This window comes from Lagopus leucura, unplaced genomic scaffold (assembly GCF_019238085.1).
Source record: "Lagopus leucura isolate 7727_CA_CO unplaced genomic scaffold, USGS_WTPT01 Super-Scaffold_100002, whole genome shotgun sequence".
In the NCBI taxonomy this organism is placed as follows: domain Eukaryota; kingdom Metazoa; phylum Chordata; class Aves; order Galliformes; family Phasianidae; genus Lagopus; species Lagopus leucura.
The window spans coordinates 57,826,137-58,329,193 of NW_024962263.1; the positions used below are offsets into that span (position 1 = coordinate 57,826,137).

The following is a 503,057-nucleotide window of genomic DNA, read 5'->3' on the forward strand; positions in this document are numbered from 1 at the left end:
GCTGCTGCTCACTTGAAGTGCTTTATGTTGCAAGTAAATTTTAGAAACTAATCATCAGAGTTGTTTGTGTTATAACAGAATACGTTGTTTAGCTTGCCTTACCTGAAAAAGTAGTGCAAAGTGACTGATGCTGCAATAATGATACATTCTGGTTATGTTTGAGGAGGTCCATGTAGAGCGCAAGGAGAGGAAAAGGAATGCCTGTATTTTAAGGGCAGATACGGTACTGCACTGCCTGATAACTGTTTTTTATCTTCCAATCCCACCATATATTTATGCAGTTTCTGCCCCAAACTGCTCACCTATATCAAACTGTCCTGAGGTCTGTTAGTTATAACACTGTGTTGTAGAAAAAGAATGAATTTTCCTAAGTAGATTTATAAAAGTATATTCAGAATTTTGGTCACGTAACAATGTAAAAAACTAGAACTCTTGTATAAAGGGATAAAAAGGATAACTTACGGCCTTATTTGTCCCCATATTTTCATTTTATTTTCCATCCTTTAAAATCCTGTCTAATACTTGTGTCAGTAACTTGATTTGCATGTATCTGTGCTCTCTAATAATAGTTTATTTGGATAAAATGTGAAGCTGATTATGGTATGGTGCGGATTATAGGCTGGTATCAGGCTCATGAGGTATCTGACTTTCCTAGTGGTATGAATCTTGCAGGTTTCCTCCCCCACTACTGAGCCCACTGTGTTGCATTTTCTGCAACCAGTATTTCCCCACAGTGTGGTGATAGCTGCTAAGCTCATAGTTGTTGGCTGAAACAGATTCCCTCTCATTTTGAAGGACTACATGGAACGTAACTGAACTTGAAATGTACAAGGAACAGCCACGAACCCTGGCATGTATGCAGCTCTGAATGTCACTACCTTTCAGGGAATTAAAATTCCTTGAAGCTCAGTAAGATCTGAAACTCAAAACTGGCTTTTGGTGGGGGAAGGGAGACAACGTTAGGTCAAGTCTCTTTTGCTTTGTGAGGAATGAGGGCGATGTTTGGACTATGATGAAACCTGTAAAAAGTGCCACATCCAATTTTTCTGCAGAGATGTTTCCTCTCCCCTTACTAGAGGTGATACCAGGACTGCACGTGAGCTGTTTGCATTGATTTTGGAGCATACAAGTAAGAGTGGCCATTCAGTCCAGACTACAGATGTTTAAAAGTCCCACAGAGATCCACTGAACGTTCAAAGTGATGCTGTTGCTTCTAGGAAGGACAAGAAGCACTGCATCATTGATAAGTGTGAATGTCGAGGCACTGAGGGTGCCACTGAGCTCTTTGTTACAGGGCCTTTGCACATGACTGAGAGCAGATGCTGTTTTCTGCAGTTAGCCTTGCTCACAGAAACAGTGGGCTGTTGGCAGTGTCATCCTCGGGTGTAAAGGCACTGCTGAAGAGAATGAGAGCTTCACATATTTTTAACAAAAAACGTAATTACTCTGAAGAGCATTGGCAGGCAGTTTCCTTTTCCAAGTTAGGCAACGGCATCCGTGGCATACACGTTCTCCTAACTCACTTTTGTTATCACTCAGCCACACTTGTTTTTCTTTATTAGTGACACTGCTGTTTTTGGCACAATGCTTGCTTGTGTACTTGTGTACCAGCATTCATTTCTATTATGTGCGTCACTTGATTTAATCCTTTTTTTTCTTTTTAAGCTTCTGTGAATAATTTCTTTGATCTGGTGCTGCTGTCATCATTCCTTTGGTCCATGTTATGCCTACCCTGTGATGTTTGTGAAATGACGCAATTTAGTACTGTTTTTCTGCAGTTATCCATTGCCTTGTTTAGCTGTGTTTGTTATGCTAAGTGTGGTTCCCTTCTGGTTTGGATCTCCACCAGCCTGAGTGCCCACAACGCTCTTCTTGTAACGCAGGATCATCTTTGTGTCTGGAGCTCTGGAAAACCGTGTCAGCTCACTGTGAATGTCATTCAGGACTGGGAAGTTTCCTCTCCTTGCAAGTTTTTAGCTTTGTTGAGGTAATACTGACTCTTCCAGTAGTTCTCACTGACGTGGCTTGTGTTAGTTTTGGTTGGTGAGTTGGTTTCTCTGGAAGCAGAGGCTGAAGCATATAACTACAAATCAGTCTCTTACATATCCATTCGATTCCTCCAAATTGAAAGACTATCTCTGTAATCTGAAGACATTTTGTGGATGACTGAGAATATGGAAAGAAAAAAAAAGTAGGAAAAAAACATTTCTCCTACAGAGCTCAAGTAAAACTGAACTATTATTCAGACTCCTGTAATAAGCACAGGCACGCAACTATGAAAATGAGTTAAATGAAAGCTATTAATATGCATACATCCATTAAGTGTTACAAAACCAACTTCAGTAAAAAACAGTTACCTGGTGACACTCTCGCTTGCACTGTGGAGTTTAAGTCAGTCTTCTTTTCCATAGTCTTAACTTTCAGGCTTTCAGTGAAATCACTTTCTCACTAAGAGACTTCACTTATTTGATTTTATCCTCGACAGCCTATGTTTTCTGGTGATCTTCTGTACCTAGGGAGTCTCTCAGAAGATTGTTTTCCCCAGTAGGTGAGTCTTGGGTGTCATGTTCTGCAGCACTCTGTGCCTGGTCCCAACTGGCCTAGTCCCAAACCTCTTAGAAGTCCAGTCCCTAAGCAAGCAGTGAGGATGGATATGGATTAATCAGGTGATTCCGAATCAGAGGCTGGGGAGCAGAGTGAGTGTAACTGAGAAGCGCAGAGCACAGAGTGATGGAAAAGGGCAGGTATCTATCTGTCTTCATGTTTTATGGGGTCTTCGTGACAGTCAGAATCCTGGGTAGCTGGAGGTAGCTCGAGGTGGGGTTTTTTGTTGTTGTTGTTGTTGTTTTTTGTGGGGAGGGGGTTGATGTTTTTTGTTTGATTGATTTTTTTTATTTTTTTATTTTTTAATGGCTTGGACTGGAAGGGACCCCAAGGATGAAGTTCCAACCCCCCTGCCACAGGCAGGGCCACCAAACTCCAGATCTGGTACTAGACCAGAACTCTAGACTAGGATTCTTGCATTAAAATCATTTGGCAAATGTGAAGTTAGGTACAATGGCCAACAATTGAATCCTGAGAGATGTCTAAGTTTCAGGCTTTATAGGCTAAAGTCTAACAGAAATTACTTAAAAGATGACTTGATAGCAGTGTTACATTTGTGCCTTTTGATGAGCTTTATGCATACGTGAACTTGGTTTAATTGGAGCTGTTGGTATGCAAGATAGCATCACAGAAAAGTTTGATCTCAGACATTAGCTCAACTTAGTGTCCAAATCTGACTATTAATTGCCCTTTGTAGGGGGCAAGGAGTTTGTGTTATCAGTGAGTGTAAGGTGTAGGACAGCAAACTGGGTGTGAAAAAGTTTGAAGCTGACAGTGAGATGGTTATTTCAAGGTGTTAGTCAGTTGACCCACAATGTTTCAACAGTAATAAAAAACACTGAACTACACTTCTCCCGTAACTGTGCTTGCTGTGTAAATATTTGAATATTTATCTAAGTACCATAGCATATACATATAGAACAGTGCTTATTAACAAAGGTTGTGCTATGTTTAAACACGTTTTCTGCATTCCTGTTTGTCTTACAATATTTTTATTCATATTGTCTGTTTTAGACCGCTGGTAAAATTAGACTTCTGATCTTTGGGAAGCAACACAAATTTTCCTGCCAGCTTAGGCACATTTTAGAAACAGCTTTTACTTTACACTTACTAGTTCATATTATAGTGCTACCTGTTTGTACTGGGCTTGGAGAAGTCCAAGTGGATTGAAACAGTTCCTTCCTTTCCTTTTTTTTTTCTCCTCTCCCACCACCCAGTCACTCTCACAGAGATTTTTCAACAGAAACTTTACATAGTTTGAAAGAAGCACAGCTTATAGGTTTGTAACATTCCTCAGAAGCCAGGTACTGCAAAGCAGTTGGTGGAGGCTAGATTCATTGTGTACACTGCTTGCCAGGGAGACATAAATGGGGAATGCTGGGGAGATCCCATGGATAAAAACATCAGAATGGGTGTGACTTATAAGTTCACTTAAAGGCAAGTTTAGCTCTGTGGTTTTGTGCCACCAGCTATCCCAAAACAAATTGTCATTAGAGTACTAAACTTGAAAAGCTCAACAAAGAAATCTATACATTAGGGTTACTTTAAATTTCAGGATCTTAGCAGTGTTTTGTATGATGTGATGCAATATATAGCTACATTTGCTGTGGAATTCATTCTGGCAAACTGCAGTTTAGGGATACATACCACACTGCTGCTCTGTAATTACTTAGGCTGAGGCTAGCTCCATAGTGAGAGGAACCATAGCATATATACATAAGATTAAACAGATGACAGACCAGTCTTCAAAGAGTTTTCAGCTGCGAGGAAGGACAAATTTATCTCTTCATTCAGAGCTTTAGGGCTCAGACTGTGTGGTCAGGTGGGCAGAGTTAAACTACCCCTGGGCCAGGGTCCTCTGCTCTCCTGCCCTGAGGCCCTCTACTGTAAATCAGTATGGCTCTGTTCAGTGGCTCTGCTGATGAGTGAATGATTAACCAAAACCCATCAACCAGACGGGAGATGGGCACTGCTAAATGACTTGAAAGTAACTCCTGCATACAGATTAGCTGATTAAATTATTTGCCAGTGAGTTACTTGTACTGACTGAAGTTCAAAGCCTTCTCTTCTGGATGAGAACAAGACATACCAGCACAGTTTCCTTAAAAATTCTCCATGAGTGCAAGACAGATACCTGTTGCTACCATGCAGTGTCCAGATCTAGCAGTGCCTGCCCCACACTATGAAATTCCCAAACTGGATAAGGGCAGGCTAAGAAGGGAGAATTCCTCACGCCTTCCTGGGAGGACTCTGCTAAAATGGCAGACCACGATCCAGTTGACTTGCAGCCTGTGTGCGCGCAGTCACAACACTCACCGGAACGCTGACGTATTTCAAACTGTGCCAGGCTGCTTTGCTGGTTGGCGTGCAGAGAGCTCTTGGACGACTGTCAGCATGTGACGGTGTGATTGTGTAGAAAGTCTCGCAGCAGGACTGCTTGGAAACCGGATCTCCTCGCTTGGGATTCGCCAGGAACATGCTGATACCTGTGACTGCATCAAGGAACTTCGCTGTGTCTCATCAGGCCTACATGTGAGTCCTGTGAAGACATGCTTGCAGAATGCAGGGCTTTTCCACAAGGCACCATTAGAGCAGTTTGCTGAGGAGGAAGACTGTTGGGCACTGGGGCACCTAAGTGCAGTGCTGTGCGTTCCTACTTGCTCACTCTTCACACAGCAGTCGAAAAGCAAAGAATGATTTTGAAATCCATGGAATCACTTCAGGTATTTACATGGAAGAGGATAGAACATCATACTTGATACTTCAAACTTGGTATTATCATTTGTGCTGCACGCTTGCCTCTTCAGCTTTGTGTGAGCAGTAACTGTATGCACATTCAGAAACTACAGCTTGTGTGTGTTAAACAACTGATGACCCTTCATGGTTAGAGGCTGCATGTGTAGCAGCTCCATGTGCACAGGTGTCCCTGCGGACTCCTGGCAGCCCTGAACACATTAGGCCTGTTCAACAGAGTGGAAGCAACGCTACCATTGAAACAGATTTTTTCTGGAACGTGTATTTTTATTAACTTCCTTACGGCCACAGTCCGCTATAGAAAAGCTCACCGAGTCCGACGTTGTAGCTGGAGCGCTGCAACCTACCCTCCAGTTCCGCAGGCCACAGCAGCGCTTCCCCGCAGCCCTCCTCCAGCTAGAGCCAGGCCCGTCCCGAGGCGCTGGGGGCCGCGCTGGCCGGCGGGCAGCCCCGCCCGGGCCGTGTCCCGGCGCCGCAGGGGCGGAGGGGAGCGGCCGTGGGCGGGCAGGGGGCGGCCCGCCTCTACCGCCCGGCGGCCCCTCCCGCGCTACCCGGGGCCGGGAGCGGGGTTCTCTCCTGCCCGCGGCCGGCGCACGTGAGGGCTGTGGGGGCCGGGCACGGGGCTCGGCGCTGCGGTAGCCGCCCGTCCCAGGTGGAGCCGGCCCTCCTCCGCTTCGTTTATATAGATATATATATATATTTTCATATATATATTTTTTTCCGTCGTTGGAACCGAAAGCGCGCTCGTGTGCGACTGTGTTCGCCTGCGGCATTCCTGAAGCGGGCGTGAGGCGGAGGAAAGCGAAACGCTGCTTGGAGAGCCAACAGAAAGCCGCGGTGCCTCCGGGGCTGAGGACGAGTCCGGGAAGGTGAGCAGCTGGCGGCGTTCTGGGGGACGAAGGGCTCCCTGCCCCCGGGCCGGGCCGTTCTGACTCCGTGGCGCTGCGGGGAGCGGAGTTGGAGCCGGGCGCTGCTGCGCGTCAGGTGGCACCTGGTTGGGGCTCTGCGTACCTGCGAGGGCTGTGATTGCCAGGAGGGTAGTTAGGGTAACGTGCGAAGGCTGCGGCCGTTCTGACAGCTCGCCTGCTTGTCTTCACACTGCTGTGAACGTGTCTTCTGCAGCAGCTCTTAGAAATACTGAGCTGCTTCGCTTCTGTCCCGCTAACGGGTCCTGAGGGATCCTGTGAGTATCGCAGGGCTGCTGCTGTATAACGCCCTTCGTGTGCTCACAGCCTCGCTCAGTAAGACTGCTGGTATTTCATTCCTTCATTCTTTTAATACATTAAAAAGACAAGGTATCCTTGCAGTTGCTCTTGTGGTTTTTCAGTCTAGAGGTTTAAATATAGTTCTGATGTAAGTTTTTTTTCTTTTTCAAGTGCAAACCTGCACATCAATGTCTCTAATGACTGCAATACCAACTAATTACAAAGAGGGGAGGTGTATGAGGAGGAGTGCTTTCCCAAAGACACTTGAGAGTTCAGGAAAAAATGTTCCGAGCTTTTGGAAGGCATTTTGGAAAGTTCCCTGTTAATGTTGTCAGGGCAGACTCCGTGCGTGGCATTTCCAGTTACTGAAAGGTAGGGAGCAGCCCCCTTTATTCCTCTGAAGACATTTAGAGGTGGTTGTTTGGGTAAGAAATAAACATGTTGAACTTCACGAGCAGTGTTGTTTTACCATCGTGACACTTCAAGGCTGAAGCATCCGCTATGGTTATGGGGTGATGATGAATTGCCTTAAAATTGTTTTCCAACCTTAATTTCCCCCTTTGATTGTAAATTACAGCCTCACCACATCTGACATTACTGCACCGAGCTCTGTTATACATGCATAAACCAGTGTGCTATGAGTCTGTGCATTCACACAATTAGAGCACCTTAATGCTCTGTGCCGTTCCAGAACGCATGGGGTCAGTGTGTGTGTTTACTTGTAGGAGTGTGTAAACTGTTCTTGCAAAAAGGGTGCAAATTGCCGGGGGTAGTTGCACTCACAGCATGAGGAATCAATGGTGGTGAACTGGCTGTGTAATTTAGGTAGTGCTAAAAGCTCCTTCTCTGATGTCTTTCATTATTCTGCTGCTTAAACTGTTGCCTTTTCCCCATCCCACAGCTGCATGATTCTGGGCAGTTGTGAGCTCTGCTCAGAACCATGGCTCGGGTTTGTTTCGTTCATTATTCTGTAAATCCTGATACACTCTCTTGTTTGGGTGTTTTGCCAATTTTAGTATGTGAACTCCAGTAATTTTCTCTGTGCTGAATGCACAGTAACCACATAAATCTTAAACAGAGGTGAATCCGGATCTATTCATGTAGCAAAATGGGAACAGCTGGGGACTTCTGTTCAAGGTCATGGAAAAAAAAGAAAAAAAAACACAACAGAGGGCAGTACATCTGGAACTGAAATTTGGGTTTCTCCAGCTTAATCTGCTGTGAAAGGGGCGATGTAAGGCTGGGATTAGTTGCTGTGTGTCTACTGAAGCCTGACTGCCCTCTTACGTAGAACCGAACAAGTTGCAAGCGGCTGGTATTGATGTGTGCCAGACTTCTGGGAAGCAGCTCGTGGTGCTGCAGCTGCACCTTCTGCTCTGCACTGTCCTTAGGCATCTGCCCTTAGCTGTAATTGGACCCGGTGTGTAGGAAGGCTGAGGAAGCATGCCAAAAATGTGCAGGTAGCATGTGCAATGCAAGCTTGGGTCTTGCTTGGGCTGCTCCTGCTGTAAGTCAGTCACCATCTGAGATGCTGTGACCTTTCTGCAAACTGTAGACACAGGCTAAAGATTGAATTAGTATATACCCACGTGTGGATTAGAAGCCATCTTTTATTGGTGGCAGTTGTGCTTAGGCCCATTTTATTACTCAGGTATTGCTTACCACAGCAAAGAATCTGCATTCTGTTATGTAATAAACAGGAATGCATACAGATACTATTTTCTATGTAGAATGTGTATTTTATGTATCAATCACTGTATATTTATAATGGTAAATATAAATATGTATTTGTATGTGTAAGGTATGTCTGTTAACTTACTGGAGCTTATCTGGGAGGTGGGCTAGAGAGAAGGGTTGTTCTTTACTGCAGCAGGGAGGTGGGAAGTAGTAGAGACTGAAGAAAGAAGTTACTGCTTTCAATCCCTTGGTTCAGTTTTCAGTTCACTGCTTCTTTCTACTTGTAGAAAAGAATAGCAGGTAGAATTGGACTTTGCCCAAGTGGCTGTGGAGTAGTGGTTTGCTCTTCACGCTGGTGCTACTGAGGATTTTTAACAAGCAAGGTAGGTGGTGGGTGCGTAAACAGTGAGCAGCCTTTCTTTCCTTCATACCAATGGCTGATTTAAAAGAGGGCTTGAAGATAAGACAGGGATTGGACAGAATGTTTTGGTTAGTGTTCTTCTTTTTCATCACTTCTGATTTCTGGAGGTCTGTGCTGGTATCTAATGTTTTCATACCAAAATGGTATGTGTGTGGTATGTGAAAGAGTAGCCTGTGTGCAGCCTGTTTCCTTCAGAACTAGATTCTTCAACAGCTTCTAGGCATCCATCTCTCCTTAGAGAAGAACAGTGGTCTGTGTTTTGCTTTTGAATCTTTTGTGACTCCTACAGTCCCTGTCTTTCCTCCCTGTGATTCTGCATTGGATTGTGGATAGCTTGTATCTCATTTCCTGGTGGTGAATGGTTGGGTCACTCCTTTTCATCATAAAGAGCAGAGAACAAGTTGGCTTTCTCAAAATATCTGTCATGTCCTGTGATATATCAAGGGATTTGGGGAGAAGGCTGTGAAGTGATGAAAAGTGTGCTGGAGATGGTGCTCTCTAAGAGGAGATCAAGTGATGTTTATAGCAAATAGTAGGACTCTCTCCTGTGTCTTTGTTCTGTTTCCCTTAAGTTTGTTCTGTGTTGTTCTGTGGCTGGAGTTGCACTCAGGTGGGATTTTCTGCAGCTGGTTTTACTTGTGACTCAGTCCTAGAGTAAGTTTTTGCAGGTGGATTATTAGTGTGTAGGGGAAAGGCCTGTTCTGTTTTGGTAGGTGGGGTATGGATCCTGGTGAGTCTTCCAATTATGCTTGCAGAAAGACTGGCTTTTGGTCTTTTTGACTGTTCTCTCTGCTTTCCTTCTATTACTTGGAGTGAATATAATAGTTGTTTTATTCCAGCCTTAGTCAGAAGCATTTAGGGCAATTTGACTACAGCTATGAAAGCAACGAGTGCTTCCTAGCCTAATTGTGGTAGAGGCTGAGTCATGAGCTTGGAGGGAGAGGGTCTTTGGTTTTGCACTGATATAATCTTCAGGTTATTCTCATTTATGAAAAGAAAACAGTCTGATTAAACTTCAGAAATGTTTTATGATATGTTTGGAGCCTATCTTACATAGAATGGAGTTGAGAGGAAGTTGCTGTATGTCACAGACTCCTTAGTGTTTGCTTGTTGCATGTAACTGTAATGAGGTGGCACAAAGCGGTTTTTTGTGAGGCATTCAGAAAATTCTTCATTTGTGTGTCTAGAGCTATATACGTTCATATTGAGTCAGTTCTGCTATTGCCACGCTCTTGCTTCAACAGAGACAAGAGTCAGCTTGAAATTTGGCATTGTTGCGGCTTCCTACAGGAAACAGTGAAAATAAAGCTTGCTGCTGGACAGCCACAGTGGAGAGAATGGACATGGAGCTTGGTTAGGCTTGAAATTTTGCCAGGAGAATGCGTGACTTCTGCTCTTCCCTTGTCTATCTGTCTGTGCCTTCCTGTGTTTCAGACCTCAATACTGCAGTGACTTGATGGTTCTAGCTCATCACAGTTTTTAACAGCATTGATTTCAGTGTTCATGTCCTGCATGATCTGCATGCTCTTTATCTAGTGCCCAAGTATGATTTTAGGGTATTTCTTTTACAGGCTGTTCTTTATTTTTTTAAAAAGCTTCTCCTCCTTTCTGCTTGTTGCCAGCAGAGGCAGGGTTTGCTTGTTCCTAGCTGCAGAAAAGCTGTAACCAGAGGCAGAGACTTCTCACCTGACAGTGTCTATTACATTTTCCCATATTTGACAACCTTCAAGACACTGCAGTTTGTGCTTTTGGAGTTGTGTGTGAGAATGCTGTCTCTTTGCTCCTTGTGACTTTCATGTAGTGACGGCACTACTGGTTTTACCTACTACTAAAAATTCAGCATGGAGAAGGCTAAGGTAAATCTGTCCCTAGTTCTGCAGGCAGACCTGCAGTTCTGACAAGTTCTTCAGAGCTAGTGTGCTCACAACAAATAGAATTTAAAGAAAGCTCTGATATTCTGGACTGTAATGGCCTAACCAATATTGCATTTATTCCAGCCTTGGCAATTCCATGTAGCTTTGGTGACCCAGGCACAACTCAGAGGAGGTTCCTCAGGGAAGGAAAAGAATCCCAGCTGGGGACCTTCCAGGTAGCTTAAAGAAAGAGACTCAAACACTGCAGTTTCAACTTGTCAGATGATTTATTTTTTTTCTCCCCCGCAAGTTGAATAAACTCTTCCTGAATTAATGTGAGTGACACTTCCTCCTTTTGTTTCCCCTAGAACTTTGAGCTTCTGATCTGGAATACAGCTCAATCTGCTAAGTAATGTTCTTTGTGCTACAGCTTTTAATCCTTAGTAATACTTGTGTAGTGGTGGAACTGTGGCACCAGGAATCAAAGGTGAAAGGGATCAGAGGGGTGCAGTCTGTATTGTGAGAGTGAATGCATGCGTGTTACGAATGTGGGTTTACAAGAGGACAAAGACATTGAATGATATTAGTCAGGGAACTCTTAATTCTTGTTAAAGCTTTGCTGTTTTCTTTATGTGATGAGCAGGAAGGAGGTTCCTTGAGCTGTATCTGAAGTGGCTGAAGATTGACATAAGTGTTTAGTAAAGTGTAAGCTTAGCAAAATGCTGACTGAAAGCAGCACCCATTCCCTATTTTAGAGGACCTCTTACTGGTGGAGAAGAGTACAGTTAACCTTTAGATCTTAAAAATAGTGTGGGGAAATGGGTGTAGGATAGTCTTAAGGAAGTTCTAGTGTGAAAAGGGAACTGTACCTTGTTGTAATAAGGGTTTTAACAGTGGCTTGCCAAAGGAATGGAGAAACCAAGTTGAAACTTTAGGTCAGTAACCGTGCTGTAGCCCAATAAAAAGGGGAAGGAGAAAAACTCAACTCTGTAATCGCCAGATCAGTGAAGAACAGAACACTTGAACTGACTACAGATGTAACAAAAAGTCATTCTCTGGTTATGTTGCAGTATGGATGGTCTGTGACTCAGTTGTGATTACAGTAGTTTCAAACACTCCTTTTTGTTTAAAGTCATCAGACTGAACTTTCAAAATTACTTAATTTTAAATTACTACAGGAGGGATGATAATGTGAAAGTTTGACTCAGGGAGATGTTCTGGCTTCTGAGAACAAGAAAGTAGTCGACTGACTGTGATTAGCAGGGTATCGAGAACGTCTTTTCACTGAATTCCAGGGGCTTCAGCCTTCTTGCCAACATAAATATGGGTGTCTCTCTAATAGCAGAATTACCTCAAATTAGCTTGTGCTTTTGAAGGTTTATGGTATGAAATACAGTCCACTTTAATACCTCACTGTTTTAAGAAAACAGGGAGTTAAATGTTGAACTGGGCGCTCCTTTTTCCTCTGGGTGTTTTGAAGAGAACAGTAGCCTCCTCTTACTAAAAAAAAAAAAAAAAAAACCAACCCCAAAATTCTGAAAAGTTTGTAGCTCTGACACACAGTGCTCTAGAAGCTGAGCCGCGCTCGCTGACAACACACTTCAGATGGCTGCGCAGGCCTGAGCAGGGGCTGTAGGTATTTCAGTGGTGTTCTCCAGCACTCCTGAAGTTCCTGTCACTTGAAGTGTGGCCTGGTAAGCAATTGGCTTGTGCTCGCTGCCAGGTGGGCAGAGTATTCCTCTCTCTGTAGGGGAACATCCAGTTAGCACCGAATGCTCTGGTCTTTTGCCCTTCTTGAGTTCTGTAAGGAAGTGAACTGCTTTGCTGATGGGAATGGGCGCCTTACTGCTCTGCTAAATGCAGGCTGTGCCAGGTGTGCCCTCTGAAATTCACATGAAACAATTTTCTAATGTCATCTTTGATCCCTGATGTGATAATTAAATTCACTCAGTACATTCTGGCAAATCTGAAATGCCTTCTGGTACAGCCTCATGCAGTTGAAAATACGTAGTCTTGAAAGAAACCCTTCTGAACGTAATGTCAGTGGCTTTTCTCAGCTGATACCTATTTGTTATTTCACTTGATTCTGTCTTTATTCCTACAAGTGGACCCCAAATCTGATTCCAGAATGCATAAAGGAGGCTTTTGTGTTGCACTCAAGTCCTCGGAGAACACGAATGATTTCAGTGAAATGACAAAGGACCAAAGGCATGAAAACTTGCAAAATCTTGCACATGTCTGCGTACATGCATAGTAAAGTGTATGTCCTGTGAGGAAAAGTTGTTGTCACACAGGTTTTAGCACTTGGAGCCAAGTGTTCCTGGACTTGATTTTCTTTTTTATGTTCACTTTAAGGTTACATGATGGAATTCACTCAAGAAGAGTTGCATATCTTAGATCAATACCGTTGAAGATACCTTCTGATTGCAACACCCCAAGCACAGTACTGTCACGAATTTGCTGGAAGAACACATACAATGGATCTCAAAGAAAGCTGCCCAAGTGTTAGCATTCCCAGCTCTGATGAACACAGAGAGAAGAAAAAGAGGTTTACTGTAAGTATGTGAGTTTAAGCATTGTAGGCAAATGTGTAGGTTATTACTACTTGCAAGTGTTACTTGTTTTCAACAGTGAGCTTTTTTGAACAGGTTTACAGAAATCTGTTCGCTTGCTCTTGTGAGTACTGGCCATAGTCCAGAGTGAGAAGCTGTGAATGTTTTACAGTGCTTAACTACTTTCTGCAAAAACAATTTGACTTTGCAAATTTGTGATACTCCCCCTCCACCCACCCCAAATAGCTATGTTTTCTCTTATAAAATAGGGAAGTTTTCAAATGTGAGTTTTACATCTTAGTGCCAAATCAAATGAAAATTTGGCATTCTTCGTGATTTATTTTTGACAAAAACATTCCTTTTGTAAAGGAATAAAATATGTTTATGAAACTGCCATTTTTGGTAGGTATCACATTTTGATATTTTGTGTGTAAAAGGAAAAAAAAAATCATAAACCATCACATTTTTGAAAGACCAATTCTCAGTCTTCCTTCCTGTTTTCCGATTGTAATGCTTATGAGTTTTTTCCTATCCTGTTCTCATTTCCACCCCTTGTCGTTCCCCTCCCTTTCTTTTTTGGTCTCCCAGTTTAACCTTCTTTCTGGAAATAGTCTTCCCATCCTGTGGGGAGATTCTTGCAGATTGAAAATCAAAGTTTTGTGCACTTGTGTGTGTTTGTATACAAAGACAGCATAATAATCCTTCATTTAAAAAGCTCAAACTGTCTCATTGCTCTTGTGCAACTTCCTCTAAGCTTCCCTCTCTCTGAATTAGTCACTCTTCAGAAGTGGAGTGTAAATACACTTAGACTCAACTGCTGCCTGAATATAACAAAACAAAGATTTACTTAATTATTTGTCTTCCTTGACCTCCTCCTCCCCCTTTTCCTCAGAGAAGAATGATATGCAGTCTTCAAGTATGTCAGAGTGTAATTTGAGGCATAAATGTGCTGGTAAAAGGAACAAGAGAACATTACTAATATTTTGAATGTGTGTGAAACTCAAATGAGCAAATAAAAATCAAAGCTGAAACTTGAGCAAAACAAGTTTGTTTTATTGCCTCAGCACTGACAGTCCTGCTGTTAAAAAGTCTCAGTGTGGTACAGCTGTGGAACATGCTGATATTTGGATTTCCATGTCACTTTACCTAAATATCTTTGTGACAGCCTTAGCTCAAAGGTACTTTATCTGGGCATGCCCTTTGGAAAGCTCTACCAGCAATAGTAGGAAACATCAGAAATTGGGTGTAGGGAGGAGGAGGAAAAAAAAATCCAGCCCAACTTGTGCTGTGTGGAGGTGCCTTGTCTTGGCATTTTCTGCTTTCTGCATCAAGGAATAATGAGCAGTGTGACAGGGCTGCTTTCAGCAACCAAGCTTTTGACTATTGCCTTGTGTGTTGTAGGATTTGATGACAGAAGTGAGGGTCATGCTAAACTTTGTGGTAGGAACACTGAATTCCAGAGCATGTCTGTCAGTGCTTTCACTTTTGCCTCCTTTTTTGTAGCTGTGTTGTAATGACTGGAGCCTGTCAGGTCTGCTTTTGAACGGGAGTGAGAGGGGTGGGGGGAACACTTCGTTCTGAGCAACTTTGTGCTAGGTCATAGTTGACTGCTTCTCATGGCAATGTCTGTACGAATTCCCTAAGGAGGAAAAAAGCCTGAGGGTGAAAGAAAATGTTAAGTGACAAAGGCTAGGAAAGACTTTGAGTGACTACTTTGTATAAACTTTGCCACTTCACTGATTACAGTATGTATCATTGCTGCTTCTATTAAAAGGCTATTCCAGAATCTTGCTGATCTGAATAGAAGTGAGAAATTGTAGCTCAAACCTCCCTGTGGTTGGCTTCATGTCGGCTCAGAAAGGATGCAAGTATGAGCGTTGTCTAGCTCTCATACTTACTCTAACTGAAGCATTTTCAGAAACAATCATGTCTCTGTAGAATCCTTATTCAGATAAATAAGGCAAACTTCTCAGTTTTGTCTTTGGAAATGAGCTCTTGGTTCTTACTGAGCATCTGCATAACCTTTTAATTGAACGTTCAGTTTGGTTTTTGATAAATACTACCTGTATTTGATATGTTTATTACCTTTGGGGTGTGAAGTGGGGAAGGGAGCTAATAATTTCACATTTGCATTTTTTTTGATGTTCAGGTTATGCGGTTTTTCTGTTTTCACTTAGAAGAGGCTGGTTACCAGGAATTATATTCATTCTGGTCCACTGTCATGCCTTTTTTCCTGAAGATTCAACATTCACTTTTTTTTTGGGGGGAAGTGGCAAAATACATATTTTGGGCCACACATAGGCCATGTTAGCTGCTATTCTGTCCTTTATAGTGGCCTGCTTTCTTTTGCTTTTATCCTTGTGTTATTTAATGGCTAAGGCTTAATTGTATTTCCTGACCTCTTCTGTTGTCTCCTCCAGCCATAACACAGACTCACTAAGAAATCATAATTTTTCTGATATAATGTGAGAAACTTCTCAGTTTTCAGTAACATGTAATAAGGTACAGCTTCATGGAGGCTGTCGTCTTTTTTTTTTAACTATAGTTAGTTTGCATACTTTCCCAATGCTTCCTTTCATGAAAGTGAAAGATGTATATCCTACCATTGTACATATTTTTAATACAAATTGCATATTCAGTCTAGCAGTGTAAGCTACCAAAACAGAATTGAAACCTTTTGATTTCAATGATTTCTTCCATGAGGAAATCATATTGAGAAATAGCTGGGTGTTGTCCAGTCTGGATCTGAGAAGACAGTTTGCAATGATGGCTGTGATGGTGATGTTTTCAGGAGTTTTGTTTAGTCTTGTGTTTTTTTAGAATTTTTTTTTATTTTTACTTTTTTTTAAAGTATTACTTATCCACAGATTGCAGGGCTTGGATGGATCTTTTCCATTTTCTAGGAGCTGTTTAAAACAAGTTTTGCTTTAGGCTTAATTTAGTTAGTTTGAAAATGTTATTCTCTGAGCAACTCTGGATGGGTGGTGGCTGTTTTTTGTTTTGTGGTTTTTTTTTTTCTTCTTCCCCTCTTGCCTTTTTAGAAGCAGTCAAGGTAAGTGTAGCTGGTAGTAGTAGTAGAGCCCAGAGGTATGAAAACATGGGTTAACTATTGATACAGACCAGAAGGGAAGGAGGCCACCAGGGTATCAGCCCAGTTTTCTAGGTGAGGAATTAGCAGCCTGCTGCACTTGTTTCCTTGCTGTGTCCCTCTTCTCCTTGAAGAAAAGGTGGGCTCTTTCTGGAAACACAAGAAGATGGGGATGGAAGATGAACTGCTTGCATAAGAGGGAAAGGGATAGGAGATCCAGCTGTCAAGTAGGTGTATGAATCCAGGGATCCACAGTTTGCCTGGTTACTAGAGTCCTCTGATGTCATGGGATTTGAATTTCGCGTCAGGTTCCAGCTACTCGTCCCTTGACCCCAGACCTGTATTATGTAACCTGAACTGCATTTCAACAGCAGCAACATTTTTTTTTTTCACTTTGAAGAACTCATAGAATCATAGAATGCTTTCAGTTGAATTTAGTATTGTCCAGATTCCCAACTGTCTGCAAGAATCCTAATTATAATATGCATTCAAGATGTTGGGAGGAATTGTTCTCTTTATACCTGTCATCTGTGTGCACTTTCTCCCCGAATTTCAATGAAGGCAATCTGCAGTGTTGGAATGCTTTACTTCCTTGATATTTGATATTAGCTTTTTTCTCTTTCACGGCGCAGGTAAGCAAAAGTCGTTTCTGAAAACAGCCAGACTTTCTTGCTCTCCTAGTCCTTTGCATTGATGATTGGTGTTTGTGACTACTGTAAGAAATACATAGCTCAGCCAGTGTGTTTACACAATGAGTTTAACAAGCTGGCCTTATTTTCACCCAGGGTTTAAATGTGGGAGGTTTTCTGAGACTTTGCTGTTGACGTTAACGTGTATTTATGTTATTGTAGGTTTACAAAGTGTTGGTCTCAGTTGGCAGAAATGAGTGGTTTGTCTTCAGACGGTATGCAGAGTTTGATAAACTCTACAATACGGTAAGCAAAAAGCGGGTTGTGGCGTTGTGCCAGGATAACACAGAGTAACACTTGTTTCCAGTGCTAACTGTTCAGCTAATGCCCTCACTGAGGAGTTTGAGTCAACATTCAATAACTTTAGGAGCCTGTTTAAAGAAAATGGTGGGGGGTTTTTTTGTTTGTTTTTTTGTTTGTTTTTTGTTTTACTTTGATTTGTTTGAATTTTAAACTCAAAATTGGCTCCTTTGCCAAGGATCATTATGTTGCGAGGGAAATTTCCAATTAACCAGTTGTCAAAGCAAGCAAAGCGTGTATTTGTATATGCAATTGGTAGGATGGTCACAGCCAAAGGATTGTAGCTGATGCTACAGCTACAAGGGCCAGTGATAAGTGCTGTCCTTCAGGGTCTGTCTTGGAACCAGTACTGTTCAGCATCTTTATCAATGGCATAGAAAGTGAGATCGAATGTACCCTCAGCAAATTTGCTGATTCAAGCAGAGTGGTGCAGTTTGACGCAATGGAAAGAAGAGATTCCATCCAGAGAGACCAGGGCCGTCTTCAAAAGTGGGCCTTTGAGAACGTAGTGAAATTCAACAAGGCCAAGTGTGAGGTGTGACGTTTGTCTGGGCAATCCTGTATACATAAATGGACTGAAAGAAGAACCCCTTGAGATAGCCCTTTCAAGGACTTGGGATCCTGGTGGACAAAAAGCTGGACTTGATCCAGCAGTGTGCAGCCTGGAAGGCCAACTGTTTCCTGGTTAGCAGAGCAAGGGAGGTGATTATCCCCCCTCTACTCTGCCCTTGAGAGGCCCCATCTAGAGTACTGAATTTCCCAACACAGGAAAGATGTTGAGCTGTTGGATCAGGTCCAGAGGAGGACCACTAAGATGATCAGAGGGCTGGAGCACCTCTCTTACGAAGAAAGGTTGGGAACTGGGCTCATTCAGCGTGGAGAAGAGAAGGCTCTGAGAGGACCACATTGTAGCCTTCCAGCACTTGAGGGGAGCTTATAGATGGCAGAGAAACAAACTTTTTACACTGTCTAATAGAGACAGGAAAAGAGAGAACAGTTTAAAACTAGAAGAGATGAGTTAATTGGACTAGATAATTAGGAAGAAACTTTGTACTCAGAGAATGGTGAGGCACCAGAGCAGGCTGCTCAGAGGAGCTGTGAATGTCCCATCCCTGGAGGCTTTCAAGGCCAGGTTGGATAGGGCCCTGGGCAGCCTGATCTGGTGGGTGCCAGCCCTGCCCATAGCAGGTAGGTTGTAACTAGATCATCTTTAATGTCTCTTCCAACCCAATCCATTCTGTGATTCTGTAATTATGATTTTGATGGTAAAAATCACAGCAAAAGTCTAAGCGTGGTTTCATTTTATGTGTTATATTTCCAGCTAAAGAAGCAGTTTCCCACTATGAACCTGAAGATTCCAGCTAAAAGAATATTTGGAGATAATTTTGATCCTGGCAAGTTATTATCTTGTTTCTTGTTTTGTCAATGTCTTTATTTGAGACTTGGTCTGTTGCAGCATACAGGAAGCTATCTTAGATGAGTATTGCAGCAATCCTCAAACCAGTGACTAAACCAAAGTTTAGTCATACTTGAGTAAAGAGCAGGAACTAGTGTGGGTAGGTATTCTTCCTTGTGATTTTGAACAAACTGTTGCTTACTGGCATGATACCTCTTTTGTACTGAGTGCTACAGTTCTTCCCAGCCGGGTCATATTCAGGATTGTGAGAGATTCTAACTGTCAGACATAAAATCCAAATTACAGGCTCTTCTAAACATATGCCTATTGAACTTCATATTTGCTTTGTGTGACTTTTCTTCCTGCTAAAAATTTAAGTAACGAAGGAATTTATCCTTGAAGGCTTCTGAACTTCATATCTAAATGTGTTTTCTTGCACAGTTTAGATGAAAATGGAATTCTTCCTGTTGTTGTTACATTTCTGGAAGCCTGTGTGATAAGATCACTGTGTGATCCAATTAGGACGGATTAGTCTCAATAAAGCTCACCCTGCCCACATCAGAATATTAATGGAAAATCACTTTTAAAAGTGCAGTGAATCAATGGAAGCAGCACCACGGGTGAATAAATACAAAGGCAAATAGGCAGGCTAGGCCTCTGCTCTCTGTTCCTGATGGTCATTGAGAACCTCCTTCTACTGGCTTGTTGATTTGATCTAAGTTTGTAGTGTTACCTCCTCCTGTACCTGTTTAAAGGTTTAATATTCTTCTTTGCTGAATTACCAGTGGAACCAGATAGGCTGACCTTCTTGGCATGTGTTTGGTTGAAGAGTTCTTTTAAGCATCTTCATTTTTAGCAGTTACTGTCATCTAAACCTTGACGTGAAGCTTCCTTCTCTTTTTTTTTTTTTTTTTTTTCTTTTTTTTGCTAATTAAAATAATCCCATACAGTTACCCAGGTTTGCTTTCCTCTTAGGTTGGCTTCTTCTGAAGAAGACCTCTTGTTTTATTTTGTCTTCTTTCATTTTCTCCTACCTTGGGGCTTCAGAGCTGGCTGAAGACCTAGTAATACCATGCTTTCTGGTCTTCTCTGCAGCCATATGCGCTATTGGATTTCTTGGATTCAGATTTAGGAAACTGGATTTAAAGTGGGGGGGGGCGGGGTGGAGGGAAGACTAAAACTTCATTGAAATTACGTATGTAAAACACAATCCTCAGACTTACTTTAAATTTTCATCGAATGTTCTGTAATCCTGGAAACATGAGAAAACAGTTCTTAAGGTTTTTCTTGCTTCAGGGCAGGGTGATGCTCATTTAAATAATTCTTGATCTTAACGCTAATTTACTAAAACTTTGATGCAGTGTTTCTGTTTTCTTCTGAAATAAGGTGTATTCTACAGCTTTAGAAAGGTATTTTAGTTTTGTCTGTCTGTTCTTGCATGTGCAATGTGGGCATTCAGCATTGCACTGGTGCATTGTAGTCATAAGCACAGTAGAGTGAAGCTGAAAAATGCTTTTCCCAAGGTCTGCTAAAAATACCATCATCACATACGCTATCATCTAAAGCCTCATTTCTTATTATCATTTAAGTTATTTTAAAATTAATCCAATTGTAACTTTAAAAACAGAGTAGAGGGAAATAATAGAAACCAGTCAGAATACAGAACAAAAAAATGATGGTGTGTATTTGAGTAGATTTGTTGCAGATATTTTTTCTTCAGCAATGTGGATAGGTTTCTAGCCTTAGAGTGGCTGACTGCATTCAGCATCAAAAGTAGCTGATGCTGGTGACTCGCATAAGATCTTTATGCACATTCATGCTCCTGTTTTGGGGGATTGTTTAACATCCTAATTCAGATTTAGGTGTTATGTTGCTGAAACAACGTATTGTTCTTAATAACTAAAATTCTCAAGTTTTTTTTGCAAATATTTTAAGTAACCTGCTCATGGCAAAAAATGTCATTAGAATATTAGAATACCTTAGAAGTGTGTACACGTTGATTTTTAGAAGAAAGAGGCTTTTTGTGATTGATACAAGTGATGAAACACAAGGTTCTTCTGTTCTGTGCTTTTGTTTTCCTATTTCAAATCCCTCGCATATCTTTCCATACTGCTTAAAAAAATCATAAAGATTCTGAGGATTTGTTTATTTAACATTAGGGATTATGTCCAAGGTGGAAAGAAAAGTATTTTACCTGATTATTTTTAGTGGTTACATCTAAGCGCTTGCTAGATGGTTGTGCAACTTTCCCATTTTCATTTGTTATGGAAATATGCTGTTTGGTGAGACTGTTCATGTAAAAACACCATTTGTGTGATAGTTTTGCCTGTGGCTTTTTTCCAAGAGAAATCTGGGCCTGGGGGGCTCACCCATGCAAAGAAGGCTGCAGGAGGTTAGCACACTGCGGTTGCCCATTGCTCTTGAAGTGCTTCAAAATCCACCTGTCCTGTCACACTTCAAAGTAGCATTACAGAGGAACTGAAATGTATTCTCTCGCCTCACCTGACTGTTCTTGTGATTTTCATGTGTTGAACGAATCCTGTTCTCACTTTGCTCTTTTTAACCGTTGTGCATCAAAATCTTCGAATATCTTCAACTTAAAAATAAGTTTCTTTTGTTAGCTGACTGATCGTTCCTAATGTGTTTTTTTTTTTTCCAGATTTTATTAAACAGAGAAGAGCAGGACTGAATGAATTCATTCAAAACTTAGTTAGACAGCCAGAGCTATGCAACCAGTAAGTAGTTTCATTTCTGTTTTATGAGGGCTATGGCTATATTAAAAGCTGTGAGGTGTCAAATATAAAATTGTGAATTAAGTACTTTTGACTAGAAAATTTATTTTACCTGTCAGAACTTCTAAATGTAATAAATTATCTTTAATATGGTTGTTCCTTAAAGAAAATACAGAGGCTGAAGAGCAGTATAAAATGTTTTTATTTTCTCGGAACTGATTTACAAATAGTCTTGCAATTAACTGAAATTAATTTAAGGGGTGCAGTTTACACGCTCTCTTCCTCTAGGGCAGGTGTTTGTTCTATTGATAGCTTTACTGTTTGAGAGCTCTGTCACTTGCTACTTGTTGTCCTTGTAGGAGTGATTCCCTGCATCTTTTCTGGTCTTGTTTAACATCTGCAGTGGTGACCTGGATGAAGGGATAGAGTTCATCCTCAGCAAGTTTGCTGATGATACACAACTGGGAAGAGTGGCTGAAACACCACAGGGCTGTGGGGCCATCCAAGGAGATCTAGAGAGTTGGGCAGGGGGGAACCTGACAGTGTTCAACAAGGGCAAGTTAGGGGCTGACCTTCTGGATAGGAGCTCTGTGGGGAAGGACTTGGGTGTCCTGGTGGACAACAGGTTGGCCATGAGGCAGAACTGTGCCCTGGTGGTGGCCAAGAAGGCCAGTGGCATTCTGGGGTGTGTTAAAAAGAGTGTGGTGAGCAGGTCTAGGGAGGTGATCCTCCTTCTCCACTCTGCTCTGGTAAGGCCTCACCTGGAGTGCTGTGTCCAGTTCTGTGCTCCCCAGTTCAAAAAAGACTGGGAACTTCCAGAGAGCGTCCAGCGAAAGGCCACAAAGACAATGAAGGGCCTGGAGCATCTCCTGTATGAGGAAAGGCTAAGAGAGCTGGGACTGTTGAGCTGGAGAAGAGGAGGCTGAGGGGGAGTTGATCAATGCTTATAAATGTCTAAAGGGTGGGAGTCAAGTGGATGGGACCAGGCTTTTTTCAGTGGTGTGCATTGACAGGACAAGGGGCAATGGTGCAAACTAGTACATGAGGTTCCATGCAAGCATAAGGAAATAACTTTATAGTAAGGATGACAGAGCACTGGAACAGGCTGCTCACAGGGATTGTGCAGTCTCCTCTGGAGATACTCATAACACATCTGGATGTGTTCCTGTGCAACCTATTCTACAGAACCCACTTTTAGCAGGGGGATTGGAGTAGATGATCCTCAGAGCTCCCTTCCAACCCCCACGATCCTGCACTTTTTCTTAGAGCTGTTCATGTGTGTACTCCAGAACTTGTTTTAAGCATCTTAACCAAGTAGCTTGGTCACCTCCTTTTGGTGGCTTGGAACTTGCCTGAAACACATGAATAAGATTCCATGCTAAATCTTCTGTCAGAAGACCTGTGTGTGTGATAACCTCCATCGGTGGGATGGTAATGAAGTGGTGATAAATTACAAACAGTTTCTGCATTACAAATTTGGAGGAGGACACTTGTGTGAACTGATTTTGAGGGTAAACCTCAGTTTTCTTTCAGTTTCAACCTAGACCTCATCAATTTAAGATAAAGCCATGGAGCTTTCTACGTTGCTTGAATTAGTAAATCAGTAACATTCTATTTCTGGCTTTAGCTCTGCGTTTCTTTACTACATGTGCTTTGTTTAATTATCCTATCAGTACAACCCATGCAACTGTCCATTTCCCACAGGAAATAAATACCAGAGCATATTGCTGCAGTTTGAAGTCTGCCATCAGATTTTATTTTCCAACAAGCAAATTATGTAATGTTGATTAAGTTGAACTATGTACTTCCTTTCTTCTTTGGAAGAAAAAGAATGGCATGTATACGTTCATTGTGATAAGTGGAAAAAACTTTGAAACAAAGGCTTTATGGCAAAATAGTTTTCCACTGAAGGAAGTGCTGTGAGTTTTGCAGTCATAGCACTGATGTTCTTTGGGAAAGAATAGAAAACACTGCAGAATAACTAAGTGTTAAAGATGAATCTGTTTTGTTAAATTATTGAAAAGATTCGGATCTTTTTTTTTATTAATTTAGCATAACTCTCTTGGCAGTATGTCCAAATACCAAATATTGTCCCAAAACATTTCATATTAGTTCTCCAGAAACAAAGCCGTGCTTCTGTATGCATCACAGATTACAGCAAATCATGTTAGTAATTACATAATCTGTTGCCTTTTCTATGTGCCAATGAACATGAGCAGGCAAGAAATACCAAAGGTTGATGATCTCGAGTGTCTTGGCACAACCTGCTAGAAACTAAAGGAGTATACAGTGCCTGAGTCTTTACAGGTAGCCCATATACACATTTGAACTGTTTTGCTTTAATAATAAATTTGATGTTAGGTAAAATAACTCTCAGAAACTTAGTAACATACAAGGAAGTGTTAGGGGGCTGCATGTTCTCAGAGTAATGTAAAGAAGCTCATCTTCCACTAAATCTTTAAGCATTAAAACAGATATTGAGATTTTATGCTTTTTAAGTCCTGCTTGGGAAAACGATTTCGGTAAAAGCTGAAGTTCATGGTGGCTTCCCACTTCTGGAAGGGAAGGCACTTGAATGTCTAAATTGAAAAACACAGATGTCAGATTCAGTGTGTCGGTGATCTCTACGTTATTCTCTGAAACATGTAACTCTGTGCTGTGTTTTGTTTTTCTTTCAGTGGACTTTGTTCTTGGGTCTTGTTTGTTAGATAGTGTATCAGAATCAAACCTTTCTGCTCAGTAGTAAACCTGACAAAACCTACAGTCTGCTAGAGTGAATAGAGAGACCCTGCAGTGGGTGGTGAAGGGTTTTCCTGCAGTCCCTGTCATGTGGGATACTGGGCTGGGTGAATCTTGTCTTAGACTGAATTGGGAATTACATGGGCCAGCTTTGAGCTGTGTTTGCTCAGCTAACCATATTTGTTGGAGAACTTGCATTCGTGGGTAGAATGCAGAGCATACAAAACAAACCAAATCTCCGAGGGAGTGGAGATCTGCTAATGCTTCTCCTTTGATGACTGCTGTCCTGGGTAGGAGCTGGTAATTTGTTAGTTATGAGCACTATTTTGTGTAAGAAAGATAGCAGCATTTCACATTTTTTGAAAAGGGTCTTTACAGTTTAAGATATAAAGCACACACCAAGGAGTATACTTTAGACATTTAGGTTCTGTCAATGCCAATTAATTGTACCATTGTGTTTCAAAGTTTGCAACTTCTTGAGCTTGTTTATGTTTCTCCTCGCTTTTTGTATGGCCTGCATGTGTTAGCCTTCCCACATGAACACAGAAGTACTGCCACTGAGGGAACTATATTTAGGGGGAGTTTGGGACCTCTTTGTGGATTTCAGAGATGATGCATAAACAGAATGTATCCGGTCCATCATAAAAGTCCAGGGACAAACAGCTTACTGGTAAAAAATAGGCAGTGTGCATTGAACATTCCACCTATGCTTTTTTTTAATCCATCCAATTTGATATGTGAGGTTACTTTAGAAACAGTTTCAGTGTATTTTGAAATCCTTTGAATTAATGCAGCACCTGAGCTAATGGTCACACTGCAACCTTGGTGAAGAAGTGGGTCCATTAAACTTTACTCTAATCACTACTTCTGCAGTCTTTCACAGCTTCTGAAATTAGACGTGAACGATGTAACATTGATCAGTTGTGCCTCTGGCTGCTCCACATTGCAGAAATTGCTGAATACCCAAAACTGGTCAGCAGCCTTTCCCCACAAAGTGATTTTTTTTCTGCTCTGAACTCAGTAATGGACAAAGTTACTACAGTAACTATTTGAGATGTATTGCAACATGCCCTGCTTAATCAGCCAGTTGCCCAAAATAATGAATGTGGGAAGGTAATTAGGGCAGATTTTGGAATTCCATGTCTAGTGAAAAATGTTAACCATAACTTTGTTTTCTTCATTTTATGATAACCAGAGGTTCTGAAACTTCTAATTGTTGTCAGTTGTAGGTCAATATTACTGTAAATTTCCAACCAGTTATTTTACTCTTCCTGGGACCAAGGATACCAAACCTACCCTGAAACAGATCAGAATTTGGAGTTTATGTAAGATTGGGAAAAGTAAGCTGAAATGGTTGTGGAATTGTGTCAACAGTCTCACTCCTGAAAGGCTAATGGTAACTGAAATTGCATTCCATCCATACAGAGTTTAGGAATACAGAACATAAGCAATGGAGACTGTGAGTGTTAAGTAGAGTATGACCTGAGTTAGGTTCCGTAACACTGATGTGAAATACATTATCTGGAGAAGTGTCAAAACTAATTAATCTCTCACTTCTGATCCTTGCTTTACAGACGTGCAGAGAGTAAAATAGACTGAAAATAGCAAAATAAGGGTATCTGCTTCTAATATAAAAACTACCCTATGTTGTTGCTCTAAAAGAGCAACTTGATGGTGCAGGGTGTGGGCTGGTTGTTGTTTTGAGGGCTTTTTTTTTTTTTTTCTTGTACTGAACACCTCATGCAGAGTTTCCTAACTGCAGCTGCCTTGAGAACTTTTGAAAAAACTCTGAGATCTAAGTGAAATTTCTTCCTGCATAAACCATCTGCCTTTTAGTGAGCTTGAAAGGCCCGAGTCATCTCTTCAAGTGGTGTATAGCTGTAAATGAGACCCATTCAGGAATTAATTTTGCCTCACTTGCATGTCCCTGTGTACAATGGGAATCTTACAGTCTCTCTTACCAGTTTCTGAAGGGTGGCAGTTTGTCCTGAGGTGGAAAGATTTCTTGTGTTGTCTTGTCATGCCCAGATAGAGTGCACTGAAATTTCAAAACTGTGATGCTTCACTTAAAAGCAGATGGGGACAGGAACATTACTACCATATACCTCTTGGGGCATGCATTTCTTGATCTTTTGATGTGTTTTACTTTTGTTTTGGCAGTGTTGAAAGCAAATAGATTTACTTACGGTTGCTGGCCAGTTGAAACTTATGCTTTGGATGGGGCCTTTTCTTCAAATGATTACTTTAATGCAGTCCTACTGACCATTCCCTCATGAAGTCTTCACATATGTATACTGCAACATTTCACATTTTTGCAAGTTGAAAAAATCTTATATATTGTATGCAGCATACTCAGCCATTACATTTCTGTAAAAGCATTTCTTGCATACAGTCCTTAATTACTGTAAGTGTAAAACTGTGATTAGTGACTGTGATGTGTCAAAGCCATTACTCTTTCTGTGATTCTGGCTGAAAATCATGCAAGTTATTGGTTTCCTAATGTATTGAACTGTGCTTCTTTCTAGCCCAGATGTCAGAGCATTTCTTCAGATGGATAATCCAAAACACCAGTCAGATCCATCTGAAGATGAAGATGAAAGGAGTAATCAGAAGGTAATAAAGCATAGATATAGATCAGTCTCCTAAATTTTAACTATTTGACAGCAATCTTAAATATATTACTTACAGAAGCTTACCAGTTGGTTTTGCAATAAATCTCTCCCATGATCTTTTAAACAGAACTGTTCTGCTGCAGGCTGTAAGATGTTTTCCTGTCTAGTATAAACTGCAGAGAGAAGTAATCCTGATCATGAGCTTTGTCTTGCTTCTTTCCCCACTTGCTGTGAGTAGAAGTGGCACAGATTGAGTTATAGTTTAGCTGTCAGTTTTTTCAGTCTCCTCAAGCACTCTTGCTAATGATGACTGGCAAGGAGCAGAGGCAATTGAATGATTTTTTCTTTGTCTTTAAAAGAAAGAGAGATGCCATTAAGGGTTGGAACGAGATGAGCTTTAAGGTCCCTTCCAACACAAGCCATTCTGTGAAGTATAATTCTCATGAAGGAAAAAAAAAAGTTGCAATCTTTCTTTAAGTTGCTGGATTTAACTTTAGCTCACATTTAACACTACCAAGCCTCTTCTGTCAGAAAAGCCCCTAAAGAAGTGCAGTTTAGATGGGTTGTCTGAAAGTTTCATGTCTTGAATAGTATAAAACATGGGAAAGTTACAGTCTTCAGAAACAGTGCTGATTGAAGAGAGTCTTTCTAGGAAGGCAGAAGTGCCATAATTAAGTTTATTTTCTCTGGTTTACTTCATGGCCTTAGGACTTCTCTTTTTATTCAGTCCTCTTACAGAATATACGAATAGGCTATTTGAATCAGCTGTGGATCACACACACAATGCACCATGTTTTCTCAAAGTCTCACTTCCAAAGAATGCCAGTCTTTTGCTTTTTTTTTTTGAGTACTTGACAGCATGGTGAGCATACAGCAGAATTTAATTTAGATAACAGATTTCCTCCTCTTCATTTGAAAATACTTGAAATAACATGAAAAGCTTCCATAGAAAATTAACAGTGTATTACATCATAACAAATTTCAAGCTAAGTGGGGCACTCGTGCTTAGTGGCTGAACCGATACGCTGTAATAGGAAATGGGTGCTGTCGTAGTCGCTGTAAGCGATGAAGATGTGTGACCAGGAATAAGAACGATCCCCTTCCCAATCCCTGCAGTACTGAAACTTGCACGCTGACTTTTCTAAAACTGCTGAGTACTGTTGTGTGATTGGTTACTATTGGTGCAGCTGTCACATCTGGTGGTGATGTCTGGGCATGCTCTGTTTCTGTGGGTGTGCTCATTTTGTGATGCCTGCTGGCCCGTCTCCGGATAAATTGTTCTTCAAGTTTGTTTTCTCTGATAAAACCCAAAAGCACAGTGAGAGTACTAGAACTGCTTTTTTATTTGAAAACAAATTGGAGAAAGTTGCTTAGATGAAGGTGATTTCCTCCTGTCCACATAATTTAGAGATTCCATCATCTGCGTGTACTGGTGAGATTCGTGCCTTTCATGGAATTGAGTTATCCATTATTGTCAGGGTAGGAAAGATTCCTAGTGGCTTTTCTTGGTAGAGGAAACTGTTTTTGTTTCTTAAAGCACCATATCCTTAATTAATCTTGCATAAACAGTGGAGTTCTACAGTAATGTTATTGGAATAAAAGGTAAAAAGCAGTTGCAGAAGGGTCTGAGTTCTCCATGGGGAACATTGTTTGTTGACACAGTCTGAAATTTTTGTTCCTAATCTTGTCCTCTCTGTTTGGACGTAATTATTTTATTACCTTTTTTCTTCCATATGGTGTATATAGAAATGTTCTGTGAGAAGGTGTTGGTGGGCAGATACTTGAAACTTATGAAGTTCACAATCCTAGATATCTTTAAAGAGATATCAGAATATTTGATATCTTCAAAACCTATCAACAGATGTAAAGATATAGCTTGAAGAAATTAGTATTTTGAAATTACTACTGGTTGAAGCATAAGAAAGGTTTATTTTATTGTATTCTATTTGTTTCTTCCAACAGTTAAATTCTACCTCACCGAATATCAACTTGGGACCATCTGGAAATCCTCAGTAAGTTTTTTCAATTAACTGTATACTGAAAAATTGGACTGAATATAATTGCTAATAGTATGAAGAGTGGTTTGAATATGTGGCTTTATCTTTTCTCTGCACAGAAGGAAGCAAGACATTTAATCCTGTGTTCAGTAAATGAACTCTGTTAAGACATTTCCCTTTTCATCTTCAGGTTTTGTTAGTCTGCTGTCCTTTCACATGAGGATTCTGTGGTGAAAAATAAACAAAAACCAAAACCCTCTCTCTTTCTGGAACGGTCCCACAGCAGTTAGGAATGTGAAACATTCTGAAAACACATTTGTTTTAATGCATGGCAAAGGAGCAGCTTAACTTGTTGGTATTACAAACTTTATCACTGCAGTAACAACTTGCTTCTCTGGTGTTTACTTCTGTAAACTACTTTCTCAGTTCCCTGTGCTTTCTTCATCTGAGAGATGACACCTATTTTGATTTATCTTTCCTCTCAGATTTTTTTTTCTGGGCTAACAGGAAGAAGTGCTTAACAGATTGCAGTGAGAAATGAAATTGTAAGAGTGCTTCCTTTGAGGGGCAATAAACGAAGAGTGTGTCGTAACTGTTGTTTCAGAGGTGGAAAACATAATTGTTTTGCTGACAACAATACCTCTAAATTGTACTTAGGAAAAAGTGAGGTAATTAGTGGAAATTGCTGGAAGTAGTAGTGAGTTGGCAAATGGAAAAACAGTGAGTTCATACAAATAACACATAGAAGAGGAAGGTGTTGGGGCCTCCCTCCTGTCACTTTAAACTGGGGAAGCAATGGATGGTAGGAAGGATGGGATGAGGAAAGAGGATGAATGATAAACTTCCTCCTTCTGTCATGTAAGCTTCAGAATCCGATTGGATGTCTGGAAATGGGAGGTAAGCTTTGGGAAGAGTCATGGGGAAAAGAAGACTTGAAAATTAGAAGAATCTTGAGTCTCTGGGGGGGGGGGGGAAGAATAGTCTTGTTCATCCTCTGCACTTACACTTAAAATGAAAAAAAAGAAATAAATTCAAATGCTTTAGCTCTGTCACTTTTTCTGGAGGAAAATGGAATTCCAGGATGAAGGGCAGCTTTGCAGAAGTCCAGTTGTTGATTAGCACGAAGAATTAAGAAAGGTGCTGACTTCACATTACAGTTGAAGGGCTACACTAGACTTCTGTACAGCTATGAAGCTTGTAATTTGTACCCAAATGACCTGTCTCCTTCCTAAATATCTTTCAGCGCTAAGCCAACGGACTTTGATTTCCTGAAAGTTATTGGGAAAGGCAGCTTTGGCAAGGTGAGCTGTCTGATTGCTGTGACTTGCTGTGGTGCAGGGGTGCCAGCTGGTGTCTCATGCGTGGCACGTAAACTCCCATGTTGGATTCCTGTTGCTACTTGTCCATAGCCCTGCCATTGTTATTTTCTCATGGTACTTGTTGCCTGCCTTGGTTGCTTGTTGGGATTAAAAAAATCAGCGTTTCCCTTTCTTGCTAAGAGCAGTAGGGATCCCCTCTTGCCCCAAGGGAGGAAGGGAGGTACCCCTGTGCTTATGCAGCTGGAGTACAAACCCTGTGTTTTCCTTTGTTCTGCCTTCTCAAGCGCCTGGTGCTATGGAGCAGTGCAAACATCACTGAAACAACTCTGAGCAGTGCTGAAAAATGACTAATATTGATGCTTTCCAAAGAGATGCATTTAGCTTTTCGTTATATCAATGTATAGACAGACTGTACTGAACTGTAAGATCACACTATTAGTGATTGACTGTATTAAAAACAAAGAGACTATTGTGGACACATAGCATTAATGCTTTTCAGTTATGCTGAAATTAGCAAGTCATCAGTGGAATGTGAACTGCAGCCATAACATTTCTTCCTTTGTTTTGAATTTCGCAGGTTCTTCTTGCAAAAAGAAAACTGGATGGGAAATATTATGCTGTTAAAGTGCTGCAGAAAAAAATTGTTCTTAACAGGAAAGAGGTATGAAGAAATGCACTTTCTCCACGCGCTTTTTTCCCTTCATTACAAAATTGTGTCTGTTTACTTACTGATCCTTTTCTTCCTTACAGCAAAAACATATCATGGCTGAACGTAATGTGCTTCTGAAAAATGTGAAACATCCATTTCTAGTTGGATTACATTACTCATTCCAAACAACAGAAAAGCTTTACTTTGTCCTGGATTTTGTTAACGGAGGAGAGGTATGTGGGGATTCTACTTGGATTTGTGTCTGTTTATTCTGCAGTTCTGTTATTCTGTGGGAGTAACAAAATGATCCTTTGCAATGGGCTGTGATCAGTATTCTCCCAAGTCTTGGAAATCCCGTTACTTAATCTCCAGTGATGCTATTCCTGCAGACTTCCATAGCTAGACAGACCCTGTTCCTCTTCTTATCAGCAGCGTTAATACAGAATTAGTTTATGATTGTCAGATATAAATACTGTCTCTTTGACAGTTACCTAAATTTATCTGTTATTAATTAATCATATATTGACATTTTTCAGCATATAAAATTCTTTTCCTTTTTCATCTGCATTATCTGAGGTGTTTGTATTTCAAAAGTGTGAGGAAGGAAACAAGCAAACAGACAACTGATTTTTATTGCTATGATTTCTCTTGAAATCCTGGGATACTTCTGTGGCTTTGCAGATGTAATTGCTTACTGCCAAATAGCCTTATTCTCAGGATTCTTCTCCTTGGAGTGATGCTGTTGAGGACAAGGAGTCCATGAGTAACCTAAGGGAAAACTTCTAAAAGCATTAGAAAAAGTCTATAAATACTTGAATAGTGTTCTGGAGCAACTTGCCTTTAGCTGTTGCTTTTCAGAGTACTTTGAGGAGTGCTCAAGAAACTCATGATTGAATAGCTACTAAACATGATAAGGGTATAAAACGTTGTTTTTATTTCTTCAAAAGATACTATTGTATGCTAATTGTATGCTAATAATACCTGGACCTGTCTAGCAAATGAGTTGTGATTGAAGATCACAAAGCGTAGTGAAAAATGATTGTGTGCAAGTAACTGTACAGCAAAAATGCTTAAAAGGGAAGCTGCTTGTACTCTAGCAGTACTGTTGTAGATAGTAGAAACTAGCACCTGGCAGAGGGCAGGAGAAGAAAGGGTAGAATTTACATTTGTTTGTTTCTGCATATCTCAGGTTTTCCTGTTATGTCACTGCATCTGAATACACTCAGGATATACATATGGTGAATACAGCAGGGTGAGGTTCATACTGTGACCTATGTTGGTTGATATTCATAAAGACTACATGGCAGCATTCATGATGCTCCTGGAATTGAGATTCTGACTCCCTTTGAGTGCTGGAATCTGCACTTGATGGGCCTTTCTCTGGTGTGATGTACTGTCATCTTATTAGAAGAATATGATCAAACTCCAGGTTTGCTCTACTCTGCTTCATTTGGCATTCTTCCAGGCAAACTAAAACACAGTTCAAAACAGCTCTCAAAGTTGAATTAAGAACTTGTAAGATTTTTGGTTGCTTGCTATATTTTCTTTCAAATTTTGCAGATAGAAAACAGAATTTGTTCTTTTTTAATTGAACGTATAGTACAGTTTCATGTGTGTATGATTTAATCTTTGGCAAGATTTGTGCATATGCTCAACTTGTTTAAAGTCTGAAGACTGTGGTTGAGAACATTAAGGGATGAGCAGACTGGAACATACATCACCCCAAGTGCTCTCAGAATAAGACGCTTTTATACAGAAGTCTGAACACAAAGATACTCAGAAATGAAAGATTCCTTGTGTGGCACCTGACTATCTGTTAGGAGACTCCATCACTAGAGGTGTTTAAGGCCAGGTTGGACAGGTCCTCCTGCAACCTGATCTAGTACTTGGTCTAGCAGCTGGCAGCCCTGCCTGTGGTGGGAGTGTTTGTATCTTGGTGATCCTTGAGGTCCCTTCCAACCCAAGCCATTCTGCGATTCTGTGATCTTGAATTGAATCTTGCCACCCTCAGTTAACATGGTTTTCTCTAGTTCTTTCTGACTAGCCTTGCTTTTAAGGGAATATCCTTGTTAGTAAGTTGTCTATTTATTTCTAAGCTGTGAAAGAGAAAAGGAAGTGGGTGAAGGAATGTTGTCAATTTTATTTCATTTTGCATTCTTAAAATTGTAGGCAGCTCAATAAAATTGCTGTTAAAATTATACCATATTAACTTGGTTTTGTGTATGATTTTTTTTTTCTTATTTACTACTTTGCATATTTACAGCTGTTCTTTCATTTACAAAGAGAACGTTCCTTTCCTGAGCACAGAGCCAGATTTTATGCTGCTGAAATAGCCAGTGCACTGGGATACTTGCACTCCATAAATATTGTGTACAGGTAGGTTTCTGAAATGTATTCTTGTCCTGTGGAAGTTCAAAATTAATATATAAAAATTACTGCATGAAATGATCTTGGGAAGTTTGAACAAAATGTTTTCACCAAAATGTCAAGCTTCCTTTCAGCTGAAAAATAAGTCATTGCCTTTGAAGCTTTTGTGTTAGTGACTGCTGTTCTGAGTTAATACAAAGTTGTTTTTTTTTTTTAATAGGGATTTAAAACCAGAAAACATTCTCCTAGATTCACTAGTAAGTAAGCAATGTTTTTGTATTTTATATGTCCTCTGTCAAAATTGACACGTGGATTTGTAAATGTTGATTGTGTTCTGTTTTTTAAAACTCTGTTTCTTAAACAGGGTCACGTTGTGCTGACAGACTTTGGACTTTGTAAAGAAGGGATTGCAAGTTCTGATACTACTGCAACGTTTTGTGGGACACCAGAAGTATGTTGATGACTTTGGCATCTTTTGGCTGGTAACAAATGGTTGTTGAGTGTTACTGGTTGTGTAAACGGAAAATCAGATATGTGTGTATTTATAGTTATGTGTTGTTGAGGACTTAAATTCTTTTTACGGGTTCTTCCATGAAACCAAAGACAAGTTTACTGCAGGTCTGTTCTTTGTACTACTTCTAATGTTCAGTATCTCCTACTTAGCTACCCACATTCTCATAACTCTTGTCTGTCCTCTTCCCTCTTCCCAGTCCTTTTCACATACTGTTTCTTCCCGTGTGTCTGACTAGAAGTAAGACAGTTGGCTTGTGTAACAGCTGTCACAGATTTGCCAATAGGAATCTATTTACTGTATCCTGCCATTAATTTTTAGTAAGTTTAGAAGCACTTTGTATCTTTGAGACATGAACAAATTTTGTGTGTAGGAGAAGCTTTGAACTTACTGACTCTATTGTCTTCTTTTTACTAAGAAAAATGGACTGGAAAACTCAGAATCTGGAAGTCTTAAAAATGTATGAGGTATTCACCTAGATGTCAAGAGCAGTGGCTTTGATATTTTGATAAAATACGCTTCAAATTACAGGAAAGGCCTTTGAAAGCAGTAAAGGATGGGTGAGGGATAATGTACTGAAACATTTGAACTCAAAAGGGAGAAAAAAATAAAAGGGCAATGTGTGACAACTTAGCTATCATTAGAGTAGGAATTTAGATGGTAATCTGAGCTGAAATAGCATTTGTTGAATTGTTTTGGAAAGCACAGTGTGTATAAAACAGTGATGGTTTTGGAGTTGTTGGAGGACAATCTATGAGATTTTTGTCCTGTGCTCAGAAGTGTGGGCTTTGTGCTTATCGTGGATTTGCATGAACTGCAGCGTAACAGGATGCTTAATATCAGCTCTTTAAAATACCAAGACTAAACACAGCAACTGAATATTAGTCTTTACGTGCCAAGATTTAGGTTAAAATCTTTCACGATCCTGTGAAAAGTGTAATGATATTCTCTGTGTTTCTGAACACTGAGTTGAATGACTTATTTCCAACTCACTATGTAGAAAGTTATGAAAAATTAGGAAAGTTAGTTCAAAATGCTCTGCTGCTTTTCATGCTCTTTGTAGGGTTATCTATAGACGAATGAGGTACAGAGCACTCAAGCATATAGGAAGTTTGAGAAATGCTGACACCATTGAACAGTGACTTACCTCCTCATTACAAATGGTACCTGCCTTGTCCATTAACAAATAGATCTATTTTGTACATTAAATTTCAGAAGGTGGATACCAGCGAGCAATCTTGTGTTCTGAGAGAAGGCTTTAGAAACCGTGTGTGCGCTGTGCAGGGGCGACTGAGATGACAAGGATCCAGCCACAGTAATTCTATACTACATGTCCACAACAAATAGTTGTATTATGTACTAGTTGTACTATGTACTGTGAAATGCCTTTGCTTGTACTATGGTATTAGTGAGTTAGATTTCTTCTGAAACTGTGACTAAAACCTAAAAACCCAGGTTTTATCATTGCTATCCTAATGCACTGCTTTTTTTTTTATTTCATTTTAAGTATCTCGCACCAGAAGTTATTAAAAAGCAGCCCTATGACAACACAGTAGACTGGTGGTGCCTTGGTGCAGTTCTTTATGAAATGCTTTATGGACTGGTATGTATTTAATATAGGTGGGAAAGTGCCATTAAGGATGCTAACTTCTTGCAGAGCGTTGAAGTACTCTACTTCAGTGGATGAATGATTTGTCTTAACATAGCATCTCTTTTTCTCTTTGGGATTTTGCATTGCCTCTCAATGTCTAAACTTCTGCTTTCCGCTGAACTTCCGGACATCAGCTAAAGACAAACCGTGATAACTAGGGAGATGTTGAAGTAAATAGAATCAACAGCAATAGCACCCAATAAATTAAAACATGTATTTTGGCTTGGGTCTTCCAGGATTTCTCCTAGTTCTTCTGCTTCTTGATACAATATTAAAAGAAAAAAAAGTCTTACTGTACCACTTTTAGTCATCTGTAATCACTCTAATAGTAATCTGTTCTGTTACTTTTCTTTCTAGTGTTATATACATCTGGATATTAAGTAGGGAAATAGATTTCTTTTCCCACTCTCATTCTTTCCAGGCAAGCACAGTGGGAGCTTTGAATCTTGGTGGCATCTGCAGTTATGTTACCTGTGAGTGTGAGAACATGTTATGGAAAGAGGAGGTGGCAGGGGGAAGATATCAAGCATGGAGACCTGGCTGTGTGAATGACTGAATTAGAAGTTAGCTGTGTCTTAAGATTTCTTCCTTGACTCTTAGTAGTTTCCTTCTTACAGACTTGTTTGTTGGTCCATGCATGTGAAACAAAATGCTGATGTAGCTTTGGATTAATGTGTAACATTTGGGTTTTTTAGCCTCCTTTTTACTGCCGTGACGTTGCTGAGATGTATGAGAATATTCTTCACAAGCCCCTAGTCTTGCGTCCAGGAATCAGTCTCACAGCCTGGTCCATTCTGGAGGAACTTCTGGAGAAAGATCGGCAAAGCAGACTTGGAGCAAGGGAAGATTTTGTATGTAATCTCCTAATTTATCAAGCTCTTCTTCATTTAAATAGACACAAACAAATTTGAGTGCATCATGCAAGTTTAATAGCAGGAGACAGAAAATGCATTTCCATATATCTGTCCCTGTTTGTTTTTTTTCTTTTTTCTTCTTTAAAAATATCAGTAGTGGTCATCAAGTCCTGAAAGATGTTTGGAGTAGGAAGGGGGTAATTGTTGTGGGATATAATATTTTTAGCTTGGTTGGTGTCAAACCAGTCAGCAGGGAAACAATTCCCGGCATAGTAATTGCTAAGGTTAGTTAGTTAGTTAATCTAGGAAATAATCAAACGAAAAGGCGATTTTCTGGTAATATCAGTTTACCTGACTACATAAAAAGGTGTTCCTCAAACACAGAATAGAACAGTACTGTACAAGTAGCAGCTTTTTCTTCTTTTTTTTTCCTCAGACTTAAAATCATAGTAAATGTTTTCCCAGTACAACTGTGAATTTTACTTTGTTTTACTTGCAAAAAGATGTTGCTAGGAAGCACAGACGACTTCAGAAATGTACAGTGAGGAATAATCTAGAAAGACTGTGCTTCCATCCATGGATCGTGAGTCTTCTGATTGCAGCCTTAATGTTAGGTAGTGTGTTGACCTCATCGTAGAACGGCTTAGGTTCAGAGGGACATTAAAGACCATCCAGTTCCAATGTCATGGGCAGGGTTGCCAGCCACTGGATCGGGCTGCCCAGGGCTCCATCCAGCCTGCCCTTGAGCACCTCAAGAGATGATGCATCCGTAAGTTGCCTGGGCAACCTGTTCCTGCACCTCATTGCTCGCTGAGTAAAAGTTTCCTGCTAACATCCAACCTAAATCTCCTCTCTTTTATTTCAAAGCCATTTCTTTTTGTCCCGTCACTATCAGACAGTGTAAAAGGTAATTCCCCCTTCTGTTAATAAGCCCCTCCCCAAATACTAGAAGGCCACAATGAGGACTCTCCAGGGCCTTCTCCAAGCTGAACAGCTTATCTTTGTGGGAAAGGTGCTCCACCTTGTGATTGATTTTTAAGCCTTAAAAGCAGCAAACAGGGTTTTAAAAGGAAACTAGTTTGTAGAGGCAGGCTGATTTTAATTCTCTTTTTGCCAGCTACAGCTTTTATTGAAAAATAAACTGTAAATGCAGAACTTGACCTCCTTAGGTTTTGTTTGTGCATTTACTGTGATGCATGGGATGGGTTTCTGAAACATCTGTGATTTCTATTCTTTACTGCAGCTTGAAATTCAAAAGCACCCATTCTTTGAATCTCTCAGCTGGACTGACCTACTACAGAAGAAGATTCCACCACCATTTAATCCTAACGTGGTAGGTGCTGTTTTAGTTCCTAGCTGCCAAATTTGTGCCTGTGCAGGCTCCTCTATTTGGAAAGAATACGCGTGTATCAGAGTGGATGGGAACCTCCTAGTGCTGACTGCACTTTGGAGCAGTGACACTTCTGAGCAGTGATGCTGTCTTTCTGACTAAAAACTCACTTTGACACATCATTGTTTCCTCTGTTTTTTTCTCATCAAAGGACTCACAGTTTTTTATGGTGTCTGAAGACCAAAGAATTTACAGCCTCTTTTAAATAAGCCTCTTTCAAATTGCAAAGACTATTTTTATAAGCCTTAGTTGCAGCCCTACTCCTGTTCATCTTCCTAGTGGTTTTACGTTTGTTTGATGAAGAAACCTTTGCTGCCTTGTTTCTTCTCTCTGTAACTGAATGTTATTGTGCTTTAGTTCTTAGGTCCCTTACTGCAGATGTGACTTTATAGTAGCTACTGTTGATGCTGGAATGTAACAGTTTTATATTATTGATGGAAAAGGGAGAAAGATAACTGTATGTGGTCATACAGTTTTTATTTCAGTTTTTTCTCTAACAGTCAATTAAGAAAGAAAATATTTCTTACTATTTCTTATGTTTATTGTGTCATAAATGTTGTGTAGCTCTTGGCTTGATCCCTGGCCCAGAAAAAAACAAGCAAGCTTCTAATAAATGCTTTCAGGGATGCTGTGGTAGGTTTCCTTAGGCTTTATATACTTAAATAGGAAAGAATAGTACAATTCAAAAAATACAGAATTAATGTGAGAAATGATAGATGTTCTGTTTTCTAGGTTGGCCCAGATGATATTGGGAATTTCGATGCGGTGTTTACAGAAGAAATGGTCCCATATTCAGTTTGCATCTCTTCTGATTACAGCATTGTTAATGCCAGTGTCCTAGAGGCAGATGATGCGTTTGTTGGGTTTTCTTACGCACCACCTTCTGAAGATATGTTTTCCTAGGAAGTTAGAAGCCGACGCTGTTTTGGGAGTCTTGGGATGAACTGAAACATTATGAACACATTCCAAATTAGTGTAACTAGTGCCTCATTTTGTATATAGATTTGTAACCTATGAAGAAACGTTCTCTGCTGTATAGAAGGAATTTGGGCATTTTTGGATGGCTTTCTTTGGGATTTGAACTGTTTATTCCTGCTGCAGAAAATATTTTTTAAAAAACGTTAAGTAACATTCTCTACATTAACGTATTTTTTTAAGCAAAAACACTGACTGTTCCCATCAGTCCCTTCAGGTTTACATTCGTACATATCTAAGATAATGCCGGCACAAGCAGCAGCGTATTTAGTGAATTTATAAATGCCTTTGTACCTATTTACAGTGACTTTGTGCTTGAATTGTAACTATGCAAATTATCTTTTGTATATCCTGGTTTAAAAAAGGTAAATGTTTTTTTCCCTGTTACATTGGTATGAACTTTGTTAACCTGTCTGCACTTAAATGAAGACTTAACTTAAGACTGAGATGCTTGGAGGATTTACGTAGAATGAAAAATCGGGTATGTAAAACTAGATTGCCACTTTTGTGTCTGCTGGAGTACCTGCGTCTCTGAACTGGATTACTTGAAGTATGCAGGATTACTCAAAGCAAGGATGGAACAAATTAGCTATTCATTTGTTAACTTCACTGATCATGAGTTCTACCTTTTTTCCTCCTTGGGATAAATGTGTCTGTATTTCAACTGCATTAAAAATATTTTTGGTTAAAACTCTGCTTTTCCAAAGATACAATACGCAATAATCAGTGCTACTTTGAAAGGCTATCTTACTTTAACCTTCCTGTGGCGGATGGTGAGGGGATCACGCCAAACATTTAGTACTTTTCTCACTGATTGATATTTGGAAGCACTAATATGTTCCAAATCACTTGTATTTCAACATGCATAGCTACTTGTCTTTGTGTCCCATTTTTAAATCTTCACTTGATATTTGAGGGGAAAAAAAAAAGTAAATTGTGCTTATAGTTTTAGAAATGTGAAAAGTTAATGTATTTCTCATAACATACACATGTATGGAGAAACTGATCATTCTGATCAACTTCGGTGTAAGGAAAACTTTTAACAATGCAAAAACTGCTGTTAGTGCGTAAAAGCTTATCATGGCAGGTAGTAGTATTATTATGTATATCACCTGTAAATAACAACTTATTTTTGTCTGTTCCTTCATAATTGTTCTGTGGTGTGTTTGGTGTTTTGGTTTGGTTTTGTTATTCGTAAATACATTCAGTTGAAAGCCTTGGTTTGAGGGAAGTCTGATAGGGCACAGTAAGCAGCCAGAGTCCTGAGGGACCTTGCTGATGTCACTGAGCTGCTCTCAATGATATGTGAGAAGGCATGGTGGTCAGGTGAAGTCCTTGGTGACTGGAAAAAAAGGCAATGTAGCATTGCCTTCTTAAGAAGGGTAAAAAGGATGACCCAGGGAACTATCAACCTGTCAGCAAAATTGTAATTATTCTTGAAATTAATGATGTCAGCAGCAAAGCATGAGACAAGTAGAAGCTAAACCAGGATTGTTTGCTTTTTTTCATTCTTTCACGTAATGCCTAAGTAATGCTGAGTAGCTGCTGTGTGAGGTGTGGGAAGGAGTGGCTGGGTAAAGCAAGTAGGAATTAACGCTGGCATGGGAAGAAGGAAGCAACTGTGTCGTTTGTGGGAGGGGACTGGTGGCTCTGTGCTCATTTCCTGTCCTTTCACACTGAAGTTTTGAGAAGTTTGAAACAGCTACACAGCTGTTCAGAACAGCCAGTTATTATACTTACATGAATTGCAGTTACAATCATTTGGCAGCAAAGTACGTCTTTCTAATGGGCTGGAAGGCAGAAATTGTTGCAGTATGGTATATTCTGCACCCTTTCATTTTCTATCCTTTCAGAAATGGCTGTAACTAGCTTCCTGACCACGTGTGGGCTCTCCTCTCTCCCCTCTTTATTGGGGTTTCTTTCTTATGGCTTTTTGGTGTGAATGTGTTCCTTTTCACTGGAAATGCTCTGCTCTGTTATTCCTTCCATTCTCTTCCATGTCGTGAAGTGCCCCAGTCAGATCAGGACCGCCAAAGGCAGAGCAGCAGACCCTTCCATACTTCTATAGATCAGCGCTCTTGTTCTGTATGTCTTTGCATTTCGTGACGATACTTCTCATAGTAAGATGGTGAAAGTGGGGTGGGCCCTTCACAAACCCTGAGTTGAGAAGTAAAATCTCAAATGGTGGTGGTAAATCCGAGGCAGGAGAGCCTACGTGGGAACCGCGGTGGTATTCCCGTTGCGGCGGGTTCTTGAGAAGGGGAGGTGCCATCTGTGACTGACGGAGGAGCGTTAGGACTGACCGCGCGGCGCCGCGTTTCCCCTCACGAAGCTCCTGAGGGGCCGCCTGGTGCTGCCCCCGAGCCCGCCAGCGGGCGGCGAGAGCGGCAAAAGCTTTGGCGCGTGGCGAAGGGAAGCCCTGGGCTGAGAGAAAGGGTGGTGGCAATGATGGGGCAGCTGGGAGCGATGGAGGTGTTAGGCGCGGTGCCGTGAGGCAGCGGAGTGCGACCGTGGGGGATGCGGTGGTTGTGAGAGGCTGCGCTTGGCTCTGTGAAACTCAGGGAGCGGCAGCGTGTGGAGAACGCCGTGAGCCGTGGTGCGGGCTGTCCTCAGGCTGTCCTCGCTGTGCTGCGTGTCTCTGCTTTGTGGGCGCAGAGCACCGCGCAGAGTGACCTCAGGGCGGTGGGGGCCAGGAGAGGCCGTGGTTTCAGCTGGACTTTAATGTCTTGTAAAAGGTTTGAAGGGATGGAACGGTAGTTGCGTGGGATTCATCCTAAAGAAACTGAAAAATAAATCCTAATGTAAGTTCTCCTTCAATTTGTGCATAAAATGTGATGCTTCAGGCCAGATAGGACGCATCTTCCAGCCCACCCACAGCATACAACTGACAAGAAGTTCTCTGCTGCTGCCATACAGGTGCACCTCAGGTACCCTGTTCTCTCCACGTCTGTCTGTCCTCCAAACCGACTTCTGTGACCTCCCGCCATGAATCGTTCATAAATGAAGAGCTTTTCTTTCTCTTCAGCCTCTTAATGCTGAGTTTTGTCCTATGCCAGGTAGCTATGTCTCTTTGAAGGTTTAAGTGGTGTTTCATATCGGTTACCTTTAGAAAAGACAGATGGTAATTTGTAAAATAAAGTCTGTGTGACCATTAAAAGATCATAGAATCAAAGAATCTTTAGAGTTAGAAAGGGCCTTTAAAGGTCATCCGGTCCAGCTCCCTTGCAACAAACAGGGACATCAGATGTGTGTATACAAAATGCCACATTTTGGCCTTAGTAGTTCTCCCTCTAAATTCATAAGAGAAGTTCTGAGATTTACTCTGAAAATATGTGAACAGTATGCAATAAAAACAACACTCAAGAGTATGGTCACCTTCTAGATCAACTCTGTGGTCTTGAAAGTTTTATCTACAGGAATAAGAATTGATCACCAGTGTATACTGATGTTTGCAAGATCTGCACCTTAAATTGATGCTACAGGAGGTGACAGCAAACAAGGAAAATGTAATGTAAGAAACAAATGATTCCTCAGTTTCATGTTTTCAACTGTGACAGCCTTCATAGCTCTCTATATATGTCTCACTTTAGCTCCAATGACTGGGGGGGGAGTTAAGGAGAGGAGGGGCTAAATGCTGCCTTTAATTTTGATGGGTCAGGGTTGGGTGGTGCAATAATTCAGTAATAAGAGGAATAGTAGAGCATTTTAGGAATTTATTGTTATTGTAGCATGGCCAATTCTGAACTAATTCTTTCCAGCTTATTCCAGAATTCTCATTAAGAGTCCAAAGATCTTTTTGGAAGATGCACAAAGAGATACAGAAAATGAAGGAAATTATCCTTATTTACCTTGACCGAAGTGGTGGCCTTGAGAAATTCGTGCACGATTGCAAAAAATACAACGGTATTGCTCACTCAGTAGATATTTTGTTAACATTGGTAAGTATTGTTAAGCAAACCTCTGTAATATTTAAGACCGTTTTTGCTCCTGCAGACTCAAAACAAAGTTATGCTGTGTATCGTTTCGTTATTTCAATAAACCCTTCTGATGTTGCTGAACTGGATGCAACTCTTGGAAACTACATTCTTCATAGGCCCATGAAAGCTGCAGGGATTTTTCAGTCAGTAAGTTTATAGTTGTGGTCAGGGCTGACAAAAAATAATCCTTTTCTATTTTAACTAGATTTTCCTTTCTAAAGTGAAGTTATTTTTCAATTACAGGTATGTTTCATAGCTATTAAGACATTATCATTAATTGAACAGTTACAGACGGAGGCCCAAGTGAGTCTACACTGTTTCCCCAGTTAGATCTTAAATCTTTTAAGTCTGGTGAAGTATTAGCAAAGATTATTTTTTGTATTAATTTTTCAGCCTTTATATTCCCTTTGGTTGTATTATCCTTTGTACATAGTGCAAGTCTCACCTCAACATATTGCAAGAATCCTGGCATAAATGATTGCTTTTCCACTTGATACATTTCTTTTTCTTTTCCTAAAAGCTATTTATACACCATGTTGCATTTCTTCATGTAAGCACAGTGAATTTATAAACAGCATTTTAATATATTTAATCTATATATTTTTATTTCAATGTCATCGTGTCTCTTGTTAGATAAGCATACTGCTGAAACCAACACATTTACCACCATTACCGAGTTATGTTCTCAGTCTTTCTGCATTTCCATTTAATTACACATCTAAGAGATTTTATATGTCTGAAGGAATAGTGATTGCAATGGGAACTGTCACAAAATACACTCAAGGAGCAAGATTTCTTTGCACTGGGGAAACCTGTCCATTCTCTGAAGGTAGTAGTAGAAGAAATTAATATTATTTCATAGAACTGTAATGTCACCAAGGTTGGAAAAGACCTCCAAGATCATACAGTCCAACCATCCACCTGCCACCAACATTTCCCCACTCAGCCACGTCCCTCAGTACAACATCTAAATGTTTCTTAAACACCTCCAGGGACGGTGACTCCACCACCTCCCCGGGCAGCCCGTTCAGTGCCTGAAGAGCTCTTTAATAATTTAGATAATTTACCAGATTGAAAACCTATCGTGAGAGTCCTTTTCCTACGCAGTCTTTATGGGCGCATGTCTTTGTGAAGGCGCGTATATACAGCATGTATCTGTCCGGTGTCATTCCCACACGACACAGAATAGGGGCGCTCCGCTGCTGGGAGTCAGGCCCTGCAGTCGCGGTGGGGAATGCGCGATGGGGGCACGGCGCCATCTGGCGGCCAACGTGCGGGAAACACGCTTGTGAATTCGGAATTTCCCGGCCCAGTTTTTAGTTACTTCTGTGCTTAATGTGAAATGCAGAATGAAAACCGTGCTCTCATTATAAATGTTTACTAAACTTTTTTTTTTTTTTTTTCTTTTTCAGGGTTTAGGTACATTAGGGTGCATCTGCCTGGAGCTACAGAATCTGCCACAGTGAGGAATGACTTTGTGTGCAGTTTGTGTTCCTCACCACTGCAGGAAGATATGAAATTCAGAGTACTTGGTGGTAGGAACTGTGTAGTTTTATTTCTGGGTCTGTTATTCCCCTACTTCTGATACACAGTACATAAACAAAAATGGCTGTGGGGGATAACAGCCCCAAAAGATAGCAGTCATCCTAGAATGATAGAATGGTTTGGGTTGGAAGGGACCTTTAAGATCATGTAGATCTAACCCCCCTGTTTTAGGCAGGGACACCTCCCTCTAGACCAGGTTGCTCAAAGTCCCATCCAGCCTGGCCTCCTAGAGGGAAGAAAAAGAAAAAAAAGAAAAAAGCTTGGTTTTCAGGACAACTAACCTTCTCCTTGCCTTTTTTTCTGAAAGATAAACAGATAGTTGAAATGATTGATGCCAAAGTTCTTCATGCTTTAAAAGGATATTCCGACCATCAATCGCATTTTAGGATTCAGACTTTTACAGTTTTCTTGAGAGGTATGCTGAGTTTCAATTCTCAGACTTGCTAAAAATATTTTAGAAATGAATTGTGACAATTACCTGCACTTCCTTACAGGTTCATTTCTCTGAATAAACTGATGAAAGTCATGGTAATTTATATTGAGGTTCTTTCTCTAAAAAAAATTAGGGGGGGGGGAGGGGTCGTCACCTGCCTAATGCAGGCACAAAATGATTGCAGAGAATAATATATAGCTGTGGTGTTCACTTCTATGTCCTCATTTAAGTAAGATCCCCTGGCCAGCTCTGCTGCATTACATTCTAGTTGAAGCTTGTTTTTTCCTCCTCTCTACTTCCTTTGGTCCTGCTGTTTTGCACCCATTTCATGTGTTTTTGACATCCTTCCTCAATCTAGCTGGTTTCCGGATTCAATCAGGATTTTTGGCTTCTACTACCACTGCTTTCCACTGGAAACATTAAATGATTTCTAATGTGAATACCTGACTAAATCACAATTCATCATCATATTTCCAATGATTTTATCTAAGCCAGAAAACATTACGCTTTGATCTGATACCCAGTGTCTATGGAATCATACAGCTCATCTCTTGAAAACTCACAGTAGCTCCAAGATCATGAGATAGAATGGCAGCGCTGCATGTACTGTTATGTTGGTGTGATGCTGTGAATTGTGCAAGTACTGAAATTCTCCTGGCTTCAGTGAGCAGTGCAGTTAGACAGGATCTTACAGGCTGAGATTCACACTTAGTTGGACACAGCTCTCACTTCTGAAAACTAAACGTGACTTCTGAATAAAGTGCACAGAACTACAGAGCTTCCCAAAGCTGTGTGTGTATCTTTTTGAAATCTTTGCAATTTGTCATGTGTAATGTGGTCACTTTTTTTGTGGGTTTTTGGTTTTTTTTTTTCCTGTCATGTTTATAGGACAGTAACTAACAATGGTGGAACCACAAGCTTTGGAATATACTTGCAAACAGCTGTCCATTTTCTTTTCAGTGCAGAACCAAGTGAATCATTCATTTTCTTTATCAGGAATTTACTTCTACTCACCCACTCTCCTTCCTTACTCCACAATGGTAAACCTGGATTCCAACTGTTGTTTTCAGCAACTACGTGTAAGAAATGAAAGCAGTTTAGAAAAGCTGACTGTGTCTTTAACACTCTTTTTTTTTCTTAGCTAAAACATCTTCAGGTCTCCCCCACGTTTTGTTTTTCATTTCCAGATGAACTGGCCAATAGAATGACAATAGGAAACCACTACAAGATCATAGGAATTCCAGCTTGTGTACAAAATGGCCCACAAGCTACAGCATTTATAGAAGTCAGTAGTGTAGAGCTCTGTAAACCAAATGGTAAGGAAGTTCCAATTAGAATTGACTTAAAATTTTGAAAAACTTTTTTTTTTTTTTTTCTGCAAAATCTTGAGAACTTTTTGTTATCTAGAAGCCTGGATTGCAAAACCACGGTGGGACTTTCCTCTAACTGGGAATGGGTTCAGTCAGTCAGCTGAGAACGTCTCTTCCCCACTTCTCTTTCCATGCATTGGGAAGTGACATAATTATTTACTGCAATTCTTCAGCTTCCCTTTCCCAACTTCCCTTGCCACTTGTAAGCTACTTGGGAATCATGTGTGACACTGACCCAATATTTGAGTTTCTTATTCCTTTCTTATCCCCATTGGTTTTAGTAGATCGTGTCTGCGGCCTTTAGAGCAGTAAAATGAATAGCTGTCTGCTGTTTACATTCTGAATTTGTGTTTAATGCAAAAATATCTTAGTTCTTTGTAAGCTTTTGTATAAAGACTCGAATGGCAATGTATTCTAATGTGCCTGCACTGCTCTGTTAAGTGCTTGTTAATCTCTATTTTGTTTCACATAGGTCCTTCTTTCATCGGTGAGAATTTTAAGTATCTACTCTCACTGACCTCAAGTTCATGCTGGAGGTTTACAGCCATGCTTGCCAATATTTTTGCTTCTCAAGTTGTTCCACCAGGCACTTACAACACTCTTAAATTGGCAATATTACTGAGTCTGGTACAGACGTGTGAAATAGAAAATGCAGATTACCTCGATCTACTGATTGTGACAAGTGACACTCTAATAATTGATAGGTAAAGAGATTCCTTAACTCTTTTTATTTTTACTGTTTTAAGACAATAGGATTGGCCCTACATCAAAAGCAAGAGATGAGGCTTAAAAGGCATATAAAGGGTTCTGATTTGCTAAACAATAACCATGAAACGTCTCTATTTCAAATGATGTATATAGGATTGCAGCTAATAAATACCCCTAACAGTCTCATAATGATCTCTGTAAGCTTTTAAGACTGGCACTATTTAGCAGAGGTCAAACTAAACCTTTTTCTAAAATCAAAACTAAGGTTGCTCCAAAAGCTGGTGATTATGAAAGTGAAGTTGTCTGCTTCTCAAATCTTGTGTCACTTTAAGCCTTTCCATTGCTAGCTTCTCAGCTACCTTAATTTTCAGTTATGTCCTGGCTTGCTTGGGGCAGAGTTACTTCAGAGAAGCTTACATGGTGCCATGCTATGCACACAGTATTCTGTTATCGTTAACCTGTCTAAGTAGACATCTTGGGATCAGTGTAACATCTTGGGATCAGTGTAACAGCCAACTTACCAATGCTTACTATTTTAATCAATAATTTTATGCTGTTTCTTAATATGAGAAGAAATCATGCTTTAACATCTTAAAATCATAAGGAGCCTTTGACTGTGGACCCAAGCAGTGTGTAACTGTGTGCCAAGGAATATAGTGCAGGGGAGATTAAAAAAAAAATGAAAAATTGAGCACTCTCCTTTCTCAAAAAGAATTGGGGATGTAACCCAGGTGGCTGCAGCCTAGAAGTTACCAGCCTCTTCTTTTTTCCCCCAATGGCCAAGAGAATTATGAATCCTCTGCCTTGCCCTAGAACAGGAGTAGGCATTAATGGCATGGGGTTACATTTGGGGACTTCTTTGATTTCCTAGGTATTACTTCTGTTACAAGCCATGGTTTGCCTCATGTTAAAATCATCAGAAATGCAGTCCTCCTGGGGCTTAGATTTCTGTATTTGTACTGAAGTATATTTTACACATGTAGTCTTGACAGTGGTTTAAATTTGTTGTTGTTTAAAGGTAGATCTTGATACATCTATCACTACCACATGTTAAGAACAGTGTTAATTTAGAAAAATTAAGCAATGTTTTGACAGCTTACGACTGACAATTATTTAATCCTCTAGGCTTCTGAATTACAGCCTGTGTCTCCTGCCTCGTGGCATACGCCACCCATCCTCTAGTGACATCTTTCCTTCTGTGTCCAAAGATAAACATGGAACTGGAAGTGCTAGTATTCAAGCTTGCAGTGCTCTGCTGGCTCAGGGTGGTATCTGTTACATAGGAGACTTCTCTTCATACAAGAAGGATAAACTTGAACTCCTGCAATCCGGTAATTTCATATCTACTAACAAATGAGGGGACAGAATGAAACAAACATAACGCCTCAGCTAGGTCTGTTCCTCACCTTATGGCCCTCAAATGCTTGGAAAATATCAGCTATTTTTAACAAGTCTGAAAGAAATGAGGTTAAAAATGGCAAAACCCTGTAAGCTTGCATTTGCTATACAGGCTCCAGCACAGGGATCCATTTATTGGCAAAACAAGCACTACAGTAAGGTGGAATGAGAAGTGTATTCATCAGGCTTGCAGGATATGTGATCTAGCCTTTAACAGATTTAGGCACTCACACACTCAGCCCTCAAAACTGCTGGTGTGGAAGTGCCAAAACTTAAGACAAATTCAGTGAAATAAAATAATGACTCTTTTGAGCTACTGTGCTTGGAACTAGAATTTATAGTCAAACTACATCAATCACATCACTGATGTTTTTTGTCCTCTCCTAGTGCTAGAGAGCAGGATGACAACGCTGTTCATTCCTGGGAAGAAGTATGGAGAAGAGGCTGACCAACAAGTGACTATTTCAGTTCAGACCAACTTCTGGTCTTATGTAGATGTGGGTTCTTCCCCAAAGAAACAGACAGCAAGGGACAGCTTTTTAATTGGGCAGATGGTAAAGCAACTGACAGTTATTTCTGGTTATTGTTATTTCAGCTTGGGAAATAATGAAAACAAACAGCTTAAGTGACTTTAAATCAAGTATCTTCTAAAATGAGCTAGCTTTCCCAAAAGTAAATGCCATTTATTTTATTCACAATAGCTTTTGACAACTACTACTGAAACACAATTATGTTGCTTATATTATAGATAACTCATTAGCTATTCTTGCACCCTTTGGCATATGGATATTGAATATTGCAGACTGAAAAAATTGCAATGTTTCTAATAGTCAAAATTCCATAATAATTTGTTTTCTTCTCTGGAACTTCTCTTCAGGACCTGAGTTTGATTCCACCTAATCTTTTAGATGTTTTTGGGCTGTTGATATACAATGAATTTCCTTTGTGTCAGCTGTCTTTTCCTGTAGTGCATCATGTCTTGCAAAAAGCCATTAATCCTGAAGCCATGCTGTACAGAGTCTCACAGCAGTTCAGAACACAGGATTATGAAGAGGTAGTTAGTTATTATCTAATAATTTAGCAATGCATTATACTTGGAATCGTATAGAATCATAGAATGGCCTGGGTTGAAAAGGACCACAATGATCATCTAGTTTCAATTCCCCTGCTGTGTGCAGGGTCGCCAACCACCAGCCCAGGCTGCCCAGAACCACATCCAGCCTGGCCTTGAATGCCTGCAGGGATGGGGCATCCACAGCCTCCTTGGGTAACCTGTTCCAGTGTGTCACCTCCCTCTGTGTGAGAAACTTGCTCCTAAATATCATCCTGTTCCTAGAATCAGAAGGTTCTGTCCTGATACTCTGACAGATTATTTTCAAACCTGTCAATATTCACCTTGTACCTCTGCCCCCCAGCACTGAGAAGATCATCAGGAAACTTACTTAGCTTCAGTTCTGTCAGAGTTGGCATAATAAATTCAGCATCACCTGCCTTCTGAAAAGCATGCTGGGTCAACATTTCTATGAGAACAGCCCTCTAATACTTGCTTTTAAGAAGAACAATTTATAGTCAGTCATAAAACTTAGTGTGAAATATTTACTAGTTAGTACTGAACTAGTATTAGATCTGGAGGCTGGCAGCCCTCTTTGAGGCAGGGGGGTTGAAGCTTCATGATCCTTGAGATCCCTTCCATCCCAAGCCATTCTCTGATTCTATAAAAATTAGTATTTCATTCTAAAGAAACTGTCAGTATTTCTAATACAATTAACTTGCAATAGGGAACCTGCTTTAGCAGGTTCATCTTCCTTCCAATCCCTGTAATTCTGTAACTGGTAATTCAGCCCAGTATCTAAAATCTACCCTTATGCATAGCTGAACAGTGACAAGCTTTTTACAAAAATTGATGGTGAAATACACTGTTTTACCTCTCTTACTATGCCAGTATGTTAAAAGGTATGAAAAAAAAAGGTGTATTATTTATTTCCCACAGTTAAATGTTTAAAATTTTTTACCTTCTCTCTAGTTTATTTCATTCGCAAAGAATCTTCATGTCCAACTGAGTTCTGAAGCAGAAAACCTCATTCAGGGCTACTATCTTGCAAGTCGTAGAGTGAGGAGAGATTCTTTGCGTGGATCGAAATTATCAGCATCTGCACTAAAAATCCTGTATGTCCAATGCTCATCGCAACACATCTCAGTTTCCATTAGAAACTGCTAACCAGCTCAATTTATTAAGTAAAAATGCAGACATTGTTTGAGTTTGGAAGAGTTCAAGTATAAAGAGTATCTTAACATTAATGAATACCACCTTATAGGATTGGTTTTAAAAAATGAACTATTTAAAGAATGAACTATTTCTTAGACTCAATGTTTCTTCAATTTTTTTTTCCCATTAAAGCTGTCTAGAAAAATAAAAATGGGGTTTACATTTTCATAGCTTTCTCTTACATAAGTTTATTTTTAAAGCAAGAAGTACAGCGTTACCTCTTGATTTACAGAAATGCTTGCAATGGAAAAATATGCAACCTCTTCATTTCTGCAATTGTTTCAACCATTCTGACATGCTTACATTCATCTCTTAGGATTTCACTGTCCAAAGCTCATACTAAACTGAGTTTGAGGAAGAAAGTCCTTGAGGAAGACGCATTGATTGCCATCCTGTTGTTTGAGTCATCTCTTACCCTAAAATACGGTGAGGCAGTCTTTAGTGTTGGGTGTATCGTTTTCATGTTTTGTCAGCTTGAAAAAAACTTACCTTAAGTCAATTGCAGTAACAGAAGTATTTCATTTCAAGTGAAAGCTGAGATCTTTCAGTTGACTTTCCAGTGGTGTGCTTCAGTACTGTCCATAATGAGGCCCCAAACAGCACCAAGCCTCTATCCTTACGATAGCACACTGGAGACACTTCTGCTGCTTTAGCATCGGTCCAGGTTAAACCCTAGGCAGAACTCTTTCCCTGAAGAAATGTTTTCATTATCATGTCACATTTGTTCACACACAAATTTGGCAGTGACAGAATCACAATGTAATACAGAAGTACTAACTCACAAAATGAACTAAGTGATCTGCACGGCAGCTTTTTTTTTTTTTTTCCTCTCCACTCCTTAAAAATACTGGCCAAAGGTTGCCAAGCCTCCTAAGGCCTGAACTGATTTCTTCTTTGCTTAGGTAAGTCAGCATTGTGCATAGAACCAAACGCAGTATTTCCATTCGACCTCAGTGATGAAAACAGCCTCCAACAGAGAGATATTTACTTACTGCAGTGCCACCATCAACTGCTTCAGTTTATTGGTGCATATAGCCCAGGGACTTACGTTAGCACTAATGAAGAATGAACTCTGCTGCGAGTCCGAAGCTTCTACTTCAGCTTTCTGGCACTGCAGTTACAGAAAAATAGACAACTATTTTCAGTGCTATTTTGCAAAGAAATAAAGCATAGCTGATAGGATTTAGTTGAAGTTTCCTGGTAACACTGAAGAAAGACAGAAGTGATGTTTCTATTCTGGAAGGCCACGGCTTCAGAATAAAGCCAGAATCTGAACTTCTATTCCCAGCTACCACTATGATTTAACTGGATGAACACAGACAAGTTTTTAATAAAGTAACTAACATTTAAACCAAGAATGCTGAATACTGTATTTCATTTCAACTGTGAACTGTACTTTTTCCTGTTGCTTCTTTTTAAATGCATTATCCAACAAGGAATAGTTTAAATACACTACAAAAAACAGTACTGATGTAAGACAACTTCAAGTTATTCATGTACTATATAACGTACTATAAATTTTAAGATTTATATCACCATACTGCTTCTTGCTTTATATCTCAGTTTTACATTACAGCACCATCATGTCAGCACAGGATGCAGGTATGCTCCTGCAATCTGAAATAAAGCTTAGATAAGGACACTGGAGACAGGAGAGCAAAAAAAAATTATTAGTAGGCCCACCAGGGAGGAGGCAGCTCAAGGAGTTCCAGCCTAACTGCCTCATTGCAAAAATGAGTGTGAAGACTGATACAGTGGGTACGCTGTTCTAAGTAGGGCCTTCTCTTGCTTTCTCCTCCTACCAATGCTGCAGCTGTAGCACAACACTGGGCAAGTTTTATATCAGAGGCCCACATTAAACGCAGCAGCAAAATGGACAGACTTCTACTCGAAGATGGATAAACTGAACAAATACTGAGGGCTTGCTGTAACTTCGGCACAGGTCATGCAGCAACATCACGGTGCTACCATTTACACAGCCTTAACAAAACACTACAGCCATTGGAAATATAAATCCAGGATTTTATTTATACAAGCATTGCATTGAAAATGAGCAGAACAGCTTCTACCATTATTATATACACTAATTTAGGCAAGAAAACAAAATCTCCTGTGTTTTAACCCTGAAATCAAATTTTGACTGCACTTGAATATTCATACCGAGTTCTAACATTGTCTGAAGGGCTACTTCTCACTCCACTCTCACTTGAACTTCATTCAGGCATTATTCACATTTTCATCTAAACTCTAACTCCATCTTACTCAACTTCTTCCTTTCAGCATGGTATTACAAGTCACAGGACTTCACCCAGAGCACAGTCAAATCAAGCAGTGCTTCTGAGAAGCAAGAAGGGCCAGCAAAGCATTTCCAAGTGCATTAGAAATCCACTTTTCACACTGTTCTCAACCTGTAAAAAAAGCCAAAGCATTTCAAATTTAGCCACTTTTCTATAAGCTTAATCTCATATGAAATTATACAAAGTTACTAACCGTGCTGGCATTTCAGATCCAATGATACACATCAACAACCAGTCAGATGGGTAAACGGCAAAGATATCATCATTATGCCAGCACAACTATTTTTGTAATAGACTTATCAGAAATAATTCTGAAAAGAATTCTGCTTAAGCCATAAGGACTACATATGACTACATATCCTTAGAAGAACAATATTCAGCAAAAAGAACCCAACTTTTTACTCTTTCCTCTCCCCAGCTTTACCTATGTGATAACTTAAGCAAAAACTTTAGTTCTTGTAGAAGGATCACGAGTAAGAACTGCAAAGTCAGGCAGCAGTCTAAAAGCTTAAGTAACAGGCCACATCTTAAGCCACTGTAAGCTGGCACAACTGCATGCAGCAGCAAATATGGCTAGCAAGCTCTCCCAGCTAGTGAACAGCTTGCTGAAGCCTCAGCATTGTAGCATCACAGCAGAAAAACAACTTACCTTCTTAAACACCCATACTTCTGGAAATCAACAGTCTGCTGTTGGCTATACACAGCTTGAAGTCAGCGGAGAAAGTCATCTGATAACCTTTGAAAGATTAGAATAAATCAAATCAGAAACAAAAGGTTTATCCCATTTGATTTGCCACCTACTGACGAGCTGGCACATCAGAGATAGTGTTACTCATCACAGAAATCAGTTGGGTAAACGGCAGAGAGTCATCATCACAGTGCCAGCAGACAGGTTCCCACGCACCCTAAGACTGGAGCTATTTTTCCCAGGTACCAAGTGCAAGGGGATTTATTAGGCTGGCCTCCAGAAATGTGCTTCTAGAAATCTAAGCAGAACTGTGTTTTCAACCATTAAGCATAGAACTAATTTGGTGTAGCCAGGAAAAAAAGAAAAGCTCTTTTAGGGCACAACAACATGGGTCTCTGCCGATACATTCAGGCCTTAGATGCCAAGTGTTTTTTTTCTTTTTTTCCCAGAGGTGAAGTTCACTGCCACAATTCTCTGTCCACTCTGTATTCTGACAGACTGATGTGGTTAAGTACCAGCAGGGATAGCAATTTGAGTACATGTTCTCTACTTCAGCCTTTTACTTCCAGCTAACATCTGGTTAATCCGTCACAAAACTATTTATCCAGTTAAAACAGGATTCTCCAGTGTTCTCAAGTCTCTCATTTCCGATCCCTTCATGATTCTTAAATTGATACTGACACCCCACAACACAGCAGTTGCAAAGGCCTTATAGCTGGTATAATACCTTTTAGAATTTTAGCCTCAGTAAAAGCTCAGTTAGCTCTCTACTGTCATGGAGTTCAAGTCCAAAGAACAAAAGGCCAGATTTTAAGGGCTATGGTTGTTAATTTAAAAATGGATAAAACCTCACCTTCCAAAATGCATGGCAGTAGTACATGGTAAGGCAAACTCAGCTCCATCATAGACAAATGGAGTCATTATGTAAGTAAAAAGCTTAGTAGTAGGAAATCAGTCAGTAATTCAAAACGTATTAACTGGTCTGTGCTAACTGAGGAATACTCTCTAGGACAGTTTAAGACTTAACCCTTCATGCAAATGATCATACATCTTGTTCCATCAGTAAGACAATTTACAAGTCATAAACAGCTGCAGAAATCAAGACCTCGATTTCAGGAGACAGCTCTGGATGATTTCCTCACCACTAAGAACAGTGAGAGATACTTCTGTCACAATTCATGTGACATCTTCCTGCTTGCAAGGTAACAGCACAGAGCCGAGCCTGAAGATTCCCAAAGCCAGAAACCAACTCATCTCCTAATTGCCTTTGTTGCCTAAAACAAGGAAGAGAAGAAAAAAAGGTTTTATTCTGAGCATTCTACTATTGGGCCTCGAGCAAAACACAACAGCGTTTATCTGGGGAAAGCAAGCCAGCAAAAAAAAATATGAAATGAGACTATTGTTGGCTTCACCAGGACCTGGGGAGAAAAGCAGAGAGTGTCAGTCAAAATTAAGGTTAAAAAGATTGTATTCCACCAACAGAAGAGTTCCAGAACGAAGAATGACAGATTGTAAGATCAGGCTGCTCCTAATGAACAACCACCACCAGGGAGAGGAGTATCCCAGCACAGTACAGCAAATAAGACAGCCTCTAAGCCCTTTGTGGACTGTGCTCTGCAGCACTGATTGATGGGTTTCCTGACAAGCTGAACTCGAGGTCAGCCCCTGCGCTATGGCCCTAGCAGAGCAAGGCCACAGAGACACCTGGGGCTGCCCTGACCCTTTGGGATCTGTGCCTGCTGTGCAAAAAGGGCACGCTCAGGGTCACAGTGCAGCACCAGCCAAACTGGGGAAAAACAGTAATTTATCTTCACAATTAGGACATGTGCTTGCCAATCAACGTGGCTTATCAGCAAAACCAAGTCTCTCCAGGTGCCTCATTTCCCACTACTTCAGAGGCCTGATGAGCAGCCTGTGAGGTCAGCACCCCAATTAGACCCACTTTAAGCTCACAGGTCACATTGCATTGCGAGAATCCTGCCCAGGCCAGCAGGCATCAGCCTGAGCTGCACCACTCAGCACCGAGGTGAGGCCACTGATAGCAATCAGGCACCTCTGGTGAGCAAAGCAAAGGCTGATAACACTCGCTCATCCCTCAAGTGATGCTTTAGGTTTGGTAAACGCAGCCAACAATTACTGCTTTCAGTTTAGAGGTCGGATTCATTTCACTGCCAGGACTGCACTCTTCAAATTAAACTGCTGGCGACATAACTTAATGCCTTAAAAGAAAAAACAAAACAAACAAACAAACTAGAAGCGACTCACTTAAAGCATCGAGCGCCGAGATTGACGTGGGATTGACGTGGAGCTGCTGCAAGGCAGCATCAGCGAGCCACAGCCCTCTGCAACCACCCGAGACCGGCGCTGCGCCCCGTGCCCGCCGCACAGCACGGAGCCAGCCGGCCAGCCGCCCGCCCGCCCTCAGGAGCGGCGTGCGCCGAGCACGGCCCCGGGTTCGTGCGCCCCCAAGCCTCACGGAACTCAGAGAGGCTCCTCCAGCCAGCCGCTGCAGCACTACCGACCCACGCCCCGCACCACCAGGGCCCGGCCGTAGAGCCCACCGCTGCTGCCCCGCGCTGCGCCGCCTCAGGAAAGGGCAGTGCAGCCGCGCGCTGGCCTTAAATAGAGCGCGCGCCGCGGGGCGGGGCGGGAAAGGCGCGCGGGCCTGCGGGCACCTCCGGCGGAGCTGCGCACGCGCAAAAGGTGGCGTCGCCGTCGCGCTGTGGTGACGGTGAGTCGGTCCCGATGGGGTTGGCGGGAGATCGGGGTGAATGGAGGCGCGGCTCTGGGCTGTTGAGGGGGGGTTGGAAGAGCGGGAGCGGCTCGCATGGCTGTGGCTGAGCGGGTGGTGCGCGTGTGGCGGCGGGCAGAGGGCGTTCCGTGTCTGTGAGCAGAGCGGTGCTGACAGGGAGCGGGCCGCGTCCTTCCGCTGGCCTGTGACGAACCGTTCCCTTCGGCAGCGGCGTGCGGACGCAGCTTAGAGCCGTACGTTGGAACGGACCGCTAAAGGTCAGTTCCCCCACACTGGCCGACCTCTGCCATCGCTGGGCCGGCCGTGCTGTCCGCACGTGCGTCCCCCGTGTTTTACGTGCTTACTTCCCAAAGCCTCGCAGTGGCATGAAAGGAAGAAGCCTTTGCAGACCAGCGGGTGGCATTTTGTGTTGCTTTGCTGTGGGCCTCCTGAATTCTGTCCCCTCCAGGTATGTTATTTAGGAGCTGCTGCTGCACCAGGTAACTGCATGTAACAGCATGCAGCACGCACATGTCGCGTTTTCTCCTAATGGTGATTCGTCGGCATGTTATTACCTGCCCACAGTGCAGGCTGAGCTTTGGCACTGCCTTCTGGCTGTTAATTTCACCGCTTCTTTTTGCCCTGACCTGCTGTCATTAATATAGGTTTTAGTTATGTGTGAACCCCACGTGACTTCTCCGTGCTTCTGCCATCCTACTTGGCATTTTCTCAGCCTAAAACTTCATCTGCATCTTATGCCCTCATCTCGTGCGTTATTTTAAGACTTAAGTTGTGGAGAAGTCCTCAGAACTGTTAGTATAAATGCACTCCCAAAATTAAAGAGCCAAAATTACCCCATTCCTATACACTGAGGAATGAACACTGAACAACTCCATGACGTTATTACAGGTAACTGTTTACCCTATGCAATTAGAAACAGAAGTGATACAGATTTTGCATCTCAATAAATATATAATGTCCAGTGAATAATATTTAATGTTTACCTTGACAATAACAATATATGAAAAGTACGGTGTTTTACAGAACAGATACATTAGATGGCACTGGTGCATTTAGTTTAAATATTTCTTGCCTAAATATAGGAAATGATGTAGTGAATCATGTGCTGTGAACAAGCCAGCTCTCAGGGCTCATTCATCTGAAGCCCCGGATGAGAGGAGTGTATTTTGATGTAATAGTTCTGGGGTAACACTTAACAGACACATCACATGCAACACAAGGCTATAGATCAATACAAGTAATAATTAATGGAACTACATTTAGTCTGTAGAGCAGTCTGTGTTTGTTGTGTGTGTGTAGAATAAATTTCAGTACATCTTTACTTGAGGTGAATGTGCGCCCCCATTTTCAAAGAGCTCCATGCATTTATGACTACCTGAAGGATAAAGGCATGACCTGACTGCTGTCTGTGGGCTTTCTGCTATTAGCTTCATACCACAAGGAAAGGGCACGCGTTATTTTGATGGCTATTTGCAGACTAGTTTGCCATTTGTTTTTCTTCAGAGCTTGCACTGCACTTAGCCAGTATGCATTTCCTTGTCCCTTTTTCGCATCGTGTACCTATCAGCTTCCTGTGCAGAGGTGGATGAAAACAGCTGTTGTCAGCAATCTTGCCCCTGTTGCTGTCAGTGCTGACAGCAGCTGCCTTCTCCTGTTGCCCTGGTTCAGATACCAGCAGTATCCTCAATGATAGAAGCCAGTGATAAGTCTCATGAAGTTAATGAGGTATCAGAGATCTTTAAGAACCAATTCTTTCTGATCCACAAACAGTATTTCAGGAATTACGGCTTGCCGATGTGATTTTTTTTTAAATTTAAATATATATGTGGTGTAATAAATAACTTTTTTTAATGAAAAGGGAGACTACTGTTGAGAATTTGTTGATGTTTCTCCTTGGTTTGCACTTTCTCCTTGTGCTGAGTGATTCAGAAACTGTCCTGTCGCTCCAATGTATAGCCTGGATCGCATCGGCCATTTCTGCAAGACAAGAACAAGCACCGTGCTGAAACACCTGGGGTCTGAATGCAGCTCTGAGTGACAAAAGCAAAGCTTTATGTGGTGATGGAATCATGACAGAAGAAAATAAGAATCTGACAGTAATGCCAAAAAAAGTTGTGTCTTGTCACTTACTGGAAAATTAGGATCTGTGCAAAGGAACTGCAGCATGGATATCTTTGGGAATAAACTGTGAGATATAGTTCCTAGAAATTCTCATGACCCAACAAACAATTGTAACTCACACTGCTGAGGTGTCTCACCACAAGTTGCATTGCAGCTGCTCTGCCACTAAAACAAAGCAAACCATTCCCTCGATGCTGGAAGGGACACTGCCAGGATGCGCCAGTGTTGGCTCTGCGTGCAGCCCCTGCATGCACACCCAGCTGTGCCAGCCTGCCTGCTCTGGTGGGGAGGGTTTTTCTTGCAGCCTGGGAGTTGCCGTGCTGTGGGTGTTCGGCTGTATGCCTTGCTGTAGGAATGGACGAGCTCAGCTTGAGCGTGGTAAGCTGAGTTTGGTTGTTAGAATTGGATGCAACATGCTGTCTTTTCAGGCATCCCTTTGATGCAGAAATACCTGAAAAAGCCAGCATGGTCTTCCAAGTAGTACCATTCTTTTAAAATTAAGGCACTTGGGGGAACAGGCTGGCACCTTTCCTGAGCAACAAAGGTAGCTCTAAAACTGGAAGGGGGCTGTCAAAGCATTAGCACTGCAGTTAGATTTCAGCCCTTCCATTTAAAGACATAAAGAAGCAGAATGTTCTCTCTTAGAAAGACCCAAAGATCTCATTTGGTGTTTTTATTGCAAACCTGATGTTATGAATTCATCTATATTAAGGCATCTGAGACATTACCTAACTTGAAGTAATTAACCCTGCTTCCTGGTCAGTGTACACACAACAGCACCTGAACGGTTTAGTTTCCACATTATTTGCATTTACTGTGCTTGACACAGGAGTGTTGTTACAGCCCTTATCTGCACTGCTCTTCTCATATCCTGCACTCAGATTTTTTGAAGCATTTACTGTGATTTCTCTGGGACACTTCTGTTCTAGTTCCAACTAGAGCATTAATTTACTACCCAAAATATCAGAAAGTTTGGTTAGACTGATAGGATCTCTGGCAAAACTGCAGGTAAATGAAACGCAAATAGGATTATCAAAAATAACTGCTGAATGAATCAACTGTTGCTGTATTCCAGTAGCCTGGGAAATGTGCAGCTGGATCGTTTAACTGCTTTAATGGCTATTTTTTCTGCCGGCAGTAGTTGGCAGCCGTTGAGTAGTGCTGTGAGACCTGTGTCCCCTCACCCTGGCCAAGCGAGCTAACTGAAGCTAGTGAGAGCTTATTTTGAAACACATCACAGTGTTTATTTTTTTTTTTCTTAAATTATAGCCATGTTCTGATTTATGTAAAGGTTTTGCTTCCCTAATGAGCCTGCTAATCATTCGAATGCGCTGGGAAGCCTACGTTCACATCGCGCTTTTTACCACGACCAAGAGCATGAACAAGGAGGTCTCTGTGACTCAGTCACTTTAGAGGAATTAGGGATTACTTCACGAATTAATCATAATTAAATCATTCTGAATTCATCAGCCTCTTAATAAAAAAACAGCAGTGCGCTAATTCACTCCCTTAGGCTGGAGCCAAAGAAAACACCTCGCAGCATTTCAGCATCACATGTGTTTGGAAACAGCTCCCATCCACGGGTACTTCCTAACAGCAGTTCCCCTTTCATGTCCTCTGCATCTCCTGGACCTATTTTGATGAAGGCAGGAGAAACAGCAGCATGTACCAACTACGTGAAATACAAGCATCAGAAAAGCACTTTCACAGGAGGAATTGATGCATGGCCAGTAATTAATGTCTTATTTCTTATCTTGGCTGCTTCAGCAGGAGAAACTGCAGACTTGTAGACATTGCCAAGCACTGCCATGGCCAGGATGGCTGCTGTAGAGCATTTCACATCTTAGCAGTTCCCCCATATATTGTGGTGGGTTTGGAGCGGGTCTGCCAGGCTTCCCATGGACACTGAGCAGATACTGGCATTTCCCTTCTTAGGATGGAGTCCCACTGCACTTGGACTTCAGTTGTATTGGATATTTTTGTGAAAAGTCCCTGAAGGAGGGGAAACGCCAGCAACTCCAGGTATTTCCACCAGGCCTGCAGCAGCCAGGTGCATAGTTATATGGCTCTGGCAGACTCAGCTAAAGCAGTCTTTCTGCGCATGCGTTCTAGCAAGGTAAATCAGCCTGCAATTGCCGGTTTCGTCTGAATATTTGAACACTAGTTAGGTGTCCTACCTTGACAGGATGGAGGTACCCATCTCCTCGGAGGGCTCCCAGGGCCTCTCCTGGAGACTCCTCCTCATCCTGGAGGCTGCGCGTGAGGTGCGCGATGTAGGTGGTGGCCAGGAGGAGCACGTCCAGCTTGGAGAGCTTGGTGTCGGGCGGCACGGAGGGCAGCGTCCTCTGCAGCTCCAGGAAGGCATGGCGCAGGGTCTGCACCCGGCTGCGCTCCCGTGCAGCGTTGGCAGCTGCGGGTCGCCCTGGGCCTGTCCCGGCCCGCGGCCCGACTGCAGGGGGTAGGCAGGGGCTGCTGCTGGAAGCTGGAGGTGGTGGTGACTCGGGCTCTGGGCTCAGGGTCTCCTTGCGGGCCTCAGGTAAATGCCTACAGTCCATGGGGGGCTTCCCTGGTGGGGAGGGGCCTGTAAGTGACAAGAGTGTCCATGAGGCTGGCAGCCGTGGCTGAGGGCTCATGTGGTGCGTGAACCTCAGTGCCGGACCAGAGCTCCCCAACCTCCTCATCACCCCTCACCTCATGTCTGCCATACTCCCATTGCGCTCACACTGCAACTCCTCGTGTGCTGCCAGGAGGAGACTGGAAGCCCCACGGCCAGGAGTCACTGTGGGACCAGGAGACTGTGGGGTGCAAGCAGCACCCAGGCTGCCGGCACAGCCCATGGCACAGCCCCTGCTGGGTACAAACTACCTGTCTGCAACCTCAGCTTGAAAATAAACACAGGTTGTGGGCATGCATGCACCAAAAAAACTTACTAAGTGAACGTAGTATTTTCACCACCCAGAGATAAAGCCTGGAGTCACATTATCTCCTGACTGCTGAAATGGATGCCTTCTAGAAGCAACTCCTATCAGAAATGTGAATGCTGCCGGCTCTGGGAAAACCAAGGCTGTTGCATAAGGATGTGAGTGACTTTTGGGCTCACTGTTCATAAACTGATTTGCTGCCACACGCAGGTACAGAATGAGAACTTTCTGGGTGGTGCTGCATGGAGCCAGGAGTTGGATGCAGCAGTCCTTATGGGTCTCTTCCAACTCGTATATCCTGTCATTCTACAATTCTATCTTACACCCTTGAAAAGGTGATTTTTCTTTTGTTTGGTATTACAGTGAGCACTCTAAGGATTACTTTTTGCTTTTCTGAGCAAACCTGGCTGACCACGCTGAGCGGTGCTGCCATGGTAGGTCCCATTTATAACCAACAACATTAGAATAAGTGTGATTTTTTTCAAAAAAACACTTATTAGTTAAATGATATGGGATGTGAGACTGCGTGTATTTTTTTATTAACAGCCTCACAGGTAATCAGGGCTCCATTTACTGCAGAAAGAAAAATGTTCCTAGCAGATATAAAGGGGAATAGCGCCACAGAACACAGCACCCGTGTTTTGAAGGGGGAAGTTTGATGGCTCAAAAGACTGGGATCAACATCTGCATGTCCTTGTACACCCAGCATCACTCAAGCCTTTCTGAGCTTGTCCTATCGCTTTTGTTTTCTAACTTAAAAATTGGAGTCCTGTAAGCTGTATTTCGGCCTTCGGGGGGCAAAAGAATCATGTGAAAACAACAGCAAAAACCTTTCTTTGAGCAAAGCTGCAATAACTGCTGAAAGGTCTTTCCCAGCTTCCAGAAAAGCCTGTGCCAAACTCCTTTTCCTTGAGCTCATTCAGTTCCCCAGCAATAAATATTCCATCGGTGTTCCCCAACGCGCAGCACTCCGCAGTGAGAATCATACCTGAGCCAGTCGCTTTTATCCAAGCAGAGCTTCCGAGCTTCCTGGGCAGCTCCCAGCTTCCCTGCCTCGCAGAGCTCTGTGTTGCCTTGGGCCAGCAGCAAAGGCACCTTATGAAAGCAGTCAAAAACAATGGGATTTTAAATATCTAAATAAAAATCAATACACGTGAATGACTGAAGGTCTCCATTTACAGAAGTTAGACCTTGGTGCTGCAAAGCGTTTCAGCCCCACACTGAAGTCCCCAGAAGTCCCAGTGGAGCCACAGCTGACAACAGCAAAAAGCCACAGCAATGAGCTGAGCCAATGACTGTGATAATTATCATCTATGTAAAGTAAAACTCATGGAAATCTACTTGAGCTTGTCCTGAATGATAGCCAAAAACAGTCTTTGAGTCCCGCTGGCAGTGCGGGGGTTTAATTTACTATGTGATCAGGTAATAGCATATTACTTTCCAGTGTTTTCTCCCTCTGTTAAGCTGGCTCTGCGTGCCTGTTAGTGACACAAACATCGCCACTGCCACTGCTGAGTCAGTATGGTCATGAACAAAAGCAGAGCGTGGTTACAGCTCCCAGCTTCATCAGTGGGATTTCTTGTTTGCTATCCCGCTGAAATCCCACTGAAATGAAGCAGTCTTCCCTGACACTGGATAAGCCTGCGTTGCACAAGGATACAAATTGGATTAGCAGTGCTGGTCAATCTGCTAAAACACTTTTATGGCGGGTTTACATGCAGTTATGTCTTTGCAGTTTTGGAGTGTGACAAAGCAAAGTTATGCTGGCATTGTATATGATAAACAATATAGAAACACACGTACCTGAACACCTCATCTCCTCATGCGTCCCTTGGAAACTGGAGCGAGCGTTGTAGGAGCTTCACATCTGCAGGGGATGAAGTCCTGGGCCTGAGGAAAATAAGCAACAATTCACCTGAGGAAATCAGAGGTTTCATTCACTCCAACTTCCGTTCTGTGCTGTTGGTTTTCTGTTGATAGCACCGGCCTGGGACAACGTGACGCCCAGAAAACCAGGGTGTCTGGGGATGTGTGTTTGTGCTCACATCCCATTCACTGTGGTTTGCTACCCTGGCTTCTGTGCTCCCCAACAGCTCATGATCCAAAATGCCACTGCAAATTAGTTCCCGTATCACCTGGTTGCAGATTTTGCAAGCAGGTTTGGGTTTAAGGCAATGAAACATTCCCCTGAGCAGTGTGCCAGCACACACGGACCCAGGGCAGGCAAAGGGACCTGGAGCCAGTGGCACGGCATCCCATCTCAGCATTCTTTCTGATGCACTTCTGCTGCGTGCCGCATTTCTCAGGTGGGCAGATGCATGTGGATTTCACGCGACATCACAAAGACAGCATCAGTTCAAAATTTCATTAGTTTGCAAGAGAAAACAGCGCAATGCTTTCTCATTCTCTATGCTGTGTGAAAGAAGTGGTGATGAAGGGGGAAAAAAAAAAGAAAAGAAAAATGAAGAAGAAAAAGAAGAAGAGAGCGAGAAGCCCCGACGGGACGCTGATCCGCACTTACCATCCCGGCTGCGCCACCCGCCAGGCCCGGCCCGCCCCCTTTATAAGCCGGCGGCGGCCGCAGCGCGGGGCTGGACGCACCTGGCCCCGCCACCGCCCGCGGGCAGCGACCGCCCCTCGCCGCGGGGGACGGGCCGACAGCGCGCTGCGGGCGGCCCGGCGGCTGCGGTTGGGCTGCGCCGCGGCGTGGGTTGGAGCGGCGGCATTGAACCGGCGGGCCCGGGGTCAAACGGTTCTTGTAGCGAGCTTTCCCCCGCCCCGTCGCCAGTTCTTTCTCCGGTTTGTCCTACGGCCGTGTGTCCGCCCGTTCGTCCGTGATGCTACGGACGCGGCGTCGTCCCACGGCCCCACACGGCAGTTGGCACTCCGAGCCGCGGGCGGGACGAGGTGCAAGGAGAGCCGGTTTGGAACCGAGCGAAGCCATTGCGGATCAGTGACGCTAATGAGAAGGGACGGGGCAAATAAACAGCGAGGGGATAGAGTTCTCCCAGAAAAACATTTTGAATGAAGCCTGATTTCACGATAACGCAAGCACTATAAATCAAGCCTTGGGAGCAGTAGAGAAACAAAGTCTGAGCAATTTATCACAGCTTTTGCAGCCAAGAAAATTAAGAAGTTAATCGCTAGCTGTTAGGGGCGGTTTGGGGCAGGAGATTGGGGTCTGGTGGGCACCTCCGGCCCCGTCCTGCGGCTGCTTGGCTTCTGCGCTGCCCGGCTCCGCACGGTGGCGCGTGGTGCCGCCCCACAGACAGCCGCTGCTGGGATCGGGCTGCCGGCAGTGCGGGGGTTTCCCTTCTTCCTTCGGGAGTGATTCTAACAGAAGTCGCTCTGTGGGGATTTACAAGGCCGCAGTTACGGGCCTTGTCTGCACCGTGGCTCGTAGCATCGTAGAATACCTCGAGTTGGAAGGGACCCACAAGGATCGTTGAGTCCAACTCCTGGCTCCACATCCAAAATCCAAGCCCTGTGTCTGAGAGTGCTGTCCGAACTCGTTGAACTCCAACAGCTCGGGACCGTGCCCAGTGCCCGGTGCAGCCCGTTCCATGCCCACCGCCCTGTGGTGCAGACCCTTTCCCAGCTGCCCCTCCGCTGACGCAGCTCCATGCCGTTCCCTCGGGCCCTGTCACACAGAGCAGAGCTCAGCGCTGCCCTCTGCTCCCTGTGAGGAGCTGCAGCCATCAGGCCTCCCACTCTGCTCTGCGCTCAGCTGCAGCTCATACACCTTGCCCAACAGACCCTCCTCCATCTCTGTAGCTAATAGTTTTGTTCCCTTCTTATGTTGAGGCACCCAAACTGCACTCAGTGCTTGAGATAAGGCTGCACAGCACAGAGCAGAGTGGGACAATCCCTTCCCTCAGCCATCCAGCAGCTGTGCCCAGAAAAATGATGGCTGTGGCTCCCTGGACGCTGATAGAGCACCCCCAGTGCTTCTCTTTCCTTTCTTGATGGCCACAAATGCACCAGATCGTGCACACATCAGAGGGCTGGTTCTGCCATACCCCAAGGCAGTGTCCTTGCCTGCCCAAGATATATCCGCTCAGAATGGACTTTTAACTTCTTGCATTGCAACGAGGAAAACAGATCCAGTGATTTTTCCTTGCATGAACTGGTAAAGTGTAACAGGCTGCTGCCGCTGCTGCTTCTTCTCTCCCAGATAAATGCCTGAGTTGCTCCCTTGCCTTACCTTCTACAGTATATTTCAGATGTGAGAAATGCCCTGGTCACAGAAGAGCCAGATTTCAAGTGTGATTTAAGTAAGGAACAGCTCTGCTGGAGATTGTGGTATTTTTCCAGGTACGCTTTGCTCCCTTCTTGTCACATTACTCTCTGCTTTTACAGCTCCAGTTCAGTGTGAACACTTGTGGCACTTTGCTCCATTTTGTTCATTTTCACCCATTCTTATTTCTCTGATAAGAATTTAAAAAATGTGTTTGTCTGCTGATAAGGTACAGCATGAATATTAACACTACTGACTACAGTGCGGTGTGAGCTGCTGCTCTGGGGAACCTGTGAGAAACCCCACAGCCCATTCTGGACAGGGAACTGCTCATTCAGATCTTAAATATGTATATAAATAATAAACTAAAATCTTAAAGTGAAAGTTGAAAATACTCAGAACCTATGAAGACTGTCACACTCTGGTTGACTCACAGCAAAACCCACACGGAGAAGTACTAAACATCCTTTAAATGTTTTTAAATGGAGATGTGCAAGGGTGGGAAGGCATCCCAGATACACTGCGCTACAAAGGCCAGAGGGCAGCTTTGTAATGCCGTGCATCGAATCCAGCAGCTGGTCAGCGTTCAACATTCACCAAAATATTTACATTTGTCTTTGGAAATTGTCTTATTGAGAAGCAGCTTTTACAGTTCTGTCTTCCTTGACCTGAATATCATAGACAATGGCAGCAGAAAACAGAGGTATCATGCTGGGTCAATACTAATTCCAGTAATGGACTACTGGCAACAGTTACACATCAGAACTTTTTTCGTTGTTTCATTGTTTTCTGGGTTGTTTTTTTTTTTGTTGTTGTTCTGATGCTGAACTTCTCCAAAGCTTTAATGGAAGCAAGTGGCAGCTCCAGGCTGGGATACCACTCAATTACTACATTAGTTTTGGAAATCTGTTTCTTTACTACCATTGAAAAGTATCTTGTAACTCAGGGAAAATGCATACGAGAGTTAAGTTTATTTGAATTACATTTATCTAAAGACAACAAAACATAAATGACAACAAAATACACAAAACACTGAATGTAAAAAGACAGATTTTCTGATTCTGGGAAAATTCTTTCCTTATTTCATTGAGGGTCTCAAGCACAAGACATCCTACTGACATTCAGACAGAGAAACTCCATTAGGAAAGGTTTCATTCCAAGGGCAATTTGCAGTCCATACTTTCCTTATCTGTACATTTGGAGTTTTCCTGTATCTGAAGACTTGAGCACTCATCTAATTACTCAAACCAGAGCAAAGCAGCCAAATTCAAGTCCCAGCTACATAAAGCAGAAGCTGATGTCAAATTAACATGCAATATTCCCAACCCAAAAATTCATCAGTACAGATACCATCAATCTTGTTGAGCTTTTTTCTAACTATTCCACTTCATTTATCAGAAACTGAAAAAATCCTAATCATGGCAATAGCTTTTTAGGACTACGAATCTTCTCACACATCATGTGCTGATGGCTCTCTTCTTGCACTATGGGACTACTAGCACACCTCTGAGTAGCTGTTAAGAGTATCATACATGGAAATAACCTAAGACACTGGTTAAAGGAAACTTATTTGCTGAGGAAAGTTAAGAAGAAGACAACTAGTTAGCCCACTAAGTGCCGATATTTTCACATGCTTACAATACAGAACGTCGCTTCTAAATAAATCGGCAGTCACCTTACATTTGGAATGCTCTTGCAAGGCAGTGTTAAGTTCAACATACTTAATTTTGTCTGCTTTTTAGATTATAAAGACACAGATAACATATTCAAATAGATGTCAATAAATTTTCTTTTTTAGTTTTGAGAAGGAAAAAAATCCAATAATGGCCAACTGTGCATCCTGTAGCTTCTTTTAAAGTTCAGCTTGGCTCTGCCATTTTACTTCAGATTCCTCCTCAACCTGCATCAGAGAGATCAGAGAAGAGAGATCAGACCATTACGGCAGAAGCACACCAAAGCCACCATTGCTTCTGTCTCCATCAACGTGCCTCAGGACCATGCAGCATTTCTACAAAGTTTATAATCGGTGTTACCAAAAGCTGCAGGTGAAAAAGGAACAAAGTATGCTTGGTCCTGCCCTGTTGTGAGGATATCGACCTAATTCGATGATTTGGGATATGAAGGGGCCCTCAGCACAGAACTGACCAGCTTTTTCCATTTACACATTGAAATATTTGGTCAGCCATCAAGTTTGTATCAAATACTGTTAATTTTCAAGATCCACAAGAAATAAAACCTTAGTAATAGTCAAAGCAAATTCTCATCTAAATGAAATCAGATAAGACGAGATCACTTATTCCAAAATATTTTACTACAAATGATGTGTAACTGATTACATCCAACTTTACTAGACATGTTATCAGTGATTAATATGACACGGTAATATATTAACTCTCTAAGAAAGGAAGATCTTATTATTCCAAATCTCGTTTTTGAATTAAATTATTAGTTTGCTATGTGGGTCATTTCACTGCTGGCTCTGACTTTTCTTGGTTTCGATGCAGCAATTAATTCTGCTCAGAATGAAGGGAACAGAAGGATGTCAGTATTTCTGCAGTCTCTGGTTACAGTGTTACTTGAGATTGAGAGAGATTCAAATACATCTTTTTTTAGCACTGAACTTTTACAATCCTTCAAGGTCAGGTGACTAACAAAATAAAAACACTTTCTAGCGAAGTAGAATAAATTACTGATTACAGTCACCATATATTACATTTATTTTATTGGCCATAATTAGGTATTTTTGAAGTTTCATCAGTTTCTGATCCAAATTTACAATTCATGTGCATACAGTGATCCCTGCATTTACTCTAAGATCAGAGGAGCACCAGGAGGAGGTGTTCAATGCCTTACTTTGTTTCCCTGATAGTACTTCCAGCAGAACAACAACCTCCAAAATCACTGTGGGTTGCTCTGGAAGCATCAGGATCTTTATGGAAAGGCCTGGTCTCAGACCTCCCAGGTCTATGGTCCCTGTAATGATTTTTGGTGGGAAGAAGCACCAAGAACAGTAGATGATGATTGAGTTGGAACCACTCAGGCAAATCTGACACATCCAACTCTTTGTAGCTGGATGTGATGCAACCTGGAGTGCTGTGAGAGCCAGCCAATGCCAGATGGAGATGGCTCTCATGATTATTTAAAGGTGGAGGTGAGCCAGAAAGCAGCAAAAGCAAATGCCAGCACATTTTGGTGTTGTCTGCCCTCACCTCTGCCCATAGGAACAAATCTTCCTGAAAAGGAGTTTCAGGCATGTGAAGGATAAGAAAGTGATTGAAAACAGACAAATAGCAAGGGAAGTTCCAAGTGGGTGTGAGGGAAAGACAAAAATGGCAGCGAGGGCATTTGTGCAGCGCAATGGTCTGTGGCATTGCCATCCTTGAAAACTTTCAGAACTCCACAGCAATCCAATCTGACTTCAAAGGCTTTAAGTAGGCAGTTGTAACAGTAGCATAGAGATGGTTCTGTTTTTAAGCCCGCACTTCATGATTTCCACCCACAATCATAGATTCTTTCTTCTCTGAAAGAGTGGTCAGGCAGTGGAATGGGCTGCCCAGGGAGGTGGTGGAGTCACCGACCCTGGAGGTGTTCAAGGAACGTTTGGACATTGTGTTGAGGGCCATGGTTTAGTGAGAACTATTGGTGATGGGTGGATGGTTGGACTGGATGATCTTGTAGGTCTTCTCCAACCTGGTGATTCTGTGATTCCATGATTCAGGCAGTCGTGCCACTGGAACACTGGTGCTTAAATGGAGCTTGAAGGACTTCAGAAATTTTCAGGTTATAGTGAGAACAAAGGTAATATTTTACTTGCTGAAAACTTGCAGTCATTCATAATACGTAGGAATTCAACAGCCATTGCGACTTGTGTTCATGGAACTGTGCAACTTTAAGTTGACAAGGTTCGCGCTTTCACCAAGCAATTGAGGAACCCAGGGACAGGAGCACGCGCTGAAACGCCCCAGTCCCATTTATGCTCAGTGCTGGCTTACAAAGTGTCTGATAGGAGCTGTATCTGCTCAACTCTGTGACTTTTTGTTAGCTCACAATGGTTCTTAGAGATGTTTTTTTGAGCAACCTGGTCTAGAGGGAGGTGTCCCTGCCGATAGCAGGGGCTGAAATTAAATGATTTTAAAGGTCCCTTCCAACCCAAACCTTTCTATGACTCTATGACTCTATGAAGCCAAATGGTGAAGCAGTGTTTATATCACTGTAGTAAATGAGTGCATTGAAACTGGCTTCAGCTGGAGAGCTTCCAGAGTTACACTGCAGTTGTACAGAAGTTAGTAAAACACAGCACCAGTTATTTACATTGTTAATTGGATGCATGCTTCATGCAGAGAAGTGACTTGTATAATTTTGTACACTGCACAATAAAAATGTGCAGTGCTAAGGCAGCAGACTAAAAAGATGTTAAAGGGCTTTGAATGTTTATCACAACAGCAGGCTGTTCAAAGACTAACAACAGAGACCTAAAGATAGGAAGAATACTATGTAGTCTAAACCTGTTTCATTTATCTAATAACTTTTATAATGGAGATAAAACCTGTAACACCTGAAAAATAGATATGTAAACTTTAATTTTTGCATATTTCCCTACCCTATAGTACTTTACTCCACTTTAAAATCACTGAGCAGCCCTCTGTTAAAAATATTAGCATGTATCTCTGTTAAAAATATTATTAGTAAAATTCTCATGTACGTTACGTGGAAGGTTTCAAACAGGTCTGGGTTTCAGTGTTGCTGTGAGCATACAGCAGGTCTGCACATAACGGCCTCCAGACCCAGATAAGCCCTGCTAATTTCCTGACCTCTCTTGCCATTTGCACGTGCCATTTGGTCTTCTAAGGTCGGGGAGATAACACACATCTCCTGGAAGAGGAGGCACACTAGTGCAGGCACCTGTGCCCCTGCCCCCCTGCCAGCAGCATGCAGCTCCCAGTGAGAACATGCCTGTGAGGAATGTGCTCATCTGGACGTGGAGGGGGTACGTGTGGTCTGGCTGGCAAAGCTCATCAGGAGACACGCACCCTCATTCAGCTATTTGAAAAAGGGGTTGTTCTTTTCAAGGGTACAGTGTGTCCTTCAGCGTGTGTTCTATTACTGCATGAAGTGTTCCACACTGTATCTAAAGATCATTTCTCTTTCCCAGTTTTGGGCACAGACAGCTGCACAGAGAACTGGAATGGGGAGGAAAGAAAAGGTGTTTCCAAATCAGCAACCTCCAGGTAAATGGCAGAATTCATGGCCAAAAAGGAATGCCTTCTATCACTGCCTTTGTGACGTGGCAGTGTTAGGTATCGCAAATTTGGTGCATATGAAAGCTACTTTTTTGAATAACTACTACAGAAATTTAGTTTAGACAGAAGATCACAGCATTTGAGTATAATCTTACATTTGTATTGATATAGTTATCTTCTGCCTTCTAAAGAGATTATGAATTAGCACATGAAGAATCATTCAGCACCACATTTAGCAAAACTGTAAGCACAGATAAAGAAAATACCATGAAGGTTCGCAGCGCAGTGCCTTCAATTATGGTTCCTGAAAGCACTCCCACTCACCTTTGCAGGTATCAAATCTCCTCCAGAAAAAAGGCAAGCAGCCACTCAGTTGTCTGAATTGCCAATTGTAATCTTACAGGGACCATGGCAACCAGAAACTGCTCACACCTGATATCCAGCCCAATAGCTCTGCTTCAGCGATGCTATTTCAGAATTTCCTTTCTTCATCCTTATAGTTTAACTTATCTAGCATTCCACTGACTCCTCTCATATCCCACAACATGATTTTCACATCCCATCAAGAAAACTCCTTGTTTCTCTTCCTCAGCCTTCATAATTAATTGCCAACTGGTACTTTCTAGACCTCACTGAGATGTTTACATTTTTTCTTCCACACCCCCACCAAGGAAAGGCAGAGAGAGGGGATGTAGCTGCTGCAAAAGGCACTCCAGGCCGGTTGGAAAACACGATCTCAGCTCTGCCCCAGTGCTCCAGCTGGTATCGCCAAGTATTTTATGCACCTAAATCTGAGTAGGGTTGAAGTATTTGCAGGCAGTTCAGTGACTCAGTGCAGCTGGAGGATGCACAGCTAAAACTTCGCTTATTTGTATCTCACCTCTGTAGTTCCCATTTTTTTCTGAAGACAAGGCTGAGAGTATTCCTTATTTTTGAAGGTGCAGAAGAGTGCTGAAATTGATATCCAGTAAGAGAATGATATTTAAGGTTGTGTGGAGGTAATGCTCCTCTCCATCCCCCAAATAAGAGAACTATATTCTCTAACATGACATAAAAGCAAGATTCTAAGTTATCTTTTGGGTACACAACTAAACTGATGCGACTACAAGTTCCTTGAACTGCACAGGACTAACACGGTGGCCAGGAGATTTCTTACGGTTAGCTGACACAATCTAGAGTAGGAATTATCAGCCAACTGCATCATTTAAATACGCTGCCATATTTTCAAACACTGCACATACACTGGAGAAACAAAAGGTGACTTTCCCACCGAATTCTGAACTGCAAACCTATAACAATATTTACCTTAATGAGTAAGGAAATGTGGGCAGACACTGCTGGTTACAGTTTAAGTTTACAACATCAAAATTTCAACAACTTCCCTACTCAGGGAAAATTAATAACAGTGTTTCCCATTGGAAGGTATTGAGTATCTTTAATATGGTTATTTGTTTTCTTTTAATTAATTCCTGCCAATATCTCTAAATGTTCAAAACTAACTTTCAAAATCCAATATGAAGTTGCTATTGTTTTTGTATTATCAAAAAAGAAAGATTAATGACACATTTCAGTAATTGAGTAATAAGTGGCTTTCTTCATTGCTCAAGCTATATGTAATCCTCAGTGGATCTTAGATGTAGGTTAAAAAGGTATTTAATGCCTGTTTTTCAGTTGCCAAGGGTCAAAAATCACCTAGCTTGTATAAAGAAAGAGGAAACATCTGTTGGAATAATTTATTTGGCTAACACAGAGGGTAGGATTAAAATTCACTGATTTCTTTGGTCTGATACTGAATTTCAATTAAACAATGGAAGTAATTGTTCAGTTTGACAAAATTTCCTTTGCTTCACACTTGGGCACACTTGTGCATATCACTGATTACTGAATCTGACTAGGGAATACTCTGATTTGTGATTACTTCACGTCTGCCTGCACTCCAAGAAAGAATATTCCTGTATTTCAACTTGTTTTTCATCTTCCTAAACATTTTAAAGAATTCACAAACCATTTACTAATTCTCAAGACTCTTTGGTTTCAACAACATTCCAGCAGTAACAAGAATACGTTGTTAAGACGTATTGGAACATGGGCAATTACACATGGAATGGCATGTATGTAATTGCACATGTATGCAACCTCTGGCATCCAGGGGAAGAGTCCTACTTTCAAAGCTTGTTTGAAATATCAAATGTGTAATGCCTTACTTTCTTCACTATGATCTTTATGTGAATCCAATTAAAAACGTGTATGTACATGTGTATACTGTATATGTGTACATTAGGCTAACACATACAATATGTATATAATATATTTATGTATGGATATATTATGTCTGTATAAATTGTAATAGTTTACAAATGCAATCTTTGCCTTTCTAAAGTCAAAAGCAATTTCAGAAGGGCTAGGATTATACTCCAGCTTCCTAATACTGGCAGAACTTTTTCAAGCCAAGAAGCTCATCAGTTGAACAGCTTTTTAACATAACAGAGTAGAATCAGAATGTTTTGTTTAAAGGGAGACAGCAGAAATTCTTTCTGAAGAAAGTAAGTCGGAGGTACTGCACACGAACATTCCATTCTCCATTAGAACTAAAGGGCACGGTAAATGAAAGCTTAATTTTATTCAGCCTGGCTCAAAAGACAAAATACTAATAAAGATGAAATGCAGGCTGACAGAACACTGAGTTTTAAGCTTATTTCACAAAGGAATGTCTGCAGTTCTTATTTTTGAATTTCTCCATTGCTGTGTGCCTTCTGCATCAGGAAAAAAATATCAAGAATAGGTGCATTTGTGGGTTCAGTTTCTTCTTAGGACAGAATATATCCATTGCCATTTGAAGAGCAAACTACTACTTCAAAATTGATTTGTAATTCCTCTTCCCATTTAAGGGAAAAGTAGATATTTTTAATCAGAACAAATAATTGGAAGGAACAAAACCAAAGAAATGGGAAGCGATAAATTGTCAAGAATAAAATAGCGTTAAATGTTGCTCCATCAAAACTTCGAACCTACTAATAAATTCTGATCTGAATGTAAACTAAAATGCTACATTTAGTGCTTTAGTTACGAAAGAATAGCTATGTCAGTTAAATTTGTATGTTTTACATGAAGGATTGCTTAAACAATATTTTTGTTGTTGTTGTTGTCCAGTAGAGCTGATAAATAACAAAAGAGTTAAGTTACAAGTAATATTAAAAGACTGGAAGGAGTGGTGTTAGGTTCCAAATACTGAATAATCAGAAACACTTTTATCAGGTAACACTGGAAAAACTGAGGTCCCAAATTGCAAATCCCTGTTAGATTTTATTCCCACAGTCCTGTTAGAGCTGGCAAGGATGCCTTTGTGAATAGGGAATACATACACTGAATTCTAAATTGTTTAAGCTCATCCAATGTCTGAATGTCTGTGAGGCACACACATCAAATTTCCTTTCCTTATTACTTCATCAGTCTTCAGCCGATGCTACAGGAAAGCTAGTCGTGTATGTAATGCACTGAACACATCCATTACAAGTAAGCCATAGTAGTGAAAAGTTTCTCCTTCACATAATACTGCACGCAGAGTACCAGTGCTCACCAGCGCTGTTGACAGTAACTGCATTTCCAAGAATTAACATCTGTATTGTTTCACTTTTGTTTACAACGATGATCAGATTCTGAAGATCAACCAGTGACACCCGAGTACAGTTCTTACTGTTACCTCATCTGCTGATTTGTAACCAGAAACCAGAATCATTATCCTGACTTACAACAAATGAAGACAATAAACACAACACCATTTAAGAACTAAAACTGTTTGACATGCAATTCTACTTCATGTACTTGTTTTCCACTGGCTCAGCAAGAACTGTAAAAGCAGTCCCCAAAAGAACTGATAGGAAGATGGCTGAGGTACATACCTGAGTTTTCCTCTGATTTATGTTCTTCCACAGTTGCTGGCAGAGGATTCCTTCTGTCTTCATGCATCTCAGACAGAATTAAAATATTTGTTTTTTCTGTCAGAGATGGACTATAGTCAAAAGTGAGAATAGAATGAGGTGTTTCAAGGCCAGCTGCAGAAACCAAAGAAAAAAAAATTAATTCAGCATTCCAAGTCAAATGGTATCTATTTTAATATTTAATATAGTTAATTGTGAGCTTTGCATCTCAAAATGAATTGTTTTCTATGTCAGGAATTCAGTGTCTTTTCTTTTAAGGCTTTTTCCTTCAAGACTGATTTTTTTCTAAGTTTCAAACTTTTCCTTCTGCTAGTTGTGTATTTTGAAAAGGCCTTCACAGGGCTGGCGGTATAAACAGATAAAGTAAGTATACAAGTCTGGTGTGTTTCAGACATACTTACTGCAAAACACTCAACGCTTTCTTTTGTTACATACATGGGAAGCAATCATGGGTATTTACAAACATTCAGCACATACCAGCTACTCCTTCCCATGATTCTGGGAGGCTGCAGTGGGGAAATCAGAAACACCCGTGAGCTGGCTCTAAAATTAAATTTGATATTGGAAAAGTTCAATTTCAACTCCTGTGCCTTTGTCTTACTGCCACTGAAAGCCTCATCTCTAATATATTTACTGTGAGCTGCTATTACAGTGCAGTCATGAAGTGATTAGTTTGCTTACAAAAATGTAGATAGTCTGCATGTTCATTTGTCATTCTTCCTTTGCTTTTTTTCCTGACACCTCTGGAGGCTTTCCAATTCATTAGGAACACTCTTTCAATTTCTTTAATTTCTTTCCCATCAAGGTATTCTGCCAAAGAAAAGAGAAAATTTTCTATGATACCAGAAGAGTATTTGGTCTCTTCAAATCCTTTTTTTTTTCCCCTCTTTTTTAGTCTTTTGGTAAAAAATGATAATAAAAAATCCAACGATACATTCCAGCTTGATATTCATATTTTAATTAGATGCAGGAGTGAGTTGACATGTCTTAAATGGAAAAGGAAGCACCAATTCTTTTTATAATTTTCAAGGCATATATATTCAGTTAAAATTATGGTTTCATGATTAAGGACAAATGTTATACGCCAGAAATTCAAACTGGTGTGGTAGGAACTACTGTCACCAAAACACCTAAGCAACGCCCACAGGCTGACAGAGGATCAGGCTTAACTTATCTTTTAAAACCAGTTTTACGCCTGGAATGTGAACACAAAGAAGTCTTGCTGTCTTATAACAATCTTGCTAATCATCTGTCACTAAAACTAATGGTTACTGTTACTCGCAGCAGAAGCTATGTAACAATTGGTGCAGTTGTTAAAGGAGCAGTTTTAGCTACGTTGCTTGTACATGAAGTCAAAATGCATCATTTGACAGAACTATATAGGACAATAATTGGCTTTATAATAATTGCCATTCAAGAATGGTTAATGCGGCAGCTACTTTCTAAAACAGAAAGGGTTAAGAGCACGTTCTTTGATTGGCTGTTGCTTTTATTTTTTACCTAAAGTCGGTGACTGTACAACAATCCTGTCCCTGTACTTCGGTTTGTGGCAGATGGGGTTTCCTGTAAGATCCATGCTGCACAGCTTAGTCCATTTGTTTAATACAACCTCCAAATCCTACAATTAACACGAGAACAGAATACTGTGGTTATTTTCCCTTCCCCACTGTAGAACACGACAGCAATGAGATTTGTTCCGTCAGGCCCTAATCCTTCGCACAGAATTCAGTGAGATAATGCATGTACTTTGAGAACGTGCACCCTCAAAGTGGTGTACAGCATTCCATCAGAGATCACAGCTGCACAGCGAAAATGGTGCAGCAGTTGAAAAACTGTCTTTAAGGATACAGTGATGCCAGCTATGGAAAATGACCACTACAATTCCTACTCCAATCTCACCTATAAACTCCTACGGCAGAAGAATGACCAGATAAAAATGCACATGCATCAAGTAAACTGTGCACCCCCATGCTCTCAAAGAGCCCTCAGAATATCACAGAGTCTGAAGAGATTTTGAAAAATCTGTGAATAACTGTTTCACAGAGACCCTAAAAAAAGCTACAAGGCCTGGAAAGCACAGCAGATTCCCTCTCTATTTATACATACGTAAATTGTATTTTAAAGGGGGAAAAGTAATCCCCACCCTTCAATAACTGTGGGTGGTTGGTTATAATATTGGCCCCAATAGCGAAATTTTTGAAATACACCTTTCTCCATCTGGGTTTCTGCCTGGTTACCCAAGGGCAGTATGACCCAAAAAAACAACAACTTCTCTCTTTTAAACACAATAAATTCAAGGTAAAAAGATGCAAAGCTTAGCAGACTGCACCTTCCTACTCAAACACTCTCTGAAATCCCTTGTTTTTAGAATTCCACCTAACTGTCATTATCGATGTGCTTCCTTGTATGTCTATAAAGCTTAAGCAAGGATTTAAAACAAGGTGTATGAATGCAAGAGATTTTTTTTTACTGTTGTACAGTTGTATTAATTTGGGGAAGAAAAACCAAACCAAAACAAAAACCAACAACCCACAATGATTATGATTTGATAGATTCTAAACTGTGAAGTCCACAGAATTTTGTGCTGTGATGCCAACGATGGAATATCTAGCAATTAGAAATCTCTTACCTCCTTCAAACTTAGAAAATCACTCTGGGAATTCTGGATTTAAGTTAAGGTTATTAAAAAAGAAAAAAGGATTTAGCAAGTTTATTTATTTATTCTTACCTGAGCATTCAAGCATTGTTATTGAAATTTATAACGTGTTCTGGATTTCACTAGAGAGACTTTTTTCAGGTAATAGTTTTGAAACACAACATTGTCTACTACTGAAATAAAATGTATACAGTTTAACTTTGATGAATGCATACTGGGAGTCCTGTAGGTTTTTGTTAGCTGTTACTTACTTGATAAATGACCCAGAACATGCTTACTCCAGTGTGTGTTTATCTAAGAGCACACTAATCCTGTGCTGAAATATGATTACCCTTTCGATACGCTCTAGTTGTTCATTGCCTTCCTGTCTCTAATAAAGTGCTTTCACTTCCCAGCCTTTCAATAAGCTGTACTAAAGGGACCAGACACTCTTTTGGGCAGTCTCCGTTTGATAAATGATCATGTCATGCTATCACTTTGAGGTCTGCTACAAAATACTGACGAGCAAATTATATTCCATCTATGGGGGGAGCGGGGGAAGGGCAAGTGCCTTAGTAGGCAGCTGTAGTGCTGGCAGTAACATTCCTACCAATTAAAGATGGCCATTTAAGAATTGGTATTTGACCAGTTTGCTCCAGTTTTTATCGGAGATGTCGACTACAACCATTCTAACTGCGTCTACAGACAGCCATTTGTCACCGTTTTGACTACCTGTCATAATCAGTTGGAGAAAATCTATAATTTTTCTCTCGTTCCTGACTCAGTTCTGAAGTGAATGAATTCATCTTTTGTGATATCCTCTTGTCATAATCAATACTGGGCAGAGGTTGAATAAATTAAAGACTTACGTACGTGTACATACTGACTTATGTACGTGTTTCTAGCTGTACTTTTGCTGTCTAGCCAAACACTTCAGTCATAATCTCCCCAAATCTGAAGTCTGTTGTTTATACATGTATATACACATATGTGCACTCTGTGTCATCAGGACTTTTAAAATCAGAAATAGCTTTGAAAAAAATTCCCCTTAGTATTCTTACCAGAACATACAGCAACTTAGAAGACCTGGTGAGCCTAACTGAAGAAGCTCCATAGAACGAAATAGTAACAAATAATAGAAAGCAAAGAAAAGCCAATTCTATAAAAATCAGTGATACCGTGATATCTATAGATATCTGTGATATCTATAAAAAACAGTGATACTCACATAACATGCATTTTACATGCGGCAGGCTCAGTAAATTGTTTTCCATGTGCTGGGTAGAGTTACCTACTTTCTGTTCTGTCTACTGTTCTGACCACGTTACGTAAAATTCAGGCACGTGAAGTGAGGTCATATGCCTTATGCCTCTTAACTATGCTAACAATTCCCTGAATTAGCCAGAACATTACATGCATGAATTCACTAGCCCTAATTTTCTACTATGCTGAAATCAGCACGGCATCGTTGAAAATGCAGGGAATACAGGTTTATATCAAAATGTGACAAAAGCTGAGATAAATGTCTAAACATCAAGGATTGTACTAATCATAAAAAGTAAGCAAAGATTACGTGAGAAAGTTGCCTTTCGTGCATTTGTTACTTTTTCACAATTCCCTTTTTTTCACAGACCCCACTTCATTCCTGCTGTCATCTACCTCTGCTACACAGCTTACAGCTGTTGAGCAGACCTGCTAAGACCGGATGGCTTCTCCACAACTGTTCACTGGGTGAAGCAAAGCTGAGTACTGACTCTCTGTTGCTCTTCACTCACTGAGGCACCACCACAGTCTCTGACCAATGCAAAAAATTCCTGGATATGATCTTGCTGGCAGTGATGGGCTGGTAGGGATAGGAATATGGGATTTAGAGCTGGATATCCAGCTGTGTTACCCCGTTTGTTTGACACATTTAATACAGTAACTAGTTTTACAGGTCTGAAAGAATACAAATAGAAATACTCTACCTGTACCTTCAAAACTTGGACACTGCTTATACAACCAAGGACAGCCACCTTCAAAAATTACCAGAGCTTGATCTGAGTTTAAATGACAGCAGGAGCTGCAGGTAACTCAAATGCTACACCTGTGATTATATCACATGGAAATCTGTATGTCTAATTTACTGAGTGAGATATTAGTTCTTGTCTGCCCGATGAGAAAATCATGAGTTCTAATAATTAACTGAAAAATATACACATAGTTACTGAACAATGTATTGTTTTCATCCATTCATTCTGTCTCAGAAGACACTGTCTTTTTTCCTCTGACACGCTGAAATACCGCTTCTAAACCGGCATCCTCATCCTTAGTAACAACCAGCTGTTTGGCTAGGATGATTTTCTTTAAGATCATCACAACTGAAGGATTTTGTACTTAGAAGAAGGAAAGAAACAATGAAAAAAAATCACACACTAAGCTTTCTTTTGAAATGGATCCTTTTTGAGAGGAATCCTTTTAGAAAGACATACATACCCATTTAAAAAACCTCAGTGTTATTCTGATTCGGCCAACATATCCAATCTGGTTTTAATTATCTAGCCTAAGCCTATATGAATTGTACTTCTATGTGAATTCAATTACAATTACCAGCCAGAAGCATAGCTTGAAATACAAACCATTAATAATACTCTAGCTGAAAAAAAAGAAAAAAAGAAAGAATGCATTATTCAACATTTTTAATATTAAAATATATTTTAAACAAAGAGTCCAAATAAAGTATATTGACCCAGGTATTTGCTAGATACGTACAGGAATCTCCTCATCAGTAAACAGAACTGCCAAATTAAACATAAAAGGCATTATGTATTCTAAGAGTTAGTTGCCATACTTGTTCTAGTAATTACTGACCTATAGTAGTTCACTTTTTGTAAGAAAATAGAATGTATATGCAAACCAGTAACAAGACAGTTTATTTTAATCAAGGTATTTTCTTGATGAATTGGGTTATGATAGAAGCCAATTCATTTTAGTATTTATTAACTAAATAAGTCAAAAGAAAGCAAAACATGAATGCCTCACGTTTATATGAAATGAAAACAGTGTTTATCAGGAATCATTTATCAAGTTTGTTCTTTCATGCCTGTACCATCCAGTGATAGTGTTAGCAGTGTTAGCATACTGTTCATCGTAGATTTACTACTCAGTATTATTGAGCATGAAACTCAAATTATTTTTTGAACTTCTGTTTACTTTAAGAAGTAGAAAACATCATAACTCCCAAAATAATGAGAGGTGAAAAGGCCAGTGTTCCTGTTCCTTTCTGAGAGGCTGGAAGTTTTAAGTCCAGAACGTTCTGCTTAAACCATATCCACTACTGCAAAAGAGCAGAAATACTTTTGTTTCACTTGTTTTAGTTGTTACTGTGGGACTTAGAGCTCTTGCTTATGGAGACTTCTGTTTCCTTCACAGAAAGAGATTCAGCACATTCTTGTGTCAAATACTTCTTATGCTATGCCAACGACAGTCAAAAAGCCATTTTGATATTAGAATGGATAAAGGAACAGCTACATAATTTGATATCTAAGAGTTTACTTTTATTTACATTTCAATTGAGTTAAGGACTACAGTATAATAAATAGCTGCGAGTTAATTACAAAACACTGGCCATGTGCTCCGCAAATTAAACTACTAATAGTCACTCAGATGGCCAACACGTACATGCGTTCTCTACATTTTATACATGTTATATTATAAATTCTGTGCATGTTGGATCTATCCGGTTGATAGATGCATGCACAGCTGTGTCTTCACATAGGATTAAAGGACATTTGGACATCCGAGATGAATGGCTTTCCATTTTTAACCTCAACAAGATTTCTGAATAAGAAAAGCTGGCTTGGAAAGTCAGAGGTTCAGAAGCTGTAGAAGTGTTTTTTACTTCTTTACTTGTTTATTTTGTGATAAAGATGAGTGTAACTTCTTTTAAAATCATCCTTACTAAGTTGAAAAAATATTGATTTTAATACCTTCATATGTTGAAGTTGATTGTCAGCTGCTCTAAGATGGGAAAGATTTTCCAGAACTGCCAGTTCTTCCAATTCATCAATGTTGTTATTGCTAATATTCAACACAGACAAAGATTTCTGGAGGAAAGAAAATGTAGAAATTGATTTTTTTCATGCTATGCATGACTTGGTTGTAAATTCTTGATGGAAAGTGTCTTAAAGAACAAGTGTGAAGCACAAACATACATGCAAACACTTCACACCTCACACACTGTTTTCTCTTGGCTTTGCACCCTGTTCTGAAGTGCTGGCTTTGAAGTTAATCCAAAATAAGATTATTTCTCAATTATTTCAGGAATTCTTAGCAAATACAGATGTATTTTTTTTCCAAACAATATAGATATATATATATTTTTTTTCCCAGATGCTTTATGGAATTCTGCAAGTTCACCAGCTCTACCTCAGATGTAGATAACAGACAGAGAAATTGACTTCTCTAAGGTTACATCTGAACCATACAGAGCTGAAATCCACATCTGATACCCACGCTCCCATTTAACAGCTCAACTATCTGGTTTCTCATTTTGGCTTAATCCTGCCAGCTTCTCTGTGCACGTATCTCTGGTTTGCCCCTTTGGAACAGCAGTCACATGATGCACTTTGCCTTTTCTAACAGGTAATAGTTGCAGAGATCTTTACATTCTAGATAAGAAGCAAATGTAGTTCAGGTATTTATCTCAGGAAATACTTAATGTGGTGTCACATAAAAGCAAGGAGAAGGTGATATGTCTACAAGATGGAAACGAGTCCCTAATGCAGTCAGCTTAGAGTCGTACCAGATATGGTGCTTACCACTGGTTAGAAAATGTCCATTTGTTTCAGCACTAAAGATCATGAAACTTAGCCTCCTTTTCAAATCTGAGCTACCAACAAGACCTGTGTTACAGACAGCAATTGCCAGTATCCTCTTGATACACACAGTGTAACAGGCTCCTCAGACAAATGATACAGCATACTGTCATCAGCAAAACATGTGCTTGGAGTGCACCAAGAGCTACACGGCCCCATGTTTTGGCTCTTTTGTCTGACGTCATTAAGAGCCCCAAAAGGGAGAAGATGAGATAAGAAGACATCTTGTAAAAAGGGACAACATACTTACTGATTGAAGAGTATAAATAGAATGTTTTACAGGTAGCTTCCAAAAAGGTATAACGTGATCAAAGGTGAAAAGTCTGGAAAGAAAACCAAACCAAACCAACCTGCAGAAAACTTAAATATTAGCTAGGAAGAACAATTTGCTAGCGAGTCTTTGCAGGGTGCTGCAAAACACTGGAATAGATGAGCTATCATGCTGGGAAAATTGAGGCTGTATCATCCTCCTCTACTTTCATCATCTCTCCAATGCAGAGGGAAAAAAATAAAAGTGCTGTCACAGTAATGGCCCATTTATTTTAAAGAAAAATAGTAATACATGTCTTGGATTACAACATCTCGAACCAGCAAGAATTAGAGCTAGGTGAAATGTTTGTGATATACACGTGAAAAGAATTCACTTGTCAGTGAATGTTCTTTGTTCATCTTCACAAAACAGATCATAAATCCCTGACTGCATCAGGAGATACAGCAAGTGAATTTTACTGCAGTACAAAACTACAAACACTAGTAATTGAAGTGTACTTTAAAACAAACAAACAAACAAAAAAACCTATTTCAACAATAAATTTGATGTTTACTGAGCAACTAGCATCTCAAACAAACATTTCAAAAGCTGACTTCCTGGAATTTTTATATACCACAGCATAGAAGAATGGCATGGCCAGAATGGAATGCTTCAGATTGCCTCTCAGTATTGCCATCAAGGAGCTGTTTTCCCCTGCTGTTGGCCATTGCAATATCTGGAGAAGTACAAGAGGCAGTAAATAAATTAATGTGATAATCAAATCAGGGAAATAAAAACAAAATAATTGTTTACTCCTTGCTTGTATGACAACAGAGATGGGAATCCCTCGGTAGAATTTGTCAGTCTGCCACCAGTTCTCAGAAAAAGCACACACAACAATTGAGTCCTTCTAATCATTCACACTAAAAATACTGACCTATTGATTAACAGCCCATTGAAAATCTCCATGTACTTACTGCCAAGGACCTGAGGGATCTGGGATCAAAGAGAAGCTTTTCGCCAAGAGGGAGGTGTTGACTTTCAATATGTAGCTCCCTTATTTCTTTTAACTGATCCAGACCCTCTACTACAGCGATGGAGTTGCCCCCCAGGTACCTGAAGAATAAAATACAAAGTTGGTTTTACATCCTGTGAAAGTGAAAGTGAACACAAGACATCAAAATACTATTTAAAAAAAAAAAGGTGTTATTGTGTAATGGTTGGAAATTATAATAGAAAAAGTAAGGTAGCGTGCCAGTAGGACACACAGCTAATGGATTCCTTAGAAACTTTATGTTTAAACGAAAAAAAAGAAATACATGTTAAGATGTCATTACTTTACTCATCATAGAACACTTCATTGAAAAATCATATGCAATTCTTTTTAGTTCAAAAGCCAAACTTAACTATTGAAGAGACCTTAATGGCAGCATCTTTTTTTCATTTCTTAGTGTAACAACTATTCTTTCACCAGTAAAATAAATTCACCGTTTTCAACTTACAGTTTTTCGAGGTTTTTCAGTGATGAGAGATTTTCTATGCATGAAATGCAGTTGTTCTGCAGGTAAAGGTGTGTTAAATGTGAAGCAAAGCCCAGGTTCTGGATTTGACTGATTTGGTTATCGTATAAATACAAAACTCTAAGGTTTCTGCACAACGAGATGTCACCCTGTAAGAAACAACAGCAAATTGATGCCTTACTGCTTTTATTCACTGCCTGTTTCTGGAAGCTGTTGATTGTTTTTACATTTAAATTTATTATTACACTTTTAACTATATTTTTTTTCCCAGAAAAAAATAAATTGGAGTCAATAACAATCTCCAACATAGATTTATGACAGCAATAGATGGTTACTGGTCTGCTGTCTAGAAGTTGAGGATTACATCCATCAGCAGCAGATAGATCAGATCCTGTGTGACTTTATTCCCTTCCCTGCCTTCATCAGAAAGATTTCAGAAAAGCACAATTGTTAGTGAGTTGTCTCCACCAAACCTCAGAGATGTAATACAAAACAGTTCTTGGCAAAGGAAGAACGATTTCTACAAAAACTGTGTATTTGGATGTACTTCTTTTGTGACAGTTCCACTCAAATGTCAAGTTTCTTTCTACTCCTCTCAAGGAGTAACGTAGCTGCTACAGAATATAGCACGTTTTTTGTGAGGTTCTCCAAAACTTCTCTGTGGCATCTGATGAACCAATCCCAAGCAAATGGACTGATGGAATTAACAACTCACTGAGGCCATTCCAAGGAGTGAGATGAATGAAAAAACCTATTTGCTTGCCTGGCTCTGTTCATATGGTACAAGGTACTTCAGACCTCTTAGCTGAAACCACGCTTTTGTTTTTAAAACAGAAATCCATTACACACAACAATTCAGTTATTCAGGGTTCAGCCATTTCAAAATGTGCTCAGTATCTTCAGGGGATTCAAATTAACTCGGGACTTAGGAAACCGGTATAAATTTCATACCATTGAGCTCAAAGGGGGGAGGGACTGGGTTAAGTGTGCGGGTTTCGTTTTTGAAAATGGAAAGGTCATGGATTATTTCTTAAATGAATAAGCTCCAGGGAGCAATTAAAAAAAAAAAAATATGTAGATTTTAACCTGCCTAATTTGAAAAAGCCACTACAGCAGTCCAGATCTGTTAACCTCACTTGGCTCACATCCTGTTCCTGAACTCTCCTTTCCTTTCTCAGACTTCCTCTGAAATCTAAGGACTAAACCACAGATACACGGAAAATATTATGCTGAAAGTTAACAACCCTTCTTGAAATTCCCAAGAATGGAAAAAATATGGCATTAGAAGGAATGAAATGAACATTGCACTTAATTGGATGTAATATCGTTACAACTTCCTTAAAAAAAAGAAAAAATCTGATTTCCTTATCTCTCCCTCTGTTTCACACTTCATATTTTTGACAAGCATAACCATCAATACATACAAATCTTTAAAGCAAAACCCAAACTTTTGCTGAAAACCTTTTTTTTGGCTTGGATCTAAAGTGCCCAGAACTAATATAGCTGGATGTCAGCATTAGAGCACTGCCATCAGAGTCCTGCACCTAGTGATTCCATGGCAAAGACCTGGCTGCAGTCTATAAGAAAGCATCATGTCTAAATGATTAAATTTAAATATTACATTCATGTAAGCAGCTGAAGAAGTGGATTCATCATTTCTATTCTGGTGACTTCCTAAGAGGTCCTTTGCAATATAGCAACCGTATGAGATAATAAAAGCAGCAAATTGTGGTTTGTTGGTGTTTCTTTTGTTTTGTTTTGTTTTGGTTGGTTGGTTTTTTTTTTGTAAGCTGCAGATTTGTGTAACACTGCAATACTGAAAATGCTGAAATATTGAAAAGATATTTCACTATCACACTTCAATTCACCACTCTTCCTTGTATATTACATGGATTTTCTTTAATGGCAAAAATGAGTAAATGTACTGACAATGCCTTTCTTGTCAGCCACACTGATGTATGTATTTCTGCAGTTTCACATGGGTAAGGCAGTTGAACACAACTTTTGGTACAGAAAGAAAATTGTGTCCGTTTGATACAGAGGGACCCGGCAGACTGTTGGAGGCACTTCCTCTGCTGTTTTCTATGAAAAGTTCGCTTACATATTTCAAACGCATTTGAAAACCTTCAGTATACCAGCAGGTAAAAGCAATTTTCCACAGAAGAGCAGCACCTTAAGCAGTGAATGCTGAAGCATGTTTCCTAACTGACACATTTTTAAGGCTTAAGCTTCAGATACAAAGTTTGGATATTAAGGAGTAACGTAGCTGCTACAGAATATAACCTTTGCTTTGCTTGATGGTCTCCACAGTGATAAACAAGTCATCAGAACAGTAACAACGGATCATCTACCGCCGGGTTAAAAGGAAGGAAGAGGAACAGATCTTACGATTGCATCTAGGTTTCTATCTGATAGATTCAGATGAGTTATTTTTCGCAGGTGCCGTCCCAAGTCCTCCTCCCTGCGGTTCCTGTGGCCGAGGCACCTGGCGACGAGGTCAGTGGTCAGCCGCACCATGGCTGCGCTGCAGGCCGAGCCGCGCTTCCTCTCGGACTGATGTGCACACGGGACAGAGAGCCTGAACGTGCCTGCAAAACAAAGAGCGAAGGGTCATGCTGCTGGCAGCCCGAACCTTGAACACAGCTGGTGTGTGTATTCCAGACGTGCTGCTTCCCCACGGGAACCGGGGCACCCGAGCAGCGCTGCTTTGTGGGGAGCTGGCAGAAAGTGACAATGAAGGCCGCAGAAGCAGCTAACTCCCTTGCTTGCTGTTTCAGCTTTTTATTTTTGTTTTAATGAAAGGAGGACAAGATGGAAAGCAAGAAGGACGCTATTTCTTTTCACTGCGACCCCATACTTCTTTCTTGACGGTTTTACACGACAACCCTCCCAGAGCAAGCAGTACGGCGGCGGGACGAGCCGGGCTGCCGGCAGCGCCGGGTGCGGGACCGCTCGGCTCCGGCTCCCAAGTCGCCGCGTGACACCGAGCTCCGCACGGCTCAGTGACCTTCGCGTCCCGTGCGACGGTTGCTTGTACGGCCCCGCCTGCAGCACAGCAGGGCCGGGGCAGGCAGAAAGGGGCAGGGTCCGCTCCCGAGAGGAATCCCGGCCCCGCTCCCCCCTCACCTCCCGGCCCGGCGGCCACTGAGGCAGCGCTCCAGCCGCCACCGCCGGCGGTTGCCACGGCAACCAAACGCCAACAGCGCGAGGGCGGGGATCGCTCCCGCCGCGCCCAACCCGCGCTGGGAGCAGAGCGGAGGCGGGAACGGCGCCGCGGCTGCCTTAGCGCAGCGGGGTGACGGGGCGGGTGGGAGCGGGCTTCATCGGCCTCGGTCTGAGCCGCGGCGTGACTCCTCGCAAGTCGGGACGAACTGGGGCTGCGGGCTGCTGGTTTCAAGCCCGCAGCGTCCCTGGGGTAGAAGGCTGCCGGGCCAGGGGTGCCTCCCGCCTCCTGCCTCCTCCGAGCGCGGCCAGCCGTGCGGCGCACCTCAGAGCCCTCAGAAGAGACCGTCACAACCGGAGGCTCTCGCGGGAAAAGCTTTGAAGCTTGTTAAAATAAATGGGTGGTGAACAGGACCGCTGTCAGTGCCTCGTCGGTGTAGCGGTAACGCCGTGTGCCCTGGAACCCGTCACTTGCCTCCTCAATTAATCAATGAGAGTCTGATCACAAGAAATACCTCAGGAAGCAAGCTTTGAGCCAAAAAAAAAAAGGATTCTTACACCCCCGTCTTGTGGTGTGCCTGCAATGCCAAGTCCTGGTGACGGCAAAGCTACAGCTTGTACGTTTTATCAGGCTTTCTTAGTGCCTTTTTAAATGAATGAGTTAATTGCTGATGGGAAGGGGGCTGTGCTGCCATCCACAGCGACCTCAGCAGCAGCCTCATGAAGTCTAAGTCATGCCCTGGGGAGGAGCAGTCCCAGGAAAGGCGGGGCAAAGCTCTTCTCTGCTGTGCAGGCGATGGAGCAGTGGCACAGGGCTGGCTGTGAAGCCATCTGGATGTGGTCCTGGACACCCTGCTTGAGCCAGTGACCTCCAGAGACCCCTTCCAACCCCAACCAGTCTGTGATTCTGAGAATTAAGCATATGGGTAGAATCATAGAATCCTTAGGGTAGGAATGGCCTAGATGGCCTCTGAAGGCCTCTGAAGGACATCTAGTCCAACTCCCCTGCAATGAACAGGGACACCACAGCCAGATCAGCTTACCCAGGGCCTGATCCACCCTCACCTTGTAAGTCTCCAGGGATGGGGCATCAACCGTATCACTGGGTGACCTGATCCAGTGCCTCATCGCCCTCACTATAAAAGACTTTTTCCTTGTATCTAGCCTAAATCTACCCTCCCTAAGCTTGAAGCCATTTCCCCCTGTTCTACTGACACAGATCCTTATGAAGAATCCATCCCCTTCTTTCCTGAAGCCCCCATTTAGGTACTGAAAAGCTGCTATCAAGTCACCTCTCAGCCTTTTCCAGGCTGAAGAGTCCTAGATCTCCGAGCCTGTCCTCATAGGAGAGGTGTTCCATCCCTTGGATCATTTCTGTGGCTCTCCTCTGGACGTGCTCCAACAGCTCCACGTCTCTTCTGTACTGAGGACTCTACATGTGGACATTTGAGTAACATCACATCATCGTAACTCAGTGTAAGTCAATAAAACATATGTGTGCTATGTGCTTGCTATGCATCAGTTGAAGTCAGTGGCAAAATACACTGATTCCAATGAAACCAAGATTAGGATTTTTATTTCTGACAGGAAAAATGACAATGTTGTAAAGAGCAGTCGTGTTCTGCTTTGACTTTTGTTAGAAATGCATACAAGGTATAAAGAGTCCCCTTCTTCCAACCTGGAATTTCCTATATTCTTTTGAAGATACAGATCATAAGATGTCCTTATTTCAGCAATGGAATCCAAACTGTGCGTACCCTCAAGCTGCTTGTTCTAAGAAAAGTTTCTGTCCAAAAGAAGTATTTTAGTATTACAAAAGTTAATTTTGGACTTAGTCTGTTCTCCCTCACAGCTGTAGATTCTGCAGGTGTCCAGGGCTGTCTGTTGGTAATTTGATTTAAAGGCAGAAAAAATCTAGGAGAAGTTTCAGAGAGAGTATTTATTCATTAAGATTTGAAATAGGATTCTCATCTAGTGGCACAGAGCATTAAACAATCGTCTGTGTACTCTCCAGTGTGGCAGTAATTTGGCTGAGTACAAATAGTCCTTGTCTTCAAATCTGCTTTTGGAAATACCTGTATAAAAACACTGGTGGCTATATTTCTTACAATTCTAGATTGGAACACTGAACACACATTTATTTCTACGGACATAAAACACCTTAAGAGTCTCCTTTGTGTAAACGCTAGTGTGCATTCTGCATAGTGCTATTTCTGTGTGCATGAATTACACGTGGGGGTGTGTCATACAACGACTGAGACAAATGATCTTAGAAAATATTTAATACTTCTAACTGTAAAATATTACATTCAAGCCTAACTATTTCTGATAAACTTTTTCAGAGTCAGGTTTTAAACCTTTATTCAGTAAAGGGTAAACCTTCTCCCGAGCACCTTACCTTCCTCCTTTATAGTTAGAGCTACGTGAAATGCAATTGACACAACTGCTTCAGTATTGCTGTTTTAATGCATAAAATATCTGAAATAATTAATTCTTTCCACCGAATTTAAACATACATTTTGCATTTTATATATTCGGGGTAGCAAATATAAGGTTCACAAAAACGTAAGCTTTCATTACAATGATTTTAATAGGAGAGTGCTGTACTGAAATGACTTTGAAAAACAAAGCTATCATCTGTTCAGTCTGACATTTTTTCAGCCCAGTTTCTTAAGGAAATGGTACTTACATGTCCTTGTTGTGTCTGCCTGTATACACAGCCTGTTAACCCAGAATCTGGTAGCCAGACGGGCAGCAGGAGCAGTGCAGAGGGCGTTACAGATGTGGAGAAAGACCTCCAGGTATGAACAACTACTTAGTTACAGTCAACAGGCAGTAAAATGCTACAGATAAGGCATCATTATTTTTGCTGCTCACAAATAATAATTCTGGTAAATACATAGTTTTCTCAGTAATAAAGTTTTGTCTGCATGTCCAATTCTGAAATAGGTGTATTTGGGTATAACTCCACACATTCGTATTTCTTTTCTGGAAGTGTTTCAGTTGAGACACCTACCTGGAATAATTAGATAAAGCCATAACCTTGTGTACAGTGTTTCATGTTCTTGGACTCGTTCTGTTCCATGACAACTACTTGATAACACCTCAATTCTTGATTTTGTTTAAGCAGGATCACTTGCATGGATTCTTGCAGAGATTGTGCATTCAAAGCTAAGGCCATTTTTCCTCCCTGTGCTGGCCATGTTTGGGCAGCACTGTATTGGAGTTTTTTCCCTGCAGTGCATTCTGCTAAGCATCCTTCCAGTGAGGGTTACACGATCTTCACCAGATAATTTTCACTGCTTGGCTTTATTCCTTTTTCTGTACAATTTCTGTTTGCAATTTGATTAATACTTTTGCTGATATTGACTGCTGATGTCAGTAGAACTGTGTGAGCCCAAGCAAAACCTAAGCTCTGACAGGAAATCCCTGAAGTAACTAAATGAAATAGGTAACAGCCTTGCTGAAGTTTCCAAAATGATTTCTGCAATTAAAACAGGTACAACACCAGACAAAGCCACAAGACCAATATAGATAATTGTTACTACACAACTTTAAGATCTATTATTACTACAAAACTATTACCATCATTATTGGTAGTTGAAGGCTTTTTTGACCTTGACCTACAAAGTTCTTGCCTGTAAGACTGAGCACAAATTTAAAAATATTTTCCCCAATGACTCAAGAAGAATCCATCTATGTAGTATCTGTATAGGGAGACAAGAAGTGAAATATCCTCTGTGCACTTCCCTGCATTAAAATCTATTGCAGCCTGAAAGTAAAAGTGAAGCTATTAGAAAACTATATGCTTGCTGTAAATGTCTTTATGGTGTTTATAATAGGTCTTCAGTAACATTGCATTTTACCTCCAAAACAGACAACAATGTTGATTCAGTCTCCAAAGATGAGTGAAAGTAAAAACTCAGAACATACTTTTACAGATTTCACCATGGAGAGAATAGCCATTAATCATGCTGCCACTTATCACCAGACAGAGCTGTAGAAGACAACAGCTTTCCATATAGTGTTGTGAAGTTAGATACATGAACCAGAATGTAGAAGTTACATGCTGCTAATACTCAGCATTCAGAAGGTGTATTGGTCTCAGCATTATTTTGTCAAACACTGTGTGCAGAGTGAATGTGAGTATTCATGCAGTCACTCCATGTTCTTAAATAGATTTAAGTTTTATTTACCCTTTGCTCATGCCTGGCTTTTACACAAGTATTTGTTAAACCATCTTAATCACTTCAGAATTGTACCTAGTTGTTGTAAGATCTTTTTTAAAGGAAAGGTAAACGTTCCACAGAAATCACAGGTTTAATGAGAAGCTAATTTTGAATTTATAAACCACACAAAATACCTAAACCTTACTGAAGTTGGAAGATTATCTGTGATTTTTGTTGTTCCACGCTTATTCAGTTATATCTCCAGCTTTGTGGAACTCGGACTAAAAATGTCTTCCTTAGGGACAGATTAAAAGCACAGGCTTAATTCTAACCTCAAGTGATAGGGTAAGTGAGTGCAACTTATCTTCAGTTGGAGAGAAAAGTTCAGATGGTTGTAATTACTAAAGATTGCTTGCCATTAGATGCAGGCACATAAATTAATTTCCGTTTTTAATAAAGTAATGCCACTGCAGTTATACACAAGCCCTAAGGTAACTGTGTCTAAAACAAACAGCAAAATTCACACAGGAAATGGTGGACAAATTACATAGGAGCTGACTGCATGTTTCAGTTGGAAATTAAGAGTCCCAGAAACAATATATTTATAATCCTCTCAAAGGGCTGAAGCACTTCCTATCTGAGATGACATAAGAGATAAACGACACAAAAGAATAAACAATCTTTGCTAACAGTATTACTGAGAATTGCTGGTTGAGGCTGTCAGTGTCTGACAAACTGAAGATGCAGCGATGACCTTTGGTTTATAAGATGATAATGCTCAGTTATCCTTTTTAATCTGTATTTTTTAAAGGCTAATGATCAATCTCACTATTTCAGAGAAAAAACGACACTTGCTCTGGCAAAAATGCTTTGCTCAGGTTTACACACTCCTGGTTTGTGAACAGCCAGGAAGAAAATCCAATTCTCCTGAGATGGAGTCCTGTAACCTATCCAGTGGACCGTGCTACTTCCAGAACATTGTCGTCTTCAGAAAGCCCTCTACGAAGCAATTTTTCTTAATTAAAAACAAACCAAACGTCACAGCAAATATTTCCTATGTTAGAAGTTTCATCTAAAGGTCAGAATTAACGTTCCCGAGTTACATATTTCCTCACAGATATTATTCCTACAGCTCGTTAGAAAAATATACCCTGAGGAACAATTTGCTTCATTAATTCCTTAAAGGTTCAGGATAATTGTTTTTTAACTCTGGAAAAATTCTCCAACTAACTGGAGTTCTCTGATGACTGTTCTTCAAGACTTGACACCACCCGAAAAAAATTTATGTGCAAGCAATTAATCTTACCTATTATCACCCCAAATTTCAGTCATTTTCACCTCTAAAGCACCCACACCCTTAAAACAATGATAACTCAAACTCTAATGCTGGTATGAAAATTTTGGCTGGTTTTGGATTTGGTCTGGTATTTGCTTTTATCATTTTATCGTACACTGATTTACTGCATGATATTAAAAAAATCTCCTATCTGAGGCTTTGAGTTAGTACTTCAAATACTGTATATTAACATACTAGATGAGTAGCACAGTGAAAGCCCAATTCTGACTTGGAATATTTGGAGCAGAGCAGTAAGAGAAAGTAAATAATATAGTTAGCAAAAAGAAGGTAACAAACCAAGGTTATTTTGAAACTCTGACCCCCCCAAAAACACTACCCTCACCCTATCACAAACATTTACCAAAGGGCAGAAAACAAACAGGTTAACTAATGCCTAATCATATTTAGCACATTTAGGACAAGGGTGATGTGAAAACGGAATGTCTGAAAACAAAACATAGTAAACATAGTCAACGTTTTGCCAAGACACAAGTGATAGAGATGCAGGACTATGCCTTGTCTATTAAATAGGAAGTTTAATCAGGAGGAAGTTTTTCACACAGAGGGTGGTGACGCACTGGAACAGGCTGCCCAAGGAGGCTGTGGATGCCCCATCCTTGGAGGCATTCAAGACCAGGGCAGCCTGGTCTGGTGGTTGGTGACCCTGCACATAGTAGGGGGGGGGTCAATAATCATTGTGGTCCTTTTCAACCCAGGCCATTCTATTCTCTTTGATCTGAAATGGTGCATGCAAACTACTGCTGAAGGCCAAGACAATGAGCATCCCTTGTAAAAACAGAAGAGACACTGGAGTGAGGGGAGTTTCCTAGAACACAGGCTGACAATGAACAGAGGTGTTATCCCTAGTGTGAGCTGCATGTTACTGCAGTATCAATATCAAGTTCTTCCAACCTGATGTGAATGTGAGGCAAACAACTACTTAATAACTCTCATGTTGCTCAAAAACAAAAGAACATAGAATCATAGAATCATAGAATCACCAAGGTTGGAAAAGACCTAAAAGATCACCCAGTCCAACCGTTCACCTATTCCCAATAGCTCCTACTAAACCATGTCCCTCAACACAACATCCAGCCTTTCCTTGAACACCCCCAGGCTCAGTGACTCCACCACCTCCCTGGGCAGTCCATTCCAGTGCCTGACCACCCTTTCTGAAAAGTAATACTTCCTCATGTCCAGCCTGAATCTCTCCTGCTGTAGCTTGAAACCATTCCCCCTGGTCCTATCACTAATGACACGAGAGAAGAGGCCGACCCCCAGCTCACTACAACCTCCCTTCAGGAAGTTATAGAGAGCAATGAGGTCTCCCCTGAGCCTCCTCTTCTCCAGGCTGAACATTCCCAGCTCCTTCAGCCTCTCCTCATATGGCCTGTGTTCCAGACCCCTCACCAGCTTTGTTGCCCTCCTCTGAACACATTCCAGGGCCTCAATATCTTTCTTGCAGTGAGGGGCCCAAAACTGGACACAGTGCTCGAGGTGCGGCCTCACGAGTGCTGAATATAGGGGAACATAAGGTTAGCAGTTTCATTTGCTTTTGTTCCATGCATGCTCTTGCCATTTTCAGGAAAATGAACAGCTCCGAATACTGAAATACCACATTTTTCTCCTGCCTCCCACCACCACTGCCATGCTGGAAGAAACAAAATTGTCCTCCCATCTAATCCTGACTAGCTCCAATTTAAAGCATTCTTCCTGAACTGCTGGATGCTGCTGCTTTAAAACTCTTGATGAATTTCTGCTTCAGGGTATCTGTGTTTCCTTGCTGAATGATGTTCCCATTGTGTAACTGCATCTTAGCTTCAAACACACTGGAATCCGTTGGAATGAAAAGTCCCAAATGAGTAATAGCTATTACAATTTCCAGACCAAAACAAAAACAAAACCCACATCAAGGCACAGTTAAGGTTGAAAAGGAATATTAGTTACTTAAGGTATAAAGCATAATGGCATATTGTACAAAGCATGTTATAAATTATCCCAAAAGTAAACATTCCAAAAAACCCAGGAAACTCAGGATTAAGGATAAAAACTTAAAAGAAATCCAAACATCTTGACTTATTGAAATGCAGTATGAAAGCCTCCAAAACAAACTTACATCAGCTGTGCAGCAGCACCATGTTATAAGGCAACAACGATGATTAATGCATTTCAGTATCTGTGGCCCTAAACGAGGCTAACTCATATTTCAGAGATACTGGGTTTTTTTCATTAGGTTCCTTTGCAGGCAACAAGTGACCATGTCAAGCAATAGGAGACAAGCAGGAGGAAAGTCACACTGTGTGAGCCTCATGTTAGTTTCACAGTTTCACTGTCTGTAACTTGACTACCTAGAAATGAAAAAGGTTCATCTTAACTGTGAAGCTAGGAGCAGAATATTGCCATTGGAGTGAGAAGAAACCATTTCTGGCAGGACCAATAAAACTAAACCTGTAATAGTGCCATTACATTTAATAACTTGTTAAAAGACAAATAAATGGCATTAAAATGTTAAACACAGAAACAAAATCTAAGATCCCAACTTCTTATATTGCATAAATCACCTATCCAGTCTAAGTGGACACAACACTTCCTTGGAACAGTAAGAAAAACAGGTGATAAATGTTTGCCAAAAAATTCAACCCCCAAAACATTTGTTCATTTTTAAAACTGTTTTATTACAATTAGATACTTGAGATAAATACTTCGGACCAAAATCCAGTGAGTCACATTTATTTTCCTTATGGAGCAGTTCTCAAAACTGGTTGTGTTTTATGGAGAAGAACAAAAAGTTACACTACATTTCAGAATGTTTTATTCTTTAAATCCGGTCGGACAGGTGGGAAATATTAAAGTACTACAATTTAAATGAATGATTTTCCACTTCAGATCCTTTTCCCAAGTTGAACAAGTCCAAGTGAAAGAAACCATAACTTTTTCTGCTTTGGAGATTCATATCAGCTAGCGATGCACTTCAAGCTATATTAATTTGATTAAAAAGTTTATCCTTAATAACCTGAGACATCAATCCATGTATAGCTTCTATGGTGGTCTTGCAGCTGAAAAACAAGCATAAATTCAACGTTGGCTAAAGACCGAACTGAACTGTCATTTTATTTAAAGATGTTCAGCTGTTTTGGAAGTTCAGGGTGCCCATAACCCCATGAATCTCCACAACTGTCCAGGAAGGAGAAGTCACACACCCCAGTTTAGCCATTGTTGCCAATAGCTCTGAATGCAAACTGATGGGATCTAGACACACAAAGACCAGTTCCAGGGAACTTGTTTAGCAATTTAGGACATCTTATGTTAACAACAGAAAATGAGCTCTGTGGTCTTCTGATCAACAACAAAAAAATCCCCCAAAATCCTGGGGGAAGAGGGCTACCACCTTTTATCAGTGCTTGAAGGTTCTCACCCTTCTCCACCTTATCCCAACCTCAGGAGTTCTTAATTTTTAAATGAAAGTATTACACAAGTGTTTCTTAAACTTTCAAAAATAACTGGTCATATCTGGAGCCTCTCATTCCTATCCTTAGCTTTCCAGGATATGATTTTATTGGTTGGTTACTACAAAGGACTCGATAATTAAGTTTAACACTTTTTTCAGGGAAGAACACATCCGTGCATTGTCTTACCTGTCTCTTGTTGCTTTAGCAAGTTTGTCCTCTGATTTCTTATCGTGAGTCTCTAAACCCAGCATAAAACTGCCCCGTCCAAGCTGAGCTTCTGACTGCTCTAGTTTTTCAGACAAATCAAAGACTTGGCCAGTGGTGTAGTCAGCATTCTTAGGAGAAAGCAAGCAATTACCTTTCTGAGTTCTAAGCTATAAACTCAAACATTTATACAGAAAAATAAAAGAACAACTCTAAAAGAGTCTGTAGTACTGCACATTTTAACCTCTATCTGCAATTCATGTACCACAGAACACAACTGCTACGTGAGTGGTGGCTGACAAAACAGTGTCTCTGCATCTGAGAAACACTCACTACTTAAAAACTGAAATGGTACTCTTATTATTTTCCAGCCACTCCTAAGTAATGAAACCAAGAAAGCGCAAGTAAAACTTCTCATTTTGGCTAAGAGAGAAGATTTCAAACTGGCTTCTGCAGAAGGAAGCTTTTGATGCTGTTGCTGCTGTCTCCCTGAAGGCCTACTTTCCATCTATCTTGCAACCTCATTTTAACAGTTCCACCTGTTAGGTATTTACAGATAAAAACAGCAGTAGAAATGGTTACTTATTCAATGCATTACCTTAAGACATCCTATTGATTGCAGGGCTGTAAAGGGATACATGGGTAAAAGATGTTTAAGACAGACATATGCACATAATAGCATATTATGGTACTTACAGTAAGCAAACTAGAAGAGCTGAGAGTGTTCACCCAGTACTTGTTCCACAAAAGCTCAAGCAATTTACGATCCAAAGATGATTTAAAGTAAGATACTTCTAATGCATAATACCTTTAAAAACAAACGTGCACACAATAAAATTCCATATAAATACATCTTGTTTGGCTCTAACACCCAAATGATATCCATCTGAAAAAGTCCTTACTAGTGACAAGTACCTTCAGAAATTGAAGGTATTGAACAATAAAAAAAGTTACTCCCACTTCCAACTCTAACTCTACAAGATGTTTTGTAATTATTTCATATATAGCCTTAATATAGGTTTACACAACCCCTATACACACTGCTGTTTTAATTAAGAGACTGCAAGTGTTTTTGTTAATTTTGTAAAAGCAATGCAATGACACACTGTACAATAAGGAGAATCCAGGGAACTACAGGCCTGACATCCATACTGGGAAAGGTTATGGAGCAGATGATCTTGAGGGAGATCATACATCATGGGGGATCAGGCCTAGCCTGCATGGGTTCATGAAGTGCAGGTCCACCTTGACCAATCTCATCTCCTTCTACGATTGAGTGATTTGCCTTTTGGTTGAGGGAAAGGCTGCTGATGTAGTCTAGCTGGACTTCAGCAAAGCCTTCTACCCTGTTTCCTACGGTATCCTCCTGTAGAAGGTGGCAGCCCATGGCTTAGATACACTCTGCTGGGTAAAGAACTGTCTCGAAGGCCAGGCCCAGAGAGTGGCGGTGAATGGAGCTAAATCCAGCTGGCGAGCAGTCATGAGTGCTGTTACCCAGGGGTACAGTACTGGGGCCTGTCCTCTTCAGTATCTTTACCAATGACCTGGATAAGAACACTGAGTGTACCCTCAGTAAGTCCACAGATAACAAAACTGGCTGGAAGTGTCGATCTGCCTGGGCCCTACAGAGGGATCTGGACAGGCTGGATAGCTAGGCTGAAGCCAATGGGATGAGGTTCAATAAGACCAAATGCTGGGTCCTGCACTTTGGCCATAACAACCCCAAGCAATGCTACAGGCTTGGGCGGAATGGCTGGAAGACTTTGTAGAGCAAATGGACCTGGGGGTATTGGTCAATGCTTGGCTGAACATGAGCCAGCAGTGTGCCCAGGTGGCCAAGAAGGCCAATGGCATCCTAGGTTGTACCAGAAATAGTGTTGCCAGCAGAAGCAGGGAAGAGATCATCCCTGTGTACTCAGCACTACAAGAAAGACACTGAGGCCCTGGAACGTGTCCAGAGAGAGGCAACAAAACTGGTAAGGGGTCTGCAGCACAAGCCTTATGAGGAGTGGCTGGAGGAACTGGGATTGTTTAGTCTGGAGACAACATGGCTCAAGGGAGACCTTATCATTCTCTACAACTACCTGAAGGGAAATTGAGGTGAAGTGGGGGTAGGCCTCTTCTCCCATATAAGTAGTGATAGGACTAAAGGGAATGGCCTCAAGTTGTGCCAGGGGAGATTCATGTTGGACATCAAGAAATATTTCTGCTCTGAGAAAGTGGCCAGATCACTGGATCGGGCTGTCCAGGGAGGTGGTGGATCCACTGACCTTGGAGGTGTTCAATAAAAATGTGAGGATGTTGTACTGAGGGACATTGTTTAGTGGGAACTATTGGTGATAGGTGGATGGTTGGACTAGATGATCTTGGAGGTCTCTTCAACCTTGCTGTCTATGCCTCTTCAATATTGTAATTTTTTAATAAATCACTAATTTTGCATATCGTGCATCAAATTCAATTAGGAACATGCAGTAAATGTTACTAATGGACAAATAATTTTGTTATACCATACTTGTTTTTAAAGTCAAACTTTACTGGTACTATGCAATTAATAAGAGATGACAAAGTAGACAGAAACCTGAGCTATGCGTAGATGAATTACAGCAACATTAAAGTTATGCTACATTTTATTTTGATCAGTAAATTCTTCAGCACTATTAGTGCTTAATTTCTATGGAAAGTTACTGTTACTATGAAACAATTAGTAGTGACTAGATTACCAAACAGTGAGTATTATCATTCAAGTTGGCTACATTTTAAATCTGTAGTGCAACTACCCATACTATTGAGAGGAAGAATCACTCTAATCTGTTGTAATCAGTAGTTCAATAATGTGCCAAAATTCCAGTTTTAATTCCATCTTTTTCTGTGACTGCTGTTTCTTTCTAGGGAAGACTGGAAAATATTTACTTTGGATGAAAAGAAGTAGCCTGTAAAATAAGCCAGCTTCCTGAGATGGAGATTATGATGGTAAATGTTAGCACTGCCAACTTAAAAAAAAAAAAACAAAACACACAAAAAAACCCCAAAAAACAACAGTAAACTCCACAACAAAACCCTCCAAATAAGCAAATGAATTCTCCCAAACTGACCACTTCAAATAAAGAACAATAAAACACAGCTTCCTCTCACACGTAAATACGTTGGTTTATGGGCAGTGCCCATACAAGGACTATTCTGCAACAACAGAATCATTACAGTTCTACAAAGATTTCTGTGTAGTTACTGTTCTGGATTTTTCTCAGTTTGTACAGGAAAATCAATTCTCAGTTGTATTAATTTCTTCAACCCTCGAGGCTCTGACTCTGCATGCAGCTATAAATGCACTAAGAATAGATATCCATGCACCAAAACCATGGAAAAAAAGAGGCAATGGCCTACACCATATCCATGAGCCTACATGGCATCAATGAGATCTCAGAAGCTTTCTGTGCACAGTTCCTTAAACTGTAGGGCTTGTCAAACATTTGAAGACGGAATCTAAACCAGAATGGGAGAAGCAATCCCATCTTTCTCTCGCTGATCCCTGGATGCATTCAAGGCCAGGTTGGATGGGGCCCTGAGCAGCCTGATCTAGTGGGTGGCAATTCTGCCTATGGCAGGGTGTTGGAACTGGATGGTCTTTAACATTCCTTCCAACCCAATACTGCATCTCCACCATCTGCCTCTACCTTCCACTCCATCTTAGCTTAACCAGCAAGAACAAATTGGATCTGATCAGGGGACTGACTTGGCAAAACAAATGCTTTTCCAAGTAAGTACATGTATGTATGAAGCAAGGAACACTTGACTGGGAGATAGGAGAACTATCTTTAAACTGCCTTTAAAATTCATGGAAGCTATACTAGTGGGAGAGAAAAAGCAGTAATTCTTCCTGTTACTGATGTTATCCCTTGAAACAGCTCCACTTCACCAAAGAGAGAAACAACTCAATATGATTGAAAACCTGCAGCCACGTTAACAGTGACACAGGATAAAGGTATGCACTACAGTTGCTGTTACTCAGAAGAGCAGCCCTGCTGCTAAATCTACATCTGACTCTGTGCTCCTTGCCCTAAGAAAGCACCATTCCTTATAAGTAAACCAACTGCTAGCTCTTTCAACTAGGTTAAAAGAAACTTCATCTTTAAAACAGTTCCCCTGTAGAAGATCTTCTGATAAATGATACACTTTTCCACAAAATCAACAGTGGTTAATGCAGCAAATAATGTCACAATTTGAAACATACCAAGAAATGCAGTTTTTGGTGAATCACTAGGCTAAATACAAAAACTGAGAATTCGTGCTGCAGTTGGTAATTTTTATGTTACTTACTGTTTACAATGAACACCAAAGTCTTCTATTTTATTAAGTGGAATAGTTTGGTATTCAGAGGGACCTTCATCCGGAGGTTTGTACCCCTACAATTAAACAAAGAAAGGGCAAACATGACACAGTACATCTGGGACTTCTACAGAATGACTAAGCTCTTGAAAAGCACGTCACAAAAGTTCTGATTTATGCAAAGAAAGACACTTCCCTAAGGAAGATGACATTTCCCCCACTAGCCTGAAATTTGGAATTTTCTTACATCTCAGGTTTACATTTCGCTTTACTAAAACCGTTGGAAGTGAACAGGGTGGCAAGTTATGATTTGATCTTTTTCTTCTTCTTTTGATCAAAGTAGTAAAGAGTTTCTAATGCAAGACTTCTTTTGCTGTTCTGGGAAGTGATTTTGGTCCTTTTTGGAGGGAAGACAGAAGGTAAGAGAAGTGGGAGGAAACATACTTGCCCTGCATATGCCCTAGAGATAGATAAAACTTCAGTTACCTATTTAGCTAAGCTGCTGCCCCTCACAGCTACTGACTGGCTTGCAAAACAATCCAAGGACTCCCTAAAAATACCCATCTCATGTGCATTTTCTACAGAGGATTTGGTTCCCAGGTGCAGGATTCTACTCTCTGCTCAAAATATGGCATTCATGAAGTGGTTTTGCCAACAGAGGTGAATATTCTTCTGAAACACAAATTGTGCCAAGTCGAGCTGCTGTATATTTTTCAACTCTAAAATAATGTTGAATGCAAACTGGAATGTCTCATAAACATTCTTGCCAATTACAGTTATTACAGGTTTACTGAATGACAGATGAATGTTCTTGACATGTCAATGAGAACTGGAAATTAAACTTCCAATTATACTTTAGCTTTATTAGATTGAAATAAAATAACAATTACATGTGTCAGAAGTATAACTGTAAGACTGCATGTGGAGATCCGGATCTTCAATATTTTGGTGATTTCTTAGTTTTTAGCCTAACCTTTCCATGTTAATTCACCTCCTTTGTGTGGTGGTTTGTTTTTGTTTTTTTTTTTTTATAGGTTCATAGTGTTTATCTAAAAGAGGTAACTACAGAAAGTTTCAAATGTTTTTTCTAAAATGAAAAGCAGATTACAATGTATGACATCAAATTTCACAAGCATGTTAGGTCTAAAGAAATAATAGAAAAAAATTAACATAAATACATTAATGAATGACAGGAAAGCTCCTTTATCTAGAGAGTCTATTTGATTTAAGACTGACAACAATCTATTAAAAAACATACTAGAAGTCAACTTTTCTAAACACTGTCAATATTCACACAATAAGCAGTATAGCATCAAGTCATTATGAATGCACAGTGATACAGTGCAGCAGATTCATCTGTCAGATGATCAAACTGCACTAATCTTTAGAACCAATCAATTAAAGAGAGGTTATTGATCACACTGCAAGTAATTTTAAGTATTTACCTTAGGATATGTCCTAAATGCACCAAGATTTACTTTTCCTGCAGATATTGTTCTTGTTGGATCAATCTGTAAAAAATAAGGTAATGCTTCTTATGTAACATTTAATGTATTATTAGAATTAATAGCAATCATACTTCACAAACATAATTAGTGCAAATTCTACTCGTTTAGTCATAAACACATTTTTTCAGTTGACATCCATGGGCTTTTTAAGGACCATTTTTCAAACCCATTTCACTATTTTCCCAAATACTTGAAAAGAAATTGCACTTAGAGCAAGCAACAAGCCAGAATAAAAATCCACATTTCAATCTTACAACACATCACAATCTTACTAGAGCTAAGAAAGATCTTGTGATCTACTTTGGTGGAAGAGATAGAAGAATTGCAAAGGAATCTCCTTGAGAACAAACTTACTGATGTTCTGCCTCATTTCAAAAGAAAAAAAAAGAAAAAGGATTAAATGAAAACAGAAAGAAGTTCCAAAGGAAATGTTCTGAATCCCTAAAATTGTCATAACATGGGGAAACTCGTATGGTAGAAATAGTTCTTCTTAGGGTGATTTACCCTTGTCTAATGGAATTCTAGCATTACCTATATCCCTTCTTTCTGACTAATTTCAGTCTTTTATCCTTTACTTCCTTCAGCAGCAATAGTTGCACAAGTTGTACTTAAAGTAAGTTTTATTTTGATTTAAAATGTGATCTGCAGCCTGAAAGGGCCCAGTTTCTTCAGATTTTTTCTTCAAAGACTTCCTACACTTTCTACTTTACACCGTGCCACTTATTTCAGCTAAAAGGCATTTTAGATTCAAAGCAACAGAACTGTGTGAACATAATCTATTCACTTTTCAGAACAAGCAACACAGAGAACAAATTTTTCTTACATTGCAAGAGGTTAAATATGGATTGCTAATGCATTTTTTTGCAGAAGTACCAACTTCAAACTAAGAGCAGCATATAGATTTGTACAGCACTACATCCTCTGGAACAACGAAGCAAAAATGGCCTCATTGAACAAGACTACCAGTTTGACCAGCACGTGGCCAGCAATGCAAAAGCAGTAATAACAATTTAAGATTTAGATCTAACACTTCCATCCTGCAAACTACACATTACTAGACTGCTAACGGACAAAAATCTAGAACTGACTCCCCTCTCAACATAATTTGCTATGCAGTTTATGAGCTATGAGACAGAACTTACCACCACTGCTACAAAGGGTTCTTGAAATTGCTGATTAAGCATCTGAGTACTGACATCGATCCCAGAGAGCCAACAGCCGTAGCCAGGGTGACTGTGGTACCAGCCAATTGCATTTTCTAGACGACCAACCTAACAGTGGTGAAGGAAAACAAATGCAGAGCTATGATCCTCATTCGTAAAGCATGGGCAGCCCTCTACTGGGCCTTCCAGCACACTACAACGCAGCAAGGGGATAAAAGGAACATACACACAGCCTGCATGCTAACTTTAAATATTCATCATACACCTTATTTTGCTTAACTACCTTCCAGAAATCGTAAGATCTGTAGTATCAGCTGTCAGAGCCGCTACCTCAAGACAAATAACTCCAAGAACTTAGTGACAACAACTTCAATGACAGCTGAAGTACAGAAGAGGATCCACAGAGCGAGATTAAGTAAGCCAGGACTCTTCAGTGTGGGATTTTTTTTAGTGTGGAGATGATGCCACTATGTAGAAATGCATATAATGTATAGGAAGCAAGCAGAGAATGAACACTATTTAGTACAGAAACACACTTCAGAGGCATACAGTGAGATCATTGGTACGTTTAAAGAAATAGAAACTTGAACGTTTTTAGAGACCAGAAGTATCAGAATTCATTGCCACAGTACACAGTATGCAGTGAAAACCAAAAGATTATTTTAGGGGATTTTTCGCCTCAAAGAAACTCATAACAGAAGTTTCCAAATAATACTCTGAGCTATCTCTACAAGTACCCCAAACAAAATCAAAAATCCTGGTTCATCAAGGAGAATAAACACTCACTGCACCTAGTTTATTGTAACTGGGCAACAATTGTGTACTGGCTGCTCAATATTGAGTGAAACTGTTTCAGTACAGCCTACATGGCAGTGTGTTTAATGCATTTAGCTGCTTGGTTTTGCCAAATACTGAGCATACCAGGAAGGTTAAATCTGGAAACTATTAAGAGACAGAACACAGTATCTACTGAACTGAAGATTTACTTTATTTTTGAATTGGTGAAACAAATGACTTTATTCTTTTAACCATTTTAACATCAGATCCTGCCTGTGGAGGAGCGAGTAACTGCAACATTAGCTTCTGTAAAGCACTTATGCGGAGGGATATTATCAACATGTAATCTAATATTAAAAAGAGGTATTCCAGGACAAAGTGCTTGCCAACCTCTGAAGTAAAGCAGCCAGCATGCACACTGCCAGAGCAACAGCAAAGCTGAGTTATTATTTTTGCTTGATTTTCATATGATGAATACTCCCATATAAACCTGGGCTGTTTTAAAAGTCGAATGAACTAAACTGTATATGTAAATACCAATGCTATGCTCTATACTTAAGACATTTTTTCTATCTACAAACATATCTTCAGAGAAAAACATCCTTTCATTTTCTACACTTTTCAGCAACAATAGTATTAAAATCATTACTTTAATAGTATCCAGATACAATTAACTACATTAAATAACTACTGTAGAATTTTCTCATAAAGAAGTGTGATAAATTATTTTTTAAAAAGCCTCAAAAAAACCCACCACAGGCCTTAGAACATATTTACCTTTGGTCTGTACTTACTCTCTTTTGAAGTTATGATCCAGCCTAATTTATTTAAACCTCATTAAACCCACGGAAAGCTGTGACTATAAGCACGCCTCTCCAAAATAACCCAAATAGCTGTATCTTTATCTACACTATGTAAGGACCCTACAGTTTCAGCTGATTTAAAATACTTCAAGGATTAACAGCAAATCAAAGGTTAAACTGGGCCTCAAACTATTTGAGCTTGGACAGTTTGAGGGATTTCAGTGCTTATTTGCAGTGTCAGAGTGCTGTGTGTTGGCAGCAGCAGGCCAGCAAGTGCTCATATGCCATGCTGGCTTCTGCATCAGCCACAGCGCAGATTAACATTTCACAGAATCACATAGTTGTATGGATTGGAAGGGACTTCTGGGGATAACCACCTAGCCCAATCCCTGTGCCAAAAGCAGGTTTCCTATGGTGGCTCACACAGGAAAACATCTCTAGGCAGATTCTGAATACCTTCAGAGGATATTCCACAACCCCTCTGTGCAGCTTGTTCCAGGGCACCATCACTCTTATGATAAAGTCCTTCCTTATGTTTGTATGGAACTTCCTGTGCTGCAGATTTTTTGTTGTTGTTTCTTGTTCTGTTGCCGCATACCTCTGAAAAGAGCCTGGCTGCATCCACTTGACTCCTACACTTTACATATTTACAAACAGTAATGAGATCCCTCAGCCTTCTCCAGGCTGAACAGTCCCAGTTCTCTCAGCCTTTCCTCATGCAGGAGATGCTGCAGGACCCTTACATCTTTGTGGTGCTCTGCAGGTCTCTCTCTAGAAGCTCCCTGTCTTTCTTGAACTGGAGAGCCCAGAAACGGACAGAATACTCCAGATGTGGTCTCGCTGGGGCAGAGAGGGAGGATCACCCTTCTCGACCTAGTGGTTGTGTTCTTTTTAATGCACCAGGATCCCATTGGCCTTCTTGGCCACAAGGGCACGCTGCTGGCTCATGGCCAACCTGCTGTCCACCAGGACACCTAGATCTCTCTCCAGCAGGTCAGCCCCTCCTCTCCAGAACCTGCTCCTCTCCAGCAGGTCAGCCCCTCACCTGTACTGATGTGTGCGGTTATTCCTCCCCAGGTGCAGGCCCCTACACTTGCCCTCACTGAAGCTCATCAGTTTCTTCTCTGCCCAACTCACCAGTTACATTTCTGCTACCTTTCTGTAAGTGAGAAGTTTACCGCACTTTCAGACTTCAGAAGGCAAGAAGGTAAGAGTCATGCCATACCCCCCCACTGCGTACCTGCTTGGCGTTCTCGATGTAGGCGGCCATGTACTCATAGGCGGCTGCCTGCGCGTTTACGCGGGTCTCGGTGCCCTCCACCGGCAGAGCGAAGCTGTCCATGATGATCATGGTCTCTCCGTCCACCTTGCCCAGCATCAGCCCCATCACCTCCAAGTTGCCCCCAGAGCGGGCGTGCATCACCATCTTCAGCAGGGCCAGCGCCGAGATCTTGCAGTACTTGAAGTAATGGTGGCTGCAGCGGGACAGAGGCCGCGGAAGCGCTCAGGGCCTCGCCTCGCCTCGCCTCGCTTCACCCCCCGGTCCCGCCGCGCGCCCGCCCGCCCGCCCCACGGCCCCGCTCTCACTCCTTGGTCCAGGGCTTGGCCGCCAGGATCTCCTGCTGCTGCTTGCGGTCGTATTTGTAGATCTCGTCGATGCTTTGCGCCTCCTGCATGTTGTTGGCCAACTCCCACGTCTTCTGCGCCATCCCGCTCCCTGACGAGCCGCTCGCCGCCGCCATCGCGCCCCGCGCCCGGCCCGGCCCGCTTCAACGCGCCCCTGCAGTCGCACCGGCCCGAGCCAGGCCGCGACTCACTGGGCGGAGCGGGGAGGTGGCGGTACGATCCGCGCAGGCCTCGGGCCGGGTCCTCCGCAGCGGCAGGGGGCGCTAACGAGAAAGCCCTCCGGGGCGACAGAAAGCCGCCAGCCGGCTTCCGGGGAGGTGGCAACTGGCGCGGGAGGCGGACGGGGCTGCGAGCGCCGGTGAGCGGCGGTGCGGTCGGGACGGCGCTCGGTGATGTTTCGCCCCGTTTTGCCCCATTCCCAACTCCGCAGAGTGGAGGCCGAGCGTCCGCCCCGGGTTGCGAACGGAGCGGGCGACCTCGCCGTCCTCCGCGGGGCGAGCGGCGGGGTAACGGGACGGGCCCGTGCGGGGAGCGGGGAACAGGGAACGGGGGCGCGGGGAACAGGGAACGGGGGCGCGGGGCCGGAGCGGGCTTCCGTGTTCTATGTGGGGGTGGCGGGGCGTTCCGGTGGGAGCCGCTTGTTGTACGGCCGTTGCCTGACAACGGAGTTGCGCTGCCGTGAGGGGCCGGGCGCGCAGCCCCGCCCCGCTCCGGGTGCGGCGTGAGGAGGCGCGGGGGTGCCGGGGCCGCCCACGTCGGGAAGGGCTGCGCTGTTGGAGCAACAAATGTCAGCCGTCCCTCAGGGCTTCCTCCAGTTCATTTGTTCTGGGGCCGTGGGACGTGGTCTGCGAATGTAGGTGAGGTCTTAAAGTGAGGGGAAATGACTCACAGAACTCATTGGCTTGTTGTTTCGATGGATGGTTGCCTTCACAGTTAGGAAAAGTCATTTTTTTTTTTTTTTTAGTTAGAGTCTGGTAACTGTGTGTGTGCCTGTAAGTGCAGTTACTGAACGTCACACGCGGGAGCTTCTTAGAGCACTTCACTCCCCTGCCACCCTTGCTGCAGTTTCTGTGGAGGAGAATGGCCATCTGTCAGGTTTTCTGGATATTTAGAATTATGATAGCACAGCGCACAATCTGTCTGATCACATGTGCTGATTTTAGATCCTTGCCTCACTTTCTTGAGGAAATACGAGGGGAAGGGTTGTGGTTGGACCTGATGATCTTTGAGGTCTTCTCCAACCTGAGCAATTCTATGGTTCCGTGGTAAAAAGGAACACAGTGAATGTTTTCCTAAGTAATGAAAGAGATGCACAGTGCACATTCCAATATACTGCTGCATATACAAACAGGTGGCTCGAGTGTCTCGAGGATGGAGACATGCACTATTAATTGCGTTTGGGTGTAGATCCAGTGTCTGTCTCTGGCATTAGGACATGTTTTTTTGTCTTGAATGTATCTATGCTTTCCATTGCTTGCTGTATGTGACTAAGATGATGTCTGTCTGGCTTTTTGTTTATTCAGAGTTGCTTTTATGAAAAGTTCCATTTTAAAAATGATAGGTTATAGGAAAAAAAATAAGCTAAACAGTCTTGAAAATTAAAAATATAATATATATATATATTTTAGGTTTTTTTCCCAGCAACAGCTGAACAAATAGTAAGTTTAATTTAATTTTCATTTGAGTGATACTGTGCCTTGGGCATGCAAATACAAGTTTTAAGATAGGGCTGAAGGATCTTTGCTGTCAAAAATATATATGCTTTTAATAGCATTTACAAAATACTTTATTTTGAATACCTTGACACATCTGTACACTTGTACCATGTAATTCTGGAGACCTGCGGCTAATTGTTAGATTTTCCAGTGTTTACCACATGGTCCTCTCCTGCTCTACACAGGGTACCCACTGAGCAATGTCTTCAAGCCTGGTTTTGAACCTGCTGCTATCACTAGGAATGATTGCAAGGATCTGGTAATTCACATCATTCATTCTGACACATTGCTAAACCAACAGCATACTCTTTTATTTAGGATTGAGGTGTTCTGTGGTGATGAGTAAATCTTTGCAGCTGTATAATCTGTCATTTTCTCTTGTCTCATAAAGCTTATGCTCCTTCATGTGAGAATTTTCCCTCCTGTGGATGCTGCACTTTGTAGCTGATGCTAATAAGTTAATTACTATTTACTATATGTTACTAGATTTGAGTTGTTGGTCTCTTCTCAGAGGTGACAGGACAAGGGGAAATGGCCCCAAGTGGCACCAGGGTAAGTTTAGGTTGGATATCAGGAAAATCTTCTTTATAGAAAGGGTGGTTAAGCACTGGAATAGGCTCCCGGGGAGGTGGTTGAGTCACCATCCCTGGATGTGTTTAAAAGCCTTTTGGATGTGGTGCTCAGGGACATGATTTAGTGGAGGGCTGTTAGAGTTAGGGTAGTATGGTTAGGTTGAGGTTGGTCTTGATTATCTTTAAGGTCTTTTCCAACCTGAGCAATTCTATGGTTCTATGACAAGTTATTTTATCCACTCAGAACAGGCTTTTCGTTATTCTTACGTAACTTAATAGGCTCAATGAAACTCATCAGTGCCTCAAATCTTACTGTCTTATAGACATCTTTGATCTGTTATCACTGTGCAAAAGTAATGAGATTAAAGTTTTAGCATAAATCAGATGGGGAATTTATTTTTGGAACTGATTGTCCCGTGTTACCACTAGGGCTTGCAAATAGGATGTCCTAGTTCTGCCTCCTTTGTAACAATATCAGAGTTCAGATTTTCAATCCAAGAGAGCGCTCATGTAAGACATGACTGTTCAAGTAGATGCATTCCTTGTATTCCTTAAGTTGAAGTAACTGCACGTTAACTTATTTACCTGCTCCAATTTTGACATCACTTCTCTTGATCTTGATTTTCATAGTAAGCATTAATCACATTCTCCCTGAACACTGTATTATGTTTTCCTGCTTAATGTCTTATTTTCCTGGGCTTTGTGTGTGTGTGTGTGTGTGTGTGTGTGTGTGTGTGTGTGTGTGTTATTCCTGGTTGTTCTGTTTTTATTTTTAAATTTCAGTGATGTTCTTCCTGAAATTATTTAATATCTTCTTACTCTGGACTTACTGTTTACTTAATATAATTTTTAGCAAGATAGTGAATTAGCCTTATTTAAACTGCTGTACAGTCTGTGCTTTAGAACCTGGATAGGATGGGATTGATGAAAGCCTTCACAAGCAATTGCGTTGCTGAAGTTATGGGGTTAGCATTTGAGTGACTTAAGGATCTTGATTTCCTCCTCACTTCATTCTTCCTCTAAGAGTAGAATATAACACAGGATTTTTTTTATCCATTGGCATGGTTTCACATGACTTTCTTCAGTGGAGTTGGTGGAAATGCTGAGATTAGGATGAGTGGGCTTGAATGCAGTGACTCTTTTCCTTCTTTTTCTTCCCCCATGGCTATGCAGTGTGCAGCTTTTCAGCATTTCTAGTTCTGATAAACTACCCAAACCAGCTGTGTGAAACCTGAGGATTTGCCCTGACTTCTGTACCATTCCACCATCACGGATTTAATTCACTTTTAATTTTTGTTATGAAATTATCTAGCAGCAGCAGTGTACAATAAGTTGCACTACAATGATGCTAACATTTCAACCCTGAAGAGCTTTCAGCTCCATAGGCAAGATGCACAGCTAACAGAGGAGGCAATCAACTGTTGCTGCGTGTCTGATTAAAGGCAGTGCTGCCTGGTATCCATGGCAGTACCGTTATTGCAAGATGGTAGCTATTCCTCTTGCTCCCGTTATTTTATTGATACAAAAAGTAACAGTACGCTGTCCAGCTCCTGTGTGTGTTTTCTGGCTTTCTGTTTGTTTTTCTGTATTCTGACACAAATGTGTTTTTCCTACCATTTAGAAATGATGGCAGAAGATTTAGAAAAGTTTATTGAAGATCAGAAGGCCAAGTTGGCACAAGATAAGGCAGAGCTTGAAAATGATCCACCTTACATGGAAATAAGGGTAAGAGTATTAATTAGCTTCTCTGAATTTAAACACGTTTCTAGGGTCTCACTTTAAGCTTTTAGTATGCTCTTAAAGCTGTATATGTTGTTAAAGCACACACATATATTAATGATTTATCTAGTCAAACCCATTTCTATCATACATACTTATCTGTACTTAGGTAGATCTTTTTATAAGCTGCTTGCCACCAAGCATACGCAGTAACATTTGTATTTTCCAATTAGGGAATCTCTCTCTGCCCACTCCAAGAGTGTGGGTGGTGGGATGGGGATGGAAGGTAAAAAATAGCCTTAACGTTTCTGGTAAGGAAACTACGAAACAGAAAAAGAATAAATTACTGAGTCCAATCAGTTCAACAAAATCTGTTCTTATCATGGTTTTCCTGTTAGAAAGCTTAGCGCCTAACTCTAAAGCTGTACATCTTCTCTAATTTGCAAATCACCATCTAGGTTTTTTTTTTTTTTTAATAGTACTTAGCAAGAAGCTGTCATCTAAATTATTTGGCTACTGTCACTCTCAGGCTGCTTGAATTAGATCCTCAGTTTAAAAGGAAAAATAAAAGTAGGTGGACATACCCCCAAATAGCTTAAGCTTTTAAACGCGTTTATAATGTTTCATTCTTGGTTTTGTTTTGGTAGGTTATTGGAATTTCTTTCCCTTTATGTGGGTAATGTCAATGTTTTTACCTAGTTGTAATACGTCTCCTAAGAAAGTTATTTCTTACAGAGTCATTGGGCTGCCTGCATTTTTGTATCCACTGCACAAAACAAGATAAAGAGGAGGAGAATGTTTCCAAGCCTGTGTTTTGATAAAGTCTGAAGGTGTGTGGTGAAAGTGTAGTTACAGGGAGCAGGTACTTTCATCTTGCCCTGAAATACCTTGAAGTTCCTTCATGGTTTCAGTCAGAGTGCAGTACATCAATTCAGCTCCCACAGAAAATAGAGATAATACATGGAAACCATGTGGAAGCAGTTGAAATAGCTTATGATGTGAAACTTACTGAGCTGATTTCTATGTTGTAGAGGAGAAGCTACTTTTCTGATAGTATCAGTGAGATTTATAACCTGTTCCATGTGCTAAACCTTACTTTTAATCTCTTTTCTCAGGTGCATCAATGATGTTGTTAATGATGTTAATGATTAATGATGTTACATTAATGATGTTGTTGGGACATTTCTTTCTGATGATGTGGGTGGTTTTTTTGTTTTTTTCAGAATAAGGAATCAGAGAAGCTTTCTGAGACTGGCAAAATGTTCATCTCCATGTCTAAAGAAAACATACCTCCAAACAGTCAACAGAACTGTCCTTTAGGTACAGTATATATTTTTGCATCTTGTGGTTTAAGTAGTGCTTGATTACCTGTGGGAATTTTTGGAAAGCAATTACTGCTTTGGATTTTTAATTAAAACATTAGTTAAAGTGTGTACTGATTCTTTATTCTTTCAAGTATCTTGGTACTGTGTGGAATTTTTTGTAATTATTATTGTTTTTTCTGGGATTTGAATAAGGAAAATGTGCAAAACACTTTTTTTCCAGAAGTAGTGTTATTTGAAAAAAGCAAGTCAAAATTGCTGCTTAGTCTTCAGTAGAGGATTGATGTTTTCCTGTTATGTGAGGTACTGGTAGCAAAAGCTTTGAAAGTCTATCTTTCATCTGAACTGCCATCTTGCTGTTGAAGGGCACTTTCTCTGTGCTTTGTGCCAGGGAAGTAAGGATGCCTTTTCTTTTGGCCTCGCAGCTTGCAAGGCTCACTCAGACCTGGCTAAAACAAACATAGTTAAAGTAATTTTTCTTGCAAATGCCAAATATCCATTAAACTCTTAGGCATAGAGTACTAAACTGATTTTGTTGCTTTTATGATAAAAGTTGTTATAATGCAGTCATACATTATCCAGGAAAGAGCAAGCACTGAGTTAAGAATCTTCCAAGACCAGTGAAATGATTAGATTTCTGAATGTGTTGTGACTGGACTTTTTAATCACAGCTGTGGGTTTTGGGTTTCTTTTCCCATGTGTATCATTCTGTTTTCTTTCTCTTCTCTGTGTCGTTTGTGATTTTGGTTTGTGGATGTGTGGCAGTGTTCTTTCCTCTGTTTTATTCTGTGCTGCACCATCCTACCCTCCTTATCATACCATCTCCTTTCTGTAGGCACAACTACTTAGTTGTAGTTTAGGCGTGTCCTGACAACTTTAGAGCTTTTTTGTCCCCTCTTGATTGGTAGGCAATCCTTTTTTTTTTTCTTCATGTATACACTCCTAGGTTTTGTACCTCATTTATTTCCATGTTCTAAACACTGTCCTTTTTGTGTTAAAGAAGTGGAAATGCTTTCAGGGAAACAACAGGCAATTAAAATGAAAGTTGCAGTCCTTTTATTGTGTGTTTTTTGTCCGTGGGAAGTGATGGAAATCTCAGCAGAAGTGGTCTGCTAGGGCAGAGCATATTTCTTACGAAACAGATGAATGTATTCTGGGAACAGCAACCAACTTCCACAGCATTGTGTTTTAAGAGTGCAGCTGTAACAAGGTTACACAGTAACTCTTGAAATGAACTAAATGTGTGTTTTGAGTCTGTTAAATAAAAAAAAAAGTACGGCTCACTGAAGTGGAAAGAAAAATTGAATATCGTTATTATGAAGTCTGATTCCTTCTAGTTGTATGGAAGCCAATGTGGATTTCATGTGTTTCATGCTAAATGAGCAGCTTGCTGCTTTCTAGTTTAGCATATTTCATCTTGTGTGGTTAGCAGTGCCTAAAATATCAGTGATTTGTAGAGTAACATGTGAAAGAAGAGAGATTTCCTTTGAAACGCTTGTTAAAAGAAACAAGTCAGAATAACCTGAATATTGTAGATAGTTGATACTCTCTTTTAATTAATTTGCTCCTTTATTCCAGTGGGGAGAGAAAAATACAAGCACTAGAGGAAAACTGATATCCCCCAAACAGTGAATTTTTGTAGCATGCTTTCCATCCAACTAATCACAGAGAGAGTGGGTTTTAATTTTGTTTGTTTTGTACTTGCTGCCTGCATCAGTCTTTATGTTTTGCCACGTCTGATTAAAATCCAGGTGTGTGTTTTGCAGCATGTGCTTTGTATTGATTCCAAATGGTAGAATAATAATGTTTATCAGAGTTAAACTTCCAGGTGACTGCGGCTGGAGTTTACCTCTCGGAGAAGAATATGAACGAAAGAAGCATAAACTGAAGGAGGAACTTCGACAAGATTATAGGCGGTATCTCTCTCAGGTAGTGGTTCTTGTCTGCTTGTCTGACTTCGATGAGTCTTTTACAAGAAGAGAGTCATTTTAATTGAATTAAATGGCAGGAGATTTGTGAGAAATTTGTGATAAGAAAGCACTTGTTATGAATTTCAAAGGTTTTATTCAAAAGGTTTCAAAGAGCTTTTGAATAAAAGTACTTTCAAAGTGTCGCCGCTGAGAAGGGTTTTATATTTTAGGCTTCTAAATACATTTTAGATTTTAGATCTCATTGCCGTTTAGAATCTAGCAGTATTCTAAATTCCTTTATTTGTCTCTTTACTGCTTTCTTATTACTGAAGAATTTAAATATCACATGCTTCTAAAGTATCATTCTTAAGTACTTATTTATTCTGCTGTCTGTAATTCCTCTAAGTGACTCCATTTCCTGGCTTCTTTTTAGTTTAGAGATAAAAGAGCTTCCATGCTCTGCTTAGCAGGATTGATTATCTGCAACAGTAATAATTTTAAATGGAAATGGTATGTATGAAGTGTCCTATCTTGGGAATATTGTGTATCTCTTCTTAATGTATCAGGTCACACTAACAAAAAATCAGGAAGCAAATAATTTCCATTTGAAAATGCTGATCAGTGCCTTTAGTTCTTAGAATGGAATAATGGATTGGCTGTAAGAAAATAATCAGTTCTTGCAAAGTCAAATGTTTGTGAACAGAAGACATTTTTTTGAATAGTATTTTTTCCCTGATTTTAGGGTATTTCGCAGGCAAAAAGAAAGGTAGGGTGCCTGCAATATCTTTTTTTTTTCCCCTATTCAATTAGTAGCTTTTTGCTTTGTTTGAAAGCTTCAAGTCCTCTGAATTAAAAAAGAAATCATTATTTTTTTTGTGCTTTGTGTATTTGTTCGTGCTGTAGTGATTAGTTGTGATTTATTGCATTGCTTGTATTGTGCAGAATGATTGCTTATTTATTATTTTCCGTTACTATGATTTAAAAACGTTTGCTGATTTCTGTTGTCCCTTGCATTTGCTATTGTTACTGCCTAATGCTGACTGCACAGAAGTTTATTTTAGTAGACGTTTGCTTCAAGGCATACATTAGATAGATGTTAAGTACGTTAAGTATATCTGAACTCATAATAAAGATGAGGAAAAATAGTGAGCTCTGAAATATTATAAATGCTCTTGGAATTACAGTGCAATCTCATCAGTGGTGCTTTAGAAAGCATGGAGCCAGCCAGTAGTTCAGAATGCAAGAATGAAGGAGTTTGAGAAAAACAATACCAGAGGCACATCTTTTTGAGCTGCCTACAGTTGCAGTAATTCTTCTATATACCATTGTGCTGTCATGCATGATAATGGTTAACTTTCACATTTTTAATGTTGTGTATCCAGGTTTTTCAGATGAAGCAAGTTCAGTAAAGGACCAGAAGGTAGCACGGTAGAAAATCAGTGGCTGTTCTTTTTTGGACTGTGGATAACTTTCATGTGAAACAAAGTAACTACATTAAGTGTGCTCTGGAATTCCTGAATTACAATAGCAAAGCAGGATGAGCAGGCTTCTTAACCTCTAGTTGAAAGGATGTGTATATAATTGTTGTTTCTTGTTTAATCTGAAACTTCAGAAGTTAGAATGTTGTATGAAAACTTAATCGGTTTAATAATTCCCACCAAAGCACCTGAATAATAACATTTTTGAGTTGAGTTTTAGTATTATCTTCCCAACTGAATTCTGTTTTCTACGTATTTAGATGTTTAAGCTTTTCAGTTATGCTATATTGAGCTTGTAAAGCCTGAGGAAGAGATAAAATAACTTATTTTTTTTTCTAGGAAATGTAACTTAGTTCTCCATATTAATATAGTTGTCTCTGTGTTTGAATATTTGCATGGTGCTTAAATCCCTTAAATCTTTTATTGTGTAGTTGTGGAATGTAAGTCATAATGGCAGGGTTTTGTTCCAGAGAACACAGAACTCTTATCTATTTACTCTAAGTTTTAAGCTAAGTTACAGCATAGATAATGGGAGGACGATTCCATTCTAGTAAAATACCATACCTATAGCAATACCATTAATTCCCCTCATCAGCCCTAATCATGGAAATAAATGAGCTTTTTAAATATATGTATTTATATAACATCATTTGATTGACTGAGAATGGTTTGAGGATGCTTTTAGTAAAGGATGGTGTAGAGGCAACTAGACCTCGAGACTGAAGGCGTGTTGCTTGGTGTTTGGCTGGAAGTGCTGGTGTTTTGGCCAGCTCTACAGTTCTCATGCTGTGACCCAGGGAGCTGGGCTAAACAACGCCATCGTGTTTCCTGCTGGAAACTCATTGAGAAAGTAGCTGATGTTCCATAAGGAATGACAAGGCTTGGTAGTGAGTTGTTATCAGGAAATACTGCTGATTGCTGTTGTTGCAAACAGGTACTATTGATATGAAGAGTAGTGACTAGCATTAGCATGGGTTCCATCAGTTAAAATAAGAGAGACCAACGTTTTCTCTAGTTGGAAAAATTAATCTTTCATCTTAAGTAGAGCAACGTCTTGGAAAAATCCTCTAATGCTTATAATTTTACAGAAAAATTCAGTATTTTTGTATTTTTAATATGTTTATCTTCTAATATGCAGAGACTAAATAGTCCTTGAGGTAGTGTAAAGGAAAGTGCAGTGAACACTTTCAAACATAAACTTAAAGCGTGGAACTAACAAAGCCCTTCACTTTCCGTATTCCTTGACTTCACTTCATCTGTTCTGAGGAAATCCCACATCTTCAGAGTATGATGGCTATCATCAGTCTTTGTTTCTTTGAACTGATGAGGTACATTTCAGCAACTACAATTCCTGCCAGCTATTTAGCAAGTGAGATTGAGTGTTTTAAAGTATAGTGAATTATGTTTTCTTTCTTCCTTGTTGTAGAAAAATTACCTGACTACAGGTGAAGTAGATCCTTATACTCAGGGATTATCTCTTCCTATTGATGAGCGAAGGTCTGCCAAGGTGAGTGCCTGGAGGAAATTAAATGATGTGCAACTTGAAAATGAACCCAGATGTCTTAACTGTTACACAAAAATTGTTTCTGCATACATTTACAGAGCACTTGAGCTGTTTAAAAGCTCTCCTGCTTGTGCTTGTTCTTGTCCAGCCTGCATACCAATTAAATAAAAGACACTGCTTTTTCTTTTGGATACTTTTCTAATTTTTGACTCTTATTCCAGTCTGATGATAAGATCAATTTGAAAAGTATTTGCTTACAGTGATTTCTGTAGTGATAACTCTGCTTAACAGAAAGTATACTTTCTGCTATATGCAACTTGTTTGGATTTCTTTCACTGTACACTTACATGTCTGTACGCTACCTGCTTATTGTCATGGGATCATTATTTTAAACAGCTATATCCAGGAATGTAAAATAAAAGCTGATCAGGTATTTCACAAATTGCCTACTGTTAGTACAGTTTTCCCACGTTCATTTTTTCTTTGAGAGAACTGTACTGATGTATTTGATGAAAAACACGCATTCTCTACATGTAACCTGAGATGTCTAGTTTGGTTTTCATATGTTGGAGAAATGTATCAACCAGGTTGGTCTCTGTTATTGGATGTTGGTGGAGGCTGGGCATGAAGATGCAACACCCATGTGTGGGTTTTATTACTTCTGACCCGTTGTGCTGAAGCATAGTATCTTTCTGTGAAGGCCTAAAACTGTCTTATGGGGGTCACTTGACTCTTGAGGCCCTCACACAGTTTGCTTTATATTACCTCTTCCTTTCTTGTGCTTTCTTATGAATGGATGCATGACACTGAAACTGCAGAAGTATTGTCATTTATTAAATATTTTTGCTGACTCGTTGATTACTTCTGGTTTATAAGGATCATTGAAACCCTGGTCAACATGCAAGGGAAAGAACTGGAGGATGACTGGACTGTTGCTGCATTCTTAGCCCTGTAGATGCATATTTTTTAAACCTGTGTTGTTTTAGAATTACATTCTTGCTCTGTGTTTGTGGCTACACAGTCACTGTAATCTGGCATGTGACTTCTGCTATGGAATGTGTTGCTCCCGTCCTAGCTGTGCTTATAAATTCTTTCTGCCTTCTTTTGTCCTGACAATAACGTTTGGGCTTCTGAGGAGCCATGAGACCTCAAATGAATGAAAAGCATTACAAAGAAGCCCCAAGTCCCCCAAATTATATTAGTGTGAAGACAAAGGGAGGCAGCAAGAGTGAAATGCCTGGGGAAGGGGAAGAATGTGTTTGTGCCAGATTAAGTTGGCTTCAAGTTTTTGGGAATGGTGGAAAAATATTTTTGGTTAATTCTGTGGAAAATAAAGACATCTGAACTTGGGATTTTTTTTTATTTTTATTTTTATTTTTTGTAACAGCAGTTTGACATTCAGTTGAGATTTTGTATAGAGGTGTGTTGTATTCTCTTTATGCATTTATGTACTGCTACTGTAGAAACTAAAAGCAGCCAGAAGGTGTCCTGTTGTGCCCTGCTAAATAGTCAACCTCTCTGCAGATAATGTTTAGAAGGTAACACATTTTTGTTTTCTGTACCAGGTAAAATGCACTTGCATTTTTGTTTTCTTACTAGGTAAAATGTGCAGTCACCCAGCATACTGATGTTTCTGCTGGGTGTTTTACTAGCTTTTAAGGATGATGTTAGTTTCTCAGCCTAGGAGGATATACCCCTCTGTCAGCTTTCATAGCTGTCTGCAGTTTCTGCAGGCTTTATGGTGCCCTGCAAAAACATCCTTTATTTCTTGGATAAAGTGAAGAGATTAAGTTAAGTTTTGCTACTCAAAAAGCAAAATTGATTCACATCTCAATGTCTGTTTTAGGAGAAACTACGTCTTGAAAGAAACAAGGACTACAATCAGTATCTCAGGGATAAAGAAGAATGGAATGAAAAGCTAAGGAAATTAGCAAAGAAAAGCACAGAGGTAATTCACTTTTACTGAAGCTGATAGAAAAGAGAACATAAATGATCTTGTTGGTTATTCATCCTTGACTAAAACATGCAAAATAGGACAAAAGGGGCAAAGAATGTTTTTTACCTAGGCCACATTTTCATGGATGGTATCTAGTGATTCCTGAGTATGAGCCATATGGCACAGTGCAGTTCTTGATTTTTACTTCTGTCATGTCTGTGTGGTAGAAGAAAGCTTTCATTCTTCTGTGTCTCTGAAACTGGTCTCCACATCATTCTTGGTGGTAGAAGAGTGGCTAAAGAAGCAGAAGCTGTCTCATTGAACAAAATATTGAGCATCACACAGTGCTCCTCTGCTTTTCCTCAGTCTGTGTTCAGTCCAGGAGAAAGCAGGACAGGTGCTAGCTGTCCAGTATATGATGCCGTGCAGTTGTGAGTCAAAATAATGTCTTTATTCTTGAATACAGACTAAGCATGTACTTGATAGATCTCGGATTCTGTGCTGAAGCCTTTCATTTAATGTGTTGATGTCTTTCAGTGCCAGTGACAATTTCTCATTTAGAGGTTCTTAGGTTATAGGCAGCTACGAATTTGCCACCATTGCCTTATCCAACCTGACAATTTCAAATGGCTACCCAGATTTTCTTTGTGTGAACTTTGGGGAGAAAGGGATCAGACTTCGTATGTTTGTCTCCCCTTTTTCTCATTTAATTACCTCAAAATCTTAGGTGAAGGGCCTGTAAAGATATAGTTGTTCTTTTCCTCAGTCAGGTTTTGAATGAAAACTTGCTTTTGTATTCCTTGAATGTGATTTGCTTATATTCAAATTCTTAAATATTTTTTTCCCATTAAACAGCATCAGATGGACAGGAATAAAAAACCTATTGCAGTTACCAGGCTCCAACCTGAGTTCCATCCAGTTGTAGAGTCCTGTAATACAGCTGCAGAACCTCTCAGGAAAGATGCCTTTACTTCCACAGAAGGTTATGAAGAGCTGCTGAATAAGCGACGGCTGGAAGAAGACAGGTACCATAGGCTAGATGATGAAATTGAATTAAGAAGTCATCTATTAAATAAAAGACTTGATGAAGATTTGGATGTTCCTGGTAGAAGACATCGGGGATTTGCGAGCCAATCTCTAATTCCTATTAGAAGGTATCACAGACTTGATGAGGATCGTGACTTTGATCGAAGGTACTACAGAACGGACTATGATCCTGAGATAAGTGAAGAATTAGATCCTAGATTTAGATGTGAAAGTGCTTATGAGAGAAAACCTCCCCGGCTTTATTATTCTGAAAGGTATTTTTAACTCTGTTTTCTACTTTATTTCTGTAGTCCTTGTGAACAGCCATGGTTTGCTCTCAATGGAAGTTATACAAGATTTATGTGTGAAAACAGAATTTTTGGACTTATTTCAGAAAATAATTTTGTCATCGTTTTTGAAAAATGTTTAAAACTGGAACAAATACCTGATCAAGTCTATATTAGGTGGCATTTTGTATACAAACCAAGGGTACTGATGAAGTTACACCAGAAAAAGTACCTTAAGTACTAACCAGTCAAAATATATGTGTTTGTGAACAGCCCAAGATAAAACAGAGTGAACACTTCTAGAAATAACAGAAGACAAATTCTGCCACTCTCAGTGGTGTTATGTACTGCAATTATGTTGAATTTTTAGTTGCTGGTGGACTGACTAACCGATCTTTTGAGTCATTGTTTACAGGGATAATGTTCTAGATAGTATTGGAAATGAGTATCTGGAAAAAGCAATTCCTTAAATGCTCTTCTACTGGAAACACATTTTCTAAATGGAATGAGTCATCTTTTCTAGTATCAAGTGGCAGTAGAGTACAATAATGTTGAAAAGTATTTTTGTAGACATTACTTCTCTGCACTTCCAGTGTTTAAAAAAAGAAATCATAAAGGAATGAAGGTAAGCAAGTATGGGGAAAATGTCTGGAAGCATTTGGGAGGTGCAGATTTGTATGTCCAGCTGTGCTTAAAAGTGCGTATTTCCTCATGTAATATTTCTGAAAAAGACTGGCTAAATGGAAGCACAGAAAGACAGCAGAGCAAGACTATCTGTTTCTGTCGAATGTAGTTTGGAAAAAGAGAGTGCAAAATGCAAAAATTTCTAACTTCTACCAATGCTGTGCCACAGGATGGAGCAAGGGGAGTCTTAAGTAGGATCTTCTTGTCCAACAAATCTGCAGAATGAAACAGCGTAGAAGCTTGATTCAGCATCTAACAAAGATAGCTGAAGTGTCAGTGTTTTTTAGGAAAAAAAAAGCATTGCCGTAGAACCTCTATGCTAGTTACTACTTTGCAGACTTTTATTTTTTTTTTTTAACTTGAAAATGGCCTTTCATCATTTTTATATTAAACGCCATTTGTAGTCCAGTATTTTTGTCCTTTGGAAGGAGCTCCATTCATCTTTTACAAACTGCAATTGGTGTTTCTTCAAGAAGAAAATTCATGCCACTGACAGTTGAGTTTCTAAAGATTTTGCATTTTTCTTAACAGTTTTCAGAAGTAGTCAACCTTTTCCAGATCTTGTTTGATTTATAACAGAAACTAAGATGCTAAGTCAATGTTTAATAGTTTGTTTGCATCCTTTTGCCTTTGATTATTGTCTGTAACTTAAATTTCAGAGATTCACAGAGCTGTGGATTTTCACACACGAAAAAATGTTTCTTTCTATATTTACATCGGATTTTTTTTGGTTTTATTTCTTTAATAGGAATTCCATGACTTTGCCCAGCTTTGGAAAATATACCTTTGTCTTTTGCATGCTTTATTTTCTCATTGAATACCTATTCTTGCCTTAGTTTCTCAGGGTAACTGATCATTCTCATTACAGACTAATTTTCAGGGCTAGAAAAATTCAGCTACCCTAGATGTTTTCAGGAAAAACTCTCTTGTGCTTATGCAGTTTTTAGCATCTTTAGAATTATTTGGAGTTTCTTTTTTATTTCTTTGAACTTCAGCTCCTGAATTTAGGTATTCACCGTATTACCTGTCTTTAATCTTGATCGAATGTTGTCAGGTGCATAGTGAACAATAGGCTGTCATTAAAAAAGCTGAAATGACTGTTTCACTACGTTTACCCAACAGCTGTGGTTCAAGTTGTTGTAGGCTTAATCCATTAATCCTGTTAATCTGGGATTAAGAGCAAGATGAGTTCCAATCAATGCAGTCCAAATGCCTAAGCGTGTGATCCTGCATCACTTCTGAGATCTTGTCTAGGGTTGCCACCAGTGGTAGGATTATAGTCGTATCAGTGTAAACAACAAAGAGTAATAAAACTTGTCAGGGAAACTGGCTCTGCAGTGAAGGATTTCATAGAATCACCAAGGTTTGAAAAGACTTCCAAGATCATCTAGGCCAACTGTCCACCTGCCACCAATATTTCCCCACTAAACCAGGTCCCTTAGTACAACATCCAGATAGTTCTTGAACACCTGGTGATGATGATTCCACCACCTCCCTGGGTAGCACATTCCAGCACATGACCGTTCTTTTTGGGAGTAAAGTTTCCCTAACGTCCAACCTGAACCTCCCCTTGTGCAGCTTGAGGCCATTCCCTCTAGTCCTATTGCTCATTACATGGGAGAAGATGCTGACCCCCACCTTGCCATAACCTTTCTTCAGGTAGTTACAGAGGATGATAAGGTCTCCCCTGAGCCTCCTTTTCTCCAGACTGAACAATTCCAGCTCCTTCAGCCGCTCCTCATAAGACTTGTGCTCCAGATCCTTCACCAGCATCATTGCCCTTTTCTGAACATGCTCCAGGGCCTCAGTGTCTTGCTGTGAGCGGAATATCTGTTTTTGTAAGGAAAAGTAAATTCTACACAGGAAAGTCCAGCTAGCATGCAGTCAGCCAGACATTCAAGTAAAAAGATATTTTGTGAGAGATGTGGTATCCCTTTGGCTTGAAGGCAGACTTGGGAATTTGAATTCCAGACAAAGTGTTGCTCTGATAATGCTAGCAAAATGAATTGTTCCTAAAAAAAATTGCGTGGTATTTTCCAAATTGGTTCTATTATCCAGTGTGCAATCAGGCTGAGGATCCATCTGCTGCACCTTTCATTTCAGATTAGATGTTTTTAGGCAAGTATGGTTGAGTATTTTCTATTTCTTTAAGGCCCAATCTGGATGGAATAGTAAGAGATCTTCCTGCAGATTATGAAGACGAATTAAAGGAGAGATCACACGTGCAGCGGATCTCGCGAACTGGAAATTTTAGGTCTGGTATTAAAATGTGTTTTGTACTACAAAATCATGGTGAGAGGAAAAGCCCTGTTTAAAATCCCTAATCCAAAATTACTTTTCTTTCAGCTAAGATGTAAATGCACCTGTCACGTTTTACACAAAGCGTAACTAAATTCTCAAGTCTGATCTTTCTGTTTTCTTGTTTGTTTTTGCCAGAAATCAGGCACAGATTAGTTCTTTAGCTAATGAACCTGCCAAATCTGCTCCTGAAATGACATATGCTACTGGCCTCATTCTTGGTATGTATAGAAACTTATCTAATGACATAATTAGCTTTTCTTTGTGCATTTCATTTTTTCTTCATACTTATTTTCCCTGATACTGGTAAATAAGTGTTATTTACGAAGAGAAAATAATAGTAGTAAAAACTAGACCTTAAGTTAAGTTTGTAGAGCTTTCTAATTAATTCTGAAGGGCCCAAGTTTCTTCTTAGTTGTTATCAGGGTAAAGCCCAGATACAATCTTACATTTATTATTTTTTTTTTTAATGAGTGATAATACAGAATGTTGGCGAAACATTAACCTGTACATTTTCAGAGACACCAGAACCTGATACTCCAAAATGAATTGCAGAAGTATGGGAATGGGTGGTGTTCACAATTGTGTGCAAAAACAGACAGTTCTGATGCTTAAATGTAGCCATCATATTTATCGGTGAACATCATTATTGAGCTTATTGGAGAGAAGTACTGATAAAAAAACAGCATTTCTAGCTAAAATCAGAAAATAAGGCAGGAACAAGAAAATTGATTCTTCAGATGCAAGCCTTTGAAGGCAGGCTAGATTTTAGTTGGTGGCAAAATTGGATAATTTGTTGTTGCATGATGTCAGCATTAGTTTCTGTTTATTTTTACATATGAGTGTACCTGATCTTCAGTGTATGTGGCTAGATGATTTTTTCAGTGGTTTGAAGGCAGAGTTAAAATCACAGTGCTGTAACTGTCAGCCTCTCCAACCTGCTTGCAAACATCTCACTGTACTCACCTGAGTTACGACTTTGTCTTCCTCACAGAAGATTATAACTAGGTTGTGTGAAAGTTGAAATATGTGGAAATAGGAAGTGATTTCAGTCACAGGCCATGAGGTTCCCTTGCATACTTGGGTCACTTTGCACTCACAACACAATAACTGAAACTTGAGTCAAATGTGAATCGTGGGTATTTATTTTCCTTCTTTTTTTTTTAACCTTCTTTCTCCAGCCCGCTTCACTAGTCAGGTCTAAGTCACTGATGATCTAGAGTTATGTTTTTTTTATTTTTGTTTGCTTTGCAATCTATTATTAATAGAAAGCTCCACATATACACTGGAGAAATTACCAAAACTGGAGGGTTTTTTCCAAGTTCATAAAATCCACATGAGATGTAATCGCTGTTTTCCTTTAACACATGCATATCTGCCAGTACTTCTCTAATTCATAGTAGTCATGGAAACCATCTTAAAAAATATGCTTTTTTCCCCCATGGGTTTGGCTGTTTTTTGTTTTAACTTTCTTTTTATCCAAAGCTTCATAATTTGGACATGCCACAGTGCAGCTTTCTTAGCGGAGGAGCGTAAGAGGGAAAGAATTAAAAATAACGTAAAATTGAAGTAACATTTCTTCAGTCATTGTGTTGCCTGTATGGGAACTGCTGAATTATGGCCTGAACCTCTGATTGACCACCTGAGGCAAGCAATAGTCAGCCCTGGGAGCACAGGTGAAGGCAATTCATCTGTGCTGCCAGAAGGAGTGGAGCCTGGCTCCACCTCCCGTAATTCCCATTTAAGTGCTGACTGCCACTGAGGAAGGATCTCTTCCTGGAGATCGCTCCTCGTGGAGGATATTGTGAGCCTACAGCTTCAGTAAGCATTTTCCATTTATTATCTTCCTATTACGGTAATCTTACTTAGCTTAACTTTCCTGTGTGTTTCTTAATCAGTGAATATACAGATGTTATAATTATACAATTGCCTCATGGCGTACCGTGCTGTGTTTCATGTTTCTGATTTGAATGACTTGCAGTGCGTTTGCCCAACTACGTTTGTGTATTTTGTGAAGGGTTTATGTACTGTGTGACCATTTCCATTAGGTGATCAAGACCTAGAACTTCTCCAAAGGAAAAAGGAGAAATACAGGCAAGAATTAATTGAACAGATGGCTGAACAACAGCGAAATAAGAGGCGGTAATGGAAAGTTACTTTATTTTTAAAAGAGAATATCTGAAATTTAAAGGAATTTCATTAACTGGATGTGATAATTTTCAAGCTAGCTAGGTTAATTACATCTAATTAAGTTGGGGGCGTGGGAACTTTAACTTTCAGTAAATTCACCAGTTTTCAGCTTTCTTGATGGTAGCAGAGTGAGCAGTTACTTTGAGAAGTTGAAAATAAATCTTTATTTCCCTCCAGTTTAAGAAAGTAACCTTTCACTTTCAAAGTTCTCAACCATATGACTTATGCCGAATAATAAAATACCAATTTCTTGCTTATGTATTAGTAGTTGCTTGCTGAGTGACAATGGAGATATACACAAACACGCCGTTAGGCCAATGGAAGGATAATGAATTAAAAAGTTACTTTTGACAGCTTCACTGTGGCTGAAAATTGTACACACGGCACAAACCTGGGACTGGAAATTACAATATATTATATATTGTAGTTCTGAGTAATTTATTTGAGTATGTTTATTAAAAACTTATCCTGACTCCAGAAGAAATCAAATAGAAGTGTGTTACAATGTAAGAACTCTATGTTTTCAGAGTTATAGCCATTTCAGAGCTGTGATGTTTGTGCTTTGAAAAAAATGAGTCTAGTTGTTACTGCTTTCTGATTTGATTCCTTTTTTGTTGTTGTTAAACACAGTGAGAAGGAACTTGAGCTCTCAGTTGCTGCTTCTGGGGCTATAGACCCAGAAAAGAAGGTGAGGAATATGGGGTGTTTTTTGTTTTTTTCCCCTACTTATGTGGGATTTCTCTTATGTAACATTAAGGAGCAAAAGCATTTTTATGTGATTTAATAAAAAAGATGTTTAATGTTGTGTTACTTGTAAGACTAAATGCAGAGCTACCACTGCGTTGACTTCCTTATTAGGGTAATTCTAGTAAAAATTTTGATTATCCCGTACGTGAGAGTGGACTGTCAGTGCCAGAAACATCCATGGCAGATTGCTTGCCACACAAGTATGATGATTTGCACATGTCACTTGCATGTGTGTTTTCTTTTTTTAAGAGGCCAAAGCCAGTGCATCTTGGGTGCTGTAGATGTCTGCTACTGGAGATAAAGGATGGATAACTTTCTCGAGCAAGAGTAAAGTGGTTGTTAGTTGAACTGGTTACCAGCTTAAGTTATCAGTGGTACTTTTTTTTTGAGGAAAGTACAGCATAGAAAGGAACTTGAGGTACTTCTGGAGAGAGGCATGAAAGGAGCTCTCATTTTTCTAAAAAATGAATTTGACTGTATTGCTGCAGCTTACTGTCAGCAATAAAGTCAGCATTTGAGGCAGGAGACAGAAACTGCAACTAAATAAACAGCTAAGCAGAACCAGAATTCTTGCTTTACGTGGGGAGATAGGGCACAGTCATGTTCCAGCTGCATGTTCCTGGCCTCTCTGCTGAAAGCATCTGTGATGTCAGTTTGAACTCTTTCCACAAACTGATTTGGTTTGTTTAGGTGGCAAAAATCCAAATCTCTTCTGTTGCTTTAGTTGGGTTAGAGCTAACTGGGGATTCAGATATTGAAAAGGAGAGGGTTGAAGTGTATGTGTGAGAGTTATACAGGAAAAGAAGACAAACTGAGCAGAGGATGCTGCTGATCTTGGCTGCAGCGAGCATTTCTGATCAAACCTGAGCAGTCATATGCGTACTGTGGGGAAGCACTGTGTATTCTGCATGCATCTCAGGGACTGAGAAGTACTTGTATGAGCAAAGTTACATCCAGAGTAAGTTCAGGATGTGTTTAAAAACCATTAGTTTGGCCAAAAGCCTTTGATTAAGTAGAGTTGCGATATCCATTAAGTAACGCTCACTGTTAACTTTAAATTGCATCTTGAGGAGAGATTCTAATAAGGTGGTTTTCTTGATTATTTCCAGGTAGCTTAAATAATAGTGCTTGATTCAGAATATATAAAAGGAGACTGTTGTGTTTACTGCTTGTTTAGAAGAAAACAATCCTCAAGATAAACTGACTGCCAGTTACCTCTGTAATTAGTCCCAGAGCTGAAGTTTGGGGGATGCTGGGAACACTTGATGTAAAACTTGTTAGTGAGAAAGGCTGCTTTAAATGTTCTCCTGCTCCATATCACAGATTTGAAAAAATAAGTTTAAAAAAAAAAAAAAAAAGTCTGTAGATAGCTTTAGAATTTTAAATTGCTGTTACTTGTATTCACAATTAGGCATTTGAAGTTAAATGTTAAATATAAAAAAAAAATAACATCTAGATTTTGTGAATTCTAATCTTAATGATGTAGTCCATGATTGGTGAGTACTAACTGCCTTGTATATACTGTCTTGCAGCTAAGTGATGAGGAGGTAAACATTTAATATTTTGTTGAAACGCTTTCCTGTTGTAGGACATGCAGTTTGCTGTTAGATATTTAATATTTAGCTGGTGCTAATATTACTGTCTCTGCATGCACGGTAGCTGAAGCACTACAATGTTAGGACTGGTAAATTCAGAAACAGTCTGATTTTTACTTACATAGCATATGGTGGGTTTTTTGGTCTTCTGTTATAGTGGTTCATTTAAACAGATGTTAAAGTACTTATGTGTAGCAGGTGGTGTAGGGGCTTTGTGGGTGTGGTAGGATAGTTGTGAAACTAATCGACTTGCATGCCTTTGTTCTACTTGCATGTTGCCTTTGACCATTTTCTGAGGCTGCCAGTTATCAATAAACATTTGTTACTTTTACTTAAGAAATAATATTTTTTAAAAATGTGATTGTACTGCTTGAAAAAAATCTAAAGGAACCTCAAACATAATGACATTGCAAAGAAATGTTTATTGGAGAAAGTCTCAGTGTTTGTTTGTCTTTATTCCTACTGATTACGAACTCAATGTTAGAGGGGGGATGGATTTCATAAACTTTGTTTAATATGAGAATGCTGTCAGTGCAGGAAACTGGCAGCTGTAGTTAAGCTCTACTACAGATAAGTAAATACTTCTTCCTGGATAATGATTAGGGCAATATAATTCCTGAAACCAGCAGTGGAGATTATTTTTAAATCTATGGTTAACATATTAGATCTCCTTGTAGTAAAAGATTTCCAGTAGTTCCCCAAGAAGGAAAAAAAAAAAAAATGCAGTTACAGGAAATGTGAACAGTAATTAGGTACTAGTGGTACTAACACAACCTAAATGGAGGTTCAGAATATTCCATGTTGATAACATGTTACATACTTTTTTCTTCTACTTCTTTTCTTTCTCCATTAGCCGAACAGATTGAAGCAGTTTGGTTTGACAGCAAGAACCTCTGAAGAGAAATTACCACCTGAAAGGCCCAGGGTTGCTTTCCAAACTCCAGTGTCCATGCCTTCTGTCTCTCCAGGGAATGAAGACTTTCACAGAGGGCTAGCCAGCGCTCTTGGTGAAATGGCAGCTCCCAGGTGCTTGATCATCATCTTGATTTTTGCATGTTAAATAAGCTCAGTGTTCATCATGTTGCTGCTACTTAGAAAGGCAGAGCTCAGCGGTGTTGTCAATCCTTCTCCAAGGAAGTAATGAAGATGGAAAATATTAACAAAAAAGAGCTTAATAGTAAATTACTTTGCACTGACATAACATTGCATACCTAGGGTTTTCTTACAGTGGATTATCATACAGTCACAGAATGGCTTGGATTGGAAGGGAACTTACAGACCATCTAATTGCAGCCTCCATGCTGTGGGCAGGATTGCAGCACAGTAGGTCACGCTGCCAGGGCCCTGTCCAGTCTGGCCTTGAAAACCTCCAGGGATGAGACATCCACAGCTAAAGCTGTGCTGCTTGCTTTTTGGTCAGAGACTGCTGCATGGCGTGTTTTATTTACTGTTACAGAGATAACCTGCAAATATCATCATCTGAACCAGTTAAAGAAGATGGGCTTCCTTTACACTCCTTAGATTTCTAGAATAGTGTGGTTCACTTGCTACTCCCTAAGGGAAGGTTGACTCCTTATTGAGATTTATTGTATCTTGTTCCTGCGTGGCACTAATGAGAGTTCTTGGATTGAGCTACATTTTCCCACAGTGAATTCCCTCTCTTTCTTTTCTATTATTTCTCTAAGTGATCTCTGTTCAGTTCAAACCAAAAATGGTTCCTGTTTTCTTTAAGGCTCGCCCCTATGCCGCCACCTCCAGTTTTGGCAGACAACTATAGAACACCTTACGATGATGCGTATTACTTCTACGGAGCAAGGAATCCTTTGGATCCCAATCTTGCATATTGTAAGTTGATGATTTTGGATGGGTTGGATGTAAGTGATTCAGATAACTGTCTTTAACCAAGTTAACTGATGAATAATTTAACTAGTAACAACTGCTTGTACCCAGCTCTTAGGTATGTGCTGAATGTGAGAATGAAAAGTAGATTTTTTTTTTTTTCTCCAGTATTGGTTTTGAATGATGCAAAAAGAAGCTACAGCTTCCAGAAGTCTTAGGGCTTTAAGATCAGTTGCTTAGCCATTACTCTGCCCACATTATTTTCTTTGTAGCTTCAATAATAGAAACTTTTCTTTTTTTAAATTACTAAAATGATTTTATAGTTAATTGTTTGTCTTGGTTTCATTGTGATTTCAGATGTAGGTATTTTTGAAGGAGTTATATTAAGTAAACCAGTGTGCTTTTTTTTTTTTTTTTAATTTACCCTTTGCTTATGATGGTCTAATGAGTGACATAAGTGTGATTAGGGAAGGTTTGGTGTGGTTTTTGGGAAGGGGGGAATTCTAAAAAAAAAATTGCTCTGATACCTCCATAGAAAAAGCTAAAATACAGAACAAAGAAAACTTTTGATGATAGTTTTTAATGGGATTGATGTCAGTTGGGGAATTTTGTGAATGCTAGATATTTAAAAGCAGTAGCTTTTAGTCTTATCCCCCCCATTATAAATTTCTCCTTGAACTGTAGTAGCTTATGGCTTGATAGGTCTTTGAAGTTACAAGGAAAAAGTAAGATGGGAATCTGTGATCTTGAACCTCTAGAAGTTTCTTTTTAGTCTTGTCATCAATGGCTTACTGTTTAGAGTATTAAACAAATGAATGCTTAAAGTTCACCTGCAGGGTTAAGGTTGTTGTCACAAAGTAGGATATAGCTAGGACATGAAATCTGAGAGTATGACATTGTTTTAGAGTTGCATTTCTTACTGTCTCGGACTGAAGCAATAGTACGTGTAGTGATTTCAAGCCCTGCTGTGGCACAGTACTACCTTTCCTATTTCAGTATGAATACAGATGTCAAATACAGTGGTTTTGATTGTTTTACTTTGCAGATGGCACAGGTATGATGGGAATGCAACCCACACCTAACCTGGATCCTCCTTTAGCCCAAGCCCCAGTAGAGCAATCTGTGTAAGTAATTATGTTTATTCTTTGTTGTATAATTTATACTATTTGTGTATGTATATTATTTATTCTTTGTCAGCATTGGATCTTTGTTTGCATTTCTCTGTATTGATATGCTTTTTGTATTGGAAGTAGTTTGCTAACAAGATATATTGAATTAAAGTGTGTTAAAGGCTACTCTTCAAACTTACATTTAACAATCTCTATCTAAATAATTCAGTGAACTTCTCTGTTTTATATAGATAAACTGCTTAGGCTGTAATGTATTTTGGTCAGAGCTTTTTTTATTTAATTTTTTTCCCCTTCCCTTTTGAACCTATGATGTTTGATGTTTTCCACTTTTATATGTGTGGATTTCTGCTTCAGAAGTAACGTTGGACAGAGGAGTACAGGAGACAGACAAAGAAGCATAGGAGTATTTTCTGAAGAAAAGTCAAAGCCTTCCAAAGAGGCGACGTTGTCTTATCAGCAAGAATTGCAGCAGCAGGTACTGAGTTACAAAGCTGCTGACATTTTCTTCTTGTTAACATGTAATGGTTGTAACTGTAGTATTCTTTCAGAGATATTCATTCCATTTGCTAGTAAAAAAAGCCTTCTTAACCCTCCCTCTCTCCATTGTTTCCTTTCTGCTGGTCCTCTGACCTTTCTTTAGCTCATTTTAGCTCTTCAGGTAAACAGCAGGCTTTTCAAGCTTACTGCCACGTGAGAGACTGCACAATTTGACATAAAGATCTGGCAATCCTGACAAGATAATTTTTCAAAGCTATAATTCTGCGTATCTTTAAAAGCGAGCAGAATATACTGTACATTCTTTCTCTCATTTTCTCACTGTACACAAAGCCATAGAATCATAGAATTGGTAGGTTGGAAAAGAGCTTAAAGATCAACAAGTTCAACCTAACCATACTACCCTAACTCTAACAACGCTTTGCTAAATCATGTATCTAGGCATGGAAACAGTCTGCAGATTGTATGTGTCTTTGTTTTGACTCATGGCGTCTCATCCAAAATTGTCTTTGATTGATTACCTGATGTAGTGGGTGGCAACCCTGCTCATGGCAGGGAGTTGGAAGGAGGCAATCTTCAAGGTCCTTTCCAATCCAAGCCATTCTGTGATAAAGGGAAACTTATTTTTATTTATTTGATGCATGAAAGGAATAAACTTAATGTGCTAACGTAATTTAGCTACAGAAATAGGCAGTGTTTCAGGAGCTTTGAATAGAAGTTAGATTGTTTTTTTTTTTTAACAGCTGTTCTCTTTATGAGAGCTACATGAAGTAGTAAGGACACTGTTATGTGTATTTAATGCAGTCTCAAAGGAAAACAAACCATATGAGCAGTCACGCATTATTTGCATGTATCATCATGTCTTACTGTAGTACAGCTGTTTAATGAACAGTTTCAGAATTGTATCACATTCTCTTATTGTTTTTGGGTAAAAGTCTTTATCCCATCTCTGAGTTTAGGCTGAACAAAACGTGTCAGACTGAGAAGCAGTACAACCTCCTCTATCATAAGATCCAAGAATGTGGGACTTTCGATCTACTGCAGGTGTCAGACATGAATATTTGGAAGACTTCCAAAGTGTTCCTCTGTGATCACACACAACTGTACTTGTGTGTTCTGACAGTTCGGTGTTCTGTCTGCCTGGTAGGCAGTGAAATGAAGTTTACTAGATACAGGTGGAGGGATGAGTGCACTCGCCTTACTTCTTTGGCTTTTTAATCAAATTATACGCCTTGTGATATTTTTAAGCAATTAATTTTGGATTGTTTCTTTCTAGATAAGGGAGAGAGAGGAAAGACACAGACAAGAGAGAGAAGAGAAAGAACGTTACGAAGCCAAGTTAGAAGCAGAAATGAGGAATTACAACCCCTGGGGAAAAGGTGGTGGTGGAGCTCCTCTCAGAGATGCAAAAGGAAATCTGATAAGTACGTTTGCCAAAACTATGGGCTGTCTTTTGAGGATTCTCTTGCTCCTGTAAGGGCTTTATTCACATATGTTATTTCATGTTTTGTATCACTGATAATGCTTTATTTACAAACAGAAATACTTGTTTTAAGCAGATGCGCTCTGGGAATATTTAAGTAATCGATTTCATTTCAGTAGAATGATTCAAAGGGTACTATTTAAAAAAAAAAAAAGTAGGTATCAGCTTTAAATGAAGAACAAATGCAAAAGTAAAGGGTAAAAGGAAAAAAGCTGTAGTAGAAATAGGCTGAGGTCTGTTCTGGAGGCTTTTATATAAACATTTTCCAGGTTTTTAGAAAGCTTTACTTGTGACATGGAAAATGTTAGAATAAATATCTAAACCTAAGTGGAATACTTAAATCTCCAAGTAGCACTGCTGGCAAATGGTTGTATAAATGGCAGTTTGTCAGTAATGTTTTAAAATTTTATTTCTTTTATTTCTAAGCGCTGCTTTATACAAGATGGGAGCAGCAGGCTGGGAGATGGCAGATGAACAACTTGCCCAGATTATAGCCTTCTGTAAATCAGAGGTAGATGTACAACTCAAATTTGTAATTCTGGATCCTGGACATAGTCCCTGCATTTAGGCAAAGCTTTCTCTATGTACAGTTTTGCTGTAGGGTTCACTACAGCAACAAAGTTTTGTGCAGAAATTAAAATAGTTCTCAGTAAGCACAACTAGATTCGTACATTTCAAAATGAATTTCTTAACATTAAAGTAAGTGCCGCAAAGTGTTTCTTTTGTTGAACTGTTATCTCCATGTAATTGCCATAACTGTTTTGGAAATCCCCTCAATCATTTCAGCTGAATGAAAGATGTTTGCATGCTCACATTTGATCCTGTGACTTGAGGACTTATGCCACATCTCAGCAGCCATTTATCTCTTGTAGGCCTATTCTAGTTCAATTCTTGCCTTCAGCATCTTAGCTTGAAAATAGCTATACTGGCTCTTTAGCAGCGATTGAGAGATGGATTTGTTTCAGGCTTATGGTATAAGGAAACTAGAGTAGGTTTTCCATGGGTGAATTTAAATGCCATGTTGATTCTGTATCATATCCAACCTGATTTCAGTGTTAAAGATTCAGCTTCCTTCATGATTCTGTCGTTTATTCAAGAGGTAATAATTACAGCACACAGAAACAGTAAGTCAAATGGACTTGACGTTTTCTTATTCCTCCTCCCAGCTGAAAGAATTTAAATGCTTCCAATTAATGTGGAAAAGAAAGGGAAGACTCTAGAAATTATCCAGTAGAAGTCAAATGTGATGTTTGAGACAACCATTTCTCATCCCCATTCAGGGGTATGATACCAGTCAGTTTGTGGAAAGCTGAATACACTAGTGGAAGCAATAATAATAATGGTCCAAAACAAATAAAAGCAGTGACTTTCAGAGTGGATGAGACTTAAAGCTATGTAACTGTTGATTTCTAGTGTGATGCAAATTGATTTTCATGCTATTGGAATATGATGCTGCCTTCCCGTTAGGTTTTCAGAATATGTCCTCTGGTACTAAAATACGAGAATCTTGAAAGCATGGAACACACACTGGGTAACAGTCCATATATAGGTAATAAGTTTCAATTTTATGACACCTCAATGGCATGTGGCTAGTCATTTGAAGATGGAGGTAAGGTTCAAAGGCTTTGCAAAACCTGTGTGCCCAAATAGTAAGTTTAGAAGCTCGTGTTTATCCCCAGAGCAGGTAGAGATGTTGTCACTGCCTATCTTTAAGCACAGCATTTGAGTACCTGGTTTCTTGCTCCAGGCTTTTTGACAGTGTGGGTAGTGTAAGCCAGAGAAAAAGAGGTTGCTTGTGTTAGCCTAAAGTGTGCATATACTTCCTCAGAAATTTGTTTGTGAATGGGGAACCGAGAGAAGATTGTTAGCTAGTTTTCCTGGATAATGTATCTAAAGTTATTTATCCCCATTGTACTTTAGCAACTTGAAGGATAAGGTAGGAGTGAAACATCATCAAACATAATGTGCTGTTTCTGCTATGTCTCTTATTTTGTGCAGTGTGACTTTTGCCTTCTTGAAGATGTCTGTAAACAGCTTCTGAAACACTGATGCAAAAGGTCCTTTACAGAGAGGGATGTAATTTCAAGTATTTGAAACCTGTGTGTTCAAATGACTACAGTGATTCCTATGTATAAGAATGACTGTTTTGAAACATAGTTTGGAAACTATGTAGTAGGGTTGGTTTTCTTTGTCTTTATTTTGAAAATGAGCCTTTTAGGAGTAATACAGTGAATGTTTCAAGATGAGCTGAAATTGGTATCTTTGACCAGGATTTTTCTGGTAACAAATAAGCAGTGTGTAAATCTTGATTGAAATGTGCTTAAGAAAAAAATTGGATGACACTATTTTGCACAGACATCAACACTTGGACTATTAAGGTGACATGAAGGCCACAATACACCTTAATGGCTTATTGTGGTTATTGCCCCTAACAGGAATGAAATAAACTAGGGATTCAGTACTTAAAATACCAATTCTAAACTGAGAAGTATTTTACAGCTTTTAGGAAATAGGTGCTCATCATCACAACTGTTTCAGTCTGTTTTGTCTTTGAGCTCTTTGCCTTCCCGTTTCATAGCTTCTGGTGGGGCAGAGGTTTGCTGTGAGGAATCATTCCTGGCAAAAGAATTCCTTGTAACTAATATTTCACTGTAGCATATATGTTCTTATCTTTGCTTACATTTTTTTGTTCCTGTAGTTGCTGCATCCAGAAATGAAGTCTGCTAAAAAGCCCTGTTTTTTAGAATCTATGGTGAACATGCTTATGTGAGAACAAAATGCTATAAACAGTTATTTCCCCTTTCCTTCAGCTGACTTGAATATGATGCACAAGCAAAATGAAGATGCGTATCATAATCCAGAGGCGAGATTATATGAAGATAGAAGGGCTATTGTATCTGTTGACCTAAGTTTGGCCTCACCAAGACCTGAGAACGCAGGAGCATCTACAAATAAAATAGCAGGTTTTTAAGAACACTATTATAGCTCTAATTGTAGGTCTTAGTGATCAAACTCTTCTAGTTTCTTTTCCTCCTTTCCTGTAGTCCTTTAGCAGCATTAGTGCCTTGTGACATTGAAGTCTATATAATTATTCTTCTGCAAACTTCTCTGTTGCTGTCATTTGTGTGCGCTGAAAATATATTCTCCTATCTGTCTCATAATGATAAATAGTAACTGTTGACAGTCAGAATCAGTACATGAATTTTCCAGGTTCAAAGTTACATAATCAAATCTTGATACATATTTATTTTACTTCTAAATGGTGCAGTGAAATAGGACTGTATAGTAGGAGAAAAATGCCATAGAAGTAGGGGAGATGGCCTGCAGGTAGATGATGGCGTAAGATGAAACGGGCATAGTGAAGTTCAAAGAGGGAATGGGTACACTAAGTAGATATGCAGCCCTGCATACTGCCTCCAATTTTTAGGGATTCTATTTGACTTTCTTATTTAAAAAACAAATGCATCTTTCTCTCATGTTTCATGAGACATCTGAATGAGAGTGCTGCGATACTCCAGACCTGTCCCCAGGATCTGCCCTGCTTGGGTCAGCTTATATGCTGATTTCTTTTTCCTACTCCATCTGTTGCACTTGTATGTAAAGATGTTAATTGGAACACGGATCTGTTTCCCAAGATCAGTGTTCAGTGTCACGACCGTTGACTCTTGAATCTTCTTTTTCCTTTCTTTCTGTGCTGTCTCGCTCTTCCTACCTGATACACTGTGTATTTCACCATTTAGTAAGAGGTGGAACACGCAAGGCTGTAAGAGGTGGAACAGGCAAGGCTGTTAAAGCCAAGAGTCACCTGGTTAGATCATTGACACTGAGAACAGAAGGTGATATGGATGAGAGTTGTGACCAGGATGGCCTTGTACCTCCCACTTAAATAGTCAGGCATTAAAATGACCTTGTTTAGACTATTTCTATTTTATTTCATTTTTCATTTCTATTTCATTTCATTTTTCTCCTTCCTGCTAAACAGGAACTTGCTGGGTAGTAGCTTTTACACAATAAGTTAATTCCTGGATGCATTCCATAGTAACTTGTCTGCCTTGTGTTGGTGCCTTTTAAATGATATATAAGCTTTCTTGTGAATTTCTGCACAGAATGGATTGTGTGAAGTAAATCCATCCTGAAGAACCACATATAAGTTCTGTTTTGGAAGCATTCAAACAGTGATTCAGTGTAAGGAAAACTAGCATTAACCGGAAAGTATTTGATTCTGTAATTAGAGCTGAGTAGTAGAAGTAAGCCTGTCTATCTCTATGGGAATAAATGTATATCTTGTTTCTGCTTTCATCTGGCTTGGGTGTTAAGCCACTGCACAGGGAAAAGTAAGGGAGGAGCATGAGAGCAGCTTGTAGCTCTATTCATCTCAGCTTAGTGGAGCTGTGGTGTTTGCACACCCCTGAGGCACTATGTCCTTTGGAGGAGACATGGTAAGAATGAGTATCATGCTGTATCAGTTGAAAAGAGAACACAACTTACGCTTATTTATTTTCTTTCTCCTCCACTTCCTGTAGAGATCCTGTTCTGCAGAGGCTGTTCTGTTATCTGAGTTGATCCTCTTCTCTAGAGCTATTGGGACTGTATGGTTATGTCACATTCTTAACTCAGGAAGGTTAACTTGGTGACCTGTCCCCAGTGATGTTGTTTCCAATACAGTGGAGAAAGTTGCTGAGCTCAAAGAGACCTGACACTTCAAATTTCATGGAACAGAAGGTGCCTTACAATGGCAGAATTCCATTTTCTGAGTGCTTATAATTTTATTTGCCAGTTTTTGGCTTTGTTGTTTGTAGTATCCATTGCTACTTTACCTCATACTCTGTTTTTAAATATTGAATAAACCCAAGAAACAGAGCTATGTGTGTTAAATCAGAGTAGATGGCAAGCAATAGAATTATGAAATATAGAATGTTTGCTATTCTAATTAACTTCAGTGTGACATTTTTTAGATCTTAAACTGTAGATTTCAGGGTAAAATATGTGACTTGTTTCATGATATCCTAAAATCTTTTGTAGGTGTCATTTTGTAACAAGGCATCTACCTCAGACATTAATGAGCAGTAAAAACATTCTAGACAGACAGTGTGAAAACTTAATTGCAACTGTTGTTTTCAGCTATTGCCTTGAATTAGGGCTGTCATAACTACTTTGTGAAAGGAGTGTCTCACATTCCTCCTCCTTCACTCTGGTTTGCTCTCTTCAGTTTGATTTGATTTTTAGCTGGATTTTTTTTTTCCCCTATCTCCCTCTTAGGTTTTGCATTTGCACAGACTTCTCCTTTTGCTCGGGGCAATGTGTTTGGTGAGCCGCCATCTCCACAACAACTGAAGCGACAAGAGTCATACAAAAACTTTCTTCGTCTACAGGTGAATGCTTACACCACTTGTCATGTTAAATAATTATTCTTTTTTTTAAGAGGGATTACATGCAAATTAAATCATTAGATAATATTGACTAACCCAAGGTTTTATTGTGTCGCAGCCAATTCTGCAAGCTGGCTGTATGCTGAGAGCTGTATGCTGTTGAATCTGGTTGTTTTTTTTTTCCCCTTCATAAGAAATGGTTATGAAAATGATGCTATTAATAATTGGCTTCATTAACTTAGATTATGTCTCTTTTCCGAAATGTGACTCTCTAAATTCAGTTTGGAGTTCTCAAGCAGTTCATACAGTACAAGCTTACATACATAAATGCGTAAAGGAAAAAAAATTGCCCTTGGAAATGAGCGTGTTACAAGTGCATGTTTGTCAGAATGACATGCACTTATTATTACTGTCCCAATGACAATGACGTGGTTATTTGTTGATGGCTTTCTAAAGTGTGACTGCTGTTCTATCAGTTTCTGTCTTCTGTCTGTGAAGCTTTGTGTGTAATTTTACTCAATGTGAATTAGATGTCAGTGTAATTACAATATCAAGGAAATAGTAAGTAATTTAGAAGTAAAAACATTTACATGGGTGGATAGTAATAGGACAAAGGGGAATGGTTTTAAACTGAGACAGGGGAGGTTTAGATTAGATATTAGGAGGAAGTTTTTCACATAGAGGTGGTGACACACTGGAGCAGGTTGCCCAAGGAGGCTGTGGATGCCCCATCCCTGGAGGCATTCAAGGCCAGGCTGGATGTGGCTTTGGGCAGCCTGGTCTGGTGGTTGTTGACCCTGCAGATAGCAGGGGGGCTGATACTAGATGATCATTGTGGTCCTTTTCAACCCAGGCCATTCTGTGATGTGTATCTCTTAATGAATGAAAAGCTTGAGTCCTTTATGTGTATAGGGCTGCCAAAAGTAATTAAGAATGGGCTTTGGCTGCAGTAAGTCGACAGTGAGTCTATAAATACAATTGTGGAAAAGAAGATGACAATCACTGTGTCTTTTTTCTTTGGTTTCCCATCTTATTTGTTTGGTAAAGTGTTATTTCGGTACCTCCAGAGGAAAGTGTTTGCAAATATTCAGATTTTATTACTAGCACATATAATTAGCGTTTGTAGTGAAAGATGGTTCAGTAAATAGTGGCCAAAAAGAAACAGTAAAGTACTGGCTTGTTTTAAAGGAATCCTGAAATTGAAACATAGGCTGGCCTTTGAGATCTTTCAGTTGTTGCATACAATTGTTGATTGCATGAGCAGAGATTCAAAGTTCTGTAGATGTTCACGATGGGAGATGTTTATGAGATTACTGCTGTCTGTTGATAGCTGAATACTTCTTTGTTTTGTTTTCTAGATTGATGAAAAGAGACGTAGGGAAGAAGCAGAGCGAGAAAAACTTAGACTGGAAGAAGAAAAAGAAGAGAAACGACTAGCTGAACAGAGGAGGAGAATTCAAAAAGCTTATGAAGATGAACAAGAAGAGAAAAGAAGGAAAGAGGAGGAGGTGTAATATTTTGATCTCTGCACTTCTTTCATCCTAATTTAACCCTTTGAAGTATTTGTCTTCTAGATCAAGAGGGTAAAGTTAGAAGTATATTGTGAAGTTGCCTCTGTAATTAAAGTAGCTTACATTAATCAGAGGAGAAAAAAATTGTAGGAAATGATCATTTTTAATGCACGTTCTTCTCGCTTTTTATAGTGTGCTGCCAACTTGAAATATCATTAATTCTTCTCAGAAAAAAAATTTAGTTTTATATCTGTCAGAGGCGCACTCATATTAAAAGAAAATTGTCAGTGAGGCCACTACAAGAAGTTTTGTCAAATCAGTCAATTAAAAACAAACAGAGACACACTTACGTTCATTAGTTTCTTCCATCTAGCTCTAATGCAGTTTTTGTATTCTGAATGCAGCTTATTTCAGAAAGCGTGTTTGATTATTTGGCCAGAATGTATCTTTGAGATAAAATACTACTTTTTTTGGAAGAATCCCAAGCAAGTCTAATAAGTATTTCAAGTCTAATAAGAATTTGTCACAAGGTGAACTTGTGATTTAATTCAAACTCAAACTTTATCCATCAGGCGTGGAAAATTGAATGAATTTGTGTAATTCAGAGTCTCATAAATAACTCTGAGACAAGGACAGAGGGCCATCAGATCTGGGAAAATCTTTCAGTACCTTTTGTGGTTAGGAAACATTACGTGGGAAGGTGTAGTTTGTGATTTCTAAAACTTTATGTTCTTTATGCACAGTTTAGTTGGATGGGTTTTCTGGATAACAGAATGGGGCATGGGTAGCATAGGAAGCAACTGGTTTTCATAGGAAGGTTAAAGCTGTGACCTTTCTCTGTGGGCACTGCTATCATGTCGTGCTTCTTCTAGAAATGGTGGCCTACAATTTGGCTGACTGACGTGGATCTGGGGACAAAAACTGATGTGTATTGAAGTTATGAGAAATTCTGTTAAATGTTTGTAGAGCCAGGACTGCAGATGATTATCTTCATGGCACTGTTTTGGATTTGAATTTGAATGTTGTGGAATATACTTTCATATTTCATACTAACAGCTTAATTGAGTTCTAATTTCTCCAAGAAAAAAAGCAAAACCTTAAAACTGTTGAATCTTCTTTAAGGTACGGATAATGTTTTTATTACAGCGAAGGTTAAAAAACAGAGAAATTATTCGATTAGATGAAGAAAGACAAAAAGAGGCAGAAAAAAGAAGGAAAGAAAAAGAAGAAAAGCGAGATGAACAACTTAGACAGTATTTTGAGAAGGAAAAAGATGCCAGGATAGAAGAGGAAAAGAAAATGGTAATGCTTCAGTTACTTTCTAAGATACCAAATACTTCCTAATTTACAAGAATAACTGCTTTGAAAAGAGAGTATGATTTCAGAAACCTCTGCCAGTATTGCTCCCTTCTTGGCCTCCTCAGCTCCAGTACACTTAGCAGGTGCAGTACAGCTGATGGGAAAATATCAGACACAGTACAGTGGTGCCTTATCTTGCTGATAAAGTTTCATTTAAAAGTACTATAGAGCAATGTCCATATTAGTAAGCTGCACTCTGTTTTTTTTTTTAAATCTGCTATGAGGAACCTTAGCCTGCTTTTGCTGAGGACCAAACACAAAGAGAAGTTATTAAATATTTTAGGGGACTGAAGGACAGTTTATCTTCAGCAAAGAGGCTTTTTATAATTTAATTATTTTCCTTTGACCTGGATGAGAAGTCCATTACAAAGTTATAATAGGCAATATAAATTACAGAACTGTTTCTCTTCCGTATTTCTACAAAGCATTTCCCTAAAACAAATACAATGGAATTGGCTGGAGTTAAAAAAAATAAATAAATAAAATAAAATAAATAAGAAAAATAAAAAAGTAACAACTGTAACTGAAAAAGACATACAACACAGAAACACATATTAAAACTTCTATATGGAGTAAATAAAATCACATGAAATTATTTTTGCAATCATTTTATGGGGTTAAGAGTTGAAGTTAATATTAAGTATAAAAATGCTTCAATTAACAATAAATAAAAGCATTTTACTGTCAAATGAAGCATGTTAACAAAACTCTTGATGTGTATAATATATGTATATTTTAGAGCCTTTGGGAAAGTAGTTCCAGTCTTTCTCTACTCCTTACAGTACTCGAGGAAACCTTCTCCTGTCATTCCTGCTCTTCAGAACAAGTCAGTAAGAAAAGAAGAGAGGATTCCATCAGCTGAAAGCCATATATCTTACTACTCACAAGTAGGATTTTTCTAGTCATCTTGCATTTGATGATTCTTGTGGGTTCCTTCCAACTCAGGATATTTTGTCATTCTACTTACCTGTATTCAAGTCAGCGCAGCATGTGAAATCCTACTCAGTTTTTCCTCTTTGCCCATTTGTTCACTGGAACACAACGAATAACTAGAGATGGTCTTTATTGTTATTTAATGGCTGTAAAGCTTAATGTTATTGAGAACATAAGAATTGTTTGGGGTGTCTTATTTTATTTTTTTTCTGCACGTTGTGTGCTTTCTGTAGTGAAGAGCCTCTTGTTTTTCAGAGTAGATGCTCTGTTCAGTTTTCCAGAGATCTAAGGATCCTCCTCAGCTGGTTGAAGGAATGAATTGTCCCACTCTGCTCTGTGCTTTGTGGCCTTGCCTTGAGCACTGCATGCATGGCACCACAACAGAAGGATGTAAAGATATTAGAGAGCCTCCAAAGGAGGGTTACAGTGATGGCAAAGGGTAGAGATGAGCAGCTGAGATTTTTTTCTCACATTCAGTTTGTTGCTGGGTTCTTGCTTGTGAATCCAGTAATCCAGAATGTTCACTAAGAAAAGAACTTAGCTCAGACTTGCAACCTCACTGTGGGCATTGTTTTGTATTCCTGAAGGTACAAAAAGTTTGCTGCTACACTTCACCTTCTTTATTTTTTAAAATTCCTCCTGTAATGAGTAGAGTAGATTAAATAACTGTGAATCTTGAGCTACGTTTCTGACTTTTTATTGGAAACTGTTTTTACTATGTATGTAGGAATGAATTGGACTATAAGTTCTTTAAATGGGTTTACCAGGAAGTGATAATTTGGCAAAATATAGTGCAGTTTCAGAAAATGTTTTAAGACTTTAAACCTTGTCTAAAACCAATTCATTTGTTTATCTGTATGTCCTTCCAGCACATAGCACAGCTGTGGTCAGATCTCTGAGTGTGTTACAGTTCATATTGCTATACCTTAATGCATTTAAAAGATCAGATTTAAAAAGCAAACAAACAAACAAAGCCCTACACGTTAATGACTTGCTAGGTTACTGTTCTTTTTGCTGGTAGTAGTGGTAGTTAATAAGTTGGACATAAAGTAAGGAAATAAAAGGCTGCTATGGTTGGTGTAGTTGCTTACTATGACGTGTTAATATTTTGTGTTCATTCTGATGATTAGGATCCTCCACAACCCAGAGCTCCTTCTCCACCTGTCCCAGCTAGAAGAAATCAGTTGCGAGCACTTGGTAGGTACTGCCTTCACTGCAAAAACACATGAAGTGTAACAGTAAGTGCTGTCCTACAAATGTAGTCAGTACCTGGGTTTGTTGTAGCTCTTCCACTAGGAAAGAGGTTCTTCATGCAGCTCATGGAAATTGAAAGAAATGAAGAAATATGGATTAACTCTTGTGTAGGAGCATTTAAACTAGTAAAACTTGCTCGCCTGATAGATTCTGCAGCCAAACTAAAAGGTGCTTGCTAGAATGTATGTAATGTGAAAAACAAGGAATTTGTAAAACTTGACACTTGTTGAGGAATGCTGTCCTAACTACAAAAACCCAGCAGCTGAGACCAACAGTAGTTCTGAAAATTCAGCATGAGCACACTCTAAAAATAAGTGTTGAAGTTGGAACTCCTTAACACTTAAGAGATGGCACTAAGCAGATTGATATTTCTCTTTTGAACTGTCCAGAGGGATTTAGGAGACAGAAATGGGTTTTATGTGTTGATACCACCTCAGTTCCTGTCTTTTAACTCTCAGGAGAACTGTGTAGATTTACAAATTGCAGGATAAGGCTGCTTACTGTCAGCATCCAGTTGCTTCTTAGCTTTTCCTTTTTTTAAACGCAGCAGAACATTTCTGTTGAAGTTTGAATGCTTTTTGCTGTTCTGGTGACTTCATCCTTCTGCTGCCTTAAAATACAAGTTCTCCCCTGGTTTCTAAAGTATGAAATGCTTGTGCATATCTAATCGCTTTAATTAACAGTGCATTGTCATTTTTTTCACCTTGCATTTACGAGGCAGGCAGAAAAGTGTCTCTAACACTTTATTGGTGTTAAATTACAGAAGAAAGAAAGAATGTGATAAATGAATTATCAGAGATGAGGAAACAGCTTCGTAGTGAAGAGAGGCGACTGCAGGAACAGTTGCTAAATGTGGCTAGTGATGATGATGGACCAATTACACGGTGAGAATTTCATCTTCATTTTTTAGAAGTCAACTTTTGTACAGGAACTTGGAGCTACTGTGTATTAGAAGTGTCAGTTGGCTAACATGATGTGTTAAAAGAAAACATGGGCATTAAACTTACACATACCTTTTTTCATTTTTCTGATGTGTGGTTGGCTGGTTGTTTTTTCCAGAAATCTTTCTAAGTTTCAATCTAAGAATGAGTGTGTTGATAATGTTGGTAGTTAGAATATTTGGTCTGTTGGTCTAAAACTGATGTCTAAGTTTTTATCTCAATGCCTTCCCTCCAAGGCTGTGAGTTGTGTCTGGAGACTGCAGTATCTGTTAAATAGAGCAATGCTGTGGGAGTACTTTCTTCCTTAAAGAAATTCATACCCTTTTATTTAAAACTTCATGGTTTGCTTCCAAACTGTGCTAGGTAACTGTACCCACTAGTTGCAAAAGACTCATCAGATCAGAAGTCATAGTTCTGTTCCTTAAAGTAAGAGGTTCTTTTTTCTTTGTTTCAAATAGATTATTTCTTCTCATTACATGATATGCAGTGTGATTATTTTCAAAATTATTAGTAGCTTTAAGTAAACAGTTGCTTAGTGTCTAAGTATAAGAAGTGAGTTTTATTAGCATTAAACTATGCTTTCATGTAATTCATGAGTACTGTGGTTTGAAATGATGTTTTGCTTGTTTCACACACTTTTCAAGTGGGAGGAGAGAGAAGAATCCAAAGGACATATTTGAGATGGCCAGGCTGCGTCTGCAGGCTCCGGTGAGGCGGCCTTCGTCGAAGGATGCACAAGATCCTGTCAACATGCAGAACATCTGGGATTTTAATGAACTTAAATACAAAGGTAGGGAGATCTTGTTGCTGAGGAAGAAAGTCTGTGAAACATCTTTTCCTCCATCTTCCACGTCACTCAGGATTTAAAACAAAAAACACTGGCTTCTTCTCAGCCACTGCCTATGTGCAGCATGCTCTGTGGGCAGCATTTTGCATGCATTTATGTCACTTAGTGTGGGTGTTTCTACAAATGTCTACAGTTTGTTGTTAGGTACTGCACCACTGCCAGAATCAGTGTGCAACCACTTGGCACATACCTTATGGGGAACCTTGCTAAATTTTATGGGGGTCTTTTAAAGAATACAGGTAATTTTGATGGAGAAATGTTTTTCTTTTCCAAAATGTTTGTCAACTGTTGAATATTGATTCAAAGAATGCTTTGAAAGATTTTAATTTCATAAATTGTTTAATTATATGATTTGAGCTGTTCTCATAACATTTCTAATTTGATCGATGGACGCCCCCCAAAATGCCTTCTAGATTTTGGGGGGAGAAAGCATTGCTCTTCTCTGTAAGGGCCTTCTGGCTGGAGATGTCATTTGGAAGTTAAACAGGAGTGCAAGCTCTTTAAAATGAGGGTATATCAGCCTGCATCTCTTATGCCTGCCATGAAAGTGTGCTACTAAACAGCTTGGGGGATAGAATGCCATTGTTATCATTCTGTTTAATGTTTCTTCTGACTGTGAATGTGTAACTGCTTTAAAATTTCTTTTCCAGAAACATTAGTTTAAAGTAAAATTCTTATTTCCTGTCTTTGTTCTAGATTCTGAAACACGTGTAGGCTTAAGGCAAATGTATCCTGATCCTCCAAAAGATGACCAGACTCTAGAGATTCAACAGCAGGCTCTGTTGAGAGAGCAGCAGAAGAAACTTGACAGAATGAGAATGAGGAGAGAAGCAGAAGGTAAGGAATAATTTCAGTGGCTTTGTCTATTGCTTTTGTATTTGATGAAGGTTTTTAAAAAATGGCAGTTGTGATTTTACCTTGATGTTCCCTGTCAGCACTGCAGCACAGAAGTGTAAAGCACTTCTGTTCACCAGAACACTGAAATTCTGTCACATTAAAAAGCATAGAAGTATTGAATGACTTCTTTTAAAAATTAGTGTGACTATTTCTCCTCATTTCCCTGAAAGGAATTTAATTACTGCTTTGTGCTTGCTTCAGAACAATGCAAGAGAGAATTAGGTTTCTTACTTTCTGTTAAAGAAAATCATAGAGCAGTAAAAATCTTCAGCTGATACCTGGTGGAGGTGTTAGCAGGTAAGTCCCTCCCAGCACCTTTTCAGTTCTCACTGGAGGAGATGGCTTTGAAGCTGTATCAGTTATAGTGCAGCCAATGTGTCTTCTACTTTTATCTCTTAGTACTAAATTCCTTTTATGTTTGTAGTCATGGTTTGAATGTTTCACAGACTCAGAAATCTGTATCCTAGAACAGACTTTGCTTTAGAAATCATGTGTAAGATTTTGCAACTTACTAGCAACTTCAGAATGGGTGGATGTTTTGGTGTTCAAGCAAGGTGGGCAGTATTGCTTATGAATAATATAACATTGCAGTTACAAATCAGCATCTCTGTAACGTCTTCTGGGCTGATTACAGGATTTTAAATATCACATAATGTCAAAATTGGGTGTGCAGGGTTGCGTTCAGTCTTGACCTTTCTGGGGTGGACTGAAATTGTGCAAAAGAGGTCAGTAGTTTCAGTGGAGAACTGTGTGTTTCTGGTTTTGGTTTTCTTCCCATTGGAGTATTACTTAACAGGCAGTCTGAGAAGGCTCTGATTTAATGTTGCCTGGAGAGCAACCTCCACTAGCTGGAAAGCAAACTTGCCTTTTTTCATTAGCTTTAAGGCTGAGTGGTTGTATTAGATGTAAGCTAATGCTGAATGGATACTGCAGTCTTACATGGGGGCAAACTAGCAGCAGGCATTTTCTGCTGGAACACAAGGAGCTGATTTCTAAAATAACTTTCCACTGAATCTTACGGAGGATCCTCAAGCAGCCTTTTCTCTCTCTCAATCCCATTTACTGCTTTACAACATCATTTATAGCCTGTCAGCACGTACTGAGCTAGATAATTAGTTACCATGTTATCTCTGTATTTCCAGTTCATTTTCCTCAGAGACAAGTTCATCTTCTTCCCCTCAGTGAAAATCGATGAGCAGTTTTATTGTCTGATATGAGGCAGACAGGAAGATGAATTAAAGCAATATGTATTGTGGATAAGAGGCCGTGTTACAGGATGTTGTGGCAAAGGCTTTCCTGTTTTATCATACTGTATGATAGTGTGGATTGCCTTACCTGCTTAAAACAAATATTTGGAGAGAAGGCTGTGGGGAGACCTCATTGCAGCCTTCCAGTATTTGAAAAGGGGATTATAAACAGGAGGGAAATCAACTTTTTACAAGGGTAACAGTGACAGGTCAAGGCAAAATGTCTTTAAGCTCAAGGAGGGAAGGTTTAGATTGGATATCAGGAGGAAGTTCTTTACAGAGAGAGTGGTGAGGTGCTGGAACAAGCTGCCCAGAGAGGTTGTAGGTGCTCTCTTCCTGGAGGTGTTCAAGGCCAAGTTGGTTGGGGCCCAGGGCAGCCTGGTCTGGTACCAGATCTGAAGGTGGTTGGCCCTGCCTGCAACAGAAGGGTTTGGAGGTTGATATCATTGGTGTCCCTTCCAGCCCAAGCCATTCTATGATTCTGTGGCTGTCCTTAGGACTGCTGCAGCTACTTCTGGGATGATAAATAGTGTAGTTTACACTCTTTTTTTTCTTCTTAATTCACAAATATATTTAATAAAAGAAAAGCAAATGAAATGTACAAAATACCTGTGAAGGTGAAGATAAGAAAAGAAAAATATGCTAGAAAAGGCAGTATAATCTTATAGTAGGAAGGCCATATACTTTCAGGTTCTCAGGTATAGCTTGGAAAGTTCAGATTCACAGAATCATAGGGGCTGGAGGGGAGCTCTAGAGATCATCAGGTCCAGTCCACCTGCAAAGCCCCCTACAGCAGGCTGCACACGTAGGAGTCCAGGTGGGTCTTGAATATCTCCAGAGAAGGAGAATCCGCAGCCTCCCTGGGCAGCCTGTTCCAGTGCTCCGTCACCTCACTGTGAAGAAGTTCCTTTGCATGTTGGTGCAGAACTTCTCTGCTCCAGTTTGTGGCCGTTTAATTGCTGTCTCATCTGCAGTTATTTAAGCTGGTGTGTTCTCATTACCATGTCCTAGTTTCACTGGGGTTCAGCAGTGTGCAGAGCGTGTCACAAAACAAACTTCTTTCTAGCTGTGTACCTAAATGTCTCGTCAGATACAGTATTTCAAATGATGTGTAAAGATGTTAAGGTCTCAACAGGTGAAACTAGGGAGGGTGAAAGAAAAACCCAGGTATTCGTGCAGCAACCTTTTGTGCTCTCATGGGTTTATTTGATGCTTAAAACTATACATGTCCAACCCGGTAGTTTTTTGTTGCTCTCTTTTAAGAAGAAAAATCTTTTAATAAAAAATGTTTTAAAAATCTTTGATCCTTACGTACCTTAACTATATGATATGTTTTGAATGTGGCCCAAGACAATTGCTTAGGCAAGCTAAGAAGTTGGACACCTGTGGTAAACCATCTCACAAATTGAGGTCTTTCTGATATATCCAGCCCTTCAGAAGTGTGTGCACTTGAGAACCCTCAAGTGAGAACCCTAGTGTTCTCAGAAATAATATGCTATTGACTCCTGTTTGATTTTTCTGGTAATACGTTGGCATTCAGACACTTCACTGATGTTCGGAGTTTTCAGATGTTCAGTTAAAATGTATACAATTTTAAAGGAAGTTGTAGTAATTGACAGTGGTTTTTCTCTTCCATGTAGTAGCAGAAGTTTTGTCTGCATGTCGTGTGTCAGTGTTATCTCTTTTCTTATGACACTGTAATTATTTAATCTTTTCTCTACGTGGTTCTCATGGATGAAGATGATTCTCCTTCTGCCTACAACCCACAAACCATGGGACTGGTAAGAACAAAACAAGTTTTTTTTTTAAAAAAAAAGTAATATTGTGCTTTTTTCAAGCACAAGAAATGCTTAATGCTTATTAAATTGTGTGGCTTGTACAGAATTTGGAGGAAAGAATTACACCCAAGACAGCGAGCTTCTTTAATGCTATTGCTTAATAGAATGATTAACAGGTTCTTAAGCTTGACGTGGAAGTTGTTTATCTTTGTATATAGAGATTGTTTGATTCATTAGCTTCCTTTCTTAATATTCATCGATACTTACTTTATATTCATATGATGTTAGATTGCTGCTGGGAGTGTGAATTAGTGGAAGCAGCCGAGCCAGCAGCAGTATCTCTGAATCCACGTGACTTGAGTGATGCACACTGTCTCAAAGGAGAGGTTTATTTTCAGGTGTAAATAAAGCCAAATGAAGTGCTATCAGAATTGGGTTTTTATTTTTTTTCACTAACCTAACTGCAGAACAGCAGACTTCAGTGGTGTTTTGTGGGAGTGTGGGCCCATATATGGTGGAAGACTGCAAGGAACAGCCATTAGCCTCAAGGATAACACTATAACTTCATGCAGAAACGAAATATTACTGAGCAAATGGAAAATATACATCACCTTAATGCATGTTAGAGTTGTAAATTAATACCTGAAAGTCTTCTCCAGAGCAGTAGTTTGCAGTAAAAAGTTTGTTTCCCCTTGTTTCCTCAAATAGTTTCCACTACTTTGATTTTCGTAGTGATTTTCAAGTTGAGTTTCTGCTGTGAATGGTTGCAACTATGCAGTGAACTGTAAGCAATGATCTTACTGCTTGTTATTATTAGGAGGATATTTGGTGCTTTAATACCAAAGATTGCACGTGGTGGGATAAGCAAAAACATGAGGAGTCTTCCCTCTTTTGATCAGAGCTTTGGACAAACCTTGGGTGCAGGCCTGCTGCCGGCTTTGTCCTGTGGTGTAAAGCTCAGGTGGTGACTGTTATGCACCCCTTGATGGATATGGTGGCTTACACAGGCTGCCACAACCATTGCCACGTGCAGACAATTACAGTAAATGGTGCTGCAACAGAAAAGTCCAAAAACTACTGCGTAAGGAGAACATGAACTATTTGAAAAGACGCACTTTTTTGCAGCTATGAAGTATAGAATAGTGCAAAACACTGCGTAGCTGCTGTTTCCTTTGCAGAGCTTCAGCAGATATTAAATGTACGTTATTTATAATTAGGTAATAGATATTGAGGCATCTGACTTTGCATGTCTTCTGCTTCACCTTTGCAGTTCAGGAATGACTCCCACGAATCCTTGAAAAATTCGCTGTTGGAATCCGACAGTGCTTTTATTGGTGAGTTTCTCTTTTAGCACATGAGGAGTGTACAAATGTGCCTTTTAGCATAGTGATGCTTTTCTGAACAGATTATTGCTGTTTTAGAAGTTGCTGTGGGTATAGCAACTGTGATTTTTTTTAAAGTGATAAATTATGCCATCAGTACAAATGCAGATCTTTATGGAATTGTACTGCAGTAAACTTGCATGGATCACACCTAAAGTCAACAACTCTGCTAAGAGCCTTAGGCTGCTTTATGTCTTTTTGTGAGAAGGCATCTTTCTGTGTAATGCTCTCTCTGGGATGTCGCCTTGCTGGGGAGCTTTATTCATTTATTTTTATTTCTGATAAAAACCAGAAATGAAACAAAACTGAAAACCAACCAGCTCAGGTCTCTTAAGTGTTAATTTTCCATTAGTAGGCATTACAGTGCCTTGAAATTCTCTTTGTCATCTAAGGGAAATAATCCTATATGGTTTTTATTCTCTGCTATGGGGAAGATGCAGTACTTTTTAATGAAACTCAATATTTTTCCATATACTGATTATAATCACATCTGGCTTTGCTTAAAAGCTTTTTTTTTTTTCATTTGAAATATATTCACACTTACTCTATTAACATATGGATCCTGGAGAACCTGGACATTAGGAGGGGCACAGGGTATTGCTTTCAGCCTTGTTCAATGCATTTGGTGCTTTCTGTAGTCTTACATTCTTCGAATTAGGAAATCCTATTTAATATTTACTGCTCAGATAATGAAAAGAAAGATGCTCAGTGCTCTTAGATGAAGTGAGTGCATCAGTCTAGAATCTGGCCAAATAGCCTGCCTGTAATTTTGGTCAAGATGGGTGCCTGTGGAGAGATGTGAGCAGGAGGGCAGCTGTTGCTGCCCTGCAGGTGCTCTTCAACCCCCAGTGACACAGAGCTCTGAGGCTACCTGAGCCAAATGCTGCATGTTTACATTTAATATGCCTTGATAAGGTGAGGCTTTGGCTCTCTGTCCTCTATGAACTGTATCCCCTCTTTTGGAATGCAGGGAATGTGGCCACTGAGGACAAGGAGAAGGCTGAGGTCCTCAATGCCTTCTTTACATCTACCTTCAATAGCCAGGGCAGTTTATCCTCTGGGCTTTTTATGCCCTGATCTGGAAGTCTGGGATGCTGCTCAGAAAACGCCCCCAGCGATTCAGGTGGAGACAGTCAGAGCTCCTCCTCCATCTGGACTGTCACAAGTCCATGGGACCGGATGGGCTGCACCCTTGGGTGCTGAGGGAGCTGGCAGAGGTGATTGCTGAGCCCCTCTCAGCCATCTATCAGCGCTCCTGGTTGACTAGTGAGGTCCCAGAGGATTGGAGGCTTGCTGATGTGACTCCTATCTTCAAGAGGGGCTGTAAGGAGGGTCTGGGGAACTGTAGACCTGTCAGCCTGACCTCAGTACCAGGGAAAGTTATGGAGCAAATGATCTTGGATGAGATTGCACAGCATGTGCGTGGTGTCCAGGGGATCAGGCCCAGCCAGCACGGGTTCATGAAAGGCAGGTCGTGTTTGACCAACCTCATCTCTTTCTTCGACTGGGAGACCAGTCTGATAGATGAGGGAAGGGCTGTTGATGTAATCTTCCTAGACTTCAGCAAAGCCTTTGACACGGTCCCTCACAGGCTTCTTCTGGGGAAACTGGCTGCCTGTGGTCTGAACAGATATACACTTCTTTGGGTAAGGAACTGGCTACAGGGCCGTGCCCAGCGGGTTGTGGTGAATGGAGTAAAGTCCAGCTGGCAACCCGTTTCAAGTGGTGTCCCCCAGGGGTCAGTACTGGGGCCCATCTTGTTTAGTATCTTTATTGATGACCTAGATGAGGGCATTGAGTGCACCCTCAGCAAGTTTGCAGAAGACACCAAGCTGGGAGGTGGTGTTGATCTGCCTGAGGGTACGGCGGCCCTTCAAAGGGATTTAGACAGGTTGGATCACTGGGCTGAGGTGAATGGGGTGAGGTTCAACAAGGCCAGGTGCCGGGTCCTGCACTTTGGGCACAACAACCCCATGCAGCGTTACAGGCTTGGGAATGAGTGGCTGGATGAGTGTGAAGAAGAGAAGGACCTGGGGGTGTTGGTTGATGCTTGGCTGAACATGAGCCGACAGTGTGCTCAGGTGGCCAAGAGGGCCCACGGCATCCTGGCCTGCATTAGAAATGGTGTGGCCAGCAGGAGCAGGGAGGTGATCATCCCCCTCTACTCGAGGTGAGGCCACACCTCGAGTACTGTGTTCAGTTTTGGGCTCCTCACTACAGGAAAGATGTTGAGGTCCAGAGAAGGGCAACAAAACTGGTGAGGGGTCTGGAGCACAACAAGTCTTATGAGGAGCGGCTGAGGGAGCTGGGGACATGGGGTAATGGCCAGAAGTTGTATCAGAGGAGTTTTAGATTAGACATAAGGAAGAACTTTTTCTCTCCGAGAGTGGTCAGGCAGTGTTCAAGAGGCGTCTGGACGACGTGCTGCGTGATATGGTTTAGTGCTGGTGGTGGCAATGGTGATGAGGAGATGGTTGGACTGGATGATCTTATAGCTCGTTTCCAACCTTGTGATTCTATGATTCTATGATTTTGCAGGTGCTAATGGAGAAACTTTTTCTGCCTTAGAAGAAATTGACTTATCATCACAGCTTCCACTTTCTGCAAGGGAGAGGAGACGAATAAAGAAGAAAGCACTGGAGTGCGCTGTAAGTATGGTAACCAGATTGGCTTAAATATGAAGACAGGACACAAACCTGTTGTTGTTGGACAGTGCTTGTGGTTCCTTCGTGGCTGGATGACATGGATACAGAGGGTGTACATGTATGCCTAGTTGCCCTTTTTAAAAGTATGCTGGTGTTGTGGTTTAACCTGGCAAGCAGCTGAGTATGATAGAGCTGTTTGCTCTCTCCCACCAGGTGGGTTAGGGGAGAGAATTGGAAAAAGTGCACAAACTCCTGGGTTGAGATAATGGCAGTTTAATAAGAAAGAGGAAAAAATGAAGTACAAATAAACCCCTACCCCACAAACCCAAAACAACACAAGAAGTGATGCACAACACAATTGTTCACTGCTGGCCAACTGATGCCCCACCATTCCCTGAGGAATGGCAGCCTTCTGGCCAACTCCCCCATTTTCAACATGGCAGCATGTGGAATAGAATCTGTTTCGTTGGTCTGGGTCAGCTGTCCCCTCATCCCACGCCATCTAACTCATGCTCAGGTCTTACTCTTTCCAATAGGTCCTCATCAGCACCCTTGCCGTCCTTTGATCGTACAGATCTCATTGCTCTTTTTCTGTGGATTATCTCTTTAAAATGTCCATTGAGCTTATTTAGTCCATGACTTTGAGCTCCATCTGTCACAGCAGTCATTCAGGGCTGGAGAGATGGTGTGTGGTGTTGAATTGTTGCATGCTGAAGCCAAGCCAGGTTCCATTGTTCTATTGCTATACACCAGTGAGAAGAGCCTGGCCTCATCCCTTTGCCTCCCACCTCCCTTTAGATATTTATAAACATTTATCAGATCCCCCTCTCAGTCTTCTTTTCCTCAGGCTGAACAGACCCAGCTTACTTAGCTTTTCCTCATAAGGGAGGTGCTCCAGGCCCTTAATCATCTTTTTGGCCCTCCACTGGACTCCTTTCTAGGCAATCCCTGTCTTTGAACTAAGGAGCTCAGAACTGGACACAAATTATTGGCTGTTCTCACCAACACAAATCACCTGGAGGTACACAGCAGAGTTCCTCATCTTTACACGTTACCCCCTAAGTGCACCCAGGTCCTTGAGAAAAAGCAGCCTTATGCATGGGTTTGCCTTTGCTTGAGGCAGGACTAACCCATACTGTGGTGCCCTACACAGGGCTCTACAGGGACTTTATCTCCTCCTACAGAGCATAAGAGTTTTTTCTGGGCAGGGCCAGCTTGACTGGCAGATCTCTGAATGTTGATTAACCAGGTGACTTTTGTTAAACGTGTGCCCCAGTGTTTGAATATCCCAGCACCCATTGCTCTCAATGTAGTTTTAACAGTCCATTGCATCATTCCATTTTCCAGAGGCTGCTGCATGGTGGGGGATGTGATGTACTCACTCAGTGCTGTGCTCTTTGGCCCAGGTGTTTATGGGGTTGTCTCAGAAATTAGTCCCGTTGTCTGACTCAGTTCCTTCTGGGGTGCCATGTCACCATAAGACCTGCTTTTTAAGGCCCAGGATGATATTTTGGGTGGTGGTGTGGAGCACGAAATACATTTCCAGCCATCCAGTGTTTGCTTCCACCATTGCAAGTATATGGCACTTGCCATTATTGTGAGTGAGAAGGTGATAGAATCCGCCTGCCAGGCCTCCCTGTATTTATGTTTCAGCCATTGCCCTCCATACAAAGAGGCTTGCTTGGCTTGCTTAACTCCAGCATATTTCACATCTGTGGATAACCTGTGCAACAGTGTCTGTGGTCAAATCCACCCCTTGATCCTTATTCCATCTGTATGTTGCTCCTCTTTCTTGATGGCCTGAAGCATCATGGCCCATTGAGCTAGAAATCATCTTTACACTGCCAGTCAAGATCTACCTGAGTCACTTCAATCCTAGCAGCCTGATCCACCTGTTGGTGGTTCTGGTGTTCTTCAGTGTGTGAAGACTCTTGGGTAGGTGGGCATCTACAAGTTGTGCTGTTACCACCGTGTTCTCTACCTGGGCAGCAATATCATGCCACACTGCGGTGACCCAGATGGGTTCATCCTGGAATCTTAGTGTATGTCTCAGCTCACCCAGGGGTAGGGATCAGGAGGTTTTTGTCTCGTTTATGAGTTCTGTCGCATCCACCTCCTGTTCTTACGAATGCTTTGTAGCAGTTTGCTTCTTCTGATGCTTTCTCCTGCTCTCTGTTTAGGAGAAGCTGCTTCTTCCCTTACTGAGTGAGCTGACTTCTGCTCCCATTCTTTCTTCTTGGATACCTGTGACGGCTCAGCCATGGTGTCTGTTGCAGGGGTTGGATTATCCACAGTGTTGCTGTGGGTCTGTTGCTGTCAGATCCAGAGGCTGTCTCTTCCTCTTGAAGGTGGTGACTGGGGTCAAATGAGGCTAGGTAGGCCAAACCCCGGCATGCTGTAGTGATTTGTGTTTCTTTGGAGCTGCCAGGTGATGGTGTAATCACATGTTTCAATCACTTTTTCATATCTCTGCACTTGTTTAGAGTGAAGTTTCAATGCATTGGAGGTGCCCTGTGTTCTGGGTGCCTGCCCATGCCTTTGCAGCTGTCTTGCCTTGGGGCAGAGCTCTGGGTGGTGGTCTCAAATAATTGTTTAGCCTTAGAACGAAACCTGAAATATGCTCAGGAGACACAGAAATAACAACGTGCTGGTTTGGGTATCCCAAAGGTATACACAAATCTCAAGCATTCTTCTAATTGACCAGGAGGAGAAGGGCTGACTCTCAGAGAAGAAAAGGTAAGAAGTGTAATTGCTGATAGTTTCCAAAGTACAAGGATGGCAGCAATGCTGAGTGCAGCAGTAGATAATGCTTTTATCACTTTGTGAGTGTTATGCAGTACAGCAGAGTGAGAAAACCCAAAGCAGTCTTTAACCAGCCCTCTGCGCTGATAAACAGCAAAACGGGGAGCAAGTACAGCAAGAAAGGGATTGCACCAAGCAGCCCTGAGAGCAGCCAAAGCAGCCCTGAGAGCAACCAAAGCAGCCCTGACAACAACCAAAGCAGCTTTGAGAGGAGCCAGAACAACTCTGTGAGCCAGCAAATGAACATTGTGGACAGCAGCTATTAAAATAATGTGATAATTATGGAAAAAAAAAAAAAAGCAAATGTGTTCTCTGTAACACGCTGTGGTCAGATCTGTTGCTGTCTTGGCCCGCGTTGGGCACCAGAAGGAATGCAGTGGTGTAATGCAGCAGCAGCTCAGTACCACACCGTCGTTTGTGCACTCCTCCAGGGGAACTGGGGGAGAGAATTGGGGAAAGGTTTAAAAAAAAAAAAAAAAAAAGAAAGTGTGAGAACTCGCGGGCTGAAGTAAGGAAAGTTTAATAAGAAGGAAGAAAAGAATAAGCAAAATGAAGAAAAGAATGAATAAAACAAAAGCAATGCACGACGCAATGGCTCACCAGCAGCCAGCTGTACCCAGACAGTCCCCGAGCAGCAGCAGCCCCTCTGCCAGCTCCTCTGGTTCTACCGTTGCCTGTGTTTTGTCACATGAGATAGCTCTCTGGCCAGTTAGGTCAGCTGTCCTGCTTATGTCCCTTCCCAGCAGCTGCTGCACCCCCAGCTCCTTGCCAGCAGGGTGGTGTGAGAAGCTGAAGAGTCCTTGACTTGATGTAAGCACTGCTCTGCAATAACTAAAACACCAATGTGCTATCAACATTATTTTCTTCCTGAATCTGAAATGTGGCACTGCATCAGCAGCTATGAAGGAAATTAACTCTGTCCCAGCCAAACCAGGACAGCTATGTAACTGCAGGATTTCTGTTTTTGCACTTGCTGCAGGAAGGTGTCCCACCAGCCCAGACACCGCTGCTGCAGCCTGACAGTGTGTCTTTGCACTCCGACTTCAGCCTGGATGTTGATCAGATGAAAGGCAAAAACGAAGAACGAGTGCGCAGGCTGACCGAGCTCCAGCAGAGATCTGCTCACTTAGGTATGCCCGTGTGCTAGGATTTACTGTGTCATCTCTAGATAGGTACAGCAGTCAAAGGAATGAGCGTTCGTACACTGCCTGTAGCTGAGCAGGGAGTGCCTGGCTCCAATAGAAATTACTTATCGAGGTCGGTAACCGTTGTGAGAGGCTTCCAACAAGCTTCAAGCAGCGTGTTGTAGATGAAGCTTAGAAGAGCACAGTGGGGCAAGATGCTCTGAGTGCTGCCTCGTCACGCTCTGCTGCTTGTCCCATCCATACCACTGCTCATACTGCAGGGTGCTGTGTGGGTTACAGCAGCACGGTGGCGATGCTGAGGGAAAGAGAGCGAACCCTGACTGTTGTTGGTGGGAGGCCCGGCCTTTCATTTTTCATGCGATGTGATTTGTGCTAATGAATTCTTTCATGTAAGACAGAAATCTTTTTTTCATTGAGGCAGTCGCTGTGCTGTCTGGTGATTACAGTGTCAGTACCTTTTTATAAACACTGTGAGAGTGTGAGATGAATGAGATTACAGCTGCTGACAGGTTTTCTGTTTCTGTAGCTATGGGTTCTCTTGCGATGCTTTTTGTTTGTTATAACCACCTTGCTCAGATTTTTAGTGAATATGGAGGTAGGGTTTTTTTTTTTCCTTCTGTAATCCAAACAAATGGGTTTGCTGATTTCTGTCCATCCAAATTAGTCCACTTTTGCCCTGTGAGCTTCTTCTGCTCTCTTCCCTCATTTTCTGTCATCTCTTCTTTGTAACCATTCGTACTTCCGGCTGCTGGAGGAGGTAAATAAGAACAGAGGCTGCATCTGCCCAAATTTAAGTACTACTGTCTCTCAAGACAGGAACAATAAAAATAAGTGCTATATGTCTATCTTTTTCATATATTCATATATGATAATAGTAATAAAAAAGCATCACTGATATTCTATGCTGCACTGTGCCTAAGATATAAGGTCTGTATCTATGGCTGACCTGCAAAACCAGTCATAATAGCCTTCAGAGTGGTAGTGGACCCATGTTCTGAAGGGAAGCAATTGGTGGCAGCAGGCTCAACAAGCCCACTTCTTGGAACAACATTGCATTACGGTTCCTAGCTGTGCTGGAATGCCATCGGTGCAGGTAATTGCATTTGCCCTGCTTACCAGTGCTAAACTGTTTATTTCTTGGGTGTGAACAGAGTGTCTCACTGAGCGTGCTCAGCCATAATGCTGTCACTCAGTGGCTTCATTCTTCTCTGCATGTGTGCACTGGTACATGAGATATGCCTTTGTGCCAAGAGGCTTGGGGTGAGCAGCTGGGCAGGCAGAGGGGGGTCTGCCCACATCAGCCCTGTGTTGGTGTGGCACAGGAGAGGCTGTTGGCATTGGGCATGGAAGGCCTGTGGGGATGTACCTGCAGTGGGCCCTGACCTGCAAAACATCTGAAATGAGTCTTAAAAACAGCAATTCTTTGTTGCTTTTGTTCCTGCTTAGTCCAGACAAATCAGCATGTTTGGTGTAGGGATGATGATGTCTTTTCGGGAGGAAGTTTTTCACACAGAGGTGGTGATGCACTGGAACAGGTTGCCCAAGGAGGCTGTGGATGCCCCATCCTGGAGGCATTCAAGGCCAGGCTGGATGTGGCTTTGGGCAGCCTGGTCTGGTGGTTGGTGACCCTGCACACAGCAAGGGTTGAAACTCAATGATCGTTGTGGTCCTTTTCAACCCAGGCCATTCTATGATTCTCCTTCAGCACACTTGTGTTGTTCCTCTCCCCACAGGTGAGGATGTTGCCCTAGGAGAAGCAGATGACTTGCTGAAGCCTCCTCCATCCAAGGACAGCCGCCCGCCCAGTTCTGTTGAGTCCATTGCCACAGAGCCCTGGCTGCGGCCGGGAACGGCAGCGACGCTCCGCAGGTTCCTGACTGAGCAGCAGAGCCCAGCAAAGCTGTCTCCTGAGGGCACGCTGCCGCTGGGCTGGCAGGGCCTCTCCACTGCACATGGCTGAGCACAGCCTGAATGGAACCCACATGTGCCTTGCAGCAAGGGAAGGGAGCGTCCTGTTCGGCACTACTGCACTTTTAGAGTCTCTCATAGGGATAGCTGTACCCGATGTGAATAGCGTGGAGCTCTGTGTGCAATTACAAGTAGCAATAATGAAGAAATGGAAGCTGCAGTGCAGTGGGGATTCTGTACTACAGGGTGGTGGAAGTGGGGCAGTGAAGTATTTTGGCATTTTTTGCACTTTTTCTACAAGTTAGTTTCAGCCTTGGAGGCGAATTTGCAAGGAACAGCATGTGTGGGAATTTGATATTAAATCAGTTACATTTTACCTTTGCTCATAGCAAAACTCCAGGACTGTTTGTTTGCAAATAGAGGCACAACAGCAGAGATGCAGTTTGAGCTTTTACCCAAAGGATGAACAGCCTGGAGGAGGCCACTTCCCAGTGCTGAATGGGGGCTGTGGTGCTGAGGAGGTGAGCAGTTGTTATATGGAAGAAGGTCTGTTAGCAGTATATCTTACCTTCCTAACTTGGTTTGTGTTGGAGTATATATTTATGTTTCTGATTCAGGTGATAATAAATTATTTTGTTACTAAAAATCTGAAAGCAGGCTGAAGTAGCATTAGTGCTGCAGTTGCTGTCACTTCCCTTCTCACAAAGGAAGCGGAGTGCCAAGGCCCTCTTCAAAGCAGGAACAACCCATGGAGCAAGAGCTGAGCAGAAGCTCAGCAGTGTCCACAGCTTTTAGCATAACCCCATTCCCTCTTGCTTATGGTTCCCCCCCTTGGCTCCCACCATGCTGTTTGCATTCGAATCCTGTTGCTTCTTCAAAAAGGATCCTCCAAATCTTTCCTAACAGCTCAGTAGGCAGTGCTCTTTTTGCTACACCCCGGAAAGTCATAATGTTTTATGAGTGCAAACTACACAGAGGTCAGGCCCTTTAATTCCTGGCAGTGGCTTTTCCTGCACTCAGCTGCTTCCAGCACCCTGCTGCTGCCTGCTCTGTTCCTCTCCCTCAGTTCCAAGTCATGGATCCGTGGCAAAGGAAGGTATAAAACAAGTGCTGTTGCTTAGGCTGGTTTTGATTGCACTGATGAAAGAGTTCAAAAACTTTATTGACCTATAACCCGATTAGAGTATGCCAGATGAGAACCAAATATTGTACAGAAAGTTGTACAGAATTTTTTTTACATAGAAAACTTTACATATCTGTACCATATACATTTTGTCCATCTGAAAAAAATTTCTACATCCATTGTAATACAGAATGCTTGACAATCTCGTCTTTTAACCATCAGAGCACAATTCACAGTATGAATACATTTCCAATAAATTTAACCATCCCCAAACCATGCCCGATTTGTTACTTGAATATATTCAACATTAAATTCTGTACATCAGAGTGAAATCTACATCAAACAAAAAAACATGTGACAGCAGACACAACCTAGACTTGTTTGCAGTGATTCAAGTTCCACTCCTTGAAGGATCATCGTTTTGATGGCTCGTTATACTGAGAAGCCCTAAAACAAGCATAGTACAGGTAGTTCAGTCAGTCGTGGTACTTCTACCTCTGCTCTTGACCAAAGTCAGCAACACTAACTGCTGGGCTACAACGAAACCAGAGAAATAAACCACAACCCCCCAAAAATAAACCCAAACTTCTAGTGCATTTGGTAAACAATTCAGTGGTATGGGTTTTCAACAAATCAAAAATACAGAAATAAAACAATTCAGGAAGAACTGTATAGTGTTAAAGAGTTTATATTACAGACCTGCATCTCTGTACATTTTCACAGAAGGATGATTACCGATGTCTCAGTCAGCCTGAGTGTGCAAAAAATCTTAGAATATCAGACATAGTCGCTAAATAACTTCTACCATCAACAATAATCTCCTTTTTCTTTTCACTATAAACATTTGATCCTTCAAAATACAGCTCTCCTGAGTTGTACTTCTCGCAGAAGCTCAAACCTTTACATACAGATTTCTTTGGGTACGTTTTCCTTTCACACCCGCCACAACCACGTGTTGCTGTACTGCTGTCTAGGACAGGAAAGGATGGCGCAGCCCAACGCTGACAAGGGGACTGTGCTGAAAACTGGCTCTGTGCTCAGCACCGGCCAGGGCAGAGAAACCCATAGACAATCCATCAGGAAACAAAGGGACTGGAGTGTTGCAAGCCTTAATTACAGGTGTAAGCATCTGTACCATTCATCCTTAGACACACGCTGCCTGCTGTACAAAGAAACCATTTCTACGGATGCCCAGACAGAACGGCTCAGCTCGCTGGTCCTTTTATTTAGCTGAGGAGTTCAGGCTTTTAAGGGAGCAACCCCCAGTCACTAGTGCTACTGCTTGCTGATTGCAGACTCGTGCTCTGCTGGTTGGGATATCTGAAAAACCACGCCGATCCGCAGGAAAAACCTTCGCAGAACAGCCCGGAGTTCAGGGATAAGGTCAAACTGCATAATTTCACACAAGAGAGGATAGTAGAAAGAGGCGTGAGCCTTGAACTGGGGAGAAAACAAACAAACAGCCAGGTTATTCCATAATGCACCAGCACACCTCAGAAAGCCTGTGAGTGAAGAATTTTAAATGCTCTCCTAAGTCAAGGTGAGAAATCCATGAAGTGACAAGCCGAAGCATCACCGTAACAGGAGCTCGCAGTGCTGGGATAAGGCTAAGGCAGCTGTCAAGCCTTCTGACATGCTCACTGGCTGCACACAGATCTCTAACTCTTATTCCTCACTAGGAAGAATTTTGCCCTCATCCGTTATGTCTGTGGTTGTGGTTGGCCTTGTTCACTTAATAATTCAGCCCAGTTCTGCTAGAAATGGTGTGAGATATAAATACAGATTTATTTAATCCAGAACTGCTTTGGAAAAGGTCAAGGTGACTCACGTGCAACATGGGAAGCAAAAGCAGGAGTTATTTCCAAGCACTTTGAAAGCAGTACCAGCCACTAACCCTTCTCAGCAGGAGAGGCATAAAAGCGACTTAAAACACATTTCTAAACAATTTTAGCATCTTTAAAATATTCTCAGACAGCTCAGCACTCACTGTACCCCCATTCTGCAATGCAGCCGTTGGTAACCAACGAGTGCAGCTGCAACACAGATTTCTACAATACACAACCCTACAGAGCAGCAGGAACTTCCGAAGCAAAGGGCTGCTGGTTTGGAATGATACTTAATGCAGCATTTCAAGTAGTTCCCATTACCTACCCTTTCATCACTTATCTTCAGAACTTTAGTCAAAAATAAGAGCAGTAGATTAGTCCAGGCCTCCCGATGGCTTTCTGATGTGAGAGTAAGAAAGTAACTCAGAGCCTCACTGCAGACACTGGAGAGAGAAGACACAACCCAGTAACTCACACTGTATTTTGAGCTCTACTGTAAGGTGAGCTTTGGCTTTGTAAGTAGCCACACCAGCATAGAAAACTGGCACAGAACCACATTGCTCTGGGAAAGCTACTGTGAGTCTCATGATTAACAAAAAGCAGTGGCTTTGCTCAAATGAAAACCAAAACCCAGTGCTGAACAGGATTATGAACTGTAATAGCAGTGTTTGCACGTCTACATAAATGGTACCAAATACTCTCTGAGGGGTGTTAGAATGCAAGACAAAATGATACAAAAGACTGAACCTTGTGCTGGTGCAAGAACATACTTTTTCATCTTTGCTCCAAGTCCTTTTAATAGACTTGGTCTATTAAATCTTAAAATACTTCCATTCTTTCTCCACCATGGTTTGAAGGCCTCTGTTATTCCAACTATGGCTTGAAGGACTTTGCAAAGTAAGAACGTTCAGGTAAATCTGAGTGGATTATAATTAATATCCAACAATGCAAAAAACAACATGCCACAAGCTTCTATGTGCCCACAGGATCCTGAAAGCCTGTGCTCATTTCTACAGATGAGAACCAACAGCATCAGCTCCCTAAAACAGCTGAAGCTACTGGGAAGAAAAAAAGAAAAGTTTGATATATACATATATTCTTTGTAAAAATCCCTCACTGACCCACATGCTAGCTGGGACCACCACCACACAGCGCTGTTCACTCAAGTAAGTGTACTACAAACAAGCAAACCCAAACCAGCACGTTCTTTAACAGAGATAACATTAACAGGTTCTGCTATACAGCCCTTACTTTAGCAGCCTTTGCTGGACTTCTTCCCACGCGCTGGTTCGGCTTTCATCCATGTACATGCGGAACAGAATGCGTAACCCACAGGCAAGACTGCTTGTCTCCTGCTTCAGAAGATTGGGCTTGGACTTGCCTTTAAAACCTGAAGAAATTCAAAGAACCCATTTAGGGTTTTGTTTGTTTCACTTAAGTTTTTGGTACCTCTGCTGAGCATGTCCTGCATATAGACAGCATACTACACATGTTATATTTGTTAACATACAACACGCAACACATATGAACAGAAATAATACATGTTTATACAAATATATGCATTTAAGTATTTATTTTATAATGCATACTATGTATTTATAGATTAATATTGCTAATTTTAGTGCAAGGAATAGGTTGAACTGCTCCAGTACAGAGATTCCATTTTCAACCCGTTTTGGAAAACGCCACAATTTCGAGAGCAGACTTGTTAGCCCCACAACCCTCCTAACACTGTTTTGCACCTGTAGTTTCCAAATACAGGACTCACACCTACAGCCAGTGTTTTACTTGGCAGCTGTGTACACCCAAAGGCAGCCCCTTACATCTTTGGAAATTCAAAAGGCATTTGCATCCAAATAGATGGGGCCTCCTTCACTTAGGGATGTCTAAGGCTATAAAATTACAGCATCACTGTATTTTTAAAGCTTTTTTACCCATCTATTCAAAGCAGAGCAGAATGTTCATGAAGAATCTCTCTCCACAGAGACTGACTGACTCACCTGCTTTCCAGAGAGCAGTTCTTTGTTCATTGTTGGAATTAAATGCCTTGGCAAACCTGTGAGATTCTAGCAGACAATCGAGGAGTTTGAAAAGCTGCTGTGATGTCAGAAAACGATACATCCCTTGATCTTGTGTATCCACGTGGACATCAAAATCTACTGCATCTCTCTATTTGGGGAAAAAAAGATTTCAGGTCAGAATTGACAAGTGCCTTCATTAAGCTCCTGTGACATTGCAATCCTACCCTGTTTTCATCTGCAACTGTACTTAAACTTAAAACTGTATGAAAAATTGCACCCCCATCCCAGGTTGGAGAGATCTCTGAACAGCAAACATTCTAATCTCCACAGCATAGCACAGAAGCACAGCAAACCCCATTTTACACAAGCTGTAAAAGATCTCAACAGTCTGCTGCAAGTTCTCTAGCACTTCTAAAAGCTGTAAATTCGATGTTACAGGAGTTTATGAAACTTTGTCCACTTGAGAAAACGCTGTTAAAGAGGGAATACACCTGTACATTTTACTTACTTGTGCTGCTGCTAGATTCTCTGCATCCTCTTTTTTGCTAGTTGCAGGGAAGAACACAATGTTGTCGATAGTCTGAATGAGTTCCAGTTGTACAACGCACTTGATCAGAAGAGCAGCAAACAATTTCTGTTCTGGAAATTCTTTGAAAAAGAAATAGTGCTTAAAACACCAGAGTATTATCTTACTTCTCCAAAGCTGTTCTTCAGTTTATTCCTACAACAGCTCAACTTCAAGCACATAAACCAACTCCGGAATCTGCCCACCTAAATCACTGCTCCAAAATCAGGGCTGATGACCGTGTTAACAAGGAAGGCTTTAAAAAATTACTTCCTACCTTTTGCCAAGTCACCTGCCACGCACTGGGCAAACAGTCAGCATTACATAAAATCACCCAACTTAATGACCCTGTTTTTAGCACCAGTGCAATGGCAAGAAGCAGCAGCTGGGAGACTGCCTGCAGGCAAAGGAGGCAAAAGATAACACTGGTATCACAGATGCTTGCCTCGTCCTTGGGGCAGTAATAGCACTAGGCAAGAGCATTTTAGGCAGCAATGCAAAACTTCACGTAAGTATCTTAAAGGTTTGATATACTCTCTTCAGACCTGTCTACGTGTACTTGTTCTACCTACTGATTTTATTGCACTCTACACAGAAACAACTGTCTTCTTACAGAGAAAAACTACTCTCTGATACAGGACTGTAAGGAGAGCACAATTTTTAGTATTTTGCACTAAGTAAAAAGCCTACAAAAGCCAGCAGCATCTTTCTCACTTTTTAATGCACTGCTCAAAATTGCAGACCCCACAATATTCCAAAGGAATTCTGTGATACAGCATGGAGACAAAAATGTAATCCATGCCATTTTTTTCCCACCTGATTTTTCTTAAACTGCAGTTGGAGCTACAACTAAAGACATCACCTGCTAAGTACTACCCAACTGATACAAGACACCAAACCACTCAAACACGCACTTGCTGTTGATCTGGCTTTGCTCACTTCTTCACTTCCTGTGGGCACTGCAGTGGGTTGATGTGGACGTCCATCTGAGGATCTCGGTTGAACAGTATCATGAATATCTACAGATTTCTGGGAGATTGTATCCTATAAAGAAACCCCAAAAATTATTTACAGAGTACTTCTGTGAGCTAATCATCAATAGCAGTGTGCTTCTTACACAGCAAGTCAATGAGTAGTATTTTGGATATTTCTTTTTCTACATCAGCTGAAGGTTACAATCACAGAATGGCTTGCATTGGAAGGGACCCCAACAATCATCAAGTTCCAACCCTTCTGCCACACGCAGGGCCACCAACCTCCACATTCAATACCAGACCAGGCTGCCCAGGGCCCCATCCAACCTGGCCTTGAACACCTCTAGGGATGGAGCATGCACAAGCTCCACAGGCAGCCTGTTCCAGCACCTCACCACTCTCATAGTAAAGAACTTCCCTCTTAAATCCAACCTAAATCTTCTCTCCCCCAACTTAAAACCATTTCTCCTTGTCCTGCTGTTATCTACCCTTGTAAAGCACTTACTCCCCTCCTGTTTGTAGGCCCCCTTTAGGTCCTGGAAGGCTGCAATGAGGTCACCCCACAGCCTTCTTTTCTCCAGGCTAAACAAGCCCAGCTCCCTCAGCCTGTCTTTGTAGGTGAGGTGCTCCAGCCCTCTGATCATCTCTGCAGCCCTCCTCCGGACCTGAACGCTTGCAAGCTTTTAAAGTATTAACTTGGCAGCTTACCAGTTTTTCTTTTGCATCAGATGGTGATACAGGGACAAAAGCCCCACTGATCGGCTTCCAAGTCAGCAGCCTTGAAAAGGCAAAACCAGTAACAAATAAATTAGTAAGCATAAAAGAACACTCAAAACTGATACTCTAGCAGGCAAACCACTCTAATAAGGTGGTTGGTTTGTTTTCAAAGTTAAGGAAGCAAAACCTAAGAAGCGGATATAGACAACTTTGTAAATTAATAAACTTATTTCACTTTTAAGGAGTAAAATAGCTACATTTTGTTCTTTCATACGTATTGAAAAATTTCAATATCTTTGTTGTTTTTTTTTTAAACTTCTGCATTTCTGCCAATTGCCTGATTGGACAACTAGATTCTGTTCTAGGCAGAATATCAGTACTTTAGTGTCACCAGCCAGCCTCATTCTCTCATACTGCCTTAAGCTGTCCTCAGAACATGGACTGAATTTATCCACCCCAGGCCAAGTCAACATGCTGTGAAGATCCTCTGCCATTCTCTATTTGGGATATGTGCCAGCATTAAGGTTCTATTTACACTTAAAAGTAGACATTTCCACTTAAAATTCAACATATCCATGTCAGGTCATTGCTGTTATAAGGCAACAAGACACTGATGACAGTACTTCTGATCTCTCTCCTGCTATTTTCCTATTGCATGCAGCTGTCTCAAGGCTCTGTGCCTTAAACACTTAAAGGTTTTATCAACTGCAGTTTATGGAGGCTGTTTGTGCCTGACAACAATTGAAGGAGCTCAGGTTAAATAACTTAAGTGGGCAAATCATTGCTTGGTCCACCACAAGTATAGCTAGAAAGAAAATTAAAGTTATTGGTCATTGTTAGCATGTCAAACTATTTAGGAGGCGTTTATGGAGTAAGGCCTCAATCTGAATGAAGCAACCCCTGATGAACATTTTTGTCTGCATTTCTTAAGAAAGATCTTCCCAAAACTGTAAAGGATCCTAACTTGACACATCACTGGTCTCCGTACAACTGAAATAAGACAAATCACAGCAAATGAAAAGATAAAATCTAGAAGCATGTAGCGAGGCACCAGAGTGGAGCAAATAATTGAATTGGTTCTTGAAAGCTACCAGGACACAAACTGCAGATTATTCTGGATCACAGGTTAAGTCTTGACAGCCAAAAATAAGTTAGACTAGGCTTAAAATGCCATCTGCTAACGGGGACATTAGAATGAGTCAACACAGCCAGGTCATCACAAGTTGTGCTAGGAACCAATTCACCAGAACAAGAGGGCATTCACTCTGACTTTCTGCCAGGAAAGCTCAGAAAGAAGAAAAGAAACTCGTACAAAGTTTCCACTAAAAGTATGAATAAATATCTGTGTATCATAATCACTTTTTTTTTCCCCCCATATGAAAAATTCAGCTTTCTTAAGACTTCAGCTTTAATAGAACACATTAAGGACAAGAGAGTACTTTTTAAGTAGCCCGGTGAGTGCTCAGAAAAAAGCAAGCCACAGGAAAGAAGACTGATTATATCTGCTCAAGGGAACACTTGGGTATAAAATCCAAGCGTGATTTACTTAGCTCTGCAGAAATTAGGAAGTTTCCAGCAATGAAAGAAGGGATAACATAATGGAATTTCCTAAAGAAGGCTTAGAAAGATTTCAAGAGATGGGAAATAAAAAATGGAAATTTGTGGAAGGAAATAATGCCTGTTTTTCCATCATCTAGCTAGAGGCAACAAGAGTATTTTGAATGTGTCTAAAGATTAGGATATCCCATGTGCTGCTCTGAAGCAGTTTCTGGTATATAACTGCAATACTACCCACAAGCATATGCTTTGATCTTATGTGGAAAGGGAAGCTCGTGTTCTGCTAGAAAATGTTCTGCTTTCGAATTATGGGACATCCTAAGTCAGGGCTAATTTAATTGGATTTTTATTCCCAGAAATATGGTTTCAATTTTTAATTTTGGCAGTTACCAAAATGCAGACAAGTTCCTGGCCCCCTGATGTTACAACTTTATTTTAATAATAATTCCTACCCACTCATGTAGACAAGTAGGTGAGGTAGTTATATATGGATTAACTTAGGTTTCTTCAGGTCAGAACCAAGTGTTGCCCAGAACCAAATGCTAAGAACTAGCTCACAGACATAGAACAAGTCCTAATGTAGCAATCCAGCATCATCAGGCTTGAAAATAAGAAATGTTTCAACTCAGTGGTGGTGGAGTAAGAACTAAAAAAGAAAATCTAGGCTCCGACAATGCTGGAAGTGGTTTCTTGTTACACTGCTCTATGATCACAGAATCACAGAATTGTAGGGCTTGGAAGGGACCTCCAGAGATCATCGAGTCCAACCCCCTGCCAAAGCAGGTTCCCTACAGCAGGTCGCACAGGTAGGCATCCAGGCAGGTCTTGAACATCTCCAGAGAAGGAGACTCCACCACCTCCCTGGGCAGCCTGTTCCAGTGCTCCGTCACCTCACCGTAAAGAAGTTCTTGCGCACATTTGTGCAGAACTTCCTATGCTGCAGTTTCCAGCTGTTTCCCCTTGTCCTGTCTCCACTCACCACTGAAAAGAGTCCGGCCTCTCCACTCTGCCCCCCACACCTTAGATATTTATAGACCTGGATCAGGTCCCCTCTCAGTCTTCTTTTCTCAAGGCTAAATAGACCCAGTTCACTCAGCCTTTCCTCATAGGAGAGATGCTCCAGGCCCTTCACCATCTTCGTGGCCCTCCGCTGGACTCTTTCCAAGAGATCCCTGTCTTTTTTGTACTGGGGAGCCCAGAACTGGACGCAGTACTCCAGATGAGGCCTTACCAGGGCAGAGTAGAGGGGGAGGATCACCTCCCTCGACCTGCTGGCCACGCTCTTTTTAATGCACCCCAGGATGCCATTGGCCTTTTTGGCCACAAGGGCACACTGCTGGCTCATGGCCAACCTGTCGTCCACCAGGACACCCAGGTCCCTCTCTGCAGAGCTCCTCTCCAGCAGCTCATCCCCCAACCTGTACTGGTGCATGGAATTATTCCTCCCCAGATGCAAGACTCTACACTTGCTTTTGTTAAACCTCATCCAGTTTTTTTCTGCCCAGCTCTCCAGCCTATCCAGGTCTTGCTGAATGGCAACACAGCCTTCAGGCGTGTCAGCCAATCCTCCCAACTTCGTATCATCGGCAAACTTGCTGAGGGTGGCCACCATCCCCTCATCAAGGTCACTGATGAAGATGTTGAACAAGACCGGACCCAGCACAGACCCCTGAGGAACACCGCTAGTTACAGGCCTCCAACCGGACTCTGCACCGCCAACGACAACCCTCTGTGCTCTGCCAGTCAGCCAGTTCTCAGCCCACCTCACTGTCCACTCATCTATCCCACACTTCCTCAGCTTTGTTATAAGGCTGTTGTGGCAGACAGTATCAAAAGCCTTGCTGAAATCAAGGTAGACTACATCTACCACTCTCCCCCCATCCACCCAGCCAGAGACAACATCATAGAAGGCCACCAGGTTGGTTAAGCACAACCTCCCCTTGGTGAACCCATGCTGACTACTCCTGATAACCTCCTTCTGTTCCAGTTGTCTGGAGATGGCATCCAGCATGAGCTGTTCCATCACCTTTCAGGGACAGAGGTGAGGCTGACATATATGATATATATGATGTGTACATATAATGTACTAACTTAGAATAGTACAGCTTCACTCTTAGAAAATTCACACAGGAAAAACACCACAAAGGGAAAGAGCATTACAAAGTATATACAGAGATTTTCTTGAGAAGATTAGGGCTCAAAAAAAACAACCAAAAAATACGATGTATGCTAACAGACTCAAATCTGTAAGGTAACTGCAGCATTGTAACTAGTATTTTTTGAAGAAAAATTGACTGGGGGGGAAAAAAAAATAGATATGTAATTACAAATTGCAAGATCAGCCCACTGGTTGCATTCTTCTATTAAAAAGACCAACTAAAAAAGCAGACACTACTTCTCAAAAGAGCAACTGTTCTGATACTGCATAAAGCTACAGGTCACAGATACCATATCCCACATATGGTATTTCTAATTATCATTTACAACACAATAAAAGTAAATCCAGCACCTAACAGCTATATGTAACAGTTTGAAACCAGTATCTGCCATCCAGCTAAACCATGTTACGAAAGTGAAGTATTAACAGTCCTCTTACGCATGAGGAATTGTAGTTTTGAAGATGTCCAGCATGCAAGTGCAAGTTTTATCCCAGATTTCCAGGGTAAACTTTTCGCCATTTAAGATGACAACATTCTCCAAACAGTTTGTACCAGAGCGTGCCAGTTGTTCATTGTCTGGAAAAGAAAAATAGGGCATTTGTTTATTTGCTTGCAACATAGTAAGATGTCAGCATTGTTTAACATAATTTGGTACAGTCCTACCTTGCTGCACACACCAGTAGAGCTGTGCAAATATATCGTCCAGGAGAACATCACTAAGTACTTCCAGATACTGTGTGAATACATCACATATTGCATAAAGTGCATGGTTGCAAGTAGTCGTCATCCATTCAGCTTTCTAAGAAGGTTAAAAGGAAAAAAAAAAAGATAGCAACTTGGTTTAAGATGAAGCTTTTAAGATACATCTTCCTGCAGGTATATAAACACATTTATTCAATTTGGATTGCTTTAGAGTGACATGTCATTCCTTTCTACCCCAGACTCCTCAAACTTAAAGCCCTCAAATTTTGCTTTGCTCATCAGCAGGTTTAACACAAACTATGGAAACAGACAGCTATCACTAGAGACCAAGCTGCAGGACTAACAAGCGTTCATCCTCGTGGAGATGGAAAGCAAACTTAGCACACACCCTAGCTCAACAGTTTAACACCAAGTTAAGCTTGTCTCTGAATATTTTCTAGATAACACAAACGTAGAAAGCAAGAGTTGTCCTTCTATAGTCAGATGAAGCTTCCCAAACAGTTGACATTGCTAAGACAAGTAATTTAAACATAATTTACCCATCTCTGTTTCATTCATCTGGATAGTATCCGCTTGCAGGGTCAAATGGCTGCACTGAAAGCACTGTTGTTTTTTACCTTCTAGTCATCAGAAAGTTTTGAACTAGCAGAACTAATTTCCCCTAATTGTGACTTCACTCCTGATTACAACTTGTTGCCATGAAATAATGTGCATCAGATCTGACATCATGTGTAAATGCTGAGGTTCTTAAAAACCCTAAATATACTGCATTTTATATTACCCTGCCACTGTCTGCAGCATAAACTACTGCTCCTTTTACATGCGTGGCTTAAAAATATGGGAAGAGTGACAATAAATCCAACAGAATGCTAATAAAATAAAGTAAGGAAAGCAGAAACACAGGTCAACGGTGCAATTTTCAAGGGATATCTCAAGTGACTTGGTAATCATGTTTTCTATGTAAATTCTTTCTTTCTTTCTTTCTTCACCTCAGTCTGCTGTTCTGGCAGTTTCATGTTGTCAAATATCCTGAAGACAATACGAAATAAATCCTGCCACCAGTGTTTTTCGTACGTATGGCCATATGTCTTCATTATCTCAAACATTACTGTTAAGCCCCTGAAATGAAGAGAGAACAACAATGTTAAGAGCATTGACATGCAATAGACCAGGTATGTTTGGACAGCAACAGCAAACTCAAATATTATGAAGAACATTTTATGTTGACCTGGTAAAGGTGTATGCATCTCAGTCACATCAGTACACTATAATTAACTTTAAAAGCAGTTTGAAACGTACTTTACAGTCATAGGCAATAGTGAGACAGTAGTGGCCATTTCAAATAGGATTACAGCTTATACAAAAGACCACAAAACCAAAGGAACAAGTATTTCTAGGTAAGAAGTATGTATTTAGCATTAGAACTCCAACAGAACATGTCTTGTATGGGGAAAAAATACTTATTCAAGGAAAAGAAGGAGGTATTACATGAGATTGGAGAACAACTTTGCTTTTTCAACTGTTTCTGCAATCCTCAACCAATGAATGCATCTTTGTGTAAGAAGAGCTTGTAAATCGTCAAGGTATGAGACACAGGACACAAGGGGGCAGGCAGAACTGGAGTCACAATACTATCAGTTCTACTAACTGATACTAAGACAGTGATAACTGATACTATCAGTTTTACTAACTAATACTAACACAATACAAAGGGAGATTCCAACAGAATTCAGCTGTTGGGTTCCACTAACACAAAATCTAGTCATTGCATGGAGCATTTTACATTTCCTTTAATCAAAAACCATCAGAAACGTGATACGAGGTCTACCCAGGTCAACCATGACAAATAATAAGATGGAATGTGTAACTAGCATATTTCATAGAATGTAACATTACTAAGCTTACTAAGTCCTACATTTAAACTTACTAAAGAAAAGAAGAGGATCAGTACTGCCACTAGAAAAAATACAGATTTGGATATTAATCCAACAGAACATCTCATGCAAAAAGAAAAAAAAGGCCTACTGATGGTTGACCTTCCACATCAAAATACTGTTTGACTGTCATATATTAGCAAAGTTAAATTTGAGTTTTACATACTACTATGTTCTATGCATAAACTGTCTCCACATCATCTAATGGTAAACGTTGAACTGGCCTGTTTTAAATAATTTATGAGTTCAGTGATAAATCAACTGTTAATAATATACCTATTTCTAATCTTCAAGGTTTTATAGTTACTCATCGTAAGCAAACACTGCGGATGTGCTTGAATATAACACTTCACATGTGAAGACAGAATTTCTACGTTCCAGCATCTACTTAAAAGGTGTTTTTAAAAAGTCTGCTCTTCCCATTGTGATACCACATATTAAATCCACGAGACATTTTATGCTAGTTACATTTATTCAGAGAGTTGTTTCTATTTTTAAAGTGTAAAATAAGCCTTCTAGAATTTGAATTACAAACACTGATTGTTACCTGGTTCTTACATCTAATTTGCATCTATTGATGATACAGGATAACTCAAACAGAATTGGGAACCATCCTCTCACCCACACTCTGTCTTCAGGAGCTACATTCATATCATCACTTGTATATTCCTTGAAGGCCTTTAGAAGCAAACACAGTGTTATACGGAGCCAGTGCAATTCTTCACAAACAAAATACAAACTGGACTAGAAATAACAAGCTCTACTATACTAATACTGGGCTAATACTACTGTATTAATATAATAGCTTGATACCTCAGGTGAGTGAAAAAGTGAACTGGTTTTTGAAGTAATGCTTAGCATACTATGAAAACTCAAAAATAAACTAAATAATAGATTCAAACATTAGGTTTTGCATGCTGTTTGCCCTGAGTTCTGTTATGTCAAGACAGCACTGAAAGTAAGGATCTACCAAAATATAAGTAGATCAAGCATTTTTGCTTATGTCACTATACACTAACATTTGTCAGTGCAAAGCAGATCCTGAGCTATGTTCATCTCCATCAACAGATGAACTAGGAAGACGGGAGGCAAGACAGAGAGAAAAGAAATTTGCTGATAACTTTAAAACAAATGGCATTTTATACTCCCATTCCTTCTGAATAAAGTATGTTTCTCACTAATCTCTGAAACTTGAAGCAAAGCCAATAAGATTAGCATTTTCACTTTATTAAAACACTGTTCATTAAAAAGCCCAATTTCATGAATACAGATTATACCTGAGGTCTATCAGATACGTATTTTGCACAGTGGCGGATGAGGCGGATGGCTTCCATGCTGGTATCTGGAAATGCTGCATTGCAGGCAAATTCAGACAAGCACTTTACTGCATCCTGGAAAGAATCTATGGTTGCTGGGAAGTGTTTTTCAAACACGATTGCTGGCAAAAAAAAGTGCGAACAGAAGAAAAAGGCAATGTTTCAAAAATCTACTAATTCTAGTATGAACTAACTATAAGAGAAGTCACAAGAGGTTGGTTCATCGACTGATGTTGTGAAAGGCTTGATTACTGAACAAAATGAAAACATCAATGCTCAACAAAAATAATCACTCTGAAAGCATTATAGTTTGAAAATCACTGTCTAAAATAAATAAAGGTAGCACACAGCCTAAAGGAGATTACAAGTAAATGAGAAGAGAGCAATAAGCTTACTGCTTAACACTAGGTCTGTGACTGGAGCTTCACAGGGCCACCTAAAGCAATGTGATTCATTTTCCCTCAGCAGTATGGTCCTTTGGTCTTGATTTTTAAATAGAAGGAATTTTGAAAGAATGGAACGTTCAGAATAAAATGCTGAAAATGTTTTAGGAATTTGCAGATGCTGACAGAGAATAAGAGAGCCCTTTTGGCATTTAAAGTCTGAGCTCTAGATCAGAATGGAAAAAAAAACAAAACCCAGCAGTTCTATCTATCTCAGCAGAGCTGCACACAAACACAATTCAGAAACAATGAGAAAGATAAGCAATCAACGTAACAGTAAAATGACTGCACAGTTAGTTGTTATGTCTTTCTTCCCCTGGAAAAAATACATTTTGCTACACTAAAATGAAAAAGTACATATCAAAGAAAATAATCTAAGGCTTGACTGGTTTTATTACAGAAGACTGTAAGCAGTCAAATGTTTCGTAAGACCTAAGGGGAAGACAGATGACAATGACCTGACTGAATTACAGCAGAAAGCATTTTACCAGAGGATTGTTTGTACAGTACGTAACATATAACATGGTTTCCTGAAACATCCACTGAGCTTTTACTACGTAGGGTGTAGAACTAACAGAGAAACAAAGCTCCTGAGCCTGCAGCGTCACAGCCCGTTTCATGATGTTTGATCACCATCAGTACTCACTGACAATGTGTCCTGTAGTCTGGAACGCAAGTTCCACTATACTTTCATCCTGATCTGAGGCAGCCAAATGAAAAACTGAAAAAATATTCTTCCAACCAGAACGGATGTTGGCAGCTTGGGAATTCACCATCTGTGCAATGCACCGAACAACCATGTCTCTAATGGTAGGGGACCTGAATGAAGAGGATAAACAGTAATTGTTTAAACTAAATTAATCAATTAGGATCATAGAATCATAGAATATTATTATTCCTCAGCAACTGATTTTACGAAGGCAATCTGAAACATTAACTGCAAAAGTTGGTGCTTATCATCCCAAGAGACTGAGTTAATAAGTCATTACCTGTTTCTCTTCATTATATGTTCAAATGGTCTTAAGAAGTCCTTCTGGAATCGGAAATTCGCAAGTTCTCCTTTTTCTAAGAACTTCATTGATAACTGTCTTAATGAGTCAACTGCAAAAATAGCTACATCTTCATTGGGATTGCAGCCAACCTGACAACACAGAGTAGTAATTAAAGTAAGCTGGGATCAGAATTCTTATGGATTCAGTTTGCCTTTACATTTGATCATGGACAAGGGAGCAGTACTGGAAAATTAACAAAGTTAAACAGTAGCCAATTCTGTAAAACACAATCATTAATGTAATTCATTCATTCCTAACCAATTCCAACATTACATATAACTAGCATTTAAACTTTCTCAAAATAAACAAGCTGTGTACGAAGACTTCTACAAGCTGTATTGAAAACGTGCAAATCTTCAAATCTACTTTTGTAGATTTGAGTAGAAAACAGCCTCTGATCAATCCCAAGCCTCATAAAACTCCCAAGCACACAGCCCACAGAACTAGAAGAAGCTAGTTCAAGACTCAAATCATTATGAATAACTTAATTTGTGCCCCTGCTTTTGCATTTCATTATACTGTGCCCCTCTGCTTTACACATTTTGCAAGCTTTACATTTTTTGATATTTTAAACTACTTATGGCAAATGACAGAAAATCAATATCATTCAGATGAGAATGCTTTCAGCAAATCTCTAAATAAAATTTGTATTAATAAATCAAGCAGCATAACAATTAACAGAGAATACCTTATTAAAATGATCTCCAATAACTTCCCAGATTCTAGACCACTGTAGCCTAATCCGACCCATGTTGTAGTAAGAAATCTCTACTATCTTTTGCAGGCTGAACATTCGAGGGTGAGTAGCAGACAGCAGTTCGTCCATAGACACAGCACAAAGCCAACGAACGAAATCCACTGTTAAATGAGCACAGATATTACTATAGCATTGTTCCAAGGTTTATCACAAAGATGCTTTGCAGTTTGCAGGGAAATAAATAAAAATGAAATATAAAACCTACCAATAGCATTTCCATCCAATCTTGTAGATCCTGTAAATATTCTGTAAAGTAAAGTTTAAGACTTTATTACAATGTCTTAAGAAAGTATCTATTAACCACGTACTCAAGCCTTTATAACCATCTAATGTTATCTATTCAATATTAAAAACTGTGAGAAAAGATTGAGCTGTGAAAATAAAAACAGAAGTACTTCAATTATTTCTAATATTTAAAAATTACTCCACACAATACATGGGCAGTGAGCACTGTTTCAAATTCTATCTGCTCCCTGACAATGACAGATGAATAACATCAGCAGCTTTATAAACTATGCAGGCCTCCTTCAAATGGATAAAGCAGCCTTCTCCAGAGTGCATGATTCCTACTTGCCATGACAAATAGATACTTGAAACACTTTTCATTATGAAGTGTGGAGAAACACAGCAAACCTAAAGAGCTGTTATGTGTTTGACATTAAGCCCCTCCAGGTAGCTCAATGCTATTTTACTGCAAGGCAACTTTCACTGAACTGACATCGATCTTGTTGCTATACTCAATCACAGAAAGCCTGCAAGCCTTCGGAACACCGCTTTGCTCCAGGATTGTCAATTTTGACAACCATTTAGAAAATGATACTTTCTGATTTCTTACAAGCTGACACAGATAGATCCATTAAGACCTCAGTTCAGATTGGAATTTTGATGATGTGTACTAGGTCTTATCAAACCAGTTAATATAAATATGATTCAAAGAAGGCAACACTGAAATAACAGTGTTGATAATAACAGACAGCACCTACCTATACTCTGGAGAAAAGCAAGAAATCGGTACCACATTTAAGAGGGAAGGGATTTGTCTATCAGTAATGCTCCCTGTACAAAGGCAAAATAAGATTTGCTATTTGTTACTACATTTAGCAAATCAAAATTCACCAGATGGTGCAGCAGCCTCCATTCTGCAAATGCCCAGTAATAATTTCACATCAGTAACTTTTCAGACTTTTTGCCTGATCTTTATTCCTTCTTGCAAAAAAAAAAATCTGCTCTTTTTAAGACAGAAGTGCAAAACCCCAAAGCATCCTTACATGGTAATATCTTTGTAGTGCCTTCCATGGCAAACTCATGGTAAATTAATAACTTCCTAGTATCAGACTACTGAATCAAGTTTTAAAAAAAAAAGGAATCTTGAGATGGCAAGAATAAATGTAATACAGTACCTGTCTACAGCAACAACAACACTTTGGGAGCTAGTTTCACCAATGGACTCTTGAATACTTGCTATCTGCTTCCAATCCACGTTTCCACCAACTGCAGTAAACAAGATGTGGAAGTGGATGACAGACAACAAAGAAAGGGCAGGGAAGAAAGGAAAAGTCATGTCACTACAGTGTCATTATTTCTAATTCACAGTAAGTATATTATTACTTTCCCATCAAGAGTGAACTACTGCATAATATTCCGAAGATTCTCTATACATATACAAGCTCATTAGTGACATTAAACAGTCCCCATTTTGAACTTTTAGATAAACATAAACAAGAAAAAAATAATTCAAAAGCACAAGAACCACTTTTTTCTCTCCATCTTTAAATACATCCGTGGTTATTCTCTTACTGGAAAGAAAAACTAGGACAGAGAACATTGGACAAAGGTGAACATTTCTCACTCTAAGAACAGCAAGTAAGTAAATCCATCCTGACAGGTTTCTTTCTAATCGTTCACAGAGAAGAACTCCCATCAAAACTCCATCTCAAGTACAGCAAAATTATCACCCAACAACAGTGAGGAAAAAAGAAACAACTCCGGGAGATAGAAACTGTAAACAGCACCTGGAAAAGCTCATATTAAAATGCTAACTTCAGCGAGTAAGTTTCTCAGCTTTCCTGTAACTTCTGAGCTCCCCAGCATCAGGAAAAAAAACGACAACAATCTTACAATCACACTGGGTAGTTCTACCTACACTATATGCAAGCTTTTCCTCTTCAGGAGCCTATCAGAAAGGTAAAGAAAACAGAAGATTCAAAGGGAAGTGATTCTGTTTTCAGCTTTACAGGGACAGAGAAGTTTTTGCATTTCAGACTGTCTCCCAAAAGCCTGCCATTTAGTCTTGCTGTGCTCTGCAGATGGAGGAGGCTTGTGATGATGGCCATCAGATCCAGCTCAATTTGAAAAATTTTTCTAAGACTTCAAATAACTTTTCAGCAGGCACACATATACACAACCTTATTCTAGTATTTCAGCAACTTGTAATACTGTTGGATTTGATTAGAACTTTTATTTTAAGCATACAGATCAATTGCCAAGCTCAATTGGCTTGAATACAAGTAACATGTCAGCTAAGAAATGCACTGCTCTGTGTGAGGTGAACTGGGAGAGGTATTTCAAAGTCAAACAATCCTAACCAATTCTGCCAGTTTACATAAAAACTTGTTATTACCCGAGGATTTATGATCAATGCTGTAAAGCTTCCACAGGCAGCTGATTTTTTTTTTTAATATGCATTTCTATTCCAACATTTATGAGATCTTTTACAAGGAAACAGTCACTTACATAATTTTACTTTATGAAAAATGAATTCCTTAAACTCACATTGCCCGAGGAGGACTTTCAGTTACCTAAAAGCCACACTTAGGCTACAACTTACTCATTGCTGTCTTACAACTTTGCAAATAGAAATTAGAGACAAAGAAAGCTGAACTTTTCAGTTAGAACTCCAAGTTTTAACTCCATTCCTATCAAGGAAACAAAAGAATAATTGGCTATTCCTTTACTTTAACAACACTACAATGCTGTGAATTTTCAAGCAAAACTGAAAAGGTTCCTAGCAGAAAGAGTGATGAAGACATTGAAAAGTAGGTGCTGCAAGAGTACACAGCTGAATGGCTTTTCATGCAGTAAATGAGCCTTTTGTTTTGCTTTTAGATAGACACCTCTACTTCAGCAGTAAGAGTGAAAGCTGCTGCATACCTACATCAGATTCTGGGCACAGGTTTGAAAGATGAGACTTATGTGACATCAGGCTGCACCTTCACTAATTAAACAATTACTTGCCTGTAAAATGTATGGCTATATTCATGGGCATATACATTATGGGTTCTTCACAGAAGTATAGTTTTATGGATAGATGGCTAGAAAGCAGCATTCCCAAAAGTCACCACAGAAAAAAAAACAATCTGCAACACAATGTGTGAAGAAGAGTAAAAAAAACAGAGAAGTCAAGAAGGGGCCCTGTCAGAACACAGTCACTTAGTGTATGAAAACTGAATTCGAGTGAGTTAAACATCTTCCAATAAGATTAAAATTATATTAAGAGAAAATAGTTAAATTTCCATATGTGTACAGTAATAAATATTCCAGAAATTCAATTTGGGCAGAAATGTTTTTATGCATTTGGGCATATGTTTTTTTCCTTAGAAATGCAGTTGACAAAAGGAGAAAAAAAAAAATTATGAGCTGGATCTACACCAATGACTGGCAAGTATGATTTAGAGATACCTGACTACAGTTTACATTCTTGAGCTGTTAGGACTTAAAATTTTTAAGGGCCTGTCACTGCAATGTAGAAATACTCTCAGTATTTGGAAAAAGCAAAGCTGGAGAGGTCATCAGGGAAAACTAAAGTGCAAGATGCATGCGATGAGGGCAGAGAGAAGCACAGTATATGAGATGTTGGCAGATGCAGTGATTTCCAGGGATAAGGTTTCCCTTCAGCAAATCTTGGCAAGGTGAGGCAGGCCAAGGCAGAGCACAATGGAAAGAAAAGCACTGACTGCAGAGTAAGAACTACAGGAGGAAGACACAAAGCTAGATGAGGATGAGCTGAGGGCTGAAGTCAAGGTAACTAGTAAAACAATCATTACTGCTCGGAAAGAACACTGCAAGAACAATAAAGCTTGATGAAACACAAAGGTTTTGCTGTACTGTAGGTGAAGTCACTCACAAAGCAGGAGAAACCTAGCAACATCTTGAAATGGAACATTTCTAACAGTCTAATGGAGTTACACAGCCTTGATATTTCCATACCCTACACCTTTATTCATACATGGTACAATACTTAGTGCGTTAACTCTGGATTATTATTTAATCTGGTCATACTATCAGCAGTACATTCTTACTTTATCAGCTATATTTTAAGAAAAATAAAGTATAATTTCTTTACATTTCTTACTTTCTCATCCCAACGATAATGATTCACAGAACAAACCAAATATTCCAGAGATGCCCACTCAAAGCATAAGATACACCATGTAGACATCATTTCAGAAGGACCACTCACACTCAGATCTCTGAATCTTGACAGACACCAATAATGAAGCAAGGTGCAAACTAATGCGTGCCTGCTCATGAAGTACTTAGTATCTGCATTACTTACCCAGCCCTAGCCCCACAAATTCATCAGGTGCCTGGTCTTTTGTTCCTGTAAAAGAACCTTCCCTGCCACGCACTGTCCCTGAGATGTAACGAGGTTTTACTCCAGTTCCTATTAGCTGGGCCAGCTCAAGTTGACTGATGCATTTCAGAATCTAGTAGAGAGAAAAGAAGTTGGTTAGCAACAGAAAGTAGTTTAAAACAGTAAAAACAAAAACCTTAGGGCAGATGTTTATAAATTAATCTCACTCCCCCTCCCCCCCCCAAGTGTTCAAGGCCAGACAAGTATTCTTGCTCTTCAATATAAAATGAGAAGTAATTTGAATACTACAGCATTAGTCTCTTGCAATTTTTTTTTTTTCAGAGCTGGACATCTTTTGCTACTTCAGCTGGCTACAGAATAAGCAATTCTATGTAATGTATGTGTGAAAGTACATATGTGACACTTTAATATAGAAAACTGTGTTTATGCACAACTGAGCACACAAGTACATTCAAACTCAGTAAGCACTCTTATAGCTCAAAAACATTAACTTTGGTACCTCATGCCAAGAATTTCCTAAATAGTTTCCATCTGTATGAGCCACTGTGATGAGAGTTTTAATTGTGTCAATATTCTTCTGCTTCATTTCGGTAATACCAGAACTCACTGTAAGTAATGTAAATCTTGCTAGTGCTTGGACGTAGGCATCTCTTTCAAGCTACAAAGGAGAGAAAAAAGATTTGCTTTGCATTTTCTCAGTTTCCTGTTTTCAGTACAATATGTAATTTTAACAACTATACCATTTACCTTTTTCTTTCTTAAACTGAATTTCTGATGCATTTTACAGAACAAAAGTCTCACCAATTCTTCTGGAGTAAGCCAAAGGATAAAGTCAGGATCCCTCTACTCGGGAGCATGAAGTATAATGTGTGACAGCATAGAACACACAGGACACAAAGGTTATTAGCTTTCTAAGTCTGTTTGTTACATGACTATTTTTACAACCCTGAAACAGGATGCTGTTACAGAAGAAACACAGCTTCTTAGCTAAGCTTTTAGTATTCTTTCACTGCACCTGGACCTTTTCTCAAAATGCTGCCTTAGCAGATTCTCCCAACTTTTACAATTTTTTTTTCTTTCTTTTTTTTTGCAATGGAGTATAACTAACACATCTATAAAGCATCTTTTTGCCAATTCTGCAGAATTGTTCAAAAAATATTTGATTTATGCTACACACTTTGGACACCTCAAAAGCATGTGAGATGACTGTTACAGTTGGGTAAACAGCAACAGACCTATAATCTATGCAGATGAAATCCATCAAAGGGGCACAAAAGGGAGCATTCCACACATAGGTATCTGATTTCTAAGTATAGGGTGCTATTAACACCAAAGGAGAGACCTCAGTCTTGTATCAACCCATCACAAATCTAGAAGGGGGATTACAACTGAGCTCTCTAGCATATTTTACTCTTCTGTCATGTAAGATCTCCAAAGTTGATAAAGTGAAATGGCTGCAAATCAAAGAAACAAATGACAACTATGAAGGATATTTAACTGAATGCCTAAGACTGTTTTAAAATCGAAAATCGTTCAGCACAAAATAATAATACATTAAAAAAATAAATAAATAAATCCCAGAACATGAGGAGCTATGAGATATGGCTTAGTAGCCTATGGTAGCAATGGTAGTGGGAGGATTGTTGGACTAGATGATCTTGTAGGTCATCTTGTAGGTTGCAATTCTATGATTTATAGAGGGAGCAGGAATACCACAACAGAGGGCAGCAATACAAGAGTTGAATTCTCATAGTCATGCAGCTGTCCCATTCAGCCCAAACTACTATAACAGAGCATGCTGGTTAAGGCACAGCAAATGAAGTACAGGCATAAAAGTGGAAGTAGTGTGGTAGTAAGTGAGTAAGTTTTGGAGTCTACAAACTATTTATCTTCTGATAAATAGTATTTTTATCTCTACCTTCCCACTCTGTTCTATACATATATCCCTTCCTTTTCTGATCCTTTTTCTAAGCCATCGAATTAAAAGAGAAAAACTAAGCCATGCATCTATTCAAACAGAAATTAAAAGAGATGAGGTAAGTGAACTGCACATATCCTTTATACGAACATCTTGTCCCAGCTGCTTAAGTAAAAAACCGAGAATGTGACAGGTTGAGGTTAACAGTATAAGTGATGAAAACAGAACCTTTTTACTGCTGTCAGAGGTGAACATGCTCAGCTTAAACTCTATTGTGTGCTTACACAATTAAAACAAAGCGTCTGGCTCCCTTCATTGCCTCTCTGGGCATGTAAAGTAATGGTTAACTGTTGAGACTCTGCTCTGAACTTCTATATGTTTATTCAGCAGTACCAATCAAGAGCACAAGAAAAATCTGCTTCCAACAGTAAGGATCCTTAAGTTAGCAGAAGCACAGATTTGCGAGACTCCTTCAAACCACCACAACTCTCTGGCACCTGAAGTCAGACAATGTTTTCACCTCATCAGGACCTTGTGTAATGGAACCACATCCTGTACTGTACTGAAGTCATCAACAAACCAGCTAAACTGCTTAAACAGTAACACAACAGAATCTCCAAAGAAAACTAGAAACATCAGTTCTGAATTGAAATAAACAGAAAACATTAAGTTCCAGCAAATGAGAAGTGTTTCTTTTGAAACACCTTTAGTTCAGTACAGTTTGTACCAAACCAATGAAAAGGTACAACTGCTTCTGCTACGTTCTTGGAACATTGGGATTTTGAAGCAAACTTGTTCTTGCCCTCCCCGGTAAGGACAGATCACTGCAGGACGGGGAGCAAACCTTTGCACATGCTGAAACCAATATTTGCAGCAGTTTCATGTTTGCAAACAAAAATAACAGGGAAGTAAATTTCATGCACAGCTGTAAACTTCAAGGTAGGCTCTGTTAATCAAATTTATGTCTGTTCAGTTCAGAACAAAAAAAGAAAAAAACGAAGTGAAAAAGACAGGGAGGAATCACAGAATGGCCTGGGTTGAAAAGGACCACAGTGATCATCTTGTTTCAACTCCCCTGCTATGTGAAGGGTCACAACCACCAGACCAAGTAGCTGTATGAAAACTCTCAATGTGCCTTACCACATTAATTCTAAAAAGTTAACTAATTTGTTCTATCAGAGTGAAAGAATAAACATAAGAGAATTGTTTATTATCACATTTCAACAGTTTGTATTTAAGTTAGTCTTACATGTTCCTTTTTTTTGGCGGGGAGGGGAAGGAGGGAGTTGGAGGGGATTGTTGTTTTCATTTTTAATTGTGAACAAGAAATAATAGATGAATTTGGATTACTCCTGTCTTCATTTATCCCTACAGAGGCTTATGGCACACTAGTCCATCATTCAGTATGTTTACTACCCATGATTCTAAAATGAAAAGCAAAAACCAAAACCAGCCAACCAAAAACAAATCTCACATTTAATCAGAATTACTGTCCTCTAGAGACATAAAGTCTGGAACTCTTGGCATTGCACTTAATAAAAAAATACATTTTTATGCATTTATGTCAGGAAAAACATTTCCATTGTCATTAAGGTTAAAATAGTACCCAATTATTAAAATCTCAATTTACTATTTTGTCTCTGTATTTGAGAACAGTACTTCAAGTACAGTTCACAGAAATATTATTTTACTTACAAAAAAGCCTAGAAAGCTGATATTTTACATAACATCACCTGCACTACTAAAAAGCTGAAAAAAAGTACACTGAGGAGAAGTGCTTACGAGGAAACAAAAAATTCAGTCCATCAGCATGACAGCATTTATCAGAAAACAACAGGGAAGATGTTACTTTAAACACTCTCAGTCAAATACAATACAAAGATTAATGTTGGAAGAAATCCTTAAACATCAGCTGGTGTAAGACTGTTGTAAACGCACAAGTGAGCTGTCTCTGGGAATTACAGTGTACAGCTTTAGCAACAAGAACTTATAGAACAATACTAAAACTATGCTGCTACTTAAAGCATTGTCTCAAGCTTAATTTTTATTATTTTATTATTTTATTATTTTACCTGTTTATTATTTTACCTGTATATTGAAAATACAAGCAATCCTGATAGCACACCGTATACCCTCCAAACAAAGAGATGCAACTTCTGTGTCATCACAGTCCTGTAGACCCACACTGAATGCAGCTAGGAAAGGTGTCCACGCCAACTGGAACATATGCAAAATAGAAGTTACATTAACAGCTGCTAGAACTTGGAGAGAATAAATGTTACATTTTCAACACTTTGCTGAAGCTTCAGTTCAGCCCTCAACTCAAAAAAGACCTTGAAGTTGCCTTCTGAGAAAAGGAAAAAGTTGTAAGAGACACCAGAGAAAAAACAGAAGTAATACAGACAAGCATTCCCATACAGAACCACTCTGTCACACCAAACAACAAAAATGTCAACTTGAGATAGCTAAAAAAAACCCTATCCCCAAAGTTACGTCAATTAAATGTCTATTACAGTTTTGGTACTCCCTAGATAACCTATCTGTTCTACATGAACACTTCACAGAACAAGGAATAAAAGTAGAGCCAATAATTATGACACGAGCAGGTATGTTCAACTTCGCAGCACACAGTGTGCAAAGAAAGCTATGTACTTCAGTAAGTCACATTTATCGTGGTTTAAAAAAAATGGTTGAAAAAAGTAATGCATAAGAGAATGTATGTTATTAATTCAGCTACAATTACTCTAAGACAGTAAAAGGCTGTATATAGGCCCACTGTTTCCTCATGCCTTGTGTGGGACTGCAAGTATACTATACGATGTTATGGCAGCAGAATCCCATGCTGTTGTCCTTGTGGCTTAAGTTCCCCCTCCAACATGCAGAAAAAGGGATCTGAAGATGCAAAGGATTCTGTCATAACTACATGCCGTTATGAAGAGGAAACCACAGGGTATCAAGAATAATTTTAGCAATAATTACCCCAAGACACCGCAGATGCAAGACAGAATCAACGGCCACTGCAGGCAGCAACACAATTTCAAGTGAAAATGATTCATCAGAGTTTTGGATTCATTCAAGCTACTAATTCCAAAAGCACTACCTTGATAAACTACTTAAAATTTGCACACATCAAAACATCCCCCTGGGAGACTGTTTGAAAATTCAGATGAACTCCTTGATCCAGGACTTAATTCCCTACTGCACACTGCAGAAGTGCAGTATTACTTTTTCTTCTTTTTTCCTCACTTCCTTTTATGTGAATTTTCATTAACCAAAACCAATGCAAAATATTGCAAAACTGAAATACTTTCCTCCATTAAGAACCATCCAGAGGTCATTATGCTATGCTTTGTAACTACATTTACGCTGTTACTTATAACAGACTTTTGTCATAAAAGGTGAAAATCCATCACTTAAAACATATACTCAATTTTGGAGTGCTTAGATGGTTGCATAACATGTACTACTGTTCCGATTTAACCACCTGGCAAATCTCTCTATACAGATGTGATAAGCTTTACTGTATCATCAATGGCTGAAGGAGACAGCTGGAAATTTAGAACATTTGCTGAAATCTAAATTATAAAGTCTAAATAGACAAGAGATTTAGTATTCATAACTTCTATACCTCATGTTTGCCAAAACAGTTCTCTCTCCAACATACATACAGCATTGTCATCCGTTCTTTAATTAGCTTATGACAACAAGAAAATTTCTCTGATTAACTTCACAGAAGATGTTTAGAGTGTTTCTCAGATGGCTTATATTTTGCTCTTTGAGAAAAACAGGATTTTACTAATGAACTTTTCAAATACAAAAGGCTAGAGATGTCAGATCAGTAGGGCTGGTAAAACAAACGGGAAACAAAAAAATCTATGATTTTTTTACATGCCTGTATGCAAATTATTTCATTTCAGCCTTCAAGACGACACTAGAGAGAAAAGGCATACGGTACATCTCTGCTAAGTAATGTCTGAATCTAGATCTTAATCAAGGGCTTCATTCTGCATCATTTTGTATGGAGTAATGACCTACTTACCAATAATTAATACTGGTGATAAGCAACTTGGAATTCTGCCTCACAGACAGCAGTTTCACAGCTACATCCTCATTTCCTCTCTAGCCATGGTCTAAAGCTCAATCTGACTCTATAGCAAACTACATCAGGGAACTATTTGCCCCTTTTCAGGGTAGTCTTCTGAGAATGTAACTCCCTGGAGTAGTTCACAAAGGGGTCATATGAGCACCTGGGAAAAGGGCAGCAAATGAGAGCAGACGGAAAGAGCACAACGACCTCTATCAGGGTCAGTTTACCAAAACGAATTAGTGGCCAAAGATCATATCCACTAGCATTCTCTGACACAGTAAACCACTGAGCATATTTTTTAACTAAAAAACTGAGTCACTGGTATGGGAAAAGGCATTTGGGTTGCAGATAACTTTGCACCTACAAAGTGGTAAGGAAGGCTGTTTAGAATAATACAAGTTTTAAAAGCAAACAAATAAAAACCATCCAAGCTTAATACAGGTCTGGCTACCTACCCCCAAACTAGACAACCACCTATGTCCCATTGAAATACTCATTTGAAACAGAGAACATCAAGCAGAAGTTTAATCCAATAACTGCTCCCCCAAAACGTGAAGTAATCACTCTTCAGAGCAGCAGGAGGGACTCAAACAATAAACTGGGATTAGTCTGAGATTGCTTGGACTACATCTCCATACACGAAATAAAAATTCCATTATTTCAAGTTTTTAACTCGTCTTTACACTTTTGTTTCTCTCTGCACTCCTCCTAATTTCTCCATTGCATCAAGGCACGCAAACTCCTGAGATCCCAGTGAAAACGGAACTGCAGTAGAAGAGCTCGAAGCTCATTCTTCCCTTTACATGTTAAATAGATTAGAAAAGAATCAAAACACAGTGGACACATACCTTCAGTATTTTCAGCAAATTCTGTCAGCTTTTTGTATGAAGAAGAAACTCCACAATATTTGCATTAAGTATCTAAAAATGTAGCTCACCTTAAACATGGGTCTCACATGCTCCAGGTGTGTTGCACTGGTAAATGGTGCCTGAACATGACTCACTGCCTCCATAAGAGCTTTAGCTGTCTTAGCCATTTGTTCCATTTCCAGATTATACAGGAGCCTTCTCTGCTTTTCACTGGCAACACCTGCAAACACATTTTTTCTTCTTTTTACATTCGTACATCTATAGCAGAGGCATCTTCAGGAATAACAGAATTTTAAAAATTTTCCATCAAGTTCCATACTTGAATTCAGGTGTTTTTGTTTGTTTGTTTTTGTATTCTCATTATTCTCCAAAGTTACTACAGAATCATAGAATGGCCTGGGTTGAAAAGGACCACAATGATCATCCAGTTTCAACTCCCTGCTGTGTGCAGGGTCACCAACCACCAGACCAGGCTGCCCAGAGCCACATCCAGCCTGGCCTTCAATGTCTCCAGGGATGGGGCATCCACAACCTCCTTGGGCAATTTGTTTCAGTGTGTCACCACCCTCTGTGTGAAAAACTTCCTCCTAATATCTAACCTAAATCTCCCCTGTGTTAGTTTAAAACCATTCCCCCATGTCATATCACTGTCCATCCACGTAAACAGTCATTAAGTTAATGCATCAGCAAGGTAGAATATTGACATCGTTTAACTTAAGACGAGTTTATGTATGAAATGTAACCTAATTTTGATCCAATTTGCATAAAAAGCATTCCTTCTCTATCACCTCAACTGACAACATAAAAATCATATCCACTAAGCTAATTTCAAATTGAATAGAAGTTTCATAGCAAGCCATCACTACAGCAAGCCACAGAAGTGGCTTGAAGAAGAAGCAAGGCCATCCTTTTTCTCAGAGAACTACTTTTTCACCTTCTCATTTCAGTAGCAGAACATCCACCTTATCAAGAAAAACAAACTGAAGCCTAATACATGCAGCTTTTTAAAAATTATAATAAAAAATTAACTGAGTGATGATAGAAAATTGGATGGGTGTTTTTTCAGATAAAATTTCCTGCAAGCAACCTGTTCAAAATACTAACCTAGGACTTCTATACAAATCTGTCTACATTAGGAATAAAGCAACAGTTTCACTTAATAGTCTCTGTCCAATAACTAGAATGAGTAACTTCTGAATTTTCACATGGTGCAAACCACAAGAAAGTCTATCTGGTATTAGAGAGAAGAAAAGATAATCTGAAAAGCATAGTCAGCTAGGGCCCTGAAAATGAGAAAGATTTTTGAAGAAGTCTGCTTATTGCAGGAGAAAAAAAAATCAACAACAATAGAACACCACCACAATGCTTAGCTCAAAGCCAGAAGGTATTCCTACTGTGTTTGTTCTGCACCACACTTATTTGACAATACTCCTATTTCATGAAGCCCTCATACGTATCTCCCTCTGTTGTTGGTCAACAGCAAAGCCCATACTCAGCATACTCAGTGCACTAAAAACCAGAAATTCTGTAGCACAGGGAAGCGAGAATAAACAGTTGCATTTAACACACATTTGAAGGTGCTACCTACGTGCATTTATGTCAAGTAAAAGAACATGACGTGAGTTATGTGTCTATTATTGAGTTATATAAATCATATTGATTTCATTGCTCTCCCATTTTGAATAGGACACATAGTTACATGACACTGAAGAGCCACTGCTAACTGCAGTTACTTACTTTGCTTACTGGATTTTGTAGGTATTGTTAATTCTTTTGTTTCTTTCATTGAAATCTTCTTTCCAGCTATTTCATTATAGATAGCAGACAGATATTCTTCAGGGAGATCTTTACTGTCATTGATACCTCTATTCATTTTAATATATTGTTCTTTCGTCATTTTATTCTTAACCTGAAAACCAGAAAGAATCTTTTAATACGAACAAGAAACATGCTCATAGAAGTCAAAACACTTCCTTAAAGCAGCTGGACAGATAAGTTAACATGAACCTTCTGATTCAAAAGAAATTGTTAAGTACCCAACATATGCAAGATTTCTTTATCAAATCTACATCGTCGTGCATTGACACGTGGGCACTACAACATATATTCAAGTAGGAACTGCAGGTATATCAGCTATACATTATCAAAAAATAAACTTTGTTCATACAGACCAGACTATTTGTTCTAAAAATAACCCCAGAATTCAATACTTTTTGCAGATTTTTTTTTCTTTTAAAATAATAATGGCTAATTACTAAACTTCCAAATATTGTGCACTGTGGAAGCGAGCTTTTGTTTACTGAAATAAGGCTGTATCATAACTGTCTGAAATCAGGAGTAGATTTGTGCTAAAATCAATGGGTAATGTAATGTAACTTAGGTAAGTAGTTACATAAGTTCTACAAGACAGTAGATTACTACTTTCAGTGTCATAGCCAATTCAAGGTAGGAAAACAATACCTTACAGAAAGTGCTAACCAAAACAACTTAAAAATCGTCATATCCGTGGAACAGTGTTACTTAAAAGGTATACAAACTTTAGCTACCATATATTTTACGTGCATACTACCATCCCTATCTCTAAATAGGAGAGATATGAAGGGTAGACTTCGGTGGATAACGAATTGGTTGGAAGTTGTAATCAGAAAGTTAACGGTCAATGGCCCTACATCCAAGAGGATGCTGGTAAAGAGTGGTGTCCCCCAAAGAGTCTATATTGGACCTACTACACTAACATTATTAGCAATGACATAGATGATGGGATTACGTGCATCCTCTGCAAGTTTGCTGATGACACTAAGCTGAATGGGGCACTTACACATAAGAAGGAAGTTAAGCCACCCAGAAGGACCTCAATAAACTCAAAAGGCAGGCCCTTTGTGAACCTAATGAGGTTCAATAAACCAAAGGGCAAGCTTCTGCACTTGGGTCAAGGCAATCCCAGATATGTATGCAAGCTGGGAGAAGAACTCCTTGAAAGCAGTCCTGCTGAGAAGGACTTAGGGGTCCTGACTGATGAAAAACTTAACATGAGCCAGCAGTGTGCACTTGTAGCCTGATAGGCCAATGGTATGCTGGGTTTCATTAGAAAAGGAATGACCAGCAGGGCGAAGGAGGTGACTGTCCCCCTCTGTTCTGCCCTTGTGAGGCCCCAGCTTGGAGCACTGCATCCAATTCTAGGGCTCCCAAACATAGGAAAGATGTGAAGTTTTTGGAGAGGATCCAGAAGAGGACCATGAAGATGATCAAAGAGCTGAAGCACCTCTCCTATGAACACTAGTTGAAAGACCTGGACTTAGTCTGGAAAAGAGACGGCCACATGGAGACCTCACCGTGGCCTTCCCATATTTAAAAGGAGATAATAAACATGAGGAATATCAACTTTTTACACAGGTAGATGTGATAGAACAAAGGGGAATGATTTTAATCTAAAAGAAGGGAGATTTAAATTAGATGTCAGGGGAAGTTTTTTACTGAGTGAGTGGTGAGGTGCTGGAACAGGTTTCCCAGAGAGGTTGTGGATGCCCCATCCCTGGAGGTGTTTAAGTCCAGTTTAGATGGGGCCCTGTGCAATTTGATCTAGCATTTGATCTAGTGGCTGGCAATCCTGCCTACGGCAGGGAACTTAGAATTCAATGATCCTTGAGGTTCCTTCCAACCCAAGCATTTCTATGATTCTGTGATCAAACTGAACATTAAGCTTTTACAACTACATTGTCAAAAAGGCTGAAATTTAGATGTCTACAGATGATAAAAATATTTCCATAGCAACATACCTGTGGACTGTGAAGATCTGTTGTCAACATGATAATTGAGTAAGCCAAGACATATGCAGTGTCTGCACTAGCAAAAAGAGTTTGCCTGAGTTGAGAAAGAAGAAAAATAACAGCAAATTTAACATATTAGGAATCTTCACTTGTTATTCAACTTTCCAAAATTCAGGAGATAAAGCATGGCTTACCCTTGGTTACATTCTAAATATCTGGCAGCAAATTTCTCCATTAGCCGATCAATTTTTTGAGCCTCTCCTGGAAGGCGAAATCCCTCTAGAAACAGACGCAGAGCTGAAACAAAATCCTTTCCTGAGAAGTCATGCTGGTCTACGTACGCATACATGACTTCTTTGTTGAATTTATCATTGTCTCCCAGGAACTCCCCAACCTGAGTCTAAAATAAGAACAGAGAAATACAAACTAGCACACTTACACTGGGGGCAAGGGAAGAGAGGTAGGCAGATTAAGAATAACAGACTCACTGCCAATACATTACACAAAAAGAAAAGCCTGAATGCAGCTCAGACACACACTGCTGCTTCTCCTCTATTCTCTAAAGCAAAGCATTTTGCCTAGACGTTCCAATGCTCTCTTACATGCTCTATATGCCTGCTTTTTTACTCCTCTGATTTGACTCATGTACCATTTTGTTCTATTAGACAAGGACCACATGTATAAAAGACAGCATTACCAGTAACTTCCTTTCTCTGCGCTTTATAGCTGGGGAACTTATAGGAATGAAAGGTTTACTAACATAAACTTGATACCCACTACAGTATAGACTTCAAATGCCTGAGAGCCATGCCCAAACATATGTTGGTCATGTTCAAACACATCCCCCTGATGACCGTCAGTGCCACTATCAGTGCTACCTTAGATTCAGAGAAAGGTGTCTGTAAAAATAATTTGCATTCAGATAAAGGTGCCTGTATATATAAACTGAGGTTAACAATTTTTGATGGCTGATTCTAAATTCCAGCGCTGAAATTTGTCGCTGAAGCCAGAGCTGCAATCATGGGTATATGCACACCTTTCCTCAGGAAATAACTAGGTAGATGCTGAGCACAGTGGTGCTGGCTGCTGTTTAAGAAAGTTGTGTCTTCTGTGACAATACCGATGTAAGATATTCCCATCATCCTCTGCCAGATACTGCAGGACAATCCCAAGTTCAGCAACAGCTCCCTAGCAGTAAACCAAATCAAACACAATATCTAGACTAAATAACTTTCCCCTGGGAGGCAGCAAACGCACTTTTCACGTTGTCAGTGCCACATTCTTTTTCAGCTGTCTACGAAGTCCAGTTAATTCTGGCAGTCCCTTTCTGGACTCAGTAAATATAGTTAACTAAAATACATGCCTAGGAACATCAGCAAGTCTTGAGTCAGCTCAAGTAGGTCCACCTTTTTACACTCCACTGAACTGTAGCATGCTTATGAGACAGTGTACAACTCTCTTTCATATTGTAAGTTATATTCATAACTCCATGACTTCCCAAATTTTCAAAGACAGAAGTTTCCTTCTCCATTGCACAAGCAAATTATATGCTTTAAAACACTCGTGTGACTGGCAATTAATATCAAAACATCAACATAACCAAGAAAAAACATCAGGAAAACAATTTTCTTACTGAATCTAATCTCTCCTCTTGATGCAAGAACTGAGCAATATCCTCAGGGGTAATGCCAAGCATTCCTTGTTCTTGCAGGTACTGAATCCCCCTCTTTGGCTTCTTATTGAACCTGTACAATCAAGATCAGGATGGAATGAGAGTTAACTCTCACCTGTGCACAAAATTATAAATGCTTTAACAAAGAAGATTAAATAAATTTTGGATGAGAGATTAAAAATCTGTACGTAAGTATTCTCCCTTTATCAAACTATGTATCAGAAAGGAGTAAGTTATTCCTGATTATTCCCTTCATCAGACGATGAATTTTTACTCCTGTGAATGGCTGCCTCTTTCTCTTTCTTATGTAAATGCCCTTATGGCATCCAAGCCGATCCTCACACAGAACCCACACAGAAACAGAACTATTATTTAGTCTGATTTTCAGTTTCTGCCCTTCCCTGATCTAACAAAAACAAACTGGAATTCCATGTCTATTGCACATTCCAGAACTGTATATTCGTGTAAACATATGAATATGTACATAGATGTATAAACAAAACGCGTTTTGAAGGGTTATCTTCAGGAAAAGAAAAACATACACATCAGCAAATCAGCAAATTCTTGATCTGGAAAGGAATAATTATGCTTTATTGCTCTTCGTTTTTGTCTTTGTGAACGACTCTATATATCCACGAGTTGCCTAGAAGAATGGAAATGCACTAGACAAGGAACCAAGCGACAGAAAGAAACTGAAACACTGAAGGCCTAAGGCATGTTTTTTCAGAGTCTGAATACTACAGAACAGAAAACTTCTAGTTCTGCTTAAAGTGACCTCAATGAGGAGATGAGGTGACGAGTCTGAAATCACACGGAAGATTCATGTCAGAATCCATGAGCAATGATATTATCCTACAGTTCAAATTATGAAAAAATAATGAATTAGGAGGAGGCTATTTCACTTCCACCAGTAACGTGTACAGCAAAATAGGTACTATTTAACTGATTACGTGAGCTCAGTGCTCTTTATATACCAATTAAAAATCTTATTTTTAGACAAGCAGGTCTGCAGAAAAAAGAACAAACATTCAGAGTACTCATCTTCTAGCTGTGAGGAATTAGGTTAACACAAAACACTGTTGACAGGCTCCAAAGGGGACACCATTCAGCACTCTTTCACCAGAGGAAGTGCTGTTACATCCAGAGTTTTTTTCCTAACACAAGATGAGTATCTATGAGGAGAAGGAAGAAAAACCCAGGAATCTTCATAGTTCCAATAGAATCCACCCTCCCATGGGTGATAAAAGGCACTCACAAGTCAATTCCTTGTTCTATTATTTCCTTTTGTTGCTTTAGGACCTCAAACTGCTCTGGGTTGTCAGTGCCAGACATCTGTGTGCTGTAGCTGCCAATTCCTGATGAAGCAGTAGAATCCAAGGAATTCAAGCTTCCATATCTGTTAATTGTCTCCGGGTGTTTGGTTTCATTGCTGTCCTGTTCTGTAGGTTTTTCTTGCCCTACAAATTGAAAGGATTACATATGTAGGAAATACAGCGCATTCAAGTGAAAAGAAATCGAAATCAAATCAAAATAATTCAATTATTTTTCAAATCCTCTCTAAAGGCTTCTAAAAGTTGTAACAGTTATCATCAATGATATATTTATTTTTCTATAAATACTCTGGTTTTGCTTTCATTGGGAAGATAAGCAAAAAATCACTAGAGTGCATCAAGGAGGATTCTTTCATCGTATCACATATTTGATATTTAAACTTAAATTACAACTATACTTTGTAGTACTTAGGGAAAAACAAGAACAACTCAGAAATCTAGTTATAGATTCTTTTATTCTTGTGGTGGAAGTTACCTTTGACAAAAGCAAATCACACTGCAAGTTTCTGAAACAGAGTGCCTAAAAATGTTTATGATCACACATGCCAACTAGCTGGTGCTCTCACTCAGTTCAGTGACAGTAGTGCCAACCACCTCTAAGCTTCCACTTCGTTACTTCAACTACCAAACTAAGCTCTTAACATAGAAATTCTGATATAACCTTAATAGTTTTCATCTCAGGACAGATTGAAACAAGAATAAAGCAAGTAGTGATTCAGTTACTTCACTATTTACAACAATGGAAATTTCATTAGCTATATATTAATAAATCACAGAATCATAACATGGCCTGGGTTGAAAAGGGACACAATGATCATCCAGTTTCAACCCCCTGCTGTGTGCAGGGTCATCAACCACCAGACCAGGCTGCCCAGAGCCACATCCAGCCTGGCCTTGAATGCCTCCAGGGATGGGGCATCCACAGCCTCCTTGGGCAACCTGTTCTGTGCGTCACCACCCTCTGTGTGAAAAACTTCCTCCTAATATCTAACCTAAACTTCCCCTGCATTAGTTTAAAACCACTCCCCCTGTCCTATCGCAATCAGCCCATGTAAACAGTCATACCCACTCCTGTTTATACTCTCCCTCCAAATACTGGAAGACCGCAATGAGGTCTCCCTGGAGCCTTGAAAAGAAAAAAATCACCCTCCATCCTAGTTGCTTGAATAGTAATTTAATCAATATGAAACTAAAGGCATTTCAAATTACATTTTATGGTCTTTTTCAAAGTTAGAAATATGTGAAATAAAAGGATTTAGTAATCTCCAGCGTAACCGCATAACAGGAATTCATACAATCAAGACAGACAAATCATATAAATGACACTAATCCATGCATGAGGTTTTACCAGTCTGGAAACTACAAATATCAAAATACTGTAGAAACTAAATTCCAGTGGCACCTCTTTACTAAAACGAAAAGAAAGACGCCTCATGCCTTACCAAGTGTTGTCTGAGAATTGGGATTTACATATTGATCCTTACTCCACTCCACCATGCATTTCAAGATTGATACTAAACACTCCAATCCTTTCTTCCTCAAACTTAATTCCTAGAAAAAAAATCAAAAGAAATACATTAGTGGAACAAAGATCTTCATTTTATCCTTTCAAGAGACATGAAATTTCAAAAGGTTTGGTAGTTGTTTTTTTTTTATTGTTGTTGTTGTTGTTTTTACCTGAACGTTGGACATGCCTAGTTCTTGGCTACCTCTTCCTTGAGCAATCTTTGATAGGTCATTAACCAGCCTTTCAAATATATTTGCTGCATTTAAGTCACAATCATAGTTCACGTAGATGTCCACTACACTCTGGGCATCTATAAACAAAGTGACATTGTCAAACCTGGAATCAAGACTACATCATTCAACAGAAGACAACTACTGTTTTGGTTTTCAGCATAAAAATGTAAAAACTGTAACAAAGAAGATCTTAGTACCTGCACAAATCCGTGTCAGCGTCTGTATAACCATCCACTTATGATCGAATGAGCTAGTAGATGTTTCCAAGATATACAGGAAAATTTCTTTGAAGAAAACCTAATATTTCAGAAAGAAGAAAGAAATCCATTACTTGCACTGTAGTGAAATTTGATGGCCAGTATTCCAGTACATTATTCCAAAAGCACACATATAACAGAAAAGAACACTCAAGAAAAACAGGAGAAAATAGAATAAAGAAAAAAGGTAGAAAATACAGTTTTTGTTTCTTGTGTTTAAATCAGGACTTCAAATTAGTATTTACATACTTCTGGACAGCTAAAAACTTGTTTTATATTCTGATCACTCAAAATCAGAAGAACCAAGAATGCTGTGAAATACCCAAAGTCCATGTAGCCTAACAGGAAATTTAAGATACTTTTAGAGTTCAGAATCATTTAAGACTTGGAAACAGACATTACCCACCACAAACTATTTTCTCTACAAGATGATGATATGGCACAGATGTAAAGAATGGCAAATCATGTCAATTAAAAATATCAGTATCATTATAAGGGAGATATCCTGACACAGGCGGATCACTAAACAGCAGCATCAAAGAAGTACCGGTCAGACAGCATTGAAAAATGCAACACATCCATTAACAGGAAGTTCATCTTCTAAAAACAAATACTAACTTTCCTTGGAATTACTTCAGTGCTAATGTTTTTGTTCAGAAGCGTGACTATTTAAATCCCCTCTCAACTGGGTCCTCACCACATGCATTAGTATTTTAACCTGAATAATTTAAACTGGGTATGCTTAGCAGGTACAGCAGGCTTTTTCTCACTTCTTCTAGATTCCATGCTAGCCACCAGCTAGAGACAAGACCAAGGCTAATTTCATTTTAACTCACATACTTGGGGAAAAAAAAAGGAACAAAACACAACAAACAAAACAAACAAAACTGACACTAAGGTATTTCCACAAGGAAAATGCACTAAAAAAAATTCATTTTGTTGACCTCTTTAGATCAAAACATGCACACAGCAGCACAACCTTGGTTACATTCTTAATAAGGATCCCTATGAAATATAAAAGGTTCAACACATAACAGATCAAAGACTACTGTGAGTGGAACAAAATTTTAAGCATTTAAAAACACTCAGAATAATGTGGTTTTATTAATAAGTTTATGGAATCCAAACAGAGGAAGACAATTTTAATGTATGTCCTGCTATGAGCAATTCTTAGTTTTGGGGAGGGGAAAAGGAGTGTCAAGGCAGAGATAAACACCTTAAGTGCAAAAACATTTCAAGCTACAAGAGAAATTAAGAGCACAGTCTGCATACTTTAAAGACGCTTTAGATCTCTATGCTTCTTAAGTGGAATTTTTGCTCCTAATATCAGCTTTGGAAAAGCATATTGCATGATGAACAATTTCTCGAAGTTGTGCTGATTACATACCTTTAATTAGTTAAAAATAGTATTGAGCACTATGTCACTTATGGCAAATCATGCTATAGAGCTGAGTTTTTATTTGTAGCATATAAAAAAGTTAAACTGGAAAAGAGCAATTTTTTTTTCATTTGGTCAACTGAAAATAAAAAAAGGTGCTAACTTATTCACCATCATCAAAAGACAGTGATGGTTACACACAGCCAAGTGGCACTCTTTGATACCTAAGACCAGATTTGGATGAAAACCACAGAGCAAAAGGAGTAGGGAGACGGGAAAGTATGCCAGAATTACTGTAAATACAGTAAAGTGTATTAAAAAACAGCCAGTGACCCATTCAGAAATACAGTTACAACAGAGTTCAGAAAAGACCTAGTATTTAACTGTCAGAGGACATTGCTAGTGGAAAATTTAAGTCAAAAGACCAAGGGAGGTTGGTCTTTCAACAGAATCTGAAATTACTCTTTAAAATAGGCTAAGAATATCTTGAACAGATGATGAACATTGCCTCAATCCCAAAATCTATAGATTTTACATACTGTAAATCAGAGCATATGGCTCTCCTTACAGCTCCAAGACAAAAATTGAATGTGAAGATATCTACTTGTCTACCCACATCTTTTGAATAACCTTTAGGATCAGTAGCTGCAAGAAAATTCTTTACTCACAATCAGGGAATAGATTTCTTGAAACCATACTTTATAACAGATAGATATTTAACAGTATCAAGCGCAGGAAAACTAGGTTCTTCCTCTAAAGATTTCATTAGACATCAACTCAAACAGTGACATACATGGATGAAGAAATGCGTGAATTCAAGGTCTTTATAACTAGAATATTATCTACATCTCCCAGCATCTTTTTACAAACTTGACTTCCAGACTTAAGACACTATCTGTAAATCAAAGCATGTTTTGCACAGTAAAATTTATTAGTTTATGTAAATGTCTACTTTTAAGTGATGAAATGGCCTACTTCTTTTTCAAGACTTCATTTTATGTTCAAGTTAAAATATGATGGTAATTTTTTTAAATAGTCCTCCTCAGAAAAATTTTCCCATCAGTTCTCCACTTAACCACTCAACTTGAGACTGCCTGAAGTGCCACTCCTGATGTTACAAAGCAAATCTTACTGAATCTGTAACTATTTCAAAGTAAATGTTGACATTTTATTCAAATGTGATTTCAAAGATATTTCACCAATTGCCACTAGCTGAGAAAGAGTTTCTGTGCACGGACAGATCTGGAAAGCCTTGCACAAAAGCTGGAATTCAGAAGAAAAGAAAGAGAAGAAAGAGAAGAAAGAGAAATTTCTTTAAGCAACACCAAGTTACATATAAATATAGACAGAAGTAGACTTAGCCCACCACATCTTTTAAATTAGGAAGCCACACAACGTACCTCTATTTGCATCTTCAGATGAGTCTTAAAGTTTGAGAGAAGGGTAAGAAATATGGAAAGTGAAAGTTCAAAAACTTCTGGAACTGATGAGACTCCATTTTTTGACAGTGCAACACAAAGATACTGCTTAATAGCATTAATAAACATCTCATTTGTCCTGAAGACAGGCCCTGCATTTTGTAGAATGGACAGAAGCAACTGCAATGAAAGAATCTTTGACCGCAGTTCATGAGATCTGGAATAAATCAAAACAGTAGATCAGCCCAATACAGTACATGAAACAAACACAAATTCAAAACAATTTGCTTCCTCCCACTACTACTGAGCCACTCTCTCTTCTGTAGTATGGCACATCTAGTAACAGTGACAACAGCAGGCAATGCTATCCTTTCTTAGTCAGAGCACGAAGTTCTTGTTTTTCTGCTTTAATGGCACTTTGAAGATCTCATCTAAAAGATCCATTCCATCTACAGAATCCTGACTACCAAAAGCTGACACGTGACTTCAGGAATTCTTCTTCCCTGTTTCCACCAGAATGGAAAGAAAGGTAAGGACCATAATGAAAACAGCCTTAACCTACTGCTTCTTAATGCATCTATTTCCTCTAAATATGTTATTTCACAGTATTTATCAGTCACTAACCCCATTCCACTCCAAGTGCAGCAAAAATACATAGTTTGCCTATTTTAAGTGTGGCATTAGCAAAATTGAGCAACTACGGTGTTGTCAAGAGTTTCACAGTAGCAATGTGCTTCATACAGACATCATGCATGACATCAAGAGTACAGCTGGCACACAACCACACTGTGTTTTGCAATGAATTGCAAAAATTCAACTATAAAGAGAATTTCAAATGTAAATTAAGTATTACATATTGACTACTTCCAGAAAGTGTGAACTCATAATCCAATCCTCATTTGTGGGCCTTACTAATTCTGTGAGAAAGTGTAAGCTTGCTTAATTTTACAAAGTTTAAGGACTGAAATCTAATAAATAAACCTTCAGGGCATTTCTTTCCCATCTTATTTTACTTAAGGGGAAAAGGAGCCAGTAAGTTGCAAAGAATGCAATCTTGATGTCAACTTGTGATTTTAAGCTAAATCTCCATGCCCAGTCAGCCAGAATTTTAAAGTATTTTCATTAACATTTCTTTAGAAAGCCAATTTCTTTAGAAAGCTATTTTTATAGAGAGGAGGATATATTTATTTATTGTCACAGATATCCTATTCTCTCCCAATTACAGCATATTTGTAATAATTTATAAAGCCATCAATGCCTCAGGACCACAGATAAATTCTAGGCGCTTCTCCAAAGCCAGAACATCTCTGAACGTCTTTGCAGATAATCCCTGTTGTTCTAAATGCCACTTCATTCTAGATGAAGAGCCTAATCAGCTCTACACTGAACATCAAGGATTTCATTCCAACGAGATGTGCCAAGTACCTTAACATTGCTGCCCTTCTAGATTAAGTTAATCCTTAAAGCCTTTGGTAAATTGATACATTCCTAGATCCAGAGTACCAACTGAAAGACTTTTGTGGCACTTCCACGAAGACAAATTCTCACAAAGAGAGAGGAAAAACCTCATGCCCCAGTCTTCATTCCTGCATATCTTGACTTCCTGTAGTGCCTCAGAAGATAACAATTTGAAAAATGACTAACCCTTCAATATCATTTGTACTGCATGATAATTTTCAGGTTATTAAACTCACCACACTACTATAAGCGATTAAGCTACACTGTCTTAAATTCACCTAACTTAGACGTTAGATCTTGGAAAAGTAAAGCTGATTTTAAAGAATACTGAATGTCTGACTTTCAACAGTGCTCATTTTATAGTTTTAGTATCTTAGGAACAAAAAAGCAATCCTCTTTAAAATTGTCACAAAATGTTCCTAACAGACCAAGATAGAGGCACACAGATTCCATAAGACATGAGGAAAACCAAGCTCTTTGCCAAGAGACACAGTGATACTGTCACTCAGCCATGAAGGAGAACATTTTTCTGTTTGTTTTCCAACAGTTTGTTAAGCCAAACTCAAAATAGGATATCTTCAGTCAAAGGGTAAGGTTTTCAAAACATTTGTGTTCAGAAACAGAAGCGTTCAACCTGAGCAAGAAAACAAAATGCACCGTAACACCAATTTGCCATAATGAGTACCAGTTCAATGCAAAGCATTCTGCATACATAAGGGCTATCTAACATACAAGAGAAAATCAATAGGGTACAAGCTTAAGGATTTCTTTACAAACCCTGCTGAAAAGCATTAAACAGGGGAGCTAGGAAGAACACAGTGTACTTACAGGAAGTGAAGCACTGTATTAAAAGAGCAGGCATTATTAAGAAACTTCTGGAGACTAGATGGGTAACAGCAGATGCTTTCATTCAACATATTAAAATGCTTTAAAATCAAAAAGGACCTTCTCAAAGGTGCAAAAAAACCTTTTAGTAACAGGGTATTGTAAAAAATATTGAAATAATTTCTTTTTATTTTCAAATTATAAAAAAAGATTAATTATGAGAACTCTCAATTCTACTTACTTTGGATCTGGTGGTCCATCTGATAGGGGCTTCATGGAGAGTTTACACAGTGACCTGAATACAAGGAAGGCATCCTTTTGTAAAATGTGGGAAAACTTAGCACCAGGTGTAGGTCCTGAAGAATTTCCAGATTCCTAAAGAAGTTAACATATTTCAGTATTCCATTCTGCATTAGCAAGTTGTGTAGGGAAATCCCCACCTCCTAGCAACAAGAAGTTAAGATATTATACAGATATAACCAGTTGAAGACTAAACTAAAGTAAACAAAAAAGGATTCTGCAGTACAGTTAAAATGAATGAACTCTGTAATAATACATGCTATCTCAATAAAAAGCCAGTATTACATTGAAGACTGTCCCTGAAATTATAGACTAGTGGGAGATGTGGAGCTGTCTTGAGCTGAATGACCACAAAATAGCAGAATTTTCTAGTCTTGGCACAATAGGAGGGCCAGCAAAATTGCTCCCTTGGACTTTCTGAGGGCAGACTTGGAACTATTCAGGACACTAATAGGGATGGCCCCCTGGGAGTCTGTCCAGAAGGGTAACGAGGTCCAGGAAGGCTGGATGCTCCTCAAGAAGGAAGTCTCAAAGGCACAGGACAAGCCTGTTCCTGTGCTGTAAGATGTGCCAATGGGGAAAAAGACTGACTTAAGTATACAAGGAATTTCTTCTGAGGCTCTATGAGAAAAAGTGAGTCTAACTCCTGTGGAAGAAGTGACAGGCAACTCTGGGAGAGTGCAAAGCAGTTCTTAGGATATGTAGGGAGAAAATTAGAAAAACAAAAGTGCAGCTTGAACTCAACATGGCCACTGGGTTAAAAGAGAACTAAAAACTTTTTACAAATACATTAACAGTAAGAAGAGGGCTAATGACTATCTCCATCTTTTACTGGATGTGGCACAGAATTTGAATGAGGACAGGGCAAAGGTTGAGGTTCTCAATGCCTTCTGTACATCTATCTTTAAAAGTCAGACCAATTACCAGAGTGTCAGGAGCACTGCGAAATGGACCTGGGAGTTCTGGCTGATGCTTATCAGTACTGGCTCTAGCTGAATGCAAGCCAGTAGTGTGCCTAGGTGGCCGAGAAGTCCAACTGCATTCTGATTTGTATCAGCAACAGTGCTGCCAACAGGACTAGGAAAGTGACTGTTCCTCTGTATTCAGCTCTGATGAAGCTGCACCTCCAGTACTGTGTTTAGTACTGTGTTTAATGGCCTCTCATTACAACAGAGACATTGAGGCCCTGCAGCATGCCCAGTGAAGTGTAACAAGTCTTACGAGGAGCAGCTGAGAGATTGTTTAGACTGGAGGAGACTCAGGGGACACATTATAGCTCTCTGCAACTGCCTGAAAGAAGACTGTAGGGAGGTGAAAGTTGACCTCCCTATATATAACTAGTGAGAGGATGTGAGGGAATGGCCTTAAGTTGCAGAAAAGGAAGTTCAGGCTGGATATCAGGAAAAACAACTTCTCCGAAAGAACTAGAATGGGCTGCCCAGGAAGGCAACTGGAGGCGTTCAAGAAACATTTGCACACAATACTAAGGGACATGGTTTTGTGGGGAATTGCTGGTGGTAGGTAGATAGCTGGACTGGATGATCTTGGAAATCTTTTCCAACTTTGGTGATTATATCATTCTACAGGGGTCAGGCTTAAACGTGGCGCCTTGTGAATAAACTGCCTTTAATTACTTTCTGTAGGTAACTCCAGCTCAAGAAAAAATGCTTGACATTTCAAAAGAATGCAAGTGATTTCGTATCTGCAGCAAAATACTCCAGCAAAACTTCTGTCCTATGTTACACACCCCTAAAATCTTGCAGTTTTGTGCTGTTGTTCCTGATATAAACAAAATGTTAATATTTCACTTGTATGGCATACATGGCATACATTTTAGCTTACAATCTATTCTCCTCAAACATGATTATTCAGTACACGTTGGTATCAACAGATACTGCACACATGGTATCTAATACAACATTGGGAATGCATTTCCAGATCTTTTTTGTTAATGAAAATGAAATCTCATCAGACAAAGCTATTAATCCTAAATCACTGCAGAAACAGTATGCTATAAGCTTTGAATTTGTATTTATCATGTGAAAAAAGCATATGGAAATTACATAACCATGTGTACAATACATATATATCTATTTAGTGCTAGTTTCATTGTTTCTTAGGTGCATTTTGAAAAACAGGGAAGAATTCTCTCATCTTGAAACACTGTTCCGTGCTGCAGCTAAAAATATGGTAGTCACATGATAAAAATTGACATTGAGTATGAATATTTTTTAAAAATAAACAGTGCACTAAAAGGATGTTTAGAATGTGAGTTAGTACTTATAATTCATTTGAGTAAAATATTTTATGTAATTACATCAAATATTTTCTGTATAACCACTGGGCAATACTTAAAGCGTCCTGCTTGTTTTCAGTATTTCCTAACCTATACCTGGCTGTACCTGAGTATCATTGGAAGAGACGGATAATCTGTCATCCGGTAAAGATGGTGTATAAGCAACAGAAATTGGAGTCCCTGGAATTCCATTTGCCTGAATGTTTTCACTGTCACTGCCATCCTCTAACGTTACAATTGTTCCATCACCACTTGCACTTTCAGCAGATCCTTCTATATCTAGCAGAGAAGAAAAGATGTAAAAACTAAACCAAATGTTAAGTCAGAGCACAAAATAGAAGAAGTGTACATTTAATGCTTGAATAACAGAAGTACTAGAAGCAAAAGAGTTCTAAGAAAAATCTTAAGGGAGAATTTATATGGCTCTATATAACTAACAAACGTCCAAATAATTTTTACTAATGAAAATTACAATAAGAAACAACTTAGAATTTGACACTGCAGTTTTACCATTTTGCCAATTTTCCAGCAAGTACTGGAAAAAAAAGTCACAGATTTTATACACACTTTTCAACAAACTGCAAAATTTAGTGTTTCACTGCTACTGCAGAGATGGCCCATTTAGGAATACGTTATTTGGGAACAAAACTAAAATAAAACAAGATTTTTTTCTTAAATATCATTAGTATTCAATAGAGAAAGCATAAATGTATGCAGGAAATCTCGCCCATTTTATTGCTAAATAACACATAGCTAAGTCAGACAACTGAAATCCCTTTTCTTCAGCATTATTATTAAACAGTGATGAATTTTAGTTAAATATCTAGTAGTGTTAAAATAATTTTTAATGTCAAGACTCAGACTGCATTACTAACTAGACAAATTATTAATATAGTACCTCCAACTACTATGTTCACCATTTCCTGTACAATACTTTCTACTATTTCTTGTGCCTTCTCTTCACATTCATTGCTTTCATCATCATACGTTTCTCCATCAGCTTTAGAAAGATCTTAAAAAAAAAAAAAAAAGAAATCGTAAGAATATTACTGAGAAATTTGTAAACTAAGGAAATACTTTACTTTCATTGATTATTTAAAAATTCAGTTACAAATCTCTTAATAGCTAGGAATATATTAGAAAAATGAAATTGTGTTTGAATGTTTTGAAAACAGTATTTACACAGCATAAACATTCCAGCGTTTAACTAGTATTTAATGCACAGGCCTTATGCCAATAGGAGACAAATACATTGATTCTGCATTTTCATGTACGTTAAACACTGAAAAGTTGCTGGCATTGAGCTGCTATTCTCAAAACTTTCATAACATCACACAGGGGCAAAGAGGTACCTTTGCTAGAGCAACTAAAAGGATGCATAAGACTAAATGGTACTTGTGATAAAATTTAGCAACGATAACAAGGACTACAGGCAATTGTTAGAAACTATCTATATGCCTGACTCCAAGTTTGGGAGAAGAAAAAAAAAAGACAGTCCTCAGCCTTTATTTTTTTTTACAGATCTTTTCCCTCCCTCCATGAAACAGAAATACACACTGATTACTTTCTGCTGCTGTGGCTTGGTCAGCTTCTGTTTGCTCATTTTCAGCACTAGAAATATCAGATCCATTTTCTGTCTCTATATCTTCCTGAAGGTTCTTGTCCACATCATTCGTGTTGTGGTCAAGCTCTCTCTCATGTTCTTTAGACAGCTGATCAGCCTGTGTTGGAATATGCCTCAACTGAGGTGACTCAGGCTCATGCTGGCTTACTGGAGACTGCTGTAAATGGTGTTGCTGCCTGTGTCTTTCTTTTTCCATATGTTTGGCTTCCTGAAGCTAGAAATACATTGCAGTTACATGTTAATCATAACAAAATTACACGTTTTATCATCAAAACAATGAGCTGTACACATACTTCATATGTTATGGTAGAAACATGAAATTTCTACAGGCTCTGCTTACACGCTGCCTTCATAAACTTGTAATAGTTTAAGAAAATGTATTATTTGTATTATTTCAAAGAAATATAATATATAATAAATGCAAAAATAAATGCAATTATGTTATTGGGAAACAATGTAAATAAATGCAAATTACATAAATAAATAAAAAATGCAATTACGTTATTGGGAAATAATGTAAATAAATGCAAATTACATAAACAAATAAAATAAATAAAATGCAATTACATTATAGGGAAGGACTTTTTGTCTTTGGTGGTTGGCTTTGGTTTTTTTTTGTTTTGCTTTGTTTTTTAAATCATGGATTACTTCTTCAGTGCATACCCTCACAAACAAGAACATCTGAACATTTCACTAACACTAAATTATTCTGTATGTACTCTTACACAGGTAGATTGCCATCTCTTGACAGACAGAGTAGAAACTGGAGTCAAACACATATATTAAATAAGCAGGTCCACTGTAAGAATTTTAAACCCTTATGACACTCCTCCCTCCAAAATACATTTAACATCATTTTCAGAGAACAAAATGCAAAAAGAAAAACAGAAGTCACCAGATCCTTTGTCAAAGAGAAGTAAGTTAGTAAAGTCCAAATTTAATGACACAACTTTCAAGCTCCGTTCTATACAAAAACACTGGGATACTCACTGCTTGGTTTTCCATACGCGCAAATATGACATTCAGCATCTGTGTTAGAGTGGCCTTGGCTGTGGTTTGATTTATGAGATTTTTGCTTGCTAGATAGATATTGTAGCATGTTCTAACAGCCTGCAGCACTGTTCCTTCATGGATTTCTATATGTTGAGATGTCACTGCAGTAAGCAAAGCCTGAATAAACAAATATATGTATTTTCCAGTCAGAACTTTTCTTTTCAATGAAACAGTTTGCAAATGAATAAATACCAGGTTTGGATTAATTGTTAAATAAATATGTATCTTAAACTCAAGTTCATTAAGTTTTCTAGAGAATTTTGTAGCTGTACCAGAATATCACACACTGGTTACACTGTATTTAATATTTTAATCAATGTATCTAGAAAATACAAGCTTTTAACATTAAGAAGTATCCAGTGGAGTTACCAAGTTGTTAACAAAAGCCTAAAATTGCACCCGAGGACAAAGTGCAAAGACACTATCAAAAGCATATGATGGCAAAGAGAAGGAAAGCAGAAGAGCCTTGTACAGATCCAAATAATCATGCATACACTGATGACTGTACTCCAGTAGAAGGTGAGAGAAAAAAGGGAAGAGTTTTTTGCATTGAAAACTTTGACAGAGTTAATGATTACACTGTACGTTTATGGAAAGGAACAGAGAACTTGAAGCCCTGGAAGGCTAGCACAATGGAAAGTTTCTCGTTGGTAGTTAAAAACACAAGGCACTTCAAGTGCTGTGCAACTTATTCAAACTATGCCTAATTACTCTTACAGAACCTCTTACAGCATTGCCAGCATCTCTGTCCACACACAGTACCAGAACATCTCCTTCTCTGGAGATGTTCAAGACCTGCCTGGATGCCTACCTGTGCAACCTGCTGTAGGGAACCTGCTTTGGCAGGGGGGTTGGACACGATGATCTCTGGAGGTCCCTTCCAACCCCTACAATTCTGTGATTCTGTGATTCTGTGAAAGCGGACAAACGTGCTTTCCTCACTCAAACACTAAAAACCCTCTACAATCTAACAGGAAAACAGATGAACAAACAAACAAACAAACAAACAAAAAAGATGCATCTCACTGCAATGCAACTCATGAGACCTGAGTTCTACTTCCAGACATACAGTTGCTTGCGGTCCCTTCTTTTTCTACTTGTGGTGCTCCTGCTTTCTCATAGGTAAAGGCACATGTACAGATGACAGTACTTACAATCTTCACTGAACAGAATACATTACATGACCAAGAAACAGCATCTAATGCTATCATCTACAAACCATAGTTCCTAACAGCCTTTATTTAGCTTTTATTTAAAAAGAAAGATGACTAAAAACAATCTCTATAAAACTAGCTAAAGAAAAAAAATGACAGAGGTAAACAAACTGTAGAGAACAGCTTCATTAAATACAGGTACTTTGCTTCTTTTCCTGCTCAAAATTCCTGTTACATTACACCAGTCTTCTGAAAGTCAGGGAGTGGTAAGTTGAAATTCATCAACCATCCTTAATTCTCACCCTCTCGTTTTTTAACAATTCCGTTTCTGCACAGAACTTACAAAAACTCTGCTCCTGCTAATAGAAAGTATCATATGAGAAAGATGACAAATAAAAGTTGTAACAAAATTAAGTGCCACAAAAAGCTTTGCACTGCGCTCTCCCTTACTTCTAGGAGTTCGTGGGGGCTTTGTGAGACTTGCAAGTATTGAGTTAAAACATGCTGAATCCAAGGATCCTGAACTTCAGAAGAGTAAAATTCCACCTGTTCAATGAATTACTTGGGATGCCCTGGGATACTGTCCTGAGGGACACAGGAATGGATCAGGCCTAGAAGCTCCTTAATGATACCCTTCTGAGAAAACAAGGGCATTCCATACCCCAGCAGATAAAATCAAGCAGAAGGAGCAGAAAACCAGCATGGCTGAGCAAGAACCTGCTGGTCAAACGGAGGGAAAAAACATACATACAGCAGATATAGGGATGTGTAGCCTGGGAAGAATACAGAGATGCTGTCCAGACATGACATGGTATCAGGAAAGCCAAGGCACTGGAACAGGTTGCCCAGAGAAGTTGTGGGGCCCTGGGCTGCCTGATTTGGTGGGTGGCAACCCTGTCTGTCTGTGGTATGGGAGTTGGAAGTAGATGATCTTTAAGGCCTCTTAAGGAAGTCATCTAAAAGCCAACAAATAGCACCATGTATGAACTCTCCCCCAACACTGGCTCATAGATCACAGAATCATCATAGAATGGCCTGGGTCGAAAAGGACCATAGTGATTATCTAGTTTCAACCCCCCTGCTTTGTGCCAAGGATTGCCAATCATTAGATCAGGCTGCCCAGACCCACATCCAGCCTTGCCTTGAATGCCTCCAGGGATGGGAGGCACTGAGGGGAGGCACTGACTAAGAGGCCAGATGCTGGAAGAATAGCTGGCAACTTAATAAAGGCCATCCTTCCAGTAGGCAGAACAAAAATAACCCTCCAGGGAGGAAAGTGCTGGATTGATCAGGATTCTTAGGTTTTACAGTGATACTGGCCCCCCTTTCATGTATTAACTAACCACGCAAGGGGCCCACACAGATTACGCCTGGTTACGCCTGGTGACCTTGACAGCCCCCGCTTTACGTGTTTCGTTGACTACATCTCTAACTTGCGTATTTTGTTAACTACACAAAGGTACACTGATTATGTTTGAGAGAGCAAGTAGAGAAAGGTGAAGACCCAAGTCCTACATCTTCTACCTCCTGTTGGAATTAAAACTCATCAGAGAGCATTATTAATTGCCACAGAACATTCCAAAAAGGCATGAAATCCATCCTTTCATCATACTGGATCATTACGCATCATACTAAGTCATACTGGAGAAAACAGGTTCACAGACATCAGTTATGAAGCCTAATAGAATAAGACTAACCATTAGGTTTCATTATTGCTCATGGTAGAAGCCAAAAGTTGTGGTATTCGCTAACGATTTCTAACTTTCATGCTTTTCATAGTGTACATCCATTGGACACACATGCAGTCAAAGATATCCACTTTCAGCTGGAAGGTTAATTCTGTTAGCATCTTGGCCCAGGTAATGGGGTAAGCGTCGAGAGGGTAAAATTAAGAAAGCATTTGGAGACAAGGCACTACAGCAGAGGGGAGAGAAAATGATTTCAGCCACTGAAAATAAGAACAAAAACTTTCCTTTGCAAGAAAAAAAATGTCTTAAGCGCTTGGGCAAAACAGAAACAGATGACAGAAACATAAACTCAATGTTTTTAACAATTATCTGCTGGAGAAATTGAACGTCAAGAAAAAGGATGAATGGAGCTAAGAAAAGGAATAGGAGAAACAAGTACCTAATTTGCACTAAAACAAGGAAACATGTTCTACGAGAATGTCAACCTCTCAGGATATCTACATACAAGAATACAAGCCAATAAATACTCTATTATTGTTACCTATCTTTTACTGTATTGTTCAGTACCACTCAACATCCAAAACATTCAGAGTACAGTCAAAAGAATAGAGCATGATATTTCCATTAAGTAACTTTGATTATTTAGATATTTTCCCATAGTGAGTTTCCATAATTTGATGGGTGCAATCAGAAAACAGCTAGATTCCACCAGAAACCCCTGTATAAATTCCACAAGCATTGTTTACACAGCCTACAGAAAGAAAGATTAAATTTCTTTCAAGCATAAGCTTATGACAGAGCAGCACAGAGATATCTTGGTAACAACTGACTACCAGGTCTAATTCCATTTCATAAAATAATTTCAAAGAGGATTTAATAATCCTAACATTTCTTAGTTACCATCATCCCTTGGCAGTACAGGATTTTTTGACAGTAATTGTTCATAATTAGAAATGCCACTGAATTGCTGTGAATGAAATTTCATCCAGTGCTCTGTGTATCAGACTTTAAGCCACAACCAGGAATTCACTCAAAATGCAAAGGGAGAGAGTAGGGAAAGGAACACAGGATATTCAGCTTCCATCTCAAGCAAACAACGAAGGAAGAACTATCATTATACTTAGAAAATAAACATTTCTGCTTTTGAATTCTGAGGTCATAAACATCTTCCTGTTGTCACCACTACAAATACAGAAGTAGTGGCTAATTGTAGTACCTTTATTATTTGTAGCTGAACTCCTTCATCTGTTTGAGGTCCTTGAAAACAGCCACATATTGTCTCAATAATTCTATCAATTAATTTTTTGCCCGGAGCTGTACTGTCTGGAGCATTCCCTGTCAGATGACCATATGCAATAAGTTTCTGGAAGAGAAAAAAACATAGAGAAGAACTTAAAAAGTCAGCTTTTTGTTAAAATAAACTCATTTGATAACTCTAATTTGTACACTCTTCTTAAAAGAAAACTGTACTTTCCACACCAAATCTCCATAAACAGAAAGGACTGTTTTTCATAAGATCCTCCAGGTTTATTTAATTTTCACTCAGCAACTGTAACACGTTTGTCAAGAAGCTTAACATTAAAGCTTTTTGTTCAGTGATAAAAGTTTTTAAGAATCCCATTTGTTTTAAAACAACCTCACATGAGATTGGTCTTCACCTGTAATCAGCATACAAATGTTTTTAATACCAAATAAACCACCAACCACCTACAATTTTTTTTTTAAATGCTACTAGCTAGCTAGTCCTCTCTTTTTTTTTTCTTTTTTTTTTTTTTTCCTATTTTCTCTCCCTGTAGGTCTTCAACACTTTGAAAAGCAACATATTAACAAAATGAGCAATATACTGGTCCTATCAATTCAAGCATGAGAATATTATAAATTTCCACACCACTATCAGACAGCATGCCAAGTATGCAAGTGCCTGTGAATGTAAATGAACTGAGTTCACTGCTGTCGGGCCACTCGTGAGAAAAGAATAGCTAAATCCTATGCTGCAAACATAGTTCTGAAAACATTATATTTTGAAAGACTACATACCTCATATTTAAAGTATTTTACTGCAATTACAAAAAGCATAAAATAAATTAGACAACTATATTCCCACAGTTACTGAAATCTTAGTCTTTCATTAATTGTACTGATAGCAATTTAAGTTAAACACATGTAAGTAAAAACAGGTAGCTGCACATTAATATAAAATGGATCAAAACACACAACTACTGGTGGTAAAGTATGTATAAAATGAACATATACAAATTATAGAGTAACTAGGACACATTCACCTACTGTCACATACACAGTTAATTTTGTTTCTTGTACACAGTTCAAGAAAAGTAATACAAAAACATTGTTACATATAACTGCTACTTTTCTTTCATATCAACAGAATCTGTATTTGACAGCTGAAACTCAACCTCATACAGACCTGTAAACAATCTAGAGATGTACTGACAATCCTGGGGCATTTTGACTGGCATGCCAATTCAAAGGGTAGGAAGTACTTGTCTGCTTCAATGAAGCTCGTCTTTGATTTCACAGGTGGCAGAGTGCTTGAACCAGGTTTTGCTTCTCCATGAGGGGGACTAAACAGAATGATTTCATTAGAATGCTGTAAGTGATCATACAAATAGTTTTCACCACTGCAACATTTATGAAATAAACATAAAGAAAATTAATATTAGGAAGGAATAACTTCTACAAAGTTAACACACAAAGGTAATGTAAGTATTCTTAACAGCTTGTATAGTATCTTTGTGTTATTTATGGAACAGCAAATTGACTTATTTATAGAATAAGTAGGTATCCAGTGGTCCCTGCTGGTTGGAAGGAATAGAAACTTGTTTCCTCTGAAAACAGAAAAAACCTCTCCCTACAGTAGGTGAACTCGTTAGGGGGGAGCAGCATGTGGAGCACAAAGAGAAGGGAACAAGAATTTCATTAAACATCACTTCTCTAGGAATTAACACTCAATGTGGAAGTCTAATAAAAAGTTACATTACTGAAGCAGATAAAATTTAGATGTTTAGACGATGCTGGAAGTTAGAAGTTACAACTACTATATTACAACTTTGGTTCAGTATTTCAGAGGGAGTGCATACATTCTGGAGGTTAGATCTTAAACATCAATTCTGGATATAAATTGAGGGGAAAATAAACTAACAAAAATAAATCCATAAAACTTTTTATTTTAAACAGTTTTAGCTGTACTTCAGATGACACCACAGAATTTTAGGGTTCAGTGCTTACCAACATATCTAATAATCTGAAAGGACTGTAAGTATGTAACATTTAAGAAGATTATTACGAAGATTATTAACAGTTTAACTGCTTACAGTATCTCTAATACATAAATCTCTCTACGTATCTTTACCTACAAAGTAAACTACACTACCTTACACAGATTTGATAAATCATTCAAAGAAAAAAGCATAACCTTGTGTTCTGTAGCAAAGGATTACAGAATTATTGCATTAATATTTAAATAAATGTAAATAAATAAATTTATAGAATAACTGATTTCAAATCAAGGCCCTCCACATTTGCGTCAAATAAAAGCTCTTGTTTCAAGGAAGTTTTTCTATCATCCTGGGCACGAAAATGTTTTTCAAGTTGCTGAAATACACGAATAAACTGTTAGGAGTTTATTGTATCTCCAAGAAACAGATGCACTCCCAAGCCCCACAGCAGAAGCCTTAAACTAACCAAGCTGATAAAATATTAGCATTTCAGATTTTTAAGGAGCAAGCTGAAATTCTCAAATCCTTGAGAAAATATCTGGTATCACATTCAAACATCAATCCTTGTTTGGGCACTTTAAAAGTGTAAATTTCTAAATTCCAAGTCTTAATAATGAATAGTTGGTGTTAAGACTCTACTTTTCTATTAAGTAATTCCTCTTTTCAAGATGTAAGGATTTATCCCCATATATTTTTTTTTCCTTGAAGAAAAATAGAGGCTTGCTCTTCAATCGGATACATAATTTTTACTTATTGCTCAATAATTGCTTTGCTGTAGACAGAGCAAAGCAATTTTTTAGACAACTGAAATCAGATAAGTTGCTGAAGAATGCTGTTCTTATACACTCTCAAATCTCTCTGAAATTTCTATAAGAGCTCGTCTGTGAGGAATGGAAAGATGGCATCTCTTGTTACAGTCTTAAAACAGACTGCTCTGCATCTATTGATACCATTAAAATTAGGTTAAAATGATTCTTTGTAAATAAAACCGTAGTTTTTCATAAATAAGGAACAAGCCATGATGAGACTCAGAAAATTAAGAGCCTACTACAGAAAGCTACTGCAGAAGCATGAAGCTTCCTTTAGGTTTAGGCTGGAAAGATACCTCAAGAATCCATCACCTTGTTGATGATGAAAAGGAGTGGACAGCAGGGAGAAGAGAGACCCAAAGGTCATCTTAATGCCAGCCAAGAAATTACTTTGTCTGGCTATTGTCTGTCTGTTTCCCCTCTCTGCAACTCCCCTCCCATCTGACCATGCAACCGGAAACTGTCTAACAAAACCATCCTCCACCAAGAGCTCTACCAAGTATGAGGAATATAAAAATCAGCTAATATTTACATAAATGATTCTATGACCCCCTAGGAGGAGACCCCACATCTCTCTGGGCCCTGTGCAAGCGATTCGGTACCACCAAGCACAGCAGTGCTGCCTGATAGGCAGGGGGTTGTGGCTCTGGGTCTGGCCCTGGTCACCACTGCGAAGACAACCACAGAACTTATTTTCTCCTCTAGGCTCACATCTTTGTTACTGTTCTGTGCTCTTAGGAGAACACTGAGAGGCCTGAAGAGAGGAAGTGAGAAGTAAAATTTAAAGGCACAACATGTCCCGCTCCAGCAAATACTACCTATTCCGTTTAGTTTGGGTGATTCTATGTGGAACTAGGAGTTGGATTTGATGATCCTTATGGGTCCCTTCCAATTTGAGATTTTCTATGACTCTATATCACTCATGGAAACAAGCTTATCTATACATCAAATGATCAATTTTTAAAATGATTTTGGCAGCTTCAGCTGTATAACGGTTACATAAATCACCCTGTCCTTTTCTATTCCCCTTTGTGTCACTGCCAAACACCAGTTCTGTTTAAACAGAAAACAAACTAAAACAAAGAAGCTGTTTTCTATGCAAAATTATGGGGAAGTATAATCTATTTTTCAGCACATTCCAGGTGAATGGTGAGAGCCTTTTCCTAGAGCAGGAATTGAAAAAAATTAACCAATTATCACTGTAAGACCTTTGCTAAGATACTCAAATCTCAATTACAGCTATCAAAATGTGAATATTTTATAAACTAAGAAGTTTCCCTATTTGGAGACCTATAAAAAGAACTCCTTCTCATGCATGTAAAAAAAAACCAACAGACTTTATGGTAAGATTGGCATAAATCCAATCACAGCTCAAGTCCAGCAATGCCTTCAAAGCAAAAGGCTACTGCCAGAATAAAGACAGCACTAAAGAAATCCAAATCTATTTATCAAGCACGCACAGACAAGACCTACATTTCATACCACAAAATCGCAACTTGAAATATTGACTGAACAGAATATAAGCACTTGAAAGTTACATTACTCTGAAAGTAATGCCTCCTATGATGTTACTACACTGGCCCATGACCTCAGAGGCAGATGCTGGTGATATGGCAGTAAAGGCTGAACCTTCCCGCCAATATTCCATACACGCTGTTGCTGTTTGACAGCTGGCAGCAGAAGGGGCAGTCTGATAAAATGATGCCTGACAAGTGCTGATGAAGCAAAGGTGTGTCACTGAATTCCTCCATGCAGAAAAAGTTGCACCCACTGACATGCATTGATGCTTGCTGAACGTTTAAGGAGACCAAACAGTGGATGTGAGCACAGTGAGGCAGTGGGTGGTGCATTTCAACAGTGGCAACAGTGGGTCATCTCCACTGGTGTGGACTGTTACAAGTGTCACATGTAGGCTCTTGTTCATCACTGGCAAAAATGTAGAGAAAATACAGTGGTGACTGTATTGAAAAATAGTGTTTTGTGACTGAGAATTTGCTCCATCAAACAGTGTTATTGTGCTCTTTGTGGTTTCTGTGGAAATAAATAGGAGGCATTACTTTGAGAGCAACCGAAGTTTATTACAGTTCAGCTCTACCATTACTTTTTTGATGGCATTTAACTGCAGGACAAGATATTACTTATCCTTACTCAGTGCCCAGAACAAACACCACTCACCGAATATTTCACATTATGCAATTTTATTTTTTCTTTCAATTCTTTATAACGTGGACTTTTATTTTATTTATTCTACTGTTAACAAAGCTTCTTATAGGAACACAACATTACTATCTGGCTGAGACTGGCGCTCAGTGCAACATTATCTGAACACCACACAAATCTTAGATCTGTTTTTACCATCTAAGAGCTGATAGTATTGATTTTACTTTACTAGAGGGAACTGAAGAATAGTGACTTAATCAGATGCCTCCATTAATTTTTGTATGCCTAATCTGAAATGTCATTAGAATAAATTGTTCAGTGTATTCGATATTAAATAAATCCTGATATCTGAAATAAAGTTCTTGCTTGCTTCCATTCCAGCTAGAACTGTTTGAATTTCCCAAACAAAATCCATAGCTCTCCACTTGAGTGCCCAAAGGATAAAGCAGAAATTGTTAGCAGCCAGTTCTGACAACTGTGGTTTAAATTATTTGCCTAAAAGAAAAATTCATTTCCAGAGCAGAGAAACAGGTTCCCATGTAGCATTCAAATTCTTATGCCATAAGAACAGTTCTTCAGTCTCATCCACAAATCTGGTTCTTTCAGCAAACAGTAAGAACTGTCATAGCAATGCCATGACTCATGGTTAATGATGTACACTCAAAGATAAGGAAGATCCTGTGGAACATGTAATTAAATACTAATAATGCATTCATAGTCTATCAATACTTAACACATTACTCACTGACAATAGAAGGGAATTGAATACCAACTCTGCCTTCTGCCTTCACTTCCTCTAGAGGAACTGCCCACAGAAATCTAGACCTATTCCCTAACAAAATCCTTTCCACACTATCTTTTCAAATTACACCACTCTACTCATTCTCACTTACCCATTTCAGCCTCTCTCTCCTTGCCTGCTCACAGTTCAAGTATTTTATGTGCATTCCAGGCCTTTGTCCTCCTCTGAACTCACATGAAATCCTTTTCAGCTCATGTCCCTCCCTACAAAGTAATTTTCTCATCTACTCCTACCCTTGCCAGCTGTTTTCAATCAGTCCTCTCTAAGCTGTCTCCTACCTCTACTCCCAGGTCCTGTGCCTTCTAACCTAAGAGACAATAATAGAAGCAGCACTAGCAGCACTTCTAGAGTGTTTCTGGATACCACCAATCTTATAAAATGAGAAAGCTTCTCAGAGTGAGCCCATAATCACAACTCAGAATAAGCATGGCACACATTATAAGAAGACAAAGCACAATTAGTCAATATAAACAACTACCACATACCTTTGCTTCTCTGTTTCAGTCTTTATTTCCTCTGTAAAATGAAACAAAGGCATAGTTATGGAAACGGAGTCATAGGCACGAAAAAAAATAATCAAATGTTAATTTAAAATGTTTGGAAAGTGAAACTATTTAGGCAAGCATTTGAACTGGAAACTTAGAACAGCAAATAAATGGTTCTAAGCAGTTTTGTTAAAAGTTTCTACTATTCCATTGCATTGGTTGCAAACTATATCAAAATCACGTTGCAAATCTGCATGACAAACTAAGCACTTAAGCTTGCATCCAGTCATGGCAACAAAACACTATAAGCGCAAAATGTTTCTGCAGAAGTGAGTTCCAGAAGGCTGTGTTTCTGTCTTTCACAGTTTGAATACATAGAAATAATGAGGAAAACTCAAAATACTAAAACTATTCATCTATTCATAAGCAGTGACTTTGCTGCTCATTAAATGTGGATTTTTACAGATAACAACAAAAAAGCCACTGAGGGATTTGGGCTTGTTTAGCTTGGAGAAAACACTCTGGAGAGAGCTCACTACAGCCTGCCAGTACTTGAAGGAAGCTTTCAAATAGGAAGAGGACTGACTTTTTACACTATCTGATAGTGACAGGACAAAGGGAAACAGCCTTAAACTAAAAGAGGGAAATTTAGGTTAGATGTTAGGTGGAAATTCTTTACTCAAAGGGTTGTGAGGCACTGGTACAGCCTGCCCAGAGAAGCTGTGGATGCCCCATCCCTGGGGATGCTTAAGGCCAGGCTGGATGGGGCCCTGGGCAGTGTGACCTGGTGGGTGGCTTCACCTGGAGCGCTGTCTGGGCTCACGAGTAAGAGAGCTGGATGTAATGGATAGAATCCAGTGAAAGGTAGCAAAGATAATAAAGGGACTGGAGAACATCATTCCAGAGAGCTGGGACTGCTCAACCTGGAGAAGATGAGGCTCAGGAAATATCTCATCAATGGCTGTAAAAGGGAAGGTACAGAGAGGACAGCACCAGGCTCTTTTCAATTGTTTCCAGTGCCAGAACAAGAGGTAATGGACACAAACTGCAACGCAGGAGGTTCTCTCTGAACATCATGCAGCACTTCTCTGCAGTGTGGGTGACTGGCCTGGGTTGTTCAGAGAAACTGTGGAGTCTCTCACTGGAGATCTTCAACAGCTGCCTGGACACAGGCCTGGGTCCCCTGCTCTGGAGTCCTGCTTGAGCAGGGGCTGGGCCAGATCAGCTTGGGAGACAGAGGGCCCTGTCAACCTCAGCTGTTCTGTGACCTTATCTCAGTTTGATAACATCCAGAAATAACACACCAGCATTAGGAAGATTAGAGTTCAATATAGTGCTATTTAAGCCTGAAGACACTGCTCCATTCGCTTTAGAATTTTATCTTAAAACAGAGTCCATTAGGCAAAAAGGACTAATGACTTCTCCTCAGCTGTTAGCTCTCCTCTCTCAGAAACAAGGAAAAAAAAACAACAAACCAGCGTCAAGCCTAATAACACAAATTCATTTTACACTGACATTACTAAAATCCAAGAAAATTGTATATATATACAATATATATACATATTATATTCAACAATTTTACTTAAGATCACTCAGGTGTAGGAGTCAAGCACCCTTTACTGACAATACAAATATTTATGTATTTCTAAGTTACTTTATACTTCGTTTGTGGAAAACAATAATAAAGGAGGCTGAAGATGGAAAACTATCAGAATTTTTCTTTGGAGTTCTAAAAATGGCAACAGTAAAACCCTTCTTAAAGAAGGAAAAAAGCTCTGTGATCTTCTCTAGAAATCTAGTTTGGGAAATCTCTTAGAAAGGAAATAAAGAGGAAAAAAAGTTGAGAAAAATGGAAAAACAGAAAATCTGATTTGTTTTAGAAACACAAACCAAAAATCTTCACAAAAAACAGTAAGTGTTCTCTTTCCACATACACCAAAGTGCAAAGCTTCACCTCATGAATAACTGTGGTTGCCTTCCTCAACACACACCACACTGCTGGAATGCTTAAAACCCTTAAAGCTTGCCTTAAGGGGCAGATTATAATGGAACTCTGCCATTACCGAGAATGGAAAGAATTATGATTGTTGAATATGAGAATTACTTAAGGAAGTACAAGGCAGCTCTTCAGCTACACTTCTGTGTCCTTAGCCCCTCCGATCTTCCATGCACAATAGTATCTCTATTAAAAGCAAGACCTAAGCTCAAATATTCTTCCTGCACTATTAAAAGCAGATGTGACAACAGGTGAGTGTTCAGCTGTTCTCAGCAGTTTTACAAGATAGAAAACATGGGTTCAACTGTATGCTTAAACACATTTCTTCACCTGGAAGCACTGCATAAACAGACACAGTCTCCCACAGAGAAACATAAAACAACATTCCTGAAAATGAATATTAGAATTAGTGGCTCCACTTTGCTCTCTTTTTATTCCTAACCTGAAAGAACATATCAAACTGTGCAATCCTGGTACTACTCAAGGTCATCTGAATTTACTCCATAAAATTTCTCAGCCAATTCGTAGAACCATAGAATGGCTTGAATTGGAAGGGAACTTTCAGCCCACCCAGTCCCAAGCACTACCATGGGCTGGCTGCTCCCACCAGCTCATGCTGCCCAGGACCACATCCCACCTGGCCTTGAGCACCTTCAGGGATGGGGCACCCACAGCTCTCTGGGCAGCAGTGCCAGTAACAGTTGCTGTGGTCTCTTCTTCACCTTCTACCACAAAAGCTTGTGGCAGAGTGTTTGGGTATTTTTGAACTGCTGCTAGATTTTCTTTTCTTCCTTGAGCAACTGTGTGAGCTGCCCTATGCCAGGGTAGCTCCTGCTCCCGGAGGGGGGTGGGCCTGGAGGAGCCAGGGGCTGCCATCCACAGGGGAGTTGGACTAGATGACCTTTAAAGGTCCCTTCCAACTCAAACAATTCTATGATTCTTTGTTTTCTAAACTGCAACAGTCCTTGAAAGATAATTAAAATAAATAATCCAGTGTGAACCGATTAGAGCCCTCCTTACACTGTTTAAAATCTAAGAGGTTGTCTTTGGAATAGGTCACCATAATTCATAAGAGAAAATGGAAATTTTTGCAACTGAAGTATATTGCAATTACAAGGAAAAATTTTTGGAAGCATTAATCTGATTAAGCAACACTACTATTTCAAGCAGCATTGTGCAACTCTGTTAATGTAACGTACAGGTGTCATAACCTTAAATAAAAAGACAAACATCTTCAAAGCAGCCAACACCAATTCTTTTAGGAGGCTAGAGCATTTTAAGTGGGAAATAAATAAGCACATGCTATGACACTATTGCTCTGAGTAAGACAGACATCAGACTGAGAGTTTACTTTCACCCTTGAGGAAAGAGAATATCTTATTTTCATGCACTGATAGCTCCCTCTCCTCTCCACACCAAAACACAATTCAATCACAATACAATTACATGGTCACGTAATAACCACATTCAGTAGGAAGCATACATAAACCTGAGAAGCATTATCAGCAGGGGAAAAAAAAAACACAGCAGATCATAATCAAGAAAAGTAACAGTTCTTACACTGCTAAATAATCCCTTGATGGCAGATGAACTGAAAGATTGATGCATTATTTTTCAATGGGAAGAAGTACTTCCTAAAACTCCCAATAATTACTTAGAAAAGCAAGATGAAGCCAGGCACAAGTTGTGGGCTGCTTCCTTGTTTTGTTCATCTCCTCTCCAAAGCACACACCCAAAACCACAAAGGCAAGAGTCAAGGGCTGGAAAAGCTTATTATCCAAGCATGACAGATCATTTTGAGAAGGAAGCATAAGGGAAGACTTAAGAAGCTAGAATAGAGGAAGAAAACCGTAGAAAAGGACTACAGCTTCCAAAGTTTTTCTGCATTATCAAAACATTACCAAGAAATAACTACTGTGGAAAATAACTCCTATTAGTCTATGACATCAAAACGATGATGCATTCAAAAATGTAATTTATTGGGGCGAAATGCAGCAGAAATAACAAGAAATGAATTCCCTCAAACTCTTTCATACATACTTCTAGAAGAAGACCTGCTTAATAGAGCCCTAAACAGAGTTAAAAGAAATGTGGCTCTTACTACTATTATTATTTACTGTAAAATAAGAAAATACTTCACAAGTTCTTTACACAGTTTGACGGCAAGAAAATAACATACATTTAAATACATTTCTCACACATTTTCCCATTCTCACACAGAATTGTATTCAAAAAGCAAGAGAACATCTTCCCACAATACTCTATTCCAAACAAGTAACTTTGCCTGCCAGAGAAGCACACATTAGGTCAATTCAACAAAGACTCGCACATTGGAATACTAATATTCAGAGTAAACAGAATTGAAGCTTATTTACCTAAAAGAAAGCTTACTGGAACAGAAAACATCCAGTGTTTTCACTGGAGGAAAACAAGCTAGCACATAAACGTTACACCTCAGATTTATTCACCTATATGTTAATGTGATGTGTCCACACAGACAAGGGTTTGTGAAGAGAGCTGTGTCCAGCAAACACACAGCACAGAAGTCCTCATGCCTCCAGTCAGAGCCTCTGCTCACCCACTGCTCCTGTTCCAAGGTGTTTTCCTGTACTGACAGTGTATGGAGAGTAGCAATAAGCAAATTTAGATCTTGATGCTTTCCTTTTCCACTTTGTTTTTAACTGTAGAGGTGTAACTGACTTTCACTAACTTTCAATACGTCCATCTGCAGTGTTAATCCCTTTCAGTATAAGTAAATAAACAGCAATCCAAAAATGACAACTTTTTAGAAGTATCACTAGGACTCTAAACTACCATACAAATAATTAAGCAGTTTGGTACAATACTTTTATTCTCAAAGATCGCATCAGGTTGACGTCCCTCAAATTGGTACTGGAGTACGCAAATTCACTACAGGAAAGTCGTACTGAACTGAGCAGTCCTTTAGCCTCCAGAAGAAACCATTCATTACTAAAAGTGAAGTTCTTTCTTACACGGAATTCTCAAGATACACGTAACAATGTGTCCTCCTGTAAGCCCTGTAAACAGCTTTCCCCATGACATCTTCTAGAACGCACACATCTCCTATCTCCTGCCTTGCCCCAAATCCTCATAAACTGTTATTATGGACCAACAACAAAAAAAAAAATCTTCTTTATGGGACTCCAGGAAGAGTCTGACAGCAGCATAGTACTGTTTTAATCCAGAAAGCCAACCTCACCCTAATTAGAAAGGAGTGGAAAGAACACAAAACAGGTACATGCATTTATAGCACCTGAGCATGAACTGAAGTTTGTTCTGTTGTGCCTTCTCTCTGTTCTAATAATGTACCACGTCCTTAGCTCAGCTCTTAGAATTGGCACCCAGTTTTAGTTTATTTATGCAACTGCTCTTCTTACTACTGTTAGTTGCTGGAGTCCCTTAGGCTTTCTTTTTATCCATCTCTTCTATCTGCAAGATCACAGTCACACAGCTGTGTGCAGGCTCTGTGTAGATACAAGCACTGCTATGCTTTACATTCAATTAAGGCCATAACAGCAAGTCATTCTTATACGGATACACAAAATAGACTTAAGAACATAGTTAAACACTTCTACTCTCTTTCCATTTCAGCATTTATTATGCTGTTACAACTTCACACCTACAGGCATTGAGGGAATAACTAAGCAAGTAGCAATTAATCACATAATTAAAGAAATGTTCCAAACAAACACCAATTATATTTCAAGTCTGACAGCTCTTGCTGAAATTCAGTGGAGATCCTTCTTGCCCTACTCTGCAAAACTCTGAAACCTCTAGCCAACTGGAATACTATGGCATATCTCAATAGCTTCAAAAAAACAGGGAATTACAGCCTTTGAAGTATGCGGAGAACTAAGTATGTGTACATACACATGCATACATATAAACAAGAAAACTCTTCACAGGTGAGGTACTTCAACTTCAGATGGCACTTATAATGTTCCTTTGTTATATTCACTCCAGCTTTAGTGGAATATGCAATTTATTATGCTTTATCTTCTGATCTGTAAGAGGTTTGAGGCAAACCTGTTGAAAAATAATGAAATATCATTATTTTCACATCTGCTACTCGAAACACAGCAACTGTGCCTAATGGTCCATATTGTGCTTTTCATCTATAAAGTAATCTCATTTTTCTTCACAGTCATTCACACAAACAAGAGCTACAACTCCCTTCCCTTGCTCACAACAGAATTTATTTGGGAATACCCAACCCTGGTGTGAATTCGGAAACCTAAATTCATAACCTGACTTGACTCAGCCAACTGCACCACCTACTCCTCTCTGGGTCTTTAAGTATGATGTTTTCCAAGAGAGAATCACTAGCAAACCTATTCGAAAGAATAAACTGCTGGCTGCTTTCTGCTCAGAATTAATTCAGAATAGTTCAATGCAAGGGTGTTTTATGACTAGAATTTCTGTAATAACTTTCTATTTCCAAAGCCAAGTCAAGAATACTGTCAAGTTGCTTCACTCATCTTCACAGGGAATGAAGGGGGGGAACACTCAGATGTAGGTCACACATTACCAAGAATAACTGAATTGCTTTCAGTAGCATTTATATTCTAACATGTGGCTGAAAAGCTCTTTTTCTGTAGCAGTAAATCCCTCTGCTTCCCTCTGGTATTTTAAAGTCTCCATCTTTTCTTAAATCTACAGATAAATCCCAGAAGTATCCAAACTTCTGTCTTCAAACCTCAAAGACATCTCTTATACTGAGATCAAAATCTAAGAGTGAAGGAACTGTTTACATCTTTAAACAGTTAAAAGAAGAGGATACTACGTACCTTTATTTTATCAAATAGTGCATACCTTTAAACCACCTTTCCCCTGACGTTTTTTGATACATTCTCCCATTACACTCAGACACTGGTTTTATTCAGAACTCACTGTACAAGTTGCTGAGAAGATGCATTAACACATACACAATTCTGTTTCTTACCAAATACAGTCACCTACACGGACTATAGGAAAGATCCTGATGATCTTTTGATCTCAATGCCTTCTTTACATCTGCCTTTAACAGCCAGATCAGTTATCCTCTGGGCTTTTTATGCCTCGATCTGGAAGTCTGGGACACTGCACAGAAAATGCCCCCAGCAATTCCAGTGGAGACAGTCAGAGAGCTCCTCCTCCATCTGGACTGTCACAAGTCCATGGGACTGGATGGGCTGCACCCTCGGGTGCTTAGAGAGCTGGCAGAGGTGATTGCTGAGCCCCTCTTGGCCATCTATCAGTGCTCCTTGTTAACTGGTGAGGTCCCAGAGGATTGGAGACTTGCTGATGTGACTCCCATCTTCAAGAAAGGCCATAAGGAGGATCCGGGGAACTACAGGCCTGTTAGCCTGACCTCAGTACCAGGGAAGATTATGGAGCAAATCATCTTGGATGAAATTGCACAGCATGTGTGTGGTGTTCAGGGGATCAGGCCCAGCCAGCACGGGTTCGTGAAAGGCAGGTCGTGTTTGACCAACCTCATCTCTTTCTTCAACTGGGAGACCAGTCTGATAGATGAGGGAAGGGCTGTTGATGTAATCTTCCTAGACTTCAGCAAAGCCTTTGACACGGTCCCTCACAGGCTTCTTCTGGGGAAACTGGCTGCCCGTGGTCTGAACAGATATACACTTCTTTGGGTAAGGAACTGGCTACAGGGCCGTGCCCAGCGGGTTGTGGTGAATGGAGTGAAGTCCAGCTGGCGACCCGTTTCAAGTGGTGTCCCCCAGGGGTCAGTACTGGGGCCCATCTTGTTTAGTATCTTTATTGATGACCCAGATGAGGGCATTGAGTGCACCCTCAGTAAGTTTGCAGATGAGACCAAGCTGGGAGGTGGTGTCAATCTGCCTGAGGGTAGGGCGGCCCTTCAAAGGGATTTAGACAGGCTGGATCACTGGGCTGAGGTGAATGGGGTGAGGTTCAACAAGGCCAAGTGCCGGGTCCTGCACTTTGGGCACAACAACCCCATGCAGCGTTACAGGCTTGGGGATGAGTGGCTGGATGAGTGTGAAGAAGAGAAGGACCTGAGGGTGTTGGTTGATGCTTGGCTGAACATGAGCCGACAGTGTGCTCAGGTGGCCAAGAGGGCCCACGGCATCCTGGCCTGCATTAGAAATGGTGTGGCCAGCAGGAGCAGGGAGGTGATCATCCCCCTCTACTCAGCACTGGTGAGGCTGCACCTCGAGTGCTGTGTTCAGTTTTGGGCTCCTCACTACAGGAAAGATGTTGAGGTCCTGGGGTGTGTCCAGAGAAGGGCAACAAAACTGGTGAGGGGTCTGGAGCACAAGTCTTAGGAGGAGCGGCTGAGGAAGCTGGGATTGTTCAGTGTGGAGAAGAGGAGGCTCAGGGGAGACCTCATTGCACTCTATATCCTCCTGAAGGGAGGTTGTGGTGAGGAGGAATTTGGCCTCTTCTCCCAGGCAACGAGCAGGACACGGGGTAATGGCCAGAAGTTGTACCAGAGGAGGTTTAGGTTGGACATAAGGAAGAACTTTTTCTGTCAGAGAGTGGTCAGGCACTGGAATGGCTGCCCAGGGAGGTGGTGGAGTCGCCGTCCCTGGCAGTGTTCAAGAGGCGTCTGGACGACGTGCTGCGTGATATGGTTCAGTGCTGGTGGTGGCAATGGTGATGAGGAGACGGTTGGACTGGATGATCTTATAGGTTGTTTCTAACCTTGTGATTCTATGATTCTATGAGAGGTACAGTTTCCCAAAATGCTTTGCCCAATCCAATAGAGAGCAACCACTAGAAAAGGTGGCTCCTCTTGTTCTATTCCACATGCTTCTTCATGCCTAGCTGCACACTCCATACACAATCATTGCCAAGGCACAAAGTTTAAGCAGCTTGATAATTCAAGACTTCACTGGGATGAATGAGCTATTTCATCTCACTGTAAAACAACACAGACACTATCTGCCAGGCCTCATGCACATCACACATTTCAGGAAGCAAAAGCTAGAACAGAACTGCCCACTGCAGTTCACTGGAATAAATACACTGCAAGATGATATGAAATTCACCCATTTTCTTTCATCAGCATCAGTACTTTTTGTAATGAACTAAGTTTAAGAAGGCCAACAATGTTTCTTCATTGGAAAAGACAAAAGGAGTCTGCAGCTGGATCTTCCTCTTCATGTTCCCAATGTGTGGATTGTTTTCTAAACCCTTTTTTTCCCCCCTTACAGCCCACGTTAAAATTCTTGGAAGTGTGTAATTCCCAATTCCAGAGGCTTCTATTCTAAGCACACTGCAACAGCTATTTTAATCTTTTTTTAAAAAAAAAAAAAAAGAAAAAAGAAGCTGGCAACACAGTGTTTTGAAAACTACAAAGTTCCCACAGGCATTTTGATCTTTTTTGTTCTGTTTTGTTTTGTTAAATTAAGCAGCATATGCATGCTATGCAGACCAGTAAATCAAACACTACTAAGGACAAAGAAACCCTTCTCAGAACGAAAAACTGAAGAATGTTGTTCAGTGAGTCGAAAGGCACAAACCTTCCTGCTGCTTTGTGTAACATGCAACCTTCTTCACAACATCACCTGTATTACGACAGAGCAATGTCTGTGCATGTCTGCACAGGGACCTTACCACTTGAAACATAACACAATTACACTGGATTTTAAAAACTGTAAGTTGAAAGCTTTTAATTGAAAGTTTTAATTTTTCTTGATTTTTAAAGCATGAATCAATTCTTTCATCTGGTTTTACCTTGTGGCTGAGGGTAACATACAGAAAAAGAACTGCTTTAGCCACAATTAACTGCTGTTGCTGGGGAAATATGGGATGTTAATTGTAACAGACTAGAATCACTGAAAGAACAGAAAATTAAATTTAAGGAGTAAACACATTCTGAAGGAGGCCATTTATTACTTTACTAAAGAACTGAGGAGAACAAAACTCCGTAGAGAAACAACTGAATTAAAACCGATCACCTAGAAAAGTCTCATGAAAGGATATACTACAGCTATTTAGATTGGAAATGTAATTTACAGAAAATATCATTTTACTGAATGCAGTAGCATACGGTATTCTGATCAGTATACAAGAATTCTCTGTGTCTCTCTCTTACCTGGTAACAGCATGCTGGACTGTGAAAACCAGTGCAAATCTTATGAGACAAATCAGCAGCTTTTCTGCCTTAATACCTAATTGATTTGACTTTTCAAATACTCATCCCAAGAAACATAAGTACCATCTGACTAACCCACAACAAGGAAAAAGAAAATAGTAATTATAAATCAATAATTACGTCTTTAAATAAATGAGATTTATGACAGACTTTATAGTCAGATTCTCTCTGTCATGCAACACAACATCATAAAGCACACAATGCACATTAAGTTCATGGGAATATCTGCTACTCCACAAGAAAGACTTAAGAATTTACTCACTGAATTACATTTCAAACTTAAGAAAAGAGGAAAGGAAAAAAATAAAGAGGAAGCCTTAAGGAATGATAAAATTTAATGGTTCACAGTACTACATAACCCGTTCACGTTTCTCCAGAGCAGTTCATACAAGTTAATAGGAACATTTTCCCAATATTTCCTACTGATTCAACCAATGGTACATAGCACTTTCTCAGCATATTTATCAAAGAGATATGACCCAAAATATCCAGACCTATTCTCTATTTTTTCAGCAATTCATCCAAGTGAGTATTTTCTTTCGGACAGCAAAATTCTAGCATGGGCCACCTGTATGAAAAGGCCTACAGAGCGTGTGTGGTTTATGTTTCCTCCAATCCACCAGGAAATCAGTGTCTCTGTTGTTATAGGCTGTAAAACATGTTTGCCTAGTTCTAGAGAAGGTGAATCAACAACTCTCAATATGCCACAGTAGCTCAATACGTTATCCTCTGAAGTTGAGAGAAGTCAAAAGGATGCCTGTCCCTGGAGACACTCAAGGTCAGGCTGGATAGGGCTCCAAGCACATGACCAAGCTGTAGGTGTCCCTGTTCACTGCAGGGGAGCAGGACTAGATGACCTTTAAAGGTCCTTTCCAATTCAAGTGATTCTATGAAAAGCCCTTGCTATTACTGCTGCATTTTTTAAGAAACAAATTTGGATCTAAGTCTTTGTGTTTTTAACTTTGTAGACTGAATAATAATATGGCTACTTTGGGTAAACAGCAGAAAGAAGAAAATTCAAGCTATGAACTCCAAAACTGAGTGTGTGTATATATACACACACATATACATATACACAGCTCCATATTTAATCTGTGATTTTTTGCTTCCTACATCAGCTTGAGGAGGAGATTTTAATTCAGGACACACTATGAACATTTACCTAATAGTTTGACTCAGGAGATAAACCAGGAGTGAAACTGTAACTGGAAAACTGATTTATCTCTAGCCTCGTCCACTGTTTATCAGGCATCCTGATAAGCTTTTTATGAAGAGTGTGCCTTATCTACTAAAAAATAGTGTAGAACCTTTTTTTGTTTTGAAAGTTAAAACAAACTCATAAATACAGGCAGGCAGATAAAAGAACTGGTTGTGTATATTTCTGGTGAAAGCTAAAAGAAATGTAGTACAGTATCTTATACAGAACGAAACAATGTGGTAACACAAACTGTTCCTCTTCATGTTAAGTTGGGCTTTTTTTCCCTCCTATTAATACAGTAGGTTAGCTTCCCTCATTTCTAAGATCAAAAACTCACAGAACTGTGTCAAACCCAATCCTCATACTCTGCTTGGAAAAACATGAGTTTCTGCCAAAATACAAAGATGAGAGAAGCAGAAACAAATTTCACAGCAGAAGGTAAATTACATTTGAAATTGGGAAAGCATTTTCAATCCAATCATTTCTCTCTGCTTGGAAAAGCATTTCTGAAATTAAATATATACAAATCAGAATCTCGTGAATCCATCCCTTGTCTGAAAGGACACAATAAGTTCCTTTCCAAAGGGCATCTTTAGTCTGACCTTTAAGGTCAAAGTAGGCAAAAGTGGGCAGCCCAATTAAAAGAAAAAAACAACAAAGACCTGATAGTAAGAAATTACCTTACCCCTTTGTAATACAGCTGCTGGAATCTTCCACCAAATACATCCCTCTAAGGGAGAGATTTGTGCACAATTTGTCGTGCTGCTACCAGTGTAATCCCTTTTGCACTAGGCTGCCCAGAGAAGTGGTGGCCTGCTGCTAGAGAGGCCTCCAGCTGGTCTGTGGCCCTGCTTCCACCAGCAGCCTTCTCAGTTCCCTTCAATCAGCATGCCTGACTCAACTCACTCATTTCAAGTATTCGGTACACAAGAAGCTCACCTCAGCGTTCCCTTGCAGTCGAAGAGTGAGATAAACAAAAGGCTAAACAGAAACGATTCTGAGTAACTCTCAAGATTTAATCAATATTAGTATTTTTGACCATATTGAAAACAGAAAAAGCATCACATACATTCAACAGAAGCACCTCATGAAGTACCTGATTCAAGGTAGGATTCAGTTTCATATTGCAGCATTGCCATCTGTGCGTTTTCACGCACACTGGTTGCTCAAACCTTTGTACAGGAAAGCTGCCACAGAAAGCTGCCACAGAAAGCTGGGAAGGCTGAGCAGCAGTATGGGGTGGGTTTGCTGAACCTTTCTGCAAAGCCAGCCAAGAGCCAAGTGGGACTGCCAGTGCCATACTGACCTAGTGCACATGAAGACTCCTAGCCTAAGCACCTTGCTTTTCAACTGAGTCTTGTTTCAAAAGTTTATGCTCCCGTAACAGGATCAATTACATAGAAACAGCAGAACAAATGACAGGTGATCTGACAGTAACAAATTCAGTTTCTCATTTTTATCTCAGCACAAGTATCAGCAGAAACTTAAAGAAAAAAAATTATGACCACTCCAGCTAAATAGCTGGCTTATTTACAAATAAAAGGTTTCAAGGCCTAACAAAACATTACTTAGAAAATTAAGCTGTAACACATTTTGCATCAGTTCAGCTCCCCTCGTGTTATACAAGCATTCTGTTCTTCCTACATCACATACAGCACAACTTTTTATACCAACATGCAAAGTTTAATTCCAAAATTTGTACCTTCAGTTCATAACGTCATTCCCAGAAAACCAGCCTTTTCATTACAATTGCATGTCCTCAGACAGGGACTTTCATGCAGTGGCATGAGTCCATTTAAAGGAAAGAGAATGTAGCTATGGCTAAGCATGCTTTTTAACATGTAAAATTAAACATCAAAAAAAGAATTCAAAGACAGTTTAGTAATATTCTGAACTTTTGGACTAGCCAGCTCAAAACCATTTCACTAGACTGCAGATGTGATGGAACTCAATGAAAATAAACTTCAAATGAGAGACACAAAAGTCAACCAATTAAACTTTCCAGCCAATGAATGTCTGAGGAAATGCATAAGCAAACCACAGGGTCCAAAACAGGAAACACAACCAGAGCAACCATATCTCAGCTTTTTAGAGGAAGTTCATGTAATTGAGGACTGGGAAAACTGGGCTGTATTAAAAGGAGTGGCCAGCAGGGAGAGGGAGGTGATTATCCCCCCACTTGGCTCTAACTTATATTTTGCTGCAATTATTGTGTCTAAGCGAACTACAAAAGCAAGGCAAAATCTCCAAAACTGTCCCCTCTTACCAGCACCAACCCGCCTGTTGCTTATGCCCTCAAGCACCAGGACTGTTCCTTCACGTTTGACAACTCTTACAAAAGTTTCATGTAATTACTGAAGGTACTTAAACTTTAAGGATCAGTGTAATTAAAAGCTGTAGGAAATAGTATTTTTGATTTCACTTTAATTAAGCTGTTCTTTACAGGTTTGCTGTACCTGCACAACAAGAAATTACAAGTAGTAGTTCTCCCTTCACGTACAACCTTATAGACCTCCTTCACATCTACTTCCTTTTCACAACCAAGAAGCAAGAGGAATACTCAACTTGATCTCTTTTAGAAGAATAACTTTGGCCACCCTTGCTGACCTCCTGTGAGTATTTTCTCACTGCACCGTCTCTTTGGGAGACAGCAAAGAGCAAAACCGTTAGGTGGAATATGTGGAATCTTTATAAGGCAATTTAACAATTTCATTTTCTTCTTTCTGTTTTCCAATTTGTCTTTTTGACAAAGGAATCAATATTTCCAGGGAATCACTCACAGCAACTTCAATTCTGTTTCCACTGATGGATGAAAGTCTCACGAGAGCCTCTGGTGGCACACACACCACACACACACACAACTGAGACCACTTCTCTCCTCCACTTCCTCTCTCCTGCTTCTCATACTGATTAGTTTGCATGGAACAACAACTGCAAATTTTTCTGTGAGTGAATGAGTGTAACACAACTACAGGTTTCAACAGGTTGATTTTGCACTATCATATATTTATTCTTGTCAATCTTCATCACCTCATAATCCACCCTGAAACAGAATATGCCTTTATAAAATTTTAATACCTGCTGCAGAACAGAATAACTCAATACCTCTAACAACCAACCAGGTTGAGGTTCACTGGAATTGAAAAGCAGTGTAAAACTGGGTTTCCATACACTTATCTACATGTCACTGACTGCCTTACAGATATGCACCTGCCAAGTCTGTGCTGCTGCTTCCTCACTACAGTGCACACATGCATTCTGTTCTCCACCAGTTTTGTGTTATGCTACAATTCAGATGTGACAGTCTGACGTTCTCAAGATTTCCCACTCCCTTAATCCCCTACCACATTTTTCTTTAAAAACATGAAGTAGATTGATGCTAACATCTACTACTTCCCTTTCCTTTGTTAGGGATCAATAAAGTGCTAATGTTATACAGTTTATTAAACATTCAAGATTAGAGACTCTCTAGAACTATAATTCCAATGAGTTAATGACAGTTCTGATTTAAACTTCAAACTGGGAAAATCTTCCTACTCATGCCATCATACCAGTGATGATCCACTCTTACTCCATAATTTTAAAAACCAGCTAGTACAAACTACTGCTACATACACTGAGGATGCTCAATAATAAGTTTCACATATTAGCCAAGATACAAAGACAGCCTGAGGGAGCTGACCTTGTTCAGCGTGGAGAAGAGAAGGCTGCAGGGTGATCTCACTGCAGCCCTTCAGCACCTAAAGGGACCCTATGAACAGCTGGGGAGCCAACTCTTTACAAGTGTAGATAATGCCAGGATAAGGTGAAATGCTTTTAAGTTTAGGGAGAAAAGATTAAGGTTGGATATCAGAGAAGTTCTTTACAGAAAGAGTGGTGAGGTGCTGAACAGGCTGCCCAGAGAGGTTGTAGATGCCCTGTCCCTGGAGGTGTTCAAGACCAGGTTGGATGGAGCCCTGGGCAGCCTGGCCTAGTATTAAATGGGGAGGTTGGTGGCCCTGCATGCACCAGGCGATTGGAGCTTCATGATCCTTGGGGTCCCTTCCAACCCAAGCCATTCTATGATTCTCTGATACAAAAAGCAGTGACATCTCTGCTGTTACATTCATAAATGCAAGCATACAACTTACTAATTAGATGTGATAAGCATACTGAAATGATTCACAGAATAAAACAAATCCTGGCATATAATGTTGGTTATTCTAAGCCAGGCACATGAGCAGAGTTATCTCAAAGTTGGTGTTTATCTTGACAGGTTTATTTTGAACCTTTTGTTTTGTTAAAATAATAATAATAATCCAGAGTTGAAACTGACGAAATTAGATACGTAGCTATCAACTACCTGACTACAGGGCAGTCATTCACTATAAAACATTGAATGCCTACATGAGATTTCACTGTTAAGTAACCAGTAGCGTGAATTACCCCAGCATTCCCAAGCTTTATTTCAAATTTACCTCCAAGATCCTTAGAAGTTCCATTATTATTTGAAATGGTCAAAATATATGTAGTGCCCATTAAGTGGCTCGCTAGCATATTTCAGAAATGGTCTACAAGTAAAATCAAGAAGCAAAACAAATGACACTGCTAGACTTCTATTCATTTCAAGCACTAAAACTTTAAAGGTCATGTGAAAGTTCACATCTGACTTATGCTACTGATAAAAATCTGCTTGAAAAGCATTATGACACTTCCCCCTGCTGTAACTCCGAACGCTACAAAAATGGTGACGGCATATTTTCAAGATACAAGATAGCCACAGTTTAATGATTATCTATAAACTCTGTCAAACTACGCTTAAGAGAGAAAAAAATATCTACAGAATAATGAAGAAGTATGGACTTTGGTTGATCTTTATGTCTTTAGAATGCCCCAAAAAAGCTACAACCATGCCAGCTTTGTAATTTTCACCTTGAGCAAAAACTCCTATTTGTAAACAGAAGTTCAAGCTTTAAATCAGAAGTTCTGATGTGTGATCTTTCAACTGAAGCTTTCAAAGTGATCACGCTATTGTTAACGACCTGATTTCTTCATTAGATTCTGATACAGACAGCAGCTCAGACCAACATGAATGAACACAATAAATCAAAATACGATTATCTCAGTATTACAAAAGCTCCAGTGTCACCAGCAAATGCACATATCCATTAGATGATTAATCCAATAAAACCTTTACCCATTACCTCATTTTATCTGACTTAGAAGGAAGTATGTTTGAAAGGCTGCTTAAGTTAAGACAACTACTCATATGACAACTTTTCCTTCTTTTCTCAGGTTAAAATTAGAAGACAAGTGGAAGATACTTAAGAATAGTCAGCACCACTCAGTACTGTTAGGTCCATCCACACTGCACACTATGTCACACGGCCATACTTCTACCCATGCTTACTAAAGCTGTGAAGAACACAACTATCAAAGTGTTCAATTCAGTATTAATTGAAACCACGATTTCATAAAATGTTATGAAAAAATGTACTCACATTGACTAGCACAGACGATTTTTTTTTCCATGTAATTTGTTTGTAATTACTTGCACTTTTTACTGAACTTTAAGAGCATTGTTGGACATAGGATAAAACAAACTATTATGAACCACAACAGACCTTTCAAAACAACCTTCCCTGTTACACAAATAAATTACCTATCAGTAGAAGTTTCTTTGCATTTCAGAAGCCGGCACACAACTGGTTATTTCTAGGCAATCTATTTGCAGCCATCTTCCACCAGCAGCTAATGCTGATCATCACGGAGGCACCTACTAGGTTACATATAATCTGGGCTATTCATAGCTTTTTTCCCCCTTTCTTTAAAAATATATATGCATATAGTTATACACACACAGACAGATGTACACTGCTAATAGCCCCTAACTTGTTTTTTAAAGCCTTAAAATTACACTTTTCTTGCTCTTTCATACACAAATTAAAGTCCTTCATTTCACTGTGAGGATATTTCACCTTGACCCACACAGGGGGAAGGTTTTTGCTTTGAAGGGATTGTTATTCAAGTGGAATCCTGCACAGAAGCATAAAAAAAACCCCAGGGGTAGAGGCAGGAAGCCTCAATGCCATGTTACCTGCCTGAAGTTCAATACCGGAAGGACTGCAGAGCAACCAAGCAGACAGACTGCAGCTTCTGCTTTCAGGTGAAAGCCGGTGGATGAAGGATCAAACGGTCCAAACGCCATTTCTCCTTCCTTACAGAAGAGCATTAGGAACCCAAACACAGATTTTTGACTTGAGCTTGAAAATACAGCATGAAGACTCAGGGAGGGCAGGTCAAATTTATCTCCTCTTCCTTTCTGCTTCTCAGATACAAAGCTAAGGCTCCTTCAAACCACTAACCATTTTCCCTCCATTCACAACAAAGAAGAGAGACAACCTCAAAGGCGAAAACTATTTCTCCTTATTGCCAAATGTCTTAGTATTCTACATCTACTTATATGCACAACATGAGCACACAGTTACACAAAACAGTGTCATGTCTTAAATTACAAATGGAAAAAAAAAAATCTAAGAGTCTCATTTCACTGCAGGTAAAGAAAATGTTAATTGTATTTCTCAGACATTCAGGCAGTCTTCATCCAGCTTTCAAAATGCTACACAAATGCAGCTGCCCTTCTCTGGCAGTTTTACTTATTGCTGTTATAAAGCTCTGTTTCCAATTCAGAATAATGAAACAGAGGTTAATTAATTCCTATCCCCTTTCCTATATACTGTACAGGATGCAATACACACTCTTGCTGATGTCACTGTCCATTAGCTAAATGAAGCAAGCTAGGCTAAGACTCTGGATTTTCTAGCTTTCCTGAGCTCCAGGAACACTATGGCTTTTTATAAGGTGCTATGCTCTTGGTCTACGCAACAGTACTGTCCAGACTTTTACACACAATTTATTAACTGCATTACAAGTACTACTTTGTCATGGCATCACCAGTTTAAATCTGTAGCAGTTTTAGAATTAATGTGATTTGAAGCTATCAAAGAAATCAAACCAGCGACAGACACACTACTTACAGTAAGTAGTAATTTGTATTAAATTTACAGAACGGGTTGAAAAATCCGTGAGTGTATCTCAACGATATCTGTACAGCTGAGCCCTGTAGACTAAAATGCTATTTAACATCCTAGTAGTAGAGCCCAATACTTTCACCATGATTTCCAAAGTACATATATTTGTTCCCTCCAGTTGCTCCCTAACTGCAAAGCAGCACTGCGATACAGAAGCATGCTGGTCATTCAGACATCCCTGACAACTAACTGCTGTGAAATTGACACTCAAGATTCCCACACTCACACCAAATGAAAGCATAAAGCACTAACACATCTCCGCGTCCAGCCCCGCTCAAAATCTCTGCACATGAACTATTTATACACCTAGTCATACTTCTGTTGGTATGTGAAATGAACAAATAACATTCCCAAACCTGTTAAAATTATCAAAACATAAAGTGCTACAGACAATGAATGGAGGATTTGTATCATCAATGGAATGTTTTTTGTATTCATTTTCCTCTGCATGTAAAAACAGAGGTAAAATAGGGATTGAATAAACTATATTTGAATGAAAACATGTAGCATTTTCAAGTCTCTTAAGAACACCTTAATGTTTTTTCTGACCCAAGAAAATCACAACATGAAAAAAGATCTAGGGGCAGTAGACTACAGACACTTGAACACAACCTGATTAAGCAGCCTAACATCAATAACCACGCAATCTCATAATGGATAACATATATGATGCATGGGGCACAAGAAAAGTTGGGGGTAACAAAAGTAATGCATCCCAGACAGAAACTGTCAACTGGAGGGGAAAGGAAAGCTCACAGAAATTACAGCAGAGGTGTCCCAGCAGGAGAATCTCTTGGTTTGGGTAAAATTGAGTTGTTTAGGTGTGTATGTAATTCCACAATCAAAAGCCAGGATAGGAGACACAAATGCAATATGTAAGGCACGTATCACAAAAAACCACAACCAACCCGACTTATGTAATGCAATTAGAATGAGCTCTGTTTAGCTGAAAAATTAAATAACACAAGAACAGTATACTTGCAGAAGTCAGAATCTGGGCGAATGAAACAAGCAGTCACATGAAATTATCTAATTAGACGGGGCTACTGGCCATTGCTTTGGTAAAGTGTTTATCCGCTTTACAGTTTTTTCTTTCCAGGTCCACCTGAGATGCTGTTGAAAAACTGTGCTTTGTTCCAGCTCCAAAAATAATAATAAAGTCACAGGAGGATGAAATACATTAAAAGTGAGCAGAAAAAATATTTTGGAAATCTAATCAGACATTGCAACCAAATACATAACTGCTTTGGAATCCTTTGCTAGCAGGAGTATATTTGATGGCAGCTTAGAAAAAAGCCACAAGCAGCCCGCTTCACAAAATAAACTCCACTGGAGTGCAGCAATGGTCACCCAGTTCAGGAAGTTGTGCCTGAAGAGGCAAAGTTCAGTGGGCAGATGATGAAGATGGAGGAGGTGACATTCTCTCAAAACAGTATTTGTTTGGTAGGAATGAGTGTATGCTTCCTGTTAAACAGCACTTCTACAACACATGAAATACATGAATTTCTCAGTACAGTGCTTAAAAACATAACTTCACTTAAGCCCATGAAATCAAGTGCCAATTTTCTATTAATTTCCAAAAATCTTTCTTTTCTTTTTTTGGACTGGTAACAGGAAGTATCCAGTGGGAATATATTTTATAAAGTCCTGAAAAGCAAATCCAGATGCAAACAATCTCTGAAACAATTTTTCCTTGAATTAAAACAAATTTTTTGAAAGAAGAGACCAAAACACAACTGTAATGCTAATAAAAGCAGCACACTGTTCTCCCTCCCATGTCTAAATAGAAATAACAGATCTAGGAATCTTGACTTTTGTGCTTTTCTTTGTACGCCTCTTCAAGCATGTCTCAGATAATAAAATCCATCCAAAAACCAGGAATAACATTACCGTAAAAGCTGTTCCAGGTACCGAGTTAGTAAAACCCTCACATTCCCAATCCAGGCTTCGAAGATCCTCAACTACAGCATCTTTCTATGAGCTCATGTTTCTCAGGAACTCTCTTAACATCTCTTGCTTCCAACCAAAATCTCATTACCTACTAATGTGCCTGCACTGACTACAAAGAACGCAAAAACAACAACAAAAGCAATAGTATAAAGAAAACCAAACCCAAAAGCCTAGAAAGAAACACAAGCAAAATCCCCAGCATCAAAAGGGCTGGAAGCTAAGATGATTGGATAGAAGCAACACGACAGTGGGAAAAGAACAAAATAATCTGTCAATATTTATGCACACATATATTTTTAAGTATTAGTTTGGCAGTTGTTACTTCCAACAGTGTAAAGTTAAGAACTGAACAACACAGGCTGTGTTGTGTTTTACCAAAACTCACGCTGGTGGAGGGTACTTTTTTGGGGGGTTAGGGAGACAGACGTTAAATCTTTCTAAAATTCTTACCAACTGGTATTTTCATTCTCATTCATCACGTATCAGCTACTCCTCTACCTTGCTGGCACTAACATTTGGCCATTACAGTACTAATTACAGAGGTCATCCTATTCATCCTTTTAACAGTGTTGGCACAGTAGGTGATTTCTTCCAGTCCTTTGGAATTTTCACAGTGCCCTAAGACTTACTAGAAATCAATAAGGGAGTTCTGCCAGGTATTTCAAAATCTAGGGACTCAACATGCCTATTTATAGAAAGCACTTTCACATTTGCGCTCAAAATGGGAAGCATGACATAACAAATATCATCTACCTTGTCCTCAAAACAGTTACTTCCATTTGACACTCTCCTGCATTCATTAAGATATCCATAAAGCACATGCCAGGGATTCTGTTTGTTGGTATCAGTGAGATTTAAGTTCTGGTACTAAGTGTTTTTCACAGAAACTAAGCACACCAGCTATCATCTGTTCAAGTATCCTGTACCTATAAAAATCTCACAGAAGTGCTTTCTGTCTTCCCTGGTTGTTTAAAGAGTTTCTGGATATACTTTATATTAAGGCTTGGTTTGCCTAACAAGAACCTACTGTTTCTTCTTCTATTTACTCCAGGAAAGGGCATGGTAGCAGCTGTCAGTTATGTACAGAGCACTTCACGGTGCATACCTGCCTGACTAGCACAGCCAGAACACATATTTTGTGCTTGCAAATACGCATGGTGCAGTTTTGTCTCCTCAAACATATTAAAGCTTTTTCCTCAATTCTCTTTCCTCCTCTCCACCTGCAGTTGTGCTTCCTATCATTTCAGCACCAATGCTCCATCGTCCTTCTGAGATGAACATCCTGTTAAGTGTCCCCGTGATGCTCAGCAGTCTTTCCCAGACAAAAATACATACAGGAAATCCACGGCTCGATGCTGGAAATGTGAAACACTCTCTCCTATTTTAAAGTCAATCACCAATCTATGGCTGCCCTTCTTAGACATGCAGAGATCCATGCACAATCTCACTGCTCTTGCTTACCAGGCTCTTGGCAGCCTGCTTTTACTTTAAAGCACCAGAGACTTAAAAATAATCAACACCAGTGGACAGACAGGTTGCCCTCTAAAAAGACAAGACTTCTTCACCTTGGCCTTTGTGAGCCTTTGTGATTTTCAGGGGTTCCCCCAAAAACAGGAAAGAGAGCCAAAAAGACAGTGGCTGATATCACCTTGCTTAGCTGTCATGTAGGACTGTCACGTGGCTGACATGTTTAACAACAAACCAACAAAATACCATCTCAACCCTAACTACTCACTGAAAGCCTGCAAAAAAGGACTTGAATGTACATCTGATGTCAACAAACAACGTTAGGGTTTTTTTTTTCAATTTTGTACAACAAAGACCCACACGAATGGACGCTGCTGTCACATTGAAGAAAAAAAACACAACTAATGTAATAAGGCTAACAGGAGATGGGAAAAAATACAGATGAAAACCAAAGGAAAAGAGAAAAAGTTGACCATTACAGGAATAACACACCAGAAAAGGATATGCAAACAGATCAGCTAGGAAGGAAACTACAAAACAGGACAGGCATCTCATTGTAAGAAACAGATGCACATATTGTTGTCATATGACAGTTTCTCTTTCTAAGCTTTATCATTCCAATCACTGTTCTGAAGTAAGCAGAATAAATACACTTAAAAGCTGCCTTATATTACAAGTCCTCCAAGACTAGGTTTTAAAAATAGATCAAAAATCAATATTAGGACTTTCAAAATATCAAAAGGCTTTCATTCATGATGTATTTCAGAATGAAATCAGAGCTCCACCTGAAAAAACACCTGTTTTACCTTCTTTTTCTAAGACAAAAAGCAATTATTTGATACTTACTTCTCACCAACAGTTTTCTGACTCAAATACAATCTACCTTGTTTTCTACAAAAATATTTTTTATGTGCACCCTGCCAACCATTCCATTTCTCAAGGGAGATTAAAGCTTGTCAGCACTGCCATTCTACACAGCCAACAATTGATTATATTCACAACAACAACTCCCACCATACACCGCTTCTCTTAAATGAGCCCCATAAATCTGACATAAACTGCACTTTACACCTCAGATGGAGAAGGCAACCTGAAAAGCAGCCCATGTGGCCAACCAAACCCTACTGATACCAAGCTACATTTGAAACCTTTGCAAAAGTGCACAAGAACTCAACCACAAAGAGAAACCTGCTGAAGCCCAAGCACAGCAAGCAAGAGGACAGAAGAATTTTTTTTTCTGTTAAAATATCTTGATTTGCAATAGCAAAAAATCTCTATTCATCCCTCTTGTTTACTCTGCAGTGTGTTTCAGAAGAACAATTACAACCAGAAAATAAACTTTGCACGGACAATGGCGGCTTGTATATTGTGAAAATCAATGCCTATAGCACATGCAAACAGCAGACAATGGTACAATACCATGTCAATCTCCATCGAAAAGATCACTGAAAATTCTGGGTTTGCATCTAAAACGAACAACTGGATTTGATAAACGACAAAAGCAGTCTATCGAAAAGAGCATTATCCAAACTATAAACAGAAATTTTGCTCATCTAACACTCCTCCAGCCAAACTGAATCCGGAACACAGTAATTGTCTTCAAAAGGCATTTTTAACTGTTCATACTGAAGTTTGTCAATGCATGCAGCATTTGCAACATGTACATGCCTCTCAGTATTGGCAACTAGTGAGCTTACCTCCATTAGAACATGGCTGTACTACAAGACATTAGAAAATGATAGCAGGATGGGTAAAGAGAGACAGATAGAAATGCTGGTGAGGCTGCCCCAGGCCATTCAGAAATCTGTGCAGGCAAAGGTCAATCTTCCCACCCCTGAGGCTAGAGATCTATTCCAAACTTCGCTCGTCTTCAGAAAAACTAAGGTTCAGTACTTACTAATCTCCCACATATGCCTGTAATGTCAGCACAAACAGAACAGAGCTTTTACATCCACACTGCATAAGGATCCTGAATCCTACATCAGCAGGATGTTTGCCTGAAAGACTGCACAATCAGGGAGCATTTGAAGAACCTTTTAGAACTGCATTTCAGCCCTCTTCAGCTAACACTTTCAGAATTCCAAGCAGCACACGCACACTTCTCTTTAAAGTGCACATTAGTTACACATCTTTATCACTTCATATTTTTTGCAATTTGGAGATTTGAAGAGAACTTCTTGGGTCCCAGTCCGTGCACAAAAAAGCGCTCTTTATACATACAGGGAATCTGTTTTCTCAGCTAGGTCCTTCCAAGCTGACAAACTCAGCCTGGATTCTGACACAACACGCTGACAGCTTTTGTTCTTTCTATTAAAATTTTTATATCCAACTGAGAAGAGCTTTTTTCCCCAAGACCTTGTACGGACTGCACACAATGCAGTATGTTTACAGTAAACTTTCCTAGACTGTAACAGACAAAGAGCAGCACAACCAGCAGTGCAGCAACCTTTCAATCTAATCCTGCCAGCTAGATGCCTGATGCCTTGCAAATGTACAGTTTTAAAGCTAAACTCACTCCTTACACAGCTTGAAAGTAAGCTGCTATGCGCACAGAACAAAAAGTTTCTAATTACCCATATTTCATTAGGTGACTAGTGAAGGAAATGTAATGTTTCTTACACACAGAGAATGTCTTTCAGAAAAAGCAAACTTACACAAAAAATACATGAAACCTGGAGCTGACTATTCTGCATTAGCCCAGACAAAACCTGGTGGATAGAAAGACATGGGACGTCAGTTACTAGGCTTAATTTCCTCCCTATGTCACTACATCAAAATATCCAGCAAAAAAAAACACCAACAAACACTTTTGGATTAATAACAACTGTTAGTAGTTATGATATTTGATACAATAAACAACGTCTTATTATTACACTCATGCAGCTGGAAAAAAAAGTCCAAATAATGGAGTTTTCTTTATGTAAGATACTTTCAGGGAAGACCAATCAATTAAACACTCAGGCTGCAAAAGATGATGTTGGCTTGCGAATATGTAATTACTGTTATGATTTTTAAGAGCTACCTTTTACACAAGAAGCATTTAGGGGAAAAAAAAAAAAAAAGAAAGAAAACTTTAGAGTTTGTCACAGTTAACTTCAAATCCACTTTAACTCTAAAGCACCGTTTTACTGAATGTTTATCATTCATTTTACTGGTCTCTATAATCAAACAATTGCACAGGAATAAAAAACATTTACTCCTTGCTTAAGGTGGCCAGGAAGTGTCTGGCCAGAAAGTACTCAGAGCAGATACTATCTGGTCCTCCAGAGGAAAACGAAACTTATGCATTCGACTTCCAATTCTGCTAGAGCAACACAGCCCAGTCTTAATCCCAGCCAGCCTACATGAAAAATAGGGAGGAGGTTTACTTTTCTCCGAGAAGCTTTTTATAGTTAGATGTGAGCACTACTATTTGGGAGTTATACTTTGCCACTGTGGAATTAGGTCTCCACGATGCAAAAAAAAAAAAAAAAAAAAAAAAGACATACTACGTTCATAAACAATCACCAAATGTATTTCACTGTGCCATAATATAACATCACTGACTTTCTGATACAAATGGTAATTAACATCATTTCTGGCTTTTCTAAAGTAGATGACACCATTCTATGCACATTAGCTAATACACACATTTCCTTTACCCCTGCTTTGCTGTCTTTTATGCCCGCACATGATATGGTTGCTCTTATTTATGGCCCAAATAGTGCAATCAGACCAACAAGACGAGGTTTCACTGAGGCTGCAGCACAGCAACCACTGGGATGTGTGCTGGGGGTCTCCTGGCACAGATCAGCGCACAAGAGGCAGGCCGCACAACCCAAGGCTTTGCTTTGTCAGGTGCACAACAACGGACCATGCCTGGGAGGGATCCGGTGACACTTAAGGCAGATCTCCCTACTGAGAAAACAAAGCACAGCACAAACTCAAGGTGAGCACCAGCATTTGATTCTACAGATGACATCCAGGCTGAATGCAAACTCAGCTAAATAACAGAATATTTCTCCGCTTTATCTCTAACTTAATTATGCAGTGTAAGGTCAGTAGAAAAGCCAAAGGGATCTGTCAAAGCTGTAAGACTATTATTAATAAATTAGGGTAATAAATGAGTGATACAAGAACTTTTTCCAACATATTTGAATTATTAAGAAATAAAGAGCTGAACTACTGCCATTTCTCCTCCTGCATTTGACGGACAAAGCCAGAAAGCAGCAGCACTCTTTTTTTTTTTTTTTTTTTAATGAAAAATATTTTAAAAGAAAAATGAACAGAACAGAGAGCTTGAAAATACTTCATTTTTTAAAACAAGCGAGTTTCAGTATTTTCTCTTCAAGCAAATCAATTTGAACAGACATTATGACTGCACAAAAAAAAAAAAATCAAGAATTCATAAAATAATAATCCCCAAACCCAGAAGCCATTACACACAAATGGGAGGGATATAACCCATTTACGCATTATTTCAACGAGGCAGGCATCTCTCCAGAAGCGTTTCAGTAAACATGCTGTGTTTTTGCCGGGTTTTTTTTTTTTTTTTTTTTTTTTTTTTTTTTGCCAGGAAGCTTCGAACTCTGCCTCCCCCCGCACTCACCACCGACTCAAATTCCCCTTTCAGCTTTCCGGCTGCTGGATGTGTGTGCTTTGTACAGCCCAGCGCCAGCGTTTTTACGATGCTTCCACCCGAGTGCGGCGGCCACAGCGCAGACCCCACACAAACAGCGCACGGCGCTGCGGCGCTCCGACCCCTTCCCGACAGCCGCCTCCCCCCCAGCAGGGACGCGGTTAAGCTCTCCTCGCACACCTCCATCCCTCCTCCCCGCAGGCCCAGCCGCGGCCTGCCGTCATTGTCTGTCGCTCGCCACCATCCCTCGGTGTCACCTGCTCCCTCCCTGTCTACTTCCAGGTCAGCCCGGCGCCCGTCTCTGCCTATTCATCCTGCGAGCAGGAGGAAGAGGAAGAGAAGGGCCCGCCGCAGCCCGCAGCCCCGCCGTCACCCCGGGGCTCTCCGCTGACAGGCGGGAGGTGACGCGGCCAGGCCTCGGTCTCCCACCCCAGAAGCGGATCCCCCCGAACCCCACGCCTGCTCCCCCCAGCCTTTCGCCCCCAGCCCCGCTCCCCGCAGCCCCGGTATTAGGGGGCAGGCGGCCCGGCCCCGCCCGCGGCTCACCGAGGGCCACCTCGCAGGCTTTGCGCAGCTGGGAGTGATGCGCCTTCTTCACCTCCTTGTCGGCCAGGATCTTCTCCAGGGCCCGGGTCAAGAACATGTTTTTCGTCTTCTTCCCTTCATACATGGGCGCGATCGAGCCGGAGGAGGGCAGGGCTGGGGAAGGCAAAGGGAGCGGGGCGCCGGCCGCTCCCGCCGGCGGAGGACCGCGAGGAGCCGGGGCCGAGGAAGGGCTGCTCGCAAGAAGGGCCGGAGCGTCCCGACGCCTGCTCGGAGGGGAGGGAGGCTCGGGTGGGCCCGGGCAGCGGCCAACCCCCGCGGCGGAGGGAGAACGAAGCCCGCTCCTCGCTGGCCGCTCCGTCACCCCCGCCCCGTCGCGGTGCGCGCTCAATCCCCGCGCCGCCCCCGGCCCGCGCCCGCCTCCATCAGCAGCGACGGCAGCGGCGGCGGCAGCGGCTGCAGCGACAACCTGCCCTCGCCATGTTGGAAGGAAGCGACGTCAGAGCCGCGGCCACACGGCAGCCGAGCGGGAGGAAGCGGCGGCGGTGGGGGCCGAGGGCGGGCGGGTGGAGGGGAACGCTCTGCTTCTGCCCGCCCTGTGGACGCGCTACAGGTGGAGCGGAGCCGGGGGAGGCGGCGGGGAGGGAGGAAGGGACGGGTGGAGATGGCCGCTGCCACCTGGGAGCTGGCTGAGGAGGAGGCGGGGTGGTGGTGCTTCCCTTCCGGGCCACCGGCGCAGAGAGGGGAGGAAGGCTCTCCGGGAAATGCCACCTGCCCCGGCGGAACGACGATCAGATGTAGGGGAGCGGCCGTCCCCTCCTCGGTTTCGCTGTGGGGAAGCCCCCAGCCGTCCCTCAGGGAGGAGCGGCCGAGCGCAGAGGGCAGCACGGGGCGGCTGTGCCGGGCTTCCCCGCCCTCCTTCTCGAGGGGCGGCCGTGGCGCCGTGGGCTCTTGGGATGTCTCGCCCTCGTCTGTGTTTCGCGTGGGTGCTTTCGTGCTGCCCCTCCATATCGCCTTTGCTTTTCTAGTGCAGTGACTTCTATATTTTCGTGCCCTGTTAAACTGTTATAAATGTTTCAAAAATTATATTTTTGTTTGCTTGCATTTTGGCGTTTTCCCCTCTTGCGATGTGAAGGGGTAATGTCCTCCTCTTTGGTTTGGGGCCAAGAAAATCTCCATCTGGTCCTGACCAACAACATCAACTCCTGTGTGCAAAAACTAGGGTTATTTCTAATAAAACAGTAGTTTCTACTAAAATTTCTAATAAAACTGGTATTTAAAAGTAGAATCTGGCACTGACAATAGCTAGGTCGTAATTATAATTCTTTCTTGACCTTAAAGAAAAAGCAGTACTTCAGAATCTATCTGGAAATGGAAAGATGGGATCCCCAGATCTGCCTTTTTGGGCAGAGCTGAAGGTGGCTGGGCTGGGGAAGCCATCTTGGGCCTAAGAGCATTGGATGCTCTCTGGAAGGAACCCCACAGCTAACTTCGCTGTCTGTTCCTGACCAAAATACTAAGAATGTAGATTTTAGCTTTATAGAAGCACTGTGGGATCATTCAAAATCACATCCCCAAATGCACTGATGTTTGCAACGAATGCACAGGGGGATTTATTGGCCGTTTCCAGGTTATGTTGGTCTATGGAGAAGACTACATCTATAGCAGCATGGCTACTAGGCATCTCAGAAATTACTCCAAATCATTTATACAAGGGAAAATGTTTGTCAAATCTCCATTTTGTTCAGAACTTTTGATGTCAAAATGACCTCAGTCTCTCAAAATTGATAGCTAATGAACATGTGGCAAGAGTAAGAATTTTCACAGACTTGCTGGTAGTTTTTACACAAACCACCTGAGTCCACATTTCCATAGCAAAGTCAAAGCTTGCAAGTGTTATTTAGCATATGGAGTTTGCTATTGATTTTCACAGTTCATTTGGCAGAAATAGACTTGCAATTAGACTATCATGAAGACAATGGCTATCTGTATCTAAAGAGGGCACTGAGGACTGCAGCTATCTGTTCTGTTTATATTAATGTCTACTTTCTTATTTTGTACACAGGATGATTTTATGTGAGTATTTCAGTTCAGCATCAGTATTTTAGTTGGGTACATAGAATTGCTGCTTGGAATATCACACTACTGGAAGTAAAGGCCTGTCAAAAAGACACTGAATAGATGAATAGATATCAATGAATAGATTGAACTTCTTGTTCTGTTTTGATTTCTTAATGTGGTTTGAATCTTCAGTTTCTGCTCTCAGGTCAAACAACTGCCATTCAGTTCACTCAGTTTACAGCTTGGCACCACTGATATCCTGCATCCAAGTGCTAATCACAAGGCAACACCTGCCTAAAACCCGCAATAGTGTACAGCCAGTATGTAATCAAAGGACTACTCCTGAAATTATGCACAAAGATCTTACTGTAAATCATCTGTTGAGAATGTTGGCAAGCACTTTCCATCCAAGAGCTGAACCAATAATGGTGGAAATCACAGGGGAATAATGATGTAAGTATTGGCGATGGAAAGACAGTCCAGTGCCCTCATTTAGGGCCATGATAGGAATGGTTGTCATTTTGTGTACAGGCACCGAGTACTTTGGATAAAGTCATTAGTCATGCCAGCTTTATTTACCAGGGAAGCCACGTATTAGGATAATGTTTGATATAAAGACTTCTATGGACTTTGAAAAAGCATTGTGAGGTCAATTTTTTTTAGTGCTGGAGACTACAGGCCATAAAGGACATATGTTCTGCTGATTTGCTGATACATTAAAAATCTAGGGTTATATCTCTGTTGAAATGAGAATTAGAAAACACACAGGAAAGAAAGGCTGAAGGTTTAGAATATTTCTATCTTACATGGGTTCCTAACTAAACTAAAGATGGTATCTTACAGTCACAGGTGCATTGCAAAATGGTTGTTAGATGTGATGGTTTCACATAGATGCTGTTTTGGTTTCAGCATGCAGATTTCTCCTTTGCTTGTAATTAGCATCAGTCAGTGGCTGGTCCAGGGACTGGAATCATTGTAGCTGTAGATCCCAAATTTTTGTCTGGTAAAGTCCTGAAAGATACTAAAAAAGGAGTGATACTTGTCTTTGCTTCTGGAGCAACCTGTATGAAATACTATGTTTCCATTTACATTTTATTACCTCATAAGAGGCGTGTTGGTAAGCATGTGATGCAGCACAATTGCATCACTGCTTTGTTGGAGCCTTTATGATTAAACAACAGCACAAGAGAAAAAATGTATTTGAGCAACATTTAAAAAATTACTCATTACTTTTTTATTCAGAAGCTATTCAGAGTATTTTCAAAGCTATTTATAATGTTTCATGTATTTAAAATGTTATCAGTATTAGGTGTTTGTTTAGTTAAAAACTGTGGAGAATTTTTTGTCTGACATGGAGCTTGTAACTACTGCTTTTGGTAACTATGTACAGCAACTCCAGTGTAGTGCTTGTTTGAAAATGCTGAAGAACTAGAATTTAAGCTTTTACTTCAGACCGGCATTGAAAAATGGTACTAAAAGTGCAGTTTCATGCTTGGAACAAGCTGATCTATGAATGTTACAGCCTCCCAAAGGGAGCCCTTTCACCCCTTCTTGTGCTGATGCACTTGTGCAGCTCTGCAGTGAGTCAGTTCAGCTCACTGCTCCAGCTGGAAATCAGCCTTACAAGAAAATGCAGTTTTAAATGAGATCGGTGAACTGTTCAGTTTTATATGCACATTCAGTAACTCTTACACAACAAAGAGAGGGAGTAAATGTGATCAGAGATGGTGAGGGGGCTGGACTACTGCTCCTGGTGGCACTGAGTTGTTAAATCATCTTGATAAGCTTTGAAACAGCACATGAAAAGCTGGGCTCTGTTTGCTTTTAGCAAGATAAGACAGAGCTCCTGCTAAAAGATGCAATCGTTCTTCCTGCTCCTACCTGTATGTTTCTGCTTTCTTGGTCAGCATAAGCATTTGCATTGCCATGTTGTGAATTATATGTTGAATTATGTTCAGAATTTAATTAGGTTGAAACTAACCAGACAAAAAACAGAGCTTTTAAAAATACAGATATATTCCATACTCTGCTTCATCAAGCAGTCTCACAGAGGCTTGTTGACTCAAGGGAGGGGGTTACACGAATACAGGAGCAAGAAGAGGAAGAAGAGGTCAGACTTGCATTTTTGGGCAGCAGTGCCAGCATGAAGCATTGTTTAAACTGATGCTTCACATATGAATTATCTTCAGTATTTGAACTGTAAAACAGATGGCTCAGCACTGCTGTACATGAGACTTTGTGTATTGGGTGGATGGGTCGGTAGCTAGGAGCAGCGTAGCAGTGCTCCTTTAATCACAGTGGCTCATTGCTTCCTCAGTTGTAGTACGGTAATTTGTGTTTGCTTCCATTCTGTTCTCATCTACCAGATGCAGATAATCAGTGTGTGATGGATCAGGATCCAGCATGGATCCAGCACATATGAACATAGAACAGGAGAGAAGCTGTGGATGCTCCGCAAGCACCTGAGTGAATAAGCTTTCCAGTCTCTTACCAAATGCATCACCTGTGGTGCTTGATTATCTAACACAAAGACAGGTACAGAGAAAACATTTATTTCTTTCCCTTAATGGAGTCCTAGGCGAGATACTCTTATACAAATAAGTGAAGCATAATTCAGAATACCCAGTGTATTTGTTATGCAAAGGATCTTGATCTGTCCACTAAACTGTAAGAGATAGTCACTGTAAATGTGCTTGAACAATTTTAAGAGGGTTGTTTTGTTTTGTTTTAATATTTTTTATTCATGGGTAAATCCAGGAGCTGGAGCTAAGAATTCATAGCTTGCTCATAAGGTGAATATTCTAACAGGTTAAAACAGGCTGCAGTGTATCCACTGCAGCACTGAGAAAACAAATGGCAAATGTTTGTTACTGCAGGGAATATTAATCGATAGGTAATTCCTAGGTTGCTTCAAACCATTTGTACAGAAGCGTGAGACAGCCCTGCAGTGACACATAATGAAATAAACATCCATCACTTTCAGGAGGTTCTTGGAGAGTGACAAATCTCTTCCTGAAAGCGAAAGGGCTCTGACTTTTGTTATATTGAAACACATTCTCAATGCTATAGTTAAGTGAGGATACGTACTCCTAGTAAAACATGATATTTTTCAACTTGTGACAGCTGCGGGAAAAATGTCAGGTAGCAGTGAAGGGAAAAAAGAAAGCACCTCTTGTGGTTGCAAATTGTGGCTGGAAACTGTGGAAGATATCAAATGTTCCAGGCTATTGTTTGCATTCATGTGATGGGAAGCTTGTAGTGCTGCATTTGTTGAAGTGTGATCCATTTTTGCTAGTAATTTTTCTATGGGAATACATCTTTTTTCTAGACTAGAGGAGTTTTCAACAACTTCTTTCTTCAGCATTTTGCTCCTGCTATCAGATGAATAATTCAGATCCCAGCCTCCATGGCGCCTCAGCAAGCCATTCCCTAACATTGTGTGTGAAGGAGCACTACTAACTATTTTAAAGACGAAAGGAAATACATATATTTTTAAATGGCTATATAAGTTTTCTTTCAAGTTTCTTTAGTAGTTTTTCAAACCTAAGGTTGTGGTTATGAATAAATCAGTAATGTACTTCTGTGGGTATGGTATACATTTATTGTTGTATGTGAGGCTATGGAAATGCAAATATAAATTCATAGAATCACAGAACCATAGAATGGCTTGGTTTGGAAGGGACCTCAAAGATCACCTAGTTCCAAGTCTTTGCTATGGGGAGGGTTGCTACCCACTAAATCAGGCGCTAGATCAAGTTGCTTAGGGCTCCATCCAATCTGGCCTTGGATACCTCCTGAGATGGGGCATCCAGTTTCTTTGAGCAACCTGTTCCAGAACCTTTTCACCTTGTCAGTGAAAAATTTCCCATCGACATCTAATCTGAATCTCCCCTCTTTTAGTTTAAAACAGTTCCCCTTTGTCCTATTGCTATTTACCCACATAAAAAGTTGATTGTTCCTCCAGCTTATAAGCTCCTTTTAAGTATTAGAAGACCTCAGTGGGGTCTCCCCACAGCCTTCTCCAGACTGAACAAGCCCAGCTTCCTCAGCCTGTCTTCACAGGAGAGGTGCTCCAGCCCTCTTATGATGTTCATGTCCCTCCTCTTGATCTCGCTCAAACAGCTCCACGTGTTTCTTGTGCTGGGGGCCTTAGGCCTGGACACAGTGCTCCAGATGGGGCTTCACAAAGGCAAAGTAGACCCATTGTCGTGAGCCCTTGGTAATGGCAACTCTTTTTGTATGTGAATAATAAGAATACAAAGTGGTATCCCTACTGTTACAGCTTTCCTAGATTACTCTGTGAGTCTGGTTAATTAATTATCATCCCAATCACCTGTAATAAGAAGAACTATAGTATGGTAATGCCTATTTTTTTATTTCCAGTTTTGATTTAGAAATGGGAATATCTTGACTTGTGACAAGCGAGAAGAGCAACAAATTCACTGAAAATGATGACTCTCCTGCCCTTCAATCCTAGCTTCAGACTCCTGCATGTCTCTGTAACTGATGTGATGGGACCAGTGTAATGCATGCTGAGTTGTCTTACAAATTAGACGTTGAATAGCCTGGCTATTGGAAGCATGCAGCATTAGCTTTAACCTAATTTTTATGTGCTGAAAGACTTTCTTTCCCTTGATCTAAGGTGAATTCAATGTATCACTTTAGAACTTGTGCATTTTCAAAGGTTGATGCAGATCTCTTTCAATAAGCTGATAATAAGAAGGAATGAAAATGAAAAAGAAGAGAGAAAAATCAAATGGAATTCAGCTGCAGAAAATCTCCCTTAAATCTGGGAGTATGGTAAGTCAAATGAATGATAAGGATGGCTTCCAAGCATTTTAATATCCGTTTTGAAAGGCTTAGACGGAAGGATCATAAAAGTCACGTGAATTGAGGTGACAAGCAATGAGACTGGAGCAATAACCACTTCTAACTGCCGCAAAGTGATCTTTGAATCTGCCTGATTGTTTCCTCCAGCAGCTGCAGTGGGTTATTTCCTGTCAAAAATACAATACAAACCATGGGCTTAATGGCAGGGCGCTGCAGAAGGCTTGCATGAGGAAACTACAGGATATTAAAAGGACTTTGCATCCCTTGGAAAGATGCTAAAGAGATCAGGAGTGCAAGAAGTGTTCTGCATTGTCCAGGAAAGAAGGAGGAGAACAGATCGGGTAAATTACTGGCTGAAGGAATGGTGTCATGATCAAGGTTTTGGGTACTGTGATACTGGGCAGGCCTTTGAGAGACCAGGTGTGTGGGCATCAGATGGAGTGAGACTAACCAGATGGAGCAAAAGTGTTCTGGAGAGCAAGCTGGCTGGACTGATTACCAGATCTTTAAAGTAGATGAGGATAGAATTCCTCATGACAGAGAGAGGCCTGGTGATGCTGCCATTTTAGTAAACTATGGAGAAAAGCCTCTCAGTTCTCCAGTTGGATCTTGTGAGGTCTCTTCAGAGAAGATAACATTGCCAACAGCCTGACTTAAACTTTCTTGCACCATTCTAGAGATACCTGCACCTTTGGCTTTCCTCAAGTGCCTGTATGGGAAACAAACAGGAAGAACTAGAGATCTGTATGTGGTCAAAGGGCCACGATCTCATTGCAATCACAGACACATGTTGGGACAGCTCACGTGACTGGAATTGTGTCATGAATATCTGTGTCCTCTTTAGGAAAGACAGGTTGGTGAGGCAAGGTGGTGGAGTTGCTCTTTATGCGAGAGAGCAACTAGAATGTATTACTGAGCTCCATTTGAGAGGGAATGATGAACAAGTGGAGAGCTTGAGGGTAAGAGTTAAGGGATGACCTGCTGGCAAAGGAGCTCTGTGGAGAAAGACCTGAGGGTCCTGGTGGACAGCAGGTTGGCCATGAGCCAGCAATGTGCCCTTGTGGCCAAGAAGGCCAATGGTATTCTAGGGTGCATTAAAAAGAGCATGGCAAGTAGGTCAGGGGAGATGATGTGATCCTACCTCTCTACTCTGCGCTGATGAGGCCACATTTAGACTACTGTGTCCAGTTCTGGACACAAAAAGACAGGTATCACCTAGAAGGAGTCCAGTGGAGGGCCACAAAGGTGATTAAGGGCCTGGAGCACCTCCCATATGGGGAAAGGCTGAATAAGCTGGGTCTGTTCCGCTTAGGGAAAGAAGACTGAGAGGGGATCTGATAAATGTTTATAAATATCTAAAGGGAGGTGGGAGGCAAATGGATGAGACCAGGCTCTTCTCGGTGGTGTGTAGCAATAGGACAAGGAGTAATGGCCTAAAACTTGAACATAGGAAGTTCTGTACTAACATCAAGGATCTTTTGAGGTCGTTTCCAACCCCTGCAATTCAGTGAAAGATTTTGAATATGAATAATCAGAAAGATAAAATTGACTGGGAGTTAATGGCATTTCTTGCTTAGAAGAAAGATATTAAAGAAGACAGATATTAAAGAAGAGCCGTTGTACTGATTCATTCTGGGATCGTAGTTAGCTTGCTAAATATTTTCTAGGTGTGTATTCAATCAAATATCTATACAAAATGTTTTAATTTAAATATGGTATGTTTTTTCAGAACTGCGCTGGCAATACTCCCTCTGACATGGTTAAGGTCAAACAATGTAGATGCTCTGCTCTACTTAAAAGCCAAAACACTAAGCATAGGCAATCAGAATTTTTGCTTTTTTTGAGCAACCTACAAGAATGCTTCCTTAATCTTAGGGCATACTAGTCCACAGAGAAATAGGAAAAGCAAGGCAGACAATTGTGCATAATTTTAAAATGGTAATTCAAAACATTCTATCACAAAATGCATGATCCCATCAGAATTTTCCCCAAGTTTGTGGACATTTAATTTCATGGTTTCATTTCTTTTCATCATAGTGCTGGATCAAAGGTAGAAGATTAAAATCCAAATTGACTTTAAGTTCACAGGTTCTATATAAGAATGAGGCTGTGCCATTTGAAATTGGTGTGAGCTCTGTATGGAAACTGACTGTGCTCTGATGTAAAAATCAGACAGGTGACAGACTGGTCTTATATCCAGACTTTGTGTATTTGTGCGCATTTGGAAAATGTGATCAGTGTGTGCAATATAATATTAAAACATTTGAGTATATTTGCAAATCTAAACATTACTGCAATAATATGGCAAGCATTAATTCGTTTAAAAAATACCACAGAATGCAGGAATCTGTAGTCACTATTTCTGTATGTAATGCCTAATTTTGAGGTTATTTTTAGTATGTCATTTATTAGAAAGTATTTTGTTCACTCAGACAACTCTAGTAAATGTTTTACCATGAAGCTATGACTGCCTTTTGTTTTTCTTGCTCACAGTAAGCTCCAAGAGCTTATGAAGGTATTGGCTTTTATAAGAACAAGACTGGATTCTGCAGAGGAAGGCTGAGCAGGCTATGGCTGACTTGGATCAGTTGTTTACTAGTCTTGATTACTGATCATTTTCATCTCTTATAAGGCATCTTTCTCACTGTAAGTTCAGTGATCACCTTAAACTCAGTAGCCTTTAAATATTGTGTAATGCCTGCTAGAGGCAGGGAAAAGATAAAATTAGCAGACGAGAGTGCTTAAAGGCACGTCTCTCATAGATTCAGCAGGCAGCTGGTGGCCAGCCACTGGGTAAAATCTGCATGGCCTCACCAGCCCTGGAATCTGCTGCTTTCAGTGACAGATTTGGAACTGCCTCGTGATGGATTTTAAATACTCTACTTTGCTTGATTATTTATATATTGGCATGTTGTATATCTTTGGTACTGTTTGTATGTTGCATAGTAGTGTTTGTCTAACTGGAAAAAAAGTCTGTCCAGGATAAAAGAAGAAAAAGTATGCATCAAGCATGCATCAAGCTAGATAACTAATGTAGAGAACTGTTATTAATAGAGGGTGCCAAAGCTATTTGCTTTTACAATTCTGGCACCAGCAATCTGCTAGGAAGGAAATGTATAGAGTGACCAACACTACTGGCAGGAGTAAGAAAAACCTGAGAAAGAGGGACAGAAAGGAAGATGCTTTCATGGTCCACAGCACTAGCCTTCACTTGTGGCAGCTGAAGAAATTAGCTCTGCTTGAATTACAGTTGAAGTTAAAAGTCAGAAATATATGTAGACAATTTGCCAAGTATGTGTGCATCAGTTCCTCTAAGACAGTTTCTTGCAGCTGAAATACATTTAGGAAAGCAGTTTGTTCCTTACGTGTCCCAAAAGCCATGGGCAACCTTGAAAGGAAAAACATCAGGCATCTGAATTCAGCCAGAGCTGGATTTACTAGAAAATTAAGATTAAATCTCAGTAAAGGTTGAATTTGTCTCAACTAATTTTAACATTTATAAAATTTCACCTAGCCTCCAGTCATCTGGGCTCTTGCTATGTGAAAGGAGTAACATCTAACAAGGAACTTAGATAGAAGCAATAGCACTGAGCTGAAGATACGTACTCCCTTTACTTTTCCCTGTCAGCTATAGAAGGTAACAAGTCAGTTTAGTTTAGATGAATAGCTTTCATATAACTGAAGTCAGATGATTTAAATTCTACCTTCAGAGCAAGAGAACTGTGAATTTCTCTTCCCAGCCAGGTGAAACTTGAGGCCTACCACCTCAAGGGACAAATTCAGGAAAAACAGAAGGTGCATAGCAACAGCAGTAAGCCTGTAACTGTAACACCTCCAGCATCCACAATACAAGGCTTTATCATCCCCCAGGAGCAGGCATAAGGACTGCCTGTTTCATCCAGCCACAAAAGAATGGGAGGCTTTGGTGGGATATCTCAGAAATCTCAAGTAGGCTTTTGGCAGAAGGATTATTGCCCGTTGTCAAAATGCTGAATAAAAGTGAATGGGCTGCTAAAGGTTTCAATCCTTTTCATGGCAGCCTATATAATTGTCAGGGAACACCTAAGGCAAAGCATGGATATATTTGCAACTGATGTGTGTGAGCCTTCGTAAGTGATACTCTTTTGTGTGACAAAGAATTTTGCAGAATTTGAAGACATTTATTTATTGTTCCTTTGTTAAAGATGTGTACCAGGGAAGTAAACTGGCTCTTGCTGTGTTAAAATAATTTCCCACGCTGAATGTCAAATAAACTGATATGTAACCAATAGTTTTCCCTTTCATGGCTGCTTTGGTTTCTATACTCTAGTGAATTTGTGCATAAAGTGTGGTTTAAATAGATATACATTGTCAAGATTTAGTGAAGTCTAGGAGAGCCTTCCTTGGAAACATTCCCATGTAAGTCTCATCTTCTGGGTTCCAGTGATCCTTTTTGCTTGGAATTTATTGCTTGTATTTAAATTCATGCTGTATATTGGTAGTGCTGCAACTTTATCCTTTTCAGCTATGGTATCAATCTATTCTTGAAAAGCTGTGCACTTAACGAAAGTACACTGCAATGTAAAGGAATAGAGAAAAATCATCATAATGGATTTCTAAGTGGAGAAGAAATGCAGTTCTACCATGCAGTTGGATCAATATTTTGATGAATTTTATGTTGAGTTATGTTTTCTATAAAGGAAGCTAATCCTAAATCTCTTACGTTTAGGTCTCCAGTATCTTGCAGTGGCTGTGTGGTGCTTTTTACACTTATTCGTTCCCTTGTTGAAATACATCCCAAATGTAATTCAGATTGCTTCTGCTGCCTCTGTTTCTTCACATATGAGATATGCATCCATTTCTGCTGTGTTAGGTTTTATCCACATGTACAGCTAGAAGGGTGAAGGTAAGGGATAGACCTGTTCAGAGTGAGAAATCCTCGGACTGACAGGGAAGGCATTACTGTATACCTTCAACTCTTTGCTAAATATCCGTAACATTAAAAATTAATGATGTCAGAGGGTTTCTGAATATTAATATTGTCCACATGAGAGTACTCCAATGGCAATTTTTGCACTTAAGAGAAGCTTGAGTGAGGGCTCTTACACCATCAGATGAATGCACAAGTGATTCTCTAGATTTGTGTCCTTTTAAATCCTCTGCTTGTTACTTTAGAAATACTCAGCAGTATCCATTTGCTTACATTTCTTTGGGATGAAGACGTTTTTATGCTTCTCACAGAGAGTCATTCAAGCTAAAATGATTAGTCTTTGATTTTTTTCCAATTTTTGTTCAATTTTTCTTCTTTCAACAGTTTGTTTAGTTACAGAGAGCCATTTGCTCTCATTACATTACATTACATTTGGCACAGTAAGCCATCTGACCCAGCAGTCCTCTAATTACCCAGTGTTGTTGGTTTCCTTTCATCTTTCTTAAGTATCAGTGCTTCAGTGTTTTTATTCCCGGTCTAAAATAAAAATGCATTTTTATACTCATTTAGGCAACCTCTGTTGCTCTTGGGGCCTAGAGTCTTGCTGTTTATTTTGTACTTTTTTCCCTACTCCATGTTAGACTTCTGTCTTTGCCTTTGTTATTAGTCTATCTGATCCTGAATGAAAATGGAAAAACATGCTCCAACCAGTCTGCCTTCAGTCTGCGCATTCAGAATTGGAGTAGGAAGATGATACATACTGTACTTAGTATGTTTTTTGATAACTTGCCTTTCAAGATTTATTTTTCTGTACCTACACACTTAGTTTTCTACGAAATGGAAATCATAGAATCCAAAAAGGAATTTTTAAGAAACTAGCTTTTTCTGTGCCCTTCAACAGATGCCTAAACAGGATAGTTATTTTTGTGCATAGTCAGGCTTTGGCACTGATGGATTGTTAAGACTCTCACAGGGGCCAAAGAAAAACAAGGCAGTAATTCTGGCACTTTTCAATACTGCTGTTTCTGATGGGCTGGGTGTCAGTGCAAGTGCAGCCAGGCGCACCACCCAAGGAGCCCTTCGTTTCTGATGAAGTGCAGAGTAGTGTGAAATGAATGGGGACCTTCCTTGCTCTGTTAAAATTCTGAGATAGATTTTAACACTCTTTTGAAAACTACAGTCCTGACAGCTGTGGAAACATGATGCTCCTACTCTCTACTCAGGAGGGGAGATTTATAGAAGAGCTCCCTGCATTCATCAGCATCACCTCTGAAGGGTAGCTCATTCCTCAGTCAGTGTTTGCTGAGAGGTCTCTGCTGAGACATCTCCTCAGTGTTGCCATTCCTGTTCGTAGTGCTGGGAGGTGTACGTTTGACAGGAAGTGGACTGGATCCACTGACTCCCTAACCAGCCTTCAGGATGACAGCAACTTTGTGTTAGTTCTATCTTGTTAAAATCAGTGCAGTAGCTTTAGTAGAAGATCTTTCAAATGTATAAGAAACTTTTTTTTTTTTTTTTTTTTTTTTTTGGTCTAAACTTATTGTTTTGAAAATTTATACCTTCAAGTGGGTGTTACGTGGAAGGGCTGTTCGTCGGCTAAAGCAACCCACAAATCCTGGCAGCCTGTAGGTTTCCCAGAGGTCTCCTGGAGCTGCCAGGACCAGCTGAGACACCCCTTCAGTCACACTGGGCAATGATACATGGCCTTCGTCATAACCAGTGGGATAGCAAAGACTTGCTGGGATGCAGCCAGCAATGAGGCTTGAAGACATAACACCTCATAGTAAAGCCCACTGTGGAGCAGACATTCATGACAGCAAAACCTGACCCCTTGGCTCTGTGCTGTGCGGTGGACAAAGGGTACAGACAATACTTGGAGCTTCTGTGTGATACACAACAGAAATACACTGTAGGAATCCCAGAAGAAGAGCTTGGGGTCTGACACGGTTGTAATAGTGTTGGTGAATGAACTGGGGTGCCTGCAGAGGGGAGATGCTCACACCCACAGCCTGCTGCCTGCACCCCTGCAGCTCCCAAGGAGAGCAGCGCCACCATTATGTAAGGCCTCACGCACTGAGTACGCACTGTGCAGACAGGCACCTTGTTTGTGTGTGAATGGGGCTGCGTAGGTATGTGGGGAAGCTGGCACATTTTAACAGGTTCACCACTTAAATTTAGCACCGAAAATTAGAATCTGTTAGAGCCCAAAGTTGTCGCCGACAGACAGAACTTGCTTTGGTTTGGGAATGAAAGGAGAAAAAAGGAGCCATGTGCAGCGTGGTGTAGCAAATTTACCCTGTGAGATAAGGCTCGGTACATTTTGCCTTTTTGACAGATTCTGTGCTAACAAGGCCAAACAGCAGCCCGGCTTCTCCTGCCACAGAGGCAAGCACTGCTTGCTTAACCCTTGGAAAGCTGGCCGACTCCCAGGAAAATAACAGTGCTGCTTTCCAAACCACATTCAGCTTTGTGAACGTGATAATTTAATTCAGAGCAAAGCAATTAATCTGTGCAAAGAGCTTAAAATATGCCATATTGCTTTTTTTTTTTTCTTTTTTTTCTTTTTTTTCCCTAAAAAAACACAACCAAGAGCTATTTCTGGCTAATTACGTGCAGAAGAATGTTTCACACTGCTCAGTCAACCCAAATTTTTTGCAATCTGGAAACAAAGTAAAACAAAACAGTAAGTAGATCAGTCATTTTGGCTAAGATTTCAGATTGCTGTACTGTTTTTGTTCCTGCAACTCCAACATATTTATTATTTTCAAGAAAACGGAAAATTATGTGATAAAGTAAAACTTTCTCAGACCTAACTTGATATTCTGCTCAGAATAGGTTAATAAAAAAGATTCATTATTTGGTTAAAAAATGAGACACTCTCCCCACCAACAGCAAGCTGTACTGGTAGGCAGAGGAACAGCCTGGCAGTTAGTAGTCAACACAAAAGACTAAAACACCTGCTCACAGTTCTACCACAATATTTATTTCAGAACTGTTATCTTTTATTTCAGTAAAAGTGTGCACTTCTACAGACCTGAGGATAGATTAAAATATTTCCCTGTTATGACTATTCAGCCCACTTGTATTCCAATAACGCCAAATAGTGGTAGGGTAGCAGGAACCTTGGAGCAGGCAGGACAGATAACAACATTATCCCATGTTTTGTTGCAAAGGATAGATTTTCTTGGTCACAGACAGTGCATTTTCTGCATGACTGGGGACAGTGGCAACATTTCTTAATTAACATTTGAATCTATTATTTATGAGTGTATTCCCTGATGTACAAGTTCAAGGGCAAGCCCTGCCATGTTTGACTCAGTCTCTCTGGAGACCATTTGAAAGGATCTGCACATGCAAAGAGCCGTGACTTTCTGGTTGAGCATTTCTAATTGTCAGACACAGACAAACATTTAGGGGCTTCTGGGTTTAATGGCACACCACAGTGTTCTTTAAATGCCCCAAACATCTCTTTCCTTGTTAAGTAGAACCATGTATGAGCTCATTGCTCTGAGGTGATCCTGGTTATCTCAAATTTGCAGATATGCACAAAAGACCTTGTTGTTAAGGTAGGCCCCTCTGACATCGTATGAATCTTAAGGATGTGAGTTTCTGAGCACCTGCTTCTCAAGTATGGAGATGGGCACATTCAGGAGTGTGAAAAGCTACTCTGGACTTTAGTTCACCTTCATCCAAGTCAGACCAGCCACCAGCACCTATAGATGTGACTTGAGGGTCTGTTGATGCAATCTGCCAGAACACAAATGAGCCCCCACACAGATTTTTTTCTTACATTGATAGGAGGAAACAATTAGATCTGTTTGGATCTTAAACTTTTATCCTGAAGTTATTATATGATGAAATATAATTAATGCCACAGGGTTCATATTTAAAAACTCTTTCTGTAATTTTTTTGAATTTCTGTTCTCATTTCTGTTTCTGCAGCGGATGGAAAGTTGATCTCTATATAGTTGAGGCATTATTCTGGTGTTTTACCATCACCTAAGAACTGAATGAAATTGGTAACATTCTGGCTTTTAGTCTCAAAAGTCAAAACCATTAAATCGTTATGTGTGAGACTAGCATTTTTAGCAATGAATGTGACTTTCATAGCATTGGATTATGGAAATTATTGGATTTATTGAAATTATGGAAACAGTAGTTTCTCACAGCCAAAGGGAAGGTCAAAATGGTGGTGGTGATTTTGTGAAAAGGCTTTCAAAAGTGTTGCTCAGCTCATGGTTCTGAATATTTTACTCTTTGAGCAGTGCCATTAAATTGAATGCAAACATAAAAAGGGAGGGTGTTGTTTAACACAAATAAACTAGAATTGTTAAATATTAACCTTGTTTTGTTAGGAAGTGTGATACTTTCTTCTCAACTTTAGGAGTTAGGTGTAGAGTTTTCACTAAGCAGTAATTTTGTGCAATCCTCCAGCAGACAGTGCAATCAGCATGCTGCAGTTTGTTTTGTAGACAAACTGACTGGTACTGGTTGTTTCCAAGAAATGAATGTTGGCATTCAAGGTCATTTGGAATCTTTCTGCTCAAATTTCGGACATTTCAAAAAAAGAACTGCATTTTTCTGTAGGCTTTATGTGTTGCATGGGTGACCAAGTGTAGTGGTCTTTTTGAAGCAACTTCTGGAAAAGATGGTGAAGCTTCAGCCTTCAGCTTTGTTCTTTCTTCAAGATTTGCAGCTAAACTCAGTACCTTATTCAACCTATAAAGGTCATTTTTGAAAATCAATTTATGAATGACAGTTCAAAGTCCTTTGAAATCTTTCTAAGTTCTCATTTGGGATAATTTTTGTGCTTGAGCATGGTGACTTGCAGAGCTGTGGGCTTGTTTCTTTCACACAAATTAACCTCACATTCTTAAAACGTAAAAGCTATCAAAGGAAAGATATTTACAAAACCTTGTCTGAACACTTTTTTCAAGTTACAGAAGCAGCTGTATTTAATCTATCAATAATCAATGGAAGTGTAACTCCCAAATTCACACAATGACTATATATATCTGATTTTGTCTGCTAGATTAATTAACCACTGTTTTGCTGTTTGTTCTATTCATTTTGCTGTGCTTTCTATTGTGTTGAAAAATAAACTATACCTATCATCATAAGATAAACTCACATTTCTCAAAAGCAGTTACCAATTCTGCTGAAGGGAAGTACACTGGGAAGAGATGTAAGTAATTATGGAGACAGGTAAGAAATATTCAAAGTAACATCTTTAAGTCAAAAAGGCTGTTGTTCTGTATCCAAATAGCTGATATAGAGCTCTTTCCTTAGCTTAAATTGCTCTACTTAGAATCACTCTTGCTGATATTTGTCTTACTGATTCTTAATTCAGGAAATAGGGTTTATTCTTTGCCCGTTGCCAGAGATCAGCTTCAGTGACCCTGAACTTAAAGGAGTCAAAGACTGTTTACATTTGCATTCAGTTATGAATCACTGAATTATCCGGTATGGGAAGATCTTCAAAACTCAACTCAGCTCAGTTCTGAGGTTTCAGCTGCATGCAAAACGTAGTATTCAGGCTTAGTCTACCCAGAAGCCAGGATGCAGATTTATTCATCCATTGTTTTTGAAATCAAATATATCTAAATGTCAAAGCTTCTTAAATGTGTGTGAATACTTGTCATTATTCCTGTACAGGGTTACCTGTATCTAAAATGTTAGGATCTTTTTAAACTAAAATAGTTGTTTTGTTTTTATTGTCTTTTCTTTTAATATCAAGTACTTTTCAGTACCAATGGAGATATGACGGTATGGAGATAAAGCTGAAATGTTTCTTGTGATGAACCATTAAACTATGAACAGGAATCAGTTCTTCACATCTGTTTTTTCCTGGCTCATATGTGGAAAAGTTTGTAGTGTAGCACTGCAGTGGTAAACTGCCTTATGCTGGTTAGGCATCTTTCACACCTTCTGTCCTTCACTTCAGTCCCACATGTCCTTGTAATAGTTTGATCTCATTACCTAAATCCAGAATAACTCTTGACAATTAGTACTACCTACTCTCAATCAAAACTGCTGGTCAAGAATTTGTACACAGCAAAAGGTTGCTCTTGCTGCCTTCAAAATATTTATAAATTATGGTCATAAGCAAAGGGGAGATGACCAGTGGGTAGATATTTTTAGTGTTTCTAAGTATTAATTAAACCAGATTAGAAACTCACATTACTCAGGCAAGTCTGAATTAATTAAATCTGGACTAGCTTTCAGAAAACTTGTTTAAAATACATACACTTTAATAGGAAAATGTTACATTTACAGAGAATGAGATTCTGTCATCTTTGCTCAACTGGTTGCCTTTTGCAGTCCTGAAGACAGTGGTATTCTTATTAAAATATAGTGCTCCCCAGTCTCACACGTATTGTCCGTTGTCTATGTTCAAGCATATATCTACAGAGGATGTAGATTTTTTTCAAGTGTTGCATCTTTATGTTAGAAGTGTTTTACAAATAAGGAAAATTGTTAAATCCATGAACTAAGACCATAACAGTGAAATAAAATACGAAGAATACTTCAAAAGCCTCTGATGATTTTATTAACAAATACATCTTATTTAAATTGTTATGGCATAAGATTAAACTCAAAAATAATAAAGATTAAACTCAAAAATAATAAAGTAAAATATATGCTTTTGCAGATACAATATGATGAAAAAATACTATTTTAAAAGCACCCAAAAAACCCCAACAAGTTGTTACATTTTTTCACGTAATTATTCCTTCCAACATGGTGCTTATTCTCTTTCAGCTGTAAAGCTTCTGATTTCACATCTGTCCCACTTAAGAATCTATTATTAATTCCTTTAAAGCATGCAAAAAATATGACTTCCAAGAACAGCCACATAGTCACAGAACTCACTGCAAGGTTACCAATGAATAAAATATCACTTAGCACCATAATTGCAGTTTAAGTCTATATCCTCTGCTGATGGAAGTGGACACAGGTTGACTACAGCAAAATCCAAAAGAGCCTGTTGCCTGCCTGGTTCCAAGCTCCATGTTGTGGCAAGTTGCTTTGTCACCTACTGTCCTTCCATATAGTTCTACTGTATAGTTCAATAATATTTCATTATAATTCTTACGTGTCTCTAGGGAAGTTACATTTTCAAAGGTAATGTGTCCATTCCAATGTATACGTTGGAAAGTAGATATTTCTTAACGGCTAAAGTGAACACTGGGTCAAATCTCACATTATATGAAAAGAAATCACAGAAGTGCAAATACATATGAATGCATACATGCAGAAGAAAGCCGCTTTGCTACCTGTAGCACAGCCAGCTGGAACTCTATGCCACACTGCCATTTACTGCTGTAGACATATAGCAGTAAAGTAGGCCCATGCTGGGGCGCAGAGTGTGTATACATGAATGTAAACTTTATCCCCTGGTTTGAGAAACTCTGCTAAGGGAAGTCTTTATGTTCGGGAAAGCAGTAAGGCCAGGGACAGTCTGGAAACTGAGTTTTCTCTCAGGCATCTGTATGTGGCCCTGGGCCTGCCCCACTGAAGTCCCTGTCAGAGATCTATCACGAGAAAGAACTAAGCATGTTACATCAAATGGATAGCTAAGATAGTATATCAACTTCATGGACTTTTTTCCATTTCCAGCCATGTGAACCTAGTAGAAACAATACCATATTTCCCATTATCTTCTATGGCTTCTATAGGCCGAGCTTAGCATGATAAATTCACTGAAAGGCATTAATTCTGGAAATAAAATTCTCAGCTCCAGAGCCTAGAAATAGCTCTCAGTGACATTTCTTCAGCAGATGAAAAGTGATATTTTTAACTGCAAGCATGGTCTCTGTGCAGGTTGGTCTGATCAGTGTCTCAGGGAGTAAAAATCCAAAGTGCCCGGTGTCGCGCAGCTCAAACGCAAACGCATATGGGATGCCGTTTTTGTAGGCCCAGTCCATAGAGCTGCCAGAACTCACATCTGAAACAGAGAATCAGCAACTACTGAAAAAAAAAACAATTTCAATGCAGGTCATGTTGAAAGCGCGAGATAGATAAGTTTTCATGGCATTTTATCTACAGCACACTGTGAGTACACCTGCAACTCAAGCTGCTGCTCCCTGACCCTGAACACTCTTCAGAGATGGCCAGAACCTTGTGAAAGGTGGTCAGCCCAATACAGGATTAGACCTTTGATTTTCACAGGAAAAAAGTTAATAACTGACTTCTCTGAGTAAAGCAAAAATTCAATAAAGTGAACTTTTAGTGTAAAGCCCCAAAAGGTTCTTGTCTCCAAGTGAGTGCAGTAAAGCTTTGCTTCCACAAAGATCTCCCAGCTGGACACTTGCTTGCATGCTCCTCAGTTTAGCTTTTTTTCAGTCAATTCATTAGCAGAGAGAAGAAAGAAAGATGATAAAATAAACTATATTCTCCTTTTAAAAGTTCTTCTAAGATTTCTTTTCATTTCTGTCTCATTGTCTCATGACTTCCTTACAGCATGAGAGCATTTGCATAGGTGGTGTCTAATATTAACAAACCTTCCAGAGGAAGTGTGTTTCTTATGCTTTTCGTTATCTCCATATGCTGATTACCCAAGACACTTACATTTATATAAAGATCCATCTCCCATGCGGCCTGATTTCCTCTGTGCAGTTCTAGCATTAACTCACAGTGCTATTCCTTCGACACAGCAAACAACTGCACTGTAATGAGCACAAGATGATGACTGTGCTGTGAGATGGGGGCCCATGATAAAGTGTGACACGTAAAGCCTCAACCAAAACACAGCAACAGCAAGGGAGATGCAGGAGATTACTTGTGAAAGATCTTGCTATTTACTTAAGTTCCTCACTTTTTCAGTCTCTTATTTTTGCCAAGTGAATACAGGCCTCATAGTTTAAGTAAAGAGAATGATAGGTTTCTCTGAAACCTATTTAATATCATTTCCTCTTTCCTGTCTGCGTGGAGAGCTTGTCTGACAAATGTCATTATATATTTCAAGGGCATATTTTAAAGACATTTTGTTTATAGGATAAAGTGCATTTGAAATCAATCTCTGAAAAATGAAAGATATTTACATACAGATACCATTGCTGTCAGTTATCATCATTTAAACACTGAGAAATTTGAAACCTGGGTTTTAAAGAGATCATCTTAGATTCTAGAATGAGCTCTCTGAATGGCTGTATCTGTCACAAGGGCACAGAGAGCAAGAGAAAGCATTGGTGAAAAATGAAAACTACTTTGAATTATTTTCTCCCAAATGCTTCACAACTTTGCAGTGCATTTGCAATATCTGATAAAGATCTTTTATAAAAGAAAAATCTGTTTTTATATTTTCTGAACACACTACTTGGCGGATTTCTTCTCTCAAATGCATTGCATTTTAATCTCTTTTATTGCATCAGTTGGCTTAATCATATCGCAATCAACTGACTGAGTCAGTTACAAAACTTCTTCCACCTTTCTCACCATGCACAACAGGAGCAAAGTTCATTTAAACAGTGTTTGCTTCCTTTGTTATAACAAAGATGGTCTTCTTGTTATAGGTAGTCATACACCTGCATCAGAGGGAAACTCACACAAAGTGCTGGATGCAGGACCATATCTGTATCTTACACCATAGGCAGACTGAAGAGCATTAACAGCATTATAGGCCGCAGATTCCTGTGTGGAGGAGAAAAAACAAATGCATAAATTAGATTCTGAATTAAATACTGCATTGGGGCTGAAAACTGAGCTGTGTGTCACTGACTACTGGTGCAGTGCCCTGTTCTGTAAGCCCATGGCAGCTAATCTAAAGTGATTTTAAGCGAGAAATGCATTATTTATTTTTACTGACATGCTTAGGACTTGATTCAGTATTTTCATGACATATATAAACTCACTGTACTGTAAGTGATCAGCCGTTAAATATCTGTAGTTATAGGTGTATGTTTACCAATTCAGTGACACAACGAATGCTGGAAACATGTGAGATGTGGGATAAAAGAATCTCATTTTTAGGCAGAATAAAAGCTGTGCAAACATTTTTCTGCCAACAGCTGCACATATATTTCCCTGTCTGCTAAACCTCATTTCTACTGTGTGAGTGAAGACTACACTGTAGAGTGGTTAAGTGAGCAGAGTGGGAAGAGGGAAAGAGGCAAACTTTTCTCCTGAATCTCTGATGGACTGGAGAATATTCACGACTAGTCTAACTTCCTTTAGGATCAGATGACATAGGCTTGGAGATTTATTTCCACTGTTGGAGAAATGCAAATTCAAAACTGTGCAAGGAAAACCAGTGTCTATATTTCAAGATCCATAAGGAGGCACTGCATTTGGGAGGTTTATGGCATTCTGTAAAACTGGATGCAGAAAGCCTGGTCCAAGGCAAATTCTGATGGTCATAATAAACAGTGCTAGCAAGCACAAAGAAAAGGTGCAAATGTTGGAAAGGAAAATGAATACTGTATTCTCAGAAGAAAGATCGTGTAGAATGTAGAGTGAAGGCGGGACACCTAGAAAATGCAGAGTGATCTCCCTATACAGAACATCACTGCAGCTAGAAACTGCTGGAATTTGAACCTCTGTGGGCTGCAGTATTTAAGTATTTTTATTTACTGAAGAGCTGTAGTCTTCAGTTTATGCAAGTCCTGATGAATTTGGTCCTTACGCTGCTATTCAGCAAACATGGATGAGTGCATTGGAAAGGATTACTTTGTACCTGCCTTGAGTTTATTCACTTTCTCTGAACTTCAAGTCCTTTGCCATTGTCAGGAGTCAGAATTCTGGCTTAGTATCTGATTTGACCAGTACAGACATTCCTGTTTTGGATCTTTATCCATTCCAACAGACAAGCTAGAGAAAATTGCTTTAAAATGACATTCCGGAACATAAAGCAACCCACATTTATTTTTACTCACTGGTGGCACTGGTGAGCAAGCAGGGCTTTAGGCAGTTAGTTTTACAATGAGAATTGCTCTTAACAAAGAAGAGAGCAATTTTTTAACCCCATTACGAAACTCCGCTAGGCAAAACTGGATTTGTTCAGTTCATTTCTTAGTGCAGGACTTCTGTTCTGGAGACTGTGGCCTGGTGTTTTCAGCTCACCCCTCATTTCCATCCTACTTCCATGAGAAGTTGCCCTGCTGAGGTCAGTGCAGGGCTGGGATGTGGCAGCCAAATACTGCTGAAGGGTAACTTCTGATTCACCCATAGCAAGCATGAGAAGGTGATGGGAGGCCTGAGGCAGAGAGAAGTGCTGTCCTTGGGACTGCTCCCCATTTACACGTGCGGATGCCTTGACTTTCGTGACTCAGGGCACACACATAACCCTGACGAGCCAGGAGGTGTCAGATCCTGTTAGGCTGCAGCCGTGGCAGATGTCCCAGTAAATATGCCTTGGAAAGGAGAACAGAGCCACAAAGGAGAGTGCTCCCTGCATGGCTTACAGAGCAATGAAAGAAAAGGGGTGAGCCATGTTGAAATCACTGTGAAGAAATACTTGGGTAGTTCCCACTCAAGTATGTAGGGCATGCAGGCGGGTGTTTCCCCACGGCTCTTAGTCCTGAGGGCTGCTGCTCACAGCCACTGCTGGGTAAAGCAGCTGAAACTGGGGACTGTGCTGCTGATCTGCATTGTGCCAAGCAGATCATACCATGAATATACCTAACCAACTAGCCTTTGAGCGCTGTAAAGGTGAAAGTTCCGTTCAGAACTGTCAGATATTTATGAAGAGAGACACAAGCTCAGCTGTGTCATTTAATCTCACTGTAAACAGTACAGCAAATGATGGCACGGGAAAAAAGGGAACGAACAGTAGGTGAAATTCAAAACCCTCTAGGTGAATAAATGTTCCTGCTGTTTTGTTTTTTTTTGTTTTCTTCAGTCCTAAAGTATGATTTGCATTTTAAGCTTCTTAAAAGAACAGATTTCAGGAGAGTGTTAATAAGAGACTTATGCCTAAATTAGAACAGAATATGCATGTTGTGATCGGTACACAGCTCTCCTCTTTCAAAGCAACTCTAAATAATTGAACACTTTAATCTAAACAGTAACTGACAGCTCTCCAGAATGATATAACCCAGACAGAAACAACCTTTCTTTTGCTTGGGATTAATTGCACCCCTCTGTTAACACCAAATACTCTATCTGTTGTACATGTGGAGTCCTCTGTACAGAGTCCATGTTGACCAGCAAAGCTTGTTCCATCAGCAGCAGGAAACAGGGACTGCCACTTTCCAACACACTGTAATTCTGCAAGAGAACTGGAGAACCTGAAACCTCAGCCTAAGTCATCATTTGAGACATTTCAAATATTAAAGATTGTTCAAAGGAGCCACCAGCTGATGGAGCCTTTGGCTGTTGGCAAATATTAAAACTTAGAATTAGTAAGTAACAGTATTCCATTCATTTTCACTCTAACATCCTCACTGAATTTTCTAAATAACAGGAAATTACTTCAGTTCCTTATTCCAACCTCCGTGTTCTTTTTGCCTCATTGTAGTAAAAATAACGATGGATTCAAAATACTGGCAGAATATTTAGAATTGGTATGGAAATGTACTTCCACTTGTCCAGAACTGTTTCTTTGTTGCTTTAGGTCTGCACACCACTCCTGCTGATGCAAAGCTTGAAAGATCCAAGGTCTCATAAACTTAGGGGACACTTGGCACTCATCATAAATGAGCTCCCTTAGTCTAACAGCTGTGGATGTAAAGTCAGAGTGTGTGCACTGAGGGACAGTCACCCTCCTCAGAATGGAAATAGCTACCAAGCAATAAGAACGCGCATTAAAGACTTGGCGATGTGTGTGAAAACCCTTAGAGATTCCTTTTCCTTGGGATGAATTTCATGGCACTGTCTGCTGCTTTCTTACTTTAGTCTGAGTGTTGTTGATAGCCAGCAATCATCTTGCAGAGGAAATGCTGATTGTTTCTAACACCACGTCTTTGTGCTTTTCTATCTTGGCTGTTCTAAAAAAAACCAGAATGCCTGCACCTGCTGGTCTTCAAGTAAATGAGATCCTGGGGTTTAAAATTTCAAGTGTACATTTTTTTTTTTGGTAAGTAATAGTTAGCAGGCTCTTCTTTCCCTTTGCTACTCCCCAAAAAAGGGTGGAGAAGGAAGAATAAAAACAAGGTTCATGGATTTATTCACAGTCAGTCCCCAAGGATCTTATATTTTTAGCTTCACTGACTGCATAGCTAACTTCTGATTTTCTCTGTTTCCCAAGAATGATATCACAAAGTAGAAATTTTGGTAACTCATGCAATTAAGTGTCGTGACAGAAATAAACCAACAAAAAACTCAGTTTGTGCAGTGCTTGCTGCTCAGCCTCCTCAGAGGGCAGCAGAGTGAAACTTCAGTGAGTCTCCAGGGACTAACACATCATTTATTCTGCACAGGATAAATCTAAGATGCAGTTAAGCTCTTTTTGAAGTAAACAAGCTTAAACTGGTAAGCTAAATGTCACCGTAACTTTCAAGACCAAAATGAGAGATGTATGGACAATGTAATTTTACCAAGAATTGAAGGGCAAAAGAAGGGGGCTTGCTACTGATTGCTGCAATGGGTGCCTGTTAGCAGGAACAAACAGCAAGTGAAGGATAAGCAATGCTTTCCTAGGAGAATGGGCTAAAGGGAGGGTTTTGTGCAGAGGAGGCTGGCTAACTGCAGTCAGGGTGAATAGCTTTCCTGCATTTGGATGAGCATGGAATACATGAATTGTATGTATTCATAGATCAATGGGCTTGCATCAAAATCCATACTACTAATTTATTCTCCTAATAGACAAAAGCTCCAAAGCACTTGATGTTAATTAACTGCTTGTTGTAAAGTGCTGAAAACACTATACCTGATACACAAAGCAACAGAAGCTTTATTTTTAGTGAAATCTACCAGATTTCTCTTCTAATGGATCAATGTAAACCACTTTAATTTTATTTTTTGGTCATAAAATTGAAGACAATCTTCTTTGTGCCTCAGATTTGTCACTCTGTTCTGAGAGACAAATCACACTCAGATTTGCGTTTCTGTTCTAAGCATGAACAGACAGAATTCCAGATAGATGCCCGAGTACTTAACTACATAATTCTTCTTACTGTTAATTAAATAAAATTAAATAAAATGATAATACCTATGATTAAAACCCAGGGATTTATGCTATCAGGTAATTTGCAGGAACTGATGGATGGAAGGCACTATACCATTTTAATCAAATTACTGCTGACTCATTCAAGTGAAGGTTATATAATCAGAAATGAGATTGCAAGCAGATCCAGCATTCATACTGCTATGTATTAAATAAGTGAAGAGCATGGATGGAACAACTCTGCTCCCAGAACAAAACTGTATCAAAAAATGCTATATGGTGAATTGTGTTCTCCCCAGCACTAATGTACTTACCACACAGCTGAAGTTTGGAATAGTTGCATATTTGTAAGAATAAGGGTACAGCAACATCTGTGCGTATGCGTGGAAGGACAAGTAGGCTTTTATTTGTTTGCGATGTTTGCGAAGAAAATGAGCAACAGCCTTTACTTCAGGCTCAGACTCAGGGAAGGGACCACAGTAGGTGTCATCGCAAGGGTGAAGTGAGGCCCCTTCATCTAGAATGGAATGAGAAAGCTGATGGTGAACAATCACAGTGAATTTCTGAGGGTCAGCCCGAGTGACCTGTGTGCAAAAGCATGAAAAGCAATAAACAAATTGCTTTCATGTGACTGATGGGCATGAGCCAGTGGGACCTCAGTACAGCAATCTGCTCATCTAGTAGACGCACCAAGTGGCCAAGTGGCCAGCTCCATACAGTGCTTCCCAGAGGTCATGTTTTTTAATCCATCAGAAAAAGGGGAGTCTGACCTCACTTTTCTTCAGTATTTTCTTCAGTAACTTTCCATACGAGGGGCACTCTACATAGCATTCCAGCATGAAGTTCGTGTTAAAGCCATTTCAAGGTTTCAGTTGGTTTATTTGAAATCAGAGAACTGAGCCCCCGTCACTAGTCACTGCCAGGACAAATCCAGCCTCTAAGAGTAGTTTCGTTTACGAACTTACAAAGTGATAGCTACAGTGAGGTAGCTAACCTCAACATGCATTACCTTACAGACTGGTTTAAAACAGGAGAAATTCTCTGACTATTTTTACTCTTACAAACCCTATGAGAAAAAAAATGATGCGATGCATGGAAGATTGCTCGGTTAGCTAAATTAGAAATCATCTCAGCTTGCACAGGGCTTATTTTTCTTTCAAAAAGGGGCAGGGGTTCAATTGTGAGGATTTCTTTCACCACATCATCCTGCTCAGGTGGCAGTAAGCCACAGAAGCAAAGCCTACATGTAGTATCCCATGAGGTAGTGAAAGATGAAACTCAGAAAAGAAGACATAGCAGTGGCTCCTTTATCATCTAACAATTCTGGTTCTAAGCCACTGTCTCATTTACAGCTGAGGGCCTGGGCCTAAAAGAACAATTTTTATGCAAATCCATGCTACTCTTTTATCCACTGTGATTTCAAAATGCCACGTTTTACTTTGACCTGCAGAATAATAATAGTTTGTTTGTGACATTCTCTTGTGCCATCAGGGACTTACAAAAGCAGTGTTTTATTAGCTTTCCTTTGTATAGTAAGTACTTCCATCTTCAAATAATAAGAAAAGAGCAGTGAGAGTGAGAATGCATAATAATATGAAATAGAACGAGGTTATGCAATCATCCTAATGCAAAAAAAAAAAAAAAAATTAAAGTGAAAGTATCCTATACTGCACCTTCATGTAATATGAAAAATGAGGCTATCATTCAATGGCCACAGGTGAGGATATCAAAAGGTATTAGTGCTTACATAGCAGTGGATATGGGAGTGTTATATTGAGGGCAGATGGTGTCCTCCCTGCAGAACAGATGGCCAACATGTCATCCAAATCTCAAGAGCACCCTGCCTCGATGTCTTGTCAGATAATATAGCTAAAGGAAAGCTATTTCACAGAGCCTGCAGAGCCACTGCTTTTTTTTTTTTTTTTTTTTTTAAATGGATGCTTCATCTCCCATAGCAGTGTTGTATGCTGAACCATGAAAATGAGCCTCCTTCTTAATAAACAGCATAATCCTGCAAGCTTACTGTTAAATGACCCAGTAGTAAAATATGACTCAGTTTAGTAACTTCTAGTGAAGAAAAGGTTCTCTATACTGTTCAGCCTACTATCATGAGCCACTTGCAATCCAAGCTGTAGTTAATGCTTTTTCTTGAGTGAAGGTGGCTGATGGTAAAGAGGCCAAGTTTCAATGGTGCCCACGGACAGCGTAAGGATATCCTCAATTTTCATACTGAAAGTTCTTTTAAAGTAACAAGAAGGGGGAAAAAAGAAACAGTGCTATCAACTCCTGCAAAATTTCAGAGTTATAGTCACTAGAAGAAAATGGAAGTGTATAAAATGTCATCATACTGCCTTATTTTGGTACCTGGGGGAGGGCAGGTATCCTCTGATATACCTCATGAGATCAAAGATGCAAAAGAAATGTGTGCAGAGACTGGTAAAACAAAATCGGATTGGCTACAGAAGCAAGACTGGGTGTACAGATGACTGGAGCATGATTCTTAAACTTCCTTGCAGCCACTTCTCCTGCCATAGTGGAGCTCTGTCATCAGTGATCAATGAGGTGCACTGGAAATTGGGATATACTAGAAACTTTTACTCCTACTATTTCTCTCTTGGGAACTTTGGATGCAAGCTTCTTCATTGGATTTGCCATATGAACTGATTTAATTCTTTGTAACTAATTACTGATTTTAAATTTGTGATCTTGTGGACTGATTGCAAGGCATAGAATAGTCTTCTGCCATGCAAAACAATGACTTGTTGTCCTTTCCCCTTCCAGGTTGTCTCATAACCTGTTGCTTCAGGAGTTGGACTCGATGATCATTATGGATCCCTTCCAGCTCGGGATATTCTATGATTCTATGATTCTGTGATTTATCTCAAGAATGTTAAACCATTGTGCTAGTTACTGCACATATGTATATCAGAGAGCATCTGTACCCCAGAGATCTTGCAGTCAGTATTCACCTAGGCCTGACTGCAATTTCTGTGTGCTATTTTAGGCACAGGGGGCTGCAGTGACATTTGTCACAATAAGTGATATAACCCTTTTTTCAGCCCCTAGGGAATACAGAAGCAATATCATAAAGCTTACATCAAATCCCTGCACTAGATGGGAAGAGGAGACCAAAGGAGATGCTATGCTATCTTTTCCAAGTAGATCTGCGTGGCTTTGCTGGGAGCCCAGTGGGAAGATCAAGCCTTCCTGCAAACTCTAGGTATGAGTGAACTGCATTAAAGGATTTTTACAGGTGTGTGCAGGATTAAATTTTAAATGCATCATGATTATACAAGTCTCAAAGTGTGATATGATCCAGATTCTTCTCTGCTTCATTTAGTGTTACATTAATGAGAACATGGGCTCCGGGTGAGGATCTTCTGAGCACCAGTCAGCCCTGGCTATGAAAGAGCTCTTTATTCTCTGCTGAAATAGAGAGTAAGGTGGAATTTGGGGTCTGGTGAAGGAAGCAGGGCATGTGCTTACTGGGATGGTGAGCAACCCTGGAAGAATTTTTATTTTTTAAAGAGCGAGGACCTGTCTTTCATGTGTAGTGCAGGGAAGAAATGCAACAAGCAGTGGATTGAAACACACAATGTGTGTGTATTGTTATAGTTTCACCCAGCCCGGAAAAGCTCTTTTTCTTTTATCAAAAAATGAATAAGCATTACTGGGACTCAGCAAAGAATGTTTGAGTTTAAATACTTTTTTGGGAGTGGGAGTGTTTTAATACAGGAGAGAATTTTTAATACAGGAGATAGGGGAGAGGGAGAAGAAGAATGACTTGAACCAAAAAAAGATTAATTAGGACTAGAAAGAAAATACACAGTGTGAATATTAATATCCCACTGATAGGTTTCTATAATACGGCTCTGAAGACTATGTAAAAGAATGTTCATTCCAATTAAGCTGCTGGCTGTCTTCTGAATAGTAAACATATGTCCCCAAAATACCTCCAGCTGTGACTGATGTGCTTAGTTAAAAGATGGTAACAGTGATGTAGGAGTTTGGTTCATTTTTACATTATTTTTGCAGCATAAAGTTGCCTTGAAGATCATGGTAGCAGGGCTATATTCTGTAAGAGAATTTCTCATCTAACAACCGTAACTGCTTCCATGTCTGTTTTCTCTTTACTGCAAACAGATACAAGTTTAGTAGTTGATAGAAAAGGCTGACACCCATCTCACTACAACTACCTGAAAGGAGGTTGTGATAGGGGAGGTTCAGGTTGGATATTAGGAAAGATTTCTTCTCCAAAGAGCGGTGAAGCATTGGAAGAGGCTGCTCAGGGAGGTGGTGGAATCACTGTCCCTGGAGGATTTCAAGAAATGTGTAGGTGTGTGGCATCTGGGAACATGGTTAGTGGGCATGGTGGTGATGGGTTGATGGTCAGTTTTTATGAAAGTATTTGCAGAAATTCTGGGAGCTTTAAAATGGATCTCCATACATGTAAAAGCATCTTCTTTCTTCATCAAATCACTAACAATAATAGCCTTAAAATGTTTTCAGACATTTCTCTACGAGGCCAACAAAGCAAATTTGTTTCCAAAACTAAGTTCGTCTCAGAGTTTAGATAAATTAAATAAAACAAATCTAAAATGTTCCCTAAAGTTGTAGTCAGGTAGATTCTGAAATGTGATGGACCAAACTCAATACTGAGCTTTGAATGAGTTATATTGCAGAACTACAGAATAGCTCTGTACGTGCAGTTTTTAAATCTTGCCACACATACCATAAACACTCTTTTTCTGCCGAGATACTTTTTTCCAAAGTGTAGGACTTTTTTTTTTTTCCTTAAGATAGAAGGAACATTTAAGCCCTGCCTCATGGTGTTATGAGAAAGAAGCTTCAATTTTGACAATGGAAAAGAGAACACTTCACAACAGATGTGACCTAACCTACTTACTGTGTTGGATAATTAAATACAGGGTAATCTGAACTGCTGGACCAAAGTATTTCCAGACTTACCGCACCATTTCACTTTCCAGTTGCGATTAGCATCAACCCCATGACACCAAAACCTGGAGTTCTTTGATCTTGTTTTTCTCCAGAACCGATCCTAAGGTAAGTTTTAAAATAGTTAATTAGTAGTATTGCTATATTTTGACAGAAATCTCTCTGTTCATAAACAAACACACACAAAAGCTCAACCCAGTAATCATTTCCAGTATTATATTTTAACTGAATTAATTTACTTCGATTTTGCATGATACAGAGTGATGAGTGAGATTATACAGAAAGTCACCTTTGAATGGTTTAATAAGCTTTCAGTCTTCATGTCTGAATAATTTTTTGAGTAATACTAGTGATAGTACTTACATTTGTCCAGCTATAATGGTATCCATCCACATTAAATACAGGCATGACATAGAAATACAGCTGAGTTAGCATCTTTTTCATGGCAGGATCAGTCTGGTATGTCTGAAGAGCCTAAAGAAGATAAGCCGAATAAAGTAGTTTCCACACCAAAAATAATTTCCAGGTTTAATATGGTGACTGGCTAAATGGTCACTCAGCCTTTAGCCGCATAGTGGCCTGATCTTCCTCCCTTCTGTCATTCCTAGAGCTGTACATGAAAGCCTGACATATTCTTGGAAACGTGATTAAAGGGAGCATGTGTACACATAAAAAAGGTCTTCAAAAGACCATATCCTCTCTGCTTCTCTGTTCCTTTCAATAGCTAAGAAAATACAACTCACATTCCATAGAAACAAAAAAGTACATAGTGTTTCTTTACATGGGTTGAGAGACTGTGGAACAGGTCCTTAACTGAGGAAGCTTGTTTAGCTTCCATAAGGTAATGATGGTGAGGTCAAAGCATCTCTAAAAAGAATTTAAGGCTCACTCTGCATAAGATTTTGTTGCATTTAGAGTAATTTACTATGTTCAAAATCATCAGCTCAGGCATCTATTTCCTTTACAATTTAGAAAACCCTGTAATTTTGGAGAATCTCAGGTATGAAGGTTAGTGGAGAAAGTCTAGGTAGGAAAATGAGAAGCTCTTCAGTGATTCTGTTTGCCATCAGTAGAGCCCCTTACCATTTTCAGAAAGCTTGCTGTGGCAAAAACTGTCTCTGCTTATAGCTAGGCATCAAACTTCACAGTTTAAGTCTTGATTCTGTAAGACAGGGAACGAAGTGCTTCACTGACAGCTGGAAAGCCCAGCACATTGCCACTGGGTTCTGAGAGAAAACAGGATTACTTCTCTCCTCCGGCTGCCGTGATTCTGGCCTGCAGTATTTCTAGCCCTCAGGATACCAGAGGAAATGTGTTTGGGGCACAATTGGGAAAGTTGTTCTGAGATAAAGTAAGCTAAAAGCTTTTCAATTGACAAGTGCTAGGGAACGGTGCAAATTGCAGGATTTCAATACTTCTGGGCTCCAATCCATGCAGCTGGTTGGATTATTGACACTGCCACTGGGACTGATGGATGCCTTCTATGGGATGTCTGCACAAAATGCCTATACCACTGGATTTTTCTGGGGCTGGAATTTATTCCTTGAGGAGTGTGAATGTTGTTTTTTTCTTTACTGAGGGCCAAATGAGACTCTTCAATACTTGTTCATTACCCTCTGTCATGCAGTGGGATGAGATGTTGAATTAGGGCAAGGTTATCACAGCGGAGAAGTAGAGGACAGCAGGTTTTTGAAAGCAGTTTGCTGCAGCAATGGGGATACTGGAAAAAGTATCTCTGGCCAATGCAGATGTCACAAGTCTCAGGGCCCCTTTGCCATCAATTTCCCAGATTCTTAGCCGGAAAGGTATGGCATTTAAATTCAATTTCTGTGTATTAAGGAAGCGACAGAAAGGCTACAAATACATCTGGATAATAGTAATGGTGTTCAGGGAACTTCAGCTATAGTAAAAAAGAGTAATTTCATCAAAACTGAAAGCAGTGGTTACTCAGAAATAATGATTATGAAAACAAAGGCTCTGTTTCATTGATGTTCTGCATGCCAAAAACATACTGAAGCAGGGCTGCTCTGTGTATTGCCACACACTTAAATCTTAGCAGGATTAAAAGCCTATAAGGTAAGCACGAATGTTAAACATGTCTGACTCTGTTACTGCAGTGAAAACTGAACGAAGGTGTGCTCCAAAATGGGACTCTAGGGAAATGAAACTTCTTTATCAGGCCTGTTTCAGGGAGAAGAAATTTGGTCAGGGAGGGAAAAAAGTCACCACACATCACTTCCTTGACTTTTTAAGGTTTTTCTTTTTTTTAGCCAGTGTTAACAAATACAGCTCAGCTTGTGTTTTTGTGATGAGCATTTATGTGACAGAGGCAATGGAACTGGCATATTGCTTGTACTTCTCACTATGTATGCTATTATTTCACTGCAAATTACATCTGTAATTATGCATTTTGTTACACTGGAGTGTTATATATAATGTACTGTAAACTAGAACGCTGGAAGAATGAACTCTACAAAACACTTTATAAAATAATTCCTTAAAATAACTACAGATAATTCATTAATTTAAGGCAATACATTCCTTAAAAATCACATGAACTGCCTTTGAAAAATTGAAATTTTGAAAAATTTTGAAAAATTGAAAAATTTCAGAACTTTTCCAAATCTGCAAAAAGTGACATAATGAAAACATTTTAATACCTTTTCATGTTTAATGTGTTTTAAATTCTGTGAAGGATATCTTTTTTCTTGTTAGATAAAAGAATCACCACTTAAAAACAAAAGAAAACAAAACAAAGCACAGACTGCAAAATGTTGAGCATCCTTTCATTTTTTAAAGCTACTCTGTATCATTTTAGTAGCTGCCATCATTGATGAAATACTATGAGAAACTTTGGTTTTACAGTTCCCAGCAATACTTTTCAAACTTTTATATCTTAAAATTGATCTAGAGCCAAACATATCAATCATCCAATTCTGTTCTTTAAAGCATATATGGTTTATCTTAATTTGGTTGACCTTTTTGAGTACCATCTCATTTAAAATATAATGGACCTGGTACAGCTTTCTTTTTCACAGAAAGCAAGAGTACAGGTACTATAAACTGGTATGAGATCACATCCTTGTTCCTGAAATTATTTTGTCCTTCACAGTACATTTATATCTGGCAATTTTATTTGATACACATAATAAGGCAACACAGGCTGCACAACCTTACCTCCCTTAGCTCGGAGGCCTGTGGCAACATGCCTTATGAGCACCAAGGTGTGCTGCTCCTGGAGCACAGCACACAGCTCATCGTTTGGAACGTGACTCTCAAATCTTCCAAATAATGATCATGAGGCCCTCCTAACAGTGTTGAAACATTTTCTCCTCACCGTGGCACAAGCAAAAGGAATATAAGCCATTAGTGAATTAACTGCATTGTAGTTTGCAGTGAGCTCTCAGAATACAAAGTGATGCTACTTCATAGAACTTGATTCTGCTTTCCCATCATGCAATCAATAGCAGCTTTGCTGCTGAATGTGCAGAGAGCAGGGCTGGCCCAATAAATGCTGAATAGAGTTATTAGTGAATGAACAGATGATGCAGGAACCCTGCCAACAACATGCAAGCAATCTGCCTGGGGGATGGGGGAAACGACTGGTGATTAATAGGAGGGGGCTCAATCATCTGGATCAGCAGAGAGTGGTGGTTGCTGATAGACCTGTGCCAGTTTAGGTTGGCTGAGGATCTGGTCCATATGAAATTTAATTCAGGGGATGAAGTAAACAAAACAGCCAAGGCAATAAAATGCAGGAGTTTAAAATGATTTAGGATACAGTTGTGCTTTTAATAAAGCAAGGGGATTTACTCAGAAGGACAAAGCAAGGAGACAGGATTGAGGAAAACTCTGAAACTGCGTGTGAGCTTAGTAACGATTTCCTGTTCCCCAATTAATTGTTATTAAATTGAAGGTAACAGTGAGCTTATGTTATTTCTGGTTTTGAATTTAACATTCATGCTGAATTAACCTGTTACTATTTTAGCACAGGAATTGGCTGTATTGCTGTTCTAACAGAAATCATATCAAACCACTCCTGATAAAGCAGGATGAGCTCTTCTACCCATTTAGGAAGTCATCAGTTAAAACATCCTTCTGGTGGTAATGTGCAATGTTTTACTATTCTCTGTACTTCTTACATTTTAGCAAGGCAATACTGTAATCCGCCATTCAGGCACTCATGGCCATTTTATCAGTTTGGCAAGTCAGTTGTTTTCTCCGTCTTTGTAGTTGGAAACAGTAGATCTTTTAATTTTTATTTTCCTTTTTACTACTAGTGCTATGCTTTGGCACTCAGATCACAGGCAGAGTAGAAAGCCCATTACTAAGGAGAAGACACAAATGAGTATCTAGAACCAAACATAGCAGAGTCCAACTTTAAAGGTCAAAGCTTGAATTGTGCCAGTAACCTGAAACAATTATTTGTTTGTTTCTTTGTTTATTTTAAAAAATATATATTTCTTCCTCTTTGGCAATATACAGAAAATATACTGCTAAGTGACGGGGGTGTTCTGGTAACGGGGGATGCTGAGAAGGCGGAGATACTGAATGCCTTCTTTGCTTCTGTTTTCAGTGAAAAAGCTCCCCCTCGGGAATCTGAGACCCTGGAAGTTAATGAGAGGATCTGGGGAATGGAAGACCTCCCTTCTGTCAGGGAAGAGGTGGTCCGGGAGCGCCTAGGCAACACCAATGTTCACAAATCCATGGGACCCGATGGGATTCATCCACGGGTGCTGAGGGAGCTGGCAGAGGTGATTGCTGAACCGCTTTCTGTCATCTTTGAGAGGTCTTGGAAGACGGGGGAGGTGCCTGAAGACTGGAAGATAGCCAACGTCACCCCGGTCTTCAAAAAAGGCAAGAAGGAAGACCCAGGCAATTATAGGCCAGTCAGTCTCACCTCTGTCCCTGGAAAGGTGATGGAACAGCTTGTACTGGATGTCATCTCCAGACAACTGGAAGAAGAGGAGGTTATCAGGAGTAGTCAGCACGGGTTCACAAGGGGGAGGTCGTGCTTGACCAACCTGGTAGCCTTCTATGATGTTGTCTCTGGCTGGGTGGATAGGGGGAGAGCAGTGGATGTAGTCTACCTTGATTTCAGCAAGGCATTTGATACTGTCCCCCACGACATCCTTATAACAAAGCTGAGGAAGTGTGGGATAGATGAGTGGACAGTGAGGTGGGTTAAGAACTGGCTGACTGGCAGAGCACAGAGGGTTGTTGTTGGCGGTGCAGAGTCTTGTTGGAGGCCTGTAACCAGCGGTGTTCCTCAGGGGTCTGTGCTGGGTCCAGTCTTGTTCAACACCTTCATCAATGACCTTGATGAGGGGATAATGGCCACCCTCAGCAAGTTTGCTGATGATACGAAGTTGGGAGGATTGGCTGACATGCCTGAAGGCTGTGCTGCCATTCAGCAAGACCTGGATAGGCTGGAGAGCTGGGCAGAAAAAAACTGGATGAGGTTTAACAAAAGCAAGTGTAGAGTCTTGCATCTGGGGAGGAATAATTGCATGCACCAGTACAGGTTGGGGGATGACCTGCTGGAGGGGAGCTCTGCGGAGAGGGACCTGGGTGTCCTGGTGGATGACAGGTTGGCCATGAGCCAGCAGTGTGCCCTTGTGGCCAAAAAGGCCAATGGCTTACTGGGGTGCATTAAAAAGAGCGTGGCCAGCAGGTCAAAGGAGGTGATCCTCCCCCTCTACTCTGCCCTGGTAAGACCTCATCTGGAGTACTGCGTCCAGTTCTGGGCTCCCCAGTACAAAAAAGACAGGGATCTCTTGGAAAGAGTCCAGCGGAGGGCCACGAAGATGGTGAAGGGCCTGGAGCATCTCTCCTATGAGGAAAGGCTGAGTGAACTGGGTCTGTTCAGCCTTGAGAAAAGGAGACTGAGAGGGGACCTGATCCAGGTCTATAAATATCTAAGGTGTGGGGGGCAGAATGGCGAGGCCAGCCTGTTTTCAGTGGTGAGTGGAGACAGAACAAGGGGAAACGGCTGGAAACTGCAGCATAGGAAGTTCCGCACAAACATGCGCAAGAACTTCTTTACAGTGAGGTGACGGAGCACTGGAACAGGCTGCCCAGGGAGGTGGTGGAGTCTCCTTCTCTGGAGATGTTCAAGACCTGCCTGGATGCCTACCTGTGCGACCTGCTGTAGGGAACCTGCTTTGGCAGGGGGGTTGGACACGATGATCTCTGGAGGTCCCTTCCAACCCCTAAAATTCTGTGATTCTGTGATTCTGTGATATAGCTAACAGGAGGAATCCAGAAACAACAAAGAAATTTAATGGTGTGCTGCAACTACTCTGCAGAACTCAGAAGAGAGCTCACTGAAAAGTTTACAAAACAGAAGGACCTGCAGGATACCAAGAGCTTGTTTATGCCTCTACTTAAGGATGGAAATGGAGATTACACTGAAACAGAAAAGAGGCAGAGGGACAAGAATATGACTGACATGTTAAAGAATGTCCCAGTGTGAACTGGACCACTCTAGCAAAAGCAGCATCTTGTGCGAAGAAGCCAGACATGATTATGCAGATCTTAGTGAAATTTAAAGATACAACTTCTTGGTTCAACATCATCACTCAGGAGTGGACTGCTAAAATATAATGCAGGATTTCTTCCCCAGGACAAGTAATACGTTAGAACAAAAATGTGAGTGATCTTCATGCACTGAAGAAGAACACACCCAGCAGCACAAAGGCCTTCACCAGCAGTGTCATTGGAAAGTCCCTACCGCAACACAAGGCAGCTTTAGTTACCTTTATTTTATCAAGATGTATTCACACTGTGAAAAATGAATAGCTGCAAGCACAAGAAAAGTAATTTTTGCCTTCCTACGATCATGAATAGTTAGGAAGTTGTAGCTGAATAACTGAAATTGCAGAAAGGAAATAATACAATATATAAGGGTGTTTTTTTTTTTTTCCTTTTGGAAAAGGAAAACCAGAAATATCTTCTTTTTTTTCCTTTTTCTTTCTTTTTTTTTTTTTTTTTTTTTTTTTTTTTTTTTTTTTTTTTTTTTTTTGCTATCATGAAATTGTTACATCATAGGAAAGGACCTTATCTTAACAACAGTAATGTTGAGTAGAACTTGGGGAAAATCCACTATGTGCCAAATGAAAAGGAAGCAACACTGCATAGCACAGAACTAGTTTGCTACAGCTGTTTTTAAAACAATGCATCACATGCCTCGTTGTGGTGATACAATGGTATTGCACTCCATCTTTTTTGGCATTGGCTTAGGTTTTATCCATTAAAAAAAACCGACACCAAAACATCACAACTGAAGGCCCAGTCTTGTTGGCAGTGTTCACTGCTGCTTTATTTTCCTACCCCTCAGAACTGGTGAACTGTTTTCAGTAGCACGGATGTCTTGGAGAGATGCAGAAACTCAGTGGGATGCAAGATGGCTGCTGAAATGAGGTTCAAAACTGAACCAGCTGTGGAGTGGAGGGGGGTTGCTGAGTAGCAGCAGAACCTAGACATAGATAGGTGTGACTATGGCATGGAAACTTCAAATGGCAGGGACAGTATTTGGAAGAAGAAAAAAAACAACCTATGGATAAAACAGATTCTGCATTTGCACTAGTGGCTCTTGCTGTTGAGAGGCTGATGAATGAAGTACTGAAGAAAGAGGCTGAAAGAGGAGAACTCTCTGATAGAGCAAAAACAAACAGCATTTCAGGCAGAAGTTCCTGACAGAAAAGAATGAGCTAAAGATAAGTAAGGTTGAGTGTTTCAAATATAGATGCTGCTGGATGAAACAGATGGATTTTTCCCCCAGATAATGGATATACAGGGAGTACTCAGAGAAGATGATATTTCTTTTCTTAGGTTAGACAGCTAAAAAGACAGCTGGGGAAACTGTAGTCTGGCAAATAATGAAAATTAAGCTCCAAAAATTGTATTACATTTATACTGAAAAAACCTGTCAGAGTATTTGCAGAGAGATCCATCACCAGGTGACTGGGCCTTCACAGGTGCAGAGCCCCATCCTCACCAAGTCACTACCACTCACACATAGGCAGGGAGCTGTGAGGGGACGAGATAAAGCCTGTAGAGCCTTCTGGTCTTCAGGAGGGAACTGAAAACTGATGAGCAGGAGGAAAGCCCAGAGGATACTTCATAGACAAAGCAGGTATGGTGGTTTAATGAGCAACAAAAAAAAAAAAATCAAATCAGGCCAACATCAGCTGAAGAGCTGTAGCTGAAGGGAAAAGACCTTGGAAAGAAGGAGCACATCCTGGTAAAGGGTGAAGGAAAAAAAGCTGCAGGTGCAGTATTTGTTTTGGCCTTGCATGCCTCTGATTCACTTTGGGATATTTCAGAAGCTCTTCAGATTTCTGAGAGCCGATACTCAAAGATACGCTAAGATCAGAGGTCCCCAGGTCAGGAGTGGCATAAATAAATGTATGCCACACAGGGAGGCAGTCAAGTCTATACTTGCATTCCTGCAAAAATTTCTGCCTAGAAAACTCGAAAAAAATTGAGATGGAAAGTATATCATGGGGAGGGTGAACTAAGTACGTGATCTCAAAGAGTCCCTAAATAAAGGTGTAGTGAGCATTCTTTAAATGAACTCTGAAATCTTGGACTGTGGGGAATGTGCCATTTCATCTGTACCTTCAAAGACTTCAGTCTGTTGAGAAATGATAGACCAAGTATTTAATCTTCAACAAACACTGATGTGTTGCTTCATATAACACACTTACAGAGCCCTGAGATCAGGATGTTTTTCACACACTTTAGAAACAGGTGTCTGAATCTCATCATCACCAGAGAGAAAGGCAGCATTTGAGACTCTGGTACTTATGGAAAGCAAAGGAAAATAAATCTCCTGAATCCTAAAACCTTACCCTATTTTACGTAAAACCTTATTTTGATGTAGTTCAGCAGTACCCGAAATGATTGAGAAGGTGAGGCTGATTCCTAACAGTGAACATCAACACTGGGCTGATGAACTGAGTGCTGCTCTGATTGTTGATGCAGTATCCCACAGGTGTTTTGTCCATCAGGACACAGACTGAGGAATTTTGCAGAATGAGCTTGAATGTTAAACTGGCTTTCAGCAGTTCTTAAAGCAGGAAAAGTTACAGCTTTATGGCCTTTTAACCACGCAGTCTGCCCAGCACTGAAAAATAACCAGAGCTCTTTAAAAGTCATGCTGTCATCATGGTCTCCTTCTTAGACCTGCATCTGGTCACACAGTTGTCTTTTTTTGGTTCTATATATGTATGCCCTATTATTTTAGGTATCCTGCCTTCACAATCAAGCACTTCATAAACATTCCTGGGGAAGAATCTGATGCTTCAAACCATGCAAAATTCCTGGTAAAAACTGGTCTCTGGAGCCTGGTCCACAGGTCTAATGGCTGCCTAATTGGCAGTATCCATCCCACAAGATTTCTGATAAATCAGTCTCAAACTTAGCATTGTGCAGGCAGGTGTCGTCATTTTGCATCTTGGACAGTCTCTGTGTCTCTCTTAGCTCATTACTATGAAGTGAAAAGATGGGATTCAGGCCTGGTTTTGGGAGCAATTAATATCAATGTCAGCACTTTAAAAAACTCTCCCCCCTCCGTTTAATTTTTCTTTCTGAGGCTGCCTGTTTTGCTTCCTGGCTGCACTATGAAGTATAGACACATCGTGGTGGATAATTTGGAAACTCATACAATTGGGATCATAGGAAACACACATTTCAGAATTTGGACTTTCAGCCATGCATCTCACAAACTGAAGTATATGGAACATACTGATTCTTTTTTTTTCAGATTTGAGATTCTTCTGAGATAAGACAACTATCATGGCCTATATTTAAGGGGCAAGATGAGCAGGGATTCAGAGACGTCCATTTGGACAGCTCCTTCTTAGAGAACATTTGGATGGAGGTGAGAGCTGTTGTGGGTGTCTGAGCAAAGTCAGTGCCTGAACTAAACTTTATCAAGAAACATTGATATGGTCCAGAAAAGGCAGAAGTAATTCTGAACGTTTTCTCAGCAAAGATCTAAGGCATTGGCTAGATTCTGTCCCAGAGGAGGGAGTCAGTAACATAGCTAAACCTGGTAAAGAATGCACAATACTCTCACTTTAAAGAAATGTGGGTATGTGCAATGCAATATAAGCTGGCACGTATTCAAAGAATAACAACATTACTCTGAGACACGCCCACAGATTTTAAACATTTCAAAAAAGTAAGAGCCTAGGCAGTCTATGAAAGAGAAAGCCTTAATTCGCATATGAAATGCAGACCTGTTGAATCAAGACAAGATGACGGGCGTCCATTTTTTTCCTGAAAAGGATATATTCTTGAGAATTAGAGAAAATGATGACGGTAGAGAGTGGTGTACTTCCAAAATACGAGACTACTTGTGCTTTCATGGGAAGTCTTGATAAGGCCACTCCCTTAGGGGAACATACTTTATCTCAACAGACTTTATCTTTCTACTTGTCATTGGATTCTAAATAAAGGTACAATCTGTTTTTTTTTTTTTATTCTTGAACATTTTTCATTACATTCCTTGAATTTTCTATTTTTTTAGCCTTTAAATACAAAATCTCCAACAGATACAAAGAATAGTGCACCTTAAAGTTGCATCTCTTGTATTTTGTTTTCTGAAAATGTTGTGTGAGTGGCATTTCAAGGTTATACGTCATTGGAAAGGATCAAATGGCAGCATTTGTTAGAGTGAAGAGAGTCAAACCAGATGTAATGTGAATCCTCATCTGCTTCCACTAAACTGAAATAGAATCTAGTTTTGATGTTAATTTGAAGAGCAGCCTGTGAAACATATTTCAAAATTTCAAAACAATGGTAAAATTCCGAATCTGAGATCTGGATAATTTGATATCTGAATTTTACTTCTCCTGAAATAGCTGCTCACTCAGTGAAGCAAATTTAAATGCTCTTTGTTAACACATACATATATTTAATGTACTTCATTAGAAAGTCAGTGGATATTGCTTCTTAAATTCCACAAAGGGCTCTTTTGGTCTAATATGTTATATATGATAATTACAGGCTCCATTAGACTCGTGTATCCTTGCAGGCTGCCTTCAGAGTAGTCCACATGTAACCAGTTCCATTTCCTTTCTCAGTTCCTTTTGCTTTCCTATACTCCACTCCCAGGGACTTTTTTTCTGGTCCTTTTCACAGAGTAAGGCTTAAAGTTGCTGGGATTCCACTGTAACCTGTATCTGTAGCAAGTATCTATTGCCAAGTTTTCCACTACAGTACCAACACAGGCACTTCTCTGTGGATCTTTATCTGATACCTAAAGTGTGCACAGGAGTCCCATTTCTTGACTTGAAATGCAGTGACCAGTGGTTAGGGTTTGTCAGAGGTCACCACTTTTGCTAATTCCTGTAGAACGTCTGATTATCTGTAGCTGAGAGACTAAAGGCATTTAAGAGATGCCTTCTACAGAAACAAACAGTGAAGTTCTTATTAATACCAGACCTACATGATACAGAGCCAAGGTTAGAGCTCATGCTGGAGTAGATTACAGTTTTTAAAAAAGTGAACAAAAAACCCACCCCAAACCCAAACAATGGTCTTTGCTCTCCTTTTGTTTGTTTCAAAAGACAGTGAGGTTTGGTTTTGTACTTCACAGTTGCATTAGCACATACTGCAAAACTCTTTCCTGTGTTCTTTCTCTTTTTAATCTTAAGCCTCTCATTCTAGATCTTTCTCTCTCTTTCCTTCATCTGTTCTTTTTCTCTAACTAGTGTATTTGCTTGAATCCAGAATAAACTCAAGTAGCAGGCAGCCTCTTGCCTTCCCAGTCTGTGGCCCCAAATGCTCATTTCCCAAGTCTACTCTGCCTTGGTCTGCTTTGCATTTTCATATAGATAGGAGTCAGGATGTGCTTGGCTGAGCATCTCCTGATGCTTTAGAGAAAGTGGGATGCTTCTGCCTGTAACCCAACAAGCCACTAAAAACCAACTGCCCAATGGCACCTCCACCCTACAGAGGTAGGTGATATATCCCACGCTCACAGAAAATGGGCTGGCACCCTGAACCTGCTGCTTTCAGGAGCACAAGGAATATAGCAGGGGCTCCCAAGCTGGCTGGGCTAAGTCTTGAGCTTGAATGTACATTCATATGCAGAGGCTGTTTTCTAAGCTAAATCTCGTGGAAAGTTTTATGGTAAACTGGAGTATGGATTCCCCAGGAGGTGAATTATGTCTTGAATCCCACAGACCTGCCAGTTAGGTCAAGAGGTTTCCTATGTACAAAATGACTTTGAAATTAAAGTCAAGTGCTTCAGTGCTTCAGTGTAAGCAATCATATGTTTTTCCTTAGCTTATGGTTGCCAGGGCCCTGAGGGCTGCCCCAGCTCATGCTGGTCCTGTCCACCCCAAGGCTCCCCAATCCTGCCCAGGGCCTCATTAATCCCCTGGGGCCATCACCACAACAAACTCACAGCAGGGGTGATCCCCACTTCTCACAGCCCAGTCCTGCTGGCCATGGACCCCACTAAGCCAGGCCCACTTGCAGACCCATTTCCCAGCCTGGTCTTGGCATTGCCTGGGGCTTCTGTCTGGGATGGTGGGAAGGGATGGGCTTTCGGGTCCCCAGTGCCCCCAGCTATGGCCCACAGGGTACCTATGGCCCCTCAGTAGTCTGACAGTAGCAATAGAAACAAGTGGCACAGGCTACATGTTGAAGTGAAAGCAAGGTAGCATTTTCAGATTGCCTGCACAATACAATAATACAGTATACGCTGCTCCTGCTAGAAAAAAAGCTAACATCACATAAATCCAATTTCTCCTTTTGCTTGCCTTAAATCAATGAGCTCATGTTGCTATTCCTTAGAGTCAACAGACATGCCTGGAAAAACTGGTTTCCAAGAGGACTGCCCTTTCTCAGAACTGCACATAGGCACAAGGGAAGATGGAAAGTGCTGCTGGGCTGCTGAGATGCTTATGGGAGGGAGTTTGCCAGAGAAACAGAATTACGGAGTCTGAAGCACAAAGAGACCTTCAGTTTTCCCAGAGTTCATTCTCAAAATGCCTAATCCGTTTGAGAAAAGCATTATCCTAACGTTATCAATCTAATTTTCTTGTCCCTCCCACCCTCCCTGCCACTTTAATACAATGAATCTACAAGCACAATTCTTATTCAGATACTGGATTGCAATATTGTTCTAACAATTCTTAATCCAGATGCTGGATAGAAATATTGCTCTAACAAAAGAAGAAAATGTCTGTCATTGGTGAAAAAAGGCAATGCATGACCAAGATGTGCAGAACTGTACATTCTTGTAGTCTCAAGTAACTCTTCAGTTCTGTAAAATCTTTCTTTAATCTAGGAAAATGCCTTTATACAGTTAGTGAAATATTCCTACTAGCAAGCTACTCTCTGAAGATCTCAAATAACAGCCAGAAGGTTTTCCACATACACATGCACAGGCCATATTCTTCCATAAGCTCTACAGAGAAATCTCACAATTTTTACCTGACTGTCACATTGTAGTACTTTATGTTAAAATCCCCATAAGGAAGATGTACTTGAGCAGAAGGCTTTCCCACAAATGTCTGTCTGTTCCAAACCTCTCCTTGCTTTCCTGCAACCTGTTCTCCTGGGAAGGAGAGCTGCTCAGAAATACTTGCAAGTTTGTTCACCCTCACAATAACAACAGTCCTAATAAGAAGGCACATTATCATTGCATACAACTTTGGAAAGCAACTTCTGGATTTGGTTTAGCCTGTCCATGCACCAGCAGCCTAAATTATAGTGGCCTCGTTATTTCAGTACTTGCTGTGCATGCTGCTGCTGTGACTTCTGGTAATAAGATCATCTTAGCTATCTCTGTAGTAAAGACACAGTCTCAATTCATTAGGATGTGAGGTTGGACCAGATGATCTCCGAGGTCCCTTCAACCAAGGCTTTTTATGATTCTTTTCTATGATCCTAGAGTATTCATGATAAGGAAATTTAATCTCAAGAAGTAACTTACAGGGTCAGGATTTTTTGCTGAATGAAGACATCCCAGAAAATAAAGGCAGATACTTTAAGTCAGAATTGTGGAATTCACAGCGGAAAGGTGAAAGAGAAGTGAGGTGAGTGAGAGAGAAAGTGAAAAAAGTGAGAACTGTGTTCGTAGAAAGGACATTGCAAATAAAGATTCTGCATCACATATTTTGTATAAAAAAAACTGTATGCAAAAATACTCAAATTACATCTGCTGTTTTTTTTTGTTTGTTTGTTTTGTTTGTTTGTTTTTGAAGCCCTATTTGACTTCTGTAAATTTCATTAAAGAATAGTCTACACTATGCAGCTTATATTATCTTCAGCAAAATTTTTTTGGCTAAGGCAAAATGTCAAAATCCTGCAAACATATCATGCAGCTGAAATGAATCCCAAATCAGAAGAGATTAAGAGTCAATGTTAAATAAATACATAAAGAACATCGCATGAGTAGAATGCAAAATTGCAAGTGCTTTGATTTCCCTGAGCATTTGAAAAATGGCAGGGGGATGGATATGAAGGTTAGATTTTGGATATGAAAGAGAAAAGGAGTATAAATCTGATAACACAGAATCAAAGAAACACTGGAGGAATCACATGATACTCAGAGAACATTTTAGGTGACATTTGTATACAATTTTAGCTCTCTATTCCTATAGAATTATGCAAAAGAGAATTTTTTATTTATTTATTTATTTTAAATTTCAGTCCTTAAAGCAATAGGATTGCTGAACTCATTTGAGTCAGTATGCTGGCACTGATTTACCTGGACAATTACCAGAATTACATTTTTAGGTCTTGCAATAAAATCCTGCTTCACATCTCTGCCAATGTACGTCTGGCATATTTTTGTCCTGTGCCCAACTGTGCCTGGCTGTCACTATCAGCTTAATTTACCAACCACCTCATGTTCCACAAATACTAATTAAAAACAACAACAAAAAAATAGCAGTAAAGTAATAGCTATGGTTCATACTGGTACTTTGCTGGATTGGCTATAGCAAATAAGCAGTGTTTATTGAACTGAAGGACTGCATGGCTCTAAATCATTTAAAATACTTACTTCTTTCACGAACCACTGGCAAAAGGCAGGGCCAATCCACTCTCTTGCATGAATCCCGCAGTCTATCCAGACAGCTTTCTTGTAAGGTCGTGATCTTTTACCTAGCTTGAAGTTTGAATATTCACAGACTTATCAATAGATCTTATGACATTAGTGAGACACAGTAATATGAAGATAACAGACTATTGATGATATGCAGGTATGGCCAAGATAGTGAACCTGATCTATGGAAAAACAAACAAACAAGCAAAACATTACAGGAAAAGTGAGATCTATTCTTTGTCAAGGAAGGAAATTCTTAACTATCACATGGAACAGGCTGAGGAGAAACAATGCTGCAGGAACACCTTAATGGAGAAACAAATTTTAGGAACTCTTCAACAGTGGATAAAAATTATATTGAAAGTAACTTGTTTAGTACTGTGTTAACACCTTGTCATTCTGTCATCCTAATATTTTGAGTTGAAAGCACACAGTCCTGGACTTTTGTCAATAGCCAAACCAGGTGTGTGTGTGGCATGTGCTGAGAAGGGATCCAGAACCCTCTGGGGTCCCTCTCTGGCATAACTGCTTTACAGATTGGCCACAAAACTTTCCAGCTTCCTTAAATCCAAACCCTGCTAATGGTACCTGCTGTGTGCTAGGTGCATGCATATCAATCCAAGTGAATAGGACAGGGCTTTTAATTTTCCAGCCTAAAACAATTCTTTTTTTTTTGGTTCATTTAAGGCCAAGTTCAGAGATACACTTAGGACTTGGCAACTCATCCTTTAGGAAACCCTGGTAAATTGCATCTCTGGTGCACCTGATATAAGTAACCATCTGCCACTGATCACAGAAAGTAGCCTGATTAACAAGCACTTAATCTTTACCTTAAGTACAAACAGTGGTCTTCCTTCATAGGATTTTCCAACAGAGAACATATGAACAAGATCTGAATGAGTTTTATTCAGATAATACATCCATTCCTCGATCTGCAAATACAGAAATAAAATCGTTGCTTCAATCTTCGCACATCATGGGAAGTAGCTGTAACTCATTAAATAACCTCAGCTCCCAGTCCTCAGTCCTCAGAATCTTTTTGGATTTTCTTGTAGTTTTTATTTTTGTCTTATTTGTTTTGTCCTTGTTTTCATACTTGAATTACAATTGGGCTCCCATATTTATATTGCCAGAGGCTAAAAGCAGCCTGTACGCTTTTTTTTTTCCTTTTCTTTTTCTCCCCATTTTAGTATTGGAATGCATTAGCTGTTCACCAAGAATCTGGGGATGAAGCTGATCAGGTGCTCCCATTAAATATAAAGAATAGATGGAAGGAGGCCCACATCCGCTTGCCAAGACACGGGATGGTAAATAGATTCAGTAAGCAAGGAGCACCTGTGGGAGTCAGCATTATTAGTGTTTCACAGGCACCAGATTTCACTGAGGCACAGCAGCTGTGTGCTCAGTTCAGCGTCTTTTGGTGCATGCTGAAACTGTGTGAATACACCAAAATCAATAGACTACTTACCAGCTATCTTTCAGGCTAGCATCTTATACATGAGTTTGTACTGAAACGTTTTTAAGGCTTTGGATGCCTCATGCAAATGCTTCAACATTTGCTCATATTGCTTACTTAACTTAGTGAGAGCAGTTGCTTACTGAACTCTCTTAATACATCAGAATCATAGAGTCATAGAATCCTTAATGTTGAAAGGGACCTTTAAAGGTCATCTAGTCCTTCTCCCCTGAATGAACAGGGACACGCACAGCTACCAGGTTGCCCAGGGCCTGATCCAACCTTGCCTTGAATATCTCCGGGGACAGGGCATTAAAAAGTCGATTTTAAAATCAAAACTCAGAAGCTGTCAGAGACAGTTACATGTAAATATATGCCTTGAATACAAATACATAACAATATACACATGTATTTTAAGAAGGCACCTATTTCTGAAGAGGCATTTAGCACACTTTTGAAGATAGCCAAGCAACTATTGCTTCTACAGAGACTGAAACTTCAGCCTCATTGAAGACAGAGGTGTAGCAGATACGAGGTGCAATATGAATTTCCACGTACTTCTTCCAGGGAATGATATACTTCGTAGTTATATGCAGGTAGAGACCTTCGATGCCTAGATGCCCTCTGTTCTGTTTGGTTTTCTATTGCTTTCTGTAGATCTGATATGAGAATCCTAGGTGAAATAAAAGATAGAGCTTATTCTGAGCAGCCAGTAGAACACACACTCTAAAGCAGAAAAACAGTAACATTTAGAAGAAATACACAGGAGCTAAAACATCCTGATGCTACATCATCTGTTATATCATGACACTACAGTGCTTCAGGCTTATTTGAATATATGCTGTCACATAAATAGCCTTCTTGCTTTGAATTGTAACAGTGCCTTCAAAAAACACAATGAACTTCTTAAGAGAAAAAAGCAGAATGATGTAAATAATGCAGCCAATGTGAAGAAGAAGCCACTTTCATTTGTTCATGGATCAGCATTTGTTGTCATCTTTTATAATCTAGTTATATGTAACTATGTGTCTTCAAACTTTGATTTGAAAACCATAAAATCATATTTTCAGGCTTAGAATAAGACATGCATACATTTTCTCATGAGCGTTGTACCAGCATGAAACACTACATATACCTGTAAGTTGCAGAGGCAAAAATAGAGACTTTGACAGCATTATTCTGCGAATTGCAACAAATGACAGCAAAGAAAGGGTCTTAAATATGGTTTGTTGTTTGCATTTATCTACTTTGCAAAAGTGGTCTGCCAGTTATTTCAAAATAACTTGTGAAAAACATGGAACAGCATTAAGTTAGTGTAACAAATATGCAAATACACCTGCATAATTAGTGGGAGGGTCTTTGCTTTAAGAGTGAAAGGCAGAAAAGGCTGAACATTTTCCTGTTTTATTGCAAAACTAAATAATGATGCACATCTAAAAGTATAGTATAGAAAATATCTAAAAATAGAGGGTGGATTGTCTGTCACACAGCAGCAGAAGCTGGGAATACTGTCATTAACAGCAACAGTGATATCTGTAAAACTGAGGGCGCTGCTGGCATTACCACGACCTTTGGAATGAACTCCTAGAGCATGGCAGTGTGTGATTGCTATACCACTTATTCATCGTTCCTGTAAAATGATGCTCACACCCGGCCTTTTAAAATCTTATAGGCATTAGTTCTATGATCAGAAAGAGATGGAAAGAACCTGCATTCAATTAGCTCCAAAATAAACAGCATAGCAGATCCTCAAAGACAATCAAATTATAGAATCATAGAATGGTTTGGGTTGGAAGGGTCCTTTAAAATCTCCTTTAATCCCCTGCTACAGTCAGGGAAACCTCCCTCTAGACCAGCTTGCTCAACGTCCCATCCAGCCTGGCCTTGAATGCTTCCAGGGATGGGCCATGCACAACCTCACTGGGCAACCTGCTCCAGTGTCTCACTGCTCTCACAATAAAGAATTTCTTCCTAATATCTAGTGTAGGTTTCTATCTGCATACAAAGCAAAGGTTATTGACATTCTTAAAATGTCACAGGGAAGTAACTACATAATTAGGAATTACGCTGTTCTACATCATTTTTATTAAGCAAACTAAGGACTTATAGTTTTGACTTACTAACTGCCATACACTTACAAGACCAGTCTGGTAAAACACTAGAACTTGTAATTAGATTAAAACAGTGGTTTTATTCAAATCATTAGAACATCTAATATGTTAAAGCAATGCTCGCCTGCTGTGCTGACTTCCAATTAATGTCAGCACTTGCCAGGATCGAGCTCTGTTTGCTTTTACAATGCTAGATTCAATTTCACAGCTCCCAAATGTCTGTGTGTCTGTACTCCAAATAGTCTTTATTTACTTTTAAACAATTGTGTACTGTGTGCTTACAACATCCAGAGGCTCTTAATTTCCTGAGAATTGAACACAACCTAAATGTCAGAGAACTAAAAATTTAGACAATTCGGTGCTGCAAATGTTCACCTGATACCTGCCTTATTTATAGCCATCTTGTTCATAGAATCATCGAATATTAAGGTTGGAAAAGACCACTAAGATCATCTAGAGCAACCGTCAACTTATCACCACCATACCACTAACCATGACCCTCAGTGCCACATCTACATGGTTCTTGAACACCAAGACCACCACCATGGGCAGCCTGTTCCAATGCCTCATTTTTTCTTAATATCCAACCTGAATCTACCCTGGAGCAACTTGAGGCCATTATCTCTCATCCTATTTCACCCTGTTGTCATAGAGTCAAGCACTGGGACAGACGGCCTGTCTTTCAGGCCAAGGCTGTTCATCCTCTTCATTATTAGATCTGCTTAATGCTTCCTGTCTTTAGGCACTGGCTGTCCACCCCAGCAGCCTGCCTCCAGCTTCAGCCTACACCTGCTGCTCCTCTCCTGACAAATCCTCCTGGAAGCTCTCACTGAGGCACAGATATCAGGGGTCAAGTCAGGACGAGCACATGCACAGCATCCAGGACTTTCCAGGGATTGAAGCTGCGCATCCAATGTCTGGAAACAAGCAAATGTCTCCAAATGGGCAGCAGGGAGATGAAGGGGAAGAGCAAAGATACAGCCTGACCCTAGCAAAATGCTGCCCAGCTTCCTCAAGGGCACATACCTCATGTACACCAAGTGTCACAGAGGCCCTTTAGAAAGTGAAAGTAGTGTAATTCCTGTGTTTGTAACATAGTACAATTTTAGGTGAACTGCCAAGACCCCTAGCTCTAGTAGTTCTTATCTTTTCATGCTCTCTTTTGCAACCTACATAAAGTTCTCCAAGTATGATGGGTATTTTTGACACATAGTTGTCCTTCTGTCATATCATTTATGGGGTTTACTGTGAGCAGGAACAGATGTGAATGCAGCTGCTGGAGCACCGTAATTAAGGGGCTTCTTGTTGTAAGCACAGGAAAACAATTACAGAAACCATTATCTTCTTTTTTAAATGTAAACAACCCTGAAGCAGTGTAAAACCCACATGAAAGTAACTCTGACCTTCAGCTACTGGGCCTGTGTAAATAATTACCTTATGTCTGTTTTCATATTTCTAAAATGACGAATTAGTAAGAGACTGGGGGTGTAATAAAAATGTAATTTTGATACCAGCACATATAACATACAATAAGCTTTGTGCCATTCTCTTCTCACTGAGAAATAAGTATAAATAGCCTCATGTAGGGCTTTATTCAGCAAATGCTGGTGTGAATACAAATAACTCATCAGCTGAGTACCCGGGTACTTCCGCACTGCACTTGAAAAGGCTTTAATGACAAGATCATCACTCGTGTCTAGTGTATCAAATTGATAAATACGTTTCACAAGTACACTTTAAAAACAGTCTTGAATGCTTTTAAGAAACACTGTAAATGATGTGTGATCCTGAACACGTATTTGTTCCATAGGACTTGAAATGGGTCACTAGGAATGGAGTGTTATATGACAGAACTAGTATGTCCCTCTATAATTCATGAATGCTTACCTCCTCATTTACAGCACACTGTAAACAAGCCTGGCTCCTGCTGAACACAGGGAGAGGCAAAGCAGACTGCAGAATAAGTAATTACCCGTTCTCAATCACAGACGTGATTTCCTATACTTTGAAAACACATAAGCTTGACTCCAAAGGAGGACATTTAATTAAAACTGCCTTCCCGTGGGAGATTTTCTGTTCTTCCATTAAAATGGTTGTTTTCTTGGCAATGTCTATCTGCCTGCCAGTCTAGTTGCTATGTAGAACATATTTTCAAGCGTACTTGGTGTGGTAGATCTGCCTGGGAGGCCAAATCTCTGCAGAGATACACAGAAAGTGAAACACAGGCTTACGTGTAGTGGATGTTGGCTTGCTGGAGGTAAGGTAGCAGACTTCGGGACGTGTTCTGTGGCACATGCACATCGATGACCGTACCTTCAGAGATGTGGAAGGTGCTGCTGGGCTGCCACAAGTCCACCTGTAGTGCAGGAACCAACCTGTAATTCATATGTATTCAGTGTAGGTGGGGAAATCCAGGAGATGGGACACTTGAAGCTATGCAGGCAAACACTCTAGGCATAATATAGACAATAAAATCATATTAACTAGTTCTGCTGAACATCTGTGGGGAATGGAGCAAGTTTTGAGGAAAGATTGCCTCCAGCTTGCCAAAATTCTCATGGTAGATTCTCCAATGGGAAAAAAAAATGACCTCAGGGACTCAATGCCTCCTCAAATGGCTCAAAACAAAATCCACCTCCAAATTCTTGCACCTCAACAGACCACTGTATGTTCCCTTTGTTTTTCTTCCTGTGGAGTCCATGATCGTTTTTTAAATTTGTTTTACAAAGTGTTCACTTTATGTGTTCACTAGAGCACTAAAAGATGTGAACACTCAGGAGAGGTAGAAAGTATCACATATACCAGTGTTGTTTGCAAAGTGTGCCCATTTTATTCTTGACAATAAATAGATCAGAGCTCAGTAACATAAAGCCATCAGTGTTCTGAAGGAAACTGTGATCTAATCAGTAATTTTAAAGAAAGTGACAAAATGATAGGACTGATACAGTGAAATGTTCACAATCTTTAAAAAAACATGCTAGTTACTAACTGATAGCACAGTTACTGTGGAATCTACACTTGAACATACCTAAGGTTTTACTTTCTTCTGTTGAAAAATATGAAATACACTTGGAAATTTTAGCCCAGAACATGAAATATTTAGCACATCTTGCCTGGTCTTGCTACAAAACTTGGAGAAGAGAGTACACTCCTGAAGAGAGGGTTAGTTCCAGCCATGTCTCAGGTGGTAGTAAGAATATTCTGTCAAGAAGGCATCTGACCTGATACTGCCTCTCAAGCAGGAGCATCTTCAGCCCAGTTTAATGCAATTAAATGTCCACTACATTGTAAGGAAAAGATTGAAACACAGCAGCAGCCTCTTCTATTCCTTCCAAAACCTCTCTCTTCTTCATGCTGGTGCAATATGGTCTATAGATCTATCCGATCTTGCCAGGTGGGCGCAGCATCTTTTGCAGTCCAAAACCAGGACTGGCAAAGTTCTTGAGGATGGTGAAGCTGACAGCAGCTATGGCAGATGGTCAGTAGAAACTGAACTCATGAATTAAATGGTGCTAAATGTAACTTATAAATAAAGATCCTCTCACTGTGCTAACACCTTATGTTTGTTAGTCTATCCATCATTTCTATTTTGATTAATTATAGTCATTCAGTGAATTTCCCCCTTAATTCAATAAAGTTTATCTTAAACATGGTAATTAGGAGTGTATATTTGAGATTTTCTAAGATTCTAAGATTTTTTCTTAAAAGCACACAGCACAGAGGGTAAAAACCCCATTGCTCTTGGAGTAATAGCCTATCAATCAGCTATGTGTGAACCATCTTTATAAAAATAGCAACACATTTTTATATGCAAACTAAATGCAACTGAAGTGTTTCCTGATATCTACACATACAAATCTGGAAATAAAAATTACAAATATTAAGAAAAAAAAGACAATTGAGATACACCTGAAACTTGTCTGTGTTCTTGATAGTTACTCAGGACTCATTTTGTGGGGTTTCTTCACTATCATGGAGGGGATAAGCCAACAACTATTCACATCATTGCTCATAACATCATGGAGCTTTTTCATTTCTGAGGTATTCTAGCTGTCCTTCAGATTACTGGCTACAAGGGAATATAAAAACCAGAACCAGTTACTTAGTTGATGAAATCAGCAGTGCATTGCATGCCTGAATCTGGTGGTGAAAACAGTATTTCATTACTAACATTGTCCTGGAAGTGAGACAAAAACATCCCATTTTTAGAATGCAAGCCACTCCTCTTTGACCCAGTTCCCTATTAGGACAGTTTGCTTTCATCTGACTCTCCCTTCGTATGCTTTGCAATGTAAACAAAGTATTGAGCACTCATCTGGGAGATGTTACCTGCGCTATTCAGAGCACCACTTCAATTGCTTTTGTTCTGTAAAACATATAACAAGAAACACATTTCTCCAACAGACATTTTATGTTGCAACTTCCAACTTGTCCTTGACATGGCATGGAGACCATGCATGAAAACAAGATACACAGAAGATGGATTGAAAAGCAGGTATGTCAGAACTGAGCATATCCAATCATCTTTTACTTACTGTCAGTTTTAGGAGACCTCGTCATTGCATCCCCAGTGGGTACTAAGGGCTCTATTGCAGTCATCACTCTTCTTTCAGCATCATTCCTCCATCAAGAGTGCCTCGTATTTCAATTCTGTGTTAGCATATGGCTAGCAAATGGTGTTCTTCTGTTCTTGAACTATCTACGACAGTATGTTGTTGTCCCCACACATTACGCATTACCTATTACATAGTATTTTGGATGTGTACCAGCTAGTGCTAACAGACATGTATTTTCTCATGGGTGGTGGGATTTGCTGGGTCCTGAGAAGATTCTTCAACAACCAGAACAAGCAGATGCAGAAAGCCTACTGAACTGTCTGAACATGCAGCCAAATATTTGAACATCAAAATTTACCTGGCATCTTGAGAAGAAGAGATGCAAGTTAGAGTATGTCTTCAACCCTAGATATTCTCATTTCATTTGACTGGGACCTTCCAACAGTCTTGTTTCCAAGTCCTCTCCTATCTGTCATGAGTTGCACTTGGAGAGTTGGAGGTTTCAATCCTGCCCAGGTGGGGATTTTCAGCAGGATCAGACTTGGAACCTGCTGCTGCGCTCAGTGTGACTCTGAGTGCTCGTTCTCAGGCTCAGTGGTGACTCTGCAGATGCCCACTGAACGCTCTTTCCCAGAATCTCATTGGAGGCGTGAGTGTCACCTTCTATGAACATTTGTAAAAGCATATAGAGAGAAACCTATTCCCAGAGGTTTTTAAATAGTTACTGATTTATTTAACAAAGAAAATACGACACATTATTAACTGTGACTACATAGTAGGTACTCTTTATTAACTTCATATCCTTTTTCCAATGTTACTCATCCCATAGAAGTCGCAAGGATTCATTTTATGCTAAGGAAAGACAGTGCTCCTTGGGTTTCATATAGGTAGTTTCTTTTTAACCTGAGGTGTTAAGGATAGCTCAACAGTGTAAATGTATTAGCTTTTAGCTGGACAACTTCCAAACTGCAGAAGCCCTGAACCCATTAGCCACGTCTTTAGCTCAGCATAACAAAGAAAAGTCAACACCAGCAAAAGGGACAAATATTTGTAGAAGATTTGGGTGCTGAGCTAAGAGAATTCAGAATTTCTTCCAGAACTAAAAATTATGCAAATAATTTTCCAATAAGACAAATATTTTCTCACTGTAATCCTATCTGTCATAAATAGTGTGCAAATCTTCACTGCTCTGCTGAGACAGAAACCAGAGCAGGGAGCTTTTTCATTACTAATTCCATGTTTCCCTCCAACTACTTCTGTGTCTGTGGAAGGGGAACCCAAGAAGAAAGCAGTCTCCTTATTCTTCCCCACAAACATGACTGCATTGATCCCACACTCCTTTTTTCCCTTTAAGTCACTGAAAGAACTCCCCGACTTCTTCAGATCACAGAACTTAGTATAATAGAAAGTAGTGGATAGTAAAATAAAAAAAACCTAATGCTTTGTATTTAAAGCCATTTTCCTGGGCAGCAGCCTCCAGTTTTCTTCACTACTTGTTCATAATTTTTTAAAATTTTCTTAGTTTCTTCTTTCATTTAGTATGTAAGGACAATGCCTGGTGCTCTCAATTGATTTGTTATCATGTGTAGATCAGAAAAGCTGACTGATGCATGTCATTGAAACTAACTACGGTAATTGCCATAATTCACATCTACTATTTGGATAAAAGTGTTTACATGATTTTGTCTCTGTTGTACCTCACAAAGATAGCAATTTTGTTACACTTTTATTACATAGCAACTACAGTTATTGAACTTATTAAGTTGTATAGAGCAAAACGGGTGCCAAAGCAGACCTTAACATCACTATGGAATCTACTTCTAGATGTATTGTTACATTAGATGTGTTCTAAATGTAAGGTTCAGAATACAATTCCTGTTATGATGCCACCAGCTCACATGGCTTTCAATTTCTGATCCTCCTGTGAAAGGGAATTTACAGTCAGTAATGCAAGTATTAATGCTGTCAGGGTGTATAGGTTTTGCATTCGCATCCGTATGTATAGACGTAAACACCCTAAACAGTGCTGAAACTCATTAGATACATTTTCAGTTAAAATACCATAGTAGAAAATAGAGAATAGAATTGGAAACTGCTCTAGCTTCACAAATGTTGTCAGAAGTCTTACTATCAAAGCTTGATCACATAACACATAAGAAATGGAGTCACGCACATGTGAATACACATGGACATATACGGTGTGCAACAGAATGACATTTTAAACTTCTTCTGGTATACTTGCAAAGAATGAATGAAAGGAGAATGAGTCCTGTTGAATCTGATGTAGGCAGATAATTATAATTGTGCTCTAGTTCACCTGAAAAAACTGCAACTACTCCTCTGTAAATGTAGTCACCCTTACGGATATTTTCAGGATCAAGAATTATTTCATGCCCACATGCCCCTGCCAATTAAGGAACTTTACTGACAGTCCTGACTGCAAATCTCCTTCGGCTTCCCTTTACATGCAACAAACAAGCAAGAGATTCTTTATGCTTTCTAGAAGGACTTACAGGGTAGTCCTGGATGCTGGTGCAAAGTAATTTAAGTTTCTGATTTAGCACACTAGACATTTAATTGGCTCTAACTTTTCAGTATTTATTTGCTTTTGAGTGAGGCTGCTAAGAATAATAAATCGAGATTGATTCACTGAATTGCAGCAGTCATAATACTGGCAGTAAAAGACTGGGAACAGCCTTTTACTGAGAGGTCTTTTACTGAGTCTTGAGGTCTTGCGTTTTGCAGGTATTTCTGAAAGTATAACACAGTAAAGATCTTGCTATTCCATTCACACTGATATAATTTTACCCAGGACACCACACTGCATAAAAGAACTTGTTGGTTGTTCCTCAAGAGAGTCACTGAGTAAAACACATGGCACAACTATTTGGTAATTGAATGCTTGTTCCCACAAGTACAGATGCCAATGGGCTAAGAAGATTTGAAAGATGTGAAGCATCCTTTAGCAGACTCATAAAAAAAGCAGCAACAAACAAAGCAACCCAAACTCTCTTTTGTTTCTTATTAAACTATTTATGGCTTGGTTCATTCTGTAGTTGCTGCTGCACTGAGTGAGAACTGGAGTAATGAGCCCTGGGCTGGTCCTGCTCCTACTGAAGCAGTGGGAGCTGGGCGATGACTTTGTTGATCTTGGACTCAAGGTTCCTCATCAGTTAAAGGGAAAGCAGATTTCTCCCACCTCAGAAAGTCCAGGCTTCCTGTATCATATGTGAACTCGTGTGCGTACTCGTTATACCTGGGCTCTCTGCTTTTGTCTTCAATCTCCTGCTAAAGTTTTCTTGGAACAGTACTTTCCTTCTGAGCCTGGAAAGTAGTTTTATAGACCCTTGTTCTGATATATTGATATAACCCCATGATGGTCCATCTGTATCTGAAACCTTCTGTGCGTATCTGACTACCGTGTAAGTCAGATTAAAATTGACTAAAGCATCTGGTTGTGTAAGTACAAGATGTTCGTAATATATCCAAAGTAAAATGAGCAAAGCCCTGGCTACTGAGCTTATTCTGCCCTTCTGCAGGGCACGAATGGCTTCATTTAGGCTGCAATGCGTTCTTACTGCATTTTCAGATGAACTTTTGCTCTCTGAAGTCTTTTTCAGCATTTGCATTTGGAGCTGCAAATGATCAGATTTACAGCCAACTGATCTTTTTGCCCCATATTTCTGATTCCCTGAACTGCAATGACAGGATCAATTCAGGAATTACAATGGATAAGCAGCTGCTAGAGAGGCTAGAAAACAATTGGAAGGAGCTGTGGCTTCAAGACCTGCTTGGCTGGCTCCTCCCAGTGTTGAAGAAGTGCTTGGCTGCGCCCAGGAATTTCTTTTGTAAAACCTACTGAAGAATGAGTGGTCTGACTCTATTATGCCAGGAATGTTCACAGAGCAGTAGCTTCTTTGCTGCTTATACAAACAACACCAATTCCAGTCAGGCATATGTGATTAAATGTGCTCATAGACCACTGGTAGAGTAGAAGTTATCAGTCAAGGCTTGAATAAAGAGGCAATTCAAAAATAATGCTTATGAAAGAAAATTCTGGAGCAGATAAACCAAATCTGTGGGTTCTGAGAACCTGAGCAAATCTGTTTCTTTGCAAAGCAGTTTGGAATGTGACATTTGTTTCTGTCAGTCAAGTCCAACAGATTTAAAACCATGAAAAAGTTCATAAATCAGCATTAGTCTTCTCAGATGGTGTCCTAAACAAGAAAGAGCTAGAGACAAGGGGCAGTCAGTGGAGATGATATGAGGCAGAGGGGCAGGGGATGGATGAGAAGAGCCCTGCAGGACAGAGATTGGGCAGTTCTGTGATACTGTGGTCATTCCATCTCATCATAAACATTTATCTTTCTTTGTTAACGACTGTAACAACTTGCAAATGGTTAGGATGAAAAGAATGAATCTGAAAAATAGCATTACTGAGTCAGAAGTAAAGTTTTGTGTCGTATCAGTAAAATGAGATAGCAGCAAAGGATTGCAGCAGGATAGGATTTTAGATCAGTGCCTATGATTGTATCAGAGCAGCCATCAGTTCAGGAGCCATGACAGTGATCAATAATTAGAAAGAAAGAACTCCGTGTGTATGAACTTGAGTTGTTAAAAATTTTGTTGCATTTTAGTCCATTTCAACCGAATGCAAACCTGCCTTAAAACTGCTATGCAATGTTCTTACGTGAAAGCTGGAGGAGGAGCTCCACCACCATTCATCCCTACCATACTCACCATTGTATCCACCCCAGTGGTCTCAGACACAGGCACTGCACAAGAGGTGTTTAAGGATGTGCAGTGGTGCTGGTAGTGGGAAGCCTGGTTACTCTGCTCTTACTTCCCCAGAGAAACTGAAAGAAACTTGATGCAGGAAGGTACCGGAGACAAGGGATGCTGCTGACTCGTGGCATCTCCCCCTTCTGCAGAGCAGTGGCTTCCAGCTGCCGCTGCCTTCATCACTGGGTGAAAACCAGAAACTGAGACCTTCTGCCTTAAACGATGGCAGGCTCCTTACCTGCTTTGTTTCTTAGGAGCTCAGGCACATATTGCATTAAGAAGCAGTACTTGCAGATGTGGCAATGATTGAGGTGCCTAAGAACTTCCTGACAAACTGCTCTGAGATGATGGCACTGTGTCCACAGAGCGGGGGCTGCAGGGGGAGTGCAGGGCCCCACTGCGCCTGGATGGGTCAGAGCCACCTCCTGCTGCTTTGCGGGCTGGATGGCAGCCAGCACGACCCAGTGCATTTATGCTTTCTTTTTGCTTTGATACCGTGGATGAGTTTGTTTGAGTTAATTTGTTGAATTCAAAGAAATTTAAACAACTTTACAGAACTCACAGCAGGCAAATTTTCTACTGTAAGGCAGGCTATTTTTAATGGCAGTTCAGGTCTGCAAGCTATGATCGCCCATTGGGGAAAAAAAGCAACATTTTGTCACGTACAAGTTAATTGAAGTACGCTATGAAATCATCAATTTATAATAATGATTAATAACAAAGCACTGTGGGCAATGGAGCTACAGAGCAAAACTAATTTGTGGAAATTACTCAGCAAGTGATTATGACTAATGTGATTTGCCTTTGGGCAACTCATGAACCAAAAGTTAAACGTGTGGAATGACATTAACCATTATTCATTCAGTATAGACAATGGCATTTGTACTGTAGCAGAGCCTATTTACTCCAGGCAAGTTTAAGGGATTTATTATAATAAGCGTTACATGGATTTTATTTGTTTATTTATTCATTTGGAGGAGGGAGGGAGGGGGGCAAATATCTATCCTGAGAAGCTCCAAATACCAAGGTTAAAAAGTCTGAAAGGATTACACCAGTCTGAGTTAGCCTTTTAGTTCACATACTGGGAGCACAACAGTGCTGTTTGTGATCAAACATTTTCATGTGGACTGAAGTCTTTGAGTATCCACGCAGCCTCTGCTGCAGGTTTTGTCGCTCGCACAATGGCTAGCCTGTCATTACTGCCCAAGTTAATCAGTGAGGGCACATTTTAAGATATTTCAAGCACACTAAGACGTGGCCAATTCCAAGATCATCCTTCAAGGAACACTCAGTGTAGGTTTCTATAAATGCACATTTAAGAAAAGACTCCTTTTGTGCTTGACACTCTCCTCAAAAGCGGTGGAGGTTGCAGCCTGCTGGCTTCTATGGCATTGGGTGCAGCATGGCATCCCCGCCTCTTCCCTGACTTCCCTGGTGTTTCTTTCTTTTCCCCAGATCAGGTGAGGCAAATGACAGATAGTTCATTCTAGAAGGATAAAAAAGATTGGCACTTTCTCCATGCTTTCATACATTTTTAAAATATTCGATGCCATGGGATTTTCTTAGGAAAAACTATCAGCGGTGGGTTCATTTTATATTATTACCAAGAAATGTAATACCCCTAGAAGTAAAGGAGATCTTTGTAGCTGAGCAGTTTGCAGAAATAAAGAAGCCAGAGCAGACTTAAAATGACAAAATATGCTCAGGAACGATTAGTGGTAAGGACAGTTATTAAGAAATGAGTAGAAAATGTGCAGCTTGTTCCGATGCATTACCAGTGGTTATGGAGCACACTGCACTCAGAGGATGCTGTTTCTGCATTTTCACATGACCAATAACACCTCTCTGTGAAGATCAGAAGTGATGAAATTCTGGGAAGTGTGGTCTTCTGGTGAAATGCTATTCTGGGTTTTTGGAGGGATCGACTTCCAGGTCCTAGCTCTACCAGTACAGTTTGGAATGATCTTTATTTTGCTGCATGTCAGGTCACAGTGCTGCATTATGCAGCATCTTGTCAGCAGGTCAAGAGAGGTTATCCTCCCTCTCTCTTTAGTCCTGGTGAGGCTTCAACTGGAATACTGCATCCAGTTCTAGGTTCCACTGTACAAGAAATACATGGAGTTTCTGGAGCAAATCCAGCAAAGGGCTACTAAAATGATTAAGAAACTGTAATGAGACCTCTCATAGAAGGAAAGGCTGGGGCAGCTGGGCCTGTTTATCCTAGAGAACAGAACACTCAATGGGCGTCTGATCAATGTATTGAAAGGAAGGGTGCCAAAAAGATTGGGCCAGACTCTTCTCACTGGTGCTCAGTGATAGGTCAAGAGGCAACAGGAGCCAAGTGGAACACAGGAAGTTCCATCTGAAGACAACAAAAAAATTTATTTGCTATGAGAGTGACAGAGCACTGGCACAAGTTTCCTGGATAGGTTGTGGAGTCTCCTTCCCCAGAGATATTAAAAAACCACCCAGACACAGGTGGACATTAGTTAGCAGGGTTCAGGATTAGCTGATCTCCAGAGGTCATTTCCAACCTCAACCTTTCTATGTTTCTCTGGTCCCATGAATTTGTGATTCTGACCACATGTAGACAGGCAGTCAAGTAGTTGCAGATGGGACAGCCCCAAGACCTAAAAAGCAGCCAAATCCATACTGTTTTCATGAAACTGGGTGTCAGTACTGTCTTATATTTTAAAAAATCTTCCCATCAACCTCCTTAGCTCCCTACCTCGTAAAAATCAATCATTTTCTAATTAACTAGTCAGATTCCAGTGCACTTTGCCAAAATTTTATTATCCTGTTCTCAGAGTTGTAGCATGCAACTATTTATTCAAGTTTCTACTGCTCCCACTTTGATGAAATTGGGTGAACGAATCTCCATCTGGGAGCCTAAGGGAGCTCTGTAATGAGAAACAGTTGCAGGAAGGTGAGTAACCCTTTTGCTTTGCAGGGTTTGCAATATGAGGAGAAAGGAAAAAACATATGTGCTCCCTCTTTATGTTTCAGTATCCAAAGGGAAGAAATTAATGCAAAAAACAGCTTCCACATGTATTTCTTGGTCTGATGGTTAGACTTTTTTCCTAATTTGAGTGAAATGATTATCCTCTTTGGGGTTTTACTGTAACACTCAAAGCTGAGGGTCAGGCCCAAAGTCTCCCTGAGACATTAGTAAACTCTGCAGAAACAACTATAAGATGATATTCTTTAACTGACTTGGGCATTACAGTGCAAAGCACTATAACACATAGCATTGAACACTGAGGTTCCTCATGCAATGTGTATGGAAGCCAAATGCCTTAAGAGCAACATTTAGTATCCTAAGTGGAGAAATAACCAAACATGTCAATAAGAAATGTAGAGGTGATGGAGAGAGCCTCAGCCTACCAACTTAAAGCTAGTGAGGCATCAAGCCTCACCTGATGGATATTCTCTGCAGTGAGTCTTCCCCTGGGGTCTGGAGTGTAAGGCTCTGTCCTCTTTCTTACGAACCAGCAGCAAGAAAGCTTCATCAAAACCAAAAGATGGAACACTTAATGTGAGAGCTCTAGGAGCTCCATTTTTTTTCCAATTTGATAAGCAGACTAAGATTTGGTTTGCTTGTATCCTTGGTGTTAACTACTGGACTATAAAATTACATGCACTTTCACTCTTTGTCCCAGTGAGAACATAATCATTTATATCAGGCCTCAGTAACACAGAATGAGATTCACTGCAGTTTGCCAAGTAGTTTGCTTGAAGTTGAAAGCAGTGAACAGCAAAGGTGTTTGCTCATGCTCTCAACACTTTGATACTACTGATGTGACACAAAACTATATTACCCAGGACTGACAGTTACCACAGTGATCCACTGGCAGTGTCCATACAGCTCTTGTCAGCCAGACACAAATGTAGGCTTGAGTTCACTCTGCCAAATTACTTAACTTGTTGTGTCTGTGCTACTTCTAAGGCTGCCCATCAAACTGCTCTACCTTCACAGTTATAGGGAAAAGTCAGCTGCTGCCCTCCTGCAGAGCATAAGCCAACACAGGTAAACAGCAGAACCTGGGACTCACGGTCAACACCTGGAACAAATTCAACATCATGATCAATTTGCTACTTCTTTGTTTCTGCTTTGGTTATTCTGTTTTGGAGACTATTAATGAGGTTCATCCATCCCTGGGTGCCTAAGCTAAGTCCATGTGCACGGCACAATCCTTGCTTTGCTGTTGCAAGGATTTGGGGTCCTGCTTGTGGGTAATCTCCTTTGTTGTCTGTGATACTGAGCCAGATTGCTATAGAAGGAGCGCCTGTGCCTTTGGTAGTTTTGCTAGCAATGCAGAGCACATTTATGTTGTGTTGCACCAGGTAGGATCTCACTCCAAAGCTTTTCATTTATATCTTCAAGAAAAGGCTAAGGAAGACGGTTTCTGGCTTGCCAGTGAGTCCTGCCTGTGGACATTCTGCTAGAGATATTCCCAGTCTAAAGCCACTTTATTTTTCTTACTTCTGTATGTGTTCATATCTTGAAGTCAGTATTTTAAATTAAATCAAGCTAGATAATGAAGCATGCAATTGTGTATGCTGGCAAGAAGTGGGAGGGGAAAAAACCAGCAAACTTGCAAGTGTGTCATGTATATTGTTTTAGGCAGTAAGTGTTTTCTGTTAAAATTATCAGGCATGATGAATCCAGTTCCTTTGCCATTTTATTGAAAAATTAAGAATTTAATGGGAAAAGGCTGTTTTCCAGAGAATTAAATAGCTTGAAGTAAAATGACAAATTAAAGGCATTTAACCAGTGCAGTTTTCCACAAAAATGGGAAAAAGAAGATAATCAAACTCACCTTAAGCCTGTTAAATGCAGCCTTCAGGATCTGTGTCTCCCTCTCGCTCTCAGGAACAACACGAATGACTTTATCACTGCCAATAAGAGAACATTGAATTGACACTTTCAGGATTCTTGCAGCAGCACAATGCAACAGTAAATAGGTTACAGTGGCTGTAATTGCACTCGGCAGCAGCAAAATGCCAGACGAACTGGAGCTGTGCCTCTAAACTTTCTGCTTGGGTCATGCGCTTCCATGCAAGTGTTCTGCTCTTTGCAGACAAGAGTGTTACGCTGTTCTTCCATTTCTGTGTAAATGCTTTTGTTCCTTGCTTCTAACAACCGTTCAAACAGATATCTTCCATACTGAAAGTGTACCTCAGATAAAAAATTATCCTTTATATTGCAAAAACATAAAATGTCTTTCTGAAGGCAAGATCAGCAAGATGCACTGCTTTTATAGGTTTGAAAATGTAATGGGCTTTGGAGGATCCAGTGGTCTCATACTTTAAAGAGGGGACTGTAGAAGATAGGTGGCCTTCATATGAAGGACATACCTTTTGCCTTACCCTTGCACAAATCTGTCATGTAAACATGTAAACAGCTATTCTTACATGCTCAGAAGGTTCTAGATAATAGCAGCTCATTCTTTGCACTTTTTTTTAGCAGATTATAACGAAGGTAAATTTTGAAACATAGAACAAGAAACTGAATAGCTGTCCATCCATCTGATGGAACTGTGGGAGGCTGGAGAGCACAAGGTGACTGCAGAAAAATGCAAGCTGTGATTGTGCAACTAAAACATTAAATTCCACTCACAAAAGGGGCTGAAATAACTGTGCATGGCCAATGTTAGTTCTGGTGTTTTCCTACCTTTTAAGACTTTGGCTTCACATCATAACATTCAGTACTTCTCTCCCAAAAGCCCAAAGAAATCATACGCATCTTTATTTGGACAGTTCCATCCTCCAGCCAGAATCCTCTTCAATTTTTTTAAAGTCCAATTTCTTCCTTGCTTGGGAATTTTATGCTGTAGAATTTCCCTTGACATTGAGAGGAAGCTTGTTACAAAAACATATTGTGAAGCCCCTTATCTTCCTGATGCTTCTGAATCTGCTCAGAAGATACTTGGCTAACTAGAAACAACACTGGTGAGTGTGCCTTCACCTTCTCCCTGTCTTAGGAAGGTTCCCAGGCTGCTGCCATTTCTCAGAAAGCAAGTACTAGATCCTTCCTTTGCGGCTGCAGCTCTTGTAAGACTCCCCAGTGTTGTAAGAATTATTAAGATATTTACGAGTAAACATTAAATATTATCAGAGTGTCACCCGAAATCTGGGAAGAAAATTCTCTAAATCCAGTGTGATGCTTGAAAGCAGCACTCCTTTATTCCCCATGGCTCACACAGGGCAACTTGACAAGCAAGCACACCCTCTCGGAGTTCAAGTTCTACAGTTGAACAGTTGGGACATACATATGCAGTACATTGGCATACATATTCATTGTTTTTCAAGGTCTCATAGATATGTGCTAATGTCTCTTTGGGGGCCAGCTCAGTGGTATCTAGGGTGGTCGAGTGTCCACCTTCTTCTTCCCATTTTTTCACTATCAGCTCCATCAGCAAAGCCTTCAACCTACTTCCATCCACTTTTCCCTGGTTTGGAAGATTTCATTGCTTGTTAGGCCATAGTGAGTCACTTTTTACAAACAATGTATGGGGAACCTGTGGAAAATGTCCTTGCACATTTTGAGGCAAAAGATAAAAGTGTATTGTGACTCCAGTACTTCTTGCGAGGCAAAATCATTGAGACAGAAGATAAAAGTATTCTATCATGTCTCCAGTGCCAAATTACTGAGGAAAAACAAGACTGTTCACCCACTAAAGCTGAAATGGAAAGCTTTAGAACTATCCCTAGAATGTGTGTGCAATAATACTGATGTAGCCAGAGAAGTGGACTTGACAAATGGTCTGTGCCTCAGGAGGAAGATTTCTGGAAGGACCCTTTTTATAATTTGGCAGCTCTAAAAATTCTAAGGGAAAGATTTTTTACTAAGCTTTTGAGACAAGTTGAACCTCCCTTATAGCAACTTACACAAAAACAGAATGCTCCTTAGAGCACAAAACTGTTGTGTATTTTCAAGGGAAGTAAATGCTCTTAATTTATAATGCACACAGCAGTAATAGTCTTTCCCATTACTCACTTCTCTAGGAGTATTAAATTTCTGTTAAGAAGGAAATTATTAAAAAGCAGCAACGATTGCCCAGGACATGTGAAGGTGAAGTAATTAATAAACATTCATTGGAAGTTTCTGGAAGAATTGGGGCAACCAACATATGCGGAACAGATTTTAATGAAATAAGTATTTAAGCATGTGTTATACATCTATGATGGAATGTTGAAGGGACTGATATCACTTAAGTATGGTCCTGAATTAATACACGTCACTCTAAACTGTCTTGGATTAGCTCAGCAGCTCTGTCATTTCTCATGTGATGAAACACATGCCTTAAAGGGGAAAACACTGGTGCTGTGACTGATTGATCACTTGACACATCATTGGGAAATGCCTCAAGCTGTGGCTGGCCCTGCTCCTGGAGAGCTCAAAGAAAGCAGTTTGTCATACCTGGTGCTGTTAGTATTTCATAAAAGGATGGTTAAGCCAATGCCACAAGGCAGTTTCATTTTTTGTTGTGCAAGCTCCAGGAAGGCAATGAACTCCTGAAGGCTATCGACAAACTCCCACTTATGTAGGCTAGCCAGCTGGTGGGTAATCATTCTAGGTTCTTCCAAAAAGCACAAATACCAGATCCTGCTTTATTCTTGATATCCACCAACCAAATAACATAGTCCTAAGCTTTCCTAGGAATATTTCACATTAAAAAATCAAATTATTACATTAAGCACTATGCAGTACCCAATGGATTTAAAGTAGAGATCCAACAGCCTATACATTCAGCAACAAATTCTACTGGTTCATGGACTGCTGTGGCTGACAAATGGCAGCTGTATCCAAAACATTCAGAACTATCCATAGTGACATCCCCTATCCTTGCTCCTTGAGCTCTCGAGGAGAAAGGATCAAGTTGATCACATATACATTTAGGAAAAGTTGTTTCATATTGTCTTGCCTGATGATGCATGTCAGCAAAATGCTGCTTTATGCATTATTTTTCTAACTATGCTGTCTCTAAAACATTTCTTAAAAGCCTAATTTTAAAATTTTAAACAAATAGCAAGATGGAATATATTTTGCAGAAATTAATATAGAACATTCAGTCAACGAGGACAAACTTTCAATTTATCACCAGCAACTAAACCAATGGCATTAAGAGCTAGGATTTAGAGGGATGGTTTGAATTTTGTACCAACACGACTGAAAGCATTCACAAACAGAAGTACACAAGCTTTAAGAACTAAACTGACCAGTGAGATTGGTGAGCAAAGAGTAGCAGCCAGAGAGTGATGTCCCCATGGACAGTCTGGTATCTGAGCAAAAAGGGTGATAAACCATTGGCTAGCACTGACATGCACAGGGTTTTATGTTCCTCGTGATCCTCTTATATTTTTAAGAACTGCATGAAAAATGGTGCAGCTGCTTTTGAAACAGCAAATATGCTACGTGAGTCTGTGATAAACTCTGCCACTGCTGGGGAATAAAAATTCTTTGTTGATTTCTTTGGATCTTTTTATTTACTTCATTGTTTTACTTATCTATGAACAGACCAGATGGATTCAATGAAGCCATTCTGGAGCACATGCAAAACTTCTTTACCAATGTTGTGTATGGAATTTCTCTCATGAAGTCACATGGCGTGAATTGTGTTTTTGTAAATTTCCAATTTCCTTCCGGAAAATCCTTATTGTTATTATCTTGACTAATGTGAACCTTAATCAGCTCTCTCATTTCCCAAGGAATTCAATTAAAATATGTTTACAAAGATTTTACAAGTATTTTAAACACAGTTTGAGGAATTATGTTATAAATCAAATACCTACAGGGAAAAAAAAACACCCAAAACGAACCCAAAAGAAAACAAATCCCCACAATCCTCACTTATAGTCATCTACTCCTAATGGCAGAGGAAATCTTACAGTTCTTGAGAACAAGTCGCCATAGCTTTTGCACTCAACTGGTTCATTAAGGTGACGGGAGTACACACACACTGAAAGATACATCTGAAAAAACTACACCATGAAAGCCTCTAGACAACTCCCAATATGCCATCAGCTTTCATGTGCAATGAAAGATTCAATGCTTCACTCCTTAATCTCTGCTAAACTCTTCTGCTAGTCGAAATGTTTCAAAATATTCAAACTTTCTTTATCTGTTACTGGGATAGTGTTTCAATCAGAGCTTTAGTACTCTTTAAAAAAATTGCTTAAATAAGGTTGGGCTCTTTCTGGAAATTTAATAGGAATGTGTGGGAAGGGAACTTAACAAAACTTCCTGAACACAACTGTAAGGTTTTCTGTATTGGAACAGATGCCGATCCAAACAGAAAAGAGAACCATTTGTGTTTTCTACATAGCGTTCTGTATAATTTCTGCTTTTTAGTTAATAAGGCAGGAAAATTGATGTTATTCCTGGTACAAAGAAGAGCTAGCTTATCTATAATTTTGAAAGAAAATGATTTTGCTTGGGTAATGTAGGAAGAAATGCTGAGGAGGTAAAATATTTTATTGCATGATATTTATCAGTATCGAACAGATGACTTCTTTGAAAACAGAACTTATATGCATGTTGCCTGCTAATTCCCAGACTTGGTCTATCTGAGTTTGAAAGATTTTTTTAGGTGCAAAATTGATGTCCTACTTTACCCAAGCAAGAAACTTGCAGGCCTAAACTATGCAGTACTACCAGCACTATTCCTTTAAACAGCTTCATTCTATGAACAGGTGGTATGCAAAGGTGAATGTTTGCAGTTTAAGTTCCAACAAAGGAATGATGTTTTTTCAAGCAAAGCTGGCCTCCAGTGATTTGCAAACACTGCACATAGCTCAAACACAGAAAGGGGGAACCAGTTGCTTCCGTCTCATAAAAAAACTCTGTATGCTCATGGATGCCATCTTGCATCAACAAATGTTGTTGGGTCTTATGTAAATACAAGAGAGAAAGAAAGCACTTTCTCAGAGCAGAAAATAAACAAAATCATAGAATCATAGAATGGTTTGGGTTGGAAGGGACCTTTAAGATCATCTAGTTCCAGCCCGCTGCTGTAGACAGGGACACCTCCCTCTAGACCAGGTTATTCACAGCCCCATTCAAGCCTTGAATGCTTCCAGGGAGGAGGCATCCACAACCTTACTGGGCAACCTGTTCCAGTGTCTTACCACTCACAGTAAAGAATTTCTTCCTGATATCTAGTCTAAATCTACCCTAACTCAGTTTAAAGCTATTTCTTCTCATCTTGTCGCTACATGTCTTCATCAAAAGTACCTCCTCAGTTTTACTGTAGGCCCTTTCAGGTACTGGAAGGCTACTCTGATGTTACCCTGGAGTCTTCTCTTCTCCGGGATGAAGACCCACAGCTCTCTCAGCCTGTCCTCATATGGGAGGTGCTCCAGCCCTCTGCTCATCTTCGTGGCCCTCCTCTGGACCTGTGTCTACAGATTGATGTCTTTTTTTTGAGGTCTCCAGGACTGGATGCAGTACTCCAGATGGGTCTTCCAACCCCAGAGTAGACCTCCTTTAACCTGCTCCACCTCTTTCAACCTGCTCATCATGCTTCACTTGATGCAACTCAGGATACGATTGGCCTTCTAGGCTCAAGCACACATTGTCAACTCATGTTGAGTCTTTCATCAATCAGCACCCCCAAACCCTTCTCTTCTGATCTCAAGCCATTCATAACCCAACCTGTATCTATGCTTGAGATTGCCACAACCCAGGTGCAGGACCTTGCACTTGGCCTTGTTGAACTTCATTAGATTGGCATGGACCCACCTCTCAAGCCTGTCCAGGTCCCTCTGGATGGCATGCTTTCCCTCTACCATGTCAACTGCACCACTCAGCTTGGCATCATCTGCAAACTTGCTGAGGATGCACTCAATCACACTGTTCTTGTCTCCTACAAAGATGTTAAATAACACCAGTCCCAACCCAGCACCCATCCCTGAGGAATGCTACTTGTCACCAGTCTCCACGTGCACACTGAGCCACTGACTGTAATTCTCTGAGTGTGACCATTCAGCCAATTCCCACTTCCTAAGTGTACCACCCATCAAATCCACATTTCTCCATTTTGGCAACCAAGATGTCATGCAGGACACTGTCAAATGTTTTGCACGAATCCAGGCAGATGATGTCAGTTGCTCTTCCTCTATCCACTGACACCGTAATTCTATCATAAAATGCCACCAAGTCAGGCATCACTTGGTCTTTCTGCAGCCAGGTTGGTTTTCACCAATCACCTCATCTTCACTTTCCATGTGCCTCAGTAGGGCCCTCAGGTGGATCCGCTCCATGATCTTGCCAGGCACAGGGGTGAGACTGATACGCTTGTAGTTCCCTGGATCTTCTTTTTTTCTCTTCTTGAAAATGAAGGTTATGTTTCCCCTTTTCCAGTCAATGGGAAATTCACAATACTGCTGCGACCTTTCAAAGATGACAGATAATGGCTTGGCAACTTAATCTGCCAGTTCTGAAGAAATCATAGAATCATACCATTCTATGATTCTATTATATTATTCTATAATTCCCTCAGAACCTGTGGATGGATCTCATCAGGTCTGATGCACTTGTGCATCTTCAAGTTCTTTAGATGGTCTCAAACCTGATCTTCACTTACAGGGGGCACATTCTTACTTTTGCTTTCTGCAGCTTAGGCAGTGTGGCTAAGCCCTTGCTGGTGAAAACAGCGGCAAAGAAGGCACTGAGCACCTCAGCTTTCTCCATATCCCTCATCTCCAGGTCTTCAGTTTCCTTCCAGAGAGGTCCCACCTTTTCTCTGGCCTTCCTTTCATCACTCATATATTTGTAGAACTTCTTGTTCCCCTTATGCCCCTGGCTAGATTTAATTCTATCTGTGTTTTAGCTTTTCTAACCTGATCCGTGGCTGCTCAGACAACTTTTTGTACTCCTCTCAGTAACCCATTCCTGCTTCCACTCTGTATAGACTTCCTTTTTGCACTTAAGTAAGTCCAAGAGCTTCCTGGTGATCCATGGAGGCCTCCTGGCATTCTTTCCTGCCTTCCTTTTTCTTGCGATCTGCTGGTTCTGGGCTTGGAGGAGATGGTTCTTGAATACTGACCAGCTCTCTTGGGCCCCTCTTCCCTCCAGGGCTTTATCCCATCTCACTCTGCCAAGCAGTTCCCTGAGGAGTTTGAAGTCTGCTCTCCTGAAGTCCAGAGCAGCAAGTTTGCTGTGCACCCGCTCTGACACCCCTGCCTTTGAACTCTACCATTTCGTGGTCACTGCTGCCAAGGCTGCCCTTGAACTTCACATTATTCACCAGCCCCTCCTCACTGATGAGGACACTGTCCAGCATAGCACCTATTCTCCTAGGTTCCTGTACCACTTGGAGGAGGAAGTTATCAACATATTCCAGGAACCTCTGATTTCTGGTGCCCTGCTATGTTGTCCCTCCAAAAGATATCTGGGTGGTTGAAGTCCTCCATTGAGGACCATGATTTCTGAATGCGAAGTTGCTCCTATCTGTTTGCAGAGGGCCTAAAAAAAAAATAAAGAGTAGCAAAACAAATATGTGTCTTAAGAAAAACAAACAGTCCAAAGCAAGAAAGCAGGCTACAAGGAGATATGGTACTAACTGTGCTGGATTAATTAAGATATGCAAAAACTTAGAAGCTATGAACAGAAGAGTCTGCAGTAGTAAGCATAAATTAAACACTCTGTATACTCATTCGAATTCACTGCCTAAGATATGTATTATAATGACATATTTGCATGAAATAGCTGATGTTGTCAGCTTAAATGTAATCTTTGCAGTGACATATTAAGCCCACTTACTTTTTTAAAAAAGACCCATCTTTTGTCTGGTCTCAGAGATTACTGAAAGGAACTTATGCTGTAACTCCAATCTCTTTCTCCTCCAATATGTTTCTCCTGTGCTCTGCTTTTTGTTTTGTATGAAGATTTGAATACATGGTGACTTTGTCAGGCATGGCATGGCCCCAGTATGGCAGTACCAGGATGCTCAGTCCATCTCAGTCCTCCTGTGCAAAACAGGAAAGCTTATCCTATGCTCTCCATCTTGACTGAGGCATATTTGGCTTGTGTGGCATGGCTAGACAAATATGGCTTATTGTCATAATTATGTTAGGGCAAACAAGCATAGGGCTGCCCAGCAGGTGTCCCTGGACAAACTTGATTGTATCCGTTGCAAACATTTTTATCCCTTTTTCCATCTTTTCACCCTCACTTCCATCATGCTCGTGCTTTGCTTTCTCTGTCTGTCTCCTCTCAAATAAAAACTCAGCCCTAACAACTTTTTTCTCCCCAATGGTCCCAGGTTTGCTGCTTCTTTATCCAATTTTGGGATTTCTAGGTAATCTCATCTTTGCTTGATGTTACTGACACGGTTATCTTGTTGGTCCTCATGTCCCCAGTACTGCCCATAAATTACATGTAAAATTGAACCATTTCTCATGTAACTTCACCTTTATCTCTGCAAGGTCCAGCCATCCTTCACAGTCCTATCTGAAATTTTGTTCACTTTTCCACATTGTCATATCCAGCAATTTCTCATGTCAAATCCCATATTGTATCCATGTCCTGATTTGTTTGTTTAACATCAGGTCAGTGCCAGCATTTGCCTTCAGTCCTCACCCTCTGCCTCGCTAAAAATCCGCACAAATGCTTGTGTGCCTTTCTAAACTTAAAAATTGCTTCAGCTCACCTTAAACTCCATGTATGTCTTCAGACTCTGCAGCAACAATTTCAACAACTTTCAAATTAAATGTCATGAGATTCTGCCCAGCTCTTGACCTCAGAGAAATCAAAGAAAGAAAACCAAGACTGAAAGATGTACAGAATTTACATGTCAACAGGCTGAAGGGATGAACGGTTTGGTGTTACGGATCTACATTTGACTTCTTGTGTTCCAGCTTCCTTTAAGACCTTGAGCAAACCACCACAGGTCATCTTCAAATAAGGTTTGACAGGTTTTTGAGCTCCATATGTTTTATATCCACATTGCTGTCTGAATTTCAGTCATAAGAACCAAACACCATATATTTGCCCAGAGATATTTGCTGGTGGACTGAATTATGTCCTTCTCTTATGCCCCATCATTTCCAATGGCCTGCACAAAAAAATAAGTCTGGGCTCTATTCCTGTGGATGTGCTTGAAATACAAGTATTAGCAAATGTATGAGATTCAGTCTCTGTAGCTGAGTGCACACTTGCCTGCAAAGCACGTGGATGATGGACAAACTTGGACTAAGAGCTGTGCTTAGCTGACTGTAAATATGGTTCAGCTCCTCACCTTTGTAAATGGGGATGATAATAACTTTTAAATGTGCGGGGGTATTAAGACAATAAATATATTCATGACTTCCAAGCTTCCAGATGGCTATGGTAATGAGAGCAATGAAAGACGTAGCAAGCAGTAAACAGGCATTTCACAAAAGCTAAAGAAAAAAATTCTGCAACTATTATTCATGTCTTGAAACATCGTCCATTTATCCCATAGACTTCAATGGTGTCACAGCCACCATGCAGAGATCATCTGTAAGCCTACGAAGATACCAAACAACAACAATACCTGGGTCATTTTTTGCCATGGGGCTCTAACTTTTTGTCTGTGTGCCTTTGTTCTTAAAAGAGGGAAACAGATGCACTCATACAAATACAGTGCCAAGAAATGGACTGGGCTTCTTCAAGCCCTATTTTCTATCACACGCACACACAATGGAGGCAGAAGAGCTCTTTTGTTCTAATGGTTATATTTTCCCCAAGAGTTATCAAAGACCGTACGACACGAAATTAGACAAAGGCTGATGCCATTGTCGCCCAGCTGGTCTTACAATGCTACATAAAGACAGTGAATGTCACTGCTCATGTTTCACACACAATAGGGATATAAAAACTGGCATTTTCTAGCCGGTCACCTGAAAAGGGCATTCTCAGCATTCCATGACAACTTTGCTTTTACTGAAGCTGAAGTAACATCACATCAAATGGATGCAGATTTAGTTTTTCTAATAAATTTGTTTGAGATCAGAAAAAGAAAGACTGGTCTGCACAAAAAAGATTAGCAATGCTAAGCTACAACTATGTCTTCTTAAAGATTTAATAATGATGCTTTATTATTTGTGTGGCTCCTTTGCCTACAAGAACAGCATGCTTTTTTTTCCCTGTATCCTATGCATGCCTTTTTAATCAAATCTAATATTTTCCACATCTTGAGCTTTCTCCATACACACCTACAACTGATAACATAGATTGCCAAGGTCTTGCCTACATGCAAACAAATAATGGGGTGTGCAGAAAACTTTTTAAAGTTCAGTGGAAGGTTTTTATGCCCTTTGACAGACAATAAATTAGTATTTCTAAAACAAAAAAAAATAGAAGAGCTGAAACATGCTCTCTTGCTTTGGAGACAGTTATGAAATTGTGAAATACGTTCAGAGGTTGGAAATAGCTATAATTCTTTTTTTCAGGCAAACTATAAAGCTGGAAAATATAAAATATTATGTTTTCAATGAAAGGAGTCTTTTACAGTCTTTAAAGAGAATTTTAAATGCTAGCAGTTTTCTGATAAAATTGCATGAGTTGTCACCACTATATAGTAAAACTAGTACTTTACCATGAAAAGCACAGTAAAATTGATTTACTGTAGACTATTTTGAAAAGTCTTGAGATTAAAATTCTCATGTACCAACAAATAACAAAGTAACTATTTTTTCTGATACTGATAAATGGGTTGACATACATAAATGTAAGGTCTATAACTTTCTTTTAGACCTTTCTAAATTCAGAGGAAAAAATTAATTAAAAAAACATGAACTGTGTGGACTTAACTGCTTATGACTGATGGTTTTACCTGAACTGGCAGCAACTGAAGAAGAGAACCTTCGAGTAGAACGTCTGCCCACCTCTAACTATGCTACAGCCACTGAATGGGGTGATTTATCTGTCCCCATTCACTGTTTCTCAAAGACATGACAATACTTCAGCCTTTGAAAAACAAAGGGAAGAAATTGTTATTTTTATTTTCGTGAGCCACGCATTTAATTTAAATCAGCAATTTATTTATTTTTTTTAACACAATCTCTATGGGATGCTCATAAATGTTGCTAGATTCACTATGTAGTTTCCTACAAAGAAAGGAAAGGAATAAGATCTTATGACCACAAGGTCTTTTCCAGCACACTGTTCCTCTCCCCATCTGTAATGAATTCAATGCAAAATAGTTCCCAGCCATTAACAATTATTGTCATAGGCTGATAAAGTCTATGACATTAAAGTCCTTCCAGTAATAGAAGGGAGTCTACAGGAAAGCTGGGGAGGGACTTTTTATAACAGCAGGTAGTGACAGAATGAAAGGAAAAGGTTTCAAGTGGAAAAGGGTAGATTTATACTAGATGTTAGGAAGAAATTCTTTACTGTGAGGATGGTAGGACACTGGAACAGGTTGCCCAGTGAGGTTGTGAATGCCCTCTCCCCTGACCTGGGCAACACTCTTGCTGATGAGTCCAGGCCATTGCTGGCCTTCGTCACTGCACAGCTGTACTGCTGATTTGTCTATGTCCAAATTGCTCCCTAGAGAGCTGCTTTTTAGCCAGCCGCCTGCCTGAACTATTTTGTGCAGTTTGATGCTATTTAACACAGTTTGATGTAATTTCCTGCAACGCGTTGCTTACTGTTACTTGGGGAAGGATAGGATGACTGCCTAAAAAAAGAAAAAAGAAGATTATGTTTGTGCTTTTGAATTAAACACAACTGTCCTACATTTGTACTTTGGCATCATATATATCACAATCTCTTTGAATGACAGACTGGCAAACTACGAATTTCCAAAGAACTTGGATGTGTCAATCTGCAACTTTCCCACAGCAATAGCAAGCTATTATTGCAATATTTTATCACAACTAGGTTCAAATACACAGAAAAATGGAAGCAGAATACTGCTGAGATTCCCTAAGTGCCTGTAAGTAAACTGTATTGTCCCTTGTGGAAAACGTGCCTAGCAACAATACTTTTAACATTAGCCACAGATTAGATATAAGTTACTGCTGTTTTCATTCCAATTACTCCAGAGCAATGGCCTCCTGCACTTACTCCCTCCAAAACTAACCATAATTGGAACTAATTTTCTTTTCTTACATTAATAGATTTCAGTTAGCTTAAGAGAGCTGAAAGCTGGATAAACATTGGAAAGGAAGATTAATATAGAAGGAGTTTTCATTTGCTTCGCTGTTCTCTTTCAGATAACATTTCCCTCAGCAGGTGTAAAAAAGGTGTGCGACATAGATTCTTCTAAATTTTTTTGCTCTCTTGGCCAGCAAGGAAGGTTTTCTGCATGGAAAAAAACCCTGAGCAGCAAAATAGGAGACCATATGAAATTCACTGAAATTGGATTTCCTAATTAATGTTCTTCTGGAAACAATTTTAAGATCAGATGATATATTTGGAGTTCATAAAACTGCCTCAGGGCATTACGGTTACAGGTAGTAAAGCTACTGGACCCTGATCCTTCAAGCTCTCGCAAACTTATAAAGCATATGGGTGCCCAACTTTTTGGCAGGCCTGGGACACACTTAGTGAAAAGGAATTATCTTGGGCTTTGTATACGTAGACTGCTCCAAAAGTAATGCCTCCAATTTATTTAAATGGAAACTGCAACAGATAGAAAAACACAGTAACAGTATTTGATAGGGTAGCAAAATCTCAGCTACAAAACACTATTTTTCAACATAGCCATCATCATTGGCTCTGCATTTTTACCGCCAATGAACAAGAGCCTGCATGCTGCACTTAAAAATCTGAAGGTTCAGATTGGTTCAGTGGCAGAGACTGCAATTCTTAGTGAAGACTCAAGGTCTCTGATAGAAATTTTTGATGACTTTACTCTTCCTGTATGTCATTAGTTAGATATGTTTTTCTTTATTGTCTGAAACTTCTGTATAACATACTTTTCGTTACTTTTTTTCCCTCATACGTTGTATTTTAGGGTAAGAGGCAATGGCTTCAAATTGTGCCAGGAGAGATTCAGGTTGGATATTAGAAAGACGACTTCTTTAAAAGAGTAGTGAGGCATTGGAACAGGGAGGTGGTGGACTCATCGTCCCTAGAGTTGTTCAAGAACCATGTGGATATGGCACTGAGGGACATGGTTAGTAGGCATGTGGGGATGAGCTCACAGTTGGACTTGGTGATCTCAGATGTCTTTTCCAGCTTTAATGATTCTATGATTCATTCTTGACCATTGTTCACAAATGTACATACTGACAAAAAATGATGACATGAATAAGATGTGGCTGTGTAAGAGATTATTCGTTTACATCTTTGTCTCAAAGCTTGCTGGGGACACAGATGAACAAGTCCAAGCAAGTCCTGGGCAAGGGTTGTGAAATCCTTTGTTTGAGGGACACAGATGGACAAATAAGAGATAAGCTGCAGCTTAATGGCTGTGAAGCGGTCTTTTGTGTGGGCTTGTCTCAAGGAAGATGGCCATCTCAGGAGGCACTCACATGACTCTTGCTCAAGCACCCAGGGATGTCACATAGGCACAAAAAGAAGAAGGATAAAATGGGGACCTACAGTCATGAGGTTTAGGTTTTCTGGCAACAGATTCCTCATGAAGAAGAAGAGGTTTCTGCCATGAAAAACTTCATGACTTGCCTCTCTCCCTCCTGGACTTGCCCTGCACTCTACCACGATGCTGAAAAAGAACAAAGGTGTCTGCCATCAGATTCCTCACTACTGAATTCCTGCATGCTGACGGACACTCCTGGTCCTGCTACCTGAGTCCTATTGCTTCCTCCCGGATTGGCTCTGTGACTTCTTCCTGCTACCTGCTTGCTGCCCAAGGCCGACCACGCTGCTGCTCTCCCCCTCTGCTGCTTTTGCCTCGGATCTTCAAAACGTCATGCAACGGGACACGCTGCTGGTGGTGACCATCCCCACTTTACGTGATTCTTGCTTCTTTCCTATCTCTTCTATCGCCCTCCTTCCCTTCCCCGTCTCCCTGATTAGGATTTATAATAAACTGGTTGGACCAACATTTGAACCGTTGTTTCTTAATCTCACACCAGGTATACAGATATTAAAAGAACCTCATCTCCCTCCTATAAATTGGAGTGAGACAGGCTGTGAAGAGAAGAGTTTTTCTCTCTGGTAAGAGAAGGGTTATGAAATTCTGGGAAAGAGACATGATCAGGTTTTTGAGTTGAACATCTGATTGCAACTCTATACATTCCATTTGAAAATGTGCAGGTCATGTATTTATGTTGACAAAAAATGGTGCTGCAAACATGAATTGATGATTTTTTTGGCAATCTTGAAACCTATTCTCAAACTTCTCTATCAAAAGTGAAAGCACAGCTGCATATTTTTCACTGTTCAAAGTACTGCATTCATCCAATGTATCAAAATGCCTACAATTATTTGCCATCACTTGAGTCAGCTCTCACAGCCCTGCCCTCCCCATGCCCTGGTTTGAGTCAACACAGCATGAATAGCACACCAATGGTTTGGTTGCTGCTGAGTGATGGGTGTGTGCTTGGGGCCACTTAGTGAGGCAAAGCCACTGCCATGCTGGCATGGGGTGAGGGGAGGCCGCGTTGCCAGCCATATCAGGCTGTGAGTTGGACATGCCTGGTGTAGGGCATTCAGAGTTAGGAAAAGGAGGTCTGCATTCACTGCTTTACATGGCACAGAAACAGAAGTAGCTGGTAAGAGTGTGAATTTCTAAGTATATAGAAAAGAGATCAGAGGATCTGTCTCATACATATTTTAAAAAGTAAATGTCAAGATGGTGAGCTTAGTTTTAATTTAAGACTTATCATTAGTGTTTTCTATGCATTTATTCATTTATTCAAGTTGCAGCAAGATGGATGAAAATATTTATGGAGTAAAAGAAAAATGTTATGGCATGAAATACTGTTGCATCAAGATGTCTGTAGCATGTTAAGTTTTCCCAAACTATTCTGTCATGTCTTACTGCCTAATTTGCTTCCACTGAGTTACTTTGTGTTTTAATTCATGCAAAGCACAAATTTAACATCACTATACAAACAGTGCAAACAAGACATAAATCTTTTCAGATCTGCAGGAGAACAGGATCTGTGTGTTTCAAAACTGGTGAATATACCAAATTTACTAATGAAAAGCCTAAGTCTACTTCTCTTTTTGGTGGTGTTATTGCAGTAGGATGTTGTAATTCCATTAATTTCAAGGTAGTTATCTCTTCATTGTGTCTAGGTGTTGACACTAGGCTAACCAAGAAACAAGGAGCAAACTTTTGCCATGACAGGACAATCAGTTATTTGGATGTCGAATTGTTCATTAACTCAGTATGCTATTATGAAGAATTTATAAATCTGCAAGCACTGAGCCCAGGAGCAATTACATATGATGTTAATTGCTAAATTCTTGTCTCACAGGGAAGGCTCTCATCCCCAGAGAGACACGGCTCCTGTTATTGGAGGAAGGTGTTGACCTGAGATGGAAAAGCTCTGTGCTCAAGTGAAGTACCTCTGAAAGGGGAACTGGGAGAGATCCTTAGGAAGGGCAGTTTGCTCACACAGGTTGGGGTGGAACAGGGTTTATGAAGGGGTGCCTACAGGTGCACTGAAGTGACCTTGATTGCGGGGGAACCGAAATCCTACCAAATCTGCTTTTTATTTTGCATTGCCATGTCTTGTGGTATAAAATATTTTGAAAATACCTGGAAGCCCTTTTTGAATTTTAGTTATGTAATAGGGTTTATTTAAATAAAAATAAAAATATTATTTAAAAATCAATGTTAATTTTTTTTTTTTTTTTAATTACATTTTCAATGATCATGGAAACCAAATGCGTGAGACAAGAGGCGAAAGAAGTAATTTCCATGAAAACCTTTGGCTGTAATCATCCCTATCAAAGCTGGTGAGGGGTCTGGAGCTCAAGTCTTATGAAGAGAAGCTGAGGGAACTGGGATTGTTCAGTCTGGAGAAGGGGGTCTCAGGGGTGACCTTACAGCTCTTTACAATTGCCTGAAAGGAGGTTGTGGCGAGGTGGGGATAGGCCTCCTGGCCTCTTCTCCCACATAACAAGCAATAAGACAAGAGAGACATACACTTAAGTTGTGCCAGGGGAGGCTCCAGTTGGGTATAAGGAGAAATTTCTTTTCCAAAAGTGTAGTCAGGCACTGGAATGGGCTGCCCAGTCTCCATCCCCAGAGGTGTTAAAGAAAAGCTTCAGTGTTTTACGAAGGGACAACATTTAGAAGGGAAATATTGGTGGTGGGTGGATGGTAGGTCTGGATGACTTTGGAGGTCTTTTCCAATGTTGGTAGTTCTATGATTCTATATGACAGAAATCTAGAATTCTAAGGAATTATACTCTGAAAAGTGTGGCTCCAATTCTGTAACCATATATACTTCAAGTTGCAGTGTGTTTACCGAACCACCTTTCCATTGACCGAAACCAATTCAATTACATATGTAATTTGTAATGGCAAATTAAGTATGCAAGTGTATCCAGAAGGAAGTGTTATTTAATTATAATAGATTTTTAATGCTCTTATAATTTACAGATAAATATCAGATTTATTTATCTTTTTACTGTGAGAGTTCAAAACCACATTTCGGAGTTAGATGCAGCACTACAAAGATAAACTTCATGACTCATGGCATTTCCTCTCTTGAGGACTGCTATGGTGGGGTATTTATAGGCAAGGTTCAGAAACCCTCAATAGTGGATCATTTTTAGCATGCAAATCAGATAACACTTACCCAGCTGCTGCACATGGCTTTATGGATGTGTATTGTCTTTTTCATTATCAATACATTTGAGCTAGATTAAGGCCTTTTAACTTATTGCCTGAGCCGTTTTGTTTTAACATCCTTTTACATTTTATCCCATTTGCTTCTCATAAGGTGGGAGCGACATGAAACTTGCACAAAGGGAGGCTGTGGCTCTCTGCAGAGCTGATGCTGTCACCCCTTCCTCACCCAATGCTCACAAGCCTGCGACTGCTCAAAGGGGTGCTTGCAGCACTTGTCCCAAGTGTGTTGTGTTAAAGACACAAATACGGAAGATAAAAATGAAGGTAGAAAATATACGTTAGCATTTCAGTGACAACAAAGTTGGGACATCAGTGTAAATGTATCACCTTACGCATTTGTTAACTGTACACCCAATTGCTTGTAGGATCTGAACGGCAAAAGCTATTTGCTTACATCTGAGAATTAAAAATACCCAACCAACAGCAGCTGAAAAGTATTTTACAAGCTCTGAAACAGTAGCCAGGCAGAAATGCCTTTGCATTGATAATCTCCATTTGAACACATAGGGCTTTTTTAGGAGAGGAAAAAAGGTGGTGGTGTTTTTTTGTGTGTGCCTTTTAAAAGGAAATTAAGTAGCACTAAGGGCAATACACGTGTACACTTGGAAATTCTGAGGTCATCTGCACTTAAGAGCTGGGATGTGGAAGGCAACCAAGCTTATTTTGCTGGAAAAGAGGTCCCTTCATAAAGGCTTCCCAAGATTCCCAAGATTCCCAATGCCTTTGCATTTGTCTGTCCCATCAGCATCTACATTTCATTTTTCTCATGCATTTTTTATGCATAAATTTAAGTTCTAACCTTGTATGAAGATTCTCAGGACAAACTGTCCATGCAGCATAGGACTGGTGTTTGTGCTTGCCATTTGCTTTTTCAGTGGGGCCATATATTCTGTTGTTCATTCGAATGGATGCAATGCATTTTATTTTTCAGTTTCAGAAATGAAAGCTTAAAACCCCAAACAGACGTGATAAGCAAGTAGGGAACAATTACAGCAGAGAGGCTTCCTGGCCAAGCACCCAGAAAATGAAAGAAGAGCCAAGATAGTGGTGATGACTGCAGCTACATCTCAGAACCATGCATTCAGTATTTTCTCGTTAGATGCCCTTGTGTTGGCATCTAAGACATTCTTAAGCTCTAAAGATGTTGTAATACAGATTTTGCACATGCTTAATTTTGTTTCTTGGTAAAAATGATTTCAGGATGCTAATTTTAAATGTGTTTATAGTGGTTTGCAAGTTTGCAGCTTCACTTAACAGCAGGGAATGAATGGGAAGGAAGTGTATACCACTGCCACACATATAAACAAGATAGTGTTGCATAATTTTATGGGTCCATATCTTTGAACTTAGTCTCGATATGCATATATATAATCTGATTCTCCTTTGATTTTGATTTCCTAAAACTAATTCTTTTCTTTTCTTTTCTTTTCTTTTTTTTCTCATGGCACAAACCAGTCCTTACTATCTTACACAAAGCTGACCTGCTATTGTATCACTGAGAAACGCAACCAATTGTATTGAAGAAAATGAACAACAACAACAAAAACAACAACAAAAAATAACCCATAAAATTCAGAAGACTTTTCAAAAAACAAAGTTGAATTGGAGAAGGAAGAAGGCTTGGAGAAGGAAATAAATATTTTAGTGGCAATGATATTATTTATTCTCTGAAGACAGTTTATGTAAGGCAGCTGCACCAACCATTAGAGCAATTATACTTTGCCATTGTCATGAACTGCTTGAGAAATAATTTTTCTCCACTAGATTAATGCTATGTCAGCTCTCTACAAAATCACTTTTGACTTAAGGGACTAATGTATACATATACATATGCATAATTATGGAGGTAAATCTTCAGGACTTACTTCTTCATGGTATAAATAGCTGCTTGGGTTGGATGACTTAGAATCCTATAGGAAGTTCTGTGCCTCCTAGTTTGTGCATATCTTGATCTAAAATGATACCATAACAAGATTTCCTTAGCAAAAAAAGTGGTAAGACTGGCTGTGCTTAAGATAATAATGCTCAGTTTAACTGTGCCTACTGTAATTTCAGTCCAAGTGAAAATGAGGCCAACTCTGCAGGGCTTCCCTAAGCAATACTGATACACTCCTGCAAATTATAGCAGTCCTGTTGATGGAAAGAATCATTTTATTATGTTGTGATAACCCGAACATATATGAGAGATGACCTTTGCAGGTATCTAAGAAAATCTTGCCCCTTCCTACCGGAATGACTTCATGAATAGACCCGCCACAAAAATGTTCTCAATTGCTGCATACTTTGTAAAAAAGACTGCTGTCAGGTAAGTATCTTCACACATCACTTTCTGAACATCTCTTTGCAAGGGACTCACATCCACTCCACGCTATGCTAAGCAACCCTACCCTATATAGTCCATAGTGACCGATGGGCATCTCAAGACTATTCAGACTACTAAAGATCTGAACTACCCTCTGGAAGTCCACATTCTGTCACCTACACAGTGAAAGAAATATTTCCAGAAGAATCCATACAGTGTAGAACATAACCTAATTAAGATATTTTATATTCTCTTCCTCTGGCAGCCTTATCTGAAGGCTATCTGTTTCACTGTCTTCAAGGAAACCAAACATCCTGTTTTATGATTCCAGGGAAAAGATTGCTCTGGGCATTTGATTTTGTGTTTTTCACCCTAACCTAACTGATACATTTTCTTGAATCAGCTGAGAATGGTTTTTACTGCTATTCCTCAGTAGCACAAGATATATTTGTATATATATATTTGGATATTTTTAAAATATGACAAATAAAGATTATCAAGCAATTATCAATTGACAGATCTTGGTGAGGTCATTTTCCTAACCAAAGTGAGATTAAATACTGCACCAAGGAATAAATGCAATCCATATATTATGGCTGTGTTGTGAAGCTGATTTAACTTGGCAATCTGTGTTTGTTAACTATAATGAGAAAGATTTATATTGCATATTTAAACATTAAAATATCTTACACAAACTTAGGATCAGCTTTTATTGTTTAAGTTAATACTTGTATTCAAGTCATTGGAATTAGGGTGGCTTTCATAAAATCAAAATCTGGTCTTGAGTTTTAGTGTCTGCTGACATCTGTGATGTGCAGATGTTAGTGCAGAATGTTTACTGCAGGATGTTTATTGCCCTGCAATTTGTAAATCCATTATGGGTACTCATTTTAAATATATCTACCTTGCATGGGCAAATAAATCTGTCTGCATTACAGCCCTTGCAGAAACATTTTCAATTTTGATAGCATTCCTCTTTGCTTTTCCTGAAAAAAGTCCTGACTGCAGGGTGAGTGAGATGGAATACACAATGAAGCTGCTCAACCAAGAGGTTGTCCCTGTGGTACCAGGAGGATCACTGAGCACACGGGAAAAACAGAGCACACATGAAACCCCATTTGACAATGATGAGAATTTTGGCTGAGCAGTTCATGATGAAAGACCGGAAACTTTCCCTTCATGGATGGACAACAAATGAAATGAGAGGACTCAAACCTGAGTTTATCACATCACAGAAGTATCCCAAGTACAGCAGGTTTTATGTTTGATTTTTGAGTTTTAGTTTGAAACTTCTCTTTCTCCATAGCGTAAAGGGGCTCCGGGACTGGGAATGATGACTACTCAGTCAGCAAGAAATAAGGAATCATATTCTCCTGACTTCTCATAAAAGGAGCTGTGGCAAGATTAGAGAACAATGGTGCAGTACACTATGAATGTTAGGAAAGGGTACAAACCACTTTGTACCGTGTTCCTAACAGAGCCACATAGCTGTGCTTAACATGGCAATTACGTCTTTTATAGGGCCTGTTAATACAGGCATGAACTGCTGGCAGTGTGTGCTGCAATAAAGCTGCTTGGATCTGCCCATTTGCCAGAGTAAAAAGAAAACACTACTTTTAGACCTCATTGTTCACACTGAGCTTATCTAGCACACCGAGCATGCTGATCTTGTGAAAATGCTGAAAAGCCTACCTAGTGTCTGCTAAATCATTTTCGAGGTAAAGTCAAAGCATTACAAGCTGATCAGAAGAATAAACGACACAAGGAAGTTAGACCTTCTGTTTTTTATGATCTCTTAAAAGAAATTACAATTATGATGTTATAAAATCTTACCAATACTAAAGATATTTGAAATAGCACCCATATTAGTATCAATACTAAAGTTAATAAATGCTAAATACATATTTTAAATAATTGTATAGAGCTAGATTTCTTTTTAACACCCCTCAGGATAACAGAGTGCAATGAAGGTGATTAATGCAAGGAGGCAGCAAAATTAAAACACACTGTAATCATGTCAGGTAGAGGCTAAGGCAGCTCCTGCATAACAAGAAGGGACTGCTGAAAGATGTGAAAGAAAAGAGAAAAGCAGTGAAAAATGATTTTGTTTTTGCAAATAGAAAGCCCTGAGTTAGTGCTTTAGCTAAAGAAATACAGTTTTAAACATTAGGAAATACATAATGAATTTCTGAATACACAAAAAGGGCGGCCTAGGGAGATGGTAGAGTCAGTGTCCCTGGAGGTGCTCAAGAAACATGTGGATGTGGCACTCAGGGACATTGCTTAGTGGGTATGGTGGGGATGGGTTGGTGGTTGGACTAGATGAACTTAGTGGTCTTTCCAACCTTAATGATTCTGTGATTATATGAAAAAATACTAATTGATCCATGGATGCTATGGATCCAGTGAGATGGTCCAGCCCTTCTGCTGACAGGCTGCACTAAGCAGACTCAGACTGCCATGCTGTCGCACTCACCCTGCCAGAGCCACTTTCCTGATGCCAGCAGCTGTTCAGTCATGGTGCCTACAGCAGGACACTTCCCTTTTCCTTTCCTGAGTACCATAAGTACTTTAATTTCCTTAAATACCTCTTGTTGTGCTTCAGTAACCTGGGGGTATTGATTGATGCTCGGCTGAACATGAGCCGACAGTGTGCCCAGGTGGCCAAGAAGGCCAATGGCATCCTGGCTTGCATCAGAAACAGTGTTGCAAGCAGGAGCAGAGAGGTGATTGTTCCCCTATATTCAGCACTGGTGAGGCTGCACCTCGAGTACTGTGTCCAGTTTTGGGCCCCTCACTGCAAGAAAGATATTGAGGCCCTGGAACGTGTTCAAAGGAGGGCAACAAAGCTGGTGAGGGGTCTGGAACACAGGCCATATGAGGAGAGGCTGAGGGAGCTGGGAATGTTCAGCCTGGAGAAGAGGAGGCTCAGGGGAGACCTTATTGCTCTCTATAACTTCCTGAAGGGAGGTTGTAGTGAGCTGGGGGTCGGCCTCTTCTCTCGTGTCATTAGTGATAGGACCAGGGGGAATGGTTTCAAGCTACGGCAGGGGAGATTCAGGCTGGACATGAGGAAGTATTACTTTTCAGAAAGGGTGGTCAGGCACTGGAATGGACTGCCCAAGGAGGTGGTGGAATCACCGACCCTGGGGGTGTTCAAGGAAAGACTGGATGTTGTGTTGAGGGACATGGTTTAGTAGGAGCTACTGGGAATAAGTGAACGGTTGGACTGGGTGATCTTTTAGGTCTTTTCCAACCTTAGTGATTCTATGATTCTATGATTCTATAGTAAGTCATGCAAAATATAATATGCACACTGGTTGAGGTTGGTAAGACCCCCTGGGTCCTCTTTGCGCAACCTTTGCTCCAGCAGGGACACCCAGAGCAGAGTGCCCAAGCCCACATTCAGGCTTTGAGATTCTCTGACTGTCAGCCAAAATATGATTATTTTTATCAAGACACTGCATGGAGAACTCTGTATATGGGACCACTCTTCTAGCCTGGGCCTAGCAGACTGCCTACAGCTGCCTGCAGCCGGATGGCCACTTGGTCCTGAGCATCAGCTGCACAGGAGCAGCGCTGAAGCACTTTGAATTGCTGTCACAGAATCTGTTTGCCTGCTTTTCCAATAAACCATAAAACTGAAGTAATGTGGAAAATAGCGTGTGGTGTATAATGGGAGGTTTTTCCTCTACCCTCAAGCAAGAAGCTGTGAGCAGTTGTGCACAGTTTACTACATGGGAAGCTGCCAGCCGCAGACAAGTTTGTGTCTTCTCTTAGATCCTCAGCCCAACCTCAGTCACTCTCTGGGACTGTTGGAACATGCCTGACATTTCTTAAGCCCACTGATGTTAATATGACTCAATTTTTAGAAACTTCAGAAGTGAAAACTTGATATTAACCACTTTTGTTAGAGGAGAATTTCTATTTCTTGTTACTGATGCTTTGGTTTCCATAAAGGAAGGATACAAACACAACTTCTGAAGGGAATTCAAGGGAAAAAAAATAACACTGGAAGTTTATGCTTTATTATTTTTGTTATTTTTTAGTTGGGTGTGTATATAGAGTGTATTTTTGAGTGTGTATATAGAGACCATTGATGGGGCTGAGTCTTGCCCTGTGCATTTACCTACAGTGGTACCTCACTGTCCTACCAGCAGGACCCAGCAAGGCAGTGCTCAGTGAACTGTGCTGTGAGGTGGTCACGGATCCAGACCTAAAGACAGCACTCAGATCCCTCTGCCCCAGGGGATCAAGCTATGGCTGATGGGCCATTTCTCCAAAGTCCTCTAGAAGTGTCGCTCAGGTACACACAAGTAAGTATTTTGCTTCACCCGTCATCTTCTTTATGGAAAGATAAATATTGTTCACTACATATTGTTTGCTTTGATCAACTAACAGAAGAAACTGTATGAATGATCCCGAACTGCTCCAGTATTAAGTCAGCCAGCTCATTTCAGATCTCTGAGAACAGTGATTTGAGGTGATTCGGTTATTACTGACATAACGTCCTTCAGCACACAGATCCCAACAAAGAAATGGACTATGGCCGTGTTTTATATTAGCTAACATTGCTTCTATAGTTATCATGACTAGGCTAAAAGCCAAAGAGGAAAAAATTTGTTAGTTCAAATGCATTGCTGGTACATAGCAGGCACTTTGGCCGTGTTCCTTTAAGGCAGTGACTTCTCTTTTAGGCAATAAAATCTGATTACAATGGGAAAATATTCTTCTGAAAAAGGAGAGCCAGGGGCTGAGTAAGGCTTTTAGAAAAAGTACAAAGAAAGGAACCGTGGATCACTCTGGACAGAAGCTATTACACATTATACCCACAAATTACAAAAAAAAAAAAAAAAGCTCATCACAAATACAGCCATTTCGTATCTTCCCCCCAGACATTTCAGAGATTTCAGTCTATCAGTGATAAACAATGGAGATTAGGAAAAAAAATCTTTACTGCAGGCATGCTATTTAGCAGCTGCAGCGCTCATTCTTTAGGCATGTACGCTGGCAGAGGGACAGAAGACATATAAACCTTTCAGTTCAGATGAGAAGTGCATTCCTGACGTGAACCTGAGTGTCCCTGCTCACCAATATGTGGGTCATGTTGCCAAGCAGCCTCAGGGTGCAGGTCACTCTATGGACCAGTCTCAGGGTGCATGACCTGGGCTTATGATGAACTGAGAGATGCAGTTAGAGTGTGTGCAGTGTGCCCCAGCCACAAGGGGCCAAGTTAGCCAGATCAAAGCAAAACCTTCCCAAATGCATTTAGGTAAAATACCTGATCCTCTACACTAGTTGATCCACTCCCATAAGCACGCTTACATAGCACTGCTTTCTAGTACAGGCATTTAGGAATGGTTAGACCTACACTGTATAAACCTAAAGGGATGGTTATTTGACCCAGTATGCTGTATTTATCACAGGTGCTTGCTTTGGTTTAAACTTAACCAGATGTCTTACTTTAAACTTAGCAAATGTAGTATAACAATTGGAAACATTTCCTTTCCTACAGAATAACTCTTTATGATGGTGTGGGTGCATAACCTACACAACTGCTTGTGGAAACCTTTTGTTCACCCAAACCCAAGTTGATAGCATTTTAGCTACAAGTCTTGTGTTTTCTGGTGAGTGGTTTCCTCTTCAGGCTTCTGTCATAATTGAGGTAACTCCTGATATGTCATTAACTACTCTGTAAATTTATTTCCAGAGAAATAAGTCAATTCATTTAGCTTCCAGAAGGTATGTATACTTTAATACTTACACACTGTGTCCTTTTTTTTTTTTTTTTCCTTTATAGATAGTGAAAGCATGGAAAAACTCTCACAGGAATTTCTAATCAATTGAATGCCAATTTCATCCAAAAAGGCACAGACCTTTGATTGTACCAGGCCTACTTGACAGATGCTTTCTGTCTGCAGGGGCACTATGCTACACAAGTGTTGAGATCTGAGTGCTATCGAAGTGGGTACATGCTTAAACGTGTTAAATAAGCTTTTTGAATTTCACATTAGAGTCTTCTGTGAAATATTACAATTTTAAGCAAGTGCCAATGAATCTGAAGCACTTCTCTTCTAAACTTCTCCATAAAATACTGTAATGATCTAGCTGTGCATTAGCATGGCTTTCTAAAGGTCTTCTGCAAAAACATAAATTCTCTGTTCTTACAGATTTTAGAATCTCATGCCGTTAGCCTAAATTTCAAAATTAAGTGCTTTAGAAGTTTAACTGCTGATTCTGATGCTTATGGCTTCTTTCCTCTTCAGTATTCATGTTTAGTTATTTCTGTTTAACACGTTAACGTCAGCCTTAAATTAGGAAGTGCTCTCTCTGAGCCAAAGTGATAGATTTTATAAAGCGATTTGATAGATTTTAGAGGCTCTTTACATGCTTCAAGGTTTGCATTTCACATTTATTCTGAAGGTCAATTGTCAGAAGAATGAACTGTGTAACACAGAGGCTGTCAGTTGAGCAGATAAAGTGAGCAGATGCCTAATTCCCTAGGTAGATGATTATTGGGTGCTATTTGTCCACAGGGAGCCTGTTAATCTGCCAGAGGTTGATAGAGTTTGCAGCAGCACTGAGTGCCATTACTGGTGCGGTGTTATTACTCTTCTAAATGACCATTCTGCCACATGATCCTGTACCAGATAAGTACAGTATATTACAGAAATGCACCAGATTCGTGCCTGTTTTAAGGAGCAGAGCACGGTGGTTGCTCGCTTGCCATTAACCTCGCTGTCAGTTTGGATTCCTGAAGCTGTACGTCTCCTTACTCCTTCACACTTAATGAACAACACTTAAACCTTGCCTTTGGGTATCCTCAAAGAGCTGAGTAGCTGCTGACTTCCCTCGTTCCACTGTTGCTTACAGTGAAATTAAGGGAAATTTAGTTTCCGTGGGACCCCTTTTTATACCAGTATTATGGATTAAACTATTTTAATGATTTAAAACCAGGTTAATAGCATATGTAGAAACAGAAGAGTACAATTTTTTTTATATTAGTTTGGGAAAGATTCAATCCATGTAGCCCACCATTGGTCTAAGGATTGTGTGCAGCAGTGCTTTCTAAATGAACACTAAATTGGAAGAGGAGCGAAAGCACCATTATCACAGGAACAGGGAGAGCACTGCAGAAGTTAGAGGCAGGGGACTGGCCTCAGCAGAAATGGAGGTGAAGAACAAGGAAATGGAGATTTAGACATGAAGACACAAGCAGACAGACACAGGGACTGGCATAAAGAGGGAAGTTTTTTTTATTCTGATGTCGAATTCAGCCTATAAAAGTTAGAAGGTGTTTGTATGAAAACACTGGACTGTCACTCAGCATAACAAATTGGCACTGAATCATCTGCTGGGGCACAAGAGAAGTCAGTGACACCTGTGATGAATAGTGCCCAGGGCCTGAGACAGAACTGACTGCAATCTCCTGCCCTGCTGTTTTCTGCTCTTCCTAAGTGCTGACTTCAGGTGTTGAAGCAGTCTCTGCAGTCTGAGGGAAGTTTAAAAAACTCATGAGCAAAGGAAAATAAAAGTATCAGGCTTTCTATTTATCTCCTGGTTTCAAGCACATAGGTTCACAAAGGAGACCTGTTTTCCATCTAAACAGAAAAAAAAAGTAGTAATTCTGAAGATCAGTATGAATATTTTTGCTCCATGGGTCCTGAACGCCTCCCAATAGAATGCACTTGAGCATTCAGCAAAGCTGCTATGTTTTATACATGCCCAAAGTGTCAGAGGTAGGGGAAGAAATACTAGGATGCTGAAACACACACACACAAAAGGAATGGATTAAGACTGAACTATCTTGATTCATCTATTCCCTAGCTCACTTCAGTTGGAAAGTAACTTCTTTGCAGTTTTATGCTTTACTAGGGTTTAACATCCAAGAAATAACATGAGAATTATTTTCCTCCTTAAAAACATCTTTCACTTACTTCTAAAAACAATAAGGAGCTTCTCTGCAGAATACCTTAAATCAAGATACATGTAAACAGGGCTATTTACAATCTGTATTTCAGATGACATTCCCAGTCTGATCCTAGACCTCATTTTTATCACTGGCAAACAGAATTCCCCCAGCTGAATTCCTCCAGTAACAAAATTCTGTATTCAAGGCCAACATCAAACTAGAAACAAGTATATGAAGTTCGGATTCAATTTAGTGAAGTAAGTGACTGACAAGTTTCTGACCAGTCAGTGGATGATGGTTTTGTACAGATGGGAAATGTAATTATTTCTTTTGAATGTCTGCATGTCTAAGAGCTTTGGGCGATGCCCAGGAATATTCAGGATCATAATTCTTGTAACACTGTAAATTTGTACCAGCCCTTAGAAAACCAATGAAAAATGTACACTTGGAGGCTGAAAAGCAATGCTCTAAGCTCTAAATATTACGACTGATCATGAAGTTTTACCTTTGTGGAGGTCGTCCCAAGTGAGAGAAGAGAAAGGAATAAACCTACACATTAAATGTTAAAGCTACCACAACCAGGAACACATGGCAGTCCAGACAGCCCATCACCAGCTAAAGCACGTGGCAAATTCAAAGGCCTAATTTAAAGCTGGCAATATAAATGTCTGTGTAGGTTTCCAGAGAACCAGATGTCTCATGCCTGGAAGAGTCCATTTACTAACTCTGCTTATGGGCCCTGTAATTGATATCCCAAAAGGGCAGCATAAAATGTTCATAATCCAGTGTGAGGTACCGTGGTCACTGGCATATCTAAGTGCTCTTCTATTATTTTTTATGTAAACAAAAGTTGGAAAATCTTTCTTACCAACTTAAGAGGAAAAAACATCCTTTTAAATAGTCCATCTTATTACTTCCAGTAGTACTTTGGACTTCCATGGGCTCAGAATCTGTTACCAATATAACCTAATTTATGGATAAATGTTTGTAAGAGAATACAGAGGTTTTAATTTAATTTGATAAAGTCAGTTTATGGATAGATAATATAAATATTTGTGTAGAAATGTGGAGTATGGTTTGGGGAGTGCATTACAGTTTCCTTCACTTTAGAGAACTTTTTAATTTTTTGAAAAAACAGCTTGCTTACTGTCGTCTATCCAAAAGCTGAACTTGCTGAGCCAGGCTACCCCAGACTTACTCAGTTTTCTTAATCTGATTTTATGGCTGATTCTTTCCCAAGCAACCCAATAGTAAATCAAGAATCAAAAAGTGAGGTGGCAGTGGCATTTCATCTACAGCAACAACCAAGTTATATGCTTGAAGAAAAGGTTTTCTTGAAAAAAAAACTTTTATTTGATTGGAGAATGGATATAATATGGTTTGGGAGTCCTTTCTATTACCAAGAAAAGAAATGCAATCTACTTTTCATTGGCTCTCATAAACAAAAATCCTAGAGTTTTTATTAGATGGCAACATTTTTGTTTTCACCCAGGTAAAACAAGGCTTAATGCTCTGAACTGAAATTTGTGAAAATGTCACCTACTTGACTGGTAATCACTTTTCCTTTAAATTAAGAAACATTCATTTTTGGCTGAGTGCTGGTTTTATTACTGTAACTCCATCAAAACTGGTCTGCAGCACCTTGGCTATCCTCCCAAAATTCTAACTGGCAAAGCAGCAATTCTTGTTTTTGCAGCTCAAGATGTGGTTGGCTTGGAATATTCACTCCAAATGTGATGTGACAAAACATTTCGCTCCTCTTTCTGGGGAAGTCACAGAAGATGGTGAAGGGGCTACTTGGAAGGCTCACCCCACTGACCAAGTGTAACATATCGCATTAAGCCATCAAGCACAAATCGTGGTGCTGGAGTCCTATGGCATCTCTGGTAAAAATCAGATGTTACATGCATTGGTCTGACAGCTTACAGATGATTTCTTGAGACATGCCTTTACATTTGTTTATAGAATGCTGAAGAACATTTGTTGCACTGATTATTTGTTAAACATCAATTTGGCATCTAGCTTACCCAAACCAAAAGCAACCACCCCAAACAAATGTAGAGATCTTCCTTAAGTGTTATGTCTTGCACTGCTACTGAAATACCAAACTCTCCATCTGAGATTTTACATCATTCATTTTAGATAGTTTACTGCTGTGTTCATAGAAAAAAAATATTCCACGTAGCCAAAGCTGAACTTATGAAGCATGGTGCAAACATTCTGCATAACAGTGAGCAGAAAGCAGATGCCTAAGGCATTTTGCAATTATCCTGGGAGTATCATTGCATCACAGAATGGCCAGGGTTGGAAGGGACCTCAAGAATCATGAAGCTCCAACCCCTCTGCCACATGCAGGGCCACCAACCTCCACATTCAATACCAGACCAGGCTGCCCAGGGTCCCATCCAATCTGGCCTTAAACACTTTTAGGGACAGGGCATCCACAACCTCTCTGGGCAGCCTGTTCCAGCACCTCACCACTCTCTCTGTAAAGAATTTTCCCCTGACATCCAACCTAAATCTCCCCTCCCTCAACTTAAAACCATTTCCCCTTGTCCTGCTGTTATCAACCCTTTCAAAGAGTTGATTCCCCTCCTGTTTGTAGGCTCCCTTTAGGTACTGAAAGGATGCAATGAGGTCACCCCGCAGCCTTCTTTTCTCCAGGCTGAACAAGCCCAGCTCCTTCACCCTGTCTTCGTAGGGGAGGTGCTCCAATCCCCTGATCATCCTTGTGGCTCTCCTCTGGACCCTTGCAACAGCTCCCTGTCTTTCTTGTACTGGGGGCTCCAGATGGGGCCTCAAAAGAGCAGAGGGGGACAATCACCTCCCCATCCCTGGTGGCCACCCTTCTTCTGATGGGATACCATTTGCTTTCCAAGGTGCAAGAGCACACATGTTAAGCTTCTCATCCATCAAGACCCCCAGGTCCTTCTCTGCAGGGCTGGATGGTTTCTAAATCAGCTTAGATTTATAACTGTAATTTTCATCAGATATCTGATACAGTAAACGTTTCTAAAGATTTTATAGTTTTTATCTAGGAAAGACGGATTGTTTAGTCTACCTTACTGAATGACATCATGCTATTTATAGTTTCTGTATGAAAGACAGTTACCTTTGTGCATGTCACTTTGACCTAACAGGTTTGAAGGTATAGTTAAAGCCTTCCACATTTCAGAAATTTTATGCATAAATGTGTGTGAACGTATAAAAACATACAATTTTTAATAAGACATTGCTATCAGCTTAAGTTATGAGTTACCTTGGACTAAAATGGAGCGGGATAGATAGTGGCTTTTTAGACCTACTAGTTACGACTTCCTGCTTACTTCCCTCTTAATTAATCACAAATTTAAACTCTCAGAAACTTACTAAAAACAAACAAGCAAGAGCATCCAAAGAAAACAGGAGAAAAGTATATTCAGTTCTGATGGTGTCAGTAGAGTCTTGCACTCACACATCAACTACTCAGCCTTGCTCATAGCAATTCAGCAACTCAAGAAACAGAGCTTTGATGGTAAGTATCAGTTAATTTCATAAATGCAATTGAGGTTCTTTCTTACTATTATAATTCACAAAAAATAATGAAATGCTAAGGAAAATTGCTAGCTTCTTAAACTCCATGCTTGCAAGCAATTTTGTGCAGCGCTTGTTGCCTTCTGTCAAACAGAAAATTGAAAGCCTTCATAATAAGAAAAGTTTGTTAAGCTTACTTGCGTCAGTATAATGCTATTTATCATCCTGGCTGGATGCACTGTCCAAAAGAGCTGTGTTAGAGCTGAAACTACTGCTACTTGATTAGACAGGAAACACAAAACCGCTGAGACCTGGAGTTACCTGCTGAACCAGCATGTGGTGAAATGCCAGTCCCTGCCAAAACTGTTCTGCAGGCCGTCTGCAACAATGTATGAGAACAGTGAAGTAAAGGAAGGAGAATAAGAACAGAGATAGGTAGGAGGGAGAGGAGCTGGCTTTAACACAGCAGGGTGTAATCGCATCTCGGCACCTGCACAGCCAGCAAAAGGAAAGGTCCTTTGAAAATGACAACTGAGAAACTCTGTGTATAGGCCTTGTGTGAAATAACATTCAATATCATGTGAATAGCGTTTGATGCCAAATGCTATATCCATCAGGGAGCTGTTACTTGCCAAGATTTGTTCCTCAAGCAGCATTTTCACTCAAGTCTGCTCCTGCTGCTGTAACACCCAGCAAATCTATCAAAGCGAGACTCTAATGTTCCCCATCTGAAATACCAGAGAAAGAAGAGGGAAAGAGGGAAAGATTCTGTTGGTCTATGTAATTTGCTGAGTTGGTTTTTTTTCTTGTGAACATGACAAAATAGTATTTAGCTCAATTTGACTGAAATGGACAATAAAGTTGAGATGAAATTTTGCATGAAGAAATATAATGTACTAAGAACGTTTTGGAAGTTGTGATGAATACTAAACCAGTGTCAGTATTCTGTCCTAGAAGAGGACAAAAGACGACTCCTGTGTTTTGCCCAGAGGAGTAGGATTTAGTAAAATATAAACTAAACTATTTTAGGGGGGGTGAAATAAACACAGACAGTGTATGCCCACCAAACACTAACATTAGAACCTAGATACACAGCTGTGTTTAGTTTTGCTGTTAGTAATTATAAGAAAAAAATCCAGCTAAAATCACATTCTGTGCTTTTATGTGAATATACATCTACAATTTGTGTTGCTTTTTTTTACATTGTATACTGAGATAAATTCGTGAAATGAATTAATTTCCATTCAGAATTATTTCACTGTATAGAGCTGTGATGTGGAACATATGTGCAAACTGAGCTACCCTTGATGTGTTGTATGAAGTAACACCACACAAATACAGAGCCGTATAAAACTATGAAATTGTTGGCTCTATTTTTCTGCAGCTTCTTTCTCTTTGTATGTTTGCCTTGTTATACTTTTGTCCCCAACTATCTTCACATAAGTTTTCATGGGAAATGGAGTTGCGTGCTACATGCTATGGATAAGCTTCCAAAAGCTTACACTATGCAAGAAAGAGTACAACACGAGGCAATACTTTGCGTTCATATCAGAATTTTGTGTTTTCCATAATGAAGTATATGCCTTTTTATTGTATCACCATTTTTCTTTTGTAAAATAGATAGTGGAGTGACCTAACACATACATCAAGACATGCATCCAACAGGCAATGTTTCCTTTAGCTAGTCCCTACCATAAGACAACTCCTGACACCTACCTTTTTTTTCTTCCATCACACATGCTTTTACACTCCCCCTTCCCTGCATCACATGAATAATAACCAAGCTTAAGACAACAAAACCCCACAGTCTATGGGAACACAAGCCTTGAAAGCAGTGAAGCATGGTTGGTGTTCTTACGTTTGAAGCAGACTTGCTTTATGAGTAGGATTTCGCTGCTAAGAGCTAGCATCTGACTTTTCCTCAATGGATTCCAGCCTTCCTCTATCATTACTTCATGGTATGACATCTGGTATTTTATAGCCATGGAGTGTAAAAATAAATACTGGGTGTGTAATTTGATAACTTTAAAAATATTACCTTAAACTCCCCCATTTATTTATTCTTGTAAGAGGCAATGTTCTTTATACAATGACTAATTTAAGAAATCCTTCTTTGTTTGCCTGAAGTTTGTGTTGTTTTTTTCTTCTGAAAATGTAATATTTTCCAGTGGGGCAGTTGGACTGTTGGTTGCTAAATACACCCTAGTAATTATGTTTTCCATTGGCTGCTTTGAACCTGGTCCTCCTGGTGAGATCTCTGTGTTTTCCTCTTGCATAAAGTCCTTGTGTGTGTGTGTTGTTTATGTATTTTAATAGAATGATTATTTAGCATTTTATTACCCAGCTATTACCTACTCCATTGTTATGACTGTATTTAATTAGCTTTAACAACATAACTGAAATCTGTTAATCGTCTACAACTACAATAAATCTTTAAAATGTTGATTACCCTCAGGTAATCTCACGTCACAATATATAGTCCTAAAAATTAGCCTTCTCTTTGCTCACACCTCCTAGTTTTCACTGAGTTGTTCCATACAACAGGATGCCCTTTGTACCATTTGCTCTTCTCCCGAGTATAGCTGTGAAGCCTGCAGCCCCTTAACTGGCATGACTTGCTGCAGGCTCTGTGAGCAAACTCCTTCTAATTCAAAGACCACTCCTGGTACAGCTGCCATATATAAAAGCCTACCAGAATTTTTTTCAGCAGAGATAACGGACTCTGGATTAAAGAAAAACAACATGGAAAGATCAGATTTCATAGAGCACGGTGTAGATTAGTTGTCCTCTGTAATTCTTCACTTGGAGCTGTTTCATGGCACTCTCCTGCAAATTGGTAGGATAGTTCTGGCTATAGGTCTCCTCACTTCTCGGTTTCATTTCACAGAAGTAAAATACCAAGTTTCCTGGTCCCTTGTTCCTTTTGCTCATGATTCCACAGGGAAGTTTGCATAGCACCTGGAGAGGATGCCCGTCTTGAAGACATGAGGACATCTCATCTTGTACACTAGTCTCCCCTGACTCCTTACCTTGTAGGAAACTAGTTTTACTTCACTTTTTTATCATCTTTCAGAGGCTTAAGCTAAGTCTTTCTCTTGCTTTGAGCTTCTTCCCATCTGTATGTGACATGCACTAACCATCACAAATAGTTCTGTACTTCGGTCAGGCAGTGGCTGCCTTTGCTATCATAATTTGCATGTACCTTTTAGTCCATCGTTCATCATATGGTGAAGAAGTTCCTATTATATTATGGAAAAGAGAGGACAGGTCCAATGAAGGTAGGATGGCCATGGTAAACAGAACACACAGGTGGGCTGCACAGAACTAGTATAGGGACTAAGTACTCATAAAAGAGGCCCTGGATCTCAAAGTGGAACACTGATAGTCCTAAAGTCTCCAGCTCTGTGACACCCACTAATCTGTTTCTGAACTGCAAGAGCACTGGAACTCACTGGACACCTATTTCCTAGTTTATGTGTATTTTTGGCAGCTGGGGCCAAATGCAGGGCTTCAGAGACATGATTTCCTCAGGTGACAAGGAGCATATGCCATATACAGAAAGAAATGCTGAAGCCCTTTGGCCATTCCTCACCAAATTAGAGCCCGATTTTCAGTCTGCCCACAACCACTTGGGATGACCAAATCAGAGCCTTTTCAGGTGTCTGTCTGATGATGTTGACTGGGCAGTCTGATCTTGTGGGTGCTAACCCTATCCATGAAAGAGGGGCTGAAATAAGGTGATTGCTAAGGTGCCTTCCAACCCAAGCTATGATGAATGGTAGTGTTACTGTATACAACATGTAGCCTAAGCTAAGATCTGTAGAGAAGTCCTGGTTTCCCGTGCTTCCCACTACTTGTAACTGCTGTGGTGGGAGAACCACAGCTCTCCCTCAGGATGACATGCAGAAGAGAAACAACTCCTGCAGTAGTGTTCAAAATCTGCCTAATAATTAAATATTTTGCTGCAGTTAAAGTCCTATGCTAGGCCTTAGAAAGTACAAAAAATATCACAACTTATTTTTATGCTGTTGGATAGTGAATATAAAGCTTCTACCCTTTGTGCCCCAGTGTTCTGATTTCCTTTTAAGTTTACTGACTAGACCACAATTTAAAAATTGCACTAAAACTGCTTTTACTAAAACAATAGAACGAGCTCAACTGAGCAGACTAAAGGTGAAACCGTTCCATTTTTACAAGAAGGCAAGTTACTTAGATTTTATGTTCCATTAACTAGATGTCCCATTTTTTTTGTGTGCAGTCACTATCACAAGCAGATGGATCAGAAATTCAGTCTGCTGATAGCAGAGCAGAATACAGACGTGTCCTTGTGCCACAGGATGTCCTTACACTGTGTACTGCCGGCAAAGATGCTTGCTCATGCTGTTGCATCACGAGGCTTATTAGTTGAGACTTGGCAGTATGCTTACATGGTGATTCTTGTTATTTGGTACAAATTTTAGGCAGAGTATGTTCTTGGCTGCCTGTTCTGTACAGCACAAGTGAACCTGAAGTTTATTTCCCTGCTGAAAGCTCACTGTGACAAAAATGCCAGAGCTCCTAATAAAAAATCCTTATTTAAATGTGTGCCTTGTTTTCTTGAGAAATACTTGCAGTTTGTCTAACACTAACCAGTTTAATGAATATAGAGGTTATTTTTCTGTGGACACTATTATGTCAGACTTGACTGTGACATTAAGGACTTAGAGGTTAGGAAGGAATGATGAAGCCCCTTTGGTTCAAAATATCATGTGACTATGGCTAGTAAAAGGATTGACTTTTAATTTAGTTTTTGCACTTTTAAGAAGAAGCTTATTTGAAAATAAGCATCCCATTATACCCACTGTGAGCCTAAAACACTCACTTGAGATTGTTCCACTGACATCAGTGCAGAGAGAAATCTGTCAGAATTGCTCTGGAAGCCACATTCCACTATCTTAAAACCATGGGATTCTTGGAGTGCACACCTTGAATTAGCTGAGTTCAGAGGACCTTTTCCTGCGCATATGTTCACAAGGAGTCTGAAGCCCCTAACTCAGCCAGGCACAGAAAAAACAGCAATTGCCACTCCTCCGGGCCAGTGCTAACACTCCACAGGCTTTACAGCAGCCAGATCACAGACTGAAAAGCTGAGAGCTAGTCCAGGTAAAAATAAATAAATAAATAAAAAGGAGGAAAAATACTTTTCTGTTCTTTTTGCTCTGGAATTTGGTCACTACTGGCAAAGGAGTGCCAGTGCCAGAACAGGGGCAGGGGCTGCACATCTGGAGCAGCGGGAGCATACTTGGCTCTTCTGGCAGCAACCTGCCCTTAGTGGGTGCAGGGGCTTGCCTGTGTCTTCGCCCTGCAGCCTTAGAGTAGCATCTGGTGATAATCTCAGCAGGAGCACAGTCGCATAAATCAAAGGGCACCAGTTTTTCATCAGGCCTGCTAAATTCATTTCTCACAGCTGTCCTCAAGACCTGTCTTTCTTTCAAGGTTCTATCCCATACTTGACTTTCCTAATCAAACATCTGACTTCAAGGGATTAACCTGTTCATTTATTTCAGTAAAGTTAACACTTTCAGTGCCTTGGAAGAAAAAGAAGGAAATGGCCAATGGTTTTATCATATGTGCCATCTCTCAAAGCAAATACAAATAGAAAGTTTGTTATGTTGCCTTGTACTTAAAAATGTACCATCTTTCTGCTGCTTACCTGAGCCTTTCAGACCTGTAGTAATCATGAATTACTATTCAAATGCAACATTAAAGTAAAATAAAATAAAACAAGCATCTTTTTCTTTCTTTTCTCAACTCCTCTGCTCTGGGCTGAACGCACCAAGCGTTCTCAGCTGTTCCTCATGTACACTGCCCTCCAGGCCCTTCCCCACCTCTACAGCCCTCCTTCAGATGCTCTCCAATAGTTATATGTCTTTTTTGTACTGGGGTGCCCAAACCTGTACCCAGTGGTCGAGGTGAGGCTGCATTAGCACAGCATAGAGGGGAACAGTCCCATCTCTCAACCAGCTAGCAATGCCACGGCTAGCTAAGCAGTCTAGAGTATCTCCTCCTCAGCAAGTGCAGCTATGCGCACTGCCTGGTAACTGTAATGAGTGTCTTTCTTTCAATACATGCACTCAGGAGTCTCGCTGTTCCCTGAGGAAGAGTGCTGCCAGGCCTTGCATCCCAGTGCACTCAGCCTGGCAGCACAGCTGTGGGCAGATGGAGCTCTGTGCTCTCTGCCAGCCCCCGGGAGCAGCACCCAGCAGTGGGGCAGTCCTGCTCCTCCTCAGTCATGCACAGTGCCTTTCTGTTCCACAAGAAAGCAACGAGGTCAGTAGCCCTCCTCTTCAATTGGCAGTCTTAGAAAGTCTTAGAAAGAAAGGAATATATTGTCTTCATCTGTTTGTTGCTCTGAATTTTAATTTGGAGCACTTTGGCTCACCTACCCTCAGGTGCCTGGCACAGAAACCTGTTTCAGAGTTTTCACTGCCAATTCCTTCTTTACAGTCTGTATCTCTTAATCATTCTGACCTGATATGCTGAGTACAAATCAGAGAGCAAAATCAATGCAGGTTTTGCTCTAACACCAATATCAAACTAGAACCACATCTTTTTACTCAATTGTGTGAACACAAATTTCATAAATCAGAATCAAAATGGACTGGAAAAAAATCAGAATTGGGATTGTCTCCAGAAGTTTGTTGCCTATCGACCTGTTCTGCAAATCCAAGACCAGCAAAAGTTCTGTTAAGTTCTATGAGATTTGTCTGCAGTGGGGTTTTTGGAAAAAGTCTAATGTATAGCTATAATTATAAGTTCTCATTTTGCAATCAGACCTGCTTATCGTTGTAAATGGAATAGAGAGCACAAAATTCACTGAAAAATTTCTGCATGAAAAATAATACTGATAGCATAAATATGTAAGCCAGTTGGGCAGGGGACAGTAGCACTACAGTTTGTTTTATTTCTTTTGATGTAGGGGGTCAAACTGCAGGGAAATTCACCCTATCTCCTACTGATCATGCTGCCTGAACAGTAAAAATACTGAATGGTGAACTACATTGCCTGTTTCTCATTTTTGCTGCTGTATGAATACTCACAGCAGGGTTTTCTTACAGACTGCTGAACAGACTCCCACTATATGGTCTCAATCTCAGCTTCTTTCTTGACTCTTGTGTGAATGTTATACTCACAGTGCATCTCCTTAAATAGTATGTTTTACAATGAAAGATGGAATACAATTTATTTTATGCAGAGGTAAAATTAAGGAGAAAATATAAGTGAAAGACAGTTCTGTGAAACAGAGATGATAGTTTACCTCCTGGAGATAGTGAGAAATGATTAATGATGGCCATTCCTCTTCAACTGCATAGAACAATAAACGTTTCCTATGGTGTTCTGACCATGTAAGGCTGTTTCAGATGTACAGATCACACTTTTACAGATTTTAGATTTTCAGGAGACCTTGAGCTTCTGTTTATTGTGCAGTGTGGGAAACAGTCCTATATAATGTACTAAACTAGAGTTCCCTGCAAAGTTTTAGTGTATTCAAGAAAAGCAGCTTCTTAGCTTCACTTTTTCATATTTGTTCATTCCAGAACTTTGATTTTCCTTCTAGGATTGCAACTTAATTTCACTGTCCTTCATGTAGGTAGATCACTTATCTTGGATTCCATTTTTTAATTAAAAAAAAAAAAAAAAAAAAAAAAAAAAAAGTTTGTACATTATTTTTGTTGTATCTGTGCCTAAGTGCTTTTGAAAATCATGTATGAAACGTTCTAGGCTAAAAATCATTTTGAGAAGCCCATGAGTGTCCCCAGGAGAATGAACACACAACAGCAGCAAATGGAAGGGAGTGGGTATGGTGTACAAGTGGGAGCACTGAGGTTCACTGAAACTCGTACCAGAAGCTCCGAGTATTCAAAGTGAATGGTTTAGATTGAGGGAGTAGATGGTTTTAATATGTAAATACTCTTTTTTATAAGTATCTTTGTGTAAGTACATCTTACGTTTATGGTTTTTTTTAGTTAGTTAGTTAGTTTGTTTGTTTGTTTTCCCAGAACATAACTGTTGGACTTAAACACAAGGTCAAACGTGAATTTTCTTTGATAATATACTATATTCCTATTTGTAACTATATACTTTTAAAAATGAGGAAACTGTGTTTACTGGAATTGAACTTCCCAAAGAATCATTCTTTCTAGAAGACCATAGGTTTCATCTACAGTAGGAGACCTAGGAAAGGTTCTAAGCTCCCAAGTGTGGTTGCAAGCTTTGCCCATGTACTCATTGTTTACATCTTTTTTTGCCTGTAGAATCACAGAATCATAGAATCATTTGATTGGAGGGGACCCTTAAAGGCTATCTAGCACAAATCCCCTGCAATGAACAGAGGCAGGTCTGAGCTACATCAGGTTGCTCAGAGCCCCATCCAGCCTGACCTTGAATGTCTCCAGGTACGGAGTATGCACCACCTATCTGGGCAAACTATGCTCAGTGCCTCACCACCCCTACTGTAAAAATCCTCTTCCTTAAATCCAATCTAAATCTCATCTCTTAGTTTGTAACCATTTCCCCCGTCGTATCACAACAGGCCCTCTTAAAGTGTCTGTCCCCTTCTATCTTACAGCCCCCATTTAGATGCTGAAAGGTCCCCTGGAGCCTTCTCTTCTCCAGGTTGAACAGCTTCAGTTCTTTCATCCTGTCCTCGCTCCCTAATGGACATCCTGTCCTGTTCCATCCCTTAGATCACTTTTGTGGCCATGTTCTGATTCCTTACGGTTTCTCATAGCCCTCAGGCTTACTGTTCCTCTTCTCTACATGTGATAGGAATCACAACATTGTCCACCAAAGTCCCGACCTGGACAAGTATGGGATATGGGATAAGGTTCGCATGGACACATGAAGCTGGAGATCAGTTTAGATACAACCATAATGAGCTGGGAGCCTTCACTCTGCCAGGGTAATGTGGCTGTGAACTGTTGTTCTAATCAGTTTAAAAAAAAGAAAAGGAAAAAAGGGTAAGAAAGAACAACTGAAACACTTCATATTTCTTGTTTATAATAAGGAGGGTAGGGAGGCTGGCTGTAAAAGGTGGATTTAAAATGCCTGGTCTTAAAGGAAAAAAAAAAAGGAATAAAACCTTGGCAGTATTCTTTTTTTCCTTTAGGAGAACATAAATGATGATGTGCTGGGGGAATATCAGGTGATGAGAAAACAGAAAAACTAAAGTTGTGGTCGTGAGGCAAGAATGGATATAGAGATGCCTGAGTTTTCATGGATTTAGTAATTGCAAGTGTTTTTATTACCACATTATTAGTTATCTGATAAGAAGATACATAAAATTGTTTGTGCATGACACTGGAGTGTTCATAGCTTTTCATCTTTTAGAAGGTCCCTGACATCATCCAGTGAAGAAGTATGTGTGAATTTCATCCAAAAGAATACCATTAACTTCAATACAGTGCTGCTGGTGTGCTTTCCAAATGCTTTTTTTTTGCCAGTTGTGCGTATGACATTTTACTTTGACTTGGAAGTAGGAAAGGAGACCAAAGTAGAAGAGGGAAAGAACATTTATTACACAGCAAAGCAGAACTTTTATTTTTTTTAATATTTGGAAAAAATCTGCAGAAGGGAGCAGCACAGGAGGAGCTCCTTTCCACTTCTCAATTCCCTCAGCAACTAGTTTTCATCACACTCCCATGTGTTTTTTCCATGAGACAGAACAATTGCTAGCTATTGTGTGTAAGGTACTGTGAGATCAGAGACACTTAGCTATGGTATGCTGGGATATTAATGGGCATTAAAATATTTGAAATTTGCTGAAGCACAGATCTGAGAGCATTATCTGCATGACCAGTTGGTTTATGCAGTTTCTGGGATGTAACGTTCCAGAAGTTGCAGCATGCTACATACTGGCTTACAGAACATACTGTTATTATTTTTTGTTTTTTACCCACCCTAAACTCACTTCCATATTTTCTTAGACAGCTGTTACACAGTAAGAACGCATCATAGCCTTTACCTGACCAAAAGAATTGGTAATATCTGCTGCATTGCAACACACTGCAAAACAGCCTAACATTTTTGGAGGAGTTAACATCTCAATATAATACTTAAAATAACCCCAAAATCTCCAGTCAAAACCTAAGAGAGGAACTGGCCAATTATTTATCCAGTCTTTACCTGCATTCGGTTATTGGAAGTGAGATGACTCACACTTCTGAATAAGCAGAAACAAAGGACATATGCCCAGCCACCACCTATTGGGTGATGGGAGATGAGCTGGAGTAAAATGAACATAGTAGTGAATTGTAAAAACAAATGAGAAAGGTGCCTTTTCCCCCAAGAAATCTTGACATTTTTTTTTACGGAAAACCATCTCTTTCATAGAATACCTAAGAGCTGGAAGATTGTTGCACTTAGTACTAAATAAATGAATAAATAAATAAAAATATGTTTTCTTCAGTAACCTGCTCTTCTGAATTGTTAGAAGGCCCAAAGAAGAGTAGCAACAAAGCAAAAGTGTATGATATTACCAGTAAGTACCCTTCCAGTGACAATCATTGATCTCCTGGCCTGGATGTCATTTCAGGGGTACCCTGTATAACTCTCAGTAGATCTTTCTTTCATGGATCTGTCAAACTCCCTCAAATCCTTGTAAACATTTCACATCCTTCAGCAGAGAGTTCCACAAGTCTCACCCTAGCAGGTCAAGGAAACTTATTTTCAACCTGACTCTTCCTAGACTCATTTTATGCCTCCAACTTTTTTTAACTTGAAGACACAGGGAACAACTGACCACTGGTTCAGCAGGAGGTTCATCACCTCCATGTGACTCAAACCTGTAGGCATCTGTCATTCCCTAAACTGTTTCTATTGGAGACCAATGAGTCCTGGTTTACTCAGCAAACATGCATTTGCCTTTAGGAAGGCAAATACATTTGTGCTTCAGTCTTTGCAAGAGCTCAGTGGGCATGAGAGCTCCTACCTCGCTGCTCTTTTCTGTGACTTTTCAACTATTTGTTGGCTTCCCAAAGGTATCTGGAACGTATTTGCTCAAAGATGTGTCCATATGGCATACTTGGCTCGCTCTGAACAGAGTTTGGAGGAGTTAGGCTGGAGAAACACATGGAATATCAATTGTCTTAAGGTCAGAGTTCTCAGCTAAAGAACTGCAATGCTCTGCGCCTCCTAGTGCTGCTCTGAGTTTATGAGAAGTGTTTTCCATTAACTTTTTTGTTCATTTCTTCCATACTTTTGCCTTAATTATAGTTATGACTTCCTTCTATACGGTACAGCTTATGACAAAAAACTCCTTAGCACAGAAAGAATTCAGATGGTTGGGACACTCTAATGATGAACATTAGACAACTATGTTTATCTCCTGATTGCCTTTCTTGAAATGAACCTACCAGTCCATTTTTCCTTTTGAGTGATGACCAGGCTCAGTAGCGATGGCTCTTTACAGTCATGCTACTGTTGAGCTCACTGCTCAACTGTTTATATTCATGGAGGAAAATGAACTGTTGCACACACAGAGGAAATGAAACGATTCTGCCCAAGATCCAGAGCTCAGGACAGAAGCCTCTGAAGGACAAGATATCTGAAATTCTAAATTAATGCTCATCCCGATTCATGCTGATTTTTCTTCATTTTTATTGACACAGAGAATGCCAGAAGAGTAGAAATTGAGAAGATCAGTAAAGTTATATCAGGCTATTTTTTTCCAATTTATTTGGCACATGTGCTACACATTCTGTTCTGGTTTCAAATGGGACCACATAATCAACAAGACTTGTAAATACTACAACCACCTACTGACCAAGGGCTGCCCAGGGAGGTTGTGGATGCCCCGTCCTTGGACGTGTTCAAGGCCAGGTTGGACGGGGTCCTGGGCAACCTGATCTAAATGTGTATGTTTGGTGGCCCTGCTAGGCAAGGGGGTTGGAACTACATGATCCTTGGGGTCCCTTCCAACCCGGGTGATTCTGTGATTCTGTGTGATTCTGTGATTCTGTGACCAAGAGTCTTTTACTCCTAGGAGTGATTTTTGTTGTGCTTTTCCAAATTTTGGAAACTGATGGGAAGTCTCATCTTTCTCTGCAAGACTCTTCGTGAAGGCTACAAAAACAGGGATAACAGAATCATAGAATCATAGAATCACAGAATGGCCTGGGTTGAAATGGACCACAATGATCATCTAGTTTCAACCCCCCTGCTATGTGCAGGGTCACCAACCACCAGACCAGGCTGCTCACAGCCATATCCAGCCCGGCCTTGAATGCCTCCGGGGATGGGGCATCCACAGCCTCCTTGGGCAACCTGTTCCAGTGCATCACCACCCTGTGTGTGAAAAACTTCCTCCCAATATCTAACCTAAACCTTCCCTGTCTCAGTTTAAAACCATTTTCCCTTGTCCTATCACTATCCAAAGTGATCAACAGGGGATCAACAAGGAGAGTTTGTTGGCGTCACTCACACCATCCAGAGCTCATCAAACATTTGTATATGATTTTAAAAAGGTTAACATTCATGATTTGAATAGAAAAAATGATGAATCAAGGAAATTTTCAGAGATACAGTAATTGAACTTACATGTATTTTTTCCTATTTTAACAGGCTAGATTATAAATAGACAAACTCATTTAAACCTAGCAGATACTAAATTATGTATTTTGACATCTCAGATATCCATCAATGGACAAAACATGTAACTAATATTCAGAAAAAGTTATGTCCAGAACCTAGAGTTTGTTATTCATCTCAATGTAATCTGTAAAAGAAATGAACAAAAACTTCAAAATAAAATTAAAAAAAATAATTGTGTCTTACTGAGCCTATGACCCTTTAATGGGCTCCATAGATAAGAACATAGATGCTGCTGCACAGGACTTCTGAAGGACTCTGGCTTTGGAGAGGTATTTCATTTTCTGTCCTGTTCCTTTCCAGCACTGCCAGGCAGGCTCCTGACTACAGGGGCTGGTTTGGTGCCACACAAAGGTACATACTGGTACATACTGGGAACCAAATGGAGATGGTGACAGCTGTCGATGACTCAACCACTGCTGTGTGAAATAGGGACCTGGGGGGAATGACTTCATGTGGCATTAGCAAGTCCATGGAGCTCAAGTAATTTGTTTGCATCAAACTATGTTTTAGTAGTGGAATCCATGTGCCTTTAATTAAGTAAAAAGAATACAGCTCCTACTTCACAGCGATGTGTGCTTATCCCAAGGAATTTGCTCATCAATTTGAAGGAGTTTTATACCGTACGTGGAGAGATGCCAATGGCTTCTCATGGTCCTCAGCGTGGCTGTTCTTTTATCTCCATCATAAATCTCTGCAGATACAATTTCATTAAATACTTGCTAAAAGGCAAGTCTCTAAACCAGGTGGGAAACATGTACACTTTGATGCGCCAAAGCTGACTAACAATACCACAGTTTTCATTGTACTCCTAAGTTCCATCTCTCTAACACAAACCTGAACTTTAAATGACAAAAATAAGACTTGTTTGAAGTACATGATGGAGTCACAGGAAGGTTAACCAAATTCCTGTGCTGCCTGGGCTTTTTATGGGTTAAACCTGAACACACTTTAAAAAGTTCAGCTTCTTCAAAACACAATTTTAAGTCCCACTGAGCATGTTCCCCAAAGGCGAATACAAACCTCCATTCGCTCCTGAGCACGCCGAAACCCCTACAACTCTTTCTCCCCGTGTAGAATGGCAGTTTCTGCCAGGACACAAACTTTTTTTTTTTGTCCGTCTTTCCGCGCAGCATCCTCACACGGATGCCTCACAGCACCTATCTCCGGCGCACGCCGCGCTCGACGGCACCGAGGAGCGACCAGCTGGAGGGCGAGCCCTCGCCCGCGAGGTACGCGCGAGGTCGGCGGGGCCGGGCGGTGCGGAGCGGAGCGGGACACTTACCCGGAGTAGCGGGGGCGGCGGGGCGGCAGCGCAGCCTGGAGGCAGAGCAGACAAAGGGGCAGGAGCGCGGCGGGGCGCGGGCTGAGCGGCATGGTGCGGGCACTGCGCCCTCCCCGCCCGGCGGCCGCCGATCCGCGCACACAAAGCCGGCGCGGAGGCGGGAGCCGGGGAGGAGCGGAGCGGGGCGGGCGGAGGTGTCGCCGCCGGTCGGCAGCCGAGGGAGGACGGCGGCGGGGCAGGGGACGGGGCGGGGGCTGGGGGCGAGCGGGTGGCACGGCTCTGACGGGGTGCCGCGGGGGGGGGGGGCGGCGGCTACAGGTGCGCGGCGAAGAGCGCCGCCGTGCCTAGGGGTCTACCCGTGAGTTGGCGTCGGGGGGAAGAATGTGACAGGAGTTAGAGTGGGTGGTGGAGAGGGACCCTTAGGCATCGCCAAGGGAGAAGAAGGTGGGATGTCCGGTGGCAGCACTGCCGAGAGTCTTGGGCCCGAGCAGTGGGAAGGAGAAGAGAGACTGCTGGAACCAAATAAAACCCTTTTGTTTTTACTTCATAGAATCACAAAATGATTTCGGTTGGAAGGGACCTTTAAGACTATCTAGTTACAACCCCCTGCTATAGGCAGGGACACCTCCCTCTAGACCAAGTTGCTCAAAGCCCCATCCAGCTTGAATGCTTCCAGGGATGGGGCATCCACAACTTTGCTGGGCAACCTGTTCCTCCTCATATTCTTCTCCTTCTTCTTCTTTTTTCCTTCTCATATTCTTCTTTTTTCTTCTTCTTTTTATTTTATTTTATTTTATTTTATTTTATTTTAATGACTGTGATTTTGTTTTTTTCTGCTCTGCTGAAAGACCCACCCGACGCTGGGTTACTAGAGCACTGGGAATAGCAAAGAAAATGGGGAGAGTTGTATTGCAAATAAATGTGGTTTATAGAATTCACATGGATCAGTTGTTAAAATAAAAAAGTAGATGAGAATGGTAGTGCCAACGTGGAACGCATTGATAGCTCCTTTAGTACTTAGCTGTTGACTCTGTGCTTCAAAAGTGCTTCAGAACTAACTGATCCTTTGCCTCTGAGAGACAAACAGAGGGTGGGCTGCAGACAAATGAAAGCAGCTGACATTCGAACATGTGTGAGAACTCCCGTAAATCCTTGTTAATGCTTCAGGCACAGGGAGCTGTTTGGAAAGGTCTGTATTAAACCACACACACTTCATGCTCTGTGACCAAAAGGTGAATGAACATTTTCCTTTGTCTCTTTCCATGTGGCACCAAATCTGATGTGAACTGTGTGATGGGGTCCAGTGGTCCAGGGCACAACCACCCCATTCTGCTTGGTTACTAGGGCTTTCTCCCTTGAACTCATCTTAAAATCTCAAATTTGTTTCTGATGGAGCTACATGGTAGTGAATTTGTGTATTTGTGCCAGGACACAGGGGTGTTGTATGGCTGTTGCTGAGAATGCATTCCATTACAGGGGAAAAAAGGAAATAAATCAATACTCTTTTGCAAATCTTCAGTCCTGTAGTAAATGCAGTTCTAACGTTATGGACTTGTATTTAGTATACAATCCCATGTTCAGAGGTGACTTCAGAGGCCTAGTCAGCTGTCATTAGGTTGAATAAGGGATTTTTTCAGAGCACGTGTGTAATCTTAAAGCCAAAAGTACTGCTTTTTTTCACTTGTTATTCCTAGTTACTTTTCTCACTAGGAATCCTTGCTACACCTGAAGAGCTTCAGGTAATGCGTTGATGTATTAAAATGCAGTTTGGCTGTTGTTCTAAAATATTTGCTTTACAGATTAAAATTTGGCTTCGTTTGAGCTGGAGAGAATTTTACTTTTGGCTTCGGTTTGCAAAATGGCTTGGCTATTCTAAAATGTTTGCTTTTAAGATGGAATCCTGGCTTCATTGGAGTTAAGGATAATTTTAATATGAGCTTCTGTAGCTCTAGACTTAAATCTTACCTTTCTGCAACATTCCCTAGCAGTAAAATGCAGGAAAATATGAGAAAGGAAGAGAGTTCAAGCACCAAAACTGAATAGTGAAGATAAATAACAGCATGTGGAATAACACTCAAAATGAGATACTGCTATCTCCCTGAACATGCAATTCTTCTGCCTGTTTAAAATGAATTTTAAATTACATCCTTAGAATTGCAGAGAAGTTGGAAAGACAATCAGAAATAGCTTTAACAGAGACTGGAATAGTGAGGGGTACCACAGATCCCTCAGTCCCACTCTGGTCTATCAGTTTAAGTTATAGGAGTGACTGAGCAGGCTGCAGGGAGAGCTGGAACATCATAGAACTGGCAGCTAGGAAAGGACTGAAATGCTCCAGACAAACCTGGAAGTTATGCATATGGTAACACGTCTGGAAAGATGGGGCCATAAAACTTGTACCCAGTTAAGCAAAGAATTTTGGAGGAAGAAAGTCAGAGGTGGAAAGATGAATTGCCATCATCAGGGTTCTGGTGTGCAGCTTTGCCTTGAAGGTGTTGAGAGCGTATGGAGGAATAGGAGAAAGACTGGGACATAGTCTCCCTCTTAAAGAGGTGGGATTTAGCAGAGCATCCCACACTTTACAGGGAGCACAGGCTGCAGAAGCAGAAGCAATCCTAGATGGAATCCTACAGAGGGTGGAGAAGAAGAGGAACAGGCTGCCCAGAGAAGCTGTGGAGGTCCCATCTCTGGTGGTGTTCAAGGTCAGGTTGGGGAACCTGACCTAGCACTTGGCAACCCTTCCTATAGCAGAGGTTTAGAACTATGATGATCTTTGAGGTCCCTTCCAACCCATGCCATTCTATGATTCTGTGGTGTGAAAACAAGAAAAGCTTCAAAAAGGGAGAGTGAGCAAGCAGCCTACCATTGGTACTTGAGCTTGAGAACATGCCATTTATTGAGAAGTCTGTAATTGCACAGAAGAACTGAAAAAGGGAAATAGTTTCTTACAAACATTGTTTATATCTTTGGGCTGTTCCACGTCTCACCTCTATGAGAAGGTTCATGTTGCCAGAATGAATGATCCCTGCTATGTCTGTTAGAGCCACAATGGTACAGAAACAGAAGGTTAAACAAGTCTTATGTCATTCTAGTTCAAGTCACACTGGTTAATGCTAAATTGGAATAAGTGTGTTCACGCTGGGTTTTGCACTGCTATAACTAGATTTAAATAATTGAAGTTGATGGAGTGCAATGTCCTTTAAAAGAACTGGTCTGTTTCCTTTAACTCACACTGAGACTTTGAGGCCTGAAGGATAGTAAGAGTGACTCTTCTGATTCTGAGCTAGGTTAGGTTTGGAGTCTGAAAGAACATGAAAGCAATGTAATACATACGTGAAAGCCATGGTTGAGTTAACTTTGTGTAGTCAAGAGTGCCACTGTAGCTGATAGCCTGAGAACTTAGCACTGCTTAGGGCTGGTTATCCAGTTTGTGCTGAGCTTTGTACTGTCAGGGACAGGTGGCATTGCTACCTGAGCCGGCATAAATTTAGTTGGGCTGCTAGGCATTGCAGTGGCAAGATACCTAAGGTGTTCTCTTCTTTAAGTTCCTTCAACCTCCTGTTAAGCCTAACACAGACTTGTGTTCTTCATAGGTCTGCTGATAGCTGGTGCTGGGGAAGCTGCCACCATCACCTTTCTATTGCTGTGGTCTAAGACATGGTGGCACAGGAAGGAAGGAATGATCGGCTGGTTTTATAATAATGGATCAGTGCTGAGCATTGCCTTGAAGTGTATTCAAATGTAATTATCTTTCTAAAATGAATTACAAGTGTCCTTAAAAGTGATTAATTTTGCAATTAAGAATCTTGACACTGCAGCTTACATGGGGATGCTGCATTACTGTAACCAAGTCCTTTCATTTGTGTGAAAGGCACTGACATATCATAAAACAATTCTCAAACTCTTTCACTTGAAATATTTCCATCTTCTGCCATTATTCTGTTGTTCTACAGAAGGATAGAAACACAAGTTGAATATTATTTTCCATTTTGTAGAAATGAAAGACATTTAAACCTGGGTACACTTTAGAAACAACTAAAGGAAATCTGGTGCGTAACATGCAAAATCATCAAGACATCAGTGCCCATGGGAGTCTTTAGAAACAATTCTGGTAGATAGCATTTGATGACAATATTGTATAACCTGAGAAGTTCTGTTCCTTAGCATGATTTAATCTTGGAAACGATCATAGAATCAATCACAGAATTATAGAATGGCCTGGGTTGAAAAGAATCACAATGATCATCCAGTTTCAACACCCCTGCTATGTGCAGGGTCGCCAACCACCAGACCAGGCTGGCCTTGAATGCCTCCAAGGATGGGGCATCCACAGCGTACCTAGGTATGCTTGTACTCATAGCTTTCTTCACAAATATGAAATTCCTTTTTAAAACAACCCATAGGAATGAAAAGTTTCTTAGAGGGACCCGTGACAGGTAACGCTGTGATGGAAAGCTTGTTCTATCTTGAAATTTTACCATAAAACATGCATGGTTACTTCACTTTCAATTTTTAGCTGAGCTCTGAAAAAAATGTTGATCTTGAAAATTGTGTAATATTCTTTCTTTCTTTTTTGGATGGGGGAGGATATGAATGGAGGGAGAGTGGTGTATATAAATTGCAGTATGTCTGTATGTAGACTTTGTATCAATGTCTCTTTATCCTTGGTAGAAAACACATCATAAAGCATTCAAGGCCAGGCTGGATGGGGCTTTGAGGAACCTGGTCTAGAGGGAGGTGTCCCTACCTATAGCAGGGGGTTGGAACTAAATGATCTTAAAGGTCCCTTCAAACTCAAACCATTCTATGATTTCCTATATCTGAAACTAAGGGATTTTTATTTGAGTGAAAAATCAGCCTTTCCTGTAGGCAAGCAGATTCTCCAGTATTTGTCTCTTGATGAAAATTTTAAACTTGGAATAAAGGAATTTTAAAAAAATCTTGCACTTCCTACACGAATTGTGTGCATTTACTTTCTATACAAATGACTTAGGTCTGCTAATATGCTGAACATTTATTGCAGAGTCCTCCAATTTCTGTACCTTGCAGTCATTAAAAATATTAACTTTCTCTAACTTCCTGTAAGACTGGGTGTGTTTTGCAGTTGGGAATGCTAGGGTATGGAGAAGCCGAATGATTTGCCCCAGATGAAAGAGCATGTCTTTGACAACTGTAAGCCTAGAATTTGGGTCTCCTAGCAGTTACCACTGGAGTGTTTGCCATTAGTAAGCTTCTATTAGATTGTATTTTTAATCTAGAAGGCAAACATATGAATTCTAAGAGTCCTAAATTTGTCTAACCACATTCAGGCATAGATACAATTTCAGTTATTTTATTCCAAAGGGAGAACAGTATTCACAAGAAAAGATCATGTTCAGTATCTAGTTTGAACGTACACACAATATTTGCATTTATTGGATACCCACTAATGATTTCTTCTAATGTTAAGAAGAAACAAAGAACAATGACCATGTTTATTTTGAAACACTAATAAATCTAAGTGACTTCTGAATGTGTGAACAATGCTTATAAATGTTTGATAGCAGCTACTGTGCACAAAAAGATGACAGGAACTGGGTTTTTATTTATGTCAAATACTGTATACCATATGTGCACATGAAAATATTCAGAAGGAAAAGGTACTTTTGAAAGAAGTTGTTCAGTGAAGTAGTGTGGTGTGAGACTTCCCAAACAACTCACAGCTGCAGAAGTTCTGCAGTGGACTATCATTATATCATCAATTCAATGGTTTTAAGAGGAAAAGAAACATTACATAAAATACCATCCTGAGTAGAGGTGAAACAGAAACTAATTGTTGTCAATTAACTAATGTTAATTAATCTCTCAGCTGTACTGGCATGAAAAGTATCTTTCCTCCTCCTCCTTTCTCACCCTTAACATTGCCTGGTAATTATCAGGTCAATTTACCATCTGTGCTTAGAATGATACTTGGACTGCCCTTCCTCAAATTTGGATGCCTCGATTGCTTGAAAGTGTATATAATTAGGTACCACATACTTCAGAGCTTTACGCAACTTGGGTACTGAAAAACATTGAAAAGACTGAAAAATATGAATAGTGAAAAGTACTGGTATTGCAGGATCCTGTCATTCTAGTTCTGAAGTGTTAAAGAGGCAGGGAATAAAGTCTAGATTGGGCAAAATATGTCAGAACTGGGAACAGAAGTAAAGGAAGAGGACTGCCTGGCTTACATTTAATGCACACAGCCTGAGACTGAGAGATGATTTTATTAATGTTTATAAATATCTTAAGTGTGGGAGTCAAAGGGACATGGCCAACCTCTTTTCAGCAGTCTGTGGGGACGGGACAAGGGGACCATGAACTGGAGCATAGGAAGTTCTAGAATCATAGAATCACCAAGGTTGGAAAAGACCTTCAAGATCATCCAGTCCAACCGTTCACCTATTCCCAGTAGCTCCCACTAAACCATGTCCCTCAACACAACATCCAGTCTTTCCTTGAACACCCCCAGGCTCAGTGACTCCACCACCTCCCTGGGCAGTCCATTCCAGTGCCTGACCACCCTTTCTGAAAAGTAATACTTCCTCATGTCCAGCCTGAATCTCCCCTGCCGTAGCTTGAAACCATTCCCTCTGGTCCTATCACTAATGACACGAGAGAAGAGGCCGACCCCCAGCTCACCACAACCTCCCTTCAGGAAGTTATAGAGAGCAGTGAGGTCTCCCCTGAGCCTCCTCTTCTCCAGGCTGAACATTCCCAGCTCCTTCAGCCTCTCCTCATATGGCCTGTGTTCCAGACCCCTCACCAGCTTTGTTGCCCTCCTTTGAACACGTTCCAGGGCCTCAATATCTTTCTTGCAGTGAGGGGCCCAACATGCAAAGGAACTTCTTCACAGTAAGGGTGACAGAGCACTGGAGCAGGCTACCCAGGGAGGCTGTGGATTCTCCTTCTCTGGAGATATTCAAGACCCACCTGGATGCCTACCTGTACAGCCTACAAAGAAGGAAGCCTTCTTTGCAGGAGGGTTGGACATGATGATCTCTGGAGGTCCCTTCCAGCCCCTACAATTCTGTGATTCTGTATCCCAGGGCTGGGGCTGCTCTCATGTTCCCTAGCTGCCCAGCTCCTGGCTGGGGTGGTGGGGTGGGACAGACTGCTAGGCCCTAGTCTGAGGCCCTGGTGGATCCCATCGCATCCAGCTGGGTTTGCAGGGAGCCTTTGCTGCTCCCTGGTGTGAATTTGATATTTATCTTCTCCATCTTGGTAGGTGAAGCAGTGAACATGCTCATAGTCTCACAGTTGAAAACACCTGAAAAACCACCATTTAAAACACTTCCAGCTGTTATGTTACTGTCCACGGACACAACCAAATGAAAACAGTGAGCAATAATAGTTCAGCAGAATAGAAGATGCCTTCACCCTCTTTCACTTTTCTGAGTTGTGTCAGTAGTTGGCAGCTTGATAGTTCTGTAAGACATGCCTTTCTCTGCTGTTTCACAACAAGCGTTTTTTTCACATACCATCCTTCATTCTCTGTGTAATTGTGCAAGTTGGATAATGTCTTATAATAACAATTCAACACGGCGTATGTGGAGCTTAGTAAAGAAGTTGAAAAAACTCCATTCAGAATCAATTATGAGTTCAATTACTCAAATATGAGTTCAGCTACCTTGCTAAACTTTAAAAGGCAATTGTGTTTCTCCAGCACAGTGGTGTCTTGCTTTCCTGCCCACAACAGGACCATACAAACCATGAACATTTTTGAAACCAGGCTCCCTGGAGTGAAAGCTCTCCTTACTGTAAAACATCAAGGCTATGGAATCTTTTCCCAAGAATGAGATACTGTTTGCTGCCCTCTCTCAGTGCAAAGCTGTGAAGATCCATGTGGATATGGGTCATTTGTCCAAGTAATGTCTTGGTTGTTATATAAGTGTTCTGGCAGAATTTCATTTTTCTTCCTCTGATACAGTTTATTGCCAGGGACAAAAAAAAAAGCAAATGCAATCAGAATACTGCTGTTTCTGGGAAAATGGAAAATATACCTGCATGTTCTTTGGTTAAATTTTGTCAAATTGGTTGATATATCTGATAGCCAGAATTAGACTTTCCGTGCACCATGGAAACTGTTTCCATAGTGAAAATCTCTCAGCTCAGAGACAGTTCTCCCTGGATTAAACCCAAGGATTCAGACTATCTAGAGCATCCTCTAACAGCTATGAAGGTCAACACTTAAGAGAAAGCTGCCATCCAGCTATCCTAAGTTGTACCATTCTGCTGTTGGAATATTTTCTTATCCTCTAGAGCATGAGAAGTGCCATGATGTTTCCTCCCATTCCATGTGTCTTTGGTATTCAAAATGACATTGGGTGATTTGGAGGCAGTTACACATTCTGTAAGTATTGTCAGTAACCTGCTAGAAACACAGAAATACAGTGACATCTCTATGTAATAATCCTCCTCTGTAACACCTTAAAAAGGCCAGTTACTCCATAGTAGAGGAACTGCTTTTAATTGATGTATGAAGGACAGAGAGACTGAAAAGCATACAAGGGCAAGGTCTTTCACATTAAATGCAATGTTGCTTGTCTGAAAGTTGATTAAGGTAGAACTGTGAGATCTTGAATGCTTATGGATAGACGTTTTAACAAAGTGCAGGAAGAGTGCTAGTTGGGGGTTGCAATAGACTGTGTCAAAAAGACGAGTTAATTCCTAAACACCGCTCTAGTAAATGGAAATAAGAACTGTATTCAATTAAATGTTCTTTGAGAAGAGGTTATCTAGCGGACTGAAGGCACGGTGCAACAGTTTCTATTTCCCAGGAGGTAAGACAGCTCTGGCTTAAAGCCCATTCTGGTTCAGCAGTGAGATAGATAACGGCTATTAAACAACAAAAAGGCAATATATAATAATAAAAAAGCATAAATATATAACATTTTCTACACTTCATAAATTATGAATTATGACGGGACATTGAGGCATCAGAGAGAAATTCATGGCTAGCAGACGTAGGAACAAAAGAGATTTAAATACACTGGGTATGGTGTAAATCCTAGCAGTGGCAAAAAGCCACTGCTTGACAAAGAAATCATTAGTAACAATGCAGGAATAGCAGAAGTGTTCACTAGGAGAATCTGTTATGTGCCTGGAAAGAAGCAACATTATATCCTCATATCACAAGAAAAACTGTGTCTTGGTTCCTTGTAAGTATAAGAAAAGACTGGATTTCTGAGAAGTTTCTGGAATAATCAAATACAGTTCCATATTATGAATTATAAAGTGGAGATGGCTGCTGTAGGTAAGCATAAAGTTTTTGGCCCGAGGCAAGTTCTAGGGAATCAGAGAAAGTGTTTATTCAAGGTGCAATTAGAAATAAAGTCTGAGGATTGAAGTGGAAGCAGTGCTAGATGGTGTGGTTTGTACAAAAAGCTACCTCAGAAAATTGAAATTGAGTATGCTTGACATTGGTTTACAAAGTATAAGCTATTCCTCTTTGAGCTGGCTTGTTAAAGATAGCCATGCAGGTGAAATGTATTCACATTCTCAGGAAGTGTAGGACGTGATTTCATATACCATGATGTTCTGTTGAGCACAAACCAGAAATAACTCTATACAATATTAATAAAGTGTGAATGCACAACTGAAGAACCATCTGAGAGATAAACATAGAAAGTAGTGATTACTCGGTATAGCAGGAAATGCTACAAGTCATGGCTTGAAGCACTAATTGCGCACCTGGTGGGAAGGCAGGGTCAACCCAGGGGAGCTTAGGTGCACACAATGTACCTGACCGACTGAAAGGGGTGGAGCCAGGATCCACCCCTTCTCAGTGCTCATTTAAGGGTTGGCAGTGGAGACAAATGTATCTTGTTGGGGATCTTTGAATAGCTGAAGCATTCTGAAGGTAAGCAGCTTCTTTTTTTCTTTTCTGTGCCTTTGGCTGCTGTGTGTGAGCAGATCCTCACTTGCTGAAGTCTAGGACCTTGCTGCTCTTTCCATTGCATTACAGACAGCATATGTAGCAATGTTATTATATAATAATGGAAGTATTAAGTTTTAGTACTTTCATCTGTGATTTGGAAGTAAATATAAAATCACTACTGGAAAACACATACTTACAAAACAAATTCCTCCATTGCAGTAAGTGAAAGAGTAATGATTATTGCAATAAATTACAAAGGGTCCTTTGGCTTAAGTTCAGTATGACCTGATTTTTCTGTCTGTAGGTAAATATTTTAGAACACCTTAGAAAAGTATCCTTTATCTTACAGTATTAATGCTAAATGGACCATCAGATGAGGTGGTTTAGTGGAAAACATCAAACAGACTAGTTGCCGTTATCACTAGGAAGGTGAACTGATCACCCACTATGTGTCAAATATCAACATGAAAGCAAAAGATGGTAAAGGACAAAAATAAAAACCCCACGAACTTACTATATTTTTGGGAGAGAGTAGAGGTCTTTTTGACTGGACCTGGTTGCTTGTGGCAGCCAGTTCTAGTGGGTCTGTATTGTCTTAACAACTGCCCCGTGTGGTGGATGTAGCTAGTAACTCTTCTTAGAAGTGTTTCTTACAATGAAACAGTTGGACAAATCACTTAGTGAATGGAAAGTAAGGGTATCTTTTGGAGTCCTGAAATACTTCAATAATTCAGTGACAAAATTTTAAAAGCCAAGAAACTGGAAGGACAATATATCTAGAACTTACTGTGCTGTTTCTGTAGTGGAGCCCCAAGTAGCTGCAAAGACATATCCTGTTTTTCTAGCTGGTGCAAATCATTTGTGGAATGAAGTAGGTAACTGCAGATCAAACTTCCATGCCTCCTTTTGGCACTTGATCAAGAGCTAATTACTTTGAACACTGAAATGGTGTTCTGAATCAAATGATTCTCAGTTAAAAAAAAAAAAAAGACATGTTCCCTCTCTATTTTCTCCTTCACGCTAAACCAGTGAATAAGCAACTCTCCTGCTTCTCCTAAGACTTGATTGCTAGTGACAGCAACACCATTGGAAGATCTGAAAATAAAGGCAATCCTACCAAGATAAACATGTATTTGTGAATAAAACCATAATTTAAGGTTCTGCACTCTTTATTACCTGATACTTCAGTTTTTCTGCAGGACTTCAGTCTCACGGGCTTGTAGAGCTGGAGGAGACACTGCCTAATTTGCAAGTCCAGTGCTAAAACCAAAAGCTGCTCTATGGGAAAAGCAGACCTGCCTCCAGAGCAGAGAACCTGTCAATTCTGTGGGAAGTAATTCTAGCTCTCTCACTAAGCATGATACTGTATGAGAAGTAATGAAGGTATTTGCAACAGATGTGTTAAGAAGCCCCTTTGCACTAGTAACACTGGAGGAAGTGCTTACATGGTTTCGGTCCAAAACTAATGTAGGTTTAAGCCACAGTTTATGACTATAATGATTTAGAACGCAGGGGGAAGGGGGTGATATGAACCTGTTTAAAGTGCTAAGCAGGATCTTGGTCCCTCTGGTCCTTCAGCTGTGCCTAGCAGCACTTCAGCAGAAGAAAGGAGCATCCTTGGTGTAGAGTACTCTTAGATTTCATCTTGACTTCTCATTCTAACAAACACTGAGGTTTGATATTTCACAACTTCCTTCTGAGTAATTAGTTCCTAAATACACTGGGGTCTTCTAATGAAAGCTGGTAAAACTTTTCTGGGGTTTGAAATGCATAAAATCTGTTCCACCAAGCTGATCTCTACATAATTACTGAAAAAATACTGGTCTATTCAAACACAGCGATTCTCCAAGGAAAATCTTCATTTTAAAAACATTAAAATCTATTCTACTTTATTTCAGAGTCTTTGCTGTATCTTTCACTTTGATTTTACTATCCAGTTTATGAAACTGCTGGCATTTTTTTTAAAAATTCATTCATTAAGAAGGCTGCCGTGACATAGAAGAATTTACTTCTGTCTTCTGCCATCTAGTGACAGAAATAAAGTACCTCATCCTATACTTGATGCAGCAAGGAATGTGGTCTCTGAGGACAAGGAGAGGGCTGAGGTCCTCAGTGCCTTCTTTACATTTGCCTTTAATAGCCAGGCTTTTTATGCCCCGATCTGGAAGTCTGGGACGCTGCTCAGAAAACGCCCCCAGCAATTCCAGTGGAGACAGTCAGAGAGCTCCTCCTCCGCCTGGACTATCACAAGTCCATGGGACCGGATGGGCTGCAACCTCAAGTCCTGAGGGAGCTGGCGGAGATGATTGCCAAGCCCCTTTTGGCCATCTATCAGTGCTCCTGGTTAACTGGTGAGGTCCCAGAGGATTGGAGACTTGCTGATGTGACTCCCATCTTCAAGAAGGGCTGTAAGGAGGATCTGGGGAACTATAGGCCTGTTAGCCTGACCTCAGTACCAGGGAAAGTTATGGAGCAAATGATCTTGGATAAGATTGCACGGCATATGCGTGGTGTCCAGGGGATCAGGCCCAGCCAGCACGGGTTCGTGAAAGGCAGGTTGTGTTTGACCAACCTCATCTTCTCCCATGCTGGGTGACCAGTCTGATAGATGAGGGAAGGGCTGTTGATGTAGTCTGCCTAGACTTCAGCAAAGCCTTTGACACGGTCCCTCACAGGCTTCTTCTGGGGAAACTGGCTGCCCGTGGTCTGAACAGATATACACTTCTTTGGGTAAGGAACTGGCTACAGGGCTGTGCCCAGCGAGTCGTGGTGAATGGAGTGAAGTCCAGCTGGCGACCTGTTACAAGTGGTGTCCCCCAGGGGTCAGTACTGGGGCCCATCTTGTTTAATATCTTTATTGATGACCTAGATGAGGGGATTGAGTGCACCCTCAGCAAGTTTGCAGATGACACCAAGCTGGGAGGTGGTGTCGATCTGCCTGAGGGTAGGGCAGCCCTTCAGAGGGATTTAGGCAGGCTGAATCACTGGGCTGAGGTGAATGGGGTAAGGTTCAACAAGGCCAAGTGCTGGGTCCTGCACTTTGGGCACAACAACCCCATGCAGCGTTACAGGCTTGGGGATGAGTGGCTGGATGAGTGTGAAGAAGAGAAGGACCTGGGGGTGTTGGTTGATGCTTGGCTGAACATGAGCTGACAGTGTGCTCAGGTGGCCAAGAGGGCCAATGGCATCCTGGCCTGCATTAGAAATAGTGTGGCCAGCAGGAGCAGGGAGGTGATCATCCACCTCTACTCGAGGTGAGGCCACACCTCGAGTACTGTGTTCAGTTTTGGGCTCCTCACTACAGGAAAGATGATGAGGTCCTGGAGAGTGTCCTGAGAAGGGCAACGAAACTGGTGAGGGGTCTGGAGCACAAGTCTTAGGAGGAGGGCTGAGGGAGCTGGGATTGTTCAGTCTGGAGAAGAGGAGGCTCAGGGGAGACCTCATTGCACTGTACAATCTCCTGAAGGGAGGTTGTGGTGAAGAGGGGTTTGGCCTCTTCTCCCAGGCAATGAGCAGGACACGGGGCAATGGCCAGAAGTTGTATCAGAGGAGGTTTAGATTAGACATAAGGAAGAACTTTTTCTGTCAGAGAGTGGTCAGGCACTGGAATGGCTGCCCAGGGAGGTGGTGGAGTCGCTGTCCCTGGCAGTGTTCAAGAGGCGTCTGGATGATGTGCTGCGTGATATGGTTCAGTGCTGGTGGTGGCAATGGTGATGAGGAGACGGTTGAACTGGATGATCTTATAGGTCGTTTCCAACCTTGTGAATCTATGATTCTACCTCTGGTAGCTTACTTGCTTGTGCAGCTTTAAACTGTGCATGACAGTGGGATTGTTTCAGTTGGTGTTTAGCGCAATAAAATATAGGTTAAAAATAAGGAAGAAGTACTTCCATCTTACTTTATGACTCCTATATAAGCACTAAAACCTTACTTACAGCCTTTAAAATGTATTTGGCCTTGAAACAAGGTGTAAAGGAACTTAGCATGACTTAGTAAAACCCTATATGATCAATCAAGTAAGCATGTGTATTTTACATATAGTTTTGGGGATAATATGAAATACAGTAACCAGCAGTTGGTATAGTATACTATTATCCTCTATGCGGTTTGGGAGATGTCATGAGGTACTGTTTCAGCAACCCAGGTGAAGCTTATGGAAGCTTTCTGCACCAGTTGCCAACAATCCAACTCTCTCAGTGAGAGCTATAAAGAAGGTGAGACAGGTGGGACTTTCCCAAGGCAAGATGGTATGACCAGCACTTTGTGGAGATGAATTCAAGCTTACTTTGTAGTGAGGTGAATGCTGTTATGTTTTTCCATCCTTTGTCAATCTATTCCTTTACTCTACCTGTCCGTTAGTTTCCAGGTCTCGTATTAAGAGATAACTGCATCTTCCTCTTTTCCTTCTTCCTTCCTCTTTGCAGCAATTCCTCTGCAGGCTCTTTTTAACTTGCTTACTTCTTAGCCTAGCTGCCTTTTTCAATTTGCTCTAGAACTTTCACCCTCCTGTGATTATTTTTCTCTTCAATACAATCACTACTGCTTTCCTCCCATTGAATTCCCTCCCACTCTTAGTCATGTTTTTTCTCACCTGTTCCTCATCCTTCTAGATCTGGATTGCAGTCCCAAGCAGTCTAGTCTGATCTCATAGCTATGTCTCTTTCAAGAAGAGGGTTGAGTTAGAAACCTCTTGAAATCCCTTTCAGTCTGAATTTTCCTGTGATTCTATGCAAAACTCTGAAGAGAAGGCAGATTCATAGAATCATAAGCTTTTTAGTGGGGAGAGACCTCTAAGGGTCATTTAATCCACTCCCCTGCAATGAACAGGGACACCTACAGCTGGATCAGTATGCTCAGAGCCCTGTCTGGCCTAACCTTGAATGTCTCCAAGGAGGGGTATTCACTTACATCTATGGGCAACCTGTTCTAGTGTTTCACTACCCTTACTGTTTTTTTGTTGTTTTTTTTTTTTTTTTTTTTCAAAAAAACCCAACTCTTATATCCAATCTCAATCTCCCCTCTTTTAGTTTGAAACCATATCCTCTTGTCTTATCGCAACAGACTCCACTAAAGAATCTTTCCATTTCTTTCTTGTAGCTTCCTTTTAAATAGTGAGGTCTTCTCAGGGCCTAGTTTATCTAGTTGACTGTTCTCTGCATACACTTATTAACTTGACTTATTAACTTTTTGCTGTTAAATTCAATGTCAATTCAATAACATCAATAACAAAATACCACTGTTTTGTTATTGAGCAGTACAAACTTATTATCACAGGTGCAACTACAGTGATAACACTTGAAAATTCAGTGTTGCACAGATACACCATCAATACCATAGATCAACTGATTTGGGTAGCAATCACATTCTGGCTAAAATCTGTAAGATGGCAGTAGGAAGGGACCGAAACAGTGAGTCTAGCTGCAGTTATCCTGGGAATAGTTTTGACCCTGGACAACTTGTTTTTTCAGCAAGTTTCTTAACGCAACTTTCAAATCCTTGTGGAATTTATTATTGTTACATCTTACCTTCTTCTCTGTACTTGCAGTATTATTTGAATTGTAGATCCTGAAGAGGATCAATACTCATTGTACTAGCAACTGTATCAACAAATTTTAAAGGAGTTTTGTGGAAAATAAGAGTAAGGAACATAATTCATGTTTTCTTGATGTTGTTTCCCATTCAGAAGAACCCTTTGAATCCCATTTCCTCCCCTCAGCTAATTAATTTTTTGTGCAGAATTTTCTTTTTTTCTTTTTTTTTTTTTTTTTTTGGATGGAGCTTCCAAATGAAGAGAAATCCTCTCCAGTGATAAAGGAGCAAGGCAGTTGGACTGCTGGTAATAACCGATACAGAGGCACTAAGTTAGGACATTTTAAAAGCAGCAAGCTTAACATTTATTTGTGTTTACAAAACGTAAGCTGAGAAACTGTACTCATTTCTAAGGTGCACTGACAATTTTTGTTTTGTTAACTTATCTGCTCACCTGTTCCATTTGTAATGGGAAGCAAGGTGTGTGCATACCTACAAAAGCATCTGCATGAACAATGTATATAAATGTTATTGTATAAGTAAATGTTAACAACATATCACATTATTATATTAAATGCTAATGCAAAATGCAGCCTGCTAATTGTTTAAGAGAAGTGGCCTTTATGTCTGTTATTGAAGGATCCTGCCTCAGCCTCAGATGTTGATAAAGATATCTAATACCAGCATCGTGCGTCAGCTGTTCTTCAGGAAGATCCAGAAATTCACTGGTGGAACAACTTAGCATAAGAGATGAGTGAGGTAGAAGAATCAGGCTCTATGCTTGATTAGAGGTCCTCTGATATCCTGAGCTAGTGTCTGACTATGATATAAATGTCATTCTAAAGTGAGTGAAATTCACAAGAAAAAATTGATCTTTCCAGACCGCTGGACAATGACCTCCCTCCCGCACACTTATCACTTCTGTCTGAGTAGTAGCTTAGCCTGTCCTTGTGCGCTGTCTAAGCTTTGGATTGACATTGCTATCACACTTCCACTGTTTTATTTGAACTCAAATGGTCCAGAGTTTATGATACTGACCTGAAAAATATGGTTCAGTTTTGGTTCAAGATGTTTTGTTGTGGTAATGAGGCAAAGTTTTACAGACTCCCATAAACAGGGTATTAATACACAGATAGTATCTACTAAACGTGGCTATTTGGCAAATACTGTATCATTTACTTCCCTTTTAAATTATCTTCCCTCTAACTTTGCAGATTTATGAGCATAAACTCAGATATATGTAGATTAAGACTACGTGGTAGCACTTACGCCAGTTAGTAAAGCTCTTGTGATTAGTAGGCAGATGTCAATATACTTTTGTGTCAAGAAAGCTATGTGGGAAGGAAGTGAGAGAATGAATAGAGCTATGAATCTTCCTAGCACTTGTCACAGAAGTGCTCTATAATGGGCAAGTTCACTCACAAATTATTCCTTTACCTTTAGTGAGAGAAAATTAGAAGTTTTGTGGGTAGACCAAGCCACAATGTGTGTTTCAGGCTGCTATTGGATGATGTAGTATGTGTTAATCTCTTTTCTCAAGACTATATCAATAGTCTAACTATACGGGCAGCCAGGGAGCAGCAGTGCAGGAAAAACAAGATCACAACTGAATATGATATTCCTGATCTGTGACTCCTCTGTGCTTTAAACCCATAGGCAGCTTAGCAAAAACTGTCCACCAGGGGGATTGATTAAACCACTATAGAAGTAAAACTAACGTGCAGAGATAAAAACAGTTTAAACAGAAAAGGAAGTGAAAACAACTATATATAATATACGCAAGGCCTTTGACTTGGTTGCTCACACCATCCTTATCCCTAAATTGGAGGTATATTGGTTTGAAGTGTGGAATACTTAGTAAATAAGGAATTCATAGAATAATAGAATGGTTTGGGTTGGAAGGGACTTTTATGATGATCTAGTTCCAACCCCCTGCTATAGGCAGGGACACCTCCCACTATATCAGGCTGCTCAAAGCCCCTGCCAGCCTTGCCTTGATTGCTTCCAGGGAGGGAACAATCATAACCTTAGTGGGCAACCTGTTCCAGTGTCTCACACCCTCAAAGTAAGGAGTTTCTTCCTAGTGTATAGTCTAGGTCTATATCTGCATATAAGTCAAAGCAAAACTTACTGGCATTCTGTGCTGGGACCCCCAGCATGAGAAAGATAGGGAACTGTTGGGGTGAGTCTGGAGGGCTACAGCACCTCTCTTATGAAGACAGGTTGAGAGAGTGAGGCTTGTTCCTTCTGGAGAAGGATCTAGGGAGACATCACTGCAGCCTTCCAGTACTTAAAGGGAGTTTATAAATAAGAGACTGGCTTTTTACACTGTCTTAATAGTGATAGGATAAGGGAATGGTTTTAAATTAAAAGGGGAGATTTAGACTAGATAATCAGGTGAAAATTTTTTACAGACAGGATAGTGAGGCACTGGCACAGACTGCCTAAAGATGCTCCATTCCTGGAGGAGTCTAAGACCAGGCTGGATGGAGCCCTGGGCAGCATAATCTGGTGGGTAGCAACCAGACAAAGCAGGGGGATGGGACTGGCTGGGTTTAAAGGTCCCTTCCAATACAAACCATTCTGTAATTCCATGGTTAATTTTAAGCAGAGTTTCTATTCTTTATATTTCTATATGTGATTGCTTTGCCTCATAATTTTAGCATGTGAGAAAAAATTGGGGAAAAAAACCCAAGTTTTTCTGAGATTGCAATAATCATCTCTAGTGCTGGCAATCATTCATTTCTTAAGCAGTTTTTCATTGTCAGTCTTATGACATAGAAAAGAAAATCTCCAAAACCAAGGAGAAAATGCATTGGAACAACACTGAGGACTGTTGTAGGAACTTGACATGAAACACTGAGGACAGACCAGCATACTGCTGTTATACCACTCAGGTATCTGGGAAATTAACATCTTACAGCTTTTTCTGAAGCTTTGTCAAATAATGGTTGCATTGTTTCCTATGCATTTGTTTTATCCTTTTACAGTGAGGATCGTAGGGCTGGTCCTGGTTTCAACAGAAATGGTGTTTGGCACTGAGAGCACCCTGCTGTTTGGCTATTGCTGGGTGATGGTGCACACCTGGAGCTGGGCTGCTTGATTGAGACCGGGGGTGACTTTGTACCACATGACATAATGCAGAGGCATTGCAGTGCCTCACAGTAGTAGGATGTTGGTTGGTGGCTGGAGGGTGGTTATGCTGTGAATATGTACATATCAGTGCATTTTTGATCCTATTTCCCTTTTCTGTCTTAGTTTTTATTTTGGCCCATGAGTTCTGTTTTGTTTCCATTTCTCTCCCTCATCTTCTCACTTGAGGGAGGAGTAAGGGGAACGGTGCCATGGTGCTGAGCTGCTGTGTGGTGTTCAGCACAGGGGCAGGATCTCCTTTCCAACCCTGCTGACCGTTCCCCTTTTGATGCAGCCCAGCATATGGTAGGCATTTTAATGTTAATTTAATCATTTAATATAATTATGCAGTCTCTGAACAGGGTTTTTGGGTTTCTTTAGTTGGATTTTTACATGATCTATGGACCTTGACATTGTGAATTAAGGAATATTGGTGATACTGGAGTGGTATCCAGTTCCTGCCATGGGTTGAAAACAACTGTTTTTTTTGCAGTCTAACACTACAGCATTTCTTAGTACAGGTTTAGACTGTATAATTATTTGCATGTAGGCTTTTAGCAAAATAAATGGTACTATAACTGAAGTTCAAGAATATGCAGAAACGTTGAGTAGCAGAAAAAGGTAAGGGAAGAAATGTTCAGAGGTCACTGATGTGCTGGTACTTCTGTAATCGTATATCTTTGATAGAACATGATGAAGTAGGTTTCGGCTTTAAATGTGGTAAAGAATTCATCTGCTAAGCTGTTCCATCAGTTCAGAGCATCTAGAAAAGAGAACAAGCTCCCAGATAACTAGATATTATCACAGACTGAGTGCTTGTCAGAAGAACTGCATTGCTGTATGTGAGAGTTCTTAGGAAACCCTTTGTTGCCTGCAGTGAATGATAGGAACCCAAATGAGGAAGAGTTGTCCAAGGTATGCTATTTGCTTTGAGTTTGGGTGAGGCTCTGGAGAACACTGTGGGATGATACTACAAATCTCCATTCCACTGTAGCTAGCCAGGTGTCTAGAAAGCTGAAATGGAAGGCATGGAATGTTACCTGGTGAGACTGTTCTTTTGATTTGGAAAAGGACTTTTAACCAATATTTAGCCACTGTATTTTACATGTTTCCATCCAATTCTGACAGTTATGTATCAGATGTATCTGTGTTTCAAAATCAGTATGTCCATTTGGTTTTCTATAAGCTACTTAATTATCTATAAATGCTTGCACATGGAAATGCAGTTTTATAATATTAACAAATTAGTGTAAGGCTTGGGAATGTATTTCTGGTATTTACCATAGCTATGACATCATTAATAATGTTCATATCTAAATATGCAAAGACTGTCGAGAAGTTTAATTATCACATTCACTTCACTAGCGTAATGCATTTTCTTAATGAACTTTTCATAGATCACACCGTTGCTTTAATGCAAATTTAAACTGGTAATTTCCAAACTTCTCTTCCAAAATTAGTATGAGTTTGTATATAAGTGATGTTGGCGGAATTAATTTTATTGTTAGAAAATAATACAAACTGGCTGGATGTTGTCTGCAGTAGGAAAACCCAACAATGTCTGCAGCATAGTTATGGAAGAAGTTGTCATGGCAGATGAATGCAGGTAGGCTTAATGCTCTTCCTTTCTCATTTCTTTTGTTGCATACCCAAAACTTCAGCTTACCAAGTTATGTACCTCAAATGCCCATTCCCAGACATCAGATCTCATACATTTATTTTCATAGTAGTTGTGTCAAAATAGGTGTTTTCATCTGTAACCTTTGTTGTTGCTTCTCCCTGTGTATGTGTTGGGCTGTCAAATTGAAATGACAGCTGCTTTCAGGTAGGCCTAGAGAAATGACATAATGACAGAGAAAGTCACAGGGGCATCATACTCTGGCATATATTCAATAGAAATTAAAATCTCTCCTTACAGATTTCTCCTATAAGTTGACAGTTAGTCATTGGGAATTAAAATTGCATGGATGTGCAGAATAAGGGAATATTTTTGAGCAGATAGTTTGTTTTTTACTTTGCTTCTAAAAGAAAAACTCAGTGTCCCTAGTTGAAGTACAAAGTTCCTCTTAATCAACCTTTTACATCCTCTTTACTGAAGCCTTGTAAAACAAATATCCTTAAGCTTCTACTGGAACTCTTCTAAGGGAAATGCAAGGTGACTAACATCAGTCCCGAGGAAACTTCTCTGTGACTGGTGAATGAGAAGGGATCTTGGATTCAGTAGTCTTCATAGGATAGTTTTAGTGCTTTAGGCAATCCTGCTGGATTTCTTCCTGTTATTTGCAGTGTTGTAATCGATTTTTGGAATTATTTATCTACTTATATAAATACTTGAACATCTCGTTGGGAATAGCTTCATGAGTTGTTCTAGAAAGCATGCTGTACTAGATGACCAGAACAGTCTTTAGGGACAGAAAAGTCAGTTAATTCAAGGTTGGATACATAATGACCAGCAGCTTCAATCTATCTACTGATGAGACAACTATATGGTAAGGGTGTGTGATCTTGAACCAGCAAGCCATGTAGCAGAGCTGCTTGCTTTGCAAGCCCTTGCCACTATAGAAACTGTTGCTTAAATTGGGTTTAAAAAGAGCTCTCTGCTGGAGGAGGTCACCGTAGGCCAGAGCTGATGGGTTTGATGAGACAGTGTGGGGAGGTTGGTGCCAGTTCTGCTTAAGCTGAACCTTTTTGTGAATTCACAATGGAATACAGTCACCATAGCTGTCATTCTCACACTCTTCTGTGCTAACTTGACTAAACATTGAGAGAAAGGAAAAAAAAAAACAGCAGATTCCTGACAGTGTCAATGATCTCGTTTCATAACCATCTGGGAACAAGGTGACTTGTCACAAGGGAGATTTTTGATAGTGTAGCTGAATCATTGACCTTGTAGACTTAAATGCCTGGAGCATACAATATATAAGCTGTGGTATGTGCTGAATTGCAGTTTTCTTCATGAGGAATAAAAATATTTATGCATTTTGGGCAAACTCCTTTTAATTCACACTATGCTGAATTACTGATACCTTTGGTTGCACAGAATATGTACAAATGTACATCATGCTCTTTTTTTGAGTTTCTCTCTTACTGGCTTATCGTAGTACTGCTTGTGCATGCTGCTCCAAATAAATTCAAAAAAGCACGCATATCTAATATTACATTTTTGTTCTAGTTCTCAAATGAAGCTGAGCTACAAAGCTGTAATTTTACACTGTTTCTTTGCTTGTTGCTTTTTTATTTCCTTGTACTGCTGACATTTATAGGTGAAACCAATAGTAGGGACAACACACGGTCAGCTGTCCTGCTGTACTCAGCAACCTCAATCACTCTGCTTCTGTGAACCTGCAATATGGTATAAGAGGGTAGCTGTCATTCCCTCAGTCCTGGGATGTGAAGCACTATGACTGAGTCAGGGTTGGGGTAATTATGTAAAATGGGTCTGAGTGGAGTTAAAGGCTGCTCCACTGCAAAATTATTAGCAGCAATCTGAGACATGTAAGGCTCTCCTGCACCAAGAAATAGAGGTACTCACCTAGGGCTGGTGTCAGGTCTCAAAGAAGATACTGCTACCACACCATCTGTTTCTATCCTTGTCCTTGGGGGGGGGGGGGGGAAGACAGAAAGGCAATGGAGAGAGCAGGGCAGAATCTGCAGGGCAACTTTGAGTCAGATTCATGGCAATGGGCACAAACTGAGCAGAGGAGGTTCTGCCTGAACATTGGGAAACACTTTCACAATGAGGGTGACTGAGCACTGGTACAGGTTGCCCAGAGAGGTTATCTGCAGCAACTGCCTAGATCTAGTCTTGGGCACCCTGCTCTGAGTGTCTGCTTGAGCAGGGGTTGGACCAGATGGACTCAGAGGGTCCTTTCCAACCTCAACCCTCCTATGATTCTGTGAATCCATCAGCAGTACTTTTAGATTGTTTACATGACTTTCAAAGCCATTGGTATGAACTGTTTGCTGATCTTTCTAAAGATCTTTCTAGTTAGCTATTTGGAGCTGAGCTCTTGGTGTCAACACAGCATGGAATCTCAGTAAATTGGTAGAACTCATTTTTTCTGATGCGCTTGTTTGTTTCATCTTCAGAGAAAATAGCTTAGTCACTGGTTTTCATATTTTGGTTGTTGCTTTCCAAATTGCTTAGAGCTCTTATCTGAGTAAAGTTCTCTCAAGATTTTTGTTTCAGCCCACTTTTCTGGAAAATCCTGGGAACATTACATGTAATTTTTATCACCGTTCCATCATGTATGTGAAATATCCCCTCTGAATACATTTCACTTTTCAGGTTATCATTTATAGGTGCTGATTTACCGGCACTTGTGTAGTTATTTTTACCATGCTGTATTTTCATCTCAGTGGGACTTTTTACTTCCTTGCAAGGCTGCAAATCTCACTGCTCTGCCTAGTATTGCTAGATGAATGTGTAAGCTTGATCATCTTTACAATAAAAGAGCAACAGCTCTTTAAAAAGGAGAGATTAATTTTTATATGTTGGTAACATATAATACAACATAAATTTTTAATGGAATAAAGGATCTTGTGTTAGATGTACACAATTATAATCTTATCTACTGAAGATGTTCCTAGTTTTCCAAGTCATAAATAATATATTAGGAAATGTCCCCTCTAAAATGGAGACGTATTTCCTGTATTTCCTCATATGTCCCAGTCATATGTAAGAAGGCATGCATGTGTAGTAGGATTCTTCTTGATACATAAAATGTTAGGTCAGTGAATGTACACTGAATGAACGGCTTCCTTCTGTTCTGAAAGAAGTGCAAATGGCAGGGTTGGCTGCTTTACTGTTGTCCTTTCAGTGCAAGTTAGTAATGTCAAGGAACAGCAAGGGACGAACTGGAGGCATTTATACTGATTGTGGCGTTTGACAAGCTGCTTCCGAGCTCTCTTAAAATTAGTGTGAGCAGTATTGCTGAGTAGCATATACTCATATATATCAAAAGGGGCTGAGATTTTTTCAGCTGTCTGACTGATTAAGAAAATTAAGAGCTGATTCCAACCATGGCATGTTACCTTGACACGATGTTAGACTTAAGAGAAGTTACTTATTTGTCCTATGTAGCTCCCAAAAAGAATGGCAGATGCCGTTCTTCTTCTTGATCATGCTGTACTTTGATCTTTGCTTATGGACATGCTGGGAACAAGTTCCCAGACCCTCCTTTCCTGTTCACAGTCAGGGAACCTTTCCTGTGAAAGAAAGTGATAATGAAACTAGACTTACCTGCCCTTAAAGACGCTGCTTAACAGACAGCTATAAACACCAGTGTGTTATCAACATTGTTTTTCTCCTGGAATCAAAACATAGCATCCCACACACTTCTATCCCAGCTGAAACTAAAATGGTGAACTTTGAGTTGGCAATCTCATCCTGTTTCTATTAGTCTCTCTCGGCCATATTCTTACCTCACACTTCATGCTGGTCTTTTGTTTCAGATCTGATTTGATTTCTCAACCAGATGAACATACATACATTTTTTTTTTTTTTTTCTGGGAGTACAGTATCTGGAATATACAAATTCTAGTTTAACAGTCTACAGTCATGGGCTCATCTCTTCTGACCTCAGTATACTCCTAGTTTATTCTAGCCTCTCCACACAGTAACAACGAAACAAATAAAAAAAGCATAGTTTTTCTTCTCTATGTCTACCACCTGATACCGGTATGTTAAAGGCTGTTAGGCTGTTGATGTGGTTTATCTAAACCTCAGCAAAGCCCACTGTCTTCCATAGTATTCTACTGGAGAAGCTGGCAACCATGGCTTGGATAGGTACACTCTTTGCTAGATGAAGAACTGGCTAGAGGGACTAGCACAGAGAGCAATAGTGAATGGAGTTAAAATCCACCTGGTCACCAGTCATAAGTAGTGTTCCCAAGGGTCAGTACTGGGGCCCATCCTGTTTAATCTCTTCATTGATGACCTGTACCAGGGGATTTAACACACCTTCAGTAAGTTTGCAGCTAACACCAGGCTTGTCGGAAGTGTCAATCTGCCTGGGGGTAGGATGACCCTGCAGGGACCTGGGCGCTCTGTACTGAGGCCAACAGGATGAAGTTTAACAAGACCAAGTGTCAGGTCCTGTGCTTTGGCCACAACTCCAAGCAATGCTATAGGCTTGGGCAGAGTGGTTGGAAGATTGTGTGGAAGAAATGGACCTGGGGGTGTCAGTCAACATTTGGCTGAACATGTGCCAACAGTGGGCTCAGGTGGTCAAGAAGGCCAATGGTATTCTGGCTTGTATCAGAAATAGTGCTGCCAGCAGGAGCAAGGATGTGATTGTCTCCCTGTACTCAGCTCTGGTGAGGTCACATCTTGAGTACGGTGTTCAGTTTTGGGGCTATTACTACAAGAAAGTTAACAGGCCCTGGAGCATGTTCAGAGAAGGGCAACAAAGCTGGTAAGGGGTCTGCAGTACAAGCCTTATGAAGTGAAGCTGAGAGAATGTTTAGTCTGGAGAAGAAGATGCTCAGTGGAGACCTTGTCACTCTCTACAACTATCTGGAAGGAGGTTGTGGTGATGTGAGAGTCAGCCTCTTCTGCATAACTAGCAATAGGATGAGAGGGAATGGCCTCAATTCATGCCAGGGGTGATTCAGGTTGGATATTAGGAAAAACTTCTGCAAAAGAGTGGTCAGGTGCTGGAACGGGCTGCCCAGAGAAGTGATGGTGTCACCATCCCTGAAAGCGTTCAATAAATGTTTACATGTTGTACTGTGGGACATGGTTTAGTTGGGAAATATTAGTATAGGTGGCTGGACTGGATGCCCTTGGTGATTCTATGATTTCTCCCTCAGACTACTTACTCAGTCATCAATGCACTTCCAGCCCTGTTTTGTTTCTCCTTAACTAGTTTGTTCAACTAGTCCCTTTCTCTTTGCCTCTGTACCCAGCCTCTAAATAAGATCCATTTTTGTTGCCAATGTCTGTTTCTCTCTCTGTCTTTCTGAGTGAGTCTTGCTCTTCATCTGTTCTTAGTCCCACGCATTCTCTGGATGCATTTTGGCTACTTGCTCTATCTCAGTTTTCTCTGTCTGTTGGATCCTGTTGTCCCTTCTGCCACCTGGTGTTGGTCTCTTTCTCAGTCGTGGTCTCTATCTACATTTTTGCCTTTTCCCTCACAAACTCAAGGCTGTATTCAAAAAAAGACTTGGTCAGTTTAACGTGGTGTGGAAACAGCCCCTTTCCTGGCTGGCTGCCATGTGATTAAGTTCTCTGTTTTGCATTATGTACTGAAGCTTCTTATTCACTGCACAGGAAAATCAAGTACCTCAAAATGGGGTCCATAAGAAAATGCTTGCTGGGTGCAAAGCTTTTCAGTCAGTAACAGCTTGCAGCTGAAGAAAAGATGTTCTTGTTTGTATATCAAAATAGGGTTTAAAAGCTTTATTTATTTAGTGATGTGCCCATGGTAAGCAGCAAACATTTTGATGACTTTACAATTGTTTTTGTTGCACTAATGCTGAGTGACAGCTGTTTGAATGTCCTGAAATTTGCATATGTACCACTCTATTTAGCACCTACACTTGTTTAAATCCAGGCTTCACGCCTCTCAGGGTATGTAATTTCAAGTTTTTCATCTTGCCCACAGTAGATCATCCCATAATTTCATATTCCTTTTGCACTTCTGACTCAAGGTATTTCCCAATCCTCAAGCAGCTCCCCTCCTCCCTACCTGATACTGAAGTCCTTGCTTCAGAGAACAAATTGCTAGAACTGTAACGACTACAACAGATTAGTTGGTTGTCATTGTTTTTTGGTTTTTGTTTTTTTTTTAAACCCTCAATCAATTCTGACTACCCAGCTAAACTGTTATTGAAATCTGTTCCTTGCCCTTCTTTTGTCCCTCCTTCACAGATTTTGAGCTGGCACGATACTTGGCCTGAAAACAAAATATTAGGGCAAACTTGACAAAGCCATAAACAACTCAGCGTTTTACCCGGGATGGGTTCGGTATGGTTGACAATAGGTTCTGCTAGTGCCATCTACCGGAGGAATGAAGCAATGCAAACAACATAGAAGGGAATTGAATTTCAAGTCCAATCTTGTTCTTCTACTGCCATGGAAATCTTTGGAATCCAGAAGTCTATAAAGCTATTCATGGACCCTTCCTTCCACTGAATCCTGTTCATTTGTTTTGTTTTGTTTTTCTTCCTCTCTAATTTTACTTTTGTGACATTGAACAAAAAAACAGTTTTTCTCAAGCCTGGGTCCTCTTGTATTAGAAAATGGAGGTAAGACTAGAATATCACATCAGTATATGAATTTCAGAGGGAAACAGAAGAACACTTTCCTTTCTAAAGTTGACCTACTCATTCTAATTGGGTTACTGGGGAGGGAAAACTTTCATGCACTCATTCTGTAGTGTTCCTGGTTGGCTCTACAAGGTGCTTGGAGAAAAGAACTGAAAACTCAGATACACTTCTATTGAATTTGGAGCTCTCTGAAGTGCATTCCTTTTCTATTCTTTCTAAACTCTGTAGTTAGTTACTTCTAGCTGCTTCTGAAAATTAGATTTGAGCATCAATGTCTGATGCTGATAAAAGGTACAAAGCCATTCTTGTAAAATAAAAACACTACAATCTGGCAGCTTGCTCCATAAGGAATTGTATTACACTGATACACAAAACTGTCATCCTATCGAACTGTTCCCTTATGTGTGTTTAAAAATGGGTGGCAATGTCACAAAAGCTAAATCCTGAATAAACAACACTGCATATTCCTGGGAGTCAGAAAAAATGAGCACAGGCTCAGATGGAAGGGCTCTACTGGAACCTTCTGCAGTACTGAAGTTATCACTTCTTGTGAAGAAGGATATGCTGCTGGCATAAGGTGATTGATACCCTTGATCTGCCCTTAGATATTGGCAGTGAGTCTAGACTGTGGGCTGAATCTTCATTTTCACTACAGTGCTATTATTCCTCATCACGTCTGGAGATAGCCATGTGATGTAATGGTTCATCTCTAATACAGACTTGATTTTTTCCCATCAAAGTTGCTTGCCAAGATTTCTTAATTTCAGTGGTGTCAGAGTTGACTGCAAATAGTAAAATCTTAGATCACGAGGATTTGACTGTGGGAGATCATGGTAGGATTGTTGTGTTTTTTTTTTTTTTTTTTTAATGGGGAGAAATGAGAAATAGTTTACCCTATTCTGAAGTCATAATTTAAAAGATGGTGGTGAACAATGTATGTACTCTATTAAATGATCAGTGACGGGTCTTGTTTTCTTGTACTGTTGGAAACCACAATAATTAAGAGCTTGTGACCTTTTTCTTACGACTGTGAGTTAGTTGCAAATTAATTAAACAGTGAAGGAGATGGAAGGGTTCTTTTGGACTGCACTGGATGTGGCTATTGACAGATCTTATTAGTCATACATTTTAGATACTGAAGTAACCTTCCTGGGGCAACCATTTGGGAACATCCTACTTTACCTTGAAGTTTAACCAAGTTCAAATTCACACAAACTACTTATCTATCTCCAGTGATGAAAATAATTATTTAAAAAAAAAAAAACTAAACAAACAAAAAACCACCAAAAACACAAGAGTTTGTGATTTTTGGGATTAGTTCAAACTGTAGAGAAACTCATATTTTGAGATGGAGTAAACAATGGTATTGGTCATAGAACTGTTTGAGTTGAAAGGGACCTTTTGAAGGTTATCTAAACCAACTCCCCTGTAATTGGCAGGGCCATCTACAGCCACATCAGATTGCTCAGAGCCCCATCCAGCCTGAGGATTTTAACCCTCACCTTGGCTCAGTCTGAAAGGATTTTTTTTTTCTTCCAAGTATATTTGCGGATCTACCTCATTCCAAGCATCAGTTGTATTGAAAGCACTATCCTGAATCCTGGTAGTAAAAATTTGTTTGTTTGTTTGTTTATTAAATCTTGGCCTAAAAAATATGTTAATAAATTTATGTGAGTTATAAACTATCTACATTACTCACAAATGCCTCTTAAAATCTCTGCTGATTTTGGTTCCATTTTAAAATACTTTGCTTGTTTCTGAAGTAGCTTTGGGCCTTCATTGTTATTTTTTTTCCAAATATATTGGATATAGAAGAGAAAGTTTTGTAGTTGAAATTGTCAAGTTCCAATCTATGAGATATTTTAATGTAAAAAGTATGACAAAGAATCACTGATATGAAAGGCTATCATCTGAATGTACAGCGTACACAAGAGTGTTGTTAAAATGTGTATCCCTTCTTTGTTAGAGATCAGTTCTGTAAATGCTTATCTGTATGCCGAAGCATGAATTCTGACGGACCCACTGTTGATATTGAATTCAAGCTAGCATTTACGTGGCCTCGAAAAACCATCTATTTGGGTGTATATTATATTTTTCCACACGGACCCCACGAGAGGGCAGTAGACAGCAAGAGTTCGGGCAGTGCCTCACTGTAGGCAGCTCAGGCAGCACCCAGCAAACGGGGGGAACGAGGCCCGTCATTGCTTACAGAGCATTAAAACCATCTCGAGCCGAGGTCTGGAAAAAAATGTGACAGATACTATAATTTTAGATGAACTTTGTCTCTGATATTGGAATCTGCCACTCTTCTTGGCTCCTGTTTTTAGAACTGCAAGGGTTGTGTATTTATAGAAAGGAGGATGGAAGCAAGCTGGGTTTAAAAACAATTATCATGATAGTAAAGGTGCTGTGGATATAATGAAAAAAGTATAGTGAAATAAGAATTGTGAAAATTAATGATAATGAATTGTAACAACACACTTGACAGCTATTTCAAGGCTTGAAATAGCACAGATAATTAGACAACTGAGAAGTTGCTACAGCACATATGGTTTTGTTCATAGTCAGATCGTCTTATCTTATTAAAAAACATGAATTCAGAGACTTGCAATCACTGGAACAACTGAACTATTTAAATGTGATTGGAATTTCTCACTTAGGCCCAATAGTTTGGCATGCTGTTTCGGAATGTAGTATTTCATTAATTAGAAATTAAATCACCCACGCTTGTGACAGTAACACATTGGCTTTGTAATGTAGTGATAATGAAAAGGGTGCATCTGATGTACAAAAAATTCAGCATGCCTGTGTGGTTGAATTGTTTTAATTCTGAGTGTTAATAGGTAGATTTTTTTCTGTGAGTTAAGAACTAAATATTTAATGTTCTTCTCTCAAAGAAGGTGACTTTCTGAATATTAATTTGTGAGAGCTATTGAAACTAAACAAAGATTTAAACCCAAATGGGAAGGGGTCTTTTAACCATTTTACAGACATAACATGCATTTTTTGTATGCCCCTCTTTCTCAGCAGATGCCAAACCTCACTTGTGATGCATTAGGTTTACCTTCAGTGACAGTGTAGTGGAAACCCTAAGTCATGGCCTAAAACAATGATTGAGCACCTGGTGGGAAGGCAGGGCCAACCCAGGGTGGCTCAGGTGCAAGCAATGCAGCTGAGTGACCAGAAGGGATGGAGCGAGGATCCACTTCCTCCCAGACCTCATTTAAGGTTTGGCAGTGAAGACAAAGGTATCTTTCTGAAGATCTCTGCAGAGCTGTGGCCTTGTGGAGGTAAGCAGTTTCTTTCCTTTATTTCTGTGTCCATGGCTGCTGCATTTGAGCAAATCCTCCCTTTCTGCAGCCTAGGACCTTGCTGCTGTGCTGTCATTGCTGTGCTTTCCTTTTCATTATAGGCAGCACATATAGAAACACTGCTGTAGTTCTCAGAGGTTTCTAATTTAGTCTTTTGGACAACTTCTAGTTATGGTCTGGTCAAGACATGTCTGCCTTCTGTGTGCAAGTGCCACAACAGATGCTATGACTGTCTTAAGTGTAGTTGCGGTTGTTTATATGTGCTCTGAACAGAGTCAAGCAGTGTTTATGCTCTGTGGCTGCTTCTGGAGCACTCTGATTTTGCTATTAGTACAAGACGGTGACTTGTATAGAGAGTGCATCAGATAAAAATCTCCCTGGAGCCAGGTATAGGGAGTTTGGATGCAGGACTTCACCTGTCCTTGCTCCCAGTCTTTGCTTGTGCTGTTAGGTTTAACTTATCCTTGCACTTGACACTTGTATCCTCTACTCAGCTCTCTGTACGGCAGTGATGAAGACTCATAGAGTCATAATGTGGTTTAACTTGAAAGGGACCTCAAAGATCATCTAGTCCCAACCCTGCTGCCATGGGCAAGGCTGCCACCCCTGGCTCAGTCTGCCCTGGGCCCCATCCAACCCAGCCTTTAATACCTCTATGGATGGGGCACCAGTGCTTCTCTGGGCAGCCTATGCCGGGGCCTCACTACACTTTGAGTAAATAATTTCTTCCTATCATCTAACCTAAATCTCCCCTCATTTAGTTTAAAGCCATTCCCTATCACTATCAGTCTATGTGAAAAGTTGGTCCCTCTCTTGCTTATAAGCTCCCTTCAAGAACTGGAAAGCTGAAATGAGGTCTCCCTGTAATTCTCCGTGTCTCAATTTAAGGATGGAGAAGCAGCACTACTTCTTCCACTCCCTGCTGTTTTTGTATGCTTTTGTACTTGTCTGCACACTCTTCCACTGCAAGATCCAGCCAAAAGTGGTTTTGTGTGTGTGTGCTTGTGGATAAATAGACACAAAACCACATGCGGGCAGACATACAGTGCAGTATGTCCTCTGTGGATGGAGGAAAGATGGGCGGTCAGATGGAGGGGCTGTGAGTCTGAGGTATGCTTGCAGGCAGAATCATATTTGTGCATAGCTAGGATGAATAGTGATAATACACCTGGGAGCGACTAGTAGAAATGAAGTGTGTGTCATATTTGAGAAAGGATTAGACAAGCTAAAAATGAGTAAAAATCCACAGAAAGTGCTGGGTGCAACTGAAAAAGGAGGTAGGGAGAAGAGTAGCTGTGTTCATGCAAATAAATTTACGCACTGATAATTTATGCACGTTATATACTATAAAGATACAGGAAAGGAGAAAGAGTAGTGGAAGCAAAATTTTAGTTATTCATATGTAAACTCCATGAGCAGACCTCAGCTCTTTGCAGTTGTGGGAGAAGCAGACTTGAGGTGAGGTATTTTATTCTTGTGGGCAGAAACATAAATCACTTGGAAGTAAGCTATCCCTCTGTAGAAGTACTCCTCTGAGCATCCTTTCTTTCAAAGAGTAAAAATGATTAATAGAGTTGTAAGAAAATCCTTTAACAGCTCAAATAAGCAAAATGGAACAAGTTCTATGGATGAGGTCTGAGACGTGCTGGGTCTGTCTAATTCTATACCGCTCAAAGTTCCCAGCATCTAAAGGGATCGAAGATTATTGTTACATTTTTTTCTCCTGATAGCAAAAGCTCTAACAAATGGCATTTTGTTATAGCTTGCAGAATCTGAGTGCCTTTCTTACTGGGATCACCAGGGACCTGATGCAAAACAATCTGTCAGATAAGAGGCTGGCTGTGTATCATCTGGTTTTGCTGAATGAAATTCTCACCTCTACTGAAATGAGTGTGAGAACTTAGTGCTGAGTTGAAAAAGGCAAGGCTTGACTTCTTGGAGAATACTTTAGACCTCTTATTAGAGAATATTACTCCACAATGCTGGGTTCATTTTTTTTTTTTTAATTTTTTTTTTCTTAATTGATGATAGAACTGAATGTAGATGTTACAGATCTTAGAGCTCAGGAGGAACCGTTTAGATTCACATTGCCTTTTTTTTTAGCCATGAAAGACCTGCTGAGGGCTTGAGGTCAGCCTGAAACTCTGAAATGATCCTGACAACTATTTTTGCAGTTCTCCCCCAGAAATAGTCTAATTTAATGAGAGCAAGATTTTCTGAAATCCTTTGCAAAATTGAATGGAACTGAAAGAATGGTCAAACAAAAGTTAAAAGTTGCTTTTCTTTGATTTTTAGGCTTGTAGCTGGGAATTCGTCTTTCATAATTCTTAGAAGGATTTTGCATTATAAATTCTTGGTTGTTTTATATTTTCCTGATGTTTGAAGTTTGCAGTTTTAATTCAGTTTAATCTGTGTATGAATAACTGATCAGCAGCTCTACTGTGGCATCAATTCATTAGAACTACCCAATGTACTCAAGTTTTTTCACATGAAATATGAGCAGTTCTGCCAACAGAAGAATGGTTAATCAAAAGAAATCATAAATTACGTAAGACACTGACTTCTTCCTTTTCCTCAGTAACTATGCAAGTGACATTAAATAATGGACATTTTTATCATTAAATGAGAAATATATTCATATAAGAAGTCCTAATGAAAATCATATACAATTTGAAGTGGGGAAAAAAAAAATTAGTTTTGTTAGGTGTAGTTTAAGCTACAGACTACTCGTAAATATCATTCTTCTAATCAGTGTTGTTACCAGTAGAACAGATGGAAAATGCTCCTGAATAAATAGTGTTTTTCCGAGTCATTCCTATTTGAACTAAGTAGAGACATTAGTATGTGGGGATGAACACTCTGAGATGGGCACTGTTGCTTTTGTAATGGTTTCTGTATGTGGAAGAATCATATTGTGCAAGACAAAAGTGTAGAATAATAGAGGAAATAAAGTGCAGAGTAATTGAGTAAACCAAAGCCGATACTGCTTTTGTAGAGATGGAGAAGGCCAGTGTCATGATCCTGCTTTCCCACTTTTAGTTTGGAACCATTTTCCCTTGTCCTATCACATCAGGCCCTGCTAAAGAGTGTTCCTTTCTTTCTTAAAACCTCCCTTTTGATACCGAAAGGACTTCATTTCAGAATACTAAGAGAAGTGGTTCATAGGAAAAAATAGTTAAAATCTTATGATCAAACAGACAGTAGAATGTCATCCTTGTTGAAGGAATCCTAATTATATTATTATTTTTTTTAACAATCGTAAGAGTGAGGAATTTAACTTCAACATACATAAAACTGAACTCGCCTATCATATTCTTTCTCTCCTTGGTTCCTATGAAATAATGTTTAGGTAAATGTTGAAAAGGATGATTAAAATGTATTAAACTTAGTGAATGCCCACAATTACTGAAAGTGACATTTGATGTGTTTGGCTTTTCCTGCTTTCACTGATTTGTTTTCCCTTCATGGAATTATGTTTCTTTTCTTGATGAGATATTTTATCAAAAGAATGCCCTTAGAAAGCATGTATTTATAGAACATACAACGCTATTTTCTCTTATTTGAAATGTTAAGCAAAAGAACAACAACAAAAAAAAAAAAACAACACCAAAAAAACCCAACCCAACAACAAACCAAACTAATCAAATACTTAGAAAATAGAAGGAAATCAGAACCCCTGGAGAAAGGCATAATTCTGTCCTTAATTAGTGATGCAGAATCACATTTTTGTCAACCTTTCACTTATAATTTTGTTAGATTTCCCACAAGAGAGAGATTATCTTGATTTTTTTTTTTTTAATTTTATTTTTTTTCTTCCTGGAGATGCTGTATTAGAAAACATATCTAAAAATATTTTTGTATGTTTTTTAGAATTAGTGGTGTGGTTTTGCTTTGTCTGAGAGCACAATTTGATGTTTGAGCTTATATAATCAGAGAAATTTACTGAAAATTATTTGTCTTGAATACATTTCCTTTTCAGTTATTTTTTTATGTACCTACTTAACTTTATAAATGTGAATGGTACTCTTTGTAATTAGTGGTGTTACTTTTGAGGTAGAGTTAAAACTCTGTACGGATGCCTAAAGGTAGAATATCAATCTCTAGTGTTCTCTGAATCCATGACAACACAGCATACTTTAAAACCGTAGAAAAAGAATTTCTTTACTCCAGCTCAGATTGAAAGCACATTTCAAAGAAAGTGTTGCATGATACAATAATATCTGAACTGTCAAGAGCTGGAAAGATGGAAAAACTTAATGTCTGATGAAATTTCTGGGATTTTAAAATTTAAGAATGCCCTTTTACCAAGTAAGTATAATGTGATATTTTTCCACCAGTCGTTATCTTGGGCAATAAAAAAACAAAATGAGATATTGTGTAAACCTGTGGTGGACTGACCTTAGCTGGCAGTTAAACTTCCAATCACTCACTTGCTTTCCCCAGCAGCAAGATATGGAAGAGAATCAAAATAGAATAGGATAGGAAAAAAAACCTCCTGGCTCGAGATAAAAGCCTGTTTATAAGTGAAGGAGAAAAAAAAATGTAGAAACGTGATGCAAAAGCAATCACTCAACACTTGCAGATTGCCCAGTCAGACTCAAGCAAAGCTTTTTTTTTTTTTTAATGTCACTCTGAAATTTATTGCTGAGCATGACACTGTGATATGGAGAACTGATGGACTATCCTTGGAGGAGGTCCTGCAGGCCTTTTACAACCTTGGTGATTCTATCACTGAGTTTTAGTCAGCTGTCCTGGCTGTGCCCCCCTCCCTGCCTCTGCCCATTCCCAGCCTGCTCATTGAAGGCCAGAGCGAGAAATTGGGAAAGTCTTGATGCTCTGCAAACGTTGCTCAGCAGTAAATGAACCATCAGTTTTTAGAAGTACAATCTGGTCATGAATCTAAAATACAAAAGTGTCTGGGTTGCTGTGAACTCCATCCCAGCTAGACCAGTTACTTGTGAAAGTTGGCAGATCTAAGCAGTCTGCCTTGTGTATTTTCCAAGCTTAATAAGGACTATATAACTAATCTATTTAAAAAGAAAATAAGCGGATGTGAGTTCATACTTTAATTTTGAATTTATGTTGAAAACATGATTGCTATTTGCAATGGAGAGCATGAACTTAGAGACTCAATTTGAGATTACAAACAACAATTGATGTTCCACAGTGAATACAGCCAATGATATGTGGGCAGCTTTAATTTCTTATCTGCATGGCTATTTTTACTTCTTCAGCTTTAGCTGCTAACAATTTATGTTCTTACACATGTTGGAGAGGATTTTTCTGTGAGAAAGTGGGGAAAGAGAAGCCTATTTTTTGTTTAGGTATTTAAAATGATTTAGTCATAAGTTTGGAAATACAACCAACACAAATACACTTTTTAAAAGATGGTTCTTTTTACAAACCAGACAGCTGTGAAGGATATATAAATACACTGAATGTGCCTGTTCTTCTACTGGGAAATCAAATAATGCTAAAATATATTTTGATAAGCTTTGATTGATATCTAAAATGTTGTGGGTCAAATTCTTGCATAGTGTAAATCATTCTGGAAGTTATGAGAAGTGTGATTGAACAGCATCTGATACACAGCTGATGCTGATCAGGGAGAGGCACCATTGCCACTTCAATACTTCATATATTCTTAAATGTTATTCTCTCCTAATTGCAGTTGCTACAACAAGATTACAATATTGGCAGTGGATCCTCTACATTTGAGACATATTTTCCAGTGGCATATCAATGAGCTCTTGTTCTTTCAGTTGTGTTCCACAAAATGACTCAACTTCTGTAATTTACTCAAATTTTCCTCATGAACGTTTTTCATAGCTCTTGCATATTTTTAGTTTTGTGAACTGTGGTGGTGATCATGACAACTGTTTCAGGGCTACTCTTTTCTCACTGTGGTTCCACGTGAGGATCTTGGAGCTCCTGCTTTCTTCTAGACATTTTTCTGCACATAATCTTTCAGTAAGCATTAAAATAATTGTATTATCAGAAGTACTTTTTCCTGGTTAGCTGGTAAATAGAAAAAAAGTTAAGTCATATAATGATTGAATGGTATTCAGAAAAAATAATTCTCATACTATTCACCATATGTGTATTTATTCATTGGCTACGAGGGTGATGGAGCACTAGCACAGGCTGCCCAGAGTGGTTGTGGAGTCTCCATCTCTAGAGATATTTGGAAGCCATCTAGGTATTTTCCTGGGCAATGTCCTTTAAGTGGCTCTGCTTGAGCAGGGGATTGGACCTTGTGACTCTTAGAGGTCTCCTTCGACCCAGCCAATAATTCTGTGATTCTCTGATTTGGTGAAAGAAAATATTATTGCCCACCACAAAAGTTTCAAGTCCAAACCAAAGTTCAATTGAAAGTGAGTTTATTCAGCATAACTCTTTGATAATACAGACTGCAGCTGTATAATATTACAATATAGACAAATATAAATAACTTTTAAATACATAACGCTGTCCAGTGTTTGAGTTGTATTTTGCTTTTCTACTAGAAACATTTTCAGGATACACAAATGCAAATTACATGGGTAGACTACTTAGTGAAATCTCTGGAGCCTTAAGGTGACTGCAAGAAAAATTATCTTGATGAAGTCTTAAAAGAAATAAGTTATTGATCTTAGTACTCTACAGTCATGCTACAATGACAGTGATACTGTAATATCTTCTATCCTTAAGGCTATGACTCTAAACACTGAGAAATGCTTAACATTTTACTCCAGTGATGCGAACTGAATAGTTGAGGATATATTTAATACATAATTTATTTGTGAAAGTACTTGCACATGGTGATTAGATGAATTATATAAATCTAACATAAGGCACTTTTGTTGAATTTACTGTGTTCGGAGAAAGGGTTGTGTAACCAGGTCCCTGCTGACTTCAATGAATCTTAGTTGGGTATTTGGTACACAGATTAATTCAGAGGTTTGTTGCTTCTTTAGTATGATTTGAGTTTAGTATGATTTGAGTTTGTGACTAAAACACAAAATTGAGTTTTGTGATTTAGTATTTGAAATGAAAATGAAGATAATTAAGTGAAATTCCGATTTTCTCTTATTTTCTGTTGATAAGAACAAGGAAGTACAATGCATAATTGTAGTTATGCAGAGCATGTAGTGCGCAGGAGAAAAACTTAGTTTGACAAGTTACATATTTACCTTTATGTTTATAAATACAAGGTATAATTCCTTTTTTTAGAATGGGAAACTGTTTAATTTTGCCATTGTTAGCAGATGTATGAGTAGCAGGTGAAACAGTGATTATGAAGTAAAAACATCTGTGTTTTGGAAGCTAGAAGATGGTTATCAGCACAGTTGAGTCTTGAAGTTAAATTAGACTGGGAGAAAGGTGATCAAGAAAAAAACATTCCCACGTGTAAAGCGGAAAAGCTCTGAAGAGACTTTTTCGACTTGATCAGTCTTTCCCACTTAAAGCTTCTAAACTGTTTCTGTTTTCATTCTGTGATTGGGACTAATGCTGTTAAACAGACAGGTCACTTAGAGGATAAAAAGACAGAAATAATTGCTTTTCAAAAAATGTGGAACTGCACACAGCATTGGTTATGTTTTAATGGTACGACATCAAGAATACAGTATATGATGGAGAATCAGCCTGTTAGGAGATGGATGTGTATTGAGGCACTAAGACCTATCTGTGAGACACAGCTCTGGCTGCCCAAGTCCAAATTTTCCTTTGGTCTTCCAGCTCATGAGGTGTGGCAGGGAGCAGTGTGGTTGTTCTCCAGGGGTGCCACTGAGGAGATGACATGGCTGTAGAGCAGGAGCATCACCAGCTGAGGACCATCCCATAGTACCTACATGAGGGAGAAGAAGCACTGGGGACTGTGGCTAGATTCAGCCGATGCTCCAAGTGAGTCATCTGCAGGTCAATATCAAATCTGTTAATGGGCAGGCAGGGTGGTGACAGGGACAAGCTGAAGCTAGAATAGCGTACCATTCTGCTGGTGGTGGCCAGGCATAGCCCAGAATGGCCAGGTGAGGCTGTGGGGTTGGGTCAAGATTGGACTGGGATGCGGACTTGAGGATGGGCCTGGCTGATGGCTCTTGGGGGCTGAAATGGGATCCTGGACCCTGGAAAGGATGGGGAACCCCAAGGAGGCAGGGTAAGGCTGGTAAAAGTGACCTCATGAGCCTGAGAGAGTGAATTATATATGGTTCTGTATTCAAAATGTATCTGTTTTAAAAATTTTAGCCTGAAAACACTGTCTGTGAAGATGTAAGTGCCAAAGTAGGGTGGTCACTTTTTTTTTTTTTTTTTTACAAGGTTGTCACCTGCATGATGAAATTGGGGCTTTCAGAGAATGTTTGGTTCAGATTCCACTCAACATGGCCCACTGAGGCTACCTGTCCAAGGGAAGAATCCAGAGAATTCTGCACCTCTTTCCTATCAACACAAAAGAAGGAAAATTAGACTGGGTTTCAGATATTTCACTATTTTAGTCATATAACTAATTATTAGTGTCTCTTAACAGTATGCAGATTATCAGTTTCCTGCTATGTGCATGTAAATTTGTTGTGATTCTGTGAAATAGAATCACAGTTATATAATCATAGAATGGTTTGAGTTTTAAATGTCATCTGCTCCAAATCCCCTCCAGTGAACAGGGACACCTACAGCTAGATCAGTTTTCTCTGAGCCCTGCCCAGCCTGACCCTGAGCATCTCCAAGGGTGGAGACTTCTACCACATCTCTGGGCATCCTGTGCCAGTGCCTCACCTTATCGTAGAAAAAAAAACAAAACAAAACTTCTTTGTTATATCCAGTTTAAATAAGGAGTAGGTCAAACTCCACTTTTTTTTGTTGTTGTTCTTTAAATCCTCAGTACACCTATTCATTCTATGCATGTCTAATTTTACTGGGGAAGGTGCCAGGCATTGTACTTCATTCTAATGGCTGACGACTGCTTTCACAGTTAAGTTGCGTCAGAGGAAGTTTATTCACTAGTGGTTTTATGTAAGGGAATCGTTCTATTGGGTGGCATACTGGTAAATCACACAGTTTTTGTGTTGACTTTATTTTTTGAGGCGCTGCAGATTAAGTGCCTTAAGACTGAGGGAGGTGCTGCAAGTGTGTGTAGAGGAGCATCAGGGGAATGTTGAGGGGGCAGTAGGAAATGGCTGTGTGAGAGCTAAGAGTTTGGTGATAGAGATGAAAGGAAGTGAATGGGTGAATGTGATAGCTCATAGGTGAAGGTGTGCTTTTGTGTTTGTGTTGGAGGTGCCCTGGGAGAGCTGTGGTTTCAGGGGCTGAGAAGGAGGAGCATTAGGGTCCCCTAGTGGTGAGGGCAGGAGAAACTTTTGGTGGAAGGGGGACATGCGACCCGTGATGTTAAGGTCAGGGCTTCAGCATCTGAGAGGGTGGTGTTTGGGTTTTGGGAGTGCCCTATGCTTTCGTGATTAGAGTTGGATGAGAGTCGGGGTCTTTTGGTATGGGGCTGTGCTGGCAGAATGCAGCAGCCATGATATGGATAATGAGTTGAGTGGCTGAGGAGTGAGGTGCCCCATCCTTGCTATTCAAACTCATAAAGAGCTTTGCGTCTGTTGGGTTGGGAGCTGTCACAGGCAAGATTCCAGTTAGGTTAATTAGCTATATATTCCCTAAACATTTAATTACTGATTTGGGTATTGACAAAGAAGACAAACAGTGAAAGACTTGAGGAAAGCACTCATAGGTTCTTCTGATACCGTTGTGTTTTTTTTTTTATTTTGAAACTTGCATTTTCCCAGGAATGTTAAAATAATTACATTAGCAGACATAACATTAACTGTAGTACTGAGGCTGATGAAATTTTGTGTTAGGTCTGTATGTGCTGTTTGATGGGAAGGAACACAGATTTCCTAACTTACTTCCTACCACATGTATATTCATCTAAATTAATCCCTGTGTGGGAGCCCTGCCTTGATGTGCTGCAGTTCCTGCTGTGGAGTAGTGGAGAAGCAGGAGTTCCTGTGCAAATAGCTCTCTTGCTTACAGGTCAATCACAACAAAAACACTATCCCTCACTGTGCATCTGTCTGTCTAATTCTTAAGATGGAAATTACTTTTGATGTCTTATAATTACATCAGATTATACTGGAATCATTAAGCAAATAATCCTGCTACAATGCAAGATGACTTTCTGGGACATGGGCAGCAATCACTCAAGCCCTCCGTAATTTTTCTTATGGGCTACCCTGAGATTTTTTCATACTGACAGCTGCGGGAAATCATGCTGAAAACTGTTGAAGAAAGACTGTAACTTACCTGGAGCTGCAGTGAGTACTGATTCCTTATGGGTGTATTAGTTCACTTCCTATATCTTAGAACAGGTACCTTGAAAATAGGGTAGCTGTATGAATCCGTAGTGATAATACAAAGATTTGGATATATTTCCATATGTTTATCTTCTGTCAACCAGTTATTTTTTGTGAGCTTTGGAGGTACTGTTTTCCATCTGTATTTGGTGTACTATGATACACTGCACAGTACATTCAAAGTGTAGGGTCTACTGCATAGACTACATAAGTTACACAGGGTGCAAAGCCTTTTCTCTTAGTCCCTGCATCCTCAGTCTTGCTTGCATTTGGGCACTTCCAGCTTTAGAGGTAGATTCAGTCATTGAATTCCATTATGAGATGGGATAATAAACAGTCTTCAAGATGATCACGTAGGAATATCTATGGATTTCATTTTTATTGTGATCTATTATTGAAAGCTTTAAAATACATGTACGTAGCAGTGAAAAAGCATGTCATTGCATGCATGAATGCAAACACTGACATTTGAGCTCCAGTGCATTTCATACCTGTGGCCTGTGATATTTTTTTATTAGCTGTTTCTCTGTCAAGAAGTTACCCATAGGAAAGCTGTGAAGAGGTAACTTATGTTCCGATTTGCTTTAGAAAAGGGGATGAGGGACTGGGCTTCTAATAGACTGGAGAAGCAGTTTCTGAACCTCTTTGATCATATGCCTTTCAGTAAAAAGATTTTGACTGTAAAACCAGTATATACATAATTATTTATAAAACACATTAATGTACTGTTGAACTAATATTACATACATTATGAAATAAATACACAACACATTTCAGAAGAGTGAGATGAAAATAAAATAAATATTTTAACAATGTATATTTATAATAACATAATAAATGGTACAGAATTTCATTCCTGCCGTTCAATAGAGTGTCTTGTGCTCTCAGTTTGGACAACAATAGAACTGATGATGAATTTTAGTGAAGGAAAGGTGAACCTACTTTTCTTTCTGCCAGCTGTGCTGTAAAATTGATGATCTTCAATACTACAGAAAGTAAAATCATCAGGGTAAGCTGCTGTTGATATATAAATACTTTACACAGTGTCACAAGAGAGATATATGCCTTGACCTGAAAGAGTCTTTTACAAGACAGTCTGCTAATTCACTTCAAATCTGGATATGCTCACGGAATAACAGAACTACTGATCTTGCAAAGCAATTCCAGACACCTGCTGGCTCAGTTCCCCTGCTTGGGCACTTAGAGCTGATTGCCCAGAACCTTGTCCAGGTGGCTCTTGAAGACCTCCAGGGATGGAGATTCCACTACCTCTCAGGTCAACCTCTGTCAGTTGCTCTTGGATTTGCACAGCAGAGAAGTGCTTCTTGGTGTTCAGATAGAACCCCCTGTGCACCAATTTGTGCCTACAGCCTCTTGTGCTGCCAGTAGGCATTGGACAGAACTTGCTTCTGTCTTCCTTGCTCCTTCCCTTCAGATATTTATACACATTGATAACATCCCTCCTGAGCTTTCTCTTCTCTAGGCTAAACAGTTCCAGTCTAGGCTAAACAGTCTCATATATTTATCTGTTGTAATGATAACAGATAAAGTTCCTGTATTAACAAATGACACAACAAAAAGTGTTTTGTACCGTTAAGGAGTGCAAGCAGTGCTTTTTGAAGCTGCATGTTGAAAGTGGGACAGCAGACCTTACAGCTGTGCTACAATTGTGTATAAACCTCTTTAAAAAAAGTAATATCTTATGTATTACAATATTTTGAAAAATAGAAGAGAGAATAAATATTAACGAAAAATTATTACTCTGCTAGAATAAATTTCTGTTGTCTGAGATGGAGAAAGGCTAACAGATAGAAATTCCACTAATTTCAATGGATGCATTTAGCTTCCTGTGGTGAAATTCCTGTTAGTAAAGTGGTCCTTCAGCAGCAAATGTCTCTTTTTGGTGGCAGATAATTTGTGGAAATACTCCCTAGGTATTTTTGACAGTATGAGAGCAAAGTGTGAGTTATGAAGACCTGTGAAAGCACAACAGCTGCTGAACAAAAACCAATATGAGTTTGAGAGTTAGTGGTAGTTGAAGTCTGTAAATGGAGGTATTACCTTGTAGCAACCTGGGGTGAGTATTGTGGAATGATTTAGTGGTATTTACAAGACAAGTTAGCGGTAAACTTCAGATTCAGTTCTTAATTTATTGTTTCCTGGTCAGTGATTCAAGCTCCTGCATCGGTGTGCTGAAATATTTCCTTTTTCAGTTGTTATTTCATGTTGTTGATAGAATGTGTTTGTGTGCTGTTTAGACACAAACATTTCTGCAGCTCCTTCCAGCATTCAAGGAACACCTGTACAGGAAAGTTTCTTGATTCCAAACAATGTTAGGGTGGTTGAGTGAGAATTCTTGTAGGGGAAAATAAAATAGAAAAAAGCTACTTCCCCAGGAAATTCCCAATCCTTCATTCCCAAGGCTGTCTTGCCACACTTATTGCTATGTGCTCCTTGAGAATGCCAATGAACAATTTCTGTTTTTGACATAATTTTTGTTCAAATTACAGATCTTTCAGCAGTCATAAGTCAGTGTGCTGTCACTTGTGGTCACTTTTATATTGTGCAGCTAGTGACCTTGGTCTCAAATCCTACACAGCATTATACTGCCGCTGACCTGTAACACTTTGTTAGCCACAGAATGATGTTAGCCTTTACTAATAACCCAGAAGAGATCAATGCTGAGGCACCACTTGGCTCCGTTTCAGGTTGCATTTCTTCTTGGCAGAACTGCAGTGCTTTTAAAACAGCATAGCCTGCAAGTCCTACATTTTTTGGTCTAGAAGGAGAAGTCACTCAGTGACAAATAGATTGGATTGAGTAAAAGAATAAGAGTGCAGCCAGCAAGGAAGTGATTCTTTCTCTATGTCTGGCACTTCAGGGACTGTTGCCTGAGCGCTGTTCTCAGTTTTGGGCTTCCTGATACTAGAGAGACATTGTTGGATTGGAATGATCCCATCAGAGGGCCACTGGGAAAGCTTATAGGGCTGGAGAACATGATGCCTGAGGAAGGGCTGAAAAAATCAGCTTGGTTTGTTCAGCCTTTAGAGCAGAAGGCAAAGGAGCAGCTGGTGCTCTTAGCTGCAGCTTAGGGAGCTGCAGCTCCCTAAGTAGGAAGGTGTCTGTGGAACCAGAATGTTTTCAGAGATGTGCAGTGCAAGACCTAGATGTTTTGATTAAACTGAGGTAGAAATTAAGTATTATATGCACTAGAAAGTTAAATGATTTAGTATAAAACTTTTTCATTTCCAGCTGAAATATTCATTTTCTCTAAACAAACAGTCATTTTAAAAGGTGATATACAAAAGCAAAAGAAGCAAAATCCTGGAAGATAAAGTTGCTGAATTAAGTTCACTCTTATTTTTACATTAAAAAACAAACAAACAAAAAACAAATGCAGTTTGTGTGTCCTTGTCTGGTCAATCTTGCCTGAAATAAATTGTTTTATTGCATTTGTATTGGTGAAGTTGAAATGTGGCGGCCTGTCTGAGGATACACATCATATGACCAGATTGTTAAATTCCTATAAGTAGAAGGGAAAGTTAATGAGAAATTCAGAGCAGATTATTATGTTTTATTTAAGGAATTTTGCAGACTTTTATGGTGTAATCCTTTTGTAGCTGACGAACTAAGTAGATCTATGAAGGACTGTTGTTATTTAATGTATAAAACTTATGGTAGTGATTTTTCTTTTTTGTTTTTAATGCTTTTCATCCTTTTCCTATCTTCCCCAAGAAGAAAAGTGTTGTAGGAATGCACTATAAAATAGCAACTTTTCTGCCAAGTAACTACTGCAAATCCCTGGTAATGACTGTTCTTTTTGTACTTACATAGTTAAAATAAATGGGTAATAGTTCAAGTATGACTAGATTGCTAGTCCATATTTCATTTGAATCTTTAATGGTGAGCAAAATTAATGGAGTTATAATGATTTGTGTTGGCCACTGATCAAACTTTGTGCTGTTTTGTTTCATGATTAAAGCACGTGGCTTTGGCTGCAGAATCTTTGATTATCAACAAATGGAGAGAGAATATCAGAACATACAAACCACAGTCTGTAAGATAATTTGCTTTAAAGAAAGTTGCTGCTTTGGTAAACTTACTATTCAAACTTCATGAAAATCCTGCTTTCATAAATGGAACGGCTTCATTTCTTCAGAGAAAAATTTTATATAGAACTTAGTAGTTATCAGCTGTACTCAGTGTGTCCAGTTCTCCCATTTTTCTGCTAATTAATTTTGATGAAAAGAAGATTTTTTTTTTTTTTTAAGGATTAATTTTTCAGACTCTTAATCTAACAGTAACAATCCTACTAAAGGAACAATATGTTTACTTAGGTTTCTTCGTGGTAGTTATCATTCCTTCAGCTCCTTGATAAAGAAATTGGGCCCATCAAAATAAAACAAGAGTTTTTCAGAGTAATGGAAAGCTCATCTTTTCTTGATTTATTGGTTTTGCTAGAACCTCTAACTTGGAATGCTTTCAAACTACTCCTTGCTCCATGCTTATACTCTTCAGAGGCTTGGAAATAGAAAATATCTGCTTTGGGTATCATCAGCATTAAATCTCTGGTGTATACTGACAGTTTGTTCTGTACTTTAACTAGTGAACTTAGCATCTCAGCTGTTCTTTATTATCTGTGGAAGTTGTTGCATGATAAAAGAAACTAGGAGGAAAAAGAAGCTTTGCTGCCACATACCTTGTGGTACATCATAACTTGAACAGTCTGTATTGACTCTTGCTTTGGCAGAAGCAAACAGATACAATGCAAGTATCAGTTAGTTAAAGCAAAATGGAAATCATGCAACTTGTCAAATGCTGTTTGTTTGTGCTGATGTTACCAGTGTGACCTGCATTTTGCTTACGTGTATGTATGAAACGTGCTTGTTGCTCAACATCTGCTTTATGTTACCTCTCCTTGTCTTCCCACCCCCACCTGAAACATGCAAGTGCCTGCACAAAATAATTTCTGACAAAGTGGGAATTGAGGGGTTTTTGTCCTGGTCTTTCAATTGTTAATATTTGAGTATTATGACAAAGAATTTAATTTCACCTGGAAACCAAAGCAAGATATACACATTTTATACTGAATTAGCAGCCTTTCTTGTTCTAGTATGAAGATTTTCAGCAAATATTGACAGTGCCTTACACTGTGCTTGCTATGATGAGAAATTAGTAACCTTTTTTACACATTAGGAAAAAGTTGAAAAAATAATCTAAGTCATTGTATGAGAGTAAGTGTTAAAACAATGAGAAAACCCAGTTTTCTAGACAGCAAAACAAAGATTTGTTGAATACACTTAGTGTATTAACTTCGGAACAACAGTAGCAAGTCTTTTGCACTTTGTGGGACAGAAGTTTCTCACTCGGATTAATAAAATTACAGGGAAACTGTCTCGATAATGTTTTGTATCAAGAACATTTTAAGCTGAGTTTGTATTTATATGGCTAATGGTTCAACTCCTAGTGCTGGAACTTACTTAATCCTGTCTTCTACTTGACTATAAACAGGATATTGTCTTTGGAGAGCTTGCTAGAACATAATTCTCACTTAAAGATTTCTGGTTGGAAGTTTTTAAAGACTATTTCTGTAACCAATAGTTCAAGTTTATATTCCTAGTGTAAGCTGTCCAAGGAGTTTAAAACATCTATTGTGATGCTTTGCTCTTAGGTAGCTTTTTACTACTAGATTTTTTAAATTATTTATACCTTGAAGTAAATTAAATGGAAACTCACTATGTTTTCTTTATATTCATTTTTGCTTTACTGTCCTTTTTCAAAAAGCTCAAAAAGTGATTGAGTTATTTTTGTCAGGTTCCATGTAACGCCTTGTTCCTCAGCCTCTTTGATTGTTCTGCAGTGCTTCCAAGTCACAGCAGATCAAAAAAGGTGCTTTAATCAATCAGTTCTGTTTTTTTTCCCATGAAGAGTCCAGAGTGATATAAATCTGACTCGCAACATGAAAGACCTTGCATACTCCTAGGCTTATTTGTTTTACTTCTCACCAAGATGTGAGGTTCTATAAAATTACTTGGATAAACTGTATACGGCTTATTTCAACTGGCGTGGTTTGTAATTTTCTTTCAATTTCATATCAGTTTTAAAAAGGCTGTTAAATATCTAGTGTGAAGAGTCTGTAATCAATCCGATGTCCTCTTGAAATGGAGGTGGAGTTAACTGTCCCCAGCTGTCTGTTCTATCCTTCTGTGCAGATATGAAATAGATTTTGTTTAAATGACTTTCATCAAGGTACACGAAGCTGGTGTTGAACCTAGTGGACAGCATTTTTACTAGCTTCACGTGAGGTCTTTTTTCCTCAACTAACAATTTCCTGAGATGATCTGGCCATGTTACTTCATGGTTTTTTTTTGTTTTTGTTTTTTGTTTTTTTAATACCAGTCTAGGTTCAAAGGTGTGTGAGCTAACATCACTACTGTCATGAGGTTCTGGAGGCATGCTGGCTGACATTAGATGTTCTAAAAAAAAACCAACAACCATCTGTAGTGATTGTTTGCCATTTTGACACTTGTATGGCTTCTTGCTGCAGTGTTTCTTAAAGGTACAATTGATTCTAATAGCAAAAACCACTCCTTCAATTACATTATAACTATATATACATAATAATACACTTAAACTATATATAAACTATATATATATATATATAAACTATATATAAACTAATATAAACTATATATACATAATATACATTATAACTACATGTAATAATCTAAATTTTTGAATAAATTGTGCAGCAGTTCTTCACTTGCACAGGAAAGCTGAATGTCAGGTTTGTTTGCTGCATCTCCTGTGCTGGATAGAATAAAATAATTAAAAGCCTTTTATACAGAGATGTACCATTACTAGCAGTTTGTGGAAAATGTGTGTGGTGAAGTCCAGCATATTCAAGCTTGGACAGTAATAGCAGTCTAGGTTTTCTTTTTTTTTTTTTTTTTTTTGGTGGGGAGTTGGTTGGTAGTCAGAATACTTGAAGAAATCTTTTGATTACATGAGCTCACTGTAAGCAATCTTATGGAGGTTGGGGCCATTTAAATGTCTTTGTGGTTAGAGTATTTTCTTCTTCCTTAAGAAATGCCATGAAGGAAGATTACAAAAGTGAGTACTTTGCTCCAATATGTACAAATAATGACTTGTTTCTTAAATCTGTGGCCACAAAGATTTGTTCAGTGTAAACTTTGTGGTGAATGATACACTGCAGTGTGTCAAGCTTAGCCCATAACAGTTTACAGTTAGTGTCTTACATAGTAACCTTTTCATTGTTTAATACAGTACTAGACACCTGTAAACAGAGTAGTTTTATTCAGATGGACTTTGGAATGTTGCTTCTTAATAACATTTCTTGGATGGTTCTCTTAAACATTTGTGTGTATTTTTAATTCTGGTAGTACACTGGTAAAACACCTAGTTCTGACAGCTTTGATAGCAATTTCTGCATTGCATGGACAGTTTAGGGAGCTTAGACTGGGAGAAACTGCTGCATTTTCAAGATTACACAGAGAAAAGGAACCCCCCTATAGTGTCTTCTACAAGGACAGCAGAAATGGCTTGCTTCTGCTAGACTGGTTTTTCTGCCCTTCTGGAAAACTAAGCTTGGAGAGAGAAGGTTTTGGTGTAAAAAAGCTTATGAAGTAAGCAGTCCCATCTATTGATACAGCTTCAGAAATTTATTTTGGCTTTCTCCGAAGACAATTTAAAGTTACCAGCTAGACTGAAGACTCCTCTACAATGGTGTGACATGACAGGATACCCGGCAGAATGTTTGATTGCTTTTACCTGGGATTCTGGAAATCTGCACTGGTAGCCATTGTTCAGTAGCAGTACATAAATAAATCCATGTAATTTTCCCATAGAGTACACAGATCTTGTGGCAGATCTCTGACCTTTAAATACAACAGTCTCTTATGCGTTAGGGGCTTAATATCTGGAAAGGAAGCTAGTTCCAAGTTATCTGATAGGACCACAAAGATAAGTAAGGGACTGGAGCATCTTACATATGAGGAAAGTGAGAGAGATGATAATAACATTCAGCTTGGAGAATAGCTTATGAGCAGTTTTATCAATGTTTTGAAATATGGGAGGGTACAGGAGCCAGATCATTCTCATAAGTGCTTACTGAAAGAAAAGCAGGGAACGAGCACATTAAATTCTCATTGAACATGAGAGGAAATGCTGTGCAACACTTGTCACACGATGACACAAGTTGTCCAGAGGGAGGAGTCCCCATCTGTGGAGATGATCAAAACTAGATTGGGACAATCTGTCCTGCTGTCCTTGGCAGCCTGCTGTAGGTGATGCTGCCTGAGCATATGGAGGTGAACTAGAAGGTCTTGAGAGGTCCTGTCCATACCTAATGATTATGTGATTTCATAAGCAGGCCAAAAGCTGTGTGGTGCTATATTTTTTTTCACTGGGACTCTTTAATTCAGACTTGTCCCTCAAGTACCTTTGGACCAGAATAACTCTTGATGCATTCTGAAGAGATGTTGGTATAGCACTGATCAATGGGAAGAATCTGTTTTTTGTGATTTCACCAAACTTATGTCTTTATACAGGTGGTGCTATCTATTATTCAGGTTCCCTGGTAAAATACAGGACAAAACCTGGTTTTCCATTGCTTACGCCTTATTTGAGCTGAATTTTTATCATGCGTGCATGTCCTACCTTTCATTTTATTCTTTCTTTCCAGTTTTATTGGCATGAAAACAACAGTTGGAGCAATTTAGCTTTTCCTTGAGACTAGGGGGGAAAAGAGCAATTTGTCTTTGTTTTTAGTACTTCAGGCAAGTTATCAGGAAAATTGATGAAGCTTGTATGATTGTATGTTTTTTCATAGATTGTGTCTGGTATTTAGAACCTTTCCCTGTCACTGTGTATCTCCTGTGGGCTTTGTGTTCAGTGGCTTGAAGTAAGTCATAAAACTCTCTTCTGTATTGTCAGTAATGCTTTTGCTGGCCCAAATAGATGGAGCATACTTGAATTAAGGAGCAAGAGTGTGTGAGGATTGCAGAAATGTAGACACAGACAGGATCACTTAAGAGATCCTGCAAATAAGATGATAAATATTTGAAGGAAAGGAATTCTTATTGCTCTAGATGATGAGAAAACAACCCTAGGCTGCTGCTCCTGACTCCTCTAGCCTTCATCTAGATCTGTGAGAATGCATGCAGGCTGTGAAAAGTAATGGGACAACTGTCTAAGGCAAGAGTAAAAGGGAATGCCCAAATCCAGAACCTGTACTGCCAGGGGGAAGAGATGGTGCTTTCTGACATGAAATGTAACTATTTTGAGGTATCTGGCTGAGATAAGGCACCTGCATGTTTTTAGGAATGAGTGGCTTTGTGTTCTTCTCCAGTGGTTTTGGATCTCTTTGGTAGTTAGGTAGTTATCACTTAAGAAAACTGGTTCCATCATGGACTTTTTTTTCTTACTACCACAGCATCAGCCCTCTTGGTGCTAGTGCAAGCAAGTGTGAAGCATTTAATCTCCTCCTCAGGTCCAAGGCATACACCACAGACTTTTGGAACTTTGGATCTGTGCCACTGTGGTGGATCCCACCTGAGAGGGTGAGGAAAGTCTCCAGTCAACCACCAGTTTATTTCAGGCAGGTTTCCTAAGGAAAAAAGCTTCAATGATTGGACTATATTAGCTTCTGTTCCAGTCCGTTTTGAACCCATCAGTCCACGTGAACAGATTTGGCAGGGGAATAAGCTTCTCAAAAACATGAAGTTCTGATTTTCATGAAAATCAGAACGTCTGTTTTTGGAATGTGAGTCCTAAACTTCACTGAAGGGCAAGCTCAGTAAGCAAGCATGCAAGCTAGTGTGCAAGCTTGCCTAGTGGGAGGGTGCTGTGTTGTGTTTAGAAAAGGGTGTGAATGCCTGTTTCTTTCAGTGTGTACAGATTCCCTGCATTTTCATTTCAGCTTGCAGAGAAATGTCTTGTGAGAACTGTATTTGCTGTTTCCCAATGGAAGTCTGAGGCTGACAGCTACGTGATTTTTCATTATCAGAATGCAAATGTCTTTCCCTACACTGTCCCGCTAGGGATTCTTCTTGCTGTGTCAGTTTGCACTGTGGCTGTAGAAATTTTACGCTTGTTTCTCTTTTCTTCCTTCCTTTTAGGATGTTGCAGGTTTAGGCACTTGGATATGGAACATGAATATGTGAGTTTTCTTTCCAGTTTCAGACTGAAGAGAAACCTTCAGCTTTTCACCAATGAACTCAAAATTCACACTGTAGCATCCTGACATTTCAAGAAATGAAAGATCACGGGATCGTTAAGGTTGGAAATGACCAATTAAGATCAACTAGCCCAACCATCAATTCATGACTGCTGTGTCCACAAGACCACATCCCTCAGTGCCCCATACATTTCCTCTTGTATGGGGTAGTTATATAGTTGTTACTGACTGAAAAAGTTATTGCATCTTTTTTCCTCTTATAATGTATTATGAAAATCTGGACTTCCAGAGTGGACAAGACAACTGTAACCTGGGGATTTTATAGAACTGTGTTTCAACAAACAACAAGTATGTCAGAACTTTTCTGTAGAATATACTGTTTGCACCTACTTAGCACATAGGTGTTCTCACCTCTGTATTTGTTCAGAAGCAGAGTGCAACACGCAGTCACACGTGAGTATATTTGTACTATTTGCGTCGTGGGAAGGTGTGAAAGGGGACGCAGAAATGGCTTTTTTGCTGAGGATTGGAACAAACCACAAACAACTGCCGGTTCCCTGGCCAGCCAGCTCGCTGGGACATTTTTATAATTCTTGTGCTGTGTTGCTGGAGATCTGCAATTAGCCTCAAACCGGAGCTCGCAGCTTGTGTGCGAAACAGGCAGCTGCTGGCACGCAATCTTCCCCGAAGTTGTTTCCTTTCCTTTTTCCTGAGATTTAGCGCAGGGGGGGAAGGGGTTGGAGTCACATGGATACAGAGCTTTTGATTAATGTCCAAGTCTGGGCTGCGGCGGAGGCTTTCCAGCCTCTCAGCGAACGGGGCGAGCTGGGAACCAGTGACCGCTCGTTTCCTCCGGGCTGCGTCCCCTTCCTGACGGGAAAGGAGCGCGCACCGGGCAGACTACTCGCCTGCGGAGCTCGGGCGGCTCCAGAAGCCGGAGCTGGGGCTGCTCCGTGCCAGGGCACCCGCGGGGGCCGGGCCCGGCCGCGCAGCTCCGCGGGCTCTTTTGTTGTTCTCGCCGGCAGCCCGGCTGCGAGCCCCGCTATTCCGCGCCGCACCATGACGGAAGAAAGCAAAGGGGAAGGCAAGGGAGAGAGCGGGAAGGACTTGGAGAAGCAGCTTCGCCTGCGCGTATGCGTCCTCAGCGAGCTGCTCAAGACGGAGCGGGACTACGTGGGCACGCTGGAGTTCCTGGTGTCGGTGAGCAGCGCGGGGGGCTCGGCTCGCCTCAGCCCGCAGGGAGGTGGCGGGGCCCTTCCCCGCCGGGAAAGGCGTTCGCTGCCGCCGAGCTGCGCTGAGGGGGGAGCGGGGCTGAGGCGCTTCGAGACGGCTGCGGAGCGGGTACTCGATGGCTGCCCCCCTTTGGAGCCCGTCCGGATGACCTCACTTCGCCGGGCACGGGGCTGGGGGGCAGCGTGCTGCGTTCGGGTCTGTCCCGGCTGCGGGGCTCGCGTCCGTTCTGCTCTTTGCAATAGTCCCCGAAAGGCATCGGGGCGGGGTCAGGCGGGGACGGAGGGGTGCTGGTGTGGAGCAGCTGCTTGGCATTAAAGCCACATGTGGCCTCGTTCCTGTCTTGTGATGCGGGGTCAGCTGGAAGGTAGCGCGCTGTGGGCAAGCCGGGCTGCAGCAGCCCTTGCTTCCCCTGCAGCTGGCTGTCGCTGTGGGTGAGTGTTGTGCCAGGTAGCCCCCAGCTGGGAAGCCAGTTTTCACCCTCTGAGGAAGAACAGAGGAACGACGATGACTAAACAGATGCGTGTGGTGTTTCTTTCGCGCAAAGTGCCAGAGCGTCACCTCAGGACTGACCTGAGATGAGTATGTCCAACTCGTGGGATCATTAAGATTGGAAAAGACCGCTAAGATCACCAAGTCCAACCATCAACCCCTCACTGCCATTGTGCCACTAAACTGCATCCTTCAGTACTCATCTTGTTAACTTTGCGGATCTTTCACAGTAGCCCCATGTACTTTCCTCTTCTCCCCTGTCCTACTGAAGAGGGGAAATCCTTCATACTGCAAATTTCCTGCTTTGCTGCTCTGAGATCTGTGAACTTTCAGCTTATTATCATGAAAGAGGAAACTCTCAACTTGGCTGTGACGGGGAGAATAAAAGCACAGACACAGGAGTGAAATAAGATCTACAGAGTAGCTTATTTTCCCCATATGTTTATCCTCAGCAGAACCATGAAAAATGGTAAATGGTCCAATATGTTTTCTATTTTATTTCTTAACATTTAACATGCATATTTGAGAAGGTGGCTGTGCAATTGTGTTTTATTTTGTTTCCTTTTAACTATCAGATTTTACCTACTGTAAAAAAGAAATAAAAATCACATGGAGGAAAGGAGGAACATTGGAGTTATGCATAGTTATGTTTTTTTTTTTTTTTTTAAATATTCATTAATGTTTGTGAACAGAACTCAAGTGATAGTTCAGAGATCTAAATTCTTCACAGGGAGATGTCATGCTCTTTAATTGTACCTTAGCCTTGGTTTGAGGAAATACTTTCTGAGCTTTCCCTTAGCATGTCAACTGCAACCGCTGTTGAGCATGGTGGTGGATTTCGGGAGGGGAACAACTCTGGAGTAATCTCCAGAATGAAGACCAATCCCATCCAATACGTGTCATCACTGTGCTTGTTACTTAGCTGTTTCTTGGTCCAGAGGCTAGATCTTCTCATCATGAAGTTGTGTAGGGCATACAGGCTGGGTTCCTTATGGATGAAGATGAAAGATTTTCTCTTCCAGTGTGTTGAGTATTGATGAGTGTGGACTGGAACCAGACTGAAGTGATTCCCCCACATAATAGTGTGGGATCTCAGTGATGACTCTTTTTCTGTCCAAATCCTATCCTATCTATCCTATTTTTCAGGCTCCTTATTAAACTAGAGACAGCTCAAGATGTTGAAGTTCCACTGAAAGTTAATAGCTTGGCTTCCAGGTCTCAACAATGTCAGTGGATCTCATTGTGCTAGAAGCTTGGTTTCCTTGTTGATAGGAACCGGAATAGTCACTTAAAACAAGTGTGGTGTCAGGGCTTATTTCTTCTGCAGGGCTACAGAACTTAGTGTTTTATGATGTGTATGGTTTCTGTGGAGTTGTAGCAGTGGACAGGAGAGCTAACTTTTCTCCCATTTGGACTGAAATTGTCATTTTGTTCGCATACCCAGTTGAGAAAGCAGTTATATTAAGAGACAGAAAAATTCAATTTTCTTCCATCCATTGTTCAGGGACAACACGTGTATGGGATTTGTGAAGAAGTATGATGTATGTCATGCCATACCTGGCTCTTGTTCTTGAATACTTTGTGTGTCTTTTGAAGAGAATTGATAACATGTACTGCCCTTTGGCTGAGGCAAAAATTCGCAGTTGCAATGGGCAGTATGTAATATAAGCAGATGTGGAAGGAAGAGAGTAAACCTGATTTAACTGCACAGTGGGAAGAGGAAACCTGTGTTGTTGATAATCATGGTGGGGATTGATGTTTATCTGCTACAACTGGTGGCTGGCTGGAGAATGAAAAGATTTTAAGGAGGGATTAGCTTTGCTGGTGTATGTTTACGTGGGAAATGCTTTGATCATTTTCCTGGGGGATGTCTATTATTTGTTAAAATTATTTAGGTTCTTCAGAGATTAAAAAGTGTCTCACCAAAGACAGATTTCTTAATGGTTAATTAAAATGCTCTTGTTATTTTGTTCTGTTGTGATGGTTCATTCTCCAGTTGGTTTGTGTACGCTCGTCAGAAGTCTACGAGTCTATGAAGTGCAAAGCAGATTTAATAGGTTCATTATTTGGCTAGATAGATGGAGCTGAATCGTTCCCATGTGAGGTCATTACCCTCTTCTTGTTTTTATGCTTTGTAAATACAGTATTGTTTTTAATCTGCTTTCATCACAGATCACATCAGTGTGAAAAGATTTGTTTGTTTTCAGCTCGCCTGAATCTTCCTGGAATAAAATATGGTAGCATGTTGATATATCAATAATACTGAGCAGTGACAGTTTTAGGTCCACTTGAATGAGGTCTGCAGGTGTACATGAGATGGATAAACTGAAGTCCCCCAATAGTCACAGCAATGTAAGAGGGAGTAGATACACTCAGGAAATTAGGAAGAGGAGCTTAAACTTTTCCTTCAAACATTTCACTAAAATACTTGGACTGACATTTCATTACCTGAGTTTTTGTTCTTGTTAACATTCAGCATTTCTTGAAATAGCTGTGTCTACTGATGGAGAACTTAGCTGAGGCACTAAAGCATTTTTGAAAATTGTATCTACAGGTGGAGTTTATTATGGCCTATAGTATGAGGTTTCAATTGCAAGATATTAATGTTTCGCTGGCTAAAATAACAATTGGGATTTTTCTGGTGCTGGGTCATACTTCTCCAGTAGTCATGTCATCTTCCAAGAGAGGAAACTCTGTTTTCCAATGAAGTAGAAGCGGTACCTGAATAGAGAAGAAGAGAGGAGAACTGTTCATTTATTTATTTATTTATTTTCCCACCAAGTTCTCTCTGGAGGGGATGTATACCTCATCTATTTCATTCTTTTCAGAAAATGAAGAAGTACTTATTTAGCTCTCTCTGTGTAACATAGTGAAATTTTCATGTTTTCCTTCAGAAATAGCATGATTAGTTAAGTAGAGTAAAGCCAAATAAGCTTTTCCAAGATTATTGTTGATCCAGTATTTTATGCTGAGGAATATACTTGACGTTTTAATGAATTATTAAGAAGTTTTGTAAGTAATTAGCTTTATGCTTTCTTAGGAAGTTTCATTTTCTATGTAAAATTGGGTACTCATCTGAAATCTCAACATACCAGTAGTAAAGAAACCAGTAAAACTAGAGTTAGAAGTTGCTGAGAATTTAAATATTGTTTGATAATAAAGAGGTACTGAATAGTGGCTGGCTTAATTTGTTACTTTGTAACTTCGTTTGAGGCTTAGTTATAGCTTTATTTCTTGCTGATATTGAATCAATAGAGGCAAACCGAGGTATGTTGCAGGGATATAGGCAAAATACAATTTGTTAAAATATGCTTAAGGAAAAAGATTCAACTTAAGAGTAGAAATTGGATGTGCATTAGATCTAGTACATTTGGTACTTTTGGGGGAAGCTGTGGAAGTAGAGTTTATTTATACATGATAAGGATTGTTTTTCTGATGCAGTTCTGTGTTCTGACAAATTTGACATTGATAGGAATAGCAGCAGATGTTAGCAGTTGTGTAAGTGTTCCAAAACCCCATGGCGTAGGTCTGGGCAACTTGTTAGATCCTGAGGCAGCTGGCAGAAAAAGACAGCCAGTTATGTAGAATATAGCATGGTTTACAGAATCTCTTCATGTACTTCTCTGCCAGTTAATTCTCAAATTTGTGGTTAATTCCATTAGATTCTACTGTGCTATCTTGTCTCCCTTCTGCTTACACTAAAGTGAAAAAAGGTTTGTTTTCTGTGAATGTGCTCTGTTAAAGGAAGCAGAATCCTTGCTTTTCAGTGGGCATAAGAGGATCTTGTTTATAAGGTTTACTGCCCAGCCTTCACAATGTCTGTGTGATGCCTTGGGATCTGTATTTCCCTGCCACGCTGTGCCTTTCCTTTCTCCTGTCTCAGTAGGTATTTCTCTGATTGTTTAGCACACTAATTAGCTGGACAGGTGATTAATAGTAACTGAGACTCCACATAAGCTTTAGTCAAATTCAGCACTACCACTTCAGATTGGCAGTGGATGTTTTGTCCTGGTTATGTCTTGTCCCCAATGGTTATGCCAGATGATGCAATTCAGGGTTGGACCTTTGACAGAAGAGCCATTTTAAGATGATCTTTTATGGCTTTGTGTTGTTTTTTGTATGCGTGACTATCTATGTTAAGCAGGTTACGTTATATATATCTCAATTACAGTAATGATTAGTAACTTCATAATGGTTTGCATAATTACGTTTAATAAAAGGGACATTTAAATGAATGGAAGGGGAAGGGTTTTAGCTGGCTGCATTTTTTGATAAGCTTATGTGATTTCCTTTCTCTTCAGGAAAAGAAAAGCAACATTCTATGGCTACTTCATCATAAAAAGTCAAAAGGAAGTGCAAGTACAATTACCATAGAAAGTCAATATCTTTTCCATTCACTTCCAATTTCTGCTGTTTTTTAACACGTCTAGGCATTACAAAATACTGAATATAGTATTCTATTCTTGTTTGGCTTGGTTGGCTATATCAATTACACCACCTGTGGTCTTTGTCAGAGTAGGGGTAACTGCTTAAAAGCTGTTTAATTCTGTGTAACCCCCATCCTCAACATTGAAAGCTTGCTTTGTAGAGTGAATTAGCAAGAAGAGACTACTCAAATCTCTGCTAGCTGAGCACAGAACCTTATACAGTTTACAGAAGGTACAACAATGGCAAAAACTATTTTTTTTATAGTATTTTCAAGCATGTATCTATCATCTTGTTTGAAAGCACAATTTTACATAACTACTGATAAATATTTGATACATTTCAATGGATTTTTCCCTTACTGCTCTCAGATGTACTTACGCTATTTTGAAAAGCTGCTTTTTAAGAAAAGTGTTTTTTTACACATTCAGGGACGCATTTAAAATACTGAAAAGAGAAATCTTTTTTTTCATAGCATCTAATAAACTTTTTGTAAGACTTACTATAGGCTGAGATGCAGCCTACTGAAGAGGATGATATGCTTAGGATCTTATACAGTTTAACTTCTTGATTTATCTGTATTCATAAATATCATTGTGCTTGTAGTTTTTCAGTTATTCCTTTGGTCTGCCTTATAGTTCAGTCTGAGCTCTCCTGGCCCATATATTTCACAAGATTTTGATGTAAGCTGCTATTTAAGAAAAGACAATTTGGAAGAACCATCCATTCATAAATCCAAACTCAGTTACCCTGTGCAGTCTAACACAGTTGAATGGTATCCCATTTGAAGTGATTTCAAGTATTTATGGAGACATATTTTTCAAATCTTTTCAGGAACAATTTTTGTCACCATTTTAAAACATCAAGTGGTCTGGAACTGTGCGTTCTGAGGTTAGTAGGTTTTTGGTAGGGTTAGTATGAAGAATAAGTTTGTCAAAACAAGGGAATTCCAAGTTAGTGACATTATTACTGTATAGGGGGAATTGAGAACTTCTTCACATTGGAAACAAGAAGGAAATGTATTTTGGCCAAAATAAACAAATCCTAACTGGCTATTATTGACCTAAGATACAGGTGGGGGCAACTTGCCAGTCAGTAGAGGGCTATTAGCCATATGCCTGTATGATAAGTGTATGTCTCTGTTTGAGAAGGGATTGGTCTGCTCATGAATGAAGTATAGAGCTGAGCAGGATAATTTAAATTATTAATTTAGGCTTTATCTTATAAAAGTATATTGAACAAGTTTGCATTCATCTGTACTCATGGATATTATTTTTCAGGATTTTTAATTATTTTCCCGTTCTTGCTTTAAATCTAGACTATACACATTTATCCAGTTTTCTGTAAATGACTGTTTATGAAGGTGGATTGTGATAGGACAAGGGGAAATGGGTTTAAACTGAGACAGGGGAGGTTTAGGTTAGATGTTAGGAGGAAGTTTTTCACACAGAGAGTGGTGATGCACTGGAACAGGTTGGCCAAGGAGGTTGTGGATGCCCCCATCCCTGGAGGCATTCAAGGCCAGGCTGGATGTGGCTCTGGGCAGCCTGGTGTGGTGATTGGTGACCGTGTACGTAGTAATTGTCTAGATCACTACATGATCATTATGGTCCTTTTCAACCCAGGCTGTTCTATGATTCTATTTTAAACTGAACAGAATTGTCCCTTTCTTTGGTGAATAGATTGTGTGCATTGGTGTGGGACCCAAGTGTGTGCTTAGGGACAGGCTACTGAGGAGGAATATAAAGTCTTGTAAAAACAAAGATAGCAAAGTCCAAATTCAGCTGGCACTGAAATGATAGCTGTGAAGGCCAGCGAAAGGGGCTTTCAAAAATACATTGGTAAGGAAAATGTGTGCCTGATCCTCATCAAAGCAGGTCTTGCGAAGGGGGTAACAGAAAATTCTCAGGTACTCCATGCTTTTTCTTCTGGAGTTCTCAGAGAAGAGTTCCCTGTAGTCCTGTTGAAGCCCACTCACTGGTTTTGTGGGAAGGTGTTACTGCCTTCAGCAAAAGGAAGCACAGTTACAAAACACGTAAAGCAAGCGGATATATAGAAGTCTGAGTCTTAATGGGATGTATCTGAGAGAGCTGGCCAATGTCATTGTGAAGTCTTTCTTTCATCTTTGAATGGTCATGGAGATTGTGGGGAGTTCCAAAAGACTGTGAAAATACAAGTCTCCAGCACAGCTTCAGGAAGGTCAAGGAAGAGGATGTGGAGAAGTATAAGTTCATCAGCCTCACCTCAGTCCTTAGGGAGATTATACGGTCAGTCATCTTCAAAACAGCCTTCATGCTTTGAATGAATGAAGAAGTGGTGATTGAAAACCAGCTATTGGGATGTCAACAGGCTGTAGCAATGTACTGAGAGGAGCTTCATGAAGTTCAGTGAAAGCAGTAGAGCTCCTACCCCAGGACTGGAATGACCCTGTGCCACTAGTGTAGTCTGGGAAGGCTAAGAAGCAGCTTGAAAGAAAGGCCTTTCTGAGTGCTTGTGCGCAAGAACAGGAATGCAGCTCTGCATTGCTGAAGGCAGTCAGCATTCTGGGCTGTTTTAGCCAGGCTGTTAGCAGTCGGAAGGAAGTGATTCTTCCGCCTGTCTTCTGCATGTTATAAGAATTTAGTGAGCCAAGTTTTGCTCTCCTTTAAAGAAGAAATTCGCTTACTGGAGAATGTCAAGAGGAGGTCCAGGAAGATGATGAGGGACCTAAAGCATGCTATCTGTGAAGAGAGGCTGAAAGAATGAGGTTTCTTCTACCTTAAGAAGCAAAGTCACAGGAAATTTTTATTGCTGTCTGTAACTGCTCCCTGATGGAGATGCAGAGATGGAGCCACTTTCCTCTCAGGGTATGCGCTGTAGACGAAGGAGATGCAATGGATAAGTAGGAAATTCCAGCTCATAATGAGGAGCAAAATACTCCTTGCTAAGAAGGTGATCTAGCACTGGACCAGACTGATCGTAGGCTGTAGAATATCTATGGTTTGTTCAAATCTCAGCTGGGCAAGACTGAGCAGCCTGTCCTAGTTGATGTTGTTTTGATGAAGTGATTGGGCCAGATGAACTCTAAAGGTCCCTTCCTGCCTACATGACTTGTCATTTTAGCAGCTTATTGATATGATAAGGAAAAACACTGTCTTCCTTCAAAGTATGAGCTCTTCTGGGGAACAAAACTTTGCAGAGTTGTACCACTTTTTTGTTTCCTCTGTCCTCTGAAATTGCAGTGCAGTTGGACAGGCTACACCATTCAGCAAATGAATGTTCAAAATAGTAGAAGAAACAGATAATTTTCCTACTGTATTACCTTTGTTCAGGGAACAGATAATCTGGCAGTTCTGAAATATTTTTCTTTATGTGTTCAGAGATCTCTCCGTGCATTTCTGTCATTAATAAATCAAATCTGAGTAGTTCTACAAATGGTAAACTTAGAGGTGGAACTTGATTTTTTTGTGTCCCAGAGGAAGCATGCAGCTGAGCCAGAAATATAATCTGATGTCTTGATTCCCAGTTCAGTACTCCAACAGTAAAATTGTCCTTTCCCTTTATATATAACTGATGCTAGAGGAATGGATATCTGCTTGAAACATCTGAGGAACTTTAAGGATAACTCCTGAAAGTCAGTTTCATTTTGCACAAGCTTTACTGCTACTGTAGTACTTTCATAGTCTGTTCACAGCTCAAGTTATCACATTCTAGGGACAGAACTGAGATATTAGGGGCTAACACTTGTTTTTCTCATGAGCTGGACCATAGAAAATTCTCAGTATTTGAAGCCTCTTGAGAGATGCTAAAGATGCTTTTATTTGTGTCAAAAACAAAACAACAAAACAAAAACAAAAAACAAAGGAAAAAAAAGCCACCAAAAAACAATCAGGAAGATATAATTGGATAGCAGCTCTTCAGAGCTTAAAGGCTGGTCATGAGTTTCTGGCCGAAGGACAATGGCTAGTGACATATACAGTGCAGTCTGAGAAACAGCTCAGAAAGGGATGCTTGGAATGTATGTGTGGCTATGACCTCTGAGTCCCCAGATGAAATGGCTGGGGTGTATTTCAGAAACCGTAACTCAAAAAGGTTAACCTGTTGGAGAGTAGTTTCAGTCGGGCTAGACTTGTGCTCGTAGTTGCTGTACTTGTTGTAAATGTCCAGCTCTTTGAAAAGCCTAATTCTTTGACTTACTGTCTTGGAGTTGCTCATAGAAAGCATGCAGCAATTTGTATCTTGGGGCTTGGTTAGGAACAGTTTGCTGGCAAGCACCAAAAGGTGAGTTTGGAAGAAGCCAAGTGTCTGCTTTAGAACACCTTGTCATGGGTGCAAATTCGTGAATTAGATGAGATACCTGTGTTTGTGTCCTCACTGCTCTTTGCTTCCCAAATCACAGCAATTTAAAACAAGCCAATTTTATATTGTTACCCAGCTAAAAATTCCAAATTGGGAATTAAGTGAGATGCTGATTACTAGATAGCAGTATGAAAGTGGAGTATCCCCTGAAACTGACCGTATAGTTTGTGTGTTCTTCAGAAAAGGTGTCACAGGAATTGGTGACCTTCTGTTCTGTATTAATGAAAAAAGATGTACTAGGTGCAAAGCCGAAGAATGGAAAGTAAGATCTCTTCCCTATCCTTTAATACACTTTCAGGATGTTCTCAGGTTCTTCTGTGAATTTAATTGGCTGTGTTTTTACTTCTTAATCCCAAATGTAACATTTTGGAAAAAATCGGGCATTAAAAGCACTAAACTATAAAGTTGAAATGATATACTGCGTAACTGAGTGATTGATCTCTGGGATGCTATAAATTTGTGTAACAAGACTGGAAAATCACTTCATTTTATTGCTTAGCATGTGCTGTTACCTTACCCAAGGAATTTAAGCATATGGTGTATCCAGATGCCTAGCTGAAATGCAGGCTGTATGAGATGTCCTTGGATTTTGTAGTGTGAGTGTGGTAAAGGGACTTGACTTTAAAAGTTGAAGGTGTTTGTGGCTGAGAGCTCTACATTGTATAAGCAGTGCTTTCATTAAAAACATGTCAAACCTTTACATGATAGGGGGAAGTAGTGGCACATACCTGCAGAGTTGATGTTTTGTGAAATGTTCATTACTGATTAGTGCCTATTTATTCTTTTGTGGTCTGGGCAATGGTGCATTTTGCAGAAGCCATATAAAGCAGGAAGATTGTAAATAACATCCCGTTTCATAAAATGTCTTTAAAAACAGGCAACCTAAATTTTTGTTCATAAAACCTTATAAAAGCCACTTAAAAATGAAGTTGCATTGTAAGATACAGACCTAAAATGAATTGTTGGAAGGAACCTGTGAATTGCTGTGATACATTTAATGGTAGGTCTGTGTCACAGTAGTTTTTTTTTTTTTTTAACAGTGTTGATGAGTAGCATTATCTTATGAAATCACATTCTTCCCATCTTTGGACATGAACATTATCAGGGCTGTTTGTACTGGAATTTGGATGGAAGGCCTGGATGTGAACTAAGTAATCTCTGAGTTTGGCTACTTTTTTGTGTGCAGTCTGTTGTTTTTTGAGGTCAGTACCTTCTGAATGTGATTCCTACAACATAGTTTTCTTGGGGTAAAAATAAAATTGCTCACAAATGTGTGTAGTTAGCACCTTAAGCCTTGCTTTTCTCTTTATTAAAGTATCAAAAGCAGTATTTTTTGAGGTTGGGGAAGATGCTTGAGATATGAGTTGTAATGACTGTTTACTCCCTTTCAGCATTCTGTTTTGCAGTGTAAAAGTGTGTGTGTGTGGGGGGGAAGGTGTTGTAAACAGGCTCAGTGATGGACAGAAGCAGTCAATGACAATAACAAATGAGGGGCAAAAAATCTTAAAGAAAAAAAGAGCACCTTTGAAACTAGTTGATTATATGTTGAGATTACCTCATAATGCAGTATTTATTGTTAGTTAACACTGGCTTTTGCAGTGTTAAATGAGGTGCCACTCATGGTTCCGTAAATGGTGTAGTTGAATTGTTCAAGTGAGTATGGCTAATAATAATGTACAAATGCAGGTTTGCACGTCTCCATGCACAGTCAACTTGAGGTGTGAAAATATCTTTGCTCTTCGTTTTTATATACTTATTTGCATCCTTTTTAATGGTGAGGCTTCAATAATTATTAAGGGCACATTGAGGATTTTGTAATTAAAGGAGGCAAAATATGAGCTGTCTTTAGATTATCTCAAGTTTAGAAATGAAGAATGTTTTCAGGATGATGTGACTGATTTAAGAGTTTGGTGACAGTTTGTATATTCCTTTATAATGCTGCAATATTTTTGGCAGACTAGAGGTACTTAGAAGTATCCATGGAAAGATTGTATCTGTTTTCTTAAAGTAGAAAGACTTTTTTTTTCTAACAAGTTGTTGATTTCAATTGCACAATACAACAGTTAACTACCACCAACAATAATATTGAAATTAATGAATGGAAATTGCAGAATGAATTGGATGTGATTACTGTATTTAAATATATTGTCATATACTTGTAACATGCCAGCCCCTTTATGTAGCCACGGTTAGGAGAGTGAGGTCCTGATAGTAATAACTTGAAGTTTTGTTTACTTTAAGGTTCCTCCTCATCCATTTATCTATTTCTCACTGTGTGAGATCCTGTTTATTAAGAATAATGCCTGGAAGTTGGCAGTTATATTATGTATGAGTGTGTTAATTTCTTCCCATATGCTGTGAGGTTGTCCTCACAGGAAACAAAAGGACTTTTTCCCATGTTTAGTTATGCTGAACTGTTTCAGTAGTCAGAGTGGACAGAAACAATGGGAAGGAAAGTTTCCTGTTTTGTGGCTGCGCAGATTTTGAAGAGTTCTTCAGTTGCAAAGAACATAAATCTTTCTTTGTTCCAACTACGAGTACAGAAAGAACTGATTTTCGATAACGTATGAAGTTACTGTAGTTTAATGAAAAGCAGTGGTTCATTTTCTTAAATGTTTCACAGGCTATTTACTGTCTATTCTACCTGCCTTATTTATATTTCAGTAGTTGCAATTAGGTATTTTTAATTAAGTTTCAGAATTTGATGACACCAAGCTGAGTGGTGCAGCTGACATGCCCAGAGGGATGGGATGCCATCCAGAGGGATCTGAACAGGCTTGAGAGGTGGGCCCATGCCAAGCTCATGAAGTGCACGTGGCAAAGTGCAAGGTCCTGCACCTGGGTCACGGCACTCCCGAACACAGGTACAGGTTGGGCAGGGAATAGCTTGGGAGCAGACTTGAGAAGGATTTGTGGATGTCAGTTGACAAAAGACTCAGCATGAGCCAGCAATGTGTGCTTGCAACACAGAAGGCCAACCATATCCTTGGTTGCATCAAGATGTGTGACGAGCAGGTTGAGGGAGATGATTCTGCCCCTCTGCTCTGCTCCCATGAGACCCCACCTGGAGTATTGTATCCAGTTTCATGGACCCCAACACAAGAAGGACATGGAGCTGTTGGAATGAATCATGAGGAGGACCATGAGGATGATCAGAGAGCTGGAGCTCCTCCCCTGTGAGGACAGACTGAGAGAGTTGGAACTTCTCAGCTTGGAGAAGAAAAGGGACCTTATAGTGGCCTTCCGTACCAAAGAGGACCTACAGGAAAGCTGTGGAGGATTTTTTTTTATAAGGGCATGCAGCATCAGGATGAGGGGAAATGGCTTTAAACTGGAAGAAGGTAGATGTTATGAAGAAATTCTCCACTGTGAGGGTGGGTGAGACACTGCAGCAGGTTGTTCAGTGATGTTGTGGATGCCTCCTTCCCTGGCAGCATTCAAGGCCAAGCTGAGTGGGGCTCTGAGCAGTCTGGTCTAGAAGGAGGTGTTCCTGCCCAAAGCAGGGAGTTGGCACTAGATCATCTTAATGGTCACTTTCAACCGAAATCATTCTCTGATTCTATGAATTTGTAGTTGTAAACTTCAGAAGGGGAAGTTGGAAGTTCCATCTTCATAAATGCTCAAATTTATTGTGCTGTAGTTAGAATGCTTTTGAATGGTTGATGAAACTATTATATTAAATAATACTCATGTTTTTGTGTGCTGTGGGTATCACTGACTCCCTCAAAAGGGAAGCAGAGGGATGTAGGCACAAAATCTTTTCAGGATAAAAGGGTTTGAACCACACACATTTATTTATTTTTTGGATCTACTGTGCCATGACAAAAGCTAGTGAGTAGGTGACACAGCAGATACAAAGATGAAATTTTTTCGTGAAGCCAAGGACAAAATATGCTGATACTGCTACATTACATGGTGTGTTTGTAAAAGAAAAGCTTTAAAGGAACTGTAGTAACTCTACAATTCATCATTTCCTTCAATAGACCAAGTGAAGAAACTTCATATTAAGTTGAAAAAGTTTTAAAGTGAACTTCTAGTCTAGTCTTCTTCTTACTCTAACTTCTAGTTAGAGTAATTTATAATCCGCTGCAATGTAAGTTTTTAAATCAGTAATTTCTCTTGTTTGTACACAATCTCTGCAAGTAGTTAACTTAGATCTTGTAGTGCAGTTGTCAGATGAGGATACTTATAGTCCAGGGTAACGTAGGTTGTCCAAATTTCTTTGTAGCACACTTCTTCACTGATAAATGGTTTTGGTAGTAGGATTCTTTCAGACATTTTCTTGGGCCTAAATCAAAGATTTCAGCTGAATCAATAACAACAAATTCTTTGCTATCTTCTGAAGTGTGTCCTATTTCTCTGTCAAATCTATTTTATATACAAAAGCAACTTTTTTACTACAGATATCCATGTCAGTGTTAGATAAAATGCTCAATTTTCCTGGTGCTGACATTTAAGCTGGTTTTATGTAGGTTACTGTATGGGATGTGTAAGCTAGTGCTGTTTGTTTCTGCTGGCAACTGCTGTGTCATGAAAAATGAGGTTAATTTAGGCATCTTATGAAAAAATGAGTGAGCTGGAAATATACTGGGTTAATTATTTTTCTGTTCTTTGTGTACTGTATTGCACATTTTTCTTTCTATGCAATAAAGGCCATAATGTCTGTTCCATTCTCTTTCCTGTTCCTTTGCAGCCACCAAATAGCTCTGGGCTAATGCAGTGCATCAGCCTTTGACTAACCCATTGAATTCAAAACCTTTTAATTTTAAGAGTAAACATTTCTTGTGTGCTGGCTACTAGTAATGGAAGGAAGCATTCGCTGTAGTTATCCCCCAGATGTTCAAAAGGAATTTATCAGTGTATTACAGCACTTCCGGTTATTGACTCTTCTTTCCCCCATTTGTCCAAATTGTGATATTTTTCTTTTGAAGGAGATGCTCGTGTTCTTAATAGACAACTGGAATTTTGTGATGGGTGCATTAAGTTTTATTTACTCACCTTTCAGTTGGAGGAGATGATACTGTTCTGGGTAGATAAGTGGATTTAAGAGAGGTGCATTGTTCAGTGGCTGTAGGACAGCAGTATGGATGGGGAGCAAGTACTTGTGCACTGAATATTCTTGCTTGAACAGAAAGTCTTGCAGAGTGAAAACTTTTGGATTTTTTTTTTGTGGTTAATTAATAATGTAAACATGCCACAGGCAACCACATTTTAAACTTAATTCATTCCTAGGATTTTGAGAGAAAAGGTAACAAATGTTGCAGAGAATATCTAAGAACAATATTTTTGATCTCTACAGAGTCTCTGCTAGTACAATAAGAAGCCAAGATTTCAGGGGATTTTAAATTCGTGTCTCTGAATTTTCACAAGAATGTCTAACATCAGTTGATCCAAACTTAAGGTACTAAATCCTAAGCATGGTGATTCTCAAGTGCAAATCTTAATTTGAACTAAGGCATTCACAAGTGTGGAAAACATTCAGATTTTCCCCACCTAGGGGGAAAAAACACGAAGCTTCTGACAAATGGGAATCAGTAAGTAAACAAGCATGGAGGTAATGAGACAGTGCCAGAAATGCATTTCCTCCTGTGGTGCAATCTTGGGTTTTTTGTTTTTGTTTTTTTTAAATGGTTCAGGAGCAACCTTGTTGCTTCTGTGTCAGGACAGGGCAAAATACCCTCCAGTTTATCTCAGTGTTTTTTTTTGTTTTTGTTTTTTTTTTCCCCATGCATCTTGTACTGCTTTCCCAAAAATCAGAGTATTTCAGTATCTTACTGAAGTGTGGATCTTGGTTTTCCCTTACAATATTAAGGATTTGTAATTATGCTGACCTCAAATAAGTCTATCTTGTTTACAGAGTAGGAGAATAAAAAATATAGAATGTACATAGAAGAAGTCTCAGTAATCTTGGTTTTTAGGTATTATAGAAATGTCTGCATTGTTGCATATATCTGTCTTGCACAGGAAAATAAATTTAATTTCAACACTCACAATTTCTAGTCATGTCACATAAAATTGGATTATGCCATTCATTTGGGTTCTCTGTGTTGCAGAAAAATAAATACTATCAGAATGAGACTATATCTGAAGGTAGTATTTGTAGACATCTGCTTGGCTCTCTCTTTTTTTCCTGGAATATTTTTTGTTAGTGACGCTCTAGTTGTGAATCGTAGAATCACAGTCATAGAATTGCTTGGGTTGGAAGGGACTCCAAGGATGATCAAGTTCCAGCCCCCTGCCACAGGCAGGTAATGTGATTGCCATGGGTCTATCAGATCTAAGCCTTCTCTGTAAAGACTTTTCATACAATTTAACAAATTGACTTCTATTTCTGTCATATACAAGCCTATGCTACCCAGTGTTCCTAGTATGTCTCTAGTTCTTGTTTGTATGTATACCAAAGTATTACATGGATTGTAAAGCTGTGGTGAATCATGATCAGAAGTTGCATATAACTGTTTATCACATTTAATATTTATCGAAACATACCAGTAACTAACCAAATCTTAAATCTTTAATTGTACCCCTTTAATTTATATGGAGACACCAAGGGCAGATCATGCCTGACCTGTCTGCTGGTCTTCTATGATGGAGTGACAGTATCAGCGGACAAAGGAAGGAAAACTGATGTCTTCTATCCAGATTTGTGCATGGCCTTTTACATGGTTCCTCACCATATCATTATCTCTAAGATGGAGAGAGATGGCTTTGAAGGATTGGACTGCTCTCAAAGGAGAGGTGGCCAGCAGGGTGTGGGAGGTGACTGTCCCCCTGTACTCTATCCTTGTACGATCTAATCTGCAGTACTGAGTCCAGACCTGGGACCATACAGCACAATAAGGGTGTGTAGCTGTTGGAGCAGGCCCAGAGAACGGCAATGAGGATGATCAGAGGGCTGGAGCACCTTTCCTAAGACAGACTGAGAAATTTGGGTTTGTTCATTCTGAAGAAGAGAAGGCTCTGGGGATACCCTCATTGCAGCCTTCTAGTACTTGAAGGGAGCCTCAGGGCCTCGAAGTCTTTCTTGTAGTGAGGGGCCCAAAACTGACCACTGTACTCAAGAGGTGACCTCACCAGAACTGAATACAGGGGGATGATCACTCCCTTTCTGATATAAGCCAGGATGCCATTGGCCTTCTTGGCCACCTGGGCACATTGCTGGCTCATGTTCAGCCAAAAGTCAACTAAGACTCCCAGGTCCATTTCTTCCACGCAGTCTTCCAGCCACTCTGCCCCAAGTCTGTAGTGTTGCTGAGGTTGTTGTGGCTAGAGTGCAGGACCTGGCACTGTCTTGTTGAACTTCATCCTATTGGCCTCACCCCAGCTATCCAGCCTGTCTAGATCTCTGTAGGATTATCCTACTCCAGCCAGATTGATACTTCCTCCTAGCTTGGTGTCATCTGCAAACTTAATGAGGGTGCATTCAATCCCTGGGTCCAGGTCATCATTAAAGATCTTAAACACGATGCGCCTCTGTACCAACTTCTAGGAACGCCTCTTGTGACTGGTCATCATCTGGATTTAACTCCAGACACCACCTCTCTGTGCCAGTCCCTCTAGCCAGTTCTTTACCCAATAGAGAATGTACCTGTCCAAGCCATGGGCTGCCAGCTTCTCCAGGAGAACTCTGTGGGAGATGGTGTCAGAGGCTTTGCTGAAGTCTAGGTAGACTATGTCAACAGCCTTACCCTCAGTCACCAAGTGGGACACTTGACCATGGAAGGAGATCAGGTTGGTCAAGCAGGACCTGCCTTTCATGAACCCATGCTGGCTGGGCCCGATCCCCAGGCTCTCCTGCACATGCTGTGTGGTCTCACATAAGGTCCGTAACTTTCCCAGGCACTGAGGTTAGACTGGCAAGCCTGTAGTTCCCTGGATATTATGAAATTGTGAAATCCTGAACCTGTAGCTCCTGGTGAGTGGAAAAGCTCCCAGCTAAGCATCAGCCTGGGGCTGCTGGTTCATGTAGCACTGGCCTGCTGTGACTGAGTGTTGGGACTTGCACAGACTTTCTAGGGTACTAAAAAGGGATATTTATCTGCTGTTTCTAGGTAGTGGTGAACATGGTGAGAATCATGGAATGGTTTGAGTTGGAAAAGACCGTTAAAAATCAGCTAATCCAACTCCCCTGCTATGAACAGGAGTGCCTATAGCTAGATCAGATAGATCAGAGCTCTTTCCAGCCTAATTTTGAATGTCTCCAAGGGCAGGGTATCCACCACCTCTCCGGGCAACCTGTTCCAGTGCCTTATCATCCTTACTGTAAAAAAAAACAACCAAACAAAAAACTTATTTCTTATATCCAACTAAATCTACCTACCTTTAGTTCGAAATAATTTTCCCTCTTTCTATCACCAGAGACCCTGCTAAAGAGCCTGTTCCCTTCTTTTTCATAGCTTCCCTTTTAGATACTGAAAGGTTGCTATTAAGTCTCCCTGGAGTCTTCTCCAGGCTGAACAGCTCCATCTCTCTCAGCCTGTCCTTGTAGGATAGATGTTCCATCCCTTGGATCATTTTTGTGACCCTCCTCTGGATGGGTCTCCAACAGGTCTGTGTCTTTCCTGTACTGAGGACTCCACAACTGGATGCAGTACTCCAGGGAGGTTAGACCAGCTCCGAGTAGAGGGGCAGAATCCCCTCCCTTGACCTGCTGGCCATGCTTCGTTTGATGCAGCTGAGGGTACTGTTGACTTTTTGGGCTGTGAGGGCCCATTGCTGACTCATGTCCAACTTGCCATCCACCAGTATCCTCAGGTCCTTTCCAGCAGGGCTGTGCTTTGTCCTTTCATCCTCAGCTTGTATTGATAGTGGGGGTTGCCATGACCCAGGTGCAAGACCTTGCTCTTGGGTTTGTTGAACATCATGGGGTTTGCCTGAGCCCACTGTTCAAGCCTGTCAAGGTATCTCTGGATCGCCTCCTGTCCCTCAGGTGTGTCAACTGCAAATGGGTATTTAACATCAATTATTGCCTAGCCTGAGGCTTTGCCCAGACTGAGACAAAGACCCATCTTGCTCATTAATTCTCAGGTTCTCTTAAGATTCTCTGTGTAACTGGAGGAAAGTAGTTCATTTGCCAGCAGTTGTGCTGCTCCCAGCTACTTGCATGGGGACGGGATTTTTGTAGCACATTTCTGGAGCTTGGTGTGTAATTACATTTGATAATTAAATTTTTTTTAATGTTCTTTTGATCGCTACTGTTCAGGAGTATGCCATCTGGCCTTGGGGAGATAGATACTGCTGCTTCTGTCTTAAGAGGCTCAGATTTTTCATTAAAAATAAAAAAAAAAATCTATGTCCAGTTTTTCCCTTAATGAGAAGTAATGGCTTCAGCGATTAGTACTTTAATTCTGCAATTATGAAAATAAGTTTAGATTGCTCTTAATTTTCTGTAAACAAACTTTTTGCACATATAGATGTAAATTTATGTTCATACTTATGAATGTCTTGTTAATTTGAATTTACAGGAAAATGGTTACCTTTGGCTTTGGGAGGTTAGATAAACAGGCTGCTGATCCCAGCCTATGTACTATTAGTTTTATTTCCTGGACCTGTTAGATAAAGTCTGGCAAGGCAATGTCAAATCAGAATAGTAAAATAATTATGGTTGTATATTTGTTTAGATTAACATCTATCTATGTGTATATATTCAAATGCATATGCCTGTCCTAACTCAAGACATCTACGAGAGAGCCCTGTTTTAGGAGCTCTTCATCTAGGTAGCTAATAGGTGAAGAGGAAATGCCTCAAATTCCAAGCACCTTGGTCGAGAGACTTCTATCAGTTATTGTTCTAAGTTAAATACTCTTCCTAATGCTGACCAGTAGGTTTTTCCTTTGTGCGATCCATTTTTTTTTATTGGTCATTTCAGCACCCAAGATTTCCATTGGATTTGTGTGTAATGTTTCATTTCCCTAGAAAACTTCTTATTCTTAAGACCTCTTTTACTACGTTGTTTTTTCCTTTAAATCTTCTCTTTCAGATCCTACTATGGATTAGAGATGACAGTTTCTATTGCTTCTCTTTGGTAACCAGAAAAATGAATTAAGTGACCATGAATAACATATTCAAGATTCCAGAAGAACATTTAATGTCTATTCCAAACATTGCTGTACTTCCAGTACGAAAAAGCACTAGAATGTTCGTAGTATCTTGTAAGTTGGGTATCATAGTGGAAGTGCTTTGTCTTAGATGAAAGAAATGGAATTAATAAAGTAAATACTTTGAAAGTCAAAATTTACATTAGCAAAAAAGGTTGTTAACGTGTATTTTAGATTGTGTGTTCTGATAATAGTAATGCATAACATAGTGGATGTGTTCTAAGAACGCCACTTATTCTGAGATCTGTGTCTTACTCCTGTCACATTCCAGCTCTGATTATTTGGAACAACAGGAGCTCAAACCTTGCCCTTCCTATTCATGGTGCCATTCTTTGCTCTAGGTAGCTATTCTGACGTAGCTGGAACGTGAAGTGGTTGCCATATGAAACACAGGAAGAAACAAAGAGAAACTGCTAAAAACTGGCAACTGCTGGCCCTGCCAGTAACAACTCTCTTGCAACTTTAATGTCCAGAATTTTATTTTCTTCAAGCATTTTAATAATTATAGGTATCTTTTGAAGGTGTACCTCTTGACTCTGGAAATTTTCTCCAATTTCTTGAATTTGGTTAGGGAAAGAGCGTGAATGGTGAATTTAACTGCCTCCTGCTTATATGACTACAGTACTCCATCTGTGGTTACCTCTGTCTGAGATAGATTAATCTACCGTAGTGCAAGAAAACATTAACAGGACAGCAGATCAGCTTTTCCCTTTGAGCAGGATCACTGGCATGAGAGAGCCTAAATGGAGAACAAGCAGTAGGCATTGGAAACCTGGCTGAGATTCTGTCAGCAACAGGAGAAGAAGAGGGTGGTTAATTTGAAGGCACTGTAGAGAAAACATAGCTATAGGATAATAGAAAACACAGTGGTGTTGATAGTTTAAATACAAACTGGTGCCTTTCAGTGATGTGTGCTGTGTGCTCCACGTTAGCAAAAGGTAGCTGGATAGTGCTTTGTTAATTTGATTTAAAAAAAACACAACCCTCTCATTTGATCTCATGACATAGTATTTAAAATTATTTAGGTGAAAAATGACATTGAAATATTTGATATTTTAATACATAAGATACACATATATATTAATACCTATACTGTATGTAATATATATATTTAACATTTTAATGTATTCTGTATGTTTTTAAGCACTCAGCATAAATGAAAAAGGTTGTCTGCATTGTTTTATGGTCAACTTGCTGAGGAACATATATAATCAACAGGTTTGAAGCAAGTATAGATTTTTATGTGTTCATCTGGAAACTGGCACCTTCATATTTCATAGAACTTTATTAAATGTGAGGGAGAGGATTCCAAGGGAAAGGATTTGTTGGGGCTGTTTTGCTCATGTCACAGAATTTGGCTTCAGTGATTGAGGGCAAACACAGTCAGCTTCACTGAATGAAAAGCTCAGAAGCACTGGGTGGAGGCTCAATGGAAGCCTGTACCATAGGTTCCCACTGACTCAGTTTGTACTCAGTGTTCTTGGCACCCTGCACACCCCTGCACTTATGCCACTGTTCATCTGCCTTCTCTGTACAGTAGCTGAGCCTATACCAGCCCAAAGCCACTGGCCTGAATGGGGCTTTCCCAGCAGTTACATCTCTGATAGCCTTCTGGTACCAAACTATAAACTGGATTGAGAAAGATCTGTCCTCTTCTTTCAGTGCCTCTTCTCCTTCATGTCAGAATGTGGGATAGAGGAAAAGGAAGCATTGTGCTGGCCCAGAGGGTGATTAACTGCTTGGATGAAGTGATGTCAGGAGGAATAAACAGCATAAAGCAGATGTGTGATTTACAACAGACTGACTGGAGTGTGTGGTGATAAATGCTGGGTCAGGAAGAAGAAGTGTAAGAGGAGAAATGAACAGAACTGTGAGCCAGGGATGCATGGCAGAAGTGGTGAATTGTGGGCAGGAGGAAAAACATAGGAAAAACCCATAAATTGCAAGCAGAAATCATACATAAGAACACCTGAGTGCACTTTGCTTAAAGAAAACTTGGACTGAAATTCTAGGTTTCCAAGTCTTACTTTACTGCTTGTTCCTTGGCTATGTGGAAATAGTTGTGAAATACCAGGCAAGAGCAACTTCTTGCTCTGTTAAACTCTGAGAACTGCTTAATCTGTGGTAGTTACCTGCTAGTCTATTGACATGGTCTGTGCTGAATGTGAATGCTAATGACTTACACAGAAGTGCATGTTATTTTTTGTGTCAGAATATATGTTTCTGAGTTCTAAAAAAGATACTAGTATTAGATTTTAGCACAATTCCTGGAGGACAGGATACATCACTGCTCATATAAAGTGAGTTGGGCAGAGGAAGCAGGGCATGACAGCTCCTTGTTGCAGCGGCATTGGCTGATTCTTGCTGGAGTTCTGCTAATCTTGTTACTCCTCCTCTTAGTTCTTTTTAGGAGCAAGTTTTTTTTCAGTGTAGGATCTACTTGGTATTGCAGATGGAGACAGAACCTGTGTTGTGATACTGAGACGGTATACGCAGTCCAGTCCCCAGTCTTCCCTTTCAGTTATCTGAGATGCTAATCCTCGCTCTGCTCCTTGTGATGGTCATCTCTTTGCTTGACAAATCCCAGTTTTTTCAACAACTGCGGAATATCTGTTTTATGGAGGACCTGCCTTGTGACAAGGAATGGGAGAGATCACAATAAAAGTCCATTGCATTTACAGTGCAACTTCTGATATGGAATGTTTCTCTAAAGACAGCTTTGAGTCCTGTTTTTCAACTTCTGACAAAGCACCTCACACTGCTCTGCAGTTTTGCTGTCTCATCTTTGTCTATAAGATGAAGAGATAATATGGACTGGATGGAGAGATGCAGCTAGGGGAGCTGCCTCTGAAGTTATCTTGGTCCTGTGCTTGGAAAAGGTTTCTGGCACTAGAAGTCAGAACTTTTCCAGTATGTTCATTCTGATCTACTGTGGTGTTCTTATATTACTGTTAAGTTGATGTATGTTACTTGAGTTCCACAAGAGTGAAGTTCTGTAGGAAGCTAGGATGTTTTTGAGTAGTTTAGCAAAGTAGAAGTGTTATTAAATGAAAAAAGACAAAATCCTGGGTGCTAGTGTTACTAGATTAAAATATATCTGCATTTAGGTAGATGTAGAGAACCCATTTTCTCTTGGAACAGGAAAACATGGATGTTACACCAAGCAGTTTCTGAAATCGAAGTGAGAAACTTGAATTGCATGCTAGGAAGGTTAGTAAATTTGCATTTTAAATGAGACAAATGAGACAAAGTAATATGGTATTTTGTGGAACATGAAGGTATTTCTTGGTTGTCCTAAGTAGATTGTTTAAAATTGTTTTGATGAGTCCAGTACTGAAGTTGTTCTGAGAAGGAGTATTTGAACATAGCTAAAGACAACAGAAGAGCTAAACCAGTACGTATCCGAAATGGACGTTGGTTGTTCTCTGAGATTTTTAACAGCCTCTTGCTCTTAAGTTAATGAAAAGAATTGCTTGGCAGCAACTGGTTCTTGATCTAGATCCAGCGGATCTAAAATTTAGCTTTAAAGGACTTATTTGATTAGGTAGGACAGCTATCACTAATTTGGAAACAAATGTAAATGCCATTAGCCTAAATAGATTTGGTATTATTTGGTATCATCTGCAAATGCAGATTAGTGTTTTAGTTAGAAACATGTGGTAGTTGATGCAGGTGAGCAGAAAAATAATGGCTTTGCTGTTAAAGTAATTGTATGGTGATAAAGTTTTTTTTTTGCTTTGTTTGTTTTTTTCTTCTTGATCAGTACAGCCTCATACAAAACAAAACAGAACCTGTACAAGGCTGGGGGTACAGAGTCTCCGGGGTCAACAGTAACTTAGGAAAAGTATGCGGCAAGGTCAGAGATCAGTTTGGGGCCCATTTATCAAGTGAACGAGCCACAAGGGCTGCCTCGCCGATGGTTCACAAGTTGATTTGGAAAACAGGAGGAAAAGCAGCGGGATGGAAAGCACAGCTGAGATTTCTCAAGCAAGCGCATTGATCGTGCTGAATGCCTTTCTGGGTCACGGTCCTTCCACAAGTGAGCGGCTGATTTCCCCCATCTCTGGTGCAGAGGGAGCACTGAGGGCCCGGCGGGGTGGATGGAGGGGCCTGTTGAGCAGGGCATGCGGCTCATGCCGCTTCATTCACAAGCACAAGGGTGGCACAGGGCCCAGACTCTTCATAGAAGTCCTGCGCAGCAGCTTTCAGTCTAAATTCATGCCACTGATGAGATTCAAAAGTTTCTTTTCATTCATAGCAGCCAATTCGTTCCAGTGAGCAGCGAAACGTAACATAAAGTATAGAAAACACATCGAGCAGTTGCCAGTTTCTAGGCAGATTAAACTCTTTTTTTTCTGTAGCTGAAGTATGCTTACCATGTAGATTTCCCTAATCATGACTTGTTTTCAAAGTTAGCACGATGGCAGAGTGAGCTCTAGTAAGCATTTGGTATGCTTTGAAACTTTGCTGCTGGGCTAATTAATGGGATTTCAGCTTGGAGGATGGGCAGCGATGCTTGTGGTGGTGTTGTTTTTGTAAAGAAAAACTCCATGGAGAATTTAGAATAAAGCTGTAATGATTGGTTTGATTGTAATCAGCTCTTGTCGTTTTAACCTTGAAAACTATCCATACCTGTTTTCACATGTAATGGTTTTGTGTACCTCTAATTAGAATTGTATAATTTTTAGTTTGTGGTGTACTTCTTTTTTCATGTTATGCTAATGAATGAAAACTGTTAATTGGAACACCAAACTGCTTCCTATAAGGACAAAGAATGCTGTGGGTAGCTAAAAAAATTGCAAAAAGTATTACCTCTTATTAGCTTCTAGGGCTCTGAAGATGAAAGTAGTCTATAGGACTTAGAAAATGAATCTGCTTACCAGATCTTGAAATATGTGGAGCAAATCATCTTCTACGGCACTTTTAATAGTTTGGAAAGTTGAATAGGTCTGCAATGCTATAAATGTAAGCAGAATTTTTCCCTATTGTTTCTCAAATGCCTGAGTAACAGGCATTCTTTATAGACATTGTCTTTTTCTAGTTTTGTGGCTTGCTTGGCATGGCCAGTGTGATGAATACAGTCAGGCTTTGGGTCAGTTTAGGTCTTAGTCATTATGTAAAGTGAAAGAAACTAGGTTTTTTATTTTTATTTTTGTGTGTGTGTATGAAATGAGTCTGAACCAAATTTTGCAGACAACTTCTGTGCTCTTGGCTGGATCCTGGACATTCTTCCCCAAAACACGGTCAGAAACATTCAAGTAGCGATACGGTTATGGGTTCAGTGTGTGAGGGAAAAAGAAATAGTTCAAGGAATTAAAGACGATGAATCAGAATAAAAGATCTTAGTGATCTAAATTCATAGGATGAGTTAAGTACTGTGGTGCCCAATCGTTACTAGTCTGGCCAGAATAAAAGGACGTTTGTTTATTATTGCCATCTGAGGACATTCTTCTTCCCCTCTACTGCACTAAGCTGTCTGCATTTTCTTATGATGGTTAAAAATGGAAGTCTTCATAATTGAAATATTTGTGTAACTGTGTTGTTACACAGTACACAGGCAACTGTGCTGAAGCATAATTGAGAAGATGGTATTTAAATTATTTGCATCCAGTTGGAAAGTTATTTGGGAAGAAAGGGCAACAAAATCTGTGTGAAAAAAACCTGTCTGTAACAGTGCCCTGGATGATGATTAGACTGATACTTCTGCTTTATTTTTTCAGTGGCAAGAAGCGTTCTCATTGTTAGTGGAACCCAATTAAAAATAATTATGCTCTGTCATTTTCCATTCTGAGAGACAATTTGGGCTGCAGTGATTCTCCATTCATTTCCTTGAAGCTTAGGATACAAATTGGACAGGAATTTTATTTTTTTAAATGTAATGTGTTAAGGTGTTTCCATTAATAAATTTGAAGTGCAACACATTATACCTCATATTCCATGAATCTTGAGCTGAAGGTCAGAGACTTCAGCAATGATATACCTTGTCTTATGAAGCTCAGTGTGTTAGTAAAACTGCTTGAATTCTTTATCTGGAGCACTGTGTCCAGATCACAAGCCCCAGCAGAAGAAAGACAAAGTTTTTGGAGTGGGTACAGAGGAGTGCCACAAAGATGACCAGAGGGCTGGAGCACCTCTCCTGTGAAGAACGGTTGAGGGAGTTGGGCTTGTCCATCCTGGAGAAGGCACTGGGGGTATCTCACTATTTTCCAGTTCTTGAAGGGAGCTTATATGCAGGAGGGATCTGGACATTTTGCAGTCTGATAGTGGTAGGATGAGGGAAATGGTTTTAATCTAAAAGTCAGGAGATTTAGATTAGATGTTCGGAGGAAGTGTTTTGCTCAGAGAGTGGTGTGGCAGTGGTATCCAGTATTTACAATTGAAATATTTGTGTAACTGGGCACAGACTCCCCAGTGAGGTTGTCTTATCCCTGGAAGTATTCAAAGGCTGGGCAATCTGACTTGTGAGTGGCAACTCTGCCTGTGCCAGGGATGTTGGAAATAGTTGTTTTTAAGATCTCTTCTAAACCAAGCTATTCCATGATTTATCTCTCTGAAATTCAGCAGGCAATTGCAGAATGTCATCATTATTTGTACTTTCAAAAATCTGTACTCCATAAAACCAGAGTTATTTGTGGATTATTTTTTCTAGCGATGCTCCATTAAGATAAAAACTCATTCTTACAGTTCTGCACAAAATACCTAGCCTTTTATGTATATATTAGCAACAAACTAATCTGTTGTTAGTATTTGTAAATATTTTCAACCTCTAAAATATTTATTCGGTAGAGCACCTAAGAATTTGAGGGACAGAATATATTGTTTATTCTTGGTAATGATTCTGTATTTTTATTTTTTGAAATGAATACTGTAGTTCACAAAACATCATTTCAGTGCTTCTGTGTGAAGCCTGAAGTTTTTTCAAAGACAGTCATGAGTCTGAGGACAGTGTCCCATTGAAACTTAATGTGAATTAGAGATGAGATCCAATTAGGTGTCTGACATTCCTAAAAGGAAGTCTTTCAAGCATTTGTCTAAACAAAATTGTTAACAGATGACTGCAGTGCAGACATCCCATACTCTTAAGAGTTGATGCAATTAGGAAGGCAGCCTGCTCCTGATCTTCACCTTCTTTACTACCTCCAAACTCAGTGCTTTGAAATACAGGTTTCATTGTAATGTTGCTTCCAGGCAAGCCGAAACGCCGAAAGGCAACCACTGTTTCTATGTAAACCTGCTCCACAACGCCATAAATACCCATGAAAATGGAGGAACTAAGAATACTATGATAGTTCAACACTGAAAATTTGTTTTGCTTCTGTAGTGAGTTTTAAAAAAGCATCACATAAGCATCGTACTTCAAATGTTATGTCTAGGTTATACTAATATGTCATTCACTGGTAGAAATTTGTATTAAGATGTAGTCATGATATCCAGATGAGCTTACATTTAGCCTTTAAGTGGCTCTAAAACAACAACAAAAAAGAAGTTTGAAACTTGTAATAATACTGATGGCATAGATTTTTATTAATAGGAGTTAAATTAATAGAAATTAAAATGTCATTTATGATGTTGCATCAGTGTTCTCTGAGTTAAACAGTGTTCTTTGAGTTAACTCAAAGAGGTGAAAGGTTTTACCTCTTTAGTCAGCAGTAAAAACTGGGAGAAGTTTTGAGTTTTTAAATTCTCATCATTTAAAGAAATGCACCCAGGAAAAAGTATTTCCAAAATAAAATATTCCAATCAATTCACTTAACTGAAGACGACCTCAGAGAAAAGAACTTATACTTTTATTCTACTTAGGAGCTCACGGTATGGTAAGGAAGCCCAAATTTATGGTTAAACTTAATCATCTTTGGAATTTGTTCTGTAGGCAGAATACTAACATTCACAACTATTTATTTCCTGTCTTAATCTTTCTGTAACTTTTCTTACAGCTTTTTTTTTTTTCCTTGGCTAAATTACTTTTAAATACATGGCTCATTGGGTCAATTCCACCACATACCTCCTTCAGAGATTCATTACTGTTCCAGGCTAGTGCAGTGTATTTTCAGCTCTGAAATTTCTTGGTTTATGTGTGCTTACTAACAGTCTGACATTCATAAACAATTAACTGTAGACAGTGCAAATGTTGATGATATTAGGAGTCAGAATGTTTACCTAGTAGATATTTTTGAAGTAATGTTTTTATCAATATGCTCTTGCAAATTCCCTCGGCTCTGGGGTGATAACTATTTATGATGTTCCTTTAGCTTGCAAGGCAGCATGCAAACGATAGGATTCAATAAGAAGCAATGAAAACTTCTTATTGCAGAGAAGGAAGCAACTGTAACCTGTTCTCAGCTTCTGTTTTTATTATAGCAATCTCCCTGCTTGCCCTCACAGCCCAGAAAGCCACCATATGTGGGGCTGCATCAAAAGAAGTGTGGCCAGCAGGTTGAGGGAGGTGATCCACCCCCTACTCTGTGCTGGTGAGGCCTCACCTGGAGTACTGCATCCAGATGTGGAATCCTCAGTACAGGAGAGATATGGACCTGTTGGAGCACATCCAGAGGAGTGTCACAAAAATGATCCAAGCGATGGAACACCTCTCCTATGAGGACAGGCTGTGAGAGCTGGAGCTGTTCAGCCTGGAGAAGAGAAGGCTGCGAGGTGAAATGATAGCAGCTTTTCAGTATCTACAGGAAATCTGCAGGAAAGAAGGGGACAGACTCTTTAGCGGAGTATGTTATGACAGTACTAAAGATAAATGGTTTCAAGCTTATTAGAGGGTAGATTTAGGTTAGATATAGGAAAAAAATCTTTCGCAGCAAGAGTGGTGAGGCACTGGAACTGGTTGCCCAGAGATGTGGATGCCCTGTCCCTGGACACTTCCAAGGTAAGGATGGATTAGGCCATTGGCAACCTGATCCAGCTGTGGTTATGTTTGTTCATTGCAGGGAAGTTGGACTAGGTGGCCATTAAAGGTCCCTTTCAACTCCAAGGGTTCTATGATTCTACTGAAAGATTTGGCAGGCAGAGTTAATGGTCCCTTCACAGTGGAGTTGACAGTTTTGACTCTGCCAGCCAGTAGGATGTATGAGGACTATATAGAGGACTGTATGTGAGATTGCTTCATTTAGCAAAAGGTAGCATTATTTTTCGAAGAAATCTGGGACTGTTTGTACTTGATAATGCTGTCTGTACTGATTTTGGAAAAACCCAGAGCAACTGCGGTTAGCTTTGGAGCATCTCCTGTAAATCGACCACTGCTTTAGCCAGGTCTTTAATCCCTGCTGATTGGTTTACGAGGGCTAGAAATCTTACTTTTGAGAGGCACATAGAGGTGGAATTCTCAAATGTTGACACTTTATAATTCAGATGATCATTTGTCATCAGTTTTGGAAGTACAGCTTTGTACAGGTGAAGAAGGCCATTGAAAACATGTCCTTAACTTTGAAGAAATCCAGTTTCATGCGTAATGATGTTTTGGTAGAGAAACAAGAGATTGCACTTCAGAGTTCCCATGACCATCACATAGAGTGAGGCTGGCTTCCATACTCTGACACGCGGTGCTGTGAGGGAGCTGTGCCAGATACGCTTGCACCTACCTGCTTGCACTTACCACTCCATGCAGTGAATTGCTGCAGCGTATGGAGCAAGCACATGGAAACTTCCTGCTGCTGAGGCAACTATTCCTACACATTCGTACCTGTTATTTGTTTGGTTGGGTGTGATTAATTTTTATTAAAAATTTAACTCACGTTTAAAATGTTTGGCTTCCTTAATAAGGAAGAACGGGCACCTCTTCACACTTAAGTTTTATATGCTATTGAAGTAGATTATGTTTTCCTGGATATTTAGAAAGCAGACAGGGGTCTCAAATGCTATTTAGAGTTACTGTTTATAATAGGTGTGTTACACAAACCTAAAGTATTGGAAAAAAAGAGAAAAAATAAGGAAATGTATTTGTTTACAGCAAAGATGTTATGTGTGGGAGAGAAGATGATTATCCTTGTTATTTTCAGTTAGTGTTTATTTCCTTATATCCATACGTTACACATCATTCACAGTGGACTATGACCTGTAGGTACATGAAGGGCCCACCATAGCTCCCACAGTTTGATAACAACAGGTAACTGCTAGAATATTTAAGGTTCATAACTGTGTCATCCTTTTACGATTGTGGTTTTATATTGCAACATCTCAGTATTTATTAGAGTGAAAAAAACCTGTCCAAGTGAATGACATAAATGCCATGACTCAGAAGTTCTCCACTTCTGAAACAAAAATTTTCATGTAAGAATTTATTCCAAAACTTTGCAGGAATATGTCTGAAATCTAGGATATTATTTTTTTATCTCTTATGCAGTTCAGCATAAAACATCAGCGATTGATTACAAGCGGTCTGGCAAATTTTGCATTTCAGATGTGATGTGAATTTTGTAATAGAAAAAGGTACAAACAATTCTGATGCAAGAACTAAGAGGTTTCCAAAACAAGCTTCTTCCAGCTTTTAATGTTTGTACATTTAAACACAAGTTTTTTAAAAAAAGCTTCAAAGCTGTATGGACAACAGTAGAAGTTCAGTGTGTGCATTTGTAGTACAATGCATTTTCTAAAAATATCTGTCAAGGATACTAAGAGTGCTCTCAACTATTTTGTCCTATATGAATTCTTATATTGTTCACACTGTGATGAGTGTTTTTCATTTCTGTGCTGAGTGATATGACTAGCATCTGTCATATGGTCTTTGCTCTTTCATCTTTTCTGCAGGAGAAAAAGCATGTGTGGCATTTTGTTTCAGGAGAATGGTTATGATTTTCTCGTTTCAGTGTTTTAGTTGCTTTGTTTTTAAGGGAAGACAAAATCAGAGGAATGTGTTGCACACTTGAAGTGGAGGGTGACCAAGACAGTGATGTGCCTTATTTCCTGTAGGAACATCAGGAAACGCTTCTTGTACAGCCATTGCCTATGCTGTCAGATTCTTTTTTTTTTTTTTTCATGTAAATTAATTAGACACTTATTTACAGAGAACAAGATAATACCGAAGGAACATAAGTGGCCATTGTAGCCATTATACCAGAGTTTGTTGATCTGTTATGCAGTCAGGTTCTGATCTGTACTTCCTTGAAGCCGTATTAATATTATATGGAGAGCATGGACAGGTGTGATGTGTCTGGTTTATTTTACAGAATTGTGCCTGTGTTCTGCACCAGCTGCAGTTATTAGGCACTGAAGACTTCCTGTCGAGGTCCGTTCACAGTTACGTAGATCTGTTGTGGGAATACCAGCCTTAATAACTATTCCAGTTGAACATAAGTAGATTTAATAAATTACATGGCTTTATTTCCCTCAACTTCAATTATCCTTTATGTAAACTAAAGCTTTTTAATTGTACCTTTTTAGAACTGATCTTTCTTGGCAAAGATTGCAAGCTGATCATGTATATTCAAGTTGTGCTTTGCTGCAGACGTGTGTTAGCATCCTTTTTCTCTTTTAGTTTCTACAGCTATGATGTACAGAAGAAATGACTTAATGCTGCAAATGTGTTATAGAAGCTTGGTGTACTGTTTGTGAAGTGCTTTCATACCCCAAGATTAATGTGTCTCAGAACAGAAGCAAAATTATTGTTCTCCAAATATCGAGTAGCCGTGGTGGTTTTTTTTTTTTTTTTTTTTTTGGTCAATAATCTTTAGTTAGTTATTTTTAAAAGGATGTGGAAGGGAGAAGGAAGGAGAGGAAAAAAGCGTTCAGTGAACACTAGACAAGTATGACGTGTGAATATGTAAGGGATACTCCAAAAGTAATGCCTCCTGCTTTATTATGTTGGCTCATGACGCTGGAAGCAGATAGTGGTGATACAGCAGTAGGATTGAATCTTCCCACCAGTGTTCTGTTACATATTGTTGCAGCAGAGTGTGTCTGTTTAAATAACATTGACATGTGGATGAAGGAAAGGTGTGTCACTGAATTCCTCCATGTGAAAAAAATTATACCTGGAGATTAAACAGTGGATCAGGAGCACAGTGAGTTTTTTCTTTCTGCAAGGAAAGACTTAGGCTTAGTTTTCTGAGGCTATCAGCGTGTCCCTGAAAGCACTGCTTGCAAGTGCTATGTGATTTAAGGATTGTTTGTTTTTCCACAGTTGCTGTTTTCCTTTTAAGATGTAACACACATTTTGTAATACTTAGTCCATAATTCTACATTCCTGCAAACTGCAATTGACTAATCCATGAAAGTGGATAGTAGCACTAGTGCCCTGAGTGTCCTGGTGTTGTATCACTGGCACTGACTGTGCTCTAGTGTGGCAAGGAGACACTAGACACTAGGCAGTGTCTAAACTAAAAAGGTTTACTTTTGAGCTTTCTGACCTCATGCCTCTTTGTGAGGGTACTCCTCTAAAGTGCAAGGGAAAGTTAGAGCTCCTGTTTGCATCAGCACATCCTTACTGTTTGCCTGACTTCTCTTGCTTTTTAATTTTTTTTTTTTTTCCTCTGAAGGAAGAAAGGCTTTTTTGGATCTTTGTTTTTATAAAGTATGGGCTCTATGGATGGAGTTTTCAAGAAAGTAATAGTTGTAATTTCCTACAGCTTATGTTGTACTGTGAAATAAACTGTCAGGAACTTGTTGGTTATTGCAAGTTAAATATGTGTTTTTTCTTTGTTGCTGTTGTTTCTTTGTTTTGTTTGTTTTCAAGAAATGCCTTTTTCTAACCAGCACTCTTCAAACTTTTGACACTTGAATCTCGTGGATTCAGCCTACAATACCATAAGCAAAAAATGATTTTGCTTTGCATAGGCTATAACTGAAAGTTGATGGTTAAAGAATGTCTATTGTTCTGAAAAATATTATTCCCCAGTTAGCAAAATCGCTCGATCCTGAAATTCGAACCCAGCATGTGCCTCGCCAAGTACTTGGAATCTTGTGAGAAGATTTTCAAATATATTGTAAAATTTCTGTAGCCATCTAAATCACATTATAAAAAATAAACATTGCCATTCTGTACATGCATGATGGAGTACTGCAAGGAACAATATCCTGACAAAGTGCAGTACTGACTTCATTTATTTTGCCTGGAATAACCTAGTTTAGCATCATAAAGACAGCATACTTTATGTGGGTAATGTGACATGTTTATGGAAAACACATGCCTGAATTCTGCTCTTTTCCCCAAGGTTAATCCTGTAGCATGAGAACTATAGAACTACACAGGTAGAATATGTCATTCATTAGCAAGGCCATATAGAGGAAAAAGCTTGTATCTGCAGCATCAACAACAACAAAAGCAAAAACAAACAAAAACCAGCAATCAAATCTGAAACAGGCTATCATCTCAATTACAAGTTGCTTTAAGTTCTGTTTGGTTGAGTCTGCTCGTGTCAGGCAGTGCATTATAGATCTGCATGATGTTTTAATGTAGCCTCTGTGTAAGGTGGCTTTGCTAGTGAAAAGTTACAGAAGCAGAGAATGTCAGGGATTGGAAGGGACCTTTCAAGATCCTCTAGACCATTCCCCCTACCGGAGTAGGAACACCTAGATTAAGTCACATAGGGATGTGTCCAGTTGGGTTTTGAATGTCTCCAGAGAAGGAGGCTGTGGTACCTCTCTGGGCAGCCTTTTCCAGTGTTTTGTTACCCCTTACTGTGAAGAAGTTTTTTCTCATATTTATGTGGATCCCTCTATGTTCCAGCTTGCACCCACTGCGCTTTCTCCTATCATTGAATGTCACTAAGAGGAGCCTGGCTCCATGCTCATTCCACTCACTCTTTACATATTAATAAAAGTTAATGAGGTCACCCCTCAGTCTCCTCCAAACTACACAGACCCAGCTCCCTCAGCCTCTCCTCATAAGGGAGATGTTCCACTCCCTTAATCATCTTTGTGGCTCTGTGCTGGACTCTCTCATGTAGTTCCTTGTCCTTCTTGAACTGAGGGACACAGTACTGGACACAGTATTCCAGATACGGACACAGTATTCCAGATACGGTCTCACCAGGGCAGAGTAGAGAGGGAGGAGAACCTACTAAAACCACAAACCTTCTAATACACTTCAGGATACCATTGGCTGCCTTGGCCACAAGGGCACAGTGCTCGCTTGTGGTCATCCTGCTGTTCACCAGGACCCCCAGGTCCCTTTCCCCTGTGCTGCTCTCCAGCAGTCCCCAACCTATACTGGTACCTGGGGTTGTTCTTGCCCACATGCAAGACTCTACACTTACCCTTGTTGTATTTCATTAAATTTCGCCTAGCTCTTCAGCCTGTCTGGGTTTTGCTGGATGGCAGTACAGCCTTCTGGTGTGTTAGCCATTCCACTCAGTTTTGTGTCACCAGCAAACTTGCTGACAGTATGCTCTATTCCCTCATCTAAGTTGTTAAAAATATGTTGAATAGTATTGGCCCCAGTACCAACCCTTGGGAGACTCCACTAGGTACAGGCCTCCAACTATACTCTGTCTTAATGACCACAACTGTCTGTCTCCTTTCCTTCAGTCAGTTCACCGTCCACCTCACTACCTGATTGTCCAGACCACGTTTCCTGAGTTTAGCTGTGAGGAAAGTGTGGGGGATGGTGTCAAATGCTTTACTAAAATCAAGATAGACCACATCCACTGCTTTACCATCATTTATCCACCTGTTTATGTTACCGTAGAAGGCTATCCAAAGCGTCTCAAAAAGTTCTCTTTCAGCAAAATCTGATCCTAGTTATTCATATAGTGGGCAATCAAAAAAATATATCCAATTATTAACTCAGGATAAATACTGAAAATGGGTGACAAGATGTTAACCTTTTCAAAGTCTTTTTTTTTTCTTCTGAAATTAGTGACTTAGGCATATAGTACTTTTTGAAAAGCAAGTCTTGATTCGTGGAAGGGAGGCAAAAATGGATGAAGTTTCTCATTCCTATCGAAGTTATTTCAGCCTCACGCTCGATCCAGTCAGAGACGAGCAGTAAACCTAGAGAATACTTCCCATGGTTGAAAATCAATCAGTTCTGACCGTGCTATTATGATGATCTTGCTCATTTGATGAATGGGAGCATGTTGCAAGGACTTTTCACAGCAATGTCCTGCTTTGGAAGAGAAAGTAAAAATGTAGAATATTGGTATTTACAGCATGACTTAACACTGTGTTGTTGCCCATACATGGTCATAGAGGTAGATTTTTTGTGAAGCAGAGCTAGTCACTAATGCCTATGTCCATCCCAGCTATGTAGCAGTTTGCTCTGTGCCTTTCCTTGGCTTCCCACTCAAATCTAGCTGTTGATCTCTTCATTTCCCTATCAGATCCTTAGAAAAGGCTAGTGGTTACAGTTCCTTCCTGTCTAAAATGCACAGTCCAATCTGATGGCTAACATTGTATGACCAGGCAAACTGCACTGACTATTAAATATCTGCCTTTGCCTTGAAAGATCTGTTTATGTAATTCAGTTGCCTGAGCTCAACCAAGAGCAACTCTGCCTTCACTGGGGCTTTGACTTTAGTGTGGCCTACCTTTTTTGCATGTGAAAGCATTTTTTTTTCTCTCTTTCTTTCTGTCTGTCTGTCTGTCTTTCTTACTGTTTTTCTGTCTTTCTTTCAATTGAATTTGTCAGATAAGCTTGCTTAATGACTGTGATCGGTTGCTCAGCCTGGTAAGACTTGCCTACTTCCAAAGCACTTACTCCGGTTCTGAAAGATTCTGTAGTGGTGAGGCCTCCACCCTCCTTTGTTCCTTACGTGAACTCTGATTTTCAAAATAGGCAGGAAATTATGCTCTTTTCCTCTGGTCCATTTCTTTGGATGACAAGGAAAAAGAAGTGTGCTTGCTGTCTAAAAGGACAGTTGAGAAAACAATATCTGGATGTCACCCATCCCTTTGGAAAATGAGACAAGCCTTCTGGTGCTTCCAGAAGGAATTCTGTTTCAAATGAACTCCCCACACTCACTGCTGCTGGAAATTTCCATCCTCATGTGTGACAGTTCTGTGCACTAAACCTTGCCGCATTGTCCTTAGTACTAAATGGAGGTATATCTAATAGTGCTGTTTGTTATAACGGATGTTATATTTCTCTAATTTTTTTTTTAATTATGTATGACCAGTATCTGTCCAGCCAGAAAGAAAGCTTGCAGATGTTTGCTGTGTTTCTGAGTTTCCTTGAAATTTTATTTCTGTTGTTTTAGTCCTAGATGCCAAGTTTCTCTAGAATAAACTGTGATGTGCGCTTCTTGTGCTTTGTAGATAGTGACTAAAGCTATGAGGGGGATACAGAAATGTTCCATAATAGAGGTTACTTTTTCTTTCATAGTAGTTGTGAACAGCTGATTTATCTCTTCCGTAAGAGAACTCAGGTTTTCTCTGACTATTGCATATTAAAAGTTTCCGCTTTTCAGTTATTAATTGAGAGAGAGCTTACAGAGTCACTGATAAGGATTTAAATTTTTCTTCTGCTTGTGTGGTAAAGACCATTATTCCAGAATTAGCACAGAATTTGCAGAAAACCATTTAAAAGATAGGAAAATGCAAGTTATGAAGTTCTATCTCATCAAAGAGTTATTTTGTGGCATAGTAAGTTAAATGATAAATACTATAAATAATATATAATCATAATATATAATAAATAATAAATTAAAGTGATAACACCAATATTAGAGCTGAGTCCACATGGTGGATTTGTGATTTTCATCTGCTGATGATTTGCTGATGGCAATTGTGGAAATGTGCTGCATTATTGCAAAGGACATTCCAAAGAAGTGTTAAGGTAGGATTTAAATATGACATTCATCTAATAGAACACTATTTGTAACCTTTAAATCTTTTTATCTCTGAGACCTGCAGTTGTTTGCTCAAAGGAATAGAGGAACATTTTGTTGCCTTGATGTTTGCATTCTACTTTGTCAGAAAATGTGAGGAAATTTAGGGTGCTTATTTTGTTATACCCTCCGTAGCCAAAGTGCCACATGTGTGCTCTTTCTATCAAATCTGGGAGAAAACATGAAGATATTTCTGCCCTAAAGCACCTTGCTTTCTTAGGTGTGAGAAAGTACAGCGGTTTGGGAAGTTTTGGTGTATGGGCAGCAAAACACCAGTGCCAGCCCTGTCTGTAGGACATGAGTAGAAGTAACAGGAACATGGTATCAACATGGTATCAAAACACAAGAGACTATAGTCAGCAAACAGGATGATAAACTTCCTGGAAGCTCGTAGTTTACTTTCAAGTTGATCTAACAATGATAAGACAGTCTGTTCACTTTTGAGCTCTGTTTTTTAACAAGAACAGCAAATTCAACTGTAAATAGTACTGAATTACCATTTATTTGCTGGAATTTCTTTTCTAACAAACACTGTTTGTTTTAGTGGTATATTTGCCTAGTTAAAGTCTCTAACAAACTCAAGAAGTCTGGACTAGCATGTAGTGCCATTAATTCAGTCAAAAAATATTTTAAGGACGTGGGCTGCCGTTGCTATGTAATTGGCCATACTATTTTAGGATAGAAGGTGAAGGTCAAATCTTTTGGGAGTGATGGTTTTGTTTGTCTGTAGTGATAGCATCCATTCTGTAAGTCATTGCACTGCAGTCTTTGCAGCAAAAAAGGCCAGAAAAATACCTTAAAACGAATCTTCAGCACTTCAAAAAAAGCAAAAACAAAAAACCAACCAATTCCCCCAAACTGTGAAAAGCTTCTAATTCTGAGGATTTGGCAACTTTTCCTCGGTACTTCTCCCAGTATTTTTCACATGCCCCTGGAAAATTCACTCTTGCAATTAGTAACTCTTAATGGGCAGCTTTGGGAAAGCAAGATTAAGGCTGAAAGACCAAGCAGTCTACTTTTATTTCTGCTTCCTTCTGACAGGATCTCAGCTTGTTAGTGTAGTGTCCATTTATGTGTGCAGTATTAATTCTTCCTCTGTGCTTGTGCTTTCTGATTGAGAGTGAACCTGTCTTCTGAGATGTTTTGTTTCTTTTTCCCTTCACTGTTGGTAAGCTGGCAACACTGCACACCCAATGAGTAGAGAACATCCAGCCCTGGCCTCACTGCCTCTCTCGCCTGCCAGCCACTGGTCTGTCCTTCCAGCAAGATCTGAGGGAAGATGGAAAACAAATTGTTTTCTAAGAGGGTGATGTGTAGTCCTGGAGGTGGTCAGACTTGATCTTGGGGTCAGGTCTCCTCCTAAAGCTTCTCCCTAAGTAAGCTTCCCTAGCCAAGCTCACAAGGGTATCTTGCCTGTACTTTCAAATCTGCCCCTGCCAGTTCATTCTGAGGCAGCCTTACTGTGATGGGAACAATCAGAAGAGTAGGAGTACTACTTTGCACAAGTCAAGAAATGTGTATGTAGAAGGTTGCGGAACCTTTCTTGCTCAGGACAGGCTTCTGTGGCTTACTGGCTGGAGTTTCAAGGCCTTCAGACTGGAGTAAAGCAAACTGTAGTGTTCTATGGTGGATATGAGGAAGACTCCAAGTGGCGTCATTTCCTCCCCTCAGCGGAAGGAATGCAGGATTCAAAACTATTGAAGATGCTGGAAAACAATACTTTATTTACAGTTTTCTGATTTCCCGGTCCAACATTATTGTTCCTTTGTGTTGTTCCTAAAAGTCTTGTGTCTGCGGTTTTGAATGTTTTACATCCTTATTTTTTTTCTTTTGGAGACTGGGTATTAAAAGTACCTTCCTCCATGCAAACTCATGAATGAAATTAAAAAATTATAGTAATAATAAAAAAAAAAAATATATATATATATATATCCTAAAATAGCATTCCATATCCTTGTGTAACCTTAAGCGGAAAGACTCTGTGAGGCCTCAGCCTGTTTGTGTAATCAATGTGGGTGTTTTGGTAAGCAGCAGTATTTCCTGGTACAAGCAGTATGCAGTGCTGTCAAATGCTGGGTGAGTATTAACAGATGGCAGCTGCCACCAGTGTGCTCAGCCTGCCCTTGTCTGCAGCTAAAGTGCAGGTACTTCGGTGATGCGGTGAAGTTGATGTTTTTCTTAAGTAGCAGTCTTGCAAACTGTCCTCGTGCAGTGATTGGGTGTGACGGTTTTATTTATACTGCTTTTTATAGACTTAATATCTTAAAAAAAAATCTCTAAATCCTCCTTGATTTGAATGGAAGGTGCTTGAAAGCATCTTATAGCCTAAAAGAAAGAGGCTCTGTATCAGGAAAGGGTTATAGTAAGGTCTCTTGTCTTAAGCTCCCAGCATTCAAACAAAAAATTGCATTAAGGTGATGAGTAAAATTATACTGGAATCAGGCTTCTGTCTTTTGTTCTTTCATTAAAAAAAGAAAAGGAAAGAAAAGGAAAGAAAAAGAACCAAAGCAACAAACCCATGCATTCCTTGTGTTCCTGAAGAGCATATGCTCCACAAAGTGAAATTGTGCAGTCATGCTGGGAACTTGTTGAAACTGTTGACTGGCCATAGGCCTACATCAACCTGCAAAAAAGGGTCTATGCTTGAATAGGGCAAGAAAGAAAAAAAAATAAAAAAAGGACCAGTGAGAGAAGAAAACCTGGAACTAGTGATGGTTTATTTTGTCTACTCTGTGTCGTTTATGTGAAATTATTAATTTATTTGACTGTATGGAAATCTAGCCATTCAAATGGAATCCTGCAGCTCTATTCTGGATGTCAGTATGCTTCTTTCGTTGTAAGATTGTGGTGATCATTGTAGCCTTCAATAAATGAAATCTTTTTTGGTGGATGTAAATGAGATTACCATGTAAATATCCTCTGATATAATTAATGTTTAGCAGGTGATTAGATAGTGGCATAAAGAGAAATGGTCAGGGAGCTAATAATACTTTTTCTGATAGTTATCAAGGCAATAAAAAAATAAAGGATGACATATTGTTTGCATTTGCACAGTTGAAGCAAATCATGAATCAAATAAAAGCCAGGAAAATATTAATGATTGCATTTCCATGGAAATTGGCTCATAACCATGTAAGCAGATGAAAATTCATGAGGCCAGTTCATGACAGGCAACAGGGACATGTAACAGTGTTTTGTTTGTTTGAAGCTGTATGTAAAATAAAAGTAGTTTAAATTTTGGTATGGCTGTAGTTGTGTTGGAATGGACTTAGGACAAGTAACTTGGACATGTAACCTTCAGAAGTTTCCTCATTTACTAATTTTATTCCCTAAGTTCTAGTCTGAAGTAAAAAGTATGTTTTTTAAGCCAGGTTGGAAGACTTGCATAGCTATAATTGTTGTTTTTTTTTTTCCTTGGATGACACAAGAGTTAGTTTCTTTAAACACTTGAAAATATTTGTTCAGAAATGGGAGTTTAAAGTCACAAATCACGTAAGTATATGTGTACCACTGTTGTGTTTATTAAATATAATTGTTTTCAGTAAATGTACTGTAATTAAAATGCTTCTTTCAAAAGGTGAATTGGAAGACTATTTCTTGTCATCAAGATATATTTGATGGAGAGTCAATACTGGTTTTAATTTAATCTTTTAACAACCTAGTCAGATTCAGTTGAAGAGAGTTGAGTCCTGTCATCGATCCTGAAGGGACCCTGGATCAAAAGTGCTGGGGATCTGGCAGTGCTGCAAATCAGAGCTGGATCTCTGTTGATATGCAGAAATAAGAAGAAACTTGGTTTACTGTTGCAAACAGTTTACATTTTTCAGAGTAGTCTAGTTGTTTAGTTTGTTCCATCTGTCCACTCACAATGGAGAAAAAGAACTTGAAAGTGAGGGAAATAGTCAAAGAAGAGCAGCAGAGTTTTTCAGCTTGTTACGGAAAAAATGTACTGTTTCAGCCTTTTCAACTCTTTTTTTCAAGCTTTCATGCCTTAAGTAATTACCATAAGGAAATAATTGCTTTGGTCAGCCTAGCTGGAAATAATCGTTCTGCTCTGCCTTGTTTACAAGATAACGCAAATTCAGTGCTGTGTGCTGCCATGGAAGGAGTTCATGTACTAATAGACAAGAAGATTCCACCACTGTTGCTGGAAATTGAAAGGGTTTCTCATCTCACAAAGATGGTAAAGGTGCAGGTGCTGTATAAGCTGCTGCTGGAAGCAGGAAATTCAGCTTGGTTTTTGTAGAACGGGCAATTCTTGAGTTGGGATAGAGGGGCGTTCTTATCACAGTATTCTATTTTATTTAAAATTCTGAAGTGTTAAAAGTAGGAGCAATAAAAGGAGGTTTTAATTTAAACAAATATTGAAAATGTGGACTTTGTTTTATTGTATACAATAGGACTGTATTAGTCTGATGATGACATTTCCTACTATGTGATTATCAATGGTTTGCGGGCTGACTTGGCCTGCTTCCGTGACTAGTGGGTGGAGGGACCGATGGATCCGCACCCTGGAAAAGGGATAAGGGAAGAGGATGGAGAGATGGGCCTAAAACAAAACAGCACCAACGATCTGACAATCAAACTAATTTACTAAATGAGATATCACAATACTAGATAACACACTATAATACAGTATAATTAGAATCTGAGCTAATAAATCAAATGAGAGAGTGTCCAAAAACTGAAGGCTTTACTCTAATGCTGAGGCGAGATGTTTGGTTGGGAACAGCAGAAGGGAGGAGAACCAGGTCCCATGACTTTGCCAGGGATTTTATCTTGTCTATGAATGCAAAGTTCTCTGGCATATGTAGTTCTTCTCTTCTGCGACCCGGAACTGGAGTGTTAACTGTTAAATTATGGCCTATCACAAATTACCTGCTCTATCTGTCTGTATAAAAGAAGGATTGCTGCTTAGGCAGAATCGTTCTTCTCCCAGGAGGTATATAATTGTAAGTAGAGTATAAAATCTTGGATTTCAAAACGAGGATCCCATTCACAGAGGTGCTTCAGCAACTTTGCTCATAGGAGCTATCTTGAAGTCCACTGTACTGACTGTTCTGGCTGCTTTGGCTGTTCTGATGTATCTCTTCTTCAAAAGTGAAATTTGAACAGTCTACAGTTCATGCCATCCTCCTAAGTCAGTGAAGAGTTTGCAAGTTAATGTTTTCTTGGAGTTGTTTATTGTACATGTAACTGTAAGGCTTTTTTTTTTTTTCCCACGATTTTCAGAAGATTATAGCACAAGTGAAGTCAATAGACTTAAATATCTCTAATGAAATCATTTTGAATAAATCCAGAAATGCAAATATTGGTGTTTTTAAATAGCAACATTATTACTTGCATATATTGACATTACTGAGCAGAGTTAGTAGAAGTGTGGATTGACTTTAATTTTCTTTGTATTTCTTGGGAGCTCACTCTCGATGATGTTTTCTTGTTTTCTCTATCTTTTGCTGAAACTAGTAAAGCCTTGCTTTTGGTTTGGAATTATTCGTAATATTTTCAAAGATCTTTTGTGATTTATATTTTCAACTGTTTTATAAATCTGCCTTGCTGTGTATATTGCTGAACTATTGGCTGAAATGAGATCAAAAGGCAAAGCATCTAAATTATCTGTAGATAAGTAGTTTAAATACTTCTTAAAACTTTATTTTGCCTCAAAAATAGAAGTAGTTTCACAATACGTTTAATTAGCAGCCTCATTATAGTTAGTGCAGACCTGGATGTCTTTTGATGATGTGCGTTCTAGGTGTGCTATATTTTAAGGAGAGGGCAGAGTGTATACCATTGTTAGGAGTTTTTCAAAAGTAAGGCTGTAGTCTTCCTAAGGCTTGGAAATGCCACAGTTCATGCATTGCAGTTCATGAAGTGGTGGTTGCATGAAATGAGGCACTGTTGCATGTGATCCTTTGAACTTTGTACCATTTGATCATGCCAGCATATATCAGAATGACAAACGATAGAAATTAGCCAGATGTAAGACAGGCTTCATTGTGCCTGGAAGTGTTCTGATTTCCACTGGTTAGGAAAAAAAAAAACCCAAAACTTTATTGGGTCGTAGCTGCTTTTTTTTTCCCAGTAGCCAGGAATGTACTTTTTCTAAATGTTATGCTACAGCCTTGCTATAGGATTCATGAAGAATTCAAATTAAGGTAGAAAACTGCTTTTTATACTCTTCATGCTACATGGTTTTCTTAGCCTAAGTGTGCCAATATAGATTTGCAGCTGGACACTAAACTGAATATTGAGAAGTACACTTTATTTATACAGTGCTGTCAGTCAAAGTTGTAAAATTCTCCTACAGTCTAATTCCTAATTAGAATGTAACTACATTAAGCAGAAGTAATCTCAGAGTTAAGGACTCAGCAATCTTGTATTAGAAAAAGTGTTATGCGCTGAAAGCAAAGCATGTAATAATGTTTTGGTGGGCTTCCATAATGATGCCTGTCAGTGGTTTCAAGTTCTCTCAGTTTATGGATAAAACAGTTGCTTTTTTAATTAGTTGCTTGCCTTATTCATTAAAGATGTAATGGCTCGTTTTTGTTATTGTCAAGTCAGTTCTTCTCCTTCTTTCTGAAGATTCAGAGTGAAGCTTTAAACTGTGATTCTGAAAGGTAAAATGTTTTTTATCTGATTTCTTTCTCATAATTTGTGATAAAGATTATGTCTGTCAATCCAGGTGGTTATGTTTGTGTCAGAATGCTCAAACTTGTTTTCAAAGTTCTTTAGGAACTTCGGAAAGATAGAGAAGAGAGAAGATAAGCAGAAAATGGCTTTCCTGTCTTGTAGCACTTTCAAGATTTCTAATGATTGAATCAGAAAATATTGAAAATTGTTTAAAATGGGTCATTTGTGACAAATGCATTTCTCATCTTGACAATTTTACAAAATATTTTTTGAAATGTTTAATTATTTGAACAGATGTTCTCCTAAAAAAAAAAAAGGTACTAATTTTGGGATTAAAACTTAAATGAAAATGTTGATTTTTATTGAATAGAACAAGTAGCATAAAAGGAGTAGAAAACAGATGTATGAAGTGTAAAGGTTTCAAATGTATTGCTGCTTTTCTAATTATGATGGCAATGTAATGGGAACATACTGTTACTTTGAGACTGATGATTGCTCTGAAGTTTTGTAGCTTTTTTTGACTTGCTGATAATGAACACCTGAAGTCATGGAGATCTGCCAGTGAAGACTTCATTTTCTGTAAATTCAGGAAACTGTTAACATTTATGAGAGGTAAACTTTGTCGACGTCTTTTCTCTTCCATTCTCGCTTGAGTAACACAAGTTCAGCTGTATGATTAGCAGCATATGATTCCTTTTGTAAAATGTACCAGCAGAACTATATGATGTATTATCAGAGGGAGTTCCTCTCATGGGAACGTTTTTCAATGTAGAGTTTCTTTTATTCATCAAGAGATCTTCAAAATACCATAGATCAATCTTGTACTTCAACAATATTATGGAAACATTTTTTTCTTTTCCTGTTGTTTCATTATTGCTTCATAAAGGTCTGTTTGAATGATAGGGCCAAATTGTGAAGTCTTTATCCATATGGACCCCTCTTGTTTATCTATCTGTTGCAACAGACCAGCAGTCTGTTGCTTATGCTGAGACTGGAATCTAAGCTGTTTGCTTTTTTTCTGGGATAAAGGCTCAGTTACCAAATGCATGTGTTGTATACAACATTTGCAAAAAAGATTACACTCTTATCTTATGCTCAGCTTGCAGATCAACATTTATCCTGTATGCCAGTGTGGCTTTTCTCTAAAGTTCTAGTTAAGCAGCTTTCTTTATGTGGCTTCCATCTGTAGCAGTATGTATGAACTAGCGTGACATCCAGCTTCTGATCTGCAGTTCAGGCATGTTCTGAACTTTGAGTGTGCAAGTACTGAGACTGCAACCATAGAACCAGCTTTCAAAAATGGAAATATAGATATGGGAGACAGGATTCTTGATATCTGCAAGGAAAAGGGAGCGAATATCTTCTGATTTGGTCCAGTAAAATGTTGCACTAAATCTTCCTGCTTCAGTACAAGGAAGAAAGTGGAGATGTGTGATGTCTGAGTTGGCTGAGGAGAACTGGGCCTGGACTGTAGACATTGTCCTTACATCTGCTTTAATGCTGAAGGATCAGAGAATCAAAATTAAAAGAACAGTCATGGCTTAGGGAGGTGATTTTAAAGGTATAAGAGGTCAGTTAAATGGGCATTTCCTTGTTGAAAGAGGAAGATGAGTTAGGAATCTCTGTGTGCAGGAAAGGATGAAAAAGATGTGCAATGAAGAGGGCTTGAAAAATGTTGACAGTTATTAGGGAAAGGTGGGGAAGGCGATAAAGGTTCCGGAACAAGGTGGGGAAAGTTTTCTTGCTCTTGGGAAAATTTTCTGATATTAGAGAACTTGAACAGAAAAAATTATATGAGAGATAGATTACCCCATTGTGTGGCAGCATGTCCATCTATGAACAGGCTATGAAGATCCATCTTTCCTCAACGTGATCGCATTTGCCTTGGTATATATTTATATTTCTAAGAATCACGCTTGGTGAAATAAAAAAGACTTGGCAGCTCTGTCAGGCAGATTGATGCCCATTTGGGGCATCTCCGTATGAATGGAGAAAGGAATAGTTTGGTTGGTTGTGGAAAGGAAATGAGCACTGGGGTGGGAAATATTGCAGTTGCGGCCCATTTATTCCCACATCTTTACAGACAGCAGCATCTGAAGTCAGCGTTGAAAGTAGCTGTAGGTGCCGGATGGAGAAACAATTTCTCCAATCCTGGCTGGTGCTCCCTGTGCTGCTTGCAATTCATCCAGTCTTGCAGGCAAGTTGGGAGAAACAGGTGGTGCCTCAGCTGGTGAATTACTGAGAGAGAAGAGTCTTTTGTTCGGCAGCAGAAGCCAGCCTGATTAGCTGTTGCCACTGCTGCTGGCACAGGTTGATGAGGAGGGGAAATGCATTTACCACAGCTGCTACTGCTGCTGGAGTCTTCTCTATTGATTTATTTTATTTTATTTTTATTTATTTCTTTGTTTGTTTGTGGTAAAATTGCACGAAACACTTCAACAAAAACAGTATGGTGAGCTTATGGGACCAGCAATGGGACATAAATTAATTATCGTGTGCAAAACCTTGAACTGGTGGGGAAGATACTACCTTAATGTTTGTGAACTAAATTAGCCATGATAACAAAATGCATTTGGCTAGTCAGCTATAATCCTGAGCACTTCTCTTCACAAATGTAGAGCTCCATCCTTTGCCTAGGATCATTCTGAATATTGTGAAAAGAGCAAAATATTGTCTACCATCCTGCATGCCTGTAGCTACATTAAGAATGTGGAAGCCAACTAGCCTTGTCTGTGATAAATTATAACATATGAGCACTTTCCTTTTTGTGGGTTTCTTTTAGAGTTTCTTTGACATTATAGAAAATAAAATTTTATTCATCTTCAGTGTACAAAAGATCTTGCAAGCTTTATTCAGCAGGCTTCAAGATGGTAGATTGGGTGCTTCCATTGTCCTGAAGGCAAAGTGTACAGGAAATGACCTTATTAGAAAAATACTTCTTGTAGTCTGTTTTGCTTTTTATGGCAGTGTAAATTTAAGAGTTGTGACAATATTAAAAGCAATTTGAAGGGGAAAAGAATAAGTGACTTGTTCTTTAATTTTTCCTCCAAGTGAAAAAGAATATTTCTATCCAGTCTGACAAAAAGATGATTGCTCTTAGAAAAATGGGTATATATTATGTGATCCAGGTGCTGTGACATAATTGCAGGACTTATTTTCTTATCTGTCAAAAAAGACAAAAACTCTTCATGCCCTGGGAATCTTCTGCAGGCAGACGTCTTTGTCTTCCCTGATTTCATTCCAGATGTCAGGGAAGTCATCTGTGCTGTTGGCAGATTCTTGCACAAACTGTAGCAGTGGTGTTTTTTGTTTTTTCAACGGCACACAAAGCAACTATGGAGGGGAAGAGAAAACAAAAAATGCCCAACAACCCTACTCTTATTTTGATAGGATGAGAAGTAAGAACCCCATAACAGGAACTCATTGTGCGTTCTGTGTGAGACACGCTGCTTCACAAAGGGGCAGCAGATCAACAGACAAGCGAACCAATTAGTGCTTCTTTGGCATAATTAACAGATTCTTTTTTAATTTTTTGGATTTGAATTTTCAGTCTCTGTTTGAATTTTCAGTCATGGTATTTCCTTTAGTGTCTTACAGCAGTGTTGTGTGAACGGTAAAAGTACAGTAACTAATCCAGAAATACATCAAAATAATTTTCAAGATAATAGTTTTCCATAGACAGCTCTAAAATTTGGAATACTTGTGAGATCACAGGAATCTTTTTTTTTTTTTTTTTTTTTTTTTTTTTTTCCCCATCTCTAAATTCAGAAAATCAGCAAGAGTCTGGCTGGTGAAGAGAGCATGGGTCAGCAGTCTCAATTTGCAGTGCTGCAAGGGTGAATCTAGATACTGTAGCAGATATCAGCAAGCTGTTATGTGGCATGCTGGTAGCAAAAGATGAAACTTTGGAAAATGGTGTTATGTCAACTATACTGCTTTACTGCTCCTTGAGAAAGCTAGAAATTGAAGGTAAATTAAGGGAAACTCTGGAATCCACTTGGAAAGCTTTAGGAAAGGTGAGCTAACAAAGGTCTGGAGTCCTGGAACCCACGGGGATTTATTTTCCATGCTTGCTGTTGGGCCTAGACCTACACAGATGTGTTGATGTGTTGTGAATTGACCTCAGCAAGATGTGTAATATGTTTCAGGAAACCAAGATGAGTCATGATTTACTGACATGTGTGCATGGTAAATGAAATTACATTGTTTGAGCTGATTTTTTGCTGTTTTTATTTTATTATTTGGTGAGCATGTTCCAGTTGCCCCAGCTCCAGTCAGTTAAGTTGCAGTCAGTTAAGTTGTCCAGTTAAGACAACTTAACTGTGTCCATGTGACTCGTTATTTTCTACTCCTTCATGTAATGCGGTGTTCAGTACTGAGTCTGGATGTTGAGAAGCAGACTTGGAGTTATGGCAGAATGTTTTGTGCTATTTCATTGGAGTTTCTGACTTTAATTGATTCTTTAGCGAGTCATAAATTGGGTATTTCCACTTTATACTTTTTTTTTTTTTTTTTCCCTAGGTGTGCTCTTTTCAGTGGTTGTTAATGCGTAAACATCTTCAAAACTTTCTCTAAACTTTTTTTCTGCCAGCTCAGCAGCTGTCAACTCCTTAGTAGTTTATGGGCATCATTGTATATTTTCCTTTTCATGTCTGTTGTTTACTGTTTTTTGAAGAGTTCTTCTTGGCTGTTCTCACTTGATGTTCAAATAATGCCAGTCTTTTGAATAGTCATCCCTCTCTCAGACCCACTGCATGTTCATATGTGTTCGGAGACATTTATTTTTCCACAGTCGCTGTGAGGGCTTAAGGTTATTTAACACTGTAACAAAAGCAGTAACTTTTCCATCCTCCAGCCTGATGACAGCTGCCTGTTCTCCTAGCAAAGGCCCTCGACGGAGATGATGTGTGCATGGAACCAGTGATGTTTCCGCATGCAGTAGGGGTGTTGATAAGGGCATTGGGCATCAGGGAAATGTGGTGAAAACCCAGAGATTTCAACATTGCTTGGCACTGTGGGTGAAGACCAATGGAGGTCTCCCTACCCACTGTGCCCTGAATTCTTTCTCACCATAGTTCTAGAAGAAGTGCAGTTCAAATTGCTTTGCAACATGTGTGGTTTTGCAGTACTTCATGGGTGGAAGGATTCAGTGCTTTGTGGGACATAGTATTAAACGTTTTTTAGGAAGTAGATCTGCACTGATGGGAACAAGCGCTGGCGAATCTTTAGGAAAAACTAGCCTTGTGGCTGCACTGCTCCTGCTGTATGAGAAAAGCGACATAACATGAATTTGTGCCAAGTTGCTGGAAAAGGCAAAAGTCACCTCAGGCTTCCCTTCCTCAGTGACCTCTGACTGGGCTCCTGAGAGCTGGGATTTTCCTGGATGCCATTTTCTGATAACCTCAGCAGATGAGAGGTCTGGGACAGTTTTGCTTGGATAAGTGGGGAATCTGTTTATTGCAGTTGATATATACTCTTGTTGACCTCATGACTCTTAGCTGGTATCTTGAATCACTCAGGAAAAACTAATGCCCCAGCTCCCAGATCAGTTTCTCAGTTTCACCCTTATCCAGCTGAATACTCACCTTCCTTCATAGTCACGGGAAATGAAGATCTGGGATAAAATAAATGCTGATAAGCAGTGTGCTTGGTCTATAGGGAAATAATGTGAACAGAGAAAGATTTCAGTTTTAGAAGTAGTTCTCATGATTGTGATTTTTTTTTCCTTTCAATTTGAAAGCGTACTTAATACTGTTGACTGGTTTTGTGAAAGCTTTTATAAGTGAATTTCAAGTCATACAGCTTAGCGGGCTTTCAGTACGCGTGGGAATGGTTCTGCACTGTACAGTCAATACACACAAATGTGCCGTAACCCCTGCAGATATTCATAGCATGGAAGGATATAAAGGGCTGTTGTCCACCAACAGTGTTGCAAATGAATTAATGGCTTTTCAAAATATCAGTGAAACACTAGGAAGAAAGCGCTAATAGTTAGGAAAAAGATTTTTAAAAGCTAGAAATCTACATTGGTGTAGAAAGTGGTATGAAACATAATATACTGGCAATAGTCCAAACTTAATTTTGTTTATGTCCTGGATAACTAGTTTTGTCTTATCAGTAATAAAAATGTTCAGAGTTGCACAGTCCTCACTAGAGAAAGGGTTACTGCACGTGAAAATGTTTAAGTTTCAGCAGATAGGGATGCTGTGACTCCTACCCTTCCACACGGGTTATTTATTGCTTCTTTTATGGAATTTGCACCACGCCAGAATTTAGATGAGTTCTCATACAGTGTACAATGCACAGTGGCTCGGAGCTAAACGGTTATGAAAGACATGACATTTGTGCTTTTGTGGTGCCAGTTTTTAATGGGCAAAGAATATGCATGTCTCTGAAGGATTATCAGTGTTAAGACCTCATCCACAGTATGTAGATACTTTCAGAATGTACTGAACTCTTTGCAATAGAATGAGTTTGTAAAAAATGATAGCCTTTGTATCTGAAATACGATTTATTTATTTTGGAATGACTGTACATCTCTTCTTGTTTCCAGTTCCTGAATGTGAAATAGAAAACACTCTTGTTATTTTGTTAGTGATATTATTTACTACTTACTTGATCCCCAAAGATGATATTCTTGGGAAGGAGGAAATGTATGCTTACAGTCAGCTGCACCTGGTTTTGCTTAATGAATTGTTTAAACCAATTGACTTTACAATAGGTTTGATTATTAATACAGCAGAAATCTTACTTGTGGTTACTATGGTAAATGCTGCACTTCACAATAGTATTTCCAGATTAATTTTAATTTAGAAACTAAAGGCTTTTCCTGTGGTAAATCTGTGGTAAATCTGTGAAGTGCTAGAACTAGATTTTGAAAATGACTCATTTTGCTCTTGCTTGATTGTTACATGAATGCAGGGTGGAAATTGTACTTCAGAGAACATGTACTTCATGTTCTGTTTCTCAGCTTCATTAGTATTTCACTGCTTAACTCTTTTTATACTTTACTGAGCTAGTCTTTTACATCATGTTTAGGATAACAGAGTTCCTAAATGTTTTAGAAACAAAATACTTATTTCAGATTCAGAATAATACTCTAATGTAACTCTATATCCAAAATGTAAGAAATTTAGGAAATAATTTATAAGCATAAAATGCCAAACGATATTTGAGTGTTCTTGAAATAACTGCTTCCCTCTTTGTCTTACTTCATGCAGGCATTCCTTCACCGAATGATCCAATGTGCTGCAGCCAAAGTGGATAAAAATGTCACGGAAGAGACAGTTAAGGTTAGTCTCCTAATTGCACATGTATTTTATTTTGTATCGGTTGTTTTATTTATCTGTGTTTTATTCTTTTGCAGATGTTGTTTTCAAATATTGAAGATATTCTTGCAGTTCACAAGAACTTCCTGTCCCTTGTAGAGGAGTGTTTGCAGCCAGAACCCAGCGCACACCATGAAGTTGGAACTTGCTTTCTTCATTACGTATGCTGTCTTCTATTATAACTTTCTTTCACTTTTTTTCCTTTTCTGACCATCTTTATTAATTAATGTAATGATGAGGAAAAAATATGACCTGGTTGCATAATGTTGAGTACTTTGAGGTCATCTCTTGGTTACTGTCATCCCTCAGAAAAGGAGGGGGGTGGAGAAATGAAAGAGGAACATAAAATGGGCAGTTTGTTGTTCATTTTTTATATTCAGCAAAGTAGCAGTGATGTCTTTTGCAGCTATGAATTTTTTATTTTTGTAAAATACTTTTTTTTTTTTTTTTTTTAATGAAGAGGAAAAATCAGTTGAGAGAGGTAAATGTTAAACCTGTACCAAGCAAATATCTACGTTTGTATCTGCTGCCAGAGTTTTCACATGAACTCATCTTCAGGACCCTCATCTTAAGTTTGAAGAGTCAAAAGTGTAGTTGAAAAGAGCAAGGTTCTTTCACCAGAGCTCTGTTTGGTATAGATTCACATGGGGTGATGGGTTTTTTTGGAAGGGATCTCAGCCCAAACTGACATACCAAGCCCTGTGGTGTGGGGGGTAGCTTGCTGCTGCCAGCACGTGCAATGGAGGTACCAGGAAAAGGGGAATATGAAAAAGGTAAAGTGTGATAGACTTTACTTACGTTGCCCTTAGATTCTAGGGAAAAAAATGTGAATAATTAGGGAAGAATTGCTTCTGCTGGGTAGATATTTCCATAGTTCTTAGCTGTGAAGATATTTTATTTCTTATAACTCTGGTACCTCCACAAGCATGTTTGTAAGTTCTTCAGTAATAGTTTTCTTTGCATGTTATTTTTCTTGTTGGTTTAAAACAAGGATGTCAATGTTGCAAAGCTATGTAAAATTAAAGCAAGTTAGTTTACTTTCAGTCCCAGACCTAATGAGAAGCGTAGATGTCATTGTTATCTTTGCTTAGAGTCCCATTTATTTGCTAAATCTTTGTTTATTCACTGTGAGAGGAGAAAATTATTACTGGTTAGTGGAAATTGAGTAACATCAGTTTTTGACTCAATGGCAGCATGGCTGACTTTTGCAAATAGATGTTTGCAATCAAAATAGGTAACAATGCCAACAATTAAGATACTAATTGTGCATTTTCTTTGGTGCTTCTTCGTTGGTGGTTGTGGTGTGTTGTTTCTTTTTTATCCTGTGTTTTGTAGATTATCCAAATTCTGAAATTTTTCAGGGAATTCCCAAGAGATGCTTCCAAATTGTTCACTATTGTAATTAAAAGCAGAAATTAAAAGGACAAGAAAAGCTGGAGCTCAAATAGTAAATGTAGGAGAAATTGATAACCTTCCAAAACAAAGATTGCGTTAGTTAACCAGCTTTCAAAACTGTGATTTCCATGTTTTATTTATTAATAAAATGATCAAAATGGTAACTGAAGAAAAATTTCTTTGTTTCTGTAGAAAGAGAAATTTCGTATCTATGATGAATACTGCAGCAACCATGAGAAGGCACAGAAAGTTCTGCTTGACCTCAACAAAATAAGAACAGTGCGGACATTTCTTCTGGTAAATAAACTTTCAATTGATGTTCTAACAGGTTTTTTTTTTTTTTTTTTTTTTTTTTTTTTTTTTTTTTTTTTTTTTTTAATTTGGCAGTGAAATTCTAGTTTTATTGTCTCCACCATGTAAAAACTATGTAGTACCTTCAAGTGGTCAGCGGTTAGTTTCAACTGGAGGTGATGTTTTCAGAAAAGGGGACTGTGTACATCAGCTGCCCTTGGATCCATGCATAACACAGCATTAGGCTTTATGCCTTGATTTTGCTGGCCAAGAAAGAACAGGGTGTAAATCCAGCTGTAAAAAGGAAAAAGAATAGATCAAGTTGTGTGAGGAAGGGTAGAGAGGATAAAGAAATGAAATTAGAGAAAGAAGCTGAACCTCTACGCAGAACTTTTGATGTCTACATTCTGGTTCTGTAACCAAGGCTATGCTGAACAGCAAAATGTTTTCTTATGGTTCATAGAGTAGTCATCCTGATTGTAGACACAGGCTTAATCAAATGTTAAAAGACAAACAAACAAACAAAACCAGAAACCTGCTACACATTTAGTCTTCGACTTTACAAGACAATGAAAGATGAATTTTAAAATGTTGAGTATGACAGACCTCATTATTTTTCCACAGCAAAAACAGTTTCCATATAAATACTGAATTTCCTAGTTGTTGACATTATTTGTTAAAATAAGATTTCAGTGTGGTATGACTTTGCATTATCCTTTGTTGCATCCTGTGATAACAAGGTCAGCTTTGAAGTGCATGGCCTTCTGTGTTGGAACTTACGCACTTGGAGAGGTGCCCGCGGATAAGATACTGAAATTCAGAGTGATCAAATCCAATTACTGTGTTTTGGGACTATGAGTGAACTTGAGCAAATGTCACTGTCAACAAAGCTTCACAGATGTGGTTTAAAACATCGCAATATTTATTTATTAAATTTTAGTACACTGTAGGCTTTCACTGCTGCTGTTTCTTGTCAGAGTTCTTGGTGAAATTGTCCTAGAGCAACTTAGTAAATTTGGGAAAGGTACTGGGTCGGACTCCTCTCCTATCTGCATTAACTTACAGCCAGGGAATTTTGTTATTGTAAGAATGCACAGGGTATCTTGAAGCACCAGCTGCCTTTTTTGCTGTCTCTTATTCTATGGTGTTCCATTCAGAGTAAAAACCAGCAACAACAAACAAACAGCTTCAGAGTTATTATATTTCCTCAGAGAATGACACAGTATTCCTCAACTTGAGGAGCTGCACACATATAATTCTTTTTTTTGGCAGCAGCATGACTGAACTTAAGACGGTATGAATGCTGACTAAAGAGACAAAAACCAAAATGACTTGGAGAAAGATTGCAAAGAGCTTGTTTTGAAATAAAGAAAGCCAAGTGTGCAATTGTGGCAGTTCATGTGTTAGTGTAATGTATTCCTGGGGGCATGCTTAAGGCTTTTACAGCAGTTTATCATTCCTCCTAGATTTGGGATGCACCTGTAGAATAGGCAACAACAATCTAACGCAAAGGACAGGATCTCTGACTGTTCAGTTTGAAAGTAAAATTGAGTCCTTCTAGCCAGACAGAACAGTACAGGTCTTTAGAGGTGTGATTATCTACAAATAACTTGGAGTTAAAACCAGACTTCTGTGCCTTTAAATAAAAAGACAGACATTATATGAACCTGTAGTTCACATTATTTTGAACATGTTGGTCAGTCTTTTTTGATTGGTAGATTAAGTCATGTACCTTAGGATAAAGCAACCTTTAGGATAAGGCAGAAAATGATTGACCAGGGATACAAAGCAGAGCCTTAGGCATGGATGTACAGATCCCCATAGCAGTACTGGTTGTTGGGCAGTCGCATTGTGAGTTACACACTGAGTGGAGCAGTCACCCAGTTGTGTAACCTCTGTTCCAACAATGGATCTGCATCCAGATTTGTGGCTTGTATCAAAATATCATCTGTGTTTTAAGTGTATTTGTTTAGTGTTTTCATGTTAGACACCTTGCTCTTTGAAGCCATAGTTGATCTCATGTCAATTCCTTCTGGTATCTTGATAAAATAATTTTCATTTTTACTGTAGATCTTTATGCTTGTAGTTTGATTACAGCAATTTCAAATATTTGTTGTGATGTCCCCTGTAGACTTGGTTGTCTCAGATGGCCCTAATTCTTTTTTTTCTCTCTCAGCTGCGTTTTCATGGGTGCTTCCATGCAGTATTTCAAGTATTCTTTGCTCCTGTGTTGGAAGTTGTCAAAAGTCACAGATTTCTTAGCCCATGACTACGGATATTTTGTTCAGTGCCCATCATGTTTAAGTAAAAAAAAACATCGAAACAGTAGACCTTTATTGTATCAGGATACCATATTGAAATCCATCAAACCATTTTTCATACTGCTTTCTACCTCAAACAGCATCTGTAATGATCACTCTGAATTCTATGTTGTTGTTATTGACATGTGAAAGGATATTAGCGTTTTATTTATTGCCTCTTATTGTGTTTACATAAATTGCCACTCTTAATTGGATTAGATGAAGATAATGAGGGTTCCCTGCATAATGATTACTGCATGACACCACTGCAGCTTCCTTGCCATGGAAGTCTATGTACCTGTCTGTACATGTGTTCAATTCTGTTCTTGTGATAGTCTTGCAAATCTCTTTCATCACATACTTGATTTATATGTAGGTTAGCTATTCCTGTGTGCACATGCTCTTATCTTCGTTTTTGTAAATTTTAACAGCAACTGCCTACGTTATAGAAACTTGGTGTTTAATGGAGATTAAAACCTATTGCAGATTCATCTCTTGAACTTTAGTGTAACTGATCCTTTGAGAAACTGTAATGTTATCAGGATTTTTTAATTTGTGAAACTGTTTGCACTCTAGAATTGCATGCTCCTTGGAGGACGTAAGAACACAGATGTACCATTGGAGGGATATCTTGTAACACCAATACAGAGAATATGCAAGTATCCTCTTCTTTTGAAGGTACTTCTGAGTTTTTTTTATCCTCGATTTCATACTCTCCATTTGAAGCTGGTTGCCAAGCGTATTTCAGTGAAACAGTGGAAACTATCTCCCTTCAGAGTGAATAATCTCCATTAGATATTGTACCCAGACTTGTGTTAATTAAAGCTAATGCCAAGACTTCTGATATCAGTATTAAAAGGATGGAGTTTGGCTCAGTGAAGATTATTAGCTTTCCTGTATATGTAGCAGTGAAGTTGGCTCTTCATTGTTGAATGGAAGTGAGGCATTCAAGTGAGTTTAATGAGACTGATTTCAGCTGGGTTTGACCAAATCTTTGCTAGAAATGCTTGGGGTAATAGAGTTTGTTACCAACATACTTTGCTAAATCTAATTTACCATCATAAAATCGTAAATTAAAAATATATATGAAAATGATATTAAAGAAACACTTCAGAATAACAATAAGATGTTGTGTGATATATTTTTAATGTGTTTGCATGCTTACCTTACTGTTATGGCTTAAAATGTAAAGAAAACTGTTAAATGTGCTGATAGGCATTAAATATTCAAGTCTCTGAGCTACTGCAGTTTTCTAATGCTAGGAAATAAGATAATATGATCTTTAGGAAAGTAAGTATTTAAACACATTTATGCTTAACAAATTTGAGATTAACGTTGTTTATTATTTCAAACTATGAGAGAAACAAGAGTGGATTCTGTGTTAGTTGTGATTATTAGGCTATATTTTTTCAGTCCATATGAGTTTAGATCTCAAACATTGCCACATAGAAAGCATATGCATTTCATTGCTCTAACATGAAAGATTAAAAGTAAATACGGTAAAATAAAGATTTTTTTTAAAACAAGTTAATACAATTACAAGGAAGTTTAAGTCATCTCAGATAGTTTGATAGTTAACTCAGATAACTGTAAAACTGTGGTTTTACAGTTCCCTTGGCTTATTTTAAAATTATATATATATTTTTTTCAGTGGAGGTGCTACAGACAAAACAGGGAAATTGACTAATGAATCGCACTAGAGGCACACTGAAATGAATATATTTATGTAAAATAAATTTAGAGTGTGCTGGTGGCACTGTTAAGCTACTTGCTAAAGCTTCTGAAAGAACGTACCCAACCCTCTGTCAGAATGTGCACTGAAGGCAGCCCTTTGCTGAGCTGTAAAAGGGGAGTTGGTAGTTTGAGATAGGAAATCTTCAATGAATACAGGCAACTCCACTTTTGTTTTTCAGAATGGCTGATATTGCCAGTAGCCATACAAAATTGGTGAGTCACCTAAACTATTGTTCACTGCTCCCTTGTGTTATAGTAGATTAAACAATGGAGTGGAGATAAAGAAGCTGTTTGGTTTTTTTTTGTCCTGAGTTGCAGGAAAAGCAGGTGTTAATTTCAACTCGGTAAACTAGCATTTTAATGCAGAATTGTTATCTTTGTTGTTGAACAATGCCATTCCACGCTATTTAAAAAGAACAACAAATGTCCACACGCAGAAACTTTGAGGTGAGAAAAGTAGCAGAAATAGAAGCTTTTTCCTAAGTACTGATTTAGTTTTATTACTAGTAATTTATTTCTCTGTGTTTTAGTTTCCTACCAGGACAAAATGCAGGAGGGCTTATTACTTTTGCACCTAGTGAAAGAAGTCTGTCTATGATTTGATTTTGTATCCTGGTCAATTTAAGCCTCCTGTAATGTTCACTTAGAGATCAAAGACAAGTTCATTTTTTCTTCTAATGTCATAATAGGAGTTACTGAAACGGACTCCAAGGAAGCACAGTGACTATGCAGCATTAATGGAAGCCCTCCAGGCCATGAAAGCTGTCTGCTCCAACATAAATGAAGCCAAGAGACAAATGGAGAAATTAGAGTTTTTGGAAGAATGGCAGTCTCATGTTGAAGGATGGGAGGTAATGTCACAAAATGTGTTGCTTTGCATTGAGGGAGACATACCAGTTTTCAACAGGCATGTATTGCACAAGTTTTATCGTCCTGAGGATATGGTGAGTTCCTCACTTCTATTAAATGACAGCTTTTATTTAGGCTCTACACTGCAAATTGTTTTGTCTGTGATTGAGCATTGCTGTGTAGAACCTCACTGATTGGCATCTACATTTAGTCCAGTGAGTTAACTTCTCATCTTAATACCTCTGTACCTCTATCCAGTCTGATAATAGACTATGATTCAGTTAATCATCCACGTTGGCTACCTGCCAAGATTCAACATCTTAACTGCTGGCAAGATTGGTGACCAGTTTGAAAGCTGACAATCCTTAATGTTCATGTGCTTCTCACTGTAGAAGTGGACATGAGTGCTATCTCAAAAGCTGTCCCCTCAAATCCTGTGCTAATCTTGATACATATAGGCAATGATTCTTTGCTCTCTGTAATATTTAGTGTCTGGAAAAGATAGAAAGAAAAATGTATTTTTTGAATGCTAGATTGGTAGACTGAAATCTAATCTTTTAGCTATGAAGTGGGAAATGGCCTTCATACAGTACAGAGAAAAGAAAGGCTTAGAGGCTCACATGGGACCTTGAATCAGAGAAAGCTTTGAGATGGATCTGCTTGAACTTTAACTGACAGAGTTCCACAGGAAGTGTGACAACAAAAATGTTGACAAGAATAAGCAGCTTTCAAGTAAACATTCATACTAATAAGTAAAATGGAAGAGAGGAAAAACAGTCTATACATAGCATTGTTATCTCCCTGCTGTTGGCTGTGGCTAAGACTGGGTCTATGATGCGTTACAGTGTTTTTGCAGTGGCAACAAAGTTTGTATAGTACCTTTGAGCTCATCTCTGCTTTGAAATTTCCTATTTACCTAAAAATTTCCTATTTATTATTATTTATATATTTATATATGGATTCAGCAACAGATTTTACTTCGGTCAAAATTCTCCCTGTATCTTCAGTACACTGTAGGATATGAAACATATAACTTATTTTTCCTTTTCATGTGTGGCAATGTTTTCAAAGGTAGCTCTTCCATTGCTGTAATTAGGGTAGGTATAATTTGGAGGAGAAAAATCTTCTCATCCCAGACCTTAGAATATGATAGTCTTGCTTGAGACTGGCACTGTAACACATTCCATGAAAGTTCACTGTGCTATGAGAAGAGGGATCCTAGCAAGTACAACAGCTCTGTAATTGTTGGTCTCTATTCAGTCAAGCCTTTCTGTGTAACTGCATTTAGTTATAGCACTCAGTCTCAGAACAAAACAATCCATTAAAGATGAACAATAAATGACATGGAATATGCACTCATGCCAGGATATTGTTCACAGGATTTTTAAGACGGATGTAAATAAAATAAAGCTTTAAGTGTTATTATGATTGAGAGAGACATCTTATGTGAAAGTAGTAAATATCTTAACAGCTGCTTGTTTAGACATCGTAAAAATAAGTTTCTCCTTTGCAATTAGCTTGACCATGCTGCCATCAGCTATATCTTAAAAAGATTACATGTAAACATTAAAATGCATGTCACTTTTATGATAACATCATGGAGGAGGCAACAGCAAGCTAACTGGCAGGTTAAGTGCTTATGTTACTAATATTTTAAGATGAGGTAAGCTTGTTAAGTCTGTATTGCCTATCACTGATTTTCTTCCTTCTGTTGTCAGATTTTCAGTTAGGTCTTCTATTGCAAGGATTAAGTTCTACTTGCTTTTGGTGCCTTGAGTGTTATGTTTATGTCAAATACATCCTAATAAGCACACCCATTGTAAAGTTTTATATTATGAATATGATCAATTCAGTGTGTTATTAGTTATGTAAATTGATTAAGAACTATTCTCAAACCTCTAACCCTGAAAAGCAAATTCACTTTCCTGCATTAAGCTTTTTCTCGCTCGTTAAGAAGACTTACAGTAGTAAATATATTTTCTGTTGGATATACATTAATGAGCAAAGGTAGTGATATGGACAGAAGCATGCGAAACACAGACTTATTCTTTCTCTTCTCAGAATGTGTTCTGTGAACTGTAACATAGTAATTTCCTTCCAGCATTGATTTTCTTCCCTAGATTTAATTTTAGAATTTCACTTGTGTTTGAACTCTGAAAGAATGCCATTGTCTTAAGATCTGTTTTCAGAACAGTTATGTGATATTTACTGTAGTTGAGCTGATCAGGTTTGATGTTATCATATGGCAGCCACAGGGTGCCCAATCTGGCAAAACTGCCCTGGTCTTAATAGGCACATCCTTTGCAAGCATGAAATATGTTTAATCCTTGAAATGGTCAGAATTCCAGAGCATACATAAAAACTAGCAATGTTTTGAATGAATCCAAACAACAACTACGAAAACTCTATGAATGCGATGTATGAGAGTGGATTTAATTAAATAAACATCTGGTTTTCTGCATAGCCTAAAAATAAAGAGGAAACTTGTTGGAGATTTCCTTCCAGAAGGAAATGCTTAGCACATTGCCTGGCCCCAACTAGAAGGGAAAGGGGGGGAGAAAAAGACTATTTTAAGAATCTGATCAAAGCATGGCTTGAATTCCTATACATAAGTGTCATAAAATGAAGCTTGTGTTTGTTATAACAAAAATACAGATTCATGGAAAAATGGAACATCTGCTTCAAGAAAGGAAATTAAATGAGAAAGTCATTATACTCAAAATTTTCTAAGTGGTTAAATTTATTTGCCTGAATCCAGAACTTGTGTAGGTGGCTGTCTCAGCTGGAGAATGGCTCAGCAGCTGAAGGAGCCCGCCAGTAGAATTTGCGTGGATGTTTCAGTGACGGAAGAAGAAATAAAATTGTTGTTTGTTCTAAGCTGGAACCAGAACAACCCAGTGTGACTCACAGGCTGACTTATTAACAATAGCATGGGATATTCTGTCTCAAATAGCATTTTAATAGAGATCTCTGTTTTAAACTCCAGAAGTTTTAGCCCGTTTTCCTGGTTTATTTCTATTTCCTATGCATACGTGCAAGTACTGAAATGTAAGGTAGTAAGTACAATTTTTCTCCTTTATCAGTGATAGAGTGATGGATACTGATTCAGTACAGCCAGATCTTCATATTTGAATGAAATTTGCTCAGAGTATGTGGATAAGTAACACCTGAAAAAACTGAAACCAACAAATACTGCTTTTGATTTCATAGTAGTAAAGGACGTTTTTTACTATCAAAGATATGTATTTAATGACTTAAGGATAAAAGGGGAATATTTAAAATTTCTTTCATATAGACTTTCTCCTTCCAATGTATTTTAGTGTTTTTATTTTGTATTAAGTACTATTCTAAAGAAAGATATTTGGGTCTTCAATGACTCTGTAAAAGAGATGAAGGACAAACTATGTTGTATGAATTCTGGTTTCACTACAAATACTTCATCAGCTTTAATTGCTGGTACTTCATATCAATACATGAGTTGTAGCATAGGAGCAGTGCTACAGTGAGCAACAGTATGATCTTCACTTGCAAGCAGTGAGTATATATGATAAATGTTTTCATGAAAATTTTATTAAAGCAAATTACTTTTTACGTTCTAATTGCTCACATTCAAGATTTCCTTGGTAGTTTGAGTTCAAATATTTAATGAAAGCGTGTTTGTCTTAGAAAAACTTGGTAATATTTGTTCCAAAGGTTTGTTCAGTTTTAGCTGTGGAGTCAGTAGCCTCTCCTGCTTATAGGACAAGGGTGTCCTCTCACTCGTAGCCTTGAACTTGCTCCACAAGAAGGACTGCTAAGAGCTGGATAAATGAGTTATCCTAATGGACTAGATATAAACTAGTTTGAGTATTCCTGCTGTAAACCCTTGTTTAAAGTGCAGATGCATCCTTCATGAAAAGGTTTCTATAGTTTTCATTCCTCCTTTGAATTATGTGATAGATATGCCTGTCCTTTGTGCAGCCCATCATGTCCTTCTTTGGGATGTTTTTTGGGATGCTCTGGAGAGAAGTGCTTACGTCAGATGTAGAATCGGCATTACTTTCACATAATATATCCTTCCTCTTCTGTCCCTTTCAGCTCCTTTCCCAACCAAATTCTAGGAGCAGGCTGACCCTCACAGTGTTGAACGCATATGGTGTGGTGGAGGGAGCAGAAGGAGGGATATTTCTGCACTGACAGTGTTATGTAGGAGAGCCAGATGTGACTTCTGATCCTGTTATCTTATTCCCTTGGACTTCAGAAAATGCAACAGTAATAACAAAATTCATTGACCTACAGCCACACCAGCATGGGTTATGATCTTGTCAAAAGGTATAGGATAAGTGAAGTTAACATTGTTCAGTATTTGGAAGGGAGGTCTCTAAGGGGAAAAAGTACCATTATAATGTTTTCATCTTCTAGTAATTTGTATTAGAAGAAGAGGAAAATGAAGAGGAAAATAATAGCAAAGTATAGTAACGTGGTACAGATAAAATGTCATGCTGCAGCGTTAAACTTGAATCGTATATGAGGTAAATCTTGGGAATTGAGGTAACCTGAAACATATAGATTTAGCATATGTAAAAAATATGGTATTTGAAGTCATGATTCTGACATAGTGACAGAACTTGCTTGGGCTGTTGGGAGAAGGTAAAATTTTCCTGCAGCAAAAATGAGTATTTCAATATAAAGAAATTAAATGATTGCATTAAATGTCTTCTCTGCGAAAAATACACCCTTTTGTAGAAAACTGAAACTGCTGATACAGTTTTAAAACCTTAAAATTAATTTTTTTGGTTCCCAGGTAAAAATGATAATTTTCCAGCAAAGATGGAATTTTCTGTAAAAACAAGGCAACACAAAACCCAGACTTTTAAAATTAAATTCCAACAAAGTTTAAAAGTAGCATAAGGTATTAGTTACTCTTATTAATGTATAAATGAAGTGAAATAGAATGGAAGGTAATAACCTACTTTTCTGTTGTTGTTAGCAAGAATTAAATACAGTCCTAATTTATGCTTAATTTATATTATTGAATGTGCTTTTAAAATGCTTTGATGTTTGGTTTCTAATAAGACTGTAAGATTAATTTGTTAGCTTCTGGTGCTTATTCTCTCTTAGGAAAGGAAGTATGGCCTAGCAGCTACAAATGACATTCATTTTGCCTCATTTTATCCCAGTTAGAATCAAAAGTAGTTAGCATTGATATTGAAGTTTCTTGATCTGTAGAGCTGAATTGTGGTTATAGTTGTGCAATCTCTCTTATCTCTGTAAACAGCCTGTTTGCCCCTTAGAGCAGAGTCTGAGCTATTGCTCAACATTCAGAGCTGTGATGTACAAAGGATGAATGGTAAGATGAGGAGCTGGGAGTGAACCCGTGATTGCGTCTTGGTTTTTAATTGAGTGCTTTTTTTTTTTTTTTTTTTTTTTTTTTGGTGGGCTGCTGTGATTAGATCAAGAAGAGGAAGTAATGCAGGTATTGCAAGTAGAAATCATTCAGAACATGTGCAGACAAAAGGAAAATCCTGGCTATGGCAGATTTTCCAAGTTGAATGTTGACTGCTTAAAATTAGGAAACTCCTTGGGCCAGGGCTGTATGTTTAGGTGCAGTCAGATGTGTAATTGTTGATAGGATGGTACGAATTACTGTAGCACAGGGAAGGGTGATCTGTCTCTCAGGAGCATGGATTTGTATGGCAGTCAATAAGACAGTATGCTGTGTCCTGCACTTGAGCCGCACCACCACCGTGAAGCAGGATAGATACGGGGAAGAGTGGCTGGAAAATTTCTCAACAGAGAAAAACCTAGGGATGCTTGTTGACAGCTGGCTGAACATCAGGCAGTGGTGTGGAACGTGAGCCAGCGGTGTGGCCAAGGAGGCCAATGACATCCTAGTTTGTGTCAGAAACAGTGTGGCCAGCAGAACTAAGGAAGTGGCTGTCCTGCTGAACTTGGCACGGGAAAGACCACACTTCAAATACTCTGTTCAGTTTTGGGCCCCTCACTACAAGAAAAATATTGAGTTGCTGGCATATGCTCAGAGAAGAGCAGTGGAGCTGGTGGAGGGAATAGAGAAGAAGGCATATTGAAGACTGACTGAAGGAACTGGGCTTATTTAGTCTGAAGGACAGGAGGCTGAGTGGAGACACCTTTGCTCTCTACAGGAACTTGAAAGGAGTTCTGTATCTTTTCTCTGCTGACAAGTGTTAGAACCTGAGAAAATGGCCTCAAGTTTTTATAAACAGGATGAGGGTCAACTCTTTGAAAGGGTAGATAACAGGAGGACAAGAGGAAATGGTTTTAAGTTGAAGGAGGGAAGATTTAGATTGGATGTCAGGGGGATGTTCTTTACAGCGAGAATGGTGAGGTGCTGGAACAGGCTGCCCAGAGAGGCTGTGGATGCCCTGTCCCTGGAGGTGTTCAAGGATGGGTTGGATGGGGCTCTGGGCGGCCTGGTCTAGTACTAAATGTGGAGGTTGGTGGCCCTGTGTGTGGCAGGAGGGCTGGAGCTTCATGATCCTTGAGGTCCCTTCCAACCCAGGCCATTCTGTGATTTGCCAGGGGGGTTGTTAGAACTTCATGGAAAAGGTGAAAAAACCCTTGGAACAGTGATTGGAACTGACTGCCCAGGGAAGTGGTGGAGTCTCTGTTTCTGGAGATATTTTGAAATGTGTGGATGTGGCACTTTAGAGATGTGGTGAACTCATTAGTGCCAGGTCGATCTTTGGATTTGGTGACTTTTAATGGTCTTTTCCAACCTAAATGTTTGTGTGAGTCTATGATATTCAGAACAACAAAGAACAACTTGAATTCAAGGCAGGCTTTCTCAGGAGGTTAGTTTGCCTTTGTAAGGCATTGAAATGGTAGGAATTTTTTATAGAAATATTTGTGGAAAAATGTTATTCCTTGTTAAAGTTGCTTCTTTTTCATTAACCTTTTTGAAAATGCCCACCTTCTTTTCAAACAGGAGAATGATCTGCCTGAAGAAAAATGAGGCATGGGAAATTTTATCCCAAGTGTACAAAGATTAGCAAAATTCTGATGTCTTCAGAATATGTTAAGTAGTATGCTAGGCAGTCTTAATTGTATATGCTGTTGTTAACTTTGCATGAATTTTAAACGTTACTGATTTTTGTTTTGAATCTATCTGTAGCTCAATTTAGTGTGGAATTATATGTATAATTTTAGTGATGTTTAAGTTCTAAGATACCTTAGATTTCCAGTTCATCTTGGCATACATTATGTGTTTCAAAGCCCCACTTTCACGCATTTCCTAATAAATATTAAAATTACTGAGACGTGTTTGCCTGATTTCAAATGTAAGCGTTCAAAAAAGGAACAAACCATTACTCCAGTTACTACATGAACACAAAGCTAATGTTAAACATCATTAAGTAAATTTTTAAAAATATTAGTTACAAAGTAATATATTACCATGTGTATTAATCTTGATGTTTTGGAGAATTGTTACCACTGTCTGTGTGAGAGATGCTGTCCTTTCTTGCAGCAGAATTCACACAAAAAAATGATCTCTTTACTATTGTCTGTAGGGGTCTAACATCACTGATACATGCACAGAAATGCTGCGAAGCGGATTACTTCTGAAGATTTCAGCGGGAAATATCCAAGAGCGGATATTCTTTCTCTTTGATAACCTTTTGGTATACTGCAAAAAAAAGCACAGGTAAAGAATTCACTTGTACTTGGAAAAATCATTTGTGTTTTTCTCACAGTAGAGCTGGTTCTTTGTATGCTTTTTCTGAATATTTGAACAACTCCAAAATACTTACTGTGATTAATTGCATTGACATTGAGGCCCTGGAACATGTCCAGAGAAGGGCAACGAAACTGGTGAGGGGTCTGGAGCACAAACCTTATGAGGAGCGGCTGAGGGAGCTGGGATTGTTCAGTCTGGGAAGAGGAGGCTCAGGGGAGACTTCATTGCACTGTACAACTTCCTAAAGGGAGGTTGTGATGAAAAAGGGTCTGGCCTCTTCTCCCAGGCAAATAGTAGGACCCAAGGAAATGGCCAGAAGTTGTACCAGAGGAGGTTTAGGTTGAACATTAGGACAAACTTTTTCTCTCAAGAGGGTGGTCAGGCATTGGAATGGCTGCCCAGGGAGGTGGTGGAGTCACCGTCCCTGGCAGTGTTCAAGAGGCGCCTGGATGAGGAGCTATGAGATATGGTTTAGTGCTTGTGGTACTGGGAATGGGAGGGTGGTTGGACTAGATGATCTTGCAGGTCGTTTCCAACCTTGCGATTCTATGATTCAGTATATACTTCAGCATTTTCGGAGAAGACCTATCATCAGGGAGAGATGTATTTAATTCAAACACTGAAAATGTTGTGCAGTAGTGCAGAAACCAAATGGTGATGTACAGAGAGAAGGAATCTACTTCATCAGACTTCCACAATGTGATATTCCCAAACTATCACTATGTGATAGTCGCAGTCTCTTGTAAGAAGGGTAAACAATTTGAATTTATAGTTGAAACACGTAGTATTGTAGCTTATGCTATAAAATTTGTCTCAATGGATTCAAGTATTTCAAGCCTTTGCACATCTAAGCAGGGAAGAGAGGACACTATTTCTTGGTATATCACAAGGAACAATTCTGTAATTCAGCAGCAATGTTCTACAGTTAGTGTTCACTAAGTATTCTTACACTTCTGCAAAATAGGAGTTCTGAGTACAGGTATTCCTGTTTGAGTTTGTCTGTTGATGCAAAACAGCTTTGAGTAGCCAGTAAGTACACATACTTCTAAATAGATCCTTTGTGGGTCCTTAGATACAAAACAGACCTTGGAAATTCTCTCTAATACCGCAGCCAAATACAATTCTTTGCCACTGATAATGGAGACCAGAACTCCAGTGTGGGCACCACAATCTTCATGTATTGTGTAGTACAGCAATGACCTGAGAATGCTTCAAAACATAATATGATGTATATATATATACAACTAGTCAGTGGAAATTTGTCCTTAAAGTGTATGAATCTAAAACCAATCCTTAAGCGATACTTTAAAATTTCATTAACAACTTTTGTTGTCTTATGTGGTGTATAGTTTATATTTGTATTCTTCACATTAATTTTTGCATATTACTTATCATGGCAATAATTTTCCAATCATATTCATTATACTTCTTTACCAAATATTTTGTATTCATATAACACAAGGGCATGTGGCTAAAGGAAGGATATCCCTTTTCTCTCCTTACGTGCTAATTATAGTCTTTTGGTTAGATGTAGTACCTGTACAACTTCTTGTTGAATTAACACGAGGAGAAGATGTTCTCATCAGTACACAGTTGGCAAAGCAGAAAATCATAGTAGTGCAAAGCATCCCTGGGCCCTTTTGATCAGGAATATCATATGAGGAGTTCTCTAAATTGTAAAGTTGCTGAGTTTGTTCTGCAAGGGCATTATTCAGACTGTACTGGAAATGCTGGTTCTTGCTGTGACTTATAACTGAAGGAGATACTTGGTAATTTGTGTAACTGAGGCCCTGATATGTGTTCAAACAAGGGCAACAAAGCTGGTGAGGAGTCTGGAGCGCAGGCCTTGTGACAAATGGCTGAAGGAGCTGGGATTGTTCAGTCTGGAAAAGAGGAGGCTCAAGGGAGACCTTATTGCTCTCTATAACTACCTGAAGAGAGGCTGTAATGAGCTAGAGGTTGGCCTCTTCTCTCATGTAACGGCGATAGAACTAGAGGGAATGGCTTCAAGCTGCACCAAGGGAGATTTAGGCTGGGCGTTAGGAAATACTACTTTTCAGAAAGAGTGGTCAGGCACTGGAATGAGCTGCCCAGGGAAGAGGTGAAGTCACCGACCCTGGAGGTGTTCAAGGAATGTTTGGATGTTGTGTTGAGGAATATGGTTTAGTGAGCACTATTGGTGATCAGTAGGTGGTTGGACTGGATGATCTTGTAGGTCTTTTCCTCCCTTGGTGATTCTGTGATTGGCAAAGAGGGTGTTCTTCACAGGAAGCTTGTATTTTGACAATTTTTAAGTCCTTTTTTTTTTTTTTTTTTTTTTTTTTTTTTATAGAGCAAGATATTTTATATAGTTTTTGAACATTCTTTTCAGCACAGTTGTGTAAACATGGGTAAATAAGCTTTACTTTCACAGATACAAATGTCTCTTGGGTTACTGGGTTTAGTTTACTTCGGAGAAAAAATATACTGAACCTTTTATGCTTACTACCTCTGGATTATCTTACATAAGAGAAGCTGCATGGGACTAGGAGTCTCAAAAAACTTTCAGTAGATTTGCAGTTACACCAATGCCTACACAAAATTTCAGCAATTCTTAATTGTAATTTGTGATTAACTCTTATGTAAGAAAAAATGTCTTTATTGTTCTTCCAGGCATAAACACCACAGATGAGGTTAATGTTTATAGGACACAGTTTATATCTAAAGGTGTTATTTAATTTTCTCAGTCATACTATCCTTGTTTTGAATTTCTTGACAAGTGTAAGGAGGTTAAGCCAGGAGGAAACATTCTCCCATGCTGTATTTTGTCTTTAATGACAGAGTGACATGTAAGTATCAAGGTACTGGAACAGGACATTTAGTATGAGACTTTGTTTACAAAATCTCTTGTCATCTAGGAGTTTGTATATAAGTCTTGTCAGAGGTAGCATTTTGCTTTAATGTCAGGAGTGCCCTATTCAGGAATAATTTCCACAGTTCAATTGCACAGGTATAAGCGGGCTATGACACTTTTAGTTGTCATTAAATGCTACTTGTACAAGTAGCATTGTAGAAACAAATCACAAGATTGTGCGTGACTGCTTATCTGCTCCTCTTTGATCAGGCGATTGAAGAACAGCAAAGCATCTACAGATGGCCATCGTTACCTCTTTCGTGGCAGAATAAACACAGAAGTGATGGAGGTAGAGAATGTAGATGATGGAACAGGTGAGTATATTTGTGCTGCGAATTTACAGAGTAAATGGTGCTGAAATCAAATGCAGCTTCATAATTTCTTTGAAAATAAAGAGAATAAGAAGCCACTTCAAAAGAGCGATCTGCTCTTATCAAAACTCTACTTCTGTGACACATCATTGCTTTCATACTTTATTAGCTCAGCAGTTATAGACGACTTTTACGCTAGCCTGAACAGAATAATAAAGCAGAGTAACATTTATTGCTCAACTGGAGTCATATGTTTAACTTTACAACATTACAGCTCTACTAAATAGTATCCCTAGGCAGGTGATGTATTTGTAGTAGCAAATGCTGAATTTGCAAGGTGTTTGAGGAAAAGAAAAAAGTTTTTCATAATACTCGTAGGACATAATAAAATAGGAGGCATTACTTTATATTTCCAATGATTCTATGACTCATACTGAATTTCTAGTTTTCTACTTTTCTTTGCAGTTTTCTGTACTTTGAAAGTTATTTTCCAGAGAAAACTAATTAACTCTCCCTCTATTAGTTGACATCACTTTAATTATAACTCTTGACATTGCTGGGACCACAGAAGATTATATCCACCATGAATATTCTAAGAACTTTGTAATACAACATTTCATTGTTTCCAATTCCATGTATTACCGTGCTTTAAGCAAATATTTCTTCTGTTGTCTTTAGTGAAGATTTCTTTCTTTCTCCACATTCATCATCTGTATTTCTCAAGGCTGTCATTACTTTCTTCATTAGCTTGTTCTTGCTATTCCGTACTTGATCTTGTTTACACTGTCCTTCTCTTTCCTGTGCATTCATTTTTAGACATAAGGAAAAGCTTTTTCTGTCAGAGTGGTCAGCACTGGAATGGCTGCCCAGGGAGGTGGTGGAGTCGCCGTCCCTGGCAGTGTTCAAGACGCATCTGGACGACGTACTGCGTGATATGGTTTAGTGCTGGTGGTGGCAATGGTGATGAGGAGACAGTTTGACTAGATGGTTTCCAACCTTGTGATTCTATGATTCTATGATTCTATGATTTTCTTAGTGAATTTTCAAGCGCAGGTTATCCCCCTCTCTGCTCCAGACACCAGTAGTCTAATTTCCTCCATCAATAGGAAGTCTTGCTACCTTACCCATTTCCTATAGCCTTGCATACAATAGTGAAGGCCATCTTCCTTCCTTCCCACTTCCTCTCCTGAGCCATTTCAAATCTTGTTGCTTTGTTATATGGAACATTTCTAAAACCTGAAGTGGTTCCTTTCCTCACTTCAGAAGCATGAGTTAATGGTTTGATTATTTTATTTTGTGTGTAATTCTCACCTTTTTTCCTCCACATCCTCAAGTTTCCTGCCTTCTCCATTTCTATTAGTCCAGTATCCTAGAACAGTTTTCTTGTAATTATTCTTTTTTGATGTTCTATAGTTCTCTTTGAAATATCGAAATATTTGCCATTTCCCTGGCCTGTGGAAGCTTTCCTTCCTTTTTTTTTTTTTTTTTTTTTTTAATTTCTATCACTTTTTTCTTTCTTTCTTTCTTTTTTTTTTTTTAAATAAACTTGTTTTCTTCCTTGTGGTCAGAAGTCCCTCTCCTTGTGCTTCTTTAAGTCTTATCACGATGCTCTTCTTTAACCTTCCACTGTCTTATTTTTTGTACTGTTCTCATTTGTTGCACTCAGATGTCTTGTTTCTCATCCCCTGTAGTCATCAGCCTTTGAACTTTAACCCTGTAATATTTTATTGCATTCTTTTTGCCTTATGTAATTGTCAAGCATAGCAATTTGTTCTTTGAGCCTCGTTCATATAAGCTTTGCAAGTGAATGTTTGTTACATTATTTTCTTTTCCTTAATAATCTATTATCCATCATTCTCCATAATTCTAATTTCAGAGTACAAGCTCTTAGGGGCATTGTGATTTTATTTCCATAGCTGTACCCGACTTTCTCATGTATTCTTCATGGGGCTTTTGTAAGCATTAAAGACTTGAATCTAGGTGATACTTCCACAGATCTTTATTGCAGATTTTGGGATCATCTGTTCTCTTGGTATAAAGAACCATAGTGCTCTAGGGAACTGGATAACTGAATGTGTTTGCTTTCAGCACTGATAAACGTAGGAGTGTAGTCTTTACTGTTGATAAACAGATGAATAGAAGTGGGAAAACAGTGTCCTGGTGTGGTTTATTGTCATGCTAATGAACAATATACCTACAAAAAATAACAAAGGTTTTTCTTGACTGAGCAGTACAGTTGAGAAGCTTTCTCTCCTTCCCTTCTTTCTTCCTCTTTTTCCTTCCTTTTCAACATCATGAAGCACTCTGTTTTGTTTATTCAGTTCTTAGAATTCAGAGGAAAGTACATTTTTAAAGGCTTTCACCCGTCATTAAATGAATGCTATTTAGTTTACGAAGACAGGCACTTGATGCTTAGGAAATTCCAGATTTGTGGTTTATTATGCTAGTTCTGTCTTGAAATAAAGCATGAAACAGAAAAATCACTGTGTGATAATAGTAACCAGAGATTGCTGGAAAAATGTATAAGGAAGAGGCAGGGAACCAAGGCTCTGCAGCAATTATGTGATTGGTGTTTTTGAGCACTGGTGCTCTTGAGAGTCTGAACACTGTGACACATAGAAGTCCTTCAACATATTCATTTATTTATTTATTTGCTTGGAAGAGAAGTCTATTGCATATGGCACTAAAAAATTGCTTGATATGCATCTCTTAAAAGGTTGAGTGTTGAATTTTGTAAAAAATCTGTCGCAATTTTTCAAATTGCAAGCTTTTAATGTATTGCTGTGTATCATTAGACGATGTCATCTTTCATCTCCTTCTCTTGTGAAGATAGAAACTTAATAAATTGTTCAGTGTGCTTCTTTAGACTTTGGGAAGATCACCTTCAAGTCTTTGCTGTAAAGCGTGCATGTTTCCTGTGCAGCTGGCCCATCAGAACATGCACACCTCTTGTCTGTCCATCCAGGCAGCAGGTGTGAAGCTCTCCATCGGATTTCGTTCAACAGGCTGTCCAAAATTGGCAGGAGTTTGTATGGAATAGTAGCAGAATGCTGAAATGCCATTAAGATGACTTTGATAGGTGTACTGGGGAGGCCATACAGCTTGAGGGCTTAAAGTCATGGGTAGCACATGGATCAAAAAAGTAAAGGGGTATCACAGTTAAAGGTAGAGATCAAAGTCGAGCTGGACCTTATAGTAGTAGGTTATTATTGCCGAATTTGGTGACAGCTACATGTGTTCATCCACCTGAACTGACTGCCAGCTAACATTAGGCAGTCTTAGCACCCAAGTAGGTGTTTGGGCTTTTCAGAGAGTTCTGTGATTTTAAGGGCATGAGATAAATATGTTATCAAATTGCCAGCACTCAGGGTCCTGCAGTTACAGAAATTCAGAGGCAGTGAAAACTGCAAATTTAAAATGCCACTCTGTACACTGAGATATTCAAGCAGCTGGATGAGCCAAATTTTCTGAATTAAACTCTTAAGTTAACATCAAAATTTGGTTTGCAGTGAAATGTAGGTACCTAAATCTGTGTTTTTGACTGCTTTTTTTACACACAATTTTAATTGCTGTGTCAGAGATCATATTTCCCTGCCAAATGAGGGTGTTGGGATCACAGACGCAGGATGAAAAAAGACCACAGGAAAAACATTACCCTGTAGTTTTATACATGTTAACCTGCAACTTAAAAGCAAATAAACAAAAAGGTGCAACTAGTGCTTAATTGCTAGATTTTTAAGCCCATACAGAAATAATACAGGCGGATGTAAAGTTTCCTTCCTCCAGTAGCCCTTCAACCTCTCATCTCCAGAAGACTGCAGCCTCTCAACTGATAGCTTCTGTCTGAGATATTATTTTCTCTGTCTTTAGACTGTAGTTTTCTGGAGTTGCACAAGTGATATGATGGTTAGTTTTAAAGAATCAGTGTTTATAAAGAGGCAAAGGATTTTAAGCATAGGTTATGTGCATAAAAATGTGGTACATAGGTAAGCAGTATGAAATGTGGTATAGTAAAAATAAATTCAGTTTCTTTTCCATCATACACTTGCTTGCACTTTCTTCCACTCTTTTGATTAATAGAAAATTTTGTTGAGTTAGAAAGCAGCCATCAGTCTCATAATTTTCTAGTAGTTCCTGACATTTCCCAGCCCACTGTAGACAGCTTGGCTGCTTTCCATCTAATTAAAATGCAGAGTTACTGAAAGGATACTAGCATGTCTGCTGAGATTTATGAGAAATTGTAGCAAGCATTTCAGCAGGAGTTTCGGTTTTAGAAAATCCCATCTCATTATATAAAACAGGGCTGAATTATGAAAAAGTATTTACAAAGTAAAGAGGTCTGTATTTGTTAGAATAGTTCAGGGCTGGCCCCAGGGCTTTCTTGTTTATTAATGAAAGTTTATGGTGAGAAGATGCTGACCTTTGATTTTTGTAATAATTTGTACAATAGTTACTAATTCAAGTTTTAATCTGTATTTTATTCAAAAAGATGTGTTTGCTATCAGAGGCTGTTTATGCCTCACAAACTTTGCTTCAAGAGATGTACCTAATCCTATTCAAGGATATTCAGACTGTACAAAGGCGCTAGTTTCAGAGAAGATCTGTATAGCAAATTTCTGAATAAGATTTATGGACTAGCATGTTAACATGAAATGTCATGTAAATAAAGAAAGGACAATGAGGTAAATTATCTATTTTTTGTAGCAGAGCATTTTACATGTTAACAGGCAAAACTCAGGATATTTACAAACATTAGCAGCAGTTGTTACTTCTCTCCCATTACGTGCATGCTGAAAATAGGCTGGTTAGGAACATATTTCAAAAACTGTGCATTTGCTTATAATGGACTTTTGTTATATTTTGTTATATTGTAGTTTGCGTAAGCAAATTGTTTTTTACTTATGTATTTTACATCAAATATCAGTAAAAATATATCTGATATGATTTGCTTGTTCTTTAGAACAAAATTGTATTTTCCTCCCCGTGTCCTTAGTCCTTTCATAAACTTAATAGTAAATCATTCAACTGGCAGAACAGCTCTGAGACATTTAATGGCTGAAACCACAATGCTGCTTTTTATGGAACTATTTATGACAGTTTAACACAAACAAAAGTATTCTAAGTACAGCAATCAGTTCTTTTAAGAGGACTCTGCTTGTTTTAGCACCGAGTCTGTCTTCTTCCATATGCCAGGCAATTGTGTCACATGATAAAAAACATGTCGAGTTGACTAAAAGTTAGAAGTACCACTCACTAAGGTACAGTAGTTCAGAAATGGCACAAATAACTTTTTTTTTTTTTAATTTGTTCTGCTTTACTTTGTTTTGTTTTCCATATTTTATAATTTTTGCGTGTCATGCCAGGAGTTCTTAAGAATTATGAGTATTTGTTTTGCAAGAGTTCTTGGTCTTCAAGCCATTTTATCTATTCTCAGCTGACTACCATAGTAGTGGCCACACTGTCATTAATGGCTGGAAGATCCACAACACAGCTAAGAACAAATGGTTTGTATGCATGGCAAAAACTCCTGAAGAAAAGCAAGAATGGTTGGAAGCTATTTTGAAAGAGCGAGAGAGACGAAAAGGTAGGTTAATAAACTTCTTTGTGTTGATTTGCCAGAAAGCCATACTATATTTATATGTTGAGATATAAAACAAAACCATCTGCTAAGCAAATTTCCAGTGTCAGGTTCTGCTGATGGTTTATGAATACCAGCTTGGAAAAAAATAAAATTGTACTGAGAAGGACATAATGATTTGTATCATATATTTTGGTAGTGAATGTTATTTTGGAAATGGGGAGATGACTTTGTGTGATTTTGCAGCTTATCCTTAACCACAGTACGTTGTCATAATTTCACTAAGGCCTGAGAATGGTCTGTGATACAGGAGGGTCTATTCTGAATGCCTTTTGGGATCTGTACACATTTTGTGAATGGAAATTTGAATCACTGAAACGAGCAGGTTTCCTAAGTTTCTTCATGCAGATGACCCAACATGAGATGGTGTAGAATATACCCACTACCCCATATTTCATGCATTCTCCTTAATCAAAGGTGGTAAAAAATCACCATTACCAAACAGCTATCTTTTTTGAACTTCTGAGCCAAGGTGGAAGAATACTTGGCTTAAAATTGATCCTGTTTTTTTTTAATGTGACTATAAATAACATTGTGTATTAAAGGTGAAACCGCACAAAATAGAAACAAGGAAAAATGATGCATCATCATCTTCTGAAGCTAATTTCATGTGTAAGCTGAAATTCCTAATTAGTAAGGAAGTATGGAGTCTTGGTAGTGAAAGAAAGTATGACCTTGTGGTGAGATCTGTGTTTCTGTTTCTGGTCTGTCTAGATTTCCTGTGGACTGTTGTAGTAGCCAGTGTTTTGTGACTTCACTCTGAAGAGAGTATAACAGTGTTTCTTTGGTCTTTTAAGTCTGACTACTGAATGTTTTTTGTATAACATCTGCCATCGGATTAGAGTTTCCACTAGAGTGTCTGAGAATTGACAAATTAATGGTGTTCATGAGAACTAATATTGAAAAAGCTAAAAAGGTGCTGTAGAGTTCCCAAGCTTCAACATTTTAGAATATTGAATGAAAAGCAGTGTGGAAAAGATGACATCAAATGCAACAGGTAATGGAGGACTTTGTCTGAATTGGCTAAAAAAGATTTCTAACAAATCCCACTTCACTTTTGCGAAGTTTTTTTGGTTTCTCTAGATGATTGGCACCTTTAGGTAAGGAATACAAAGAGTAAGTAGGAGTATTTTGTGTTGTTGTATTCTTGTTATTTCACTTTATACTGCTAGCAGAGGTGAGTCTGACCTAAACCTTCCCAGTCCTGACGTCGAAAGTAGCTTTCTAAAGTCAGGAGAAGATTTTAGCATCTTCTAATTTGAAGAATTACTCAGCTCTTGGAGGTCATAAAGCTTTTGCCACTGAGGAGGCATCCAGGGAAGAAATAAGAAGAGGCTAGAGCATGAGAGGATTTGGTACATGCTCGGTTTGTAACACAGAATCTTCACAAGTATTTCTTGAATATCTCAATTACTTCATCCTCTTATAAATGTATCCATCCCCTCCAGCATAATTTTTTCAAAACATCTGTATATATACCTGTTAAAAAGCAGGATACATCAACTTCATTGCTAAAAGGTTCTCAGATCACTCAGAAACATAAATGGACCTCTTTTTAGAATTCAGATATTGTCTGAACACTGCTGTAAACACTTTTTCAGGAATTCATTTTGAATGTAAATGTGCTTTAATTGTGTATTTGCTTAATAATATGTAGAAACTGTTCATGCATTATATATTTATGTTTATTTACCCTGAAGTGTAAATGACTAGCACATATGAGGACAGTGTTTTTGTCTCCTTTGTGAGTCAGGCACCAACTAAATTAAATAAACACACTTGGCAAATCTCCTGAGCTGCGAGTGAGGCTCACATGATTAACTGCCCCCTTTACTACGCTGTGTGGTAGAGCTTGCCTATGCATTCCTTCTTAGTGATGCTGTGTCCCCCTCACCTCATGTAGATCTTTAGATTGCAGTGATCTCTAGACTAGGTGAATACAGAATGTGGAACATGGTAATGCAGCTTGGTATGCCATGTCTTGGAGCTTTCTGGACCATTGAGTTTGGGAGACTTGGAGATTCAGTGTGCTGAGAGAAGCTCAGCCTACATTATTTGCAGTCTGTATGGTGAGGCTGAACAAAAAGGCAGAGAATGTCCCAAGTGAAATAGTTCAGCAGACTTTTCAGTGGTTATTGAATTCACTCTCAGCTAGGGCTGCATTTTTAGATGTATTTTCTTTCTATGAGAAATAAAGCTGAATTGGAAACTTTTGTTAGGAAATCTTTCTGTGAGTACTTAGACTTCTATGTAAACATCTGAAACATTCTGAAAGATAGGAATCTATTTAAATGGTCATCAGTTTTAAGGCTGATGGTGCTGTGGTTACCTGTTTCAAATAATCAATACAGAGAAAAACATCAGAATCCCTTAAGCTCCATAAGCAGTATACTGGTTAGATGTTCTTTTTCTGGGAGTATGTCACGTTTTATGGTTGTGTGGCACCACTGCTAACTGGTTTGTGTGTAAGAGACACTTCTGTATCTGTGACCAATACCTTTGTTAGCTTTTTGTTATAATTTTTGTCTGGCTATTTTTCAGAATTAATGAAGAGGCAGAGTACTACTTGAATATACACAGTTATAATTTCTAAAAACATGCAAATTCGGAAAGAAAAACTGAAAACATAAATAAGACATTCCAGAAATGTGTGGTTTATCCTGAATTAAGAACTGTTGTAGAGAAAATACAAGGTTTATGAAGATCTGTGGTACTCCTTGGGAGAGCAAACTTCTGTCAGTGGCCAATGTGATGCATAATTCAGCAAGAACTGGTTGTTATTGTACTCATCTGTAATTCTGAAAATATAGTGACTTTCTCAAGAAGTGAAATAGATGAAAATAATAAATGTTGAATTAATCTCCTTGATAGCTTTTGGGAAAATTCTGAAACAAATAAAAATCTAGTTATGAAAATGCTTTTGTGGAAAAGGGGTAGGTTAATCTTTCATGAAATTAACAGGTTTATAACAAATAATTAGGGACAGTTCCTTGGAAATCTGAAAAAAAAAAAAAGTGTATAAATACTTTTCTCGTAACAAGGTAAGAGTATGAACAAAGTTGTTTTTAAATCTCCCTTGTAAATGTTCATATACTGAAGTCTGAAAATTACAGGATTAGTATCACTGTAGTATCAATGGTATTGTTGGTAAAGGTGTTACGTTTGCAGTAACGATTAGACTTCACTGTAATTTGTAACTCTCATTTGATTATGCTTTATGAAGATTAGATGTTCATAAATAAGTCTTGATTCAGAGTAAAATAATAAAAACCAATTGCTTTTGCTTGTTGAAATGTAAAATATTGATAGCGCTTCTCAATTTTGATGAAGATTTTGAAATGTAATGGCAATGTCATTTCATAAAATTTTATTGTAATTTTAACAGGTTTGAAATTGGGCATGGAACAAGACACTTGGGTGATGATCTCTGAGCAAGGAGAAAGACTGTACAAAATGATGTGCAAGCAAGGGAGTCTCATCAAAGACAGGAAGAGGAAATTAACCACGTTCCCCAAATGCTTTCTTGGAAGGTATTACATGCATTCAAGACCAGGAATTCTAACTCTGAAAACACATTTTAAATCTTCTTTGGGATTTTATGAAAACCACACATTGTCTGTTAGAACTATCCGTCTCAGAATTTAGTCAAAGTGCAAAATGGTCTGCCTGAAACTGGATGTGTAGCTTTTAAAGGATCAAGGCTGCAAAGGCTGAAACTATGAAAATGCATCCAATAAAATAATTTCTTTAGAGAAATAATTTTCTACGTGTTCAATGCATTTTTGTTTCTGTAATGCCTAATTTAGAGTGTCAAATTTGCTTTAACCCCCTAAAACAAACCTGTCTCTAAAACTGTTTCCCTTTTCCTCTTGCCTGAATGTCAGGTGTGGAATTACTTAATGCAGCATACATACTTAAAAAATTTACCCCTATTGTGTGGAAGATCTTTAGAATGCCATGTTCCTCGTGCATGCAAGAGGAAGAGAAAGTAATAGGTACTGTAACGTTAGATGTTATGTATATTATCAAAAAAAACCCCACTTTTGGAGGCAGATTTTTTTTTTGGAGGCTTATTTCATCTGACCATAAGACAGATGAGTATGGAAATGTTTTGATAAAAGTACAGTCAATATTTTGCACAACTGTGTGTTTTGGTGAAGATTCTTACCACCGTGTTCAAAAGAGGAAATGAAACAGGAGATTTTCATGTACTATCCAATACCTTGTAGCCAGTGAGAGTTGAAACCAGGATTAAGATTAATTATTAAGCTGTGACTGAATCATTTTCTCAGAGGGACTGTTGGAAGAAGGTGAAGAATACAGTCATCATATGGAATTTTGTAAAACACTTAAACCTTTAAATGAAAGGTGTTTTTTTGTGTCTTTGAAATGGACCCTTTTGAAGTATGCTGTTCTCTGGGTCACCAGTTAGAACCTATGAATATTGCACTGCCTTTCTTTGCAATATTTTGATTTTTAACAGATGTACAAATATCTAATGTGCCATAAGATTGATATCTCTGGGACTGCATCAGATCTATAGTGACATAAACACAGTATTTCCTCATTGTGCACCACATACTTTATTTCTGTGCTCAGAATGTCTCAGAAATAACAGGCCTACTGTTCTATCATACTGCCATACTTTTGGAATGACCTGCGTATTATGTCTAAATAATAAAAAGCAGAAATTATTTTTTTAAAGTTGATGTAGCATTCTAATGGTTACTCAATTTAAGAAGCACTTACGAAGTTAATAAGGCATCTTTCTAGACTTGTAACTGAGAAGAAAATGTAGTAGATATGGTGGCATGACATTTCAAGTTTGTTTTTTTTTTTTTATATGTTTTTCTTCAGTGAATTTGTGTCCTGGTTGTTAGAAATTGGAGAGATACACAGATCTGAAGAAGGTGTTCATCTTGGCCAAGCTTTATTAGAAAATGGCATTATCCACCATGGTAAATATAATTAGTTTGAACTTGCTTGTTTTCAAGGTACTTATTGTAATTGGTGTGGATTTAATTTTGTCTGACAAAAAAGTGGTCATATGTTGAATCTTCATTATGTCTTTTTAGGGATCTATGAGGCCATCGCCCATACCTAAAAAATTTGCTAGAGATCTGCTGATTGAATCAGATTTAGACCTGTGCAGTCACAGCATTGCAAACAGGACCTGTAGAAACATTGCTGTTACGTTCTAAGCAAAAGTAACTCTTGGAATAAGACTGAAGTAGATTCTGCATTTAAGGATTTAAACCTTTTATGTAGGTGAGGTGAGGCTTTTTAGGAACATATGTAGGACTAAGAGTTGTTAGGAAAGAGCAAAAACTCACAGCTGGCTGCTGGTAATGTACCTTATCCTCTGTTGAGGATTACAAGTTTAATTGCTAAATCTGGCCTAGAAACCAAAAGTTTTAACTTTTGAATTTTAAAGCCCTGTTCACTAGGTTGTAGACTCAATAAAATTCATATTTTTATATTTTAAGGCCCTGTTCACTAGGTTGTAGACTCAATAAAATTCATATTTTTATATTGAAGTTTTCAGTCTACTAGTCAACTGTCTGTATTAAGTTCATTCTGGAGGGATGTGTCACTGAAATGGTACCATTTTTGAGCTGATAAGGTTTGATTTCTTCAGGGTAATTTCCATTGGTAACATTTTATCTACCGGACATTCTTGTCAGAGTGGTCCTTGTCTCTGTTGCTTCTAGCAGGTATGATCCAGCAGGATCTTATAAACAAACTCGAGAAACTTCTGCTTTTGAAGGCATGTTTGGTTTACAGTAAGTTCAGTCACTTGAAAAAAAATAAAAAGCAGTTAGTGAAAGAGTTGTGAAGTTAGCTACTGTTCTAGCATGGTTTCAAGGCATAAATTTAGATGGAATTATTGATAGTTTTCATTGTAATGCTTGAATACTTTAGCCAGTAATGAATTTAATACTTTGCCACCATGTTTTCACATCCTTGGCTGTAAAGTGGGAGCAACAGAGTGCCACTTAGCTGTATGCATGTTAGACATACACAGAGTAGGAGGAAAAACACTGAAGTTATTCATCAGCAATGATGTAGTCTTAAATGCCTTAATGTCAGTCTATGTGATTTTCTTCCGTTGTCATTCAAGTGGCAGATGCTATTGTGTTTCCTACACACACATGACTGTTTCCAACTGAATGGTTCTTTTGCCAGAGATTCTTCTCTAAGAATCGTGGAATAGTTTGAGTTGGAAGGACAATTAAAATTCATCTAGTCTGACTCCCCTACAATGAACAGGGACACCTACAGCTAGATCAGGTTGCTCAGAGCTCTATTCAGCCTGACCTTGAATGTCACCAGAAATGGGGCATCCATCACCTCTCTGGGCAGCCCATTTCAGTTCCTCACCACATTTATTGTAAGACAAGTTTTTCCTTACATCTAATCTAAATTTCCCCTCTTTTAGTTTGGAACCTTTTCCCCATGTCCAATCACAACAGACTCTGCTAAAGAGTCTATTCCTTTCTTTCTTATAGCTCTCCTTTAGATACTGATACTTGATCTTGTAATTTATATCCCAGATACACTGATGGACTTTCTCAGTACAGATTTAAATGAATATTGTGTAATTTCATACGATAAATGGGTAATTATATTAGACTACTGAAATTTGAGCCAGACATGTTACTTTGAATGGTTGATCCAGCTGTGGTTCAGTGAAAATAGAACTCTTAAAATAAAGTTGAATGAACCATCTGTTTTCACAGAGGGAGCAAGGCAGAAAGAAAGTTTGGCTGTTATTCACATTGTGAATGTTTTAGGGGGCTTTGTTAGACCTAACATATTCTAGCACATGGCTCATTCCAGCTGTGCCAGACCCGTGTTGTGATGGGCATTGTTTTGCTTCCTTGTCTGTGAACTCTTAGAAGCTAAGCTTTTTTTCCTTGTTTTCTTTTTCCAGTTTTGCAAAAGATAAAATCTGTTCATTCATTGTCATAGTGAGATATTTTGTCCAGTCACTTACTACTGATGAATAGAGGTGGAATTTTCCTCTCAAGACAATAAGGGATTGGTATACTGATCTGAGTCAAAATTACCCTGGGAGAAAAGTAAAAATAACATGTTCATGATGTGTGCCATATAAAAATCTGTCCCAAAAGAGAGTATGGGTATAGGGTTGGTAGTGAAATACAAAGCAGCTTGGCGTTCCTTATTTCAGTGGTAGTGAAGCAGTTCATCATCTTTAAGCATTTGAAACTATGCTCTTGCAAATGTACACCTGAAACTGGTAGATATCAGTGGTTGATACATCTATTCTTCCACTTGAGCGCAACAAACCAAATCACATCTATATAATAGAAAAAAAGAATAAAAAAAACCAAACCCACCTTAAAATGAATAGCAATTCAGAGCTTCACTCACAGTGTTTCCTGGATATATTTAGTATTTTGCACAATACATTTGAGTTGGAAACACCTTTGTCTGGTTTCCTTGCCTTCTGGAGTTCAGGAAGTGGCAACTTTGTGGGCCTACTACCATAGTTTTTGGTGTGCTTTGTGCTAGTAGGGGCTGTGAAGACAAAACAGCATTCTTCAGAGCAAGGAGACTTCTCTGTTCATGAGCAAGCAAGAATAGAAAGGTGCTTTGCAGGCATTTTTTTTTTCCTCTGTGGTACGATCCTGGTGGTGGAGTTTTCTACCTCCTGTAGTTTCCAATTTTAAAAAACTCCTGATGTGTGTTGATGTACTGGAATATGTATTTTCTGCAAGGGTAGGATATTAGTTTTTAAAATATATCTATTCCTTCTTGAAATGATTGTACTACAGTAAAATTCATTTCAACATTTGTGCCAGGCACTACATATGTGAACTTTGTGTCTGATGTACTTTGAATTTATGGTATGTAAAAGAGGGTTTATTTTGGGTAATCACCTCAGCACAAGCCATCAGTTCAAGACAATTGGAATAATGTCTTGGGCTTTACTATCTGTAGATATATCAAATGCAGGTAGAGAAGTTATTTTTCTTTGCATATGACACCGGTGAAACCACTGTATATATCATGTCCAAATTCTGTATCCACAAATCAGAGGATGTGTGGAGATACCGAGGAGCTTGAAGACTGTGAAAATGTTTTGATAAAACATATGAAGTTGTGAGGTTTTGTTCTCAAAATTTTGTGAAACTCTGTTGAATGGAAATCCACCTGATAAGGTCCTTCTTTATGGATCTTTGGCAAAATTACTGCTTTATATTTACTTCCACAGTGTAAGGAAGGGATGCCATTTAGAGGGATCTCAACAGACTTGAAAGGTGGGCCTGGGTGAATCTCATGAGGTTCAACACAGCAAAGTGCGAGGTTTTGCACTTGGGCCAGAGGAATCCCAGGTGTCCATACAGACTGGGAGACACAGTCCTTGAGAGCAGCCCTTCAGAGAAGCACCTGGGGGTCCTGATGGATGGAAAACTTAACATGAGCCAGCAGTGTGCTCTTGCAGCTTGGAAAGCAAATGGTATCCTTAGCTCCATCAGGAGAGGGCCAGCAGGGACAGGGAGGTGATTGTCTCCCTCTACTTTACTCTTGTGAAGCCCCGTCTGGAATAATACGTCCAGGTTTGGAGCCCCCAGTACAAGAAAAAACAGAGAGCTGTTGGAGAGGGTCCAGAGGAGAGCAACAAAGATGATCAAAGGGCTGGAGCACCTCCTCTATGTAGGCAGTCTGAGGGAGCTGGGCTTGTTCAGTCTAGAGAAAAGAAGGCTGTGGGGTGACCTCATTGCAGCCTTTCAGTACCTAAAGGGAGCCTACAAACAGGAAGGGAATCAACTCTTTGAAAGGGTTGATAACTGCAGGACAAGGGGAAATGGTTTGAAGTTGAGGGAGGGAAGATTTAGGTTGGATGTCAGGGGGAAATTCTTTACGGAGAGAACGGTGAGGTGCTGGAACAGGCTGCCCAGAAAGGCTGTAGATGCCCTGTCCTGGAGATGTTCAAGGATGGGTTGGATAGGGCTCTGGGCAGCCTGGTCTAGTACTAAATGGGGAGGCTAGTGGCCCTGCATGTGGCAGGGGGGCTGGAGCTTCATGATTCTTGAGGTCCCTTTCAACCCAGGCTGTTCAAGAGCCTTGTAAGAATTGCGAGTCTCTTGCACCAAGAACTTCAGCTGGCTCTCTATAGTGGAAGACGTGCCCTCTACCCTCCCCCATGCAGGACTGATCAGGTATCTGGAGGATTCTTTATTGACTCATCTGAGGTTGGTTTCAGCAAGAATTAGAGTAGAGTACTGTGGAAAAATAGATTGATAATTGGAAAAGAAGCTGTCTTCTTGGCTATTTGATTGATAAGCTTTGCAAAAGTGCTGACGACTACAACACATGCAAGTGCCTGGTTTTCTAGACTGTTCCCAGTCTGTTTGTTTATCTTATTCTGTTACTTAAAATTCATTAGTTTCCTATGGACTACCTGAATGTTTTGAAAAATATCACCACTGACATAGAGCAACTTGTGGCAGATGATTTACTCATTTCCCTTTGTCAGAAATCTATTTTGCAATGAACTGTTATTAGAATCATTGACTTTGTCCTTCTTTAATCTCCTGTAGGAAGAATAAGCTGACAATGTACTTTTTTTTTTAATTTTAATTTAGTTACTGATAAGCACCAGTTCAAACCTGAACACATGCTGTACAGATTCCGATATGATGACGGAACATACTATCCAAGGAGTGAGATGCAGGAAGTGATTTCTAAGGTAAAAAGTGAAGCAGTTGCTATTACAAAGAAAAATGCATTCAAAATGGAGATTCTGCTTGAGAAATGAAATAAATATTATGCAAGAATACACAGCATCCCCTCACACTTGCCTGTTTCTGTATTCATGTGAATTGGATTTTGTTTTCCATTTCTGCTTTTTTTCATTATAGCTTTACTGCTGGTATTTGTTAATGCAAGATGTATCTAGAGTAATATTCAATACTGAGCTACCAGGCACAACAGTGTGGGATGAAATCTACTTCAGAACAATTTTTTTATAATTATATTTTATAATCTACTAAGGATTACTTATGTGATTTTTTTTTCCAGTACTATTTTTTGGTGGTAGTATTTTAGTTCCTCCAAATGTTTTATTTGTTTATTTATTTATTTATTTAAGTTGAGAGCATTTCACATATCTGAGATGATTCATTTTTTTAAGTTTCCTAGTTAATTTGTGATTTCAATATAAAAAGAAATATGTGTGTGTATATATATATATATATATATATGTATATTTAACTTTGCTTTGTGTGTAGAAGAGTGAACAGTGATAGGGGAAACCTTAGTACACAGAAAAATTGCTTTGTAATTCAGATTTGGTGTATTTTTTTCCAAATACTATACCTTAAAAAAACGTTATTGCTACCTTAAAGATAATCCTCTTTTGCATTGTATGTCAGTGAAGCTTGGTTTGAAATGTTTTATTTCTCATTTTTTAATCACCAATATTGTTGTCTGAAATTTTTAACTTTTGGCACAAATAGGCATCTGAATAGTTTTGTTGTGTTAGCTACATGAAGTACATTGGAACTTTTTATGTCCATTCCCCTTATGTTCTCTGGGGTGTGAATGCATAACTAACCTCATCTTTCATTTTAACAGGGTGTACGACTGTACTGTCGTCTTCACAGTCTCTTTACCCCAGTAATTAGGTGAGTCCAATTGCAAAATCCTTAGAGACGTATTCAAAAGAAGCATGTATGTTCTGAAGATGAAAATTTCGTGTTTGAACATAGGAAACCTAACCCATACCTTAAGATTGCTCTTTTGTGAGAAGTAAAAAAGGTGGAAGAACTATGAAGACAAAAAAGTGTAACTGCATAAAATGACTACAAACAAAGTTCAGGATGACTTTTTTTTCCTCCAGATTTTAAGTGCTTTATAGGTCCTAATGTATATGCTTAGGTGCTTACTGTATTGATTAATATACTCTCTTCTTTACTAACTCTCCATTACTTCATTTGTAGAGTCCCAGCTATAACAAAGGCACCTGTCTTTGCACTTCAGTGATGTAACTGGCAATGATATGTATAAGATATGTTCAGGTTCCTTCTTGCTGTCTATACTGGAAGGTTTGACTTGCTTTACTTCAGAGGCAACTTTAGAAGCTTTATTTCTGAATTATTACAAAATGCTCAGTTCATGCTTGTATTACCTTATGTAGAAAAAATAAGGGTTGTTTTTTTTTTGTTTGCGTTTTTTTGTTTGTCTTTAATTTTAGACTCTTTTGATGTTTTGGTTGATGTATATATTTATTTATTTTATTTTGGACAGGGATAAAGATTATCATCTGCGAACCTACAAATCTGTTGTCATGGCTAACAAACTCATAGACTGGTTGATTGCACAGGCAAGTTTGTACCTTTGGATTTATGTACTTGTCTAAAAATTGTATTTCATTTCTGATTTGAAAGGTTGTGATGGAATAAGTGAAATAACATGCAAATACTGTGAGGGTTATTAGAACAATGTATGTTTAAGTGTAATCCTCTTAAACTAGCAAAGTAACAGAAATCAGCTGCCGGTAGCTATCCTATTAATTCCTTTTGTACTTATCATCCTTATTTGCAATTGAACTTTAATGAGACTTAGCTTTGTGATTCAGCATGTAACCTTATTTGAGGCTTAAAATGAAATGGATAGGCTATGGAAACTAACTTACTAACTAGAGGGATGAAAGTGAGCATCAATTTGCTGTCATGATTCCATTTTATCTTATGCAAACCAGGAACAGGATAACCTGTTCACTCAGTCAACATGTACCAGCTTTGTAAATAGAAGTTAAAAATGTCAATATTTTCAGATTTCATTATGCCAATTTTAATTGAGAATGCGCTCTAATTAAAATATTTTCATTTTATAACTATATATATTATAGTATAATATTGATGTCATATAATATCTCATATGCTCACTGTTAAAAATCCAAAGGTGATGATGGTAAATGTAATCTACGACTATTGCTGGTGCTGTGAGATTATGCCGTTGCAAATAGAAAGCATTTTGCTGATATTTTAAAATATATAAAAAATACATCTTATGGTTTAACAGGGAGATTGCCGGACCAGGGAAGAAGCTATGATCTTTGGTGTAGCTCTTTGTGATAATGGTTTTATGCACCATGGTAAGTAAATGCATTCTGTACAAGCTATGTTTGTTCTAATGCTGTCCACATAGTAGAAGGGAAATGTTGGGGCTCTTAAATATTTAAACAAGGAATTGCAAGATGGTTCATTATACCACTGTTATAATCTTAAAGAAGGAAAAACAAGCCATTTTATACTCTAAAAATTATTTTCGGTCAAAGTGCATACTGAGGGTTTCTTTGAAAGAATATTCTTAAGCAAGTAATACATGTTTACTCAGGTGAGATTGAAGATGCTAATGGAGGTAATTTGTAGGAACAAAAGGAAGTATTTTTGGAGGAATGATATTGAGTGCAGGATCATGACTTCAAAAAGTGTGAAATGACAGCTGTAGAAAGAGGACTGCAGGGATAAAAAAAGAAAAAAGAAAATGCTAATGATAGCAGAGAACAAAGAGTGTGCCAAAAATGAAGTGAACAAGGTTGCATTTAATAGCATCAGAGGGAAAACTTAAGTAAAACAATTGAAGCAATGGGTCATTTACTGAAATAAAATGAGGAAAAAATGATTTTCTCATCAGCTGGTTTAGATAAGGATGGAAGATTAATGTCCTTTCGGACACTGTTCATTCTTTTGCCCCTTAGTCTTTGAATATGCAGACTGTATCTGTCCACTGTTTCAGTTGCTTCCACAGTCCCAGCAAGCCCATTTGTAATACTGAACCTGGCATACTTCACCATTTGGAGAGTGCCAGGTCTTGGCTGTGAACATTTCCATCGGCTGTCCAGCAGAACTTTTGAAAATTGTATATTTAAATCTGTTTTAAGAAGAAATCTTGTGCTTTGTATTTTCAATAAAACCTTTTCAAGCTAATGTTTATTCCTAAGCTTGGTGAAATCCAAATTCTGTAGCTGAAAAGGATTTTAGTGTTACCTATATATAATGGATCCGGAAAAAAAATTTTTTTTTTAGATTAAAAATTAAGATTTCACTAGGTTCACGCACAAGATAATCAGCTAGTGCTTAACCTGTATATTGATGTTCAGTAATACAAGTACTCATGTCTGTGTTTCTGTTTCTTACAGTGTTAGAGAAAAGTGAATTTAAAGATGAGCCACTGCTGTTCCGTTTTTATGCAGATGAAGAAATGGAAGGGTCAAATATGAAACACAGACTGATGAAACATGATTTGAAAGTAGTGGAAAATGTTATAGCTAAGTCAGTGTTGGTGAGTTAAACCAAATGATTATATGCTTGGATGAGAACAAAAAATTGGTTGTACTGACAATAAATTAGCACTATGTGTTCATTTATCAGTTGAGCTATACTTTCCTAAAGGACTTTCTGAATAATATTTTGAACAATTCTATTTTTCAGATTAAATCTAATGAAGGCACCTATGGTTTTGGTTTAGAAGATAAAAATAAGGTGCCAATTATTAAGGTGGTGGAGAAAGCATCGAATGCTGAGGTATTAAATATTATAAACTAACTTCCCTGTTTTATTCTAGTTAAGAAAATGTGTATTAGATGATAATTAATATCAGAAGGTTCTGAGAAATCTGTGGTTATCAATCTTTGTTTAGTTTGAAACAAAATAGAACTGTGAGCATTACCAACACTTGTTTTCTACATAGGAAATTTGTGATACAAAATTTTTTTTAATACAAAAATAATAAATTTATTTTTATGCTTATTAAAATATTCCAGTTATGACATTGCTCATGAGTGGAGTAAGCATCTTTCAATAGCATATTAAATGAACATAGAAAAGTATACTAGCCTGTAGATTGTATTTGATGTATTTCATAACAAAGGATATATTAAGCAAAATCTAGAATTTAGAAATCTGAATGAATGAATTGCAGCCTTTCAATCTGTTAGTATTGCTTTAGTTGCTCTTGGAGTAATTTGATATTATCTGGTGAAAAACATGGGAGTCTTATGTACAAATATACAGACCAGTACTTCAATGGGAAGAAACATTTAGACCTGGATTTCAAGCCCTTCTACATCTCATTGTGGGACTGAAGTTTTAATAAAAATAGATGTAGTAGATCACTAATATAATATAGCCATACAGATATGTCCAGGGCTATGTTTCTCTTTTTTTCCCTCTGTTAGCTTTGTGTGTTTTCTTGTGGCCTTTTACAGCAGTCAGGTGCTGGCATCATCTAAGGCTTAGTGTGTGCCTTAAGCAACTCTGTGTATGCCTACCATGCTGGCTGGGAATGGTTTCTTTCCTTGTAGGCCATAATTTAAAGCTTGTACATAAATTTGTTACTCAAAGGTATGGCCATAGAAATTTTAAGGATACATTTTGTTTTGAATTTTAGTATATGTATCTTTACAAAGAAGCTTTTAATTCCTTTCTAATTGCTGTTTTGTTAATTTTTCAACATTAACCAATATGGTAATGCTTTCATAGCATCTTGAATGAAACTAGGGCTTGTATTTAGATCTCTTCATAGGTCTCTGTAACCAGTTCCAGAACACTTTTGGTGTCTTTTGATGTCTTGTGTACTTATTGAGGGGGCAAAAATAATTTTCTTTAAATGTGTGGTCATTATTCGTATTGGCATTGCATGTATTGGCAAGCATAAGAAAGTACAGTGTTGTTGGTTATAAAAGCGAAATGTATACACGACTGTTATGTTTTCTAGATGGCAGGCTTGGAAGTTGGGAAAAAAATCTTTGCCATTAATGGTGACCTGGTTTTTCTGCGACCCTTCAGTGAAGTGGATTGCTTCCTGAAAATGTGTTTAAACAGCAGAAAGCCCCTGCGGGTTCTTGTGAGCACTAAACCACGGGAGTAAGTTGTCATTCCTTTGGGGAAATTTTTAGAAATTGTAAATGAAGCAAATTTTCAAAGTCAAGTGGAACTTCAAAAAGCACCACTCTAAAGTTATTAGTAGTCTTAACTTCATAAAGCCAAGCAATTTGATCTGCTTTGACTTTGTTTTATTATATTTGTCATCAGCAAAGAAAAGATGAATGAGCTTAGGTCATCAGGTCTGGCACTCTACATGTATGCAGAAACCACAAGTGTATAAAGAAATACTGGAATACATGGGCAGTTTCAATCCCCTATCTCTTACTATATTTATTAAACAAGTTCCTCTGTGTGACGATTAGTTCCTAGTTTACCAGAAGCTGGACTTTGTGATCTGATGGGCCTCTTTGGTATGTGTGCTGGATGTGTAAGCAACCCTGCAAGTAAACAAATTCCAGTCTTTCTGCAACAGATGAGGTTTTATACAAAGTTTTGAACCCTCCTACCTGAGTGGAATTTGTTATGTAGAAGAAATTCTAAGTGAGGCCTAATGCCTGGGTTCATTTGGTATATAAACAAGTGTAGATCTGTTAGTAAGGTTAATGTAGTTGTTAATGGTTTCTACATAATAGTGAAATAGGAGGGTAAGAAACAGCAGCTGGAGGAAGTTCTCATCAGGTTTTGCAGAGTAAGTAGGAAGTCGTGCTCTGTTGTCAGAAAACATGTAGAAAGCCTTGGAAATTTGAGCAGCAGAATGGAGATGTTTCTTCTGTTAATAAGGAAGATGTCTTGAGAAGTACAGTGGTAACCATAATGGGAAAAAGAGCAAAGAAATAAGAGTCTGCTTGTAATTGGCTCAAAATGCTAAATTTTGTATTTACCAAAAAAAAAAAAAAAAAAAAAAAAAAACCCACACACCAAAAAAACAAAAAAACAAACAAACAAACAAAAAAACCAAAAAAAACCCTGGAAAGAACAAGATATAATGCAATGATATTATTCAAATATATCTGAATGTCAGAATTCTTATAGTTCAAATGCATTTTGCATTCACTTATCAGTTTTCTTTTGCACTGGCAAATGGAGTCCAGGGCAAAGACCCGTTAAATATTAACAGAGCTGGCTCTGGAAGTAAAGACTGTAGAGTTAGATCAGTGCAGTGTTATGTGTGACCTAATGAGCTCAGATAAGGGCTAATGCAGCTGTGTTGCTTTTTCTGGAATCTGAGCTAATACCACATTAGCTTTTTTTGGGTGAACTCAGGGTTTCATTTTAAGGAGTAGATATGAATTTTGATTCTCAGAACAGTGTTTTGTTGGTGATGATTCTAAGGATTTTTTTTATTACCTTTGCGCATAGACTAAGCAGGAGTGTAACGCAACATGTGTACACATTACATGAACAGTAGCAGGCAACTCATTTCAAAAAACTCAGTGCTTTACCTAGTTGCTCAGAAAGGCTGTGGACAATAAAACAATAAAAGTTAACAAATTCTAACACAAACACAGTCTCCACAGCCCTCTGCAGCTCATCTGATGAGACCTGCTGTGATCTGAGGTCCCCAGGCTCTGTGCTGCAAGCTGATAGACTGCCTGCATTCCCAGGGCTTGCTGTTGTATGACAACATACTCAAATCACGGTCCTTTGAGAGGAATTTTAAATCTGCAGGCTGCTTTGGTCTTAATTGGCATACTGAAATTTTGTGTGAAATAATATTGCCTTCCTCCGGTTGATATCAGTATCTCTTAATTCTGATGTTAGTGGTGCATATGATCAAGAAAATGGTGAATCTGAAACTGTGAATTGACTAAAAGAGTGGATTTTACACCCTGTGTAAAAAACGTCCTACTTACTGCTGTCCACTTTTATGTTAACAAAACGCTATCTTTTGCTATATTCATGTTGGATTTTTGCATGTATCAGGACAGTGAAGATTCCTGACTCTGCAGATGGACTTGGGTTCCAAATCCGAGGCTTTGGCCCTTCAGTTGTCCATGCTGTTGGGAGAGGTAAGTTGTAAGAGCTGTCAATGCGTGACGTAATTATACATTTTCCATGTAACTGTCTTGGCTGAGATGAATCAAAATAAGATCCACTGAGTAATTAAGGTGAGGTATAGTAAGGCTGTGATTTGAGGAATAGCTGACAAATCCAAAAGCTCATTGTCCTGTGAATGGAAGTTGGGAACTGTTTCCTGAAAGTTCCTTTGTTATGTGACCATGTGGTTCCCCAATGTTCTGGAAACATTTTACAGAAAATCCACTTTTTATAAATCTTTTCAATAGTGCTAGTTAAAATACTGCTTTTTCTATTTTGTGATGTGATGGTCAAATGCTTGCCGGCCCTAACTTGATAAATTTTGGATTGATGCCTTGTTAATAAAAGAAGGAGAGCATTTTTGTTGTTGTTGCTGTTGAATGCTGTTAATGGTAAAGCCATCTACCTCTGTATTTTCAGCTATTGAGGGGCAGTTATGTCTTTTCACCTCCTCCTACCTTTGTAATTGACGAATTTAAAATGAATTGATTTGCCAAGCAGGTTTGAACAGAGCTCTATGATGACTTTTTTTTTTTCTTAAGCTGTGGTGCCAGAAATTAGATTTTTGAGAGAAAGTAATAAACTGCAGACTATTAAGCTGATGTGGTAATTATTTCTGCACCTGGTTCTCAATTCAGCTGCCTATCCTTATTCGTTAAGCGCATACATTATTCCAATTAGCCTCAGTGGTACCTTAATCTTGCTTGTGTGGTTTGTTAACCTGAAAGACTTTGAGCATATGTTTAAATACTTTGCTGAATTGGAATCGTAGGTTTTTGTTGTTGTTGTTTTCTGCTTTGAAGAACAAAATTTCTGCTTTTTGAGAGATGTTTAATAATTTATTTAAATCCAGACTTTTATAGATTACATTAGCTAGTAATAATATTATTTCCAAATACTTTAATTGATATTAGATTTAAAATGCAACTGTTGTCTATTCCCGTGGCTTTTATTTTTCTAAACAGTACCAAGACCTAAAAATCATAGAAATATATATGTATTGTTTCTATTATTTTATGTCAGATATACTAAACTGACAAGTTGTCAGGTAGTTTTCCACTTGTCAGCCCTGCAAGTTCAGTTCAGCCTTTTACAACAGTTGGCTTCTTCACTTCGATGTTTCATTCTCTAGCCAATAGGTTTTGACTTTACTTGCACTTTTCTCGCAATAGCCAGAGAAATGTAAGGAACTGAATGGGTAGGTGGTCATAATCCAGCAGGCTTTCAGGACTAGGTTTGAGTCATACTGAAAAGACCTGGAGACACCCGCTTTTTTTTGTAGTACTCTTTAGGTGGATATAGAGAATTTTCCCAAAGATGGCTGTTCTACTGTGGAAATAAATTGCTGAACTATGTGTTTTGCATTGCTCAAACAAATAGAGTTTGTTGGAAATTACTGAAGTTTCTTAGAACTTCTACTCTGCTTTGTGTATTTTGCTTAAAATTGTAAAGACTTTTGTCTTTATTCACTACAATACACTATTGTAAGTGAATTGGTAAAAAAAGGACAAAAACACGGACAGGATCCTTGGGAATGTCAATGGAACTCTGTTTCCTTTAAGTCCAGCTGACTTCAGAAGCACTCTGAAGTCAGGGGCTTTTGAAATGTAAGCTTTAAAGGAAATGTTTAGGAAGTCTGTCATCTACATGTTTTTGTGTTATTTCTTTTTTAATAGGAACAGTGGCAGCTGCAGCAGGTCTCCACCCAGGCCAGTGCATAATCAAAGTGAATGGAATTAATGTCAGCAAGGAGACTCATGCAAGTGTTATTGCTCACGTCACAGCATGCAGGAAGTATAGGCGTCCAATGCAGGTACACTGCACTTGTTAACCACTGGAACAGGCTGCCCAGGGAGGTGGTGGAGTCTCCTTCTCTGGAGATGTTCAAGACCTGCCTGGATGCCTACCTGTGTGACCTGGTGTAGGGAACCTGCTTTGGCAGGGGGGTTGGACTCGATGATCTCTGGAGGTCCCTTCCAACCCCTACAATTCTGTGATTCTGTGATCTTGCAAATTTTCTTTTTTTCTTTTTTCCTGAAATAATCCCTGCAAACAAACAATGTGGGTCTGTTTCTCTGTCCATGCACCTATTGTGTTTGAGTGTGTTCGAGTGGGAAAGGAGTGGTGAATAAAAATGGAAGGAAGCCTGATGAATTATGAAAGCTGAAGACTGCTCAGTATATTACAGATATTCAAGATCTGATTAATCTCGGCATTGAAAAATATAAGCTTATAGCTAACTTTTAATACTGTATTTTTAAAGCTTAATTCAGGTTTTTCTTGAAAGCAGTAAGAGGTATACTTTTATCATTATGAAGAGGGATTTATGCAGTTAGGTGCCTGTTCATCAGCCTGAGTATGTAATGCAAAAAGCTGATCTTAAAATTTTGAAACGCTTCAGCAAATAGAGAGCAGTGTGCACAAATTTTGTCTATGAAGGTCCATTTATGGTCCCACTGCATTCCAATACTGGAAGTTCAGGGCTCAAACTTTCCCTTTTTTAAATATAGACATTAAGTTTTGTTATCTTTTTCATGTAAGTTTAGGAGAAAATCTAATGTTTTCCAAGATACAAATTGTAGAGAAGAAAATCAAAGCACTCTGATTGTATAATGTAATCTTTCCAAGTTCCTGCAAATTTTTCATAAACTGTGAGCTGGTATCATTAATTAACTTCACAAACTCTTCCAGAGCATGTTAATTGGGAAGAAAAATCCAATTAAAATCAGGAGTGAAATCCTTCTCTCAAACCTAATGCATAGAAATGAGATAAGAATTCTAAGCAAGAATTGGAACTGTGTCGTGCATATACTGTCTTCATGAAGATGTCTGAATGTTTGTGCTTTAACTGCAGTATAAAATTGAAGTTGTTACATACATAGCAAGGCAGAGCTCACCTATTTTTCAAGGGAATATGGGCTCCGGAAAAGAGCCCATGTGCACAAATAGTAATGCTGGCTAGGGAAAAAGATTTATTTATTTTTTACCAGATGCATTTTCTCTCTTGTCTAAGTGTGGAGTTCCTCCAGAAGTTAATGACATTGGAATAGAAGTAATTACTGTTGTCTGGAATGAATTTATATGCAACGTTACTGTTGTTTTATTTTTTCATCCACTTGTGTAACATGTTGTGATACATACCTATTTTTCCTACGCAGAGTATTCATTTCAATCTAAAAAGTGTATCTTTAGCAAATCACTGGCAACTGACATCCCCCAGATTCATGAGAATCTATAAGAAAATCATTGTTTAGAATTTAGTGTTATCAAGTGCTATAAGATAACTGTGTAGATGGCCATCTTCCTGTGTAGATGGCCATCTTCCTAGACAGCTAAACTATAATTTATTAATCAGAAATGTGGATTTTTAATTATTTGGAAGATGACTATGGATTTATCCTATTTTGTAAGTAATTACTCTGTCATTTAATTAACATGAATATTGCAGTCTCTCCTGTGGTTGTCAATTTCATAATTGAAAATGAATCTTATTCTGTGTTCTGAGTATTCCACTTCTCAGTGTAAGGAGTCTTCCAAGCTGCCTGAATTATGAAGTTTCATTTCAGACTGTTGCAGTGTGAATAACTGTGTTGAACAGTGTTTATACTCTTGGTCTTGCCTTGAAAAAGAATACTGACTTCGCTTTTTGAAATTCCAAACAATTATTTGCAGTGATACTAATCATGTTGTGACAGATTTATGCCTAATTTATTACCCCTGCTGCATTTAGAGAACATGGTTCCAAATTGAGTAGCATTGTATCTTGTAGCTGTTGAAGGGTTGACCTCCAGTTGGAGTAGGTAGTTCTTCAATTTCATGATTAGATCAAATTTGAAATAAAGGAAATCTTTGGCATAACGTACATCACTTGTTACATATCGGCATGGCAGTCCTATGCCCATGTGTTCGAGTCAAGGAAACCTTTAAGACTCCACAAATAAGCATCAGGCTTTCAGGTGTGCATACAAAGATGAGCAGGTTTCAAAACCATTTTTGTTGTTCAGCTTTTGCAAAGATATCTTCCAGCAACTAACAGAGGGCTCTGAAAGTCAAAGGCCCTTATTAAAATATTTCAGTGCCTTTCAGTGAGAAGTAAGGCATGGATGAATCTACAGAAACTATACAGAAAGGGTGCCTTTATTGTGTGGAACTGTAGTTATCTGGGACTAATGGGTTAAAGACAGTGGTGGAATATTGTATATTATTAAAGCATAATCTGATGTATTTGGCATTTTGCCTGAACATTTCAACATTTAACTTAAATTTCTGCAATTCTTGCTTAACATTGAATTCTCAACTCAGACTTCTTTTTAAATTCTGTGAATTCAGATTAGTCATAATTGTGGCACTTATTCTGCCGTAGCTGTTACAGAGTGAATGATTAACTGACAGTCAGACTTCTTTTTTGAAGTGTAAAGGGAAGAGAAGAGCATTCTGAAGATGCCGTGTTTGATAGGCCCATCCATATGGATGTGATGAGCATGTGTCTAAACAAGTGAGGGGAAAATACAAGATACAAGGCTTACAGATGGCTTCCATAGGCTATGTGACCAAGCCACTGTTCTTGTATTCACATGCACCTCGAACATGTAAGATGAAGAGCTTGTGGGGCCTGAGATTCTGTCCTTTTACTGTGTTTTGATAAGTGGGTGGTAAAATAAAACATCTAATAGAGTAGCTGTCAAAAAAGAGAAAAAAAAAAACCAAAAACAAAATGAAGGCTGTAGTGTGTAATCTTGTTGCCAGCGATAAATGGGTAATAGATTAGGTGGACATGCTATATGGTTGGTTGGCATTCTATAATCTTTGTCAGTGTTGCGGATGAACTGCAGATTTTGCAAAGCAAAAATTATTTCTCTTTTCAAAATTTCTTATCTCAAATATTTCTCAGTCTGCAGTTGGATTTGAAATGTCTTAGATTATTTTTGGCAGAGACGTGAAACTGATGGATGTCATACTGTCACAGATTTGCTACTGCTTCGTGACAATATATTTTGAAATAAATTAGTAAATTGAAATGCTTTAGCCAAAGCCAAAATTCTCTGTATTTTCAAAATACTATTTTTGACTGAGTTCAGAAAGTAATAGAGATTGTAATAATCAGGGCATTAAATCAACTATTCCATCTTTGAGAGCAGATAATTTGCTGCCAATTGCACTTGTAAAAATTTTCTTGTTTTTTTTGTTTGTTTGTTTTGTTTTTCTTTTTTCTTTCTTCTTTTTTTTAGCAAGACTCTATACAGTGGATTTACAACAGCATTGAAAGTGCACAGGAAGATCTTCAGAAAACAAATGCCAAGCCCCCAGGAGATGATGGAGGAGATGCCTTTGACTGCAAAGTGGAAGGTATATAGTGCAGGTTTGATTTTGTTTTTGCTCAGGAAGTTGGTGTAAGTAGCAAGGAAAGTAGGCAGTGGGTTTTTTTTTAGTAGATGAAGCTGCAGTCAGACAGTAGGATGTGCTTTACATAAGGTTTTGCTTTTTTCTGTGTTCTAAAAAGGTAAATATAACATGCTGTTCTTTGAAAATTGTTACATCTCGTTTAAAAAAAAAGTTTCTGTGAACATTTTAGGAAAAAACTATTCAGTTCTTATTTCTTATGCTGGGAATTATCTGAATTGTCACCACTAGCAATCACTGAAGGTTAAATTAGATGAGTTAGTGACTACTGCATGAGAAATAACAAATCAGCTATCCTTCAGATTATTTTCAGGCAACTAGCATTTAGATAAGTGTGGATTCATATGCATGTATAAGGATTATAATTAAAGAGGTGGTTAATAAGAATTTTGTATTATCTGAATAAATGCTGACATAGTGGTTTCATTTCTGGGCATTTTCTTCTAGCTTATTTAGAATTATTCAGATTTCCAATTTATTTTTGTTGCATTGTATAGCTCTAAATTTTAAATGAGATTGAATTAGTTCCCTTAAACAATGACTTCTTCTAAAAAGAGACTGTAGTAAAGTGTCTGTTCATGCAGGAGTAGTATTTTAACATCTATAAACCTCCTGGCATTCTGATTTTTAAATCACTCACCTCCTAGTTGGGATATTAATACATTTTCAAGTAGAATAAACAGACCACACCTATTTCTAGAATCTTTGCCTGTGTCCTTTTTATTATTCATTTTTTAGTGGCCAATGCTCCTCTACTGATTTGTGTTTCTTTATTCTAGAGGTAATTGACAAGTTTAACACTATGGCAATAATTGATGGGAAGAAAGATCATGTAAGCCTGACTGTTGATAATGTTCATTTGGAGTATGGAGTGGTTTATGAGTATGACAGCACAGCTGGAATCAAGTGCCATGTGTTAGAAAAAATGATTGAACCGAAGGGATTTTTCAGCTTGACTGCAAAGGTATGAAGCAATTTTTTGTGTGTGTTTATTATTGCTAAGCTTAATACCAGTGCAGCAACATCTTTTTTTTTTTTTTCTTTTTTTTTCTGCTTAGGGTTGTATACGTTTCATTTTATATCTTGTGATCTTTGTTCCTGTTACATTTAGAAGAATGATTTTGTACTCAGGACATAAAATAAGTTATGGTGCCAATATAAATTGAGTCTCTAAACTGAACAAACATTAAAGAGCTTCAGTCTTCCATTCTTTCTGCATCTTTTCCTATCTTCTTAATTATCAAATAAAACTTCAAATAAAGTTGAAGGCTCAGTGAAACATCAAAACTTTGTGAAGATAGGCAATAGTTTCCAAATGTGGTTTTGATGAAGCAAAATAACATACAACTTAAATTTGTTTCTGCGAGATTAATAGAAGTAGCATAGCATCTTTCTTTTTATGTTTTAAAATAAAATAAAGCTGTGTATATCTTGGTGACTAACAATGGCAAAATCAGAGATGAAGTAAAAAACAAGTGCAACTTAGGAGTTTTTGGTGAATATTTCCAAATATTAAAACATGCAATAGACGTGAAAGGGACTGTGAAGGTTTTTTGTTGATAGTTCATAGAATGGTTGGGGTTGAAAGGGACCTTTAAAGACTGTCTAGTTCCGGCCCTCCTACTGTAGTCAGGGTTGACACCCACTAGCTTAGGTTTGACAATCACAGTGATCAGTTCCTTCAAGATCATGGGATGCTTGTTTAGCCTGGCTAATTATTAAAAGATTGCACTTCCATATTTTTTTTAATAATATGACTGTGTTAGAAAAATGATAGTGATCAAAAAGATGTCCAGTGGCTTAAAAACAACAACAAAACGAGCAGACCCCTTTGCTCAAAGGCAATAATAAAAACTGTAGTGGCATTTTATCAATCATAGCTGTCTGCAAGTGGTTCTTGGTGCTCTGTATGTAAACTCTGCACTTGCAGTTAGGTAATATGTTTCTCTCTATTTCCTTCTCTCTCATCTTGCCATGTATTGTTGCCCTGCATTTTTAAACATCTCTGTGCTACATCATATATAGTACAGTGAAGTATTGCTTCTGATATTGCTTCAGATAGTGAAGGATTGCTTTCTTACATTGAACAAATCTTTACTGTGTTTTGATGGCAAGTAACCAAAGTTGTATTGCAAAAGTTACTTAATTTTAATGCATTTAACATATTTTTCCATCTGTTCATTAAATTATTGAAATATTATTATTAATTAAACCGAAAAATTGCAAGTGTAACCAGAATAATTGGAATATTTTAATGCAGTAAGTACTCACTGTTGCAAAAGAGTTAGTCTTTCCTCTGTCCTCCTGAGGACATGAGAAAAATCTCAGGATCTTCTCATGCATAATCTGCAACTTCTTAAAGTTAAGATTTTGTACTCCAAAATCTCTGTCTAGTGTCATTTTTTTTTCCTAAAATTTTCTAAACTACTCAGGCTTGTAACTTGTATTTTATAGCCGCAATGATGGGTAGAGTGGTAATGAACGGTAGCAGAAGAGAGTTGTAGTCATGGTTCTCATGATGTATTAATGTTGTGTGTGTTGTTTGTTCAGAATTCTTTGCAAGTTGGTGTAATATTAATACTATGGGATTGCCTTATAAAATTGTTATGTAGACTGACTAGCTGATGTGGTCAGTCTGCTATCAACAAGATTTCTTTGTATTAGGCCACTGAACTTAATTTCGTTTAAATTTAAACTTCTGCAGTGTAGTTGTGAAAAATCTTCCAGTTTTTATGATAAATTGCTTGGAGGTAGTTGATTATCTCTAAAATTCAAGCCACTTGTGTTTACATGTGTTAATGTGGATTTGGGATGCCTTTGTTAGGCCTTTCTAAGGCTTTAAATGTGTGCTTTTCAAACACATTTTCAGAGGTTGGACACAACTGCAATAGGGATCTCCCATGCTCCATCATACGTGAATTTCAGTACCTGAAATACATCTTTTACTCAAAAAAGGGCTATATACTGCCCTGTTTAATGCCCCTTTCTTTCAGTATTCTACCGTCACTTGCTGGGATTTTCATCACAGCAAGACTTCAGTCTTTTCTGGCTAGCATAGCTTATTCTGTTCACTATTTCATGTTTTCTATGCAAACAGTGAAAAAAAGGAAAGCGCTCAGATTTATTATATGCTTTTTCTTTTTTTTTTTTTCAAATATTCATCTGCCCATATAATGAATGTTTGCTACAGCTAATGAATTGGTTCAGAGGCTTTTTGTAATATGTGCTGCTAAAGTAATTACAGCAGATATTGAATTTCAGGTGAGCCATGTTGGTTGCATAAGTAGGAAATTAGTAGTAAATCCATTATGAGAGAGTGTCATGAGAAGCCAAGTGAAACTACTTGCTACAGGTATAATTTATGCCAGTGACAGGGACAAATTTAGAGAAATGTTTTTTGCTTCCCAGATTTCCTTTGTTTTTGTTTTTTTTTTTTTGTGATTTAGTTCTGTGAAGTTAGTACCTATAATGTTAAAAGGCAACCGATTATCTGGCTTTTTCAGCCTAGATTATAGGGGATAATAAGTAAAGGGTTCTTTTAGTCATCTTATTTCATAATGTGATGATCTTGTTTTTATTCTCTTAGATTCTGGAAGCACTGGCAAAAAGTGATGAGCAGTTTGTGCAGAACTGCAACAGCCTCAGTTCCTTAAGTGAAGTAATTTCTACTGAGCTTCAAAGTAAATTCAGTGTTATTTGCAGTGAGAAAATTGAACATATCTACCGAAGAATTTCTAGTTACAAAAAGGTATGGCCTGCATGTCTTAAGCTTTGTGATAATTGTCTTTTAAGGGAAAATAAACAAGCAAAATTGTACGATTTGAATAATTCTTCTGAACGTTTGTTACTGTGAAAAAAATATGGCTGAAAGATTAGTTATATTGGGCATTGAATGCCTTAACTGAGTTATTACATAAATAGTTTTTGAACAGTGCTCTTTATCATTCCTTTTTTAGACACTGGGTAGTTCATATTCTTTCTTGTTCTCTGTGTTCAGCTGCAGATAGAATCAACTACATATTTCCTACAAGAGGGCTGTCATACTTGATCAATATTGTGAACTTGCAGATTTTAACCAAATATGAAGCAATAACAGCAGAATTGTTTTTCCTTCTAGTATGTCTTAATTTTAAATACTGAATTGTTATTCTTTTATTCATCTCATATGCCCTTCAAATTAGTATGACTTTTACTAGCCTGCCTATTAAGAGCAATAGCTCTTTAAATTGTTAGATATTAAGTTATGTTAATAAAACTTTATAGCACAAAATGAGAGGAACACTTCTGACTTTCATACATCTGAGATCTAGATTAAATAGATAGAAATGAACAAATAACCCAGATTGTGATCTATAACTACTGTCAGTTTATTTTTCTGTATTTGTTTAGTTTAGCAAGACCTAGCCTAAACAACCATTTGTTAATGATGCATACTTAGTTTTTCATACTGCCTTCTTGGGGGGGGGGGGGGGGGGGGGGGGGGGGGGGGGGGGGGGG

General features: G+C 39.6%; 9 protein-coding genes and 2 long non-coding RNA genes across 18 annotated transcripts in view; 5 read left to right on the plus strand and 6 right to left on the minus strand.

Moving 5' to 3' along the window:
• Positions 1–39,482, plus strand: part of LOC122178795 (serine/threonine-protein kinase Sgk3) — a 55,790-nt gene extending 16,308 nt beyond the window's left edge. For 6 of the 7 annotated variants that reach the window (XM_042869251.1, XM_042869255.1, XM_042869252.1 and 3 more), the window contains 16 exons: positions 12,870–13,069; positions 17,006–17,089; positions 18,465–18,537; positions 21,199–21,274; positions 26,536–26,623; positions 28,585–28,634; positions 29,863–29,920; positions 30,516–30,599; positions 30,689–30,820; positions 32,851–32,963; positions 33,175–33,211; positions 33,319–33,405; positions 34,973–35,068; positions 35,812–35,967; positions 37,214–37,303; positions 38,093–39,482. In XM_042869251.1, the coding sequence (XP_042725185.1) occupies positions 12,992–13,069; positions 17,006–17,089; positions 18,465–18,537; positions 21,199–21,274; positions 26,536–26,623; positions 28,585–28,634; positions 29,863–29,920; positions 30,516–30,599; positions 30,689–30,820; positions 32,851–32,963; positions 33,175–33,211; positions 33,319–33,405; positions 34,973–35,068; positions 35,812–35,967; positions 37,214–37,303; positions 38,093–38,263 (1,473 nt within the window). In that variant the 5' untranslated portion in view covers positions 12,870–12,991 and the 3' untranslated portion in view covers positions 38,264–39,482. Of the gene's footprint in view, positions 1–5,981; positions 6,228–12,869; positions 13,070–17,005; positions 17,090–18,464; positions 18,538–21,198; positions 21,275–26,535; positions 26,624–28,584; positions 28,635–29,862; positions 29,921–30,515; positions 30,600–30,688; positions 30,821–32,850; positions 32,964–33,174; positions 33,212–33,318; positions 33,406–34,972; positions 35,069–35,811; positions 35,968–37,213; positions 37,304–38,092 lie in introns of those variants that run through there. The other variant, XM_042869250.1, reaches the window with a different exon arrangement.
• Positions 39,483–41,821: 2,339 nt separating this feature from the next.
• On the plus strand, positions 41,822–51,431 carry MCMDC2 (minichromosome maintenance domain containing 2). Its single transcript, XM_042870070.1, has 15 exons — positions 41,822–41,846; positions 42,094–42,238; positions 42,329–42,459; positions 42,556–42,615; positions 42,946–43,141; positions 43,725–43,847; positions 44,165–44,272; positions 45,478–45,606; positions 46,133–46,364; positions 47,494–47,699; positions 48,154–48,320; positions 48,644–48,820; positions 49,790–49,932; positions 50,349–50,458; positions 50,935–51,431. The coding sequence occupies exons 2-15, from the start codon at positions 42,139–42,141 to the stop codon at positions 51,099–51,101; spliced, it is 2,049 nt and encodes a 682-aa protein (XP_042726004.1). The 5' UTR covers positions 41,822–41,846; positions 42,094–42,138; the 3' UTR covers positions 51,102–51,431.
• A 607-nt stretch (positions 51,432–52,038) lies between these two features.
• On the minus strand, positions 52,039–55,418 carry LOC122179295. 2 transcript variants are annotated; one of them, XR_006178630.1, is made up of 4 exons: positions 55,283–55,418; positions 54,160–54,291; positions 52,979–53,065; positions 52,039–52,440 (listed from the first exon to the last, which is right to left on the minus strand). It is a non-coding gene; the product is annotated as an uncharacterized LOC122179295 (long non-coding RNA). The 2 variants fall into 2 exon arrangements; XR_006178631.1 differs by having other exon boundaries at positions 54,123–54,291.
• A 1,313-nt stretch (positions 55,419–56,731) lies between these two features.
• Positions 56,732–63,065, minus strand: TCF24 (transcription factor 24). The gene is made up of 4 exons (XM_042869488.1): positions 62,947–63,065; positions 61,800–61,906; positions 60,068–60,471; positions 56,732–57,746 (listed from the first exon to the last, which is right to left on the minus strand). The coding sequence occupies exons 1-4, from the start codon at positions 63,063–63,065 to the stop codon at positions 57,633–57,635; spliced, it is 744 nt and encodes a 247-aa protein (XP_042725422.1). The 3' UTR covers positions 56,732–57,632.
• A 3,771-nt stretch (positions 63,066–66,836) lies between these two features.
• Positions 66,837–86,022, minus strand: PPP1R42 (protein phosphatase 1 regulatory subunit 42). Its single transcript, XM_042869677.1, has 8 exons — positions 85,876–86,022; positions 83,470–83,636; positions 82,945–83,083; positions 80,830–80,946; positions 75,727–75,844; positions 74,908–75,036; positions 74,188–74,340; positions 66,837–66,948 (listed from the first exon to the last, which is right to left on the minus strand). Exons 1-8 carry the CDS (start codon positions 86,002–86,004, stop codon positions 66,944–66,946), a joined length of 957 nt encoding a protein of 318 aa, XP_042725611.1. The 5' UTR covers positions 86,005–86,022; the 3' UTR covers positions 66,837–66,943.
• Positions 86,023–94,804: 8,782 nt separating this feature from the next.
• On the minus strand, positions 94,805–106,136 carry COPS5 (COP9 signalosome subunit 5). The gene is made up of 8 exons (XM_042870034.1): positions 105,969–106,136; positions 105,622–105,856; positions 102,781–102,909; positions 101,576–101,641; positions 100,122–100,207; positions 96,504–96,615; positions 95,790–95,938; positions 94,805–95,210 (listed from the first exon to the last, which is right to left on the minus strand). Exons 1-8 carry the CDS (start codon positions 106,121–106,123, stop codon positions 95,126–95,128), a joined length of 1,017 nt encoding a protein of 338 aa, XP_042725968.1. The 5' UTR covers positions 106,124–106,136; the 3' UTR covers positions 94,805–95,125.
• A 171-nt stretch (positions 106,137–106,307) lies between these two features.
• CSPP1 (centrosome and spindle pole associated protein 1) lies at positions 106,308–159,674 on the plus strand. Its single transcript, XM_042869810.1, has 32 exons — positions 106,308–106,365; positions 109,916–110,019; positions 111,237–111,333; positions 113,164–113,264; positions 113,988–114,011; positions 116,150–116,230; positions 118,074–118,175; positions 119,019–119,464; positions 122,313–122,414; positions 122,597–122,679; positions 124,507–124,600; positions 125,279–125,336; positions 126,928–126,942; positions 127,844–128,016; positions 128,723–128,835; positions 129,875–129,953; positions 130,314–130,434; positions 131,731–131,878; positions 134,748–134,900; positions 137,197–137,309; positions 138,665–138,814; positions 139,964–140,119; positions 140,959–141,063; positions 142,240–142,306; positions 143,127–143,247; positions 143,949–144,094; positions 144,848–144,988; positions 148,036–148,076; positions 149,344–149,407; positions 151,994–152,103; positions 155,882–156,032; positions 157,781–159,674. Exons 2-32 carry the CDS (start codon positions 109,918–109,920, stop codon positions 158,005–158,007), a joined length of 3,684 nt encoding a protein of 1,227 aa, XP_042725744.1. The 5' UTR covers positions 106,308–106,365; positions 109,916–109,917; the 3' UTR covers positions 158,008–159,674.
• ARFGEF1 (ADP ribosylation factor guanine nucleotide exchange factor 1) lies at positions 159,099–243,241 on the minus strand. Its single transcript, XM_042869809.1, has 39 exons — positions 243,011–243,241; positions 216,023–216,053; positions 210,956–211,112; positions 209,747–209,893; positions 205,626–205,805; positions 204,576–204,849; positions 203,910–204,023; positions 203,118–203,290; positions 200,657–200,790; positions 198,115–198,349; positions 195,277–195,376; positions 195,017–195,156; positions 194,782–194,890; positions 193,264–193,465; positions 191,970–192,081; positions 190,531–190,736; positions 190,346–190,430; positions 188,307–188,478; positions 186,638–186,789; positions 183,702–183,830; positions 180,195–180,353; positions 179,657–179,807; positions 176,502–176,592; positions 175,307–175,347; positions 175,033–175,202; positions 174,282–174,433; positions 173,939–174,111; positions 172,811–172,971; positions 172,081–172,211; positions 170,589–170,718; positions 169,561–169,696; positions 169,335–169,473; positions 165,173–165,242; positions 164,405–164,534; positions 163,434–163,573; positions 162,905–163,073; positions 162,156–162,294; positions 161,230–161,347; positions 159,099–160,518 (listed from the first exon to the last, which is right to left on the minus strand). Exons 1-39 carry the CDS (start codon positions 243,132–243,134, stop codon positions 160,354–160,356), a joined length of 5,541 nt encoding a protein of 1,846 aa, XP_042725743.1. The 5' UTR covers positions 243,135–243,241; the 3' UTR covers positions 159,099–160,353.
• Positions 243,242–245,248: 2,007 nt separating this feature from the next.
• LOC122179196 lies at positions 245,249–250,850 on the plus strand. The gene is made up of 3 exons (XR_006178581.1): positions 245,249–245,521; positions 247,435–247,603; positions 249,452–250,850. It is a non-coding gene; the product is annotated as an uncharacterized LOC122179196 (long non-coding RNA).
• Positions 250,851–262,567: 11,717 nt separating this feature from the next.
• Positions 262,568–351,268, minus strand: CPA6 (carboxypeptidase A6). The gene is made up of 11 exons (XM_042869489.1): positions 351,177–351,268; positions 306,606–306,681; positions 294,679–294,803; positions 290,895–291,009; positions 289,711–289,812; positions 288,839–288,943; positions 274,171–274,281; positions 273,820–273,910; positions 269,166–269,368; positions 264,356–264,440; positions 262,568–262,755 (listed from the first exon to the last, which is right to left on the minus strand). Exons 1-11 carry the CDS (start codon positions 351,266–351,268, stop codon positions 262,568–262,570), a joined length of 1,293 nt encoding a protein of 430 aa, XP_042725423.1.
• A 51,546-nt stretch (positions 351,269–402,814) lies between these two features.
• Positions 402,815–503,057, plus strand: part of PREX2 (phosphatidylinositol-3,4,5-trisphosphate dependent Rac exchange factor 2) — a 173,521-nt gene continuing 73,278 nt past the window's right edge. The window contains exons 1-23 of the mRNA XM_042868947.1: positions 402,815–403,046; positions 453,048–453,119; positions 453,194–453,316; positions 454,743–454,847; positions 457,718–457,819; positions 459,565–459,726; positions 467,254–467,387; positions 470,524–470,627; positions 476,059–476,208; positions 479,648–479,792; positions 481,120–481,220; positions 485,877–485,980; positions 486,868–486,917; positions 487,540–487,615; positions 488,317–488,389; positions 489,437–489,579; positions 489,729–489,821; positions 491,014–491,162; positions 493,047–493,132; positions 494,837–494,973; positions 498,389–498,506; positions 499,340–499,524; positions 502,147–502,308. Of these exons, the coding sequence (XP_042724881.1) occupies positions 402,906–403,046; positions 453,048–453,119; positions 453,194–453,316; positions 454,743–454,847; positions 457,718–457,819; positions 459,565–459,726; positions 467,254–467,387; positions 470,524–470,627; positions 476,059–476,208; positions 479,648–479,792; positions 481,120–481,220; positions 485,877–485,980; positions 486,868–486,917; positions 487,540–487,615; positions 488,317–488,389; positions 489,437–489,579; positions 489,729–489,821; positions 491,014–491,162; positions 493,047–493,132; positions 494,837–494,973; positions 498,389–498,506; positions 499,340–499,524; positions 502,147–502,308 (2,715 nt within the window). The 5' untranslated portion in view covers positions 402,815–402,905. The remainder of the gene's footprint in view (positions 403,047–453,047; positions 453,120–453,193; positions 453,317–454,742; positions 454,848–457,717; positions 457,820–459,564; positions 459,727–467,253; positions 467,388–470,523; positions 470,628–476,058; positions 476,209–479,647; positions 479,793–481,119; positions 481,221–485,876; positions 485,981–486,867; positions 486,918–487,539; positions 487,616–488,316; positions 488,390–489,436; positions 489,580–489,728; positions 489,822–491,013; positions 491,163–493,046; positions 493,133–494,836; positions 494,974–498,388; positions 498,507–499,339; positions 499,525–502,146; positions 502,309–503,057) is intronic.

Bases quoted from the DNA above. Each gene is read 5' to 3' on its own strand.
- MCMDC2 (XM_042870070.1), top strand. From the start codon at position 42,139: ATGCACAAAGAGATACAGAAAATGAAGGAAATTATCCTTATTTACCTT. The intron at 42,616-42,945 runs GTGAGTCTACAC...GTCTCTTGTTAG, and splicing joins AGTTACAGACGGAGGCCCAA to ATAAGCATACTGCTGAAACC. The intron at 47,700-48,153 runs GTAATTTCATAT...GTCCTCTCCTAG, and splicing joins ACTTGAACTCCTGCAATCCG to TGCTAGAGAGCAGGATGACA.
- TCF24 (XM_042869488.1), bottom strand. From the start codon at position 63,065: ATGCCGTGCCACTGGCTCCAGGTCCCTTTGCCTGCCCTGGGTCCGTGT. The intron at 61,907-62,946 runs GTGATACGGGAA...TGCTTTCATAAG, and splicing joins CTTGCAAAATCTGCAACCAG to GTGCCTTTGCTGCTGGCCCA. The intron at 57,747-60,067 runs GTAGGACACCTA...CTTGTCTTGCAG, and splicing joins GGTACCTCCATCCTGTCAAG to AAATGGCCGATGCGATCCAG.
- PPP1R42 (XM_042869677.1), bottom strand. From the start codon at position 86,004: ATGGTGCGGCTGACCACTGACCTCGTCGCCAGGTGCCTCGGCCACAGG. The intron at 83,084-83,469 runs GTAAGTTGAAAA...TTTATTCTTCAG, and splicing joins CTGAAAAACCTCGAAAAACT to GTACCTGGGGGGCAACTCCA. The intron at 75,845-80,829 runs GTATTAAAATCA...TGTTAATTGTAG, and splicing joins ATCAACTTCAACATATGAAG to GATTTGGAGGTTGTATTAAA.
- COPS5 (XM_042870034.1), bottom strand. From the start codon at position 106,123: ATGGCGGCGGCGAGCGGCTCGTCAGGGAGCGGGATGGCGCAGAAGACG. The intron at 100,208-101,575 runs GTAAATACTTAA...GTTTAATTGTAG, and splicing joins CATTTAGGACATATCCTAAG to GGGTACAAACCTCCGGATGA. The intron at 96,616-100,121 runs GTAAGTAACATA...TTGTTTTTAAAG, and splicing joins TTTGGTGTTCATTGTAAACA to GTATTATGCATTAGAAGTAT.
- CSPP1 (XM_042869810.1), top strand. From the start codon at position 109,918: ATGATGGCAGAAGATTTAGAAAAGTTTATTGAAGATCAGAAGGCCAAG. The intron at 128,836-129,874 runs GTAAGTTGATGA...TTTACTTTGCAG, and splicing joins GGATCCCAATCTTGCATATT to ATGGCACAGGTATGATGGGA. The intron at 138,815-139,963 runs GTGTAATATTTT...TTTTTATTACAG, and splicing joins AAAGAAGGAAAGAGGAGGAG to CGAAGGTTAAAAAACAGAGA.
- ARFGEF1 (XM_042869809.1), bottom strand. From the start codon at position 243,134: ATGTATGAAGGGAAGAAGACGAAAAACATGTTCTTGACCCGGGCCCTG. The intron at 204,024-204,575 runs GTAATCAGTGTG...TTTTTTTTTAAG, and splicing joins CCAAGCCACAGCAGCAGAAA to ATCTTTCTAAAGCTGATGGA. The intron at 163,074-163,433 runs GTAAGTAAAATG...TTCCCCAAATAG, and splicing joins AGAATCTAGCAGCAGCACAA to AGAGATGCAGTAGATTTTGA.
- CPA6 (XM_042869489.1), bottom strand. From the start codon at position 351,268: ATGCCGCTCAGCCCGCGCCCCGCCGCGCTCCTGCCCCTTTGTCTGCTC. The intron at 269,369-273,819 runs GTAAGTCTGGAA...ATTCCATTCTAG, and splicing joins CTGGAAAGTGAAATGGTGCG to ATGAAGGGGCCTCACTTCAC. The intron at 262,756-264,355 runs GTGAGTTTCCCT...TCTCTGTTTCAG, and splicing joins TCCTGCATCCAGCACTTTGT to ATGTGAGTTCTGGCAGCTCT.